Here is a 526,151-nt window from a genome sequence, read left to right as displayed (position 1 = left end):
CACATCTCAATGTGCACAAAAATAAAAATACCAAGGCAAAAGGGAGCTGACTTGAGCAGTGCAAACCCAGAAGTGCACATAGCTGTCATCAAGGCAGCTGGATTGACTTGCTGGTTTCCCCTCTATTATCTGAGCCCACAGTTCACTTGCTGGTGACATGTGTATCCCCTGCACTGACTGTGGGAAAAAGAGACCCTGAAAAAAATACTCAGCCTTTGTCCCCTTGGCCTCTTTCCTCCTTCCTTCATCTTTATTTTACTCAGCCTCAGTACCTAGTTTCCAATGCTCAGTAGGTCATTCCTGTCGTACATAAAGGTGTTATCCTAATTCAGCCCAAAGCAGGAAGTCCGGTTGTGGTGTATTTTACCTTCTGGAGACACTCAAGGCTTCCTCTTACTTCATTGCTATGTGGAAGTGTCTGACACAGGCACAATTAATTGAGCATCCACTCTAGAAGGCTGATCTTCTGCAGAGAAGAATGAGAATGAGAGTATCATTGGATGGGCCACTGTTCCTACCTATAGGACCCAGTGGAACTCAGATCTCTCTCTCTCTCTCTCTCTCTCTCTCTCTCAACATAACTAACAAAATATATAAATTGATTTCACTGAGGTCAAGGTATACAGTAAATTTTAAAAGTCATTCTTAGTCAATTCCAACTATAACTTGCTTAATGAATGTTAAATAAATATTTAAGGCATTTTGATTTGAAGAGTCATCTCAGTCTTTCTCCAGCTCTGAATGTGAGCCTGGAGAAAACAGGCCAAAAAGGATGACCTGTCTGGTTTTGGTTGAGCTCTTGGGCTGGAGGGGCAATAATGGCTCCCATGGCCAACATGTAGACCAGCTCAGCTCACTAGAACAGGAAACAAGATAGGAATCAGGGTCACCCCCGCCCTCAGGGAAATGCCTTTGCTTGCTGTGTCTCTAAGGATAGCTGATTGGGATCCTGTTCTCAAGAAGGTGTCTGTCTGGGAATTTAGGATTCTGAATTCAGCTTATTCCTAGAGTCCAGTGTATATTTTTTGAAACCACATTGATAGAAATTGTACTTGATTTATGATGAACTTGAAGAAATATTTATGATTTGAAGTATTAGAATCCCAAGTGTGTCTTCTGAATTAGGATGATAGGTTACAATCCCAGGTTCTGATACCTGAATGACATTAAAAATTGCATGTTAGTAAAAGCCCCCACAGGAAACAGATGGCATACCCAAAGTGGTAAATGACAAGTGTTTCATCCAAGCTATGTCCAGGGGCATGAGTAGGATGATGGGAGCTGGGAAGGAGTAGCCAGGTCCAGCAACAGTGAGAAATGGATAACACTCAAGGACTGAAGGATCACAGTGGAGAAGCTACTTCTAGAACCTGTCAAAAGCCACAGCCATGAGAAAGGGAGTGAGGGAAGTAAATAGCTCCATTTGCCTCCCCCTGTTTTTTTTTTTTTGTTTCATGCTAATAACTTCCATTGGCCAACCCTACAAGGCAGCAGATAGGAGAGCCTAGTCATTTGGGGAAGGATAAAAAGTGGGTATGGAGAGGCAGAGAGCTATAAGCACAAAGGGTAATATGTTTAAACAGGAAGGTCATCTCCGTAGCACCTCCCCGAGGATTTGTCTTAAATGAGTGAACACAAAAAAAATCAAACCACTCTGAAGAATTAGCATTTGCAATAGAGTTTCAGCTACATAAATCCAACTATTAGAAGCAGTGATTTTGTTTTACAGGAAAATAAACAAAGAGACACTTTGAATCTATGGCCTTTGTCCACCCATGAGTAACCTAGAGTTCACTAGGAAAAATTCCCACAATAAGGAAGAATACTGCACGAAAAGGGCTCCCCTAAGAATAGAAATCCTGCACAGGATTTTGAGGTGGGGGTAATAAACGAAAGAGAGAGAGAAGAAATAGATTTGTTTTTCTTTACCCAAAGATGAGGCCCTGGAGGGAAAATGAAAATATTTATGCAGCTCCACAGAAACAAGGTGTATCAGCAGCAGCATCCCAGGAGGAAACAAAGCCACACCCAAATTAGGGTCATTCAAATGGGAAGTTTCATAAAGGAGCTACTTACAAGGTGCGGGCACAGTATAGGGAAATCACAGAGCATCTGTGCATCCAAGGTGAGGAGAGGGAACTACTTCTGGAGCACTAGAGACAGAGAAAGCTGTGTGGAAAGACAGCTAGCCTGATGTGACCTCATGGTGAAGGAGCCAGGGAACTTTAGCCTCCCTTACTCCAATCTTCTCCTGCCTACTCTGAGCTCAAATTCAACCAAAACTCAGAAGAAAGGGAGTTGATGCGCACAGTCCATTCAGAGCATCATGGGGTATGGGAGAGGATGTGGAAAAGGATGGGTATAGATTTAGAAGGACAAACAAGATATCCAACACCAAGAGGAAAGTTTCAGGCTAGCACAATTGGATTATGAAGACCTTACTTTTAGTGTTTGGAATAGTACCAGAGGAGAGAATATGAATTTCTCTGGGGTCCCTGGAATTTTTATCCCTGGGAGAATTATTAACCAATGACAATTGAATAACAAATTCTTGTCACAGTCTGCCTTCGAGCATGCTACACATTGTTGCTCTTTAATGCAAATCTATGCCTGTTCTTTGGATCATCTACTCTTCCAAGTGTTGACTCAAAATTCATATTTTAAAGCATTGTCTATTTGATGTCTAGTGCAATAAGACTGTCATCAGCTCCAGTGGCTCTGTAGGATGCCAGCCATCTTCTTTAGGTACCAACAAGAAAGCACTCCCATTCCTCCACACATATCACTGACAGGTGAATTTTCTATAAATCATACCATGCCTCAAAATACCTGCCAAATTTAGTGCAAATCAATCCAGCCATTTTTTCTTATAAAGGTAATTAGTAACATAATTTTATTCCCCTAGGTTCCAAACACCAACAGTCATTTTCAGATGCTGTGGTCCTCGTAGTATCTGTGAGCAGGTGTGATACAGACCAGATGCAAGAGCAAGACCATCCCACTGCAAGCCATTCAGTCACCTGGATCCTGGTGAACCTGGCCCTTCGTACATAGAGTAGATCCATTTGATTTACCTTTTTTTTTTTTTTTTTGCAGTACTGGGATTTGAACTAAGGACCGCATGCTTGCTAATCAGGCTTTGTACCACTTGAGCCACTCTACCAGTCCTTTTTTGTATTGCTTATTTTTGATATAGGGGCTCACAAACTATTTGCCTGGGTTGGCTTCAAACAGTGATCGTCCTGATTTCTGCCTCCCAAGTAGCTAGGATTATAGGTCTGAGCCACCGGCACCCGGCTCACTTGGTTTACTTTTATCTGTCTTTAGGTTCCTGAAGGTAGAAGCTGTATTCAACTTGGGTGGCAACCAAGATATAGGCCATAACCAATAATTCAATTCAATTTAGTTCAGCTTGACAAACATTTCTTGAATGCCACTCTTGTACTAACTCTGCACCAGGACACTGTGCTATCAAGTAGACATAATATGTGAAGTAACAGAAAGTACAGACACTCTTAAGTAAAATAAAGGTCAAGTCCATCATGAGAAAGGACTTTTTAAAAATAGTCTGAGTTAAAGAATTAATAAGTTATCTGGATCTGAACTTAATATTGTATCAGGTATATCTGAAGAGCCTCAACAGTGGAAGCTTGGAACCTCACAGTCAGGTGTGACACTTTCCTTTACCTCTTTCTTGTACCTGAGCCAGGTAATTGTGCTCATTGTGTTTGCTCCCTTCATTCTGTTATCACTACTACTTCCAAAACCAGCTCTCTTTTTCCTACCATCTGACTATTGCAGTAGCCTTGTTAAACTCATTACTTTTTCATCTCTCCTATGACTAAATTAATCTTCCCAAAGCTCACAATCCTGGTTCTTCTTATCCATCTGCTGAAAAACTTTAGTGGGTCCCCCTTACCTATGAAGTGAATCTTAAATTCCTGCCTTTGCCCTCCACTTCTAGCCCTATGGTAATGTTCTATGCACTTCACATTCTGGTCATGTATGAATGGTGCACCATTTGCAGCCTCTTTGGTGCTCTCTCCCTCTGCCTGGGCGCCCCCCCCCACCATATTCTTCTGTTGCTCTGTTAGCATCCTGCCCCCATTAAGTTTTTTCTATTTCATCTCTTCTACCCGCCTGGCCACATGCATCATCTCCTCCTCTGAAATCATACAGCACTTCATTTGTACCTGTCTTTGATGCTTACCACAGTCTGCTTTTTAATTATAGGAATTTGGTACTTAAAGATGTCTAACTTTCAGGATTATTGTGGTACTATAATTAAATAAGATTATTTTAAATGTGCCTAGACAGTTCATGGCATGCAGTAGAATTTAGTAATTGTACATTGTTATATATAATTCTATAATAATAACCAGTTATTATTATAGTTGGTATTATTATAGACACAGTGTAGAAAAGTAGTTAAGAACACAGCTTTGTAATCTAATGGAAAAACAGCCAACACTTATATTAAGTGTTTACTACGTTCCTGACACTACGCTAAGAGCTTTAGTGTGGCTTATCTACTTTATCTCTATTATTATCTCCTTTAACTCTTCAAAATCCTATCCTTTTTTTTAACCTTATTTTTTAAGCATATGCCATGCTAAACATCAAGTTAGGCACTGAGAATTCAGCAAAAATCAATACATCAAAACTTGCCCCCAAAGAGCTAACAACTTTATTGAGAGATGTAGGGTCAACAAGTACTTTAGAATACTTAGAATATTATTTACTTATCATCTGTCTGTCTGTCTCCTCCCACTAGACTGTAAGCTCCAGAAGTATAGTTGTCATTGTGGACTGTATCTCCTGCAATTAGATACCAAGCATAGTCTAAAATGACTCTCAACAAACATTTGTTAACAGAGGAAATTAACAGGGTGATTTGATGGAAAATAATGATGGATGAGGAGGCAGGAAAGGAGTTGTTGCTTTAGCTAAGATGATCTCTCAGAGGTGATCATATTTAAGGTAAAACCTGGAGGGTAAGAAGGCAAAGGCTCAGAAAGACAGCTCCACATGGGGAAACAGAGAAAACACTGAGGCTTAGAGAGGTGAATGAGTGAATGAATGCCCAAGGCTATATGATATGCTATTCTATATCAAAGCCCAAATTCAAATCAAGACAGTCTGATTTCAGAGCTATTTTGCAGGGTAGGCAAGATTTGATAAGTACCTAGGATGATGTCTGGTTCATAGTAGTTTCTCAGTAGCCATCTTCTACATCCTCTAGGGCCTTGTAAGTTTTTAAAGTAATGTTGCTTTGAAAGCATGAAATATTTACTACCTAACAAATTTGGCGTGGGTCATATTTAGGTCCCAGAGAAGTCATTTCTTTCTGTTTAGTTTCAGAATGATGTATTTTTTTTCCTTTCTTCCTCCCCAACCCTTCATGAGTGAGCAAGATGGTTAGGGTATGATAGAAGAGAGACTGTCACAGGATACATGAGGTTGGAGGGAATACCAGATTGGAATTCAGGCTTGGAGGTGCATGATTCAGCCAACTGGTTGGGAGAACAAACCGTGCTTTGTCTGCATTGACTGCAGGGCCAAAGGTACGGAAAGCATTTCTCTCCAGGCTATGAGAGGCTATGAGTGCTTCAATATAGCCTAGTCTTGACAAATGTCTGTGCTTTTCAGGCAGAGCAGACTCTGTGGTGAAGAAGAAAGAAAAGCAGTCTCAAATACCATCAGACTAATAATTGGTCCTAGCCCTGATCCCCCCGCCATGCCAGCTACAAGCAGCCTGCTGTGACTTCATTCTCGTGGGGTGCTAAGAACTGTTCTGAGGAAACCAGGCACTCCTCAAAGGAACACAGAGTAAGTAAAACCCCAGCAGCAGGCAAAAGGGCAAACAGCAGGAATGACTCACTACCTTTTGCAGGACATTGAGAACTGTGGTTTAAATGGATCATTGCCTTTCTAACATTTTTCAAACAAGAATGCATTACAAACAAGCCCTCAAACAGGAGGACAATGTAAGTAGCTTCTTGTTCCTAACCCCAATGGTCCCAGAGAGGGACATAGCAAGGGAGGCCCCCCGAGTTCCTTTTGGAATTCTACTGGAATCCAATCGACTGCCACTCAAGTTTCATTCAGCCACGCTGAGCAATGTGACAACTTTGCAAAGCAGGTATTAATATCCCCATTTTACAGGCAGAAGAACGTAGGAGGGGTTCTGAATGGAATTAGTACTCTTATAAAAGGGGCACAGAGGCTCAAGCCTTCAATCCTAGTTACTTGGGAAGCAAAGATCTGGAGGATCACAATTTCAGGCCAGCCTGGGCAAAATGTTCGGCAGACCCCATCTCAACCAATGGCTGGACACAGTGGCATATGTCTGTCTTCCTAGCTATGAGTAGAATCACAAATAGAAAGATCATGGTCCAGGCTGGCCCTGGAATAAAGTAAGACCCCTTCTCAAAAATAACCAGAGCAAAAAAGTCTGAACTGGTATAGCACCTGCCTAGCAAGTGTGAGGCCCTGAGTTCAAACCCCAGTATCATCAAATAAATAAATGAATAAATAAATAAAGCCTAAGCAATCTTGTTTCCCTTTTCACCATCTAAGAACCTGCAAGAAGGCTCTCCCTGGACACTGAATTTGCTGGTGCCTTGATGTTGGACTTCTCAGTGACCAGAACTGTATGCAATACATTTCTGTGGTATTTTGTGACAGTAGCCTGACAAGGGGTTAAGTAATGTGCCCAGAATTACATAGCAAGTAGAGAAGCAAGGATCTGAACCTAGATATGTCTAATTTTAAAACCACTTTTTCCACTATACCATTTTGCCTTTAAAAAGATCTAAGCCCAGGGAGGGATTAAAACTGCCTTAGAAATCTGGAATCTGACTGCAGGACTACTGACAGATTGGCCATTTAGAAGATACAGTCCTGAACAAAGCCAGAACTGGAGTTGGCCTTCCTCCATTCTCCATGTTAGCTGTGTCGCTAATAAACAGTGCAGTGTGAAAGAGCGTGGGGAAGATGACAAGCTGGAGTCCTCAGAGACTGCTCTTAAGTAGGAACTTTGCTTAAAGGACGGGATGTTCAAAGAGTTAAGATTTCTGCAGGCTCTCTCTTCCTGACTCCCGGGAGAGAAGCTTTCATTGCAGGGAGTCACAATATTTGTGTGTCTTTCAGACAGCTTTCTCTTTTGAAAGCTGCACAGCGCAGGTAGCTATATAATGACATATTACAAAGGCTGCCTGCCAGGGGCAAGGCAGAGAGCTGGAGGAGGGGAGTTTCATCAAGGCCCTCCTGGGCTGAGGTAGGAAACTAGGTTTCTGTTCCCAGACCCATTCCAGGGTGTGTGTGTGAGTGTGTGTGTGTGAAGAGAGATAGAGGTATCAGGCAGATCACTCGTCCTCACAATGTCTTTCAAACAGGAAAAATAGCTGCTTATTTGATAGAAATGGGGTCAGGAGGAATGAGGATTTTGGAAAAGACCAAAAATTTAGATAAATAAGTCTAAAAATAAGTCCATCAATAAAGGTACTGATGATGTATGTTTATTAGTAAACACTAATATTTCTAAATATCGTGCAACTGCAATTTTTATTTCTTTTTTGAACAGGAATTACTTAAGAGTATATTTTAAGTCTTTCAATGGGTTATTTACTATTATTTGTTAACTATTTTTTGCTGCTGAATATGTAGGCCAGTTTTTTAAATATTCAATGTACGTACATTATATAACAGGGATCAGCAAACAAAAGCCAAATCCTGACCATTGACTTTTTTAGGGGAGGGATGCAGGGGGAAATAGGGAATTCCCTATTATCAGCAGTTCTTTCAAATAACCATTTCTTAAAATTTTGAACTATATTTAGAGCTATGAAAAAGTTTTAAAGGGAAATAAAGACTTCCCTTGTATCTTTCACTTTATATTCTTTATATTAACATCCTATATAGCCATGGTGTAATTATCAACAATAGTCAAATAGCTTTTTTCCTACAGTTAGTTAGTTTGTTTGTTTGTTTCTTGAGACCGTCTCACTGTGTAGCCCAGGCTGGCCTCAAACTCACAATCCTGCCTCAGCCTTCTGAGTGCTAAGATTAGTTTTATGCCACCATGCCTGGCTTTCCTCCAACTTTTTTTTTATTATGGTAAAATACACATAACAATAAAATCTATAATCATGGTCATTTTTAAGTGTGCAGTTTAGTAGTATTAAATACATTTACAGAGTTACAACTGTCACAACATCCATCTCCAGCTGTTTTCATCCTGTAAAACTGAAACTCTATACTCATTCAACAATAGTTCATAGGCTAGGGATGTAGCTCAGTGGCAGAGCACCTGTTTAGCATGTGTGAGGACTCTGGTTCAATTTCCCAGCACTCTATGTAAGAAAGAAAAAAATAGCTTTTCCATTAGCTTCTGCTTCCATCCTATAAACCACCATTCTGCTTTCTGTGTCCGTGATTTTTAACTGATCTAAGTGCCTCATATTAGTGAAATCATACACTATTTATCTTTTGCAAGTGGCTTTTCTCATTTAATATAATATCCTCAAGGTTCATCTATGTTGCAGCAGATGTCAGAGTTTCCTTCCTTTTTAAGGATGAGTAATATTTCATTGTGAGTATGTAACACATTTTTACTTCATTTATAACTTAAAATGTGGCCTATTCTGGAAAATGTCCCATGTGTAATTGAGAATAGTGTATATGCTGTTGTTGGTAGAATACTCTGGAAATGTATGTTAGATCAAGATAATTTACTGTGTTGTATAATGTCTCTATTGTCTTACTTATCTTCTTACAATAATGGTTATTGTAACCATTATTGAGAAAAATATACTGAAGTTTCCAACTATTATAGTAGAACTGTCTATTTCTTACTTCAGTTTTGTCAGTTTTGCTTCATCTATTTTGTTGATCCAGGGCTGGTGGAGTGGCTCAAGTGGGAAGAGCACCTGCCCAGCAAGCACAAGACCCTGAGTTTAAACCCCAGTGTAAAAAAAAAAAAAAGAAAGAAAGAAAAGAAACAAAACCAATTGTATTTTGGTGGTCTATTATTATGTATATAATTGTTTATCATAATTATAAATTTTGGCTGTGTTGAAGCTTTTGTTAATATATAATATCCTTTTTTCTTATAACCTTTTTTGATTTAAAGTCTATTTTATAGGATATTAGTATATCCACCTCTGCTCTTTTTTGGTTACTGATCACATGGAATATCTTTTTTTATTCTTTCACTTTCAATTTATTTTTGTGTCTGGACCTAAAATGAATCTCTTGTAGACAGTGTATAGATGGATCCTATTTTTAAATCCATTCTGCCAGTCTTTGTCTTTTGAATGGAAAGTTTAATTCATTTACATTTAAGTTAGGTATTGATAAGAAGAAACTTAATTCTGAGATTTAGTTTTTGTCCCACATTTCAATCCTCTTTTTTGTTTAATTGATTTCTTGAAGTGAAATGTTTAAATTACTTTCTTATTTGCTTTCTGCATATTCTATAGCTATTTACTTCCTGGTCACTACTTACCACCCTGTATTAGTCAGCTTTTTGTTACCATAGTGAAATGCCTGACTCAGGCTACACATAAGAAAAGAGGTTTATTTAGTTCACAGTTTGGATGTTCAAAGTCCAACTGCCAAAAACCAAGCAATGACTGCATCCCCTAATGGTGAAGATGACAGTGGCAGAGCACTGTGGGAGCAAGCAGGTGATTACATCTAAACCAGGAGCTGAGAGAGAGTGGGAGAGGCTAGTCTTGCTCCTTTTTAAGCAACACTCTCAGGGAAACTCAAAGAGTTGCAAGAGAACTACCTTCTGAGAGCACCACCTCACAATGACCAAGGACCTCGCTCTAGGCCCCACCTCTTAGAGATTCTACCAGCTCCTAATAGGATCAGGCAAGGAACCAAGTATCTAACACATAAATCTTTGTGAGGACACAAACTATAGCAAATCCTAAAATGACAATACTCTAATTTGAATTTATACAAGCTTGATATCAATAACAAGCAAAAACTCTACTCTTTTACATCCCTCCTGTTGGTTATTGCTATTTCAAAATTATATCTTTATACATTACGTGACTGTGTTAGTCAGCTTCAGACTACTATAACAAATGCCTGAGATAATCTGCTTATAAAGGGAAAAGATTTATTTTGGCTCACAATTTTAGAGGTTCCAGTCTATGATTGTTTGGCTTTGCAGCTTTAGGCCTGTGACAAAGAAAAACATCAATAGTAGAGTACAACTGCTCCTCTCATGCCTGGGACATGAAAAAAAAAAAAAAAGGAAAAACCTGAGTCTCACAATCCCCTTTGAATGTACATGAAGGGTATCAGTAGAAACACCTTCCAAGAGCATGCCTCTCAAAAACCCAAAGACTTCCCACCATGCCCCAGCTTCTTAAAGGTTCCATCACCTCCCAAGAGCACCAGGCAGGGGATCAAGTCCCTAACACATGGGCCTTAGGAAGATACTCAAGATCCAAACCATAGAAGTGCACAAACAATAAACTAAATATTCTTTTAAGTGAATCAGTCTCTTAAATTATGTAGAAAATGAAATGTAGAGTTGCAAAAGAAACTTACAATCATACCAGTTTTCAGACTAAAAATTGTGTGCTTTTAAAGAATGGATTAGCCCCTTAAATCATTTAGAAAACAAAAATTGGTGTTGCAAACCATTGTTACAATAATAGTAGCATTTGTAATTGCCTTTATTGAGATCTTTATTTTGTCATGCAACTTCAAGTTACCACCTAGGGTCCCTTTCAACCTATAGGACACCCTTGAGGATTTTGTTCACACATTATTTTCTTGAGTGTCTCCAAAACAGTTGTTTTAAAGTTTTTGTCTAATACATCTGCCATTGTATCTTTTTCAGAGAGAGTTTCTATTTATTTTTTCCTTCAAATGAGCCAAACTTTCCCTTTTGTTTGTATACCTGTGTTTTGTTGTTGTTGTTGTTGTCAAAAACCGTATTTGAATCTAATAATGTAGTAACTCTTGAAATCAGATTCTCCCCCTCCCCCAGGGTTTGCTATTTTGTGTTATTGTCTTGGGGGGTCGGGTCTTAAAAATCACTTAAAGTTGTCTCTGTTGTCTCTCTGACAAGGACCAGCCGATATGTAAACTTAAACTCTTCTAAGGTCAATTCTGAGCCTGTGTTTTTCCCTAGCTATGCACAGTCACTCTCTAATTTTTCCCATATTGTTGCTCTTGAATATCTTAGTCTTAAATGACTAACTCCAAAGAGGGAAAAAGAAAAAATGAAGATGTTGCAGGTGCTTGCTGTTTAAATCTCTTGAAAATCTCTTTAGACATAGGAGTAGGGATTTGCAACAAAGTGGGGAGGTACAACAACAGTAGCTAGGAGAACTCTCTTCACCTTTGTGATCAGAATCAGCAATCTGTGATTAATGCATAGATCCCTGATTTGAAGGATGGGATCCTTTTTACTTAGCCTGGCTCCAAGAAGCTGCAAACAATCTTCTCAGGGACACATTCGTAGCTGCCTACGACAGGACTGGGAAGTGGGGGGGATGAGAGCTGCTAGTATGCTAACAGCTCAAATTGACCAAAATTATCTGCAATTTACCATTCAAGCTTTCCCTTGGAAGTTGCAAGCCTTCAATAGACTCCAGACTTCCAAAATAGTTACAAAGGACAGATTCTGCCAGTGCAATTGTGATCTAGATGAGAAAATAGATTCCTACTCTGCCATCTTCCTAGAGTTCTTGCCCCACTGCCTGTTATATATAAGATTTTATTGAAATCTGTTCCCACACAGGTCATTTATTCATTGTATACTGCTGTTTTCACAGTACAATGGCAGAGTTGAATGACTTTGACATAGACTGTATACACTGCAAAGTCAAAAATGTTTACCATTTAATCATTTAGAGAAGTTTGCCAATCACTACAGAGGAATAGTGCATGTAAGATACAAAAACTAAAAAGATAGAGTAGAAGTAGACTCTATTTTCTAAATAAATATAAATTAAAACTATATAGTTTAAATAAATAAAACACAATGAAAGAATTTACCATCACCAGTGGTGACTGTGTCTTAGGAAATGTTCAAATCCAGTCAAATGACTATTACTCAAAACTAGAAAGTAACCAAAGAAAGCTCAAATTGAATCATGCATTCCCTGGAAGTACACAAAAATATGGAATGTCATGTTTTCCACCTTTCTGGAATATCAATTTTTCATGAATATCAGTGTAAATACAATAATATCAAGGAGTGAAATGTAAAAACTACATTTTTACCATAAATTACTAGATGATGTTAATCTTGATTGCAATGTGTTGATTAGCTACACTCAAGACTCCTAGGTAGATACCTTTATCTACTCTACCTTGGCAAGTTGCTATATGATTATGCTGTATCAGTAGAATGTTTTTGTAATTATGGTGTGTATTGTGTAGTGTGTAAATTTCCCAATTCATCTCTGTTCAGTACTTAAAAGGCTGGCCCAGGAAAGCATTAGCTAAATGCAGAAACTGGCAATCTAGATAACAACCTAAGAACATTTGTTCTAATACTAAGTAAAAACCATCTGTCAATTCAGAGTTCCTACTACTGAAAAGGAGGGTAGAGCACCTACTACAGTCAAGGAATGATAAGATCCCCATCTTGGGTGCAGAGACCTCTAGCACATCCATGTCAATTGAATGAACAAAACCTCAGAGTATCTTCCCAAGTTTCCTCTCAAAGGACCAAAGGAGTATTCCTTCTGTCAGCTTATCCCAGGAGACCAAAGCTCTCCAGCACCTTTTCTTCCAAGGATCACTGTCAAGTCTTCTTAGTTTCCTTTCTCTTAGTTATTCTCTGGTCTCTGGATTAACGGGTGGGTAGCAAGAAGAAGTAATAAAACTTCCTTAAAGAGCCACAGGCTCTCCTTTTCTCCCCTTTCCTGGTGTAAAACTATCAGCTAGAGAGGAAACTTCAGGTGCCTTGATCAATAATTCAACATTCTGCTCATAATCAATATGAATTTTTCAGTGGGAACATCTTAGCAGCCACACCAGTGTAAGCTGACCAGACCTACTGTGGTGTAGTCTGCATGGAAAGTATAAACAGAGAAGAATGCTATTAACACTTTATCAGGGTTTGCTCAATCCTACAGGAGGGAATGGACACGGAATCCCGGGAACAAACTCTCCCATGTGGGGTGGGGATTTTCATTCGTTTTTTTCCATAGCCCAGATGAATTCACCTCAGGATCCCTGAGTGGCTAATCTCTGATCCTAAACTTGCTGCAAAATTGTCCCATCCTGTTTCTACAATAATGGTGGAGATTGCTAGTTATCTACCCAGTATTCATTTTGTCTCCTTCTTTTTTAGAAACATAATTCTGATTTGGGGAGGAGCATGGTAATATGTCCAGCTGAAAAACTGAATTTCTCAACTTCTCTTACAGAGATTTTAATAACTCTATGACTAAATTCTGGTTTCTAATACAGGATTTGTGGGATAAACCTGAGAAAGGAATATTGAATCAGCTGAGAGTCCCCTTTTCCTTCCTCTTTCTTTGTGCCAGAACAATGGCTTTAATAAATGGAAATGCAATGTCTAACTTGTAACCTTGAAGTGGCCTTGAGAATGGAAAGCCATGAGGATGGCTTACTGAAGGAGTGGAAGAAAATTGATGATTCCACAGAACCAACATATCAGCCTTCAATTGTTCATATTCAAATTTCACTTACACGAGAGAAAAATTAATTTCTATCTTCTTTAAGTCACTAGACATCTGTTGATAGCAGTAGAATGTAATTTCTAATGCCCCATGCCCCATTTGCCCGGCAAGGTGCCCTAGAGTAGCCAGTTAGGTATATCTTCATTTAAAAGGAAAAAAAAAATTGTCATACTGATTTATACATCAATCTTCTGTGTGTTTAGTTAATAGGAAACAAACCACTGAAGACTTCTGTACTATAAACTACAAAATTGACTTGTGGATCCTGTGATACATGGAGTGTGAGATAGCAGGCTTCTACTTATGTAAAAAGAGCTGCCTCTGTTTGGATGGAAATCATAAACAGGCAAGGAGCTCTCTTAGTGTTGCTAGCCCTGAGCTCTTGGTTGCCAGAGACTGATGAGCCTGGCCTTCAAGCCAGACGGCTTATAGCTCTATGCCCTGATCACCAGAGGCTTGTAGCTTTCCAAAGCCAGAGACCAATAGCTTTAGGCACTCAGATCAGAGGCTCCTTGCTCTGGTAAGGCAGAGGCATGTGGTTCTAGGGCCTGAGAACTAGAGACTTATGGCTCCAAGCTTTCAAACACAGAGTCATAGCTCTAGGTGCTTAGATTTGATGCTTACTGTTCTGAGCTTTGAGTGCCAGTGGCCCAGCAGCTACTGTTACAGTTGAGCTTTGGTGTCAGGACCCTCAGCTCACCTTGGCAGCTCTGCGGAATGGCCTTGGGAATCATTCTCCAGCCACCTTCTAGCTGCTGCTGTTGCTGTATACCTAGGACAGGAAGCTCAATGGTCTTGTCTGCTCTTTGTGCACCAGCTCAGCTGAAAGGGGAACTGAGAGGACACGATAGCCAATCAGTGGGAAAATAGTGTGGTATTTATAGAAATACATGCTAATAAAGGGGAGGGATATTTATGTTTTTTTGGGAATAGGTGGAGCTCTTCCAGGAACTCAGGTGCTACTTCATTTCACTCCTTTTGGTCATGGCACCTAGTAGGTGTACCTTTAGCCTTGAAGGAGGAAGAAAGAGACTAGGCAAATCTAGGTCAAGCCAACCATGTATTATAGTTTAGGATAAGACATTTCCCAAATGATAAACATGTCTACAGTGTAGATCTGAGTAAATATCTGATCTAAAGGCTGAAGCAGTAAAGGAGACTGACACAGTGTCAAGGCAGAGATGCTCAATCTTTTCATCTTGTTCCGGTCATCCATCAGACATCTGCAGGTACAATTTAAAAGTTAGTGTTTTCAGTAAAAGTGACCTTTGAGTCCCTGAAAAGTAATTAAACAACTGTTACCATCCTAACCCCATGTCAGAGATGTTATCTACAGCAAAGCTAGTGGGAGACTAATAATATACTGCCCAGCTGTGTGAACTTCAAAATTAGTGATTTTTTAAAGTCAACTAAGAGCTAGTGAAGCTAGAAGGTTTGTTTATATTTTCCCCTTAGTAAGACAAGGGAATAACTATAGTTATTTTAGCTACTAAAGAGCACAGTGCTCTATCTGTGTTAATTCATTAGTACAAAAATCTATTCTATTAAGCTGGTTCTATTATTATCGCCATTTTACAGCAAAGGATACAAACTTAGGCAGGGTAAGTATTTCACCAAGATCACAGTGTGCAAAGTGGTAACTCTGGTATTCATGCGCAAGTCATATGATTGTAGAGCCAGACTCCAGCCAGTATACCATTGATTCCCTGTTTCATTTCTAAAAAACATAGAAATGAAAAAGAAGAAAGCAAACATCACCTCTGATTCCACCAACAGACATAACTATTTGTCTTTTATCCCACCTGCTATCCTAATTGCACACTACACCATCACATGGCAATAATGTTAGCTCTCCAAACACATCCCTGTGGGAAACTGTCTCTCCTCCTCCCTGCTCCTGACCTCTCTTGAGAGTAGCTATTGGTAAAGTCTGTCTTCCCTCCATCCTACCCTATCACTGTCTCCTATAGGGTCAACACCAGCAGTTTTTTTAGTAGTCCCCAGGCCTTTCTCCCTTCCCTCACCAAAACTCTTTCTGCAGAGGTCTGCCCTCTCTTCCACACAGCCTGGCTAGGCCAATCTCAGCCTAAATAAATGCTGATACTTTGACAGACTACTCCTGTCAGGTGATATTGTTGTCTTTAGTTCAAAGTCCAAAAGTAGAGAACAACTGATGTAGGCCAGGGTTTTGAGATTCCTGTGCTGCTTCTCAAGTGGGATGAAGTATTTTCCTCATGAAACCTCCAGCTGCCAGGCTTTGACCAGGAGGGGTTGGGTAGGTGAGTGGTAGAGGGGAAGATGTTTCATGTGGCAACACAGGAAGTCAGTGGCCTCAAGGTCCTGAGCATTCCAGAGCTCAATTCACCCCAGAAGTTGTTTTTTCCTGCCCCAAAGCCTGGGCTGACTACAAAGCTCCTTCCAGTCCCCAAAGCAAAAAGCAGCAGTCCATTTTACTAGGAATAATGCAGGAAGAAAGATAGTCTAGGACCATGATCCTCAACGTTTCAGACACAATCAGAAATATTTCATAATATCTATGTTGTTATCTAGAAATAAGATTCTTATACAGCCTACCTATACATATCATTTTAATTAATGTAATGTCCTATTATAATGGAAAAAAAAACTAAGGAAAGTCATAGACAATTAAATACATTTAAGTGAATGTTAGTACATGAGTACCCTAGAAAAACATAGTAAAGAGTCAGATGCTTGTGTCTTCACTTAAAATCATTGTGAATGCAACAGCTGCAAATATAGGCTGATAGCATTGTAGTTAAACTTGTGACTCAATGTTGTGAGAAGTATAGCTGTTGGAGACATGTGGTTCCAAAATCAGGAACAACTCTTGGTAAAATTTTAAACAAAACAAAATACCATCTTCCCCTTGATTCACACAGTAGTATGATGCTATAAAATTCAGTATATATTAAAACTACGCAGAAAATATTTTGTGTTTATAAGGCAAATAGTTACATTCTGTGCTCAGGTAATTTTCTGTCCTGTGTGTGATTTTCCAAAGACATATAGGACACAGAATAGTTGTCCTTGTGTGGGATTACCCCATGCATTTCAGGAAGTTTCCATTCCATTCCCTAAAATGCACAGTTGCACTGTGACAAACAAAACTGTTCTGAATATTTCCAAAGTACTCACCAATGGTGTGAGCTCCATTGAGAATCAATATCTGAGGTGAGCCCAGAAAACTATTAGCAGGAAGGTTATGTGCCTTAACTCTGTGTATGGCATGAACACTTTAACAGAATAAAGGAACTGGTAGCAAAACAGTGATAAACAATAAAGCAAGTATAACGGACATATTTTTTAGGGAATTAAAAAAATGCTTCCCCTCACAGTAAATAGTAAAATCAACACAGTAGGATTGAATCAGGGATTTGCTTAGATCATCTTAAAGAACCAGGATGCCCAAGTCCAGAGAAAACTTAATGAAATCTTAACCGATGTTGGTAATAAATCCAAAGAAGAACATTAAATAAACTTGATGAAAACCAATTTGTCAAAGATTACTTCACTAGAAGTCAAGTTAGTGATTCATCAAAAGTCAATGTCTCAAAACCTAATTTGCTCAATTAGATTAATTCACCCTGAACTGCCAAAACTGGTACCTAAATTGTCTAAAACAATTCACTGAAGCAATTTCATTATAAGCTGCTTTGCTATAGTTGTGTCACTGGCTGACCACATCCTAGTGAATGGGTACTTTGTGTCTATGTTATTAATTAATGAAAGGATCATATGTAGTTCAAATTTCATGCATTGTGCATATTTTCAATGTCACAGACTTATGCTTAGCTCACTGCTGTTCCTGTTACTCTTAATCATAACTTTGTAAATAAGTTCAATCAAATAAATATTTTGTGCATGTTTAAAATTTCAGACTCCTTTCATTTAGTATTATATATATATGTTTACCCTTTACAGTTTTATATCAATTTGCTTCTGCTGACTTTATCAGTCTTTTCAACAGAATTATTATCTACATGTCAATGTTTACATACTCACAACAATGTGGAAACTAGAAAAAATCCTTTCCATAAAATGGTATCTACATACAAATTTAAGTCTATGCTAAAATCCAAGATAAACAAAAGGCCTCAATACTAGGGAAGGTAATAATCTAAGTTGAAGGGCAAGTTCACATTCACATACAAATTATTCTACATTAGTCCAGCCACAAAGGAAATTAGTGTGGTGGCTTCTCAAAAAATTAAAAATAGAACTACCATATGATCCAGCTATATCACTCCTGGACAAAGTCAGTTTATTACAGAGATGGCTACATACCCATGTTTATCACAGTACTACTCACAACAGTCAAGTTATAAAATCAACCTAGTTGCTCATCAGTGGATGAATGGATAAGAACATGTGGTATACATATACCATGGAGTTTTATGCCCATTAAGAAGAATGAAATTATGTCATTTGCAAGAAAATGGATGGAACTGGAGAGCATCATCTTAAATAAAATAAGTCTCATAAAAACAAGCATCTCATGTTTTCTCTCATACATGTAATTTAGTGTGGGTGGTATGAAAGTAAAAGAGGACTATTTGGAATATGCAAAGGAGAGGAGGAAGAAGAAAATGTAATATAGGGAGTGAATATGTATGGAAATATCACAATGAAACACTTTGCTTTTTATGATTGCTGTATACTAATAAAAAAAGAAAAGAAAAGAAGAAGAAACAGAAGAAGGAGGATGAGGAGGAGGAAGAGACGAAGGAAGACCAGGTCCCTAAAAGGTGAAAACCATAAAGGGGACATTGAGATGAGGTGTCCTGACAAATTATTATTAAAAGAGCTGAGTTGAAGCAGTTTCCATGAGCAACAGGAAACAAAAACTGAAATTAAATCTTCAAAACAACTAAAACAATCTCATAAAGCAGTCTTATAAGTTCCACATGTAGCAAATAGAAGTAATGTCTTGAATTAATTATTTATAAAGTTGGTTATTTGGAAGATTGCTGAATCATCATGTTATTTTTCAGCGAACTGGTGAACAGTGTTAGCTTTTGAAGAGTTGGTTTGTTTCCCTCGAGAAGTCACGTGACAGACAGAGGGGGAGTTGGAAATAAAAGAACCACCGAAGGTAGTGTTGGGAGTGTCCATCTTAGTACAGCCCATTAGAGGTGATGTCTGCCCTCCATTCTGACCTGTATATAGGTCCCTACTGTGAAGGGACTCGCTCAGTCAGCTGTTGTTAATAAGTGAATCCCATAACCAATCTTGCTGTGATTCCATATTCACCTGGAATGCTTCTGATTATAAATGAGCTTCCCTGGCCATTTTCTTTCAGAGAATTTATAGGCCAAGGGCCTTGAGTACCTGCTCAGGTTGGTGGATATAAATTTCAATGTGCATTAAAAAATGAGCATCTTTGTTTTATGAGCTTTGTAAGTGTGTCAGTGCCCCTGAGGCTGATCACCCCTAGGACCCTGGTAAGATTCATTTTTCACAGCATCTGTGAGTAACGGCCAAACCTAGGTCTGTTCTGAATTCATCTGGTGGCTCTGAACTTCATGTTTCTATAATCTATAAAACAATTGAGGATGACTCAAAGGATAGACTTAAAATAATTGTGGACAGAAAATAAAATATCTTATTATATATTTTACATAAAACATTCAAGGGATGGCCAGGGAATCCAAAGTCACATCAGTTTAGAGCCCTAGGACAGGATACGTTAAACAGGTATATGACTTGACTTGACTGTCAACTGAATTGGATTGAGAAGTGCCTAGGAGACTTACACACTTTTCGGTGTGTCTGTGAGGGTGTTTCCAGAGACAATTAACTAAGGAGGAAGATCCATCCTGAATGTGGGCAGTACTATCGCATAGGCTGGGGTCCTGTATGGGATAAGAGGGGAAAAGGAAAATCGCTTAGCACAGGCATTCTCCCACTGCCCTCTCTCTGCTTCCTGGCCACTTCCTGTGAGTTGTTCTGCTCTGTCATGCCCTCTGCTTATAATGGACTGCAACCATGAGCCAAAATAAAACCTTCTTCCCTTAAGTTGTTTATGTCAGGTATTTTGTCACAGCAATGCAAAAGTGACTAACACAAGATTCACATTAGTTCTCTATTATTAGGTTCCTACATACGAATTTTGGAGGGACACATTCATTCAAACCACAGCAACTCCCTTCATTTCTATTTGCTCCTTCCTTGTGATGCCCATAGCCAGAGCTGACACTAAAGGTGCTACTGCCTATGCCTTCTGTCAGCGGCCTTCTGCAGCTGGACCTCTTCCCAGGCAAGCCAGAGCAGTGGGCTCTACTCCAGTCTCTCTAGCTGCCCTGAAGCTCCACATGCCAGTGATGGGCATCCTTTGCTGCCATCCTTAACTGGACATGCTCACAAAACCATGTGTGAGGAGCATCTTTCCTTTGTGACACATGAGACACCGGGCTCTGCAGTGCTGCCTTCTGTTGCAGAGTTCTCATAGTAAGACACTGGGACTCCACTATGGTCCTAGATGAGGGATTGACCATTGCTATGCAAAACTGGAATGTAAACAAGTTCTGCTTGTAGCAGAGAATCAGAAGGTGATGTAGGTCCATCCAACCAAAGAAGACAGAGGCCATAAGCACCATGGGAGTGACGGGCCCTTGGTTACCCCTGACCAGCCCTGCTCAACCTGGAAGGAGATGAAAGTAAGGATTACATCAAATCACACTGGAGAACATAGGTCAATTTCATAATCAGAGAAAAGTACGGCATTTTAAGCCATTATTATAATAAAGGAATATGTTCATCTATGTTGTATACAAACTGTCACCAGATCACAAGTCCCAACAGTGTAGGTATAGTCACTCTCACTGAATCATTTTGCTGTTTTCTTAAAGTCACAGGTAAACAGAACCCTTTAGATGACACAGGGATCAATACTAGGGATAAACAGACCTAAATAAGTTGCATCTAACATTCCATCAACCTAAGTGGGAAGGGCAGGAAAATAACTTTTTACACACCTCTCCCTTTTCCTGAACCTTTAGAATAGGGCTCAATTGGGATTTGTCCTGCCTGAGCCTAACAAGGTCTTCTTAACATTCCCCTATCTGGTCATATACCTATAGATGATTGCATTGTACACACATACACATATACACACTTTGCCCTCGGCCCAGGTGCTTTCCAAGACACCAGATCAACCCTGGTACTCATTTCCTAGTAAATAGTTGCTTATTCCAGGCTTTGCTTTGTAAACCTGAAGAATTTCCCTGGTTCTGGTCTGCTGCTTTGGGAGGCAGAGAACCTCTGAGCATCTTGGAATCTTACCTTTCTACATCATTTCCAGTCAGGATTCACAGAGGACTTCTGCATCCTATAGTATGTCTAAAGACCCATTCTAGCCAGGTGCCAGTGCCTCATTCCTGTAATCATAGCTCCTCAGGTGGCAGAGATCAGGAGGATCACAGTTTGAAGCCATCTGAGGCAAATAGATCTCAAGACCCTATCCGAAAAAAACTGTCACAAAAAAGGGCTGGTGGAGTGGCTCAAGGTGAAGGCCCTGAGTTCAAGCCCCAGTACTGCAATAATAATAATAATAATAATAAAGAAAAAAAAGCCTATTCTGTGTGCTCCTCTAATTTATTTCTACATTCTGCTGTCCTTTTCCTACAAACTCTTTCTTTTGTTCCATGTGGTTTTTTTCTGCCTCCCCTCTCAGTCTCACCCTTCCTTTCCTAACTAAGTTAGGAAAGAGACTGCTATTTATGGTTGACCTTATTTTTGCTCTGTAAGGTCTGCTAAGGGATTTTTCTCCCCAATCTTGCTACTGGATTTTAAAATTAATTTTAAAAGAGAATACAATTCTGAGGCTGTCCTTTCTTGAAGGTCATTTTTTTTTTGTTATTATTATTCCCTGAATTTGTATTGGGGTTGGTCTATAGAAAAAAATCTTCTGTGTCTCTTTGTTTTTTTATTATTATTCCTGGGGTTCTTTGGGGGATGGATAATTTGACTAATCCAAGGGAGCACCCTCCTTCACCTGATTGAGTTCAATTTACAACATAATCTGGGTTAGCAGGAACATCCTGAAATATTAGCAACCCTCTCACATAAAGCATCATTTTGCCTCAGGCCAAGCCTGTTCACCTTGACCAGTACTTTTTTTTAGTGTGTAGAATCTTGCATATACTATTGAACTTGGTCCTCAGTGATTAAAAAGAACAGAGGCTTATTTTACACACACACACACACACACACACACACTCTTTCTCTCTCTCTCTTTCTCTCTCTCTCACTCTCTCAGACTCTGAAAGGAGTGTGCCTTCCAGAAGTGTTCCTTTTATTCCTGCCCTAGCCTGAACCTTTTCCTGAGGAGGGAAGGATAAAAGGAGGCAGGTGTTTGAACGATTCTTCTCTGAGTGTGGGGCCCAGTGGTTTCCTCCTGTTCTCTGGTGGAAGACTGGGATCTGAGTGGGAGAGGAAAGTGGTCAGAGGAGAGAAGACAGCTATTCTGTCAAAGAGGTTAAGTGACCTACCTAGGATCACACTACCATTTATAAGTGGCAGAGTCAAAATTCAACCCTAGGTTCTTTCCTCTAAATAGCTATGCAAGTCTTATCGTCTTTGTTTTACTTTGTCTTCTTAAGCCCTAAATCATGTAGTGAGTGGGATTTTTTCAGCCACTAGGGTAGCATTAGTGCTGCCTATCAAATATTTTCAGATTACTGCCTTCTGGATACAGAGAAGGACATACTTCCTGGCCTGGGACTGGGTAGGACCCTATGATTGGTGAATAATGATGGAAGTAGTAGAAGTGATGTGTGTCACCTATAGACGGTGGTGTTTAATTACTGATAGGAGACCTAAAGAGCTCTCTTCCCTTCTGCGCACAACCAAGTCCCAGCTCCATTAGCACAGGTCCTGGACTGAAGATGATGTGAGCCATGATAGGAGCCTGAGATATGGAGATACTATAGCAGGTACTTAAACTGCTTTTGCATGAATCCTTACTTGAGCACACAAATTAATTAAAAGCAGGAGAAAAGCTTGGCATTCCTGCCACCATTTTGTATTTTTGCTTACGCTATTCTTTCTGCAGTCACTTATCACATCTTTATGACAAGGACCAAAACTACCCTAAGGAACAGCAAAGCCTTGTATGACAGACCACCCTTCCAAATGAGGACAATTAGCCTACATGATGAGGCTGCACCTTGGAGCAGGAGTAATCAACTCATGGGAACCAGATTTGTCCCTTTAAGTGATGACCATGATAACAACTTCTCCAGAATCCATGAAGAACAAGAACTGAGATAATCAGGCCACACTTTGACCAGGACAATTTAATTATGCACACCTTTCTTCCCGTATCCCAATTTTTCCTCAATTTAAATTAAAGCTAATGTCAGTACCCTGAAGATGGAGGAAAATGGGCTGAAGTGCTTATTTTGCCTCTTTCCTCCATGTGTCCCAGGCTGCATAATAATAAATCTTTCTCTATCCTTCACTATATCTTCTTTTTACTTGGCATATTGATGTAAATAGCCACACCCGATATGCGTGATCATAGGAGTTTGAGCCTGGGATCTAAAACTCTCGTTCAATACTGCAGCACCATCTAGCCTATCCTGACGTAGGGTCACACTTGGAGGATGCAAAACTGCATCTTTATTTCCTCTTAATAAATTTAATTCTCACTTCTGTCCACACTACAAAGTGTAATCTTGTCCATTCAACTCACTTTCAGTGTCATAGCAAATTTCTGAGGGGGGAATAGCTTGTCATTTCCAAGTTCTGCCTCTTGGGGGAGGAATAGCAGAGAAGTTTTGGATAAGGAAGGAGTAAGAAGAGTAAATTGAATGCTCCATAGAAAGAAGAGGCACAGGAGGTAACGTTGGCCCCATCTGCAAGCCATCATGACCATGTGACTCTTTCAGTTTTTGTGGTGGATATCCTCAACACTGCCAAAGCCTGCACACCACTCTGCCCATCCACATCCCCACTCCAAGGCCTCTGGGGTCTGCTACACTGTATTTCTCCTCCTCCACACCAGATCTCTGGATGTAGAAACTGTTAGGACTCTGAGATGTGGTCTTCAGTTCAGCTACAGTGACCATCCTGAGGGGTACCAGATTGCAGGGTGAGTGTGCTATTGTAAGAACCTCACCATTTCCCCAGACTACACCCAGGCAGCAAGGCACAAGTGCTTTAGCCCAGGCCCACTTCCTAAACTTTCCAGAGGTTTCTGCTAACAGCAATGGTGTAGTCTCTGATCAGATTTCCAAATTATTTGTGTCCCATGTGGAAGAATCCATGGCAGAATACATGGGTGTAAATGGGGTTTATGAAAAGTTAGGAAAGGGAAACACAAAAGGGAGCATGGTGAACTCAGGTGGCAGATGGAAGCAGAGAGAGCATGCTTCTGTTCTCCAGGTACTGTAAAAACATATGCTGACCTACAGGAAGAGAAGGACCTGGTGATTACCAACCAATAATCAATGAGCAGGAGGGCATGAGTGGTCCCCAGCCGGTGAGGGCTGTCCTAGCCCTCCCTGAGCCAAGGCATGGACAACCTACACAAATATCTGCAATTGAACAGAAGGCTCAGAGAAAGAGAGGAATGTTTAATCTGAAATACAATATTAAGTTATATATTTTCTATGAGTCCCAAACTTTCCCTAACTCTAGCCTGCCTCAGTTTCCATTATGCATTTCTTGCATGCAAACCACCCTCTAACATCACTGAGATTAAGCTCTGGGTTGAGGGGAACAGGATGGAGGAGGCACGACTCTGAACAGGGACTCTCAGCAACATTTTACAGTTTTCCTTTCCTTTCTCCATTCTTTCTTCCCAGCCCTTTGCGTTGGAAGTCTATCCCAAACATCAGCACTACTCAAAATACCGGTTTGCAGCAAAGTAAGCACTGATTGGGCCAGCAAGTAAATCAACACATCACTGCCTTCATCAAGAAAGTCTTACTACCAAACCGAAATAGTGCCAGCAGAACCAAACAGTGCTCAAGTGGTAGAGCTGATTTACATTCTGGAATAAGCTCCTTATCTCAGCAATAAACAGGTGTCAGGAGGCAGACTGTTTTGTCCTGCATTCCTACCCACTCTGCAGCTTGTGGATACATTTTATGCCCAGTTTCCTTCCGGCTTTGGGCTTGGGCTTTTGATGTTCAAAGCCAGCTTTTTGAATTTATAAAACCTTTTCACTCTCCAGTACTTTGTCTTTCAAGACTATTGTTTCAGCTATGAGTTAAAACAACCCTGTTCAACAATTCAGTTCACTCCTTTGTTCCAGCCTGAGCCTGTCCTTATCCTGAGAATAGTTTTGTTTAAAAAAAAAAAAATCATTGCTGAGAGACTGTTCAGGAAGATAATAATTCTGCCTTTGCTCTGTGTGGCTTTTTAATTGTATTTCCTGACTCCCTGGTGAGAATGGTTCCTTGTATTTAAGATAGGGATTTATTCTGTAAATGAGAATTAATTCTGTAAGCATTCGGGTTAAACCAGTCAGTTTGAATCTGTTCCCCTTGAACAATACACATAATCAAAAAAATCACCAAATTAATCCGGTATTTATTAAGAATATGTAGTGACAGGAATTAGTACAATGTTGGGTTTCAGTGTGCATATAATTTTAAAACTAACAACGATGAAAAGGCTATGCTTAGAAAAAACAATAGAAATGAATACAGCTATCATTTTAATTTATATAATAATCTTTAAGAGAACAATAATTTAAATTTTTAAGGTGACTACATATTCCTACTTACTAGTCTTGGTTACAGCTTGCTTTACATTGTTCTTTAGATATAAGTTTATCTCCCTGGCTTCCTTTCTAAGAATCTTTTCTAGAGTATTTTAATAACTTCAAAGGTAATCAATCTCCTTAGTTGTATACATTATCATCATTAACCTATTTAAACGTCTCTCTGTTCAGCCCTAATCTTTGTTCCTATCCAACCGTCAGGTAGCCATGTCTGCACATCTGGGGATGTGTGCACATCCGGGAAGTACTGCTGATTCATGGGCAAGCCTGCTTCCTGTTTGTGTGAATGGCTCGGTGCTATCCAATGCAGTTATTTTCAAGATTTAGCCCATCACTGAACACTTGTTTCCTATTGTTACGTGCCAGTGTTGAAGTGTTGCAGGCCGGGGTTGAGGGTCCTTGCCTTCACAGGCCAGAGAACTGGCTCGTGAGGCAGCTGAATTATGAGCCAAAGCTGCTATATAAAAAGTGAGATTTATTAGAGAGAAAGGAAAGGCTACAGCTAGAGAAGTGCAGCGGAGCCCAGAAGCTGGTAGCTTGCTGCTCAAGTGAAGGCTGGGGTTTTTATGGACGTTTTAACTCGGGTTGGTGTGGGGCGGGGGAAGGGAATTCATTGGCCGTGAATTTCAAGGGTTTTCTTAAGTGAACTGGTTTGGTTAGCACCTTTATTGGGGGAAGGGAACAATCTTGAAAGCATTTTGCTCATCAGCCTTGTGGCAGATCTATCAGACTCTGTATCTCTCCTTTAGGATGCAGGAATGCAGGCCTCCATCTCCTCAGGATGCAGGAATGATATTGCTCTCCATGGGAGATGGGATACTCACTCATCTGCCTTAGGTCTCCAGACCCAACAAATCCCCCCTCTGAGACAAGCACCCAACTACTGTTGGGGAGAGGGATGATGACTCATCTAGCTACTTCATGCTGACAATGGGGCAATGGGGGTATAGGGGAAAGGGTACTTTTCTCAGGGGTTGACCCATGTAGTCTCAAGGGGCTCCCTGATAGAATGGGATGGAGGGCTCATGCCTAGGCAGAGGTGAGTATTCCTTGACCAAAAGCTGGAGTCTGATCCTTTGGACCTGTCAAAATTTAATTCTGGAGAAAGCATTTATTATACAAGGTCCCAATAAGAATATTAAAAGAAGCATAAAAAGGTGTCTGGCAAGGGCTGCATATCTAGGGATCCAGATTCTCCAAAATCCTGTAATTCCCAAGAAAGCTCTAAGCTGCTTTATGGTATGGGGGAGTGGGAAATGGAGGATTGGGTCGATTCCCTCATGACTCAGGAAGTGACTCTGTCACTTTAAGACCACACCTAGGTAGGTGATCTGTTGGAGGCATAATTGACCTTTTTCCTTAGAGAATTTGTAACCCCTGGAGGCCAGAAAGTTTAAAAGGGACTCAGTCCTGCAGAGCCCCACACAGAAGTAAGTCACCAACATATTGAAGAAGGGTGGCCTCTGGGTAGTGCCAATCTAAGAAGTCTCTGGTTAAGGCATGTCCAAAAAAAGACGAGGGCTGTTTTTAAATCCTTGTGGTAAAACTTTCCAAGTTAGTTGTTGTGAAGTGTTTGTGGGATCTTTAAAGGCAAACAGGGGCTGACTGTCAGGATGCAGGTTAAATGTAATGCTTTTGGATAAAAGAGCGCTTTAGCTCATCATTTTACATAAACTGACACTTTTAGCTTTGTAAATGTTTTTACCATATTTAGATAAAGTGTAGACACAACAGTTATAAGGTGGTCATTTTAAGACACATGAGCAAATACGTAAATGAACTCTGATTTAGTAGTACTTAAAGCTTGACAAGATCAACAGAAAACACAAGTAATTTCTTTGTTAAAATCTTTCCCTATAACAGTTTTCTGCAGATGTTACTCAGAGCAAAACAATATTAATATAGCCTTGTTATTTTATGGACATAGAGAATTAGATTTTAGTTTGACATGACCCTAAAAAATCTTTTAGGCAACTCTTAGATTATAGTCAACTTTAACTTTATCACACACTGAAGCTTTTATTATACACTTTTAAAACTTACTCAGACCTTTATATCACATTCTGAACCCTCTGATGGTTTGTCCTTATCCCTTCTCTCCGTATTTGGAACAATCTTTAGGACAAACTCTTTTTTACAAAATCCTTTCTCATTAAAAAACATTTCTTATTTCCTTTAACCTTCCCCCCAAAAATACACTCAATGTCTATCTATATCCTTTCTACTCATTTACTTTGTAACTCGTATTTTAAAATAACTTTTATAAGAATTTTAAATTGAAATTTAAATAAAATTGTTTTTTAATTAGTTTTATTTTTATTATAGACCCATATAGAAAGGCAATTTTAAACTGTTTTTATACAGTAAGTAACCTATAAAGACACCATTTGTTAATAGATCTAATTATAGAAGAACTGAATGTAAATTACTTTTGACTAAATGAAACAGACTAAGGTTAGTGTCCATAAAATAATGCCTATAATTTAGTTAGACCTGATTGACATAACTTTTTAAAAAAACCTGATTTTTCTTAAAAGTAGCAGCAGAAGAGGTGGGAGAGAGAAGAAAACAGAAGTCTTGTATTTCTTTACATTAATTTTATAATAAGAATCATCCTAAAGATATTTAAATATATGGATATGTAAAAAGTTTTAAATTAGGCATTCCATAAATGTCAACTTAAGCACGCATAGATTTAAGAGCTCAAGAACATGTAAAAATTAACTAAGTGGCCACAAGTACATTGATTAGTTTTTGTTTTTTTTTTTAACTTTTAGGAGCAGATTGAGAAGTGTTCCAGTTTGTTCTTTTAGGACTCATTTTGGGTGGAGTGATAGCTGAGGCAAGAGTCAATTTTAGGAATAGTGTTTTGAGTCAGTCTTAGTTTTTAATAAGACTGTTATAGCTATTAGATTTTTGTCTCTAATAAGTTAATCATATCATAGACATACACAAAACTTACACAGTGAAACACAAAACGATTACATTAATTTTGAGTGCACTCTTGGACATTGAAAACTTTAGATTTAGGAATGCAAAAGAAAGTGTCCTTTAAATCTAGTACAGAGTAATATTGGGCTTTTGAGGGTATTTGAGCCAATAGAGAGTACAGGGATTGGGAACAATTGGGTGGAGGGGAATGACTGCTTCTTTAATGAGCTGGAGGTCTTGAACCAATCTCCATTTGTTTGGCCCCTTGTGGATAGAAGAGTAAGAGTATTGTAGGGGCTAGAGCAACTAATTAGCAGCCCTTCATTTTTGTTTTTTGTTTTTTTTAAGGAATTTATGATAGGCATAAGGCCTCATCATCTCTCAGGCTTGAGGGGATATTGTTTTGGGTATGGAAACTGTGAGGGATTTTTGAGTTTTATTTTAATAGGGAAGGCCAGCCTGTCTCGCCCTACACTCATCTAATCAGTCCACACTGTGGAATCTACTTGTTCTTGAAGGAGCGGGCAGCAGAGATAGCTGCCTAGGGGAGGAGAATTTGAGTTTTTAGTTGAGATAGTAAATCCCATCCCAGCAGAGTCACTGGAGTTTCAGAACTATGAGGAAAGAAGAACAGAAGAGCAGGTCTCCCCAAGAGCAGGCCAGAGGCCTGGTAAAATAGTACTCTAGGGGCTGGACAGATTTGCCCTGAATGATAAACTTGTTATTGGACTGGGGACTGGGAGAGAAAGGTAAGACAGAGAAACAGGCTCCACTGTCTAGTAGGAAAATGACCTTTTGCTTCTCTACTATTATGGCTTCTCCAGGCTCCTCAACATTGATGCCAAGAAGTAGAGCATGGACAGGAGGCCAGGGACCCATCAATCCATAGGAGGTGGCACCCTGCCTTCCATCTGGAGAGGGGGGCACTTAGACCTCCACCAGACCTTCAGATCTTTGCAGAGAGGGCAGGGTCCTGGTTGGGGGTGGGGCTGTCTCCCAGACTGTCCCCCTTTTGGGCATTCTTTGCGGACGTGCCCCTTCTGTTCACAATGGTAGCAAGTTTGGGATGCAGGCCCCAGTCGGTGGGGCCCTCTTTGAGAGCTGCAATGAGGTCTTGGTGTCTCTTATCTTTTTCTTTCCTTTTAGTAATGTCCTGGTTATAGTATATAGACATGGCTAGCTGTATTAGTTGGTCCAGTGATTTTTCTCCTTCAGCCACAGACTTTTGGAGTTTTCTATGGATATCTGGGGCTGACTATGTTAGAATTTATCTTTGAGGAGAACCTCTCCCATCTGTGATTCTGGGTCCACTGTAGTATGCTTTCTGATAGCGTCCTTAAGACACTGCAGAAAGGTAAGGGGGTTTTCTTCAGGACCTTGCTGTACTACAGTCACCTGGGAATAGTTTAGAGGTTTGACTTTGGCCCTTTTTAGCCCTTCCACTATAAGATGGATGAAGTTGTGCCAATGCCACTCATCTTCCCCACCATTTTGATTCCAGTGTGGAACTGCCAAGGGGACTGCCTGTGCCCCTGTGGGTATAGGCACATTTATTTCCTCATTTTTAGGTGTCACAGTTATTGGGGCTCATTGTAAATGGTAATCATCTCCAACCTGAGTGGCCTGGGCCAGAACCCATTGTTTTTCTAATGAAGAAAGAGTTTGGTCTAGTAGAAGCATAATATCCTTTTGTGTCAATTTAAAGGTTTGGATCACGGAGATAAATGCTTGGATGTATTGGTCTGGAGCATCAGTATAGCTGCCCAGATCTTTTTAAATTTCCCTTAGATCTGATAACTGGAAGGGCACATAGACTTGCCCTCTTCCTACCATTGCCTGTTGAAGGGGGAAGCACCCATTAGGAGATTCTGAATATTGGGGTGGCTTAGAAGGTAGGGCAGAGGGTAGAGCAGTAGGGGTGGGCCTTGCCATTGAAAAGGGGCTTTTCTGGTCCTCCTTTCCCATGTTTATCTTGTGGTTTACGAAGAATGGCCAGTGTTTGAGTATCTAAATAGCCAATTATGGAGCCAATCTGGGTGGTCTCAGAGGTGAAAGAAAATTTGTATAAGGGACCTCAATCCACTTTTTCCTCCCTTTTACAGAAAAGGTCTAATTGGAGTATGGTATTGTAATTTAAGGAAACCTGTGAAGGCCACTTCTCTTGGTCATCAAAGGGATACTGAGGCTAGGCCTCAGTACAAAGTTTCCAACATTTCCTTTCAATGTTTCAATAGACAGGCCAGTGGAGACCACTTGGGTACCGAGGCCAGAAGACTGGAAGGGGCAGGTCTCATCTAGAAAGACAAGAACAACAATAAACTGGGTCAGTTCCCTTCTTGTCAGCATCCTGACTGGAAATGACCTTACTAACAAGACCAAGTGTCCCTGTCTCGTGACTTTCTCCCCACCATCCGTGGCCAGGACCGGAGAAAGTGAACTGGTCAGGATTAGACTACCTGACCAATGCAATGAGAAGAACTCTAGGATCCTGCCTTTTTGCTAACAGCAGGCAGCCTCTTTAATAAAGGCTACCTTTTTAACAAAGGAATACATTGTCTGTAAAGTTAGAGAAGGGCATTTAGAAGGTGTCCCGGGGCAATAACAGAACCACAAGAGACAACTATTGCCAATATTTGGAGGGAAAACATTTTTTAATGCTGAGGCCAAAAGTATAGGAAATTTTACTTGGGAAGTTTAGAGACCACAGTAATGCCATTTTGCTGTTTTGGGGATTATAACCTTGAGATAACAATTAGCTTACAAGGGCTGGGTCAGTCGGGCCCAAAGCGTAAGGTGGGGCTGGGAACTGGGCTTGAGCAAAGCACTGCTGCCCACTCCCATGACTGGGATGAGCGACCCCATCCTGTGGCCCATCTCCCCAAATCCCTCCCCCTACCCACGTATGAGTGCCTGCACATGCTTTTCTTCTCATCCCTTTTAGGGGGAGTGGCAGTGAGTCGCGGTCACCACCATGTGTGGCTGGCAGCTTTGGATGTGTGTTGGGCCCTCTCTATGGATTCTCTTAGCTATGGCAGACGTTCCCGCTGTGCCCAGGGGCCGGCATCCCTGTGCACAAGCTCGCCTGTTTGTTTTCCCTCCTCCCCTTGTGGGGGCAGACTTAGAGCATAAGTGTGGCTGCTGCAGGTTTTTGCAAGTGCCTCTGGCTCCACTGGTGCCTAGTAGCTGATTTAAAGTTGCCTTGGACTGAGGGGCCTGACAAACTAGTTGTGGGAGTAACTTAAGAAAGTCATAAGGTACCATGCTACATGTTTTTCATGGGAGGCCAGGGTCCCAGTAAGCCCAGGGAGGGGAACACAGACAGAGATAAAGGACAAGGTGGGACCAGGGAGAGAGCAGAATGAGTGTAAGGGTTTTTTTTCCAAACTCGCTGAAGGAAGCCCACTGCTGTTTAGAACAAAAGGGGGAGGCCATTCATCCTGAACTGCTTGGGAAAGAGGAAGGAGAGGCTGAGGATTGGGTGAAAAGAGAGTTTCCAGGCTCAGTGCATGAGGGATTATTGGTCAGCACTGCTGTCCATGTCTATCCTGCCCAAGGGCAGAACTGGAGCACTGGAAGCAAGGAGTGACCTCCACTCTTGGGCTACAGAAACCATGAAGGAAGCATAAGAGATCTGATTGTTTGCCTTGGACGTGGCTGGAGGTGTCCAAGACTTAGCCGCCTTTGGAGCCTCAGGGTGGGTCAGGAAGTTGCATCTCCAGCCTTTGGGTGACACCGGGGAGTGCCCTGGCCAGAACACCTTTTTAGCTTGAAAAGAAACTTTCCTTTCCACTGGGACCTCCTCTTAAGCAGGTCAGATCTTGAAAGAGAGAGAGAGAGTTTAAGGAGAGGAAAAAAAAGTCTGGCTCTGCCCACATAGCATTGGCAGTCCAGTATAAGCCCCTGGCCAGCATCTGAGTTCTCTCAGATTGCCTGCTTTACAGCTGTAATGGGCTCAGAGCTTTTCCTCAGTTTCCCAAGGGAGAAACTCTCCTTAATGTGAGAGAGAGAGAGAGAGAGAGAGAAAGAAAAGTTTGGCACTGGAGTGCCAGACAATCATGGTCATGTTCCTAGGCAGTCTTTTGCAGTCTGGCACAACCTATACTGACCTTGGTTCAGAAGAAATGTCCCTTTGTGTGTCACCAAATGTTACGTGCTGGTGTCAAAGTGTTGCAGGCTGGGGTTGAGGGTCCTTGCCTTCACAGGCCAGAGAACTGGCTCATGAGGCAGCTGAATGATGAGCCAAAGCTGCTATATAAAGCAGGATTTATTAGCGAGAAAGGAAAGGCTACAGCTAGAGAAGTGCAGCGGAGCCCAGAAGCTGGTAGCTCACTGCTCAGGTGAAGGCTGGGGTTTTTATGGACGTTTTAACTCTGGGTTGCTGGGGGAGTTTCATTGGCCGTGAATTTCAAGGGCTTTCTTAAGTGAACTGGTTTGGTTAGCACCTTTATTGGGGGAAGGGAACAATCTTGAGAGCATTTTGCTCATCAGCCTTGTGGCAGATCTATCAGACTCTGTATCTCTCCTTTAGGATGCAGGAATGCAGGCCTCCATCTCCTCAGGATGCAGGAATGATATTGCTCTCCATGGGAGATGGGATATTCATGTACCTGCCTTAGGTCTCCAGACCCAACACTATCTTGGAGGATAACGAGGTATGCCAAGTCCCTTACACTGGATCTGAAGGGTGGGGTGACACAGATCCTTAGATCACACTCAGTTACCAGGACTGTAGAAATTTACAGCTTTATTGAGATACATTTCACATAAAATAAAATTCATCTATTTAAGGGGTACAATTCAGTAGATTTTAAACATATTCCCAAGGTTGTACAACTATCACCAGTAGCTAATTCCAAGATATTTTTAGCACTCCCAAAAGAAACCTCATACCCATCAGTGGTTATTCCCCCTAGAACCTGGCAACTACTTATGTAGTCTCTATCTTTATGAATTTGCATATTTTGGACACTTCACACAAGTGGAATCGTCTAACATGTTGTCATTTATGACTAATTTTTTTCACTTAGCATAACATTTTCAAGGTTCAGCCACAACGCAGCATACACCAGTATTTTATTCCTTTTACTGGCCAAATAATATTCTGTTACATAGACACAGTGTGTTTTATTTATCATTTGGGCTATAGAATTTAAAGCATCATCACTTTTAATTCCTAAACTAACATCAATTTAGAAACTGTATTATAATTCTGTTGCATAATTAGAATAAATCATGTCTTTAATTTTTAAACCAGTTAAGCATGTCAGGAAGATGAACAAGAGAAAGGAGAGAAAAGACTTCGGGAAAATTCAGGAAATTTCTGTATTTTTCTACTCTTTCAGAGGAATAGAATTCTACACAAACAAGAAGTGTTTTCCTCTTTTTCCTTGTGCCTACACATATCTGTACACTTTCCTGAGTTATGCTGGCTTGGTGCTGAGTTCCCACAAGTATTGTATGAAGGTTGAATGAGGAGCAATTGAAAGTAACTGCATTGGTCCTTCTCCCTCCCTCTCTCTGAGTCTGACCTGTGCCCCCTCCACCTCTGCCTGAATGTGGTGCAGAGCAGGCAGCAGTGAGAGAGCCACAAGAGAGGTCAGCAGTTAACACTTAATGAGAAGCAAATACGATTATTCTGGAGCTGCCATGGGGAGAACAGATCAGATCTGTCAACATGCCTTGAGAGCTTTGGGATGCAGCCCCTCTGCAAATATAGGATTGGTTTTTATTGTCAATGCTGTTAATCACCAGTGTTCTCAAAGTGTTCCTCCAATCAGTGACAGCACTTGGAAAATTGTTGTTCCTTTATTGGTTGCTGAAACCAAATAAAAATCAAATTAAAGTTTAATTCACCTCATCATTTTCTTCATGGCAGCTCTGCTTAGCAGCCTGCAGGCAGAGTCAACTTCCTCCTTCTCCACAGCGTACATCAAAGCCCAAAGCCCCTCCAGAGGTCAGCTACTCCTTTTACCTCTACCAGGGGTCTCTGTGGGTGGTGTTGCATCTCGGGAAAGCCCTGCTGCCCAGGCCAAGATTAAAAAGAATTGTGGAAGCTGCAGGAAGATACCAGAAAGGACTTTCCTCTTCTCCACTCTGGGGTCTCCATGGTGAGGGGGTTAGAGGGAGGGCTGACAGGTATTCCAACTATGTGACCTGGGTCACTTCTATTACCCAGGCTCCTAAGGGACCATAGACCATGAACACTGTAAGGCTTACAAACGAAACCAGTGTTTTGGACTCCAGGCCAAAACTCCTGGGTTTCATAGGTCAGGTCTCACTACTCGTCCCTACATGCCAAATAAAGAGACAATGAAAGGAAGAAAAAGGAGGTTTATTACACGGCACAGACAGCCAGGGGGAAGACAGCACTTCAGTTCATCTTCAACCATCTTTGGGGTACAGAAATGAACTCTAGCTTTAAATAGACAAAGAATTAGGGCGGGGAGGGCAAAAAGTATTCATAGTAAACCACCCCAGTCACAAGTGTGTTCCAGTGGTCAGATTGGTCCAGTGGGGCCTGGTAGTTCTTTGGGGTTCTAGAATAGTTGTTATCCCCATCATCTCTTGAGGAGAGCAATCTGGTTCCCATGAGTTGATTACTCCTGCTCCAGAGTGCTGCTGATTACCCCAACTCCAGGTGACTGCCCTCATTTTAAGGGTGGTATGTCCTCTGAGGCTCAGTGTTGCTTGGGGGTAGTTTCAGTAGTCCCTTGTATAACGATGTTATCGATCAGTCCTGTCCTTCCTGGATTCCAAGGTGATAGCAAAGTGAATGACTTAGAGCAAATACGGATTAGGAAAAAATGGAGGTAAAGATGCCATGCTTTTCTTCTGTTATTAGCTAATTTGCAGGCAAAAGTAAGGAGTCAGTGCTTTTCAGCAAATGCTGTTTAAGTACCTCATACACAAACACAGACCCAGGTTCCTGCTCCGTACACCCAGGACAATACATGGAATAATGAGGACTCAATTAATAGTTCATGGACTATTAATTAATTAAATTTTCCTACTTACTGAATACATGAATGAATGAATGAAGTCATTTTCCAGGGTTTCCTTTTTAAATAATCTCCATTCTTCTTTCATCTTCTTCTTTCCTTCCTTCCTTCTTTGACAGATTTTTTTTTTTTTGACAGTACTGGGGTTTGAACTCAGGGCTTTGCACTTGCTAGGCAGGTGCTCTATGTCCTTCTTGGACATACAAATAACTTAAGACTTCCAGGGCACCATTCCAACTCTAACAGGCCCTTTGAAGACACCCTAAATTTTAATCTGATCTTCACACAGAATGGGAGTTTTCCTATTATTTCTTTTTGTTTCATTTTGCTTTTTTTTTCTTTTGTACTGGGGATTGAAATCAAGCCTCATGGTTGGAAGGACTCTACCACTTAAGCCCCCACTCCCCAGACCTTTTGCTGTTAATTTGTTTTTGAGATAGGATCTTCTGCTAACTTTGCTTGGGCCGGCCTCACACCAAGATCCTCCTACTTCCCACTTCTGAGTAGCTGGGGCCACAGGTATGCACCACCATACCTGGATCTCTTCTTAAATTCTTTTAACATACAATTCAAGAGAAGAGAATGTGGAAATCATGCCATCATTACAAGACATTTTTCACTTTGTTTAATAAAATGCAATGTATTTTCTGAACCTGCATACAAGCTAAACAGCTTATATTGCCACTGTCATAGCAGCAGCTGAGCAGAGTTAAGCATCTGATTTTAATTCATGAACCAGGAAATCTTTCTGTCAGCTCCTGGTGAGTTTTGTTTGGCTGCTGACAGACAGAGAAATGTACTTTCTAGAGTCCCTTCCTCTCTCTCCTGTGTCCACTGCTCGGTTCTTCAGAGCTGGCAGGAGACACTGACAGGGTGTAGCAGCCATGTCTGAAAAGCTGAGACTTATTTGCAGGAGGCCTAGAGCACATCACACATCATGATCATGTGGAAGCTTAGTGTAGACTTGGTGCCACTCACTGAGACAGAGTTCTTTTTCCACCCCTCTCCCCCATCATTTTTAAAATGTAACATTTTTGGGGACAAAATCAGGCTTATTCCAAAATAGTGCTTAGAAAGGTTGACAGATTAAATTAAGAGAGGAAAAATGAAGAAAGGAGAAGGAAAAAGTTGGGAAGAGATGAGAGAAGGGAGGAGAAAAGAACATGAGAAAAATGGGGAAGCAAATGAGTTTTAAAAAATAAGGAATAATAATAGTACCAATTTTATATGGCTGTTGTGAGGATCAAGGACTCCTACCGCACGGCCTTTGCACTTGTTAACTACACTGCCATCTGTTCTCCCCAGTGATCACATTCTTTCAATTCCCTTTAAGTGTCACTTCACAGAAGGACTGTCGTTGGTTGCCCTATATAAAATCTACCCCTTTCATTATTCTGATTGTTTAACCTGTTCTATTTTTCTTATAGAAATTATTGCCACCTGTCATATTACATATTTATTGATCTGCTTGTCTTCCTCAAACCAAAATAAACCTCACCAGCACAGGGACTTTTTACTTTTATTCCCTGCTGTAGTCAAGTGCATCTAATACAATGCCCAGCACATATTATGTATTCAATGAATATTCATTGAATGAATGGATGGGAAGCCCCTGGACTCCTTCAGAAAAAAAATTAAATCAAACTTTCTCCTTCTCCATCCAATCTCACAATGTCCCTGGAAAGAAAAATTTTAATATCTTTACTCATAGAGAGAACTTGTTTTTATTTTCTATGTTTGAACTTTCCCACTCCTTTTCATAATTTTTCCCTAACAGCAAGCATCCCAACTTCTGTGTGTGTGTGTGGGGGGGGAAGACAGAGAGAGAGAGAAACATGTACAAGTTCTTGTGTCATCAAAGAAATCTTCCTTTTGTAACTGGAGTTCTAGGCCAGCGGCTCAATGCCAGGGGTTTCATATACCAGCCCCAGCTACTTACCCCAATATGCCAGATAAAGAGATGGGTAGTGGTGAAGGGCAAAGAAAGGAGACTTATTAACATGGCACAGGCATGCAGAAAAGAGGCAAAGTAAGCACCACCTCAGTCCATCTTTAGGGTATAGACATGAACTTTAGGTTTCAATAGAGAAAAAATAGGGTAAGAGAAGAGAGGTATACATAATTAAACAGTCCTGGTCAAAGTGTAGCCTGGTTGGTCATGATCTCAGTTCTGGTTCATTAAAAGTTTCAGAAGTTATCACTGTCATCAGTTGAGGGGAGCAATCTGGCTCTCATGAGATGATTGCTCTTGATCCAAGGTGCAGCCTTATGGTTATAGACAATTGTCCTCATCTGGGGGTGGTCTGTCTTTCTGGGCTCTGTAATCCTTTCCTTGGAGCTAGTTTTGGTCCCTTGTCATAAAGATGTTATCTCTCAGTCCAGTCCTTGGAACCTAAAGTGATTGCAGGAAAGAGACTCAGAAAAGAGGAGACAGATGGAGGCTGGGAGGTCAAACCTTTCTACTGCTTCTAGTTAACTTGTGGGCCAAAGTAAGGAGTTTGTGCTTTTTAGCAAAAGTAGTTTCTAAGAACCTGTTACACTTTCTTTTGTGGTGACGCCTTTGGGACAAACCACACTGACAGTTTCTTTCCCACCTCTCAGAAAAGGATGAAGATAAATCCACAGATGAAGGAAGACGGTGACCAAGGCAGAGTTCTCAACAGAGATCCTAGGGAATGTTATTTCCCTCTCTTCTTTTGAAAGCCACCATGAAAAGCTCTAGATAAAGCAGTTATGGCTGCTTTAAAGAATCTAAGATCTCAGACACTGTGAGCCCCCATACGATTTCACTTCTGGCAGCTAATGTGAGAAGCAGTGGTGGGATCCCATGTTGTTATGTTACCCTCCTCCTGCATCCTTGGGAGGAGGGCTAGAAAGGAGGAGGATTCTGAAATCATGATGCTTCCATTGGAGTTTGGGGGTTTGGGCCACAAAGCAATCCAGGCAGGAAAGGTAGAAGGAACTGATGAAATGAAACCACAGGAAAGAGAAGTAAAGGGAAACTCAAAACTGAGGAAGAGGGGAAGAGACAAAGATGATAAACTCACCTGCCACACCATTTACAGGGAGGAAAGAAATCTTCAGGGCAGTTTAGGACAGTGGCCCTGGAATCTATGCTTCCAGAAACATCCTTAATCACTTCATGGGATTTTTTTATTGTGTAATAAAGAATTTGCCTGGTCTTTTTGCCAGCTTCCTGGCACGTAGCTTGTAACACTCAGGATTTCCTGAGAGATGGAAATATCTTTGTTATTCATAAGGCCCTTGAATCTCTATGGTAGCTATTGTTATCATTACGCTAATGGAGCAACTCACTATTATATCACTAGTTTTAGATGGGAGCTACTTACCAGCAAGACCAACCATGTGTTGAGCCAGCTCAGCTTCCAGAGAGGATAGGGAGCTGCAGGTTGAGTTTAATCATGGAGCCAACAATTTAATTGTGGCTATAAAGTGACATCCTAACAGAAACAAAGGACACCATAGCTCAGTGGAGCTTTCTGGTTTGTGAACACATTATGTGCTAGGAGAATGTGTCCTGGCTCCATGAAGATGAGGCACTGAAATTCTACATTAGGGACTCTCTCAGAACTCACCCGTGTCTCTTTATTTGCTTGGTCCTTATCTGTATTCTTTCTAATAAAACTGTCATCATAAGTATAGCACTTTCCTGAGTTTTGTGAATCATTCTAGTGAATTATCAAATCTGAAGAAGTCATGAGAACTTCTGAATTAATAGCTGATTAGGCTGAAGTACAGGTGGCCTAGGGACCCTCTGAACTTGTGACTGGTGTCTGAAATAGGGGAAGTCTTGGAGGGAGGGGGGAACCATACCCTTTAACTTATGGACTCAGTGCTAACTCAGGTTCGTTAATGTCAGAATTTAATTGCACTACACCAGTAGGTGTACCCTATGTTTTCCACTTAGTGTAAACCTAAACTCTTTGTGAAGATTTCCTTGACTTCTCCAAAATTAACTGCTCCTCTTTGTCATTTCATAGCAATCTGTTATGACTCTACAATAGCACATCTTATGCTTTCGCACACATAATTTTTCTGTGATGAGATCTGTTTCCCCCTATTTTCTGGGCCCATTGAGGGCACAGTGTTATCCTTTTGCTCTCAGTATCTCCAGCACCTGACCATGTCTGTCACACAGGAGGCACTCAATGAGTTAAAAAAAAGATCTAATCTACTCACCAGATTTCCATTACTATAACAAATTACATGGGTTTATCAACTTAAAAAGAGGAAATATTTATTTTGGCTCACAATTTTAAAGGTTTCAACCCATGCTTACTTGGCCTTGTTGGTCTATGGTAAGGCATACATCACAGTAGGAGCTCATGAAGGAGAAAGTTCATGGTGAAATGAAAGAGAGGGAGAGAAGGGCCAGTGCCTCAGTATCATTTTTAAAGACACACCCCCATGTGACTGGAAGACTTCCAACTAGGCCCTGCCTCTTAAAGGTTCTACAACCTCCTAATAGTGTCAAGGCTGGGAACCAAGTCTTTAATACATGGGCCTTTGGAGGACATACACCCAAACCCTAACAGCTAATGATATGGGCAATACATGTTTAAGAATTGTCTGCCCAGAATGAATAACTAATGACAGAAGAGTGATTTTTCCTATAGCTTTTCTTTTTAACAAAAATTTGTCTAAAAGTTTTCAATCTTCCTATTTATTTTTAAATAGCAAAAGTAACAGATAACAACTGAGCATGGCAGTACACATCTATAATCCTAGGACTTGGAAGGCTCAAACAGGAGAATCACAAGTTCCAGGCCAGCCTGGGCTACATAGCAAGACCCTGTCTCAAACAAATGAACACCCAAAAGTAATACTTAACACCAGCAAAAACATATCATTGCTTAAAAAGAGTTTGTGGGTCATGAGGTGATCATGAGTTTACAGGCTAAATTGCAAAAGTACAAGGAGAGAGAAACTTCTCATAGGAAGGTGGTAGCTACTTCAAATATTGAACATACATTCAGATGCTGGAACCACAGAGAAGACAATGCCATTAATAGTCTACAGAAATTGCTTGTGCCCTATCCACAAAATGCCAGATTTGTAGGAAAAACTGACAAACATTTTTGTTCATTTTAATCACCAGTGCTTCAGTTCACTTTGATTGTCACAGTTTCATATCCAGTCCAAGCTTTCCTAAATCCCACTGCACATTCCAACCCCTCTTAGCTTAGGCCCTGGCCCCATTCGCAGCAGGGCCTCCCACCAGCCTCCTCTTATTCAATCTCCTGGAGCAGCAGTAGCAGCAACTAGCTTTCTGTTGTTAATTGTCTACAAGGTAGAAGGTATATGGGGGAGAAAAGTTATAAATCTCTAAACCTCTGAGCTTGGGGTTAGCTCAGGATGACTGCTTTCTGGGAAGGGACAAGTACAGGTTGGGAACTTAGGAGTGGGTTTTTTTTTGTTTTGTTTTTAACTTTGCCCCTGCTTCATGAGTGAGGGAAAAGGAGCTCAGGGGCTGGCCCCACAGGGAAGGCAGGATTTGGGAAAGACTAATGCAATTACACCCTTGGAATTTAACTTTGGAAATGAAAGAAATAGACTAGAGGTAGTAGGTTTCAACCTTTCTCCCATTCAGTCCTCTCATCAGGAGTAGGGGAGGGACCTGGGAGGAGGGGAGTGGAAAGAAGGAAGGAGAGATAGGAAGAGAGCATGTGTGGCTACCAAGGAGTGTGGCTAGTGTGGGTAATGCTGGCTCGAATGCAAGATGGGGTGTTAACTTCGACCCTCCCCCCAGATTAATAACTGCTACAAAAATACATGGTTGTGAGGTGGGGACCAGACAGCAGAGATAGGAAGGCAAATGTCTTACTGCAGAGGAAAGCAGAGAGATGGCAAGGTGGAAAGAAAACATCTCTCACCTGAGAGATCCTAGTCCTTAGCATGGGAAGGCCTTATACAACAACTGAGAGAAGCCACCAATAAAAACCCTGCCTAACCAGCCATCCGGTCACTGCTATGTAATGGTTCTAAGCTATGCTTTGTCTCCCTACCCATGGCTTCATGCGTTCTGCCTAGGTGGTTGGACATTCCCACCACTAGGAGGTCAAGAGTATGGGATTTAATACAGGTTCTTCCACTAACTAGTTCTGTGGCTCCCTTTAATATCCAGAAGCTTGCTGTGAAAATCCCTCCCAGGGAAAGCATACTTGGCCAGAACCATGGAGGAAAATGATCTGATCTATACAACCCCCTGGGATTTTGTCCAATATTAAAAGACTAAGAAATTGTCACAACCAAGAGGAGCCCAAGGAGACATGACAACTAAAAGTACTATCATGGGACAGAAAAAGGGAGGTAATTAGGTCATGAGGGCAGAATACCCATGAAAAGGGTTAAATTCCAAAGATGTAATTGCATGACCTCATGACCTAATTACCTCGCAAAGATCCTACCTCCTAACACCATTATAGTTAGGATTTCAACATATGAATTGGGGGAAGGACACAAACATATAGTCCTTGACATTCCACCTCTTCCACTCCCCAATTCACATCCTTCTCATATGTAAAATACATTTATTCCATTCCAACTACCCCAAAAGTCTTACCTGATTTCAGTATCAACTCTGAAGTCCAAAGTCTGATCTAAATATCATCTAAATCAGGAATGGATGAGACTCAGTGCAATTCATCCTGAGGCAAAATTCCTCTCTAGCTATAAACCTATGAAATTAAACAAGTTATGTGCTTCCAAAATACAATGAATGAATAGGCAGAGGATAGACATTCCCATTCCAAAATGGAAAAACTGGAGATAGAGAACGGCTGATTGGTTCCAAGCAAGTCTAAATCTTAGCAAAGCAAATCCCATGAAATCTTAAGTCTCAAGAATAATTCTCTTTGGCTCAATGCTTGCCCTCCAAGCCCACTGGGGTAGCAAAGCCACCCCATCTCTGAGAGTAGTTGCCCCCATGGTTTCTGATGGAGGTCCTCTGCTCTGTTGAAACCTACACAGTGGCCCTGATGACCTCTGAATCACCTTTGTGGGTCCTTCTTCCATTGTCTTTAAGGATAGTACACATTCACAGTCTTCCCTCATTGTATCTGGTATTTTTGTTTCCTTTAGTCCCTGCTGGCAGTTTTTCTGCTGATACAATCCCATCTTTATTCTTGACTTCTGTTGAGCATGGTTAATCAATCTCCTTATTAAATATTTAGTCTGTCACACTCTTAGTGGTCTCTTCCCTGCATATTTTCCCTCTTTTTTGTGATATTGGACAGGCTGAGAATCTTCCACATCTTTAAGCACTGATTCTTTTTGCTTAACAATTCCATCTTCAGGCCATTTCTGTCCTCCTGCAATTTACTGTAAGTAGTCAGGAGGAACCAAGCCTCTCCTTCAACACTTGAAGAAACCTACTCAGCTAAATATCCAACTTCATCTTTTGCAAGTAATGCCTTCCACAAAACACTAAAATATGAACAAAAGCCCAGCCAAGTTTTTTGCCACTTTATAACAAGGATGTCCTTTCTTCCATTGTCCAATAACTTGTTCTTCTTTTCTGTCTGAGATATCAGAATAGCCTTTATCATCCATGTTGCCACCAACATGCTGGTCAGGATTACCTAAGTATCCTCTAAGAAGATGGAGCTTTTCTCTCTTCCTCTCCTTCTGAGCTCTCACAATTTCCTTTAGCACTCCCTTTATAGCAGTAGCAGCTTTTTCGAGCATATATCTCAAAATTGTCCATGATCCATGTACAAGTTATTTCCCCATTTTAGTTGTTATACCAGCACCTCTCTTTTCAGTACCAATTTCTGTCTTATTCAACTCAGCTTGCTATAACAAATTGCCACAGGTGAGTCATAAATTAAGCAACAAAATTACTTCTCACAAAATTATTTCTGGAAGCTGGAAAAATCAAGATCCAGGTGCTGGTGCATCCAGTGTCTGGTAAAGACCCACTTCTTAGTTTGCAGGTGGTCATCTTTTCTTGTATCCTCAATTGCTGGAAAGCAGAGAGTAAGCATAAGCTCTCTCATGTGTCTTGTAAGAGGGCTTCTCTATTCTTGACTTCTGTTGAGCATGGTTAATCAATCTCCTTATTAAATATTTAGTCTTATGATCTAATCACAAATCAAAGGTACCACCACCAGATCACATTGGGAGTTAGGATTTAAACACATGACTTTGAGGGAACACAGTCAGGCAGTCCATAACAGGAAGGAGCTATCATAGTTTGTTTCCTAGAAAAGGACCAGACACCTATACTTTTGAGTCACTATGATGTGACAGGCAGGATGATATTCAATTTACAGTTAAGTAACCTGTAGCTCTGAGAGTTTAGGTAACTTTCCCTATCACACAGGTGGATGCTCATACAACAATCTGGATGAAAGATACCAAGTGCCTGGACCAAGTGGTGGCAAAGGGGAGAGAGGGGAAGTGACAGATAAGAGACACCCTCAAGGGAGAACTGTAGGGAACTGGTTACTGATTAGGGGGGTCTGAGAGGGAGGGAAGTACGTTCGATTCTTAGAATTGCGGAAAAGAACTGTTCACTCAAATGCACAAAGCAAGAGTTATTTATTATCACTCTATCCAGAAAAAATGAGCACAGAGGAACAGCCACGAACCAGGCATTCCACAAATGTTGTTTAGGAACTGGAAGTCACTCTCTTGAGAAGGCTGCCTTACCCCTTCACAGCAGCTGCTAGCTGTCTCCTATCTTCTATTGCTCTAACTCAGGACTTCCCTTCTCTACCTTGCTTCCCCTTAACTTTTGAAATATTGTGACGTACATGACTTTGCATCTACCTCCCATTTTTCCTCTAGGTGTCTTCATTTCCACTCCTTACTAACTAATCAACTTGCTCTCTGAATCTCTAGTTTGAATTTTGAGAGAAAAGATTTCCACAATTTAGCTTATATCCATTGTCTCTGTGAGGCAACATTCTCACCATTGGTTGCAGGTTCTCTGGTTCAACCAGCTGTGAATAAGGAAGTAAAATTGCAAGATATGAGCAGGGAACCCTGGTTAGAAGAAACGTTTGGGGGAAGGACCGTGGGCCTGATAGGGTTTTGAAGATTAGCCTACATGGAAATCGTCAGAGAAGACGATAAGCTTTCTAGCCTAGGTCACTCAAAAATAGATGTTAGGGCTGGGATGTAGCTCGGTGGTACAGCGCTTGCCTAGCATGCATGAGGCCCTGGGTTCGATCCCAGCACCAAAAAAGAAAAGACAAAAAAAAAATAGATGTCAGTTAAGGGAAATGGGCAACAAAGGATGAGAAGCAATTTGATTTGGTGAGTGGAGAAGTTTGAGGTACATGGAGAAGAGAGAGACAGATGGGAAAGGACATACTCAGAGGAAACTAGAATTTAGGCCTAGAATTCAAGAGGCCAGCACTTGGGAAGACAGAAGAGCACCAGAAGGGTCATGGGGACTATAAGAATGGGATGTTCTAGAATGGGTGGAGGAGTGAAGAGAAATAAAATAGGACCACCTCTGGGGATGGCATTAGTCCAGAAAACTCTTCTCCAAATATCCCAAGGATTCATCATATCAGCAAATTAATGGCTCTCTATTTCTCACTCTTGTCCTCTCAAACAACAGTCACTAACCCTCTTTCAAGTTATCAGAACACTGGGAGCTTGGATCTGACAATGCCCATTGCATCTCATGGATAAGCTTGAGACAAACACTGCAGCAATGATCATGGCCTTGTTTCCCTATTTGGTATCCCTGAATTAGAAACCAACACACAGATGGTGTTCTAGGTTACTATCTCAAGCGGTTATGCAAGCAAAGAATCCTAAACTGGGAAAACAGATACAACTTTTTGCAATGAGTTTGAACTCTTTTCTTCCCCTTCTTCCAGTTGGTCCCTTTCCTAATAGGATGATTAGCAGTAAAGTCAATAAAATCTGAACTTTTGCTAGTTCATGCATAAACTATTATCTAGCATATTGACTTATTAGCAGTCATTGAGCAAAGCCCATTCACAATTTGAGAGGCACCTTCATTTTCTCACCTTACCAGTCCAGGAATAATGATTGTTGGGAGCGAGTTGTGTTCCTAGTTTAAGAGTAAAACCAATGGACACACCACTTACACTCATCAGGTGCTATTGTGTTAGCATGAAATCACACAGCATCCATTCCATTTCCAAACACAAGGACTTGTGAAGGAAAGGATGGGTGAGCGCACTCAGCACCGGACTGTATGATCTCTAGCTCTCTCTTTGCTATACTTTCTATACACATATATATCAGATCTTTTTCCTACCTCCAGCAACCTCCACCCCCATTCATCTATGTCTTTAAGAAAATAGAGACTGCTTGAATCTAACTTGGAATTTGAAGAATCTATAATGGCATCAGCCAGAAGGCTGGGTTGTATTGTAGTAACAAACAACCTCAAAGTCTCAAAGGTTCACAACCCCAAAGATTTACTTCTTGTTCATGTACTATACCCATGTCAGATAAGATGTGGCTGCACTCCATGTTGTCTTTATTCTGAGAGCCAAACTTAGGCAGCAACTATTATTTAAAGCACAACTTGTGTCACAATAGAAGGAAAAGAGAACTTGGCAAACACAAGTTGGCTCTTCATGTCCCCATATTATGGGGAGAATTACCTATGCTATTGTATTAACTACCCATTGCTACATAACAAATCACTACAGTATCTTGAAACAACAATCATTTATTATTTCAGTTTCCAAGGGTCAGAAATTCAGGCTGTCTGGCTCCAGTTCCAGGTCTCTCATGAAATTATAGCTAAGGCTCCATCATCAGAAGGTTTGTCTGAGGCTGGTGTATCTACTTCCAAGGTGGCTCAGTAGTTGGTTGCTCACCATAGCTGCTACTTGCTATTGATTACTTGCTCTCCATGTGTGTCTCTTTATGGGGTTTCTTTTTTGTCCTCATAGTATAGTGGATGACCTTCCCAGATGAAATGATCCTAAAGAAAGGGCAGAAGCTTAAAACCTTGTCTTTGAAATCACAGCAGCACTTCTGCCATATTCTCTTCATCACAAGGGCCAGCACTGACTCAACGTATTAGAAGAATGCCAAAGGACATGAATATCAGAAGGTAAGGATTGCTAGGAACCATTTGGCTACCTCATTCACATTTCTTTGGCCAAAGTAAATCTTGTAGCCAAGCTTGCTATCAGTAGGGTGGCAATATATAACTTTTCTATGGATAAGGAGCCAAAATATTAAGCCAACTGTATTGTCCTCTACACTCAGTCTTTCTGTCTTTAACACATCACTAATCCAGCTACTTCTCAAAGTTCTTGCCTATACCAATAGTATAACTTAATCCTGCTTAATTTTCTTCAGTGGGCTTTGGAATCACTTCTAGGAGTGCCATGGAAATGTAAAACTACAGTGTCCTCAATGTAATAAAGGTTAAAGATCACTGGTATAGTGACCCTCAAGTCTTCTCTGGTAAGCCAAGTCTTTGAGAAAGTGTGGTAAGTCCAACTACATCTGTGTAGGACAGCTGGACACTTACAGCAGAACCTTAAAGAAAAGTCTGGGGAGCTAGAACTAGACCCAAGTCAGATTTAAGGCTGTATGCGGGCCAGGAGCTAGTCAGGAGCAATTGGTAGGAAATATCAGAGTCCAGGGCAGGAAAAAGCAGCAAAGAAGACAAAATGGTGGAAACAGTAGTATAGGTCTTGAAGGCCAAGATAAGTTCAATGTTCATGTGTCGGGTAAGGACTCTTGATCTTTGAGTTAAGGGGACAAAGAACCAGATTCACAAACCCACAGAAAACTTCAGTTCTGAGATAAATTCCCATCTCAGAACCATATTGCCCTGACTTTATCTTCTAGACATGTCCCAGTCACATTCAGTACACCCCAACCATATTTAACAAAACTAGGACTGTGGTTGCTACCATTGCTATCACATCCATTTCTGTCATTGTTATTATAATACAAAGCTCTTGTCTACCATGAATGTTCAATGAATGTTTATTGATTGTTAATTATTGCCATCAACTTTAATCATAAAATATATTAGCAAATGCATCTGTTCAGCATTGATGGGGATCTGTGACCTAAAGTTTGAATTTTTCTTTGTATCCAAAACAGATAACCTCACTAATGAAAGGAGACTCAAGAAAGCAAAGTAAAGAGGCTACAAAAATTTTTGACACTCCTGCTAAGATGGGGTGTATTTTCTTTCTCCTTGAATCAGGGAAAGCCTAACTTTTTTTTTTGCAAGTACTGGGATTTTAAGTCAGGGCCTTGTATTTACTAGGTGGGTACTCTACCACTTGAGCTATGCCCCCCAGCCCTGTTTTGCTCTAGTTACTTTTCAGATAGGGTCTTGAGTTTTGCCTGGACTAGCCTCAGACAGTGATCCTCCTACCTATGCCTCCTGTATAGCTAGAATTGTAGGCATGAACCACCATGGCCTGGCAAGACTGGCTTCTTTGATCTACAAGTGTGATGGAAGTTAGACTATGGCAGTATGAACCTGGCCATTAAGAGGACTGACAGCTTCTGCTTTGGTCTTTTGGATTCCGAAGCTGCTGTGTGAGAACTCTGACTATCTTACTGGAGATACCATGTGGAGAGGCTCTGAGAGGACATGGAAAGAGAGAGGGACCCAGCTGAGCCCACTCTCCCAGTTGTCTCCTCCAAGTTGCCAGGGTAGTGATGAAGCCATCTTGGATCCTCCAGCACTGCACAGCTGGCATCTGAATCCTACCAAGTGACCTCCTTCAACCACTGCAGAAGTTGACTCCATCCTCCTAGAATCCATAGACTACAAGACAACAATATGTAATAAAATGGTTGTGGCTTTTTAAAAAGGAGGTGAAATTCACATAATACAGAATTAACTATTTTAAAGTGTATAATTCACTGGCATGTAACACTTTCAAAATATTGTATAACAACCACCTCTATCTATTGCCAATTTTTTTCATTACCCTAAAAGAAACCCCATACCCATTAGAGTCACTCTCTTCTATTCCCCTCTCCTCCCAGCTACTGGCAAATACCAATCTGCTTTCTCTTTGTGCAAATTTACCTTTTCTGGACATTTCATGTAAATCAAATCATACAACATGTGATCTCTTGTGCACGGCTTCTTTCATTGAACATAAAATTTTTTGAGGTTCATCCATGCAAGAGCATGTATTAGTGCTTTCAAGTGCTGTGTTTTGAGTTACTAACTTTTAGGGTAACAGTAAATTCACTAGAACACTTGGTTTGAGACTTAAAGCTCTAGATCTGTTAACAAAAATGTCCTGACCTGAAACCACAGATTTGGGGATCCATGGGAACCCTCCTCTACAAAAGTGCTCTTAGCCTATATTTCCATGTGACTCTTCTTTCATAAGTTATATAAAGGAACCAGGAAGCACATGCAAATGGGAGGTGGGTCTTGTCTATCTATGCAGTAATTGCTTCCAAGAAATAACCAGATTTAAACCTGAATGGTCTCTGACTTGGCTAAGCAACAGCCCACAAACTCCAGGTGTGCACATTAGAAAACACAGTGCTTACTTATGTACTGAAAATCACATTAGTGTTTAAAGCTCTTGCCTTTTATGGAGCACTCTGAATGCTTCAAGTTGAGAGGCTTGTAATTACAAAGTGGCAGTATTGTTAAATAGCCTCAAGATCTTGGGGTCTACCCACTAATCTGGCCACTTCTGTCACATTACAAAAAAGCTGCATGGAAGGCTGTTTCAGCAATAATGATCCTTCACCACTGTGTAACAGAAGGAAATTAGAGGAGCCAGTTGGATGCTGAAAAGTGTAATTCCCACTTGGAATTTAACCAAGAGGCCCCTTCCTTCCTTCCTTCCTTCCTCCACCCCCCTTCCTTCCTTCCTCCCTCCCTTTCTCCACCTCCCCACCTTACTTCCTTCTTCCTTCCTTCCTTCCTTCCTCCTTCCTTTCATGCCAGAGATTAAACCTGAGGACTTGTGCATGTCTTAGTCAGTTAGGGCTGCTACAACAATTCCACAGCTGGTGGCCCAAGAAACAAACATTTATTTCTCATAGTTCTGAAAGTGGGGTTGTTGAGAACGGTACCAGCATAGTTGGAGTCTGGTGAGGGCTCTCTTCCTGGTTCCCTCATATACTGAGTACAGAAGTGAAGGAACTTCTCTCCGGTTTCTTCTCCTAAGGACACCAATCCTATCACAAGGGCTCCACTATCCCAAAGTCCCCACTTCCAAATACTATCAAATTAGGGACTAGGTTTCAACATATGAACTTGGGGGTGGGGAACGGCAGACACATTCAGTCTGTAGCAGCATCCCAAACACCAAGATCATGGGTCAGGTGCTATCTACCACACCAGTTATGTGGTTGGCTTCTGCATACCTGGCCAGCACTACTCATTATGTTACTGACTTGGCCCTTACCGGTATTCGAATTAGTGAGCCCCCTGAATTATCTGAGAACCCATTCTAAATTCCCCCAGAAAAAGACTTAGATTGACCCAGCTGTGCTGGTATATCTGTCCCTGTTCCAAGCAGCTTGGCCACAGTAACATTCATGTGCTCGGATCCCAGTGGAAACCACAGGAGCAGCAATTCTGAGAAGGTGGTAGGGATAAGTTTTCCAAGAAGACAATATGGGGAAGGAGGAAGTGACTGATGTCTCTTATATACCTGCTACCAGCATTACTTTCCAGAGTCTGTGCTCTTGTCCTTCTGTATTTTACCTGAGCATAGAGGAAGCCCCCTGTGACCAAGCCACGGGCATTTGCAGAATGGAAACAATTTATGGGTGTAGTCTGAGTTGACGGATAGCGTAGAGGTCTGGGTGGATCTTTTGTTGTGTTTTGTCTTAGTAGATGCTACTATACAGGATCCACAAGAGCAGGGATTTTTGTAAGCTTGGTTTTCTGATTTATCAAGCACCTAGAAGAGTGCCTGAACCACAAACATGCCCTATACACATTGGGTGGATGAGTGGATGAATGAGCAGAGTCTCTGTCACATGCTGGAGAACTGTGGTTCTCCACTGGGAATTACTGAAGGCTTTTAAAAAGTACAGACTCCTGGCTACATCTTAGACTTACTGAAATAGACCTACTGAAACAAACTTTCGAGAAGTAGGGCCAAGGTATCTATATTCTTAGAAAAGCATCCTAGGGGATTTTGCTTTTAAAAACTTCTAAGATCTTTTCCAAGGTCTCAGATTATTTTCTAAAATTCTCTGAAATAGCTAAGGAGGTAGGGAAAAGGAGATAGGTAAAGGAAAACAGGATAAACAGAAGAAAGGTTGAGAACAAAAGAAACAAAAATAAATTGTGAAGATTTTCAAGCAAACATTTCTAGCTTAACATTGTTTGCTTAGTACAGACAGAACTGGGATAAATTGTATTTAAAATATTTCTGGTAACAATTTCTACTATTTTAATTGTAAAATATCAACCAACCACTTCACAATTTATAAAAACTTCACTTTCAGGCTGGGCTCAGTGGCTCATGTCTGTAATCCCAGCTACTCAGAAGGCAAAGATCAGGAGGATCCAGGTGCAAAGCCAGCCCAGGAAAAAAGTTAGTAAGACACCCCCCATCTCAATCAATAAAAAGCTGACTGTGGAGGCACAAGTGTGTCATCCCAGCTACTTGGTCAGCATAAATTGGAGGATCAAGGTCCAGTTTGGCCCTGGCAAAAAAACCCTCCAGCCCCTAGTCAATAAACAACCTAAAGCAAAAAGGGCTGGGGACATAGCTCAAGTGGTAGAATGTCTGCTTAGCCTGCTTAGCAAGTCCAAGGCCCTGAGTTCAAACCCCAGTAAGACTAAAGCAAAAAATTCACTTTCAGATGAATATTCTAATAATTTCCTAAGAACTTCTAATTGTTCAACAACTTTATGTGTTGACTTTTCTCATGAGTGACATCCTGATCCCAAATCGCCAATCAAAAAAAAAAAGGTATGTGATTTGGTGACCCAAGTAAGTTCAGAGAACTAACTGATCTTACCCAAGAAGCTATTGCATATTTTATAATTTTTAAAAATATGCATTAAACCTGATACTTTCTAAAAGCGATTCATTTGAGAAGATATAACTAGCATAAGACTGAGAAGGAAAAGTGAATTAAAATAATAAAGTCATCACTGAAAGTCCAACACATGTACAATTAGATCACATAAGGATATTTGACAGGATACATATGAAAGGGATGATGAGAGAAAGATAAATCACTTTGTGTTCATAAACCCAGTGAATTGATATTGCTCAATAATCCAGTTAAAATTGGTGAGAAATGTCTCAGATATATTGTTAAGTGAAAAAGGAAAGTGCATAGTCAGATAGGTGAATAAATTCATAAATGCATGTAGCTAGCATTTGTGTAAAAAAGTATATGCATGTAAGTATGTATGTTTTTATGTATACATATGTATGCATTTGCTTCCTTGTGCATACAGAGTCTCTGGAAAGACACATAAGAAACAAGCAACAAGAACTGCTTTAGTAGGAGGGGAACTGGAAAGCTGGGACACTTACTTTCCAACAAATCCCTTTGTAGTTTTTGCATGTTATATTGTGTGGCTATTTCATCTATTCAACAAACTTAGAATTTCAAAAATTCCCCTTCAGAAATTCCAGTCAAATTTTATTTTTCTATCTATGTACAGTATTTTAAATGTATGCTGGATTTGAACATTAAAGAGGAAAATGGAATTATGATAGTGAAACCACAGACGAGTCAAGAACAACATGTGGGTGCTATTTATAATCCCAAAATTTTACCTTTTGGATAATGGGGGTTTTCTGTGACATCGTATTCAAGGGGAGAATACAAGGGACATTGACTTGGACTCAGAGTTGATGCCAGACACTGAGCACCCTCCATTCCAGAGAAAGATCTAGACATCTCCCTCAGGCTTAGTCAACGGCCCTTGGTATCCCCAAACTTAATGCCCGCAAACTTTTTCCCCAGGATTGACAAGAAAAAGAGAGTAAAGTCACTGGGAGTACAAACCAGAAATCAACTTGCCTATTGGTGGCTGTCACTTGACTTACTGACCACCATCCTGGAGCCAGCTCTACAGTTTAGGTGGTCTCTTGGCTTCCCCTGCCCCTCGATTCCTTTTTTACTGCCAGTCCACAGATGCTTCTTCGCAAAGTTTGTGACAACTTCTCTCCTAGAAGGCAGAGACTGTGCCCTGTTTATCACTTTATCTCCAACCCAGCATGGTGTCTGGCCTATAGTGGTACTAGACAGGTTTGTTGAATTCATGAATGAACAAGTGAATGAATAACATTAAGCTCCTTACTGTCTGGAGTTCCCAGCCAAGAAAGAAATGTTTTACTTAGAGCTGACAAGTCGCCCAACACTATCCAGTGTTTGCAGACAATGCCTCCCAGGCCTACATGGCCCTTTCATGCAAGTTAGAAAGTGCCAACCTCAGGCAGATACAGCCCTAAAGGCCATAGCTGGGTGGCAGAGGAGGCCTCTGTGAGAAGATCATGTTACCTTCCTCTGGGTAGACAATCCAGACTTCCCCTAGGCTGGGGATCTCTGTGTAAGCATATCCTCTTTCATGGCTACAGAATTCCTTCCCTTTCCCTTTCCATCTCTTTCTCCATTCTCCTCCACCCTGGTCATTTTCTTTCATGTACATATTGCAGCGTTTACCTATGAGCTTCATGTAAAAGAGCTCCATGCACTGGATACTGTTAGCATGTGTGAAGTTTGGGAAAAGTAGTCATCCAGAAGTAGTTACTATCATGAGTCTAGAGGGGGAAAACAAGTAAAAAAATAAAAGAAATACAGAGAGAATAACTGCCCTAAAGTACTCATTTGTCTGATTTGGAGTGTAGAAAAGGAATCAATGGGTTAGAAAACCCATTACAATGAGGCCCATTACTTAGAAATATTGTACATGTGGAAATAAATTAATGATTGGTTTTAATTTATTTTTACCACTTGCTTATTTGGAAGAGTCAGGTATCCTGGTAAAAATGTATTCCCATTAGTCCCATTTGGGCCACTGGAAATATACTGGATGGATTACATGTTGGCATTGGATATGTTACTCTTGTTACTCTATTCTATTACCACAATGATCTCAGGGAAAAATATGTCCCTCTTTTAGCTTGTGGGCTACTAAAGCTGTCAGGCCTTTCTTCTGTGTCATGTCTGCTTTCTTATAAGGGAGTGATTACTTTGTTCACTGGACTTTTTATTCCCCATTTTTAGAAGATAATATTGCCTTCTATTCAAACTCTATACAAATGTCCTCTGAAAAAGTAATGAGCATACTAAAAGTTCATCATCCAAATTGTTGATGAAGATCTTAGATGCCTAGAATTAAGTTCTGTGGAACAGTCCTCAACATTATCCTCTTTTATAGATGACTTCAAACCAGTTGGGTCACCTAAGCCAGTTTACCCAATAATTCCAAATCCATGAGTCATGGATCTTTAAAGGGGAGGGGTGTGGAGCTATTTCTAGGTTTCCATGTATCTATTATTCTTTGTAAATTTTTGTAAATAATTTTCATCCATATGTATATTTCTATATTGAAAATGTGTTTTAAGATTGTCAAGAGCAATAAATCACAAATCCATTTAAAATGTTACTAAATTCATATTAGATTTTTGGTCATTATATATTTCTCTCAATCTGTAGGTAGCTATTTTGTAGAAATTCTTGAACAATAGTTTATATGTCCCAAATTATTCATTATAGTTTTGCTTATAATGTCCAAGAATTTGGAAATAACTTGGCTATAGGTTAGTTAAGTAATTCACTGCACGTAATACAATGGCATGCCCTGCAACTAATAAAAATTATTATAATAATTTATAAGAAAATATCTAAAATGAGTGGTAAAATTGTGCTTTTTCTTTTTCCTTTACTTTTAGTAGATTTTTTTAAAGTGCAAGAATATAACATTTTAAGGAATATTTTTAAGTAACATTAAAATGTTGAGTAAAGTGTGTATGTACCATATCTTCTTATTTGAGTAGAAACATATCTCAATAAAAATTCCAATCTTTATTGTATATCTACTTCCCATCTTTAATTTGACCTATCATGCAGTCATGAAAATAACTGAAATTACTTTGGCATAATTTTATCTTCATTATGACCTTACTTCTTGGTGACTAATACAGATGACATATTTGCATATCCTGTTCTTCATATGTGGCATTCAAGCTTTTGTAGTTTGCCAAAAGGAGTGGATTTTGAATTCACCTGGTAGTAGAGTCAACCAGACAATTCATTCAGTTTCGACAGCAGCATTTTTAGCTTGGAATGGTTTTGGTTGTGCACTTCGATTTTTTTTAATTTATAAAAAAGAGCATTGGAATTTCTACTTAGATGAGGTTATTTGCATATGCCTTTTAATCTCTGTTTCTTACCTAAAACAAAACTAAAATCACAATTAAAAAAGATAAGGACATAAGATAGAAGAGAATACTATAGTTTACAGATATAAAAAAAAAACTTTTGGAAGACAGCAGTGAATAAACAAGTGATTTCTGAATTAACAGAAAAAAGTCCAGTAAATGAGCATGCTTATTCTAGGAGTAGAATTAAGGAATTCAAGACAACAGATAGTCCTAAAGGTTTAAATGTAAGATGGAACTCTGAACTAGATTATTGGTTAAAAGTCTCTATAAGGAGCAGTCAGAACTTTTAAGGTCTCTTCTTCAGTTTATGTAGTTATGAGGTTGTACTTCCCCCAACTAACCACAGAGAGGTGGTTTACTGCCTAAAGGTAGAATCAGAGAATCTCTGGATTTAGGAACACTCACTCTGCTAAAGGTGGGGTGAGTGGGGGGAATACCTAGTGAAAACAGGTATTAACTAAAGATCAGTCTATCAAATGTAAAAAACCCCATATTCTTTGCTTAAATTTTAGAATGCTGTCACTTAAACATGTGTCTTGGACCTATCTACCACTCCCAGAAAGTAACCCAAAAGATTTTGCCACTAAAGAAATTGACCATCTCAAGAAAAAAGACCTATAGATACTGGCATTTGTGGTCTCCTAATAAATAGTAATTCCCTATGGTTAGCTCATTAAAAATCCCTGCCCATGTACATAAAATTTCAATCAGATTTTTAATGACTCATTCTTAAATATGAATTGAATGATAGACATTTGAGAAAATTTCTCTAACTTTAAAAGGAAAAGTAAAATTTGCAAGAAAAAAAGAATTCAGAAGAAAGACAAGGGAAAATAAGTAAGTTTCAAGAAAGCTATGAGTAATATTTTAAAAGAAGACAAAAAAGATATTGTCCTTTCAAGTAAGAATACAATGTTTTGGGAGAAGAACATAAGACCGAGTACTTAATAAACAACAGATACACAATTTCAAAAATTGAACATTAAGTTAAAGAACTGGAAGAGCCTAATTTCTATTAGAGAAAATATCTCTAAAATAGAATAAAATAACAAACAGAAAATAAAAAATAAGAAAATTAGTTGATTCTGTAAGGTACAAAAAATTCAGAAAGAGAAAAAAGGAGAGGATATTACGAACAAAATTAAAAAAGAGAGAACTTCCAAAACTATAGGGAGAGATTTAAAAAGTTTCTAGGGAGGGGAAAAAAAGCCAGACTCAATGGACAGGAATCAGACTTCTCAAATGCAATTCCAGAAGCTCAAAGGTATCTGGTCAATGAATTCAAAATTATAAGGGAATCTATTTCCATCATGTTCCAGCTAAACATTTAATTAGAAGGTGGAACATGTGTACTGTTTCTTCAGAATTTCCCAGTTGGTAGCAACCAGTACAGGGCAGGCAGGAGGATGAGGGCTCTGGGGGAGAGACAGCTTCAAGAGAAAACAAGCAACAAACTAAAAACCCCATAAAACTGATAAATGTGCTGATGTTCACCATATAGAGAAGAGTATTATATTTAGCTTAGAAAGTCTGGGGATGAATTAGTGATAGTTACATGGAAAACTAAACAAATAAGACAATTATCGACTTTTTTAAAAGAAAAATAATCCAAAAATGATACCTGATGATAAAATATGATCAAAGTAAACTAAGTGGTCCACCTGTGATTTACATTTACCTAGCAGTAAAAACTACATTCTGATTTTACATTGTCTAGTATAATTCTGAAAGCTCAATGTGTCCATTGGGCTTAATGCAGTCAACTCTGTGCTGAATTTTAAAGGAAAAATAAAGCATTTGAAATAGATCATTAAAGATATTGTCTAAAAGGCAGGACAAAATTATGGTTCTAATAATTTTTTAATACTGTAAAAATGAAACCTTCATTACACACATAAGTCCATTTATTCTTTATCATATGTCTACTTTCCAGACATATTTTTAGGAACATATTATATGGAGGTAGAGGGAAAACACATATTACAGTATAAGTAATTTGTCTATAATCAGAATCACCCTAATTTTCCTTTTCAAGACTCTTCACTTTCTCCTTTTCACATTTCAAAGACACCTTCCATGGACACTATTCTGATGAGTTTTATGGCATACGAACCCTCATAATTATTAGCTATTTTGCGTTTATATAGCAAAAAATTCTCCTTTTGGTTAGAGAGCCTGTTTAATACAACCAGGCTGGAAGAAACTATGTTCATCAAACTTTTAGATTCTCCTTGGCATCTCAGCTTATGACCAGCTGTAGCTAGTGGACTACTGGGCTATTTTCAGCTCCAGGTCATGTTTGAATGACTATTCTCCTCATACCCATCAACACTGTGGGTAGACCATTCTTTCCTTGTTAAAAAAGTATAAAAGAAAATGCCAAGTTTGTCAGTGTCTTGCAGTCACACTCTGCATATACCAAATAACAATTTCCAACAAACCAAGCTCTGTTTATCTTGGCCCTGACAGCAAGGAGGTTTCATCTCAGTTCTGAGACCCCTTATGGCATCATTGTAGAGCACAGAAGTAGATCAAGCCTGGCTTGAGCTCCATCTCTAAAAATATCCCAGTTAAGAGGTATAGAGTGGGAGAGAGCAGGGAGGCCAATGTGCTGTGAGATGATTGAGACTGCCACAAGATGGCAGGGGGAGGAGAGGTAACATGAGGAACAACTTGATGGTTCCCTCTTGAGTTTCTTTGTAGCCAGAGTTGCATTAGGTAGCTTTTTAGGAAGCTTTCCAGAAAGGGAAAGATTCATTGCCTTCTTACAGGGTGGATGAGCACCTGCCGGAGCTGGGCCTGCCTACTCCTCCCAATCATGCCAGGGAGAACAGAGCTGAAGGGCTTTCATGATCAGTGGAGCTCTCCAAAAGGCTGCCTAAAAGGGTTTCTTTATCCAACTTACATAACTGAAAAGTCTCTGTCTCAAGTGCAGCAATTCAGTTCATCTACTTAAGGGAATCCTCCCTCCCTTTTGGAAGAGGAAAAAGGTCACTTATAACTTGACATTTGACACAGTGCCTACAAGAACCTTGTCTGCAATGGGCACATAGTGTACGTGTGGTTAAGTGAATAGATGATGCTATGTTTTGTCCCTTCTGAAACTAATGTTGAAATTTTACTGCCATTGTGGTGGTGTCAGGATCAGGAGCCTTTAAGAGGAAATTAGGCTCAATGCTTCCTCACAGGACTGGGTTCTAAATTAGTTACTGTAAGAGCAGGTTGTTGTGAAGTGTGGTCGCCCATCTTGTTCTCTATCTCCTGCACATGCCTGCTTGCCCTTCTGCTTTCCACCATGGTTGAAGCAGCACAAGATTATCACCAGCACCATGCTCTTAGACTTCCCAGACTCCAGGACTATGAGCCAAAATAAACTTTTCTTTGTAAGTTTCCCAGTTTCAGGAATGCTATAGCAGCAAAAACTAGACTAAGACAGAGGCATAGAGAGACGTCTTCTCCTTCAAATGCTTTAAAAGTAATTACTGTCTGGGATAAGAACAAGAAAATAGTTATCCTTTTTCTTCATTGCCAACCTAATAAAATCCAAAGAGTGGCTTTTACATAGCTTTAAATAGACAAAACTGTACCAATAACAAATTTTCTTCCTAACTAAGACTAGCTAGAGAATATCTTAAAATAAAAAAAGAGTTTCATAACTACCATAAATATCATTAGACCAACGGTCCTGTTTTAGGCATTTGGTTCTTTTATCTTTATGGGATGCTCTCATTTCCCTAGACAAGAAATCGGAACACACATAAGTTGTTTCTCTGCCTGAAATGCCAGGCTCAATACTCTGGTGCACGTAGTGGACACCTATTTACTCTTCAAAGTTCAGTCCAGGTGTCACTTCTGGGAAGGCTTTGTGCCACAGTCTTACCTCTAGATTAAATATGCTCCTTATACTCCCTTGTGGTTGGATCATATTTTTGTTGTTTTACATGAATCACCAAATAGTAATTTATTGTTTATTTTGTAAGCTTATTGAAGGCAGGGATTATGTCATAGTACCTTTAGGTACCTTTGAGCTAATTTAGGGATGGACATATCTCACAGCAATCAGTAAATGTTGCTTGAGTTGAAATGAATAATAGATTTTTTTTCTCTTTGGTGGGTTTGAACTCAGGGCTTTGTGCTTGCAAAACAGGCACTCTATCATTTGAGCCAGTCCATTTCGTTCTGGTTATTTTGGAGATGTGGTTTTCAAAACTATTTGCCCGTGCTGGACTTGAACCATGATCCTCCTGATCTGTTTCCCAAGTAGGTAGGATTATAGGTGTGAGCCACCAACAACCAACTTCCTTACTTGTGAATTTAACTATATGAAGTCTTAAATACATAAGATGTCTTCATACTCTATTATATATTTAACAAATTGCTTTTATTAAAAAGATAAAATTACATGAAATCAGGGTATCCTGGAACATCCTAGACATATGGCCAAATGGTTTCAAAGTTACATAATACCAGCAGCTTAGATTTATCTAATTTGACAAGTGAGGTGCTCACTGGCATTTGAAAGAAATATCAAACAAAACCACACAGGGGGTGGGTGGTGGCGGGGGAGGGAGGTGTTGATTAAACTAATTTCAGTTGCCGAAGGAAAGATTCACTCTCCAGTGGTTTGTTCTGAGTCTGATATTATTTTCCTAGCACAGATCTGGTCTTGTGTCTTCTAGTAATTGGTTTAATAGTTTTGGATGTTATTTGGCCCTTTTCACATAAGTACTAAATGACTCACCTTTAAAATACTGTATAAGAAAACATTTATTATAAGTACTAGCTAATTAAAAACCTAGATTCTCCTAGAGTTTAAAGTAGATTCTTAGAGAAACTAAGACAACCATTAGAACAGAGCTACTTCAAAAGGAATAAAAATTGTAGAAGTTAAATAAGGTGGTTGGTGAGAGGATGGGGATGGTGGTGGGAAATGAATTTTCCTTCTAAGCTGGAGAAGAAACCCCCATAGTGTTAGAGCATTTCATCAATACATTTGTTCATTCAGCAAACTTACATTGAGGTTCACCAAAAACACTGCCATGGTTATGGCAGACAGCAAGATCCCCAAAAAAAGTGTTTGAAAGGATGTCCTAGTAACTTGAAAAATGGAATGTACTGTAAGAACTCAGTTGAATGTCTAACTCCTTTTGGTTGCTGAGGCATAAAATAAATAAAAGAGTGGTCTTAGAAAGATGGGTAACACAAGGTTTAACTTGATCCCAGGTGAACTGGATTAACTTTGACATTTTTCCCTTATTGGATATACCACAACAAGTAGAACTTAATCTACAAAGCAGCCCAGGTAATTATCAAGATTTGTGTATGCAACTTTCAAATCTGAGCATGTGAGTGTGAGTTTGTTAATGAACTGTACTATGACAATATAGGCAATGAAGTGCCTAGAATCTGGCTCCTTTTGAGTTGTCTTTTGTTTTCAATAATCTCAGAAGCAGAAAACCGACAGTGTGTGTTCACCTGAGCCAATAAGCTAACAGTATAAAAACATTAATTTTGTGCCTTTTATGTCTGCAAAAAAGCATGCCAAAAGGTATAGTTATGGTTTCTATTTTACTGGGTTTGTAGACTCTCAAAGAGTGAAGTATGTGCATATGAAGAAAAATAACAGAATAGCATCCAAGATGCTAAGTGCATCTGACACTGTAAGTTTAGGGGATGGATACTCTGGCTGGGAAAACAGATGAAGGAGAACTTGTCAAAGGCTATAGGGGTAGAAGAAAGGAGAGCACGGTAAGGGTAACAGCAAGAAAAAGGGAGTGTAAGAGGTGTTGGAAAAAAATAAATACACTGGTTTTTCTATAGTATAGAACAGAGGTTACAACCTGGAGCCTGATGTCTGCTTTTGGGTGGTAGAACATGTATTATTTGGCCAGAATCTATTTTGAACACTGGAAAACTGACAGAAGTCACATCAAAATCTGGGTTTCTGGTATTCTCTTAAAAACTGGAAAGTCTGGTAGCAAGTATTTGCCTTCCTGGAACGCAATAATCCTTTGAAGCTGACTCACAAGTTATACCAGAAGGGGTGTTCCACTTCGACGCAGTTACTACCTGGCCCATCTGTTCTTTTACTTCCTCCACTTCATGTCTACAAGTATGTAATGCATCAGCTTTTGGTAGGTTCTGCTGCAGTAACAAACACTCCCCAAATTTCTGAGGCTTGTGAGTACAATACAAAGTTTATTTCTCATTCTTACTATGTGTCATCTGTCGCCAGTTGTGGTTATACACTTCATTCCGGGATTGAGGCTGAAGGAGCAGCCCCTACCTAGGATGTGCCATTCTCATGGCAGAGTGGGAAAAGAACAATGGCAGAACCATGAAAATGGTTTTTAAACCTCGATTCAGAATTGACTCAAATCAGTTCCTCTGAGAATACATTTGATCAAAGTCTGTCACACACCAACCCTGGAGTAAATGGCTTAGGAAAATATAATCCTATCACAGGGAGGTTTAGTGACTAACTGGGAACATATAATACAATCTTTAACTGTATTTGAATGTTTTCCTCTCCTGGTGAGAGAACATTTTAGATGCAGTAGGAGTGAAAACTGGAGGGCCTTGAAAGCCAGCTACAAGACTCCATGAGTGACAGCAAGTTCCACATGCACTAAAGCAAGTAAACAAAACCAAAGGAAGCCATGAATCTGGGAAATGATGCTTTCACATACACCCTTCCAAGAAGCATGCAATTGAACAAGGCACAAACTGACAGAGGAGGAGGAAAGGGTTACTCCTTTCCTTTATTTATAGCAAAGGACAGAAAAACTTTGTCACCTTGAAAACAATCAACAAAGACAGGGTATAAAGTTGTAAGAAATCCCTGTCTGCTCTCTCAGAGGTGACTGGGGTTAAGTAGTTGGGTGGGTTATCCTGCCATTCAACTATCCTGGGTCCTGGGTATTATAGTTAGGCAGGTTCACTCCAGCTGGAAGAAAGATCTATTTGGCCTTTGATGGCCACAGCTGACTCTATAATATGTACCTTCTTGTCTTTTGTATTCCAGGATAACACTGCCAATGGAGGAGAGTGGCCATAGTGTCTAAACCTCTGACCTACACTGGGGACTATACAGTCTCTCTGCTGTGTAGCTATTTTTTCACAAGCCTCTTTTTATAGTTTTTTTATACTTGAATTTCATTTTGTCTGGTATAAGATATAGCCACTCATGCTCTCTTTTGGTTACCTTATGTCTGGAATATCTTTTTCTATTCCTTCACACTGTGCATGTAGTTCTTAAAGGCAAAAGTCCTTTAAGGTGTCTCCTGTAGGCACCATGCTGTTGGATCTTGATTTTTTTAAAACCCATTCAGATACTCTGGGTCTTTTGATTGAATAATTTCATCCATTAACATTTAAAATAATTACTGGTAAGTAAAGACTCACTTACTATTGTCATTTGTTTTTGTGGTGCCCAGGATTGAACTCACACCTTGCACATGCTAGGCAAGTGCTCTACCACTGAGCCAACATCCCCAACCCTATCAGTATTTTCTTGATTTTTTTTTTTGTTACTTTTTGTAGGTTTTTGTTGTTGTTAATCTCTTCTCATCTCACTACATTTATTTCTGGGGTGCTGTATTTTTGTAGTGGGATGCTTTGTTTTTTTTTATCTTTTGTGTATCTACTACAGGGTTTTTTCTTTGTGGTTATGTAAAACATGTTATGGTTATAATATCCTAATTTAAACTGACAGTACCTTACTGTAAGTTGCAAAGACTCTATGCTTTTACTCCCTTCCAATTTTGTGCTATTGATGTCATACTTCGCCCTACAACTGATTTATGACACTTGACATATGAGAAATATATCACTGCAGAGCACTGGACAAAGTGTAGTTGTTTCAATAGCTAGTGTTGGATCTATTCATGTCCATCCATGTGGGGAAAAAATGAATGTTGACCACTACCTTACACATAAAAAGTCAATTCTAGGTGAACATTGATATCAATATAAAAGATAAAGCAATAAAGCTTTTGGAAAAATATCATTGGAGAACATTATTTGGGGGGAGGAGACATGATAGGTCCCCTCCCCCCAAATAATAACAAACAATGCTATGTTTGGGGTGACCAATCATTCTAGTTTGCTGGGATTGTACTTGTTTTAAAATTAACATTCCATGTTCAGAGAAACACCTTAACTCCATGCAAACTGGGTGTTTGGTCACCCTAACTATCTCATAAAGGCAAAGATTGAACAGTGGACTACATTAAAACTAAGAACTTTGTGCATCAAAAGCCATCACTGAGAGAGTGAAAAGGCAAACCACAGAATGGGAGAAGGTATTTACAAATCTTGCCAACACAGAGAGATAGTATATAATAAATTCCTATGAATCAGTAAGATTGTACTACAGTAAAATGAGCAAAAAGTCTTGAAAAGGCATTTCACAAAACAGCCAACGAACATTCTAAAAGTTACACAGTCTTATACATCATGAGGGAGATGCAAATTAAAAGCACTGTGCAACTGTCATGCGCTTTCTCAGAGATTCAAACACGGCTTTGTGAGATTACAAGGATCCAGACAAGGTCAAGAAAAGGATTCTCCTTTTACTCTTACCATATGTAAGGTGTTCCTAAAGAGTTAACCAGAGTTGTTTTATAGCAAAACTATTTTTTGAAACCACTATTGAGCCAGGCATGGTATCACATACCTTTAATCCTGTTATTCTCAGGAAGTGAGGCAGGAGGATCTCCAGTTGGAGGCCAGCCCAGGCAAAGCTATACAGAGTCTATCTCAGAAACAAAATACAAAAACCAAAAGTGCTGGGAGCATGGATTAAGTGACAGAGGGGTTATCATTCTAGATAACCCTAGGCTAATCCCTAGTATTGCAAAAATACATAAAAATTTAAACATTAGAATCACTTACATTTCTTAAAAATCATTGCTCCATATAAGGCTTTTTTAAATGAACCTATGAATTTCAAAATAAACATGGTGCTTAATGCTTTAGCTGAATCCCAATCCAGACTCTAGTTAACTAGAGTGTGTCTGTTAAACCTACCTGCTGGCAGCCCCTTGAAGCTGTTTTGTGCTCCTTGCTATGCTGCTGGGCAGATGCATTTGAGGAGGTGTGGGGTAGTACCTAGAACTAGAGGGTAAGAGTTAAGAATGGTGCCTGTTCCCTAGCCTGACCTGAAGGGAGGGAAGGGATGATTCAAACTGGAAGAAGCTATTTTTTAAAAGTACTTTGGAAGGACTTGAAGCACAGGCAGTGATATTTCTGGGCCAAGGGACAGATTTCAGCACAGTGCTAGAGTGAGATGTCTTCTCCCCATTTCAGCTACACAGCCAACACAGCAAGATCACAAGGGGTCTGGAGTTGTTTGGTATGTGAAGAGAAGATAGCCTTCTCTTGGCTGGCAAAAACAGCATGCGGCTCAGTACAGAATGGGACATGAAAGAACAATCTTCAAAGGGACACACTGATGTCGTTTAGTGATGGAGATAGGTGCTATAAGTAGGAAACTTTGGGTTATTGATAAAAGTTTGACCTCATTTGTATCCAGAGGTTGGTGGGGTCTCGAGACATTTGCAGTATTTGATATCAACATGGTTTATATTTTAAACAGAAGAAAGAGGATTTAATTATAATATATAATGCCTTTACTTGTTTCACATTAGGAAATACATTCCATGTAAGTCAATCTTCCAAACAATTGAAACAGCCTTTTAAGATCTATAACATTTTAATCTTTCTAATTGAAAGCCTGCCAAAATACACCATATACTTGAATATTTTCTTAAACAGAGGGAAAATGTATTTAATTGTTCATGGGTGTCTCCAAGTTATTTTGAGCAACGGTTACTTTTTATCCCATGACATGGTAAGACCCTCGGAATCTAATGCCATACCCGGGGCTGTCCTTTCCTAAGATCAATAGCCCTGGACTGCTATGCTTTCTGAATTCTGGTACTCATTTTTAGCAGTTTTTTTCTCATCCATTGTCATTAGAATGTCAGTAGACACTTCTTCTTTCAGAGAGAAAGTTTCTAGGAATCTACTTTGCCCACATTATACTTCTCAATTTAATATTTTATCTACTTTGTATTTAAAAATTACTTATTTTGCCCAGTGCCAGTGGCTCACGCTTGTAATCCTAGTCACTCAGGAGGCAGAGATCAGAATGATCTCTGTTCAAAGCCAGCCCAGGCAAATAGTTCTGTGAGACCCTATCTTGAAAAACCCCTCACAAAAATAGGGCTGGTGGAGTGGCTCAAGGTGAAGGCCCTGAGTTCAAGCCCCAGTGCCACACACACACACACAAAAATTATCTTATGAAGAGTCTGACAAAAAAAAAACAACAAAAACCCACACCAAAAGGGGTAGGGGTTTCCTCACTTTTGAAAGGGTTAGCCTTTTGTCTATTTGGAAGTATTTTAAATTAAATTTTGGCCTTGGCTGTGTTCCCCACAAATTGAAGTTCCTGGATGGGGGACTTCCAGAGTAAAATTGGGATGCTGGGGAGAGGGCAAGAAATGATCATAGCTCTCTATCTTGCTCCCATCAACATTATCCTATTCATTTTATGGAAATTGTAGTTAATATTCTGAATTAATTAGATTGTATAATCAGTTTCCAAAGCATAATGTGATGGTGCATAAAATTTAATAATGCATAAAAGTTGTTATGGAAATTTAAAGTTTTAGGGCCTAGATGGAATACAAACATGAATTTTGTATGAAAAAAATAGTTTTGTTAGAGTAATTTGCTTTATTACAAAGGAAAACATCCACAGCATCATTTAAATACTGTATCATTCATCACATGCAGTACTTCCCAGCAAACTAATTTAAGGTGGACTCCAGGCTCAATAAATAATCAAGAGTATGTGACTGTCTCCTGTACCACTCTGCCTGCTTTCCTTTGAAAGATCAGCATGCTTAGTAAACTCAGATATCTAAAATAAGCATTATCATATACAGAGAGGCCTGGAAATCATAAATGATGTGAGCAACTTCCCTTGATTATGACAGGAAGCCTGCATATGTAATTTTTGTAGCGAATAAACATCTTCAATTTCTAGTATTATATCATCCAATTCCAGGAAAACATTACCATAATATGAAATAGATGAGAAAGTAAATAGCAATCAGAACTATCTGGCAATAAAGAGATACTAGGTTTTCTCTCTCCTAAGTTGAAGCAGCCTGCCTTCATGAGAAAAGCTGATGTCAGTGATCCTACGTTCAAATTTCAGTGCCTAAGTGACTTTAGGCAAGTTACAAAATTTTTCTGAAGCTCAGTCCTTCTGACCACAATACGTTGGAAATAATCTTCCTTTCCATGGATGGTACATGATTTCAATGAGATAAAGTATGTGTAGCATTTTCCTCTATCCTACATTCCTCTATTTAGGAATAGTGGTCCTACAATTAACAGTCTGATGGTCCTTATTGCCAACCATGGTATACCTTTTTTGATTTCAGTGGTCCTGCTGTATTTCCCAGGCTGGCCTCAAACTTATGATCTTCCAGCCTCAGACTCCTGAGTAGTTGGGATTATAGGAGTACTCCAAGTGTCTGGCTGCCAGATTCCCCTCTTACATCTTGTCTTCATAATAAGGGACTCTGGCACTTTACCAGAAAGCTTTTGGTTGTCCAAGGCTTCTCCTTCCTTCCCCCTTGGTTCTGACCAACTCCCTAACCCCAACTGGTGTTAGGAGTTAGGACTGAGATGCCCCATTTCTGAGCTATCCAGATCTGCATGTACTTTGCTTTGTATACTTAATTCACACTGAGAATGTTCAATAGACTCAAATCATGTTGACAGAAGGATTTGTAGCTTTTCTTTCTGGAAATGCTATCTATGGCACTGAAGTGAAATAAAAGAACAAAACTTCAATAAATAACTCTGCTTTCTTCTTATTGTTGCTTGAACTCAAGACACTGACTTGGGTAGCTCTGGTGTCACTGGCTCTCGCACTGCCCACCCATGCAGGATTGGTTTCTGTGTGTGTTTCTGGTGATATCTTGGGGGTGACCTGCAAAAACTGGGAGCACTGAGAAAGCACTGTGATCCCCATTTTACAGGGGAGTATCCTAAAGCATAGGGCTTTCGTGTCTTTTGCATGAGACTAACCAGTCAGTAAGAGGCAGCTTGGGATTGACCTCAGGTTTAGCTGATGTTAGAACTCATAGCTAACCATTACCATGGCTCTATTCCCTCTTCAAGTCTGATCAATTACACATGGCATCCTCACTTTATACCCCTTCATCTACTAAGCTTCCCTCCTCAACAAATGCTATTGCTATTGGTTAGTGCTACCGGTCTCTCTCCCAAACCACTGCAATTCAATTTGCCAAAACGGGGCAGAGAGCTCTCTCCTTTGTATATTAAACTCTGTCAGAGGAGAATCAAAACTCCTGTGTTCTACAGAGTTTCAGGAAATGGTATTTTTTAGACAGATATACTGTGGCACAGGATACAGCTGGTATGCTCTGATGGCTTAGGTGTCTATTTAGTCAATCCTCATACCATACTGGGTTAAGTATTTTGAGTATTATCCCTGCTACTAGAGCTACCTTTCCGTAGGAGGCCATAGATGATGGCTTATGGGAACATGAGTTGGAAGTTTAACCTAAGGATGGACATGATGCTCAAATTTTAGTCACTTCTCCTTTGAAAGCGCAAGACGGACTTGGATTCTTGGTCAAGGTGGCAGTATCAACATCATTTATGATAGTTTTTCTCCCAGAATATTCCTTAGATCTTTAAGCAAACATACTTCTGCTTATCTATGTTATCTGCTAAATATGTTAACATAGCTGAACATTAATAATACATACATTTGGGGCTCAAACTGGACATACTAATTCAATTGATTATAATGACAGAGGAATGAGAATACGGTTATTTTGCAATTCTGGTTAAAAAATAACAGGTAGAAAATTCCTTTTGTATAAAAAACTTTCTATGCTGTGATCTTGCCAGTCTCTTCATGATGGGCAGCCTTTATTTTATATTTTTAGAGGCAGGTTGCTAGGTGCATATGAATTTATAATTGTTACAGCTTCTTGATGGCTTAGCCTTTTATTACCATTTTTATTTCTTTTTATCTTAAGTTCCACTTTTTTCTGACAATATTATTTTGAATTAGCTTTTTTATAAGGGAAATAATTGATATTTACTTCTAAGACTTTCATTTGTGCTTTTCACTTTTAAATCTTTGAACCATTAGGAACTGATCTTGGTCTAGGTTTGAAGTCCAGAACCAAGTTTACAAATTGGATAAATCAAACTGAGGATGGTGACTCATGCCTGTAATCCCAGCACTCAAGAGGCGAGGCAGGAGGATTGTGAGTTCAAGGCCAGCCTGGGCTACATAACAAGACTCTGTTTCAGAAAACAAACAAAAAATTGGATAAAATGTTGTAATACAAATAAAAAAATTTAAGTTAAGTATAACTTTCTAGTTATTTTAATATGTATTAGTATATACATATAGTTTTTGAAATATATATTTGTATCCATACCTACATGTATTTGTTTTGATCTCTCTTTCCTCTTGTCTTCTTTCATTTGCTGCTTACTAGTTTTGTGTTTATTTCCACCCTACCTTCCAGGCTTCTGGTTTGTAGTCAGATCTTATGATGGTGGTTAAGGGATCTGTAATATTAGAACAATCCAAGAATTGGTTTCATATACTTCTGGTTGCAAGGCTGTGTCTTTGTCTTTCTACTTAGCTAAATTCTCGACTTCCTATAAAGCTGTATCTTCAGGCAGTAGTTAGGCAGCAATTTTACTGCCTTTATTTACAAAGGTGTGTGGGTGTGTGAAATGGCACAGGTACAAGGTTGTTCATTGTGATAGTGTGACAAGGTGTTTGTAAATAGCCCATATCAAGGAAGAGACCAGCAAGATTTGTTCAACTATGGTTCATGTACGCAGGGAAGTACACATAGCTATAAAAAAAAAAGATGTAAAAAAAGATTAAAATGTTCATATCCTGATATGGAACAATCTCCTATACTTGCTGTTAAGTGGGAAAAGCAGTGTATATACATGGCATGATCTCTTTTTTGTGTAAGGAAGGGAAAAAATATATATGTGTGTGTATATACCGATACACAAATATATATATATATATATATATATATATACACATATATATACACACACTAATATATATACATTCTTATTTTGTAAGGAGAAATTTGTAAGGTTTGGAAGGATACATAACAAGCTAATAAAAATGGTTTCCTAAAGAGGAGGTACAGGGTAAAAATGAGACTACTCTATATCATAAAATTCCATGATTCTGCTTTTATGTATCTATTAAAACAAATGAAGTTATAGAGAAGTCACAAATTTCTAAAAAACATATGTATGTGTGTATATGTTGGGGTCAGGGGTTGATACTTCCTCTTCCTGATGCTAAAATTCTAAGCACCACCGCCTGCTTCTGGGTTGTAATCCAGTAGGCTCAAGGCAGCACCTACCCATGGCTAGTATTTGTTTTTCCTGGTTATGGAAATTATTACTGCTTTTCAGTCTTTCTTTTTTGATTTTCTGTTTTTATATTTTATCTATCACTGCTGTGTATTTGGTGCAGAAGAATGTTAATTTGGATGTGTGATCTGACTGTGTCAATGAAAATCCTTTTTGTCTTAACCCTTAATATTTGAAAGCCTTTAAAAATATATCTTTTCTTGCTTCAGAAAAGCCAGTACATCTGAGCATGGTGGTTTACTCCTGCAATCCCAGCGTTCAGGAGGCAGAGGTAGGAGGATCTTGCCTAAACGGCACTGTAAGAACTTGTCTCACAAAAAACAAAAAACCAGTATACTAAAAATTGCTAACCATTTCTTAGGTGACAAAACACATTTTAATATTATTTCTAAACATTAATTCTCCATATAAGATATGGTATTTTGTAGAATTTAAAATGTCATTGATTGTAAGATGCCTCATTATTTCATGCACTGTTAGAAAATTTTGCCAATTAAACTATGACACATGCTTCCCAATCAAATACTTTCTAAGATGCATCTTGACTTGATGTCTTTTCACATCGTAAAATGTGAAAAATGTATATTTTAAGGTAGGTAAACTACAGATATAAATGTTGGCTTAGAAGAGTAAAGGGTTGTAGTAAATGTGCACTGATCCCAGAACATTCCCGAAATTCAAAGGAAATGTTTTACCTGAGCAATGGCAAATATAGATATTCAATTGTTGCTTGTGAATAAAGACTTCATGTATGGCATTGTATAGTCACTATAATATAGGTGGAAGCATGCAAGAATATTTGTTTTAAAAATGCTAAGTATAGACTGTGTTCAGGCCCCATACTATAACACTGAGATAAAAAGATAACAAAAAAGATAATGAAGAAGATATAGTTCCACCTGTAGTCTAGTGAAAGAGACAGAGGAAACATCACCTGACAATCAAAAGAGAATTCTGTATTGAAAGTGTAGATTTTGGGGTCATCTTCAGAGCAGTAAGTTGAAATTGTGAGGCTAGATAATGACACCAAACAGGCTTGCAACACAAAGACAGAGTTGGGGCAGATCCTTGGAGAGTGCCTATACTAGACGGGAAGAAGAAGATACAGCGAGAAAAATCAAGGCATGGTTAAAGAGATAAGAGGAGAAATTGGAGAGCAATTTGTCATTGAGGCCAGAGGCAGAGATAGTTTTAAGAAGGCAGGGACAATCAACATTGTCAAATTGCCGAGAGATGGGCCAAGATGAGGAGTGAAGATGTCATCATATTTGGCAGTTAGGAGGTCATCAGTGACTTCCAATAAAGTAATTTCAGGAAAATGACTGAAGCAGATGTCAGACTGTAGTGGGTTGATGAGTAAATGCAGGGAGAGTTTATCTAGAAAAAGCTTATGAGGAATGATAGGAAGAGGCAGGAAAAAACAGGAAGGGCAGAAATGGAATCAGTAATTGCAGGGAAAAAACAAGCATTTCAATGTACAGAAACAAAGTGAAGGACTGAATGTGTAGAGACAGGAGAAAGGCAGGCTGGGGAGGCAGCTGGCAGCCAAGGCAGGGACCAGATCCAATGGGACAGAGAGGATATGGAATCAGGCAATGTGTGGTTCAATTCTTAGCTCTACTGTGTGAACTCACATGTGTTACTTATAAACTCTGCCCTTCAGATGTTTAAGAAAAATTCTCAGAAAGAAGACAGATATTCTCAAACAGTACTATAATAAATATGATACACTTTAAAAGAGGTTTGTCTTATGACTTTAATGTAGGCTGATGACACAAATCGAAAGCATAATTCTAGGAAAGAATCTTACAAGGGGACAAAATGATGAATTTCAAGTGCGTGGCTTTCTGACAGTTTGGCTTTTAAGAGTATCTAGAGGTGAAATAGCAAATGGATTTCACGTTGCATGCCAATGCTGATGAGATGCCAATAGGCTGCCTGAAACACTGGTTAGAGAACTCTGTTTGGACAAGAGTCTAGGCTCAGCCTAAGAAAGGGTTATGTATTAAAATTGGCCAGGGGCTTGAAAGATATAGTAGCTAGAGCAGTGTCTCATATTTGCTGACCCTAAACTAGATGGGAAAATAGTTATTTATCTAACAGAACAGTTTTCTATAAATGTTAGAACTTTTTGGTGAGTATCGAATTGTAAACATCTCAGTGTACATTCTCTGAGAAGTAGAAATACTCTACATTGTACATTAAAGAAGAACATAAATTGTGGTAGTCAGCTAGAGTCAGTAGGTTTGACATCCTTTTATGAATGTTAAGGCATGTGACCAGGATACATTCATTAATTTAATAGAAGGCCTCTCTACCTGCTCAAGAAGGAGATCCATGGAGGTGGCTTTCTCTTGGAAAATCTTCTGGGTACACTGCAGGACACGGACAAAAAGCAGATAAAGGTCCTAGTGCTTTATATTTAATGGTCATGATTATTTTATCTTGAAAACTTTTTAAGTTACTGTCTCTGTAATGATTTATCCATAGTTTATGCATCTTCAAGCAATAGAGTATCTTGATTGACTCTTCCAAGACATACATACACACACACACACACACACACACACACACACACACACATAAAATACACACCGACACACAAGTATGTAAGCAGGGATACCATGTTTTTCAAGGAAAATTTCATCTTGACCTCCAATATAGGTATAGCAGAGCCAGTCTAGCTAAAGAGGAGGCAGAGGGTTTGTTTTTTATCTCACTTTAAGGCAACCCTGAGGGCTTTATGGACCAAGGTTTGAAAGCCTCTGTTGTAAAATGTATCCCTAAGCCAATAGACAAATTTGCTATATTAGAATGTTAATCTTTATGAACAGGTGAAATGCTGAGGATGCTTATAAAATGATAATTTTCAATTTAGTTATGCAATGCAATTACAATTATGAAAATACATTTACCAGAGTCTGGATTCTTCAGTCTTTAACAAAGTGTGTGGCAGCACCAAGAGTTAAGTTCAGTAAAAGGAAGGCTGTGCCAGTCCCAGTCCCAAGCTTCCTTTTAGCCTATGGAGAAGATCTGATCTGCTTGCTCTTATGAAGGAATGATCTCTTCAGAACAATGGCCCTTCATTGCCCAAGAATGCTGGAGGAATTTTGGTCTTTACATCTGCATTCTAGGCAGCAGGAAAGAAAAACTTGCTTCTTAGGAGAGATCTCCCAGAAATCTCACCCAACATCTTATAATTCAATAGCTCAAATTTAGTCACATGACTACCTGTAAGGAGCCCTTTAGCAAGACAGATGGAATCATTCACATTTACACAGTAATGTCTAGGCAGAATCAACCATTGCCCAGTTCTACTTCCATGCTGTATGGTGTATACTTCATGTACAGATTTATGTTGTCCCTACCACAGTGGGGACACAGAACAACTCCATTACTCTTAAAACCTCCCTCCTGGTATTCTGTTTTCTATCACTATAGTTTTCTTATTTCATTAATGTTGTTTAGATGGAATCATATAGTATGTAGCCTTTTAAGACTGGCTTCTTTCACACAGCAAATGCCTTTGAGATTCACTGAAGTTGTTGTATTTGCCAACAACTCATTCCTGTTTATTGCTGAGTAGTATTCCAAAGTATGAATGTCTCATTTTTATTCAATCACCTATTGAAGGACATTTCAATAATTTCTGGTTTTAGGCAATTATAATAGAGTTGCTATTAGTGTACAAGTTTTTATATGAGCACAAGTTCTCAACCATATACACATTTTTAAACTGATGAGATTACCATCAAGGACATTATTTGTATGTTTTCTCCTCCACTAAACTATATGCACCTCGAAGAGTGTGCCTGATCCACAGCAAACATAGTATAATGGTGAAAAGTGCATCCCTTGGCTGTGTTTGAATTCTGGCAGAACCATTTGGTATGACACTGGACAAGTTACTTAACATCTCCATGCCTCAATTTTCCCATCCAGGAAAACTGGAGTAAACAGAGTTTCTACTGCTCAAGGTGCAGTAATGATTAAAAAAGAGTCCATACACGAGTTTGCCACTGTTTTCATTAACTGTTTATGAGCATCTTCGGAGCCCAGGAGTTATGCTAGGCACTGGGGACAGAGTTGGAAAAATAAGTATTTTCAATAAGAGGAAAATGAGACATTAATAGACTATTTTAAACTTTTTTTTATCTTTTCTTAAATAAAAACTTATTTCATGAAAATTTCCTTTTATGAAAATGAAATAGTGAATGAAGAGCACATACACTAGCTTCAATGACTTTCTGAACGTCATATTCACTGACTTTTTGAACTGAAGAGCAAAACTAAGATTGAACAGAAGACAAGAAACGTTAAGGGTGAGTTTGTTTTCTTAATGGAAATGACTTCAAATTCCTGCCCCTCAGGAGCAGGGGGTATGTATTGTAACTATATTTCAAATAAAGCTGATGATTTTAAGACTTCCCTATAGTTAATGTTGGTGAATATAACTATGTCACACTTTCAGATATTAATTGTAGTATGGGTAATTTTTGTACTTCCTTTACTGTGTTGGTTTGCAATGGCTTGAGATAATCAATTATAGGGTAGTTCCATTATTTAAACAGTCATGAGCACAACTTAAGGCTTAATTAATCAATAAATCAATCTCACCCTAAACCACTGGCTGTCACTGATAATAGCTTTAACTGTACTTGTGCTACATGCAAATTCAACATGCAGGATTGAACCTTCAGCCGTTAAAATAACTGCTTAAGCAGACAGCAGTTTCTCTTCTGTAAACCTGCAATTCCACTCAATTTAAATTTTAGTCCTATCTCTCTTGAGGACAGACTAGGACTGATTTTATTTTTATTTGCTTACCATGAAATACACGTTTCTTTTTACTCGGGGAGGGGGGGAACTAGAAAAAAAATCTTGGAGTCTTAAGAATTAGTAAAGACCGAATCTTTTTTGTCTAGGGAATTTTACCATTAAAGATAAACCCCGGCAACACTGTGACTAGTTATCCAGAAAGACACAGTGGGGAACTTCTCCCCAACTATCCCTTTTACCCCGAGCAACACAGCAAAGTGAAACTCCTGACGGAGCTACCGCCTATTTCGACACTTTTATTTAACGCTAGGTTTTAAAAGATGTTACGGAAGCGAAAGAGAGGGGAGAAGGTCCACACGCGCAGTCCGCAGCTCCCAGGAACCGGTGGGCGCGCGGGGAAGGAAGCGTGGGGTGGGCCAGGGCGACTCGCGACACGCGCGGCTCCCAGGGAAGCTGCGGGCGTTGTGGACAAGTCCAGCAGAAGCGAGTCGCGGCTAATTACCCACCACAGGACACTCCTCTCGCGCTGGCCCGGCCGGGTCTCCAGCATTTGCAGAGTCGGGGGGGCGGGGACTAGTTTGGATTCAAATTTAAAGCGGGACAACCCGCGCGTGGTCCAGCAGGTGCCTCGCGCATGGCTCCTCCCCGGGAGCGTTTCCGCCCTCACCTGCCCACAGGGCCGGAAATTACCTAGCAAGGGAGCGGCCTCTCCATTGTTGTCACTGTAAGCTGCGTGATAAGTCTCAAGAAAGTGCGGAGGGCAGGGAATGCGGGTGTGGAACGCTCATGGATCCTCCAAGCTCTTGACCGCTATGTCCCCTCACCTTCTTTTATAAAGACACTCGGGGACCCTGGAGCAAAGCCGGGAGGGAAGTAAGGCGAGAGAAGGGAGAAGTGTAACAAACACCATAAGCGCTAACGCACTACACTTCACAATGAGCCTACGCTAGAGACAGAACTGAAGGGAGCGCATGCGCCGATTGCATTTCAGGCGCGTGGAGGAAGTCGCGCATGCGCACAGCCGACGCGGAAAAACCACATCACGAAGCGGAAGCATGATTGGCAGGTCGAAGGCACTTTAGCAGCCCAAGGGGCGCCACAGTCAGGACGCACGTGCGCAGAGCGCGCGAGGGGGCGGAGCTTTTCCAAGGGGGCCGGCGATGAGTAGCGCCGGCCTCGCGCGCCCCCTGGCGCGCTCCCGGGGAGAGGAGGAAACCGGAGGGGGTGGAGAGGAGGGAGGAGGCAAGCAGGGCGGGAGGGGGGAGGGGAGCGGGAGCGAGGGAGGGTTTATCGACCGGGCGATTTTGGTTAAAATATTCAAAATGGCGGACGGAGGAGCAGCGAGTCAAGATGAGAGTTCAGCCGCGGCGGCAGCAGCAGCAGGTAATCATTACGGCATTTTACATATTCATATTCATACTCAACCCCGGCTCCTGCTACCCCCCCCCCGCGACTTAGCATAATTTATTAGTACTCAGGATTATTATAATTAACGGCGGGGAGATGGGGGGCCGGGGAGCACGGAGCCCCCGCCGGGCGCCGAGCGGAGGGGGAAAGAGGCTCGGAGTGGCCAGGCGGAGGGGGAAGACCAGGGGCAAAGGGGGCTGCAATCCACCGCCTCCTCCTGCCCCCGGCCCACCCCGCCGCCCGCTCGCCCGCCGGCCCGCCCGCCCGCCGGCACCGGCCCTCCTCCTCCGCCGGCCGCCGCCGCCTCCTCGCGCCGTGCCCGAACCCGAGTGGGTCCTCGGCCGGCGGCGGGGCCGGGGCACAGGGAGAGGACAATAAAGACATTTTACATATTCATAGCTGCTGGGCTGGCGGGGCGCGGCGGGGCGCGGGCGGGCGGCCGGGCTGCCGGGACCGGCGGGCGCGGGTGGGGGGGCGTGGAGGGGCCGGAGGCGGCGGCGAGCACAATGCCGGGCAGGCGGCGGGGCCGGAGCGGACCCCGGCGGCTGGACACCCGCGCGTCTCCCCCTCCGCGGGCGCGGGCCCGGACGGGGGGGCTCTGTCCACTGCGGGGTGCGCCCGTGGAGTGCGCCCTGTCTGTGCCCGCTGGGGTCTGCGCCGGGCCGAGCCCAGGGATCACGGCCCCGGCACCTCGGCCGCGCCCTGCTGCTGCCCCGGGTGGCGGCCTGACCCTAGCCAGGCCTGCGATCTAGGTGGGTAGGGGCAGCGGTCTCGGGCGCTGCGAGGTGGCCGCGGGGCTGCGGGACCCGGGAGCCCGCGCTGGGGTCCGCCTCGTCCCCAGGAAGGGCCCCTCGGGGAAGTTCCCCTGGTGGTGTGTGTGGGGGGGGGAGGATGGCCTCGGTTGCCCATGTGCCCCGGGACAGCGGTCAGCAGTTCCCGTGGGTCTGCAACTCGCCCCCCCACCCCACCCCGGCCGTGGTGTCACGACAGTTGGGTCGGACGTGCAGGCATGGTCTGATCCCCCCACCCCCGACCGTATGCTCCCCCACCTCGCATGAGACCCACCGGCTGGTGGCCTCTCACTCCCAAGCCACGAAGCTCCCTGAGGCCACCGAGATCCCGGCCGTAAAGGGCTGCTCTCTGCCCCACACGGGATGGCCTGAAAACTTGACCAAATTCTTGATTTCCCTCTGCTGCTGGGACTGCGTGGCTAAGGACAGGGTTCCCCTCCCAGGCTCTGGGGTGGTGCTTTCTCGCTGGGTCCTCTCTACTCGCTTAGGCGAACCTCTTCTCATTTGAATAATGTCTAATTCGGGGAGGTTTATATTATTGAAATGGCCGCCTGACTTTCCCCGCCTCTCATGTTTAGTAATTCAGACCTTTAATAACAGCCACTCACAGCCCAACGCCGTGTTTATATTTTACATTCGCCCCATGTGCTTTTGTGGTTCGATATGATTCTTTTTTTTTTTTTTTTCCTTCTTCTTCTTGGCAATCCACAGGGCTCTGAGATCAAACTGTGCTAGGCCTTAACTCCTCTAGTAGTTGCCTAGGCCTCATGTTCTTTGCTGCTTGATTTATTTACTAATAACCAAAATGACTCCCCCTCCAACTGCCATTGGAGTCCCCTCCTCCGCGGGCAAAACACACCCTCCTGGGGCCTTACCAGCATTAAAACAGCTCCTAGCTCAGCATCAGCTCCTTTTCTCTTTAAAAGGACTTAGAGTTTGCAGTAATGTGGGGCCTAGTTTGTCTTATTTTCAGACGCTGAAATTTATTTTGGTTTAATACAGATAAATGACTTTGTTGTAGGGGTAGCATCCCCTCCTCCCAGTTAAACCCTTGCAGGCTTTGTAAAGTTCTGTAATGATATTCGTAAAACCAGTAGTGTTTCTTTCTAGGAGTTGTGAAGTAGCAAAGTATTTTAGAAATTCCAATTAACAACACTTTCATAATTTCTCAGCAGTGATCCTTTCCCTCTGCATTCTAATTTTAAATGAGGCTGACATTAATTTTGTGCCATCGCTGAGACAGACTTGCTTATTTTAATAGTAGCATTACTGAAGATAGAAATGGGGTTATGTTTTCTTTGAGTGTTTGTGTCATGGTTAAATGAGTGAAAATAGAAGAATAAACACAGGCATTGTGCCTACCCTGATCTTGGAACTTACTTTCCTCCCAGCACACCCGCCCTCTGCTTTAAGTTGTCAGAATTGATTTTATGTTTTATCTAGACTTAGGACACTTGACTGGTGAAGGGCAGATTAATTTTTACTGTTTATAGGAAACAGTTTTGATTTTTGGTTTTAACTGTGGTAAAATTTTAAGATTTTTATTTTGTGTAGTTGTAATGTGTGTGTGTTTTAAATGGTGTTATTTTTCTAGGAGGGTATTGGAGGAGTTGAGTTTAACATGACATTGATATTTAAACCTTTGAAATATTAAGCCACTTTATGATGAATGACTAACTACATATGAAGACATACTTGTCTTAGGTTTAATTTGTAACAAAATCCTGGATTTAATGCACTGAAAGCAAGCTAATTTAAAATAACTAGTTTTCATCATTTTTTTTCCTCCCCCTTCTGTTATATCCAGAAGGTAGGCCCTGACTGCAGCCAGGAAAAAAAGAATCGGTAGTTCTCATGAGAATGTTCAGGTGAATGACTGCTTAAGAGACCTGAAGCATGAGGTTGGATAGACAAAAGCAGTAATATGATTTCATGCCTTAAATAGCATATGTTTTTGCACCTTATTCCCAAGATGTGGTCAAACTGATGATGTCATTGGACAGAGGACAAGGTGCAGTTAATTTGATTTATTGTCCTGGGGTGAAGTGTAGCAATGAAGCCTTCTCATAGGGAAGCCATTTATCTCAGGACAATTTCCTTTATAGCTGCAATTTAACCACTACTAAGGCTGTAGATATTTTATCAAAGATGTTAAAATGAACATTGCATTTTACAAACCAAATTTTGAATAACAAACCGAATCTCACTGTTACAGTTTTTGTAATACAGAGAAAGGATGGTATTAACTGTCCTTATATTTTGATTGGTTTTCTGTGCTATAGTAAAAATTCATTCCCTCAAATTCTCAAATGGAGACTAGATTTTAAATAAGGATAATCACAGAAGTGATCATACACGTGCTTATTTTAGGTAGGTTTGTTATAGTGTTTTTTGTTTTTGTTTTTTTGAGATATGGTCTTTCCATGCTACTCAGGCTGACCTCAAACTCATGATCTGCCTGCCTCAGCCTCCTGAGCTCTAGGATTATAGGCATGCCTTGGAACGTACGTCAATGAATAAAGTTGAGTTGAAGAAAATAGGGCAGTATATTATTTTAGGTTGAAATTGTAATGTTTAAAATGAGGTATAATATAGGAAAGCATGTCCTTTGAAAATAATTGTTTTTAAAAAAATAACTCAGTTCTTTTGGGATCTGTCTTAGTTTGGACAAGTTTATGCATTGTTTTGATTAGTGATTTTTTTAAAAATCTTCTATTGAAAGGTGGTGGTTCCACTTACAGTTTCTGACCTCTTAGTCAATTTCTTTTTAGGCATTTCTTACCATATTTTTAACTAGTTTATTTTATGGTAATGATTAAAATTGCTCTGGGAATGTGGTAGAATTGCTGTTCTTTGTTCCTAACCCTACTTTGTGAGTCAAGCTTGGTGTAGAGTATTTTAGGTTATTTTGAACCCTCATAAGTTTATAACTGCCCGTCTCCTTTTATATCTGTCAGGCAGTTTTCCATGAGTTTCTAGAAAAAAATCCACTGTCACTTTTTTCTTAACTTGTCCTCCGCTCCATTAATTATAATGGGACTTCTAAATTAAGGTCTCAAACATTCATGTGACAGTTGGCCAAATGTTTTTAATTTCTAAAGGACTGTTTTGGGGTTGGAGGTGAGATTCAAATGGTAGAGTGTCTGCCTAGGACTCTTTTGCTTCTAAACCATTGCTGTAAAAATAATTTTTGGCCTCTTCTCTCAAGTTAACTTCTAATTTTTTCATTTTGTCATGGTAAAAAATATAGGTAAGGCACAAACAAGCAGTGGCTGTTACTTAGATTTATGATGTAATGTGTTCTGCTGTATTTATTTAGGTAGAATAAGGCAGAAGAAATAAAATGTATTTCATTGCTGCCCATGTTGAAGTGATTTTTAATCTCATTCCATCTGGTCAGTGGTTTTTAGAGTAAGTTTGAGACTCAGAATATCAAATTGCTCTTATCAAGCCACCAAAGATGTTTAATAGAGCCTTGAAGATCTTAGGCAGGTGGATCTAAAATGACAGCTGCTGGAGAATTTGAATGTTATTTTTCATAAGTGTTTTCTGTTGAAAATGGAATATTTAAGTGTTTCTTGAATCTGTATTGTTGATCTTGAGGAGAGAGAGAGAGAGAGAGTGTGTGTGTGTGTGTTTAAAAGTTGTCAATCACATGAATATCTGCTATCTGCTCCTTAGTACTTGGAAGTACAAAGAAGACCATAATATTATATAGCAGTGATTGCCATATTGTTACTGGTTTAGGGTGTGTGTGTGTGTGTGTGTGTGTGTGTGTGTGTGTGTTTTAGTGTTGAAAATCCACAGCCCTAATCTTTGCATTTTAGTCTTGTCCTAAGCACTGCTAAAAATAATGATGTGCAACTGCCATTAATTTGTTTTTGTGTATCAGTATTGATTCAGTTACACAGTTTTGGTGATTAGTAAAAATGTACTTTTCTTAATGGAAGTGATTGAATTTAGAACTATTTAAAAATTATTGTTTAGAGAATAGAACAAGTCACAGACAAAACATACCCCTTTGGGGTCACCCATGTTCTGGATTTTGATATCTCCTTAAGTGCTAAATGCCTACACAAGCATAATCTATTACTTATTTCTGCAGGGAAATCTGTTAGGCACTAATGTTGAAAACTGTGGATTTGACTCAGTGACATTTCTGCCTTGAGGTTCTGTATCCTTGAATGAACCATCATCCCCCACCCTCTATTTTTGGGGAACAGGATCTTGCTATGTAGCCCACGATGGCCTTAAACTCTCTTCTGTCTCAGCCTACCTAGAGCTGGTATTAAGGCGAGTGCCACTTGCCTCCCTCTCCCCTCTTTTTGGAAAAGAAACTTTGGACCAGAGTTTTGCTTATTTTTTGTCTTTATGATGTTGCCTAAATAATATAACTACATCTTTGTTTCAAAATAGTAATAATTAAGGCTCACAGAGAATAGCAGTTTCCTTATGTATCTTTTGGAGAACATTTTTGCACATTATTGACATATTTTATGGATAAGGAAACTTGAGTAACTTTTTTAAATAGTTTTTATTTTGTACTGAAGTATTTCTAACTGTTGTAAACTGACAGTGAGCTCTTCTAAACTCTTTCACCAGTGATAGCAATAACAACAAAAATAGGATGAGTAGAGCCCTTGCCTGACTTACTGATCTTGTATTGTATATTTAGAATTCAGAATATGAGAATTATTGTGAGTTTCAGAATCTCTGACTTGAAGAAGCTCTTTAAATACAATGCACATAGTTTATAGGGCTCTGTGTGTTTTTACTCTGGGATGTTAATTTATTGATCATTGATAGGATATCTTTGTATACTCAGAGGCTTTAATACAGCTTCTTTTAAAAACTTTAAAAATTTGTCCATTTAGTCAGACACTCAAGCTTTCAGTGTTGCCTAAATTTTGCTGACAGGACTAGGAATGGAACAAGAAGAATCAGCAAACCTCTAAAATGATCAGCTTCTCTTCTCATTTTGTCTAGGAAATTGGCTATTTAGAGAGGATACAGTATATTAATTTTTAAAAAAGACACTGTGTAAATGAATGTAGCAATTTTACTTAGTTGGCAATATTGAAAGTCATAGCAAGTACAATTTGTCACATGATTTGTTTTATAATTCTCTGTAACCTTATTGGTTTTTATGTTAGAATTATAGAAAATTGTTATGAAATTAAATCAGTAAAATAATAAAAATTATGGTAGCTTTGTTTCTTGGTGAGATTTCTCTTTGCAACAGAAAATATATAAACAAGAATGCCTGGGAAATAAACATTATGTTGTGTTTAAGACTCATTTGTGTTCTAACGTGGTCACCTTAGGTAATGGAGTTGTGCTGAGTAACCTGGGTCTCTTGTTTTCGTGTACTTATTTTAATGGTCTGCCTAATGAAAAAAAAATTTTTTTTTTGCTGATTCATACTGCAGTAAGCAAGACATTAGAATCAATCTTTAAAAATAGTTATCTTAAAACATTTCTTAGTTTATAAAAAGTATCTTCTGTGTACTTGGTTCTATGTCAGTTGTCTTTGGGATAACAAGGAAAAATACAAGAGTGCTGAAGAAAAGTAGGTAAGTTTACTTAAACAAGGAAAAATTAAAAACAATGTCTATAATTACATATTAAAATACATAATAGATAATGAAGATCAGAGAAGAGATTAGGGTGTGTCCAAGTTTGAATTATCCGGAGCAGTTTAGAATATTATGGCTAGAAGGTAATTTAGATACAATCTATCCTAAATCCTTTACTTTACTATGAGAAAATAGTCTCACACTGGTTTAATGACTTGCCTACAGTCACTTAACTGTTGAGTAATGCAATAGGTAAGAACACAAGACTTTTCTTTCTCTATTTTTCCCCCCCAGTACTGGGAGAACTCAGGGCTTCACTTTTCTAGGCAGGTACTCTACCACTTGAGCCACCCCTCCACCTCAAGACTTCTGTGGTGCCAGAGACCTATCTCAGTACCTCCTGCATGCTAAACTTGACCTACCACTGAGCTATGCCCTAATGCTCTAGACTTCTTTTTTGTCCCCTCCTCCTGCACACCGGGTCTCTCTCTGCCACCTTTTTGCCAGTCAGAGAAGACTTTATGTAGAAGATATGCTTTTTACACTGAGCTTTAAAGGGCAAAATTGAAGATTTTGAACTAAGGACGATGTGATAAAAGTGTTGTTTTAGTATTTAAAGTGGTGTGCAGGATGGTTGAAATAGGGAGATTGAGGTATTTGGTTTATTAACTAATTGTTGTGAGACTAGAGATACAAGTATAATAAAACAACTACCTGCTCCCAAGAGGCTTTCAGTCTAGTAACAATGTAATGACATAAGTAATCTGTGATTAAGGATTTTGAGGCTAGTGTCCAGTTATATGAGACAGAAGGACCTTTAAGAGAAATTTTTGCCTGATCTTTACATTAGAAACTTCTGTTTGACCAGTTGGGTTTGTTGTTAGTCTTATGGACATAGAATTGTATACTTGACTTACGTTCCCTTTTCAAAGCAAATGCAGTGTTTATGCCATACTATTAACTTGAAAGGAAGCAAATACATAGGCGGTTATGATATGTATTGTTCTTAGCTTCATTCCCAGGTCTGTTTTATGTCCTTGAATTTGTTTTGTTTTATGTGGGCTACTTTACCTCCTTTCTGGAGTAAGGCAGGTATAAATAAAATTGCCATAATCATGACATAATAATGTCTGTATTTTTATAGTGCCTTAAAATTTGTAGCAGCACTCTTTCACTACCTCAGTTAGACCTTACAGGCAAGTATTATACCCATTTTATAGTTGAGTAAAATAAAGGTCAGATTAAAGCAAAAGGTCATGTGCTTTAATAAGCAGCACTAACCATGCTGAAGAATAGGAAGACTTCCAGGCTAACTATTAGTTAGGCTGTGTGTTGAGGAGTAGAGGAAAGCAGGTTGTGGCTTTATTGTGGAGAACTCTTATGCTGTATTGGGTAAGAGTTTGGATTTCATTTGCTAGTCAGTTTTTAGTTGTTCTGGACAGTGCCATTATCAAAGCCTTTATTTTAAAGTGTTTAGCAGGCAGAGTCAGAGGGAATTTCAAGGTTTTGAGCTTGGGTTATCTAGAGAAGAGCAATGCCATGAACAGGTTGTTTAGGGAGTTGTTGCCCTATTTGGGAAATAAGGTAGAAATTCATTTTTAATCATGTTTGAGACATGATTATGAATCTGATTAGTTTAAGCTCGTGAAAATTGAATATTTTTGGTGAATTAAATGTGTAATAAGTGAATAGTGGAGTGATGTATACTTGTGCAGATGCATGTGTGTGGACTGAGCACTGAGTGTGAATGCTAAATTCTAGACATCTCATTTTGACTTTGCACTGACTTCTATTGTTATTTCTGCCAACATTAAGATGGTGATAATGCCAGTGTTAGAGGGATTCTATGGGGAGTAACAAGTTGATAGCAGAAGCATCTTAAAGTAGTATAATAGTTTTTCTTACATGAGCACAAGAATGAAATCAGCAATTTTATTACTCGTGCTGCTGTAGGGAAGTTTTAGGGGCTGATGGCTTCTGTGGGGCCCCTTATAGGTTATACATTTCTGTGTGTAGCTAGTACTCTGAGAAGGGAGTGTGCCCTTTTAGGATTCTTCTGAGAACTTTATGCAATGGAAGTGTTGTTTTGAAGCAGATACAAACTCTTCCTTGATTTCAGAGCATTCTGTCATCTAGTTCTCAAGTCTTCCTGTGCATTCTTATCTTTTACTACTTCCTCAAAGAGCACGATCGCACCAAGGATCCCCCTCTCCTGCATGGGCCCACCACAGATAGAGCATTTCTTAGATCAAATTTTAGTTTCTAGAAAAGCTTCCTGAAAACTTGACAACCCGCTTTGTAAAGGTTGCTATATTTTGTTTTGAGGCTTGCCTAGGTTCTTCTCACAATGTCTTATCCCTACCCCAATACCAATTTGACACAGGACCTGAAAGTATACCCACTGTTTTGTTTGGTCAGGCCAAAGTGTTTGGGATGTTGGGAGAACACCTGTATAGCACTGTCCCTGCCTTGGAACACCATGGTATGTGGAGTATAATGAGAAGGGGTCTGGGAGTTGAGAGATTTGGGTTCTGTATCATGAATTAGCTGGAATTTTAGGATGTTACTTCATGGTTTTTTTAAAAATTGCATTTTTAAATTAAGAGGATTTTCACACTTTTTTTTCTTCAGTCTCACAGATGAGGGAATTCCTCTACCACTGAGCTACATCCCTAGCCCAGTTTTCACCCTTTTAAAAGCCTTTTACCTTTATTTAAAGCAAAAAGTGGAGCTGTTCTGTTGTGATTGAAATGGACAAAGAAACAGGGAAGGCATCCTCCCTCTACTTTACACAGTAGTCCTGAGGACCTTTCACTAGCTCTTTAGGACTCTTGCAGGTGATCTAAAAACTGTCTTGTCTATGTTTAACTTAAGGGACCTATCTTCATATTCTGTTTCCACATACAGCCATTTTTCAAGCCTGAACTCCTGTCCTGCTTTCTCTGGATTTAATACTTAATTTGTGTTTCTTTAGCTAATTTACCACTTCATTATAGACAGTCTTAGTTCTTTCACTAACTGATTATATAAGTAAATCTTTTCTCCTCATAAGAGCCTTGAGAGCATGAACATACAGCCTGGGACAGAATAGCAAATAATGCTTGATGGATTAAGTTAGTAGCTCTCATTGTTTGCTGGAGTAAGAATCACCCATGGAACTTTTTCACCATAGCTGAGTTTCTAATGGTAGAGGTCTTAACATCCATATTTTACAAAGCCTTGCAGATGATTCCATAGCATTAAGTGATTACTTGTTCCATTTCAAGATTCTTTATTGCTTAGAATACCCCTAAATAATAGTTCTTAATTATTGCCTAGGGAAAAACTGGCTGGCAATATAGCTCAGTGGTAGAATACTTGCCTTACATGCCCAAAGCCCTGGGTTTGATCCCTATCATCATAGAAAAACAAAACAACAACAATAATAAAAGACTAATGGAAAAACAGACTGAGAACTAGGAAATCTGGTTTTCCTTATTCTGTTTTAAGCACTGTCTAACTTTCAGATCCTAAACAAATCACGGAACTTTTCTGACCCATAAAAAATTGTAGGTTAGACTGGATAAGTAGTTTTCATACCTTTTTTTTTCTTTTTCTTTTTGGTGATACTGGGGGTTGAACTCAGGGCCTGGTGCTTGCTAGGCAGGTGCTCTACCGCTTGAGCCACTCCACCACCCAATGTGGCTACTTTGAGATAGAATCTTGCTTTATGCCCAGGCCCGCCTGAGCTGAGATCCTGTTTGTGCTTCCCTACCTAGCTGGGACAACTGTGCTAAGCCATTGGTTGAGAAGATTGCGTGGCAGGAGGGGTGGGTAGTTCCTCTCAAATGCTTTATGCTTTGCCTGGGCTGGCCTTGAAGCACAATCCTCATCTCCTCATCCCAAACAGCTAGGATTATAGACTTGTACGACGGCACCTAGCCACTCCTTTTCTTTTAGAAAAGAATTTTAGCTGGTCTTCGTGGTGTACTTCTGTAATTTCAGCTACTCAGGAGGTAGAGACAGGAGGCTTTCCCTTGAAGGCCAGCCTTGAAGTTAACACAGACCCTATCTGAAAAACAGACAACTCCCAAAAAGATTGGGGGTGTGGCTCAAGTGGTAGAACACTTGCCTAGCAAACACAAAGAAGTCCTGAGTTCAGTCCCCAGTACTGCCAAGAAAACAAAACAGAACAAAACAAACAAAAAAACCCCACCTCTCACTCTCTTACTCTCTAGCTATGGAATTCTTCAAAAACATCTTTTGGGTGAAGACTAGTAAACACAATAGATGGAGCATCTTGTTTTCCTCTGAGTACCATTTTAATATAGAGCATGAAAAGCTTGATGCTGTCTTAGCAACAGAGCTAAATCATGTACGATGAGTAGTACCAAAAGGTGGGATTTAGATTTTAAACTTGGATCATCCTACTAGAATGTGAACGAACAAAGACATAAGCTTATCAAGAATTGTAGTGCTCTGAGTATAAACTGGGTTATAATTAACTAACCCAGTGAAGGTCCTTTTGCCTTCACTTAACACAGTAACTGTCTGTAGTTTCTTTTACTCCTTGCTGTGCACCCAGCACTGGAGATAGAGTAGTGCATAATTTAGATATCATTTCTGCCCTCTGAAAGCTTCTAGTCTATTGAAATCATATATTAAATAACACTGTTCATACTTCAATGAGTAAAATATGGCTAGTTTAGAGTACTCTGGGAGCACAAGCCTGAATCTGGAGAAGAAGATTTGGGAAGGGCTTTCTGAGAAAGCAATATTTGCCCTGAGACATGAAGGGTGAGTAGGCGTTGACCAGTCTAAGATTTGGGAGTAGGAGGAGAGATTGAAATTGTTCTGAGCAAAGAGAACAATATATACACACACACTAGTGAAAATAGCACTTTCAAGGCACTGAAGTTCAGCAGAGTTGGGAGTCTTTTGTACTAGTGGATGTATTAATGCTTTCAGTATTAGTGACAAAGATCTTACAGGGGCGTATATTATCAGCTCCATCTTTCAAGTAAGGAAACTGAGGCTTGAAGAGACTAAGTGGCATACCTAGGTCTCTGACTTACTTTGGTTTACAGCAGTAGGCAGTTAGGAGCCTTATCCTCTTCACCACCATTGACTTCCACTTCAAGCCAGTTGGATAATGAATCATGTATCAAGTACTCATAATTTCTGCTATAAGATCTACATAATTAACAACTGTTTTTTGAGTTTATCTTCAGTGCTCTAAAGATAGTTCTCAGGTCCAGGTTGTGTGGTATAGAATCTGCCATGTATCTCTTTTTTTCCTTTTTTTGAGATAGAGTCTTGGCATGTAGCTCAGACTGGCTTGGAACTTGCTATTATACCAGGCTGTCCTTGAGCCCTCCAGTCCTCCTCTTTTAGCCTCCTTGGTGCTAGAATTATAGGTGTGTACCACCATGCTGGACTTTGGAGATGGACAGTTGCTAACTTAGCTTTAGACACTTCCAGATGCTGATTATAAAACATTTTGAAGCTGTTCATATGCAAATCTCTGGTCCTGGTAATCCATAAATCCTGCATGGAGCATGCCTGTAATCCTAGCACTGTGAGGCAAAACTGGGGGAATCAGGGGCTCCAGAAAAAAATTATATAATTAGCCTAAAACTAATTATAATTACAGATATTAACATCTGGATAATTTTTGTTTGGAGGCATCATTTGTATTTTGTGTGTGTGTGTGTGATCCTGTTGGTGAGATAATAATTTGGACTTAAATGGTATTACATATTATTATCTATTTATTGTGGTGGTACTGGGGTTTGAATTCAGGGATATGTGCTTGCCAGGCAAATTCTCTATACCTTGAGCCATGCCCTCAGCCCTCTTTGTTTTAGTTATTTATCAGAGAGGTTTTTGCCTTGGTCTGTGTTTCTCCTACCTATACTTCCCATAAGTGGGATTACAGATGCATACCACTATTCCCAACTTGTTTGTTGAGATGGTGTCTCACTAACTTTTTTTGCCTGGGCTGGTCACAAACCATGATCCCTCACAGTCTTTCCTTCCCAAGTAGTTGGGATTATAGGTATGCCACACAATACCTGGCCATATTATTTTAATACATTTTAAAAACATTTTAATGTTTCTTAAATGGGTTGTGACTTAAAATTGATATGCAGGCAAATCTTGCAAAAAAAAAAGTGGATTTGTTTATCGTTATCCTTTTCCACTACTAAGCTATTCTTAAACCAGGGGTGTAACTTTCAGTTGAGGAAACATTACAGTTAATCTTGGTTTCTGATAAGAAGGTAACCATTTAATGGTATGGGGGCCCAGTAATATACACCTGGCTTTAATCATGTCCTGCATCATCCTGCTTGGTTGTTAGGTTGTTTGTCTCTGAAATTGTCCATATAGTACATTGCTGAGGCCCCCTTCTCTTCCCCTGCATGCTTCCTTGCTCTCAGCTAGACTGTAATATACATATACTCACATGCCAATCACAGTTAGAAAGGAATGTGAGAAGCATCTTAAAACATCACTATAGCCTCAGAAGATGAGTTAACAATTTTGTTACTGTTGCTGAAGAAAACATGGTATAATTTCAAGGGATTTAACTATAGTGACAAAGCCATTGCCAGCTCTTGCTCCTGGAGTCACATCTCCATGGTTGCATACTGCTGTAAGGACCAGAATGGCACTGGTTCAGTTATTGAGCCCATTTTCTGGAAGTTGTTCCTACACATATGCAGGTATATATACCCATTGGTGAAAGATACATACACATTTACCTTACATAGTGTAAACCTATTATATAATTTGTCTTCTTTTTTTGATTTGCATGGCTCCCTATCCGGTAAGATTTACTCAGTAAAAAATAATTATTTTTATTTGCTAGGTGTAACCTCTTAGTAATTTTAAGGCTGCTGTCTGTTTGTCATAAAATATTTGTGTACTTTATTTAGTGGAGTGCCTTCTAATGCCACAAATGATGAATGATAAGTTGATTGCTGAATTATTGTCACGTTGGTCTGTGACTGATCCTAGAATGAATCTTAATCTTCAGAAAGGCCCAATGAAGTTAGTAAAAGAAATTTTCACCTTGTTTTGTTTTACAAAATTGGGCAGTGTTGGCCAGGTGCTAGTGGCTCACGCCTGTAATCCTAGCTACTCAATAGGCAGAGATCAGAAAGATCATGATTTGAAGCCACTTCAGGCAAATAGTTCGAGAGACCCTATCTTGAAAAAGCCCAGCACAGAGCAGTGGCTCAAGTGGAAGAGCACCTGTCTAGCAAGCGTGAGACCCTGAGTTCAAGCCCTAGTACTGCAAAAAGCAAAACAAAGAAAAACAAAACTAGACAATGTTGACATGTCTGCAGGTATCAGTTCTTCAAAAATCTACCTGCCTATTTTACCTAACACTTTTTCACAAATACACTTCCATGTTGTTAGCTCATCGTTTTTAATGGTTGCACCGTATTTGGTTGTATTTTAGTCTGCTGGTCTGTTCACTTGATCCCTTTTAATGTGTTAGTTTTTCCTACTGTTGTGTTTTAAAAATACACATATAGTGTTTTATTTTTTTAAAGACAAATTCGTTGGAATGGAATTTTAGGATTAAACAACCACAGAAGAGAAATTAAAAGATCTAGTTGAGTTTTCTTTAGAATTTTAGAATTGGGAAACATGTCCTTCTTTAAAATACAATGAATCTTCCAGTGAGCTTGGCTTCAGTAGGCAGAAAAGGGCTTAAAAAAGCAGAAACAGGAAACAAAAAGCAAATTGGTCAGTCCAAAGTTATTTTCCTTACAGGGTTAAAACAGGATTTCCTTTCCATATTGGTTTATGTAAACTAAACCCCTTCTGATTGGTTGCTGTGCAGCTCTTGTGTTACTTGAAAACAAACCTGTTTCAAAGTTCAATTTGAACAAGTTGCACTTAGAATGACTTTATTCTGATTGATTTGGTTTGGTCTGCAGGAGGCTAGTCCAAAAGCAATGGCTTCTTATAAACTTCATTTAGCAGAGTAATACACATTTTAAAATGTTATTCATGGCATGCCTTTGAAAGTGGTACCAACCTATAATAAATGTTTATATTATATGTTACTATAATCATACTGTAAGCTTGGCTAAGTTTACATAGTCATTTTGTACTGCTGCTTTTCTAATCTCTATAAATAAAAAGTTATTTGAGATATTCTCTGGTCTTTCTTTCCCTTTCTTGTCTCCTTAATTCCCCTTCCTCTAATTCACCAGTGATGAGAATTCACTGGTTTTTCATTTTTTTTAAATCTAGATACTATCATCTGGAAACTCTTCCTCCCCCTTGACTTCTCTTGTTACTTTTTTTTCTGATCCCTTAAATTTCTTCCCTTGAGATGCATTAATGTAAATATTACTTATCCATTTATTCATTTTGTCTTCCTCCTAGAAATTTAAGGTTTATAGTGTTTCATAAACTAGCAAGAAATGTAAAATGAAAGCTGAGCATGGTGGTTCACACTTGTAATTCCAGCATTCAGGAGGCCAAGGCAGGAGGAGAGTCACGAGTTTGGGACTGGCTGGGCTATGCATAGAGAGTTCCAGGCTAGCTTCGGCTATGTAGAAAGACTCACTCAAAAAAGCCAAACCAAACTAAAACAACCAACCACACCATATGCCTCTGTGTGTGTGTATCATATATATATAATAATAAAATAAACTGTGCAATGTAAAAATTTAAGATTTATTTCTAATGAAACACAAATATTTCTTTAAGCTTTGTAGTAGACAACATACACAAAAGAAAGCTGGTTAATTTATGTCCATAAAACTTGAAAACACAATTCCTGAAACTAAGGAAATTTTATAAACAGGACCCCATGTAATGTCATAAACAATAGCCTCAATAATAGTCTTACTACAAATATGTCAGCAAATTTCAGAATGCCCCTCTGTAGGCCAAATGCTTTATACAAGAGCATCATCAGTAAAGGCAGTTACATAGTAGGAATGTTGGATGAGGATTATTCAACAGTCTGACTTGGGCTGGAGGCATAGCTAAATTGGTAGAGTGCCTACTTTGCAAGTGTGAAGCCCTGTGTTCAAACTCCAGTCCTACCAAAAAAAAAAAAACAAAACAAAAACAAAATGCAGTCTGACTTAAAAGGAGAAAGGATTTTAGAGTAACTAGAATAGATATCACATATCCTTTAGGAATCTTCCATAATTATCTATTTTGTTCACAGTTAGTACAGGGATACTGGCACAGTATAGATTATTAAGAAGTACTTTCAGGGCCTGATGTAGTGGTACATGTCTATAATCACCAAGTACTAGGGAGGCATTTCAAGCAACGAACTGAGAGTGTTGGTGTGGGTCGTAATCTCAGCTATGTGCTAGGCACAGGTGGGAGGATCTTAAGGCTAGCTCCATAAAAATGCTAGATGATTTTAAAACATAAGTAAAGCATAAAAGGACTGGGGGCATGGCTCAAGTGGTACAGTATCTGCCAGGTAAACACTAAGCTCTGAGATCAAACCCTAGTACTGCCCTCCCCCACAAATGTGTTTGTACTGTCTCCCACCCCCCAAAAATGTGTTTTCAAAGTAGATGTTGTATTGCCGTGGGTTCAAAATTACTTTTATTGGTGCTTGTCACTGAAGGTATACAGGTAGGATGATCATGTGGCCACTCAGGGTAACATCTGAAAAGGTAATACCGCATCGGCAGGCTCATCAGCATAGTTGCAGGTAATTGAGTTCAAGGAACTGACTTTTGCTAACCAAATATCTGATAGCAAAACAGAAACAGTGCCTGCTTGTGTTAGCCTATTAAACTATTAGTGAGAAACTTAATTGCGAAGTAGAATATAATTATTATCTTGCTTTTAGAAGAAGCTAAATTATAATCAGAGAGTTGCTTACTGACTTAGTCATGGCCAAGGAACTTGATCGTGCTGATGGTCAGGATATGCCTTCAGAGCTAGGCACATCCCGAACAGTGCTCTTTAGGTTTCCTTTTCTTACGGGAATATAGGCACACTGTCCCTAAAACGTTCTGTTTGTCACAGACAGAAAAAGAACAGTAGCTTAAATAATTTATTTAAAAATATTTGTAGTTAAGGAGATAAGCTGTTTGGATTATTTGTGAATCTCCAGTCCCATGTTCCTGTTTGCCATGCTATCAAAACGTCACCACCTCCCAGTTGTAATAAATACGATGCTTACCTTGTGTAGTTTTTGCTGCTTTCTCAGGATATGAGAACATCTATAAGTGCTGTCCATAGGCAACAATTACAGTGTAATTTTAGTTCATACTATAATTGTACAAATACACGGTACACTTCTCTAGTGGTTTAATGGTTAGATTTTGGCATTGAAGTCAAATTTGATACTCCCTCTCCTACCCTCTTTTATTTTCATTTTAGCAGGTGCTGGGAATGTTAGAAGCAAAATATATAGCCCCTTGAACAATAGTATACTTTGAAAAGTGATCACTTTAATGCAAACATGAAAATTTCCTGTCTGCATTAAACCAGAGTTTAGGAGCTTGTAGTGATTGAAATCAACATTAAGTAGGAGGACCAGGTGGTATTGGGAAGTTGGCTCCCTTTTGGGGGAAGAACAGTTGTCACTCAGGGTCATACGCCATACACAAAAGTTAATTGTGGAGAGCTTAAATGTTCAAGGGAAAACTCAGAAACGTATGAGGACAAGGAACAGGAATAATTGCTGTTTAGTTTTACAGATGTGAAGGCTTTCTGACATGACACTAACTCAGATGCCATAAAAGGAAAAAGATTTAACTGTAAATTTGACCGTGTAAAATATTTAAGGTTTAGCTAAAAGGCTCTACAAACTAAGTTAATATATGATAGCAAAGTATTAACCTATGTGAAGAATTGAGGATTCACTTATCTTAAGATATAAACACTCTTAGACATCAGTAATAAACGGCAAATACTCCAACAGAAAAAATGGTCAAATTGTATGAATAGATATTTCATGCAGAATGAGAACTCAGCATGTGAACCTTGACTAACAGCTTCTGCTATGAAGACAAAACCTTCTTTGGTCACATTTAAAACCAAAGGATGAAGTTGAGAAATGTCTGTTTTGATAGGAGAGTAGAGGAATTAAAGTATTACGAGAAAGAGTAGAGTTGGAGGAATACTGTCTCTAATTTAGAGGTAATAGACTAGTTCTTTTTTTTTTTTTGGTGGTACTGGGATTTGAACTCGGCCCTGTGCTTGCTAGGTAGGGTCTCTACACTTGAAACAACGTCCCTAGCCCTTTATGCTTTAGTTTTTTTTATTTTTAGGTAGGGCCTTGGACATTTTTCCTGGACTTGAATCTTTCTACTTATACCTCCCCTATATATAGAATAACAGGTGTGAGTCATCAAACCCCACTTTTTTTGTTGAGATGGTGTTACATTAACTTTTTTTGGCCAGGGCAGGCCTTGAATCAGATCCTCCCAAGGATCTGCCTCACAAGTATCTGGGATTGTAGGTGCAAGCCACCTCACCAAGCTAGTGATGTTGAGTGTTTATATATACATACCTGTGGATAATTTTGTTATTTAACAAGAAATATTTAAAATCATGAAATAGTTAAGTAGGAAGGGATTCCTGCCCTTCCCATTGAGCGTGTAGGATAACAGATCAATGATTATGAGCTTTAACTTGCCTAAGCTTGTAGCGTGATTTTTAATTTCTTTAAAGGCCAGTGTTTCCTGCATCACTGACATTCTCCTGTTGTTCTCACTCACTTTTTTTTGTGTTCCTGCACAAACATCTTTAATAAATGCTTCTGGTGTCCTAATGAAGTTCCTCTTTTGGAGTGGTTTAAAGCCCTTCCCTAGAGTTTTTCACCATTATTTCTGCATGAGTCTCTGTTCTGATTCAGAACTTGACATTTGGAACGTTTGCTTTGGGGACTCCTTTTTCTATAAAGAAATTGTTCCACTAAGTTTTCACCCAGGGGATTGCAGTTAACCAGTTCTCCTCTCTCTCTCCCTGTAAAGCAGTAACTTAGCAGAACCATCTTTGTTATAATTCATTGGTTTAATTACATGCACAACTCCAGATCATCTGCAGGATCTTTCTTTTTTTTAGTGTCAAGTGAAATAACTCTGTATTTTGTTTATAACAGCAAGTAGGAGTGGAGGTGTGGCTCAAGTAGTAGAGTGCCTGATTTAAAAGCATGAAGCCCTGAGTTCAAACTCCAGTCCCACCAAATAGAAAAAACAAAAAAGGAAGGAATCAGAAATCTTGATTCTAGATACTAGCTGTAAACAGTAAAGCCAGCAAAAAAGTCACTTGAGCAGATGAAGTAATGCTATTACAGGATTTGAAAGCGAACTGTAGATACATACATTGACAGGAAAGTTTGTTGTTTGAGCTGAAAAATTAATCAGCATGATACTTCAGTTGGCAGTATTAGCTTAAGGTGGAATGCTTCTGGGTAATAGAAAATAAGTTACCTAGTTTGTTCTTACCCCCATGTATTTGCTGGGATAGAGCTAAGTGGTAGGGTGATTTTTCTATCATGTCCAGGGCCCTGGGTTCAATCATCAGCACTGGGGATAGGCCAGGGGAGAGGGAACAAAGTCATAATAATTGGCATCTGTTGAGCCTATGGTATGTATGCCAGCTACTGTTCTAAGTGTACTACATGAATTATTGCATATAATCCTTATGTCCACTCTGTGAGGTTGGCGTTGTTTTGTAGATGTAGAAACAGGCACAAGAAAGTTAGGTAATTTCAAAAAGTTAATGTTAGTAGAAAGTGGTGGAGTTAGTTTAAAAGTAATTTAAGGATCTTGCTTCTAGTTTTCTTGCTGACTTTAGTTGACTCCCAAATTAGACTGGCTAAGGAAGATACTTAGAGCAGAAGTTCTTTTTATTGCCAATTAACTTTCTTCAAGATTTTGGAGACTTAAGTTATCTGTTGGGTGATAAAAGATTTTTAGAGATAATCACACATTTAAGTGCTACCTCCTCCTCTGTAATTCCATAAAGTAATTGTGGATATGAATTGTGGATAAACTAAGAAGTATTTTTAGTAGGTTTTGTTTTTAGAGTTTACAAGACTGCAGTTGTTCAGTCTGTCTAGTGGCAGTCAAAATAAAACACCAGGAATGAAACTTCCAGCACTATGAGCAGTCTTAGAAGAGAGACCCAAGAGGAAGTAGATACCTTTGGAAACTATGTGTGTATTTGAGCCAATTTTCAGTTACCTCATAGGAGAGTTCCTTCTGTGAGGAACTCTAGATTTTCTAGATTGTCCCTTCACAGAGTAACAACAGCTTCAGGTAACAATAGTGAGGATTTTAATTTTTTAAATTTTATTATTCATATGTGCATACAAGGCTTGGGTCATTTCTCCCCCCTGCCCCCACCCCCTCCCTTACCACCCACTCCGCCCCCTCCCTCTCCCCCCCACCCCCTCAATACCCAGCAGAAACTATTTTGCCCTTATTTCTAATTTTGTTGTAGAGAAAGTATAAGCAATAATGGGAAGGAACAAGGGTTTTTGCTGGTTGAGATAAGGATAGCTATACAGGGAGTTGACTCACATTAATTTCCTGTGTGTGTGTGTTACCTTCTAGGTTAATTCTTTTTGATCTAACCTTTTCTCTAGTACCTGTTCCCCTTTTCCTATTGGCCTCAGTTGCTTTTAAGGTATCTGCTTTAGTTTCTCTGCGTTAAGGGCAACAAATGCTAGCTAATTTTTTAGGTGTCTTACCTATCCTCATCCCTCCCTTGTGTGCTCTCGCTTTTATCATGTGCTCAAAGTCCAATCCCACTGTTGTATTTGCCCTTGATCTAATGTCCACATATGAGGGAGAACATACGATTTTTGGTCTTTTGGGCCAGGCTAACCTCAATATAGTGAGGATTTTTAAAAGTGAGATAGAAGAAAACCTCATGAGCAGAAACTCATGAGCCTTAAAACTAATTCATTTGTACCATAAAAAGTTAACAAAGTACCAGTAGTTAACAAAGTCATATATTTATTTTGCCTGCATATGGAGAGAAATATACTTTCACAACTCTTGAGTTTGGAGAGGCATTTTAATACATTAGTGGGGAATTTTTCTTTTTTCTTTTTTCATGGTCTCGTTAAGGAAATAGCCATTTTCCACTAAAGGGTTATACTGGAAACCTCTCCTGTCTGACAGCCTGAGCTGATTGGTCAGGCTATAGGGCATGTTTGTTTCCTGCTTGACATAGTAGGTTTTGCACAATGGGTGAAAAACACTGTCATTTTTGTCATCACTGATGGATGATGTTATAACATCATGGTGGATAGTGTTATAAAATAAATCAACTCTCTGTAGTTTTTCTTTTCTTGATATCTTGATTATTTAAGTCAGATGTATTTCTTTTCTGAGATCTAGCAGTTTTCTCTGTGTTTTAAAGGTGTGTATGTCTAATTTATTTAAACGTGTCTATAAATGAAGATTGTTCTGTTTGCTATTCAGATTAGTTGTTTTGGAAGCAAAAGTTCAGGTTTTATGTGTTACGTCTTTGTAAAAGAGAAGCACAGACATTTACAGTTTCTTTGTAGGATATGCCTACAAAACAGCAGTCACCAATAAGAGACTTACTTGAAAAATTTGTGTGTCTTCCAAAAGGCTCTCCAAGTTCTTAATGCTACACAGTTTTCAGTGTTGAAGATGTGTGCACAGGAATCACTAATGTGGGTTTTTAGGGGGATGCAAGACCTCAAATCTGTCTGTAATGTTCATTTTTTTCTTACTGTAAAGGAGAACCAGCACATATTAAGCTCCATTGTTGATAATTTGAGAACACGAACCAAATAACTTTGTTCTAAATAACTATATAGGTAAGTTACAGCTTTTGTTATATTTGGTTTTTAACTTTGTCGCATACTCCAAACTAAACAATGTTATAACTGAGCCACAAGTGGTGAAATGAATCAAGGTAGTGTTCCTTAGTAGAAAAGCTTTAAAAAAACTTTTAAAATGTGACTGAATTTGATAATTTGTTGTTTATATCAGAGTCAAGTTAACATGGACAAGCAGTTTATGACTTTTGATCTGATATATGTTGATACTAGGGAAAAATACATGTGTCCTCTAGAAATGCATTTCTGATTATTTCTATGCCAAAGACCTTGCTGATTAGCATTTTGCCAGGAGCTTTAAACATTAAGTGATTTACATGAACATTCAATTCAGGTTCACACAACCCAATTCTGTCTTTAGGTTTAAAAAAAATAACCTTGTTTTATTGTAGCACAGCATTCATTACAATGCATATTTAAAAATGGAATGTCCCAAAGAGAACTTAAGGATGTGGTTGTCTAATGAAAAAATGCTTCTGAAACTTGGACAGTCTTGATTATCAAGGGGCATGTTCTCTTGGGAGGACAAAAGTTTCAAGTCAAAGAAAAGTCTACAGTTCTTACATTTAGTAGTATGAATTATTATGTTTTTGTTTCTCATTAGCTCAAGAGTTTATACTTGAGAGTCAGAAACAAAAGCTTTCAGCCACTTGTGAACTCTATAATGGTTTATTAGCATTCTTACAGAACAAGGTACCAGTTTTTTCTACTATACTGTTTTATCCTTTGCCTTTCCAGAGTAAAACTTGGAGCTATACTTAGTTAAGGATTTTTTTTCCTGGCGATAGTGGCTTTGATCTCAGAACCTCACACTTGCTAGACAGGTGCTCTACCACTTGAGCCACCTACCAGCAAGAATTTATTTTAAAGAAATAAAACTCACCTTAGGTTTTTTTTCTTTCTTTTTAACTCGGTGCCAGGTTTGCCTGTTTCAATGGATAAAAGAATGGAAAATGTTGGCTATGAGAAAGTTTTTGTCTTTGTTATAAATACTTCAATTTTTTTCCTTTGCTCCTTGCTTTTCTTATGCAACTAGAAAAAAAAATAACCTCAGGAACATTAAGACTCTAGCTGCATCTAGTAAATTTTGTCAGTTTTGGTTTTGACTAGAATGTAGAATGCAATTTTTCTGGCTTGGTTGGGTTCTTGGACAAAATATTTCAGAATCCTATGCAATGTAGTATGTTAAATTACTTAAATAATATTTCATTTTTTAAAAGCTTGCCCATACATTATTCAGTTTTTGAAGAGAAAAACTTTTAATAATGCTCCTTCAAACCAGGAAAATACCTGGTATTGAATTTAAAAATCTTTTTTATTAAATAATATTAATATGTCTCAAAGCTTATGGCAGAATACAAATAAAACCCTTGGCGGATTCAACTCTCTTTAACATAAGTTTAGTAACATCAGTTTGTTCCAGCTGTGCTTTAAATGCAGAGTGTTTGTTTCTCAGCTTGCAGAGGGCAGCACATCCTGCCTCTTGTTCACCTTAGTAGTTCAACAAAAGTAGTGTTTGCTTTTGAAGATGGGCAGATAAATATCAGTTTTTTTGTTTGTTTTGTGTTTGAGACAGTGCCTCTCTGTGTAGCCCACACTGGCCTAGAACTCACTGTGTAGCCCAGGAAGGCCTCAAACTTACAATGGATTACAGGTGTATGGCACCACACTTGTCTTTAAATTGAATTTTAATGTGAAAATAATTCTGTTTCTTTGTGTATTGCCCAAGTTTAATCCATATCATAGTTGTGTCTCACATATATGTAAATTCTTGCCGCATAAAAAAAGTATCCAGAAGGCAACATTAGTTTTATGCATTGGTAAAAAGGTACCCATTCATTCTGACTCTTTAATCATGGAAGGTCTTATCCCTGGTTTCAGCAATTGAACATACAGGATAATCTTCATTCTTGGTTATCAGAGAAAATGTTGAGTCAGGTAAGTTCTTTCATCTCTTCCCCTCTCCTAACTTTCTACTCAATGAATAACATTTTTTATATAACTGGAATGCCCAGAAAACGATAATGTTACAGTTCATTTTTTTTTTTTTTTTTTACAGTTCATTTTCTACCAGTGACTTTTTTTTGGTAACTGTAATTCATAACAACATGTAATACTGTTCATTTGCCTTTAAACAGATTGTGATTGTTCAGGTTTTTTTTAACCTAAAGAGGTGGGTTCAGGTAACATAAATAAAGTCAAAATAAAGAGACACAAACGGGGAACAGAAGGTTGTATTTGGAATACGCTTGGGATGTACCAGTACAATGACTTTCTTGCTCTGAGGAGCTCGAGTGAATATTTATTGATATACTAGGATGTGGGTGTACTGGTTATAACTACACAAATCTTTATTTTGAGGCCCTAATAATTTTGAGTTGCTTTAGGGAGAGAGAGATCCTTATAAGGCAGTAAAATTCTGTCTGAACATGACAGTCCCTTTTCACTGTCTGGATGTGCCTATGGAAAATGTCTCCCTAGGACCTTTAATTTTGTTCCTAAATTTATAACAGAGTCACTTCTTGGTGCGATCTATTGCTCAGGGTACTTTTGGTGATAAGATTGTTATTAAGTTGGGTAGGTGAGCTGTAGACCTTGTCCTGCAGGGGCTCACTTATTGTTTTGTACAAGAATAGGCAGTGCTGAGGAATCGTATCTCATTTTGGGCATCAAATGATTTCCCACTTTTAAAATCTGACATTGCCACTACTTTGATTTAAACAGAAAAACTAGCAAATGCTCACATGAACATGAGAAAAATAACTTAAAAATAATTTAAGTTGTTGCTGTATTTTTGCTCAACGAAAAGTGAAGAAGACTGTAGTAACATTATATATACCTAAGTTCAAATGAATAGGTATTTTGGCCTAATGTCCATTACTATAATTCTTTCCTCTAGAAAATATCTTTCTTTTGAGCGCTAACATCAGTTTTCAGTTGGAAATATACAGGGTTTGGAATAGCTTCAGATATAAAGAGACTTGCTGAAAAATGAAATAAAAGCTTGTATTAAAGCACTGTTTGAAACAAAAGAATATTAGGTGGAAAACACAGATTACAACTGATTGCTTTGTAGGAAATATTAGGGAATCTATTTAGAAAAGACTTTGATAACTAGTAGTAATATTATAGCTGAGATTTATTGAACACTGATGACATGTTAGGCACTGTGCTCAGCTGTATTATTTAATACTCAAGTGTCTTGGGATGTAGAAAATGTTTTTAAAATCCTGGTTTACAGAAGAATCCTGAGAATCCTAAGATTTAGGTGAAAGAACTTGTGCAAGTTTCCAAAGTTATTTGAGTGTGACAGTTGAGATTTGAACATAGGTAAGATGATTCTCGTGCCTCTACTTTAACCAGTGTGCTATAGTTCTAGCTGAACCAATAGGGTCTTACCTCTGATTGTATTGTGATCCTACATAAATAAATATTTGCCTTGTTTTCTGCTACTTCTCATAGCTTGGGAGTGTCTCCATTATTTCTGGATTTTAAGGAGGTGACTTGCTCCTTATTGCCCCCTTCTCAGTGTGCCACACTGTATGCCACACTTGGGGATTTTTTTGACAACTGGTCAAGAAGCTCAGTCCTCTATTTCCTACTAGCATTTATTGTAAATTGCAAATATATATACATACATACATATATATATATATATATACATATATATCTTGTGGTGCTGCAGTTTGAACTGAAGGCATACATCTTGAGCCACTCCACCAGCCCTTTTTTGGCGTGTGTGATGGTTTTTTTCAAGATAGGGTTTCACGAACTATTTGCCTGGGCTGGATTTGAACCATGATCCTCCTGATCGCTGCCTCCTGAGTAGCTAGGATTACAGGTATGAACCATTGGCACCTGGCTTGGATTAATTTTTTAACTTCTTGTTTTTTGGTGGCATATGAGTTTGAACCCACAGCCTTTTGCTTGTTAGGAGCAAGTGCCCAACCACTTGAACCACACCCAGCCCTTTAAGCTTTAATTAAAGGGCTGGTATATCTTTTCTGTAAAGGGCTAGTTAGTAAATACTTTAGGCTTTGTTGGTCAAGAAGCAAAATCAAGCATATTGTGTAGATAGTTATATAATGAGAGAGAACAAAATTTCATACATTTTAATGACCACAATTGAAAATATAGTAGTAATTGAGTAAGAAATTTTGTGATAACAAGTCTCCTAAGGACAAGAATAGAATTATTTTGAAGGGCTAACATTTCTCTTAATTGGGATCCAATGTTAGCATTTCCTATCATTAAATCTATTGCAAATGTTCTGTAAAAACTATTTTTAGCTTGTGGACCATATAGAAACAGGCATCATGCCAGGTTTTTATCCAAAGGTAGTTTACCAGCCCCATCTTCTTTTATTTTTGTTGTTGACATTGGGGTTTGAACTCAGGGCCTCATGCTTGCTAGGTAGGTGCTCTGCCACTTGAGCCCCTCTGCCAGCCCTTTTTTGTATTGGATATTTTTGAGATAAGGTCTTGTGAAATATTTGCCTGGGCTGTCTTTGAACTGCCATTCTTCTGATCTCTGCTCCCCGAGAAGCTAGGATTACAGACATGAGCCACCAGCACCCAGCACAGCCCCATCTCCTTAATTTCTGCTATGTTATGAATTGCTTCATTCATTCATCAATTATCTATTGCTTTGTAATAAATCCCAAAACTTATTGACTTAAAATAACACCACATTATTTCTCATGACACTATAGATCACCTAGGTGATTCTTCTTATTTTGGCCAGACTTGCCCATGTATCTATGACCAGCTGCTGGGTTGGCTGAAGATTGGGTAGGCCAAGGTGTTGTAAGTAGAGATAGCTTGTTTCTGCTTACATGGTTTCATCCTATAGGAAATCAGCCTGATCATGTTCACCTAACAGCTGAGAGGGTTGTAAGGAAGTGAGTAGAAGCATAGGAGGCCTGTTGAGACAGGCTAGAAACTGGCTTGCTAGTTTCACTGCCTTTTGCAAGCCTGTCCCAGGTTTGAGGTATGCAGCTCTTGATGGAGGAGCAGCAGAGGCATACTGCAAAATGTCATGGATACAGGGAATGCAATGATCACAGAATTTAACAAACAATCTACATGATTCATTTTCACCAACGTAAAGTATTTTATTGAATGAGCATAGCATAGTTGATTAATTCATTCTTCTGTTGATGGTCATTTATAACTTTTCATTTCTTGGCACCCATAAGCAGTGCTGCAGTGAATAATATTACATTTCCTTACGCCCATGTGCAAAAGTTTCATTAAAGAGATTATGTACACAAATTGGGCATATACATATAAAACTGTTGAAGTGGATTATTGCATTGTAGGGTATATGCACCTTCAACTTTACTAACTTCAAGTTTGTTGCCAAAGTGGTTATACCAATTTACAGTCTTACTACTAGTATAGTTCTTACTGTTCCACGTCTTTGGCAAGGTATTTTAATTTTTTCCAGTCCTTAGGAACATGAAGTAGCATCTCATAGAGGTTTTAGCATGCATTATCTTTATTACTTATTATATTAAACACCTCTTCATGTCTTTGTTTTTAACCCTTTGTGAGCCTGGGCACCCAGCTCACCCACTCCCTCACTTACTGTCTTGGAAGCCCCCCCCAACCCCCACACACACTCCATGTTGCCCTCTCCTTCATCTCTTTCATATGCTTTTGACCATTGTGTTTTTCTGTAAATTGCCAGTTAATATACTTTGCCCTTTTTCCAATGAATTGTTTTTTCCCTCTTTGATTTGTAGGAAGTTTTTGGAGTTTACTCCTTATTGGTTACATGTGTTTTAATATCTTTTCTCAGTTTGTAGTTGCCTTTGTGTTTTTCACCCTTAGTGAAAAAAAGTTTTAAATTCTAATACTGTTGGATTTTTATCATCCTTTTCTTTTAGGGTTTGTATGTCTCATTAAAGAAATCTTGTACTTCCCATGTTTAAATTCTGTTGTTTCCTGAGTATTAAAGTTTACTTTTCACATTTTTATCATTAATCTGCTTAGAATTCTTTAGAATTTTTGTGTAGGGTGTAAGGTGGGGATCTAATTTTACATATAAGGATTTCCAGTTCTCGCAACATGATTTGTTTAAAATTCTCCCCTTTGATTAGCTTTCCTGAAATGCCAACTCTGGCATATATGACTTTCCACTTACACATAGGTCGTACATTTCTTTTAATACTAACTTCATATATGGTAATACCTTTGAAGCTGGCACCTTTTATTGGCACTATACTATTGCCCTAGCAGTCCTGACTATATTTGTTACTTTAATTACTTTGGATAATAGCAATAGACAGTATTTTGGTTGCTTACTGCATAATAGATTAGTATACTTAGTGTTTTTGATTTTTCATGACTGCTCTGACTTAACTACTTTTATTCTCCTTGTAGATATGTGTAAACTAAAGTCCATAGGATGCTTACTTAGCAGGAACTGTGAACACAGGTCGCCTGGTTCTGTGGTCTCAACTGTAAAGCCATAATGTTTTACTGCTTCTCATTTAATTGAGTTTATAAAAGACTTTTCCGGTTTGAAACATTTGAACAGGAGTTAGAGCAGTTCTCAGTCCACCATGACCCATCTAAAATTTGTTCGATTGCTGATATTGCTAGACTGAGTCATACAGATGATAAATAGGACTCATTGCAGTTTGGTTTTAGAATTTAATTGGGCATTTTTAAATGGTTGTCTTTGAGGTCTGACCCTTGCCATTGCATATGATGAAAATACAGGAAATGATTTTTGTACTTAGGAAAACAATTGTCATGTTTTGGGTTTCTGGAGTTTTCATGTATCCACTGGTAGGGCATTCCGTGTACAAAGAATGGGGCCAGTGAGCACTGTTACCACATATTTGATGAGCAAGTTCTCCTGCATAAGAGACAACTTCCTAGGCCTTCAGAATCATAATGCAAAAAACTTGTTTACATATACCTGTCAGATCAGCCAAGAAACCCAGAAAAGGAAACTTGTGGAAGATAGTTTAGAGTCCTTCCAGTACACACACAGGAGAAATGTAGAGAATAATGCTGGCTATATCCATCAAAGCAAGTTTAGGTTGGAGCTATGGTATGCTGTATGTTTTTTGTTGTTGTTTTTTAAGTAAGATTCAGGAAGAATATGGCTATTGGCACAGTTTAGTAGAATACTTTGTTTTGAATAATCTTGCCTATTGGCCCCTAACCATGCCTCGTAAGCATTCTTCATTGAGATTAGTCAACTTTGATCTCTCCATGCTGGATTTTCCATGGCACTTCCTATCTATATCAACTTTTAACATTCATAATTTAGAGTTTGATTGTGTTTGATAGCACTTTTATTATTTTCCTGATTGCTTTGGAAATAGTTTAATTTTCTAAGAATTTTGAAACTTTTGAGGACAAGGATAGTTGGATTATTTTTAACTTTTATTTTGGTGGTGCTAGGGATCAAACACAGGGCCTCATGCTTGCTAGTTCAATGCTCTACCACTGAGCTTCATTCCCAGCTCTGGGTTCTGTACTTATTTTTGGCCAGCTCATTATCTGTTACCATAGTACTTAACCATAGTGTAGATACTTGAAGAGGTTCTTCTCCTTTTAATGAGGTTCATGAAGAAGATTTGAGTGATAAGGGCAACATTTATATTTGACTTACTATTGTCAACAAGAGTTATTCAGGTACATACTTTGTTCAGAGGACTGTGAACAACAAAAGATGAATCAGAAACAATTCCTGCCCTCAAAGGTAATAGTTTCTTAGAGCAGTTTAAAAATTACAAATATAGTTTTTTGCTTTTATGCACATATGATCCATCTTAGTTTTGCAAAGGAAGAGGGCTAGAAGTTTCTTATGATTCAGTTGGGGAGCTCAAACTCAGAAGGAAAAAGTTAAGATAAAATGTGGTGATTTACACAGCACTGGTAGTGGGAAAAGTAATTTTGTACTTGAGCTGAGCTGGGGAAAGATACCAAGAGTAGCAGTAATATGTGAGCTGAGCCCTGAATAAAGAAGGTAGGATTGTGACAGGTGGGTTATAAATGGAGGTGGGGTTTCATTTCAAAACGAAGGAACAGTGAAGCTGGCTGCGTTTGGAACAAAAGTAGTTCCATTTGGCTAGAATATTGGGGAGTACAAGTAAATAAGTTGAGACTAGTTTGTGTCAGGTCTTAAATGTCTGGCAGAGGTGTTTGGACTTAATTCATATGAATACTAACTGGTCTCTGCTTCCACCCTTGCAGCCCTACAGCCTATTTTTGACATCATTACTGTTTATTTATGGTTGTCTTCTCTAGAAATTCTAGAGGTTTCTCCTTTAATTCAGTGTAAAGTAGAGGTATGTGCCGACCTCAGGGCCTTTATACTGTGTCTGAATTGCTGCTTTTTTTTTTTTTTAAGCTACATTTCCATATGCTTCACTTCCTAACCTCCTTCAGGTCTTCATACAGCTCACAAGTCCATCTCTGGTCAATATATTTAAGACCAGACCCCCTCTGCCTGTCTTTCCCTTTCTTTTTCATGAAAGCACTTACTGCCTTCTCACCCAACATTTTATTCTTAAGTTTCACAAGATGAAGAATTCATCCATGATGCACACCTATAACTTGGGAGGCAGAGACAGAAGGATCACACATTGGAGACCAGGAGGCACTGTGTAGTGAGACCCTATCTCAGAAAACCCCAGGAGGGATTGGCAATATTGCCCAGTGGTAGAGCCTTGCCTTACGGGTGCAAGGTACTGCAAAAACAAACAATCCCCTAAAACAAACCAAAAAAAGAAAAGAATTTTGTAAGAGTTTTATGCACTGATGTATGCTTAGTACAAAGAGTGCTGCATTCAGTAAATATTAGTTGAGTGAATGAATGACTTGGTGGAGTCTACAGTAGAAGATGAGAAAACAGTGAAAAGGCTCTGAGCCTAGAGGAGAGGTGAATGGTGGTGGAGATGAAGGTTGTGAAAAATGTAGAGCAGCAACAGATTTAAGATATGTTTTGGAGCCGGGCATGGTGGTGCATGCCTGTAATCCAGCTATATGAGAGGTGAAGGTAGCTGGTCTGAGGCCAGCTAGGGCAAATTAGTATGAGACCATATATAAAAAATAAACTAAAAGCAAAAGGACTCAAGTAGAGCCATGCTGTTAAGTATTTATAGCTATTTGAGTATTTGTGTACTTTTTTTTTTTTTCCTTCTGGTTCTACTGGGGTTTGTACTTGGGGCTTCACATTTACTAGGCAGGCAGTCTACCACTTGAGGCACGCCTCCAACCCTTTTTTGCTCTGGTTATTTTTGAGATAGCATTTCACTTTTGTCTGGGCTAGCCTGACTGCAATCCTCTTATTTATGCTTCCCACAGTAACCTGGATGACAGGTGCACCCCACTGTACCCAGCTATTGGTTGAGATGGGGACTCACAAACTTTATGCCCAGGCTGGCCTCATACTTTCATCCTCCTGATCTCTGCCTACTGAGTAGCTAGCTTTACAGGCATGAGCCACCAATGCCTGTCGTATAAGTGTGTGTGTGTATTGCTGGCGATTGAACTCAGAGCCTCACACAGACTAGGTAAGAACTCTACCAATTTGTATAGTTTTAGAACAGAACTTGTGAGGCAGTGAATACAGTTGTGAAATATATGTGGATAGTTCACTTAAGTATTCTATGGTCATGGTTTTCAACTGGGCATGATTTTGTTCATCCCACCCCTCACCTCCCTGGGAACATTTGACATTGTCCAGAGATTGCCTGACATGTAGTGCTTAGAGGCCTGATACGCTGCTGCAATGCACAGGTCAGCCCACTCTCCTTTCCCCAAGGGACTCATTTGGCCTAAAATGTCATTATTGCCACGGTTCAAGAAACCCTGCCTTAAGAATTAAAACTCAGACTTTATCTTAAGTCAATGCTAGACTATAAAATAATAATTGAGCCGGTATGGTGGTTCAGTCATAGCTACTTGGGGTGGATGTTAGGAGGATTGTGGTACAAGACCCCGTCTCAACCAATGGTTGCATGTATTGGTGTGCATCTGTCCTTCTAGCTGTGCAGGGAAGCACAAAGCAGCCAGACCAGGCTAGGCATAAAGCAAGTCCTCCTCTCAAAAATGACCACACATAAAGGGCTGCAGCATGGCTCCAGCACAAGACTGAGTTCAGTCCCCAGTACCACAAGAAAAAGTAGTCTAGAAGTAATGCTTTCTTTCTGACAAAATCTTTTTTATCAGTAAATATTGGGAATAACTATGTCATATTCTCAAGCTCAGAAAAAGTATGTGTAGGTGTTCTAGAATGATTTAGCAATTGTCAGATATTTAAGATTGTTGCTAGAATTGGGTAAATACACTGGGAACTTACTATGGCTTAACTTGGAGAGTGATTTGGTAATACTAAATTTTAGAATGCTTGTATCCTTTCACTTTAGGAATTCTATCTCTAGTTACTTGTTTACAGAGCATATATACCAGTAAAGAAAGATACACAAACAGTACTATTTTTTTGAAGCTTTGTTTGTAAAGAAAAGATAGAAATAATCTAATACCCATCAAGGACATACTGATCACAAATCATTAGTACATCCTTAAAGAAAGAATACTATATACTCTACCAAATAATTGAGAGATTTGTGTACTGATATAAATGGAGGTATAAAATACATTAAATGGGGGAGGAAAATGAAGTTGTACAAAAATAAACCCACAAAAGTTATTTGCTGTCTTAATTTTTTCTTTTTTTTTTAAATTCTTGACCCCAAAGTGAAAATGTCACAGTTTAATGTGTCTTCAAATCGAAAGCTTTGAAATGTATTGTAGAATGCCTATCTGTATTCATCCTGTAGGTGGTGCTGGTGATTTTGTGCCATTCTTTAATGCTCTTTGTCACTTCAGTAAAATTCCAATAAGCTGGGAAATCATTTAATTACTGGTCCTGCTTGTAGAATGCTTATCTTTTAAGTTTTATGTAAGACAATCAGTGTTTTCTTATTATTATTTCAAGAAATACATATAGCAGGAAAAAAAATCTATGCCAAATTCTTACTACATAATTCATTTTTGTGCCTTATTTATCTGCTTTATTACTTGGTCCAATCTCTGGAAAAACTGAATTTATTTTAACACTGAATTATACTTTCTAACTCTTTAAAATTGCAAAATTTCATCAAAACTGGCAGAACTAATTTTTTCCAATGGGTTCTCTTTTAAGTCTTTCCTTTTCCCTTTTCTTTGTGTGCCTTACTCCCCCTCTCTTCTCCCTTTCTTTCTCTCAGTCTGTCAAGTTCAAGAGTAGCTCAGATGCCATGAATTAAGTGAAGCACAAAGGGGGGAAAAGGAGACCCTTTTGAAGAACAAAGGCCTCCCATTAGTCTGCCATGTTCTTTTTTGACCAAAAGTGCACCCTACATGGTTCCTATTGTTGTCCACATGCCCTACACATAAGGTAAATACAGTAGATCCTCATTACCTCACGCAACCCCCCCCTCCTCCTATGCCACACACAACCAGTGAAGCTTTAGGTCTTTGATGTCTTTAGACATTCTCATACAGTTGCTTTATCTCCTTTTTAAAAACTACAGGGGGAAAACTGGAAGTGGAAAGCAGTGGACACCAAGGAAAACCCCACAAGAAGGGAAAATTAGCTGTTAGGGATGCTGTAATGTAAGAATCCAGGGCAGGTGGAAGGAACCAAAGACTTTACTGCTGTTATTCTACTCTGTGCCTTTTAATGTTCTATGTTTGTAAAATAGTACTGATTTACATTCATGATAGATTTATTACTTTCTCCTCTTTTTGTCCATAAAACAAAACAGGCAAATGGGAATAAATTTACTTGCTTAGAGCAATTAGGTTAGTCAGAGACCACCTTAGTTTCCACAAAGATGTGGTACCTGAGGGCTGGAGGTTTGGACCGTGGTTTTATGTACTTATTTTTATTCTTTGTAATAAATTGTATAGTCAGTAAGTGGCTTGTGGTTTAGGGTTGGGGGGGTGGCAAAAAAGATGGAAAGAGAAAGAGAGAAGGAATTTCTTTTTAGCTTTATTTTTAAACCAAAACTTTTATTTTAATATAGAAAGGAGCAAGAGTTTTTCTTCTGACAAGTTATGCTTTCTTTTTATCTAATATTGAACTAATGGTGGGCAATTTTTGACTTAATGTTCAGTGAACATCTTGAACTCTTCCTGAGTTACGGATTTCCTCATTTAGGATTAAAGGGATAATTCAGTGGGATTAAAAAGAACATTAAAGAGTTAAATAATTCTTTCATAGTAGCAGTAATATTTTACTTAAAAATTTCATGGTTTTTAGAAAATACTTATACTTTTATTCCCCACATGGCATTCAGACTAAAAATATCTGTCATATTCAGTTTTTTTGTGTGTGTGTCCTTAAGATTTCTTTTAACATTAAAACTTGCTAATGCACTTGAAAAGGAAGAAAAAACGATATTTTAACTAATTGAGGAGATGCTTAGACCTTTCATACACCTGGATGTTGCTTTTCAGGAATCATTCCTTGGTTTCATGTTTTTGGGGGTACAATAGTCAGCAGTAATCCTTTGGTTTATATACTTGGCAGCAAATAAAAAGTAAAGAGCTCCTTGCCTTGGATTGTGTAGGAAATCACCATTTCTGTTGTCTGTACAGAATGTTCTAACGATGTAGCCCAGGAGTCTCAGAGGAGAGTGAGAGAGACTACAGTTCTATTTTTGCTTGTGCCTCTGGTCACACACTGGATTGTTTCCTGTTTTTGTTCCTTGGATTGGTATCTGACTTCAGGAGAAATCACTTCACAGTCACCACAGGTTACTGAACTCTGGCACTATTATGCTGAATTCACTGGAATAGTTTTATTATGAGGGCATTTAAACACCTATTTGTGGATGGGAAGAGACAGAGAGTGAAATCTCTCTCATTCTTTATTGAATACTCCATCTCCTTCCAAGAACATAATTCTGCTTTTACCACAGTGCTTTTTACTAACTACCTACTGTTTGTCTGTGTTAATCTGAAAGGTCTCCTGCACCAGAGACCACACATTTATACAGTTCTCACATAGTCACTTTTGTGAAATAAGCGATGAGACATTTTCCAAGTTTGTGTAACTTTCCAAGTTAGTATTGTTTTTAACGTATTTCAAATGTTATTCTATAAATTAAATGTAAACTTACTGTTTTAATTATTTAAATAATTTAACATTTTAGAACCATGTGGCTTTAAATTTAGATATGTTGTCTTTAGAACATTATCCTAATAATAATATCATAACCTAATAATAGTGATCCTAGTAGAAAAAGTTGATAATTTAAAAATAATAAAAGTAGAAATGAATGCCTAACTGGGAAGAGAAGCAATTTAGAGCAATAGACCAACCTTTAACATTTTTTTTTTAAAAATTTATTGTTGGGCTGGGTGGGGGTACATTGTGGCATTTACAGAAGTTTTTGCAATATATCATATGTATCATAGTTGATTTCACCCTTCCATCATTCGCCTTTATCCTCCCTTCCTCATTCCTGGAATAGTTTCAGTAGTTACCATTTTTCCATTTACATACATGTGTACATAGTATTTGCACTATATTCACCCTCCCAAGTGCTTTTCCCACATCCTTCCCCTCCCACCTGTACCCGCCCCCCGCCCCTGCAGGACCTATTCTGCTCCTGTTCTCCAATTTTATAAAAGAAAAAAAAATGATATTTTTGGGTTTTTTTTTTTAAGATAGCTACACAGGGAGTTTTCTTGTGATATTTCCATATATATATAAAATATGGCTTGAATTGGTTCATCTCCCCTATTTTTCTTCTTTCTACCTTAGTCCCCTTTTTATGGTGATTTCAACAGATTTAAAAATTCAGTATTCATTCTTGTATAGGAAGTACATCAACCATATTCACCTTCTTAACTTCCTTCTTTTACCTTCCCTCTCTTGTAAGTGGCCTTCCCTTAGTGTGACCTGTATTCATAATATTGCTGTTTTTGTATTAGGAATAGACCGACTCTTCCTGAGTTTCCTTAGAAGCCATTTGAAAAGTTAAATGTATTCGTAACTAAAACCTGCCCTCTCTAATTGCCAGGACCTCACAGGAGGCTCAGTGTTTAGAATTAAAGTTAAATGATGTCTGAAAGAGATAGGGCATGGTAATATTGGTCAAAGCCATACTTACTAAAAGATTGAACATGAAAAGATTTGGAGCTTTATAGTAGTTAAAGGAAGTAGGATTTATAAGAAGTTGATATGGGTGACTTTTTTATCTGACATAGATAGATTTGATTTCAAAACATTTGAGCTGTGTCCTGGGGAGAGGGATGTACAAGGAGAGAAAGAATCTGATAAAGTGGGGATTTCAGGAAGTTTCTGTGGAAGAAGACTTAGAAGTGGGAATGAAGAAAATACATTAGTGAAATATCAAGAAAGAGAATACTTTTATAGACATTTGTAAATTTTTATTTCCACAAACTGAGGAAACCACAAGGTAGGCAATAGTGGTCCTCAAGCCAATCTGACGTGCTTTCCCATGAGCAAGGATTTTATTTATTTATATATTTAGGCAGTACTGGGGTTTGAACTCGGGGCCTCACATTTGTTAGGCAGGCGCTCTACCACTTGAGACACTTCTCAGGCTCTTTTTTGTGTTGGGTATTTTAGAGATAGGGTTCGTGAGCTATTTGCCTGGGCTGGCCTTGAACCAAGATCCTCCTGATCGCTGTCTCCCAAGTAGCTAACCTTATAGGCATGAGCTACCAGCACTCGGCAAGTTCTACTTTTATATGGGGAAAAAGTGAGAAGCAACATAGTATTTCATGACATATTAAAATTATATGAGATTGAAATGTCAGTATTGATAAACTTATTGGTACATAAGTACACTCGTTTGTTTATGTAGCATCAATGTAACATCTGTGGTTGCTTTTGTACTGCAATAGCAGTGTTGAGTAGTTGTGACAGACCGCGCGCATGGTCCATAAAGACTAAAATGTTTATTTACTTTGTGGCCCTTTGCAGAAGTTTGCTAACCACATAAATAAAGGATTGTCCTTAGTACTTTGAATAAGTAGTATGGAGTTTTTCTAAAACTAGGAGTTTTTGCCAGTAATAAATTTGTTGTCTACAGTCTTATATTTCCTTATTAGGAATAAATGCTTTTACATAGTGAGTTATTTTATTATTTCTGCAAAATGCCAACGTAGTAAATATTGCTTTCTTTTTTTTTTTTTTGCTTGATAATATTATTATATTCCCTCTGGAAGGGGGGAGTATTTTTCCCCCCTTTAGAGTCAGGATCTTGTTATGTAGCCCAGGCTGGCCTTGAATTCACTGTCTTCCTGTCTTAGCCTCCTGAGTGCTGGGATTACAGTTGTCCACTACTAAGTCTGGCTTTGAGATACATTGTTAACGCTGGCTCTTTCAAGTATATCCATACTCATTAGGATTTTGAAAAAATTAAGCAATATTCAGAATTCCTGAATATTCCTGCTCTAAGAACTTTGTTGTTTTCTCTTCCAAAGCATGGGAGGTTTCAATATTTGAACATCAGAAGAGCTGTTTGCTGCTGTTTGGAAAGGTTTGAGGACTATGTTTATACAGGCACATTTTGCCCCATTTGAGCCAAGTAAATTGAGATGGGCAGTCAGTCTTTCTTCAAAGCATTAGGACTTCTGAAATTATAAATTGGACATTTTAAGATGTACTAAGTGATCACATGCTACACTTATACTTAAACATTGATTTTCCTTTTCTTGGTCTCAGGGCCAATAACTTCAGTCCTTCCCCTATTATGCTTAGCAGAAATATGACAATTGTTGGGATTAACTGGGAGTTCTCTGTATCAAAACTTAGGATAACCTTTGTTATGAGTTATTGATTTGCTTAGTTGGAGGAAGTAGTGTATGGATAAGCATTTGAACTTCCGTTCCATTTTTCTGTCTTCCTTTCCTCCGATTAGCCTCACATGCTTAAGACAGTAAAAACAAGAGATTTAAAAATGTTAGAATGAAGGAAATTAATGGGTTTGACAGAGGTAGAAAAATCATATTTAAGAATAAATTTTAATTTCCTCATCTTCTTTTCCTTCTAAATAATCTGAGCCTGAACCAGAAGCATGTTGTTTCTGATTAATTTCTGTGTGAAGAAGCAAAGATGTATTACTCCTAATTCATTCTGAATGACCAACCACCAGCTGCTAACTAAAAATGTGAATCCCTGCCCCTTAACTAGGCTTTCTTGTTCCTTTTCATCTACAAGTAGTAATAGGCTAATAATTTCCTTTACTTCATTGTTGTTCTTTTACTGCTATTGTAAGATTTATTCTGTGCAGAAATATTAAAGCCACTTTATATCAGTTTGTTACCCTCAATGATTAGAGCAGTAATCTCTAGTATAGATTTTGCTATTCAATGCTTTTGTCTGTAACCCCTGCTGCCACTCCCCGCCCCCCGCCCCCCCCCCCATTGTTTTATCTAAAGTTGGAGGAGTTTTGTTTTAGTGTATGTGGGTAGAGAATAAAACTATCAGGAATCTATATGACTATAAAACTAATAAGGGAAATCATCTTGATTATTTTAGGTAATTCCTTTCTTCTCCTGGCTCTTTGAATGTTACCTGGAACTTACCTTTTAGGATAAATTGCTGTAGGAAGTATGGGAATATTCAGGAGACAGATTTCATTCAGGAAGTTGCCCATTCATATTATTTTACTGTCCTTGTTTTTAGATAACTTTGCTTTGTATGTGGTCTGTTTTCTGCCCTACAAACCAGAAATTACCTGCTACTATGAATTTTAACACTGTTAATATCTTTCTTACTTCTCTGTGGACTCAACTGTCTTACCAAAAGGATTGAGAATTATAGTAGTTTGATTGTTGCTTGTTCATATATTCAGTTGTCTAGACAAACCATGAATTATGGTAAAATCATTCTTTCTTATGAATCCAGTTCTTGTAAAAATTCTTGTCACTTTTCATTAATGCTAGCATCCCTACCCCAAAATCCCTGCAATCCTCATGTTTTCCTTTACAGTCCTTTTTTCTTTTCCACTTCTGTCATTGTCTTTTTAAAGATACTTTTCTAGATCATGCAAATACTGAGGTTTGCAGCTGAAGAATTGCAGCTCATGAGCTCCAGGGCTAATCTTTCTTAGTCACATAAATGTAGTAATTATTAATGGTAGAAGAACTGTGATGAGGCCACCATACAGCAGACATTTATTTAGTGACTAAGATCACCGTAGATCACAGTAGCTAGCCTTGGAATCTCCCTTCTCGTTTTTTCTAAAGTTGGAAGATGAGGCTAGATACTGTTTTTATTTCTTTTCCTTTTCTCTTTCCCTTCTTTTTATTTCCCTTCCTTCCCTACTGTCTTTCCCCCACCCCCTTCACTTTCTTTTTTGTTATTTTTTAAGACGGGCTTCTTTTGTACCCCAGGCTGGCCCGGGACTCACTGTGTAGTGCAAACTGACCTCAAATTCGTGGTCTTAGCCGGGTGCCAGTAGCTCTCGCCTGTAATCCTAACTACTCAGGAGGCAGAGATCAGGAGGCTCATGATTCAAAGCCAGCCCGGGAAAATAGTTTGTGAGACCCTATCTTGAAAAAAACCCATCACAAATAAGGGCTTGTGGAGTGGCTCAAGGTGTAGGCCCAGAGTTCAAGCCCCAGCACTGCAAAAAAAAAAAAAAAATTGTGGTCGCCCTTCCTCAGCCTCCTCAGTGCTCAGATTACAGAAGTGCACACCATACCCAATTGCTAGATACTGTTTCTGATTTAACTGTTCATATTTTCCATTCCTACTTTGTAAGATAATAGTATTTGTTTGAATGTAACTGTTCAGATAGCAGATAGGGTTGGAGAATGTTTATATTTGAGCCACCTACCGGATGGAGTTCTGGAAGTTTAGAACAAGAAATAAAAACTTTTTTTTTTAATTGTTGGTTGGTTGAGATGGGGTCCAATTATGTAACCAAAACTGGCCTCGAACTCACTGTGTAGCCTAGGCTGGTCTCAAACTCGTAATCTTCCTGCCTCAGCCTCCCAAGTACTGGGATTACAGGTGTTTGTTACCATGGCCAGCAGCAATAAAGACATCTTAAAATACTATGGTTACTAGTAGTCTGCACTAATAATTGTGAATTTTAAATCCTATCATTCCCTCATTCCCCTTCCCCCTTCGCAAAAGAAGGATGAGGTAAGAATCATGATTGGTTAAATAACACATGAAAAACTGTTAAACCTTAATAAAGACTGATTTGACAGTTCTGAGAAACACTCATCTGAGCTATTTTTCATTCTGTTTTTGGGTATTTGAATACCTTTATGCCCTGGAAGTGTTCAGAAGAAACTACTTTAGATAAATCATATTTAATGACTTATTTATCATAAAATTTTATAACCAAGATTGTGATTTGGGGACATAACATCCAGAAGCTAGTAATCTAAGCACAAAACAGTACTATTCTTACATAAGAGTTCAGTTCTTCAGGAAGTCCTTTCTATTGAAACCATCGACATACGTTGTGAGAAAACTTATTCAAAGCTTCTACATAAGTAAAAGCAATTCAGTTTTACCACTGCCTACTAGAACCATCCCCAACCATCTGGTGCATAAAATGTTAAACAGGAAAAATAGAAGGTATTCAATAAAAAAATGAAATGTTTGAAACATTACTTAGTACCCCATTAACATGTTGTATTTTTACATTTTTATGTATCAGTTAAAAATACATCTAAGAGTTTAAAAAGTGAAATGTTTCCAGTTTCATGTTGTAATCAAGTAAAGGAGGGAAAGGTAAAGAACAGAGAACAAAAGGAGTAGGTAGAACAAAAAGATGCAACAGCTATATTGAGGGCATGAAAGACTGTAGAGCAAGGAAGGATGGAAGAAAATACGTGAGCAGAATGTGGTCTTGTTACATTCTGCTGCTGGTGTAAGCCATGGGATAACTCATCGTTTTTGGAAATGTTCTAATAATGACATCTAATAAAAAAATAATTAGTGACCTCCAGGTCATGAAATCCAGTGGGCACTTTTCCAGACCTTTTCTTCTTTGACTTTGCAACTTTTGACCACCACTGTCTCTTGAATACCCCCCACCCCCACAACACACACACACACACACACACACACACACACACACACACACACACACACACACACACACACACAACTAAAATCATGACCTCTTAGTTTTCTCTCATTTCTCTGGTAACTTCTTTTTCCTTAAATGTTGGAGTTCTGAAGGCTCAGTTCCGGGATTCCATTTCTTTTCATTCTACACAATCTAGCAAACTTACCCATCCCCATTGCCTTAGTCACTATTTGCTGGTACCACATGACTTTCTCTTGTATCCTACATTCTAGTGAGTGATAGCACTTTATTCATTCCCATTGTCCAAGCTGAAGACCTGGACTCGTTCCTGGCACTCCCTGTCCTTCACTCCCCTGATCCATATCCTCTGCTGGCCTATCTAAATAATCCTCATCTCTGCTTGGGGCATGATAGTAGCCCCATAACCTTCCTCGAATTTGTTGTCTACACTGAAACTGTGTTAGCATATTTTTTGAAAGGATTTATCTAATGTTAGTCTCCTGTTTCAAATTATTTCCCTTAGAATTATGTTTCTTGCCACTTCTTCAGCCTCCCCTCTTACCTTCCTGTGTGCACTTGAGCCACTCAGATTTTTGTTGTTGTTCAGATTCTCACAGGTACCATGCTCTGACCATTCACCCCCTTTATCCAGTCAATTCCCATTTGTTTTATTTTTTTGGTGGTGTTGGGGTTTGAACTCAAGACCTTACACTTGCCAGGCAGGCACTTTACCACTTGAGCTGTGCTATCGGCCTTTTTTTGCTTCAGTTATTTTTCTGATGGGGGTCTCAGTTTTTTCCTGGGCTGGCCTGAACCACAATCCTTCCATGTAGCTAGATTATAGGCATATGCCACTGTGCCTACCCCTCAATTCACATTTTATTTTTCACATCTCAACATATAAAAACTGCTTCTTGATATATGGTTTCATGGTAGTTCTGTTCTTTTCCTTTATAGCATTTATCCATAATTTGGTATCTATTTCTGTGATAAGGCTGAAAACTCAAGAGAGATGGGACCTTGTCTGTTTTACTCACTGCTTTAAACCCAGCACCAAACATGTGGTAGGTAGTTAATAAATAGTGATTGAGTGAATCTAGTTTGTCCTTTCTGTTCGGTCAAGGTATTTATCACTGCTCCATAAATTCTACTTTCAGGAAATTCTAGGGTATAGCATAATCTGTATCAGCCTCAATAATAAATATAATGTTATATTTTATCACACAGCCTAAGAACTAAAGAACAGGTAAAACTAACCAATTCCTGAGCTGGAATTGAATCTCTTCAGATTGTCTGGTAACTCTATTTTTATATGTCCTTATATATCTCTTAAAAGAATTCACTCTAACTTAGGGATTTAGTGTAATTCAGCAAACATTTGAGTGCAGGCAGTATACCAGACCCTCCCTTTCATTTGTCTTCCTGTCATAGTGAATTTAGAGGGTTTTATTTTGGGGAGGGGGAGGGACTGAGATTTCATGCTTTACCATACCTCCAGTTTATTTTGCTCTAGTTATTTTGGAGGTGGGGGGGGGGTCTCATGAACTATTTGCCCCAGCTGGCTTCAAACCACAGTCTTGATCTCTGCCTCCTGAGTGGCTAGGATTCAGCACCTGGCTGAATTTAGAGTAATTTTAAACCTAGATCTATTTTTTAGCTTTTCTGTTTCGCGCACACACATACACACGTCTTTGAGTGTGTTTCTTACTTTCAGTAAAACCCCTTTTGTTTTTGTTTTTGTTTTTCTAAGGTAGGATCTCCCTGTGTAGATCAGGCTGGCCTAAAATTCACATCCTTCTGCTTCAGTTTGCTGAGTACTGGGATTTCAGTTGTAAATAAAGTACTTTATAAATAAAATGATCACTTGAAAGATATTTTTTCACTTGACTGCATTTAGTTAGGTAAATTGAGAATATGTAATTATGCATCTTCCATATATTAAACTGGGATTAGAACAATATTGGTGTCTCCATGTTGTTCTTCTTCCTCCTGACTATGATGGCACATGATGCTTATAACAAGCTTAAGAGTGTACAATGAGCACATGTTATGTGTAGAATTCTTCTCAGGTATTTGGTGATGGTTTACAACTGATAAGATGTAGTAAACACACTTTAAAAAAGATACTTTAACATTATGAAGAAATTCAGTCCTTTGTTTTATAAGGGCAATGCAACTGACTCTGCCTTAAGATTACAGACCAGAGCTGTTATCAGATGTTCGTTTTATGTTGAACTTTTTCTTATAGATGTGTTCTCCTATGACAGAATATATACCAGGATTAAGGGAATAACCTGTGACTTACACTTGCAACCCAGATAAATATAAATACTTGATAATTTAGTTATAAGAACTTGAGGAATACTTTAAAAGATAAGGAGAGATATAGGTCTTAAAGCAGGGGAGAAATGGAATTCTTGGTAGAGGGAACTGCCGTCTGTGTTCCAAAAGAATAAATAAACATTGATGGAGCTGGGGGATAATGGATGAGACCACTTGGAAAAGTTAGCAAGCAGGTTTACTTGTTTAGAGTAAGGAAAAATGGTGCCTAGTGGAAACTGGAAACAGCATAAGAACTATGTTCTTTGCAAAATGATTTGTATTTGAAAGTGTATTATAAATTTGTGATATCAGAAATATGAAATTTTTCTCTGGGCTTAAGAAAATAAAAATGGACATGACAGCAAAGATGCTGGATATTTGAGCTCTTTTTTAAAAAAGAGATTTTATCATTATTATCTAGAGCTTTTGTTACGTGTGTGTTTTTTTTTTTAACTTTCAGCTTTTATAGCTGAAAAGCTAGAAATAATAGCTATGAAAAAATAACTGACCACTTCCCGTTAGTGAATATGTTGTCAGGCTCTCAACAAAACAATTTCTACAGCCAGTCATTTCATGCCAATGTCAGCCAAAATTGCTTAAAAGTATGAACCATACTGTGACAGTTACGTTTAATAAGATAGAAGATGTTGACATTAGGATTTTTACATGACCCTTATTTTGTGTACAGCTGAAGGTCAAGTTTGTTATAGACTAATTTTTCTTTTCTTTGAAATTATTTTAACTTAGTTTCTTTCATGAATCTGTGACCTCTCGTTCCTTTTCACTGAGATAGTTTATTTGCCTGGTCTTTAATAGTCTCATCCCATTTTATCATTCCTAACTTTTTTTTCAGCTTGTCTGTCTTTTCTTTTTTTGTGTGTGTGCTACTGGGGTTTGAACTCAGGGCTTACACCTTGAACCAGTCCATTAGCCCTTTTTTGTGATTTTTTTTTTTTTTTTTTGAGATAGGGTCTTATGAACTATTTGCCCAGCTGGATTTGAACCACAATCCTCCTGATCTCTGCCTCCTGAGTAGCTAGGATTACAGATATGAACCACCAGTGCCTGGCTCAGCTTGTCTTTCTTTCCAGCTCTTTCCCTGAGACTAATTGCACTAAATTCAGCTTAGATTTCAAGCAGTGCTCAAGCCAAAGGCATTTATTAAGTGTTCATATGTGCTTGTGTCTATGCTGTCTTGTACCAATAAAGGAAGAACACATGGGACTCACATCTATTAAGTAATTTAAAATGTCAGATAAAACTAACAGAAGTCATATTTTAATATAAAGTGTCCAATTCCCCATTCCCAAGCTTAATGCTTAAATGCTGTGAAATCCTATCCCCATAGGAGGAGGGTAGAGTGTTTATTCTTCATTTGGGTCTGTTTTAGATGAATAAATGTAAATTATATAGTTCTCCAGAGGTTCATTTACAGACTGGGCTTACTTAAAATGGACATAAAGTATTTGGGAGTGCTATCCTGGCAGCAAAATACCTAAGACTGTGATTATTTAAATAAGGTAAAAAGTGGCAAATGAACTGTAGTGTGCAAGCTTAAAATATTTTTAAAATATTAAAACAATCCAGTGCTTGTAGAATGATGGTTTTCAGACGGTTACTGAAGAAAAGAGTTTAAGTCATTGTCATTTATTCTTTGAAATTAGCAGATTGATGTACTATGGCTAAAAGAGTAGTTCTGGATTTTAGAACAAAGGCTATGGAGACAAAATATTTCTCTACCCTTATACCAAAATGATCTCTATGTACTCTGTGTGGAAATGGACGTGGTGCTTGAGTAAGTCTTTACTAAAAGGGAAGTCCAGTTATAGACATACAATAAATGCAGCAATATTATGGGACACAGGTCACACTAAGGGGAGGCCACACATAGAAGGGATAGGGCAAGGGAAGGAAACCAAAAACTAAAATGTGGTTGATGTGCTCACTGTATAGGAATGAATATAGAAATCTTAAATTTGGTGGGGCCACTGTGGGAAAGGGACTAGGGAAGAGTGAAGAGGACTTGTAGGGATGAACCATTTGGGGTTGTAATACATGTATGCATGGAAACAACACAAGGAATCTCCCCGTGTAGCTGTCTTTAATCTCATACTAACAAAACGCCGTGTTGCTCTAATTATGTTTTATGTTTTTTCTTCTACAAAATCAGAGAGGTCAGAACAGGTTCTGCTGGGGTGAGGGGCGTTTGGCACCAGTGGGAGGGGGGAGGTGGCAGGGAAAGGGGTAGGAGGATGAGTATGGTGCAAATAATGTGTACACATGTATATAAATGCAAAAGTGATACCTGTTGAAACTGTTCCAGGAGTTAGGGGAGGGAGGATGAAAAAGCAATAGATGGGATGAATTCTTACATTGTAAGAACCTTTGTAAATGCTACAGTATTACTCCCCCCACACCCAGAATAATAATAATAATAATGATGATGGAAGTCCAGAAAAGAGATGATTAAGGGCTAAGAAGACCAAATAATTGAATAATTTCAAACTGGACATTATAAGGATTTAGGATGTTTTAGGCATTCATTCAACCAGTATTTATTGAGGATCAGCTATGTCCTAGGCTTTCTGCTCAGCACACAAGATGATACCTCTGTCCAGAGAACACTGGTAAGTGCAAGCAAGAAAAAATGGGTTTTTTTTCCCTATGATTTTATAGGAAAAACAAAAGGGCAAGAAATACAAGGCAAATAAACAAAACCTTGAGATGGTTTATGATCTCAGGCCATTAGATCTTGAATAGGTGGGGAAGATGCAGTCATTTAGGAGGCATGGGTTAAAAACAGAAATCTAGAGCCTCCTGCCTTGTCTTGAGTTCTGGCACCCTGCTTCTCTATATTTCTGTTGCCGTATCTGTAAGTTGAGAATAATGTATTTAAGGTGCTTAGAATAGTTACTGGATGAGAGTAAGAACTCAATAAATGGTAAGTGTTAAGTAGTTGAAATTGGGTTTGTGTGCTGGGTCCCTCATCCTTTTCATACTTAATCCCCTTTAGTCTATATTCATATTGTTATTTAAGTAAACAAAATAATACTGTAAAATAACAGTAATGACAAAATTTCTAGTTAAAATTAATTTGAAGCTGAAACTTAAATACAATAAACTTCATAATGTGGTGCTTGCCTACCTTTCTAACCTTTCTCCCACTACTAACTCATCTTATCTTCTCACTGAAACCACATTGTACCATCTGCTGTTTCCTGCATTTGTCATCATAGACACCTCTTTACTTCTTCATACTCTGTTTTTCTTTGCTTTTTGTTTTTAATACCTTTCCATCTTCATGTTCTCAGTTTCATTTACAGAGCTGGGGAGGATGCTAATGTTATTATATATAGCATGGTTTTTAATCAATAAGTATTTGTTAGAATGAATGGATATCTGGTTAAATAAATGGAGTCAGAAGATCAGAATTGTGGATATTATTGGTTATTTTAGAGTAGGAAGATCAAAACTGTAGGTATTGGTGATTATTTGTAAGAAGAAATGGCAACATTATTGTAGAAGTGTGAAAAATCGGTAAACTCCAAAATAGTGGTTCTCTCATTTGGCAACGTAGAACTAGACTATCTTGCTCTTTGTGAGTAGGGATGTTTTAGGGTCCTCTGTCTTTCTTTTGTGTTTGAAAAGTTGAACCCAAGAACAGCATTCAAATTTACAATTATCAGCATATGATAGAAGACAAGAATTTGCTTGTTTCTATGATACATGAGGATAAAAAGTTCTAAGAAGTCTTCCATATTTTCCATGAGCAATTTTCATGCCTCATGTTGGAAACAAGAAAGAGTAAAAACACCCTAAATGGTTAATTCTATTACTTATCCATATATTCTGCTTGTGTAAATTGTGGAGACAGAAAGCCTGAGTTGTATATAAAGTTCAAACCAGATTCTTCAACATTTATTTCTTACTGGCCTTAGGGATTTTTACAAAGCACTTTACCCTCTTAACTGTCCTATTTTGTTATTTATGGTGTTACAATAATTTGTCTTGATTTTTATTTCCTTAATTTTAACTTTCTGCTTTCTGTAAAATGGTGTATGTCTTAAAATCGATATGTAAATTGTAATGAATATTGGTATGTTGGTATTTTTTATGATAACTAAAGATTGGTTAGCTGTTTCAAATCTGAAGAGGACATTGGAGTACTTATGGCAACTCTTATTTAAAGTCACCGAAGTTCTTAGTAGTAGGTTGAAAGGTAGAAGCCCAGTGCTCTGGCTGCCACTGTTTCTACTTTCAGAGAGATCTTGCTATCCTGGTTTTTATGTAGCAAGAGGTTTGTCATTTCAAGAGTGACATTCTTTTCCATTGCTCCTTTACAGAGTAATAATGAAGACTAGTTTATTTTTCAATTATTTGAAAATATCCTTCTAAAAACATATTCTTTGGTATAACTAAGTCTTAACACATTTTAATATAGGAAGTCTTCACCTCTCCATCTGCTGATTTAGAGGCAAAAGTGGGAAGCCCTGCTTCTATAGAACATGCATTGTAAAGATTATATGTAAATCATATATTTCTCTTAAAAAAAGAAATTTTTTAGTGACAAATGGGAAGTAATTTGATGTTTTAGTCTTGTAAAATCTTCCCCCATGTCACCAGGAATTCTTTTTATATATAGCGGTAGACTTTCCACTTTAATATTACTCTTACACTTTTTCTTTTATAATTAATGCCTTTTACAATAAATGTTGCATTGAACTTGCTGAGTAGCTCAGATGTTTGGCTTTGCTGAAAAAATTTTTTGTTGCAGATAACAAAAGAATAACTTTCTATCTTATACTCAATTCATGTATGTTCATATTTTTAGCATATTTAGGTTTGTTTCTTTGTAAGTGAAAATTAAACTGTATTCTAAATCATTTGGCAGTGTAATGTTAGTATAAGAGAAGTAGGCTTGAAATTAAAGATCAAATTGTGCCTTGATTCTGCTACCTGTATATCATTTGTATTAGAACTGTCTGCAAGAATGTCCTTTTCTTCATCTGTAAAATAGTGAATGAATGCTTTATGGGGGGAGGTGATTAGTATAGAAAAGATCACATTTAAGGCTACCTAGCATACTGCCTGGTTCATGGAATGTACAATAGACGTGCATCATATTAACAAAAAACAACAATATGTAGTTTATGTGTTTTTTAATAAAAGTTCTTATAGAATCACAAAACTTTAGACTAGGAGGGGATGTCAGAGTTCAAACCCCACTTCCCCTGTAAGAGTTGCTTTAATATCCTGGGCAGATAATCTTATCACAGTTGCTTTTGCGTTTCTACTTGGGCAAGGCACTGTGATAGGTTTTCAGGAAGCTGCAGAGTTGAGTAAGGTTGTTCAGGGTAGGCTTCATGGAAGAAGTCAGCAGTGGAGCTGGATCTTGAAGGATGGGATAGAATCTGAATGTTTGTAGAAGTGTCTGTCTATAGGAACAGAAAGAACAAAGAGAAAAGATAGGGCAATTGCAGAAAATCATGCATATGAATAATTCTATGGGGCTGGATTAGGGGTGATAAAGGAATAATGAAATGTAAGGTTGGGAAAGAAGATTCTGGTTATACAGTAGTAAAGGACCTGGATGTATTGTTGCAGTTTGATTTCCTTGCCCATCACAAAAATGCAGTGAAAAAAATTTAACTACAGGTGATACCATATTCATTAAGCTTTTTAACTTATGTGTTTATTTTAAGATAATTCTTCTTTAACATTCACTTATAATATAAATGTCTTTGTTTGCTTATTCTCTGTAGCCTTAGAGAGTCAATCCCTCTCTCACAGGGGCAGTTAGGGCAGAGACAAATAATGGCCTTTCTGAAGGAGTATACTTTCAATCCAGGCTTCTCAGACTCCTGTAGGATAGTTTTCCAAATATCAGCCTATAACCCAAAATGACAGAACCTAGGAGAAACAAGGCAACATCAGAAAATTGTAGTCAACAACCAACAATAGAAGTGGAGCTTCAAGTTATTTACCAAAAAAATTCAAATTATTGTAATTACAAGATTTATTATTTAAATTAACTTCTTACACATACTTTAATACTAAAAGAGAAATGGAAAAAAATGCATGCTGACCAAACATCAATAATGACTAGCCATATTTAGAAAAGAAACAGTTTCCAGACTGGGGGAAAAAAAGTTACTGAAATTTAGAAATTCATTGAACAAGTTTATTCTTAGAAACTCAGTGGACAGTAGATTTGATATTTTTAAAGAGTGAATTAATGATAGGCCTCAGGAAGTTACCCAGGTAATATTAGTAGTTACAGATGAAAAAAATGAAAGAGAAGTTAGGGATAAGAAGAATAGAATGAGAAAGTTTTAAATGAATCTAATTGGAATTCTAGACAGACTAGAATAGTTCTCAGCAATTATTATTTTGAATATCTAGAGTTAATGAAAGGCATAAATTTCTCAGCTTTAGGAAGCACAATGAATCCCCAAAGCATGATAGATAAAAATTCTACACCTAGACATATTATATTATAGTGAGACTGCAGAAAGTCAAATATAAGAAGAATTTCTTAATAGGGATTGGAGAAAACAGATAACTGCCCACATAAGGGCCACATTTAACAATAGTGATGATGAAAGTCTAAAGACCTAAAGACAATGAAATCATAAAATGCTGGGAGAAAATAATTGCCAAACTTAAAATTTTTACCCAGCTAGAATTATTTAGGAGTCAGGATGAAATGACATTTTGGACAGATAAACTGAGTTAGCTACCACCATGTCTTTGCGAAAGAAACTTTTAAAGGATGTACTTCAGACAGAAGGAAATTGAGCTCAGAGAAAAAGAGATGCAATAGGGAATGGTGAACAAAGAAATTGGTAAATAAGTAAGTCTGATGAAGCTGTGCACTCTTATTTTATGACTTTGATGCATAGTAGATGCCTAAATACCGGAGAGATGATTTCATTAATTTTTCTGAAATAGTGTGTTTTCATATTCAACAGTGGAATTATTTATAAATTTTCAAAAAGAAGCTGGAATATTAACAGGACACTTGGCATGATTGGTCTTATTTTGCGAAGTTACGGAGAACAGTCAGTGTCTCTAGGATATGATTTGAATGATTTGTGAAGGGAAGGGGTCAATGTAAAGAACACTCATCTGGACCAAGAATTAGAAAATGGGTTTGAATTTCAGCTGTGCCATTCACTCAGCGTCCTTAAATAAGCCACATAGCCTTGCACATCAGTTCCTTGTTCATATAATGAAGGGGTTGGATTTGATTGTTGCTAACATTTCTCTCTCTGCTCTAAAACTCTTATGGTTTTTATTCTTTGTTGTTTGCAAAAACCAGAAGAGATAAAGGTTGCATTTGAGGTTAGATTCAGTTCTGAGTCTAATGATACAGGACAGCAGTACTTAAACTAAACTACTTTTGTTAAGTAATAGGAAAAAAACCTGGAAAAGGTTTAATAATAGTTTGCATAAACTGTTGATATGTTATAATTATGTATGCCTGTTTTCTTCATCTACCTGATTTTCCTCTTAGTATTGAAGTTTTTTTGTTTTTTTGTGTTTTTGTACAGACAACAGTATGTTTACAAGGGATTCAGTCAGTATGGTATGATATCTGGATGCGATGGAGATTTGCGGGGGAGGTTTTAATTTTTCAGAGTGGAGTCAGGGGTTAGGTGCTTCTCTCTTCACATTAAGTGTAGAAGCCTCCTTGCCAGCATGTTAGCATATTGTTGAAATTTTCTGAGGTGAAAACAAAATCCATTTAATAAAACATTAAAATTTAGCACTGAGACTTTTAATAGCCTCAATTACCTCTCATTCTGAGGCAGGGGAAGATTGAATAACCTATGGGTGCTCTCTTTCCTTTCTTCCTGATGGACAAAATGAAGTTCAGCTACCCTGTAGGTGTACTGCTGACTTGGGACTTCTAGTCTGGAATGCCTGTTATACTGTCCTACTTGTTTTCCTTCATATTCATGTTAGAAAAGTGTGACTGCTTGTACACATGCTCACAAATACTTAGGTTACCTAAATTGTCTCCTCAGTGCTCCTCCACTGGGGAGGAAGAGCTATTGGGCCTTTTGGCAGGTAAAGCGGATAATGCTTTTTGACTTGCTTTTCTGTTACCATCTTTTTAGTCTATTTTGTAAGGTCTGTGATAAAAGAAGGAGGAGTAACAGACTATTCAAGACATGATCTTCATTTGATATAACTAAAATTTACTTATTGATGTCAGTTCTAGTAATAAATAACCATTCCTCACTGTTTGGAATTTTTATCTTAATTTTCCATTTTGAAAGTTAGTTGGCAGCTGTTAGGTACATCGGATTTATTCTGGAGCACTGAGAAAAGCTTTAGAAATTTCTGCTAGTGTTTTGTATAGCATGACTTCAGAGGCCATAATTATAATAAAATAATTCTTGGAATATCTTGCTGAGTCAGTTCCTTGGTGTTATCATAAGCAGTGTAATGTGTATGGGTTGTAGAGGCTTTTTTTCCTGTGCCAGGGAGACCAGGGATCCCTTAAGGGTCATTGTGAATTTTTTGTTGTAACTGCAGAATGAGTGAGTTTTGAATATGAAGTAAGAAGAGCCTATAAAAGAGAGCTGTTCTGGGGCTGCTGTTTTCTACAAAAGGTAATTCAGACAGCACCTATCATGACTGCTGTAATTTTATTTTGTCTAAACCCAAACATTGTAAGTAGGCCATTTTCTTTAGCTCATGTACAACTAAGTCATCAGGTGGACAAAGAATTTTTCCCACTGAAGGAAATAGATTATTAGTGGAGACTCACAGTAATGTTAGTATTTTGAAAGTTCACACAGCTAATCTTTTTGCATTCATGGGAAATGAGCCTTAAATTCACCCCAGATGGAGAGAGTCAATATTATTTCTGAGCACACTGGCTTTGAATTGGAAAAAAATTGTCTGTTCCTCCTTAATTGCAAAACCTTTTATATTGTAGCACGTTCTTACGTTTAAAACCATATCATCTTTTTTTTTTCCCCATCATACTGGGGTTTAAACTATGGGCTTTGCATTTGCTAGGCATGCTCTCTACTGCTTGAGCCCAATATCATTCTTCTGGGCCCAATATCATCATTCTTCCTTAAGTCTTACTTGTTTTGAACCTTTCCTATATTTTTCTATGAACCTAGTTTTAGAGCCCTACCTGGCTCATCTTAGATCTTTGTTTTCTGAAGCAGAAAACTTTTGAGAGGTTCTTTGTAACAAGGTAATGAAAACTGCACAGCTTTGCACTCCTTTAGTTACACTGATTTTGGTTTTTTTGTTGTATATTTTATCGTTTTGGTTAATAAAGTAAAAACATTTGCTTAGATTCTGGGAAGCCAACCAAATATATTAGGGGAAAAAAAAGAACTCAGCTAAAATTTTTTATTCAATAAAAAGAAATTTGTAAAAACTCCCTGTATTCATTAGGAAAAAAAAACCAAAAAAAGAATGTATATGGTAACTATCAGCCATTTGATATAAGTTCACAGGACCTTTTTTCTATGAACACACACACACACACACATATATAGCTAAAAGTAGAATCATACTTACCTCTCATACAGCATATTCCAATTATATGTGAACTCACATATAATTATATGTTCACATATAATATGGGGACCACTGAACTTTAGTGACTTTCACCATGCAACCTAATTTTTTAAAAATTACACACTAGAAATGTTGGTGATATAGAAATACATGAATTGATATGTAAGACGGGAAGGAACAGTTAAAATTAAAAAAACATAATAGTGATTATGCACTAATAAGACCAAATTTTGGAAATTCTGACTTATAAACAATAGGCACATGTAATAGAGCTTTGCAGAATTACCAGACATTATGTGGCAGTCACATTTTCTTTAGCAGAAAATTGAAATAACTTTTTAACAAACTAATTCCTTTCTGATTTTAAGTTTTGAACACCAAATTAATGAATATTAATTACATTTGTTATTGGTGGGTTGCTTTTATCTCAGGTGGCTGAAACTGAATGAAATTTACGTGACTTTTGCTACTGAGAAACCAGATGGTTCCGAGTCAATAGGACAGGACTCTGTTTTGACTCTGCTCTTCCATGTGTTGCTTTGCCCTCAGGTTCTCCCCGAGATAGTCACAGGATAACTGCCAATAACAGCCAGGGAAATATGCTTTCTTGTTCATATCCAAAGATACTCCCCTCTATTAAAAGCAAGGGGAATATCCCAAAAAGGTCCAGGAGCTTGTTCCTTTATTTCATTGGCCAGAATTAAAAATCTGGAGTACAGCTCATTCTTGTACCAGATACTCAGTAGCATGGGATAATCATTCAGGGTCTTCCCTTGAGCTGAGATCATTTTCCAAATGTTTTTGCTGTCAATTAGGGAGAGTTAGAATAGCAACCAACATGGTCTGCTAGAATGTAGTCCTTAGTAAAATGTCAAATCAGCACAGTTAGCATTTCTGGATCAATTCTGGCTCACTCGTGGCACAATGATAAGACTTTGGCATGGTATAATGAAAAGTGGACTGTAGGTGGATCCTAAGGAACACTGACACTTCACAAATGAGGTTAGAAAGAGGAGCTTGTGACTCCATTTCCTATTTATTCTGTAGTGCTGCTGGGTTTTTTTGCATTTCTTTTCCAAAAGAGTAGAATAAATGCTGGTAGTACATTAAGCTTAAGAAATTGAGTTGAATTTATTCTTTAAGTAAAAATATTCTTTGAATATTTAAATAAAAATATTCACCTGTGATGCAACTATTTCCTGATTTAAGAAAAGAAAATACAGCAAGCAAAAAGTAAACATATGTAATGGGCATCCTTCTGTTTCCTACCTTGAATGTAAAGTCCAAAATCAGGGGCTTAGTGCTAAAGCAGTCACATAGTGAGTGTGAGGCCCTAGGTTTGATCCCCAGCATTGCCAAAAGAAAAAAAAGATAGGACCTTTGAGTAAACTTCATCATATTTTTTATAAAACAGTTTATAAGATAATCCTGGGAACAAGTAAACAATTTTTTTGGGGTTTTTTTTGTTGTTGTTCTTTTTTATATTTTCATGTTAATTGTGACCTGTCTTCAGAATCACTTAAAATACTTTACTGTCATACTGGGGAATTGAACCCAGGACCTTGTGCATGCTGGGCAAGTGTTCTACCACTGAGCTACACCTCCTGCTCCAAATATAATTTTAAAGGTACATTTTGTGGGGGTTATAATACTGAAGGTATTTAATACTGAATTCATTTAGCAGTTTATTATTTAGTTATGAGCTTCAAAAAGCTATTCAGTTGGGTTGAATTCATCAATTTTAACAGCATATGGCATGTTTGATTTTACCCAGTGGCTTTTCTCCATTAAATCTCTCAGTATGTCTCTGGTCACTTTAATGATCATAGCTTCGCTGTTCTTTGAAGTGCTGCCTATTGGAAATATGGAAAGAAAAAAATATGGCCGGAATTGTAAGTGGTTATACTGAATGTAAGGGAAAAATGAAAAGTGTATGTTACACGAAGACGGTATCTAATGAGTTAGATGTTAAGAGATGTATGTTTGAAAAGAATTCTTAAATTTTATTACCCAGACTGTAAACTCATCCCTACATTCATCTACTACCTTGGAAAAATTATTGTCTTACAAAGGGAAAAGTGGTTGGTTATAGGTTGGCTGCCCTGTGTGTGAGGAGCGCCATGATTAGAAATGGGTTATGAATGGTAGTGGGTTGAGTGTCTAATGTGCAAGACTCTCTTCTCCTTGAGTGATTGTAAACAGATACTTTTGATTTTCCTTTGATGTTTGACTTGTGTAGGAAAGATAGATTTGCTGAGCCACTGCTAATCTCTGCTTGTCTTTTAAAAATACTGGCCAAGAGACTCAATTCAGGAGGCTAGTGAGCTCTTTACATTTTATTTCTGTTATTATTCCAAACTTAGTTCCAAGGCGTAGGATAAAGCACTACATTTTCTATTTCATGTATCAGTCTTTTCTGAAGTCTGACACTGTATATCAGTGATTCTTACACTTTAGTGTGCATCAGAATCTTCTAGAGGGTTTGTTAAAATACAGATTTTTTTTCCTTAGAGTTTTTGCTTCAACAGATCAAGGGTAGGGCTCAAGAATTTGTATATCTCATAAGTTCCCAGGTGATGCTGTTGCCGCTGCTGCCCCAGTGGATACTGCCTTTTGAGAATCACTGTCATAAAAACTTACTTTTAATAAAACCGAGGTACAGCCATCAGTTTTATTTAAGGAAAAGAATATACATATTTATTACTATTTAGATTAAGCTTTTTATTGTTTCTTCTTAGGATGTTGCTTATTACATTAAGTGACCCAAAGGGATTATTCATGTAAATTGTTTTTTAAAATGTTTTTAGTCAAAGAATTGTTACTAAATGGTTAGCATCTTGTAAATTTTTATAGACACATTTGTTCTTACTACTAGGCTGAAAGACAGTTTCAGATTAGCAGAAAATATTTTGCTTGGTATTTCAAGCAAGGATAGGAATTATTTTTTGTGTGTTGTATTTATTCCTTACTAGGACACCATAAGTGTTATTTCACTCAATAAGTATTGCAACTTTTAAAACCAGTCTGAGGTCAGTACAATCTCTTTGCTATTACCAGCTGTGCTTGTTGCTATGGAAACTCAATAGGATTACTGTTGTAAGGACCACACCTGGCTTATTTGCATCCAATTTAAGTTGGGGGAAATTTCAAAAAGAATAAAAGGTCCCTAGATGTGCCAAAGGACAGCCAAAAGAGCTTGAGAGTTTGTAACCATCATATTGTAAGGGTGGTTGGATTTTCTTTATTCATTATAGTTCTTGCTCTGGAGGGTTTTATTGGATGTATTGAAGTTTAAATTTGTTTGGTGTATTTATTTGTCCCAATTCCTTCCAAGTCTTTTCAAATGTTATTTTGTGTTATGTATATATTCTTACAGTGTAAAGATTTTTCATATTCATAAAGAAAAAGTATGTACAGATCAGAATTTTTCAAGAGAGAAAAAATTGTTTCTTTTCATTTGTAGTAATAAAACGTTTAGTAAGTTTGGCCACTATAAGAGACTTCCTACAGCAGAATTTTATGTTGCTCTCTACTTTTCAGTATTATAAGCCATTATAATTCTCTTCTCACAAAAACAACTCCTTTTTAGAGAGGCAGTTTGACACACTGATATTCCATTTTCACCAAGTAACCTAAATTCCAATTAAAGTTTAGATTTAAAAAAATTAGAAAGCTGCTTAATTATTTTTATGAGTTTCTAGCCACAGTTCAGGCATTTTTATTAAGCCTGAGTAGGACAATACTGAGGGAGAACACTTTGAAAAGCATTTCTGATCTATTCAACATTATACAAGAGTATGATAATTAAGTTTCAATCATTGTGATTCAAGTTTGAGGCTCTTACCACATTGAAAAAAGAAAATATTCAGATACTCTTAGTTGCCCAGTGTAGCACAGCCTGAATCCCTTTACCTTCAAATTTACTGGCTCTCTAACTAACCCTTAGGACTTCTCCAAGTCATTTAATCACTATAACTTAGCATCATTATTTACAAAATGGGACTATTAACGTAGCTCATGGGGATTTTGTAAGGAGCAAATGAAATGGTATATATAAAACTACTCTGAAATTTACATATGTATATGATAACAGGGTGTGAGGGTTGTGGTGTCTAATTTACTGTTTGCTCAAGTATGTCCTTGACACAAAGCAATTAATTAAAAGTAACTGTGAGAGAATGTGCCCAGAGATTTGCCTAAATAAACTTGACTAAACATTCTAGGGAAAAAGAAAAAGAAGACAGTTTGAACTGTTCATACATTTGATTTTGTTTACACCATTGATCTTATTCAGAGTTCCATGAAATAGGAACATAACTGTGAAGAAAAACAATTATATGGACTAGTTATGTGACCACTGAGTTTGGTTACGTAAAATTTAGATGTTTTTCATTAATTAGTTATGCTACACATTCAGTTGTACTAACTTTATACCAGTTATTCTACTTTGTTATAATAATTCAAAAATACCTTTATGGTGCAAGTGTATGGCAGGTAAAAGTCAGTGTAGGTACCGACTCCACTTTGTTGGTTGAGGCTGTTTGAACTCCCTACTGATAAGGATTCTGAGGCCTCACATAAAGAGTGTAGTGGTCAATAAGTGGTGATGAATTTCCACATGTCTTTACCAGGTATTGACCTTTCCCATTATCTAAATACAAGATGCAATCTTGTATTTTTTTCATAGTACTTTACAATAAGAGCAACTTGCATCGACCTGTCTGTATCTGTCATATATACATGTATATAAAACAGTTAAATTAGATACTTACAAATTTTGGGGGTGGTGAATGCTATATTTGGAAGTCCATTTTTGTTGTTTGTGGAATGTACCCTTTAAATCTTTAAGTAGGCTGTTACATAGCTTCATGAAAGAACAGCACCTTAGAATACATGTCCAAAGAACATTCTCATTTACTTCCATGTTCATTTAGTTAAGTACAGGTACTAGTATCTCTGTTTTATAAAGGAAAAGGGCACAAGAGAGGTGCCTGCCAAAGGAAGCTAAATGTGTCTTGATGGGTAGTCCAATATTCCCCACTTTGTAAAATTGTACCCCCTTAAAGTGTTAGCTTATCTTATACACCTTACTCAGTTTTGCTTTTTTCTCTTTTTGTATTCATAGACTGGAAAAGTAAGAAGAGCTTTCCTGCCTTTTTAATTACCAAACTACTCTCAGTTTTCAATGAATCAGTTCAAAGAAAGAATGCAGTCTTTCTATACCTGGTAAATATTTTCTGCTAAATAAAGCTGTTAATTTAGTAGCCTCTGATAAATCCAGGTGTTATGATGATTGCCTTTTATTTTGTGAGATGACTATTAAAATGACTTATCAAATATAATTTTTTTCATTTTTAACTCTGATATTTATTGATGTGATGGAGTGATGTTTGAGATGCCTGAGACCTACCCACCAATGGAAAATCATCTAGAGTTGATCTGAGTATTTAGTAGATCATCTTTATTTTGTGTTAAAACACTAACAATAATTCCTGTGTGATAGTTTAATAGAAGTAATTTGTAAATAATACTTTCATAAGATTAATCTAATAATTAAAATATTATAACCTACATTTTATCAGTGACCTGAAAATAGAGATCAAGTAACTCTTAAAGTTGAATTAGCTAGAATAGAACTGAGATCAGAATTTTTATTTTTTATATTTGTATTTTTTATGCTTTTTATTTTCAAGTTCCTTAAGTGTAAGTTAATATTTCTAAGACAATAAGCAATCTAGTGACATTTCATATGGATTTCCCTTTTGATACAACTTAACGTATTAACGTGAGAATAGAGAAGACGCAGTGATTTTATCTATTAGCAATGCTATTAACAACCATTCATTAACTGGTACATGCCTTTGAAACTTTCAAACTTTTTTTCTTTTTTTTTTACTTAAACCTAAGAACTCTTGAGCTTTACAGATGAGGAAACAAAAGCTGAGAGAGAGAGTGTATGTATGTGTGAGTGAGTGAGTCAGTTCATGTAGCACAGGATGCTAGAACTAGGATTTAAACTCAATTCTCTCTGATTACAAAGCCTGTTATTAAACTATGAAGCCATTTAGATTTTGGAATTAGAGTTTATCTAATAGTAAATCCAGCCCATCCCATGTTAACTGATAATAGAATCATTTTCTCTTTTAATTCACTCATCCAAAAAATATCCAAGAATTTTAGAAATAGATGAAATGGTGTTGAGAAACCATGTCTTGTACTGTAGTAATTTTAACTATAGTAATCATATTAGTGATTTCTATTATTATATGATTTAAAGGTATAGGTCTTACTTCTCTTTAAAAACATTTATAAAACCTTTGTGTATTATAAACATAATTAAACTTAAATTCATAAATTAATCTAAAGTCCAAAGGGATATTTAGTGTGATTAAACATTTGTCTCTTTTTATGTTTGATCATCAAGCAATGACTATGTTCCTGAAACTTTTTTTTTTTTATTGTTTTATTTAGACAGGCTCTTGCTGTGTAGTCCAGGCTGACCTTGAATCACAATTCTCACACCCCAGCCTCCCATGTGTTGGGTTTACAGGTGTGTACCACCACACTCAGCCCTATAGCATTTTACAAATAGATTTTTCAAAATTAGCCAAAATATCTTTAATGAAAAAAATTATTTAGAAATTAATATAACATTTCAAGTGTCTGGCTTGGGGATAAAGGCTTATTATATCATGTAATTATTTATATTTTATGTTATATATAATAATTTATATCAGAGGAAGTAGAGCAAAAAGAAAGTATCTTGTTCAGAATTGTTTCCTCCTTTTTGTTTGGATGATCTGCTTGTTAACCTTCAGTGTTCTTCATCTGCTTTTGGTAACATCACATGCTGTTGATTTTTCCAGTGATCTGAATCATCCCTTCCTGCAATTTCTGGATAGTGCTTCTCGGGCCAGAGGGGCATCTGTATTTCTGTTCATATTTTAAGTTTTCAGAAGAGAAAATTTATATGTTTATATGTTTATGCTGTTTCAATAACATTTCCTTAGTGTAAGTTTCATTAACAGTATTAGACTCTTCATAGTATATGCAAGAAACATGAATTTCTGGCTTATTGATTAAAGGCTAGTTAAAAGGCATATGAATACTCAAGAATATCATTTAAATTTTTTTCTTATACTAGGAGAAGAAATAATTCCTGATTATTTTCAACTTATATTCTCATCTTAATTTTAAAAACAACCTTGAGAGACAGCATACTTAACTACATTTTTCAAATGAGGAGATTAATATTCATTTCCTAGGGATCCCACCACAAAGTACCATAGACTGAATGGCTTGAACAACAAAAATTGATTGTCTCATAGTTCTGGAGGTGGACTCCAAGTTCAGATATAACAGGGCTGATTCTTTTTGAGGACCATGAGGGAGAATCTGTTCCATGCCCCTCTGCTTACCTTTCCTTTATATAGTCTCTGCTCAAATTTACCCTTTTTAAGGTAAGTCAAGTCATCTCTGGGGGTTGGTAACAGTTGTGCTGAAGGGAGGGGGTGTAAGGAAAGGGTGTAGGAGGGTGAATATGGTAGAAATATTACATGCTCATGTATAAAATGGAAAAGTGAGACATGTTGGAACTAATTCAGGAATGGAGGGAGAGGGATAAAGGAGAATGATTGAGGGGGTGAATTTAACTTAAATATATTGTAAACACATTTGTAAATGTCATAATGTACCCCCAGTACAGCAATAATAAGATAATAAATTTTTTTTAAACAAATTTTCCCTTTTTATAAGGACAATTCCTGTATCAGATTAGGGCCTACACTAATGACCTCATCTTACTGTGATCATTTGTAAAAGCCCTATTTTCTAAATGAGGTCACATTTACAGGTACTAGAGGTTTGGTCTTTAACATCTTTTGGGGGAGATGCAATCAGTTCATAACATTGAATCCTTTGCTTAGGGTTTCTTCCATAGGAAAGTTAAGCTTACCACATTGTATGGCCACTAAAATGGTATTTTTTAATGTAAGTGACAATATATTTGTAATGTCACACTTAAAATTTATTTCTAATATATCTGTGGCTGGGGAGATTTTATTTAAGATTCACTGAGTTTCCAAAATATTTTAATAGAATTTCGGGTTACAGTTTTCAAGCTGTATTTCTTTCTTCACATAGTAAGTGAGTAATGACACAAACTGTAGAATGTGTTCAAGACACAGTGCTTAGTTCTGAATTTAAATCTGAACACCATTAATAAAATGATTTAAAACATGAACTCGTCTTCCATAAGATCTTGTGGTGTCCATCAGAATACTGTTTAAATTGTTGTAAATGCACTCTGACAGTAGGTTGTCTGTGTACTTCATAATTCTCTAAGGGTGGGAGAACAAAAAGCTGCACTATGATAGCAAAAAAAAAAAAATAGTGCTGTGTAGCAGTTTGTTGATTTTCTAAATTTTTGTTTTCCTAAATTTTTCCATTTTATTTTAAAATAATTTGAGACTTAAAGAAAACTTGAAAAAATAGGACAAATAACTTGCCCTTGAGCCTCTGAGAATTAGTGGTCAACTTGATGCTCCTATCTTCCCCGTACTTTAGTATATAATTCCTACAAATAAGAACTCTCTTCTCTATGGCAACAGTACAAACATAAAACTCAGGAAACTAATATTGTAACATTAATGTTACCTAATCCATGCACCCTATTTGAATTTTGCCACTTGTCCCAAAAATTATCCTTTTAGCAAAATAATCTAACCGAAAATTGTATGTTATATTTAGTTGTCATATCTTTTTACTCTTTAGCAATCTGGAGTAGGTCCTTAGACTTTCCCTTGATTTTCAGAACCATAGTACTTTGGAATACATTTTATAAAGTGTCTTTGAATTTGTGTTTTTCTAGCAGTCTCTCATGATTACATACAGGTAGGTCATGCATGTTTGGCAGGAAGATGACAGAAGTGATACTGTGTTCTCATTGTATCCTTTTCAGGTAGCTCACAGTTTTGATTTCTTCCTTGACTGATAATGTTAGCTTTAATCACTTGATTAAGGCAATGTTTACCAATGTTCTCCACTGTAAAGTTAGTTTACTTTTCTGTATAATTACTAAGTATTTCATAGGAGAACTAAATTTTCATCATTACATTTTTACCCACTAGATGTAGCATCTGTTGTTGTTTCTTGACTGAACTAATTATTACTATGATGTTTCCAAATGCTGGTTTTCTAATTGCTATTTTTATATTATTTTGTATTCTATAAGAAAAAACTTTCTTTTCTATTAGGATGGTCTCCTGAATTTTTTTTTTTTTTTTTTTTTTTTTTGCTATCCTAGTGTAGCTTTTTGCCCAGGCTGGCTTCGAACTGTGATCCTCCTGATAGCTGCCTCCTAAGTAGCTAGGATTACATGGGTGAGCCACCAGCACTCACCTTACTTGTTTCTTGGCCGTCTTACTTGGTCAAGTATAAGGAGTTCAAATGCTTAGTTTTAGGCAAGAACAAGAGGCAGTAAGTTGATGTGTTGACCAAAGGCCTAATGTATCAACAGTCACAGAAAGTAAATGAGTTAAGTAAGCAAACCTAGTAAAAGCAGACATTTAGATTGGATTTTTTTTTTTTTTTTTTTTTTTTTTTTGAGACAGTGCTTTACTATGTAACCCAGACTGGCCCTGAACCTGTCAGTCTCCTGCCTCATGCCTCTCACCCTGAGTGCTGGGATTGGAGGTGTGCAAACAGTAAGCAAGCCCAGGCCATACTGGATTTTTTTTTAAAGATTAGAATCCCATCATTTATTTTTAAAACACTCATGCCTAAATCTAAATGACTCTGAAAAGATGATTAATGAATGTATGAAAAAATACCAGTAAAATAATATCAAAAAGAAGGCTGGTGTAACAGGAGATTCTGAAGCCAAAAAGAGGAAAGAAGTGATAAAATAGTGTAATTTTAAAGTCATAAAAAAACAGTCTACCAACAGAAATGTCCATGTCACAAAAATAAAACTTAAAAGTGTCTGTGGCAAATACTGAAATAATGATAAAGTGTTAATTTCCCTGTGTCTGTGTTGGGGGTAGGGCTGTATTTTTTTTGTGAAGCCGGGAATTGATCCCAGGGCTTCGCATGTGCTGAGCACACCCCCACTGCTGAGCTACACCCTTAGCCCTCAGTGAGGCACTCTAATGACCCATGCCCTGCAATAAGGTTATATACTGATGAGTCTTCCTAAGTTGAAAATATTGTAAGTACAAATACATTTAATACAGATTATTAAACTAATGCCACAGCTTAACCCTACCTTAAATGTGCCAGAATACTTACCTTAGACTACACTATGTCATAGTAAAGTTTCACATATCTCATAATTTATTAATTAAAGACTGTGCTGAAAGTGAAAAAAACCAATGATTGTATGAGTACCCTTTTGTACCGCTGTAAGGTCAAAAGGTTGTAAATTGAACCATTGTTTAAAATAAGGTCCATCTTAGGATAATACTGTGAGCTTTGTCCTGAAGAAACACATAACAACATTCTTTCAGTGTAAGCATGGAACATTTACAGACACTGACCTCAGATATGTCAAAAGAGAGGTCTCAGCAAGTTCTAAAAAGTGATAAACTACATTGCTTTATCACAATGTCATTAAAATAAAAGCAACAATAAAAGTATCTAAAGAGTGACAAAATGTATTCCTAAATACTTCATGGAAACATAACAGGCATGGTTTTAAATGTACAATTGAATGACAAAGGAAAACAGTATTTCAAAACCTGTGGGCTGCATATAGCTGAAGTGGTTCTTGGAGGGAAACTTTTTGACCTTACACACAATCATTACAAAACAGTACTACTAAAATTAAATGACTACAGTTCTTTTAATGATTATTGCTTATTCACATTGATGCAAGAAGAAATAGAAAATCTAAATAAGCTGGTCATTAGTTGCTCACACCTGTAATCCTATCTACTCAGGAGACAGAGATCAGGAGGATCACAGTTCAAAAACAGTTTGGGCAAAATAGTTCATGAGACCCTATCTCAAAAAAACCCATCACAGAAAAAAACAAAGAAAATGAAGGAAGAGGGAGAGATATGTGAATTAGAAGACTCAAGGGGTTGATATGTAGATCGATGGGACAAAATAGAGAACCCAGAAATTGACCCACAAAAGTATAGCCAACTAATTTGTACTAAGGTACATAGGCAATTCAGTGATGGAAAGAAGTATTGTTTTTGAAAAATGACTGAAGGAAAAAAAAAAGAACTTCAGCATAAACCTCACCAGGGGCAGAGGAAAGTCTTCAGGACATGACACAAAACATACAGTCCTGACAAGACAAAAAATGGTAAATTGACTTTGTCAAAATTGGAATGTTTTGCTGTGTACAAAACTCCATTAAGAGAATGAAAAGAGAAGCTCCACAGTGGAAGAAAACATTTGTCATGAAGGACTGTTCAACAATATGTAAAAAAACCCCAAAAACCTCAACCCTAATAAAAGCCAATCCATTGGCCAATCCATTAATCATGGATTAAGAAATGGAATTGGGAAAAGTCACATTGTAGGTTTATAGAACTCTTAATTAGCCAAGGATGTCAAGGCAAGTTAAAGATTTGTGTTAAAACCCTAGAGTCACCTATTCTTTCACTCTTACTGAATTATCACAGCTTGTAATCACATATTTGGGTTGTTGTTTATATTTCTATTATTTGATTATAAGCATTCTGAGATTCGACATTATATTCCTAATTCCTATCCCAGTACCTAGGAGCACTTAGTAAATACAGTATTTGCCAAATGCATTAATACACAAAACCAGTGACTGAGCAAAACTCTGAACATTTGCAGAGGTAAAGAAACAGGATGATGTAAGATAAACTGGAAAGAAGTTTAGTTACCAAACTTTAGTAGAGTTGTACAAGATTCAAGCTTTTATAATGAAATTCAGGATATGGATTTTGTAATGATATGTGTACTTTTTTTCTTTTTTTGATACCTTTGAAAGGATACTAGAGTGCTAGCTTGAGCAGTAGGTAAGTTAGGTAAATGACTATAAAAATATCAAATAGCACAAGTTAAAGAAGAAATCAGGAGCATGTGCCATTTAATACTAATTGCTTCCTAGGATGACCGTCCTCTCAACACACCTCCACTTAAATGACTGAGTAGATTAAACAGCAGCTGTTCCTGCATGAAACACCATCGAATGCCCTTCAGCATGCTTGGCTGTCCTATCTGCTCCTACTCGTGGACTTGTAAAGTCATTTACCTGTTGGTGTTCCCAAACCTGTTCATGCTATTTGCACTACTTATTTAATTATATTATTTACGCAAACCAAGGGAAAGAAAAATTTTCTGTGAAAACCTAAGTTGAATGCTTTGAAAAGATTTGATACGGGTAATTGCTGAAAACTCTTAAATTAGTCATGAACAAGAGAGCTATAAAATATTAGGAATAAATTCTTCTAGCAGGAAGTGTAGGAGTGAATAAAAGAGGAAGTATTCAGCATTCATATTGCTTCATACATCTTTTAAATTCTTCACTTTCTTTATTTTTTTGTTATTTAATTAGGGCAGTACTGGGGATTGAACTCAGGGCCATGCACTTTATAGGCAGGTGCTCTACCACTGAAGCCATGTCCCAATCCTTTTTTCTTTTAGTTAGTTTTTCAGAGAAGGTCTTGCACTTTTGACCAGGATGGCCTGGGACCTCAATCCTCCTCCAACACTTGAGTAGCTGAAATCAAGGTGGGTACCACAAAGCCCAGCTTGTTTTTTGAGATAGAGTCTCACTAACTTTTTTGCCTGGGTTGGTATTCCAGGTATGCATGGCCATGTCCAGCTGTTGCTTCACTTTTTTTTTTTTTTTCGGTGGTAGTAGGGTGTGAACTCAGAATTTCATGCTTGCTAGACAGGCACTCTACCACTTGAGCCACCCCTCCAACCCTTTTTGCTCTGGTTAGTTTGGAAATAGGATCTTGCTCTTTGCCCAAGCTCACCTGATGGGTGATCGTCCTATTTTAAGTTTCCTGTCATAACTGAGATGGCAGGCACATGCCACCATGCCCAGCTACCGGTTGTGATGAAGTCTCTGGAGCTGTTTTGCCCAGGTTGACCTAAAGTAGTGTTATTTCTTTGTGTAGGTTATGAAGTCAATTTAGTGAGATAAGATCAGCTATTCAAAAAAGGAAACTGGATTGGAGGTGTAGCTCAGTAGTAGAGCACTTTCCTAGTCTGTGAAAGGTCCTGAGGCTTTGGTCTGACATCAAAAGATTAGTGATGTGGCTAGACGTAGCTTGGGTTAAAATGTTTATGTATATAATTTCGTGATGTTTAAGTTAACCTTTCTGATCGTCTGACTATGCATCTCTGTCTCAGTTGTCACATATTTTATTCATACTCTTCTCATTTACTTGTCACTTCCACACTTTCTCTGCTTCATAGCTGTGTGACGCTAGAGCCATTCTCTACGTCTGTTCATTTATTCTTTCATGAAATGACATTATTCTTCAGTTCTCTTGCTGTTTGGTGGCGTTTAATAGCCACATTGACAAAGTACATTTCTTTCTTAGTATGTGTTTGTGTGGATTTTCTGTACAAATTCCATTTTTGTTAGCCCTGAGAGCCCATATGGCAACCTAAGAGCGTCATTCACATATACTGCAACAGAGTAAGCAAGAATGGTGAGAGAGCTAATACCCATCACTTGGCTTTGAGTTTAAAGTTTTCAAAGCTTGGAATGTTCTTTTATATTTGGGCATTAGTAAATTATTTTAAGGTGTATGTGAATGCCAAGGAGGTCTTTTTTTTTTTTAATTTTTGTTGTTTTGTTATTTGATGAGGTTTTTGTAAATAACTTAAAATTCTTAAGATGCTAACTTTTTCTACTGAGTGACATTTTTGAAACAATGTCATTAAGTATTTTTGGTAAACAAGTTACTGGTAGATTTTGAAAAGATAAAAATTAAATAGGATGCTGCTGACATATGATGGAGATTTCTCGAGGTTAAAACTTATGTGCACAATCCCATCTTAGGTGCACCCAGGGAATACTTGTTGAGTCAGACATTTTCCCCATTACAATACATATATAGTCAGTACAGAACAGTATATACAAATGGCTATTCTTGTAGAGCTTGGCCAGGTTGGATGTGGATGATTTAGTAAGGCAGGGTACAGGCCGACCTCAGTTGTCTCACACTACTGTGTAATTCACTGGTTACTGCTCTTGATTTCTTTTCTAAAGATACTTAGACTAGCCCAAAGCTTTGCTCATGAGTGTAAAACTATTTTTATATTAATAATGTTCACCATAAATTCTGGATCCTTGAAGAACATTTTTCCTTTCTTTTAGAAAAAAGCCAAACTTAAGGCTTAATTTTGAAATATATTAACTTGAACTTTGACCTTTTAGGTCATTCTTACAGTTCGAGATGATACTATTTCCTATTCTTTTTTACTTTTGATGAACCATGCCCCCCCCCCCCCCCGTCACATCCGCAGTCCAGATCATCTAAGCAACAGTTATTTTATTAAGAGTATTTATTGGCCTCTTTTCTAGAGAAAACAACCACCACATCAATTCCTAACCCAAGCATTAAAAGAAAGCAAATGGATTGGATTAATTCATGCTGAAATGTGAATGACTACAATCCCACAAACCAGTCAGAAAAAAAAAATTTTTTTAGAGGTGTTCTTTTTTAGGTTTAGTTTTAATCTAAGTGATTCTTAGCAGATATTTCAGACAGAAGACCAAAAAATGACTTTTTGAGACTTTATAAAAAAAGTTACTTGTCCTTTTGTTCTTTTGTATACAGATGGCCATGGTTGGGGTGACCATCCCTCTCCAAATTACCTGTAGAGGCTTAAATAAAATAACCTTTCAGAACTCCCAGGGTACTTACTTCAAGAGTGTCAGAAAGAGATTCTTCTTGCCCTTCCATTGCAGAAGAGTCACCTGCCTGAGTGAGCTTTGCAGTAGAGGGGAGCAGTTCCCATCCTGAATTGTAGCCTCCCTGCTGTGCACAGGCACTATGGGCTGCAGGGTGCAGCAAACACAGCCATTCTCTGGCTATAACTCCAGTCATCTGTACTCCATGTGTATGAAAGATCAAATTGACAAGTGAAAAATTTGAAAGGTGTTATTGTGTAAAGTATAAAAAGGCAGATGGTAAATTGTAGAGATATTCTATAAGTGTAAGCAATAAAAATTTTTGTGAATGCAGAAAATGAAGGAACAAAATATACATTGACATCTACCCTATTCTAGTCACTTTCACCATTGCTTCTCATGTTTTCCCACCATGCAGAACTTGTATAATCCAACACACTGTACATTAAATAATCATATGGAATTTGCATTCTTTTCTGTAATATATTCTTGCATATTTTAATACAAACTGGCATGAATTATTATTCTATAAAATTGGTGCTTTCAAAAGATGCACCATATTTATAAGGTGACCTAACATCTCCCTTGGCACAGCTGCCTCTCACTGCAGTCCTTTGCTCCAAACTGAGAAGCATGAACATACTTTATCTCAGAGCAATTCCATGGAAGAGTATTATTACCATCTTGCACATGAGAACATGAGGACCCCAGGAGGAATCAAGCTGAAACAGGTCTCACAGGCACTCACTGATAGTGTTAAAATTTTCCTCCTAACTCTCAGCATTAGTATTTTGTGACTCTGTAAAACAGAAAAATTAGCAGTATAAGTAGAATGCTGATGTAAAACTCAGCAAAGATTTTTGATTCTATAACTTACTGACTTACCAGGAAATCTTTTTAAGGGTTTCTTATAAAAATGTGTGGTGAATTTAATTTCCGCTTTAATGTTGGGGAAAGCTACATACATATTTTAAAAATCAGATATGTTGCATGCTTGAAACAGGTTTTAATAAAAGCAAATTATTAATAGGAAGACACCCTTGAGAACACTCCTTATATCTAGTGTACTCCTCTGTGTATCTGTATACACTTGACTTTTAAACAAATGATTTTGCCACCAGTTACTGGTTTCCTTGCTCATTACTGAAAACAAACTGCTACTTTAGTCACACCCACCACCACCCTACAATTCCCTGAATGTGTAATTCACCCATAATGCCTAGTAATAGCTAAGATCTCAGATCTTGGTGTCAGCAATATCTGCTTTTAAATCCTGACTCCAATTTATTAATGTGCCATTTGGTTAAAAAAATACTTTAGTTCTCTGTGACTTAGTTTCCTTATTCTTTAAAAGGGAGTAATAATGCCTATTTTGTGGGGCTTTTATAAATCTTCTGAATTGTCTGTAATGATTAGGTTATAATGTTATACTGTATGCCTGACAGGTTTGGAGTTGATGGCTTATCTTATAAATTCACTTTAAATGAAATAAACATATTTGGTAAGGAAGTGTCCATGGTGGGGGGAGGGAGCAGTTTAAGACTGAGGGATCCATTTACTTGAAAATACTAAGAAATTCCACAGTTAACATGACCATTTTTTGACAGTCTGTAAGCAACAAACTGTCTTCTTAATGAGTGTGATTTTGATTGGAGAATATTGCATAATCAGTAGAATTCAACTAATCTATTCTGTTAATTTTATACAAAAGGTTTGTAGATAATGAATATCCGTACTCTCAAAGATACTTTCATTTGAGCTTCTCTGCTTCTACATTTATACTGTTGCTGTATTTTAAGTAGAACTTTCTCCTGACCGTGTCTGTTAGTAACTGGAAAATTCCCTATCAGTAGACCAGCACCATCTTGACAGCCCTGTGTTCTGCTTCTACCTTGCTAATTGTTTCCTTGGGATTATTTGGATTGTGTAGAAAGCTTTTTGCAAATCCTCTTATTACTGAAGTCATTGTTGCCAGCAGGAATAAGATTAAAGGTGCTTAAGTCTGTAGAGTTGTTTCTAATTTGTACATGTCATTTCAGTGGCATTTTAACAGAACTCTGTCTCCAGTCCCTCCCTTCTCCCCTGGTACTATCTCAAGTTAGGTCCAAGAAGCCAGGCCATTGGAAGAAACCTCATTTTATCCTCCTAATTATTATGCTGGCACTCAGGAGATAATTTTTCCCTTCATGCGCTGCCAATTAATATGCAAATAAGCTGATAAATATTTATGCAACGATTTAAATTATGCAAGGAGTGCTTTCAGTGTATTCTGTAAATGAATTGTTCCTGGACTTCAAAGTGCTGGCTGCTGTGCTAACGAGGAGAGATTTGCATAAGGCCCTAATCACGCGCATACTGATTAAGCTTCATTATGGAAACTGCCAGCTGCAATCTTTGTTTCTATTTTATTACAAAAAGGGGAACTTTTCATGCTTCAGTTGCCTTGACAATGTCAGTCCTAGCTGGTAGGAGAGACTAAAACTCCTCTGAGCAACTGAAGTTTCCTTATTCAGTTGAAGATTGCTATGGTGTAACTGAAGTTGTATTTTGCTTCTCTTGTTAATCCACTTTCCACTCCCCACCCTATTCTCTTAAGAACAAAGTACAGATTTGTTAGAAATAGTAGTACCTTCTTACCCCACCCCAGACCGCTACCTGTTTCTTCCTTGCTTTGGACTGTCTGCACCTCTAGAAGATTTCAGAGCAATGCTGGACTGCAGTGACTATGTTCTAGGTGGGTACCAGCACAGTTCTTTTCTTAGAAGCTTTAATATGGAAATAGCGGGTGTGGGATTGTCTATGCATAAATGCTTAATCACATATGCAACCAGCAAGAGGAGGAGGGGAGTTGGATTGAGCAGGGAAGGAGGGAAGCATTTGCAAAGCACAAGCATACTTGAGTTTGCTGTAGGTCCCTCCCTAGGACTAGATCTTCTGGTTCAAAGGGTATTTTCAATAGTGTAGATTTAGAATTCGGCTTGAATGGAGGACATTTCTGCTTTTTGGAAATTTCTGTGTAGATCATTTAAAGTAGTTCTATAAGCATTTTAAATCAAAAGGTATAAACTGTACCCAAATAATATGTACATATTAATAAAATGTTTTGCATATCTAATGAGAATGTTTCATACAGAAATGTTCAGTGAAAAATAAAGTGGAACTATAATGCAGAATTGTTCCCATAAATATTAACACAGAGGGTAATTGCAGTGTTTCTACACTAGATCTGTTGATCTGTTTCCAGATTTTAGAAATTACTCTTTTTAGATTTTGTGTAAGATTAGCCTTCATTTTTATTTTTTAAAACCAACTGTTCTCTTCAGAAAACTAAAGTTTTAAGTATCAGAAAGCCTATTTTTAGTGCTTTCCCTATAGAACAGCAAGTCTTTTGAAGAGGGAGATGTCCTAATTAAATATATAAACCAACATTAGTGACTAAGTTAAAATAGATTGAGGCACTTTGTTATTTACATATATGATGGCTTGTGGTGGCCATCTTTTGTGTGGAGTTTTGTTTGCTTACATGCAGAATTATTGAAACTTTTTTAGTTTACTGTAGTCACTGGGAAAGTCAGATGATATGCATTCAAGGAGTTGAATATCTTAAGTTTAAAACTTTTGCAAATGACTTTTTTTCCCTGTGTGTCATTTTTCCCTACTTGAAAATTTAGGCTGTTTCTACCACCTTCACAGTTGCCAAGGGTAAAAGAAATTGGTGCTTCTAAATAAATTGATGCTTATAAAAATAAAATTTGAGTTCTTAGGCAGAAAGTATGGTCTAAACCCAAGGTAATAGTAATATTTGTCCATTACAGTAAAAATCCCTATCTAAAGAGTACATGTCCAAAACAACAAATTGATGTCAAGAATTCAATTCAAGAGCAACTTGTAGACTGCCTATCAGACTTATGATGTATAGACACCTCCGAAGTGTAGACCTGTGTTTTCCTTAGAGAGGAAAACTTTAAATGTCAAAGGAGAATTTACTTGTATTTTTCTCCTTTATATTTACTAAGTTGGGAGCTCAAGATATGAAAGGAGAATACCTTTTTAGCATTTGTTTTAGAGTTAGAAGTTAGATCTATTCCTTTTAGTTAACAGAAAATACCATTGAAACAGTCTTACCATCATTATAAAGTTAATCAGAATTTTATTGTTTTGTTCTTTTTTGTATGTTTGAAATAATTTTGTTAAATGCCTTTGAAGCTCTTGACAGTTCAGTGCAAGTTTCTTTGAAGATTCACATAAAATACCTGTGACAAAAATTTTAATTTAAAGATATGAAAATTAGGGATGAGCTATGCAAGGTCAGCTGATGATTTAAGAATTAGGCTTTTTTTTTTCCTGTGGTATTCATGTATGTGGGGAAATTGTTACCCTTTTTATGAATGTTAACTGATTCACTTTTTCTACTTTAAAATATTTTCTAAAGGCATCATTAACCATTGTATATGCTTATTAGTATAAATTTTTTTGTGATCTTTGTTAACTTTCATAAAATTTTGGTTAAGTCATTCAGAAAGCTGATTTTCACTGAGTTGTACACCTGTTCCTTTCAAATCTTAGTATGTTTTCGGATGGTATTTAAATGTTTCTGGACAGTGGGGGAAGGAAGTTGTCAAACTGCCCTCATTTATGACCACAGACATACAAATTTTAAGGCCTTCAACATCTGAAGAAGAAACCAAAGATACAGTAAACACTTCCTAAACCTATAAGACAAGCATCAGTTATTAAAAAAAAACCAAACTTGGTAGATTAGAAAAGTTATTATACAGCTTCTGAATTGGAAATGAGACATTTTTCCTCATCCCTTATGCATGTGGGTAAAGCAGCTATGAACAACATGGTTGAATCTTCTAGTGATTATTTTGGTTGCCTAGTTAAACTTATTTCCTGCATAACAAAATACGATCTTTGGTCAAAAGGAAAGATAGGATATAGTTTTAAATATTCTCTACTAATAACTAGTTGAATGGTGCTTAACTCAGTGGAGAGGCAGAAATTATTTTATAATAAGCTTGTTTAATTATAAATGTTTAATTATAAATGTTCAACATTTGAGTTTGCAAAAGATCTAGATCTAAATGTGTATTTTTAACATAAATAAATGTGTATTTAAACATAAATGTATGTATGTTCTGTTTTTTTACCATTTTGAAAAGGTGGAGGAAGAGCAGCATTTGTTCTTGTCTCATCTCACATGTTTTCTGGGATAGTTAATATAGCTTGATGAAACTTTTACTGTGGAAACAAACCTTGATTAAATAGATAGACTAAGAGAAGTAAACCCAAATTAACAGGTTCGTTTGGAATATCAAGGTAATAGGATTTTTAAGTACTTGTAATTGTGGTTCGATTGAGAGAATCTGTTATGCTTCCTGAAGGGTACAACTTTTTGTGCTTGTTTATGGTTGAGCTATATTTTTTATATACTCTCATGTGACTTATTTAGTTTGGTTAAGGAGGGGAATAAAATGGGAGAGATTTTCTTAGACATGTTTTCTTTTAATCTATTAAATTGAATTGCTGTCCCATCTGTTATTAAGATTACCAGTAGATTATTTTGGTTATAATTTATGAATATCTTTGATTATAGAAAACAATACTTCATTTGGGAATACATTTTGTACATTTTAAGGTGCTTCCTCTTCCCCAGTTTTATTTAACATGTTTTTAATGTTATAAAGTGCTATTCTTTTTAACATATCAGACTAATACAATTTTTTTCAGCCTCAAGTTCTATCTTAGAAAATAATTTATTTGTGGATACCTTCAGGGTCCAGGGGATCCTGAATTTTTTTTTTCTTTCTAACAAGCTTTTCTTACTATTTGTAATGTTTTAGCCCAAAAAGTATGCACTGTCTCCTGAACCGTATGACTATAATGTTAATTAACCCTTTCCCCTGCCACAACTTTGCCTCCTTAACCTCATCTTCATCCCCAGTTTTTTAAACACCATATCTACCTTTGGCTTATTACAGACTCAAGAATGAATAATCCGTCAGAAACCAGTAAACCATCTATGGAGAGTGGAGATAGCAACACAGGTAAGAGAAAGTTCTCCGATCCAGCTTTTTAATTAGATCTAATAGAGCTGAAAGAAGAAACTTTCCACTTAACTTGGATGTGTACTTGGCAAATACAGAGCAATTTGCATATTGAGTTGTCAAATATGATTTAGTACTTGTAGGAGCTAGGATTATGTTTGTTTAAACATTATCTAATTTTCTTCTGTAGATTGCTTCATCCTGCCTCCTCTATCAGAGAAACTACAGAATAGGAAATAGTCCCTTGGGATGGATGTTCTGGTTCTGAATTGTGAATTTACCACTTAATAACTGTGTGACTTTAGGCAGTTTTCCCAATCTTTTTGAGACTTAATTTATCCACTTGTAAAATGGGAATATCTTGCAGGTAACTATGAGTATTAAGATAGTATATGTGAAGTGTTAAGCACAGTGCCAGCTGTACAGTAACCATTCAGTTAATAGTTTCTTTGGTTATTGGTGTTAATCAAATAATAAATCTTACCTACCTCCATTTGGCATAAATTATGATACTGTCAGTAAGTAAGTTACAAACACACACTTCTAATACATCCTTTTATTTCCTTTTTTTAAAATTTACACTTAATTAAACTTTTTATCAGGAGAAGACTAATTATCATATAAATGAGAAAAATGAATCCTCATGAGAGGTAAATCCATAAAAAAGGATATAGTTTGTCTCCACAGCCCATACTGTCAAGTCAGTATATTGACTATTTGATTTTATATCTTAATCCTCTGCCAGAGACAGTTTCTGGTGAGGCATAAATTAAAATACTACACCATATTAAGAAGGAAATTGTAGAACTGGACATGTGGTGAATACCTGTAATCATTGGCACTCTGTAGTGAGGCAAGAGGATCAACAGTTCAAGGCCAGCCTGGGCTACAGAGCAAGACCCAGTCTTAAAAAATAAAACAAGAAATAATTGTGGGCAGGGATGCCACAATCATTGTTTCTAAAAGTAAACTAGGTTTTTCGCTTGCAGAGAGGGCTCCTCCTTTGACTCATTTTATAATATGCCTAACTATGGGAGATGGTAAGAATGAGAATCACTATTGAAACTTTGTTTTCTACCGACCCCGCTGGTCACGGGATATTTATTTTGTAGTAGATGGATGAGTTGAACAATTGCGAGTTTCCTGTCTACATCTCTTTCATTGTAAATTGTACAATGGAATTGCTGATTAACCTTTTAATCTCTAAAATGTATCTAACTCTTCACAGAAAACTGAGCTGTAAGAAGTCACATGTTCAGCCCTGTTGTACTTAACCTGTCTCCTGATATCTAATTGAGGCTAGCCAAATAGGCTACTGGTATCTCCCAAGAAGGGGAAGAGCAGCATTATATTTAGTCCTGGTATCCTTCCTGTTATTTTTTTGTCCCCTTTTTGGATCCCATCTTTCTTTATCTTATTGCACTAACACCTATGCTTTAACCACTGCCAAAGGTGTGGGACTTATTTGTAGTCATTTCCCTTAAGAGGCTGTGAGAGAGTAGAGAGGACACTCCTGTCTACAGAACTGCTTCAAAACAAAGGAGACATGCTTTTCTTCTAAGGGGAGACCTGCAGAATGATTGGAGAACACTGAAAGTAAACATGTCAAACCCTCCTGAGAGCTCCTGTATTTACTTTAACACCACAGTTTCAGTAACTACCATTTACTGAGTACCTACAACATATTTTTAAAAATCTTAATCGCTGTACACATTACCTGATTTCAGTTTAAATTCTCATGACCAGTTATATGTGAAGGAATGGGAAATTGAGACACTAAACCAGCTAGAAAATAAAGGCGGGGTTGGGATTAGTGCCCTACATATGATTTTTCTCATGAGCTGCAATAAATAGTACTGAAAATTTAAGCAACATTTGTTGAAACAGTTATGCAAATTTCTTGCCCTGTTATAATAGGGGACACCTAACAGGCCTGTTCCCATTGTAGAGCTGAGCTTTGTCTGTTTTAACTAGTTCCTTTTTTTGTTTTATTTTTTTGATGGGACTGGGGTTTGAACTCAGAGCTTTCTGCTTGCAAACAGGTGCTCTACTGCTTGAGTCATACCTCCATTCCATTTTGCTCTGGTTATTTTGGAGATGGGGGTCATGTAAACTATTTGCTCAGGTGGGCCTCAAACCATAATCCTTAGCCAGGTGCCAGTGGCTCATGCCTGTAATCCTAGTTACTCAGGAGGATCACTGTTTGAAGCCAGCCCAAGCAAATAGTTAGTGAGACCTTATCTTGAGGGGAAAAAATAAAATCACAAAAAAGGGTTGGTGGAGTGGCTTAAGGTATAGGCCCTGAGTTCAAACCCCAGAACCCCAGTGGGAAAAAAAAAAAAACAAGTTGCTAGGATTACAGAGATGCCTGTAAAACAGATTTGTAAGAGCTACTGCTAATGAAGTAACATAAATGGATCAAATGTGAGATGATCAGCCATCCTAACTAAGAAGCATAGCAGCTCACTTCCTGTTTGTCCACTACTCCACATGTTGCCTTAGTAAAAGTACAAGTGACTTCTACTGTATATGGACCTTTACATTCACTTGAGAATAACAGAAACTGTCAATTTCTCAAATATTAAGGGGCTGGCATTGTATTCTTAGCACCTCTCACTGATGTCAGTTTATTAGATGACCATGTTTGATGTATTAGAAATAAAATTGTATCTTATTTGGATAATTATATGCCTATGTGTTGATTTTTGTTTTAAAAATACAGTTTTGTTTATTAGTTGTGATTTTTTTGTAGTTTATGGAAAACAAGTAAATATTCAAAAGGAAAGAACCTTAGCATTATAATAAAACTGAAGTCTCACATTTTCTGGATTCAGAATACTTTTGTGTTGATTATCTTTTCCTGAAATGTTTGTAGTTACAAGAATTAAGGGAAATGATACTGTAAAATTATTTAAGATTGTTTTGATATGTTGATTGCCTTTTTCTTACCAGTAATTTAAGTTAAGCCAGATCTGAATTGCATTTTTGTCATATAACCCTCACGTTCACAGAAAGTCTGTCATTCAAATTGGCCTATTCTATATGTAAAATAGAATATACTGTGTCTACTTGGGTTTACTAGATACAGTGCAAAAAGATAAGAGTCTGTTAGTCTTCAGGGGGTTAACAATCCATTAAAAGAAAGGGTAGACACACAGTTGATTGATTTTGGTTGATTATGGTAAGTAATATAAGAGCTGATACAGAGAAGAACCTTAGTGTTAAGTTGGTGTTTCGTTGAAGAAATGTTTATATGCCAGATGAAAGGAACCATCAGGGTGAGGAAGAGTGAAGAAAGAAAAATAATTGATAGAGCCAGAGTAGGGTAGAAAAGCTAGATTACAAAAGTACACAAAATGAAGAGTTCACTTTGAAAATCAAAAATATATATACCCCTTTCTCCAAAGTTAGGAAGCAGAAAGGAAGATTTTATTTTGTCTACAGTGTGCAAGGTGCCTACTATATGCTCAGTTAAGATCACTAAAATTGAATCCAATATTGATTTTGTTCTCAAGAAATTTATATTGCAAGAAAAAAGCCACATATGAAAATGTAACATCAGAATTTGATTCATAAAAAGTATGTGTGAGCCCACAAGAATTCAGTATAGAAAGAAATTATTTCTAGCTAGATCCTGAACACCTTTGAAGAATGTAGAGCTTATGCTGTCCCTTGAAGATTCCGTAGCATCTAAATGTGATGGTGGTGGGTAGTATACATTCAACATGAAAAAACAGTAAGACCTAAAATGGGGAGGAAGAAATCTGTCGAAAATGTCTCTAGTTCCTTCAGAATGTTTCCATTGTATCATGTGACTTCTAGATCCTTTATCATTTAGTCACCCTCAAAATTAGACAGTATTCTGGTTCATACTTTAATGCACCCATTGATTGTGAATTATTTTTTACAATTAATGAAGGTAAAATAAAAAATTTTAATATAAACTTAATATGAATTTTTCTGATATTTGTTTTGAAATATTAAAACTTAATCTCTTAAGGCAGTAAACCTGCCAGGTTCACACTTGAAAGCCTAGGTACTCAGGAAGCAATGGTCAGGAGGATCACAATTTGAAACCAGCCTGGGCAAATAGTTCATGAGCCCCTATCTGGAAGAAACTAATCACAAAAAGGGCTGGTGGAGTGGTTCAAGGTGTAGGCCCTGAGTACAAGCCCCAGTACAGCAAAAAAAAAAGCAATAGATTTGTGTTGATTCATTGAGTTTGTAGTTAATTAACTGTATTTTTTAACCTGAATTATGACATATCCAAAACACCCCTATCCTGTCCCTTTTCACTTCATTTTTCATTCAAAAGATCACTTCCAAGAATATGGAGATATTTATGGCAAATGAAAAGGCCAAAGAAATTTATTAATATATTATTATAAAGTAGCATTCCAAAAATATCATCAAGAGAAGTTCCTAGTAACTAATGATATATTCATTTTGTGGTATTTACTAGTGCCATGACTGATATTAGAAATTGTATTTACACCCAAACAAAGGACGACTAGACATTATTTCTTCAACATGAAGAGAAGGGATCTTGCCTGAAAGACACACTTGCTATTCTCCATAGTACTTTAAAATTTTGATGCCATGAACCAGCACTTTAGAAACATGTCCAGATAAAATGCCAGCATTTTCAGGAGAAACCTCAGAAAATCACCAGGGAGTAGGCCTCAAAGTTATCATCAAACCAGAGAAGAGCAATTGAAGATTTCAGATTTCAAAAGATGATCTTCCCTTTGAACTTAGGTTTGTCTGTAGGGTTATTTCTGATACTGTTATTTCTTTTATTCTTGTTATTATCTTAATGTTTATTATATATTTTGCTGTGTATGCTACATTCTACACCGTCCAGGGTGCTCTTGTAAGCCTAAAGGTAGAAATCCCGATACTAATTTTTCTTGAGTTCTTTCATAGTGAAGTTTTAAATAGTGAGTAATTTCACAGGTCTCTAAAAATTGCTAAAACACTTCCAGAGAGCCTCTGGAGCAAAGTGAAGATAAAGTACTCTGTTCATGTTGGTCTAGAAACAAATATCAAACACCCATCTGAAAGGTAGACCTTCCTCTAGTGTTTGATTTGATAGATGTCAGTTATAGGATATGATTTTTTAAGACATTCTGACTACTGCATATTGAGAAATTTGCCCTTGTCCTGCCCACCCTGTTTTTTTTTAAACATAGGAGGAGGAAAAGGAGCTACAATTACTGAACCTGTAAGAGAAGTGACTTCTGAATTATAATTATGTTGTCGTGTTAAATGAGTGACAGAGCAGTTCATCCTTTTGACAAGAGATAACCCAGTCACAAATTTAGAATTTTAAAAGTAGTTTCCATTTTTATTTATCACTAGTAGAAATGTAGAATGCTAATGAGAAGATCTGTTTTAAGAACAAATTATCAGAGATTGTCTATAATTTTCTTCTTTCTCCCTTAGAGGGTAGCTTAGTTTGATGTCATGGTTACTCTTTTCATAATTTTTTTCCCAACAGGAATAAAAGAATTTTGACATAAAAGAATTTTCCAGCTGTGTTACACTTTACATCTTGCTTGAAGCAAAAGCTAGACTCGATTATTCTTTCAATTAGATCCATTATATAGCATCCTGGCCCAGAGCAGTGGCAGTAGAAACTGGGGAGAGAGGTCAAATTTAATGAGCCATTGGGGGGAGGAGGAGAGAAGATTGAGAGGGAGTTTTGTTTTGTTTTGTTTTAAGAACAAAGAAGGGAAGAAGGAAAGGGCATAATGTAAAATCAACACCTGTATTTGGTTTGGGGCTAGGATAGCACTTCAGTTCTTACATTTGAGGTACCTTGTACTACTTTCAGATGAAAGCATGGCCAGTTAAAGATAGTGATATGTTCCTAAGAAGAGAAATCTGGGTTACTTACAGAAGCATGGGTATCCTTAACAGGGAGATACTACTGGGAAGAGAGTGAAATAGACAAAAGAAGGACCAAGGACAGAGCTCTTACACACCATTGAATGGGCTGGCCCATGCCCTGTCCAGTAGGGTGGCAAGTAGCTGCAATTGACTATTTAAAAGTTTAAATTACATAATATTAAGAATTCAGTTCCTTGGTTACACTAGGCACGTGTTTAGTGCTCAGTAGCCATGTATGGTTAGTGGCTACCACATTGGTAGCTCTCAGAACATTTCCAGCATCACAGAAAGTTCTGTTGAACCATAGAGGTCAGAAGTGAATCAGCCAGCCCGTTCACGGAATTGTATTCATTGTGGTCAAGAGTTCAAGACAGAGCCAGATATGGTGGTACATCCCTGTCATCTCTGCACTCAGGAGGCTGAGGCAGGTAGATAGTAAGTTTGAGCCCAGCTAGGGTTACATAGCAAGACCCTGTCTCAGAAAAACAAAATAGAGTCTAAGACATAGTATGCTTAAAATGTGACGCTTGGATTTGACAGTTTGTGGTTAGTGGGGAGCTTTTAAAAAGTTTAGGTAAGTTGTTGAAAAAAAAAAAAAACATGGGTGGAGATGTGAATGAATGGTTGAGGAAGGATGATGATAAATATAGTCAACTCTTAATGGAAGTTCTATGAGGGGCTTACAGAGCTAGTGGTTAAGAGCTCAGACCCTGAAGCCAAACCACCCAGATTCATATTCTGGTTTTTTTTTTTTTTACTTACTAGTTATGTTACTTTGGCCAAGTTTCTTTCTGCACCATGGTTTTGTTAGCTATAAGCTAGAGTTAAGTAACAATAATAGTATTGGTTTGTATATGGAAAGCAAGAAGATGTGTGACGCAGTAAGTGCTCAGTATAGCCATTTGTAATGAGTATGGTAATGGCAGTGTGAAAGACAAATTAAAAATGGGAAAGTAGGTCAGAAAGATCCTCCCAGTTGAGCAATATGGGCATTTATGTGTTAAGGAAAATGACAGGGTGAAGAAAGAATAGACAATTCAAAATCAAAGTTCTGAAGAAGAGAGATGTTGGGTTTTTAAGAACTGTGGATAAAATGGCCTAAACTAGAAGAAGCTCCCACACCCCCACTTCAGGTGGAGAAATAGTGTGAAGGAGATAAAAACAGGTATAGATAATACATATTTAGTAGAAGCAAATGTAAGAAAGTGCTCTAAATAAGATTAGGAACAGAGGCAATTAGGGATGTCCTGGTGGTACTGAGAAAATGAAAACAGAAATAGAATACAATAAGGAAGTCTGGAGTAGGGCTGGGAGTAAACAGTTCATCCAGAAAAAGAAACAGGAATTATTTGTTGCGAAGGATCCTAATTCAAGCGAAGAGCTGTGGCATCAGATACAATCAGAAGAAAGAGTTGATTTTGTGTTCCTGAGGAAGGCAGGAATCTGCCACCATGTAACTGACTCACACCTTATTGGAAAGATGTGAGTAGGGAGGCTTTGACTAGGTTGGGAAACTGGAGATAGATGGAGGAGGGTAAATGGCAAATTTTTCTTTGTCAACAAAATGTGAGTATGATATTAGGTTATATGGACTTACTTTCTTGTTTCCTTAGCCCTTGGTGTATTACCATTTATGTTAAATATTTAGGTTATTTGAAAAAGATGGTCTCAGCAATTTATAGGTCACAATTAAAATTAATTCATTTTTCTGCAGTTGAAAATAAAGTTAATGAAAATCTGTTTAATGGCATCTTTCATCAGATAGATTTAACAAACACTATCTACCTACAGAAATCTTCACATGTGTCACTGATGTGCGTTTACCTACAAGGTGATACAGAAGAACATTCTCATGCTATTTCTTAGAAAGTAAAGGATAACACAGTATGATTGTTGTAGAAATCACACATATATAATAATCATCCATCCTGAAGGTGACCCGTATCATCAATTTTGATTATGCTTCTTGTTTTTGTAGTGTTATAGAACCTTTCTGTTGCCATAAGTGATTCTCTTTCTAGATTTCCATTATCCCAGATTTCTCTCAATTTGATGATGGCTCAGATGGAAGACGCTTTTTTCATACACACTAAAATATAAACAGTAGCTAAGTTTTCTTGAAAAATCTTTTGCCATGATCTTTTTCCATGTTTGCTTGACTTTTGAACTTCATTTGGAATTTGTATTTTCTTATCAAGATAATACAGTGACAAGCAGATACTGTCATTGTTTCCTGTAAGATGTTAGGAATTTAGGTAATTGGTAAACTTTGCATTGACTGCGGTAAATCTACATGGAAATCTGTGAATAATGTACTTTTCTTTATTATATAGGTTTAGTTGAAGTACTACCACATGATTTTCATACAGTGCAGTACTATCTAAAATAAGGTGCTGAGTGATGAAAAATAACTTTCATAAATTCTATGTTCCAAAATCTCTCAGGCCTTCATTCAAAAAATTGTTATTCTTATTTTCACATAGCATCCAACAGGAGTACGTTTTATGTTACTTGGCCTGTACGGGATTATATATAAGCAGTCAGATGGATGAGACTGGCTTCTGTAAGTAAATGAATAGGCAATAGTTAGCATAATGGTTTCAAGGTTCATCCACATTGTACCATTCCTTTTTATAGCTTAATAATAGTCTATTGTGTGAATATACCACAGTTTGTTTACTCATTCATCTATTGAAGGACATTTGGGTTATTTCTACTTTTTGCTGCAATGAACATTTATGTACATGGATTTCTTTGAGTATCTGTTTTTGATTCGTTTGGGTATGTATCTAGTGGTAGAGTTGCTGGGTCAAATGTTAAATCTGTATTTTAACTTTTTAAAGAACCACCGCACTGTTTTTCATATTAGCTGACCATTTTTCATTTCCAGGATCAAGGTATAGGATTCCAATTTCTCTGTGTCCTTGACAGCACTTCTTGTTTTCCTCTTAAAAAAAAAAAATTACACGCATTCTAACGGGTTAGATAATATAATTTAAAAGTAGCAAATCTTCATTCATTTTCTGGTAAATAGTATTAGAAACTGAAACATTTTTTCTAACAGTGTTTCTTTCCATGCATCTCCATTATGGTCAGAGTGTCTCATTATAATAAAAAGTGGTTAATAATAAAGTGTGCTCACATCTGAGCCATTAGATTATTCACTTCCCTCACCTTGGTGGTTCATGCTTCACTGCATGTATAAACTCAGTTTTCCCTCTTCTTAGCCACACTAAATCTCTCAAAGCACTTTGCACCTTTCTTAGAGCAAACCGATATTCTGCTTGAGGACAGTGTCAGTACCTTATACTTGTTTGTTTTGCCTGAGGGCAGTGACAGTACCATACTCTTTTTGTTGCTATCTTTTTTGTAGTACTTGTCTTTTAAATTTTTCTTGTCTATCACTCATACCTGAGTGTGTGGTCCTTGTGGTATAGAACATGACTTGTTTGTCTTTAGAACCCTAGGACCTAACACTGTATCTAAAATTGTTAGTTAGGATTCTTGGATTTTATTTTTTAGCCTGAGTATAGTGTCTTCTACTTTAGCTGTAGAAACGTTTGACATTTCCTTCTCCCATTCAGTCTTTCCAGTTAATTCCATCTCATACTCTTAAGATCAACTGAAATTAAAACCACAACTATTACCTGTACACCCTGAGCAGACTCTTCCCCTTTCTTCTTTATTTTCCCATATCATTTATTTCTATCTAATATTTCTGGTTTTTTGTCCCTTTCTCCGCACTAAAATATAAACTCTATGAAGACGTGATTTTTGTCTCTTCTTCACTGCTGTACTGCCTGCCATGTAATAGATACGTGATAAGTATTTGTTTAGTGAATGAATATGTCCGAAGACTACTTCAGAGGAAGGGCTGTTACTGTATTTAATTTTATAACCTCAGAACACCAATATCTGAAATAACAAGTTTTGGTAAATATTTGTCAACATTTTTTATTACAGCAGGTTTTCTTTTTTTTATATTATGTATTTTTGTTGTTGTTTTTCTCTTATTACATCAGGTTCTTTCCTATGTGATAGTCTTGTGTCTCATTTATTACTGCTTTTTATACCTAAATATTTATATAATAGTGTGAATGAATCACTGCAGAGGCTAAGAATTGATTAAGCCTAGAAAGGGCAATCACTACCTACCTAGAAAGATTTTCCAAGATGTCAAAATATTGTAATACTTAAAAATAAAAAATTTACAAATACCATAGGTAATAAGTACAAATACCATATTTTCATCCCATTTCCCCAAGAGGCAGAGTCACAACACTTAATAGTATTAAGTGCTAATACTATTAACAATGATCTGCTATAAAGCATTGTACCAGAATACCAGAAGTCAATTAACCTTATGTTATTTAGTGCTTTATGACTTAACAAAGAGCTTATTATCATTTTTATAAGAATTAGAATCAGTGTGTAGAATTTTGGTAGACTCTGTGAGAGTGAAATATTTGGTCCTGGAGAACTTCATATTAGAAATGTTAATCTCTGAGTGCTTGTCTCTGTTTTTCATAATCTCATCTTTCAACTTTGTTGGTCTATTAATATGTCTTGACCATATTTCTGTATTGGTGCAGTCTTTTTCCCCCAGCTTTATTGAGTTATGACTTCAGTGTAATGGTGCACAATCTTGAAATCTTCACATGGATAATCTCTTCATACAGATAAAGGCAGCAACTTGTGACAAAATGTACAACTATAAAAATAGTGAAATTCCTGCATATGGCTTATGGAAATGACTAATTACATTTCATACCAGGATAATTTGTAATTCTTTGGCACAATATGTACTTTTTTTTAATTTTCAGTACCGGGGATCAAAGCCATCATTAAGTTTTATGCCAGTTCCAACCCCAGTTGTTTCAGTCATTGCTTCTGCATTCTCTAAAACTGCCTTATGAATGTTTGTCACTGTTTTTAATTCTGATGTTATACATTTGTCTTGTAGTTCTACCTTTTGAAGACAAACTATTTTACTATATTTCTTTTGAATCCCTTCTTCTCTTTGGAGGTATTTAGAATTCTAAGTACGTAAATAAAAAAAGTGTCCTAATGAGTTTTGGTAACTGAAGTCTGGTACTTAGTTTCACTTGAATATATTTCCCTTATTAAGTCATTTTGCTTGCTTTCCAGGCACACAAACCAATGGTCTCGACTTTCAGAAGCAACCTGTGCCTGTTGGAGGAGCAATCTCAACAGCCCAGGCCCAGGCTTTCCTTGGACATCTCCATCAGGTAGAATGTTTTGCTCAACCAGAAGTGAAAATAAGACAGAGACATAAAATGCTAGGACCTGGGCAAGTTATTTTAGAATATAAAACTTTAAATATTAAATTTTAATATTAAAGCCTAGTGCCAGTCACATCCAGTTGTATCATTCTGAAGGGTTAGTGTGGAATCATTATAGTTCATTTGTAATAGAGAAACTTCTCTCTATAACTTTTAGATAAAAATAATCAATATTAATATCTGAAATTTAACAATGTATTTTAATATAATCTAGGAAAAACATCATTTTAATTTTCTTCTAAGAATATATTCAAAGATCCAACACATTTTTCTGTTTTTTTTTTTTAAAGAGAAATCACAATTTTGATAGACTTTAGTCAATTGTGTGGCACATGGTAAGCATCTTTAAATGGTTTAAATATGTTATGATCTGTGTTAGTCAGCTGCCCAACACTGTAACAAAATACCCACACAATGAACTAGAAAGGAGGAAAGATTTATTTTGTCTCACAGCTTCAGAGCTTTGAGCACTTGGTGGGGTAAAGCTGCTTACCTCATGGTGACAAAGAAACGGAGAAAGACAGGTGAAAGAACTGAGGTCCTAAGGTCACCTTCAAGTCCACACTGTCCATAACCTTGCTTCCTCAAACTAGGCCCCATGTCCTAAAGGTTCCATCACTTTCTGATAACTTTATCAGCTAGGGCCAAGCCTTTCAGTTATGAGACTTCAGGGGACATTTATGATCCAAACCATGACATGGTCCAAACTTTTTTTTTTTTTTTTTTTTAATCCCTGAAGTTGCATAGATGATACTGTAAATCTGCCTACTAGGTCCAAATTCCAAGATGATTGCAACTCTTCTTGCACTAACTCTAAGACCTCCAGGTCTAGCCACTGATTACCAAAGTCTGCTTAAACGAAAATAACGAAAATCGAAGAACTGTATTTGAAACCTTGACAATTTTGAAACCTCTATCAAGGCAGAAGTACCTGAATAATTGTTCATCACCTGGTTAGACATATAATTAACATACAAGTGGATTTCCAACTTACTTCCTGATCAGTTTAGCACATTAACCCTTCCCTTAGCATAGTTATAAATATGCATATGCAAAATAGGTTATTTCTTACCATTAATGATAAGCTCCATGAAGACGGGAACCTTTTCTTATTTGCCTGTGTCCCTAGCATTTACCAAAAAGCTCAAAATATATTAGGTTTTTGGTAATTATTTGTTAAATAAATAAAACATGGAAATACAGAAGAAGAATGATTAGCTCATCCTGTACAGTCTAAGATGTTTATAGTATACAGTGTGATTTTTTTTTTTTTTTAGCATTTAGGAGACTGAGACAGAATCTCAACTTTAAGACCAGCCTGGGCTGCATAGTAAGAACCTGTCTCAAAAAATAGAAAAACAATAAAAGAGAAACTGACTAAATGGAGTGGTAAAGGGATGCTCTTATTTTTTATTTTTAATTCTCTATTTTGAAAACTTTCAAATCTACAATTTCAACAATATTAAGTGTTCATATGAAATCATTAATTCTTATCATTTAACCATACTTTATCTCTCCTTGTGTGTTTGTACACATATAAAATATTAACATTTTTGTTAAATCATTTGACAGTAAGTTGAAGATGTTGTGCTCATATAAATACTTCACCCTGTTTTTCAAAAAAACCCAACATTTTCTTACAAAATTACAACACAAATATCAAATTCTAGAAACTTAGCATTAATGCAATATTATTTTATATGATCATTATTTAAATAGTTCCTGTCTACTATTCAATCTGTACCTTGTATTCAGTTGTCATGCCTATTTTGTCATCTTCAGTCCAGAACATTTGCTTAGTCTCTCTTTATCTTTCATAGCACTCACATTTTTGAGGTTAGAGGCCAACTGTTTTATAGAGTTCCTCATAATTTGGGTTTGTTTGATTGTCCCCTTATGATTAGATTCATAGTGAGTGCTTGGAAAGAAATGCAACAGAAGTGATGTTCAGCCCATCTTAGTGCATTATATCAGAAAGCATATGTGATATTGCCTTGTCCCATTATTATGACACGAGTTTTATCATTTGACTACAGTAGTGTTAATCATTACATCCTGTAAATGTAGCTGTTCCTCCTTGTAATTAAGAACCAACAAGGTGATTTCTTTGAGACTGTATAAATAGCCTGTGCTTCAACAAACTTTTACCCAGAAACGACTGATTTAAATAAAGTCACATAAAACTTTACTTCCTTTAAATGTTTGTACCTGAAACTCTTTCCTCTGGCTCCTTAGGTGACTTTTTCTAACCCCTTAGGTCTTAAACATACTATCTCTTCAGATAGGCCTCTCCTGATTACACTGGGTCCAAATATTATATAAATTTGGGGAGATTGAGTTTTTTTGTTGTTGTGTTTTCTTTGCAGATGATTCTTATCTACTAACAGGACTTCCTAAATAAAGGGCATAGCAGTCAGTTCATTTTGGCTCTTAATTCTGTGAACTCCACAACAACACTTACATTTGATGTCAGGACATCTTAATGTGATATGATATATTCAAAATGGAACTCATTATCTTCCTTGTTAATGATACTACATTTTCTAGGCTCCTAGATTTTCACCCTGGAATAATCTGCAACTCTTTTTCATCTATATCCAGTTGCTTGTATCCTTATGTAGTACCTTGCAATACCTTTCATGTTTCCTACTTTTTATTCCCACTGCCACCATGCTGGTTTGCACTTCCTTTTATTATAGCCTAGTTTATGGTCTCTTTCTCCCTTCATTACCCATTACTTTGTAGTGTTCCTCATTTGTGCTCGTCTGCTATCTCATCATGATTAGATTCAGGTAGTCCATTTTTGGTAGGAATACAACATAAGTAATGTATTTTTTACAGTGCATTGTAGTAGAGGTTCATGTCTTATTACTGTAATTCTAACTATACATAATCACTTGTCTACCATGTATCCCCCTCTGTAAAGTTACTATTTTACCCTTTGTAATTAATATCTGTGGAGAAATAGTTGAGAACATATAGATATACTATAATCCTCAAATTTTGCCCATTTGTTAGATAATCCATTGTTAATTCTTGTCTGAATCACTTATTGTTATGGTTGCCAAAAGATGGTTTTCTAACTCCATGTGTGTCCTTACTTTAACATAGCCATAATTTCACCTTTCTGAACGTACAAAGCATGAATATTGGATATTATGATAGACCTTCAGGTGTGTTTTATAGGACAGATTCTTTATTTTAGCTAGGTTTGTATATGTAAAATTTTTACTCTGGTTTATCGAAATTTTGGAATAAGAATAAGTACATGGGGGGAGAAGAGAAAAGAATAACTGTTTCTGTTTGTAATGATAAAATATGTAGCTCACTTGTTCTTATGTGTTCTTTACATGATATGGAAGATGAATTAAATTTTTTTAATCTACATATCTTAAGAATATAAACAGAATGTTAAATAAGGAGCCATCCACTACAAGTGTGACATGCCTGATTATACTCATTTAGAGTGGGAAAAAATATCTAGAAAACATTAATAGCATTTTTCAGTTGTGGTAAGGCAAACTATGAGCTTGTTCACAAAGTTTTAACCCCATAAATAAACTTCTCTGTGTGCTCACTTCTAACTCAGTGACGTGTGTGATGTTTGTGAATGATAATCTCTGGCAATGAGTGTCAACAGTTTATAGATTAGCATGTCCCCTGATTGCTTTACTTACATAGGTTCAGCTCGCTGGAACAAGTTTACAGGCTGCTGCTCAGTCTTTAAATGTACAGGTAAGCTGGGATATGGAATTATGGGTCAAATTTTCTATATATTTTTTTCCATAATGAACACATAATTTTATAAAAGGAACTACTTTGAAGTATGGCTATTATTTTTATTACTATTTATTTCAAGATTTTATTACCAAATCTCATAAAGATCCCAGTGATAATTATTGCCATTAGTGAAAATTAATTTTATATTCTGTTACTGGACATGAAGCAAAGGTGGACAAGAAAAGTCTATCTTCAAGGTTATGTATGTAAATTCCCTACACACAAGCCAAGTAATCTCTTCATCATTTTCCATGTGTTAGGGAAGCATAATGCAGAGGAAAGAACACTAGAAACAGAGGTGTCTCAGGTTTGAATTCTTATTCTGACACTAGCTGTGTGACCTTGGCAAGTCAGTTAACCTCCTGGTGCTCAGTTTTTTCTCTCTATTTAATGAGGAACATATATAAGATTGCCAGTTTCACTCTGCTCTAAAATGGTATGATTTTAAGAATTATACTTAAACCTGTTTATAAATATTGATGGGCAGATAGTCAGTTTTAAAACAAAACTTAAATCTGGCTTTTTACTTCTATGAACCATACGGCAAAACATGCAGAGTTCAAGTATTATGTGTTACTCCATAACATTTCAACCTGCTGCTTCCTTTCATTATAGTGTTTAGGCAGCCAGCAGTCAAGAAGGAAAAACAATATTCTGCAAGATTGATTTCAGTGTTGCTAAAAACGAAAGACCTTGGGTTGAGCATTCTTTGAAACCCAGTGGAATATGGACCTAGTAACACATGGAAACTGGAGAGAAAAGAAAAGGAGATAATGTGACCTTCCTTTCTGAGGGAGAGAAGGTGGAAAATTGCCTTGGTTGCCATGGTAAACTTACATCCCTTAGGAGATGTTGGCAAACAGGCTGTATCTCCAGTGCAGAATGTTTACAGTCCTGCACTGTAATTATCTTTCAATGACTGGCAGAATTAATCAGAGCTTTTATGTTAATTAGCCTTGTTGCAGTCCCCAAAACAGGTGGTGGGAAATATGCAAATCCATGCAGAATTTTAATGCTCTGCATAACCAGTTTTTAATTACCATAAAATTTTTCTCTCTACTCCTTTCGGGATATGTTTTCTCGACTGCGGCATTTTCCCTCAAGCTTGTGTGTTACTTCATGGAAGATGCAAGATTTATAGTTCTTTAAAATAATAGATGAAAAGTTCTGTGGGTCACATAGTCAACTCCTAAGATGGTATATGAAGAAATTTGAGTCTGACCACCATATGTCATAATGTTGGTGTGAAGGGTCTAATAGAGAAATGGATTAAAAATATATTCTTCCCTTTGCTCTTTATCTCCAGAGTGAAGGATTGGGGGTTGGGGAAAACTCTGTTAATTTGCAGAGGGACTAATTTTTTTCTTTTTAAAAATTATAATTAGTAACTTCCTGGAATTGGAATAAAAAGTCAAAAAACTTAGGATGTAAAACTAGGAAGTTACAGGCTTATCAGACAGGAGAAGAATGCCAGACACCTGTAATCCTAGCTACTCAGGAGGCAGAGATCAGAAGGATTATAAAAGCCAGTCCCAGGGAGATCATGAGACTCTTATCTTGAAAAAACCCATCACAAAAAGGGATGACAGAGTGTCTCAAGTGGTAGAGCACCTACCTATCAAGCATGAGGCCCTGAGTTCAAGCCCCAGTACTGCAAAAAAGAAGAAGAAAAAAAACCCAAACCACTACTAAATAGCCCATGTTTTAAATGAATTTTAAACTATAGAGCTGTAAGTACATTTCTTTTAATCTAGTATTTGAAATCTTTTATTTCCTACCTCACCTCACCCCAGTCTAAATCTAGTGAAGAATCGGGGGATTCACAGCAGCCAAGCCAGCCTTCCCAGCAGCCATCAGTACAGGCAGCCATTCCCCAGACCCAGCTTATGCTGGCTGGAGGACAGATAACTGGGGTAAGTTTTCACTGAGAAAATTGCAGTAAACTTCCTCTATGTCAGAACTACCATTGGCTGATACCTGATGATAGTTGTTCACTGTAGCTGGCAGTAACATGGCATTATTGTGTCTTTAGGGGACTTCCAACAGTGTAGATGCCTCAGGAAAAGGAGTTATTTTTGATGTAAGTTTTCAGGATTTCTTTTGTTATAATTGCAGATGCTCAGAATAAATTAAGGACTTTTTAAACCCACCTATCAGTTGTTGCTTCATTATGCAATAGAGTCATTGTCCATTAATGGTAGCTGTCAGTTTAGATTTATATCACTGCAGGATAGAACTTAAGGGTTTAGTACTTGAAGTGATTGTGTAATGCTCTAAAATAAAATATATAGTCTCATATCCTGACTTTGCAACCTGCCACCTGGACTAATCAGCTTCATCTCCCTGTACCTCAGTTTTTCTTCTGTTAGTAGGCATGTTAACAATACCTATCTCAAGTGCTATTACAAAGATCAGAGATAATAGATATAAAGCTCAAAAAACAGTGCTTGACATGTAGCATTCAATAAATGTCATTTATTTTTATTGGTCCATGTGACTATAATTAAACTTTAACTTTTCAGCTATCTTTATATTAAGACATCATTTAAAATACTTTTTTAGTGTTGAAAGTGTGTATTACATTATCTTTTTGTGGGGAGGAAGTTAGGGGAGTGATAATAGTTTTTATTCAATTCATATCACCATCAAACCCTCAAATTTTTTATTTTCTTCATTTCAGTTAAGTGCATTTTGGCACTGGAATGTTCTTTTAACAACTGTTGCAAAATTGTTTACAAAATCCTAGCAGTAGAGATTAATATACATATCTGTGTTATATAAAAATACAAATATATATGCACATGTCTTGAAGGGTATTTGAGTTTTTGAGCAGTTTGATTTTGATTCTTAACGTTATTTTGATTTTTAAGTTTCTAATGTCATGTCAGTTGCCACTAAATGACTATTTGTGACTATTTGTGCACTTCTGAGTATTACATGGTTCCTTTTTTTTTTTTTTTTTGGTGGTATTGGGGTTTGAACTCAGGGTCTTGCACTTGCTAGGTAGGCATTCTACCACTGAGCCATACCCCAGCCCCTACATGATTCCTTCTTGTTTGATTAGAAAACATGTCATCAAAAGGAAGGGCTTAGCACACTTACCTTAATTTAAGAGTATTTGAAATAAGTTGCATTATGAAAGCAAATTTAAATCTGCTCCAAGTACATTTCCTACTTTACTGTTTGCCTTTTGGCGACTAGTGTCTACAGTAGTAAGAGGCACTTGGGATTCTAGGTTCCAGTGGCCAGGTACTTCTATTAGACCTGGGCATTAGGATTCATTTGCATGTAAAGAGAGTGGCTGTCACCACCTGTTTCATAGAGGTAACATTGGAAAGAAGATGCAAAGTTGGAAAGACTTGATGCTTTCAGTGACAGAAATATTCAGAAAAAAATTAATAGGGACCTAAAGGGAGATTTAGAAAGGAAACAAATAGAGCTCATATTCTTTAGTCATATCTTAGAACATAACAGAAATGATGGAATATGGCAGGGATTCATGCTAATGGGAACAGGTGGGTCATATCAGTTCTTTTTCTGGTCACATCTGGCATGCTTGTTCCTCATTCATCTAACTAATAACTTGCTGTTCTGTTGGGTGTAAATTTCTTTTCATATCCTGTCAGCATTGATTCTTTCCTTCCTTACTAGTTAATTACTTTCTTGCCTGAACCCTGGGGCCCTGGACAAGGTTGAATATTGTTTATGTCTGGAGTGAGGAGTATCCTTTTAACTTATATATAAATTCAGTGTAGTTGGTTTGCATTGGCGACCCTGGTCCTTCAACCCTTCCATTGTTTGTTCTAATTTCCTTTAGCTCACTTTGACACCAGCCCAGCAACAGTTGTTACTACAGCAGGCCCAGGCCCAGGCCCAGCTGCTGGCTGCTGCAGTGCAGCAGCATTCAGCCAGCCAACAGCACAGTGCTGCTGGGGCCACCATCTCAGCCTCCGCCGCCACGCCCATGACGCAGATCCCCCTGTCTCAGCCCATACAGATTGCGCAGGTGAGTGGGGGAACTCACATCACTGGGGCAGTAAACAAGAAATAAAATGGTACATTTTATTTCATATTAAACTAGCTTTGTGATTGCTACTGTGGTCCTTAAAGGCCTAAGGAACTCTAGATCAATAAATTAAGTGGTACCTTTCTTACCACTGAATTAGAAATAATACACTTGTTTGCTTATTTGAGTTGGTATTATAAATACATAGCTGATTATTTGAATAACTGTTTTATATTAAGCGACAGTTCTTGAATAAGTAGCTGGCACATTTCTGAAGCAGGGGATTACTGTATTTATCTTAATTAGCTAATTACAGCAGGCATGGGTTCTTTCATATGCTCTGCAGTAAATGTTGCCACCCATGTGTGAGAAAGATAGCAAAGTCATCTCTGCTGTGGAGCAATTAGCACTGTGGAGAACTACATTAGAATGTTGTTTGGTTTCATTTTTCACATTTTAGGGAAAAGTTATCCAAAGATAACCCAAAAAGTCACTTAAGAGGCATCAGGGAGGAAATTCAGTGAAATCCTTTATCTCAAGAAAAGGAAAAGATATGAAAAGGTATAAGTAATTGTTGAATAAAATATATGAAGAGTTATTGTGAATGTAGTTTTCAACAGTTGTCTTTATAACTCCAGAGAAGATTCAGAAGTGCATTTAAATTATAGCAAGCATTTGACTAGATGTTTAAAAACAATGCCAGACCAATCATTATTACTACTATCTGTAGTCTTTATCAAAATAATGTTTTGATTTTGACCACTTTCTTCATCATAAAATAAATATTTTTGATGTCCATGCTGTGAGACCTAATGTTTACATTAGTGTAAATAAGATACTCTATATAAAAGCACTTTGAAAATTATAAAGCACTAGAGCAAACGTAAGGTGTAATATTATGCTATGGATCTGGATTTATGTGTGTAACTTTTTAAAAAAAAATTTACCACTGATTTCTCAGTTGGGTTAGATAAGCTGGTATCAAATTTCATGAATCTTAGACCTTTTATTACTGAAAATTCAAACATAGCACCCTTAATTTTTACTTAAGAGAAAAGTGAGTCAGGTATTTTAAATGCTTTTATTCTGAGTTAACTAGTGAAAATTAGGCTTAGTGTAAGTCATGGCTTTATATATGTCAGGCCCACAAAAATAGTAAGTTCTTACAAAGGCTACAGGTACTGAGATTTCCCCACTGTTGGAATATGAAAGAATGCTAAATATTGACTTTTCTTGATTTGAATGTGACAGAAGTTATCAGCTGGGAACCTTATGGTTAAGTGAGCTTTTATTTCAGAAGCTCTTAATTGCTATTTTAATTCCAATTTTTCAGGATCTTCAACAACTACAACAATTTCAACAGCATAATCTCAACCTGCAACAGTTTGTGTTGGTACATCCAACCACCAACTTGCAACCAGCACAGTTTATCATCTCACAGACGCCCCAGGGCCAGCAGGGTGAGCTCTTCCCTTTAGCTTATTAGTGGATACCATGGCTGTCCATTTGAGCAGTAATTTCATTAAATTTTGATTCTAAATTATCTGTATTCAAGTTAAGAAATATTTTTGTCATGTATACCACATAATTGAAGATTGCTATTCACTTGTAAACACTAAGAAGGAACCAAAAGTTTGACCAAAAATCCAAATTAAACCATTCAACCCACTGAACATAATTGGATATAAATTGCTTCTAGTGTCATGACAGTTTTTCATGGGAGTGAATTCAAAGACTATGGACTGAACATTGAAAGTATATGCTTCTAACAAACATTTTGTTTCCTTTAAAGTTTGAAGAAAAGGTTTTGTATTAGAAACCACAAATTTTGTGAGTTATGAAGACCATCTTTGAGGGCTTTGAGTAGTAGATATTGTATACTTTCTGTATCAAATGATAGTAAAGTTTAATCATGTTTGCAAGGCCTTGGATTGAATCAAGACTTCAATCCAAGGAACATTAGTGCATCTCTACTGATTTTTAAATTATTACTTTAATTATACATACTTATGGGTACAGTGTGATAACTTGATACTTGCATATAATAGGTAATGATTAAATCAAAGTAGTTAGTAGTTCTAGCTCCTTAAACATTTTTAATTCACACATAATAATATTTATGGGTGATAGTGTGCTGTTTCATTAACATGTATATAACTTGTGCTAATCATACCAACTTTTCATTATTTCTGGAGTTTTGTTTTTGCCTTTTTTCTTGTTGGTCATTCATTCCAAAATCTTCTGTTACGTAAATACCTATGTAAATACCTTATTTGAGGAAAAAAATACCTAAAGTTAGAATTTGTTCATAGCATATGCTTCTAGGAACCAAAGTTAATCGTTTGAAATACAATTTCTAGTTGGGTAGAAGTCATTTTTTAAAATACATGCAAAGAGTTCCTGTGAAATACCCTGTTTGATAATAAGGCCTAATTTCTTATTTTTGTGCTGTCTTCTGTTTCATTTTTTATTATTTTGTAATATTCTTGGGTTTTTATCCTTTTCAAAATAATTTTACTGAATAGGTTAGTTTTAATCATTGATATAAAATGTTATTTTCTTTTCTATACTACTCTGAAGGTTTTTTCAAACCTGTAAAATTTAATGTTGCATGGTTCATTTGCTCAATAATTTGTTGAATACCTGCTGAGTGTCATACAACGCTCTGTTAGTGCTATAATTTTGAGCCAGATAAAGTCCTTGTTGTCATTAGAAGTCAGATAGCAAACATGTAAACAAATGATTTAGATAGCAGTATGCATTAGGAAGGCAGGAGGTCAGACTAATCTGGTAAAGGTTGACTGTGGAAGAATGAGCATGTGATCTGAAAAGGCCTCTGGGGAATTGATATCTGAGTCGGGAACTGAAAAATGATGGGGAGGCTGCTATACCTAGCATGGGGCAAAGGGAAATACAAAACACTTGAAAGAGGCACAAGCCTGATTTAATCCAGGAAAAGAAAGGCTGGTGTAGCTGGAGTTGAGTGAGTCAGAGGAAGTAGTTGAAGATGAAGTGTAAGAGCTAGACAGGGCCAGATTACCCAGGGCTGCAATGTATTCTAATTATAATGGAAGGTCACCGGAGTTTTGCTTTATTTCATTTTGACAGGGTCTTGCTATGTAGCCCAGGCTACATACTCAAGATTGCCCTGGCTCCCTGGAGTGTTTTAATTGGGGCATGACATGATCAAAAAAGTCACCCTAACTACTCTTTAGCATTAAACCATAGAGAGACACTTGAGAAAGTAGAACAGGTCGTTTAAACTTCCACATTTTTTTTTTTTTCTAAATCTGCCTTGTACGAGAAGTTTGTAATCTCAAAGAAAGGGAGGGACGTTAAGAGAGTAAAATAGAGGGGATGAATTTGATGAAAGTACATTGTATACTTCTATGGAAAAATCACAATGAAATCACTTTGTACAATTTATGCTAGTAAAGAGAAGTTTATAGTAATAATATGTACTTAATTTTATTTCACTTACTCATAATTGATTCAAAATATATTCTACTTACCTCAGATCAACAAAGTCAGGGTTCTTTAGAAAATTCAAATCTACTTAGTATATCTTGAGATCTACATTATAAAAAAATGTTTTGATTACTTAAATTCAGGCAATATTTAGTTACTTACAAACAAATGGTAAAATCTGACAGGGTTAAATTTTTTGGTCACTGTCCTACATATTCCAATATTCAGTGTATGCCAATAGAGTAGACTAAGGAAATCATAGTTAGGAAACTAACTGTGACCCCCCAACAAATTTTATTGCATATTCAAAAAACTTACAGAATTCCTTTTGTTTATTGAGCTACATTGGGTAATTTCAAGCCACTGCTCCTATCTCATCATAATCTTTTTTTGTTTGTTCATTGGTTGGTTGATAGGTTGATTGGTTTGTTGGTTTTGGCAATACTAGGGAATGAACCCAGGGCCTTACTCTACTACTTAAGCCATGCCTCCAGCCCTACAAACAATTTTGTATTTAGAAGTTCAGCAATGTCATGATATTTGAAACTAGGTACTTAGAATAAGTCCTTAAATACAGATATTCTGGATTGGCCCTCTCTTTACAAGGTTGTTTGAGGTCTGGCTTTTTTTTTTTTTTTTAAACCTTGCAAAGATTGCATCTACTACAAACAACATCAAGGGTTCGTTTGCATTTCTACTTTGAATGTCAGTTGTCAACCTGAAGTATTGCTGACATTACTCACCAATCAGTTTGGCCAGGGGGCCGGAGGCTGGTTTTGTTTTTGGTTTTTGAGACAGGATCTCACTATGTTTCCTGGGCTGACCTTGAAATCCTGGGCTTCAGTGATCCCCCCTGCCTCAGCCTCCTGAGTAACTGAGATTGTAGGCACATGCTCCACCACACTCACCTTACTTATCACTTCTAAACTAAGCTATTCAGTGTCAATGCAGATAATGTTCACACACTGCAATTTTATTATCACCAAAAGGGAACTTGAAAATACTTCAACTGAGAGGAAAATCTCCTTTCAGGACCTGAGTAATTCTTTGGCCTGACATATACTGGCAGATTCTAATGGGTTGTAAGTTAAGAAGTTGAGCTCATTTTGGAATCTCCAGTTGCTTCCGTTTAGTTCTTCACTTTTATCTGCTTTTTACTAAACTGAAGAATTGGCATATTAGAGAACTTACTCTAATTATACTAAAGACATACCAGTTTTAATTTAATATTATGTTTCTTCTTGCCCAAGTTATAATTAACAGGATTGAGTTTTAAATAAGTAAGAGTTTGAAAACCAGTAAGACTATCAAGGAATTTTCGGTTCATTTTTTTAATGTAATTTTTTTTTTTTATGATGGTGCTGGGGATTTGAACTCAGGGCCTCAAGCTTGCTGCCACTTTAGCCACACTCCCAATCCTGGAAGTTTTCAGGTTTTTTTTTTTCTTTGGCAGTACTGGGCTTTGAGCTCAGGGCCTTGCACTTGCTAGGCAGGTACTATAGCACTTGAGCTATGCCTTCAGCTCTTTTTGTTTTAATTAATCTTTGAATAGGGTCTCACATTTATACTTGGCCCTGTAGATGAAGTGACAGGCATGTGCTACCACACTCAGCATTTATTGATTGAGATGGGATCTTGAGAACATTTTGCCCCTGTTGACTTTGAAACAGGATCCAAGTAGCAAGGATTAGACGTGTGAGTCACAGGTTCATATGCTTATTTTTTCTTTAATGATATGTGTTTGAAGTTATCTTTACTGTTTCTGGCATAACTGTTTTATAGGTCTCCTGCAAGCGCAAAATCTTTTAACGCAACTACCTCAGCAAAGCCAAGCCAACCTCCTACAGTCGCAGCCAAGCATCACCCTCACCTCCCAGGTCAGTTTTCTCTTTCTGTTGTTTTGAGAAACTTTTAGACTGTTTAATTTAAAAACAGTAACAATTTTTTAAAACCCTAATAAAAATAATCCAAATGGTCTTCAGAAACTGAGCAAAAATTCAAAGCTGGGCTTATCAGCCAATAAAGCAGTGCTACCAAATTGATGTAATCTTTGAAAATTTTAGGAGTCCCTATTTTTTTTGTTTTTTTAGTTCATAAAGAATAACTGTGGGGAAGAAAAAAAACTGTTAATAGTAAATGAGTAATGAGTTGTGCCTATCTGAGCCACATACCCACATACCCTTACCCTTGGCAGTAGATAGTACCAATTGAACTGAAAACTTAGTGCCTCTGTTAAAAACCTGTTGTTGTCTTCTCAGAAACTGCAAAGAATCTCGGATCTCTTCATTTTCTTTCCTCTCAGTGCTTAAATGTTGGTTTAGCTTGTTTCCTCCAGATCATACAGTGACTAACTATAACCATATAAACAGCACAGGTTTTAGGTCTCTAGAAGTTTAAGTTACAGATCTATCTTCTGCTTCTTACCTAGCAGTCACTTTGAGTATGCATGTCATTTTACTACTCTGGACTTCAGTCTCCTATCTTTTAATTTGCTAATTGAACTGATTGATCCTGAATCACTTTGTTTAAAGTATATTAGTTAAAACTTAATACTAACACTTTACTACATTTGATAGAATTCGATATCTATTTATAATAATGCTTTCATAGTAGGTGTCTTGGTCAGTTTTTTGTTGCCATGGAAAATACTTGAAAGAAACAATTTAAAGGGAAAAAGGTTTCTTTGGGCTCAGAGTTTTGGAGATTTCAGTCCATGGTCACTTGCCCTGTTTCCTCTGAGCCTGTGATGGTGAAGAAGAGCATCATGGCAGAAGACTCATTCATCTATGGTGGACAGGAGGCAGAAAGAGGGGCACAGAGCAAGATACAGCCCCCAGTGACTTCCTTCCTCCAGTTAGGCCCCACTTTGAAGTGTCTCCACCATCTTCCAGTAAAGCCATCAGATTATGAACCCATCAACACATTCATCTACTGATGAGGTCAGAGTCCTCATGATCCAGTCACTGCGCAAAAGCCCATCAGCTGCAACCAAGCCTGTTTAACACATGAGCCTTTGTGGCATACTTCATATCCAAACCATAAGACTGGGAATAAAAGGTAACTTACTTAACCTGGTAAGGGGTATCTACTAAAAGAAAAAAAATTAACATCATAATAATGAAAGACTGAATTACATTCCTACTATTACTGCTTTTACTCAATGTTGAAAAAAAATAAGAAAAAAATAGAAGACATACAGATTTATTTTTTCCTGTGTGTTTTATTTCTTTGGAAAGGAAAAAGTCTACCTATGTTAGTTGGTAAATAACATGATTGTCTACATAGAAAATCCAAAGGAATCTCAAAAAAAAAAAAAGTTACAAGAAAAAGTTTAGCAAGTATGTAGCATACAAACTTAATATACAAAACCTATTTTATTTCTGCACACTAGCAGTGATCATTTGGAAATTGGAATTAAGAAAAATTGGGATTCTTAGAGACAAACTTAACAAAGTGGTTTATAAGACCTGTACATTGAAAGCTGCAAAATATTGCTGGGTAGAATGAAAGAAGACCTATGAAATAGATGGACTCTCTTCATGAATCAGATACTTAATTGTTAAAATATCAGTTCTCCCAAGTTGATAATCAATACTCAGCAGCTTTGTTGTAGAAATTTTCATACTGTTTCTAATATTTACATGGAATTGTAGAAAACATAAGATAACCAGCTTTTTAAAAGTAAGAAAGTTGAAGGACTACATGATGTCAGTAATTATAAAGCAATGGTAATGAATACAGTGTGACATTGGCATATAGATAAATGAAATAGAAGTTCAGTAGACCCACACATAATTTTCCAAAGGTGCCAAAGAATTTCACTAGGTAAAGGAAATCTTTTCAACAAATGATTTCTGACATTCCCCCGTCCCCCCCGCCAAAAAAAAACCTTCCACCATAGACATGTAGAGAGGAAGAAAAAAAAACCTTAACTTTCATTTCACACTGTATGCAAAGATTAATTTGAAATGGGTATAGACCTAAAATTCTAGAAGGAAACGTAGGGGAAAATCTTTGTGTTGTTGGATAAGAAAGTGATTTCTTTAAAAGAAAAAATTGGTTAATTTCATAAAAATTAAAAGCTTATCTTTAGAGTATGGGAAGAAAAATAACATGTAAGGAAAAGATATTCTTAAAACATAATACCAAAATAACATACAGGAAAAGATATTCTTAAAACATAATACCATAATATTCTTAAAACATAATAACAAAAGACTTATATCTAGAATAAAGAACTCTTACAAGTTAATAATAAGACAACCTGATTTATGTTAGTGAGAGGCAAGAAAATTTGAAGCTGCTTTACCAAAGAAGTTATGTGAATGCCCAATAAGCATATGAAAAAATGCTCAAAACCATTAGTCACCTGGGAAGTGCAAATGAATTGTCCCCACACATTGACTAGAATGGGCACAATTATAAAGGCTATGATAAGAGCAAGTGTTGACAAGAATGTAAAGCAACTAGTTTTCTCATACATTGCTAATATTTTTTACAAAATTGTACACATACTTTGTTACTTTTTTTTCCCATTTATTTATTTATTTATTTTTTGTTTTGTGGTGGTAGTAGAGTTTGGAACTCTGCTTCGTGGTTGCTAGGCAGGCACTCTGATCAGTTGATCCACACCCCAGCTCCATATTTTGTAAAGTAGGTTGACATTTTCTTATAAAGTTGTATGTATGTATGTATGCCTTATGACCCAGCAATTCTACTCATGAATGAAAGCATATGTCTACACAAAGACCTGCGTATGAATTCTTACAATAGATTCATTCATAATCACCCCAAACTGGAAACCTAAGTATCCATCAGCTAGTGAATTGTTAACATAAACTTTGACATGTCCATATGACAGAAAACTAATAAGCAGTAAAAAGAAATGTACTTCTGATACATGCAACAACACGTTTGAATTTCAGAAGCCTTATGTTAACCAAAAGAAGCTAGACATAAAAAACTGTATACTGTGATTCAATTTAGATGGCATTTTAGAAAAGGCAAAACTAGAGGTACAGGGAGTGGGGATTAATAATAAAGATTAACTGCAAAGGGTACAGGGGTAATGAAAATGTTCTGTGTCTTAATCCTGTTGTTATTTATGTGACTGTATTCAGTTACCAAACATACTAAACTATGTATTTTTAATGATGCATTTTTTTAATATGCTCAATACGAAAGTTATGCTTGGGATTTTGACAAAATCCTATCACAGAGACTCCTTCCTGGCCTGCGTGCTCTGCACATAGTGGCAGGCTATTGCAACTTTATCCTGACTTGCTTACTAAATTCTACTCTGCCATTTCTAGATCTGGCCCACTACAGCCTGAGGTTTCTAGAATTGGGGTATCTCATCTGCAACCAGACACTTAAAGGTACCCAAGCTATTTGATAGTTGAGACTCAGCTCCACTTACCAGCCAGTTTCACTGTGGGAAATGTACAGCACATAAGATTCTAATATACTTGGTGCTTTATTTGGCTCCTCCAAAATGGTCAGGCTGAAAATTACTCAGTGTCAGCATGTCATGGAGATGAACTTTATTGTCTTCACTGAAGCAAGATAAGAGAAGAACTAACCCTAATTATTGTTTATGTAATGTCTGTTGTGTAGTTTTCTGAGCCAGTTAGTTCCTTTGGAAAGAGCCTTGGCTAATGAGGTCAAGGTCAGGGATGTATGAACTCTCTAAATTACAAGAAGAAAAGTTTACTGCCACAGACATTATCTATAATCCTGGTCTATAATCTCTCACCTGGAGGTCTATAATCTCTCACAGAGGGGTCAGTTGAGCAATTAGGATGCAGAACCAGGACAGCACCTCCCATTAGTGAATGAATACCTTGCAAAGGAACACTCTGTCAGTGAGTAGAGCAGAGTGGCCTTGTTTCTATGAAAAGGAAATTTAACATTTTCTTTATAAAGGGAAAGCTGCCAAGCACAAGGCCCTGAGTTCAAACCCCAGTATTACCACCACCAAAAAATAAGAAAAACCAGACCAGTGTAACTTAGTGTGCACTGGGCCTTGGGCTCAGTCCCCAGCATGGTGGGGGCTGGGGGGAAGGGACTATGTCCTCAGGTCCCCAAATAAATTTTAGGTAGATTTAAAAAATTAAATGCTCCAAAATGCAAAGAAGAAAGTGGCTTATTATCAGGAATTTTATCAGATTTAGAAATAACTGAAGGTTTCTCAGATCTGAACCAGTAAAACATATTAGGGGGTGGGAAGGAGCAGCAGCACTCCATCCAGATGACAATTTAAAGTGTATGTCTTGCTCTGTAACATTTGATGAGCTTGTTAAGGGTAAGAATGAGATCAAATATATTAATATATAAATCGGTTAAGGACATAAAACACCATTCCAAGGAAATACAGCTGATAATTTACATGTAGAAAACTTTTCTTCACTGTGAGTAGTAAGAGAAATGCAAATATTCACAGAAGGAATGTAACATTTACTCCCTGAAGAACAAAATATTTTTAAAACTGGTGATACAAACCATGTGGAAGAAACTGCCTTATATAGTAGAATGCATTATGATGTATACCAAAAGCCCTGAAATTATTTATCCAGGTGCCAAAAAACCCTTTGAGAATTTACCTTACAGAAATTTACATAGGTGGGTAAAAATAGTTATATGCACAGTTTTTCCTGTTGTGTTTTCTGTACTGATGAAAAACTGTCCAGCAATTAAGAAAGTAAATTATGATAATATTACCTCATTCAGTCATTGAAAAGGATAATTAGGAATTCTGAAACACCATAGAAAAAAGTTAAAACATAGTATTAAATGAGGAAAGCAGAGTATAAAATTATTTGTACCATAATTACAATTAAAAATTAAAACTATAGGTTTGTAGGAAAAAGCTTGAAAAACAAAAACCCCAAAATGATGCCTCTAAGTTTTTTAGACTACAGGTGATCCAGCTGTGGTTGTAAACCCCTGTAATCCCAGCATCCAGAGCCTGAGGCAGGAGGATCGAAAGTTCGAGGCCTGCCTGGGCTACATATTGAGACTGTCTCAAAAAACAAAGCTACAGGCTATTTACTTTTCCCCTAAAATAATTTAGTATCGCTTCTTGATCTTCCGGCTAAGATCAAGAATGATTCTAAGGTTGAGGATGTAATTCAGCAATAGGACATGTGCTTAGCATATGCAAGCCCTGGGTACAATCCCCAGCTCCACTAAATAGATAGATACATACATACATACCTACATACATACGGTTTTAATAATCTTATTATTTTTATAATGTCACGTGTTGGAATATATGATATTGCTAAACAAAACAGAAATGGTCTCTAATGTTTTGATAGCCTAAATTACATATTTACGAAGTAAGTTCTTAAAAATAAAGAGTAATTTATTAAAAGATGTAGGGACATGTATTTATTTTTAGGTATTCAGGTTTCCTCCACAGACTTCCTTGCTTAACCATATCTGTAGTTACAGTTTGCGTATCTCACAGTCTGTTTTTCTCATTGTGTTGGACCTTCTGTAGTGGTAACTGGTCTTCAGCAGTCTCCATGAACACAGCTGTTTCCGTAAGTTGTTTACTTGCAGCACATTCTAGTTGTGAACTTAAATATCTTTCTATCATTCTGATCTTTTCAACAGCCAGCAACCCCAACACGCACAATAGCAGCAACCCCAATTCAGACACTTCCACAGAGCCAGACAACACCAAAGCGAATCGATACACCCAGCTTGGAGGAGCCCAGTGACCTTGAGGAGCTTGAGCAGTTTGCCAAGACCTTCAAACAACGAAGAATCAAACTTGGATTCACTCAGGTAGCTAAACCCCCTGCTTTGTATCTCCCTCCTTGCTTTACATACCTATAGAGGTTTCGAAGATTTTGGTTTTAACAGCAACTTTTAGTTAGTCATTTAGCATTTATAAGTTTAGAGTATTATAATATACATTTAGTTGTAAATTATAATCTTAGCCTTATTTGTGATTTAATGTTAGGTTAAAACTTTTCAAGATTCATCTCACAACACAAATTTCTGAAATTATATTTGTAAATCGTAAGGGATTAAAAGGTTATGTTGGAGGATGATGTGACTGTGCTGAGGGTTTTGTTATTTGAAGAATATCTGATTGTCAACTTTATTGCTACATATGTAACAATTCGAGAATAAAGATTACAGGGTCTTTTGTAGTAGCTGAAAAGAGATTAAGTTTGAGAACCTTATTTAAAAATAGATTTTTGGGGAAAGAGGGATGGTAGACTGACTGCCATCAAGTAAGAATCTGTTGAAGATGAAAAGTCCAGATTAATCAAAATCGAAATTAATTTGTTAATGTCAGTTAGCAGAGGGCTCTTAAAGTGGAATGAATATGTTTAATGGTTTAAACAGTTAACTAAGCATTACCACTGACTTACTCCTTTATTAACCTGTCACAAATAATTCTTTTAAAGCAGGAATGGAATTAAACTGATGACATTTATGTAAAGTGGCATAAGATCATTAGGTGAAAGACAAAATCCTGAAGTGTGGATTGCATTGGAAATAATGTAATCATGAATAAATCTGATGTTTTCTTTCCAGAGAATATTGTTATTTTTGAAATTTAAGCCTCTACTTACACACTACCGAAATTAGTTTGTGTTGAAAATACATGATGTACCATGTGCTCTGATAGATCAACAATCAGGATGACCTCTCTGCCTGTATTCTACATGTTTTTAGGAACAGACTTGTATTTCTTACATTTCTTACGTTTGGGAATTTATTTTTGCTTAAAGAAACTAATTGTGTGTTAGGAGTATAAAAATGATTTTTAAAATAGATACAATTTTAGATAAAATGCAGTTACATTTTTGAGGAGTTTCAGTTACAAAGAAACAAATAACAATCCTGAAACATTTTAGTACTTTTGAAGCATCGGAATGATCTGACTTGTTTTTAAAATAAACTAAAGATAAGCTACATTACCAGGGGTAAATTAATAAGACTAAAATAAGTATAAGGTTAATACATTTAGCTGCGCGTGCTACACATTTTTGTGTGTAGCACAGTATATTCTTGGTTCCTGGGGAGCATTGTTGCCTAAGTGATATGCCAAGGATGATAAAGCTTTTAAAAATCTTGCAACTTTAACCCAAATAGTGGTATTTAATCCAGTGTATTTCTACTCTGTGTGTGTGTGTGTATGTGTGTGTGTGTGTGTGTGTGTGTCTTTCTTGCATGTGTCTCTTCCCTGTAGTCTCATGTTCTGCTTTATGGTTTTTATCCCATTTTTTAGCATGACTACTCCTTAATTTTCAAAATGGCTTTGACCAGCAGTGATAATTGGTTTACAAAACTTGACTGTATAGATTAAAGCAGATATTACTGGTGCAGAATAGGAAAATCAATTTATTAACCTTTGTTTTTAAATCATACATCTTAGTTATAGTTTTTCAAAAGCAACTGTGTATCTCGTTTATTCATATTGATATATATATATATGGAAAGTTAAACATCAAGTTATTGGATAAATCCTTATCCCTTGAGTACATACAAATGTTGTTTAACGTTTTAAGCAGTTTTTTTTTGTTTTGGGTTTCTTGCAGGGAGGGTGTGTGGTTTGTTTGTTTGTTTGGGTTTGGGTGTTTTGTTTTGTTTTGGCGGCAGGGAAGGGGGTTGGAGCAGTACTAAGGGGTTGAACTCAGAGCCTCATGCTTGCCAGGTGCTTTACCACTTTAGTCACTCCACAAGCCCTTTTTGTGTTGGTTGTTTTTGAGATATTGTCTTGTTTTATGCTCAGGCTGACCTGGACCACAATCCTCTTATTTGTGCTTACCTGTGTAGCTAGGATGACAGGTGTGTACCACTGTGCCCAACCATTGGTTGAGATGGGGGTCTCTTGAACTTTTTACCCACTTTGACCTCAAACTGTAATCCTCCTGATCTCTGTCTACCATGAAGCTAGGATTACAGTCTTGAGCCACTGTGCTGAGCCTAAGCAGTTGCTTTCTAATTACATAATCACTTATCCTTTAATAAACAGTGAATGTCGTTATATATTAGAAAGCATGTCATAGTATCTTAACATGTTTACCAAATGTGGTGCATTCATTGTTTTCTAGTCCTTATTTTTGCTTCATTCCTTTTGCTCTTTTAATAACCCAAGAGTTACAAGAGCACAAAGCCAAGCATGTACCAAATGATAGAAATTAATAAAGTGAAGTAAAACTGTATTACAAGTCTCAATTAAGTGAATTTGTCATTTTTGCCATGGTTCTAGTTAGTTCATGGTGTAGCTTTTCTAGCCACCAACTTAAGATAGTATTTTTTATATTTACTATGATGGGGTTTTTGAATAAGTATTTTTCTTGGTTGTCAAAATTTTTCCTTTTCATAAGATATTATAAATCTTTGTGAAGAATTATTCAATTTTGTGATTACAACATCAGAAAACATTTATTGCCATCTAACTGCTACTTAATGTCTCATACTAAAAAAAAATGCAGGTTTTAGTTGGTCTCAGTTTTCTAGAAAGCTATGATCTACACAAAGTGACTCAAGACATGAATATATATGATACAGAAAGTGTAAATTCAATACCTGACATACAGTAGGTGCTGGGTGAATATTCATCGATTGGAGTGACATATAGTAAACATACAGAGGTGCGCATGAACACATCTATCCGTATCTTTAGGAACATTAAATAACGACATAATAGACAGCATTTGTGCCCTATGCATCCTGTCTGGTCCTTCCTGTTTCACTGTAATTGGAAGGAGTAGTTTCAGTTCTAGTTACAGAGAAGACATTCAGAGCTGACAGTGATGGGAATGTTCCGTATCTGGGGTGTCCAGTACAGTAGTCACTACCCTCTAGTGACTATTGAGTATTTGAAAGGGTAGTGGTACTGAGGAACTGAATTTATTTAATTTCAAATAATTTTAAATTTAAATGGCCACATATGACTGGTGGCCATCACATAGGAGGCATAGGATATATGTCACTTTAAGTATTCTGTATATCTCAGTTCTACATTTGCCCTCTATTAAACTTTTTATCAGAAGTTGCTCACCTGTAGTAAGAAAATGGAGTTTTCAAAAAATGTTCTTTCTTTTCCTCAACTACTACCTAATGAGGATGCTAATAAACAGAGTATCCAAAAGATGGGTGGGGAGTGGGAGGTGAAAGAACTAGGATAATCCCAATTCAAAATAGTATTACCAGGTCAATTGGAAGTTGGCTGTCTCATAGTAGAATTAGTTGTGTGGTTCTTTGGACCAGAAATGCTGTTGCCTTTCTGCCCTGTCATTAAATTAATTGAAATAAGTGAGTGAATCACTTAAACTCCATGAGCTTCTATATGTCTACGAAATAACTATTAAGATACAGCTTTTTCAAGCTTGAACAAGAGAGATCCAGCTAGAATAAAAGCACTGTATACATTTCAAAGGCTATAGGCTCATGAAGAAAGACATCTTTTGTAATATATTCAGGGGATCATTGTTCTATTGCTGTAAGGTTACCAAGTTTCCAGTGCCCATGAAGGTTAGACTAAATGGGTCAAACCTCTCTACTGTGAATTTCTATCTCTATTATGGTTACAAAAATGGTCTTTTAGAATATCTGGGTTTTGTAACCAACTTTGAAATCCAAAGTAAGGGTGAAAATAGATTTTTTTTCACAGCTGCCAGAAATACTTTATAGGGAGGAAAAAAAAAACAATAAAAAGATTGAGGGATCACTTCTAAATTTTAAAGGGTTTATGGGAAGTTTGGTTAGTTCAGAAATTCTTAGGTTATTTAGACAGTTAGATTTAATCCCTATAGGTTATACAAGTAAATTGATTTTTAAAAATTATTTAAGTCACTTTGGTTGCATTAAGTAAGAGAACTGTTAGAATATCAGTACTAACTTTGGAGGCTTAAAGAGGTTTTGATATCTTAATTACCACATAAGGTAGCAAGAAGAGATTCAAATGGAAGGTATATGGAGCAGTGTTGACTGTTGCTATGATCAAGACCCTAAGAGTCTGTCCTACCTGGAATACCGTGCTCAGTTTAGGGATGGAGTTTAAGTGGGACCCAGTAAATGGAATTACGATTGCTTCTTTGTAGAGTAGAATGGAGGCTATGAACATTAGTGAGATGAATCTCTTCCTCTTTCTCTTTTCTTCTGCCCCGTCCTGCTCTGTATTGTACAGGGTGATGTTGGGCTCGCTATGGGTAAACTGTATGGAAATGACTTCAGCCAAACTACCATCTCTCGCTTTGAAGCCTTGAACCTCAGCTTTAAGAACATGTGCAAGTTAAAGCCACTTTTAGAAAAGTGGCTAAATGATGCAGGTAAGTAATTACATAAGAAATTTCTTCATTGTCCATTGGAATTTTACAGGGGGGGATTGTATGAACTGGGGTTTCTGTGTCTTGTATTATTGGTACTACAGAATTTGGAAGCTCATTAATCTTGGGAGACTTCATAAATTACGGCTATGTAAATTAGAGAGCTATTTTTATTTAAATATTCTAGCAATCACGGTGTAAATAATTGGCAGTAATTTTTAGTCTTGGAGTATTTTTTATATTTGAGCCAGGATTGGGGACATACTAAAGGGAGAGAGAGTAAGGCCTATGCATTTAAATAATCTTAAAAAACAGATGTGTTACTTCTTCCTTGATGGATTATCATAGAACTTTTTCCTGGGATTATTTCTGCTTTTTCTTACAAAAAGTTGGGATTGTATTTTTTTTTCTAAAACTTTATTTTTTCCTTGTAACCTAGGGATTGATTTGTGATTAGAGGTTGATATATTTAGACTAGTAAATTATTACATATTCCAGAATGCAGCAGTGAACAACTATGCATCACATCCTGAATTTAAAAAAAAAAAAAAGGAAGTGGTTAGGCATCTGCCTAGCAAGGACAGGGCCCTGAGTTCAAGCCCTAGTCCTGCAAATTGATTGTTGATTGATTGATGCAGGAGAAATTTGAAACTGGATTAGGCATTGGCTAATGTTTGTAACAAAGAAATTATAAGAGGACAAATATTATGTATCAATTTTTTAAAAATCTGAATACTTTATCAAGTATTTCCTGCAGTTAAAGTAATACAGTGTAAAAATTGTTTTAATTGCAAAAGAGCCTTCTTAGTATAAGTTCTTGACTGTTGGCTCAGTAGAATGGCTCTCTTATAGTGGGTGATAAACAGAAAGTCCAGATGTGTGCATCCGGTCAGGGTTACATAGACATCGTGAGGGAGATAATAAAAGTTTTTTTAAAGGTTAAGGAGAGGAGTTACAAACACGATGGGCCAGGTGGAAGGTGGAAGCAGAGATTGTGGGCTTCTATTCTTAAGTTATGTGTTTTATGTGAGATAACCTTTTAGAAAATTTGGATTTGGAGCCACAGAATCATAGACTATGTGAGCTAAAAGGAGCCATAAAGGTGCTCCTGAGTGTGTTTCTCATTGTAGCTATGAACAAAAATTTAAAAAATTAGGCCTTTGGAAAAGAAGGTCCTGAAACACCCTCCTTGGGCAGCTTGACTAAGTAGCTGAGGTTGAGGCCTAGCCATCTGTAGTCTGCTGAGTTCCATGCGAGAGAGCCGCTGGTCTGCTCTATCAGAAATTCAGATGTGTATATTACATACCCAGGATTACTGAGCCATTAAATGAAAAAACACTTTTAACTTTAAGGAATTTAGAAGTACTTTTTTCTTTTATTTTTTCCCCATATTATGCCAGTAAAATGAGAGGTCATTTGTAAGAGAAATATTAAACATTCAGTAATTTCTAAGAAGCTTTGTTCATTTTATCCTCAGAGCCCATAAACAAACATAAGTACAGAACTGAGAGAGATCTGAGTCTGAGTGTAGGAATAGTGAATTTCTGTATTCTCAGAAACAGAAATCAGAAAGTAGTGATAACAGTGTAGCCACCCATTCTGGGACAAAGAATGCCAATAAGAGCAGTGAAAAGATTCATGATGGCCGGGCACCAGTGGCTCACCCTAGTCAGAGGCAGAGATCAGGAAGATCAAGGTTCGAAGCCAGCACAGACACATAGTTCATCAGACCCTTTCTCAAAAATACCCAACACAAAAAGGGGCTGACAGAGTGGCTCAAGCAGTAGAGCGCCTGCCTAGCAAGCATGAGGTCCTGAGTTCAAACCTCAGTACTGTCAAAAAAAAAAAAAAAAAAAAAGATCCATCATAGTAAGCAGTGTTCTAATATAGGTCATATTAAAAATCTTTTCACACTTGGAAAACTTGTCCATTTTATTGTTAATGTTTATATACGTATTATGCACATGAATCATTTTGTTTAGCTAGTTTTATATCTGTTTTTCCATTTTTACAGAGAACCTCTCATCTGATTCCTCTGTCTCCAGCCCAAGTGCCCTGAATTCTCCAGGGGTGGGAGTTGAAGGCTTGAATCGTAGGAGGAAGAAACGCACCAGCATAGAGACCAACATCCGTGCGGCCTTAGAGAAGAGTTTCTTGGAGGTCAGTAAAGATGTTTACTTCTCGTGTGCATGGGATTGTCTGTAGTACTACTGTCAGGAACTATGGGTGATAAAAGAAGAGCTTGTCTGCCTTCATGAACATGTATAACATGGAGAAAATAAGACACAGTAAGTTACTGACAAAAGAGATAGAACAAGCTCTGTAGGGGCCAAGAGAGACCTGTGGTCATGTGCATGTGCATTTGGTAAGGGAGAGGTGACAGTGACCACAGGATTCATAGGAATTAATTATATAAACTGGAAAAGGTGGGGAAAATCACTGCCAGCAAAGGAGTCGCCTGAGCAGAGGTCTGTGCAAGGAAAACTATTAGTAGTTTGGCTGGCTGAATTACAGTTCCTATGAGTCTAGAGTGGCTGTTTGGAGCCAGACACTAGAGCCTTGAATATCAGGCTGTGGAGTTCAAGTTAATTCAACATGTATTTGGCATTTTTTTTAATATCAGGAAATATCATAATCAAGGCCTCCAACAAAATTTCAAATTCTCTAATTCAGAAAAGGCCAAGTGCACTGGAAGCAACATTAAATTAGGAGTCTATTTCAACTCTCTTGTTTACTGTGTGATTCTTGATTCTTAATCTCCAAGCTGAAGTCTTTGCATCTGCGAAATACCTTTCTTTCCTATCTCACAGGCATATTGTGAGGTCCAAGTTAGATAGTGTGCATGAAGCACTGAGAAAACTCATAAATCCTACTAATATGTAAGGAACTTTAAGATTAATAAACCTTTAAAATGAAAAAATGTAAACACTCAAAAATAACTTACTTTGTTAATGTGAATAAATGTAATGTAATGATTTATCAGAAGCTCTTTATTGGAAGTACCTTAATGTGTTTGTATGTATCCCAGCTTATTCTCTGACTTCTTCCTATAATTATACCAGTTGTTCAAAAAGTTACTCCAGGGCTTAGGATATAGCTCAGACATAGAGCACTTGCCAGTTATGCACAAGGCCCTGGGTTTTATCCCACACCAAAAAAATCCAAACAGTGTTTTTTTGTTTTTGTTTTTGTTTTTTTTTTTCCCCTCCCCTTCAGAATCAAAAGCCTACCTCGGAAGAGATCACTTTGATTGCTGAACAGCTCAATATGGAAAAGGAGGTGATTCGTGTTTGGTTTTGTAATCGCCGCCAGAAGGAAAAACGAATCAACCCACCAAGCAGTGGTGGAACCAGCAGCTCACCTATCAAAGCAATTTTCCCCAGTCCAACCTCACTGGTAAGAATGAGCATAGAAGGTACAAGATCAAGGGCTAATTTGTACAATTTTATAATTGCCCTATTAAACCAATTTATTTCATAATGGAATTTGTTTTATATATATATATAATATTGATGTTGAATAAATGTATATAAATTTCTATTTCACATATTCCCAAAATAATGAAATCTCATGTTGTTAATCCAAGAACTTATTGGTCTTCCCTTTTTTTTTTTTTTTTTTCTTGGCAGACTGGGATTTGAACTCAGGGCCTCACTTTCTAGGCAGGCATTATACTGCCAGCTCTATTCCTTAATTTTTTGTTGTTGTTAATTTTTTTTGAGGCAGGAACTCACTATGTAGCCTAAGCTGACTTGAAATTGAGATCCTCCTGCCTGCCTCAGTTTCCTAAGTACTGGGACTACAGGTATTCACCACCATGCCTGGCTATTCCTTATTTTTTTAAAGTGAACAATTTTAATTCTTTCCTATTTCATTGCACTTTCCTTATCCTTTTCTCTGGTGTGTTTATTAGGTTACTTTTGTAACTGGTAGTAAAATTGTTGTTATCTCAAAAATGTTTAGCTATTTTTTATTTATGTCCTGTAGCCCAGTTTGTTAAACTTACATGATTGACATGAAAAAAAACAAAAACCTTTAGCTCTGATTGTATTAAAACAGTCATCTCAGATCTTCACTCTCAGATAACAGGTGGTACTTTCATATAGAACTCAATTAAGTAGCTTCTGCTATCTGCATTAGAGTATTATTCCTAGACTGAGAGGATATGTCATGGTCATATGACTCAGTGCCTTTTTCGGATGATTGTTGTCAATGTAGTTTTTTAAATTTGAATAGTGTTCCATACTTCAAGGTCAGCATTCAGTATGCATTTGTTAAGTGAAGGCTGTGATTATTAAATGGTAGGGTGCTTAACTTGTGAAGTTTATAAAATAGTTATAAAAAGTCATTAGATAATAGCTTCATTTTTGTGTTAGGTGACTATTTTGTGTTTTAGATTTATGTGTACTAGAAAGAAGGCAGTGTTTTTTACAAAACTAGAAAATTTTTATTTCAAAAAGAAACTTAGGTTTTTAAAAATCTGCTTCATGTTCTTTCTATACCATTTCATTAAAAACAAAAACAAGGGGATCTTGCCTCCAGTAGAGTCCAAAGTTAAAAGCAGTGCATATACCCCAATTCCCGGATCCGGTCAAATAGTTTTCTTATTTAGGTAAAATTGATCATTACTATACTGTTTCTTACTGACTTAGCATATATCTGACTCACCATTTTTGAAACTTAAGGATAACTTAAATTTTGTTATAAATACTCTGTGCATATTTTCATTTCTGACTCTAGGTGGCAACCACACCAAGCCTTGTGACAAGCAGTACAGCAACTACCCTCACTGTCAACCCTGTCCTCCCCCTAACCAGTGCTGCGGTGACTAATCTCTCTCTTACAGGTAAGCAGCTGCCAGACCATACTGCTGTTAATCACACTGTGCTCTACCTAAAGATATGTATTGTTTCTTAAATAGTTATTTATAAAACTCTGAACTTCAAATAATCTTTCCCATGTTAGTCCTTCTACATTATTTCCAGAGTTATCTATCAAAAGCATGAACTTTTATTTCAACTAAACTCCTTTCCTTATAAACATTCAATAGCAGTGGGTTTTTGCATTCAGGAAATATCCAAATTCGTCAATTTATAGGTTATTTCCACTGTGGACCTTTGCCCACCCCACCCAATATAGGGAGGGCTCCATCCTTACCTTTGTAAACATTCCTCCCACCTGAAATACTATCCATTGTAGTCTGTGGTTCTTGGTCTGATACTCATAATGCTACTCCAGCTTATATATCAGTTCTTCTTAAAAATACCCTTTGACTTTCCAGGAAACTATTCATCGCCACCTACCTGTATTATATATAATTATATTTTTACGCATCTGTCTTTTCTCAGTACCAGTTGTCTTTGCACTTCTCAAAAAAATCTAAGCACTGTATTCTTTTTGATGCCTAGCTTATTGTTGACACACTCACTATAAAATGGATATTTTCTTCCTTTGACCTTCTTCAAATTGAAAATTTTCCAATAAGATGATTTCACATTGTCATCAATGATATAAAATATATAAAAGTGATATAGGATATAGTGATAAATAATATATAAGATATGCTATAATTATTCACCAAGTTGATTATATGCTAGTGAGCCATAATACCCCTTCAGCCCTGTGACCTGAATGACTATATAATATTACTTTCCAACTTATTCGAAAACTGTAAGGAAATCTGCAAATTATAACCCCCAACATCCTCTTCTTGGCTATTTTAGATGTTTAGGATCCTTACAGATTCCAGGTTAAAAATCTCTTTTCAATAGTATGTATATACTCTTTACATTGCAGCTTAATAAGCAAACTGTTAGTGATTGGTTAGCTTATGTTGGGCTCCAGTAACCTGAAGTTCCTGCCTCTGAGAAACTTAGTGTCAAAACTGAGTCCCAGTCATCTGGAAATATAAATTATGAATTATATTATGTGAGTTCTAAGGGTAACTTTTTTGCAGAAAAATTCCTCATAGTTCAGAAATTAAAATCAAGTATCTAGAACTAGATATGAGGCACACACCTGTAGCCCCAGCTACCCAGTAAGTTAAGGTGCATCTCTACCCTCACACTTCCCAAAACCAGAAGGATGTTTACTCATGCATGACAGTGCCCACATTAGAATCTGTAGCTTTCCATAGTCAGATTTTTATTTTCTTTGGAAAGTAGTAGGTGACATTAGTTCTGCTCATGAGACATCTGGTAGAGACAGGGAAAGACCCACAGTCAGATAGTGTGTGAATAGTCCTTTAATCACCCTGTTCTCTGATTCTCACCTGGTCTTGTCTCACCATCCAACAACTCTTGAGTTTGGATTTTTCCAAGTGAATAATTCCCACTTCAATCCAAGCTTTCTGTACTATCTGGACTCTGATTGACTTCTCCACTACCCGATTTTATCCTCTTTCTCATTTCTGCAAATCTGTCTAAATCTAATATCTATCCCTAGAGCTCTTACTCCCTTTTGTGTTTCTTTACTATCATTTGGAATAGAATTATAGAAACAAAGGGAATAACCTATATATTTTCAGTCTACCATCTAAAAATATAGAAACAAGAATGATCATGACAATACTCCTCCAGAAACGTGTTCTGATGTGTCTCAGAACTGCAAAAATACCACAGCTTTTAGTAATCTCAACCTAATGTGCTCTACTACCAGTTCTTTTTCCTAAATATGTTTCATAATGACAAAAGGGTTTGTTTCTCAGGAAGACATAGCAATTTTAATTAGCCACCTAACAATGAGGCTACAGGGGGCAAAGAATTAAAAGGAGAACTAGACAGTTCAACAATGGTTATAAACAGTTGGACGTGGTAGCACAGGCCAGCCTGGCTACAGAGCAAGACTCCAACCATAACTGAGACAAATTAGAAAGAACAGCAAAAAAGAAGTGTGGGCAGTCCGCAAATATTTGGAAGTTAAACTAACATATGGGCCAAAGAGGAAATCACAAGAGAAACTTAAGAAAACTTTGAAGTGAAAGAAGACAAAGACATAATTAAAGAAAAAGCATCTCAGAAGCTAGACATGGTGATATACACCTGTGGTCACAGCACTCAGAAGGCTGATGTAGGAGGATCTGGAGTTTAAAGCTAGCCTGGGCCTCAAAAAAACAAAAATAATGAAAAAAAGAACCATCTCAAATCATTAGCCAAAGCTGCTGCTTTAACATAATACAAGAGGAAGAGAAAAACCAAAAGCAAGCAGAAAGAACATAATAAAGATTCACACAAAAATAAATGAAGTAGAAAAAGTAGGCAGTAGAGAAAAATCAGTGAAACCAAAAGTTGGTTCTTTTTTAAAATGTTTTGTTTCATTTTTATTTTCAATGTGCACCATTCCTGGAGGGACTGCAATACCAAGTTGATACATGGAGTGGACAGAGCAAGCTCCTGTTCCATCTCTCTATTCCAAAAATCCATTCAATATATTGTCCTTGGATAGAGGATGTATCAGATATTAAACTGATAAGAACAGATACTACACTTGATCTTAGCCAAATGGCCAAGAAGCAATCAAAAGTAGGTTCTTTGAAAGGAGTAATAAAATTGACAAATGAGTCTGTAATCAAGAAAAAGGGAAAGATGCATAAATCAAGAATTGAACAAGGACATCACTACTGGCCATACAGAAGTTTAAAAATTAATAATGAAACTTTTAATTTGAGATATAACAGCCTTTTTTTTTTTTTTTTTTTTTTTTTTTTGAGACAAGGTCTCACTATATTGCCCAAGCTGGCCTTGAACTCAGAATCCTCCTACCTTGGACTCCTGAGTAGCAGGGATTACAGGTGCATACCCCTTCACCTAGCTTATAACTCACATTTTTTACTGTAGAGCTTTAAAGTGTGCATTTCAGTGTGTTTTAATCAATTCACAACATGTGAAATTATTACCACTATATAATTATAGAACATTTCCATCATTCCAAAGAACAAGCCCATACCCATTATCAGTCCTTCCCATCTACTTTTCCACCTACTCTTGTCAACACTATTCTGCTCTGTCTCTTTGGATTGCCTACCCTGGACATTTCAGATAAGTGAAGTCATATAATAGGAGGTTTATCAGTGTTGCAGAATATACCACAACTTCATATTATTCCATTGTAGAAATTTACCACAGTTTATCATTAATGGCCTGATAGACATTTGAGTTGATTTCGGGTTTTGGCTATTTTGAATGTTGCTGCTGTGAATACTCATGTTAAAGTTTGTGTGTGCATATTTTCAGTTCTTTGGAGTTTATACTTAGCAGTAGAACTACTGTGTAATGTGGTACACTGGAACGTTATAAGAGACTTGATGCTAAAAAAAATTAGGGCTGGGGTCTAGCTCAAGTGGTAGAGAATTTGCCTAGCAAGCCTGAGGCCTTAAATTTAATCTTCAGTCCTGCAAAAGAAAAAAAAAGCCTAGATGACATAGACATACATTTAGACAAAAATTATCAAAACTGATTAGAAATCAAGTAGAAAATCTGAATACACTTAGAGCAATTAAGTAACTGAATTATTAATCTTTCCACAAAGAAAAGCCTAGGCCCAGATCCAGATAGATGGCTTTCAGTGTTTTTGTTGTTGTTTATTGTTTTGGGGTTTAGGGTTTTTGTTGCTTTTGTTACAGGGTCTCACTATGTAGGCAAGGCTGGCTTCAAATTTGTGATCCTCCTACCTCAGCCTTCACTGATGAATCTTTTTTTTCCTTTTTTGTTTTTTCAGTACTGTGGTTTGAGCTCAGGGCCTCAGGCTTGCTAGGCAAGTGCTCTACCACTTGAGCCATTCTCCCAGCCCTTTTTGCTGTAGTTACTATTTTTCAGATAGGGTCTCACTTCTGCCCAGACCTCCTGCCTCATTCTTTCATCCTTATACCTATACCTCCTATATAGCTGAGATTATAGATGTTTCCACCTTGCCTGGCTTATTCTTTGAGATAGGGTCTTGAAAACATTTTGCCTAGGCTGGCCTCAAACACAGTACTCCTATCTCTACCTCCCAAGCAGCTGAGATTATAGGTGTGAGCCACTGCGCCTGATCTTTTGCCAGTGAATTCTGTCAGTGTTTAAAGAAAAAATAAAATTACTCTTCAACAGTCTTTTCCAGAAAACAGAGGATGGAGTACTTTTTTTTTTTAATGAAGCCAGCAGTACCAAAGCTGGATAAATATATCACCAAAAAAAACTTATAGACTCTTACCCCTGATGAAAATATATATAAAAACAGCAAAATCTTAACAAGTTATCAGGCTGCAGATATAGTTCAGTGGTAAAGCACTTGCCTAGCATTGCAAGGCCCTGGGTTCAGTCCCTAGCAATGCATACACACACACACACACACACACACACACACACACAATTGGAGCAAATCAAAAATGGGAACATATAAAAACATAAAAAGAACATAAAAAGGTTATTCATCATGACCAAGGGAAATTTATCCCAATAATATACAGTTGGTTTAATATCTAAACATCAAGTAATAATACACAACAGTGATAGAAGGCAATACAAAACCACATGATGACCTCAATAGATAGCAAAAAAAAAGGCATTTGACCAACCAGAAACCATTCATGACAAAGTCTTTGACCTGGAACAGAAGGGAACTGCCTCAACTAAAAAGAAGTATCTCCTAAAATCTACAGCTAGTAGCATACTTAAAATGGTCAAAGACTGCATGCCCCCACCACACACACACACACACAAGATTGAGAAAAAGGCAAGGATGTCTGCTCTAGCAGCCTTCTAATTAATATTGTACTTCTGATTAACAATGTAATGTTAACATTGTAATAGCCACTTTAGTAAAAAGGGAAAAAAAAAAACACTAAAGATACCCAGTTTGGAAGAGGAGAATTAAACTACCTTTATTTTAATTATCCTATATGTATATAAATCCCAAGGAATCCATAAAAATCTAGGGCTAATCAATAAATGTAGTATTGTTGCAGGATACAAAGATATGTGTATAAAAATCATATTTCCTAAAAAAGAACTTGAAATGTAAATACTGTGTGTGTGCTGTAAAAGTTATGTATTTCAAAATTGAAGTCTCATAAAAAGTTACATTTGTCTAAAAAAAATCAATTACATTTACATATGTTATCAATGGATGGTCTAAAATGAAATTAAGAAAATGATTTGTAATCAGTAGCTTCAAAAGAATAGAATATTTAAGGTTGAATTTAACAAAGAAAGTACAAGACATATAGTGAAAACTACAGTTTCCTAAAAGAAATTACAGTCTAAGTGAAGAGTCACTTCCTTTTCTTGTCTACCATATGGAAGCCTTGGCATTCTTAAGATGGCAGTTTTCTCCATCTTGATTTATTGATGTGGCACAGAGTCACAATTCCGACAGATTTGTTTTTGTCTTGAAGAATTAATAAACTCATTCCATATATGATAGGGACCCAGAATAGCCAAAATGATTTTGAAAAGAATGAAGTTAGAGGACAGACATGTCCAGATTTCAAAGCTTACTATAAAGATACAGTAGTTAAGACTATAAAATATTGGCAAAAAGATAGTTTAAATGGAACAAAATTGAGAGTCCAGAGCAAATTTATATGCTTTTGATTTTTGACAAACATACAAGACAATTCAGTTAGGAAAGGAGTCTACCAACAAGTACTTCTAGGACAATTGGATATTCACACATACAAAGATCGGAACAGAAGTTAACTAAAATGTATCAGAGGCCTAAATGCTAAATGTAAGAGCTAAAAGCTATAAAACTACTAGGAAAAAGTAAGAGAAAATCTTTATGACCTTGGATTACCCAAAGAGTTAGTTGCCTAACAAAAAATTAGTTGCCACAACAAAAGTATAGTCCATAAAAGGAGGGGAAGTAAAATATTTTACACTGCAGAAGAAATTTTTTAAGAAATACAAACACAGATGAGAGGTGTGTCTCAAATGGTAAAACACCTGCCTAGCGAGCATAAGGCCCTGAGCTGAAACCCCAGTATCACCAAACAAGCAAACAAAAAGTTAAGAAAAAAGAGAAAACAAACACAAGCCAAAGACTTGGAGAAAACATTGCCAATCATGTATCTGATAAAGAAATTGTATCTAAAACATATAAAGAACTCTCAGAACTCAATAATAAGAATACAGACAGCCCAGTTTTGTTTTGTTTTGTTTTTTAATGGGCCGAACATTTTTTTAAACACAGAACAAGAAATTTTATTATCTCCAGTTCTGATGCATAAGGAATGATAAGCTTAATTAAGAGAAGGAGAGAGGCGGGGAACTGGGTAGATATTGATGTGGATTTCTGGGAAGATTTGAGACTTTCAAAGGTTGATAGCATATTTGTTCATAAAGTCTTTTTTAGATACAGAGCTTTCCTTTTACTAGAGAATTTTCATTAGTAATTTTTTTAATATGAAGCTCTACTCAAGTCTTTCCACCCATCAAATTAAACAAAAAATAGAAAGCAAAACAGTTTCTCTATTATATGTTAGAAAGTTTTTTATACTTTTACATATATTTTAATGCCTAAATTCAAAACTTTGTAAAAAGACATCTTCATTTTTGACTTTTAAAAATAGACAGTGGATTTTCCTGATTATAGATCACAATCTATATATAAATTATGATCAAGGTACATGTACTGACAAAATTTCAGATGCTCTTGGAAACACAGGTGATACGTATTTATATACTTAATTTGCTCATCCTTTTGGGATATTGAAGAATATTCATTTCATCTTACACAGCAAATTTATCTTTTGATAACTGATTTAGATCATTGTATATAGGAGTAAGTACAAGGCCCTAGGTTCAATCTCCTACACCACCAAAAAAAAAAAGAAAAGTAAATGCATTGAAGTCATAATCATGTGTTTTATGCTTCCTGAAGGTTTCTTTCTACCTTGTCACAGTGAATTTTAAGTTTTCTCAACAGACTTTCAGTCCAAGTAACTCAAAGATATTTTGTGGATATATTTCTTTCTTCTCATTATATAATTGGTGTCATTGAACTCTTATATTAGAAATTTGTCTTGGTCATGATTTGCTCTTGGAAAAAACATCTTTACAATGGAACATATACAAAAGATACATTCCCCAACACAAGGAAAATAATCTTGGTCAATAACAAGAATCAAAGCCACAGGTATCCCAGGACATTTTTGTAAACAGATTTCAACAGTCCTAAGATCCCTTTTCTTTCATGATTCTTTTCTATTTTCATAACCATGTAGTCAGTCATTGTCCCTTTTTCTTCCCCTGAAGATCAAGTTTTTCACTGGCAGAGAACTATTTGCAGTGAATGCAAAAGATAGCTGAATGTTGAATCTCTCCTCAAGTAGTTTCCTCCTCATTTTTAGCATCTACGCTCTATCAGTGATCTCATCACAACCCAATTCTTCAGACAGATGATTGACAACCATAAATGAAAAAAGCTCTTCAATAAAAGCTAACTGATCATTCAGGCTCTTCTCATAATCCATCTGAAACCTACCATTCAGAGGTGCTTCTCTGGCTAAAATGGTCTCAGAAACATCTTGTTGGCTTCTTCAAGGGTTACTGATACTCTGTAGCTGGCACCACTCAGCTGCTCTTCTTCCAGATAGTTGTGGTCATCCTCCCTATCATCACATTACTTACTCTTAAAATCTTACACATCCCCCACCACCCCCCAGCCTGGCCCAGCTGCTCTCCAGAGTTGAGCCTGTTAGTTAGGCTGTTTCCCCTTTGGTGCTTCCACTAGCTGGGCCACCTCCTCCAGCTGTGGCAGGGCCTGTTGCTGGAAGAGCTCAGTGATGCTTCCCTGCTCCCAGTGTCTACTTCCATGTGTGAAGGTTACGCTCCTAGGTCACTGTTCTTTTCATACAGCTTGGATAGTTCTGCCATTTCCAACGTTGTTGAAAACATTCAATCTCTTGCAAAGCAGCTCCTGCCTGAGCAAAATATTTTAATACACATTTTACCAAGGAAGATTTATGAGTGATTAATAAGCACAGTACTCAACATTATTACTTATTAGAGAAATTCATATTAAAATCATAATGAGCTACTACTTAATACTCACTGTGGCTATGGTCAAAAACAAGACAAAAAACTAAAGACAAGTGTGGGTGAGGATGTGGAGAAATTACAATTCATATTGCATTGTTTGTGGGAATGTAAAGTGATACAACTACATTGGCAGTTTCTTTGTAACTTAAACATAAATTTACTACTTTACCAGAGGTAGGATGAAATGAAAACATTCACACAAAACAGCTTTACATGTTAATATAAGCAGTGAATAGCCAAAAACTGGAAATAGGCCACTGCCCCTCAACTGGTGAATGAATACACAAAATGTGATATCTACACAGTAGAATCTTATTGAGCCATAAAAAATAATGAAGTATTGATTGCTGCTTTTACATGAATAAGCTTTGTAAACAAAATATTAAGTAAAAGAAGCCAACTGCAAAAAACTACATATTGTGTGATTCCATTTATGTAAAATGTCCACGACAAGGTAGGTAGGAGTGAGAAGTAAGTACAAACAGGCAGAAAGGATCCTTTTTGGTAGTAGAAATATCATAATCTAGATTGTGGTGTAGGTAGTACAACTCTACAAATTGATTTTTTAAAATGATTGAATTTTACATTTAAATTGGATAAATTTATAGTATGTAAGCTGAACTTCAGTAAAGCTGTTTATTTTAAAAAAACAGGGTGGAAAGCAAGAGAAGACACTGACCGCTCTACACATGCTTGGTTCTGACTTTCTACTAACCCTGTGAAATGGATGGTGGCATCTTATTTTGTTAAGGGTATTGAGGCTCAGCAGGTCTAAGTTCTCTGATCAAAGTTGCCCAAGTCATTATGTTGCCAAGAATTCAGGATCATAAAAGAGATATGTTGATTAAAGCATGACTCCCTGGCTAGAAGAATTAAAGATCATGTAGAGTTGCTGTATCAGTGCTTATATGATATTTAAATTGGAGACCTCTAGTGTTCAGTCAGGGAAAACAACCGAATATTACATTAAATGCATTGTTGAGATTTAACTGGGCTTTTCTTTGTAAGCCTGTGGGATTTAAAGAAAGATATTAAGTGATTTGAAAAATGGCATTGGAGAGGAAAGAAAACCACTTTAAGCCTTTTGACCTCAAAATTTGAGGTTTTATGAAAATGGGCAATTTCAGTTTCAGAACTTGGAAAAGGGAATAGCACTACAGGTAAAATTAGGTTAGATAAGGTAAGCAATTGGTCAAGAAAAGTTTGAAAGTACATTCAAATTTCTTAGCAGTAGGAGAGGAATAAGAAAAGATGTTTATTTTCCTATAGAACAAGAAGAGGCTACAAGTGGAAAATATGTATGAATATGCCAAACACAGGAACCACCACAGCCTCAGGTGCTCAGGGACAGGGATTGGTCTGATAAGATTTAGAACTGAAGAAATAATGAGTGATAAAGGATTTTTACACTCATGAATGTAAAACTGGGACTGTCAAGTACTTTATATGTATGAATGAAAATAGAATAATAAAGCCCATTTAAAATTGTTTTGAGGGGGGGATAAAAAAGTAATAGAGGGGGTAAATTCCATCAAAGTACATTTTATACATGTATGAAAACACCATAATGAAGCCCTTTTGTACAATTAATATATGCTAAGAAAGAAAAGAATGGGATTCATAATATCCACAAAGATGTAATTGTATTTAGGAACAGCTACAATAAGAAGAAATCATCTTATTTATACTTTTGAGAAGGACAGAAGGATGACTAAATCTTCCCTTTTCAATTAACATTAGGGAAGCTATGTTTCCCTCATTTAGTCAGAGACTACATCCACATTTTGTACGTCAGGAAAGCAGAATCCCTGCTAATATTTCATGATAGCTGAGGCCCTCCCAGCTTGGGTGACATGAAAAAAAACTGCACAGTGACAATGAAAAGAGTTGAATTCTAGGTGTTCTTAGTACACGCCAGGAGGCAGCTTCAGAACAAATTTTGCAAAGACAAAACTGCCTGAATGTGGCTGGAGGAGTGGCCCAAGTGATAGAGTGCCTGCCTAGCAAGTGTAAAGCCAGTAGTACCACAAAAAAAAAAAAAAAAAAAAAAAATTAAAAAGCCTGATAAGACCATTACCAGAGAAGAATCTTCTACAGCTTAGTAATAGATTTTTATCACCAAGAAAAGGCTAAGATTTTTCCAATGTATCAGACACTTACAGGCTTGAGATAATTTATTTTGATTGGTCTGCTTATTTCACAATATATTGAAGTCTATTATATATTACAGAACTACTATATTGAAAATAGATAGTTGTGCTTTTTGTCTTTTTGGTTTCTCTCTTCAGAGAAAATAGCACTTAGGTTCTGCTTTGGACATACATAATGTTGATTATATCCTCGAACATAGTGAGTTTCACTAAACTAAATTCTGGCTAGCTTTAGACAGTGTGTTTTATGAACTATGTAGTATTTAATGGCGCCTATTCTATACTGTCTCACATAGATAGCATCAGAATCGTGGCTCACTGTGTCATTGGTATCTTCTGCTTTGTGGAAGGTTTTCATTCCTATGAGAGCCTTGTGAGCCATTTCTACTTTAGGCAGAGTGGCTACATTCTTTGGTATTGGGTTTTACTTATGTGTAGAACCCAACACACCAACTTCCAAACACACTTTAGATTTATGGTACCCGTATGGCATTCACTCATCACATGTGGCTTTTGAGCATTTAAAACACGGCTAGTTCAGATGTGCCAAAATTATAAGATGCATACCATTGTATCTATTGGATAAAATAGGATTTAATTTTGCCCATTTCTTTTTACTATTTTTAATGGGGCTACTAGAAATTTTTTTAATTACATATTTAATTTCTATTGGACAGTGCTGATCTGAAACTTAAAATAATCCTAGTGAATGTGTTTTAATATTTTTAATGTCAGTTAGTCATTTGCATCCAAATATTTGCTCTTCTTAAAACAAAAAGAAATCTAGACACCTTGATCTTTGTTTTTTTAAAGCCTCTCATGTGAGTTTCTCAGCTCTTCATTTTTCCTACTCACTTTTATGAAATTTGTTTCCATGAATAAGAAAATGTTTACTACAGTGAGCTTTTTGAGAGCTGATTTTCCTTAAAGAATAGTTATCTGAAGTAAAACAAAGAAGGCATGTAGACTTTACTATTAGTTCTTTTATACTGTTCCTGTGGGGGGGGTTGTTTTATTTTTCAGTGCTAAGAACTGATCCCAGAGCCTTACACATTCTTGGTTCTACTGAGCTACATTCCCAGCCATTTCCATTTCTGTGTATCTTCTTATTGATAACTTGTTTTGAGATAAGTGTATAACTTTCTGTTTTTCTTGTCCTCATTTTGATTTTTCTGTGAAGACTACTAAGGACATTTGTGAATGAAAACGGGCTTTCCAAAAGCTGCCCTTTTTCTCATGTTTCTTTCACAGAGCAATTGTATCCCATAAATTGAGCTTCATAGATTCTTTTTCTTTTTTATAGGAAATTGGCAATGAAAACTATTATGTGTTTCTTTCATAGTTACATTATTGCTCTTGTCTCTTAAAGTAAGATTCATGGCTTTGGTTTTAAGATGTTTATTTTTGTGGTTAATTTCCATAGAAACACTAAAGTAGGTTAATAAAAAGGACAAATTGAGGATGACTGTATGGTAGGTTAATTATTTCCTTGATTCTGAAGTGCTGCTAAAATGAAGTCACCAGTCTTCCAAAACCATTTACAGAAGGTTATTTTCTAATTCTCTTCTCTTTCAGGCACTACAGACACCACCCCCAACAACACAGCCACCGTGATTTCTACAGCACCCCCTGCTCCCTCAGCAGTCGCATCACCCTCCTTGAGTCCTTCCCCTTCTGCCTCAGCCTCCACATCCGAGGCATCCAGTGCCAGTGAGACCAGCACAACACAGACCACCTCCACTCCTTTGTCCTCCCCTCTTGGAACCAGCCAGGTGATGGTGACAGCATCAGGCTTGCAAACAGCAGCAGCGGCTGCTCTACAAGGAGCTACACAGCTGCCAGCAAATGCCAGTCTTGCCGCCATGGCTGCTGCTGCAGGACTCAACCCAGGCCTGATGGCACCCTCACAGTTTGCAGCTGGGTAAGAAGCTTTCTCGTTCCATTCATATCCACAAAGCAACTTGGAAGTCATCCCTGGAATTACTCATGGGAGAGACTTTTCATCACCATCTTAAAATGAGAAGATAATCTCTGTGAAATGGGCTGCTATGCAGTCATCCAAAAACCTTGATTTTAAAGTCAGACCTAAGTTTCTTAGCAGTCTGGGAAGGGCAGTAGTCACACCTTTATTTCCACATGAAGACAAAACACCAGGTCTCTGAGTTCCTCAGTGATGAAGCCAGAAAGAAAGTGCAGAGTTTCTGCTCTTATGCTTTCTCCATTAAACTTTTATCAGCTTTATTCTCAAATATGAATAAGGAGTAAGGAGGTTTCCAATTTTATTTTTTTATTGTCAAATATAATAATTATCCTTTTATTTTAGAAAAATAGAAATAATTCAAAGAAGAGTCAGAATAACTTAAAAGTTTTACATTTTGTGCAGATTATAACCTCATTTGTTACAAGCAAGCATCAAGGAAAGCAGTAACTCAGAAGCACAAACAGAGCCATATAAAAATGTGGGGAAAATAACAAAGATTCCCATATACTTCCCCTACCTGAAATTTTCCTTTTATTATGCCTTTGGCTATATTGCCAGACTGACAAATGTGTCTGCATAGTAATAAAGTGGCCCCTCTTTTGGACTTGCAGAGGTGCCTTACTCAGTCTCAATCCAGGGACTCTGGGTGGTGCTCTCAGCCCAGCTCTGATGAACAACAGTACACTGGCAACTATTCAAGGTCAGTAAGATCTTTTCCTTGCTCGGCTTGTGGGGGTGAGGGTGGGGATGGGGGTGGTTGTGGTAGAAGATGCCTGCTTTGCTATGGGTGAGCATGAAGAGGAGAGATGATAGTTGAATGCTGACTAACATGTCCTTGAGGAGCAAGAAAATGTTCTTGTAAAAAAGCTTTGTAAAAGTATAGGTGTTAGTTTGTAAAAATAGGAAATAATACATAATTTGGTATAGTCAAAGAAACTAGGACTTTTATGCTAATATTTATCATCCTGTGTGAGTAGACTTGGAGGCAGAATTTTTTTTTCTCTGTCTCTATCCAAGTATTCATCTAAAACCTGCCTCAAAACAAACTTGGCCAAGTAAGAGTCCCAGACCCTATCCTCACCCTAAGATAGCCAATAAATAGAGCATATCAGATGGATTTCCAGGGTTTTTAAAATTCTTGTTAGGGTCTGCTCTTATATCCCCATCAGGGCAGAGCCTATATTTCTATTGGATTATAGTACTTATTTTCCAGGCCAGTTTGGGTCTGTGTTAGTTATAACTTCTAGCATGTTATTCAAGGTAATATTCAATCCATATAGTGAAGGGTCTGCTTTGGTTAGCATCTAAGCTTTATGTCTGAATGATGCTTGCTGCTATGTCATTTAGGGAACTATCACTGTATTAATGAGAGAACTTTTTTCTTAAAATCAAAATACTTTGTGCTTAAACAGGAGCTCTCCAGGCCAAAAATAAGCTGTTAGGCTTCAATTATGATCACTGTCTGAACAGTGTACTATAGAGAATGTTACACTGCTGGCAAAACTAAATCATGGCCTACACTGCCTTATGTTGACTTTCTGATTGATTGAATTATATCTGAATTGATGATTAAATCTGTAAAGCTTTCATTATACAAGGATTTCTTTTTTGGAATATGATTTGTGTTAAATCACTTTTTCTCCTGCATTAGGGAATGTCTCTGGGCTTCGGGGATACTACAAAGGCAAATGCCTTCCCCAAGATTCGAGTGACCATAGGCCACTCTCTGGAAAGATCTAAGATTAGTATATGACTGGGAGCCTAGAATCTCAGAAAACTTCAAGCTGCACCAGATCTCTGTTATTTATATGATTGTGTCCAGAGTCATTCCTTTCTGCTATATATTATGTAAGAAGTCAACCAAATTTTTAATGCCATTAGAAAAACCCCCAAATCTGCATGTGGGGGTGAGTTATGTTAGTGGGGGGATTTGAAAGTATTGTCAAATAACAGGATAAGCTAGTAAGTGAAAGTCCTAATTAATTATTTTAAATAAAATTTTGATGATAACATCTATGGGGAATCATCACAGAAAAGTTCTCCCCTATTAACTACCAAGTCCTATGCTCAGATTACCTACCTAGGGCCTCCTACATCATTGTGATTCTTTTTTTTTTTTTTCATTTTTCTTTTATTATTCATATGTGCATACAAGGCTTGGGTCATTTCTCCCCCCTGCCCCCACCCCCTCCCTTACCACCCACTCCGCCCCCTCCCTCTCCGCCCCCCCCCTCAATACCCAGCAGAAACTATTTTGCCCTTATTTCTAATTTTGTTGTAGAGAGAGTATAAGCAATAATAGGAAGGAGCAAGGGTTTTTGCTAGTTGAGATAAGGATAGCTATACAGGGCATTGACTCACATTGATTTCCTGTGCGTGGGTGTTACCTTCTAGGTTAATTCTTTTTGATCTAACCTTTTCTCTAGTACCTGTTCCCCTTTTCCTATTGGCCTCAGTTGCTTTAAGGTATCTGCTTTAGTTTCTCTGCGTTAAGGGCAACAAATGCTAGCTAATTTTTTAGGTGTCTTACCTATCCTCACCCCTCCCTTGTGTGCTCTCGCTTTTATCATGTGTTCAAAGTCCAATCCCCTTGTTGTGTTTGCCCTTGATCTAATGTCCACATATGAGGGAGAACATACGATTTTTGGTCTTTTGAGCCAGGCTAACCTCACTCAGAATGATGTTCTCCAATTCCATCCATTTACCAGCGAATGATAACATTTCGTTCTTCATGGCTGCATAAAATTCCATTGTGTATAGATACCACATTTTCTTAATCCATTCGTCAGTGGTGGGACATCTTGGCTGTTTCCATAACTTGGCTATTGTGAATAGTGCTGCAATAAACATGGATGTGCAGGTGCCTCTGGAGTAACAGTCTTTTGGGTATATCCCCAAGAGTGGTATTGCTGGATCAAATGGTAGATCGATGTCCAGCTTTTTAAGTAGCCTCCAAATTTTTTTCCAGAGTGGTTGTACTAGTCTACATTCCCACCAACAGTGTAAGAGGGTTCCTTTTTCCCCGCATCCTCGCCAACACCTGTTGTTGGTGGTGTTGCTGATGATGGCTATTCTAACAGGGGTGAGGTGGAATCTTAGTGTGGTTTTAATTTGCATTTCCTTTATTGCTAGAGATGGTGAGCATTTTTTCATGTGTTTTTTGGCCATTTGAATTTCTTCTTTTGAGAAAGTTCTGTTTAGTTCATGTGCCCATTTCTTTATTGGTTCATTAGTTTTGGGAGAATTTAGTTTTTTAAGTTCCCTGTATATTCTGGTTATCAGTCCTTTGTCTGATGTATAGTTGGCAAATATTTTCTCCCACTCTGTGGGTGTTCTCTTCAGTTTAGAGACCATTTCTTTTGATGAACAGAAGCTTTTTAGTTTTATGAGGTCCCATTTATCTACATCATTGTGATTCTGATTTCCTTCTACAATAAACTCATCATCCCCCTTTGCACAGGTTACAGAAGTTGAAGTGAAAAATTAATCATACCTTCTATCTTATTTGGTGATTTCTAATTTTACTATCAAGAATTTGCTCAAATTTATATCAGTTAATTTGATAAAAGCTAAATGTATTTTTAAATTTTTAATCGTTTTAATTTGTATTTTGAATGGAGATAGTTTAAAATCACAATTCTTCATTGAAGACAATTATTTCTGGGTAAATGATATAAACTTGCAATTTAAAAATAGAAACATGACTCTGGTTCATTAAACAGTTCTTATATAACTCTCCCCTTTAACCTGTCCTCTTTATACTCATAAATTGACTTTTCATTTCTTCACATTCTTCAGAATTATAAATAAATTTCAGTTGGTATCAATATACAACATAATGAAAAAAAAATCAGTGAAGAGCTGTACTTTTTCCTACTGAGTTACAGTAAGACTCAGTAGAGCTTTGATGATTTGTTATTTGCGTCTCCATGATGATGTTAACAGTGTCTTTCACATGTTTTTTTTTTTCTCGGTTTTTGTCTGTAGCTCTTGCTTCTGGTGGCTCTCTTCCAATAACATCACTGGATGCAACTGGGAACCTGGTATTTGCCAATGCAGGAGGAGCCCCCAACATCGTGACTGCCCCTCTGTTCCTGAACCCTCAGAATCTTTCTCTGCTCACCAGCAACCCAGTTAGCTTGGTTTCTGCCGCTGCAGCCTCCACAGGGAACTCCACACCTGTAGCCAGCCTTCATGCCTCCTCCACCTCAGCTGAGTCCATCCAGAACTCTCTCTTCACAGTGGCCTCTGCCAGCGGGGCTGCTTCCACCACCACCACCGCCTCCAAGGCACAGTGAATTAGGCACAGAGCTGGGCTGCCACAAGTCTTTGCAACATGATCAGGCTGCCAGCCAGTTAATAAACTGACAAATGTGATTGGCTTCCTCTCACCATGTTGCAAGGGCAAGAGAGACAAGGGAGAGAAGAAAAAAATAAAATAAAATAAAACCAGAAAAAGGATGGAGACAGGAGAACATTTGCCTAATTTTGTAATAAAACACTGTCTTTTCAGGATTGCTTCATGGATTGGAGAACTTTCTAACCAAATATTAAAAAAAAACAAAAAAAAAACAAAAAAAAAAACAAAAAACAAAAATAAGTGAAAGGACTACTTATCATTTCCAGCAGTCATGATGACACGTTAAGGTGGGTTACCAATTCCAATATAGGAAGAGGATTTCTCATTTGTCTAAATTTCTTTTTTTCTTAAAAAAAATCATTTATATGGGTCTGTTGTACAGGCCATTAAGTCATAACAAGGTGTTTATAATCGTATCAATTGTGTTGGGGGTTCCTTTCTTAACTGGTACAATTTAGGCAGGCCTGTATTACTGTATCTCTATTATTATTGTTGTTGTTGTTTTTATATATCTATATATACATACATATATATATATATGTATATATATATATATATATATATATATATATATATATGTTGGGACATGTTTATCTCTTGCTCCTGGATCCTATTTCAGTGAGCTCCCACACTGTGGGGAGGGGGTTTGGGGTAAGGGGAGACTTGCGTTCTTAACTGCAGGAAATGTTCTTGCTGGTTTCCTTATCCTTGATGACTCTTACAGAGGTGCTAGAAAATTATTTTCTTTTGCCACTTATGCAAGAGGCTTGGTGCAGAAGCTGAAGGCAGTGTGTGCAAACACTCCTACTCCACACACGCCCCTCCCCCATCAGGTGGTGCCTTTGGAGCACTTTTGTGTAGGAAGGAATTCCTGCTGAACTGTAGCTCTCACTCACCCCCAGATCATTGAATGACCCTGAGGCCCAGATCCTGTGGTGCAACAGTGCTGCTTTCTGCTACTTTCAATGGGAACAGCTGTACATGTTGCAGGGCAGGATTTGGTTCCGAAGAGCAAAGACTACTGCAGACACCTAACTTGGTGGTTCTCCTAACTTCTTATCTCTGAAAAATGGTCCTACTGTTGGTGTATTTGTTTGTTTGTTCCCTTTTATGAAAGTTTTTCACCCAAACTTCCTTTGACTTACTTGGCAAAGAAGAAATTGACTTATTGAAACTGGGAAACTTTTCCCTTCCTTGTTTTCTAAAGGAATTCTACTAGACTATTTTCCGCCAATTATAAACCCAAAAGAGGTTACTAAGAAAGCCTGAGGTTGCCACCTTTTCCTGTGGAGAGCTGCAGACTCTCTGTCCACTGGATGATTTATAAACTTCTCTAATCCTGAGATTCTTCTCAGTTCTCTGACTAAAGGAGGCACTTACTGGCTGGGCGTGGGATCCATAGAACCTTTGAAGAAATGCTGAGCAGGAGCTTTGCACACACCGTACGTGTCTCCTGGCTTGTCTCTGATGCTCCTGCTAGGAAGGTTTAATGACAAACACTTCTCTTTATTTGACGTAAAAGTGATTTGCTCCTGTAATTGTTTTCAGGGTGTCTCTAGACTACATAAATGAGCCTATTGAAAAGGAAGAGCTTGTGAAAATGGATGAAGAGGAAAGAGGGTAATTTAGAGATTAAATTCCCCTTTTTGCCACTGTCCTGTTACACTATCTGTACCAAAACTTTCCCAAAAGACTGGATCACTGCAGTGCTCATCTTAGTTCCCTTTCTTATTGGAGTTAAAGGTTCCCATTTGATGTCTGGGGGTGCTTGCTTAAATCTCCTGTGGTCTGCACTTTGTCCCCTTTTTGAACTGGGGGTTGAGAGAGCTTACAGGTGATTTTCCTCCTGATTGTTTTGCTTATGTCCACAAGAGAGCTTGGATTCCATGTATTTGTCTCTCTGTTGCTCAGAAAGGCGGTAACACAGTCACAAATGTGTACCTTTGTTTGTGATCCAAGTGGGAGACAGTCTTAATACTAAAAGTAAGAAACATTTTAGTCCCCTTTTAAATTTCCCTTTAGTTCCTTGTCTTGTTTTATTTCTCAAAGTATTTAATTATCATCCCTAAATTTCCTTTTGCCTACTACTTTCCCTAAAATCCCTCTAAAATCAGTGAACTGCAAGCAGGGAATCTAACAAATGCCCATCCACCTTTTTTGTGTGGTGTGTTTTTCTATGTTTTTTTTTTTTTAAACTAAGCTTGAACCAAAGTCAATTTTTAGCAAGCTGCTGTACTAATGAACTAGTTTGTAACATGCAGTTCAGACACATTGAGGAGATAGATGCTACTGACAATTTCCTTTTCATTGTCTTTATTAATTTTATATAAAAGTTGCTGCTTGTTTTTAATCTTTTATGTTGATAAATTGTAATATCCTCTGGGCAGACAATACCTTGATTTTTAACTAGTTTGTTTAGATTGGTGTGTAAATAGAATGGCATGTCAGTTACTAATTTCTCTCCTCTCCATCAGCTTTTTTCTCTATTGTAGTTAAATTTAATCTTTTATACTGACTTTACATCTCTAACTTTAGTCTGAAAATGATTTTAGGGTTATCAACAATACTGTAGTTGCCCATAGTAATGAGTCCCTCCTTTGAGAGTGGAGGAAGTTAGGAGGAAGGATTCAGGGAGGGAAATGCTGATGCCCAACATACTGCATTAGAAGTTATAGTATGAATTTCCCAAAATTGCTACCAAAGGAAATGTCAAGTCCCAAGGAACTCCAACCCAGTGAGTTAAGAGGACATATAAGGAAGACTATTTTGTTTTCGATACGATTTTTTTAAAGATGATCCCTTCCCTAAATAAGATTCCCCAGCACACTTTATGATTAAAGAAGATAATAAGCTTTAAATGTCAGTGCAGTCGTCTTTTAGTTCCTCCTCTGTCTATATTCACCAGTCAGTTCGGGAAAAGGGATTCTGCCTTTTTTACGTGTATCACCTTAAACCAGCATAAAAAAATCTGTGTGGAAAAGAAAAACTAAATCTTTAGACAAAGATAATTTTAAATTTGTTCTCTTTTATCATTAGAAATAAGTTGTTGTGAAAGGTACTTTACACATGTACACATGAAACACTAATATAGCTTGCTGGAAAGTGTTTACTTTAAAATCACCTCCCATCCCTAGATATTCTGTAGATGATATTGTTTCACAAATACCTTGGTCCTCTTTTGTTTGTTTTATCTCATCTGTTTTTTTTATCATCTCAAGAAATACTTCTTGAATTGAATGAACTATCTCCTAAGCTAAGGTACTCAGACTTAACTTTTAGCCACATTTTATTGGGGGAGTCTGGAAACTAAAGGGGCTATTTGACCAAAAAAAAAGAGGTATTTGTTGCAGTATCTGATATTTAAGAGGAAACACCAGATAGGCCATTACAATTCATTGTTCAGATCTCTTCTTCCTCTTAACAGTTATGCAAGTTTCATTTCATCCCTCAATTTGGTAACACATATTAAGCCAAAGACTAATTTTAAATGCATTTATAGGAATTCTACATTTGCCCATGGTAATGGGCTCTCCCTAGGGAGTAGTGAATGTAATTATTTAAATCTGTTATCATAAGCGATGCAGTTTGGTCATGAACTTTATTTATATACCCTGTGTAAATCTGAAGGGACAGAACAGAAAGATCTAAAAAAGGGCTTCTCACAGGAGCATTATTGTTCTAAGCTCCGTTAATTTAAACGTTTCTGAAGTTCTGTAGGCACCTTTTCAGAATTATGCCTCTTAACTGATACAATACACACTTCCTTTTATTTATTGTCTGAAAGGTTAGTACCATCCCAGTTTATTCAACTTGTTACTCAAGAATGGAACCAAAGGAATCTAACTTTCATTTGGGGCATGACAATACCTATTTATACTTCATGGTAGCTTTATTAGAAATTAACAGTTTTTTAAAAGGGAAAAGAACAATTAAAAGATTTTTGGTGTGATCATCTTGCCAGTATGTTTTACATCATTCATTTGTTGTGAAAGCACAATTATACCTCTTTTTAATGTTATTTTGTCCATTATTCTTCATTTAATTGGAAAGAGGGAAAAATTCTATTATCCAGAAGCACAGATACTTGCTTGACACAGTATTTCAATTCAGCCTAATCTTTAACATTAAATTCTACTTAAGTTTCTGGAAATGTCAGATATATTGGCAAATATAGGGAATGTATGTCAGTTTTAAAAGTACAAAATCCTGATAGGTAATACTGCAATTAGTATATAATATATAATAAACACTTGGCTTATAGAGAACTCTGTGGTTCAGTCTAAAGTTCTTCCCAAGCCATGTCATCCCACAGATCTCCTACTGACAGCCTGCCATGGCCCTGAGGAGCCCCACAGACTAGTCTGCAACCTGATAACCCTTATTAAAGAAGGGCCTCGAATTCTAAACTTCAAGAATTTAAAGTGTACTTACTCTTCAAACTATTAGAGCTGAAAAAAAAGAAAAAGACTGCTAGTACTAATGGGAGAAAAAGGCCTAAAGACCTGAAACTTAAAATTACCCATTTGGGCAAGAATTGATTAATTAATTTACTTATAACCATTGAGTTCACTTATGTATCCATGTGTGAACAGCATTTATTGGGTCACGTTATTTGTGAAACTATAGCCCTGGCACTTTGAAATCATTTTCAGACACTTTATAAAATGGTAAATTTTCATAGTATTTGTCTTCAACATTGAGAAGGAAGAAAATCTTTCCTTGCCATTCCTCTAGAAGAACAACTAAGATATAAGCTTTTGGTAGGTTTGCATGGACAGCACTCCAACACAATTATGGACTTGGTCAGGAATAGGATAAATAAATTGCTTTCATCATTAAAGGCTATAAGGAATGCTATCCTGCCCCATCTTTTTCTTAATCCAAAGATACTGAGACACCTCTGAAATTTCACTTGAAAGGATTCTATCAGGAAAACAGGGAATGTTTCTCAAGAGTTGTCCAGTTTGCACCCAGTTTTCTATATGGTTTGTGAACTGTGGCTTTCTTCTAAGTGTTCTTATTCATAGAATAATTTCTTATTCTGGCTTTTCTGCCCTTAGCCTTTGCTAAAAGCAGTACATTTCAGCAAATCTTATGTTAATACAATAATCTTGATCTCCCTTCCTCTTTTTCTTCCTGTCTTTTTCTCTTTGAATGGTGGTACCTTAGTCTGTGAGGATAATGCTCCTGGGTAACAGCTAGCTTCTGGCACCTTCATAAAATACCTCAGCATAGTTTAACATTGTTGCAGAACTGGTTTTAAACTAAAAACCAAATCAATAAAAGAAAAGAAACTTTATAAATAGTGGAAATAATTATAGCTGTAGTATTTAGTTAAACTAATGTTTATTATGATTGATAAACATGATTGATGCTGTTTATAGGTTACAATTTATAGGGTTAGGGAGGGTTAGGGTGGGGAAAAAGAAGTTGATTATGTTAGAAGGAAAATGTTACTTGTGTGTTTGTTTTTCTTTATGTCTGTCTTGCCAAAGGAAACTTGATATTCCCTGTGATTGGTTTTGGGATTTTTTGACATCTCTTTGGTCTGATCTGCAGCATAATATGTGGTGGCATGCAGGTGACATGTGGGGTATCCAGTAGGTTCAGGGTTCCTAAGGGTGCATATACAACCCTTCTGTGGCTGCCATGCCCCCCAGACCTGCCAGCCTGTCCTAATGATTCATTACCTCTGTACATAGCAAGAGCTTAAGTAAAGGATGAATGTGTGCATATCTGGGTGTGTGGATGAGAAGTAGAAACAGAAATAGACATGCACCAATGAATTTGGAGAGGAGCAGAGAGGTGATTGATGTATACTGATACAGGAAAATTAAGTGAAACAAGTTCTTTTTGTCACCCTTTGTCATATTGCTGAATGTTGTGCTAGTAGCCCAACATCTTAAAACCTTACTTTCTTCTCTCATACCAAGACTAGTTCTGCCTAGATCAAAAACACAAGCAAACCATGAAGCTGAAAGCTCACCTGCTCACTTTACACTTGTAATAAGGTATGACCTGTAAGGACTGGTTGGTTGGTAGGAAAAGGAAAGTATTGTTCTTTGTTAGAATGTGAATGAGAAATGATGCCAGTTTAGGAAAAATAAAGAGCCTTTTCTGCCCATATTTGGGGACAAACTTTGTTGGCTCTCTGAGTTCAGATATAGACTATTATCTCCAGAGCAGCTTTTTTTTTTTTTAAGTAAATGATCCATCTCACAGAATTTAAGTGGAATTTGATTTGTATACCAAAGATTGATATGCCATTACTCATCCTTACATTTTCAAAACAGAGGGTCTAGGAGCAAAAAGTTGAAATTTGGAAAAGCTTTACTTTGATTCTTCCCTTTTCCCTCCCTCCTTCCCCACTTTTTGAAAGAAGTCATATTAGTGTGTCTGCCTTTGGAAAAGAGATTGATTTTGTTTCACTCCAGTGGCTCTGTATAGATGGATAGAGTTGCTCAGTGTAGCATTGATGTTCTTGGAATTGCTGAGAAACTTTAGGAGGACAAAAAATAGGGTAAAATTCTTTATTTCCGTGTATCTAATATTTATAAATAGAGCCAGTCCAGCCTGTTTGAGTCCATATTAGATGTGGTATCTTTGTTTCGTCTTTTGTAAAGAAATATTTTCAAGAGCAGGATTTCGTGAAAAAGTAAAAGATCTTCCCTTATTCTTCTGTAGAGCTGTTTTGTTCCACAACGTTTTTATGATACGGGCTTAGGAAATTGAGTTGGTCATTGTTTAGGTGTGCTATTAATAGGACACAAACAGGGAAAGAGGAAAAGACGTACTCTAATTGCCCATCAGAAAAGATCAGGTTGCAGAACTTCATGAAAGCTTCACTAATAATCTTACTGTTCTGACCTTTGTGACTGTTCACATCACTAGATAGGTTTATAAGGTGATAGGGATATTAAAGACGGGAAAACAAAGTGTGCATTATAAGCACTTGGAGCATGAAAATGAAGCTCCCTGTGGCCTGGAAGGACAGACATGGTTTATGATTCTTTCTGTGCCCCTGAGTCTGCCCACACTGCACAGGGCTCCACCATCCCATACCACCTCTGGTTCAAACCCAGGACGCTGTCAAACCTAGACCCTAAACTAATTTACTGTTTAAAAAAAAAAAGGTTGAGGTCTGCTGCAGTGTTTTCTTTGTTTACTCATTCATCATTATTTAACTTGGCTACCACCTCACAAAAGCACATTAGGGCTTCTTTCATAAATTGGCAGTGGCATTGGCTTCTCCAATAATATATCCCAAAGTCTGCAGGCAGATAACCAGACACAGTACTGTTTAAAAATGCAACATATAAATACTTAGTTCCTTAAAATTGCTATCTGTTTCAAATAAAAATGGACAGACCCAACTCCCATCTAGCCCTAATAGTGTCTCAAGGTCTGAAAAATACAGGAAAAAAAATGCACTTTCAGAATCTGAAATGACAGTGTCTCTTAGGTACACTATAGTTGTAGGCCAGTTGGGAGGGGAGGGGGGGGTGCCATGTCTTTGGTTCCATTCCTACATGAGTCTGCAGAAGGCGTGTTCTTTCTAAGAGTAGAGTGGATTAGTGCCAGCCTAATTGGGTTCAAAACTGCAAACAATTGGAGAAAAGAAAGAAAGAGATCACTAGGTGCCAGTGGCTCATGCCTGTAATCCTAACTGCTTGGGAGGCTGAGATCAGAAGGATCACAGCTTAAGGCCAGCCCAGGCCAATAGTTTGCAAGCCCCCATCTCAAAATAACCAGAGCAAAATGGACTGGATGTGTGGCTCAAACAGTAGAGTGCCTGCTTTGCAAGCACAAAGCCCTGAGTTAAACCCTAGTCCCACCAAAAAAAAAACAAGAAAGAAAGTAATCACAAGACTGCAACCATATTATAACATCGACTTTGTACAACATAATGGTGTGTCTCCTCTAAGATCAAATGGGAGAGAGAAAGACTTCTTCCAGCTTCTTACCTCTGCTTGTGTGGGCATGTGTGCATTAGTCAGTCCACAGGAAGTCTCACTCTGCTGGAAACGCCTCTTTCTAGAGTAGGCCGCAGTCATTCCCCTCGTCTATGGTGTAGCTAGGTGAGTAAGTGTGGGCTTTTCTGCCCACCACAAGTCCAGGAGCTGTTGTATACCTCATTCCTAACTCGTGATTGAGTAACTTGCTTTAACTTCCTCTTGACCCTACAGAGTTGCCAACTCCGCCCTCCCTCTTCTCTCCCTCCTCTTCAGTAATGTTGAACTCTGGCCTATAGCATCATGAGACCTGTAGCAGAGGGTGGGACCCCTAAAGCCTCTGAATGTTGCTGCTTTAAAGCTACTGCAAACTGAGGGCAAATTGCAATCTTCTGTTTCTTTTTGTTGTGAGGGGTCTTACAGGTCTCCTAACATCTGGTTTCTCTGCCACCTTGCCTTTAAGGGCTGCCAGTTGTCCTCGCCCCACCCACCCCATATTTCTTACTGTGGGCCACACATCACCTTCTGTCTTTGCCTTTTCCTGGGTAGGGTAGAAGCTACCCCCTTCCCTCTGAGGCCTCAAAGTTCTGTGTATTTTCAGGACTTGGGGTAGAAGGGAGGACACCAAAGTTTCCTTTAAGCTGATGTCTGCATACACATTTCACTTTTTTTCCTTTGACATGACCAAAAAGAAAAAAATCCAAATATTTAAGTTGCTTATTATTATTAATATTATTATTATTTGACAATCTTATATTCAGTAGGCTTTCTAGAAGCTGCATCCCCAGCCCTTCCACCTTTTCTTCGAATGTAGTTCTCAACCTTTAATTCCCACCCCCAAAGTTGAGAAAACGCTTAGCCAGGTCATAATTCTGCTGCTATAAGCCAGGGGAGGGTGGTTTCTTTGTTTTGTTTTGTTTTGTTTTTAAAATTTCCAGCCAAAACCAAAGATTTCTTAATGATTGTATAAACTCAAAACAAACAAAAAAACCAAAGAAAGGGGAAGTCTTCGGCATCAATCCAGTCTGTGGCGTCCTGGCACTTAGAGGCATGAAGCCAGGGCAAGGTGGAGGGATTCTGACCGGATGGAAAGGGCACTCAAGCTAATTTCCACATTTGGGGTTTTGTGCAGCTGCATGCTCAGGAGTTTGTCCCTTGCCAACTTGTGAGCATGCATGGAACAGATTGGCATTTCAGATTTTTCCAAAACAAAAGCCAAACCCCTTCACCATAACCCTCTGACAACAACCGGGTCCACATGGACTTAGCTGGGAGCTGCTGCTGGACCTGCCCATGGACTCCACAGAGTGGGGGAAGCTGAAGACTCTGGTGCACAATTGGCTGCTCTGCTGGGTGCTTTCACCTCTGGGGCTGGGCGGACATGCTGAGGGGCCCTTCTGAGCCTTTTCTGTCTTTTCCTTTACTGGAACTGCTTGGAAGTGGCTGTCCTGTTTGTGAGAAAACATGCAGAATGATTATCAAGCCTTTCATTTCTTTTTTATTGTAGTTATGTTTCCTTTTTGCAGCACCACTGTGCAACTATGCATTGTATTTCACAACCTTTGTGCTAAGTAGATGCCTGTGACTTTTTAACTTGGGGGGTGGGGGGTTGCAAACAAAGGAACTTTTTACATGGATCTTTTTAATCTCAGTTAATTGGGGGAGGGGGGTATTTGGTTCTAGGGTCATACAAGCTCTATCCCAAAGCAAAATCCAAATGTTAATAATATTAGCCTGATGCAGATACCAAAGATAATTTCTCTCCTGCAGAACCTTAGACTTGTGTATTAAGTACGATTACCCAGCACTTGCATTAGTCTAACCTCAGTAATTCCAAAGCTTAGATGTATATTTTGGTATATTTCTGGGATATTAAAAAAGTCATTTAACTTCTTGTTTGTTTCTGTGTAATGCTCTTAAAGTCATAGCATGAAAATAATTGAACTGTCCTATTCTTAGTAGTTTGAAATAATAGTATTTTTATATGTTTTCGGTGTGTCTATTGTATGTATTAACATAACAGTTTTCACTGCCTAGGTGTTCATAATAAAAAAGAAAATGAAAAAGTTGTGAGTGTACATAATATTCAGTAATAAGCCTCCATCGAGTATCAATTTAGATTGCATAGTCAATGGTTACTATGCCCAACTGGGATTTGGTTTTGTTTTAAAGAGACAGTGATCGTGTTTTTCTAAAGATGTTTTCTTTCCTGTAACTTTAAATGTTTTAACTTCCCCACCTCTTCTTCCTTTTTTTTTTTTTTCCAATTAATATTGATTCAGGGGTGTTTTTCCACTGTTGTCAAGGGAGGGACACAAGGGGAATTGGCTCCTTGGCCTCCCAAAAAAAATTTATGTACTTTAAAATGTGAGTTTGAGTTCGTGAAAACTTCAGATGTTGTGTAAATTATTCTTTCCAACATTGTCCAGCAGCTTTACTGAGGCAGTGACAATTCTTGAGTGGTTCATTGGGAGTCCTTTTACATTTCTCCTTAGATGACTTTGCAGTCTGGGTGGCTATTGTATAGCCTCACTGCCCCAGAGCACCTGTTTAGCCCGTTCCCCTCTGATGGGAATATTTTTAAGAATCAGTTGATAACTTGGAACGCTGGACCTTGTTATCTGTGCCCCTAAGGAAACACATTTCTGGGTTTTAAAACTCTGAAACACAAGCAATTCTACATGTTTGGCTATTAGCAGATGCCTCCTGAGGCCTAGGGAGGTGGTGGGGACCATGAGCGGTGCTGTCTCTTTAAAAGTGCCCTTTATATGATTCCCCCTCCTGGGGCTGCCTGAGGGGCTGTAAGCTTGGGAGAGATTGTGTCAGTGCCAGTGAATCAGAATGAAATGGTAGATTTTGTGTAGATGCATTTGTCTGCTGTAATTTTTTTATATATATTAAACTTACTGTAACTGTACAGTTCATTTCTGTTGTAAAACATCATTAAACCATTTTCCAAGTGTTTTCACATTGTTTGAGTTTCTATGAAGTTGTGAAGCATTCTCTCGGACTACTCACCTCACCTTACATAAACTTTCCAAAGTATTTTCCCAGCATATCCTCTCAGGAACCCAAGTCACTGTAGGGACCTTCAATTCACTCCATCCCTTCCAGCTTCCTCCTGTGCTCTCTGGGGAGCTGTGGCCACTGCACTTCCCCCTCCAGACCCTTAGTGTGGTTTAGTGGGACCCTGAGTTGAGTAGCAGTAGTCTCCTTCAGACCCAAGAGCTTTGTGTGATCAAACACACAGGCCCTTGATTGATCCCACAAGGGAACTCTTCAAAGCTCCCTTCTCACTGCATACGCGACTGCAGAACTGCCATTGAACTCAACTTTTCAGGATTTATTGTTTGACTGCTAGGCCTCTAGCATTTCTTGCCAGGCCCAGAACATTCATTCTCCAGGGGGTCCTCGGAAGGAGACTAGTCCTGAACTGGCATCTGGTTCTTCTGTGTGAGGGCACACAACTTAGCTTCCTCTGGCTTATTATACTATTTAACATCTGGTGTCTTCATACAATTCACTGATTTCACAAAAAGGAAAATTTGAATCTCAAAATGAATTTCCTAGAGAGAAAATTTCAGCTTGTGGGAAGTGTCCTGTAGTCTGATGTGTGATTATAAATTTGAAGATGGAGTGAGTTTCCATCTCAAGATGAGGTTACTGTCCTGTATAGGGACAAATCAGGAAGTCAGATAGGGGGTCCTCTTCTAAGAACTCACTCATTTCCATTCCTTATCTTCTCCTATTTATAACTTTCTTGTAAGTTTGTAAAGTTATTCTTGTAAAATAATTTCAAGTTTTTAACAAATCCACTGTTTGGCAGAAACAGTGGCAGTTTCCTAACCTAAGAAAGACTTCGGCAAGCAAAACCCATGTGTCACATCCTAAGAACGAGCATAAATACAGATGAAACGGTGATCCTGAAATAGCTCTATTCTAACTCCTCAGGGGTCACATGAGACCCCTACAAGAGGGTGTGAAAAGCATCTGCTCTTGGTGGGCCTTTTCTTGCTCCAAGGACCAGGGACATGGGTAGTGAGAGCTCCACCATGAGTTCACAGAGGTAGGTGCTGTCCCACAGCTGAAACCACCAAACCCCCAAATGCAGCAGCAGTTCTGTGAAAGAGGCTCACAGCACAGTAACTGGCTGTGACTTGTGTGAGGCTTTGAGTCCTCTCTGAACATGCCCCCTTAGCCAGCATCAATCATCTGCCCTCTGTTCCTGACTGCCAAGGCTGGCTTGTGTTTTGCTTCTACTCATTTGCAAACCAAAAGCATCAGGTGTTCTCCCAAGAAAAGCCTTGAATCTTGAAGGAAAAGATACAATATTGAGAGATTCCATCATTTATAGATACAAGTAATTGTGTGAAGTAATTTTCCTCAATGCAAATAAAATTCCGCATTTTCTTGATTGGGGACACACTCTTTAAATACGTGAAACAGAACCATTTATATTTAGTGTAGTGTTTTCCTCAAAATAAGTTGATGTATTATCTTACAATCTCGTGTCTTGGGGTGAAAGGATGCAGTCATGCTATGTAGAAGCCATTGCCAGACCCTAGGAAAGGCAAGAGTCTGGCCATCCCAAGTATAGCCACTTTTACTTTGGATCCAGGGCTTTGTTCTAGGAAATCCTGTTTCTTGCATCTGTGTCTGTAGGCCCATCTGCTTAGTTCTCCCAGCTTGCTCTCCCTGTATAGTTATGCTGCAGGTAGCCTAATAATCTCCCACCCCAGGTTAGCTCTAGCCACCATAGCTCACTGTCAGCTCTCTCGCCTGCTTCGCCTGGCCCCCACATGCTCTTGACAGAATTGGGTCAAACTATTTTCAAGCCAGCCATGCAGGTCACACAGCCTGTATATAACTCAGTTGATCTTGAAACTAGGTCTAGGACAAGCCTTAAAAGTCCAGTGAGTCCAAGTCCCCTGTGAGACCGGGTTATAAATCAAAGGCCTTCTCTTTGCAGCTGCCTCAGTCAGTTATCACATGTGCCTGGTGGTGTGTGCGTTGCTGTTCAATCCCTAATTTTGAGGAGCTTTTAACAGATTGTGTTGGACTTCTTTTTAGAAAAGGCCAAGGAATAGATTTCAGAGTCTTTACCCAGTATTAATTGGTAGGCTTGATGAGTTGTGGAGGGTTAGCCACTGCAGCTAGAGGAAATACTGCTAGTGGCAGGGCCACCTTTTATGGCAGAAGCTGATCTAAAAGAGCTCTGTTGTCCACCACTCACCCCACAACCCTGAGAATGAGACATTTGGTGCTATGGTATCAATTTTTACTTAGTCCTGGACACCCTCTGCTCCCAGCACTGCAGGACATCTTTCCCATTACCCTCCCTGGGTTTAGACATTCGACCCAGGCCCAGCCCACACTTGCTCGCACTGCCCTCTATCCCAAGGTACAACACTAGCCTAGCTACTACACTTGCTTTACACTGGCCCTGCCCTGATGGCAGCATTCTGGGCACTGGATGCTCCTGTGTCCACCTGCATGTTCCCAGCAGAATCAATGCTTTTTTCCCTTACAAAGGCAGCGTGTTGATATCCTGAAGTCTGCATTACCATCCAGGCTTGACTACTCAAATAATGCTGAGAGCAAAACACATTTTCGCAAGGACATTTATTATGCAAAATAGTAAAGCTTTAGGGAGCCAGTATAAATTAAAACCAAGAAGAGCAAAGAGGGTTTTCTGTCCGTGGCCATGTCCCCTTTCATTACACTGCAAGGTTGCAGTGCGTGGACTGAGGTTTCTCCCATCACGCCACTACCGTGGCAGCCTTAGGGTTCTGTGGGATGCTGGAAGGTCTTTCTGCTCCAAGTGTGGGAGGAACCAAGCACTGGGAAGAAGGCAGGACTTGCTCCCTTCTCTTGCTCCCTCCCTCCCATGTGTTTCGCTCATCATCTGTAACAACATACCGGTTCGCACACAAGTCATTTGCCCTTTAAGAATGAGAATCTGTGAAGGTAAGGACAGTCTTGTCCCTGGAACATCTGGCACACTGATTTGGTGATCTGGAAAGCAGGCCTGATAGACCAGTATCCCTTCATAACCATTACCCTGTGCCTGGACCTCCCCCACTCACTGCTTCCTTTCTTCAGCCTGGCTGGTGACACTTGCCCAGGTTCCCTCCCACCTGCCCTTCTGCCATCCTTTTCACACCCAGCCCAATTACAGTGGAAGATTGACAACAGAAGCCAAATTTACAGCAGAAGAGAAACCACTCACATACTAATAGAACAATACAGACAGGAGCTGTGCTAACATTTAGGGATTCCTTAGGGATTTTACAAAACAACTCAGAGGTGAAAGGGAGTATGCCTGTCCCAGGCCAGAGCATGGAACCACACAGAATGAGTGGCCTGGCTATAGTTAGTTACCAGCAAACCAGAGCCCGGAGAACAGGGACATCAGCCCTGGGGGGACCCTCTCCCATAAAGAGACCAGGGATAACATTCTGTGCATGGTGGTTTGAAATTGGAGACCAAATATGATAACTTGAAGTATCCCGTTCATAAAAGGAATGCCTTGGTGGCCGAAAATGAATGAATTGAGTTGTAAATGCTTTTCCTGTGTCCATCACAATCTGGGTGTCAGCAGGCCAGGCCTGTGAATGGGAAATCCCCTGGCTGTTAGCGAGGGGGTAGATTCTGCATGTGGAGGGCATCATACATGTCCTTGGTGGCTGTGCTGAGCCCCTGGTGAAAGCAAATCAGAGAAGAGAGGTCAGGAGCCTGCAGGTGCCGGCTGATTGTCTGCAACCCACCCCATGATCACCCCATGCCCAGACTCCAAAAACCCAAAACATTCCCCTCATCCTACAGGTAGGCACTGCTGAAAAGATGGGTTCTGTGTCCTGCTGCTAATGGCCTTGAAGCAACTCCTCTCCAGCTAAATTCTCACCCCTCTTTCCAAGTGCAGTGCCCTACAGCGCCTGGGCATAGCCAACTTCCTGTCAAACCAGAGGGAGGAGGGCCCCCACCTCACCACCTTGAATACCGAGCTGGAATCCGGGGAAGGCCAGGTCTCCTCCATTGAATCTGCTCTCCATGATATGTGGGCCCACAGGAAGCCTAGACTTGTCACAGGGAGAGTAGCACCTCCCTGGCCTCAGCCCTAATCCATGAACCTCCTTCCCAGGCCTGGCTATTGCAGTGTGATCCCTGTCTGGCAAGCAATGCTGGTCCCAGCCTCACTGGAAGTCCTCTCTTTTCCAGGGGCTGGGAAGAAGACAGGCTACCAGCAGCTGCCAGCAGGCAAATTTCTGGAACCCTGTTGATATCATTCTGTACTCAGGCAAGCCCACGAGAGACAGGAGAAGAGAGACAAACCAATACGGATCCTATTTTAAAGAAGTAGGTTGACTTTATACTTCGTTTGCATAATCATTTGCACTAGTTTGCATACCAGGTACCTGATTACAACAGCATTTTTCTTTTGAAGCTGCCTTTTTTGCTTCAATCTTCTACCCATCCTCCCAGATCTTATTAAATTGGAAGATTCAAACTAGAGCAAGGGCCCAGCATGGTGGACAAAGAGACAGGACATCACTTTTTGTATCATCCTTTGTCTGCTTCTGTCTGTACTCTGGGGAGGCCACAGCCCCTCTGGACAGTTGCTGCTGTCTGCTGTGGCCAAACAATGCATGGGGCTCCCTCAGCCCTGACCTAGAGATATGTTGGCAGTAGAGTTGCCACTGGTCTACATTAGTGCCCTGGACTGGCTGCTGTCAAGAGCTGGTGCTACTAGCAAGCACACCTTGAGACCCTCAGTCTCTCTCTCCCCTTGTCACACAAGTGCCACCCCAGGAAGAAGGGCCAGCAGCTCTTACCTGGTAAAGGCCATCCTGCCCCTTGCCTCTCCGCCGCTGTGAAGTGAGAAGGGAATTAGAAAGCAAAGAAGTCAGCAGTAGAATTCTTGCTCAAGTGCCCCTACTCAAGAGGTCCCTAGAAAGTCAGTGGTAACTGTCTCCCATCCAGCACTCTCTCCCTGGGAAAGAAGGGTCCTCAGACCCCTGCACAAATGTTCACCTCTGCAGAGTAAGGTGAGGCCTGGCTCTAATGGGGACCAGGTTCACTCTGTTCCACTGACATCCTCATGGAATCTGGGCCTCATTAGGACCTAGCCCTGTCGCTGGTTGCTTGGAATTGAAGGGCTTCTCTGTTGCTCTTGAATCTTGGCCCGTCACAGATGTTCACTAGTACAGCAACCGCATGAGGTTATAAGATCTGTTGCATATCAAATCCTGCTCCCCTATAGACTCGCTATATGACCTGGGTAAGTTATTTAACCTCCTTGTGCCTTGCAGGACAAACATTTCTCATTAGTTATTGTGAGAATTAAATGGGAACACCTGACCACACAGGCTGAGGATACAGAAACTGTGCAGTCACACAGGGTCCCTTCTCAGAAGGACTCAGTGTTTCACTGTCACCATTTTGAAATTCTTATGACATTATTTAGGAACAAGGGGCCCTGCATTTCCACTCTACCCTGGGATGCATGGTCCTCAGAGTTGATCACACACTGGCATACACTAAGCACTCACCATCTACTGTTAACAGTGACCAACTGGACTTACTTCCCCAAAACTTAGGTTGTCACAGAACCTAGATTCACTTCTCAGTCCTGACAGAACTCCAGCCTTCCTTAGCGTCTCAGGGACTGTCCAACTGGGTGAGAGCCAGAGGCCCCTTGTGGCAGTCAGCACATGGGCTTTTGAAAGTTGTAGAAGAAACAGATATTGGAAAAGAGGGTCCATAGCAGGTATGTATGACCCATTAGGAACTTCCTTGGGAATTGAGAGAGCAACACTCACCTCGCCTTTCATCCCAATCTCACTGTAGGCCTCAGCCATCTTGTCTTTCTGCAGTGCCTGGAGAAGGGGTGAGACACTGGTTTTACTAACCTTTAATGCAGAAAAAGTGGGCTCTCCAATAAGAGGAAGCTTCTGGATTCCCAAATGGGCAGGGGGCGACCACAATCAAGGTTCCAAGTCTTATGTACCCAAACATCTCCAACCAGTTTCACCACAACCCGCTCCTTATCCTCAGTCTTCAGAATCTTCTCTGAGCTGCCAGCCCATTGCATTGAGCGGAGAAGCTCAGGTTAGGCTCAGAAAGGTAGGATGTAGAGTTGCAGACTGGGGCAGGGGTATTGGACAATACCAGGGTTTGCCTGTAGTCCCCAGAGTCATTTATTCAAGCCTGTTATCTCTACAAAGCTAACACCGCAGGCTATAAATCAACCCTTTGCAGGAGGAAAAGGAGGCAGCTCCCTTTACAGTAGGTTACCACCTACTATGGGCCCTTGGGTGTCCTGAAACAGCAATCAGGTTCACACCCATGGTGGCGAGGTGGACTTTTGGATAAGAGGAAGCATTCAAGAGAATACTTCACCCCCAAGAGCAGCAGCCCCTCAGAGGGGCCCTCCTTCCCAGACTGGCCTAAAGTTAACACCCCTTCCCTAGGCTGGTGGACCTGGGAACTCCAGCAGCAGATTCAGGGCTGATGGAACGCAGAAGGGCAGGGAAGGAGAGGTGATGTGACACTGTTCAGGTAAGGATTCTTTCTAAAGCAGCTATGTTGCCAGCTGCAAGTGGATGAGACATGACTTGATCCAGGGAAGGAACAACCTGGACAGAAAGACTGGAGCCAGGAGGAAAGCCTTCCTCCATCCCCTCTATCCAAGTCTCTACAGTAAAATGTGAATTCTCCTCTACTCACATTGTACAGGCCTTCCTGGGGATTCCTCCTCCTCTGCTGTTGGAGACAAAGGGGAGAAGTTAGAGGAGGCAAGTTCAGGCTATGAGAATGCAGCAAGTCTGGTCCTGCCCTCCTTACTCCCCCATTCCACTCCACCCATGGCTCTGCCATCAGCCCCTCTACTCCTGCACTCCCCCAGCCTTACCTAGGCCACTTTCAGGCTCTGACAACACTATGCAACTCACACTAGATTATGCACACCTGCACATACACTTTTCCCTTCCTGCCTGGCCTACCTAGCTCCTGCCTTGCCCAGGACAGGCCTCAGGGATGCCTGTTGATGGCCTGTCCTGATGATGGCCCTTGCAGACATACCCCCATATGTATCACAAGCTTACAAGTGGGCGTCAGCTGCAGATGAAAGGTGCTGTGTAACCTTATTTGGAGCAAGGGCAGCCACTGTTTGACAGGTCCTACTGAGTGAGAGGTGCTATGAAGAGACTGGTCCTCTCCTTCCTTGACCTTCCCCCACTCCCTCCTGGTTCAGATAAGAGGAGGACAGAGAAGGGCTGAAGTTGGAGGATGGAATGGAAGTTGTCAAGGAAATCAGTGGTGTCTGCTACTGTCCATGCACTCTCAGAACACATACCCAGCACAGGACTGAGGGCCTAGCTGAGGGCTGAATGGAAAAGTGTGACCAGGAACACCAGACGTCACCAGGCAGCTACAGGCAGTACTGCCTTTAAACCGAGCAGTCCTGGCTTTTGTCCTGAGTCCTGCTCTTCAGAGGCCTCTACTCTGGCTTCATCCAGGCTGCTCCCCTCCCAAGGGATAGAGACTACAAAGCCAAGAGGACAGAGCCATCCAGGAGTCCAACCCCATGTCTGGAGGAGTAGCCAAGCCCCTGAATTGTGGTCTTAACCCCTTCCTGTGAGGACCTCATCATCAGGTCTATCCTCCTGGAGGCAGATGGGACAACCGTGTGTGTATTTCAGGAGGTTAAGGAGTAATAAGGGGAGGTGGACAGAGCTTAGATTTGAGAACCAGGGTAGCATATTCATGCACTCGAGGCCCCTTATACTGCAGAATGGAGCCAAGAAGAAAGGGAGAAGGGGTAACAGTGAATGGGTCTCCATATCCTTCGGCCAGGCCTATCCCTGTGGAGGTGGTGTTGTACTGTGTACTGTGCTATTGCTAGAGCTCTTCTCCCCCAAGCACAGCCTGTCCCCAACAGCAGAGGCAAAAACAGGAGCTCCCTACCTGTTTTCCTCCCATCTCAGGGTCCCGGGCCCCCCTCTTGTCCAAAATGTCGTACTCCTCTCTTCGTCCTAGATTGAGCTCCTAAAACAAATGAGAAGGTGTCTCACTCGTGAAAAAGAAACTTCCAAATGATGTGGCCAGCTGGACTGGTGAGTATGGTTTCCCTTTTGGTGGCTCACAAAAAAGTGAGCAGGGATGGGTGTAGGGGAGGTAGAGGGAACTGGTTCTTTGGATACCATCATTCAGAGAACACACATTACCAGAATGGTGGACAGGATCCCCATTGTCACTTTTGTACTATGTGTTGATCTAATGGGGTAAAGGATACATTCCCACCAGCAAGAAGAGGAGGCTGGAGAGGGTTATTAACAGAACCAAAGTCTCCCTGTGCAGGCAGTGTGGTCATTTTTCCCTCTGTTGTGAAGATTCTGAAACAATTCTTTCTCCACCTGCCTCTAGCCTTTGCCAATTGCTGATGGAAGATGGGGCTCCCTGGAGGCGGGCCTATGCCATGCATCAAATCATGCATCAAATCAAAATAGATTCAACAACTTGTCACAGAGCTGAGGACCAGATCTCTAGCTAAGACTCTCACCAGGGAATTCTCCTAGGTCCCAGGACAGAACTGTCCTTTCCGTGTGAGTCTGCAGTGCAGGGACTTACATTGTAGAGCTGGTTCTGGCCTTGCTGGTAGGCGGGGACGTCTGGGCTTCGGCTGAACTGTAACAGAGCAGACAGGATCCAGTCACAGCCCCGCGCGCTGGCCGAGGGCGCAAGGCGCCGCTCCTTGGCAGAAGAGGTGCAGTGCCGGTGCCGTGCTGCTGTGGCTGCCCGGCGTGGTAGCCCTCCTTTCTGAGCCCAACTAACCTTTGTCCTCCTACCTGTGACCCAGGCGTCCACAAGGTTGGCTCCTGGATGGGCTGAAGTTTCTTCCCACTCCGCGCCCATCCTCCGGTAAGTGCCTTGCTCTTGCGCAAGGGTGCAGGGCTAAGGGTCCGCGCCCCAAATTTGGGAGGCGGGAGGGTTCCCCAGGGTCCTTTCCCCCAGTGACCCTCAGGACACTCAATGTCTGCACAAGTGTCTTGGGTGTTTTAAGTGCACAACTCTGCTCTCTGCCACAGTTCAGAGGCACCTAGCTAGGAAGCCTCACAAGGCTTAGTGTCTCCAGCATCTGCTCCAGGCTTACACAACCTTAAACCTTTGCCAGTCCATTGCAAGATCTTACAGAGTCACAGGTTTTTCAAATAAAATTGTATGCCAGAGTCCAAAACCCAGAAGAGAAATGGGTTAGGATGTGCTGAAGTGATGACAATCTTCCATCCTCCACCCACCCCAAGCCCAGCCCCTCCAAGAAATCCAGGGTCTACAGGCACTGGGTGAAAACCAGTGCTCTAGTCAAGCCTCCCATTTGTAGATGGGGAAACTGAGGCTTGGAGAAAAAGGCTGACATGGTCTTGATTAGCAGCTGGACAGCAGGACCTAGGAAAAGGCTTCAGACCATCACCTCCCTGCCTTTAATTGCCTGAGCATAATAAGCCTTTTGCTTGTCAGCACAGCCCCACCATGAGACACACAATGGTCACATGTTGGTGAAGCTCTTCAGGAAGCACCATGCTCTCCCTCCCATTCTGTCTGGCTCAGCTGAATATCCCCCACCTTCTCAGTCCACCCAACATGTACACCTTGCTGGCTCCTGCTTAGTCTGAGAATTTCTAAGACCAAGACCCTTCTCTGCATCTACGAGTGGAGGAACCCACGCCCTCCTCCCAGCGCCCAGAAGAGCTCACTTTTGCTCTCAGGAACAAGGCGGTGATAATGACTCCATAGATGAACAGGATCCCGTCCAGCAGGTAGCAGAGCTTGGGATCCAGCAAGCCAAAGCTCTGTGCCTCTGTGCCAAGAGATAAAACTGGTCAGCCAGGCCCATAGTGGGAAGCACATGTCCCCACCACCCCAGGGTGACCCTATGAACAGTGTCCAAAGAAATTATGATGAGGACATTAGATCCAATCCCCATACCTCAACCTGACTACAACTTACCTCAACTTTTCCTACCCCTGCCATCTCCTGAAGAAACCTAGACTGCTCTGATGACAGATGTGGCACCAGGTGGGGGCCACAGAGCCTGGGAAAGAGGTAAGGCTACACTAGGATGAAGGTGTGTCCACATGAAGGTGTGCACAGGACTTCTGACTCAGGGGTCTGGGGACCTGGCTATGAGTGAGCCCCTGCATGAACCACGAAGTCTGGAAGCTTTGGGAACATGCCCTGGATGGTTAGAGTGTGTGGCCCTTGAGGTCGACCCATAGGGAAAGAACAGGACTGGGGTGGGGCGGGTTGGGGAGTGTGGGCTCTGACACTGGATGGTTGAATGAAAAAAATCTCGGTATCTAGTTACTGATTAGGACAATGAGAACTGGTGTTAGCTCTCCTCTCCCAACTCCCTGCTTCCTCACTGCCAGGCACTTGCCCACCCAGGGTAGTGGCTCTGGTGTGTGGCTTCCCTGGGCCTCACAAGCAACAGTCAGGTTCCTTTAGGGCTCTGCCTCCCCACCTGGGCCTGATATCTCCCTGCTCACCAGTCCTAGCTCCACAACCTCAGCCCTCTGTCTCCCCAACCCCTTACACACTCAGCATTCCCAGGACACATCTTGTGCCTTCAGATTCTTGGCCTCTGTGGTTTTGCACACACTGTTTCTCTTCCTACAACCCTGCCGTCTGATAAAACGATCATCCTACAATTTTTAGCTCAGAGCTCCTTCTGCTTAGCTTCTCCCATTGCAGTATGGAAGGGTCCCCCAACCCCTCCTGCTTGTCATACTATAGTTAATGAACACGTAGTTGGTACTGGTACTTGGTACTTGGACTGAGGTCCAAGAGATACTCTGGTTAAGTGAATTTTTATTTGGAAGATCACAGCCATGGGAGTGAGGAGATGCAGTTTTTGGTCTTGACTGTACTCCTGCCAGGTAGTGCTCAGCAGCCCAACCTGTCCTGTAAAACAGAGCACCGTGTCTATCTCAGGCCACCCCAGCCTGATAACCACAAAGCAGAGGTCAGGCTGCCCTTCCAGTATGTGTCTTCAGAGCCCGTGGCGCCCTCTGGTGGCTGCATCAGGCCTATTTTGGGGCAAAGGGAAGGGGTAAGGGGCGTGTGAGTGAAGTCATAGCATCACTAGCTGTGTGACTTGGCGCAAATCACCCTTTCAGCAGCTTCTTCTGTTGAACAGGCTGAAAACTGTAGCATCTCTTCAGTGTTTGCTCTGTGCAGTGTTTACTGCTTTCAGTGTAAACACTGTCAGGACCTCCTAAGAGCACCACCCAGACACAGGCACAGAGAAATGCAGGTGTAGAGCACACACCTGTGAGAGGCAGCACCATTCCTGAGTCCCCACAGCAGTGCCCTTACTGTCTGCCCTAGCCCAGCCCTGCCTACTCTCTCTCACGAGCAACCTTTTGCTTCCCCCACAAGCCATGAAGCAGGTAACTCAAGCTGCCCCTGTTGTCCCCAACCCCAATCCAGGATCCTCCTGGCCCTAGGCAGCTGATCCCTTTGTCAGCTTCCCTGCTCAGAAATCACTGACCCAGTCACCAGAAGGAAAGACCAAACCCTGAACTCTGTCTTCCAAAAGACTACACCTCTTTGCCACCTTGTCCTCCTTCCTGTCTTTTACACTCCATGCTTCCTTGACCATACCGGCGCTTTTCTACCCCCAGACCTTTTCTTGAGCTGGTGCACATGCAGTCTGTGGCTGCATCGTCTTCATTTTTCCTTCTCCTCCACCTCCAACACCAGAGTGCCAAGTGAGCACAGGGTGGACCATCATTAGATACCATGGAATTTGGGGAGGAGGGCTAAGTTTCTGTGAAGAGGAAGGCACAGGGCCTGGCCCTGGACTTGCCTGCCCCCTACCCCTGTGCAGTGCTAGAAATCTCCACTGACCCGAGATGGCCTCCTAAGACCTCTAAGAGGCAAGCTAGCCCTCAGCAAAGGCCACCAAAGCTGGAGTGGTTTTTTCTTTTAGAGCTGGAAAGATGTCAACACGATTTACAGGCTGGTTGAGATTCATAGAAAGGGCTGGGAAAGAGAAAATCACTCAGCTGCCTGTCGCGTAAAATGAGAACAGAAAAATTACTGGACAGTAAATTTCGAACCAATAAGAAGGAATGTTTCTTCGTGTTATGCAGAGTCAGCACAGTGGGGCACAGGGGAATTGGACGCCTCCCAGGAGATAAGTAAGAAGGACAAGTTTTCTTCCTTCCTTCCTTCCTTCCTAGAGCAACATGTTTTATGACCAATGAAAACTGTGCTGTGTGTGGTTTGGTCGAGGAGAGGACATTTGGCTGGAGGGATGGGCGTGAGGAATGGAGCAATAGCCCAGAGAGTTCCATGCAAGAATTCAGACCTAATTCAATTACATAATTGTTAAAATGTTTAATGGGCATCGGCTCTTTTGAAGTGGACAAGACCCTAGATTGGGTCAGGTGGCTTCTAGTGCTTTCCCTGCCACTTACTAGCTGTGTGTGGTCTTAGAAAGTGGCCTCTCAACTCTGCCTCAGTCTCTTCATCTATAAAATGGAGGGCCTTCTTATCTACCTTAAGGGCTGTGGCAAGAGCCAAATGGACTAAGGCATTGGCAGGTGATTTGTAAATGGGCTTCTGTTCCCTCTGTAAGGACAATGATGTCTGCTGTTTGGGCAGAGTCTCCACAACCCATATCCTCATGGGGCTTACAGCTTAACTCATGAGGTCACACACAGGGTTCAGGGCTTCCCTGGAGCAGAAGTTTTTCAGAAAGGTAACTCATCACAGTGAGTGACAGTGTCACCACTCTCTTCCCTGTCCCAGCTTCTTCCCTGTTTCTCTCCTCACCCCCCAGGCTGAAAGCTGTTTGCCTCCTTCCCTGATCCACTTGTATACCTGTTCACACTTCTACCGCCCATCCCACATGGAGCCATTGGCCAATTCCTAGCAGGTATTTAAGGCCTTACAGGGTGGCAGCTTTCCTGTACAATGGAGAAGCCATTTTATCTCATGTTCTTATCCTCCACCCCAGATTCCCCGCCCCCAAGAGAACCCCAGAATTTGAAAGGGGTCCCAGAAACTGATCAAGAGTCCTAGAGCCCTGAGCTTGCAAGCCTGGCTGTACATTTGAATCTGCCCACTGCTGTCTCTGCAGATATTCTAATTTATTTGGCCAGGGCTGGGGCCTGGGAGGGGTTGCAGTGCTGGGCTGGGTTGTGATTCAGAGCTGCAGCATCCACAGACAATAAATGGGCAGTAAATGGAGGCCAGAGTACAGGAGAGGAAAGCTCAGCCTTCCACAGAGATACAGCCATACCCCACACAAACGGAAAATTCACAGTCAGATAGGAGGAGCAAAGTTAAAGCCTTGGTCCTTCTTCTACGCTATCATTTCTGTGTTTTTTTGTTGTTTTCTTTTTTTGTTTTGTCTTCTTCTGATGGGGTGTCACAGTTTTGCCCAGAGCCAATCTGGAACCTCAATCCTCCCAATGTCTGCCTCCTGAATAGCTGGGATGACAGGTGTATGCCACCACTCCCAGTTTCATGGTTGACATGGGGCCGTGCTAACTTTTTGCCTGGGCTGGCTTCAAGGTAGCCATGATCCTCCAGATCTCTGCCTCCTGAATAGGTGGGATTACAAACATGAGTCACTATGCCTGGCCTTTTGTGTACTTTTGAACTGTGCATGACTGAACTTCTCTAAGCCTTGATTTCTTCACTATAAAATGGAGATAATTATCTCACCTGTCCCATTAGAGGGTGACAAGCATAAAACACAATAATTCTTATGGCGCAAAGGACCTGACTTGTGCTCCACAATGTTCCTGTTTTTATTTTCAGCATGAATAAACTGGAGCCCTCCACCTTGTAGCAGGACACCTGGAGCAGATCATGTGAGACGCTCAGAGGAGGCTCCCAGGCAGCCAAAATGAACAGAGTATCAGTCCATACAGTTCGCTGCAACTAAAATGTTCTGAGTTTAGTAGGGGAGAGTGAGCCTCACCTTCTCTATACAGCCTTCTGTCTTCTTCATAAGAGCCCCAAGTTCAAGTTCAGTTTCTTCCCAACCATGAGTGGGAAGATTCTGAGGCCCCTGAGGACAGCCTAGGGAGACCTCTGTCCTTACAGAATCTGGTTTCTCTGAATGGGATTTATTTGAATTGTGTTGGCCATGTGTCTCCCAGCCAGGCTGTGAGAACAGGAATTAGATCTTAATGAAGCCAGCCCTGCCTGAGCCCGAAAATAGTGCAAACACACACTCGGCCATCTTTCCTTCAACCTCCCCATCCAGCAAACCTGTTGAGGAGCTGGGCATCTACTAAACTCCCTCACACCCAACCAGTATGGACACCTCATGTGTGAACCCCACTTTATGCTGTTAAGATGATTTCCTGTGTCTGATCTAGTTTGGTTCTTAGAGGGGTACTGAAGGGGACTGTAGGGGGCTATTATGGGGCCTAATTCACAATAAACTGAGGCCAAAAAATGAATCAGCTTCATTCTTCCTTGCTGGCTATTGGCAAAGCTGTATGGAGTCACTGGGTCTCCTGAGTCCAGGTGCTTTCTCAGGCTTCGGCCTCAGGTACACCTCACCTGTAGGCACAGGTTTCAGTGTTGAATGCACAGCCCTTGCTGGCTGCCCATTTTTGACACTTAGTCACATAGTATGTGACTGTCTATTGTCGTGTGTTCCTCCTAGCTGGTGCATTTTGGTTTCCCTTGCTCATCTCCTTTCCTCACCTGGCACACCATTGTGCACTTGAGAAGAGGAAAGAGTATAAGCCTCCAAAGCAGAGTGACTATAAGGTTCAAGTTCAGAATCTGCCTCTTATTGGTTTGGTATTTGAGGACAGCTTTCTTAGCTCTTTGAGCTTCAGTTCCCCTGCAAAGCAATTTAATAAGGCTGACATTGCAGGACAGTGGCAAGAGCAAATAAGGCCAAGTGTGTTGGGGAGGTGCCCTGCACATCAGCATGTGCTGAGCCCACAGGTCTCAAATGACCTTCTTGCTGTGGTAGAGACTCTGTAGGTACAAGCAGCAGCAGGCCCCCTCCCCCCTACTCCTTCAAGTCAGGGTTGAGGATGGAAGCTAGGTTCCCCAGCTCATGGTGGGGAATACCCATCTCTCAGGGTTGTGAGGATCAAGGCAGATCATGTAGAGGTGAGAAGTGCCCGGCACACAGGAGGGGCTTGTAGTGTGTGGACTACTGGCTTCACAAGACAATAGTGATGTAACTTCCATTTGTCCTGGGCACACAGTTTATAGGACTCTTTGTTCTTGCATAGCCTGGGTAAATGTTCAGAATTATCACCAGTGGCAGAATTGTCACTAATTTCAATTTGCAGATAACAGAGGTAAGGCTCCAAAATGTCACAGTGCTAGAAAGTTCCTGAGTGCACCTGAAGCAAAATTCCTTCTCTCTCCACCTTGTCCAAGTACCTTTGGGATTCCTCTCATCCAGAGAGCTTCCCACCTTTTGCCAGGATTTTTCTGACCAACACCCTGTTTGAATACCTCCAGTGACAAGAAGCTTGCTACACACCAATCACTGGTGGAGAGCTCTAATTTTTCATCTTTTTAAAAGTAAGCTTTGTCTTAGTTCTACTTTCAGAAGTGCAAATTACACCCAACCTCCCGTTTTTATAGGGCAGCCCTTCAAATCCCACCCATGTCCAGCTCATCTCTACTTTCATAGGAAGCAGGTATCAGCAAATCCTTTGAGGGAAGCCAACAAGAGTCTAAGTCCTGGCTCTGCAATAGTGTGACATTGGGGCAACCACCTTCCTAGTCCACCAACCTTCTTCCCTTGTACCCTCAAATTTGAGCTCAGGATCTGCTGCTGCCCAGCCCTACCCCCAATCTCAGATTCAAGTGATGATGACATTGCAGGCTAAGAATTTAGAAAACAGGAAGTCACATGTTCTCAGGAAGGCAGTGGCAGCAGCTCTGGGGGTGTCTGTGTTGGGTAGGAAGCTGGGTATCATGCCAATCCATGACCATAGCATCAGGCACCCAGCCTCTCCCTCCAGGCTTGCTGCTTTTCATTGAGCAGCTAACTTTCACTGCAGCAGGAAAGATGGAGGCTAGACACACAGTATAATGATGATAACCACTAGTTGAAGTGTCTGGAACAATATGTTAGTTTTGTTCAAGCTTCACAGTGTCTCTTACTTCACAACTGGGGAAACTGGGACTCAGATTGGTTTTTATTCTATAAGCCAGTTGTGTCTGCATCCAAAGTCCAGGGTTTTGGAGTTTTTTGTTTGTTTTTGTGGCACTAGGGATTGAACTCAGGGCCTTGTGCTTGCTAGGCAAGGGCTCTACCACTTGAGCCATACCTCCAGCCCTTTGGCTTTTAGTTAGTTTTTCAGATAAGGTCAAGTGTTTTTGCCCAGGCCAGCCTCAGACCTTCCTACCTCTGCCTTCCAAGTAGCTGGTGGAACTTTAGGCATGCACCACCACCGTGCCCGGTCATCATCCACGTTCCTAACCACCACTTAGTACTACCCTTGGAGTACTTGCTGGTCCTTAGACCTAAGACTAGGAGTCCCCATTAGGCTGTGGGGTCCTTCCTTCTCCAAGGGTCACATTGTTACTGCAGGAAATCCTGATTGTACAACTGGCCTTATTTCTTTGAGGCTGAGAGCCCTATGGAGTTAATAGGTGCACGTGGCTTGCTACCAAATGTAAGGTCAGGACACACACTGGCCAATGTCCATAAAGGCTGCTGCTCCCCAAGAGATACCCTAATCACCTTGACCTGAGAGCACTTGACATTACTTGTTGATACCATATAATACGTAGTTATGGTAGTTTGCTACAGCATCCTCACCCCCTTCCTCAGTGTCGGATTTCAAATATTCATATTTTATTGTAGAATTGATAATCTGGTCACAACTACTTGCAAATTATACATTCCCATAGACAAAGATTCCAAGGGAAGAAGGAGACTTTTCTTGGGGGCCAAGGTTTCCCTTCTTGTATTTTTATTTCCATTGAAGTTGTTATGGTTTGTATAATACTTTTAATTTTTTTCCGTGACCAATTTCCTTGTTATTTTTAAGTAAATCAACTCATTATAAAAGTTTAGAAAAGTAGGGGGAAAACCCAAATCACCCATAATTTCACATTCAAACATAGCCACTATTAATATGATAGCAAGTGGTCTTTCAAAATGTTTGCTATTTATAAATTGTAATCATTCTGCATCGAAACTTTTGTCCTAAAGAAAACTTGCTTTTCCTCAGTCCATATTATATTATAATTCAACATTTCATGTTATTTTATATAATCATATTTCATGTTTCATGTTACTTCATAGTTTTACTGAATATCCTTTATAACGGTTGCCTAACGATCTTCCCCCTATCCCATGTGTGGAACATATGTGTGTGTGTGTGTGTGTGTGTGTGTACATATATACATATGCGTGTATATAGATATGGAGAAAGCAATACACACATATGATGTGTATGTATACATATATATACACAGAGAGAGGAACAGAGAGGAGACAATCTTTAAGCCTCCAGGTGCCAGCTTGGCATGGAGACAATCTTTAAGCCTCCTGGTGCCAGCTTGGGCATGTGGCTACTGACTCCAGGGACTGATAGTATTAACCATCACGGTCACATCGAACATCTGCTCCACACTTGCAGTGGAGGAAATCCTTTTGTGTTTTTTATTTCTTTTGATCATAACAACACCAAAGCGAAGTAAGCTGGGCAGACCTTATTTGCTCCACTTTGCCAATAAAGAAACTGAAGGGCCGGCAGGTAAAATGGCTCTCTTGTGGCCCCACAGTGCATATGTGACAGAGCCCAAGTGAAAGGCCAGGTCTTGCCAGGGCTTCAGCCTTTCTCCCACAGCATGTAACCCTCACGTTATGCTCTGGAACATGAGCACCATTTACAAAAAAAAGCCAACCCACTCCAAGCTCCCTATGTCAAAATTCCAGGAAGGATTTTGCCATTTCTGTGAGAATTTAAATTATTCCACAGATAAACTCTTACAGCATACAGAAGCATATGTACAAAGCTATTTATTCTACCATTATCTGCAGATGCACAGAAAGAAAACAACATAAATGTCCACTAACTGGGAATCTGATAAATTTTGGTCTATTTATATGGCAGTTAAAAAAGAAAAGACCACACAGACAGCGGCTAGCAATGTATGGGCTACCATGGAAAGATCTTTGAGATAATTAGGTTAAAAATTAAAAAACAACCTCCATAATGGTATGTGTAATATTTCTGTGTAAAAAAGAACTGTGATGTAGGCTACACACATATACTTTAAAAATGGATCTGGATGGAGTTTTTGTTTGAGCTGATGAAAAAAATGGACAGTAGAAGTGGGTAACGGCGATGGCCGCCCAACATTGCGGATGAACTTCATGTCACCAAATTACACTTAAAAATGGTGAACGCAATAAATTATATGAATCTTTACCACAATAAAAATGTTTAAAATGTATTTATATCTGAATGGCTACATGCCATCTACCTCTGTAGATGAGCCACAAGAAAGAGAGCGTTTGGGAGAATTTTACTTATTTTCTGTTTTGCACTTTTTTGTGCTGTGTGAAATTGTATGATAATATATTACATTTATAATACTGAACCACCAAACCAAAAGCAAATGATGTGAACTCTGAAATGAAGGGAAGAGTATGCAAACACAGTTCTGGGCAATACAGAAAGAGGGACAGGACCGCTCAGGCCAGCAAAGCTCCTTGAATCTGGCAGTGGCTGGGCATGTTTCCGGTGATGACTTGCCCTACTTTTGGTTTGGGGAATGTGATTACATTTACATGTGTATGCAGAAACAGTGCTGGCCATGACATCATGCTGCTTATCATTCCCAGTGCTGTAGGAATGAGATGCTTTCTCTGTTGAAGCCCCTCCCATCCCAGACTTGAGCACCCACAAAGTCAGCAGGTGAAGTGAGATGCAAGCAGTTCAAACCCACCCAGCCCAAGTTGCCCCAGCTAGACCCTCAGCCAGCTGGGAGGTGGTGACCCTAGTGACCTGGCAGGTTTCTGGACTTCAGGGACTAAGGCTGCCTGGGCAACCCAAGGATGTCCATGGGGCCAAGGAAGCCAGGAGGGCTCACCTGCAACCCTGGACCATCACCCTCCTCAGGGGAACCATCTTACTAGCCAGATTGTCTCCCAGCACACCCATCAGAAACTTGGGTGTCAGTCTCCCATCCTAAGCCTCCCACTGGGCACTCTGCAGGCCAGCCTCCGCTCTTGGTGGCCCCGGTGCATGGGCAGCTCACATTCCAGGCCACAGTGTGAAGGAGGCCACACGCTGCTGGAGGAGCAAGCATTCTACTGCCACCAGATTCTAGAAGGCTGGAGGTGGACATGCCATGTTGATTTTAAAACAGACACTTGTCATCCCAGCTGCTTGGAAGGCAGAGATCAGGCAGAATCGAGATTCAAAGCCAAAGGACAAAAAGTTAGCAAGAACCCACCTCAACCAATAAGCTAGGCATGATAGCGCCGGCTGTCATCCCAGCTTTGTGGGAGGCTATAGGTAGCAGGACCCAGGTCTGAGGCCCACCTAGGCAAAAATGTAAGACCCTTTCTGAAAAATAGCTAATTATTATTATTTTGGCAATACTGGGGATTGAATTCAGGGCCTCACCCTTCCTAGGCAGGCACCCTGCCACCTCAGCCACTCCACCAGCTCAAGATAGGGTCTCTCGAACTATTTGACGGGCTGGCTTTGAACTGCGACCCTCCTGATTTCTGCCTCCTCACCAGCTAGGATTACAGGCGTGAGCCACCGGCACCCAAGGGACACCTGGCCTGACCGGCTTACCCCTGAGCCTGGTTGTGAAAAGTGGGGTAGGTGGGCCACTCGGGGCGGTGGGCTCTTCTCTCCAAGAGGCCCGGGTCCCCAACCAAATCCGAAGGACATTCCTCTCGCAGAGGGACAGCAGGCCCGCGAGCCCAGGCTGTGCCCCGCGCGCGCTCCTGTCCCGCGGGGCTCCTGCGGTTTCGGAGCAGCAGCCCCTCCCTCGGCCCGCAGCTGTCTCCTCCTCGAGGTTTCCTGTCGAGCGAGCGAGCGCTGCCACTCTGCGCGGGTTATCGCCTGTGATCTCGGGGCTGAGCTGCTCGCATACACCAGGCGCCCGCCCCCACTTGTGGTCCCTTTCCCCAGAACCGCACCGCCCCCAGACCCCTGCACCGAGCAGCCTGTCTGCCTGGCTGGCGTTCTCAGGGGTGGCTGGGGGCTGTTTCCTGAAATCAGGGAGCACTGCTCAGGTGTCCCCCCTGAGGGGCAGGGAAAGGGCCAGTCCCTGTGGTCTGTCTGGGGTAGGGACAATGATCGGGAGAAGGCCAACCCGTGCACGTGCGTATCCACCAAGGTGCAGCGGTGAGGAGGGGCTGTCTCCTCTTTCAAGGCCCCAGAGACGTAAACCTCCCCGGCCCAGCCGCCGCCTCCCCCTCGCTCAGAGCCTGGAGGAAGCACAGAGGGTCTCTCTGTTTTCATAGGGGGATTCCAAATGTCGTCAAACCTGCCACTCTCAGAATCACAGCTGCTTTCATTCGTAGCCCTGTGAGCTCTAGGTTTCAGGGTTTTCCCAGAATGCATAACCAGCAAGGGGGGAACCCTGAACTTTATCCACGGCACCCCTTCACGGGCCGTTGGGGTGGAGTTCCAGGAATTTGAGCGTGCACTGCCCGCGCCAGAGCTGTGAGGTCTCCCATCCATTGGAGGGAATGAAGGGGCCGTGGGTAGGGAGAGGGGGCTGAGGAGATAGGGGCTGTCAGCATTTTCTAACTTTCCCTAATTTGAGCTACCCAGGTCTGGTGACAAGGTACTCATAAAAAAAAAAAAAAAAAAAAAAAAACACACAGATACAGAGGATTTTACAAATTTTAGAAAGAGAAAAAAGTGGTAGAGCTGGTTGGGGAGGGGGTGACAAGGGGCATTCTTACTCTTTTTGGCTTATAGCAGAGCCTAAGTCACTTTCCACCTGTGTCAGAATCACCCAGAGCAGCTGAATCAGAGCCTGGGAATTTTTCCTTCAAACCCACTCCTCCATGTTCTCAAGTGCCACGACTCCTTGAGAACACCTGACTTTGAGTTGGATGGTCTGGAAGATTCTGTAACTATATCCAGCCCCACCTGAGCATTTTGCAGACACGCCACTCCGTAAAGAAATGCAGCCCCAAAGCTCTCTCTTGTAGACACCAAGCACCCCAACAGGGGCTAGACCCACAAATCTGTCTCTCCTCAGAAAAACACCCAAGTGAACCATAACTGTGACATTGTAGAGCTGTCTGGTGTTCACTTCCCACATTGTGTCCTGTCAATGTGGACATTATGCCGTCCTTAACTGAATTGCCTGAAGATCTGCTTGGTTTAAAATACACTAACAATGACAACCCTTCCAGCCCTGCTTTCTTCACATGCATTATTCTCTGAAGACCAGCATGGAAGGTGCTTGCGCCTGGCCTGGAAGACCTCACATCCACCTGTGTCACAGGGGTTCTGAAAGCAGGTGTGAGATGCCAGCCTGCGTGTGTGCAGGAGCTGGTGATGGGTCACACTGTATCAGTGTGTGCTTGCTCAGCAGTGCCTTTGTTCCTGGGAGGGAGCCATGAAGCTGCTCTGGGAAATGTAGGGACTCAGTGGATTGCTCAGGGCCCTGTAGAAATGAGGTAGGGGACTGGGCAGTCTGTCCCTTGCAAAGACGAGTCCAATTCACCAAACAGACCAGAATGGCAGCAAGAGAGAAAGAATGAAGAAATGTTGCAGCCAAAACGAAGCTGGAATCTTGCCCCTGCCTAGACTTTGCTGATTTATCTGAATGCACAAGGAGCACATGGCTGTGAAGACAGGAGAAGCCCTGAACCCAGGAGTGAGGTCGCATTTGTACAATTTGTTATTTTTGTCCTTGAATGTTTCAAAATGTTACCCAGAGCTCTCTACTGAGGTACTGTCCTTTGCAGGACTTTCTTAGCTTTCCCTCCCTAAAAAGGCTTCCTCCCCCAGCAACTGCAGCCCACCCCAACTTCAATTACATTCATTGTTTTTAAGAGCACTGGGCACTCCTTACTCTCACTATGTCAATTCTTTCTAGACTGCAGGTTGCTTCAGGGCAAAAGCCAGGGTTTCTAGGTCTTTTGTTACTACCTTGTAGGAAGTCAAGTTTTAGACATCCCTTGGTCTCTGTAATTACATAGTTTCTTGGGTGATTGAGAGATTGATTGATTGATTAAAGGTCATGAATGCTATAAAATAAATGAATCTTGCCCCATACGTTTCAAAGTCCCTCTAAATAGAACACAAAAGAGTGTTTTATTTCATGGGAGCCTCTGCAAAGCTATCACTCCAAGTATGTGATCCTAAAAAAGTTATTTCACCCTCGATTTCTTCGCCTCCAAAATAAAGGTGTTAATAAAGTAATTTCTCTGCTTCCTTCCAGCTGGGCTCTGCTCAGGGATCCAGTGTCTAAGCTAGTCAGCAGGAGAAAGACTGCTTATGATTTTGTAATGAGCAGCCATCAATTCCCAACCTGTGCCCTTCATCTTCCCTATGGTCCCCCCTGGCTGGCCTGGTGTGGGCTTGAGAAGATGGGATTGAGATGTTGCAGGATGTAGTCTTCCTCCCTGGAAGGCTGGCAGTGCGCAGGCTGTGAGCAGGCCCCCTTCCCTGCATTTGACTCAGGCCTACACCCTGCTGGGGCAGGAGTGCTCCTTGCACAGCATTCTTCTGATGTCTCATCAAAGAACAGGCCTTGGGTTCACGTGAAAGGGGCTGTTGGCCTTCTGGGAGGGCCAGCCAATTGCTCCCAATAACTCATTCTCCCATTAAAATGTTTAGCTTGACAAACTTTTACTCATCTTTTAAGGTTCATCTCAAATGTGAATTCCTCTGGGCAAACTTCTGTGCTGCTTTCAGGCAGAACTAATTTCCTTTCAGTGAGCACCTACTTCTAGTCAGGAATCATGGGGCAAATGTAGTATTAAACAGGATGTTAGCTTAGACCGTCATGGTGGTATCAGAATGTAGACCCAGCTGATCAGGAGCCTAAAGCAGGAGGGTTAGTTGAGCTCAGAAGCTTGAGACCAGCCTGGGCAGCATAGTGAGACCCTGGCTCAAAACAAACAACCCCCAAGCAAAATGTTAGTTGCATATTCAAACAATATATTCGATATGTTTTCTATCAGTCTTCAGATATCTTTTCAGGTGAAGTACCTCTAGATGTGAAGAAACAGATTTAATTGTTAGTCTTTTTAAAAGAGATAAGAAATGTACCACCTCCTCTACGTCTAAATGGTCTTTGGATACCTTTATTTCTTGTGCTTTTTTATATTAACAATTGGGCCCACTGCTTTAAACACACAGGTACTTTCTGAACAGATGGCCAGAGATTGAAGAAAAGCATATTGAGCATATATCCGCAAATGTAGCTAATGTTGCTTTAAGGTGGAGGGTTGGCGATCAAATCCAGGACCTTGCATATGTCAAACCTGAGATCTAACACTAAACTACACCTCCAGCTAATATTCTATTTTCAAAGGAAGTCTGGTAATATTTCTGACTTTTCGACACTCTGTTGCTCTTGGCACATTTTTCACTAATTATTTGATGACGATTCTGTCCCTGTTGAAAACAGAACTCCGACGTGGTCTGGAACATATTTTATTCTATTTTGACTTTGCAATCCCTTGCTAGCCAGTATACCACAGGTGATCAAGTGTGTAACAAATTCATAAGCCATAAAGGTCAGTAAATTTCACCTATATTTTTGCCTCTGTGGCTGAGCCCCAGAGCAGACCACCACCTCCCATCTTTGTGTTTTTAATGCATCCGCAGTTCCCCAAAACATTTGACAAGAGTGAGATTATGACTAAGAGCTTCATGTCTCAGACGTGGGGGCGAAATAATAGGTGAGCCTCAGAAAAATCTGTGTATGCAGCAAGATGTAGGAGAGAGAGCCCTACATCTCACCTGACCTTACCCTGACAAGTTCAGTGGCTTTGGGGACTGAATTCTGAGCTCTGGAGTCTGGGCTGGGAGGCTCCAGGCCTACAGGGCCCAAGAATTTCTGAACCTTCCATTCAAGGAGGTCTTTTGTGAGACAGGGAGGCTGCAGTGCAGACAAAGCCCAAAGAAAGTTTTTCCTGAAGGTGTGCTCCTCAGTGTGGCTACCCTTGGGTACCCAGCCCACGCCTAGTGGGTACTCACTTGTGATGAACTTCACATGGATCAAAGACCCCACAAAACCTGCAGCTGCAGTGCTGGGGATGTGCAGGGGGCGTGGGTGATCCTAAGCTGAGAGTCAGCCGCTGGGCTGCCACCTCCGTCACAGCTCTGTCCCAGGGGAGGGAGTACACCCAGATGCCTCCAGCTCAGGCTGGGGCACTTGCTGGGGAGCCTGGGGCATATCACCACCCCCTTGCTCTCTCTGTGGCCACATCATTTGTTCCCTAGGATGTCTCACCTGGACGCCAGGGACGGATGAGAGCCACTGGCGGCAGCTGCAGCACCCTACAGCTATTCCTATTGAGTCTAAGTCTAGATTTATTTGTGTAGTCAGTCAGAAACACAAACATCCCTACCTAAAAAGAAGACTGGGAGAAAAAAATAGAGCAAACTATTAACACTGGTTTAGCCTCTGGTTTGTGAAACTATGGGTAATTTAAAATTTCTTTATGTCTTCCTTTATTTTCCAAGTTCTACAATATATAAGAATATATAATTGTGAAATAAGAAAATGAAGTACAATTTTATGCCTTGCCGTATGTGTGTCTCCCTCCTCCCAACCTCCAACCCAGATTCTCAGTTGCATTTTAGGTTATGAGTATCTAAATTGCTCTGCATTCATATTCTTTCTTTCTTTGTTCTTTTCTTTCTTTCTTTCTTTCTTTCTTCTCTCTCTCTCTCTCTCTCTCTCTCTCTCTCTCTCTCTCTCTCTGTCTCTCTCTCTCTTTCATACACACACACACACACACACACAGCCAGGAGGAAGAGGTAATGGAATTAAAGGTTAATTCTGACCAATTCACAGAGTAATCAAAGTTCATAGGAGGAAACCTGAACAATTAATTTGATGGTGACACTTGGTGGTCTCCACCCACTTGATCATTGCCCAGCCTGCGTGGAGCCCCCAGGTCTTCTCCCCTCCTGGCTCCCCTCAAGCCCAAGAGGCTGATGCAAGTGCCTGTCTTCTCATCCTACTCAGTTATTGGCATTTTCCTGTCACTTCCCAGGTCAAGGACTAAGCTGGGGTTTGAGGTTGCTCTGGGATCACCAGCCAGCATTGCTAAAGCCCATCTACAAACACAGCATGGTCACAGAAGAATCTGTTTGTGCAGGGAGTGAGGCAGGCCAGGCAGTGTGGTAGAAGGAACAAAGCCTCAGCAGTAGGCTCGCTGGCCAAGCCATGTGCCTTCAGAGATTGTGCTCAATACAGGAGTCTCTGTATTGTGCCTGCATGCAGGGAGCCTGGGTGTGTGAACCAATGTGTGTACACCTGTGAGAGCCCACAGAGGGAGAGGATCTACACAGGGCATGCCTTATCTCTCAGAAGTAAGCGTCTAAACCAGAAAGGATGTGCTCCTTTGGGTGGGGCAACCCACTGCTTGGCGAAGTGTACAGAGCCCCTGGGAAGGCAGTCTCTGCTCCAGTCCCCTTCACAATGGTGAGGTGGCTGGGCCCTGCACCCACCTAGGATCTATCTATAATATCATTCCATCTTCAGTCAATATACTTCTTTCCTCTAACTTGCACTTTTCTTCCCAATTTTCTCCTACCAGCCTTATTTTGTCCTCCATCACCTGCTCCTGGTCCTCCAATTCTCCCATTTCAGCAAATGGTCATTTGCCAGATGTAACCAGTCTTCTTGGGTGACATGCTGCCTGATAGCCCTGGCCCGAAGGATTTGGGGCTGTTCTGTTTGCTTGATCTAGCTCTCTGGAGGGCAGGCAGACACAGATCATCCTGGCAACCCTTCCTGGCATTGTGTGCAGCTTGCCTGTGTAGCCACAGACATGAGCAACTCTCAGTTGTTTAGCATAGAAGACCACACTACCTGCTCTACGGCCAGAACCATCGGGGAATTGCAGTCAAGTCTGCAGTGTGATCTATGACCTGGGGTTAGCAAGCCTTTCTTACGCCCCAGACAGGCCAGGTACAGATGGCAAACTCAGAAACCTACAATTACATTGCTGTCTTTTATAGTAAGCACACCAGGATGTACCCAATTAGCTGTGCTCATTCCTGCCTCCCATCTGACTTCAAATACCCAAAGCCCTTCATACAGGGAAGCAGAGACCTGAAAAAGTCATCATTTCTTTCTTTTTCTTGTTTAAAAGGAAAAGGAGAGAGGGAGGGTAACACACATGTACTTATTCACACACAAAAAGTAAATTAGGCTCCTCAAAGAAAAGGAACTTAAAAATAGGGTTATTGTTGCCCATTGAAAAGACAATTGCTACCAGTCACAGTTGGCAAATTCTGCAGAAATACAACACACAACCACATACACAACACGTCCCACTACAGGGTTTCTTTTTGAGACAGTTATTAAAGTCGTGTGACTTATTAGCCAGTGATATTTAGAATCTAAGTTTGCAATTGGCACCTCCTTTGCTCTTGATTCCCATTTTAGTGGGAACCTGAACTGAACTGTGCTGATTTATTAGCTGGACACTGAATTCAGAGTCATTATTTTGTGGAACAAAATGAAATTTTTAACAAGTTAAAAGAATACACCTCACTGAAATGACTGGTTAGACTGAATCCAAATCTGCATAGGCTTATTCCCTATTAAATCATTATGAATGCCAGTCTATTGCCTGAATTAAAACCAGGGATTCATTTGGCTAGTAAATCTTCCTTTTTCTGCAACTACTGTGTTCTACAAATTTTATAGGAGGGCTCACTTTGGCAGCACAGCTACTAAAATTGGAACGATACCGAGAGGATTAGCATGGCCCCTCTGCAAAGATGACATACAAATTTGTGAAGCATTCCATACTTTAAAAAAAAATTATAGGGGGATGGTCAGAAAAATAGAAGAAGAAAAAGGCGATTTTGTTATTGTTTTTAACATTTTGTTTGCTGACACAAGAAGCACACAGTCCAGGAGATGGACTTCTTGATACCCGAGAAAATAAAACATCCTCCCGAAATCCTGACGCCAACTAATAAGTCACACCGCTTTAATAGCTGCCTCAAAAGAAGCCCTGTAGTGGGATGTGTTGTGTGTTTGGTTGTGCATTTTATTTCTGCAGAATTTGCCCACTATGGCTGGTAGCAATTGTCTTTTCAATGGGCAACAATAACCCTATTTTTAAGTTCCTTTCCTTTGAGGAGCCTAATTTATCAATGGAAATAAGAAGTTTATAGTTTCCCTCACACAGATACCACTGTCCTTGAACTACAGTCACCTGGGGATTGCAGTGGAGGCCAGCGCAAAGTATAGTGTCTGCATTCCCAACTTGGGCTGCCTTGAAGGGAGGTTATTTATTTCCCCAGCCTGTGTTTCTGGCAGGCTTTTTACAAACACTTAGCTCCAAACACAAGAGGCTGCCTCCCTGCTGCTTGGTGCATTCTGAAAGCTCGGGTTCTCTTGGGGAGGATGAATTCAGTTCCACTTTTGAACATCTCTAGGGGCTGCCTGACACATCTCCTCAGACACATCTCCTGACAAAGCCATGTGTGGAAGCTACTCCCAGGTTCTGATTCCACTGCCTCCTGCTTTGGACAAGGGTGCAGGCTCCTAAATACGTGAAACTCCCCAAAGCTAATTTTTTTCTTTCTTTGCTCCTATCCCTTTTCTGAAAGCAGAAAAATGAGTGAGCAGAGTGAAAGAAGGTGGGAAAAAAAGGGAGAATTTTGCCTGCAGTTCTTATTCTAAAACCTGTGACCCAAGAGTGATAGCAATAACTGGAAACCTGTTTTAAAGGCAAAATATCTAATTAATACACAAAAGTCAAGAGAAAGAGCAGCAGTACAGTTACTGAAAAGATTCCAAGGTTGCAATATTTCTACAATGTGTACTGTGTAAAATAGCAAACTGGGCCATCCCTCTTCTCTGTTTTTTCTTTCTTTTTCTCTTGCTTTTCATTTTTCTCTTCTTTCTCACATCCTCGGTTTCCCTGTCCATAGATCTCTATCCTTTCTTCCTTCCTTCCTTCCTTCCCTCCTTCCTCTCCCCACCCCTGCCTTCCTTTCAAAGACCTGTCCAGACTCAGAAGTAAGCTCACACACCCCGCCATGCCAGCATCTTCGAGATTCCCTCCACTTCACCCGTAGTATTTCTCCAGCTCCTTGTAGCTCTGTGACCAGAAAGTGAAAGAATTGGTTTCTCTGAAACATATCTTGGGGACGAGGGGAGATTTAATTTATTTCACAGCAGCAGGAATTATTTATCTAGCCCAGGCTGCCAGAAAATTCTGAGCATCTAGTCATTTGGAGGTCATTGATGACTGGCCGTGTCCTCTCCATATTTCTCTTGCTACAGTTAAAGCAGTTCTTTGAGCAGCCAGCTGGGTGATATTAACTCACTATCTTTCTCCTCTGTTAATTTGAGTGCTCAAATGATCCATGGCCAGACACATGCACACACTCCTGACAGCACTTGCCAGGGAATATTGCTTTTTTGGACTTTGACACCAGCTCCAACTTTGAGAGGAATTTAAGTGATATTTACTGCACAGAAGGTCCTCACTGGAGCTCTGCTCTTCTGGTCCAGTCTGCTGACAACACAAAAGATTTATTCTGGTATCAACTAGCTGTGGAGATGAGACTCAGACTTAATTAACTTCATTCGGGGGGCTGGGCTTGTAGCTTTGGAGTTTGTGGCTCAACACAGATCTCATTATTGGTATCAATCATGGCACTTAGGAGACCTAAAATCAAACAAATTAACTAGCAAAGCGGACTCTCCACTTGCACAATTTTCTGACTATTTGCCAGAGTTAACTCCAACTACCTTCAGGAAAAAAAAAAAAAGGTTTTTTTTAGACTAACCCAAGGTGCTAGTTGGGTTTGTGTATAAAATTTAAGCCCATCTTTATATTGTACTACATTCGATTTTTTTTTAACCCTGGAATTTGGAATGAATTTTGTTGGGGAAATTTCCATTTTGAGATCACCTGTAGAATATTTTCCTGCACTGTTTTTTCATCTCCAATTTTTCTTAGTGTCAAGTCTCTCAAATTAGGAAATAAAAGTTAGTTTCATTTATGAAGCAAAATGTGTATGGGATACGCATGTTTGTGTGAACATCTACATACAGACAGACAGATATGCGTACACATGTAAATGTACCTACACATACACACACATGCATAAATACATGCACGTTTGTGTGTGCATATGTATAGCATGTAAGCCATGTAGCAATTTCAGTTTTCCAGTGGGGATACCATTAAGTTTAGTGAGTAAGGATCGGCAGCACGAGCCCCGTTGGCTGGAGCACCTTAACTAGCTAGCTAATGTGCGAAGGCATCCTTAGCTTGGCTCTGGTTCCAGAAGTGTTTTATGATTCTCACCTTCCAGATCAGAGCCCTCAGGCAATTTAAGATTTATTACAAATGCTCATTGCAGCATACTCTCATTTTTTAAAGTTTGTTGTGGCTTCAAGCTTGTCAACAAAGATTTGTCATTTGCTCCTGGCTAATTTTGAGGTTACACCATCTGCTTTTTAGTAGCCATCCATGACAACACAAAGTCTAAAAACCTAGTATAAGACCTGGCTGGGGAATTATGCCTTGCTAGTTCCTCTTTCCTTTACAACCTGAAAACTCCTGTCTCCCATTTGGAATGTTCAAAGAATATGAATTCCATGGAGAAAATTTCTGTTCCACAGATAATTCTGTTGTAATGGGTTATTACCACCTCCCAGTCTGTACTTCGCAGGCTGGGGACCCTGAAGCAGGTTGGCTTTAATGGTTGTTAGCTAGAAGTGCAGAGCTCAGATCTAGGTGTTAGGACTGATTGTTACGGGCAGCCCAGTTTTAAGTCATAGTTTTAGACAATCCTAAGGTTCTGCTTTATTCTCAGATTTATTTGTCTGCCTGTACATCCCCCATCATCCTCTCCCCAGCCCCCTCACCCACCCAGATGAACCCCAGCAGAGTAGCTCATATTCCAGTGACCTAGGGCCACTGTCTGGCCGGTTTAATATCAGTATGGTATAGCTGGTAGGCTATTTCCCATCGTGGACACTTCCTCATTCCAGACATTTGGTAGCAAATCGAAGTACAGAAACTGTATCACATGCCACAGTTCTTCAATCCCTTACCCAATTCGTAATTGACTTTTAAATCATTTAGGTGCAAAAGCAAATAATAATAGCTGCACGGTTCAGTAGGTAATAAATTCTAGCTCATGAAAACTGAGGGAGAAGGCTTAGACCATAAAAATTAAATATTTATGTAGATACTTACACCCACTCTGACATATAAATGCACACACACACACACACACACACACACACTTTAGGCATCTCTATTCATTTTTAATTCCTTATGTGATATCCAATAAGAAGAGATTTCCAGTGGAGAAGAAAAAAATGAAAGGAAGATTTATTGCCTCCAAATTAATACAAGAAAACATCCCTGTAATAGCCCCCAGTAGCAGGGGGGAAAGATAAAAAACTATTGAACTGACAAAATTATCCTTTCTCCATTGCTAGAAAGGTGAGTTAATATCCATAAAGAATTTAGCACTCCCTCAGTTGAAAGATGCTCTATAAATACAAAGAATCATTATAATTTATTATTGAACAGAGTCAATTTTTTCATCTAAGCCATTTTTCAAACCTTTCAGGGCTCTGGCTGTTCTGAAGGAAGCTCTGACAGAGAGCCAAAACACCTCTCCCAGACACGGAGCGCCATCAATCAGCTTAATGGGAAGGATCCTCAAAGCCAGGGCTCCTGGGGAGGCCACAGGAGCTGTTTCAGAGCCTCCCTCCTTCGGTTCAACTCGGTGACTACACGGAGCCCAGATCAGCCTCAGAGGGCTGGTCTCAGGGACTCACCTCATCTCTGGTGAAGGGCTACGCTTCCTACCCTTTAGATCTTGCTCCAGTAAGGGGAAACCCAGGCTAAGAAACACTCACTTTTCTCTCCCCATGTCCACTAGCAGCCAAACCTTCTTCAAAATTGTAACCAGCAATTCTCCGGAGCTTAAAACTCTGTTGGGGACAGTCCTCCTAAGTCCTCCAGCAGGGAAAGCAAACAGAAACAAACTGCAAACAGAAGAAGGCGTTTCCACCACAGAAAAGTTATGATCTGGTTTTGAAATAAATCTTTTTTAAAAACTTTGGCAAGCTAGATTTTTGGTTCAAATGTGCCAGAAGCAAACTGAGGGCCCACAGAACTAGCGAGAGGGACTGAAAGGTGGGACTCATTGACTCATTTGATCTTCATTTGTAAGCTCCTGTTAAACATTTAGTCAAGGAAATCAAAAAAGAATGAAGAATAAAATCAGTTCTCTGCCTGCCATTGCGTACCACACTATTTTCCAGGACGTTCAAGTTGTGATTGTGGATGTAGGTGTACTTGAAGTGCTCATTAAAATGGTCACAAATATTGAAACTGCACTTCTTAATCTGACTTTTTTTTTGTTATCCAGAAATGATTTTATTTTCAATAGCAATGCATATTTACCTCTCCCCTTTGCTTTTGAGAACTGAGACTGCAAGGAGAGTAGAGATAGAGAAAAGTGTTCAGGCAAATCACCCAAGAATAATGATCCTAGGAGTTCATTTTGTTCCTCCACTGATCATTGTAGAAAGTTTCCTAGTGCCTGTGCTGAGCACCATGGTTATTACTAGGCCTTATTCTCCTCAGTGGACATCTCAGCCTCTCCCAGATGTCTTGGAGAGACTTCAGAGTTTGGTCTTAGACCTCTCTTTTTAAACTCCCGAAACTCATTATCAGGACTTTAAAATACTTTTCATACACTGGGGACTCCACATTTGCATCTTCAGCCCCAGCTTGTCCCCTGAGGTCCAGACTGGACTATCATTCAGATGGGGTGGACTTAATGGAGCACTCAGCTCTGCCTTGTCCTCAGCAGAGATCCTTATTTCTCCGCTTTCAAACCTGCTTTTCCGGGGTTTTAGGGTTACATAAGGAGGAATTGGTTTTCAATTCAGGACTGGGGGAAATTTTTTTCTATATGATGTTTCTGATTACAGCCATAAAAAATTAATTATAGAAAAATCAGAAGTACAGGAAAGTATGAAGAAGAAAATAAAAATTGCTCAGTTTTGCTATATTTTCTTCCAATGTTTATTTTAATGCATTTTTCAAAAATCAGCATAATATCTTTATGGTTTTTGTTTGTTTTTCTTAACACTATCTAATTTTTGACTATTTTGGGTATTGCTTACATATAATAATTTAGTTAGCCACCCCTTAGTGTTAGAAATGTAGATTGTTACTGGTTTTTTAGTACTATAGCATTGCAATAAACAGCCTTGGACATAGATATTTTTCTCTCTCTGAATATTTCTTCCTTTTTTTTCTTTTTTATAGTGCTGAGGATGGAACTCGGGGCATCATGCATGCTAGGTAAGCACTCTACCACTGAGCTATGCTCCAGCCCTTCTCTGATTATTTCATAAAAATAAATTAAGACACATGGAAATAAGTAGCCAAAGGGGGGTGGGGGGAGAAGTGATTTTTAGACTCTTTAAGTTTAGGGCCGAATGATAGCGCCAACTTATATTCAGCAGTTTTTGAGAGAATCTGATTTATTATATTCTTTCCAACAATGCATTATCACTAAACAAATAAACAATAAATAAAATAATATACCTACCCAGTAAGCAAAAAAGCAGAATCTAATTTTAAAGTTTGCATTTGATTATTAATAATGTTGAATGTTTTTTCATTCATTTTCTTCACTGTGTGCATTTCTCATTTTATGAGTTGGATGGTGATAAATTTTGCTCATTTTTCCTTCAATATGCCTTCTTAGGAAGTGATTTCTGAGAGTATGTTACATACCGGTGATGATGTTCACCTTTTTCCCATCATATACAGTGTGAATATTTTCTCTCTTCACCATTTACCTCTCTGTTGGTATCCTTGACACATAGAAATTGAAGCTTAAGTAGCCTATTTTTTGCTTTTACTAGGATGCTTAGAAAATCTTTCCTCATTTTGAGATCAAATATATATTCACTTATATTTTCTTGGGGGTTCTATTTTCACGGGTGTCCTGAAAAAATGCTCAAAAGCAAAATTAGGAAGTATTTTATACAGCATCCTAGGTTGGCAGAATTGTATCTGTTGCTACATGTGTTTGTACATTCTCACACATACACATAGTGTGTTGCACACACAGGAAAGTAAGTCAGGCAAAATGGACCTTATCTACTTAAATGCCATAAAGTTAAGAGGACACAGTGGTGGGATTTTTAAAGGGGGCAGTGACAACAAAGCCAAGACTGCTGTTTTGTAGACAGTTAGGGAGAGTGTCATTACACTTCCATTACAATTTTGCTGCCTTTAAAATCAGCGACCCCTGCAATTAGTGTATTTATCAGTTTTCTTCAAAGAAGTAAAACCAGCTAGGTGCCAGTGGCTCACACCTGTAATCCTAGCTACTCAGGAGGCAGAGATCAGGAGGATTGTGAATCAAAGCCAATCCCAGGCAAATAGTTTGAGAAACCCTATCTCAAAAAAATCAATACAAAACAGAGCTGGCGGAGTGGCTCAAGTGGTAGTCTGGCTGCCTAGCAAGTGTGAGACCCTGAGTTCAAGCCCCATTACCACCAAAAAAAAGGAAGTAAAATCACATAGAAAGAGGCTTCTGGCAGAGATGGTTTAAACGTGCTGCTTAATAACTAGGATAGTTTTGAAGAGTGCATTGCTAGTCAATTTCATCCTTGTGCAAACGTCAGAGAGTGTGCTTACACTCTAAGTCAGTCACAACATCGCTAGGCAATACAATCTTATGGACCACCATAAAATGTGGTCTGCTGCTGTCAGATCAGAGACTGGTTTTTGTTTGTTTGGTTGGTTTTTGTTCTTGATGTTTGTTTTGGTGTAGGGACTTAACCCAAGGTCTCACTAAATGCTGAGCATACCCTCTCCCACTGACTACACCACGAGATCCTGGGTATTTTGAAGAAGACGGCTGCCATTAGGTCTGACCATGCCTCTCTCACATACCACGTCTATTTTCCTTGTGATCTCATGTTCTAGTGATCTGCAGGTCATTGAGAGGGCTCTTTGTGTCACCTGGAAGGTGGCACAGAGGACTAGTGAACACTTGCTGGTGCATGATGACCCTTGGTTCTGGGTCTCAGTTCCTGGCAGTCCTTGCTGCTCTTGCCCAGGTGCCATTACCCTGCAGCCCACCCAGGTACTACACAGCTCAGCCTGGGAGGTGCCCAGCGCCTGCTCTCTGGCATCTGCTGATTTTCTCTAAATTTTACACACACAGGCATTGGCCCTAAGAGTAGACATGCCTGGACATGGTTTGAGAACAAGTGTGGTTTGTCCTGCCTACTTACAGACTTCCTGTGCTCCCGGGATGATAGAAAAGATGAGAGGAGCCATTAGTCTTATACTAGGAGTCACAGAACATCTCAGCTCACCAACTTCTCCTCCTCCCACCCCGCAACAGCCTTGAGAATACCAAGTTCACACAGCTGATGTGTTCACACAGAATTATGAGTTCTGGCCCCACTCTTCTCCACCACTGACATGTGCATGACCTCACTTGAGCCAACGGTCACTTGTTCTGTAAGAGGATGGTGTGTGTCTAGACAGCACATGAGAACCCTTTCTAAACATTCCTAAACAGGAATCTTCCAGATGTTGCAGGGGAACTCTCTACTGTACACAGTAGTCTGGGTAGTCTGGGAGGTTGTCACCAGCCTCCTTGTCAAACTGACTTACAGATGATCTAGCTGTACCCCAAGAATATCCCTTTGGTCTTCTGGTTCTTTTTGAATCTTACATTAGACTCTGGAGGGCTCTGCTTGCTCTGTGTGCCCCGCCCCCCCAACTGGGAGATGAGATAAAGCTATGGGAACCTGAGCTACCCCACTGTCTCCTTTCTAAATGTTTCTCTCTGATTTAGTTTACAAGATAAATCTGCCTAATTATAGATAGATGGAGATATGAACACTCTCACTGCCCTCCTTTCTTTCTCCCATCACTGGGTTTGGGGAGTGGGGGTAGACCTGGGGAGGGGGAGCTAGTCTCAGACAAGCTACTGCCTGAGCCTTTAAAGTCAGATTTCAATCTCCTTTCCCCTCCACCCACCCACCAGCATAGTCAACGCATCCTGAGACACCTGCTTGGGTGGGGGTTGGGGTGCAGCGGTAGTGGGGTAGAGGGTGACAAAGGCATACTTGTGCAGTATATAGGGAGGAAAATTCTGCTCCTGGTCACAGAGTCTAACTGGAGCTTTAACAAGATCATTTTCAGATCACGATAACCAGATGGGAATGATGACAGCCATGCTGCAAAAAGACTTAGTGAAAGGTAGCAGCCCCACCTGAAAGAATCGGCCAAGCCCAAGTTTGGGTAGGAAAGGTCAACACAAATGGGATACCTATCCACACTTAAAGCACAGACACTCTCAAGGACTACTGTACTTGCACTAAGATGAATCTGAGAGGCAATGTGAGGAGGTTCCCAGTGGCTGATGATGGGACAACTTATACACCAATAAGATAAAAAAAAATTTAAAAAACAGCAATCTATTAAACGTTCAAGTCCACACATTTATCATGACCTCAAAATCTCACCTTTAGAGAATGCTAGGGAACAAATCTTTTCTTAAAGTTTTGTTTGAATTTTTACTGAAGCCAGAAAGGAAGGGAAAGGAAAATAAGAATCCTTACAGGTGCTTAGAAACTGTTTTTGCTAAGAAGCACTAATTCCTCACTTTTGCCATAAGGCAACTAAGAGCAGGGGAAAAGCCTGACGTCACTGCCTTCATTCTGCATCTGTCTCCTTTACTTTGGGCCATACCGCTGCTTACCTCCTGTTAATCACTCAAGAAGAGAGTAAATACTGGTGATTTCTAACCTATTTTATTGTCCTTCAAGGTTGAAGCCACAAAGATAAGAGTAACTGAGTTGTCTTCCTATCGGCTTGTACAATGTCCTGTCCCAGACCACTGAAAAGGCATCTGAAACTTTCAGTCACTGCCTAAACCTGCAGTTACCTTGGATTCCAAGAAGAGCAGAGTCTTGCAGACAGATGACCCCACAATAAGATCACCTCCAAGCGGCAACAATTATCTCATGGGAACCAGATTGTCACCTCAAATGATAAGGACTTCTTGGGGGCCATTTGTACGACCAGAACTAAGATAATGACTAGCCAGACCACAGGTTGATCGAGACTGCTTAATTGTGCATATCTCTCCCTCCCTGCCCCATTTCTTCCTCTATTTTAACCTAAAGCTTGTGCCAACGATGAAATGCTTAATTTTGGTCTTCCTAAAATGGCCATTTTGATTAAAATTTCTGCCTTTTCACCACTACATTTATTTATTTATTTATTATCATACTGGGGTCTGAGCTCAGGGCCTTGCATTTGCTAGGCCACTTAAGCCATGCCTCCTGTCTTTTTTGTTTCAGGTTATTTTTTCAGATAGGATCTCACAATTTTTGCCCGGACCACCTTTGGACCACGTTTGCTCTGGGCTGGCCTTGAACCTCTGTCTTCCTGATCTGAGTGACTGGGATTACAGGCACTTGCCATCACACCCAGTGTCATCATTACTTTTATTTGCCTTCTTTGAGGTGAATGGCCAGACCTGGTACATTGGAACCAATGTTGGGTGGTAAAGCCAGGAGACACCAAAAGGGAGGAAAGAAGAGAGGACAAAGTCCATGACCTTGGGGTTTCACCTGGAGCCTGCTCTAACCCCAGCCTCAAGAGGGCAGTGCCAGAATAAAGGCAATCAAAGCTACCTTCCCTTTCCTCCAATGGACTGGGAGTGGGAGAGTGCCCTTCTGATGTGCTGATCGTGTAGCCCCAGAACCTGCCCAGAAGATCCCTTCCTCACTGACATTTCTAATCTCTTGTAGACTGGCGCTTGTGACTTCTGATGACTTTCTGGAACATCTTGATAGGAAACTTAGACGCTACCTGCTCCTGATGCAACTGCTGGGCCTTCTGCTCAATGGCTGGGCAGACCAGACCCTGCCATTTTAGTCCCCACCAGGATGTTATGAATGTTCTCAGCAGCCATGCTAAGGCCCCTGGCAACTCTTCACTTTTCTTCTCATAGGTTGTACTCTGCAGGACAAGCAAAGAATCATGAGGCTGGCAGAGCCGAATCATGAAGCTGTGGGAACTTACAGGTGTGGAGAAAGCACTCTGTTCTTTGCCACTACATGGAAAAGCCAGCACCTCTCCAACTACACTAACAGGCACTGAGGGTCTAGTACACACAGTAGAGGCCAGTACCAGCTTCCTTGGGCCATGTGTTTGTATCTTGCCACCTAGTTAAAGAGACCAGGAGAACCAGACCTGCCTGCATACTCAGCTTGGAGAAGGAGCTTGGAGCCACAGAGACAGAATGTTAAGACTAAAAAGACTCAGGGACTTCAAAGATGCTTTCATATTTAAAAGGATGTCTCATGGAAAAGAGACTAGATGCGTGTGTGTGCACATGTGTGTGCGTGTTGAGGTGTGGGACTTCAAGGGATGAGCCAAGATCAACGGAACAGCTCGGATGTGTAGCAGGAAGCGTCAGTAAGAGTGGGATGGGGAGGAAGTAGGAAGGACAGGAATACAGGCTCTGAACTCAGAAAATCTGGCTTCACATCCTGCCTGTTCTGCTTTTCCTACCCTCCCTATGAAAGGAGGGTAAAAAATAGCACTTTTCTCAAGGGTTATAATGAGGATTGAATGAGTTAATATGTGCAAAATACTTTGAATGACCTGAATGATGCTACCTCCTCAATAGATACTCATTAGGCTATTTGCTGCTGTAAGAGAATGGAAACTTCCAGGCTTTGGGAAACATAACCAGCAAGATCCAAACTGTATATGGTGTGGTTCCAATTTTCTCTTTATTTTTATTTATTTTTAAAATTTTTTGAGATATGATCTCATTACATTGCCTAGGCTGGTTTTGAACTCCTGGGTTCAAGTACCCCTCCTGCCTTAGCTCTTCAAGTAACTTAGACTACGGGCACATGCCACCATGACAGACTTCTCCAATTTTGTTTTTAAAATGCACGTTGTTTTTGAGAAAACACTAGAAGAAAGTATCCTTATATATCAGCAATGGTGGTTTCTGAACAATAGGATTCTGAGAAACTTACATTTTTACATTTTGTAATAGTGCATATTTTCTAGATAAGCAGATATTTCTTCATAAATTGCAAAGCTTTTTTTTGTTGTTGTTGTTCATCCTGGGGTTTAAATTCAGGGCTCTGTGCTTGCTGAGCAGGTGTTCTATCATTTGAGCCATGCCACCAGCCTGAACAATGTTTTTAACACGATCTCTATTTCAAAAAGGCAAAGCATACCTAAAAATGTAGGGGATCCTAATAACTAAAAGGGTTTAAATTACCCTGTCGGTAAAAATATTCACCATCTGGCTATTGGATGGTTGGATTATTTATACGGGTTAATCTCAACCACGTAAAGAAACTTATGCATAAAAATAAAGCCTGGAAGGAAGTAGGTGACTCTGGTAACAGTGGTTACTCTGGGGAGGTGAATGATGAATTGGTTTTGTTTGCGTTCTCTACTTTCAGAATGACCTAAATTAAATGTCCATTATTTTGAAAGTGGGGGAGGGGTTGTGTAGGATTAACTAGAAATTAAAACTAAACTCAAAAGAAATTGCTGGAATAGGAGGTCAATTTAGATTAGCTTGAAGGCCTCCCAAGACCTGCTGATCTAGTTTCTATACTCACCATTCTGTGACCACATAATGGAGGCAATTACATGATATACGCTTCCGCCTCGATGTACCGCACAGTACAACCTGACAGTGGTCAAAAGTCCCTTGGTTCACAAACCACCAGGAGTTCAGGCTTGGTTTTGCAGCACACTGAAAACTTACCCACTCTCTACTATGTGGCTTCAGCACCTCATACTCTGGTCACCCCATTTTCCACTTATGCCCCTTGTCCACATCTCTTCCATCCAGTCACTCCCACCACTTTGGGGACTCACTAACACCTGCCCTCTCCATGCCTGCACAGCCAAGGACCCCTCACCTGAAATACCCCTCCCTCCAATCAGTCCACAATCTACCCATCAGTCAAGGTCAACTCTTCCACTCCAGGTACACTAAGCTCCTCTTGTAAACAGCAGTTCTTCACCTGCACCAAACAATTTAGCACGACTGCGTTCTTTACTGTTTCATGTGGAATTTTGCCTTTCTTATTTGGGGGTGAGCTTCTTGACTGTGGAGTGACATTTTCTACTTCTTTCTTGTCTCTCATGCTCCAAACCAAACCATTTACCTCAGTGCTGTGGCCATGTTCGGAATCCTGAAACAACTCAAGCTGGATCAATGTCACTCAATGGCCACTGCATTTGGTCTGATGTCCTGGCCCCAGGGTCAGCTGAGGCCAAGAATGGAGGAGCACACATTCAGTGGATTTGAAGGACAGTTAAACAGGGATTTGTCAGAGAGGCCCTACAATTAAGCCACAACCCTGCCCTGCAGTGAAGGAAACAAGGCTTCCTTCCTCGCCTTTCTTAAAACAAGGCTTCCTTCCTCACCTTTCTTGGAGAATAGAGTTAAGTGGAGAGAGTTGGGACCAGCCACACTGGTCTTTAACGTACAAAGGAAAACTGTAGCATTGGTACACATAACTGACACTATATTAATTTTGGAGACCACTTCCCTGTGCCCTGACATTTGGAACTCTTGTCATGCTCAAGGAGCTGACACAAGAGCGCTTCCTGCTCCAAAAGCTTTGTTTGAGACTTTTTGAACTTGAGGTTGCTAGGTTGGGAGTAGGTAAGCAGTGACTACAGTGGAGTTTAAAGATGAGTTTAAAGATAATAAAGGCATATTTTTGGAGGATGGCTTAAACAGGACGTTTTTAAGCCTTATAAGTGTTTGGCTGGCCCTGCATTAAATAAATACGAAGATGCTCAGTCCACCTAAAATACAGTTCTTTTGCTATAATAAAATTTGGAAGCATTTTTACAATTTTGCTTTAGGAATTATTTGGCTATGAGTCATTCATTTAATCTATGATGGGCTATAATTTCTTGGCTTTTATTGTATATTCTTGGACACTTTTGTGATGTGAAAAATTCTAATATACAGCGTGTTTTCACATGTAGGATTTACGTGAATTTTTAAGAATGACAAAGAGCATAATTATAGTATTGTCTTAGTCTTAATTGCTAGCATAGCATTTCTCAACCATTATCTACTGGGAGCTGTTGGAAGAAAATTGTTATTTCTATAGTTAAAATGCAAAACTTGGAAATAACTTACTTCTATTAAAAACTTTAAAGTGAATCAAACCTAGGCCTTGATCGAAACCATTTTCACTAATTTGTTTTCCAAAAGATTTTTAACTCTGGGGAGAAAATTGGAAATAAGGTGAGGATAAAATTTTAGCAAGCACATGGGAAACACACATTTTGGTGACACCTGTAATGTGGGTAGAGGTTGAAAGAAAAATTCAGAATGACTACTCTGATGATTTTATGCGAAAGGTCTCGTTTCTATTTGAGCCATAAATTTCTTGAGGGTAGATTCATTGAATTCTAAGACAAGCCAGTAGTGAGCTCTAAAGGTAAGAAATAGCTGTTGCATTGATAACCTGATATGCCAGATAGGACAAATAGAACCATGGTCCCAACATCCCCCAGGAAAAGCACTGGGAGAGGGGCCACAGAACTGTACTCATCACTCCATTTGGTCTTGCGAGACTGGCCAGGCATTCCTGTTGGCCTCCTTCCACAGGGTGCACAGAGGCACTGAGCAGGCAGGATGGGACCCAAGGCTGGGTGCTGAGAAGGACCCCAGGTGTCCATCCAACCTGCTCTGAGCCTTTCACAGTGGATCTTTCACTTGGTCTGATCCCTATCTAAGAACTTGCCCTCTCCCTTTTTTGCTCCTCAACCAAGACTTCCTTTTACCTGTTCTTTTTACCCCTTGGACAGCTCTTAGGAGAAGACTCGACCCTCTGAACTGACTGGGTAGAAAACAGGGGCTTTCCCTGGATTCCATGAAAAGTTCCCTGTCCCCAAAGGGCTCTTGGTCTCTTCTCTTGAGAGAGGGACCTTAGCTGCTTCACCCTGGGAAGCGAAGTGAGTGGAAGGTGATTTATTCTGCACATGTGCCGCAGCTCAGTAGGAGTCAAGTTTTCCTCAAGAGCAGGTGCAAAGCTAAAATGGGAGGTGAAGAGAAGGGGGCATGGGCGAGCCCTGTTTGGCTCCTGGCTTGGACCCTCTCTGGGATGGCTGATCTAATTCACTTATGTCCCCTTTCCCTTTCCTCTCGCCCCCCGGGCTGTGCTATAGATAGGAGCTAACCATCTTCCTAATGCCCTAAGCTTTATAGTGCCCAGTGAAGAAAACCAGGGCCTCTCTCAGGGATTTTGTGCCTAGACTTTAAAAGTAGCCACCCTTCTCACTTCTACCCTGCTTTCTCACCAGCTTCAAACATCTAATGTTCTTAAAAAATGTGTTAGTTTTGCCCAGAAGGGAACTGATATTTATTACTGTCTTCTATGTGTGCCACTGGTTATAAATGTCACATTTACTTCTCAGAGCTTGCTTAGGGAGATCTCTCTATAAGATGTTCTCTCCATCTTATAGATGAGGACACTAAGTCTCAAACTAAGCTACTTTTTCAAGGTCACACAGCTAGAGGAACTGTTCTGTTAGGTAGCAAGACTCACATCACTTGCACTGCAGCAGTTTATCTAGGAGATGGCACAACATGTCTGCCCCTTGATGACAGAGACAATGAAGCTATTTGACACCTGCATAACATTTTGCAGCTATGCCCTTCAGCTCTGAATTCAAGTCATGCACTTAGTCCAAGAAGAAGGACTGCTCCTCCTTGCCTTCTGCAACACAGAATCCACTTGACTGCTTCCTGAGGGACATAAGAAGTGGTTTGTCTGCTGGGCAGGGCACATAGTAGGAGATTTCCTGACTACAGGCAGCCCAGATTGTCCTCTGAAAGTGGTCCCCTGCTCTCTCTGCCCCTGTTGGTGCCCTGTGAGGAACCTAAATGGGGAGCCTGGATGGTGGGCGGGGATGAGCCTCAGTGATGCCGGGAAGCCAGTGGATGTGCTGGCTACCACAGAATCTTCCAGGTATCCTTCCTTGTGGTGTAGCATAGGCAAGGTCAAGTACTCCATTGTTTTTTTTTTTTTTTTTTTTGCTTCTTAGGGGATAACTTGGTCTTTTGGAGACTAATTCACCTCTAACTATAAGACGACTGTCCTCTTCTCTGTTTCCGTTGCTCCTCTTCCCCTCAGGAGGCTCCTTCAAGCTCTATCTCAGTCACAGGGACAGCCAGGTTTCTCCTGGTTCTCAGAGGTCCCTCTTCTGTGCTCTGTGCTCTCGGGGAGCTCAGACGCCAGAGTTAAGGTTCTGTCTCAGCCCTACCCTGGAAACTTTATGAAAAAAGGCAGCAAGAGCCTGAGTACTGAAGGGGAGATGGCCCTGCTTGAGCTCCTGGGCCATTGTAGATGGCCCCAGGGTAGTAATTGATGGTCCAGAGGTGGTGCTGGGGGCACCTGCCCCTTCCCACCTGTGAGCCCCCCCAACCTTACAGTGCTGGTGGAAGCTGTACACCTAGTAGAAGGATTTAGGGTTTAAGAAGGGTTTTAGACGTTCACTGACTCTCAAAACCCTTTCAAGCAAGGCCAAGTGGGATGACTGCTTGCTCCCTTTGGGCCAAGGACACTGAGAGGCTAAGGGACTTCAGTGGTCCACAGTGGTTTGGGTGCCTCTTCTCTGCAGCTCTGCTGCCAGGTTTTGTCCCAATGTGGAAACCTGAGACTGGTGGAAGACCATGGTATTTGGTATTTGGGGAACCCAGGAATAACAGATCAAATTCTGCCTTCTCTTAAATTTTGTAGTCCCCTAGCATACCCTGTAAGGGACACACAGGACAGTCACAGCCAGGCTCCTTTAACTTGGTTGCTCATCTCATGTTTTGTATCTTCAGTACTGGCTTCTGTGCTAGGCCCTGCTCACTATGGTCCCTGCTTGCTATGGCTTACCAGGTGCTTAGAGCAGGCAGAGTGAAGTGATATGAAGGGATCAGAGCTCAAGAACCCCTCTTTCCAGTCCTGTCTCCAGTCCCAAATCCCACCAGACCCTCTTGGCTGATGTGGTTCGTCTGAACTCCTTCCCACCAAGGACAATATGAATGTCGCGCGTTACTTCCTTCCGGCTGAGCGCCAAGGGAGGATTATGAGGGACCAGTGAAGAAAAGGAGGACTGGAACTGACAAGCCCAGGTCATTAGCCAAAAAGAAAGTGAGCGAATGGCTGGAGAGGGTTAAGATGCACTGTGAGCCACTTTCCAGAAGGCTTCTTCCACGTCACTCTGCTGTCCCTCTGACACAGGCAAGGAAACACTGCCATGCTCTGAGGGACCCATGGCCTCAGCTATGCAGCTTCCAAGACACAGCAAGAGAAGAGACAGTATCAGGTAAAAGAAGTGGGCAGTATGGCGAAGGCAATGGAAAGAAAACATGTTTTCTCCACAGCAAAACCAAGAAACTGGTTGGCTTCTTGCACCAAACCCCTCAATTTTCAAATGAGAAATCAAATTCACAAGGAACACGGGACCTGCCTGGATCACCACAACTCATGAGAGGCAACTGAGGCACCCTGGTTTTAGAGGCAGAAGTGCTGTGGGATATGGGCAAGTCATTTAACCTCTCTGAGTAGCCCAGCAACCCGACAGGGCAGCTCCAGGGAGTTGCTATGGGGATCAGCTGAGATTGCTTATGGGAAAATACTTTAAAAGTGAAAAATAAAAAAATAAAATGAAGAGGACTAGAGCCCAGACTTCCTCAGACCCAGCCCCCCACCACCACCACCACCCAGCACCCCACCAGAGTCCAGCGGCCGCCTGCGATTCGGCAGGCATGCCACCAATGGCACACAGATCTGTTTCCCACGCTAGGAGGCCAGTCTCTGCTACCACATCCTTTCTCTTTGGCTTGTGGGCCTTGTTGCCTGCTGAGAGGGTCAGCATAGAAACACCCCACCCACCCCCAGGAAAGCACTTCTGACCACTAAGCTAATGCAGAGGGCAGTGTGGAGCTGCCAGGTGCCTTCATGGAAACGAAAAGGCCAGGCAGCTAGCTCAGAGGCCCTTCCTCCCTGGAGGAAGCTGGGTGCTCTGGGCCACACTGTAAGTACAGGCAGACCCCAGACCCCCAGCAGCCTTGCCTGTGAACCTAGCTCGGGGCTCAAACTGATTGGCCATACTTGGAGGTACTGATGCAATTGGTCCCTAATGCCCTTCTGTGAAGTGAGCCTAACCTGCCATTCCCCCTCCTTCCCTAGCGAGGCTTTGTGGAGTCTTTTCAAAACCAGGCAACATGGCCGCATGGAACGAACACCTGACAAAGTACAAGAGAAAATTAGAAGAAAAAATATTCAGATATTTGTTGAAGCACATGAGGAAGACTTCACCCAGGACCATCGTGATAGGTAAAGGAACCACTTCAAGTGGGTCTTGCAGTGCAGGAGAGAAATGGGGCTCGACCTGAATATAGCAGGATAAGTGGGAATTTGTAGAGTAGGAGTCCGAGGGTGGAAAACTAACTTCCACATCAGGGGAAGGGGCCCAACCAAGTTAATAGCATTCTAACCAAAGACAGGCCAGATAATCAGACATCCCTGGGGGATGGTAGAGGATGAGGAACTGGGTCAGATACTGAGGGTGATCAGCTATAGAAGGTGGTTGTTCTGGCTAAACTTACTTAGCAGGCTTCTTTGCTAAAACTGGATTTTACAAAGTACACACATGGACCTAGGAGAAGGTTCAGAAGATTGACAAAAGTTTGGTCAAGCAGGGAGTCTTTGTCAGTTGACATAATGGTAACATTGAGATGTATTTGAAAAACTAAAGACCTCTGTGAGCTCACAACAAATATTTCTCTTTCCACACATGCAGGTTTGTTTTTAATGCCATAAATATGAGTTTATCCTTACAGTTCAGCAGTTATGAATAAAAAACTTGGGATGTGATGGTTGGTGAGCACAGGGGCAAGGTATGTCCTGGAGTTTTTCATGAAGGCTGCTATCTTTGGGACCAGCCTCTCCTGCAAGGCCAAAGGCAGCTGCTTCCCAGTCATTTCATTAGTCCACACATCCATCGTGGAGAGGCAACTTGAAAGACAGAGCTGAGATGCACATAATGGATTTGTGAGGTTTTAATACCCGACGGCCTAGAAAAGACTAATAAAAATCTGGGGCAGGATTTTCCCAAGAGGGATGTGTCACTGTGGAATAAAAATGAAAGCGAGAAAGGAGAGTTCCTGGAAGGCTTTCTCCCCCCATTCTCTTTTTATAGGTAGTTTGTGATATTGTATGGCAGGTTAAAATATACATGGCATTAAACTAGTGCTCCAATAGCAAAAATAATAATAGCGCTTTCACATTACCTCCTTTGAAAATATTTATTCAAATAGGAGGAAATGTTACAGGGAGCTTTTGTGTCTGGAAGCAGGGTTAATTAAAGATTTCCTGCCTGCTTTGTGAGTGGGTAACATTCATTGAGATGTCTGCTCTGCTCAGTTTTCTTTATTCATCTGGCTTGGTAGTGAAATTCCATGGAGTTTGTAGGTGAACAAAATTCTGTTGTTCACCTACAGGCTGGGCTTGTCCAGAAAAACAGGGTGTCGTAGACACAGGGACACAAAGCCAGAGTGACATAGCATGGGGACTGGGTCTCCTTTTCTGAGAGCTGTAAAATGTGATGTGACTGGCCTATGGTAAAGAGGCTGGGGGTTCCTGGCCAACTGGTTTTCAAAGGGCAAGAGCCCTGCTGTGAAGCTAGCTACGGGCTTCATAAGACAAAGGCCCTGGCAGCCCCCTCCCAGGCTCAGCCTCTCCCCACCTCTCCCTTTCTCACAGGCGGTTTCCCTGACATGAAAGGACTGTGACGCATATGCTCCTTCAAAAGCAGTTTTAAAAATGCATGAGACCCAAGATTGAATGCCACCCAGTTCGGCCTTTGACCTAGAGTTGCAAAGGTGCTGGGACTGGGGATGAAGCTGGCCTTCTGGACCCAGAGGCAGACCCAGTTTAGTTGCCAAATGCATACCGCACCCCACCTGATTTTTGACCTTCTGGCCCAAGTAAGGAACTGTGGCGTGCTTATCCTCCCTGCACAAAGATGAACTGTGAAAGCAATCGGTGTCCCCAAGCAGATCTATCCATAAGGAGTCCAGGTGCAGCACAAATCACATTTCCAAAACAATTACTCTGGATGCTGTTCTCTGAGCTTTTCCATCTTTCCACTCCATTTTATACTTAATTTTTCTTCTCTCATTCTTTTATTTTCTTCTCCCTTTCCTCCTTTGGTCATTATCTTTGAAAGAACTTATATAAACAGTTACTATATTTTTATGTGTGTTAAAATCATTAATTTGCTGAATTAATATGCCACATATTATACTCTATAATTTTTGAAATTCTCATTTTAGCATCTCTTCCTTCTTAAAAAATTCAGGTCACCTCACCCTCGCCCCCCAGAATGGCTACTATAAAAAACAGAAACAGGGCCAGCAGAGTGGTCCAAGTGCCTAGCAAGTGTGAGGCTCTGAGTTCAAACCCCAGTATCACCAAAAAAATTAAAAAACAGAAACAAGTGTTGAGGAGAATGTGGAGAATTACAATGCTGCACACTGTTGGTAGAAAGTAAAAAGGCATAGCTGGTATAGAAAACGGCTTGGCAGTTCTTCCAAAAATTAAAAATAGAACTAGCGTATGAACCAGCAATTCTACTTCAAGGTATATACCCAAGAGAATTGAAAACTAATTCTTCAAGAGATACTTATACACCCGGTTCATAATGGCATTACTCACAATGGGTAAATGGCCAAGCAAAATGTGGTCCAACCATTCAATGCAATATTATTCAGTGGTTAAAAAAAAAAGAAGGCAATTCTGACACATACCACAAGGATGAGCCTTGAGGATGTTATACTAAATAAAAACAGCTAATCACAAAAGACAAATACTGTATAATTTCACTTATATGAGGTACTTAGAGTAGTGAAAAATCATAGAGACAGAAAGTAGAATGGTGGTTGGGGGGGCTAACAGGAGGGGGAAATGGGGAGCTACGGTTTATAGGTATGGAGTTTCAGTTTTACAAGATGAAAAGATTCAAGAAATGGATGGTGGTGATGGTTGCTTGACAATATGAATGTACTGAATACCACTGAGCTATACCCTTAAAAAGGTAGCCATTTTTAAGATGGTAAATTTTATGTTATATTTATATTTTACCAGAATTTTTTAAATCTAGGGAGAATTTTAGAAGCATATACCAAATCGAGATTGCCTAATGCTCTAAGACTGTCTTGTCAGTACTCTAATAATATATTCACAAGTTACATTTGAAGGGGGTTGGGGAGGTAGCCCATAGAACACTTGCCTAGCATGAGTAAGACCCTGGGTTTGATCCCCAGCACTAAAAATCAAAAACAAAACACCAAAACCAAAAACAACAGCAACAAAAATATTTGGAGGGCCCAGAAGAAAGGAAGAGTTGGTGAGCAAGGTAAGGAGTCGGTGTTGGGCTTAACCCTTGTGGCACTGAGCAAAACAGGAGTCCTTGCCGCTCTACCATTCTCCCATTGGTTGTCACTGCCTTATGTGGGTCCAACACTTTCCACTGCTTCAGAGATAAAGGGAGGCCCCAGCTTGTAAATTTCAGAAGCTTATACAGTATGTGCACAAAGGAAAAAAAGAAGAAAGAAAACAACAGGCTGGGGAGCTTCTGTCAGCCTCTTACCCTGCAGGGAGGGGAATTTTCCTTTCATTGTCTTCAGCTTCAAATCATAAACAAACTTCCCCAGCCCAGGTGGGGACAGTTCCCTCAAACCTTCCTGAACTGACAGTTGGCCCCTTGTAGGAGGTGGGAAACCACTCAGCTCCATCTCAAAGGGATCCTTGGTAGGTGTGGGGGAGGGAGGCAGAGCTGTCCTTGATCTGGGAAGGTGTTAGCCTGGAGGAGCAGGCTCCACATAAGGAAAGCACAATTCCAGAGGTGCTGGCGGCAGGAGAAAGGAGGGTGGGGACGGGGGTCGAGAATTGTTTGGAGCCCATACTGTCATTCTTCCTTGGGGCAGGTGGAAATGACTCCAGTGGCCACCCTCACACCTTTCTTTCCTTTCCCCAACTCTCATTTTGCCCTATTATCCTAATTCTCCTTTCACTCTTTGTCTTCCATCACTCCTCTTTCTGTGTCACTGAACTGCCATATCAGAAACAACTGGTCTTTCAGTGGAGCAGATCCTTGTGTGGGGCTGACATGTGCAGGTCATTTGAATCCTCACCACAGCCACATGAGGCAAGTGATTGTGCCCATTTTACAGATGAAGATGCTGAGGCTCAGGACAGGGTAAGTCACTTGTCCAGGATCACATGGATCACATAGCTGGAAATGGCAGAATGGGGATTTGAACCTTGAGGTCTGGCTTAAGAGTCCAGATGTATCACTGACTTCCTGCATTTTTTTTCTTCAAATTTTCTTCCTTCTCCTCCTCTCATTCTCCTTCCGCAGGTTCCTTCTCCCCTCTCTTTTCTAGGGCAGTTAAATCTGATGCTTCTGGTGTCAGTCAGGAATGGAGGCAAAGTTGACTGACAGGCAGAGGAAGAATGGGGCTAGGCTCTAGCTCAGATAACTACATTAATATAGACCTCCATGTTTATTTCTTGCCTTACTTTTCCAGAAAGACTGAGCGCCAGTGCTAGAAGGGACCTTACTGACCATTTCCATAACATATGGAAGGAAACAGGACCAAAGGCATCAAGTGTCCTGCCCATGGTCCTAGAACCAGAATAGGCCTTCTGAGACTCTTTTCAGAACCTTTTGCTGGGCTAACTTATCTAGAATCATTAGCCTCAGGAAGCACTGACCACACAGATAGCATCTGCAAAAAGCCCACCAGAGACCTCTCACCCCATGTGCTCTCACTTTTTGTAGAATCTGTGGTGTCTGCAGGTGTGGCCATGGGGACCCGGGTCTTCTTCCTGCAGCAGAGGCGTGGGGTGTAACAGGTGGTCTGAGCTGAGCCCCCAGAGTCATCAGGCAGTAGAATGAGCAGGGGATATGATTGGGGCAGGAGTGAATTGTGGAGCATGGGGTAGTCAGGGACAGAAATGATCAGTAAATAAAACCTGACTTCTGGGAGTCACTTGCTATCTATGTTTATAGCCACTATCAAGTTGGAATCCCCAGTGGGTTCAGCAAGACTCAGCCAACAGAGTCAGGAATGTGTTCCATCTTTTCTGAATGTGTCAAGTGTTCACTTAAATGGGGCATGACCAAGTGGTTGGAGTACAGTGTTGGGTTTATAGAGGATTTTGAAGCAATAAATACAATGGTTCCACTATCCTGGTGTGAGCAGGACCCCAGGAGAAGTCACTGGGTCACAGTTTCCCATCTGTGATACGGGGACAATTTCCTCACCCTAGTAACCTCCCAGGGCTGCAGATGAGGAAATGGGTGGGGGTACTAGTTAGTGAATAGCAAACTTCAAAGGTAACATTCTTTTGTTATGTTTCCCTAATTTTATTTTGCAATGTGGCTTAACACCTCCCATGTCACTGGATTGTTTATAAAGATTAAAATAGGTCACAAATTGTGTGTTCTGTGGAGGGCAGATGTTTTGCTTTGTATTTTGTGTCTCCTATAAGACCTGGATACAGAGGAGTATTGATTAAAGAATGTGAGGAGCCGGGCACCTATAATCCTGGCTACTCAGGGGGCAGAGATCAGGAGGATCACAGTTTGAAGCCAGCCAAGACAAATAGTTCTGTGAGACCCTATCTCAATAAAACTCTTCACAAAAAATAGGGCTGGTGGAGTGGCTCAAGGTGAAGGCCCCAATTTCAAGCCCAGTACCGCAAAAAAGAAGAAGAAGAAGAAAGTGAAGGGCCCATCAAAAAATAAACTTGGTGGTCAAGCAATGATTCCAACAGATCATGGGCTTATGGATTTTAGAGCTAGAAGGAGGATTTAAGACCTATTTCAGGACCTAAAGAGCTCTGGGGTCCAGAGAGCCCAAATGACTTGCCCCAGCTGGGCTGGACCAGGTTGTCTCTTCACCTGGATCTTGTACCCCTGAGTGGTAGGGGAGCTCCCAAGGAGAGGAAGGGAAGGCAGGTGGCCCAAGGGGTCACCTGAAAGATTTCAGTGGACTTTTTATGCTGTTGTAGAGGAACTTTGTCCAGTCTAAGAAAAGTTTCCAACAACAGCACAGCATTTGGTATTGCAGGCTTGCAATGAGACAGTCTTAGGTGTAAATGCTGTTTGATTCTTACTAGTCTTGGACATGTTACATAACCTTTCTGAGCCTCAGTTTCTTCATCTGTAAAATAAAGAATATTATGGGATTTGCCTTATGGGTTATTGGGAGGAATAAAAGCAGTAACAGATGGGTATACAGTCCAGAAGCTAGCACTGGTGAGTGCTCATTCCATGACAGGGGCAGGAGTAGATGCCAGGCTAAACTACCAGAGGGAGTGAGCTTGCTCTCCCATTTTATCCTTTCCACCATGCCATGGTTGGCACATAGGAGCTCAGTGAAGATGTGTTAAACAAACACCACTAAGTAATACAGCTGACCTTCTGTGGGAAATTGTTTCCAGGACCATCTGTGGAAACCTAAATCTGAGGATGCTTAGGTCACTTACATAAAATGGCATGGTATTTGCATGTAACTTACAAACATCTCCCTATGTGCTTTATATCAACTCTAGATTACTTATAAAACCCAATACAATATGGATGTTATATAAATGATTGTTACAGTATGTTCTTCAGGGAATAATGACCCTGAAAAAGCCTATACACGTTTAGGACAGACAAAACCATCATGGGTCTTACTACATAGTGTACAAATGAGATATAAGGCAAAAAATGCTCAATCGACATGTGCCAGAGAGAGACTGGGGACTTGTGAAGTGGCAGGAGGCTACAGCACGGTGTGTGCACATATCACTCCATGACAGTGGATTTAGGGGAGTGCTCAGTGCATAGCAAGTTCAAATTTTGCTTTCTGGGAATTTCTGGAATTAGAAAAAATTTTTTTCTGAAGTTTGTTGACTCTCCTGGTGCAGAACCCATGGATGCAGAGGACTGAAATGCTGATTGTACTTACTTCTGCCCTTTCTCCCCCTCAGTAAATTCCTAGCCTAAGTACCAGAATGATCCTACTAAAACATTAAATTATGTCTCTTGTCTGCTCCAAGTCCTGACCTCCATCTCACTTAGAGTAAAATGTCCTTCGAGCCTGCCAAGAATTGTAACTCCCCACCCCCCCACCCCCAAACTCAGTACCTCTGACTCACCTCCTCCAAGCCTTTCCCGTATTCAGTTCATCTCTTGGCAGTTCCAGGACCAGCCTGTCATTGCATTGCTGCCCCTCAGACTTCTTCCACATTCCCACAGGCTTGCTTATGAGTTTTCTTGCAGGCTTGACTCTGATGCCACCTTGTCAGCCAGGACATCCCTGCTCACCTCCTATCACCACTCTGACACTTCCCCTGAACCTCCCGTGTTATTTTTCTTCATAGCATTTATCGCTACTCTATCTATATTTACTTATCTATTGCTTATCTCTATCTTTAAAATATTAGCTCTGTGGTCATGGTTGTTCGCAAAGCACCTACAACCGCTCTTGGCATCATAAATACTTGACAAATAGTTGTCAAATAAATAAATGCATGAATAGCATTACTACTGGTGTTTGTTGTTTTGAATGACAAAAATTGTAGAACAAAGCAGAAGGTAGTTATGAGTTGCTCATCTCAGACGTGTTCTCAAAAGTCTGGATTTGCATCATTTAAAGATGCTGTTGACAAGGGTAAAACAGGGTACGTGGTTGGGAGAGTGAAGCAGCAGGGTTGGGGGAGGGTTGAATGGAGAGGATGATGGAGGGTAAATATGACTGAAGTACTTTATACACATGTAGGAAAATAGAATAATGAAAACTATTAAATTGTTTTAAAAGGGAGGGAGAGGGGAGGAACAAGTAAAACTAATAGAGGGGATGAATTTGACCAAAGTACAGTGTATGCATGTATGGAAGTGTCACAATGAAACCCCTTTGTACAATTAATACACACTAATAAAAAAGGAGGAAAACAAAACCAAAAATAAAAAGATGCTGTTGAGTGATGGCTCTGTTGGAAGAGAGGCTGGACTAGCAGAATTGAGGTACTTCCAACCTTTTGACAGTTGCACCTCAGTGGGGTCTGTTGAGTTGTACCAGAATCACTAGAGCCCAGCAACCTGCTGCTCCCCAGCTCAATTTGCCATCAAGTCCTGAAGCCATGAGGTTTGCAACACTCTGGCCCTGGAAGCCTACTCCGTCCTATGAAGGGTCTGGCTCTTGCTACAGAGAGAGAGTAGGAAGAAGAACCTGGAGGAAGCAGCTGGATCTGAGATGGGCTGGGCTGTGAGAGATATCAGCAGGGCCAACAGACAAGCAGGACCTTCGGGGGGAGACAGAGAGGTGGGCAAGGGTTGGAAGAAGAAAGGACAATCAGGGATGTTACCATGCAAGACAAGAAGTCTAAAAGGGGATTGAGTCGGTTGGACTTTCAAGGCTTGGAGACTGTTCCTAAATAGACATTAGCTCTTTCAGTTGGACAGCAGACCAGGAGTGTGTGACACGCAATCTCCATCAGGTACAGATAGGCCTGAAGTTCGGGAAGCTCCACAGGAGGTGGATGATACAGTTTGGACCTACGAAGCCACCAAAGGCAGTTCATGAAGGGCACCCAGCAACTCTACTGCCAGGAATTTATTTTAAGGAAATGACCACAAATGTAGGCACGGACATAGGCACAGAAATGTCCAGGGTGCTCATGGTAACACTATTCACCACGTGTCAAAGCATCTAAATGTCCAACAAGAGGCAAAGGTAAAATAAATGATGGCCCTCTACAGGCACTAAAATTGATAGCTAGAAATATTTAACTGGTAAAGACTTTTTTAAATGATTTTGGTTTTTCCTTTGCTCTTTTCTATATTTTCTAAGTTTTCCTGATGAAGTATGTTTGACCTCATAAAATATGATAAATATTATCTTCTATGTTGTGTGTGTCTTAGGTTCCAAAAGCCAAAAATGAAGCCCATTCAATTTTACGTAGGATTGCAGTGGAATTGCTGATGTCCAGGTCACCTTTTGCTTAGTTCTCTTTTTTTTTAGTTTTTCAGACCAGGAGAGGGTTTCTAAGTGGGAATTTATTACTTTTAGGGCAGCAGTAAAAAAAAAAAAAAGATATAAAGATTATAAATGTTATTGGCATTTGATTTGGAAACAGTACAAGTTAAAATAAGATACGGGACTGAGAGAGATAACCTGGCACCCCAAAATAGCACTGGGCTGAGAGCCTATCTAGAAGCTCTCAACAGTAACAAATTCAGAACTCCCGATTTAATTGTCACCCAACCCCAAGCATGACCTGAATTCCACCTTCAACATCTTTCTGGCTCAGCCACCGGCCTTGACATTCTGCTACCTCCTTGCCCAGGGCCAGTGAAATCAAGGGACTAAGGCAAAGGAATCTTCATGGTTCTTGACCAAGCACAGATTCCATGATACAGAAGCAGGAGGAGAGAGATGCTCCCCCCCACCCCCAAAAAAAGACCTCCTTCACAGCTTCACCCTGGGCTGTGCGGGCCAAATGTTTTATGGAGGGTCTGCCCTTTCTCCCTAGTTCTTATGCAATGGGCAATGGGTGCTAGTAGCTCAGTCCTGCATGCCGTGGTCTGCAACAACTTTCTGCTTCCCCTCCTGTCCTGTGGCTTCTCCTCCAGCCCTCACCAAAGACAGCAGCTGCAGACTTCGGTTGTTTTTCGCACTATGGGTCAGATCAGTTGCTAGAAAAAAGTTAGCATCTTTCTACGTGAATCCACATCCTCCCAGACTTCTGCTGTGGAATGCTTAGCTCCCTCAAGTCAGAGGAGCAAGGATATGGAGGTAAGGTCAAGTGAGCTGGTGAGGCCAGCTGGAGATAAGCAGCTTCAGCGGACCAGCCACCAACACATGCGGCCACTGTCAGTCTCCACATAGATAACCCAGACACTCCATTTGGCCTTTCTACTTCTCTATTCAGTCACTCATTCTTTTTAATTTATAGTGATAGAAGACATTTATTACAGAGCTACTGGGTACTCTACCAGAGCCCTTTACATACATTATCTGTAATTCTTTCAACAACCCTTCAAGATAGGTAGAGTTATCTTCACTTTATAACGAAGACAGTTTCAGAGAGGTCAAGGAACTTGCCTGAGGTCACATAGTTAGGTAGTGATAAAGCCAGAATTTTAATTTAGGTCTGATTGCTTCATAAATTTATTTACTTTCCACTTCCTGCTGAAACTGATCTTTCTCAACCTCACCCTCTAGAGAGAAATGCAGACAGAAGACAGAAGGAGGCACATGCCACCTGGAGAGACCCTAAATCAAGTGGTAGCCTTTTGTGGTTTATGACTGTCCTTAAGAGAACCATCCCAAAGGCCATGCCGCTATGGCACCCCTAAGGCTAATTCAAGCTAATTTTAGCTAACCCAAGGAAAGTGCTTAGCAGTGGATCAACGGCCAGCTTCCTGCTCAATGTGACGACCAAAATGCAGTGGAATAATCATCACTAAGTGATTGATCAACCAAAAACAATGACTCAAATTTACTGGTTCTCTTCCCGTGGTGAATTTTTCCCCCTAGGGAGGTTCAGCAATGTCTAAAGACATTGAGGCTTGTCACAATTTTGGGGTGCTGCTGGCATCTAATGGGTAGAGGTAGAGGTCAGCGATGTAGCTAAACATCCTGCAATGCACAGGACAAGGCCCACAACAGATTATCTGGGACAACAGGTCAATAACATCAAGGTTGAGAAACCAGCTCCAAGCACTCCATGGAGAGGGACTTGCCCAACTAGAGACAAACAAAACATCTGGGAGAAATTATTGCTAGAGTTAACCGCCGAAGATTTAGCCATAATTGACAGCCCACATCTTGTTGGGCTACACAGTGGGCATTTGTATTTTTTCCAGCTTGCCTTATTCAAGAGGGGCCCATGGAATTTACTTGGTCTTTCTTTGGGTTAAAACTAGGAACAGAAAGTGTAACTTCTAAGAGGAAAACAAACAGAAAATTAAAGTATGTGTAATAACGGAGGCTGGGGTGCAAATTTTAGTGCAGAGCATTCTTTCCTACTAAGGTTACTCACCCTGTTGCACCCCAAACTTCTAGACTTAGATAACAATAACCAGCCTACATGTAACTGAAGGGAGAGCTTGGATTTGGATCCAGAATGGAATTTGAATTTCAGTTCTACTGGTCACCAGTCTTGAGCAAATCACCTTCTTTAAGCTTTAGTTTCTCCATCAGTAAAAGCAGATGTACCTCTGCATCCCACAGGGCTGTAGATTTTTCATGAAGCAATTTACGCAATGGTGTTAATGTGCTTTGTGCTTACCCAATGACAATCACACACATAGGATTTCTCCTCCATGGGGCACAGGGGTTCTCTTTATTAGATTTTCCCCATTACTGTGCCTATGTAAAGCTCCTCCTGGGTGGTATTCTAGTTTTTATATCTCACTGCAGAAATATTCTCTATATCATGAAACAGAACCATTGAACCCAGTTTATTTTACTCATGACCCAAAGGAGATTATTGCTTCCAAGAGGACAATACACCCCATTAAAATAAGAATGCTTAGGATGATGAGGCAGATAACAATTGACATAGCTTTCCACTTTCCAAGGGATGGAATCCTGGTATCACCCACTCTTTTAGTGTCCTACAATAATTCTTGCCACTTTTATCCAGACTCATTTTGCTCTTTAATTCTAATCTATTTTTATCTTTCCTTAAAAGGGTACTGGATTTTTACTTTCAAAATCAACACAATTTCAAAGATTATATAAAAGCTTAAAATAGAATATGCCATCCTTTGATTACAACCAGAGCTTCTAGTGTGAATTGGAAAAGTGGCCTGTACTCCGTGTATGTGTTATTTACTAGCTTTTATCTGATGATCTCTAAGCACTTACAGCACTTTTAGAACACATGATTTCTCATAATTGTCCCCAACCCTGTTATGTGGACAAGAATTATTTTGAAGATGAATTAGCTATATATTGTGATGTGCTATAAATTCCTGAGAACAGAAACTCTTATGACTAAACTCTCTGTGAGCAAGTCAGAGAATAATAACAAAGGCTTTTCTTATGCAGGCCAGCTGAATCACATTTGGCTTTCCATTTCACTTCAGTGAGAGGGCTATCTACCTTGATATATGTCAAATATATGTCATTTTGCTTTAAGCTTGCCCAACCACCCATTCCAGCTGGGTGACTGCCTGAGGAAGGCCTCATAGGTGTCTCTTTGGTGCTATGGGATGGCAACAGGCAGATGTGGGAAGATACCCGTAAGGTCACCTCACACACACAGAGATGGAAAGCCAGGAGTAAGAAGAGGTAGAGGGAGACAAGGACCCCAGTATCTCCTTTCTGTTCCCATTGTCCTCAACCAGGAGTGGATAAAACACAACTTACAGGACACACAGTGTAGGCACTGCCTGTTTTTATAAGAAGTTTTGTTGGAACATCTCCATGCCGTTTGTTTACATACATGTGTGACTGCTTTTGTGCTACTGCGAAGAGTTGTGTAGCTGTGACAGAGAGCAAAGGGCCTATAAACCCCACAAGATTTACCACTGGGTCCTTTGCAGAAAGAGTGGAATGACTATGGCTTAACCACTTGGTTATCATTCAAGGGGATCACAGAGAAATAAATGTCAGGCAATGATGAAGCTCAGAATTTTTCAGTTGGAAAAGCCAAGTATAACCACCTGAAAAGTTAATGAATGTGCAAGAACTGGATGATGACATGAGTCAGCACTCAACGACAGCACAATATGACAATCTTACCAGCTGCATGTATCAAATGCTCGTGCACCAGACACCAAACCTGATACTTTTCATGAATTATAAAGTTTGTTCCTCATAAAACGCTTTGAGGTAGATACTACTGTCCACATTATACAGATGAGGAGCCCCGGATCTAGAGAGCTTTTATTTGTCCTGAGGACATATAGCTAAGAAGTAGTTCTGTAGTAGTGTGACCCTGGAACCCAGGCTCTTAGCCCTCAGCTGAGCCATACTGATGGCTAACACAGTAGCCCTCCCCTGCAGCAGGAGAGGCCATTTTGTAGTGGTGGAACAGGAGGACTGCTGCCAGCCAACAAAGTCTCCTCTCACAACCCCCATGACCAAAGCTCGCCTGAGATGCCGCTTGCAAATGAAAAAAGGAGTCATGGAAACGTATGTGCTTGCTTCTCTCTCTCTCTCTCTCCCTCTCTCTCTCTCTCTCTCTCTCTCTCTCTCTCATGCACACACACACACACACACCACAGTCTGTTATGGCACAGAAAATCAAGGTCATCCCTACTCCTGGCTTGTACACCTTTTGTAAATTAGCAGGTCTCACTAGAATTCAAAATTGGTCTTAACTGAACTACACTCACAGTCTTTTCTTGCAAGTGAGGGCTGAACGGTAATTCAGTTTCTCAAGTGTTTACTGACTTCAGAAGGCTTCAGGGACAAATGGCCAATTCTTAGTGTCCCTTCCCAAGGAAAATATGTTTGAAACACTTGTTGACACAGAAATGAACTGAAGCCACCCCACCCATCCCACAAGTGGGATGCAAGCAGCTGTGACCTGGAAACACCTCATTGGTTCTTTCCCCACCCCCAGCCCAGGAGCAGAAGGCAGGGCGGTCCCAGCTGTACCATTGGCTTCTCCTGTCAGAGCCCTCTGCCAGTTCATTGTTACATGAGGCTGAGAAGGCAAAGTTCGAACCGGGAAAGGTGGGTCTGAAATGGGTAGATCTGAAATGGGTAGAACAGTTGTCTAAAATCCAGAGCAAGCCCTGCTGATTGGATTACTGCGCAGACTCATTTCTAGACTGCAGAATGTGCTGGTGATGATCTCTAAAGGGCAACCCCGGTGCTTCCGAGGTGGGAGGAACGGAGGAACCCTCCCTCTGACACGCAATTATTCCATCTTCCGGAGCTGGGGAGAAGACAGCTGGCTCAGCAACCCCATACTCTGCATCTATGCCAGTCATTTGGGCAGGGGCTCAAGAGGTCATCAGGTTGCAAGTGTCCTTGACTGACGTCCAAGGGCAGAGAGTCTGGTGCATATAAACTTGCCTCTTCCTTTCCCCACTTAGCCTCATCTTGGGAAACAGCATTCAATGTTCAAAATAAAGAAACTGGGCCATCCTAGAAACAACTTTGCCGAACAGTCTTCAGAGAAGTTGAGAAGCATATTCGCGTATTTAAGCAAGAAATTAAAACGTTGACTCAAATCAGGATTTCTGCAAGGGACTTGTTACTTGGTGTCAGGTTTCACAATCTCTCTGTACTCCAAGGTAGCATCTTTAAAAGTGTCTTAGTTCGAGTTCTTCTAGAAGAAGAACTCTTTGCCTTGAGGCAAAGATAGTGTATTTGGGAGATAATCCCAGGAAGACTGGTAAGTGTTATGGATTGAACTGTGTCCTCCTAAAGATGTTGAGGTAGCCGTGAATGTGACTTTATGTAGAAATACATGTTTGCAGATGACCAAGTTAAGATGAAGTTGTTAGGATGGGCTCTAACTTAATATGACTCGGGTCCTTACAAAACAGACACATTCAGACACAGAGACACAACACCCACACAGAGAACACCACATGAAAATGATGGCAGAAATTAAGGTGGTGCGTGTATAAGCCAAGGCACACCGAAGATCACCAGTAAACCACCAGAAGCTAGAGGACAGGCATGGAACAGATTATCCTCACAGCTTTCAGAAGGAACCAACCCTGCCCAGGCCTTGATTTTGGATTCTAGCCTCCACAACTATTGGACAATAAAGTTTTGTTTCTTAAGCCACTAGTTTGTGGTACTACTTTGTTAGAGCAGCTCCGGGAAACTAACACAGTTGACTGATACTGTGGTATGAATATAGTTTGTTCCTTCTGAAAACTCATGGTGAAATTTAATCCCCAGTGTGAGGTATTAAGAAGGTGGAAATGAAATCCATCAAGAGTGTTTAGAGCTGGGTCATTTGAGAAGTGATCCAGATTAGATGAATTCATCAGGGTGGAGTCTTCATCATTGAAAATTGTGGCTTTATAGGAAGAGGGAGAGTGGCCAGTACACACACGACATTCGTGATCCCTTTCTTTTGTCATATGATGCTTTGTGCTGGGACTCTGCCAGCACACTTCATATTTATAATTTATCTAGTCTATGGCACAGTATTGTTAACAACAGAAAGTGAAGTAAGATAGTTGGAAAATGTGGCAGGAAAGAGAAGGAAATCAATAAAAGGAATGTTATCAAGCTATCTACCACTGCGAACACCTGGAAATTCATCATGCCAGCACTTTCTAGAGAACAGCACAGAGAGATACTTCTGAGCTACTGTGCAAGTGAGGACAGTACTTTGTGAGTTCATTGGCCAAAGGCTGCTCCTATAGGCCTTCCAAAAGAATGGAGCCCAGAAGGCCCTTCCTGCGGTACTTGTGTTCTTGCTGTTGTGCCCTGGTTTCCCCTTCCTAGGTCCTCCTCTCCTCCTGCAAATCCCACCCATTTCAATACTACCTCCTTTAACTCCTCCAGCCCATACTTCTGAAAACTCCCTCTCAGAGACCTTACATTTTGAGCACCTCAACTGACTCCTTGACTTGAGTCTCAAACTCTATTCTGCAACCCATTTAGTGAGTGTTCCCTGGAAAAGGAGGTTGGGGGGCTGGCGATCAATTTGCACAACAATTTATAACTGTATCACTCTCCACCTGGGAATATGCAATGTACATTTGTATTTGGAAAAATTCTACAGTTAACAACAGCAAACAAAATTTTTCTTCAAGAGCTTAAAGTAGTGTTTGCAAGAACATTCCCTCATTGTGTAGTACAGCATTAACATCCTGCAGAACACAGTTTGGGAAACAACATCTTTGGTATAAACCTCAGGTTTGGTATAAACTTCAGGAATGGAACAGCACCGTGGGACAAGAGGGTGATCTATCTGGTCCGAGGACAACATGGTATGCTGGAAGCAGGACTTTCTCACCACCCCTCCTCCCCCAGGCAGATCAGGACCAAGTTTGGAGGAGGAGTGGGTTCCATGCTGGGTGCCATGAGTGAGAAGTGACACTAGAGATCTTCATTCTAGATCAGGCTGAGGGTGAGGAGGAAGGTTCAGGAGGGGGGATGGGCTCCTAAGAGCTGCAGCTGGTGTTTTGGGGTTTCCTGAGGTGGGGCATCCTGTTCAGTCCACGAATGCCCTTTTCTAACTCCTTTTTCCACATGGCAAACAAATAACTCCTCCTTCCAAGTCCATAGCCAATATCAGGCAGAACAATGAAGGACCCCTATTTCTGGGCTCTTAGAGTGCTGTGCACTGAGAGGCAATGCCATTCAAGAGGCAATGCAGTTAGGCTGCACTGCACAAGGAAGCATTATCTGTGGTTGACAAAGGGCCAGGGCCAGAAGTGGGAATCCCAGGTAGAATAGACTTCCTAGAAAGCCCTTAACGAGAAACCTTGCCAAGACCTAGCCATCAATCCTGCTTATCTTTAGGAACCTTATCCACTGGTGAACAACCTACAGGAAAATCTGGACAGGTCTTTACAAAAGTGTAATACATCTGTTGATTCAAAGAGAGTCCAATTAATGAAAATTCATGATCATGAAAATAAATTAGAAAATGAGTTCTCATAATACTGAAGAGTTCACTTCAGTTTTTCCTTAAATAATGCTCTTTTAAGCATATTTAAATATTGTTATTACATTCTCTTGCATAAAACTTTCCAAGGACCTCCTCTAGTGAGTAAAGGTCCCCTGTGACTTGACGGATATATATATTTTTAAATGTAAAACTTACATAAGACGTATTATTATTATATATTAATAACATAAGGCATTTGGTTCCCTTTTTCACTCATTAAACTTCTATTAAATGTCTATAGAAAAAAAGCATAGGGTTGTGTGTGTGTGTGTGTGTATGTGTGTGCGTGTGTGTTCCTAGCTTACTTTCTGCCTATCTGTATGCCTTGTTCCTGAGCATATTCAGGGTGGAATGCTGACTTTGTTTTCTCAGAAAGACTGCAAGAGAGCAGCTCATGTGTAGCAAGGCGTGAGGGCTGTCCCTAACCCCCCAGCAACCTGTTGCCCCATGGGTGGTCAGAAGGGCCCACGGCACTACAGGACAAAAAAAAAAATCTGAAGACAGAGCTAATAGCTCACACCTATAATCCTAGCTATTTGGGAAGCTGAGATGGGGAGGATCAAAGTTCCAGGCTTCCCTGGGCAAAAAAAGTTCATGAAACCCCAACTCAATGAGGGGGAAAAAGCTGCACCTGTCCTCCCAGCAACAGCAGAAAGCATAAAATAGAAGTATCATAGTTCAGGCTGACCTAGGCAAAAAAGTGACTCTATCTTCAAAATAAGCAGATCAAATACAGCTGGAGGCATGACAGGGGCAGTACAGTGCTTGACTAGCAAATGTGAAGTCCTGAGTTCAAACCCCAATACCACCACCAAAAGAAAGAAAGAAAGAAACCTGGGGCAATGGAAATGTGGTCTGTAGATGATGGAGTGGAGGGAGAATGAGGGAGGGTCCTCGGCAGTGTTGACAGCTGTCTGGGGGTTTCCTCACTGAAAGGATGACCCTGTGTCTTTTCTGCACTCCCTGAAGCAATTGAAGGACATCCACCTGCCGGTGAACATGGCAGGTCTGCCATTGCTTGGGCCCTCATAGGTAGGAGAGTTGAGCGAACATGCCCCGCTACCTGCAGTTCTTTTGTGGTTTCCATTCCAACACAAGACCCCTCAGACATATCTCAAGTGGCCACTCAGGAAGCACCATTTACTGTACTTATCAGTCTGCTATGGACTTAAACCAAACCAGTAATTAGATCAACTTTAAATATGAGACTTTGTACTTAGAGCCATAGCCAGAAACAAAACAGGGCATTTTCCAAACCACTGAAATAAAGAAATTGCCATAAAGATTAAAAAAATTGCTTGTTAAATATTTCCTTCACTCCCCCACCCTCCTTGGCCTCTTTGGATTGAAAATGTTTGTGGCAATGACTCTATTCACTATTCATTTCTAGGTTCTAAGTATCTCCCTCTTCAACATGAGGCTACAAAGCTTTGAAAATTAGAAGCAGCCCCCACCTCCACCCCAAAGAGCTATTCCCTGACGAGATGCTCCGTTGAAATGGCTGGAGTTTGCTTTATAGCGGCCTCTCATGGAATTATGGATGGGAACATTTAACAATACAGCATTTGCAATGGGCAGGTGAAAGCCGGCCAGGATTTTAAAGGAGATTTCACAGGCCAGGTCAGCAGGGAAATGGATGGTTGAGCAGTGGTGGATACAATTATTTGACTTTCTGGGATGTTCTTTTGAAGCCTCTCTGCTTAATAGAAAGAAAAAGAATAATTCTCTTTGCCAACCTTTTGTAGCTCAATCTTTATTGTTCCCATCGAAGCCCAAAGAAAACGGACAAGATTCATTTTGTCCAGAAAGCATTTGTGTACTTTATATAGGTCTGGGCTTTGAAGCATTGATAGTAAAGTGGGAGAAAAGACAAAGATTTCTCTCTGCTCCCAGAAATCAAAGGAGGAATTTCTGAGGCCCTCTAGTCTAACTCAAAAACAGTCCTGGGTGGTATCCGATCCATATATGCTTTCTTTGCTACTAAACTCAGCATAGAAATTACCCTGGATCTGCAAAAATGGTGAAAATTAGACCAAACCACCATAAAGAAGTGAGTATGAAGGCAAATTCAGACTTTTTTTTTTTTTTTTGCAAAAACTGAGAACATGATTTCTGGGACCAGGAAAGCTTTCTTTAACTTGTAGGATCCCAACCCATCAATGTCCATATGCAAGACACGGGGCTGCCCAACAGAGTGGTTGAGCCAGTCATCTGCAGGATTGTTTGACTTGGTGCTTGGTGGTTATTTAATTATTGATAAATGCAGCAGCCAGCCAGATGGTTTAAATAATCAGATATTTAAATTTTCTGTTTATATCAACTGTCTAGTTGGCTAAAGTTGGTCATCAGGAGCCACCTGTAGGATTGGGTGCAATAAATAAAAGCATCAAATGTGTTTTGACTAGTCAAACACATAGGATAGCTACTGTGGGAAGAACTGGGGAGGATCTGAGGAGCTGGTAGCATTTTTCTGCTGATGGGTAAGGGCTCCTGAAACTATTTGTGTACTGGGCTTCCAGTATGAGAAGGGCTCACAGCAGGGAAATATTTGTGTTCGGTTTTTAACCCTGAGTTCTGAGAACAACAATTTTCCACCTTATTTTTTCACTTTACTGCAGATAACAATGTCAGTGGTGACTCTGGGAGATCCCCACCTATGTGGGCTCAGAGTTAATGGGTGGACAGGTTTCTCACTGGTGGGGGTGGGGTCGAGTAAGCATTTTAAGTCTTGGAAACTGGGGGAAAGGAAGGTACAAAGAAGGAAAGATGCCAAGGTCTAGTTTGGACAGAAGTTTTTATGTCTCCTTTCTCCACAGGATCCCTGGAGTGTGCTCAATGATTTCATAGCCCCACTGCTCACCTATCATGATTGCCAGCTGTGAGCTTGAGTAACATTTGGATTTCCTTCTACAGAGCTGTCCAGCTGCCACCAAACTCCTCTGAAATACATACACCATGCAACTAATGCCACTCATTGGTGAACACAGGGACACAAAGCTTCAGATACCATCAAAAATCCATCAACATACAGGTGAGCATGTATGCATGCACCACACACACCGACACATGCATACCTGCCTCTTCCCATACGAGAACACACACACAGATTACAGCAGCAGCATGTCATTTGCACACATGCACCCTGGGGCATAGACACCTGCACCCACCAGAGCAAGAGGAGAAGCATGCTGGCAGGCATATTCGCCAGCACCTGCACAGGCCAGTAATCCATGGTGCTTGGGCTTAGTGGCCTTCTCCCTGCAGCAGGCTGTCCCTCCAGTTGGCCTCCTGCAGCAACAACCTCCACTCCTCACCTGCAGCCCATCTTGTCACTTTTTCCTTACAACACTTCTTCTCTCCATCACTCCCAGCCCAGGTAGCCAACAAGCAAGTCTAACTGAATGCTGTTAGACATATCATATTTTAGAGCCAGTACAATTTTGCAGGGAAGCACTGAAATACAGACACATATATGGCTGACTTTCTAGTCTCTACAGCAAGAGAGGAGTAGGGATTTATTTAATCCTAAATGGTAATACTGTTATGGGTATATATCCCAAACCAAGCTGGCCTCCTTATCCCCATGGGTTGACCAAGGCAAAAGCAATCATAGATAGCCATCACCCATCACCCCTACAAATGTCCTGCTGAAGTGCCTGGACACTTGTCTTCACCGCATTCCTCCTCCTGTTAGCTTTGGGAGTAGCCACACTAAGAAGGGCAGCCATTCACAAGCAATGCTTTGTGCATTTTGCTCTAAGCACCAGCCTTCTTAGGATGCTTTGCTTTGTTCCCCCAACAGTGCAAGGGTTTGTACTCGCTGAGCCCAGCCTAGACAGATGCAAGTTGAGCCAAGCCTAAAACTTGACATAAATAATTTCAAATTGACTATAGGCATTTGTTATTCAAAGACAATTCTCCCACTCTTCGAGGATTTAGTGCAAATCTAATCTCATCTTTGAGTCTATGTGTAACAGTGTGCTATTCCTTTAGAGAATCTCAGACTCATAAAATCTTCCATGCCAGATGAAGATATATTCTTGCCAAACAGATTAATTACAGGTAATTGTTTGGGCTCAACCCCTCTCAAATATGATTTAATTTACATTTTTATTTATTCCTATGATAAGTCAGGGCTGGAGGAGTGGAAGGGTGTATACTGGCATACTTAGGAATGGATTGAACTGTAAATTGACTTCCATCCCTCTCAAGAAAGCTCCAAAATACGTATATTTATCAAAAGTAAAATAGAGAGCATGGGTTTACCAGAATTGGGGAAAATGTGAGTTCAAAATCATAAAAATATGTCAGAGAAAAATATACGTCTTTATTAATAACTCAATATTCATACTTAGCAGAAAAATATATGCTAGCAAGCAAAGATATTCAGTATCAAAATTATTATTTCTTGAAATCCTAACGACTCAGGAGGCAGAGATCAAGAGGCTCGAGGTTCAAAGCCAGTCTGGGAAAATAGCTCGTGAGACCATATTTTGAAAAAACCCATCATAAAAAAAGTGCTGGTGGTGTGGCTCCCGATGTAAGCCCTGGGTTCACCTGGGTTTAAACCCCAGGACTGCAAAAAATTATTTCTACTTAAACTCAAGAAGCAAATAGGGTTAAGTGCTTCCTAAAGGGAATACCTTAAAAGTGTGCTGCAGAATTCGGTCACCAGGTACATGCTAATGCCAATCAACAAGCAAGAATCTGGTAGAACAGTTGCATTCGAGAGCGTGTGTGTGCCAGGATCACACCTGTAATCCTAGCTACTTGGGAAGCTGAGATCGGAAGAATTGAGATTGAAGGCCAGCACAGGCAAATAATTGTCAAGACTCCATCTCCAAAATAACCAGAGCAAAATACACTGGAGGTGTGGCTCAAGAGGTAGAGTGCCTGCTTTGCAAGTATAAAGCCTTGAGTTCAAACCCCAGTCCCACCAAAAAAGAAAGAAAGAAAAAGAGCATGAATGTACCCTGACCTGGGGACCACAGAAAGCATACTTGAGGCCTTGTCATATTCGTGAGTAAAGTCACCAAAACTCTGAGAGTCATTTTCTTCATTTATAAAAACAGAATTCTACTTTTTCTATTTGCCTTAAGACAGCTGTGAGGATCAGTCACGTAAGGATCTCAGAAAGCGCTCTGTGAATACTCAGAGAACAGCGGTGTGGACAGGATCCTGCCTGCCCTTGTTCTAGAGCTTTCCATTTATTTCTCCTCTTGACTCTGAAAATTAGTTTCTGAGTAAAACAAATCCTAACAGGCAAGCAAAGTGTACAGTAGAAACTCCTAATGTTTCCACCACTGCAATTTGGCCACTTCAAGCAGCCATTTTGCTTTCTCACCAACAAAAGCCCCACGGGCCTCCAAAAAGTCTGCAATCCATGCCTAAGTGTAAGGGACGGGCCAGAAAATGTTGAACTGCATCATTGGATTTTTCACAACAGAGGTACTGACCAGAAAATTTAAAATAGTACAATAAGTAGAAATCCAATTTAAAATAAGCATTTGGAGTGGCAAAGAGGAAAAATACCTACATTCCAAATCCTGAAAGTCAAGACCAGTGAGGGGAGGGGAGGGGGATAGAGGGCTAGGTGATTAAATGTTCTTAAAACCTTTATACGTTCAAGGCCACAGGTAATTCATTTATTGATTTCTCATCTCACAGATGAGAAAACTAAAGCCCAGAAGAAATTTCTGCCCAGACTCACACTGCAATTTAGTGACAGAGAAAGAAGAAGACAGCATGCAATTCCAGTATTTCTGTTACACTGCATTGGGAAAATGAAATTCTATTTTGAAGATTGGGAAACTAAGCAGGTATGATAGACTTTCCAAGCATCCTATGTGCATAGACAGGCACTTCCACTCCACGATGCCCTCCGTGAGGTAAGCACCACTGCCGCCATCTTACAGAGGAAGAACAAGTCTCTGAGGTGGGCAGCTCTCCAACAGACAACAGCCCACCATGGGGAAGCCCAGATCTTTCTGCCTGCATGCCTCCTCTTTCCTCACTACATGGCCTGCTCCAAAGAAGACACACACACAAACACACCCTTTTGCAGATGGTCACCGAGAGTTAGGAAATCACTTTCTTTTCTCAACAGGAGTCTAGAATCTTCTGTGAAACACGCTAATATTTTAACCTATTCTTTTAATAGTTACTCCTGGATTTTGCCCAAGAAGTAATGAAAGCTCCATACGTAAAGATTTTCCTGCACAATTAGCTCTAACAGCATTAAAAGTAAACCAAATGTTCAACAATAAGGAATAGTAAAGAAATATGAGGCATACACTCTTGAAGTTTGCATAACAATTAAAATGATCAGGAAGGCTAAGCATGAAAAATTATGATTAAAATAGAACATTAAGGAAAAAAGCACAGGAAACATTTTAGGGTTAAAACTATATAAAGTGAAAAATGGTGGAGTGGAAAATAAATGAGTGAAAATGAGACATTATTAGGCTGACTTGTTACGGATTTGAAAAAAATAACTTCAATGGTTTTATAGTACTTTTATTAAAATACCTCAAATTAAAAGAGGAAAAAAGTGATAGCTACCTAGAACTTTTATTTACTAACCTAGATCAAACTGAACTATAATGGCCTGATATCCTACTGGCCACACATATTTTATTTCTACATTTTGATGCTAATGGCGATGTGCTTTTGTTCTAATCCATGTTTTTCTTTGTCCCTTGGCACCTTTTATTAGTCTATTTGTTCTTTGGTGAACAATCTCCAGTGACGATACCTTATTTGTTTTCTCTTTTTCCCTAGTGTTAAAGCCAAATCAGAAAAAATAAGTGTAGTTTTTGTTTATTTTTGAGATTTGTTAGTTTAAGCATATGAAATTATAATTTTTATAGGTCCAAAGTAAACAAATAGGGTGATTTCATAGGGGTAAGCAAGAAAATTTTAATAATGGCAGGATTTTTGAAATCCCTGTTTGTTATTCAATTTTGTTTTTCAAGTACATTTTTAATACTAAGTTACTCAGAGGAAAGGTCCAAATAATGCCAACCCAATAGATCTCCAAATAAACCATTAAAGTTAGCTATATGGGAACATCTAGATCTCTTTATCACCCACCTCTTAATTCATTCAACAAACAGTTGTTGATATTTATTGCATGTTGACTCTGTTCCAGTTATTTGGCTAAGCATTGGTGATACATCTGAAAGCAGGATAAGGGCATCTTTTTCCTGTGCTAACTTAGTTGTTCTGGGGCTGGAAGACACAGCTATGTGCAAACAGTAACTGTAATGATCACTTTGTTCACCTAACCGACCAAATGACTGGTTTAATTTTTTTTAACCAGATTCAATGTTTGATCAAGCTGATTAAATAAACCTACCATAATTTTAGTGTTAATAAGAACTAGCACCGGCCCACGCTGAGCTGAGAAATTTATTTGGAACTATTTCCAGACACAAGGCTCAGGAGGGAAGGAGTTCCTGACGCATGCATCTATTCAAGTATAATCCAAGATGGCTCCCTCTGATGCCTGGACCCTTCTCAGTAAAACACAGACACCAAACTTGGGTGACTTTTGAAAGTAAAAATGAATATCCAATAAAAATTCAATCTGATTATTATTATTATTATTATTTGCAGTACTAGGGTTTGAACTCAGGGCCTACATCTTGAGCCACTCCACCAGCCCTTTTTTATGATGTTTTTTTCGAGATAGGGTCTCAAGAACTATTTCCCCAGTCTGGCTTTGAACCACAAGCCTCCTGATTTCTGCCTCCTCAGTAGCTAAGATTACAGGCATGAGCCACCAGCACCCAGCTTTAAACCTGATTAAAAAAAAAAAAAAAAGCAAATAGAATCTTAAATGAATACAGATTACCTAAGCCCTAGCAGCCCAGGACTGTATCTTGGAGGTGTTTATTGGCAGCTAAGCAAGTGGTCTCTAGACTGTCAAGTCTGAGAAGCACCAAGGCAAGAAAATTAAGTAGTACATTTGGAAATGCAGAGCCAGGCTACTGGGGATTGAAACAAGACGATGATAAAAAAGCCATTGATGAAAAACTTGTACTTGCATCATTTAAGATCTTTTCCCTTGAGTGCATTCCCAGAAGTTTCAGCAAAGATTTGGTGTTCAGGGTATTTGTCTTTAAATCCTCAGTCACTGTGCACCCACGCCAACCATTGGGCTTTAGAATCCAGGTGTCCACCCTGACCAATAGCCACTAGGTGTATCTTGTTTCTAATTTTCTCCCCCTTCACTATTCACATATTTTTATTTTTCAGACATGTTTTCACTGTGGGGGAATACTTGCCACATAGGGTTTTGTAAAAATTAAAATGGTGGATGTAATGCTGCTTGTCCTACAACCATCTGAAGCTTTGTGCCTCATTCTCCACTGGGTCCAGCACTGGGGTCATGGTTGTGTTTCTGTGCTGTTGTGGGTGTGCCCAGAATTCAGAAAGGATGAGATGGATGCCAGCAGAGGGAAAAGACAGCCACTGCTGGTTTACAACACAATCAAGAGCAAATTAAATATCCCAGACATGGGTTTTCATCACCTGTTCTAGGTTTGCAAGAATTCAGTCCAAGATATAAGAATAGCAATTATTTATTACCGTTCCATTTTTTGGATGTGATACACACACACACACGCACACGCACATGCACAGATTACTTTACATTTCCTTCTCATCTTCACATCTCTGCAAGAAGAGCGAGAAGAAAAGAGACAAGGACACTGACCAGAGGACCAGAGAGGTTCAGTAACGTGCCTGAAGTTGCACATATAAAAAAGGATGGGATTGGCTTGACTCTCCACCATGTCCAGCTGCCTTCCTAAAAGCAGAACTGCTTACCACCCTGAGCCTCATGTCAGAGTTGTGTCTCCTCAACATAGAAAGGACAAACGCTGCAGTGACCACTGGGTACCCTCTTGACCATGGTGGGGCAGGGGGTTAGAGGCACTGAGGAGCTGAGGAACCACAGGCAAAAGTGTGTTGTGCCAAAAGGTATGCCACCTTAGTTTCTTCCCTCAGGCCCTGTAGGCTGTCTTAGTAAACTTGTGAACAGACTAGGCTGTCACTGGTCTGGGCTTTTCCAAAGAAATGAAAATGGGAAAGACCTAGTAAAAAGTCAGTGTTTTAAAAGAGTTTGAAGGATGGGTCCCCTAAATGAACAGGAAAACCAGGAAAACCTCGAGTGTTGTTCTAGAGTCTACCAGAGGCCTTTTCTGGGGTAAAGGGAAAGGGGTCCTTTCAGGCAGCCCTGGTGCATTATGGTCCTTGAGTGTTAGAGGCCCATTGAGGCCTCCCCTGGACTTATTTCACTTTGTTTTAGCATCAGGACACTCAAAAACTTTGGCCTATTAGCTTTATCTAAAAATAGCCAAAATTTCCATCGCCACATAGACCAAGCCTGTGGCACTGAAAGTGAAAAGTCCAGTCCATTTGAAGTTTTGCTTGCATGCTTGCTCTTTGTGGAAATGGGCATGTCCCTCCTATTCTCTGGGTGGGGTTTTGTTTTCTGCTCTTGGTGGCCATTACCACCCCAAGAGCCTTATATGTCTCTCTCTAGCTCCACTTTGCCTCTACTTCAGCCTCAAAGCAAGGTGCAATCGGTAGGGAGGTGAAGGCCCACAAGGTTGAGTGGTCTTCCTCAGAGTCTCCCAAGCTGGAGGACCCAAGTCTGCGACTACTGCTTTTAGTTGACCCCCTGAAGTCACTGAAGTCCCAGACTGTGTGGGATCTTTGTCCTCTGCACTTGAGTATGGGCTGCTCTGCATGCATTCTGATCCCCTTGCTCCATGGAACCGTGTGACTCATACTCATCAAGGCCTTTCTGAGAAAAGAGCTATGATCTTACTTAAAAAAAACAATGCACGATTACTCAGCCCCTGGAACTCCACAGTCCTAGTGTAGGGCTGTGCCTTTCCCTGGTAGGAACAGACATGACAGAGTTTAGTTTGTCACTATACAAACTTCTACGCTGAGCTAAACTGTAGAGGAGGGACATTGCTCATGACTGCCTTCCCTGTTTCTTTAGATACAGTTTGTCCTGTTTCTTGCAAAAACATCATGACACCAACCCCGTGAGCAGTCCATTTTGTCTTCTTTTCATTTGCTTTCCTCCCTGGTATCTGAGCTAGAAATTATGGTGGAGCTACAACCTATAGAAAAACCAAGCCTCCATGAACTGGAATGAGGTGAGGAGCAAATTCTCTTCTGGGTTGGTCCTTGCTCACGGTGGTGACTTAACAAGGCACCTTCTCTCACTGGTCCCCTATGTCCTGTCAGTGTCTCTGGTTAGAGAGCTGCCTCTGGTGAGGGGAGTGGGTAAGTCACTGAGCCAGGGATGGGTGTGTCATAGAATAGCCCTTGGCCGAGGTACAGAAGCAGTCATGACAGGGCTGATCCAGGCATGGATGCTTTGGGCCAGGAGGTGGCAAGTGACTGCTCTCGGGAAGGCTGCAAACTTTGTTCTTCCTGTACATTGCCACTTCCCTCCTTCGTCAGCCATACTTAGTTCTGCGCCTGGCAGAGAGTCCCAGGCCAGGGAGGGCCGCAAGCCTTGACCTTGCCAGAATGACCAGTGGCAAAGAAGGAAGGAAAGGGGCGGAGTATTGGTGCCAGCAAGAAGGTGAAGGAAGAAGACACAGCAATTAGAGAATGTCACAGTATGAAACATGGCCTAGCTGACGTTTTCTAAACCTGTCCAACTTCTGTTAAATGCACAGTCACTGTATCTCTATGTTGGCCTGCCTCAGTTGTTCTTTTGCTTCCTTCTTCCTTGTGCTTCCCTTAAAAAGACTTTGCTCTCTTCTTTTATCACTAGAAAATCTTTACTTTGGGTGGCTGTACTTTCAAACAGCTGGCTCTGTTCCAGTGCCCAGCTTGGATGTCATGGAGCAGACACCTGAACTGGAACAGACTCCTCTTTGCCCAGCGGCCCACTGAATTGTGAGGGGGACAGGATTTGAAGGTGACACCAGCTCCTCAACACCCCTCTGCTACCCACAAAACACACCAGAGTCTGCCATGGAGACATGGGCCTTACCTGTACTCGGGAGCTGCGCCTGCAGGAGGGCTGTGAGAACAAGCACCTTCCACTTCATCTTGTCCTTCTCCCAGGGTGGTGCCAAGAGGCAGAGGCCAAGGCAGCTGTGACTGGGACGACAGAGAAAAAAGGAGTCGCTAAAGGAGTCCCTGCTGGCTTTGTTCTGTTGCTGCCTCCCCAGGAAGTGGAGGACCATGGGCCTTTGAGAGAGCACCTGTTGACAGCACCGAGAAACTCGCACTCCCCCTTTCGGCTCACAGCCAGGAAGCTCTGGAGGTTTGAGGGTTTGGGGTGTGAGTGTATCTATCTGAATTTTGTTTTTTCTCTTATTTGATTTCTCTTTTCTTTCTAATTCTTATCTAAATTTTATTCGATTCCTATTTGAATTGGTGCACTCCAGGCAAATGTAAGTTCCCAATGTATTCCCACTCCCTATTTTTCTAGCCCCTTGGATATTTTACGGAAGTGGGTAAAATGACAGAGCTCTGGATTCAGAGTCAGGCTAAATACAGAGACTATTTGAACTGTAGTGACATATTCACCTACGGCCTACTTCCTGCGTGGCCTTCAGTAAGTCATTCAACATCTCTGGACTTTGCTTCCTTATCTAAAAGGCAGAGCTACAGTAAATCTGAGGTGGTAGAGATGAACTTTGCCTTAATTTAGACCACAAAGTAGTGTGAAAGCTATAGTTCACATATTATTTCGAAAACTTTTGTTAGTTGTCAACATTTAAAAAGTAGAATAATTTACAGGAATAAAAAGAATGAAAGCCAGGCGTGGCAATGCACATCTGTAATCCCAGCACTCAGGAGATGGAGGCAGGAGGACCAGAAGCTTGAGGTCAGCATTGTCTATGTTCCAAAGTCCAGCTTGAGTACACAGAGAGACCCTGGCTCAAAATGAAAGAAAACAAAACAAAAAATTAAAACCTATAAATAAACTTAATTGAAAATTATATCTATATAAAACAAACCTTAAGACACTACTAAGAAAAAATGTAGAAATGATTTGGGTAAATGGAAATATCTTTGATAAGAAAACTCCCTCTTGGGCTGGAGGCATGGCTCAAGTGGTAGAGTGTCTGAGTTCAAACACCAGTACCACTAAAAAAGAAAAAAGAAAAGAAAAAGAAACTCCTTCTTAAAGCTCACTCTTCTCCCTAAATTAGTCTATCTCATTGAAAGAAAATGCCAACAAAGTTTTAAAGTAAAATAACCCAATTCCAAAGTTTATATGAAATTTTTTTTGTGGCCAGACCACAAAAAAAGCACAATCAAAACCACTCATAGATAAATTGGACATCATCAAATTTAAAACCAAAATAGATAAATTGGACATCATCAAATTTAAAAATCTTGTGCATCAAAAGAAACTATCAAGAAAGTGAAAATACAACTTATAGAATGGAAGAATATATTTGCAAATTACATACTGGTAACAGTCTAGAACTCAAAATGTATAAATAACCCCAACTTAACAAAATTCCTTTTTAATTAACCAGATTTAAATAGACATTTTGAAGATACACAAGTGGCCAATAAGCACACAAAAAGATGTTTGACATCGTTAGTCATTAGAGAAATGCAAATCAAAGTCACAGCGACCCACTAGGATCGCTAAAAAACAAAAAGGCAGACAATACCAGTGCTGGTGAGGATGTGGAGAAATGGTATTCCTCATTCACCGCTGGTGGGGATGTGAAATGCTGAAGCAATGTGGCATTTCCTCAAAAAGTTAAACACAGGTTGGGTACGGGTGGTGGCTCATGCTTGTAATCCTAGCTACTGGGCAGGCTGAGATCAGAACAATCGTGGTCCAGACCAACCTGGGCAAAAAGAGGGACCCTATCTCCAAAATAACCAGAGCAAAAAAGGGCTGGAGGTGTGGCTGGAGTGACAGAGCACCAGTCTAGCAAGCGCAAACCCCTGAGTTCAAAACCAGTAATGAAGAAAGAAAGGGAGGGAGGAGGGAGGAGGGAGGAGTTACTATATGACCTAGCAATTCTATTGTTTTAGTTTCTGCCAGAAACTTTATATTTTGTCCTTTACTAAAGATCCCATTTTATTTTTTTATTGTTGTACTAGGAGTACACTGTGACATTTGCCAAAGTTCTTACAATATATCGTAGTTGAATTCACCCCCTCCATCATTCTCCTTTATGCTCCCTCCACCCATTCCTGGAATAGTTTCAACAGGTCTCATTTTTCCATTTATATACATGAGTACATTATATTTCCACAATATTCACCTTCCTGCACCCTTTCCTTATCCTCCCTCCTCCCACTGGTACCAGCCTCTCAGACAGGACCTGTTTGACCTAGCAATTCCATTCCTAAGAATATACCCAAAAGAATTGAAAATATACAATGCAAAACTTGCACATAAATGTTCATAACAGCATTATTCATACTGACCCCAGACCAGAAACAATTCTTAAGACCACAGTTGAGAAATGGGTAAGCAGTTGTGGTATATTCAAACAAGGGAAGATGACAGCCATGAAGAGGAATAAAATAATGTTACAATGTTACTGTTTCAAGCATGGATGAACCTTGAAAATTATGCTAAGTAAAAGAAGCCAGACTCAAAAGGCCACAGAGTGTATGACTCCATTTACATGAAATATCCAGACAGGCAAATCCATTGAGACAGAAAGTAGATTAGTACTTCCCAGAGGATGGTAAGAAGAGACAACTGGACTGCTAGTAAGTATGAGATTTCTTCCACAGATGATGAAAATGTTCTAGAATTAGATGATGGTGTAACATAGTAAAAGTACTAAAACCACTAAGTGTTCTATTAATTAATTAATTAACTTACTTATTTTGAGACAGGGTCTAATTATGTAGCCTCAGCTGGCCTCAAACTCAAGACCCTTCTGCCTCATTCTCCCAAGTGCTGGGATTACAGACATGTATCACCACATCCCACTGAAGTGTGCACTTTAAAATGAATTTTATGTTACATAAATTATATCTCAATACAAAAAATAATGCTAAGATAAATAAAAGAAAATCCAGCAAAAGTCTGTAAAAAAAAAAAGTAAAGAGAGTGAAATAACCCTGCCAGATATCAAAAATTACAAAGCAACAAAATTACTACATAGTACTTATTGTATAGACTGCACACATATGGTCAATTTGTTTTAGATAAAGAAGACAGAAAAATTCAGTGAGGAAATGACAGGCTTTTCAATAAACAGTGATAGATCAGCTGGATTCTGTATAAAAAACTGATCTTATTTTACACCATATTCAAAATTTAACTAAAATGATTCATAAGCTAAGTGTAAATGTACAACATTTCAGAAGCAAAACATAGAAGAAAAATCTCTGTGATAGAATGCAAAAGCATACACCATAAAAGAAAAAAACTGATAATCTGCATTTCATCAAAACTTAAAACTTTTATTCACTGTATCCCAAAGTGGGACTGGCAGAGGAGACTAAGGGAAGAAGAAAAGAAGAAAAGAAAAATAGCAAATAATAATGAAATACATCACATCTGTGTAGCAAGAACACACAGGAAACATGCTGAACTACACAGGATGGGGAAAGGGTGAGGACGTGCAGTGGAGGAGGGTTACATTGACTTACGCACAATGCATGTACAGGTTACCAAGGCAAAAATCCCACTGAACAACGACAGACACCTAAACAACAATGGACAAGAATGAAAAACAGGTCACACTAAGGGCAGGGCACTAACAGAAGGAGGAGGGTAAAAGAAAATGAACATGATGGATGTACTTTCTATATAAGAAAAAATATAGAATATTTAAACCTACCTATTTAAATCACCATAACAGAGTGACTAAGAAAGGAGAAAAATGGAGGGGATGAACCAATTTTGGATATAATACATATATACTTGGAAATGTTATAATGAAACTCCCCATGTAGCTATCGTAAACAAAGAGAAATGTCTTTTTTAAAAAAGAAAGACAGGAAAGTAAAATGGACCCTTGTCTGAGGGTTGGTACCAATGGGAGGAGGGAGGATTTAGGGAAGAGGTGAAGGAAGGTGAATATGGTAGAAATATTATGTACACATGTATGTAAATGAAAAAATGAGACCTGTAGAAACTATTCCAGGAATGGGGAGAGGGAGGCTAAAGGAGAATGGTGGAGGGGGTGAATTCAACTATGATATATTGTAAGCACTTTTGTAAATGTTACAAGGTACCCCCAATACAACAATAATATGATAATAAAATTTTTTTAAAACTTTTGTTCATTGAAAGATACCAGTAAAAGCAAAACATAGACAAGGGGAAATCATTTGCAAATAATTTCAGAGAACTTATATCTAGAATATTGCTGGTGGAGTGGCTCAAGTGGTAGAACACCTGCCTAGCAAGCATACTCAAACCCCAGTATTGCAAAAAATTTTTTAAAAGAGTAGAATATATAAAGAACTCGGCTCAATAGTAAGATAATTAACTCAAAGAGAAAATGGCACAAGATTTAAATAGTTCCCAAAAGAAGATGAATGAATGGCCAATAACCACATGAAAAGATGCCAAAAATCATTAATAGTTAGGAAAAAACAAATCAAAAACAGACTGGGATACCATTTATGAACCTACTAATATGGATAAAATTATATGATTGGTCATAGCAAGGGCTGCCCAGGCTATGGAAAACTAGAACTCCCACACACTGATGGCGAGAAAGTAAAATGGCACAACCATTTTGGAAAACAATTTGGGAGCTTCTTAAAAAGTTCATCATACACCCACAATATGATCTAGCCATTACGCTCTTAGGTATCTACCCAAGAGAAAAGAAAATACATGCCCCTACGAAAATTTGTACATGAATATTCATAACAGCTTTATTTGTTATAGTAAAAAACTGAAAACTACCCAATGTTCAACAAATGAATAGATCAACAAATTATGATACACCCCCTCAAACAAATAATACTCAACAACAAAAGGAAATAAACTACTAGTAAGCACAAAATAAGTGAATCTCAAAATCATTATGCCCGGTGAAAGAAGCCAGGCCAAAAGAACACATACTGAATGATTCCATTTATATGAAATTCTATAAAATCTAATCAGCTGTTAACAAATTTTAAAGTCAAATTTTAAACTAAGAAAATGTATTGCAGCACTGTAAGAAAGGGCTCAGTTACTACTACATAAAGAGGATCTAAACATTATTCAATTACAGCAAATGCTTCCTCTTGTTTTGTTTTTTTTTTTAAGCCTCGAGGAGTTATACAGCACTTGCGTATTGGAGCTTACCATATTTCTTGCTGCTTGGGGAATCCAGCCTCCATATGGAGAAGACTGCATTAGCCTGCAAGTGGCCCAGATGACAGCCAGCACTACTACCTGGCCATCTTAGACTACCCAGCCCAAGCCCAGCGGAACCACCAGAAGATAGCGTCACTTAAGTGACCAAGGGTGAGACCAGTTAGACTGGGCTTAGCCTGAGTCCAGGCTCAGTTGTAGCCCACTGAATCATGAATAACTAAGAGTTGTTCAAAACCACTAAGTTTGGGACAGTTATGACTCATTGATAACTAAAACACTCGCTATCTCCTTATCAATCTTAGGACATACTCTAACTGGCTCATCTTGGGCCACAAGCACCCCTCTTGGGCCAACCATTGCTTCCAGGGGGACAAGGTGAGACTGGAACTGGGACACAGCAGAATCATAGACTCATTGTTGATAGGAGAAAGGAAGGGACAGGGCTCTAGGCAGATATAAAACAGCAAGTATTGCTATGGGAAGACCACCTCACCTGATGAGCTGCTCAGAACACTGCTCATCTAGATAAAGGCAAAGCTTGCCATCAATTTCTGATGAACGAATGAGCGCGAAGGGGATTCCTTTCTCCCACACCTAGAGGTAAGGCAAGGGGCAAGAGGAGCAGCATTACTCTTCCAGTCTCCAGTTCAGCTTTCCCCTGTGCTGGCTTTCTCCCAGGTTCTGCCTTTCCCCCAAATTCTCCTTCTGCGTCAGTCCCTTTCCAGGAGCAGGGACAGAGCCAGCAGCCTCACAGTTCCCTGGCTCCTGTTCATCAGAGACAGAAGTATAAAGGGAGAACTGGCCTCTATCTTTGGGGTTTCCAGAGGCTACCCCTTCCAATGCCCCTGGCCAGGGAAGCATTTGCCCAGCTCTCGAGGACCAAGCATGTTGACCTAGGCCTCTGTCTACCATCCTTAGCTGGGAAGGACTGGCAAGCTGGTGAAGATCCAGTACAAACTGTTCCCCTCACCACACACTTCCCTGAGGGTTCTCCTCAGGCAGGGAGCTGCAGAATCCCAGCCACACCCCTCAGTGAGGCTCAAGTACTGAGTATCAACACACATCACCCCCTTTGTAACTCCCAGCCTTAGCTCACAAGGATCTTTCTGCCTGAAGTCCTTTCTTTCCTTTTCTCTAAACTAGGAACTCATTTTGTGACCTGACACCACACACCCCTTCACCATGAAGCCTGCGCCCACCCTGCCTTTAGTATTTCCTCTAAAACAACTGGCACTCTCCTGCGTTGGTGATTTGTCTACGTGTTGATCCTCCAAGCTCTTTAAGGTGTCATTTAATGAGAGAGAGAAAGTGGGTGGGAGGAAGAGCGATGGATGCAGAGAACGACCACATCTGTGACCCTCAGGAGTTCAGCCCCTGTGATTAGAAACTGCCTTAGGCTACTGGAATGTCGAGAACTGAATACAGTACCTGGCATGGAGAAGGTGTTCATTCAAAATTTATTGAATGAGTGAGAGGCATGATCCCAACTACCGTTATGGAGAGGAGTGAGGAACAGGTAGGTTGAGGTTTAGTGTCTGTCCCGGACGGTAACTACTCTCTAAAATGCTGAATTTGGGCCAAGCAAGGCTCCCTACCACCTCCCCCACACAGATCTACTTCTTATGGCGCTTTCTTGTCTGGCCAAAGCTGGAAGAGGAGCCAGAGCCTAAGTGGGCTCACACTGGCTGGGACTACAGGTTGAGGAAACTGAACTATCAACAATGGCCAGATTTTATCTGAACTGAATTTGGCTGACTTTCCATGTGGCCCATGGGATGACAGCCTATGCAATGCTGCTAGGAAGATTTTCTGCTCCCTAAAACACAGCCTCACTCATCCTCTCGACTCACTCAGTAATTCCTTAAAATACACACTTACAGAGCCATTCTTTCATTTAAAACTGGTAGCATGCTGAAGCTGGCTTCTATCAGCCCATGAGAGCTAAATGTAAATTTTTAGGAATTTTTCAAGCTTTTTGTTAAAATACTGGTAGCTTGAAAGTAATCATGGTGGGAGCATACTATACATAAGGGCTCACTCCACCTCCCCACAGCTGGCTGTTAAACACTCGTCAGCACAGCTCTCACTGAACTCTTCTATTCTATTGAGCAAAGCAAATGCCCTTGAGAAGTATATAAAGCTTTGTCAGTTATGTAAACCTTGGTAAAATGGTTCCATATGAAGTCAAAGACCATCCAATTAGATGGGGATTAGAAATGATCTAATCTAACCCTTCATTTTGCAAATGAGAGACTCAAGAATCAGAAAGGCAAAATGACTGGAAAAAGATCACAGAATTAGCTAGTGACAGAGTCCAGACTCCATCTGACTCCCAGTAAATGGGATGCTGTGATAGACATAATGTATTTTTTATGCCCAACCTTCCTTCCTTACTCTGCCTCCATTCATATTATTCCTGACCCTGAGCACGTGGTACAGAGTAGGCTAACCCACACTCCCACTATCCAGGTGTGCTCACATGACCCAGACCTGGCCAATTGGAGTTCTCCATCCTTCTGGCCATTGTAACCATGGTAGAGAAGAGCACATCAGTGCAGGGATATTTGTGTAGACTCATCATTATTACATCAATATCCTTACAACAATGCCAATTTTGCTTTGAGGAACCAACTAATTTTTCTCCATTTGTTGTAGTTTTGATGAGGTTGTCAGGTAAAGTCAATCAGCTGCTTTTTCCCTAAAATTTTAATCTTAAGAGTGAAATAAGGCTTGGGAATGCCTCCCTCTTCATTTCTCCTGCTTAGTTTTGAGCTGCTCTTATTCTATGAATACTGTTCTAGGAAACTTACTTTTTGCTCATTATCCAGAGTCAATTTCTGTTGCTTGCAACAAAAAGATTCTAACAAATACACTGAGATTTTTTGAAATCATATTAGCTTTCTATTATCACATAAGAAATTATCACAAACTTAGTGCCTCAGAACAACAGAAATTTATAATCTCACAGTAACGTAGGTCAGAAATTCAGGTACTGCAAGGTTGGCCTCTTTGCTGGTGCTTGCTAGACTGAAGTCTAGGTGTTAGATGGGGTTGTGGTTCTGATCTGAAGCTCAGGATTCTCTTCCAAGTTCACTGGTGGTTGTGAAATTTCATTTTCTTACAATTATAGGACTGGGATCCCTGTTTTTCCACTAACTGTTGGCCATGGACTGCTCTCAGATCCAAGAGGACACCTGCTACTCCTTGCCACATGGCCCCCTAGGCTGTTCACCACATGAATGTTTGCTTTCTTCCAGGCCAAACATAATACATCTCTCTGCCTTACTCTTCCACAACCAGCTGGAGAAAAGCCTGCTTGTCTGATTAAGTCAGGCCCTCACAGAGTAATCTCCCTCTTTGCCATGTAACTCCATGGAAGCACAGGAGTACTAACTCTTCCGGTCACAGGTTTTCCTACAGTCAAGAAGATTATACAGGGGTGGAAATCTGAAGCCACCCTCTGTCTCCCACAGAAATGTTACTGGAAAAGATGCTCCCTTCCTTCTCCCTTATGAAGATCAGGAATGCCTCATAGCCCTTTTCTTACCAAGTAGAGGAAGTCTGCCCAGGAATGAACCCAGCACAGAGAAGGGCAAAGCAAGTGATACATAAATTCAGGTAAAACACTTATTCCATCCATTGAGAACCTGGATCATGCCATGCCTAAAGTCTTCCCTATGAACTTTTCCATTTCATGAGACAATAATTTTTTCTTAAGCTATTTGACTTTGAATCTGTAACTTGCACTTGAAACAGTCTTGACTGTTACAGATATTCAAATGAAAATGCATGGCCATTGAAAACATGTTTGCAAACTTCCTAATTGTCCTGGCTCCACTTTGCTAGGAAGTTTGCCTAATGGTCCACCCCCAGCTCTTTTTTTGTTGGCAGTACTGGGGTTTGAACTCAGTTCTTTGCACTTGCAAGGCAGGCACTCTACTACTTGAGCCATGCCTCCTGTTCCCTATTCTTAAGAAAATTAAGCCACACAACTTTTTTTCAGTGAGTTCTTAAGGAGGAACAGCATGTCTAATGTCAAACACACCACAAAAATAAATGACTACACAAAGATATCAAAGACAAAATGATGGCAAAAATAAGTTTGAGCTGTGTGTAAGATTAAATGGGTACTACCAAAGATTGTAATGAATAATGGATGGCTTACTAAATATCATTGTTGATAGCCCAATACTTTCCAGTGGAAAAGGAGCCTTCCCACTTTAAGGGGTACCTCCCTTTGCATGGTATTTTCACACATTTTGTCCTTTTAATCTTCTTGATTACTCAGTAAGACAGCCACTACTGGTTTTCAGTTTCCACTTTACAGTTAAGGGAACTAAAAATTTACCCAAGATCACAAAACTGGAAAATGGCTGAATTAAGAGTAGAACTCAAGTATTTTGGGTACTGGCCCATGGTAATATAAGAACATGAACTGTAGAACAGGCAGACCCAGGTTCAAGTTCAACTCCAGTACTAGTTGGCTTTATGTTTCTGAACAAGTTAATAAGTACCTGAACCCTATGTCTCATATTGGCTAACCATGTCCACTTCACCGCATTGCTGGAGCAATGAATAAAATGGTGCATGTCACATGCCTGTAGATAGGGGTTGAGAAATGCTGGCTCCCGTCCACATCTTTCAGGGGAGACGATAATCACCATTGTTGTCTGGGGAGGAGATGTCAGAAGGTTACGAAATGTTTGGTGTCAGAAACTCAAGCAAAAATCTAGGACTGATGGGAGTCTGGAATGAGAAGAGTGATCCCCATCTCTATGTGGGAGATGGAGTCCTAGGCCCCCAGGGTAGAAGCGTGTGTTTCCTCTTTTTAATTCTTCTTGAGCACTAAGTCAAAGGTGTGTCTGCCTTGTGTTTGTTATGAACAGAGTTCCAGCTTCTGTGATGAGGTTAGCCTCAGAAGCCTTATAAAGTGAGCTCCAGGGACACCTAAGCAAACACGAAGTCACCCTGCGAAATGACAGCTTCAAGCCTGAGACCCCAGAGCATCTGAGGGACCAGCTTACAACATGCTGAGACTGGATGTTCTTAAATTTGTCACCTCTGCCATAGTTTTTTTTAATCCCAGCTCTGATTCTTCCAAAGGGTCTTCCCCTCAGCATGGTGCTGACAGAGAGCTGCTGTTATGGAAATGTGCCAGCCTGGGGTCTGGTCCCAGTTTTATCCCTCACTTGCTGTGTGACCTTAACAAAATCACTTTCTGTCTTTGGGCCTTGAGGCTCTTGGTTTTAAGATAAAGGGGCTGAATTAGATGGCCCGCACAAGGGATCCTCTAGCGGGAAGTTGTATTTAAGTGTAATTATTCCTTCCTCTCCAGTGTCCCTTTCCCTTTCAGTCCCCTCAGCTGTTATCTTCCCTGGCTGAGGCACCGCACCGTGCTGTGTGGCTCCCCTGGGTCTGTCCGGGGCATGCTGATGCCAGAGCAGGTGTTCTGGCTTCCAAACGAGCGTCTGGTTTTGGGCCGGGTTCTGCAGTTCTGATTGTGCTGGAGATGCCCTGGCTTCATGCAGATCACGCTTTTGTTATTTCCAAAGGGGTAGTACTAAAAAGGGTCATCGGAGCTAGTCCTGGGTAGAGGCAGCTGGGAAGTCCTCCTGGGTCCAACCTGGTCCCTGCGGAGCTGTCCAAAACAAGCCAGTGCAGTCACCTCTTGCCCTCGGCTTGTTCCTAAGCCTAAAATGACCACCCCTGAGGACTGCTGATCTGGGACCCTTGACAGTCCCTTAGAATGGTCGCCAATTTAAAGAAAAGGAAGGATAGAAATCAGGACAAAGAGATGGCCCAGTTCCATCGGAGCAATTGGTCTGGCACGGGAAGGAGGATGAAGCCGGCATCTCCAGTCCCGGGCAGAGGCAGCCTAGCGGGCAGCTCAATGCGGCTCCACGGGGACCTCTAGCGGCTATTTTGTCGAACTGCGATTCCCGAGGCTTTGGATCCCGGCCTAGTGGGTCTGACCTCTGCCTTCAGGTCTGACCCCAGAATTCCAGACAGTGTCTTATTTTGGCTCTGCTTCCTCAAGGCACACAGTAAAGGAGGGTTCTGAAATGCACACTTGAAGGGTAAGACCTTCCCACGGCATTATTTCCTAGAAAATGGCTGATTCTTTGCATAGTTTAGATCTTAACCAACCCATCTGTGTAATAGCCTCAGGTCATTCCACAACTTGATGACACTAAATAATAGCCACGTCTTTCCTAGGTATCGTCCTCCATTTGCAGAGAGGAACTTTCCTGAGGCACTTTTGCCCAAGGCCTGTCGGCTTAGTGGTTGAGCTGGGATTTGAACACATGATCTGACTTCAGAGCTCATGCTTCCGGCCCCAAAAGTTGTCAGACTGCTTCCCATGAAAACCTGGAGTTTTCTAATACACGGTCCTTTCCATGTCTATATCAGACATTTTTAAAACAAGTGACAAGGCATTTCTTCAAAGGACTCACATGTCAGCAGCAACTGAGGGGTCACTGGATTCTTGGATCAAAGCTAGATTTAAGGAACAGATCAGACATGGAGCTGTGTGAACTTCTCCAAGTCAAACACATGGGAATCAAACCTCCATGAAATAAGAGAAACAGTGTGCCCCACCTATCATTTGGACTTGTTACAAAGGTTAGACAAATGTCATGTGTGAACATATTTTGTAACATTAAGTGCCTTGGCAATCATAATTCTTATTTTTGAGAAAACTCAATGCATAAGTTACCAGCTGACATTTGAAACACAAGAAAGAAAAGCAATTAATATTTATTGAGTGTTTGATAGATCAAGTTGTGGCCTATGTGTTCTTTATGTATTGATTTCTTTTCTTTTGAGACAGAGTATCACTGTGGAGCTCAGACTGGTCTTGAACTAGCAATCTTCTTGCCTCAGCCTCCCAAGTACCAGATAACTTGAATTCTTTCTATAAAGAAAGATACTATAGAGGAAGATACTATCATTCTCCATTTTACTGATGAAAATCCTCTGGCTTATAAGGGAGATAGGAGGATAAGTAAGACACCTAAAAAATTAGCTAGCATTTGTTGCCCTCAACACAGAGAAACTAAAGCAGATACCTTAAAAGCAACTGAGGCCAATAGGAAAAGGGGACCAGGAACTAGAGAAAAGGTGAGATCAAAAAGAATTAACCTAGAAGGTAACACACACACACAGGAAGTTAATGTGAGTCAGCTCCCTGTATAGCTATCCTTATCTCAACCAGCAAAAACCCTTGTTCCTTCCTATTATTGCTTATACTCTCTCTTCAACAAAATTAGAGATAAGGGCAAAATAGTTTCTGCCGGGTATCGAGGGGGTGGGGGGGGAGAGGGAGGGGGCAGAGTGGGGAGAAATGACCCAAGCATTGTATGCACATATGAATAATAAAAAAATTAAAATTAAAAAAAAAAAAAGAAAATCCTCTGGCTTATCCAGAGGAGGGAACTTGTCCCAGGTGAAAGAGATGGTTAGGGATGAAGCTAAGATTTGAACCTAGGCAACCCCTTTGCAGAGCCAGTGTGCTTGATTTTGAGATAAACTCTGTTGTTCTTCAAAGCTGCATTCTAACTTCTCACAAGAGGATACTATTAGGATCCCCAGGGCTTGAGGATTTCTCTTTTACTGGACCAAACAATAATGATCATTGCTGTGGAAGGCACTGTGCTAAGTGATTTGTGAACATTTTTGCTAATTTGCACTCCATCCTGTGAAGTATCACCCTTATTTTACAGATGAGCGCTAAAGCTGTAAGAACTAGATGGACTTGTCTAGGGCCATATGCAATCAATGTATAACTAGTTGAGGACCCAGGGCTCTTGCAGCCTAGCCTGTGTTCCTAATCTGTGCTTAGATACTTCCTATTTGACTTTTCCATCACCATCACCTTCACCACCACCAGCCAACACACACTCTCTTTATTTTGGTCCCCAAGTGTCTTCTATTGGTGGTCTGTGTCCCTTGGGTTCATATTTGTCTTGTTTTGCTCAAGCTGCTATAACAAAATACCATAGACTGGCTGGTTTAACATAGATATTTATTTCTCACCATTAAAGAAGCTGGAAATCCCAAGACCACAGTGCTGGGACAGTTGAGTTCTGATGAGGCCTCTCTTCAGTGGTTTCAGTGTGAGGCCAGGCAGAGTCTTTCTTCTCCACTGTCCAGGGTTCCTCCTCTTTTTTGCCTTCTCTAGGATTCCATACACAGGAAACAAAAGCACCTAGAGAAGGAAATGGCCCCAAGTTCAGGTACTCCAAGCCCTGCCTGGCAGTGTGATTTTAGACATGCTTCTCACAACGGGACAGAGAGTGAACTCAGGCTGGACTCCAATCACTATTTGCCTCTCAGCTGGGTTCCTTTGTTCAGGACAGTCTGCAAACATGCCCTGAAAACCATGGTCTATGACTAGGAAGCACTCCTTGTACAGGAGGACCTGGAAATTATAATCCTGATCATTTATTTCCTACCAACCAGAACTCCCCTAAATTATTTTTTCCCAAATTCTTATGTTGAAGCCCTAACCCTCAATATGATCATATCAGAAGACAGGGCTACTAGAAGTAACTAAGTTTAGATGAGGTCATAAGGATGGGGTCCTGATAGATAGGGCTGTGGCCTCACAAAAAGAGAAAGAGAGAGAGGGAGAAGAAGTGAGAGAGAGAGAGAGAGAGAGAGAGAGAAAGAGAGAATCTCCACTATGTGAAGACATAGGGAGAAAGTGACCAGTGAGGCCTTATCAGAACTCAACTGTCCCAGCACCCTGGTCTTGGGATTCCAGCTTCTATAATGGTGAGAAATAAATATCTATGTTTAAACCAGCCAGTCTATGGTATTTTGTTATGGTAGCTTGAGCAAAACAAGACAAAGATGAATCCAAGAGAAACAGATCACCAATAGAAGACACTTGGTGACCAAAATAAAGTATTGTTGACGGACTCTGGGCATGTGTACAGTGTGTTAAATTCCCTTTCTCAGAAGAGACTGCTTTGGTCAAGCTGTTCTGCCATTAGTCATCAAACATTTTTTTGAGCAGCATTTATGCACCAAGTTTTGGGAATAGAGAGATATAAATGCACTCCACCAAATCTGAAAATCAAAGATACATTAACTAATTTCAGAATCTTTTGTTTCTTTATGGACCATCTACAGTAGACTCATACAGTATGTCTATAAGACAGACACCTCCATCCAAGTCTCAAACATGGGATTTTGTTCCTTACTGAAGCCCTACTTCTGGAGTGTCAAGCAAAGTCTCAATGAAATTTGCCAAGTTTGGATTTAAGTGTGCATTCACTGAATTTAAGTACTTTAAGTTGCACAGCACTTTGGAGGTTCAACCTCCCTTTTCACTGTGTTCATTAAACTTTTAAGTAGAAAGTCTGTAAACAAAACATTTTTAAGCTGGACATTGGTGGTTTACACCTATAATCCTAGCTACTCAGGAGGTAGAGATTGGGAGGAGAGCAGTTGCAGGCCAGCCTAAGCAAAAAGTTCATGAGACCCTGTCTCAACACAAAAAGCTGGGCATGGTGGCACATGACTGACTTTGCAGCTACTGTGGGAAGCATAAATTGGAGGATCATTGTTCTGGCCAGCTTGGGCAAAAATCTTGAAAATAACCAGAGTTAAAGAGCTGAAAGTGTGGCTCAAGTGGTAAAGCGCCTGCCTAGGAAGCATGTGGCCAAGTTCATGCTACAAAAACAAATTGTTAAACTGTCATCAAGGGGCTATTATATGCAATGGAGTATTGACACTTGGTGTTCTGGGACTATAGTGATAAATCAATCAGACACAGGCCCTGCTTTCAAGACCACATACTCGTGAAAACTGAAGCCAGTGAGGAGGTGGGGCCATGCCTGGCAGAGAAGTCCACAGGGAAAAGTTTGGGGCATGATCAGCCCAGATTGGTCATAGCATCAGATACCCTCTGGGGAATGAATGGTAGATAATGTTGAGAAAATCAGCTGAGACTCTAGCTAAGGAGTGTGAGCATATCAGACAACCTCCAAGGTTGAGAATTAGAGACTATTAGCTGGGTTGTGACCCTCTGTCAATCCCAGTCCCTACAGCCCAAGCTAAGGACTACAGAGTGTCTCTAGAATAGACTGTCCAGCAGGTTGACCAAGCAGGCTAAGGAGGCAGAGTCAAATCAACGTTTGTCCCTACTTTTGAGAGCAGTATGTTTAGATTTGAGTTCATAACTAGATTAAAAGAGAGGAGTATAGTTCAGGTTTGCCATTTAGAAAAGGAGGAATAACCAAGTGCTGGTGGCTCATGCCTGTAATCCTGACTATTTGGGAGGCAGAGATCATGAGGATGGCTATTCAAAGCCAGCCTAGGCAAATAATTCATGAGATCCTATCTCAAAAGTACCCAACACTAAAAAAGGGCTGGTGGAGTGGCTCAAGGTGTAGGCCCTGAGTTCAAGCCCCACTACTGTTAAAAAAAAAAAAAAGAAAGAAAAGGAGGAACAGTATACACAAAGTGCATTCTAAGTGCATTGAAGAGTTCAGGGTAAAAATTTAAGTAGCAAAAATGGAAGAAAACCTGAATTGATATTTATGAAATTCCTCCAAGGAAAAGAACTAAGTTTAAAGACAAAGAAAATAAGGAAAATATTATTTTAAAATTTTCTTTAGAAATTTAAAAACCTATAGATTTAAAAACTAATTTAAGGGGGAAATAGTTTAACCAACTAATGAATTTAATAACTAAATGTTTTCATGGAATTGCTATATAGTTTGCCAAGATCCCCAAGGGCTGGGATATAGCTCAGTGCAGGCTTAGCACAAGTGAGGCTCTGGGCTCAATCCCTAGCACCACCAAAAAATAAACTAAAAAAATAAAAAATGATTCCCATAGGATAAATGGGCAAAGAACATAAACTAACAGTTCACAAAGAAGAAAAACTTTTTTTGAGACAGGATTTCACACTGTAGCTCAGGTTGGCCTGAAACTCACTATGAAGCCAAGGATATCCTCAAAGTCATGATTTTCCTGTCTCAGCCTCCCAATTTGCATGTTGGGATTTCAGGCATGTGCCATGATGCCAAGCAAAAACTTTTCTAAATGTTCAATATTACCAGTAACCTAAAAATTGTCAATTAAAATAACAATAATGTTTTACCTATTAAATTCAGCACACAGAGTAAACACTGTAATACACTGCTTGCAGGACTGTTAGTTTTGGGTGGTTTTTTTTTTTTTTTGGTACTAGGATTTGAACTCAGGGCCTCATGCTTGCTAAGCAGGCACTATACCATATGAGCCACTCCACCAACCCTAAATTCTTAAAAGCAATTTACAATATGTAGCAACAGCTTTTGACTTGGGACTTCTACTTCAGGGAATCTAACATATAAAAAATATTCGAGAGTGTCTTTTTCTCATAACAAGAAAAAGTTGGAAGTAACTCAAATATTAAAAAATAAATAGGAGAGTGGTAACAGCCCTTAGTTTTGTTTTGGCTTGCTTGGTAGCCCTTCAGTTAACATAACTTCTTTTTTATTTTCAGGAGTCCCCCTCAAATTCTCCCAGTCTCTATGATTCTGATGGCACTGAGTTGAATTCCAGGAAAGGACGAATGAGCCAGACCAGGCCAACAAGCCACCATATTCCCAGACACAGCGATTATTCAGGAACAGCTAGGGCCCAGCTAGAAAACATGCATCCTCTTTGCATATGATTTCTGGTTGCAATTAAAACCAACACAAGGGAAAACAGAGCCAAGAAATGAAGAAGAGTTCTGAAGGAATATTTTAAGATCAGTGATTTAAACTACTTTGACTTGGGTTTCTGTCACTAGCAATAGAGTCTCAGCACAGACTATTATTTTATAGCCTGGGTATATTGATCTGATAAAAGATTCTGCAGCCACTCTAAGTTATCCTTGAAAATGCTTTCTAGGAACATAACAAGCTTATGATAAAGTGGAAGAAGCATGATAACTGATCAATATGTAGCATGATCTTGACCTTGTTTAAACATTTCATTGAAGCAAAGATTAGAAGAAAATATAAATAGTAGCCATTCTAGCTAGGAAGATTGTGAATTTTAAACTCTTATTTTCCACATTTTCTACACACACACCCACACATATACACACACATATATACACATACAATATAAAGGAGAAAACTAAGAAAAATATTAATGTTTTATTGATTGAATCATACACCCTTTTAATTCCAATAAGAAGTTAAGTTATAATTGTCTTCTTAGATGAATTTTTGAACATATAGTTTTGGAGTTTTTGTTGATGCTGTTTATGTACTGGGGTTTGAACTCAGGGCCTTGAGCTACGCAGGCACTCCACCATTTAAGCTATGCCTCCACCCTAAACATCTGGTTTGGAAGAGTTTGGAATTCCCCCTCAAAATACTGACCAACCAGCTTTACACAAAGTAGACTTATTTTCTCAGCACTAAAACTAAACATGCCCCATCAGATAGGGAAGTAGGGTCTCCTCTTCAATTACTTTGTGAATATTACTAAGATAGGAACATGACAGGAACAACCTCCAGTCAGAATAGTCATGCATTTATTTCATTGAATCTTGCCTTATTTCATAATGGATTTTTCTCTAACCTACTGCATACCTCCAAGGACTTTGAACCTGGACCAGAAGACAGAATAAACTCAGATTGTATAAGGGCAAAAGGCCTTATCAGCAAAACAGATCAATGGCCATGACAAAATATACCAAATGCAGCCACAGTGGCTTCAGCACCTTTGGCTACTATCTTTCTACTTTTATCTACTTTGATCAGGGCCTATCTTGCTCCCTGGGCCAACGCTTTCATTTGTATTTCATTCTTGTTAAAGCCAGGCCTCAATCTTTCCTCTGCAGCAAGCGTGGTGAGGGCCAAAGCCTGAAGGGAAAGTCATGGTGTGGAGGGAATGATAAACCCATGGGAACCATCAGCAGCAGCATGCCCCTGCTGAACTGCCTTTATTCCAGCAACACCATTATTGAGGCCATCCAGGGAGCCATTCTTGGGACTTGATTAACTAACTCAGCTGTGTAAGAAACCAGCATTGAATTAGGCATGGTGACACATGCCTGTAAACTCAGCACTTGGGAGGCTGAGACAGGAGGATAGAAAGTTAGAAGCCAGCCTGGGCTCCATAGTGAGACCTTGTCTTTAAAAAAAAAAAAAAAGCCCTCCTCCACCCCCTCCCAAAAAATACTGTCACCTACACAAAAAGTAGTCTGCAGTGCCCTCTCCTGGCCAACAAGAATTCAACAGTGACACTGAACATTCAATTATAAAGGATTCTGCAGCACCTGCTGTGAAGAGCTAGCTGACTTCACTCTAGGTAATTGGATCTGACCTGAATATAGATACATTTTTATACGGTGCCAGATGCTGAAGACAGAACTCATAATGAGCAAGCAAAGGGAGAAAACACAGATGCCTCCAACCCAGTTTTACCATAAAGTGTGCTGGTTCCCAAGGACCTGTGACAAAGGCTAGAGTCTGAACATCTCCCAAATTCTAGGACACCATGAACTTTCTGCCAAAGTGGAGGAGCTGGTGGCTGATTTAAGAGTGTGCTCAAACAAAAACACAAAAGGATTTCAACAGTGGACAGTGAGGCATCATAATAAATATTATCTATATTGAAGAAAGGAAGTCCAGAGCTGGGGATGTGGCTCAGGTGATACAGCACTTGCTTAACAAGTCCAGGCCCTAACTTCAAGCACCCCCACAAAAAAAAAAAAGAAAGAAAAAAAATAAGTCTAACACATCAGGTTAAAATAATGCTTTTAATTATTGATGCTTTGAATAGTAAGTCTATTTCACTAAGTTAATATAAATCATTTGTCTTAAGCAGAAGCTGCTTGCTAGATTTCTGTTAAATTCAATTTCTAGTTTTCAAACATGATTACTCATATTTAACTCCTTTTCTCTTTGCCAAGTAAAGATTCAGCAACTTGATTCTTGACACCTCTTTAAAAGGAATCGTATGTCATCTTCTGAAATCATGTACATAGGTAATAAAACTAAATAGAGTCTTCTCTTCTAAAGAAATGTGATTTTGAAAAAAATGCCAAGCTATCTTCCCTTGGATGACCTGATTTAGGCAGCATTAGGAGCCATTTATAGGTTTAGAGCAGCTGAGGAATACTTAGGTCGTGGTTGACAGTAGAGGTATTTAAAGGCATTTAAAAGGCTCTGGAAAGTGGTTGAGGTGGGAGATGTTGGCCCTACCTGAAGCTGGTTCATGCCTGGGTTAACTTTTCTTATAAAAGACTATCAGAAATATACAAAATCCCCTTTCTTCTCTTTCTTTTGGAACCCCATTTTGGGGCAAATTTTAAAAAGCATATTGTATGTTTTCAAGGGAGGAGACTTATTATACTGTGTCCACTTAGGTGAAGATATCAAATTCCAGAAGTTTTATGGTCTTTTTTTGTTCTGGGTAAGTATAAGGTTAGAATGTAAAAAGTTTAGAAAGTTCTTCATAAGAAACAGGTTTGCCCTATGTTGGATCAATAATATTCAGAACTGTCATACCCAAGTTGGCATGAGTAGCAAGCTCCATTGGAGTACCACTGCTGTTTCTACAGGATGTACTATACAGGGCAACCCCTCTCCACCAGGATTTGACAGCTAGATCAAGGGGGGTTCCTTCTCAGGATGGTGTCAGCCAGGAATTAAACTCATACTGTGTACCTCCAAGTGCCAATGGGCAATCTATATCTGGTATATGTTCTTCTTCAAGGAGCATCATTGGAAAAATACTTGGAATTGACCAGACAAAACTCTGATTATAATGAAAGATGTTTCTTTATGAAAATGGCTTCAAGATATATATATATTCCAGTAACTACATCTTCCAAGAAATCTAGTATAGGATCAAAATAGGATCAAGCAAACAAACCAATCAGCACATCACAGAAAACTGGCTAATAGTATGAGAAACTTCCAGAGAAATGTCAACCCTTCAAGTGTGCATGAGCCATCCTAAGAAACTTCACTTTGTGTGGGTCAAATCACCATATTCTGCTTCACCTAGAAAGGGGAAAAGAGAAGAATTATCTCATTAACTGGGTTGACAATCTTAAAGGTTGATTCATTCTAGAGAAGGCCTAAAAAATTGTGACCCAAAAAGTTTAAGATTTCGAGTTAATTTCAGCTACTTTAGAGTACTGAAGAATTGTCCAAGTTTGTTCAAATGCAGATTCCTGAGTTATGGTTTCAGTGGGTGTAGGGTGAGGCCTAGGAATCCTTATGTTAGCACCGCTCCTCTTCAAGTATGATTCTGACATTTTAGTGAACACTGCTGGATGCAGCAATAAATAGGCCAGTCACTGTGGCTGCTTCTCATTTAAGAAGAATTTATGACCATTTGAGAACCGAAGAAATTGTGAACATTAGGGCACAAGATCAGTGATTAACCAATACCTAATGATAGGGGGCCCAGCTGGGAGGTGACCTTGTACCATCTTCCTGTTGTAGCTGTAGCCACTGCCAATCAGGAAATCCGTGTCCAGGTAAAGTAGACTGGGCAAGTTTGCAAGCCATGACCTGTCTTTGTCTTTGCTAGGAACTATCTGGATATAGCAGAGGTGACAAAATGAGGCCTACCACAGCATTTTGCTGCTCAGACTTCACAGTGACAGGAGGCAGTACCTATCTTTATGAGAACTGCTTACTCAAGGATGTTGACAAATATGCAGTGAAAATATTTAGGCCTTGCACTCAATATGCAAATTTGTTCATAGGGCTTGATCCACTAGTCCAATGAGGTAAATCACATTCAGGTCTCACATTAGTTCTAACAAGTGGTATTGTGTCAATGCTTTCTCAAGAATCCATGTGAGTGAAACAGCTTTCAGAGCAGAGGACTGTCAACTGGGAGAAACCCCAGAATGCCTGCGAGGCCCTAAAGTGGTTCCTGAGAATGTATAGGCCCCAGCCCTCACAGCTACTTCTGTACACTCCCTAGACAGTTCTGGCTGCAAACAGAGAGGGAGTGTGGGGGAGGTCCTACTGAGACTCTGCAATGGAGACCATTAGTGATCAGGAGGCACCTGGTGACAGGACAGCTTCCAGGTATCATCCATTTCTAGAATTCCAGGATACTTCCTCAGAAGGAGACACCCTATTCTAGACTTTGGTCTTCCTCTCAGAATAAGAAAATGTCCTGCCTTACTCTGAGCTGTAAAAAAGTGTTCACTAATCTGCATAACAGAGCAGAAACTTCTATTTTACTCATTCAGTGTGAAGAGCTATGGAAAAACATAATCTTGCTTTGTTATTAAAGCAAGCCCTGCCCTTGGGCATGTTATTTACACAAAGATAACTGCACTTCAGAGATTGTTATGTCCTGTGAAAGTAAACTTTAACCTCCAAGAGCAGCCCAGCATTCTTACAGTTGTTTTCCTTGGTAATACACTGCCTGGTAATAATATTTCAGAGGCTACCTCTGTATTCCTACAAAGAAGATGCTTTGCCAGTTCAGAGGAGGGTCAGTGACCTGTGCCTATTCTGCACTCATGGCAGCAAAATCAATGCCTGGGCCACTGGATTCTTCACTCAGAGAGTTGGGAGCCTTTGTTTCAGACAAAGACTGATAATTAGCCCGTGCCTCATCAACACCTGCTCTGTGCAATGCAGTGTTCTCAGTCATTTGGGATAAAATAAAAAACCCAAGCTTTTCTGTCCAAAAATTTATAATCATACTGAGGTGTAAAAAGTTTAACATGGATTGTTCTACAACAGAATAAGACAGTAAATAAATAAAAGAATTAAAGCCCCCAAATGAGCTATGACATACAAGTCTAGCTTACAAGTCTCCCCACATGGCTGTCAGTCATCACAAATAGAAGTGCACTATAAATTGTACTGGAAAGGGGCCACCGGCTACCAGGGAGGCAACCAAAGGGTCCTTTGGTAGGTAGTACAGCACATGGTTAGGAGAAGAGAGCTCTGGCTAGAACACTGGAGTTAGGATCTCAACACTGCCATCTCCTGGCTGTAGAGTGCTAAGCAGGTTCCTCACTTTGTAGGAGGGCACTCTGTTTTATAAGTGAGGAAACAGATTTTGTCTCACAGGGTGTGACAAAAGCTCAACAAGTTAATACCTGTGGAGCAACCAGCACAGCACCTGGCCAGTCATACATGCTCAACAGACACCACCTGCTATTGTTATTATTTTTGTTGTTATCACCTTCCCTTACGCTGGTGGATACCAGTTAGGCAAGAATTCCCAGTGTCTGGAAGAGCATTAGTCCCTCACATTCCTTCCTCTAAACCCTGACCTCACTCCAAAGGATGTCATCACCCCTGTGCCTTCCCACCTTTAGAAGCTGCTTCTCCTCCATTCTCTCCTGCAGCCCCTCTGGTGTCAACCTCCTTCCCTATCCACATCCATATCCTGGTGGGATAAACCACACCTCCCCACAGGCACACACAGTACTAGGGGCTGAGGGGGACAGGGTCACTTTCTTAGACTCTGATGTGGAACATTCACCGTCCAGAGCACTAAGTCTGACTCTCATGAGAAAATGCCACCACAAGTCATAACTGGGCTCCCTTTGGGGCCCCATATGTATAGCCTTAAAATGGGGTCTCAACCTGGTGACCAGGACTGTAGACAAGAGTTCAGGGGTTCTGTGAACTTGGATGGATTTTTTTTCATTTCCATTAAGCTCTAACTGAAATTTATCATTTCCTTCATGCAACAAACCACAGAGGTGATAGCATATCTGTGACTATCTCCAATGGCAATACAGAAATCACAGATACCGTCAAGTCATGTTACAATTGTGGCAAATGTCCTAAAACATTGTCTTCAGTCCTCACTGCTTTGGAAGTAAAGTTACAGACTCATCACTGGGTCTTATATTATTTCATGTTAATTTAAAAGCTTACCTATTACCACATTTTAAATATTATTATAACTATATTTCAACATAGTTTATTTCTTTTGTAATCCTATGTGTTTTATGCATCTAAAAATATTATTCTGAGAAGAGGTCCCAGACTTTGCCATCCTGCCAGAGGGGTCCAGAGCATATGAAATTGTTATCCCCTGCCCCTTGCCCTAGAAGGCTGAGAACCAATGATAAGGGCTGTAATATGAGAAAGGTGAAAGATTTGCAAATACTTACTGAAATGTGACGTTATAATATTCTTCAGGTGTCACTATTTTTGGTCCACCAAAGTAGTCCAGGACCCAGATATTGGTTATATTTAATTTAGCAAAGAACCAATTATGGCTGGCAGGCCAGGTTTTCATTGCAGGGTGTCTGGTAAATAATGAATGCTTTGCAATGTTCACTTCTGTTTCATTCACCTAAAGGACAAATGTTAATAAACATTTTCATAGCAGTAACGTTTTGTTTTCTCATTTGGTAAGAATGTGTGATTCTGGCATTCTACAAATCCTAAGAGTTTATATAGTTGGAAATCCTTCCCGGGCGCCAGTGGCTCACACCTGTAATCCTAGCTACTCAGAAGGCAGAGATCAGGAGGATCATGGTTCAAAGCCAGCCAAGGCAAGTAGTTCCTGAGACCGCATCTTGAAAAAAACCCATCACAAAAAAAGGATGGTAGAGTAGCTCAAGGTGTAGGCCTTGAGTTCAAGTTCCGGTACCACAAAAAGAAAATCATGAGTATCAATTTTCACTGCTAAACAGTAATTTTGAGCTACCAGAGTAATGGGTACAAGATACTATGATAAAATGCTACAGGTGTCTAAGACATCCCATAGCACTCATTGCACAAAACGCACCTGTTATCATGTAGATGAGTGTTCATGAAAGGCAAAAATCTTTGGAAGAGCAGCATTGCAGCTCTCCTCCTTTCTTCTGAGAGTCAAGGACACTCAACTACAGAGACACACGCACAAAAATAAATCAAACCTGTCTAAGGTAGTCATGATTGACAAGGTCAAAAAGCAAATCCACCGGCTCAGTAATCCGGTCAGTGCTCATAACGCCTTGCTCACTGCCTTTGCTACGATTTTATTTAAACTCTTCTCCCCAGCAGTCATCCTACAGTGTCCAAATTCACATTGAGTTTTTTGTAACAGACACTCCTTTTTCTTGGCCTACTTAATATACCCTCTGCTTTAAGCCACTGTGAAAACATGGAGACAGGAACCCAGACATACTAAATGAGGTTCCATGTAAAACATGACGGGATGTGGTAAGCTTTGGTGGAGCAGATATTCCTTAACAAGAATAATTTTATGCAGGCCCTTTATAGTTATATCCACTTGGCTTCAGAAAATAGTTCATTTGAACACCTCCATGACAGAAACTGATTAAAATCTTTAGTTTTCATGGAATTAATTTACATATTAGAATAATTCTAACTGTGCACCTCATCACAAATCAATTATATTTTCTTCTCAAAAGATCTCCATTCTCAGTTAATATCATGATGCTATGCTAAACCCATCTCTCTTGCTGTGGATAACTATTTACCTTAGTCACAGTTCCTGACAGCATTATGTGGACACAAAGGGGATTCTGGGGATCAAATCCATTTTTCCTGCAGTAGATAGTCTCCGCCAAAGACAGTGTCAGCGTAGCATGGGGATTCTCCTGCAGAGAGAAAATGAAGACCCTCTCATGTGAAATATGGTTTCTGGAGAGGTAGTAAATTTCACAAGTTGCATATATGAACATCACGAGAGCTGGACCATTCTTCCATGAAACAATGATTTGTAAAACACCATCTTCCTTTCAGGGGAAAAATACTACTTGGATAGAGACTGATCCCTCTCAAAGCAGAAAGGGCTCATATTCAAAATCAACTGACTCCATAAGAACTAGTTTAACGTTTTTTTTTCCTTAAACTTAGAATCTGTTCCATAGGTATCAAAGGAATTACAATTACAGTACCCAAACTCGAGGCTGGTGATAGACCTCACTGAAATATCAATGAGTTTAAACTCTAATATGAAGCCAGTGCCAAAAAATATGACAGTTGCTCAACCAGCTAATTACATAATTTGAGCAAGAAAGTAGCTGAGTCATGCTGCACAGTTATCACATGGTAGCAGAAACTATCATGTGATCTCAAAACTGGAGAAGTTGCTCCTTCCTGTTCCATAACAACAGCATTCTTATCTCAAATTCAAACATGAAGCAAACAAAGTTCTCAATGCTTTCCTATTCAGAAATCAACTTCATAAAAGCACTGTTAACATTACTGCAAAATTCACACATTGTATTTCAGACTGTGTAGCTCTTTATACCCTAAATATCTTTGTGGAAAACTGTGCCATTTCACAATGATCCATCAAAAACAGCAAATTATAAAGAGATCTCATTGGAATCAGCCAAAATAATAAATAATATCTGCCATCTTCAAACTATTAGGTAAGGCACTATAGAATACCAAAAAAAGAAAAAGAGAAGAGGGCTGGAGGCATGGCTCAAGTGGTAGAGGAAGGTCCTGAGTTCAAACCCCAGTACTGCCAAAAAGAAAGGAAGAGGAGAAAGGGAAGAAAGAGAAGAGAAAGAAAAAGGGAAGGAAGTAAAATCTTTCCCCTCTGTGAGTTTATGATCTGACTGAAAAGTGAGACATTGGGGACTGGCAGAGTGGCTCAAGTGGTAGAGGCCCTGCCTAACAAGCATGAGGCCCTGAGTTCAAACCCCAGTGCCACCACAGACAAAAAAAAGTTAGACATGACCAAAACTTAGACAATGTGAAACAAAGATACAGAAGAGGTCAGAAGGCAGACATAACTAATTGCCAAATGAATGGTAAAATAGTCAAAGTTCAGTGAAAGGAGACATCAGCATAAGTTAGAATGATGTAGAAACAATAATATATTCAAAATCAGGACAGAAGTGGAAAGTTGGAGGGATGGAGGATGGAGGGATGACTGTAATAAGCACAGAACTAGGAGAGCCTAAGACAGGATAGAGAGTAGGGGAAAGCCAACTTGTGGGTAGGAGGCTTTTGGAGTGAAGAGATTTGGAGAGGGCATGAGAGTGACTCAAAACCAAGCTAAGGGCTCTAGATTATATTTTGTAGGCCAGCCTCAGGTGGTGCTTTCCAAGAACCATCCCTAAAATGTTTAACAAACAGCCAATTCAGTTTCTGGGCAGAGGGCAATGTTGTGAGTAGTCTGTTAACATATGTCTAACAGTGGAGTGGACAAAGCAGGTGATTTAAGAGTTGTTCAAGTACTTTTCTGCATGAGGTGATGAGGACATAGCTTAAGGATGGGCTGATAGAAACAAAGAGAAGGGGCATGGATGGAAGCAAAAGAAAACTTGGCAGGACTTTGGAACTGGAGAATTCCAACCAATTAACTAAAACAAATAATTTCACTAATAGAAATGCAGAAGATCAAGGAGAGCTGGTTTCAGGAGGAAGAGAAAGAGCTGAGCTTAACAAACAGAAATAGAGAACTCTGAAGAGGTCAGAAATGGACACAAATTTGGAAAGCAATCTTTGTAAGTAGAAGTAAAGCCACGAATATGTATATAATCTTCCGAGGATCAGGAGAACAAAGGGATAAGAAATGAACTTCAGGAGATACTTATTTTTAGTGGATCAGAGGGACAAAAAACCAGGGGTGACCAAAGAAGAGAGGGTCATTTCACAAGAGAAGGGTGCCAAGAAGGAAGGGAGGCCAATAGTTTGAGGTCTTGGTACAAAGAATCAAACTACAAGATTTCATTTCTGACTCACTGATCCCATAGCCCAACTTGGTATCATTACCAGCTAACATCAGCAACATCTTCCTACATTTACTATTTTTAAAATGCCACAAAGAAAAAAATCATACAAGAGGAACATTCTGGCGGCAAGTAATCTGAACTTCACAACCTGTCTCTGAGTTACAGGCATTTTACACATGAGAAGTGTGTAAACCTGGGCCTTTTCATGAGAATGCATGAAGCATATCCTGGCAGTAAGGAGGAGGAAAAATACATAGCAAAACCCAACTTTGGTTAATTAGTAGAAATCAGAGTCAGAAAGATGCTGAAGAAATCACATCTTTTCACTGCAATCAGAGAAACCTGATGTCCAGGGTACGTTCCTCATCACTGTCTCTTTCTAGAGACATCAGGCCTACTGGTTAGTCACAGGTGAGTTCCTGCACCTCTGAGTCTTAGTGTCCTCATTTCTACAATGGGAATGATATCACCACTGCCCCTCCCTATTAGAATCATCAGTGAGTTTTTTTGCTTTTTAGGTGGGGAGAGGATTTAGAGTAAAATGCATTTTTAATAAAAATGCCATGGCATTGAATTTTTAAGTCTTCCCAGGTGACTAGTTTGCAACCAAACCAAGCAACACTGATGGCATAGAATGAAACTGCATTGAGCAAATACTTGCATGTGTGGAGAGGGCTGAGAATAAGAAAATGATGGCTGGGTGCTGGTGGCTCAGGCCTGTAATCCTAGCTACTCAGGAGGCAGAGATGAGGAGGATGACGTTTTGAAGCCAGCCTGGGGAAATAGTTCACGAGATCCTATCTTGGAAAAACCCTTTACAAAAAAGGGCTCAAGTGGTAGAGCACCTGCCTAATAAGCATGAGGCCCTGAATTCAAATCCCAGTACTACCAAAAAAAAAAGAAGAAAAAGAAAATGGTAAACAGGAGTGTAGGAGCTACAGCTGAAGGAGCTGCTTCTGCTTTAGCTCAGAAAATGTTGGCTCCCAGTGCCACTAGAAATTAGAAATTTAAGCTTTTATGTGAAATCTCAATTTTAAAATGTTGGTAATTAATTCAGATTTATTGAAAACAAAACAGAGCTCTGTGTGGGAGAAGAAAGCTAACTCAACACATGGAACACCATCTGTGGTCTGTGGTTTGAAGGCAGATGAACCTGAAACAAAACTAGGGCTTGGTTGCTGGCTTTGGGCAAGGTACTTACTATTTAAGTCTTAACTTCTTCATCTGCAGAGTGAGGATAGTAGCTTCTATTTCAAAGCGTTATCACAAGGAACAGTGGATGGAAATGACTAAAACTTGCAGGTCAGCCTGGTATATGGCAGGTGCTTAATTAAACATTGGTTTCTTTCATCTTTTTTATCAATAATGTGCTTTTCCAAGAGTGAAAATGTGAGATCTTTGTCACAAAGAGCCTTCGCCAAGTCAGGTTCCATTCCTGGGCTGTGAGTGGCTCTTACCTCCCAGGCTGTGTGTCTGTCAGCACCGATGGCAGAGGTTCATCAGAGTTGTGAGCTTGACCCTAACCCAGAAGGTGGGCAAAGGGCGAGGAGGGGCTAGACCTTCAGTCACCCCAGCTCACTAGTGAAGAGGCCAGTGTGCACAGGAGGCCTAAAGACCTCAATAATCATTCACAAGATTGTGTATTAGTGTGTAGTGTCCTATTGCTGCAGGGAAAAATCTTTTTTGAACTCAGAGCCTCTACACTGTTAGTTAAGCCCTGAACACTTGATCCCCTTGCCTCAGGCTCTGAGTGCTGGGATTACAAGCATGACCCACAGACTACTAAGTTTTTTGTTCTTTGTTTCCTTGTGGTGCGGGTATGAACCACACACTTTGCATGCTAGGAAAGTGCTCTACCACTGAGCTACATTCCCAGCTCTGGGAAAACAATTCAGGAGAGGTAAGAAAGAGAAACCCTGAAGTCACCTTTGCAAAATGTTTACCCAGCCATCTCAAAGCCTTGTAAAATCTTCAAATAATAAAAGGCCAGTTACTGGAGACATGGTGCCCCGAGAGGGCTCATGACATCATGACAACTCAGGGGAGAAGTCCTCTAGGTACTGGCTGGGTAGGTGCTGCAATCCGGGTCCAGCCAGCGCAAGGAAGAGGAGGCAGTCTTTTCAGCCGGGTTGAGTTCTTAGAGCCACACTCTCCCGGGCTGGCGGAACTTTGGCGGCAGTGGAAAGGCTCTGTCTCCCGCCCGCGGCGGCCAGCCCGGGACGTCCCCAGCTCACCTGCAGATTGCTCACGGAGATCTGTAGCGGGCTCAGGTAAAAGTAGGGCACTCCGCTGCCCACGCCAGGGGGCCCGTCGCTGAGCGAGAGGACGTCTGCGAAGGGCCAGCCGCGTACCGCCTCCATCGTGGAGATGGTGGCCAGCGCGCCCCAGGAGCAGATGTGCGTCACGAAGCGGGCCACGCGCGCCGCGTCCTCACGGGGCGGCAGCAGCGACATCACTGTGGCCTCGTCCCAGTCCCCATGGTCCCGGCCTCCACGACCCCGTGCCGGCGACACCAGCAGCGTTAACAGCGCAGGCGCTAGCAGGGCAGCGAGCAGGGCTCGCGAGGACCCTTGGGCACGCCCGGCCATGGCGGTGTCTTGAGTGACAGTCTGGGGCTGAGCGACCTAGGCGGGCCAGTTAGCCTTGCGCGACCGGGTCCCGCCCCCGCTGGCAGGCCCCGCCCTCCTCTAGAGGACCAATCAGAGCTAAGCATGCCGGAGGGGGCGGAGTTTTTACGCCCTCCCACCAGCCTGTTGGAAAAGTGATCTGTTTATTCGCTTTCTAACTGCTCAGCTTTAAATTTTCTTTAAGGATTGCGAATTTGTCCTAAACGCGATGTTTGTTTTTGGTTTGTTACAGAGGGATAAAGCAAAGTCTAGAAGAAATTAAGCAACTTGCTAAGTCACACCACTAGGAAAAGCCTGACTTTTTGCGCAACACACACACCCTTTAAATACCTTAAGATAAAGACACCTGTCATCTGAGAGGAAATACTGCGTTTCTCACGTGCGTCCTCATCTCTGTTTACTCCCCGTCAGCACCAAAGAGCAGAAGATTCCCGGCAGCAAAGGGCAAAAACCCCAAAGTTTAACTACTGGCCCACGAGTATCTCAAAGACACTTAAGAGATGCACGAATTTGACCTCCCCACTTTGGGTCCTGTTAAGTCATTCGGCTTGGGGTCAATGTTCCCGGGGATCCTCTGTGCCCCAGGGAAGAGGCATTTCCTTCTTCTAGGATGATCTCTTCTAATCTGCCAGGGGTGTGCCCTCATTCTGCTACTCCAGGAATTGGTAACCAAGCTCAAATCCCCTGGCCCCCATTCTTTATCATTTTAAACTTTGGCCACATCTTCTCAGAGTCTTGATCTTTTTGGCCTGGCCTCAAATCCCCCGCTGCAATTATCGTTATAAATGATGTGTAGTGGGGCCAGAACGAGTTTTGGCAGGGCTCCAGTGGCTCACGCCTGCAATCCTAGCTACTCAGGCGGCAGAGATCAGGAAGCTAGCGGTTCAAAGCCAACCGAGGCAAATAGTTCATAAGAGCCTATCTCGAGAAAACGCATCACAATAAATAGGGATGATAGGGTGGCTCAAGATGAAGGCCCCGAGTTCAAACCCCAGTACCAAAAAAAAAAAAAAAAAATCTGGAGTTTTGGACCTAAAGCCCAAACTCCTGAGATTCCACATGTCAAGGTCAGGGCACTATGGGCCAAATAAAAGACACGGTGAAGGGCAGAGAAAGGAGATTAATTACACGTCCAGGGACATGCCAGGGGAAGAGGCAAAGTAAACATTCAGCCCATCCTCAGCCATCTTTGGGGTACAGATATGAGCTTTAGCTTTAAATAAAGAATTAGGGCAGGGGACAAAATCTCAGTGACTTTGTAACTGCATAGTTACAAATCTCAGTCACAAGTGTGTCCCATTGGTCAGATAGGTCAGGTGGGGCCTAGTTGACCATTAATCTCAGACCTTGTTCTTCCAGGATTCTGAGAAGTTGTTATCACCATCATCACATGAGGGGAGTGATCTGGTTCCCAAGACAGGATTGCTCCTGCTTCAGGGTGCAGACTCATCATTGTAGGTAATTGCCTTTATTTGCAGGGGTGGTCTGTCCTGGAAGGCTCTGCTGTTCCTTAGGGGTAATTTCAGTCCTTTGTCATAAAGATATTATTGATCATTTCTGTCCTTCCTTGATTCCAAGGTGACTGTACAAGAAAATGGCTCAGTGTAATGGACAGCAGGTACAAAATGGGAACAGAGATGCCAAGCTTTCTCTTGTTTTTGGTTAATTTGTGGGCCCAAGTAAGGAGTTAGTGCTTTTCAGCAAAAACAGTTCATGCACCTCTTACAAATCCCCCCTTATTTTTGAACACTTCTCAGTCTTCAGGGAATTAGGGTGTTGACCAGTCTGGTTTTGCAGGTTTCTTGGTCAGTGATAAATTAACACAGGAGAATGGGACAAAGAGCTGAAGTATACAGGTCAGAAGCACTTATTTAAGCCTAAAACTGTTTTAAAGCAGAATACAGACGGAGTAAAAGTCAGAAGACATCCAATAAATAAATTGTGTAGGGGGTCCTCTTTTAAAATAACACTATGAGCATAGATTACTAAAAAGATATGTTTGGAGTCAGCAGAAATACTCTCTATTTAAATAGAAGACCTTCAATAAAATTACAGTTAGAAATGCTCTGAAAGTAACAGGGCACAAAGCAAATGTATCTGCTATAACAAGTTTCCCGTTATTTATGAACTGAATTATGTCTACATATTGTGAATGTGCAAAGTTTAAATAGAAAAGCTCTGCTGTCAGATATGTGACTGATCATGTGGGAGCCAGGAATGGAATCTACACCCAAATGTTTAACAAGAGCTTCATGACCACAGAAAATGTCTTCATTTGGCCAAGATGGTCTATGGTGTTGAACATTCTTAGAAACGGGTAACAAATACTGTTGCAACAAGAGAGTAACCACTACCACCAAGCTGTGCATTTTCACAAGAAGGGATTGGCTGGATATAGGAGTAAAGACTCCATAAATTAATAAATGGCAGGACTAGAGCTCTTTTCTACTTTGACACTGCTATAGACATGAGATGGCGTCATGATAAAATGCAGTGTGAATTTCTTGAATTACCTAATAATTTGAATTTTTGTGTAAGTCTTTCCACTTGCTCTTTGTGTTCTCCTAAATCAGCCAGTCATCTTATTATTTAAGAATTTAAACAAGTAGATATTCAATAATAATATAAATATTCATACATTAAAAAATTAAATAAATAAGTAAATAGGAGGCCTTGGCCAAAAAACATGAGTTTGCTTTCTGTCATAGGTGTGCTTATGAACTTTTCCTTCCAAACCTCTCGGTTTTGGTTACTTTTTTGAAGGGCTGACACAAGTGACTCCATTTGGAATTTGACAACTTTCCCACTTTTCTGAGTAGTTTTTTCTAGACTGTCAATTGCTTAATTGCTGCTAAAAATTTTAACCATGGTTATTCTAAGTCTTGTCTCTTGCACTTTGCATTCTAGATGTTCTAAATGTTCTAAAGAAGGACTCAAAGTGTAGTTTAGCAATTGACAGACCAGTCTAGTTATATCCATTGCGTACAGCATGTTAGGATAATAATTATGATTGACAGCATTACATCAGCAACATTAAGCTTTCCTTATTACAATTAAGAATATCTGGATACAAGCCTGCAAAAGGCTAATGATTACTAACAATTTTAATTTGGAGGGACACCTGCTTGATACAGTTTTTTCCTAAGCTTTGCATTTTAGAATGCATATATATTTGGGGAACATAAGCACACTTTATATATAAATGAACAAGCAACAATTAGCATCACAGCTATACAGATGTCATATATATATATGTATATATATATACATATATATATATATACATATATATATATATATATGTATATATATATACATATATATATGTATACATATATATATATTAATTTAGCTCTTTCCCTTAAAGCAAAATTTAGAATCTTGGACTAGGTAAGCTAATAGGTGTACAACACTGACAAAAGTAAAAACTTATCTCTTATGAGTTAGGGGGACAGTATCAATGATTCCAAAAGCCTTATTTCCAAATGTACAAGTGTGTTTCCTATATACAATGACAATAATTGTGTAGGAGTTTGTTTGTTGTAAATCTGGCAACACCTGGCCTTCTGAGGCTGATCTGTTTAACAGAAGCAGTTCACTCACCTGCTGTGGGCCAATTATGTAAGCAGGTGTGGGCAACAGATGTGACAGCCAAAAGTCCCACCTCTCCTTCCTGTCTTAAACCTAGCCTCCTTATATTCAGCCAACTGCACTAATTGACTGAACTTACAAATGAGTAACAAGACCAGGACAGGAGTCTTCAGTTCCCTTGGCGGCCAAACCATGTCACACACACTCGTTTCCACATTGTGCTAAGAGGAGTGTGAACAATCCTGTCACAGTTGGTTTGCTTTTTAACAACTGAATTTGGAAGGATTTCAAGGTAGATGGAAAAGTAAGTGGGAGAAATTTAAAAGGAAGAAAATCAGGTTCATCCTTTTCAAAATAAATACTCAATACAAATAGTTTGAGGGCTTACCTATTACAAATATTTCATCTTTAATCTATTAAGGAAATGGCAAACATAATTTCGAATTCAGACTTCTAACCTCAGGTCTGCACTACCAAATCAAGTGTCCATGGGTCTTTCAGTTCACTTTTGGGTCTCAATGTTTTTATCTAAAATGAGGATCTGCATTAGATGATATCTGTTACCTCTTCTAGCTCTGTATTCCATTTTTCTATTAAGATGCAAAATATAGGACTTGTTTAAAGTTTTAGAATGTGAATTTTTTGCAAGAGGATGAAAACAAATATTTTATTGCTACACCACTTATTTCTGGCACACAAAATAACAATATGGCAGGGCATGGCTCAAGTGGTAGAGTGCCTGCCAAGCAAGCTCGAGTCCCTGAATTCAAACCCCAGTCCCGCCAATAATAATAATAATACATCAAAATAATGATAGGCGTATTATAGCTCCATTACAAAACAGGGCCTACAGCTTGCTCTCACACAACAGAGCATGAGAACAAGATCTACAAACCCCCAGTTCTAAGCACCTCTCCTCAGTTATTGTCTTTGTTCCCTGTGCCTAAAAATGGCCCTCCCTCTGCAATGGCATGCTGTCTCTCTCTCCCATCTCAGTGACTCAGATGTCACTCTTCAGAGGTGGCTCTTAAACCACTCTTTTTCAGAGGCCTTCCCCAGTTACTCTCCATCAGACAGCCACGTTTATTTCTTTCATAGCCATTATTATAACCTATAATAATTGTATTTATTTAGTTGCTCATTGTCTTCTCTGCTAGAATGAAAGCTCCAGAAGAGCAGGAATGTTGTCCATCTTGTTCAACTCCATATCCCCTACGCAGAGAGTAGGCACTCAATAAATATTTGCTGAATTACTGCCTGACTTAATGCATGATAGCTGATGGAATTCTTTGCATGTAGAGCTGTGTAAAATCAACAATCGGAAGTGAGGATGACAGAATCAAGATTGTCAAGCTGGCTGCTTTAGCTGTTAATTAGTAAACCTTCCCCACTGGGTTATTGGGAAAAACTCTTAGCCAACAGTGGCAGAAGTAACCATTCGAGATCCTGTTGTTTCTTGTCTTGACTATATGTTTCTATTTGAGCAGCCTCTGCTGAACTCTATCCCCACAGGCCCACCAGGAAATAGTCATCTTCTCCTTATGCCTGGCTTCTAACTTGTTGAAGAACCCACCCTTCAAGCTCGCTCATTCTCATGATGTTTGTCTGGGACACTGCCAGCTGTAGCTCCTTTTAGGTCAGGAGCAGTGACTGTGTCGCCTGATGTCCCAACACTAAGCATAGAGCCAAGCATCTAGTGGATACTGATTGCATGTTGCTGACAAAATGAATTACATCAAAACAATTACACCAAGTGCCAGGGGCTCTCAGGCTGACTGCAGTTGCTCAAGCTTTAGTCTGTCCTTTGAGATGCACATGCTTCAGTAGCTAGGGAAGTGGTGAAGAGAGCTAGTTTTGGATTCAGCCACTTAAGCAGGGCTGAAGATAGGATGATACTGAATTTCCTGATCAGTAAGAAGGAGGGAAAGAACAGATCCTGTCTCATTATATTTTTATGGAAATTGAAGTGTGATAATGCATTTAAAATACTCAGCATAGGTAGGGAACTAGAAAGTGCCTGGTAATTGTTAGCTGTGTGTTAGTAATTGCTAACAAAAGTTAGCAATTTTTTTCTATTCTTCTGTTCCCACTTTCTACTCTATAAACCCATAGATTGCTTCGTTCAATCTTTATTTTCCACTGCAACCTCTGGGGGAGTGGGTGCTCCTGATGAAGAAACTCTATAAAATGTCTGGGAATTCTCCAGGTGGCTACTGAGGGAGAAGCTTCACAGCTCACCCTACTTTGAGAAAGAAAATGTGTACATACATATTATTTTTCATTAAGCAGATGCCCTTCCCCACAGTTCTTCTCTTACTATATTATGTTTCCAGAATTTAAAAGTTAGTGATAAAGAGATTCTCTTTGTTGATGACTTTGAGTCATATATTTTACTCTTTCATGCGTATTTACTTTGGCTGACACCTACTTTCCAGACATTTGGGAATAATACTCAATTCCTTTCAATTTTGATGACATGCTCTCCAAATGCTTAGATAGTGCTTGATAAATAAAAGGAAGTATTAATATCTTTTGGATTATGTTTGTTTAATCAAAAATACAACAGCTAGGCTTTAGAAAACTAATCTTTCCAGTATTTTAATGTATCAATAAAATTAAACAGGAAAAGAAAGTTATCTATGAGTCAGAAGAAAATGATTAAATTAAAATTTGTACTAAAACAAGACTAGCCTTCAATATCATCACCATAGTAGTTTAAAAAGTGCAAACTAAAGAGTGCCTATATCAAAATATCAGTCCACTTTGCCTGCATGGTGCCAAAATTCCATTATTTATGCATTTATGTGTTAAAGGTATGCATTTAACAAGTATATACTGAATGCTGACCAAGTCTGGGGCACTCTGATAGGCACCGAGAAACCAAATATTAGTAGCTATTGTCTCTATCCTTGAGGAAAATTTCTGCGTAATTAATTCACAAACAGACAATGTGTAATTCAATGTCATTAGTGCAATGTGCAGAACTACACCAGGGCAAAGGAAGCATGGAGGAAGGAGCCTTGAGGAAGGCTTCTTCATGTCAGGGTTAATTCTTGAGTTGAAACCTGAAGAATGAATAGAAGGTTGGCAAACAAGAATAAGCTAGGAGAGAGAGGAGGGGAAGAGTTCTACATGAAGGAAATAGGAAGCACAGAGGCAAGGACACATGATGCATTGGGGAATGCAATTTTAAGTAGAGAAGGGTGTGGAGAAGCAATGGGGGAGATAGTCATAATCAGCTGGGTAGGGAACATGCACCATGCTACGAAGGGATTTGACTTTGGATAGCCATAGAAAATCCTTCTATAAGAAAAAGCAGGAGGTGGAGATGTAGCTCAGTGGTAGAGCACTTGCAAAGTCCTGGTTTTGATCCCAGCATTGAGAGAGAGAGAGAGAGAGAAGGAGAAAGGGAAGGAAAGAGAAGGAGAAGGAGGGAAGGGAGGAGGGAGGAAGAAAAAGAACAATCGTGCTGTAGAATAGATTCAGAAAAGGAAGTGCAAATATTTTAAAGAGTAAGGAAAAAAACACCTGGCAAATCACAATATGATGAGCAAAGCCAAGTGAATTAATTGACAGATTACTAAAACTAAGTAAGAGAATTCTGTAAGATAGCTGCACTCAAGATAAACATAAAAAAACAGTAACTTTGCAACATATTAGCAATAAGCTGTTAGAAAACATAATGAAAAAGACAATTCCCAAGAGGAACAAATGAAGAATATGATAAAGTGTGCCTTATTTTTTAATAAAAAGATGCAATTTTATAAAGATATCTGTTCTCTCTGATTTAGTCTGGTAATTCAGAGAGATGTCAAGCAAAACCCATTTTTTAATGGAAGTTGATTTTTTAATGGAAGTCTCATTCTAAAATTCAACAGGAGTTGTAATTGCATAGGGGTAGCCTAGAAATTTTTTTTTTGTAAAAGAAAATCAGTAAGAGGGATCTTGTCTTATAAATATCAAAGTATTATAATTTTACCAAGAAATTTATAAATAATAATATAATGTAAAGATTTAAAATATAATTTTAACAAACATATCAAAGGATAGCATATATAGGACTTAAATCATTTTACTAACTCACAGTGTTACAAGAAACAAGTATTGGTGTACACTGACAAAAGCCCAGAGATTAGAAATACCATAAATGACAATAAATAAGATGTACTATTGTAGGAGCAAATTGTTACAGGTTAGATTCTTAAGGAGCAGATGTTAACATAGAGTTGGCCTGCAGAATATTTATTAAGGATCAATGCAGGAGAAAAAAGGAGTAGAAGCCAGACTGGGCAGAGGGATATGTCAACCTGCCCTGCAGACCCCTCTCCATCAAGAGTTCTGGATATATATGGCCCCTCAGAGGAAGTCTTAACATCATGATCATTCATGAGGTACAAATTAAAATCACAATGGGCTAAGGCAACATACCCATTGCAATATTAAAATTAAAAAGGCTGCATTGGTGAGAATGCAGAAAAATGAGAAAATTCATATACTGTTGGGGAAAATGTGAACTGGTTTAGCCAGCATTTATTGAATATATGGCTTGAAAGTTGCACTTCTCAGTATATACTCAGCTGAAATAACTATATATGTTGAGCAAGAGATATATACAAGAATGTTCATTCCAGCATTATTTGTTGATAGTCCCCAAATGTCTATCAACAATACAATGGAAAATAAATCATGATATATTCATGTGGTGGAATATTGCAGCAATGAGTGGTGCTACATGAATCACACAAATTTAATGTTGTGCAAAACAAGCCAGAGCACAAAAACATTCATGATTCTGCTTTTATAAAATTCAAAAGTAAGCCGAGTGTGGTGGTTCACGCCTGCAATCTCAGAACTTGGCAGACTGAGGCAAGAGGATATTGAATTTGAAGCCAGCCTGCATTATAGAGCAAGACCCTGTCTCAATTAATCAAAAAGGAGAAAATGTAGACAAATCATTCTAAAAGGATAACATGAAAATGGCAGTCCCTTTCTGGGAGGTAATGGTGGAAGGGAGCTTCGGGTTGTTCACAGTGTTCATTTCTTGAGCTGGGCAGTGCCTACCCAAGTGTATCCACCTGGTAAAAACAAAAAACCCATTGAACCTACACTTTATTTGTATTCTTTCTTGTGTATATGTGTTTTGCCTATCAAATTATCCCCAAATTTAATGACTTAAAACAACAAACATGTTATTTTACCACTTTGTCAGTGGTCAGGAATCCAAGTGTGGATTAGCTAAATGCCTCTGTCCCAAGGTGTCTCAGTCACAGTGAAGCCATCAGCTGGGACTGCAATCATCTCAAGGCTGTACTAGAATCTCTTTATAACTTTTTATTGTCTCAGAATGACATCCCATCACTAATGGGGAGGGAATTAACATAGGCCATGATACCAGGAGGTGAGACAGTTCGACATGTGAGACTGGTGTTAAACACTACTCTGGAGTTCAGAGATGAGAGGTAATTATAAGCAGAAGAGCCTCTACAGCTTGTATTTATCTTCCTGTCCACTCCCTAACCTCCCCTGGTCTTGTGTGTTAGTCTAGAAGTGGGACATTACAGAAAGGGAAAAATGACACTAAAAAGCGCACAAGCACATAAACCAAAGCGTACCTATTGGCAAGAATGTTTGGCAACAGTGAAGCCTGAGTTCACTTGAGAGCCCATGTGCAACGCTTCTGGTGATGGGAGAAACTTGGAGAACTGGAAGTCCCACTGTTGTGAGTGGAGAGGAGAGGCATAAACATAGAGTGTTACTGCTATTCTGACCCTTTCCCCTCCCAAACAGAGGCTATCTATGCAGCTGTCAGTGGAAAAACTATTTGCTAGATACATGGTGACTGTGTTGGAAGTACATGAGAATTTGGTCAGAGGTATGACACTGGAAGCCACTGACCTTAATCCAGAATGTTCCTTACATTTCACTTGTGCTTATCTACAACCATCAAGAGGCTGAGGATCCTGGCAAAATCATCTATCAGTGACAGATACAAGGAGTTATCAGGAGAACTGGAATGATGTGTTGTCAACAGTTTTTACAAAAAGCAAGAACTAAAACAAAAGCTAAATTGTGACAGAGTTGAATTGTCTAGACATTGTGTGACTCATTATAGAATACTTAGCTGGCAGAGTAGCTCAAGTGGTAGAGCGCCTGCCTAGCAAGAGCAACGCTTTGAGTTCAAACTTCAGTTGCCAAAAGAGCTTTGGCAATAGGGTGCTTATACCATTTACATTTTGCTTTACATGCTTTGTTACCTAAACCCGCCTTTGCTAAATAGTTATAGATCTATGCAAGGGTTTTTGCACACCAGAAAAAGCCACTCTTGCTACATTATATGTGCATTGTTTCTCATAATCACAGCTTTTCATACTCTGCTTCCTGGCCACTGTGAGGTGAGCAGCTCTGCTCCACCCTAGGCTCTCTGCCGTGATGCTGTACCTCACCTCTGGTCCAGAAATAATGGAGCCAAGCAACAACAGACTGAAACCTCTGAAACCGTGAGCCAAAATAAATCTTCCTCCTTTAAGTTGTTTATATCAGGTATTTTGTCACAGTGATGGATAGTCTGACTAACACAAATGTTAAGCAGGAGAAATCCCTAAAGGGCACGTTCCCAAATACCTTGGGGAATAAGGGAGGGATTGTTCTGAAAGGGCCCTAATAAGGTGGTCAGTCCTATTTCAGCAAGCTTCAGGAAGAATAGGTAAAGGAAGGATCTTGGAAAAGGAAGAAATTCTTATACATCAGCACCCATGGCTTTGAGACAGAGAGCCCCTGTAAACCTCCATTATGACCTCCCTGTGACCTTTAAAGGGTAGAAAGAAAGAAAGGCAGGACAGGATGGTGTGAGGGTCAGGACTGACCAATCAGAATGTTGCCGGCACAGTCAACCAAAATGCTGCTTTGTGCACACCTAATAAGCATAAAGATTGAGCAACGCCATTGAAAAGGTGGTTAAAATCCTCAGATCATGTCACTTCTCAGACACCCTCTCTTGGGACTCCCCTCCCCACCCTCAACTCTAGAGCTCATTTCTCCCATTTTACACTTTTCTATCTCAATAAAATCTCCTCGCTCTCATTGTCCGTGGAGTTCATTCTTTGGCTTCACAGTGTTGCAGGAGGGCTTGGACAGACACAGAGAGGGCACCAAAGATTTCAGGAAGCAAGTTTATTAAGAAGGCTGGCAGAGACTCAGGGGACTCGAGTCCAAAGGCTGAGCCCCGGGAACAAAGGGGGCTTTCCTTGTGTACCATTTATAGCAGTTTGCAGAAATTGGTGGGGGGGGCGGGGTACAGCTTGTCCCATATATGATCATGTGTCAAAGAGCATCATCTTGATCTAGGGGTTTGTATTTCCATAGTGCTATCACATGAGCAGCTGTCTTTCTTTCTACAGTGGCTTCCATAATGATCCTGAAAGACCGTAGTACCAGGGGCATCAGGCAGGGTAGTATCAAGCATGCTCCTAAGACAAGGAACGCTGTCCCTATTAAGGTCCTAAATCTAGCTAGGGTTGAGAACCAGCCCCCTAATAGGTCATTGGGACTCCACCCCTTCCAGGTCTGCACAGGGACACGGGCAAGCTTTTTCATCTTATTGGTAATCTTTTTAATTACCTTTCCCTCATCATCAATCTGTGAACAGCAGTAGGTCAGATTAAACTTTCCACATACTCCGCCCTCTGAGGCTAGCAAATAGTCCAAAGTCAAATGGCTTAGGTAGGTGGCATTGCATATTTTAGTTTGTTGTTTGGCTAATCTGTTGAGGGCTTTAGCTGTGTCATTAGTTATAATTTCAACCACTGCCTGAAGCCAAATGATGCTGTTGAGAATATAGATTGGGGTGCAATAACCCCAGAAGCCATCTTCTCCCCATGTAGCAGGACCATAATATTGAATGACCCTTTGGAGGCCTTTCATCATCCTTCCATTCCCCTAATTGTAGGGCATCTCACTTTTTCCTGTTTATCCTTTCCTCATATATGGAGACTCTGAATTTTTCACTTTGTCTGAGGGGGAGCAAGAAGAAAGAAGGCCAGATGGTGCCTAGCACACAAGATCTGAACCAGTCGCTGGGAAGGATTGTGTAAGCTTGTTCCCCACAGATCCAATATAGCCCCTTAGGTGCCCACCACTCTATGCCTGTGGTTAGATCATTCCAGGCTATTGCGGGTGAGGTTGGGGCTCCATGTGATTGGGAGGCCCCCACCACTGAGTCTTCTGAGTAGAGTCATTGTAAAACTTTTGTCCCAAGCAGATCAAGTCCCCTACTGAGGTTGAGAATTGGCCTTTTGACAGGAGATACAGTCATTCCCAATAAAAGAGGTTTTTAGGAGCCAAATGCTCTCCCCAAGGATAGGGAGAGTGGTTTCATCTAAGGGCCCCTGTGGGTTTAGTTGTTTCACCTCCCATGGCCAGTGGTCTCCCATATTCATTCCCCCACAAACATAACACAAAGTTATATTCAGAGTTTGTGCTATGGACTCAGCTAGTGAGAGGAACAAGTTCTTGGTTTTTACTGAGATGGGAAGCTCACTTTGTATCTCCTCATAAAAAGAGTGAAAGACCTGGTATGAGGAGCTCTTGTGAGTGATGAGTTGAAAATGCAGCAAAGTACTGAGGTCTATTCCCTTTCCATTGATTAAAATGCCAAACTTTTTCCCAACTTCCCAGCCTGTTTCATTGAGGGTGAAAATAGTGAAATTTACAGGTTTATAGGCACCAAGAGTGTAGTCAGGGGTTGCTTCCCTTTTTTGTAAAAGAATGGCAGTCTCATGTGAGGTATGGACCTCCCCTTCAAGCCAAATTGCCCACCTTTCACAACCCCAATAAGGGCAGTAGAGTTGTTCATAGTATATACAACTAGATGTCCAACTGTCATCTTCTAGGCATACATACTTGTTATTTAACCTATAGGTCCTTTCCCAGGCTAGCCCACCCAACAATTGCCCCATGGCCTGGTGTTTTCAGCTATTGTGGCATACACATCAAAATATAGGACACAGGTTTGTAGGGTCATTAACCTGGGTGCAGTTAATGAGCTTCTCAGTGCTGGTGAAGCTTCAGACCTCTAGCCCTTGCTCCTGAGGGCGATAGATGGGATTAAAACAGATGTACTGACCATCACGAAAGCACACTGAGTAGGTGGTTTGGTTGTGGGTGCATGACCCAGCAATGATGCCTGCACAGGAATAATAAGTATGGAAAACCAGAGTTTTGGTAACAGCACTCCCTGCTCGGGTAGTGCACATACATGAGTCACAGTCCAAAACCTGGGGGTCCCCAGGTAGAGAGATGACGAAAATTAGCAAGAAGAACACACAGGGGAGACTCATCCTCAAAGGTGAGATGGGCGACTCCTCAAGCTTCCACTGTGCATAGACTAGTCAGCTTCCAGAGTGACTAGAGGAGTGACTAGAGCAGGGCTGACATCTCATTGTCTGTGGTCTCCTGTTGTCCCCTGGGAAGCAGTGTCCTGTCAAGGAAAGGTGCAAGCGTTCCAAAGGGTGATCTTGCATGGTGAGGTTGGGTCAGGAATGCACTCCCACTCAAGGGAAGCTGGCTTCACTCGGCTGTGGTGGATCCAGGGAACAATCTCTGCTACTTTAACTGCAGTAAGGGGGCTTTAGTAGTTGAATATTACATTCCTTTACCCAAACGGCATCCCCTGGTTTATAAGGGTGCATGGGAGTTGTCAGGCTAATGGGGAGTCTCTCTCTTACCCAGTCATTGATTTTTGAGAGCATCAACTCAAGGGCCTATATATGCTGTCTCAGGGTGAGGTCACCTATTTCCTTAAGATTCCCTTGCAGGTTCTTGAATAACGGGTGTGGACATCCAAAAAAGAATTTGAAAAGGGGAGAGACATATCCGCTTGGTGGGGCTTGACCTAATCCTGAGCAAGACTATGGGTGGTAATTGATCCCATTGTAGGTGGGTGTCCTGGCGTAGTTTTCCCAATTGTAATTTTAGAGTCCTGTTTATATGTTCTACTTTCCCTGAGCTCTGTGGGTGGTGGGCCATGTATAGCTTCCAAGTTATTCCTAATCCCTTACCCATCAACTGTACCACCTCAGCCACAAAGGCCTGCCCATTGCCTGACCCAATAGACACAGGTGTTCCGAATTGAGGGATGATTTCCTTTAACAGGCACCTGGCCACTTCTCCTGCTTTCTCAGTCTGAGTGGGGAAGGCTTCCACCCATCCTGAGAAGGTGCAGACAAACACCAGCAAATATTTACAACCTCTGGCCCGTGGCATCTCAGTAAAGTCCACAATCAGGTTTTCAAAAGGAGTTCCTCCAACACTTTGCATCTGGGATAGTGCTCTTGGCCCTTGTCGGGGATTGTTTTTGGCACACAAACTGCACCTCTCACATACTGTCTTACTTATGATAGAGAGCTTGAGGACATGAAAATGCTGGACCAAGGTGGTCTCGAGAGCTGTCCTCCCTGAGTGAGTTCCTTCATGGAACTTCTTGACAAATGTGGGAGCCAGGTATGGCATACTCAGGTATGGCAATGCAGCCATCAGTAAACTTTCCTCCTTCAGTCTCAAACCAAGCCTGTTCTTGTGAAATATACCATGAGTCCCATTCAGATAAGGGGCACACGAACAAGGCAGCTGCCAGTGAGGCCAAGGTTGGTCCTCTTGTGAGGGCTGCCCACTTGGCTTCCCTATCAGCCTTTTTATTTCCCCAAACAGATGATGTCTCCCCCTTCTGGTGCCCTCAACAGTGCATGACCACTACTTGCTTAGGAGACCATACAGCTTCTAGTAATTCCAGATTTTCTTGTCCATATTTAACACTTTTCCTCCTGAATTAATGAGCCTCCTTTTTTTATATAGGGCTCCATGGACATGAATAGTAGTGAAGGCATATTTAGAGTCCATATAGATATTTACTCACACTCCTGCAGTGAGCTGGAACACCCACATGGGAGCAATAAGCTCAGCCTTTTGTGCAGATGTCCCAACTGGCAGAGGTCATGCTTCAATGTCATAATGCATATCTGGCAAAATGTGTGCCTTCCTGGACAAAGCTGCTGCCATCCGTGAAATACTCAACATCCAAATGACTAATAGGCTGGTCAGTCAAGTCTGCCGGCTGGAGAATACCTCATCTATAATCTCTAAACAGTCATGCTCTGGTGGGCCTGAATGAACTGGTAATAGGTTGGCTGGCTTTAGAGTCTTAACAATCTCTAGCCAGATACATAGGTTTTCATATAACATGATTTGATATTTGACAATTAGGGAGTTTGTTAACCAATAATTTCCTTTATAGTCCACAAGAGTCAAAACAGAGTGGGGAACTCTGTGAGTTCTTGTCCCAAACTAAATTTGCCTGCTTTAGCCACCAAGACAGCAGTGGCTGCCAGAGTGCACAGGCAGGGCAGCCAGCATCAGGAAACTGCATCAAGTTGCTTTGATAAATAGGCCACCAGGTGGTGCCAGGAACCTTAGCAGCTAGGTCAAGATTCCTACAGCTGTTCCCAATCTTTCATGTACATATAGGAAGAAGAGCTTCATCACATCTGGCAGGCCCAGAGTTGGGGCATTTTTGAGTGCCCTCTTAATTTCTTTAAAGGCCTTTTTTTGCTTTCTCCCCATTTCATGGATTCCTGCTCTCCCCTCTTTGTGGCTTCATAAAGGGGTTTTGCCAAGAGAGAGTAATTAGAGATTCAGATCCAGCAGGAACCTGAAGCTCCTAGAAACTCTCCAACCTGTCAATGGGTCTTAGGGTCAGAATGGAGCAGACAGACTGTTTCCTCTCAGGACCCAGTCTACATTGTTCTTGTGACAGGTGAAACCTAAGGTATCCTGACAAATCTGAACCTTCTTTCGGGAAACCTTATATCCTGCCTTCTACAAATGGGAGAGAAGGAGGCAAATTCCTTCTATATAATCCTCCTGAGTTGTCTCAGCCAACAGAAGATCATCTATGTACTGGAGGAGTGTGCAGCCATGCTGGTTGGCTGAGAAAGCCTTTAGGTCAGATGCCAGGGCAGTCCCAAAGATAGTGGGAGAGTTTTTGAAGTCTTGTGGCAACTGAGTCTGAGTCAATTGTCCCTTTTCTCCAGTACTAGAATTTTCCCATTGGAAGGCAAAGATGGGTTAGCTCTGTGGGGCCAAGAGGATGCAGAAAAATACATCCTTAAGATCCAGGCAAGTAAAGAATTTTGCCTCAGCTTGGGTAAGGCCCAAAAGTGTATACAGGTTTGAGACTACAGGGTGTAAAGTAACAGTTGCTGAATTGACTGCACAGAGGTCCTGAACTGGCCTAAAGTCTTCAGTACCTGGTTTTTGGACAGGCAATAGGGGGGTGTTCCAGGGAGACAAGGCCAAAGGATCCCATACTTCAGGAGTCTGACAAGATGATTTTGGATCCCAGCCTGGGTCTTGCAAGAAATGTAGTATTGCCTCTGGCTAACAGGGATGGCTCCCAGCTTTAATTCTATCCCCACCAGGGGTATGTTCCAAGCCAGTCTGGGAGCGGGGAAGTTGTCCTAGCCCATACTCCTGGAATCTTAAAGGGAAGTTCAGGCACATCTCAGGAATTTCTTTAGAGGCATAGAGTTGTCATTCCTCCTCCTGTGCAACCATGAGGGTTAGAATCTTGGCTTCAGGTCCTCTCAACTTTAAAACTGCCATGCCATCAGAGTCAAAGGTTAGATTGCACAACAAATCTCTGCCCATAAAGGCCACAGGGCAATAAAGAAGGTAAAGGAACTCATGTCCTACTTCATGCTTTCCAAGATTGCATTTTCTGAATAAGAGGAAGGGGTGGCAAGTTTGATTTCCCGTGGCCCCAACAATGTTTGCATGTCTCTGTGAGAGAGGGCCCATGGGTTAGATTACAGCCAAATGTGTCACACAGGTGTCTACCATTAGGTCAACAGAAAGGCCCCCATCTTCATTCAGACCATAGGCTTCTGGGGTCCCAATAGAATGGAGCCCGGTCTGTCCTAGTCCTTCTCACAATCCTCAAAAGTGGCCAGTCTGACAACATCTTCCTCCCAGGGGCTGCTTCTCCCCTGAGCAGGCCAATACTTTCCTTCAACAACTTGGCCTCAGCCTCTGGTCAGGGGGGCTTTCTGGGGGGTCCCTAGACCATTGGGGACATTCATTTTTCCAGTGTCATTCTTGACAACAGTAGGCACACTGGTCCTGCCTTAGTTCCTCTCTAGGGTGAGGCTGTTCCAGGTGCACTGACTGCCATCCATGGGGACTGCCTCTTCTTCTGCCATGGCCTGCATGCTGGCCCCTGCCCTACTGTTTGGGTAGAGCTCCAGCAAGGAGATCTACCTTCCTTTTCTCATCTTTCTATCAGCATCCTGTCTGGTTTCTTGATCTCAATTGACAAAGATTTTTGTGGCCACCTCCAGAAGCTGGCTGGCATTCATACTAGCAAACCCATCAAGCTTTTGCAACTTTCTCCTTATGTCCCCTGGGCCTGGCTGACAAAGTCTGCATTAATCATCCTCTGGTTTTCAGCCCCCTCTGTATCAAAAGGGGTGTACAGATGGAAGGCTCATAAAACTGACTTGGGCTCTCATCTGGCCCTTGATGGACTTCTGCTGTCTTACTCATATATATCGCCTTTTTTCCTCCTTCTTTCATACCTTCTAATAATGCCTCTTGATACCACTGAAGCCACTGGTAATTTCTGGTAATTAGGGTCCCACTGGGGGTCCTCCTCAGGAAACTGGCCCTTAGCATAGGCTTGGACATTTAGAGTGTCCACAGGGGCATGGTCTTCCAGCCACCTTAGAGCTGCCAAGATTATACAGCATTGCTCCTCAATATTAAATAGAGTCAGAAGAAGCTGTCAGCAGTTTGTCCAGGTGCAGTCTGTCCAGGTGAGTTTGGATGATGGACTGCATTAGATCAGTCAAGGCTTGAGGCTTTTCCACAAAAGGGGGCAGGTAAAGGTGCTTCCAATTAAGGAGATCTATGGTGGTGAAGGGCTGGTAGACAAATGTTTGCCTTCCTCCTTGTATCTGACCATGCTGGTCATAATATATTTGACCCTGGACTTCTCTCACAGGCATCTGCAGGGTGGTGGGTTCCCAAGGAGAGGCTAAGCCCATAGTGGGACTGTTCAAGTGTTCCTGGTTGAACCTAGGGGCTAGTCTGGCAGGGAGCTGTGGAGTGAGGACTGGTGGGTTCAAATTGAGCATGAGGTTCATGGGGCCTGAAGAAGATGGGATTGTTGTGGTCTCAAGGACTCCTAGGCTCAGCCTTATAAGCATATTTGCAGCTGGGGATTCCCCATCGGATGCTGCTTCCCCTTCCAAGCATAGAGATGAAGAGGCAGATGGTGGTGGCAAATGTGGGTACAGTAGCACATAAGAGGGTGGGGTCCCCTTAGGTGCTAATATGGGTTTCTCTGTCTTTTTACATTTTTCCCTGCACTTGGAAACTTCTACCCTGGCTACCATGACCCTACATGCTTCCTCTAGATGGAGCTTTAGCCACGTGGGTCAACTGAGGACTGCAGCAATCAATATAAGGATATTGATCTGGGTGTCCAGGTTCCCCTAAAACCACTTCAAAAATTCTATTGACTATGATCTTATCTAATGACCTCTCCAAGGGCTGTCCTACACCAAAATCAGACTAGTCTATTTCACAAGGTTATAAGCTTGCCAGGAGTCAGCTTGACCCCCATAATCTTCATTAAATCCCCTTTTAAGTTCTTAAACATGCACTCTAGTGTGGTTCTTATTCTGACCTCCTCCCATTCCTCCCATTTGCTAGATGTCAAGCCAAAGACAGAGATGGAAAGGATGAGGTCTGTGAAGAGGAGGTAAGGGGTCCTCCTCTCCAGCACACAGGGGAAAACAAATAACACCACTCACTTCATCCATCTCCAGCCACTCCTCTCATGGGGATTTAGGTGTCTCTTGGCCATAGTGAGTTCATATAAACCCCAGACTGGAGGGCTCACCCTAGACCATATGAGTTTGCCATGGACCCATAGATCAGGACTCTACACTCACTCAGGCTCACACTTTCACACACTCTCACACAGCACAGTACTTCCACCCCACTCCCTGAACCTGAAAGACATGGTTTCACCCCCAAAAGGGGGTTACTCAGGTGTCTTTGGGAGTTGATCAGACTCCCCTTCTGCCTCCTGAAGCAGGCCTGAATTTGAACCCAGGTTCTTACCAGACTGATGAGCAGGGCTCCCAAGTTGGTTCCCAAACCTTTCTGGGTTCCTTTGTGCAACTGGAACTCACCTCCTTGGTTTGCCAGGAGAGAGGCTATCTCCCCTAGGATCAATATGGTCTGGTGGTGCCTGGCAGAGGTGGCCCTCCCAGCGGGCCAGGGACACTGAGCCGGCAACAAGGAGGTGAAAACACCACCCTCCAAATCCCAGACAAGCACCCCAGAAATGTTGCAGGAGGGCTCAGACAGAGACAGAGAGGGCACCAAAGCTTTCAGGAAGCAAGTTTATTATGCAGGCCAGCAGTGACTCAATGGACTCAAGTCCAAAGGCTGAGCCCCAAGAACAAAGGGTGCCTTCATTATATACCATTTAGAGCAGGTTACAGAAATGGAGGGGGTACAGCTTGTCCCATACATGGTCACACACTATCTCATTGGCTGCTTTAACCTCTGGGATGAGGTGAGCCTTCTTTGGTCTCCAGGTAACATTCCCAAAATCTGGCTTTTCTCCTGAGCTGCCGGTTCACAAAAGAGGCACCTGGTCCTCACCAAGTGCACACGAGTGGCACCAACAGCCAAAAACTGGATTTTATTAAGAGATGTGAGCAGTGCAATTGTGTAGGACAAGGACCTGTGAGGCCCTCAGTGGTATCTTCTCAGACCTTCAGTGTCTCTGAGAGATTGTGGGGGATGCGCCAGACTCTGCTGTGGGGATATTATATAATACATTAAAACAGATACTTGTGGCACCTTACTACCTTTCTCAGATCTGAAAAACCCCAAATTCTAAAATACAGCTGACCTCAGGAGTCTTGGGTAAGGGATTATGAGCTTGTTTTGTCAACCCCTTCTTGTAATTGAGGAAGACGAGGCCCGTGGGGGATAAAAACTATCAGTAGACTGACAGTCCATTTTCTGAAAGTCACTCCCAGGTGCCAGAGTGGCTGGGAGGTACAGTGACCCCTCAGACAGGTGTTCCTCAGTCAGGTGCCATGCCTCAGGACCACACATCCTGGACATCTAGCCTGAGGTGGATCTCAAGTGGGGAAAAGCCCACCCTGACATTGCTGTGTTTCTTGCTTCTACAAGAGCTGAGGAAGTCTGTAACTGTTCATCTCTACTTTGTTTCCTCCCTGACAGACTTTCTTGGCATTGTCAAAATTTAAGTTTTCCTTTCCCTTATGAATGTTATAGAATAATATTTTTTAAGAGGCCTGATGATCTTTTGTTGAAAGTGAAAAGTGCTTAGAGAGGCTACAGTGCTCTGGCCAGTCCTCCCAGGTCTGTCAAGGAGGCAGCGCAGCCATTTCTTACTGCAGGGCTTTGCTGTCCATGTCTCCATGGGGTGAATTTCCCACAAAAAAACCCAAAAACAATACCTTTAACCCTCAATAAGCCCTCTCAACATTTCACGGAAAAAAATGGTAAACATTTTTAAAAGCTGATATGTTGGGAGATTCCAAGATGGCAACTAGAGGGAGGAAGCAGAAAGTGTGCCTCCTAAAGTAAAATCTTGGAGAGATGCTGGAGACACACCTTACAGGAAAAACCACTGAGAAGAGGCAAAACTTTGACTCCTCCGCACCCCCAGCCCACGCATAGCATCTCTACTTCACATTAAATGGAGAAACTAGGAGGGCTCCCACACCGCCAGACACCACCTCCCAGATGGCTTGGGAAGACCCAGACCACAAGGTGAGCTAAGTGGCACATGGTACTCCCACAGACAACCCTGGGCCAGATCAGCATAGCCCCCTGGACGGACCAACCCCCACCCAGGGAAAAAAGAAAAAAAACTGAATAATAAGCAACAACAAAAAAGACACATAGCAAAGAGGGCAGGGTGCCCTGAGCACTGAAGCAGGGGGGAAGGGGCAATCCTTTACAAAACTGTAAATAAACAAGCCTGCTGGAGAAGGCAGGAGCGGCGGCACATGCCCAGCAACCTTGGAGCAGGAAAGCTTGTAAAAGTGGCAGTGGGAGGAAAACTCCACAGGAGAGGGGGGAAGGCCCACTTCCCACATGCGCTGTAAATAAACACGGCGGCCTGAGAAAGCGGGTGCAGTGTCACCTCCCCCAGTGTGCTTGGAAAGGGGAAAGCTTGTAGCAGAGGCTCCTGCACAGGAGAACTCTGAGCAAACAAAGCCTGCAGGGCCAGGTGAGTGTTAAGCTCACCCCAGAGATCTGCATAAATAACGCCTCCAGCAACAGCAGGCTGACAGCAGTGGGCAGGTGAGCCACAGCTGCAAATACCATTCACAGAACTGTCTCCAGACTCTTTTTTTTCTAACTTCCTTTGATGAGACAACAACTGAACTACACCTGCATGCTGAAAAATTTACTGAAACTATTGCATTTGAACTTGGGACACTTTGTAGTGTTTTTTTTTGTTTGTTTGTTTCATTTTGTTTTGACTTTTTTGGTTTTTTCCCCTTTGATGAGACAACAACAGAACTAGTTCTGAGACACGATATCCAGGATTGGAGGCTGAGGGACTAACAACAAATTAATAAGACCGAAACTTTATTGCATTTGAACTTGGAGAATTTTTTTTCAATCCTCTCTCTGTCTCCCTAATGCCTGTTTAGCTTACTGTTGATTAGTGCACTATCTCTCCCTGTTTATATCTTTGAAACTTTTTGTTTGTTTGTTTTGGTTTTTTACTTGTTTATTTGTTTTTTCCTTTTTCTTTACCTTCTTTGCTTTCCCTCTCCTCTCACCCTTTCATTCTAAATATCACCATTGTAATTATTACAAGCTAGAAAATACTTAATTGCACACAGTACAGGGACAATAACAACACCAAGGGCAATGATGGGAAGACAGAAAAAACAGGGAAACCAGTTTCCCCACAGCAAAAAATTAGTACAGGAACCAGAGGGAAATGAAGAAAACAGATACTCAGATCCAGACTCCAATAAAATGAAGATAAACTATGCCAAAGAACCCAATGAAGCCCACAAGAATAATCCAAAAGAAGAAATACTACAGGTACTCAATGAGAATTTTACAGAGATGATACTGGATATGGTCAACCAAAATGTACAGGAGACACACAAGAAATTCCAAGACAACAAAAATAGAGAATTTGAGAAAGCACAAAAAGAAATAAAAGAAACAATAGAAGCACTGTATAAACGCCAAAGTGAGACAAACAACATGATTAATAAAGAGATAAATGAATTGAGGACAAAAATAGACAACACTAAAGAGGAAACCACCCAGGATATGGAAAACCTCAGAAAAAAGAACGAAACAGAATTGCAAAACAAAATGGAAGGCCAATCCAGCAGAATAGAACAAACAGAAGACAGAATCTCAGATCTCAAAGATGAAATGGTAATTAAAGGAAAAACCGAAGACTTATCAGTTAAACAACTCAAGACCTGTGAAAAGAAAATGCAAAAACTCACGGACTCCATCAAAAGACCAAAGCTGAGAATCATGAGCATTGAAGAAGGAGAAGAGGTGCAAGCAAAGGCAATGCATAATATAGTCAACAAAATAATAACAGAAAACTTCCCAAATCTAGAGAAATCTATTCCCATACAGATGCAAGAGGCCTCCAGAACACCAAACAGACTACCCCACAGCATATTATCATTAAAACAACAAATACAGAGACCCTAGAAAGAATATTGAAGGCTGTACGAGTGAAAAAACAAATGACATACAAAGGTAAACCCATCAAAATAGCAGCAAACTTCTCAACAGAAACATTAAAAGCAAGAAGAGCTTGGGGTGAGGTCTTCCGGGCACTGAATGAAAATAACTTCAACCCTAGGATACTCTACCCAGCAAAACTATCATTCAAAATAGTTGGAGCAATAAAAGTCTTCCATGAGAAGCAGAAACTAAAAAATATGTGACCACAAAGCCACCATTACAAAAGATTCTTCAAGGGATTCTGCACACAGAAAGTGAAACCCAACATAACCATGAAGGGGCAGGCAGCACCAAACTACAGGAAAAGAAAAAGCAAGAAAGTAGAGAGTAACATCAATTTAGGTACACACAATCAAACCTTCAAACAACTAAGACAACTAAATGACAGGAATCATCACATACCTATCAGTACTAACACTTACTGTTAATGGACTTAATTCCCCCATCAAAAGGCACCGTTTGATGAACTGGATTAAAAAGGAAGATCCAACAATTCGTTGCTTACAGGAGACTCATCTCACCGACAGAAATAAGCATATGCTTAGGATGAAAGGCTGGAAGAAGATTTACCAAGCCAATGGCCCCCGAAAACAGGCAGGAGTAGCAATAGTTATCTCTGACAAAGTAGACTTCAAACCTACCTTGATCAAATGAGATAAAGAAGGACATTCCATACTAATAAAAGGGGAAATAGACCAAAAGGAAATAATAATCATCAATCCGTATGCACCCAATGTCAACGCACCCAATTTCATCAAACATACCCTGAAAGACCTAAAAGCATATACAAATGCCAACACAGTGGTTGTGGGAGACTTTAACACCCCATTATCATCAATAGATAGGTCATCCAAAAACTCAATAAAGAAATCCAAGATCTAAAATATACAATACATCAAATGGACCTAGTAGATGTCTACAGAACATTTCATCCAACTTCTACACAATATACATTCTTCTCAGCAGCCCATGGAACCTTCTCCAAAATAGATCATATCCTAGGGCACAAAACAAGCCTCAGCAAATATAAGAAAATAGAAATAATACCGTGCATACTATCTGACCACAATGCAGTAAAAGTAGAACTCAACAACAAAAGTAAAGACAAAAAACATGCAAACAGCTGGAAACTGAATAACTCATTACTTAATGAAGAATGGATCATCGATGCAATAAAAGAGGAAATTAAAAAGTTCCTGGAAGTCAATGAAAATGAAAACACAACCTACCGGAACCTATGGGACACAACTAAGGCACTCCTGAGAGGAAAGTTTATAGCCATGAGTGCATATATTAAAAAGACTGAAAGATCCCAAATCAATGATCTAATGATACATCTCAAACTCCTAGAAAAACAAGAACAAGCAAATCCCAAAACAAATAGAAGGAGAGAAATAATAAAAATAAGGGCTGAAATCAACGAAATAGAAACCAAAAAAAACCATACAAAGAATTAATGAAACAAAAAGTTGGTTCTTTGAAAAAATAAACAAGATCGATAGACCCCTGGCAAACCTGACTAAAATGAGGAGAGAAAAAACCCAAATTAGTAGAATTAGGAATGCAAAAGGGGAGATAACAACAAACACCATGGAAGTCCAGGAAATCATCAGAGACTACTTTGAGAACCTATATTCAAATAAATTTGAAAATCTAAAAGAAATGGACAGATTTCTAGATACATATGATCATCCAAAACTGAACCAAGAGGAAATTAGTCACCTGAATAGACCTATAACACAAAATGAAATTGAAGCAGCAATCAAGACTCTCCCCAAAAAGAAAAGTCCAGGACATGATGGATTCTCTGCTGAATTCTATCAGACCTTTAAAGAAGAACTGATACCAACCCTCCTTAAACTGTTCCACGAAATAGAAAGGGAAGGAAATCTGCCAAACACATTTTATGAAGCCAGAATTACACTTATCCCAAAACCAGGCAAAGACATCTCCGAAAAGGAGAACTATAGGCCAATCTCCTTAATGAACATTGATGCAAAAGTCCCCAATAAAATAATGGTAAACCAAATTCAACAACACATCAAAAAGATTATTCCCCACAACCAAGGAGGCTTCATCCCAGGAATGCAGGGGTGGTTCAACATACGAAAATCAATAAACTTAATAAACCACATTAACAGAAGCAAAGACAAAAACCACTTGATCATCTCAATAGATGCAGAAAAAGCCTTTGATAAGATCCAACATCATTTCATGATAAAAGCTCTAAGAAAACTAGGAATAGAAGGAAAGTTCCTCAACATTATAAAAGCTATATATGACAAACCTACAGCCAGCATTATACTTAACAGAGAAAAACTGAAACCATTCCCTCTAAAATCAGGAACCAGACAAGGATGCCCACTATCTCCACTCCTATTCAACATAGTACTGGAATTCCTAGCCAGAGCAATTAGGCAAGAAGAAGGAATAAAAGGAATACAAATAGATAAAGAAACTGTCAAAATATCCCTATTTGCAGATGACATGATCCTATACCTTAAAGACCCAAAAAACTCTACTCAGAAGCTTTTAGACATCATCAATAGCTATAGCAAGGTAGCAGGATATAAAATCAACATAGAAAAATCATTAGCATTTCTATACATTAACAATGAGCAAACTGAAAAAGAATGTATGAAAACAATTCCATTTACAATAGCCTCAAAAAAAAAATCAAATACCTAGGTGTAAACCTAACAAAAAGTGTGAAAGACCTCTACAAGGAAAACTATACACTTCTGAAGAAAGAGATTGGGGAAGACTATAGAAAGTGGAGAGATCTCCCATGCTCATGGATTGGTAGAATCAACATAGTAAAAATGTCTATACTCCCAAAAGTAATCTACATGTTTAATTCAATTCCCATCAAAATTCCAATGACATTCATTAAAGAGATTGAAAAATCTACTGTTAAATTTATATGGAAACACAAGAGGCCACGAATAGCCAAGGCAATACTCAGTCAAAAGAACAATGCAGGAGGTATCACAATACCTGACTTCAAACTATATTACAAAGCAATAACAATAAAAACAGCATGGTACTGGCACAAAAACAGACATGAAGACCAGTGGAACAGAATAGAGGACCCAGATATGAAGACACACAACTATAAGCAACTTATCTTTGACAAAGGAGCTAAAAATATACGATGGAGAAATAGCAGCCTCTTCAACAAAAACTGCTGGGAAAACTGGTTAGCAGTCTGCAAAAAACTGAAACTAGATCCATGTATATCACCCTATACCAAGATTAACTCAAAATGGATCAAGGATCTTAATATCAGACCCCAAACTCTTAAGTTGGTACAAGAAAGAGTAGGAAATACTCTGGAGTTAGTAGGTATAGGTAAGAACTTTTTCAATGAAACCCCAGCAGCACAGCAACTAAGAGATAGCATAGATAAATGGGACCTCATAAAACTAAAAAGCTTCTGTTCATCAAAAGAAATGGTCTCTAAACTGAAGAGAACACCCACAGAGTGGGAGAAAATATTTGCCAGCTACACTTCAGACAAAGGACTGATAACCAGAATATACAGGGAACTTAAAAAACTAAATTCTCCCAAAACTAATGAACCAATAAAGAAATGGGTAAGTGAACTAAACAGAACTTTCTCAAAAGAAGAAATTCAAATGGCCAGAAAACACATGAAAAAATGCTCACCATCTCTAGCAATAAAGGAAATGCAAATTAAAACCATGCTAAGATTCCGCCTCACCCCTGTTGGAATAGCCATCATGAGCAACACCACCAACAACAGGTGTTGGCGAGGATGCGGGGAAAAAGGAACCCTCTTACACTGTTGGTGGGAATGTAGACTAGTACAACCACTCTGGAAAAAAATTTGGAGGCTACTTAAAAAGCTGGACATTGATCTACCATTTGATCCAGCAATACCACTCTTGGGGATATACCCAAAAGACTGTTACTCCAGAGGCACCTGCACATCCATGTTTATTGCGGCACTATTCACAATAGCCAAGTTATGGAAACAGCCAAGATGCCCCAGCACTGACGAATGGATTAAGAAAATGTGGTATCTATACACAATGGAATTTTATGCAGCCATGAAGAAGAACGAAATGTTATCATTCACTGGTAAATGGATGGAATTGGAGAACATCATTCTGAGTGAGGTTAGCCTGGCCCAAAAGACCAAAAATCATATGTTCTCCCTCATATGTGGACATTAGATCAAGGGCAAACACAACAAGGGGATTGGACTATGAGCACATGATAAAAGCGAGAGCACACAAGGAAGGGGTGAGGATAGGTAAGACACCTAAAAAACTAGCTAGCATTTGTTGCCCTTAACACAGAGAAACTAAAGCAGATACCTTAAAGCAACTGAGGCCAATAGGAAAAGGGGAACAGGTACTAGAGAAAAGGTTAGATCAAAAAGAATTAACCTAGAAGGTAACACCCACACACAGGAAATCAATGTGAGTCAATGCCCTGTATAGCTATCCTTATCTCAACCAGCAAATACCCTTGTTCCTTCCTATTATTGCTTATACTCTCTCTACAACAAAATTAGAGATAAGGGCAAAATAGTTTCTGCTGGGTATTGAGGCGGGGGAGAGGGAGGGGGCGGAGTGCGTGGTAAGGGAGGGAGTGGGGGCAGGGGGGAGAAATGAACCAAGCCTTGTATGCACATATGTATAATAAAAGAAAATTGAAAAAAATAAAAAGAACAATTCTGGAGATATCACGATACCTGACTTCAAACTATATTACAAAGCAATAACAATAAAAACAGCATGGTACTGGCACAAAAACAGACATGAAGACCAGTGGAACAGAATAGAGGACCCAGATATGAAGACACACAACTATAACCAACTTGTCTTTGACAAAGGCACTAAAAATATACGATGGAGAAAAAGCAACCTCTTCAACAAAAACTGCTGGGAAAACTGGTTAGCAGTCTGCAAAAAACTGAAATTAGATCCATGTATATCACCCTATACCAATATTAACTCAACCTGGATCAAAGATCTTAATATCAGACCTCAAACTCTAAAGTTAATACAGGAAAGAGTAGGAAATACTCTGGAATTAATAGGTATAGGTAAGAACTTTCTCAGTGGAACCCCAGCAGCACAGCAACTAAGAGATAGCATTGATAAATGGGACTTCATAAAACTAAAAAGCTTCTGCTCAACAAAAGAAATGGTCTCTAAACTGAAGAGAACACCCACAGAGTGGGAGAAAATATTTGCCAGCTACACATCGTACAAAGGACTGATAACCAGAATATATAGGGAACTTAAAAAACTAAATTCTCCCAAAATTAATGAACCAATAAAGAAATGGGCAAGTGAACTAAACAGAATTTTCTCAAAAGAAGAAATTCAAATGGCCAAAAAACACATGAAAAAATGCTCACCATCTCTAGCAATAAAGGAAATGCAAATTAAAACCACACTAAGATTCCACCTCACCCCTGTTAGAATAGCCATCATTAGCAACACCACGAACAACAGGTGTTGGCGAGGATGCGGGGAAAAAGGAACCCTCTTACACTGTTGGTGGGAATGTAAACTAGTACAACCACTCTGGAAAAAAATTTGAAGGCTACTTAAAAAGCTAAGCATTGATCTACCATTTGATCCAGCAATACCACTCTTGGGGATATACCCAAAATGCTATGACACAGGTTACTTCAGAGGCACCTGCACACCCATGTTTATTGTGGCACTATTCACAATAGCCAAGTTATGGAAACAGCCAAGATGCCCCACTACTGACAAATGGATCAAGAAAATGTGGTATTTATACACAATGGAATTTTATGCAGCCATGAAGAAGAACGAAATGTTATCATTCACTGGTAAATGGATGGAATTGGAGAACATCATTCTGAGTGAGGTTAGCCTGGCCCAAAAGACCAAAAATCATATGTTCTCCCTCATATACAGACATTAGATCAAGGGCAAACACAACAAGGGGATTGGACTTTGATCACATGATAAAGTGAGAACACACAAGGGAAGTATGAGGATAGGTAAGACACCTAAAAAAGCTAGATAACATTTGTTGTCCTCAATGCAGAGAAACTAAAGCAGATACTTTAAAGCAACTGAGGCCAATAGGAGAAGGGGACCAGGAACTAGAGAAAAGGTTAGTTCGAGAAGAATTAACTTAGAAGGTAACACACATACACAGGAAATCAATGCGAGTCAACTCCCTTATCTCAACTGGCAAAAACCCTTGTTCCTTCCCATTATTGCTTATACTCTCTATTCAACAAAATTAGAGATAAGGGCAAAATAGTTTCTGCCTGGTAGGGAGGGGTAAGGGGGGATAAAAAGGAGGGTAAGGGAGGGGGCAGGGGGAAGGTGGGAGAAATGACCCAAATATTGTATGCCCATATGAATAAAATAAAAATTTTAAAAAAAGCTGATGTTACAAAAATTGTAAGTAGGGCCCCCCTCCCCTCAGGAAAAAAATAAACACAAAAGAGAAGCATCTCAGAAGAGCTCCATAAATCTTTATTTCACTGCAGCCTCCTCACAGAACCCAGTTTTGTTCTACAAACAACCCAAACCACCCATGTTCTTCACACAAAAGATTATTATGACCTGAAGTTCCACTCGGATTTCAAAAAATGTAATTTTCTGTTTGACAGGATGCATGTAGAGGTATATGAAGCCCCTTTCATGTTGTTGGCTTAGATGCCCTGGAGGGGCTATGGGTTATTAAATAACTGCCAGGAGCAGAGGGATATTCCTTAACAAAGCAGGTAGGGTGAGCTGGCTCTGCCTCACAGCCCAGGAAGACTAAGCCCGGCTTGCTACCATATAATAGCAAGGCCTCTGCAGGGAACTTGTGTTTCAGTTTTTGATGCCCTAAATCTTGCTTAGAAAGAAGCTGATGTCTCTCCAAGAAATCAACTTCAATTATGGTTTTTAAAATCCCCATGAAAGGTCTGGTGGAGTGGCTCAAGTGGAAGAGTACCTACCTAGCAAGTGGTGAGGCCATGAGTTCTTAAACCTTACTATCCAACTTAAAATGCTCATTAAAACTAACTTCATGCCCCAAGCTACCAATACTGGAGAACTGTACTGATTTGTTGTTGTTGTTGTCTTATAACCAGCAGCAGCCAGGAAAGCCCCATTTCCTTCAGCTTAGTGGGGTCACTTTTCCCTTTACTATTTAAGTAACGAGATATCTCACACTGAACCGGGAAACTCAGCATTTCCCTGAAGAACATTGAGGATGCCCAGAAGTTTATGTTTCTCACAATAGTTCTCTTGCTTGATCATTTTTCTTCTTTTTGTCCTAAATTAACCCACTGAACCCTTTGCCCCCAACAAGCCGAACACTACTTATGACAATGACAGTAGGTTTTGTTGAAGATTTAGGGGCGGGGTTGCATTGCAGTGTATCACAGCAGATTACTTAAAATCTAATATATGCATCTCTAGTGTAGAAAGTTTCTCAGGCTGACTCAAGAGATAGGAAATTCATTTCTCATTAATGTGTACAGAAATTTAGCTCAGTGTCTTTTCTTAACCCAGCCATCCAGACCCTGGAGCTATTTTTCTAACAACAAAATGGCTTTCTGAGCATTTTGGATTTCTTTCTGATTAAAGAAATCCTGGGACACATTTCCAAACTCTCTCTTGCACATTTATTGAACTGCCAGAGAAACTTTAAGTAGTGACTTGATATGTAAGTAGAATAAATTCCCAGTACATTGGTTGAATCCACCTTGCTCCTCAATGAGTACAAAGGGGCGTGGGAACACGTGAGTGCGGCAAATGGGTCGCAGGCTATCGAGTATCCTGTCGCAGGCATTATGCTGTCCTTCCACTAGTTGGCGCTGTCTGCCTTTGGGACACAAGAAGAACCGCCGGTTCCTAGCCAGCTTGGGGTTAGGAACTATGACTAGCTCTGGCCAGTGAGCTGTAAGTGTAAATGAAGTGTATCCATTCCATGCCGATGTCAGGCCCTACAAGGGCTCTTTCCCTTCACCTAGGTTGATCCAGCTTGAGGCTTCTCTGTCCTCCGGAATCCTGGATCAAAGTAGAATAGAGCCTGCCCCTCCCAAAGCTGATGTGTGTGAACGCAGGGAACGTGTATTATCCTTGGATAATAAACAGTAAACCTTTGTTGTTGGAGGGCTACTTGTTAGTATGGCATAACCCAGCCCACCTTGACTGATAGACTCTCTAATTATGATCCTTGTAATAATCCTACGAAGTAGCTCCTACTATCTCCATTTTCCTGATTTTCTTTCTCAGAACAGGTAAGTGGTAGAGACTTTTCTAATCTCCCCAACACCTGTGGGTCTTACCTAATGCCTGTGCTAGTTACACTGAGTTCGTAGTTACATTTCCTAACTTTAATTTCTGAAGTGTCCTTACAAACTGATTTATAACGTCTATGAATTTCTGATTCTGCTATAAAGTGGTGATGGTAAAATAGCACCATAGAATTTTTACTGTGTATTATTGCATTTGGTCCTCATAAGATGTGTGAGACTCCTGGATTCAATCCCCAGCATCACAAGAGAAAAAATATATATAAAGGTATACTGTTAGTTTGTCATTTTGAAAACCTGAGTCATCTTTGACACCTTCTTCATCTAACACTTCACCATGTTAATTCTTCTTTTTGTTCCTTTTCTCTATCCCTTTCTTGACACCAAAGTTAAAACCACCATTTTCTGCCACCTGGATGAGGATTGCAGTAGCCTCCCAAATGTTTCCTTCCACCTACTCCCACATCCCCCCATTGCCAACAATCCATTTCCAAAGGAGCCAGAGTAATCTTTATAAATACAGAACGTTGAAGCACTCTCCTGCTTTTAACCCCCTTTTGATTTCCCCTTGCTTGTGGGATAAAGATTTTTCTTAATTGAGGTGAAATTCATGTAATTTTATATAGATTGTGCATGATCCTTTTGACTACATCTTTACTTAGCATAATGTTTCATATTACAGCATGTATCAGTAATTCATTGTTTCTCTCTCTCTGTCTCTCTCTCTCTCCTCACTCCTTCCCTTCTCTTTCTTTCTTCCTTTCATGCCGGGGAATCAAACCCAGGACCTTGGGCATGCTAGGCAAGAGCTCTATCACAGAGCTACACCCCAGTCCTTGGCCTTTAGATCCAGGGTCGTGCTATGTAGCCCAGGCTGGCCTAGAATTGAAATCCTTTACCTCACCTTCTGAGTAGTGGGATTACAGGCTTGTTCTACCATGCCTGGCCAGTACTTCATTCCTTTATACAACTGAATAATATTTCATTCTCTACATATATACATACCACAATTTTCTTACTTACTCATTCACTGATGGACATTTGGATTATTTCTACCTTCTGGCTATTATGAACAGCGCTGCCATGAAAATTCATGGACAAATATTTGAACACTTGTTTTGAATTCTTTGGGATATGTGCCTAGGAGTGGATTGCTAAATCACAGGGAAGCTCTGTGTTTAACTTTTTGAGGTGTGGCCAAACTGTTTTGCATGATGGCTTCACCACATTATTTCCCCAATGCACAAGAGTTTTGATATCTCCACATTCCCGCCAGTACTTGTTATTTTCCATGTTTTGGATTATTACCATCCTAGCAGGTGTGAACTGTTGTCTTACTGAAGTTTTGCATTTCCTTAATGGTTAATGATGTTGAGTGCCTTTTCGACCATTTCTTTGTCTTCTTTAAAGAAAAATCTATTCAAGTCCTTTGCCCATTTTGAACATTGGGTTATTTGTCATTTTGAGATTGCACTCTAGGTGGTCTTTATATGTGGTATTCTGAATATTGAACCCTTCTCAGATATATGATTTTCAAATATTTCCTTCCATTCTATAGGTGTCTTTTTACTTTCTTAATAATACCCCTTGATACATAAAAGCTTTAAATTGTGGGTTGGCAGAATGATAGAGCACCTGCCTAGCCAGCCTCAGGCCCTGAGTTCAAACCCCAGTATCACAAAAGAGAAGTTTTTAATTTTGAGACAGTCCAGTGAATTTTTTCCTCTGTTGTTCATGCTGCCACTTCCTGGCTAATCTGTTTGCACCTCAATTTCTTCACCTATAAAATGACAATAGAGTTGTGTGAGGATTGAACACACAGATGAAATTCTCAGAAAAAGTGCTTAATGCAAAATGAACACTTGATAAACTTTAGCTATTATTAGACTACGTTTATGGGCTAGACTAGCATGGCCTGAATAAATGTCTGTGATATCCGTGTGCGTTAAAGGAAGAGTACAGACAGAATTCCAATGAATTCATTCCTTTGCTATTTAGGTCACATACCTCAAGACTTGATCAAACATTGAAATCAAACATTGTTTCCACAAGTTCAGGTGTGGTGCTAGCTACTCGTACTAACTTAGATAGTGGTGAATCTGAAAATGTAACTTTGATCAGGTATCGTGTGATCATCCAACAGTTCTGCTGGATCACTTGTAGTTAATAATATATCTGAGCTCTTCTTTTGTAATGACTTTTTTTTAAATAACAAACTACCATCCACGTGTGTCTGAAAACTTTAGTTTCCTTTTTTAGAGAGGGTGCAAGGTGACATCCTTATGTCATCCCAAGCACAATTGTGTTCTATTCTTTTTTGCAGGAGTTAGGGGAAAGAGTGGCAATGCAATCGTCACTGAGTAGAATGTGACCTAATATGGAAATAGGATCATTGCAATTGCAAGTAGTTAAGATAAGGTCATGCCCATACAGGGTAGGTACCTGAACTAGTGTGACTAGTGTCTTTATGTTATGGCCATATGACTATACAGATTATACTACCACGTGACAATGAAGGCGGAGACAGGAGCTCTGCAGTTCCAAAGAGGCCAGTGTATCAAGAATACCAGTGAACCCCCAGCAGGTGGCAGAGAGGCTGCACACCTTACAGAAATCAGAGGGAACATGTCCCTGCCAATAACTTCACTTCAGACTTCAAGCTCCAGAATAGGGAGCCATTTCTGTCCCTTAGGCCTCCCATTTGGTGGTACTCGGTTACAGCAGTCAGGAAAATCATACACTAAGTACGGGGAGAAAACGTCTCGTAGGTGGTTTTTCTTCCTCTGAGACCACTGGGTTTCTGCTTGATCTGTGAACCCTGACAAATACTTTTAACTGTTCAATATCTGGACACTTCCAGAGTAAACATACACCTTTCAGGTGTTCTAAAAACTTCAGATTTACTCTTTGGCTTTCCCTAGTGATATCATACCCTTTTTGCAGCTAAGAATAGTCTCGACTTAGGCTCCATCTAAATTTAGGGGTGGAGGAGTAGAGACGTGGAGATTCCTCTGTCTCTTGGTGTTCGTCTTTGTTCATCCAGGTGGTTTTCCCGGTGAAATGGCCTAGATCCTCATCCCTGAGAGGTCTGATCCCTTGGTTTTCACGCTCCACTGGGCAAGAGAGGTGCCAAGCCATGCCCAGGTGGATCACCTCTGCCCCTGTTGTGTAGTAACAGCCTGTATCTTCCTAATGGTCAGGGTCTTTTCCTGTTGGCCTCTCAGCATGAGAAACTCAAGGTGACAAGTGGAAACATACCATCTCTGGAAGCCAAGACCTCTAAACTCGCTGACCCCACCCAGAACTAAGAAACAAAAACATCAATTTTCCAAGAGGAGTGCTAGTAAGCAGAGCCTCCCTTAGTTTTATCCCATGGTTTACCCAACCATTCCACCTACCAGGACACTGTGCCATGTAACAGTTGGTGATTGAGAGTGTCTATTCTGTCTAGGAGGAAGCCATGCCACCCTCACACAGCACCAACTCCAGCCTAGCACTTCAGCCTGCCTTCAAGAGGACATCCCATCACACTGTCCAGATGACGTTTTCTGGGTGATGTGATCTGTGGGGGACTAGTAGGTCCATGGTCATGGCCCACTTCTGCACCTCCTGTGCTGTAATGTAGATCCCTTGATCCAACGTTGTATAATGGGAAATCCCATTCCTGTGGACTTCTACTTCCTATTCGAAGGAACATTGTTTTTCCCGACTTCTGACAAGTTCAACTAAAAACCATGTTATATAACAGACACCTACACATATACATTTAAAACAAACAAACAAAATTCTGAAAGGTGGCTGTCTAGCTAGGGACCTTGGGACCTAGGGTATAACACAGAGGTAAGTTCCTGGGTTTTCTTTTTATCTTATAAAACTCAGATTTGGAGCTGAAGAAGCAGGCAACTCAGAAATGCCAATTAGCACAGACAAAAAAAAAAGATTATATCTTTTGGGTGCTAACTTCATAAAATTCTGAAGACCAATCTCTGTGTCTGCTAAAGGAATCCAATGGTGATGTTTAATTTGGCAATAAACTAATTACATATTTGTTATTATCTTGGGATGCATGAAATGGAATGATGATTAAATAGTGATCACTTTCATGTAGATATTGCTTTATGTAATAGTAAATAAGCCCAGCATGGTGGCATGCACATGTAATCCCAGCACTTGGGAGGCTGAGGCAGGAGGATCATGAGTTAGAGGCCAGTCTATGATACACAGCAAGATCAAGAAAGAAAGAGAGAGAGAGAAGGAGAGAATGAGAGACAGACAGAGAAAGAAAGAGAGAAATGGAGGGAGGGAAGAAGGATGAGGGAGGAGAGAGGAAAGAGGGAAAGAAAGAAAGGCTGGATGATAGGTATGAGGAGTTTAGAATTTTTTGTATTATTTTACATGAAATTTCATGTCTTCATTTTTACATAATAAAAACTTAAAAAATTACTTGTCCCTTGATTTTACTATAAATGGATGATTCTGTAATCTAGAAATTTATTTCACTTAGTTTTTTAACAGTCATTTACGTAGCATCTTCTTTTAGCTAACCACTGTACCAAACTCTAGGTACCAAAGACTCAATGGTGAATAAGACATATCAGTTAATCCATTTGTCTGCAAGTAATTTAACATTTGTGGCCCTAATTAATCTTAGTTTAGTTTTCTTACACTATTAGAAGTCTGGGAAATAGAGTCCAGAATTTGTGCAGTGGCTTAATGACATCAAAGATCCAAGTCCTTTTTATCTTACCATTCTTCTTTCTTTAGAACGTGGGCTTTTATTTTTACCCTTGCTACTTCAAGGTCACAAAATGTTGCTACTCCTCCATACATCACACTGGCATTCTAAACTGGAAGGAGAGGGAAGAATAAAAGACAAAGAGATTGCATCCAACACAACTATCCCTGCTTTAAACTTAGAAAACCAAAGCTTCTCCAGGACCACCACATGCGTCCCTCCTAAAGACTTTTGCTGAAACTTCTGTGGCTAGTACTGACTCAGATGGTCATGTGTAGATACCCGGAAGACCAGGCAATTAATATTCATATTCCCAGTGTCTATAAAATGAGAAATACAGGAGAGAAGAGACTTGCAAAAGGTGATCAACTAGTGTGAAATGCCTGAGTCATTTTTATTCCCAGGAGATCAAAAGAGTTTTAAGTCAAAGCAACAGCAGTAGCCAGAGTATGTGAGATGGTTCTTCAAGCCCCACAGGGAAGATAAAGAGGGCTGGCTGTCACCTGCATATAGAGTGAGCGGTGTTATAGCAAAGGAATTCTGAATTAGTGAATGGAGCCTTTTATGTTGTCTCGATTATGCTTATACATTGTATTTATTTATTACATCCTTATTATGCTAAGTAAACAGCCTTGTGAAGACATTCAGGATAAAAGCAGGCAGTGCTGCTGTGGGTAGCTTCTGAGGAAGCCAGATCTTGTTCCCTGCAGGGTGGTCCTTCCCCTACGCCCAGAAGTTTTTGGGGAGGCACAGTAGCAATAAGCCCAGTCAGAAAGACCTGGTGTGGCTCCTTACAGGTATGATGAATGCCATGCAGAAACCAGGCTGTCTCCAAGGGAGGCCAAGGCAGCTGGCACCATTCTAAGAGGAGGGAGTGACAGTGTCAGCAGTGGAGCACATGGCCCCTGGGAGTATGTGTCTGTGTGTCTATGTGTGTGAGTATGTGTGTATGTGTATCTGTGTGTGAGTGAGAGAGGATGTGTGTGTGTGTGTGTATGAGTGTGTGTCTGCATGTGAATGTGTGTGTGTGAGAGAGAGTGTTACAGATGGAGCAGGGGGTATAAGTACATTTCATGGCCCATTTTCTCACCTCCTTCCACTGGAGCCCCTTCTGGGGTCCCCCAGGCACCATTATTCCTGCGAGGGGCATCACCATTTCATCTGACCCCATTCAGATGTGTCTGCAGGGGACCACTGCAGCAGATCCCATGATTCTTGGCTGGGGACTTCTGCCACCATTTGTGCCACTGGAACCCCTAAATGCTGTGGCAGAAAAGGAGGACAGCTTCTCCTCCTCCACTTATTTCATATTCTTTTAGATAGTTACTTTTGTGGACATTTTGTGGGTTGCGTCAATGAACTCACTCCTAAACTGACTACAGCTCCCAAAGGAGTGCACTGTCTATGTACCGAGAATCCGAAGGGAAGCTCCGTCTTTAGACATATGGGCTCAGGGTTCAATCAATGTCCTTAAAGTTTTATTTCTTTCCACCACTTTGCTCTGCTCTTCCCTGTGTTGATGTCCTTTGTGGGCTCCAGGTGGGGACAAGCCACCTGACCTCACTGTTTCCAGGGTAGCAGAAGGAGCATTGCTATTCACCGTTCTCAGCATGCTCTAGAGGAGTCTACAATTTCTTCTCATTAGACCATCTCAGATCAGGTGCTCACTCCCAAGCCAGGGCATGACACTGGCTGATTGCCTAAGGCCTGAGTCACCTATTTCACTCTGATGGTGTGACCAAGAGAGAGAGGTGAACTTCGAGGAATGTTTGATCAACAAGGGAAAGGATATGAAGAGTTGAAAGGTGAATATTCAGGGCAGCTATGAAGAAGGACTGCTTGTGCCTTACAACATAGGGTCTTTAGTTTTTTGGGTCTGGTGCTGGGGATGCACCTCGGGGCCTTATGCATGCTAGGTAAGTGTACTACCGCTGAGCTACACCTAGCTACACCACAGTTTCAACATATGTTCCCTGTAGGACCAAGATATAAAACTCCTGGGACCTGATCCTGGGACAGACTAACAGGAAAACATTCTTAGTTAGAATCACACATCCCTCACCAACAACTAAGTCTGTTAGAGGTGTACAGTTGTACAACTAAGCCTGCTATACAGTGTCAAGTGCACAATCTCTTCACCAACTGTCTACATAGAGTCATGCAAGCCACCTTAGAGTGAGTTTGCTCCCAAAGTGTACATTCCCAAGGATTGGTTGACCTTGTCATGCAGAAGACGGTCCTCTGATCTCTGCTGATGGCAAGGCCCTCTCTGGGCTCAGGAGACCAGAGCCCTAAAGTAACAGTCTGAGAAAGGTTTATTATCACCAGATTCATCTTAAATCTATGCCAAATACAAGGCTGATTCATAGTTAGGGGGAGAATTCCCAAGTTTCATAAATGATGGGTCAGTCTGTGCCAAACCCCTTATAAAATCCAGGTCGGTTTTCATCCTGGACAAATCTGGGTTTCTCAGATGAACGGTTCTTACCAGAAGCATGTGGGTTTTGAACCCAGACATAGCCCATGACTTCTGTGTTGAACATCTTCAATATAAGATATTCAGGATCAGTATAAGAATGTGTCGTTTATTTAAAATTACTTTTCCTTAGCCTTTAACCCTATGGCTAGGACTGTTTATAGGTCAAAGCTATGCCTACTAAATACTGAATCTTGGTCATTTGAAGTGCCTAGATTACTTTAAAGTTTAGGATAAGACTACTATGAAAAGAAACCAGGTCACACCATGAATTATACAATAAGAGCAGTGTTTCATGTCCAAAAGATAGACAAAAATGACAGTCTGACTAAACTAAGTGTCAATATTGTATCACACATTACTGTGGGAATGTAAGCTGGTTTCACCTCTATGAAAAACAATTAGTCATCTTCTAGAGTTAAACAGACACAAACACCTAGCTGTCCACATCATAGAAATAGTAACCTGGAGAGACTTGCCTGTGTACACTAGGAATCACTTTCAGAGCAGCCCTTGAGGGTAGATCAGGGAAGAGAGGACTGCAACATTTAGAAACTTGCACTGTTTACTTTTTACTCTTCTGTGGGTTCGTCAGAAGTGTATGTTACGTGTGTAAAATTTCCCAAACAGTAGGAATGGAGAAAAGCAGAGGGGTTTTGACTCATCACCTTTTCAGTGCATGTCCTATGAATTGCTTTTGCTTTCAGATAAGGAGAATGCATGAGCATTTGCTATTGAGATCAGAAAGACTTCTTTTCCAAGGGAAGTGACATGATTTGATGCTGGCTGCTAGGCATCACTTTAGTCACTTAATCTATATCCACAAGTGGCGAAAGCAGAGACTGGTACATGTTCCCCAGAACCCATCTGCCCCCTGTTTACTGAGTACAAACCTGGAAAACATCCCTAAAAATATGTCTTTGCCCTTCGTCTTTCCTACTCTCTGCAGTGCAGAAGGATGACAGGGTTTGCAGCAACTCTTGGGCATGAATTAATTAGAAGCCCCTGGCTGAAGATCGCAGCAATGGAAGAACGCTGGTCCCTGCCGTGGTAGAAGGCAATGCCCATTCAAGGCTGCCAATCTCTGAGCCTCATTGCTGTGTGACAGTGAGCTTCCATATTATTTAAACTATTTTATGTGACTGTTCAGGCGCATGCAACCAAACCCAATTAACTGCTCTAATGGCTGCAGTTTTCTCTAAAATCAAATCAATTTAAACAGACATCCTTCACCATACGTTGAGTTGTAGCAGTAATTCTACACAGCAGTTCAAACCTTCAGTTACTCAGGCCTCACAATTCTAATTTGTCCTAGAGGGTGTAGCAAGAAACTACTTTAAAATGAGCATAAATCGAGGTGTTTTACTGCGAGATTTATGTCCAAGAGAGCAATTGTGAGCATCTGCTTTGAATTTTTTTCCCAGCTAGAATTATCATAGCCCTGCTGTAAGGTGGGTGTCCCCCATCTCAATTATTTCTTTTTTCCTTTCCTCTCCACTCCTCTCCTCCACTCTCCTCTCCTCTCCTCCCCTCCCCTCCCTTCCCCCTTCCTTCCTTCCTTGCTCCTTCCCTTCCTCCCTCCCTCCCTCCCTCCTTCCCTCTTTCTTTCTTTCTCTCTCTCTTTCTTTCTTTCTTTCCTTTATTCTTTCCCTCCTCCTGCCTCTCTCCTTCCCCCTCCTTCAATGCCAAGGTATCTTTGCTTCAGCAGCTAGCATGGCTACATTAACACAATTGACAAAGCATTTGTTGCTACAACATTAAACCAGGGATATAGGTATTTAGGACAACATTCATTTTTTGGATGGGGATGATGAGCATTGCTCCTTTTCAAAAATATATTAATCAGGATTCCCCAGACAGACAGACAGACAGACCCATTAGGGCACATATAAATATATAAGACAGGATTTATTATTGAAATTGGCTCACATGATTAGATAAACCAAGAGTTTCTACAAGATGTAGTCTCCAAACTAGAGGGCCAGGAAAACGAGTGCTATAATTTGGTCAAGGACAAAAACCTGCGAATGAATGTACAGGGAGGAAAGGGGAAATATGTCATATATGCTGGTGTATATATTGTATGTTCTACAATCCATGGACCCAAGATCTAAAAATCACAGAAGGCAGATGTGGTAGTTCCAGAAGAAGAAAGTGAATTTGCCTTTTTCTACCCTTTTGTTCCTCAATTAGGATTGGCATCCCAATTATTTATTGAGTACCTGTTTAAAATGCAGGTTCATTAACCCCGTCTAGAACAATAGAATCGAAATCTCTGGGAGTGAGTCCCAGGACTAAAGTTTGAACAGGTTTTCCTATCACACTAACATTTGAGAATTCTTTTTAATGCCTTCCTCTTTCCTTTATAAACCAGAAAAGACCCAAACTTTTCAAAAACAGTGTGGTGGTACATTCCTGATTAGCATCCCAGCTAATCAGGAAGCTGAGACAGGAAGATCTCAAGTTTGAGAACTGGACTACATAGTGAGAGTGCATCTGAAACATAAAGCAAAACAAAAGAGGTATGGGTTTCTGTTTCTTTAATCCATCCTCTGCTACCTGAGATGAAGTGGACATGTAGGTCATGCATCTGGGTAAAATCCTTAATTCTCCTGAAAGACTTTATTCTTCAGTCTTTTAATTATTAAAAACATAACAAATTTCCTGTTTAACTTCTTGTGAGAGATTACAAATTGACATTCTGCTATGTTCAGCTTTTATCAAAAGGCCAGTCAGGAGACAGTCTATGATGGATTTCTTAAGAACATGCAGTTTACTAATTTTAACTTTTTTTTTTTTTTTTTTAGCGAGACTAAATTTTACCCTTGAAATGTATCAGAGTATTGGAGAACTGCCTCATTGGGTTGCATTGTGTAGGCCCCTTGTTTGGATGTGTTTTACTGAATTGCACTCTGGAATTCTGCTATCAGCTTCACTTTGAACACCGCCATGAAAAGGAACTGTAAGACATGTTTCTGTCACAACTGTTGGGCTGCTTTTGGGAAGTTCCCTCCATACTACTATACATTCTTCAGGGGGACCCATAGGAGAATTTGTCAGTTCTCTCATTGGCTCATGTGTTGAACACTTGGTCCCCAGTTGGTGGTGCTATTTGAGGAGATTATGAAAACTTTAGAAGGTAGACCTAGGTTGGAGGACGTAAGCCACTGGGGCTGTATCCTTGGGGGCTATTTATAGGCCCCTTCCTCTATTTCCCTTCTCTACTTCTTTTCTGCTATCATGTGAAGAAGCTCTCTTGCCACAAGCTTCCTCAACAAGGGGCAAAGCAACCATGACTGAACTCTCTGAGACCATGAGTCAAAATAAATAATTCTTCCCCTTACGTTGTTCTGTCAGGTATTCTAGTCACAGCTACACAACAGTAACTAAGACAGAGTAGGTCCCAGACCAAAGATGAGTGATGGAGAGCAAGTTTCTTAATCTTTTCTTGGCCTAAAAATTGAAGTTTTACCTTATAGAGCTGTGGAGAGTACTAAATGGAGGGATATAACATGGCACCTGACGCCTTGTAGGGACTCAGTAACTAGAATCTTAGCAGTGCTGACATACAGTGCATGCAATCATTTTTAAGCAAATGAATGAGGTGTGCAGATTTTGCTGGACTGAAGAAAACTAATATATATAATATAATATATATATATATTTTTTCTTGGTGGGACTGGGATTTGAGCTCAGGGATTTGTGCTCACAAAGCAGGTACTCTATTGCTTGAGCCACACGTCTAGTCCATTTTGCTCTGGAGATGGGTGTGTTTTGAACTATTTGCCTAGGCTGGTCTCAAACCCAGATCCTCCTGATCTCAGCCTCCCAAGCTGTTAGGATTACAGGCATGAGCCACTGACACCAGAGAAACTATTATTTTTGAGCTTTAAATGTTTCAAAGTCCAGAATGATCACTGAGCAAAATAACCAGACAGTGTGTAGTAAGCACTCTACAAAGAAAAGGGTGGAGAAAAAAAGTAATGTGCTGATTGGGGAATGAGGCTAAGACCCCAGGCCTCCTGAGTCCTGGCATAAAGCATAACCCAGAGGGACCTACTTGATGGGCTGGGAGGTGAGGAGTTAATTGACATATCCTAGAAAATGAATGAACCTTTAGCTTGGTTTGGCTGTGCTTGTGAGGGGTACTGTTACCCAGCAGTGACCCCGTGCTAGTGTGGAAAGAGCTAGAACCACAAAGGGCCTCCAAGGCTGCCTGGGGTCAATCTGAAGACATCTTTGGGAGAGCTCTCACTTCCCTAAATGCAATTCTACATGTGTTGCAAAGGACTTTGGGTCATTCCCTCCTTTGTGCTGTTTCTGCCTTTACTGCTTCTTCTTTCCTTTTTCAAGGACCCACATTCTCAGGATACAGCCCTGGTTGGCCTTTTGGTGTTTTTTGTTTTTTTGAGACAGGGTCTCCCGACATTACCCAGGCTATCCTTGAACTCACAACCCTGCTGCTTTAGCCTCCTGAGTGCTGGGATTACAGTTATAAACCACCATGCCTGGCCTGAGCAGAATAACAAAACAATTCACAGCCTTGATGGCCCTCTCTTTCCTTGGGCAGGACAGGCAATTCTGGGCAGGCCAGCCTCTGTGCCTTTGCTCTACCGTCAGGAAACAATAAAAGGCTATTTCCATAAGCCTGCTATAACTATTTTTCAAATTCAAAAGAAAAACTCATGATTCACTCAGTATATATGACTTTCTAAGGGCTTTGAGAGAAAAGATGTGAAATTGGACCGTGCTAGGAAACCCAGGATGGATGATTGCCGCGGACATGCCTCATGGGAAATTCTCTCCTCTGGGAGATGCCATCTGCTTGTGCCAAGATTCATGGCTGTGGGTGTGGTTCAGGCCCTTAATTAACTTCTGCTCTGTTTTTTCCAGGAAGCCAGACACAAATGATGATGTCCAGGAATGCTCTTCCCTGATTCTTTTCCCTCGTTTTATCTGTATGACCACTCCCCTCCACACCTTCAAGGCTTTCAACTCTTGGAATACAGCTATCATTCTTTTTCAAATATCAACCCGACAACCAAAGTATGCCCAATAAATACCTGATTAGCATGTCTGTGCACTGCCAGAGGAAATACAGGGAAAACCACACCATTCACTCTCCTTTAGTTCTTACATGGACATGGACTTAAAGCTAGTGATTGGAGGAGACAATGAATAAACTCAAGTTTTCTACCCTTTCATGCTTAAGTATAATAAAAATAACTATGGACTCATAGAAGAGAACCAGACTTGGCATCAGAGGTCCTGTTTTTTAATCTTACACTGTATGGTACCGAGCAAGGTACTGATGAAAACTCCAGCTCCTCATTTACCAACAAGGAAGTCCTGATACCTGCTGGCAGTGAGGTTGGATAAGGAATAAACACTGGCATATTGTTTATGTGCCTGTGTGTGATTTAATAGGTGCCAAAAAAGATTTCTTTCCTTCCTTCCTTCCTTAAGGAGCTTAGAGGCTAATAGGTAAGAACAGGTTCTACTAAAACCAACACCCACTGTGGATGACCCCACAAGCTACAGGAGGGGTGCAAAAGCATACCAAGGCTGCCTTTGTGGTTTGCTGCATAGGAGGTGGAGAAAAATAGCTTTGATTGGCATCACTGGGGGCTTTCTGCTAGTTTCCTTCTTGCCCGCCCTGTGCACAGGCTTTCCACCAAAACCACTCTGCAAAGAGTAAGTTTCAGGCCCTCATCAGCCACATCTGATTGGAACTCAGGAGTCAGCAGAGCAGGTTGCCAATGATTCTCACTTGAGGATAAGAATGGGTGTTCAGGAGCCAGAAGGATGCTGGTCATAGCCAGGCTGGGAAACCAGCAGAAGTGAGTAGGGTGCGATTAAGCATTAGCACACATTAGTATTGGCGCACTCTATTCCATAGAGTGGAAATACAATACAGAAGAATTTCAGATATGTGGCTCTTACCCTAAACCAAGCTGGGGAGCCAGCACCACATGCTCAGAAGTTAAAAAACAAACCCAAACCTTCTGGGTGTCTCAATGTAGCAGCCTTTCACTCTTCATCTGACCTGACAGCCCACATGAGGTGTTCAAAGACATTGGTTTATTTGGGCTTCCGAACATCTCATGGGATATGTAGATGAGTATTGCCTCATTGCGCACAGGAAAGAACCGAGATTCAGAGAAGTTATACAACTTGCCAAGATCACACTATGTTCCAGAGTTGCAGCTCTAAGCCAGGTAATCCGACTCTAAGTCCAAACTTCTTGAAGAAAACATAAATGATCTACCCAGTCATAGTCATGCAAGAATTTCTAAACTATTGTGGTAGTGGCTATTACCAGTTCTCCCCCAATCTCTCTCTCTCTCTCTCTCTGTATATATATGTAATATATACCTCTCTCTCTCTCTGTATATATATTACATATATATATATAACATATATATACATTATATATTTACATCTATATATATTACATTATATATATTACATCTATATACAGAAAGTGAGAGAGAGAGAGAGAGAGAGAGAGGTAGAGAGAAGATTTTGCTGCATGTGAAGCAGTATGCAGTAAAGACTACATTTCTTAACTTCCCTTTAGCTACAGTTGTTTGTGTAATGATGTTTGGGTCAACATGAGGTATATAGAATTAGAAGTGGTATATGCAATCTTCCAGGCCCTTAAAAAGATGTCATGGCAGAGATGCAGAATGTGATGGTTGGAGATGAGGAAGCCATTTTTGGTCCATTCTGGCTCTAAACCAGTCACCTGGAATTTTATGTGTAAGAGAAATAAGTTTAAGCCATTACATGTTGCATTCTTGTTGTAGCAGCCTAACACTTATTCTAACTGATGTGAGTATATGTATCCCATAAAAGTCATAAGGAAAGAAAATTGTGAGACAATAAAGAAGGATAAGAATTAAAGCCTGATGCAGAGTCACCTGAATTATAGTCACCTTGTTGGTGACAATAGGTACCTTAGGCACACGGAAGATGCTCCCCAAATTCTTACTGTATTCACACAGCTCAAGCAGTCACTCTTTCCCTCAAAGTGATTGCAAGTGGCACGATCAAAGAGATCCAACTGAAGATGAGAAGGCCTGAGGTCTAATTCGAGTTCTGCCTTTTTTTTTTGCCTTGTGTAAGTTGTTTAATCTCTCTGAGTTTAGGTTTCTTCAGATGTAAAATGAAGATGATGATATCTCACTCCAGGATTATTGTGAGGGTACATAGTAGATACCCAATACTTTCTGCTGCTTTGTCCCTCTGCCTTTCCCCATGCAGAATAGCCTTGTGACACATGTGTATTACTGGGCAGACCTTTACCAACTCTTGTCTTACCAGCCCACCAAGATAAAGCACATAGAGAAGCATGTGTGGGGATCCATCAGCCCATACCAGGCCTAGACCTGTTGAGCAGAGAGGGCCCAACTCAATGCTATCATAGTCCAGGAATGTTTACAAGTGGATCGGCGACACCTAGAGGAAAGAGAGCCATGTGGCATTTGGGAAGCACCACAGTAAGGGCCATTGTGTGAGTGGAGTGTTAAGATCATGATCAGAGCCTCTGAGCTCTTAGCATGACCTTTGGGGTCAGAGGTGCCTGGGAAAGAATGGCTGGTTGGTTCAAGTTCAGAGTGTCACAGTTCTGGTGGCTCCAGTCTACACTGAGAAACCTGGGAAAATCTCTCTGCTAGATAACCTAGGGCTGAGCTCAACCTAAACCCAAGTATCAAGAGAAGCTCTCTTAACAAATCAGCAACAATTAAACATTGTGTAAGCAGGTAGATCACAGCTCAAGTTCAAATCCCACAACTATCATTCCTGAATATTACCTTACACTCACTAGAGAGAGGCACTATTCATCAGAGGACTTAAATGCCTCAACATAACCTCCAGTGACATTCTTGGTTCTCACCAGTCCCCATGTAGATCCTTTTGGCCAGTACAGGTCCAACCATGTATATGGCCCTACTCTTCTGGGCCCTACTGATTTCCTAGAGACAGAGCACCAGTTCCCGTTTGCCTATCCCTCTCATCCTAGTCTAGTCTGGTCCAGAAGATGGTTTGTAAGCATACCCAAGTATTCTTTCCATTCAGACAGTGGCTGAGGCTCCAAGGCTGGTAGAGCATGAGTCAGCCCAGCCCAACCCTGGCACAGCTCTCCCTACTTTATTGGAATTTCCTAAAGCAAAGTATGGGTAGTATGGGGATTGAAAACTCTTCTTCTAGCCATATGTTTATTATAATAAGTGTAGAAAAATAACTAGCCCAGTGAACTGAAGATTTCCTGGATATTGTTACTAAGGACAACACTAAAATTTAAAAGTAAGTATACTCAATATAGATCTAAAAACACATTGAGTAAATGATGGTACAGGTAGCCCATGACATCAACACAAAGGTGATGCTGGGAAAATACCCTTCACTATGCTGATGTTTCAGGTGAAAATGAGAAACACAGTTGCTCAATGAATCCAAATATTCCTTTGGGGCCACAAGTGCAATCCCTCTGCAGTAGGATCACATATTTGGGAAGTCAATTTACCATAGCAATGGTTTCTGAAGCCCAGATTTGCATGTAGGAGGATGATTCTGAAATAGAGTTCCCAGATAAAATACAGGACACTTTGTTCATTTTGAACTTCAGAATAATTATTGCACGGGACAGATTTCTACTGAAAATTATTCATTCATCATTTGAAATTCAAAGTTAGCTGCAAGTCCTGTATTTTGGTGTGATAAACCTGGCATCCCTGTTCTGAAAGTTTAGGTTATTCCCAGCTCCTCCTGCCTACCCCACATCCTCATCCTGGCAAATCAACTGTGATGCCATTCAGCTTGCCTCCCTCCCAGTTCAGGCTTTTGCTGGTACTCAGCCGAGGGGGCCTTGCTTGCCTTGCTTGTTTTCCTGTCTGCAAATGTGTTACCCCTGACTCCTCCTGCTGCCAGCCATCCTCCTAAAATGCAAGTCTGACCCTTGCAAGAGTCCTGCCATGGTGACCTGTTCCTTGCTGGATAAAGACCAGGCTCCTTCACATGCCCAATCAGTCCCTGCTCTTTGCCACCATCCTAGCCAAACTGGACTTGGTGTCCCGTCACACAGTGTGTTCTTTTGTGTAATCGCCTCTGCTTTGCTCTGATGACCTCACAGCCAGAAAAAATCCACCTTTGGTCTTTTGTTATTAATCCCAGTGTCACTGGTTCAGTGAATCCTCTCCGGCACCCCAGCTCTCCCTGCTGCTGTGTCTCTGCTCCCAGCCAAGGGCATCTGAGGGCAATAGCCATTTCCACCACTCACTGCCTCAGGCCAGCAGTGAACACCAGAAGGGAGGAGCCTGAGTGGTGTCCTGACCACAGCAGTAGGGCCTGGGATCATCTGAGGCACCAGGAGGTAAGAGTTTCAGAGAAGGGACAAATAGAAGGAGGAAAAGAAGAAACCTGGGAATGTTGGTCCTTCCTCCTCCTCTTTTTTTATTTATTTTATTTTTTTATTGTTGTGCTTGCTAGGGGTACTTCGTAGCATTTACCTCCTCTTCTATCTTAGTCACCATTTATTAGGCAGGTGTCTTACCTAATGCTTACAATAGCTGGCAGGCTCATCAGCCCCAATTTTCAAATGGGAACTGATGACAAGAGAAGTTGCATGACGCCCCTCAAACATGTAACTAGTTGAAAAAATGGCCAGACTTAGATCTCCAGTCTCCTAGTAAGAAGACTAGTGTTGTTTAATGAACTCTGCCTGCTGCCCACATCATCCTCTCCCCTAATCATTGCTACTCCAGGAGGACGTTCTAGAAATCAGCTTCTTCTTTACAGGTTACGTGTTTGCGCTTCTGTACACAACAGCTTCATTTGGTTTAGTGTGTTAAATTGGTGATGATTAAAATTTTGCCATGAATGTTTTCAGAAAAAAATAAAATAATGGAGTCTTTCATTACTACTGGGGCAAACAGCTGGCTACACGGGGCTGATTCAATTTGCAGAAGGATAAACTCAGGATGGAAGCCTGGAATAGAACTAGAATACCTTCTCTGAAACCTGGACTTCAAAACATTCCAGGTACCATTTTCCTAGCAAAAGGTTTTGCTTGCTGAATCAGAAACTTGGAAAGGTTTTCTTAGACCCTAAAAATATTATCTTAGGGCTGGAGGATAGCTCAATGGTAAAACACTTGCATAGCATGTGTAAGGCCTTGGGTTTGACCCCTAGAATTGCAAAATAAGTAAGTACACAACTAATTTCACTATCACATAGATCTCCTTTGGAAACACAAAACACATTCAGGGTATTTTTTTAAATTAAGTTATAACATATATAGAATAAATACACAAAGTATACTGATCTTAAATGTCCAGCTCAATGAGTTCTTAAATTTGTATATATCATCATATATGAATAAAAGAAAAATAATGTTTATACTAATGTATTGTATAAGAATCTCACAATAAAATGCTTTCATTTTTCCCCCAAAAAATAATAAAATAAAATAAAATAAATTTGTACAAATCAGCCCCCAGACCAAGATCTAAAACACTTCCATTATCTCCAAAGTGTTCCACATGTCCTCCCAAGTACTACACCCTGGAGTAACTGTTACTCATCAGCCCAGTTGGTGGTGCCTGCGGTTGAACATCGTAGCAAGTGCTCCTCCATATCAGCTGGCTTCTGCCCGTCATTATGTCTTTCAAATTTATGTGTGTCAATAGTTTGCTTTTTTTAAATTGCTAAATAACATTTTATTGTATGAACATTACACAATTCATTGGTCTGTTCTTTGACATTTGTGTTTTTTCTTGTTTTGCACCACTATGGATAAAACTGGTCTTGCTACTAGAATAAGCATGTGAACATCCTTTGATGCACATACCACTCATTTCTCTTGGGAGTGTGCCTCTGCGTGAGATTGAGGGTCAGGGAGCAGACTCCCACATTTTTAAGGAAATTAATTCTCTGCCAACAATCATATGAAGCAGATTGCCCTTAAGTAAACCTCTAAAATATAGACATATATTGACCTCAAAGTTTTCAGTGGCCCTTCTCTTTCCTAACCAAGAACCTGACTTGGGTGCCCAAACACCATGAGACTATTCACTGGGATTTTTTTCATTATGGAAATTTATAAGTATACACAAGCCCAGGGAGAGTACTGCTGGGATTCCCACATGCCTGCACCTAGTTTCAAGAACTATCCACCAAGACATTACCAGTCCTACTTAATCTATCGCCCTAACCAACTATTTTTCTGGACTACTTAAAAGCAATCCCACACCTCACATAATTTTAGCCATGAGTATTCAAGATGTGTCTGGGGAAAATAACCACATTGTCAGTAGCACACCAGGGAAAGTATCATGGATTTCTTAACATTGTCTGTGTTCACATTTTCCCAGTTATCTCAAGAATATTGGTGTGTTTGAATCAGGATCCAATGAAGATCCACACATTGCATTTATGTTCTTGAATCTTTTCTTAAGTCTCTAAATTTATAGTGGTTTCTTCTCCCTCTTTCTTTATGTCATTTATTTGTTGAAGAAACCAGTTCATTTGATCTATAAAAATTTCTCACTTTCCAGATCTTGCTGATTAAATCCTCAAGGGTCATGTGTGAGGCATATGCCATGTTTCCTGTAGACTGGGAGTCAGAGCTAGCTGCTTGATTACACTCTGGTTTAGTTTTTAATTTTTTACTTTCTCAAATGTCATCCCAGGCAGCACTATGTCATTATGGTGTATAATGTCTTCTTGTCTCACTTTGAAATATTCTAACATTGGTCAGTGCTACCCACCTTTAAACTGGCCTTCTCCTTCTTGCTTCTCCAGGGCTGTGCTTGCTTTCTGCTCCATTTCTGTCCCTCTTTCAATGTTCACATACCCCCCCCCACACACACACAAACAACCCACCAGACCACATTGTAATAGCTGTCCTATGCCTTATCTTCTCAAATGTGGCTTCAGTTTGTGGCTTCAGCAGTTAAACTATGGCCCAACCAAAGAGAGTGAGATGATGTGCAAAGCCACAGGGTCTTCTGCTTCTCCCATTACCACTTCTCAACCTAATTTTGTGGTTCCTCATTTCAGAATCTCTATGTTGGAAACTACCTTGAAAGACAAGCAGTTAGACTGTGTCAGACATGGTTGCTTCTATGATATCTCATAAATGATTGAGATTGGCTTCATCCCAAGCCAGTGATGTCTGTCCTAGAGAACACACTCTTCATAAGGAGATCACAGCAAGATGGTTTGTTGTTATCAATGCCATATCTCTTTTCTTAGAAATTTTTACCCAGTGAGTCCTATGCCTGGCCTTTGAAGTTATCTCAGAGGAGTGGCTCTGATGGTGGCATTTTGTGGTCAGCATATTCAAGAAAAAACATGGCATAGAATTTACCCTCTTGATATAACCATATGTATTGAAAGCTGTTGAATAATGGGAGGGTGGGAGGAAAGGGGAAAGGAAAAGTAATAGAAAGGGTTGAATGGAGCAAAATAAAGTATACTCACAGTGGGGATGCATCAAGAAACCCCTTTGAACACTGACTTAAGAATTATTATTGAAAGACAAGGAGTGTAAAATAGGTGTGGGGGGTGGTACTTGTGGGATGGGGGGAGAGTGAACAAAGGAAATTAAGGTGAGGGAATATAGTTGATAGACTCCATATACATATATGAAATAGAACTGAAACCTCTTGCAATTGCTTTAAGTGGGGCAGGGGGAGGGTTGAGGGGAAGATAGGGGTGATATAACCATTGTACAATGTAAGATGTAAGCCTATTGAGAATTGTCATAATGATTTCCCCTGTACCACAAATACACCCTAATAAAAATGAAGGAAAGAAATTTGCTCTCTTAATCAGTTCTAATTGTACAGTTCATTAGCATTGGCTGTATTCATATTGCTGTATAACTGATCTCTTGTCAGGATGGTAGTGTGTGCCTACACTTCCAACTACTCAGAAGACTGAGGTGGGAGGATCACTTGAGCCCACCAGTTGAGACCAGCCTGGGCAAATAGTGAGACCCCTGTCTCAAAATCAATACAACAAACAAGTAAAAAAAACAAGAACAGATCTCTAAATCTTACAAAACTGAACCTATACCTATCAAATAACTTCCCTTTGTCCCCTTCCCCCACCCTGGCAACTACCATTCTACTTTGTGTTTTCACAATTTTGACCACCGTAAATATATAAGTGAAATCATAAAGTCCTTTGTGACTGGCTTATTTCACTCAGTGCAATGTCCTCAAATTTCATCCATGTTGTAGCATGTAACAAGATTTCTTTCTATTTTAAGACTGCATAATATTCTGTTGCATGTATGTAACACCTTTCCTTTGTCCATTCATCTGTCAGTGGATATTTGAGCTGCCTCCACCTCCTGGCAATTGTGAACAATGTTGCCATGAACAGTAGGTTTGCAAATATCTCTCTCAAATCCTACTTTCAATTCTTTTGAATATATATCCAAAAGCTATAAGAAGTGGGATTGCTGAATCACATAGTAAATATATATATATTTATATGTTATATATGCATGATATGTATAATATATATATTGCAGTGCTGCGGATTGAATCCAGGGCACATACTAAGTAAGCACTTCAGTACCAAGCTCCATCCCCAGTTCTGTTTTTAGATTTTTTAAGAACATCTATACTGTTTTCCATAGGGACTGCATCATTTTTCATTTGTACTAGCAGTGCACAAGGGTTTCGACATCTCCACATCCTTGCCAACACTTCTTATTTTCTGGTTTTTTTGAATTTTAGGTTTTTGAGAGTAGTTAAGTAAATGTGAGGTAATATCTCTTTGTGGTTTCCATTTGCAGTTCCCTAATGATTAGTGACACTAAGCACCCTTTCATAGACCTGTTGGCCATTTATATGTGGTTTTTGGAGATATGTATATTCAGCTCCTTTGCCAATTTTTTTAAAGATAAGTTACTCTTTTTATTATTGAATTGTAGAAGTTCTTCATATATTCTTCACACACACACACACACACACACACATTTAATAGATATATGATTTTCAGTTGTATTTCCCACTGCATAGATCACCTTCTCACTGTGTTTCCTTTAATATGCAGGAGTTTTTGAGTTTGATGTAGTCCCTTTGTCTATGTTTGCTTTTGCATCACATGTAAGGAATCATTGCCAAATCCAATGCCATGAGATTTCCTCCTATGTTTTCTTCTAGAAGCTTTATAATTTTGATTCTCAGGTTTAGGTCTTTAATCCATATTGAGTTAATTTTTGTATATGATTAAGGTAAGAGTCCAACTTCATCCTTGGGTATGTGGCTGTCCAGTTTTCCTGACACCGTTTGTTGAAGAACTGTGCTTTCTCCAGGTAGGATTTTGACACCCTGTAGAAGATCATTTTACCATTCTCGTGAGGGTTTACTTCTGACCTCTGTTCTGTTCATTTAGTCTATGTGCTTGTCTTTATGCTAGCAGTCATATAGCTTTGATTACTGTAGCTTTGTGATATGCTTTGAATTCAGGAAGTGTGAGGTCTCCAACTCTGTACTTTTTCAAGACTGTTTTGGTAATTTCAGGTCCCTTTAGATTCCATATGAATTTTGGAATTTTTTCTATTTCTGCAAAAACTGCCATTGAATTTGATAGGGATTACATTCAGTCTGCAAATAGTTTGGGTAGTATGGAAAATTTTAACAATATTGCATCTTTCATGAACACGAAATGTCTTTCCATTTATTTTTGTCTTCCTTAAATTCTTTCAGCAACATTTTATAGTTTTCTGTGTGCAGGTCTTTCACTTCTTCGGTTAAATTTACTCCTAATATTCTAGTCTTTTTAATGATATTATAAACAGGATTGTTTCCTTAACTTTATCTTGAATTGTTCATTGTTTAGTGTATAGAAACACACTGATTTTTATGTTAACTTTGTATCCCGCAACTTTGCTAGATTCACTTATTTGTTCTAGCAGTGTTGTTTTGTGGAATGTTTTTGGCAGTACTGGAGATTGAACCCAGGGCTTTCAGCATGCTAAGCAAGTGTTCTACCACTTGAGCCACCTTGCTCCCCCACCTCCGGCCACTTTGAATCTTTAGTTTCCTACATATGAGATCATGTCATCTACAGACAAAGCAACATTTCCTTCTTCTCCACTTTGTGTACCTTTTGTTTCTTTTTCTTGCCAATTGTTCTGGCTGGAACTCCTGGTACTACACTGAACACAATGACAAGAGTGGACTAACTTGCCTTGTTGCTGATTTGAAAGGGAAAGTTTTCAGTTTTTCATTGTCAAGTTATGATGTTAACTGTGAACTTCATGTAGCTTTACTTTTTAAAATATAAGGTTTGGAACTTATTTTGAAGTATTAAATTTGGCAGACACTACTTAGAAATGACAGCTCACCTGGGGATGTAGCCTAGTCAAAGAGCACTTGCATAGCCCTGGGTTCTATCCCCAGAACCAAAAAGAGAGAGAGAGTTGGGGGAATAAAGAAAGAAAGAAAAAGGAGAAAGAAGGAAGGAAGAAAGGAAGGAAGGGAGGGCAGCCCAGGATGACTAACAAAAGATCCATATATGAATTTTCTAGATTTGATTTTATGTTTGCTAGGCAGGAGCTCTACCGCTTGAGCCACTCTACCAGCTCTAGATTTGGTTTTATGAAGACATATGGGACACACTTGTCTTATGAACTATGTTCTCTCAGACTGAAGTCTCAAAGGAAATGATTATTAATGCTTTACACAGGAAGCATATTCAACTTGTGTAACCAAAAATAAGCCATTTGCCTAGATGAACTTTTTTTTTTTTTTTTTTTGGTGGTGCTGGAGATGGAGCCCAGGGCCTTGTACATGCAAGTACTCTAACACTGAGCCATGTTCCCAGCCCCTGGATGGACCTATAAGCCAACCCTGATGTTCTAACATGTGACCTAATGGGCCAGATAATATAATGAATAGAGGACATTTTTCTTGGGTCTGTTGAAGAATTGGAGAGAGACTAACCACTTTCATTCAGGAAATTTGGTGACTTTAGACTCAGGATGTCAATGCGTAAAAGTCTTCTCTCTCTAGACTTCAGTGTAGAAGGAAAAGCAACCAGGGAAAAATGGAGTTGTCCTTTGATAAGTCTCAGAACCATGTTCTGTGTACAAATACAGATATTCAGTAAGTAAGGAGACAGAACTGTGATTGCAGCTACAAGACATTAAGAAACATCACCTTGAGCAGGACCAAGTTGCATTTGGAAGCTGTGGCTTGTTTTACTTCATTTATTAAGTGATAAACTGATGTGGGATTAAAGAAAGGAGAGAAGCTGCAGTCACTCTTTTACCAACTGCTTCCTAAGAGTGAATAAGTGAGTAAGACATCTGTTAAGTAGGCACTACAGGCTATGGAAGAGAAAAGTCATACTCACACACCGCTGTGATAACAGGTAGAGATAAGCACCATGAGGGAGTGAGGAGAGAGCAATGAGTGATGCACACAGTTAATGATTGAGGAGTTCCTCTTCAACGTTTATGGTCTCTTCTTAATAATGATCCCTGAGCAAAGATCTCCATCCTTAGCTCATCAACAGCTAATATTTCACCCCCTAATGTGTTTTCTCAACCTTCCACTTCCTTTTTAGCAACTCTGGTTCTTGTTCTAGTCTGCTGGCTTTATGTTAACCATGACTTTATGTTAACCATGTGAGAGAAAAAGCACCAGAGAGATGGACCTATGGCACCAGGACGGAGAGAAAATTCATGAAGCCTTAAACACAGCTGCAGAATTAAAACAAAAATGTCAAGGGAGCAGAGTGTTCCAGCTGACTTAACTTCCTGTTGATAGTCACTGGGGAGGAGGGGTGAAGTCTGGAGTTAAGAGTTGGAGTAGAGGGAGGTAGGGGGCTGGTTGGGGTGGGATTCACCTTTTCAAGCATGATCACCCAGAAGTTAGGTTCCCATCTGCAAGGCTGTTGACACTCATTTCCTGAGATTGGTCATGGTCAGAGGAGGCTTTTGGCAAAGTGATGTGCCCAACCTACAGAAAAACAGGATGTTAGCTTTCAGATCTGATTGAGCCATGAGAGGCAAATTCCTCTCTCACCCCACCCCCACCCCACTCTCCAACCACTGCCACCCACACCATTCCCCTTTCCACTGCCTTCATCTCCCCGTGTGCCTTCTATCATGAGCTGTCTGTGTTCTTTGCTTCCTTGCCAGCCCTGCTGTGTGAGGCCAAATTTAACGCTTAACCCATTTTATTAACGTTTCAGATTTATTGTCATTTTGATTAGGAGGTCTTACCACTTTCCTGGGTGGTTGACAAGAGTTCTCATCAAATAAGGAAATGAGAATGATTAAGTAACTAACTTTGCCCTCTCAAAGCACCTATGTGGTAATGTCCTTGATTCTCCAGTCCTCATCTGGGTCCCTTTGCCTCAGAGTCTCTACAGGAAAGCATTTGATATGTCCCTTTCTTTCCTTTGCTCACTCTTACCCCTTCCTTTATTCTTCATTGCCATCTAAAAGCCCCTCACTGTGCAATGAAGGAAACAGAAACAAAAAATACAAACCAGAAGCAATTCTGTTCAAGTTCAATTAGCTTCAAAATGCAAATGTCACCTATCTTTACAGGGGCAAACACCCAGAGTAAGATATCGCCAGAGCAACACGCTGAGTGCAGCCAGCTTTCTACAGGAAGCAAGGATGGATTCCAGACTTATGCCCACTCAAAGGGCTGATGTGCACCCTGTTGGGCAGGCACTGCAAGCCTGAGAAGGCCTGAAACTGGCCTCTGACAAGTCCTCATGCCCCTCTCTATTCACTCTTAGGGCTCCTCAGGCTGTTTGCTTATAGTGTCCTTCCAGCTGGAGCCCCACTGTCCTCCTCCCCACCAAGCACACATAGATCCACTTCCTCTTCCTCTTGCTCCTTGGGCCCCCCTGGATGGGTCCATTCTATCAAGCTAGCCTTCCTTGGGACCCAGCAGTATCCAGTTGTACGCTACTTCAGGACATTTAGTACTATATTTAATTTACATTCTGCTCCAAACATTCAAGGACCTATTGTTGCCTTCTCAGATAAATAATAATCTTATAAAACAGTACACTAGCACTTGCCTCCTAGGGTCTGCAGCAGTATAGGACACATCAAGATGAGAAAAGCCTTATGTCTCAAATGCTATTACAGATCAGGAAGCAGAAAAGGTAGATGAAGATACCTGAGTTTTGGTGATGTAATAATGACATACCTCAAAAGAGTAAAATTGTGGAAGAGATTTTAGCACCTGGAGTGGTGAGATTGTACAATGTGACCAGAACAAGCAAAGTAGTTGATGTGTGGTAAACTATAGGGAAGATGGTCAGATTCATGACTATGCTAGGGAAAAAAAATGGACATTTATTTATGCATTATTTAATTCTGCGTAACTTAAAACTGGCTTCCAAAGTGAAGAGACACTATTCAAAATAGTAAAATTTATTCAGAAGTAAACAGGCAATTGTAAAATCTTCACAATGTCAGGAGGGGGCCAGGCCCGAGATGGAAGTGGGAGGAGGGTTGGTAGCTAGCAAGACTGTCTTCCTAGAGGAAGCCTAAATTGAGGACTGATAGATGAGTTAGGAAAGCACCATTCAGAGACCTGAAAGCAATCATAATGGCTGGAGTGAGGAGTGCTGGGAGTTCTCTTGAGTAGAGGTCAGAGGGATAGGTACAGCCATATCAAGAAATGGTGAGAAGTTAGGCTTTATCCTGAGGACTCTTGGGTGCCAGCCACTACTTGTGGATTAAAAGATAGGTGGGAAGCAGGAGACCAGTTAGGGGATCTGGAGCTGAGCCAGGACACTACCTGCTTCATCCAGATGTGGGTGGTGGTGGCTGTGATGGAGGGAGGGGTATAATCTCACGATACTGCAGAGCTAGAATTGGTGAAGACAACACAGAAACCAAGAATGATTTCCAGGTCTCTGTCATGAGCAAATGGATGGAGAGCACAAGAGGAAAAGACAAACTAACAGGCAAGGACACAGGTTTTCATTAGATTTTTACAAATGAGTACTTTGTCAGGGTTGGACACAAGAATTGGTTGTGCAGAAAACTTTCCATATACGTCTCTGCCTGTTATCCATGTAAAAAGGCAAAGGGGATGAGCCTTAGGTGGGATTTGGGTCTATTCTTTCTTACAATTTTCTGCTTTATTAGTGTAGAGTAATTGGAGATAGTCATATTAAGGCCAAGCAGATAACCTCTAGCTTTGGACAAGTTCTGCCCAGTGCAAGATACCTAACAGGATGAGTAAATGCCTTTAGTGGCAAAGCTGCCACATCTGAGAACATTACTAACAACATCCTAAGAGGAACTATGAAGTGCAATGATTTCAAGAAAACCTACCTTCATTTCTGTATCACCCCACTTACTTCATAGAGGAAATTGGTTCTTTTGCTTTGTTAAGGAAAGAAAATATAAGGGTTATCAATACCACCTGTTGTTCTAAATTTGGACAGGAAACAAGACACTTCAAATTCTGACAGTGATTTCTCTTATTTTTACAGCTTAAATGTTTTTCCTCCCTCATGGACATGACTTAGGTCTCCCACTCCCTCTCTCTGCCTCCCATTCTCCCAGCCCTCTGTTTATCTTTGTGTGTATCTCCTATTTCCCACTCTCTCCTTCCCTGCCAATCTCTTTCTCCCCATATCTGCTCCTTATTTTTTTTAAGAGATAACTGCCTTTCTCTTTCTCTGTACTAGTAAATGTGTCTGATTTTGTCTTTTTGTAAGTTTGTATCTGAATCAGCCGGATGCTTTCAGCTGTAACAAAAGATCATAACCCAAATAGCTTAAGCTATAAAGAGTTTTATTACTGTACTTCACTCTCCGGGGAAAAGTCCCTCCAGGAATGGTCAATTCAGTGCTTCATAAAAATCTTTGGGCTCTTTAGACAATGAACATTTACCATGTGCTTATTTGTGCTTAACCTTGATTTAGGCACACAAGATACACATTGACCAAAAGGTAAGAAAAGAAAAGAAACAAAAATATCTGTGTTCATGGAGTTTATTATATCTGGTTCTTCACAGCTTTGCCTCATGGTTGCAAAAGGGCTGCTTTAGTTCATTATATGGCAGGACAACACTACACTCACAAGACATTTCTTCCTCTGTGTTTCTTTATTATAAAGAATAAAGGATTTTCCTTTTGTCTCAGCCAAAATTTCTTGACTTATCCCTGTCTAAAACAGTTCTGGCAAGGGGAACGGTATTTCAATTGGCTTAGACTATTCAGGATTTACTTCTTTACTGAAACCAAAAAACAAATCAACAAAAACCAACACTATCACCAAGGACCCACTCCTTAGTGGGGTGAGATGGGGCTCAGGCATGGATATTTCCTCATCCATTGGGTCACCTCAATTTGTAGCCAAAGCTGAATGACTACCTGGTGATCAGGTAGTCTACATAGCATACTTTTCAGAATTCAGAAGGTTTGAGTTTCCTTGGTAGGTCTGCCTGATTTCACTCCCAAGGCTGGTGTCATACCTAGGAAGGAAAGGATGCCTCTGTTGGGACCTCGACTGTCCCTTGGGTTTTTTACCAGCTGTTCTTTAGCCTGGCTTAGTCCAGTGTGCTGGTGGGGCTTCCCTCAAGGCAGCCCACACAGCCCTCCCTCAGAGCCCACAAGCTACCTGCAGCCTCCGTCCACAAGGCCAGCCTTTCCTCCATCCACTTCGGCTCTTTTGTCTTCTTCCTTTCTAAAAATTAAATCTCAGCCTGATGCTGGTGACTCATGCCTATAATCCTAGCTATTTGGGAGGCTGAGATCAGAAGAGTGGCAGTTTAGGGCAGCCCTGGGGAAAAAAGTTCCTGAGACCTCCATCTCCAAAATAACCAGAACAAAATGGACTGGAGGTGTGGCTCAAAAGATAGAGTGCCTGCTCTGTAAACATGAAACCCTGAGTTCAAACCCCAGTCCCACCAAAAAAGAAAAAGAAAAAGAAAAAAATAAAATCTCTCCCCCGAAATTCTAACAATACATGCGTTTTCTGCAACCAGCAACAACACAAAGATATTTTTTCAAAGAAGGATTTGAATAATCTTGATATTCACATCTTATCCTCTGTCATTCCAGAAGACTGGGCTCCTTTTCTGTGCTCACCATCTTTGTCCAGGTCAGTGTCACCAGGCCCCAGCCCACCCTGTGGACCTCAGAGCGGGTAAAGGGGTAAGGAGGAACTGGTGTCAAAGGGACAAGAGTCAGTCCAGATCAAAGAGGCGGGGGGGGGGGGTCCAATTCCACCTCCCACTCCACCATTTTACTTAATCTTTTAGTTTGAAGCAATTTTAAGCTTGGACTAAAAATTGTAAGATTAACGGGGCAGGGATGGCTCACTAGCTACTCAGGAAGCTGAGATCAAGAGGATCGTGGTCCAAAGCCAGCATGGGCAAACAATTCTCCATACCCTATCTCAAAAAAAAAACCCACCACAAAAAGGACTGGCGAAGTGGCTCAAGGTGTAGACCCTGAGTTCAAACCCCAATACCACACACACACACACACACATGTAAACTAGTACAAAGAACTGCCATACAGCCTTCTTCCAGGATTCTTTCACCTTTGTCAATTAACCTTTTATAATTCCTGTAACATGCTTTGTAGCCAAAGGAGACAACCCAGAACCACCTGCTTAACTAGCTGTCATGTGTCTTTAGCCTCCCTGAAGCAGAGCCATTCCCTGACTCTCCTTGACTTTGCTGGCGTTGACTATGGACAATCGCAGAGCAGTTATTTTGAAGAATGCCTTCCTATTTGATTTGTCCAATGTTTCCTCCTGATTAGATTCAGGTATGCCCCTTTTGGCCAGAGCACCACAGAAATGATGGTGCGTTCCTTTCATTGTGTCCCCTGGACAGTATGTGGTGTCAATTTGCCCCATTACTGAAGATGTTTACTTTGGTCACTTGATTGATATGGCACCTGTTAGGTTTCTCCTCGTTTCTGCCATCATCATTATTCAGTAATTAGCAGAGAGTGTAAAGTTGTGTAAAATCCTATTCTTCAGCCTCACTTTTACCCAATAGATTCAGCATTCAATGTTGTTTCTTTGCTACAATTACTATAACTATGATGGTTGGCATAGGGCCATTTTCTACCAACTTTTTTATACTTGTTACTTGTCACTGTGCTGTAAAAGCTTTCTCTTCTCCCACTTATTTGCTTATCTGTTTATATCATTGTGGAATCATGAGCTTCTATTTTCTTCAGAGTTATAATCCATTGCTATAATTTATTTCAATGCATATATTATCCTATTATTGCTAAAAGGAATCCTGCAAATTGACTTCTGTGTCATTTTACCATCATTCAGTGAGCTAGCCTTATTTTCTGGTACAAGGTGTTCAAGGCTTTTTTCTTATTAGAGCATATTAATCTTACAAAGGGGATTCGCTGTTATATGTCTGCTTACCCATGTAATATGCTTTGATCAAATTCACCTCCTCTATTGCTTTTTCTTATTCCCCCCTTATTTTTATAATTTTAACAGGTTTCATTATTTTATTTTCATAATACATATAATGTACTTCAATCAAATTCACCCTGTCACTTTTTCCTTTCATTCTCCCCAATCCTACTCTTTCCCCCCCACAACAGTCACCCTTTTCTATTCATGTCACTTTTAGGTATATACTCCACATATGAAAAAAATATGCCATATTTGTCTTTCTTGAATCTAGCTTATTTTGCTTAACATGATAATCTCCAATTCTATTTTTCTGTAAACACCCTAATTTCATTCTTTATTGCTGAGTAATACTTCACTGTGTATACATACCATATTTTCCTTTTCCATTTATCTGTTAATGGGCACCTAGACTGATTGTGAACAGGTCTACTGCAAATATGAGTGTGCAGCTATCTCTATAGCAAACTGACTTTCATTACTTTGGATATATGCCCGAGAGTAGTATAGCAGGTAGTTCTATTTGTAATTTTTTGAGAAACCTCCATACTGATTCCCAAGCTTTCCTTATTCTGTACCAACCCCAGCCATTTTCTCCATGGAGTCCTGGTTGTGTTCGTGGAGAATGGTATTCAGAAACCAAGATCTGAGCTCTCTGTGCTCCTCGTGTTGCTGAAATGTCATTGCTCCCAAACCCTCTCAGTGCATCAAATATGTACATATATACATGTACACACATTTATAAATTTATTTCTATCTCTACATCTATACACTGAAAAGCACAAATTCACACTAGTACCTCCTATTCCAATTCAATACTACACACCATTCATCCCAGCCCTCCCCTTTTGCATATTTGTACATCCCTTTCCCATCAAGGAGAAATCTGGCTCCCACAATCCTCAGCAAATCTACTTCTTGCTCAGCTTCCCTATGGAGCCAATATCCTGATCTCCACAGGGCCACTGCTCCTAGTCACAAGCCCTCCTTGTGAAGCCCCAACTCCTATAGACTGCCTTCCCCACTGCTGCAGCCTCCTCCCCATGCAACCCCAATGTTGTTGTGCTGCCTTCCTCCCCAATTTACCTTTCACATGTTAAGACAGTTACCATCTCCCTCTGGGAATCCTTCCATTGCCACTCACTGAATTCATAAAAACAGTGAAGACTTGTGTGTTCATTTCAGTGTACTCAATTTTGTTCCTCAATGACAGTCACTTGTGGCAGAATAAGGTGTATGTGTGTGTGTTTCATTTCATTTCGTTTTGACACACCCCCAGGATTTAGGGCTGTAGTACATTTAGTCAGCTTTCTGTCTTTGTGAGTTCTGAATCCATGGATTCAACCAACTGTAGGTTGAAAATATTCAGAAAGTAATTGCATCTGTATGACTTTTTCCTTATCATTATTCTTTAAACAATAACTATATAGTATTTACATTATGTTAGGAATTATAAATAGTCTAAAGATGATTTAAAATATGCAGGAAGGTGTGGATAGGTTATTCGCAAGTATGATGCCATCTCATATAAGAGACTTGAGCACCTGCAGATTTGGGTACCTGTGGCTGGGGAGGTGGACAATATTCCTGGAACCAATTCCTCGCAGGCCCTGAGGGAAGATGGTATTATTTTAGTATTTATAATCATGAAGGAATACTTGCTCCTTGCCCTTAATTTTAAAAATAGATGACCAGCAGCACAGTGGGGGCACTTCTGAAGAGCTGATTGATTGGAGCCCCTCATGTTTCTTCTTGAAATCGAATCATTTACTACTTAACTTATCACAGCCTTCAATGATCTTTTCTCCCACTTGGTTCTCTTTCCCGTTGGAGACGTATCTTTGAAAGGGTCTGCCATTGATTTGAAGGCAAAGAGCCTACCAGTTTGCTTCACTTGTTCATTTATTCATTCTTCCATATATTCATTAGTCAAATATTTGTTGAAGGCCTACTATGTGCCTAGGGTAGCCAGGGTATATGGGTTCCTTCACCCAAGTCTCTACTTGACCTGAGGGGCATGTCTGGTGCTTCTTGTGCTTAGTTCTGCACAGGCCTCTACCGATGGCATGGCTGGCTCAGACTATCAGGCCACATGAAGGAGAAAACCCAAGGGAAATGAGAAGGAAGTGGGTCCTTGGCAACCAGCCACACCCCAGAGAGCAGGGGTGGAACCAACTCCTCAGAGAGCCACTTTCCCTTCTCCTCCCACAGAGCAATGAGTAACCCAGCAAAAACAGGGTGTTTACCAGCTGGGTTACCTCCTTTGTGGCTTCTGGGGACCTTCTGCAGAGGCAGGAGGGACGATATGGGGTATATACACTGCACACCTTCTTGTGGTTGCTGAAATCCAGCTTGGGGCTGTGCCCACCACCACCATCTTCCACTTCTTCCTTAAGAGAAGGTACCTGCTGAGCCAAGTAGCTCTGGAGCCACAGCCTAAGCGTGATGAAGCCATGGTGTTTGCTTAGTCGGTCATCTGTTCTCAGCCTAGGATCTGCATAGGGACAGAGAGCAGCTGCACTGTCACTTTGGTGGCTATGATGTTATCTGGGCCTAACGGTTTCCTCTGGGCAGGCACTTCCGCCCTCCTGTATGTGAAGCCAGAGACCTGTGCTGGGGTGGCCCCATGCTGAGCAGAAAGGAGCATCAGGTGGGGGAGGAAAGGAAAGGTGAGCTAGGCAAGGTGGCACACTCCTGTAAGCCCAGGGTGCTGAGGCAGGAGGATCTGGAGTTTGAAGCCAACCTGGGCTACGAAGTGAGGAGGGAGAGAGAGAGAGGGAGAGAGAGATTGACTCATGAGACAGGGTTGAAAGACATTTCATGGCAGACAATGCTCCCATCACCAACTCAGTCCTATGCCTTTAAAAAGAAAGGAAGAACTAAGGGTGTAGCTCAAATGGTAGGGTGCTCATCCAGCAATCTCAAGGCCCTGAGTTCAATCCCCAGTACCACCAAAAAAAGGAGGAAAAAAGAAAGAAAAGATCACAAGTATATATTGCAGGAAGTTCCTTTCTTTGCTGTCAATTCTGCCCTAGCATCCTAACATTTGCATCTGTGAGGCTGGAATGAAACGGGCTCACCATTAATTACCAGGGGTGGGGGCCCCAGAATGCCTGTATCTAATGAAAAAAATATAGAACCCTTAGTCATGTGAACCTTGTACAAGAGGCTAAGCATTACTAAAATAGCTACTCCTTCAGAATGCCTACTACACTGTAAAGGCAAGGAAAATGATCAGAATGGTAAGTGATTTATCTAAGGAACACAGCTAGAAAGCAGCAGAGCTGGAATTCAGTCCTCCACTGGTCTACTTCTGAAATAAAGAGTCTTGTCCCTATGTGCTGACGAGTTAAATGAACTAGAGACCATGCTGGCACTAAGGGCTGCTAGTGTTTTAGCAAGTTAGGCCTTAGGCTGGGCAGGCTGACTTAAGCCTGTAATCCTATCTACTTGGGAGGCAGGGATTGGGAAGATCAGAGTTTGAGGCCATCCCAGGCAAAAGTTCATGAGACCCCCATCTCAACCAATGGCTGGATGCAGTGGCGCAGGTCATCCCAGCTACTTGGTGAGGCACAAACAGGAGGATTGTAGCCCAGGACAGCCTGGGCATAAAGCGAGACCCTATCTCCAAAATAACCAAAGCAAAAAAGGCTGGGGGTGGGGATGGCTCAAGTGGTAGACCACCTGCTTAGCGAGTGCAAGACCCTGAGTTCAATCTTCAGTACACACCCCCCTCCCCCCAAAAAAGAAAAAGACAATCAGGTCTTAGAACTTCTGATAGGAAGGTAGCCATGTTCCTAAGCCTGGAACTCATAGCTCCAATGGAAGTCCCTGCATGGTGCTTCCCTGAGAAGCAGGGTCAGGGCAGGTCTTTGCAGCATGGGCAAGTTCTTGATTTGTTCCTTTACCAGTTTTTTCATGCCTCTCTTCACAGCACTCACTAGTGCCTGTCCTGCTGTCCACCTCTGTGATGGCTTTCCCTCTCTCTGGCTCAGCTAGGGACAGGGTTGGGAGTGGGGGCTCAGGAATGAGGGTACCTAAGATGCTGCAGAACTACACAGAAGCAGCCTTCCTAATCAATCCCCTTCCACTTGCAGGTCTCTGGAGGCATTTCCCCTCTATCTCTCTTCCCTGGGAAAAGGGATGCAGAAGGGGCACCTAGAGCTGGGGGCTAGTATGTAAACTGGTAGCAGACAATGACCTTGGCTCAGATTCCAGTCCCCACATCCCTCCCAGGCAGCCTCTTTGTAGCCCAAAGGCCTAGGAGAAGGTTACAGAGCCGAGTCCTATGGGAATCTGATATTTAGGATCTTGCCCTTTTACTATATTTAATAGGAATGGAGAAAAGGGCCTTTCAGCGTGTGGGAGCTGAAATTCCCACAACACCCAGTGCACGAATCAAAGCAGATTTGAGGAAAAGATTTACTGGGAAAACTTTGCTTGGATCCCTCGTTTTTCTCCTGATACACAGATAGAGGACAGATGGGTAGATTGATGGTGGTTTCCTGAAAATGGAATCCTGGAAGGTGGAGAGAGAAGATGTCACCTTGCAGAGACCAGGTCTGACAGCTCTTTCTTCTATGACAGTGAGAGTCCGCTATTTCTCCACGAAGAACCCCAGGAAAGCCAGGTACGACATTGGTGAGGTGGGGTGGAGGGGGAAGAGAGGGAGGAAGAGAGGAAGAGTGGGAAGAGGAGGAGGAAAAGGAAAAGGAGGAGGAGAAGGACGGGAGGTGGGGGGAGGAGGAGACATCAATGAAGTAAACGAAAAACAGAGTAAATAAAACAATGAAAGGACAATTGCAATTTGGGAGGCTGAAAGGAAAATAAAGAAGACATGTGAAAGGAGGGAGCTGTTGAGAAGAACTGAAACCGTGGCAGAGCCCAGGGTCCTGAGAAACTTCTCAAGAAAGGGGGCGCGGCGGCGGCTGCCCATCCCATGTTTGGGGAGATTAACGGAGTCGTGGCTCCCGCTCTGAGTCCTGCCCTGGGAGGGACAGTATCTGTTTAGATTTGTGTCTAAATTTAAACCCCGACCCGGCCTCCCTCCCTCTCCCCCCTCCCCTCCGCCCTCGGCGCCCCGTCCCTCCTCCTCCTTCCTCGTCCTGTGCGCAGGGCCCGCGGCCCGCCGGGGCAGTCCCGCACCGAGCGCAGCCAGGCGCGCGCACCGCCGCCCGCTCTCCCTGCGCCCGCCGCAGCCCGGACTGGGAGCCGAGGGGACAGCGGGGATCTGGAGCTCCTGCCCGAGCCAGAGGGCGTGTCCGCCTCTGGAGGACAACCTAGAGGACATGGAGGTAAAGGATCCCGGCCGGGATGGCGCGGCCAGGGCAGCCAGCAGGGTCCTGGGCGATCCCTTTCCCAGGCAGCGACCCCTGCTTGCAACAGGGAACATGCGGCTCTGCGCGGCTGCCAAGAAGGGCAAATGCCTGTCTGCTGCAGCTCAGACGCCTCCTTGGCCAACTCCGGAGGATCGTCGGGTGGTGGCACCTAGGAGACCCCTCTGGGTAGGCAAGCGGTTGGCAGGGAAAGACCTGAAGGGAGAGGAGGAAGCCTTTTCTAGGGATTTGGGTATTTTCAGTTGTGCTTATACATGCTTTAAAAAAAAAAAAAGTGCAACTAAGGTTCATAAATGGGTAAATGTGTGAGGAAAAAAAAAAAAAAGTCAAGAAAGCAGGGGCCCCTGACTCTGAAGAGACGGGTGCTGAAAGGGAAACAACTGGTAGTGCTAGGTTTGAGACTTCGTGGCCGGTCTGGGCTTCCCTTTTTGCTTGCAGAGTGGCCTTTTAGGAAGTCCAGTTGTCCTCTTGCTATTGGGCCTGTCACATCTTCTTTCATAACTTTCTGAAAAGCTCCCCTCACTGGGCAGTCGAATGACTTTATTTTTGATGAAACTTGACGCTCCTTCTGAGAGAGAGTGTGTGCATTGGGGTGTGCTGGCCATGTCTGAGGGGTGTGCAGTAGTGAGGCCCACAAACCTCTCTGTCTTCTAGGAGGAGGCTGGGGGACTTCCGTGTACTGTTCCAACCTTAGTAGTTCCAAGGCAATCACCTTCCATCGGTGGAGTGGCTGCGGGACTCTCCCATATCCCTCCCTGCCCCACATCTGGAGACTTGCATAGATTTCTCACTGGAAACTGAGACCTGATATTTCATCTTAAATCAACTTCAGCAGGACCCAGGGCTTTGGAAAAGAGAAAGGGAGGAGGTGTAAATGTCAGTTTTTAAGGTGATTCCCACTCCTGTTCAAAAGGAAACAGTACACACACACACACACACACACACACACACACACACACACACACATGCCTCCCCACCCCGCCCCCCTCCAAGCTGTGGTTTGCAGCAATCAGAATTCACAGTAACTACCAGCTCTTCCCTGTGTTCTGGTGTCTCTGATGAGCTAGACTCGTGGCTGGTCTTCACCATAGGATTCACATAGGATTGTCCTGCACAGTCAGCTCATCCAGCTGTCCCTAAGGAACAGGGATCACCTACCAGGAGATTTCAGGGAGAAGGTGGGACCGTTGGGTCTGCTGGGGTCTGAAATGGACCTCCTGTAGACACATTTGCAAGGCAGGAAAACTGGGCAGATTGGGGCTGCCTGGGAGATCCACAAAGCAAATCTCAGCGGGTGGCTTCCCAAGTCTACTCAAAGATCCTGAAGCTCAAAGCAAGAGCACTCTGGCAGCTGGCTCCTGCTGCCGGGCAGATGAGGGAGATGGCCCAGGGGACACCACACTTGTCGGGCTAGGAGAAGCTGCTGTAGATGGAGGTTCCATCCTCAAGGAGAGTACAGGGCGCTTAGGGCCCAGGCTGGGGGCTCAGCATGTTTATGCATGTTTATAGCTTGTCTAATCTCTTGCAGATATGGACTGGACATATGAGAAAAGTGAAATTTAGGCTTTATTAAAGCAGGTGGTGTGGGAGAACCCAGTGCAAGTTTCAATTTTGTTCTAAGGAAACACAGAGGGGCTCCTTCCACAGAGACAACTTTTTCTTCCCTCTGATGAGGAAGGAACAGTGTGTGGCCGAGGCCCTGAAACGATCAGCCCAGCAACTTCCTGTGTGGCTTGGGATGTCGGAGCATGTAAAGAGAAGGTCCTCCATCTACCAGCGGATATGTGTAGTAACTGAGGAGGGATTCTTTTAAGCTATACAAATCTCTGTGCTGAGGGCTGGGAGGCACCCAGTGTGGGGTAACTCAGCTAGCCAGGACATCTGTCAGCTCAGCTGTGTCTTCCCTATGACATGGACTTGCTGGCTGGGACTGACTGTTTCTGTGTCAAAACCACCTGTGGGGGGTGGGGAGGGAAGCAAAAAACCCCACTGCAACTGCTAGTGCTGGTGAAGGAAGTGAAGAGGAAACTGAGGGGCCGGGGAAGTGACGATTCTCAGCCAGGAAGTGAACTTGTTATGATACATAGGGGTGGGTGTGGGGATTCTTGAAAATATCAGTGTGAAACCCTCTTTTGAAAGGTGAAACCCACTTATGAGACATGAAGAAAAATTTGAAAAGATACGAATTACATTTTTTTCCAGTATTAAGAATTCAAACCAGACCAGCAAGACTTACTCCACATTCTTACTCTAAAGCCCACTTACCTGCTGGACATATTTGGGAAATCTTTTTTTTTTTTTTTAAGTCATTGTTAGCATTGTCAGCAACATCAATTATACCTCAGTCTGCAGTAAGGTAAAGATGCTGTCTGATCCCTGCATTTTAAATGCCCCCAATCCAATAGAAGAAATGAAACTATATCCTGTCATGTATGTAATTTTCGAACACATGTGCTAAATGAATGACTGCTACCTACCATGAGGTCTACAGAAGTTCAGAGTAGGTGAGACTTAGAAATTTTGAAAGGAAGGTGCTAATAAGGAAAATGGGTGCAAGGAGAATGTGCCAGCTTTGTTCAGTGATGTAAGACAATAGGCTAGAGAGAAAAACAGGGAAGCAGAAAGAAGAAAAATGAAGGTATAAGATAAAGCCACAGGACCACTGAATGCTGTAGATGCTAGCCAGACGGGTACATGGGAGCTGAAATCCAAGCCCCCTGGAGGAAGAAGGAGTTACTTTTTCTTCACATAAAGTCTCCTTGCCTAGCTTGGCCCCAGTGGGTGCCTTTTTAAAATTCATACAGACACCATCTGCAGTCCACAAGACGAAGGCCAGCTTGTGTGTGTCCCTGGATTCTGCTCCATGGACAGTAGGAAACTCTGAGAGGTCTTGTGTAAGATAGTGTCCATGCTGTAGCAGGGGTGACATGACAGAAGTGCAGTTCATGGAGTGAGCAAGGCAGTCCAGTTAGAGAGCCCTTTTAGGAGTCAGATATAGGGGTGAAGTCAGATGTTGTCTGACTTCAAGAGACAATAGGAATGGAAAACATGGAAAAGAGTAAAGACTGTGTGCTGACAGGGAAAGCAGAAACAATTTCTGGGTTTGAGGTCACCAGGGTACCCCAGAGAGAAGTTCTTGGGCTGAAGATGCAGCTCAGTGGCTAAGCCCTTGCCTAGCATGTGTGAGGTCCTGGGTTTGATCCCCAACAGTGAGAGAGAGAGAGAGAGAGAAAGAGAAAGAGAGAGAGAGAGAGTAGGGACTGGGAGGGAGAGACAGAAAGAGCTCTGTAAGAGGGAGGAGCTATCTAACTGGTTTCCAGGTCTCCAGAGGTTAGGACAATACCTAGCATAGAATCCCAATTTCCCAATAAAAATTTCGCTTGATAAATTAGCAGAAACAGGGAACTCCTCCCATCTCAGTCTGCAGCTATGGAAGCCTTCCCAGATGCCCTCAGACTCTACACTGCTCTCTGTTCAACTACTATTGGAGAACCAGATAGAATCATGACTACCAACCTACCCTGGTGTGGGGAGGGGCCATAGCTTATATAGCTAGGCCCCAATGAAGGGCTTAGGTTGAATTTGCAAATACATTTTGAGATGGGAGAAAGATCAGATAATTTTATTCAGATTTTGTTTTTTTGTAGCACAGGGTTTGAACTCAGAACCTCATACTTGTTAGGTAGGCATTCTTACAACTCAAACCACTGTACTAGCCCTTTTTGTGATGAGTTTTTTCAAGATAGGGTCTAACTGTTTACCTGGCTGGCTTCAAACCTTGATCCTCCTGGATTTCTGCCTCCTAAGTACCTGGGATTACAGGCGTGAGCCACTGGTGTCCAGCGTTCAAATTATTTTTAAAAGCAAGATTTAGATAGGTTGGTTTTGGTTATTCTGGGCAGAAAGTTCCAGCACTCCATGAGAAATGTAAACCTCTTGCAATCTAAAAGTGATTCTTCTCTAGAAAAGATACCAGGTGACGGAAATGGATATAAACCCAGAAGACAGAGGTGTATAGGAAAGAAAGAGCTGGAGATTTAGGACATTGAATTTAAAATTCTTAAATACAAATTGGTAGGAACTACCAAGTAACCTGAGGGTGCTTGAAAAAAAAAATTTTAATTTTCACTAATTAAATCCTTCATTTCTTCAATTGAATAGTAGGTAGCATGAAAATTAAATTTATTTTTCCACAACAATGTGTCTACATTTGGTTGAACAAATGAAGGATTTAGTCAGTGAAAATTAAATCACTGCCACTAAACAAATCATGAATTTCTAGATAGAGACCATAAATGAGCCCTTTTCCCTGAGGTAATTCCAAATCCTTCCCAGATACTGTCATTCATCCACTTATTCAATATTTGTTGAGCACTTAGAACGTGCCAGATCTTATGTTTAAATTTTACTTTCAAAATGGGACTCTTGTGTCTTTTCATCCTCACAGATTGCAGTAGTAGTAATGACAAGAAGGTATGTATGTATGGGTACATACTAGTAAATAGAGTGTTTATTTTGTAACCTGTGCTTTCATTCATGTCTTTTTACCTTATTAAACATTATCTGCCTTTTTTTTTTAATTGCTAGAAAAGAGGTGACTCCAACTCTTATTAAAAACATCATTTTGAGATGTCTCTGTGAGGCATTTCTAGAACCACCAAACAGCCCTGGCTGGTTTTGACCTACCCTTTCTCTGAGCCCTAGGTCTGCTATTTGGAGCTGGTGGGTCATAGTTAGGGACTGCATCATCTCTGGAAGGTGGAGCTTGGGGTCAGTGGACTTATAGACATGCCTACATTCCTCTCTGGCTCCCATGTGCTCTGCGGGACCCTTGTAGTAACACTGGCTCCACTTAGCAGATATCTTCCATTTGTTGGGCTCCAGGATAGGAGGAGTTTTGGGTAGTCGCACTGAAAGGGCCCCGGGCCCTGTCACAGGAGGGGTGAGCATGCATTCCTGGAGTGGAGTCAGGTTTCACAGCTTGATCCTCACAGCAAGGAGAGCCGGGGCCTGGCGCTTGCTCGAGGTTCCGTGGGAAATCTGAACACTGGCAGTTCAGCAGCCTGGTAATCTTATCAGAGCCACAGGAGAAAGCATTTTGGTTCCAGAGAAATCTGAAGGCAGCTCTGCCTTCCTCCAGTGATAATGTCTGAGGTTTGCAGAGCCAGCCCGACCAGCCCTGCCTTACTCGCTGGAATGAAAGTATCACAGTGTCCTGGGTGGAACAAGACAATCTCTAACTGTCCCTTGCCATATTTTAAAGGAGCAAACCCAGACACTGAGAGGTAGGCTGAGAATGTAGATACTGTTGAACCTCTGGAAATACAATAGCTTGCAATTTTTCTCTCATCTTGGGGTGTCTGCCTGCACCCTGAGAAGTCAGCCAGAGGGGTGGTTTTCATGAAGTTTCACCACAGCAGCTCACATTCCACCTTCAGGGTGTCATGTGAACACTTTTATCTCTGTGCAAAAGACAGTACAGTGATAGTGCTGACACAGTGCAAAGATAGCCACCACCTTTGGCCACATTGGCCCCAGGACTCTCCACAAACTCATCTCCCAGAATGGATCTACCTGAGTCAAATTGGAGAGAACATGACCCTTGTCCCTTAGTCTTTGGGGTAGGGGGCTCCCTATCTTTTTTCCTCTGAAGCTTTCAGAACACCTGTCTCCTGGGAATTGTGGAAATTGACTGCTGAGCCCATGAGGCCAACCCCGGAAAGTCATGCTTATGGATGGATCAAATCCTGTTCCAGGGAAGTGACTTCCATCCATTGCCATTCCAAGGCTCAATGGCAATCTAGGAGAGGTGACATGGACACGCAGGTCCCTTACCTCTGTTAGAGACCTCTTCGGGACTTTGCTAAAACTCATCCTCGGTGGACAGTCCGAGAAGTCCTCAGCTGGAAGCTGTCAGATGGGGGCCCTGAGAAGTTCTAGACATTGGAACTGACATTGTCCAAGCTGACAAGAAATGAGTGTCTGCATCACAGATATCCTCCCCCCTTTGTGTTAAATCTGCTTGCACAGATTCAAAACACTAGCTTTGAATCTTGCTAGATGTAACACACTAGCTTTTTAATTAGGCTCAACCAACATATACTAAGCCCTTCACTGCCTTCTAGGCTCTGGGGATCTAGATGTGACTGTATTTCTCATCTTGCTGGCCCTCAGAGAACTCGCAGTACAAGAAGGGAGGCAAGAACCTAAACAAATGATTACAGAGGATGAGCTTGCCCTGTGGTGGAGTCACTCCCAACCTGGCACTCAGGGAGGGCTCCCTATGAACGATGATCTCTTGAGAGGAACATTGAAGTTGAGGGATGAATATAGAAAACTGGGAAGAGAGGTCTGGTGGACTGGCTCAAGTGGTGTGCCTACTAAGTGCGAGGCCCTGAGTTCAAGTCCCAGTACTGCAAAAAAAAAAAAAAAGAAAGAAAAGAAAACTGGGAATAGCATATTCCAATTAAAGGGAAGGAGGAGAACAAAGCTACTGTTGTAAGAACCAGCATGGTATGCATGGGAACTGCAAGCGGTTTATTACTAGAAGGTCAGGTGAGATAAAGACATCAGAGGACTAGGTGGGAGATACAGAGAAATGTAAATCACAATTCTTGCCAAAAAAGGAGCTCTCTTCTATTTGGGGAAACAAAATATACACACACGACATTACAAAAAAAAATACAAGATACTATCTTGAAAAGCTAAGAAGTCTGTAGAGTTCAAAGTCAGCTTCTTCTCTAGTGGGAAGTAGAGAAAAAATTTGCTTCCTCCACTGGGGATGCCTCTGCAAGTGTTGCTGTTCCCCCTCCCAGCAGCCCCAGGAGCTCCACAGATGGGGAACTTCAGTGTCAGGGTGAGCACAGCCCTGCCTACATCCGATACTCAAAGGCTCTTGCTGAGGCCATGGATATGTAAAACAGGCTCTTGGTCTCAAAGTGAAGCCCACCAAAGCCCCCCTCAAGACCTGATGGAATAGACCACATACACAAAGTCTCCGGTTCCCACCCCACTCCATCTGCAGCCCCACTCATTCCTCCCACTGTGGGCGCACACACCATGTATTCTAAAAAGTCAACATTTCTCCTCCTTTTGCAGAGGCAGCCCAGGGATGAGCCAGGTGGACCAAGGAGCAATGGTTGACCACATGCATCAGCCCTAGCCAGCTAAATAGAAACAGAAACAAGAAGCAGAGCCTGTGGCTACCATTGCACTACCCAGGCACCCACCTCAGAGGACACAGAGAATTTCCATCCAATAATATGCCACAGAAGACTAAGATCTCCTCTGGGCCTTCTTGCTAGACCCCCACCCCAATAGCTCATTCGAAACACATGAGCTAGATGGACAGGGGCCTCTCCCACCCCAATCTCAGCCCTCTGAAATACATTCCCAGGCCTCAGGTCCCTGGCTTGTCATGCGTTCCAAATATGTTTTGATGGATAATGGGAAATTCATTGCCAAGCACTGATGGCAGTGTGGGAGAGACCTAAAAAGCTTGTCATTATGGTAATTACTACCACTTGTTGAATGCCTACTATCTACAGATGTTTTGCATAAATGTATCTTTTTTAATCCTTGTAAAATCCATGCACGTCTGTTTTCTGGATAAGGATGTTGAGGTTTTGAAATGTTTAAATAGTTTGCCCAGCTCTGGAAGGTGATTATTAGAAGAGCCACATTTTAATCCACTCTATTGGGTAGGGTCCTAGAGCTCCTATTCTTTCTTTTGCTCTAGGAAATCCTGGCTTCCTCAACCATGCCTGGATGGACCCTCAGCCTGATCAGTCTTCCTCCAGCTCATACCAGGTCATGGTGGAGGCCAGGCAGCTCAAGGCCTGGGGTTTTTGTTTTTGGTGATACTGGGGTTTGAACTCAGAGCTTGGCAGTTACTTTGCAAGCACTCTAGCAATTAAGCCATACCCCCAGCCCTTTTTGCTTTAGTTTGTTTTTAGATGGGGTCTCCTGCTTTTGCCCAGGCCAGCCTCAGTCCCCTCCTTAGTAGCTGAGTTTACTGGTGTGCACTACCCCTATGCCCAGCCCCAAGGCTTAGAGCTTTTAAGGCCTGGTTCCATTGACTCTGAACCCTCACCTACATATCTAAAAGACTTCTGAAGGGCTCCAGTGTCTCTGGGAGAATCTCCTCCCAGCACCTAAGACAAAAAAGGAAGTGGAGCTTTTTAAAAATTGATTTTTAGGTTGTAAGAATTTTGAAAGCAAGAAGGAACTTTAGCAATTTCTCTCGTGCCCCTTTTCTTAAAGGTGAAGATACTAAATGTGACTCATTTTGAAGGTCACACTTGAAGTCAGTGTCTGAGTCAGAACTACAGTGAGGGCTTCTAGCCCCCAGCACACTCCAGGACACAGTTGTTCCACATGCTTACATTGACTTAGGATAACTTCATTGCCTCTGCAACTCTGTGTGCCATCTTCTCTCAGCTCGCCATACTCCTGGTGTTCAGTGTTCTCCATCTTTCCCATCAAATATCATTTTGGAGGGGGGGGGCGGGTGGAAGATTGGAGAAAAGCTTTTATTATCATTATTTTTCAAGTGTCAGGAGACCTAGAGGCAAGACTAGGAGGGTCCAGCCCTGCCAGGTACAGCACCATACCTCCTTCCCTGGCTTGCTTCCTCGAAGGGGCCCCTTGGCCCCTCTTGCCCAGTTATGATTGGATCCCATGGCCTGGATTTGAGTACTCAGAAGGAAGTGAACAAATCTTTTTTTCCTAGGGGAAATGCATGGGAAAGTCAGGGCCATGCGTGGTGCTCCAGGCTGCTGTGGAATAGCACAGTGTTGCCCAGAAGGAGAATTCAGAGTGAAGTTGGCAGGTATGTGAGCTTGCTAGAGCTACCCTAACAGATGACCACAAACTGGGTGGCTTTGAACAACAGACACTTATTCTCTCATACTCCCGGAGCCCAGATGTGTGAGACTGAGATGTCAGCAGGGCCACACAACCTACAGAGGCTCCAGGGAAGACTCTTTCCACTTCTCTTTGAGCAACTGATGGTTGCTGGTTCTTTGGCCTATGGCTGCATCCCTCTAATCTGTCTCATCTTCTCTCTGTGTCTCCTACAGTTGCATGTGTTGTTGGATTAGGACCCTCACTGATGATTCAGGATGATCAAAATCCTTAACTACATCTGCAGAGACTCTCTAGATACGGTACCATTCCCAGGTTCCAAGAATTAGGAAGTCGTTATATGCCACACACTTGCTAGGCAGGTGCTCAACCACTTCAGCCACTCCACCAGCCCATTGTATCTTTTGGAGGGGCCACTGTTTACCTCTTTACAGTTGGGAATTTGCTATCCATAAGATGTAGTGGACTTGGAGATTAGTAGGGTGAATCTTTGGTTATTATTAGTCTGCACTGTAAACACCTCTATTATCTGGGGTGAATTTCCAAGGAACATTCATCTATCTGCTGTGAGACTAACTTTTTAGCTCTTAGGTAGCCTACTTATACTACTTTGCTCTCCATGCCCATATTGGTGCTGGTCTCAGCTACAGTTCTCTGTTCAGATAGCTGCAGGTGGGAGAGGAGGGTGCTATGGAGCTTTTCCATGGAGTTATGATCATCTCCCCCCTTCCAGTGAGATAACTATGGACTTAACAGACTGGGAAGAACTGCTCAAGATTATCTAGCGTCAGCATCACCTTATGAAGGACCATGCCTTGAAAAATTATAAAATGACATTTCCCATGATATCATTCCATATTTTGTTCTCAAATACTTATTCATTCACTCATCCTTTGATTCATTTATTTAAAAACGTATGCTGAATATTTACCAAATGAGAATTAATAAGACATAATATTCATCCTCAGGACCTATACAGTCTGGAGGTAGAAGGGGAACAGAGATGAAAGAAATTACAAAATATTGTGATTGCTTCTGCAAAGAGAGTGAGTAAATAGTTCTATTGCATAAATTGCAGTACAGGCTAGTGTTGCTGTAACAAATAATACCACAGTTTCAGTGACTAAAAATAACAAAGGATTACTTATTTCTCACTCATACTACATGTCCATGGTTGGCTGGAGGCTCTGCTCCACGTCAATGTTTGTCCTCCATTTGAGACCCAACTCACTTAGTAGCTTCCATATGGAACATTGCTCCGTATCATGGCAGAAGGAAGGAAAGTTCTAGAGGACTTGCAGTGACCTCTAAATATTTTCTTCTGGATTGGTCAGAAGGAGCCACACAACTCCATACAGCCACAGGGGCCAGAAAGTACAATGCTCTCATGACCTCAAATGGCAAGAGCTAGAAATATTTCACAAACATCTTTTGTGGTCTGATGGAGTCTTAGAACACTTCACAGAGCAGATGCTTGTCTGAGCTGGGTGTGGAAGTCTTTCAGGCTGACAGAGTTGAGAAGGCTAAGGAAAGAAGCAGTTATCTGAACCACTTGACTAAGTCCTCGTGGTCAGAGATGTTCTTCCTGTTTGCAGTTAAAGCTGCTTCGAAAGCCCAGAGGATGTTTGCAGTGATGCCACTGTCCTTCATGCTCTGGGGTGATTTAGAGAGGCAGGTAGGTTTGGGGGAAGCTAGGGGTGCATATGTACCTATTTCTGCAGGAAAACAACTCAGAGAAATACAAACAAAAATAGGTGTGGCTATTTAGACATTTCTTAAACACCTTAGTCTGGAAACAACCAATTTGGTGGACCATGCCATCAAGAGACACTGTTCATGGTAGAGTGCCTGCTTAGCAAGCAGGAGGCCCTGAGTTCAAGCCCCAATCTCCCCCTGCCCCCGAAAAAAAAAAAGATACCGTCTTTAGCCTTGAAGTCTTCTGTAATTTGGAAAACATTTTGCCTATTGTTCAGCCAGCAGTGTTGAATTCTCCCCAAGCCTTTTTGATTTTAAAACACTTCCCTATAGTGAGCAGGGAATCTTTTTCCTACGTAATACTGAAGATTGCTATTTTATTCCCATAAACCTTATTCATAATCCCTGCCTTTTGTGCTTACGGAAGCGGTTAGTGAAAGTCAGCCTGTGAGTAGCATTGGAATTTGGCGGTAGAATTTGAAGGACACAGTAGCAACAGACTGACCACTGTCCTCTGTTCCCTGTGTCCAGTTCTTAACATGTGATAGGCCACGGGGGATGCAAGAGGGAGACCTTGAAACCTGATTACTAGCCTCAGGGTCCTGGTCATGTAACCAGGAATTCTAAGGCAGAGTCCCAACTCCAATGGTTCCACAAGTCAGGCCCAGCCACTTGCCCCAATACACCAAAGAAAGAGATGAGTAGCCATGAAAGGCAGAGAAAGGGTTTATTGTGTGGCATAGGCATGCTTCAGGAAGAGGCGAAGGAAGCACTTTAGCCCATCTTCCAGGGTATGGAGGTTTAGGTTTAAATAGAGGTGGGAGTGGAGCTGGGGATGAAAGATAGTCATAATTATTAGACAATCCCAGTCACAGGTGGTCACAGGTATGGTCCGGTTGATTATCATCTCAGAATTGGGCAGGCAAGGCCAGGTCACAAGAAAGTCACTGTTAGCCTGTGGGGTAGCTTGGACTCTTGTCACAAGATGCTACCGATAATTCCTGTCCTTTCTGGATTCCAAGGTGGCTGCAAGACGACCTCTCAGAGCAAAGACAAATGTGAAATGGAGGTAAGGAGGCCAAAGTTTTGATGTCGTTTCCAAGTAATGTATGGGCCCAAGTAAGACATCAGTGCTATTTAGCAAAAGCAGCTTCTAAGTCAGTTCCTCCATCTATAAACCTGACACCTGCTTTACTTTCCTTATGGGCTACTTTGAAAAAGAAATAAAATCTTGTAAATGATAGATAATATCCCACAAATTCATGGTAGTGGTATTATTCATACTTAGTAAACCAATATTGTGAAAATCCCTAACAACCCTGAGTGAGTCTTCCAGTGGAAACTGGCAGAAGGGAGCTTAAAGAGTATGACATAGGTGAATATGAGCAGAGCTATGGGACAATGAGGTTTCAAAATAGGACCAGAAGGCTTTTTACAGTATAAAAGAGGTTCTGGTCTGTGAAGCAGAACAAGTGGAAGAACACCTTCCAGTCCTACCACACTTTCTTTTCAAAGCACTTTCCCCTATCTTTTCTAAACTGTAAGCTCTGAAAACCCCATTGCAAGCCCTAGTGTCCCAAGATGAGCATAATATATACTCAACACACAAAGGAATGCAGGCTTCACATGACCACATGGAGAGACAGCACTGCCCAGGAGCCAGAGAACCATCTGGCTATCAGGTTTGAGTCTGACTTTGCCACTTATGAGCTTGTGACCTCCCTGTGCCTTGGTTTTCCTATCGGTAAAGTAGAAATCATCATTGCACCTACCTGAGAGGCTGTTAGGAGGATTGAATGAGCCAGTGTTTGTAAATAGTGCTTAGAACAGAGCCTGGCATATATTAGGTGTGAATGAGTGAGTCAGTATGTAGATTTTATAATCATTTAGGAAAGAGCAGACTCCCATGTTGTTGGTGCAGCTCTGATAGGGAGGACAAGAGGACATCTGAAGTTCTCCAGCCCACGAGGCTATGACAGAGGAGTGTTTAGTGCAGACCATACACAACCCATGCTGGCAAAGTTCTCTAGACTTCTGTAGGAGGCTGTGCCCTGGGACCATGCTGGACCAGCACTTCTGTATCCCACTGATAAAGAAGTCCAGATTGAGACAGGAAAGCCCTGGGCATCAAATAGCAAGGTCAAGCTGCAGACTCACAGGCAGTCAAGGCCTGCAAGAAGGATGCTTATTAGTTTAACAAATGCATCTCACTGAGAGGGAAGGAAGGAGAGGAGACAGCAGGTGTGTTTTGTGCTTCTCCCTGGAAGAGTGAAATGAGAAGGCAGGAGATAGGAGAGTCTTCCCCATTATCTTAGTGAAACACATCCTCCGACCCCAGCAGGGATGTTTAAAACCAAATGAGAACAACACCCTATGATTTAATGTTTTTCCCTCTTAACTAAGCTCTAGCACACTTTCTTAGTTTGAAGTGTAACAGCAAAACTAGCGTGCATTTGTTTTTCCTTCTTCATACTCTCTGGAATTAGAAGATTTGTTCTTCCCATAGATCTTAGCAACCTCAGAATACAATTTCTTTTTCCTTCTTTAATGGAGAATTTGTACCTTTTCACTTTAAAGTAGCACTTTATAGCTTCTCTTTGGCATATCTGAATTGCCAAGATGGCTGCTCTCACCCTTTGAGGCCATTACTAAGTAAAGTAAGGATTATTTGGATGCAACTCACAATACCTGGACAGGGAACCCGACAGCCAAGACAGCTGCTAGTTGAGTAACAGCAGGTCACGTATACAGCATGAATATACTGGACAAAGGGATGATTCACATGCTGGGGAGCGTGAGATTTTGTTGTATTACTTAGTATGGAGCCCAATTTAAAACTTATAAGTTGTTTATTTCTGGAATTTTCCATTTAATATTCTTGGACCTCAGTTGACCACAGGAAGTGAAGCCATGGATTAGGATTTGAGGGGAGGAGATGGATACTGTACGTCTTCTCTTCCCTTCCCCTTTCTCCCCCTTGGCTTTCAGTGCCATGGTATGTCCTTGCCTTTCCCACTTCCACAGGGAGATCCTTCTGGGGAGCTGAATAGAATGGGAAAAACAGTGCTGTATTGTTGGTTTTTTTTTTTTTCAAAACAACCTAAATTTAGGGTTTAAAGACAACTGCAGGTATTGGGGTACAATAAGAGGCTGACCATTCAAATCAGAGCCCATCTCCTCATCTCAGTTGACTCCATCCAGAACTTCCAGCTGGATGTCGAGAGTCGAGTGCTTTCATATACCAACAAAGGTAGTGTGATCTCTAAAATAGTCACATTACTTGTATTTGCATTCATTTTTTTTTTTTGGCAAGATGAATTTAGAGTAGGTTGAGCTACTTTGCCCAAAGTAGTCTCATTAAGGACTCTAGATGTTTTCTGAGCAAAGTCTCCAGTGGAAGGCCACAGGCTCTGTTTCTTGGCCCTGACTTGTTAGACATTTTTGTTAATGACTTGAATGAAAAATAGAGAGAACCCAGATCACTCTCAGCTGAGATAGTTAATATAATACATAACATATTCAAGTTCAAAATGATTTATGTAGGATGGAACACCAGGCCAAAACCAACATAATGAAATTAAGCAGGGATGAATGTGAAGTTCTCTGCATAGTGGTAGTGTAGGACAGACCTGGCTTGGAAATACACATGCATTTGTTCAATCATTCCACAAATATTTTGAGGGCCTACTGCATGAAAAATCCTGCCTGGATTCTTAGAGAGAGTAAAATATAAAGATGCAATCTCAGTAAGCTGAAGGGTTAGTGGTGGTGGAAAGTGATGTGTTCCCAAATAAAGCAAGGCACAGAGTGTGCTGTCTTGAAGGCAACAAGACCATGGGTTTGGGTAATTTCACAGAGAAAGAACATCCTCAACTCATGCAGCTGGAGAAAGCTTCGTGAGAGGAAGACATCAGAGTGGGCACCAAAAATTTTAAAAAAATTTTTTTTGTAAACAAGTGGCAATGGTGAAGGGGGGAAGAAGATGGTGGTGCCCAGAATAGAGGGTCTGTAAAGTGAGAGGCATGTGTGTGTACACTGGGATGGAGCCAAGAGGACTGGATGGAACAGAGTGTGCAAACACTAGAAAGACAGCCGCTGGCTGTGCATGTGCTTCCTGCAGTCTGCCATGAGGGTCCTGGAGGAAAGGGACTCACGGAGTCAAAGAGGGCTAGCAGGCCTTTCACCTGGCCCCAGTGAATTGTGGGTGGAAAGATGGAGAGGCTGAAATATCAGCTGTGGAGTTAAGGCTTCAGTGAGAGATGGCCTTCAGGTTAGAAAGCCACAGAAGCTGCAAACTAACCTGGGGAAAGAATCCAGAGTCTGCTGTTTGGAACGTTTCTTGCAGGAGGGAGTGAGAGAGAAAGGGGTCAGAATGGTACATTTTCTGGGTGTAGAGACAGTTTGGGTTGGGGAAGGGTAGGAAGAAGTTGAGTTTTGATTGAGGTATTGGCAGGGTACCCAACCAGAAATTCAGAACTGGAGCTTGGAGGGGCACTGGCCAGGACATGGTTCTGTGGTCATCTGCACAAATGTCTCTTGAGCCTACGTGACGTGGTGACTGTGGAGAGAGGCACAGGCCAGGGATGACTCTGTGCAAGACCCTCACATTTGAGAAACACCAAGAAGACTAAACAGTGAAAGAATGATGCTACATGCTTTAACTTACATGAAAGAGGCTTAGGAGCTTTAGCTGTCTATAAACTGACATTTTTTTTTTAACAGTGCTAGGGATTGAGCTATAAACCCCAGCCCAGCAATGTTCTTGTTAATTATTGTTGTTATTTTGTGTTTGTTTTGGAGACTGAGTCTCACTAGGTAGCCCAGGCTGGCTTTGAACTTGGGATCCTTCTACCTGTACCTTTAGCTCTGGAATTGCAGGTGTATGCCACCATACCCAGCTTCTTCTTGTTATTTTTTAAAACAATAATAAAACTATAATCAAGAAAAAAAATCACACTAGAAAACCCTAGCACTTTGTGTTCAGGGTATGTTTTATAGTGTCTAGTCACTTTCCAGTCACTAATTTATTATTTAAGCTAATCTTAAACATCTTAAGGTAAATCTAAAAATTCATCATCCTAATACAATAGAATGCATTAGGATCCTTCCTTCCTTCTTTCCTTCCTTCCTTCCTCCTTCCTTCCTCCTTCCTTCCTCTTTCCTTCCTCTTTCCCTCCCTTCCTCCCTCCCTTCTTCCCTTGCTGTTTGGTGCTGGGGATTGAACCCAGGGCCTTATGCATGCTAAGCACACATTTTACCACTAAGCCACACCCCCTTTTTTCTTACTCCTTTCTGATCCTCAATTTTATCCTTTTTATCACTAAAAATGGAAAAAACACAATTTCATTAAATGTAACTACTTTCAATTTTATGTCTTTATTATTTTTAACCACACACATAATTCTTAGATAATTGTAATCACTACATACACAACTCTCCACTCCATCTTTTCATTCAATGTTATTGCCAAGATAATATCTTTATTCTTATACTCATACCTTCATTTGAAATGTCTCCATGATATTCTATTATACAAATTCACCATAATTTATTTTATCATTACTCTATTTTGGGTCATGGCATTTGCTTTCACTTTCTCCTTAGTATAAATAACACAGCTATAAACAGCACACATATCCTTTTCTTCTTGTGAGTTATTTCTTTGGAAGCAATTCCCAGAAGAGGGATTATTAGGTCAAAGGATACGAAGGCTTTTATGGAGCTTACTGTTGCCACATTGCCTCCGCCTTCCTTCCTTCCTGGCTGTACCTGGTGTGCACAAAGTGCAGGCTCAGCGGTCTGACCGGGAAGGGGATGTGAGGTGAGAGGGACCCATGAGCCTTGTCCAGCAAAGTCCTCTTCTCCCAGTGCATTGCTGCCTGGGAGTCCTGTGGTCTCCCCTCCCCAGCAGGGAGGACCAGGCAGGGCAGGAAGAGGGTGTGGATACCCTGCGAAATGAAGCAATCATCTGGTACTTCCTGAGGGAGCTTCTGCATTTAAGGGAAATTACATACCACAGAGCGAGGACAGAAACAGTGAGCTTGCAGATGCAGGAAACTGGCCCAGTCAGGGATGCAGCAGAACCTGAGTGTCTTGGCTGGCCTTTAGGGAGTGTCCTCTAGGAAATTCCTCCCCTCTTGGACAAGTGTGGTCTGGGCACTTGATTGATAAATATTGATTGAGCACCCACTATGTCTAGTTCTCTGCTGGGAATTCTAGACTCTATAAGGAGTAAAACTTAACTTCTGCCTTTAGGTGATTGCAATCTAGTGAGGGAGTCAGAAAGCTAACAGGTGATTGGAGCCATTTGGCATTCTAATTCAAATATTCTAATAGTTATGACGTGCATCCCAGAGAGCCCAGAATGGGGAAGGGCTTGGGAGAGGGGGGCCCAAAGGAGGTGATACCTGAGCTCAGTTTAGAGAGACAAGGAAACAGGCAGTTGAAGAGTAAAGAGTAGGTTGTTCTAGCTGGAGGATAGACAGTGTGTGAAATAAGACTGGATTTAGTTGGGGAGCTCGTACCACACTTTCAGCGTGTTTGTGGGCCTTGGTCTGGGAAGAGCAGAGTTTCTACATAGAAAGCACTGTGGGGCACAGCCTAGATGCAGGGGACAGCTGAAAAGGCAAGCTTTGAAGCTGCATCTGTAGAGCCAGCACACTGTTTATTGGGTGTGACTGATGAGATTATGAAGAAGGAAAGCTCTCTGAAGCCACCTCTTGGTGTCACCACTCATTTTCTTTTCAGAATAATGGGACCAAGAGTCATATGATCAGACTTACATTTTAGAAGGTTCACTCTGGCTGTGGCTCTGAGAATGGGTGGGAGATAGCCCTTTGTGAAGACCTTTATACAACTGTTCAGTCATTCATACTAATGGCCCACAGAGCTGGACTTGACCAGGACTCAGGCAGCAGAAATAGAGAGAGGTGTTTGAGAGGACCCTGCCTCACAGGAACAAGAACTTTCTACCTAAGGCCTAGCTCAAGATTAAGAGAAGGGACAGTGGTTCATCAGGACTTGTGGTCTAATGGGGATGCCCAGCTACAGCCATAATATTTAAGGGGCACACAGAAAGGCACCAGGTTTCTTGTGTCCATAATAAAAACAGCTCACCTGTGCCTCCTAGCTTGTGTGTGTGTTGGTGTGAGAGTACTGGAGAAGAGCCAAAGGAGCCTTAGAGTCTCGCTGGAGAAAGTTGACCATGGTGGTGAACAGGAGTTCAGGATGCTAGATCAAATGCCATCACTAAACTACTGTGGGCTCTTGAATCAACAGCACAATATTTGGGGTCTCACCAGGATGATAATCCCATCCCCACCTGGCTGACTAGAAGGGCTAAGTTGGATACTATACTCACGTCAAGGTCTTAGAAAAATTATAAAGGAGCTTCTCAGATACAAGGGGTTATCACCTCTGTGTTTTTGGAAAACATAGCGGGAATACCTAGAAATAACTTGCTTCCTCAAAGAGAAGCAGGTGCTCTGGAGAGCGTGTGTGTGTGTGTGTGTGTGTGTGTGTTGGGTGAAACTGTAGGGCGTTCACCTCTGGTTGGGCATCTGCTTCCTCCTCTTCTCATGCTTCCCTTTAAAGCTTTGAGCAACTGTAACAGATGAGAGGCCAAGGTGGGTTGGACACAGACCACTCACTCAGACTCACGGACTGTGTTTGATGCCAGTGGCCAGTGGTGGACAGAACTTCCTGACTCTCTGGTGTTTGTGTCAAGCTCTGGCCTGCGGCATGAGGAGAGATCAGCTGTCCATTCCTGAAGGACCACTGCCCATCCCTCCAGCCACAAGCTTTGTTGCAGCCACAGCCAAGGCCACCATCCAGGAGCTACAGGGACTTCCTTCCGTCCTGGAAGGCATTGAGTTTTAGAAACAAAAGCTCCAATTAAGGACAAAGCAAGAGGAAAGAGGGTGAGAATTCTAGCTTAGCCATTGGCTGTGAGTGTGAGAAGTTGGCAAGTTTTGGCAGGATGAGGGGTGAAGGATGCAAGGTCCTTTTACCTGACATATGCTGTAAGCAAGAGGGTCCAGAGCGTGATGGGTGAGGGGCAATCCCAGAGCAGCTTTCACAAGGCCAGGTTCAGTGACTGTGTTAGTATGCTAGGCTGCCATAACAAAGGGCCCCAGATTAAATGGCTTAAACAACAGAACCTTATTTCATCATGGTTCTGGAAGCTGGAAGTCAAAGATCAAGGGATATGCAGGGTTGTTCCTTCTGAGGCTTCACTCCTTGGCTTCTCCCTGTGTCCTCACATTGTGTCTGTATCCTATTTTCTTCTCATAAGGACAACAGTCAAATGGAATAAATGGAATTAGCGCCCACTCTAAGGACCTCATTTTAGCTTAATTACCTCTGTAAAGACCCTGTGTCTGAGCACAGTCGCATTCTGAGTACTGGGAATCAGGGCTTCACCATAGGTGCTTTGAGGGACACAATTCAGTCCCAAGGTTGACTTCCAGTTATAAGTGAGAATGGAAAGGTCACCATGGAGGTCACGACTTCCAACCACTGCCATTGGGGCAGAAACAAAATGCCAAGGACTTTGAACATGCCATTTGTGCGGGGAATCCTTTGGCCTGAGTGGCCTGGAGCCCATCTGTTGCTTTATGCCCTGGCCACATCCTAGAAAGACAATAAGGGGTGCAGTTTTATCACACATCTCTCCTTACTCTCCCCTCTTCTCCTTGCTCCAGGCACAGTTTCTGTCACCTCCTTCTGGGTAGATAATCTCATGTCACCTCCAGATAACACAGGGTGCAATGCTATGCATTTTCCAGCTTTCAGAGCTTTCTCAATGGCCTCTGGGCTGTCCCTGCTGCCTATAATGCCTCCTGCCGCTGCCTCACTGTCCTGTGAGGAGTTTTGTTTCTCTTGGGATTTTACTCCCTGGTGATTATTCTACCTGGGGAGCCTTGTCCACCTAGCCAAGACAGAGGAGAAACATGGGGGAGAGCTTGCAGGGTACGTGTTAGCATGATCTGACCCCCTGCCCTGTGTGCCCTCTGTGGTTCCATCCTGAGGGTACAGAGCACAGGCAGAAAGATGAGGCTTTCTTCTAGTTGGTGCCCAGCAGGGCTGTGTTCCTCCCACATCTCTGCCCCTCTTTGAGGGGTGGGACCCAGATGTTTCCTGTCACCCAGACTGTCCCCAGTGCCTCTTCTCCCAGGAGAGTGTGGTCCTGGTTACTAGGCCCCAGTGAAGGAGCCACCCCAGCCCTGGCTCCTGTCTGTCCTCACTCTTCACTCTTCACGGAGTCACCATTCCCCTCTTATCATCTGGACAGGCAAGAATTTAAGTTTAGAAGGACCTGGGCCCCGTTAAAGTTGAAATCTCATGGTGGTCAGATACTTGAGAGTATTTTCAGCCCCAGACCTAGGTGAAGATACAAGCAGTTGTCAGACTGGAACTGAGCCAGCTCCTCCCTGGAAGCAGGCCAATAGTTTCTGTGAGGACACACATTTTCCAATGATTTTTTTTGTTAATTAAGAGAAGTGTGAACAACTTCAAAGCAGTAAACATTACCTTTTTTTGCCCTCCTTCCAAATTCACTTCCAGTCTTTACTGATGCATAGTTATATGTTCTTTGTTCTTAATTACTGTGTACAAAGCTCTGTGGATTTTTCAGCCATTTTTATTGCCGTCCCATTTATATCTCACGGTGTTGGAAATGCATATTTGTCATTTCTAATAGGAGCATAATGTTTTATTACTTTTGTGCTCTATGGTTTTCTCTAAAACTTAGTATTCAAATGACTTCTAATTTTTCACCTTTATGGAAAGCACTGCTGTACACAATTTTGTATACACTGCATTCCTCTACATTTCCTTAGTGTATATTCTAAAAATAGCACAAAGCATTTTAGAGCTCTTGTGATATGCTCCCAGATTATTGCCTCAAGAGGGAAGAACTAATCAATGTGTAAAGCTAACGGGAGTTTTTCAGGGAGCAGTTTTCTCTGTAATGCTAGAACCTTTGGCTTCTTCTCATGATGATGTATTGTTGCCAGTCTAACAGTTCTTCAGTGATAAGTCAGAGTGACTTCGCATTTTATTAATGAATATCAATGGCGTGTGTCTTCCCAAATGATAACTTTGAGTTGGTATTTTCTCCCTTTGCTTTGGAAGAATATCTTTTTTGTTGTTATTTCTGGTGTTTGTTTTATACAGAATTCACATGTGTAGACATGTAAGGGATTCCCTTAGGGAGCATCTACCCTGGCAGCCTTTGCCTCCACTAAGTCTTCTTTAGATCAAAGCCATGGTGCTCAACCCTGGATGCATGTTAGCACCATGTGAGAAGAGTTTCTAAAATCCCTAAGTGTGGGTCCATCAGCTGAGAAGACGGCTGGTCTTAGTTGACACATGGAGACCTGAGGCGTAGTGGCTCAGAGACCTAACCCAGATGAAAGGTCCTAAACTGGGGGTGTGGCTCAAGTGCACAGTCAAGTTCAAACCCCGGTACTGCCTTTGTCGCTCTACACTGGCTGATGTATTTAAACCAACAAGTATTTATTGCACACCTATATGTGTCAACCACTCTGCTAGGAGTATGGGGAAGCCAAGGTAAAGGCTGTGGCACTTGCCTGCACCAGGAGGTCACAGATGGTGAGATGGACCGAGGTTCAGAGTAGCAAAACAAGTGCTATGAGAGAGGTTTCATGGGGTGGTGGTGATGACAACCTAAGGGGAGTGGTCCATGATGGCTTCCTGAAGATATAGCAAGGAGCTGGGTCTTGGAGGATGAACAACTCTCCAGGTGGAGGCAATAAGGACCAAGACTTTTGAGGAAGAGGAACAACAAGGACACAGAGGGATGAAAACACATAGTATATTGAGAGGGATGCAAAAGGCCCATGGTGGGAAAGCAGGGTCCTGGAATGGATTGCCAGGGTTGGAATCCCAGCTACACAACACCTTTGGAACCTTAGGCAAGTCATTTAGCTTCCCTAAATTCCAATCCCATCTTACACATGATAATCTAAATGAATTGCTAGCTTGGAAGGTGGTGGTAAGGATCAAATGAGCTAATATAGAGGTGTGGCTCAAGAGGTAGAGCACCTGCCTAGCAGGTATGAAGGTGTGAAGCCCTGAGTTCAAACCCCAGTACCACCACCACCAAAAACAAACAAAATAACAGCTAATCTTCATTAAGCACTAAGCATGTACTTGGTACATAACAAATGTTCAGTCAATATTGGTTATTAGTATTGAGAAAGTCTGACTTTCTCAGGAGAGAAGAACAGGTGTCTTGTGTTCTGTGCAGGTTGAGTACCCCTCATCCACATGCTTTTGACCAGATGTGTTTTCAATCTTAGATTTTTTTCAGAAATGGAATATTTGTATATACATATCTTGAGGAGATAGCTTGGGGAGGGACTCAAGTAAAAACATAAATTCATTTGTGTTTTATATATACCTTATATCAAAAGGTTAAAGATAATTTTATACAATATTTTCAATTTGACTATGGCCCATCATCTGAGGTCAGGTGTGGAATTTTTGACTTGTGGTGTCATGTTGGTGGTCAAAGACTTTTGGATTTTGGAGCACTTCTGATTTTGAGTTTACAGATTAAGGATGCTCAAGCCATCCAAAGATTATAGAGTAGGTACTGCATAAAATGTAAAGCAAGTGAAGACATCACCAGACTTATAATTTGAGAAAGATTATTTGGGCAGCAGAGGTGAGAATGACAAAGAAGGAGAAGAACAGAGGCAAGGTGACTTCCCACAAAGGATGGAGGAATGATGGCAGCTGAATGTCAGTGGCACAGAGATGTGATGACAGGACAAGATTTGGTGACTTATTGCATGTGAGACATCAGGGAGAGAGCAGGATCTGAAGTTTCCTGATCACCATCCCTAAATCTGCTCCTGAGCTCAGCCAGGTCCTGTGGAGCCAGCATCACATCCTTTCCATATGGGCCTGACATCGCTTCTCTTCATGGCTCCAAGGACAGATTTCCTGAGATTGGGAAGACTGTGGAGGAGGAACACAAGGGCCCCTTGTTTCCAAAGTTGGCTGGAGGCAACACCTCTCCCCAAGGAAATGAGCTCAGCTTCCCCTACTGTCCATCCTGCAGAAGAAATCCCAAGCCTGGAGACTTTGAACTGGCATCGATCCCCTCACTGACAGCCACCCTCAGGCATCTGGACATCCTGGGCTGCTGAAGCATGCAGTTCAGACCCACCTCTGCCCAGGGAGGGGTGGCCCACAGGAGGGGTGTGCTTTGCAGAGAGGAAATGGCTCAAACCTGATAGCACTTTGTTTGTTTTCCCTGTGAAGAAAAGAGAGCATTTTCCTCTCCTCTTTTATTTATTTTATAGGGATCAGGCAGATATTTTTAATTCCTCTAGTTTCCTGCGGTCTACAGGTGTTTCCTATGGCATTGCTGTCAGAAAAGACAGGGGGCCATAACATAATCTGCTTTGTTCCCAAGATTTCCAAAATCCCTGGCCTAGCCTGTGTGTACCATCTCAGATCCCTTCTAGGAAAGGGGGATAAATACACACCTGCCCTGGGCCTCCACCAGTCACCCTATGGAGCAAGGCAGGGCTCTCTTAATACCAGCTGACAGGAGGAGAGAGGAGAAATCAGCAGAGGAGGAAGTCCATGGTCTTGCCAATGCTCTGTGGTTTTTGAGTCCCTAGTGACTATGGCATCAATGACAGAGCGGCCAGGCAGCCCCAGTAGAGCAATTCTTTGCTTCTTATACGTAAGCCAACTCTCCCGTCTCTATCTGTTGACAAGGTGAGGAAGGTTTTGATATTGAAAAGGCAGACTACTTAGTCATTTCTTTTTTAAATATCATGCGTAAGCTCAAACTTTGGGGGAAAACATCATGTTTTCCAGGTGCCAGAGAAGTCCATTATGGGAAATTCTTTTATAAAGCAAAGAAACTATTAGTAAAACAACATAATCTCTCTCTCAATTTATTGTTTATAGTATACTTGGATTTATGGAGCCTTACATCTGTGTTTTAGACTGAACAGAACAAATATTTATAGGATATTTTTTATTACACGGCTTATCTTCTAATGCCCTCGAAATCATTCTGCATTTCTGATTCATTTTAGTGATTAGAAAACTAAGGATTCTTAATGTAGCTGCTAAGAGGCAGGAAGACTTGAACCAGACCTTTTCATCTTATCTGGAGTTCTATATTATAATCCTCCTTGACTTTAATGAGGAGGAAATAATACTTTTGATATTACTTAATACTAAGAACAATGATATAGTGATGATATATCACAATTTAAATAAATTAATATATTAAACCAAAGACACCACCTGGAATTGTCCAGGAAAATAGGTGGGATAGAATAAAAGTATTCTTTCCATAAGCCAGAAGTAGTGAACAGGTGTCCAGCAGGAACAAATGCAATAGGGAGTCAGGAGCAGTGGACTCCTATAATCCTAGCTTCTCAGGAAGCAGAGATCAGGAAGATCACAGTTTGGGACCAGCCTGGGCAAAAAGTTAAGGAGACCCCACTTCAATCAATAAACCAGGTGTGATGGTATGTGCTATAATCCCAGCTATGCAAGAGGACATAGGTAAGAAGATGATCATGGTGTGAAACCAGCCCTAGGCTGGTGAGACCTTACCTGAAAAATAACTAAAGGCAAAAAAGGGCTGCGGGCATGACTCAAGTAGTAAAGCCCCTGCCTAGCAAGTGTAAGACCCTGAGCTCAAACCCCAGTCCTCCCAAAAATACTGAAAAAGAAAAAGAAAAGCAACAGGTAATATTAACCCATTCCCCTACTGAAGTTCTCTGCTTTTTTAAAAAATTGAACTGATTTAGTTTTAAAAATTAAAAGATTGGACTGGAGCATGGCTCAAGTGGTAGAGCACCTACCTAGCAAATGGGAAGCCTGAGTTCAAATCCTAGTACCAATTTTTTAAAAACCAATAGATTGTCCTTATAATTCTGCATTTTAACCTTCTCTTGAATAAAATCAGATCGCTTGGTGATGCTGGGTAGTGAACAATCTTTTAAAAAATGACCTAATGTGATACCCTCAGACTGTGGGCCAGAGCTGAGTAACAGCAGCCTCACCCATTTCAGTGGACATGAGCCACCTGCCCACTCTTATGTCACTTGCCTGGCCTCTAAAGACCCTTAAGTGCCCCCCACCAATGATGAGGGAGAGCAGACATGGATGGAAACAGGCTGCAGAGGTAACCCCAGGACCAGAATGGATCTCACACACTGGGAAGGCCCCATCTCCCACCTACTCCGGAGAGGATCATGGCTCTCTCATTGTCAAGCTGCATGGTCAGAGAGCATCTCCTGTCTAGGATCTAGACCACTGACATGTTCAGCAGAAATAGATTTCACAGGATGACACACCATCCTTGTGTTGATTCAGGCCGAACAAGTTTTGACTGAACAAGTTTTGAACCCATTTGGGACAGCCGCTTTATCTCTCTGCTTTCCTTTATCTCTCTGCGTCATACGAGTCTATCTACTTCATGTCTGTGATGTGTCTTGTCTATATACTGGTTCCTGTCTTCCTTCTCCTTCCCAAAACTGATGAATAACTGCTGGTGGAGTGGCTCAACTGGTAGCAAGTGTGAGGCCTTGAGTTCAAGTCCCAGTACCAAAAATTAATTAATTAATTAATTAATTAATTTTGGTGAGGGTGTGGCTGAAGTGGTTGAGTCCCGCCTAGCAAGTACAAGGCCCTGAGTTCAAACTCCAGTACCACCACTACCAAAAAAAAAGAGGCCCTAAAACTGATGAATACATGAGCCCCGGGGGAACATAGTCTGTTTATCACCAAGGACATGAGTTTACTCTGAGTCATCTAAGGTCCACAGAAAATCAAGGATGTGGGGACTAGAGGAAATCTTCTGTGCTCCTGTTTCCTCTCTCTTGTCTTGTAATTTGGTTTTTCTAAGTCTATGGTGAAGTAGAAGGGACCATTTGGGCTTCAGATTGATCGTTTCCTACATCAGGGAACATCAGAAAACACAAGGGATAGCATTTTCAAATGTCTGGGGCTACTGCACATTGGGGCAAATTAGCCTAGATTTTAGTAAACCATACTTCCTAAAATCAGTTTTGGGGTGCCTATGTTTAAATTTAGTAACAAAATATCTTCATGGAATTATTAGTAACTTCATCTCCTTTTCTCTGGGCATATATGCCCTTTCTCTAGACACCTGCGACTTGGTGACAATTCACTTGGGTGTTTTCCACGTATTTGTTGCTCTGCTCAAGCCAGACTTTTCCCTAAGGATTTGGAGAGCAGCGCATAAAACTCTCATTAGAGCAATTTAAAATGTTTTCTTTATTTGATGTTTTCATATTTATACTATAATTTTGGCATCTTTCTTTCCCTTAATAACATATAGTGGATTGACTTATAAATCAGCTCTGATTCAGCAATGTAGGTATGTGCACACACACACACACACACACACACACACACACACTCATACACACACTTTTATATAACTGAGGTTGTACCCAGCACACTGGGCTTTTACAACAGTATTTTTCTTTTCATTGCTTTTCTTTTGATTTTTTTCTTTTCAGGTGCCCTCCCATGGGCCCAACCTCATACATACTCTCCTGCAGTATACCTTATATTCATATAACTACATAATTGCATATGAATTGTATACCTATTGTACATATAGATCTATATAGATCTACACATACTACAGGGTAGATTTTTAGTTGTTGTTTTATACAATTGGGATCAGATACTTGCTTCTCTGCATCATACTATGCTTACTTTCCAGTCTTCTGTGGAAATTTGGAGAGCTCTCATTCATTCCTTTTAATGGTTTCATAATAGTCCATTATGTGGACAGACCATAAACCATTTCCCTTTTTATGGGTATTTACTTTGTCTCCAGTGTTTTTCTGCTATAAACAGTACTGCGGTCTGCCTCTATGTCCTTATATACCAGGCCTTTTACGTCTGTGGAGTAGGCAGAGCATGAGGCTAAGCCAAGGATTAGCTAATCTAATTTATTAGATGCTGCCAGATTACTTTCCCCGAAAAGCTGTAACAACTAACATTTCCTCCAGCAATATGTGAAAGCTCCTTTTCCTCAGTTCCCCAGTGGCTCCTCCTTTCTCCCTCCTCCTCTTTCCTTCTCCTCTTTCCTCTCTCCCTGCTTGAATGTTGAGCATTAAAAATATCACTGTTGGTTTAACTTGCATTTCCTTGACAACTAGTAAGTCTGAGCATCTTTTTGTGTTTTTAGCTTCTTGCGTTTGCTTCTGTGTGAGTGGCCTATTTAATTCCTTTATTATATGTGACTGCTTTCTACAAGGATGCTACATCCTCTTCATCTGTGTTACACTTCCCTGGCTTACTGTTTTCTTTTTACTTCATTTATAGAATTTTTGCCATAAAAAAGTTTTAAATTTCTTAATAGAGCGGCTTTTGCTTTTTAGGTTAGGTTTTGTTTTTCTTTAGATAGCTTCTGGGACTTCGGTCTTAGTTAAAACACTCTTTTATCCTACACGCTGCTGTTACATCATATGTTACAGCTGAGTAATCTCAGTTTGCTTTCAAAATGTCATGAACCCCAGAGCCAGGCGTGGGAATTCAGCAAAGCATGCTGGGAACTGTGATCATAGGCTCCCCTTAGGCCATGTGCCCATTCCCTGACCAGATCTTATAGCTGATACAAGTCTGGAATTTTTTCTATCTCCAGCTCTTAGCCTCTGTCTTCCCTCCCCTCCCCCATTTGCTCCTTAAATGGAAGTCGTCACTCCCTCTTCCCAGCTCGCTTCTATACTTTGCCCTTTTCTCTGTTGGAATAGATGTGGAATGTCCCTGAACTCTCCATGGCCCTGCTCCAGGGCCTCCCAGAGTGACAAGTCCTTTCCTTTCCCCATTCCATCAGGGTTACCCACCTTCCCTGACATCCAGCCCTCTCTCCAGAAGGACGTCTGCACCACTGGGGGGACCACCCCACTGCCTCTTTTTTTGCAGGACAAAATATCTTTGCTCTATTTATCCCTCCCAAATAGATTCCAAATACGTTGGCTTTGTGTTGAGTAGCTTGGATTTATTGAGCACTTATGCTAAACACTTTACATATGCCTTCTTATTTGATTCCTGTATGAGCTACTGTCCCTACTTTACTGATGAGGCCCCTGAAGTTTGCAGAGGTGAAGTTACCTGCCCATGGTCACAGAAGGAGTAGAGTGGGCATATAATCAGACTTTCTCCAGGAGAACTGCATTTCTGCTTTCTGCAGGGATGCAGAAGTCCCTTTTGCAGTCCCAGATGCTCTCTTGTGAAGTAGACTAGAAGCCACTAAGAGTGGAGTCACCTTTCCTGGAAAAGCCACAGCTGTGGCCATCCTGGGCACCATGGAAGCAATGAGGAAATGTGAGCTGGGGGCTGGGGGTAGTGCTGGGGTGATGGGTTAAAGCACTGCCTGGGCTGGCCACAGCTCCACTGTTGATTAAATAATAATGATAATACTAAAAAGAAATCATCTTGGAGCTGAGGATGTGGCTCAAGTGGAAGAGCACCTGCCTGTCAAGCTTGAGGCCCTGAGTTCAAACCCCAGTACCACCAAAAATAATAATAATAAATAAATAAAAAATAAATCATCTTGTGGGTTATCTGCCCAAATACCTATAGAAGGAGCATATTGACTTGGTATCCTCTGAAAGATTCCCCTGCATTCAGTGCAGAGGGAGGCGGTACAGATGCTGACAGTAGTGTAGCAACAGGAGAGTGGTTTATTTGTATCTTAAATCTTGTGAGCATTGCTTCTTGGGCTGGAGCCAGTTTATTTCTGGGTTCACTATAAGGAGGACCCTTCTTGGGTTTCCTGTGAGGTGTATAATGTACAGATTGATCTACAAGGCAACCTTGTATGTTAACCTCTGCTCAAAGGCTTGGAGCCCCATAGGGGTCAGTGAGAAGTGCCCTCAGTAGGACTCCAAAAACTTCCCCAGGGGACCCATGCTATTCTCAGAGCTCCTGCTTCCTGCATGGACCCTTCCTGCTTCAGAAACAAGCTCTCAAACTGGTGCAGGGCTGAGCCTGTGCCCTTGGTGTATGTAGCACTTTGCAAGAAAGTACCTTGAAAGAAAGCAACATCTTCATTCCTCCTTTGTCTGGTTTCTCTGATAAAGTGAAGATTATTCTTTCTGCAGTTGGGCAGCAACAGGGGTGGGGGGTGGGGAGCTGGAGAATCCTAACTAGCCCCTCTCTCCCAACACATACAATTATTCTTCCTTGGCTTTGATCCTTCTAAGTGTTGTTCTTTGTTACTAGTTTTCATCCGTGTTCTTTAATTGCACACAAAGCCGCCTAGGCTATTTGCACCATTCCATCCTGCTTTCCTGAAACTCTCTTTTCCCAAAGAATTGACTGACCCCAGCTGGCTAATTTGGAATGCAGGGGTCATACAGAATTGTGCATATTATTCTGGGTTTGAGAAGAGGAGAGTGCCACTCTCAAAAGTTTCTTTGGAGGGAGAGGAGAAGAGAAGGATTCTTCACTTTGAGGTTGGGGTTGGAGAGCTGCATTTCTTTGGCCTCCCTGAGTTTCTTGACTTGTTGTTTCGATTCTGTCTGAACTTAATCAGGTTACCTACTTACTTTCATCCATATAAGATAGTTTTCTGTCAAATGATATTTAAAAAACGAGGAGTGAGGAAGCAGAAGGACCTTGGAAAGTGTCCTTTCAGAGCCCATTGCACAGATGAAGAATGTAAGGGCCCCATGGAGCAGGACGATCACATGTTGTCCCCGCTGCTGAGTGAGTGTCCTCTCACGCCTCCAAGTTGCACAGCTCTGGAAAGAACTCATCCAGATCTTCCCTTCTGACTCAGCAAGACAGGCTTGTCTGCCCAGAGACTTAACCTCTGATCCACCCTCTCTGCACCCTTTGGAATCAGGCATATTTGCTGGACATTCACCCGTGTAGCCTGAGGCCACTGCTCCCACTTGGGAAATTATCCTGGTATGCACCACCTTCAAACTCCACCACACCCCTGAAGCCCACTGCTGGGGGCGGTGAGGGGGTTTCTTTTGTGACCCCTTCACAGTGCAAGACCCTTCCCCACCTCCAGAAGCCAGAAGCAGGCTTCCTGAAGGCTAGTCCTGGTTCCTTATCCCCGCCCCAGCCTCAAGACATGCCAGTGACCCCAACACATGAATGGCCCTGCTATGAGTGAGCAGACAGTGGCTGGAGGCCAGAATCACACTCCAATTAGCCAGGCTGCTCTTTCCTGTGATTCAGAGGACTCCAGTTTGTAAATTCCTTTGACACTAAGATGCAATGCCAACCCATCTGGTCTGCTGATTTGCTCAGCAAGATGGGAATGACAATGATTTAGCAGTAGCAGGCCCCTGTCACCCCCTTAACAGTTCTTCAAGGCCAAAATGGCAACAGTCTGGTATCCCCACAAAGAGCACAAGGAAGCACACATTCTGACTGACACCTACTGGGTGCCAATGGGTATCTTAGGTGACAATGACAACAATAGCTAAAATGGAGAGGGGCTATTTGTGTAAGGCACCATGCTGGGGCATTATATGGGTTACCCCTTTTGGGTTTAATAACAATCCTATAAGACAAGTGTTAATTTAAACCTTGGAAACTGAGGCTCAGCAAGGTCAAGTGTCTTCCCTAAGATCACACATCTAGTAAGGAGCAGGGTTTGAGTGTGGACTTGAATTTTGCAATCAGACACAATCTTTTAGCATCCCATGACCCTGTACAGGGTGTTATTATCCACGTTTTGCAGATGAGGCTCTGAGTTGTAAAGTCAATTGCCCAAGGTCCCCAAACCCATAGGTTGTAGAGTAAGACGCACACCTGGGTTTGTCAGGCTTCAGATGCTTCACTCCTTCCCACAGCTGTCTTGCTATGGGAGTCCTGGTGGCAGCCCTGGCTAGATGGCAGTGACTGAATGTGACCTGCTTCTGACATCTGCCAAAGGATGCCAGCCTTCCGTAGCCACAGTACCTTGCTGTCCAGGCCCTGTACCCATGGGGCTGGCATCCTGGGACTAAGTAGGTCCCCTAGCCACAGGACAGAAGAGAAGAGATGGAGTACACCTCAATCTTTGTATTTAAACTACAATTAACACTTCAAAAATATCTCAATTCAGGAGATAAAATTTATATACAATAAAATTCACTGATTTTAGTGCACAATTTGGGGAGCACTTGACCCCACTATAAGGCCATGCAAGATACACATATCACAATCAAGATGAAGAACATACTCGGACGCCAGTGCTTATAATCCTAGCTACTCAGGAGGCAGAGATCAGGAGGAGGATCAGGTTTTGAGGCCAACCCCTGGGCAAATAATTCAAGAGACCCGATCTCGAAAAAACATATCATAAAAAAGGGCTGGCAGAGTGACTCAAGTGGTAAGAGCACAGGCATAAGGCCCTGAGTTCAAATCCCAGTGCCACTCAAAAAGAAGAAAAAGAAGAAAAAGATACAGAACATCCCATCACCAGAAAACTTCCTTGTGCCCTTTGCAGTCAAACACCCACCTACCTCCATCCCAGGCAATCAGTGATCTGCTTTCTGTGTTACAGTTCTGACTTTTAAAGAATGCTATATATTTATATACTTGTAGTCTTTTAATCTGTGTTGTTTCACTTGGCATAGTACTTTTGAGATCCATCCCTGTGTGTGTGTGTGTGTGTGTGTGTGTGTGTGTGTGTGTGTGTGGTGTTGGTAGTCCACTCTTCTGTTGCTAAATAGTCTTCATGACATGCATGCAACACAATTTATTTACCCACTCACCAGGTGATAGATGTTTGGGTTGTGTCTAGTTTGGGTTATGAATAATAAAGCATTGCAGAAGGTTTGCACACAAGTCTTTATGGGACATATGTTTTCATTCTTTTGGTTAAATCCTTACAAGTGACGTTGTTGGGACATTTGATAGCTTTATGTTTAACTTCATGACAATCTTCCATAATAGTTTTCAGGGTGGTTACAGTTACTTAACACTTGCACCCACAATGTCTGCAAGGTCCAGTTGCTCTGATCCTTACCACGTTTGGTACTGGGAGTTTATTTTATTTTAGCCATTCTTGTGGGTATATAGTATTATCTCTTACAGTCTTAATTTTCATTTACCTAATGACTGTTTATTAGTCATTCATGTACTTTTTTTCTATTTCTTTCTTCCTTTCTTCCCTTCCTTCCTTTCTTTCTTCCTTCCTTTCTTTTATCTCTAAATGTAAATCCCCCAGTGGGGGCAGCAATGAGTTATGCAGGCTTTTGTAGACTGAGCATCAATACCAGGTCTGCCCCATCAAGGAGCTGTGCAATCCTGGAACAGTTACTTAAGCTCTCTGAGTCTTAACTTTCTCATCAGTAAAATAGACGTAATTATGAACCCATATCACAGACATGAGTATTAAAATGAAGTCACCTTAATACTGTAACTGGCACAATGGACACTCAGTAAATTAGCTGTTTTATAATTGAGAAAGTACCTGGTAAAAAGGCTGCCATTACTAACTCAAAACCAATGTCTAAACAGAGACATTTGAGCAGTGGTGATAGGTGTGGGTTACATTAGTGAATGTGCTGATGGTACTGGGTACAGAGGAGAACTTGAATAGCCCACTGGTCACTTCATGCAGGTCTGGACTCATGTGGGACCATGAGTGCTAGAATGCTCTGATCAGCCTCTGGAGGAGACACTGTAAATACTGAGCAGGCCAAAGCCCAAAGGCAGCATCCAGAGGAAAGGAAGGTGGAAGAGAGCTGTGAGTTGATGACTGTCTGCAGACTGTGTGCAGATACCCCACCCTTCCCTTCTTGCCCGAAGGCGCAGCTCCTTTGCTCTATAAAACCCAATAGAACCAGGACTGGTGGAGTGGCTCAAGTAGTATAGTGTCTGCCTATACAATAGGCCCTGTGTTCAAGCCCCATTGCTACCTAAAGGAAAACAAAACAAAAGCAACCAATAGAACTTTCAAGTGAGGCAACTCAACTCAGCTGGATGCTTTTCATTTCTTTCTTTCTTTGGTTTTTTGGAGGGGGGTGGCAAGAAGAGATGGGAAAGGTAATTAAGACACAGTCATCTTCAATACCTCCTTGGTCCTATCCCAGCTGAGAGGCCTTAAAGCCAACTTTTCCTGTGCTTGGATGCACCAATGTTCCTGAAGTCATGGGCTCCTGCCTTGCAGGACCTCTGCAGCAGAGGTCTTGGGGGGACCAGAGGTATAGACCCTCCCCTGGTGAGGACGACCTCTGAGATCAGACCAGGGATGTGGACTTCAGATCCTAGGGCAGACACTGTTCTAGCTTGTAAGGGGCCCGTGCCTTCTTTTCATCAGTTTACTCCTTGATGAAATGGATCTGGCAGCTCACAGACATATTCAACCACTTTAGATGAAGAAATAAACAAATTTAAGTACTTTTTTTAGAAGTGTCCTGTTCTAGGATTGGTTGGTTATTAAAACTGGAGAATACCAATACCCAAGGATAGGAATATGAAATGATAATGGATTTCTTAGCTCCAAATAGAGACAGAGGCTCGGACAGAGTGAAGCACTGCATTAGGCAGGGGAAATTCTTACTCTTTGTTCTCAGGTTACTATTCCAGTGACCTTGGGTGAGTCACTGAACTTTAATGAAAATGTGCAAGTTGGGCATGCTCAGAGCCATCCCTGGCTCACACTTTGTTTCCATTTTCATTTCAAGGTCTTGGTCTATATTTATCAAGCCTTCATAACGTCAGTGCAGTGGTGTTAGTTTACTGAGGTATTGTCTAATTTTTCATTCATTCATTTTTTTGGCATAGATTGCGTACCTGCTATGGGCCAGGCCATGGACTAGGGGAGAGATGTGAGTAACACATGGTCTCTGTGCTCAGAGCTTCCAATAGGAGAAAACCTTGCAAAACTGTGAGGACTTTGAAAAAAACTCTCTGAGTTCCAGCCACACATCCTTCTTCCACTTCCTCAAACACTTCCTCTCTTCTCAATAAGACTTTTGTAAACTCTACTTGGAATGCCCATCCCCCTACATATCACCCCCCCACACACACACATATACACCCCACTCAATTAGCTTAGATCACTTCTACTATCTCAGTTTAGATGTCACAACTTTGGGTCAGGTTCCCTTCTCACATATTCTCCTAGTCGTTTCCCTCTGTGGCATTTGTTGTCCTGATAAATAATAAACTGAAGTTAAATAGTGATGGTTGTTGAATATATGCCTTCCCCAGTAGGCTGTAACTTCCCTTATGAAAGGACCTGTTTCATTGTTACACCCTCAGCACCTGGTGCAGGGCATTGGGTACAGAAAGATTGAGTGAATAAACAAATTCAAGAAGTGGTAAAATAAAAAAAGACAGCAGCTAATTCTGCCTGAATGGGGGCATGTTGGTGGTGGGTAAGAAGTGTTTCCCACGGGGTTTGCCAGAAGTGCCCCACAGGGCTGTGTGCTTGGAGGAGCTCAGGTGTCAATTTGTTAGGTATGTTTTCTGCAGAGCCAAGCTCCCAGGAATTCTTCCTACAGTGTTGTACAGTGTTTTGCGAATGTGGTTAAACAGATTCATGAATTCAATCATTTATAAAAACCTGAATTTTCATTCTTCTGATGTTGTTCTGAATCCAGTTATTTTTCCTCTTCTGCCTCCAAATTAGACACTTCCACATGCATTAATTTCAAGTACAGTCAGGATCAAGCTGTGACAGCAAACATTGAAATCACATTGGTGTATATAAAGCTTCTCATTTGGAATTTTCAAGAGATTATGGGTGAATAATAATGGGCAATTTGACCAGGTGGTCATATTCTATAAAGCCATCTGTGCAGGTGTGTACTGATGAAAGAAGAAAATGTGCTTTGGTTCTGCCTAGCTTCCTACTCATAGCCTTGGTAAAAGGAGTCAAGTCCTGTTGCCCTCTGCAGGACAAACCCTTGGTTGGGCCCTGGGCATGCCTGAACCTGCCTGACCTGTCACTTCCAGGCCAGCTTTTGCCCAATCTGATCCTTACGGTGAACATGAAACTATTTATTTATGGGATAGATTAGAGAGTTCTGAACAAATACCCCAGAGTGACTCTGGAGAACATCCTGCCTCCACTCAGTGTGGACAACTTTGGAGAAGCCCCTTCCTCTCTGTGCCTCAGTTCAGCAGGGCCAATGCGGTGTCTTCCTCCTTGGGTTATGTTACATAAGTTCAATAAGACCATGTACAAAATGGCTCGGAATTTGGTAGGTGCTCAGGGAATTGCAGCAACTGGCATCCTTATCAGTGATTTGTTCTGCCTGTGACTTGGTCTATAAGTCAGATGTACAAGTACATCTTACTCGAGAGTCCTTTCCTTCCTCCCTCCAGTCCTTCCTTATGAGGCCCTCAAGGGCAGGGACCTGAGGGCAAAGCACCATGCCCTGCTCATGGTACCCCAACCACAGAGCATCCTGAGGGGCCCCCACAAGGAGTCCATCTCCAGGGCTGTGCTGTCTCCAGCCTGCTAAGAGTGGGGAGAGAGACACTGTAACAGAGAGGCAGCAGCTGACTGGGAAGCAGGCCCGGTCCTTGGGAAATTTATTCTAATCTTAGAAGGCAGGCCTCCACCTTGTGCCGAGGCCTGAAGGACGAATGTCTCAGAGCCCAGGACACATGCACTCCTACTTGGGAAGCAGGCATAGCCCTTAAGAAAGGGCATTTGAGTGGGGCCTCCAGGTGGCTGCATCATAGCCCAGGATTCCCTGCAGCCCTGGTGAGGTATCTTGCAGGATGAGGGGCTCTCAGTGAGATCAAGTTGAGAGTCACACAAGACAGGGAGTTTCTGAATGTACTTTGGAGAGAGATGAATTGTTGTTGGTGCACGTGAGTGAGTCCATCTAAGTCACTCAGGCCACCTATGAAGAGGTACTTCTTGCCCACTCTTTCTCTTTGCCCTAAAAGCAACAGCACCAACAAAGCAGCTGTCCAGAGGCTGCCAGACCAGCAAGGCTGAATTTGATCTGCTCCTCTGCCTCTGCATACCCTGTGGTGAGAGGAAGGAGGAGAAGAAAAAAACAGTCATGCATAACCCCTGAGAGACTGCTGGTCTCTGCCTCCTCACCCCTGCACTCTTTCCACTTCCTGTGCAGTCTTTGTTATTCCTGCCTGTTTGAAGGCTCTGCCATCACCCTGTAATACAAGCCAAGACTCAACTATGTTATCTGACTCCCCGAATCCCAAGCAGAGGCTTCCTGGTCTTTCTGGGCCTCTGCTCAATGCACTTGCACTCGCTTGCTTCTTTCCCCAAGCCCTACCCTTCCCCTGGGCTCCTCCTCTTTGCAAAGCACACCCTTGTCCACAGAGAAGCATCCTAACTCTGCCCTGTGCCTACCTAATCCTGATCAATCCTTTCCCTTCCTCCTAACTTGCTGTTTTGTTTTCATGAGAGGGTTCCTCTATGTACTATGTAACCCTGGCTTGCCTGGAACTCATGATCCTAATGCCTCAGCCTCTTGGGTGTTGGGATTACATGAGTGCACCACTACACCTGGCCCCTAACTTGTTTTTGAGTCCAATGTTAGGTTTCCATCACTGTACCAAATACCTGAGATAATCAACTTATAAAGAGAAGGGCTTGTTTTGGCTCTCAAATTTGGGGAGCTTTGGTCCATGATCTAATGGCCTACGGAGGAAGTATGTGACACAACAGCTCACCTTATGGCTACAAGCAAAAATAAAAAGCAACAGGGTTCCACAATCCTCTTCGAGGGAACACCCCCCCCAATGGCCTTTGTACCTGCCATTAGATCCTTCCTCTTAAAGTTTCTGCCACCTCCCAATAGGGCCACATTGGGCAACAAGACTTTAACATATAGGCTTTTGGGGGATATTCCAGATGCAAACTATCTTCACCTCCCCCGAGTCTGGGCTACAATCCTCTCTAGATTCTCAGACTACTGAGGTCAACAAAATACTGGCTCCAGCCCTCTGTCTAAAACCATCCTTAGGGAATCTGGTCATTCTCAGATGGACCCATATATTCAAGGTCACCTTTGGTCCATTTTCTGCCTCTGCTCACTCCTTATTCTCCATTCTCCTAGAAGCCCATTAGACTCAGGCACCTCAAAGTAGGAGCCTTGTTTGCCCTTCTCTCATTAATCCCTACCTCCCCCCCAATGCCTGGAAGATGTCAGGAACTCATTAAGATCCATTGAGTGATTGAATCAATGAACTCTGAATCTTGAAGCAATTCCTTTCCCCCTCTAAATGTGGACCACAGACACTCTTGATTCTCACTCTAGCTCTTCAAAAAACACCTGCACTAAGAGGCTGCTGTGCACAGTGGAACTTTGCTGAAGGTTTTTTGATCGCGGAAAGAGATCATGCTGACACTTCGCAGGTAGGAATTATCAATCAAGGATTAGAGATTCCCATCTTCGCGATCCTTGCCAGAGTTTCTTTCTTGCTGCTCTACCTCAGAAGTAGCCAGCTCAGTCCATTCTCAGCTCTCCCTGCCCACTCCTACCTCTTCTATACCTACTCTCCTCAAATGCAGTTCCTGACTCCCTTAGCAGATCCAGATCCTGGAGAAGCTCACACTCATGAAAAGGTCTGCCCTCTGTAGGAAGCAATGTGTTCATCATCCATGACAGTATAATGGCATCCAGTGCTAACTAGTCTCCCTGCCTCATGAAGCCCCACTCCCTGCCCACCAGACTATCCATTTCTTATACTGCAGCAGAGGGATTTTGCAAAAGAAATCTGATGGTTTTCCTCTTTTGCTTGAAACCATCCATTGACTTTGGGGTCCCCTAGAACAGACCCAACTTAGAGGACACTTCACACTCTGGCCCATTTTCCTCTCCAGCTTCATTTTGCCGCTCCAGCCTGCATGCCATGCACCAGGCTTAAGAGCTTCTTGTCACTCCCTGACACTCCCCCTGGCCTCGAAGTCTTCAACACATAGCTCTCTCAGCTGGAATGCTCATCTTTGCTCAACTTCTGGGAAGCCAGGCTGGTACTTCCTCCTGGAAACCGTCCAGGATGCCTTTGGCCAGATTGAGAGCTCCTGTTGTACATTTCACCTTATCCTTCCATGTCCCAGCACCTCAGCTCCACGTCTCCTCCTCCTCCTCATGACCTCCCTTGCAGAAGTGACACCCAGCACCACCTCTCCCTGTCTCTGTGTATCAGGCTGACCTATCTCGCTGCATTTGTGGCACTTAGCACCACTCACTCTGGATTCACTTACTGTATGCATTCACATCACAGCTGGAACATGAGCTCCAGTGAAATATGGGAACTTTCTCTTCTTCACTGCGATTTTCCCAGAGTCAATACACAGACAGGTGCTTGTAAATACTTGATGGACTGATGGCCATAACAAGCAATCACCAGCTTAGTGGCTTGTACAATATAAAATTATTTGATTGTTCAGGAGATCAGAAATTCAAAATGGGTCTTGAACTAAAATCAAGTTGTTGGCTTTGGCTGTGTTGCTTCTGGAGGCTTTAAGGGAGAAACCACTTTCTAGTTTTTTCCAGCTTCTACTAGTACCTCCATTTGTTAGCTTGTGACCCTTTCCTCCATGTTCAAAGCCAAAAACAGTGGGTTGAGTCTTTCTCACCTCCCATCACTCTGACTCTTACTCTTTTGCCATCCTCTTCCATGCTAAGGACCCGGTGATTACATGGGGCCTGCCCAAATAATCAGGGAAAAATCTGCCTGTTTTTTTTTAATTATACATTTATTCACATGTGCATACATTGTTTGGGTCATTTCTCCCCCCTGACCCCTCCTTCACCCTCTCCTCCCTTCCCTCCTCAGTTCCAGGCAGGTCCTGTTCGGCCTTTATCGGCCTAGTTTTGTTGAAGAAAAGAGACAAGCCTAATAAGGAAGACAAAGTGTTTTTGCTAGTTGAGTTGAGGATAGCTATACAGAAATATTCCTAGCATTGCTTTCATGTACACGTGTTATGACCCATGTTGATTCATCTCTAACTGATCTTTACCCTGGTTACTGATCCCCTTCTCATGATAACCTCTGTTGCTTTAAGGTTTCTGTATTAGCTCCTCTGGAGTGGGGACATCAAACGTTTTCATATTTTGGGTTTTCTACCTATTTCTATATCTCCCATATGCGCTCTCCCCTTGTCATGTGGTCCCCCACATGACAAGTCCAACCACATTGCTGCATTTGCCCTAGATCTAAAGTCTTCTGAGCTTGGCTGACCTTGCTCAGAATGATGTTCTCTAGTTCCATCCATTTACCTGCAAATGATAAGATTTCATTCTTCTTTATGGCTGAGTAAAATCCCACTGTGTATAAGTACCACATTTTCTTGATCCATTCATCAATAGTGGAGCATCGTGGCTGTTTCCATAACTTGGCTATTGTGAATAGCTCTGCAATAAACATGGGTATGCAGGTGTCTCTGGAGCAACCTGTGTTGCATTCCTTTGGGTATATCCCCAGGAGTGGGATTGCTGGATCATATGGCAGGTTTATGTTTAGATTTTTAAGAAGTCTCCAAATTTTTTTCCAGAGTGGTTACACTAGCTTGCATTCCCACCAGCAGTGGATTAGGGTTCCTTTTTTCCCACATCCTCGCCAACACTTGTTATTGGTGGTGTTTTTGATGATGGCTATTCTAACAGGAGTGAGGTGGAATCTTAATGTGGTTTTGATTTGCATTTCCTTTATGGCCAGAGATGGTGAGCATTTTTTCATGTGTTTTTTGACCATTTGAATTTCTTCTTTTGAGAAAGTTCTATTAAGTTCAGTTGCCCATTTTTTAATTGGTTCATTGATTTTAGGAGAGTTTATTTTCTTAAGTTCCTTGTATATTCTGGTTATTAGTCCCTTGTCTGATGTATAGCTGAAAATCTGCCTGTTTTAAGGTCATCTGATTGGTTACCTTAATTCCACATGCCACTTTAATCGCCATGAACCTTAACACACTCACAGGTTCCAGGGATTAGAAAGTGGACATCTAGGGAGCCACTATTCTGTCTAGCATACCGACAGAACTACTTATCATTGTCTAAATACTTGCTTTCTTGCCCTGTTTGCCAGAAGCCTGTCGACTCTGAAAGCACAGGCTTTCACCCTGTACAGTCATGTGTCTCTCATCCAGGGTGCTTTCATTCAGTGCGTCCTCAGAGACTCATAGCCATCCTGATAGCAACACAAGGCAGGAGTTATTCCTACCAACCGGCTGAGGGTTCAGGGGCTCATGTGACTTGACCAGAGTCACAGAAGAAAGAGTTAGATCCCATACCATGCTCAGGACCTACCTGTGTCCTTATCAGCAAGCCTCTGAAAGCTCCTTGCATTCGCTGGTAGAAGAGCATAAAAATGATAGCAATGATCAAAATCAGAGGAAGAGATGGGAGAGAGTTGGAGGAAAGCACAGTGACAATATATATCTCTTTATAATAATGCTGCCTTCAAAGAATAGCAGCAGAGCACCTCCGGTTGCCCAAGGTCCCTGGGATGGATTAAAATAGTCATTGTTATCCTTATAAACAGCAAGTCCTATAATGCCCTGATCACCCGAATCTAAGGAGTTAAGTCTGCACTTTGTAGACCAACCTCTGTATAACAGCTTTCACTGAGCACCTCCTGTCTGCAAAGGGGGCACTTGAGGAATAAGCCTGGCACCTGGAAGCTCACTGTGAGCTTTGGCTGTGCTGGTTCTTACCATCTCAGGTGTTCCTCATCACTTTCTCTGTGAGGCAGACCAGGTTCACCCAAGCAGATTAGTGTTCCTTCCTCCGAGCTCATTCTGAATCTTGTTACACACCTACTAAGCTCAGCAATGGTTCTTTTCATTATTATTCCTTCTGATAGTCTTACAAGTCTGTCTTCCAGCTAAAGATACTTCTTGAAGCACCAGGACAATGAACCTTCATCTTTATATCCCCATACCTAGCCAGTGTTAGGCAGATAGTAGGCACTCAGTAACTATTCACTAAAGTGAACAACCATAGATGGTCTCCTAAATATCAGACCCTTCACTGGTTCTTGACACCAAATTCATTCTGTCCTCCACATGACACCTAAAAGGTATCTGATTTCATAATTATCCCCCCAGCAGCTAGAAACCCAGCAGCTCCTTTTGGGTTTTCTTGTTCTCCAGAGGGATAAAAAGGCAAGAGACATCCTCCATGTGTTCAGGGAAGCTGCTAGTCCAATAGCCAACATTCAATAGTAGCCAACAATTAGTGTCCCAAGAAATTTATATGCATAAACTTATTCAGTCCTTCCAATAACTCTATAACAATGGTACCATCATAATCATTGCCATTTTACAGATAGGGAACCAGAGGCACAAAGCTGGCTAACTTGTCCAAGCCTGTAAAATAACTCAACACAGAGCCAGCATTGGACCTAGACAGCCTGAGTTCTGTGCTATGCCCCACATAGAGCACAATAAGACTGTCAGTGCATCCTGCCTGGGACAGAGGGAGCTCATTCTGAATCTTGTGGTAGTTTGAGGATACTTCCTGCTGTTCATGAGACAAGGGCAAGATAGCCTCCAAAAATCAGGACTCATGTTTTCATATTGTGTTGGAGCAAAGGCTGATGGATGTTAATAACCTCATTTACAAACAAGAAAACTGAGGCTCAGAGAGGTTGAGCTAGTCAGCTCTCCATCACTGTAACCAATACCAGAGATAAATCAACTTGAAAGAAGGAAAGGTTCATTTTGGCTCATGGTTTCAGAGGTTGTCTATTCATGGTCACTGGGCCCTGCTGCTTAGGGCTTGTGGTAGCACATTACCTCATGGTGGGAGTGTGTGGCAGAGGAGGCCTGTTCACCTCATAGCAGCCAGGATGCAAAGAGAGAGAGAAGACGTCCGGAACCCACTATCTCCTTCAAGGACACACTTCCCAATCACTGAACTGGCTTACACTAGACCCCAGCTCCTAAAGGCTCCTCCACCTCCCAATAGAACCACAGGGTGGGGACCAAGCCTTCAACACATGGGCCTTTGGGTGACATTCAAGATCCAAATGATAGCAGGATTCATACCTAACATACCTAAGAGACAAGACTGAAACCCGGGTCTGACTCTGAATTTGTTATTCTCACTTATAATGTCTCAGTGCACCTTTAACCCTAAGTAATTTCTTTCCTTGGTCTTGTTCAACAGTTCACAGGTTTTACAGAGAAATTTTTCACAGTTCCACCCCCCTGAATTATTTTGGTATCACTGTCTATCACTATAATGGCAATCAGGGTAAACATCTTCCTTTCCTCCATCTCTTATCCACCGTTATCTGGGAATTTACTGGGATGCCAACCCTGCCTGCAAGGCCACCACACCTGCAGATCCACACCAAGGACTTCCCAGACTCCTGAGTCTGTGGACCGCACTGAAGCAATCAGGATGAGGTTTCTCAGTCTGAACACTGCTAACCCTGACTGGGTTGCAGCACCAAGTCCTGGGAGGAAATAGGATCCCTGGGAGTCCCAAAAAGGGACACCCCCCCCCCCGCCCTGCAAACCCCAAGTCAGTGCCTGAGGGTCCTTGGTAAATGGAGCACCCGTGTGGGTTTTTCCCTGGGAAAGAGATGCAGACACAATTTTCAGATCCTTAAAGCCCACAAGTACGTAGGAGATATTTGGGACTTTTTATCTTGTGTGAAATATTGGCTTATACGTACCCGTTTCTATTTTTCCACCTCATCCACTTGTTGTTGATGTCTTCACTTCCACCTACCATTCACCTACCATTCCCCGCCCCCTCAGAAAGACTGTACAGCTTGAACCCCATCACTGTTCCACAGGCCGTCAAATGATATCTAGAGCTCAAGAAAGGATAATCACTGACTTTCCAGTGGGGGCAGGGGACACAAGATTCATGTGCATCATTTGGGACTTCTCACCTTCCATCACTTTAGCCAGGAAAGTCTTCTGGCCCTGGCACAACCCATCTCCAGTCCATATACACAAATGTCTGCCAGGCTTTCCTGGGAGTAACAGTGCCAGTCTCTTCTCTTTGTGAGTAAAGTCAGCTTGGAACTAAGGAGACAGTGCAGCCTTTGAGCTTTTCTCCTTTGGATCTGTATTTCCTCTGATTTGATACAGTCCTGTGACTTCATCTCTAACTAGGGACTCTCAGTTTTGTTTCCAATCTGAACTCTCCTTTAATCTCCATACTTAGCTGTATATTCAACTCCTTCTATTGCATTTCCTCTCGGGTATCTAAGAGACATTTCAAACTTTCATGACCAAGAAAGAACCATTCATGTCCTTCCTATCCCCACCCCTCCACCCCAGACAAGCCTTCCTCAACCCGGAAGAAAATTCCCTAGTTTATCCTATTATCCAAAGCATCCAGGTTTCATCCTTGAGTCTCCTCTCTCCCGCACTTCCCATACCTGCTGTGTCAATAATTCCTAGCACTCTCACCATCCCCCTGTGACAAGTCTGGTCCTCTCCACTGTCACCTCTCAGCTGGACAACTTCCAGCATCTATCTTCTGTTTCTCTGCTTCCACTCCCTTCATCTTCCACAGATGGCCTCTTGATCTTTTCCTCAACTGGGATTTACCTCGGATAGTCCCTTCTCAGAGATGTCCACCCATGTCCCCACAGGAAAGATGCCTTACTTTTTTTCTTTTTCATAGCATTTAACAAATTATCTTATTATTTATCTGTGTACATGTTGGCCTCTCTCACTGGAATAGCAACTCCAGAAGAGCAAAATTTTGTCTTGCTTACTTTTACACCCCAGAGCCTAGAACAATAAGTGTTTAGTGACCAGAGGTGATTTAAATGTGTCCTCCAATAAAGGAGTCGGGTTAGCATGACATGTTGGTGTAAAAAGAGCTAGCTCTTCAGAACCCAGAGAATTCTTGCGCTGGTGCTTACTAAATTGAGTAGCAAGTTACTTAGCATCTCTGGCCTGTTTCTTCTTCTAGAAGAGATAAGAATTATACAGAATATGCCATTGCTGTCAGGACAACAACTAAGGGGGTGCTGTAGGTAGGCAGATAGGATGAAAGAACTGGTCTGGTTCAGTTCATTGGCCTCTCCATCATCCTAGGATAGCAGTGGCCAACACTGAGATGAACTGAATAGTTAGCGATAAAGGTGAGTGTGTGAAGTAATACTGTAACTCCCAGCAAGCTTTGTGTTGATTTGTGTGTGTGTGTGTGTGTGTGTGTGTGTGTGTGGTACTAGGGCTTGAATTCGGCCTATACCTTGAGTGACTCCACCAGCCCTTTATTTATTTATTTTTATGATTTTTTTTAATTTCTTTTATTCATGTGTGCATACAATGTTTGGGTCATTTCTCCCCTCCCTCTCCCCCCCACCCCCTCACTACCAGGCAGAAACTATTTTGCCCTTATCTCTAATTTTGTTGAATAGAGAGTATAAGCAATAATAGGAAGGAACAAGGGTTTTTGCTAGTTGAGATAAGGATAGCTATACAGGGAGTTGACTCACATTGATTTCCTGTGTATGTGTGTTACCTTCTAAATTAATTCTTCTTGAACTAACCTTTTCTCTAGTTCCTGGTCCCCTTCTCCCATTGGCCTCAGTTGCTTTAAAGTATCTGCTTTAGTTTCTCTGCGTTGAGGGCAACAAATGCTACCTAGTTTTTTAGGTGTCTTACCTAGCCTCATACCTCCCTTGTATGCTCTCGCTTTATCATGTGATCAAAGTCCAATCCCCTTGTTGTGTTTGCCCTTGATCTAATGTCCGCATATGAGGGAGAACATATGATTTTTGGTCTTTTGGGCCAGGCTAACCTCACTCAGAATGATGCTGTCCAGTTCCATCCATTTATCTGTGAATGATAACGTTTTGTTCTTCTTCATGGCTGCATAAATTCCATTGTGTATAAGTACCACATTTTCTTAATCCATTCGTCAGTGGTGGGGCATCTTGGCTGTTTCCATAACTTGGCTATTGTGAATAGTGCTGCAATAAACATGGGTGTGCAGGTGCCTCTGGAGTAACCTGTGTCACAGTCTTTTGGGTATATCCCCAAGAGTGGTATTGCTGGATGATATGGTAGATCTATGTTTAGATTTTTAAGAAGCCTCCAAATTTTTTCCCAGAGTGGCTGTACTAGTTTGCATTCCCACCAATAGTGTAAAAGGGTTCCTTTTTCCCCACATATGATGGGATTTTTTGAGATAGGGTCTTGAGAACTATTTGCTCTAGCTGACTTTGAGTCATGATCCTCCCGATCATCCTCCTGAGTAACTAGGATTACAGGCATGAGCCACTGGTGCCCGGTTTTATGTTGATCTTTCTAAAGGGATGGTGGACACTTTGGAAGTACCAATCTGTCATCTTAGGAGGCACTTACACCTTGGGCCAAGGAGGAGGTGGAGAAGCAGGCAGAGGTAGGTAAAACCTTGCTCTGGCTCATACACAAAGTTTCCACTGTATGGATGGACATCAGCCTCCAAACTGAGTTTACTCAACATGGCAATGGTTTGGGGCACGTTTCATGCTGTCCAGACACAGGGCTTCTCAGACATCAAAAAAAAAAGTCCCATAAAAATGGAAAGAAAATACCAGAGGTGATTTTCTTGAACTTCACTTGAGTCAAACAGTACCCACAGGCATGGTACTCAAGCTTGTTGGCATGCCAGGCTGGCATGGTGGCAAATACAGCTTAGTAACGCAAGATCTGAGCCCAGGAGGATGGAGTGGAGGAAGGCAACCTGTGAAGACGGTGTGGACTAAAGCAAGACAGAGGAACATGAGTCTGGGAAGCAGAGTTAAGCCATGAGGCTGTTCCAGGAGGAAAGGACAAGCTGAGGTCAATGCAGTGGTTGAGATCCAGAGCATGGTTGCTGGTGTTGAGAGAAGGGTACAACTGGGTGTGGTTCACGGGGTGAGTGGAGAGTGTCAGCACCTTGAGAGCAAGTGCCCGGGTCCTGACACTGCAGACTAGGCTGGGTGGGAGGAAGGGAAGAAATGGCCTTCGAGGAGCACTTTCTACCTTTCAGACCCTGTGCTAAGTATTTTATGAACAAAGAAAGGACATTTAATGCTGGTAAAGCTAAGATAGTCTGAGGAAACCCTGGGATCGGGTGGAGACACTGAAGCCCTTCTCAGAACTAAGAATACAGTCCAGGTGAGAATGTGGCCTTACCAAGATAGCCTCAGGGTTGAGAGAGAGGCACTGACCTGGGCTGAGCTGGCATGGCATTGGGCCCACTGGAGGAGGCTTGTTCTGGCCAGAATTGCAAGGCAGAAATCCTGGCAAAGCCTCACATGGGCTGGGCCACCAGTCCCTGTCCATCCCAAGGCCATGCTCTTTCCATCACACCTATGTATCCAATGGCTAATAATAATTTCAAGATTTAGCTGGTGGAATGACTCATGTGGCAAAGCACCCACCGAGTGAGCACGTGGCAGGAAGCAAGACAGTGGCACCAAAAAAGAAGAAGAAGAATGAATGAATAATTTCAAGATTTACGTAGTAGAGAAAAGGTTAGATCAAAAAAGAATTAACCTAGAAGGTAACACCCATGCACAGGAAATCAATGTGAGTCAATGCCCTGTATAGCTATCCTTATCTCAACCAGCAAAAACCCTTGTTCCTTCCTATTATTGCTTATACTCTCTCTACAACAAAATTAGAGATAAGGGCAAAATAGTTTCTGCTGGGTATTGAGGGGGTGTGGGGGAGAGGGAGGGGGCGGAGTGGGTGGTAAGGGAGGGGGTGGGGGCAGGGGGGAGAAATGAACCAAGCCTTGTATGCACATATGAATAATAAAAGAAAAATGAAAAAAAAACATATTTGTGGGGGTTGAGGGAGAGAGATGATGGGGACAATGTAACTAATATACAATATAAGTCTAATCGGAATTGTCACTATGAATCCCCCCTCTATAATGAATATATCCTAATAAAAAAATGTATTAAAAAAAAAAAACATAGAACACCAGTAACAACCACAAACTTTTGCAAGTTATGCTATACTACATAACTGGTGTCCGTTTCTAGGTTATCAGGTATTGGGGCAGGAGGTGTTACAGCTTTCACTCCTATTTGGCTTCTTCTGTGTGACTCTGTCTAAGTTACTTGCCCTCTCTGGACTTCAATATACCCAGTAGGCAGTAGCTAATAAGTGATCAGTGTTCTACAACATAGGATGGGAAGTGTCTGGAGAGGGGTGGATTTGCCAGGCTTGAACAGGCTCTGGAATCCTCAGACGGTGTAAAGAAAACTCTTTCCCCTAGGCTCCAGGAAAACAAACTTAGATGTATTATCTTTCCTTCAATCCAGCTTGCAAGTCCTAGATGCTTCCAGAAGCATTATAGTTCTCCCACTAACAAGCCTAGTTTTGAGACAGGGAAGCTCGGGAGTGTTTGACCCCTATACTGCTCTATTTTTAACTGGAATGTCTTGCTGCACCACCGGCAATGGGTGCCTGGGAAGCCAAGGTAGAATGCACTGTCAGCAAGGCCCCAGCAAAAAATAGCAATGGCCAGAGACTAATCGGTTGTGTGGCAGGAAGCGAGACAGATGGACAAACCGATCGGCCCTGTGCCTTTGCCAAGAACTGCTCAGTTCACCACACACGTCCCTAGAGCCTCTCTGAGATTCCAGGAGGACAAGGGGCTAGTCTCTGACTACTGCTAACATGGCCAGTATGAAGGTCAAACAGGTGTGAGTCCTGGGAGCCCCACCCAGCCCTGTCCAGTTCTGGGTGCCCTGCTAATGGGATGGGGTGTTGGGCTCCTGGTTTTGCCCAGGTCTACAGATTAATCCAGCACCTTGAGGAGAGGTGATGCTTTTATGTCTTTCTGTAGAATCGGCCTTGGTGTTTGGACTAGAGATGAACTTGCACTGTGGTAGGCAAGTCTTTTTGCTATCTCTTTCCTCAGAACAGCATTCAGTCATAAGTTGCAAGGCCCCAGTCATTCTTTCCTACCTCTACACAAATTTGTTTGCCAAGCTGACCCCATTTACATAACTTCACTGCCAGGAGTTGGCGGGGGCCAAAATCAGAAAGCATGGAGATCCTTGTAGCACAAAAAGAAGAACCATGTCTTGTGAGGCCCATGGAGAGGCAGAGATGGACTTTCTCAAACTGCTGCCCAGTTTCAGGCTAGACAAGAGAAGGGGAAATGGTAGAAGGAGCCCACAGTCTGTGTAAGAAATGCCACCATCAAGGTGACAAAAAAGCTTGGTACTGAACATGTAAAATTCATTATTAAAACCAGGAAGAGCCGGGTGTGGTAGTACAAACCTGTAATCCCACCACTCTGGGAGTCGCAGGTAGGAGGATCATGAATTTGAGGCCAGTCTGGGCTACATAGTAAGACCCAATCTCAAAAACTAACTAATGAACTATCTAAATAAAACCAGGTGGGCATGTAGACCATGTGTAGCAAGACAGGTGAAGTGTCATTTCCAGTGTTGCTGTCTCACTCTCTGTGTCTTGGTGACAAACAGCACATGGGAGCAAACAGTATCCTGGGTGGATCTTGGCCTGAAGCATGACAATAAACCGATGACCCAAATGGGAGGCTCGACCCCATTGCCAGTCATAATGACAACAACCTTTCTAAAATGCTTGTAATGTGCCAGGCCTGTCACAGCTGTACAGACATATCATCAATCATTGACCCACAGAGCAGCCTCATAAAAGACGCACTATTGTCACTGTCAAGGCACGGGAAAGTTAAGCCATGGAAGAGGTGGAGCAAGTCGGTGGTTGAATCCCCGAAGCCTGCTCCTCATCCCATGTGCTTCCTGCCTCTGTCATTTACTTACTAATTCAATAAAGTTTACTGATCATTTCTTTGCCCTAGGCATTCGATGAAGTAGGGAAGTCAAGGAACATATGTGTTAAAATTTAAGAAAAGACATTTGCTCACCTCTTCCAAAGTTATTTTGCCAGCCCCATTTCTCATAGTTACTGAACAAAGGAAGGAAACTCCCAGGCTGTCAATAATAGTCCTTTTCCAGTGGGGTCTTTGCAGAATGAGAGCTCGTGGCCTGTGCTGCCTCCAATTCATGGGCTTCCCTCTAGTACAGGACCAAGTTTTACTTGTTCCCAGAGGCACATCCAGGGTCAAGTGCATTATAGATATGCACTAGATGTGGTTGATTGAATGCTTATTTTATTTTATTTGTGTATGTATGTATTTATTTATTTATTTTGATGGGACTAGGGTTTGAATTCAGGGCTTCACTTGCAAAGCAGGTGCTCTACCACTTGAGCCACACTCCCAGTCCATTTTGCTCAGGTTATTTTTTAGAGGGGAGGTCTCAGGAACTATTTGCCCAGGCTGGCCTTGCACCATGATTCTACTGATCTCAGCCTTCCAAGTAGCTAGGATTACAGGTGTAAGCCACCACGCCTGGCTAAAAATTCTTGAATACTGGAGCCAATTACAAAATACTATTAAAAATCCTCATTGTCACAGTATTGTTGCTTGTGACCACAAAACAAATGCCCTTCACAACACCCTGTACTAACACCTGGAAGAACTGAGTATGAATTTGCTGGTTAAGTTTGCCTCTCCTTGGTTTGGCAGGAAAGATCCGCAGAGACCAACAGCAATGTGGACAGCTCAGCACCCCCGTCAGTGGCCCAGCTGGCTGGGCGGTTTCGAGAGCAGGCAGCTGCGGCCAAGGAGGTGAGTCAGGAGGCTTGGAGCATCCTCTTTGGGAGGGGGCTAAGGGAAGGGAAAGCCTGGTAGGCTCAGAGGAGAGGGAGAGAGAAGCCTTGGCAATTACCAAATTAGGAAGAGAAGCCAGAGAGGGTCCCTCTGAATGTGAGGAATGTGCCACCACCACGCTCCTGGGCAGCTTTCTCCACCTGGGTGAGCCTTATACCATGGTGAGGAGGATGAGAAGTAGAGCAGAGAATTGCAAGGCCTGCCTCCCAGAGAAGAAGGAGGGTGGATTCATTTTCATCTTCATCTTCCACCAACACAGACTTAGATCGTGCACAGCTGTTCCAGACACGAACTGATTCAGAGAAAAAACATCCTGACATGTGGCTCCTGCCACCTAGCCTAGGAGTCAGGAGCAAGGCAAGGCAACTCCTGAATTGACAGTTGAGAAAGAAACCAGGACTTGAAAGGAAACACAGCCAGGTGCCAGTGGTTCATGCCTGTACTTATAATCTTAGCTACTCATAAGGCAGAAATCAGGAGGATCCACAGTTCAAAGCCAGACCAGGCAAATAGTTGGTGAGACCCTATCTTGAAAATATCCAACACAAGAGAGGGATGGCGGAGTAGCTCAAGTTGTAGAGCACATGCCTAGCAAGTGTGAGGCCCTGAGTTCAAACCCCAGTACCATCAAAAAATAAAAAAAGAAAGGAAACACGTTACAATAGAAGACCACTTGTCAGGAAGGAAGGGACCAGGGAGGGATCCAGGGATTCTAGAAGAATCCTGCTGGAGAGGAAAGTATAAAAAGGAGTGCCTAACTTTGGAGAGATTTGGAGTAATTACCGCAGTCATGCAGTGTGTGGTGCTCACCAAAAGTAAGATGAAAGAAGAGTGCCCAAGCAACGAGGGGGTCCACCATGATCCCATGGGGCAAATGAGAACACAGCTGCCTTGGATTTGTAGGTGTACTATTCTGCACTTTTGTTTTCTCAACTGACAAATAGGTTCCATAATTCCTAGATATTATAGGAATGTCCTGAAGGATAAAGAACATGGTATTGATCTAAGGTGCCAGCACTGTCAGAAAGCTGAAAAGGCTGAATGGAAGTCACCTTGAGATGCTGGTTCAGGTCAATGAATCTCAGGTAAAAGAGGATGTTCTGCAGGAAAGGAAAAGGAGAGGAGATGCTGAAAGTCAGTGGGTAGGCGGTTACACAGCACTGACTTATATAGTAGGTGGGAAATCTTGAACACACCCAACCCTCCATTCTTTTCTCCTTCAGACATCCCTAACCATTCTTAACACCCATCTCTACTTGCTCCTTTTCCTCCCTGTTGCCTGATTCACTGTCTCTCTTTTTCTCTCTGTGTGTCGTCTGTCACCCTCCCTCTAGACACCAGCCAGTAAACCAACAAGAAGGAAACCACCCTGCTCCCTCCCTTTGTTCCCCCCCAAGGTAGAGCTGGGCCAGAATGGTGAGGAGGTAAGTGACACTGGGATGCAGAAGACTGGGGTTTCTTCCTCCCTCTTGTAGGAAGAGGCACAAATCATTCTTATAGACCTGGAAATCCGTGCAAGGGATTTCTCCATTTCAGATTCAAGGATTAATCTCTCTTCTTAAAATGCTTCCTGGATCTTTGACTTTGGAATCTAAGCTTTCGCACCCCCACCTCCATCTCTCCTGTAGAGTTTCCTTTATGATCTGACAAGGACAGGGGCACCATTTTTCAAGCTAGAAAAATCTAGCAAAGAAAATGGTAGTATATTATTACCACACTAGATTTAGGTGCCAGGAAAATTACATTTTACTTCCAGTTCCGAGGGAGATGGTCTTAGAATGAGGGGTAGAGAGAGCACCTGGAAAGGGGGGGCTATAGTGTTATAAGTAGAAAAATTGTACTGTGAGAGACTCTCATGGCTCCTTCATCTCCTCAAAATGGCTGGCTATTGTTATGCATCATTGGAAGAAAACCAGAGCACACAGGAGGCCTGGTTGCCCTCAGATATAAATAGCCAATGCTACCAACAGAATAAAGGATCTGGTATCATAGATCATAGCCAGTAATAGATTCTCAGCCTGCATATTCACCCAACCTTATTTATCTAAGTGTAGCTGTTAGCGTGGCTTCTCTGAGCCCTATCCTAGAAGCCTGTGAACCTTCACTGTGTCCGTGGACCCACATCCATGCAAATTGAATTTACAGGTTCTACAATTCAGCCTTGGAGGCCAACCCTCCCAAAAAAGCAAGCAAGCCAAAGATAGGTCTATTCCAAATCCCACCTCAAACACCTCTTTTTTTCTTCCCTTCTTTTCTGGGGACCAGCATCCTGATGATACTGAACACCTATGTGAACTTAGGCAGGCCTCTTAGTGCCTCTTAATATGTTCTCTCATCTATAAAGTAAAACTGTAAATGGTTTTCAAGCTTTTTTTGTCAACCCAAGGCTTATTAGCAGAAGTCCATCAAAAAGCAGAGACTCATAGCTATACCTGGGCAGGTGTGGGGGGAGAGACCCATCTGCTCTGAGAATACTTCCTCTCCCTCCACTGAACAAGGGTCTTATTCTGGGATGTGAAGTCCAAGGAGTATTGTTTTAAGAAACACTGGGGTTTTTCTTGGGTCTCTTCAAGCACCAGCATTACAATTGTGTGGCTTCATGGGGTTACTAGCCAATGTTGTGACCAAATACACAACAATGACTTCTCTTTACAGAGGGTCAACTTCTCCTTGTTACCTTTACCTTCTGGGCTTGGCATCTCTGCTGCTGTGCAATAGGCTATGGCTGTAGCCAACCGAGTCTGTCCCCTGATAACCTGGACTAGCCCCAGAAGAGTCACTGCACCATAACGACTTGATCTCCTTATTTGTAAAATGAGGACAAAAACTCTAACCAGAGCATGGAGGCTGGGTGGGGATGCTTCGCTCCCTGGAATTAAAGCAAACAGAGTGGGTTAGGCTAGTGATGATTGGATTAAACAGCTTCATTTTAGTGGCTATGAAAATAAACTTACAAATTTCATTCATGGGGCATGCCACCCAGAAGTTAAAGGCATATAATGATCAAGGGCTGGATGAAGAAGAGGGTGATGACTTGTAGTCTGCCGCTCCTGCCTGGAGTGACAAGCTACTTGCACATAGAAAGGACTCTACCTCTAAGGTTCAATGACTTTTTGGGGTGGGGGTTGGAATATTGAATTGACTGACAAAGAACAAGAGTAGCCAGCTTTGCCTGGTTGGACTGGATGAAGGCTGCTGCCCACACTTCTTCCATGCTCCTATAGTGCAGACTGCAGGAGTCCTAAATCTAGAAACTTCCAGGGCCTGAAGAAAGAGAGGCCCAGTCAGGCTACCCCTCCAGTTCCTAATGCACAGTGCTGGGAAGACTCATTTCTTCCTCCATCATCCCTGCCCCTTCCTTATTCCTGCTTTGGTCAGCCCTCTGGGCAACACCTGATGACTTCAAGGCTCCTTCTGTAAGCAAAGTGACCGGGAGTTATACTTTTCTAGAAGAACCAGCCAAAAGGATGTTTAATACAGCTGCAGATCCTGCCTCATCTGCTCGGAAAAGGGTAAACAATAATCGCATCTTAAAAATAAGGTCCAAATTTCTAGGCATATTGGAAACTATTACTACGTATTACAAGTATATGGATGGAAGGCTGTTTTTTTCTCCATTGGGACTGTGTCAGCCCCCAGCTACGAGCCTCTAGCCCCTTGCTAAATGGTAATGGAAATGCTGACACCTGATGGCAGTCTCAGGAACTGCATAAGTGACTATATAGAATTTGGCTTTGCTGTTGAAATTAGTAAGGGTTCTGTGGCACCTCCTGGGTCTTCAGCCCTGTTGTGTGGTTAAGAGGCAATGTTTATTGAATTTCCACTGTCTTCAAGACAGAGGTTAGCCAGGGAGGACCTTATACTGCTACGTAAAGTAATCTTTGTCAGAAAAATCGTTGCTGCAGTTTCTGAAACATAATCTTCAAAAACAAGGGCCCATGTGAAACTCCGCTGTAAGACATAGAAACTAAGGACCTCCCAATTGAGTCTGGAAGTTTTTTGTACTCACCAGAGACACAAGGCTCCTTGACAGACTGCTCCAGGGATATGTATATGGTAGAGACTCATGGAGGCAGAGACACCTTAGAGTCTGTCCTTAGCATCATTTATTTCACACACTATATCTTGATAGAGGAACTGAGACCGGGGACATCGCTCTGACTACTGTCAAAACTTGCATCAGATGGGGGCAGGTCTGTCCTATTACACTTGGCTTTCCCTCAGTGTTGGGCTTTAAAAGGGTCACAAGGAGATCAGTTGAGTCAGTCTCTCTCCTTCTATTAGTGAAATATAATCATCTCATTCAACAAATATCTCAGAATATTCCTAAGAGATTAGCAGTATTTTTCCTTTTATGATTCAGGTAAACGAGTACATTGAAGATGAGGAACAGGGAGTATACATTGGTCCTAAACTATAGGAAAAACCCCTTCTGTGCCTTGGTCTTTGTCCAGTACATGAAAGTCATCATCTTCTCTTGCTTCATCACCATTGAATCACAGTTTCACTGTCATCATTCCACGTAGTTTGAGGGATTTTACGTAAAACAAGGAGTCAATATAGAATCCATAAGTGGTAAGATTCCTGACATACATTCATCACAAAACTATCTACAACTAACAGACAGAGAACACATATGGTTAGATAGCACATACATTGACTGCTTCTAGAGGACTGAGGCTAAATCATACATATCTTATATAACCAGCACAATATGGTAATGCTCCATACATGTGTCTGCTGAATTAAAATGAATAGTCAATGTTTTGGAAAGCAATAATTTATAAACAATGCCATTGGTGGGATTTTCTGAAATATCATTTATTCAGTGAAGGAATTTCAATAATACCTCTGTGATTTATTGTTTGTGACAGAGCAAATCATTTTTGCCTTTTTGTCTTTGAAATTCCCTGCAATTGTTGATTCACCTTGTTAATTGTCATGAGGTGAAGATCTTGCTCCTGAAGACACATTTTTTTCCTCCCAATGACAGTGAAGTCATTCTTCTTATGGATGTCTGCCCTGACTTCTCAGCTTATAGATTCAAGAGGTATTATTAGTGGTAAGACAAGGGAAGGAGACAAGGGGAGCCCACCTCATGGGGGCCTGATGAGGTAAGTGGCTACAGAAACTAAATGATGAAAGGAGAAATTAGTTTCCCCTTTTCTTCCATCTGTGGCTTCTGGACTGTAGCCAGAACCTACCTCCCTTCACCTCACTCATTGGGTTGTTTTGGTCCATTTGTTCTATAGAAATCATCACCCAATGCCAGCCACCCTCCTAAAATCAAGGTGAAGAGCTCACCTCTGATTGAGAAGCTTCAGGTAAGTACAAATGCATTCTTCCCTGTTTTTCACTAATCACCCTGTGAACTCTGCCCATGGCTGGACTGGCTCCCTGGGAGTACCCGTGAAGCAGGTAACTACCCCTGAGTTCATAATCTTGTTAGGGAAATAAGATATTCATACCTGATATAATAAAAGATGCATAGGAGAGCACATGCCAGAAATCTCAGTTATGTGCAACAGGTCAACTCCTGCTGATCCTGTCCAGGGCTTCTCAACCTTGGCATTATTGGGGCTGAAAAATTTTGTAGCAGGGGGAGGGGAGCTATCTTACTCATTATAAGATGTTTAGCATCATTCCTGTCCTCCCCCACTAAATACCAGTAGCTCTACACAACAATTTGTAACAATGAAAACTGTCTCCAAACATTGCTAAATGTCCCCTGGGGACAAAATCATCTCTCACACCTGCTCCAGGGGAGAAACACTGATTTAGAAAGTCAGAGCAAGAAGAAAGTGAAGCGGACATGAAACTGGAGTTTTGGACCCAAGGCCCAAATTCCTGAGATTCCATATGCCACTTGCCCCTAAATGCCAAATAAAGAGGCATGGTAAAGACAGAGAAAGGAGGTTTATTGCGTGGCTTGGGACATGCCATGGTAAGAGGCAGAGTAAGCACTCAGCTCATCTTCAGCCATCTTTGGGGTACAGACATGATCTATAGGTTTAAGTAGACTAAAGAACTAGGGCAGGGGACAAAAATATGCATAGTTAAGAAGTCCCAGTCACAGGTGTGGTCTGGTTGGTCTTGGTTAGGCAGGTGGTCTGGTGGTCTGGTCCAGATCTGGGAAATTATCATAAAGATGTTATCAGTCCTGTCCTTTCTGGAAGATGATTGCAAAAAGTCTGTAAAGAGAATGGCTTAGCGCAAAGACAGATACAAAATGGAGGCAGGGATGCCTATTTTTAGATAATTTGTGGGCCCAAGTAAGAAGTCAGTGCTTTTCAGCAAGAGCAGTTTAAGCACTCTTAAAGGATTGGGAAATCAATGAGTGCTTTATGAAAGACTTATGTTCTGTAAGGGATGGGGTCTAGAAAGGAGTGAAGAAGGTAATCCTGGTGTGAGAACAGGGAGAGCTAAAGCACAGGAGAGGTGACCATGATGCATCCAGGTGGGGCTGGAAGTAGCTCCTGCTTTCTCTCCAGCCTCTGACCAGCCACCCCAGGAGAAGGAGCAAGCTCTGGCCACTGTAAGCTACCATCCAGGCCCAAGGAAACCCGCTCATCCACTTTGCTCTCAAGCCACCAGGGGGGGTGTCAAGACAAACAGCCACAGCCTCTGCAGTTGTCAGCTGTGGAAAAGCCCAGGGATTTATTTCCCAGCCTGGTTTGGGGTTAAGCAAAGCATCTCTGGTCTGTGGCCTACAGAGAATGAGGTCTCTGAAGTGTATCCCCTGAAATTAGTTCATGTTGAGAATGCCTGATTCTCCTCCCCCCAGCTGCAAGTAGGTGGTGGTGACTTTTGTCACTCTAGGAGGCTCAGGACTCCCATATATACACCAGGTATCTCTCAGAAGGGACCCCAGAATTCCAACAGCCAGCTGAAAGGTGCAGACCAGGGCCCCTACTTCGGCCTCCCTGCAAGCCACCACAACCCTCATCCAGGTGCCAGAGATTGTTCCCAAATGCTGCAGTTCTGATCTCATTCCCTTTTCCAGGCATTGATGAGCCTTTTGGGAGAACACAATGAATTGAGAATGAGGTTTGGCTGTGTAATTGTTGAATCTGATTAAGAATGCCAACAAGGGCTGGTAGCATGACTCAAGTGGTAGAGAGCTTGGCCCTGAGTTAAAATCCCAGTATAAGGTGGGAAGGGAAGGAGGGAAGAAGGGAGGGAAGGAGAGAGGGAGGGAGGAAGAAAGGGGAAAAAGAATACACCAGCAATGGGGTCTGGTACAGGAAATGAGAGGCAGGAGGATCTCAAGTTTGAGGCCAGCCTGCTACATAGTGAAACTCTGTCTCAAAAGAAAAAACATTAACAATAGTTATGACAGTTTAGCTAGGTCCCACTGGAACCTTACTTTGTTGAGTATATATGGGAAAGAACTAAGAAATGCATCATTGGCTTGAATGAACTATGTTTTTCCCTCATTAAAATAGTCTCTAATTCAAAGTTTAATTTATCTGATGATAAACAAGATCTGTTTTATTTGCAAGCATTATACAGGGGGAATTTAGAGGAAGTAGCCTTCCTTTAATGCCCAGTTATAGTTCCTCTGAGCTGGCCCAGAGCATCAACCTCCATGACATCTGCAATCCATACCTTTCCCTGGTACTCATCAGGTGCTGCTTTTTGCCATGGCTTTGGGTCACCGTGTTGCTTCTTAATTTTAGCATTCATACATCTAATTCTTTCCATGACTCAGCCTTGTCTGTATTATACATTCTTTCCTAAGTTCACTATATATATATATATATATATATATATATATATATATTTATTTATTTATTTATTTATTTATATCCGCTGCCGGGCACTGGTGGTTCACACCTGTAATCCTAGCTACTCAGGAGGCAGTCCAAGCAAATGGTTCACGAGACCCTATCTCAAAATACCCAACACGAAAAAAAAAAACCTTCCTAAACATTTGTAATGCTTTACAGTCTGCAAGTCTTAACTGTACACATAGGTTTCCAAGGCAGGGGAATACTGGGGCTGCAGGGAGTTAGAAGAGAGAGGGTGTGAGTGTGGGGTATTAGCCAAGTAGCAGCAGAACCAGTAGCAAAAGACTTTGAAGGTCAGGCTAAGAACTTTGGACAAATAAAGAATCTGAGACTCAGGAAGGATAGTGTACTTACTAAAGGTCATACCACAGCTATTAAGTAAAAGATACAATATTTAGAGTCAGTTGAATGGGCATGGAGAACCTATAGACTTCCTGTTGCACCATTTGCCTCTCAAGCTCCATCCCTTTCTGTGAGGTCTTACTGTTGTCTGCCTGGCACAGTTGGGACTGGAGGACACACCCATGCAGTGATTTGGAAACGCAAAGGGCAAGAAAAGTGTCCCTATATGGCGCTAGAGAAGATCCAGGATGCTCACGCACAGACAACTTCCTGCTTCACCATCTTCTCCATGGCAATAGGGTGGACTGGAATCTCCCACCTACTCCCCACCGAACCTCCCTCAAACTTTAATTACCTTTGGGTAACTGTCCCCTTTGGTTGACCTCAGGGATTATTTTGATCGGGGCTTACTTGCACTATGGTGTCCCAAGTGGTGGACACACTGATTTGTTCTGCTGCCTCCCTCCTGAAGAGTGTGGTGTCCACCACTCTGGCTGTCTCTCAAGAGAGGGCTCTACCTGGAGGCTTGAGGGTCAAGTAGATCTGGCATCAGTCTCAGGGCAGAGTCCTAACCTCACAAGGAGACCATAACTGAGCATGCATGGGTGGTTGTAGAAGAGACAACAACATGTGTCTGAAAAACAGTAGGAATTCACTACAGTAACTGTATTGACTGATGAGAAGATGACATGGGTGCTGCAGGTGCCACTGGCAGTTGCTATTTTGGTCATTTCGCCTACCAGTTAGTGCTTTTCCTGGGCATCTTTGTTGGATCTATATCAGCACTGTCTGAGCATCCTGGAAGTCAGATGCTATGGCAAGCCAGGTAGCAGAAGACAAGTTGAGTAGGCCACGCTTCCAGTACGGAAGCCTCATGTTAACTAATCTCAACCAGGTCTGAGACCAGATAACCAATAAGACAGAGAAGAAGTGCTCATCTTCTCTCCATCCTTATTTGAAATTCCTCACCTTTTCTTCACAGGCCAATTTAACCTTCGATCCAACAGCTCTGCTGCCTGGGGCCTCGCCCAAGAGTCCTGGACTCAAGGCTATGGTGTCACCGTTTCACAGTCCCCCTTCCACACCCAGCAGCCCTGGTGTGTGGTTTCGGCCTGGTGAGGCAGAGGAGGTGCCCGTCAGCTTCGACCAGCCTCCTGAAGGTAGTCATCTGCCCTGTTACAACAAGGTAAATTCTGATCCCAAAGTGTGGTATGCCCAAGAAGTTGTGGGGAACAGAACAATTTTGACTCTTCTCTCCCCTGTTGTTGCTGTCCTGGAGAAAAGAGGAAATATTCAGTGCTATGGTCAGAGCTGATTTTACAAAAGTAAAAATTCTCCACTCCTTTTCAAGTGATTCCTGAATTAAGTCCACCCTCCACCTAGCCTACCTTTCTCATCTCCTCCCTCTATAATCGCGCCACGTGCCCAACCTGCAGGCTGGCAGAGGATGGAGTATCTACCCTTTGTAGTAGGGGGAGGGAGGGATTGAGAACTGACTGCAGCTGCACAGATAGGTAATGTCAGAAGCTGAAAACAAAAGCTACTGACCTAGTCTGTGATTCACATAGAAGAGCAAGCAGGGTCACTTGGATTCTAGAACATCCCACTCTGGCCTCATGTCAATAGTCCAGTGTCCCAGTGTGGGGGCAAATCATCCTTACTGCAGCTTGCAGTTAAAGAACATCCAAGGGCTGGTGGAGTGGCTGAAGTGGTAGAGGGCCTGCCTAGCAAGCATCAGGCCCTGAGTTCAAACCTCAGTGCTGCCTACTCCCCTCAAAAGAACATCCAAAATGGTCTTTCTGCAAAAACATATCATTTCTACAGATGCTGCCTTGATCTTTTGTGTGCACTTTCACCAGATCCCTAGCCCTACTAGGAGGAAGAAGGAGTCAGAGATACAGCCCAACACTGTCTAAGCAGGTAGCCAGCAAAAGTGGAACAGAGCCAGGCAGGCAGGGATCAAGGGTCTGTTGCCAGGGAATGCGAAATATGTATGACTTTGGAAATAAGAATGCGGAAGTTAGATCTTCTAGGCTGTCCCGGGAAATCCATCTAGCAACAGCAGTCAAATGTGTAGAAACAGATAGGACTCACATTGGTGGGAAAGGAGGTGATGGAGCAGCGGGCTTGAGCCTGATAGCTGAGGACAGAGGGGTGGTGGAGACTATTGAAGGCAGACAGCCAATAGGAGAGCCTCATCCTCTCACATGGTACTCGGTAGCAAGTAGGGTGAGGGAGGGAGGGAGGGTTTGCTACCTCTTCGTCACACCTGGGGCTTCAGCCTTCCAAGAGCAGCGTGGGAGCAGGCAAAACGATTTCCCAACCTTGGTGGCCATGAGGACTGGGGCCTTGGTTCTGCAAAGCTGAGTCCATGGTAATCTCAGGAAAGGTTCTGGGAAGTCCTTATAAACCAAGCATTCATCCCAAAGCTCTGAGATGGAGCTACAATTGTTAAATACCAAAATATAGCAGTAGGAGAGATTCACAAAAATTTAGTTTACTTATGAAGTTTTAAAGGGCCCGTTGATTATGTCAAGTGTGCATCCGATATGAATATTTCCGTTGCATTTGTGACAAAGTGTGCTCTTCTCAGATAAGCCAGATTCTGAGATTCACCTGCTGCCTGGAAGTTCTGCTGGGGGCGCCTGAGGCACAGTTTCTGACAGTGGTGGCTCTGACTCCTAGAAAGCCAAGGACACTCTGCTCAGCTGTCCCAGTTCTCAGCCAGCACAGGGGAGAGCAGGGCAGGCCCAGCTGGGGTGAGAGAGGAAGCTGGTTACCATCTGTCCAGCTCAGCACTCATGAGGTCCCTGTACTAGGGCCAGGCTACTTCCAGGACTCTAGCCCTCTTCTCAGTGGGTTCACCTTTGTCTAAGTATCATTTTCAAAATATTAAAACATGCCTCATATACCAAATAGCAACAAAATTTTTCAGCTTTCCAATTTAAGAGGGAATCTGGGAGATGGAGAAAAGCTCACTTGAAGAGCATTTGAAGTACTGGTTATTTACAGGCAACGTTTTAGAAATATTCCAATAAAACTGCTAAGTTAGACACCAAATGCCCATCAGGGCAATAAAACTGTAAGTTACTTTTAAAAAAAAAATTGCATCTTGATGAGACAATGTCTGCAGGCTACCACGTAATTTTATAATCCTACAGCCTCTAACCTATAATAAACAGCAGACAGCACTGTATCCTGGGAAACTAGATGATCCTGGAGTAACCTAGTTTAGGAGTGCTTTAGACTGACATTGAAAGAACATGCAGACCCCCTCTTGACCTTTCTTTTTTTTTTAACAGATCTTGGTATAATTGTCCTTCTTCCAGGTGCGGACAAGGGGCTCAATAAAAAGGCGCCCTCCCTCCAGGCGATTCCGAAGGTCTCAGTCGGACTGTGGGGACCTTGGAGATTTCAGGGCTGCAGAGCCATCTCAGGAGAATGGTGCCAGGGAAGAGAATGGGGATGAAATGTTCCCAACCAAGAGCAATTCCCCAGGATCCTCCCCAGCCAGTATGGAGGTGATGGGAGAGGGAGCAAGGGGAACCCTGGGGCCAGCAGAAAAGCCCAGCAGAACAGAGAAGCAGGAGGAGAAGGCCAGGACCCCAGAGGAGGCCAAGCATAGTGACAAGGCTGGGCAGAATCCAGAAGACGCTGGCCAGCGCCCAGCACAGGAGGTGCCCCAGGAACCACCCCAAACCTCCAGCCAAAAGGCAGAGAATGGGTGTGGGAGCCCTGTGGAGGAGAAGGCAGCTGGAGAGGAAACAGAGACTGGAAAGTCTACAGAGGTGATGGCTGAGGCGATGGGAAATGAAGAGGATAGACCAGGACAGAAGAGCCAAGATGAAAAGAAGCTGGAGTTGGGAACACTTGGGGAGGAGACCCCCCATAGTCATCCCACAGAAATGGAGGACAACAATGTCCCAGAGCAGGAGAAAGGCACAGAAAAGCAAGAGGAGGGGGCAGGTCTGGAACCAGGATGCAGCCCTGGGGCCTGCCACACCCTGCTAGAGACCAGCAGTGAGATCCAGAGTGGTCATGCAGTCCCTACGGTAGGTTCCCACTGGGAGAGCTGTGCCAGGGCCAGAGTGTGTTGTTGTCACATGCCCTGTTCCTTTCAGTTCCATGATAAACCAGCTCAGTGTGCAGAAACAAAGGTGCCAGGCTTCCGCCTCGTGCCCACTGCCTTGAGACAGGCTGTCGCTGATGGCAAGGGTACAGAAGGACAAGAAAGGGAAGTGTGTTGCATGCTTTGTCCTGCTTTTGCTTCTCACTGACTCAGAGTTCTGGCGAGCTTCTGGATATGCATGGGATGAGTGAGCCCTGGCACAACTCGGTCACTGAGGTCTGCCAGCAAAAGGGCCCCCTCATGCAGGACCCTGAACTTGCTGCTGTCAGGGATCCAGAAATGAAAATTAGGTGCTTCTTTCTTAAAACTTTTACAGTCCAAGCCAAGCACCGATGGCTCACACCTGCAATCCTAGCTACTCAGGAGGCAGAGATCAGGAGGATCTTGGTTCGAAGCCAGCCCAGACAAATAGTTCTAGAGACCCTATCTCAAAAAAAACCATCACAGAAAGGGCTGGCAGAGTGGCTCAAGGTGAAGGCCCTGGGTTCAAGCCCCAGTGCCAGGAAAAAAAGAAAGAACAAAGAAAGCAGGGGAAAGTTTCACAAGCAGGTGGAAGACATGTGAAGAAGTACTCCTAAAGGATTAACTTTAGTTATGTTGCTCCTTTCATGTATTTTTACATTTCATGCTGAAAGAATGAGCCTTTGGGGTAATTTCAATCACGGGGCAGGCTGGATGCATCAAGTCACAGGACCTAGGATTCTGTTTATAAAGAAAGGTAGTGCTGGACAAAGGGCACTGAATAACACACAACACTATTTAGCAAGTGTTTCTCAAACACTCATTAAATACCCTGTACTGTGTAACACACTCAAGTTTGTCCAAGGCAAACACCCACACAAAGACAATCCAGATTTTGGGACATCACATACAAGACTTTGATGAGAGACTTTGAGACTTTTACTTAACACTAAGTGCCCACTTTCTAGTTGGCAGGTTCGATTGCTTTTCCAAGTCATTCTGCTTGGGTTTCCAGTGTTTTATTTGGAATTCTTTCCTCCCTCAGCAGAGGAAACACAACCTTCTCTTGAGAATGCACCTACCTTTGTAACTCTCTGTTCTCTCCTTCTTCCATCCCTCCCAGGTAACTGGGTAGGTAGCTGAGACTCTGTGGCCCTTATTCCTTCTCAGTTATCTTGGGGGTTCACTGCCCCCCCACTCTCCCTCAGCCATGTAACTGTCCTTCCCTGAGATCCTTCTCCTCTCCCTCCCCAGTACTGCCTTGGCAGTACTCTAGCCTTTCTTATCTCTACCATCATAACTCACCCCACCCCAGATGATAGCACCAAATTCATCTTCTTAAAAACGCCATCTGGGTAGGCTGCTCTCCTGCCCTCCCCAGCCCTTTCGATTAGGAATCCTGTTCACACTTCTTGACCTGCTGTGCTTTGCCAGGGTCCCTGACCTTTGCTGGTTCCCTGCCACTGCCCTATGGAGGGGTTCAGGACTGCAGCCAGCCTATGCCACCCACCATTCTACACAAGCTATGCATCCTCTCACCCACTCTACTGCCCCTTCCCCCAGAATGTCCTGCACTGCCACCTGCAGTTGCTGCAGGCCCACTGAGCCCAGCCCTCTGCTGCCTGGAAACTTCTCATGCTCACCACATCTCTATCTTCTCCACAAGTCTCCCTGGCCATCCCAGGACAGATACCCCCAACTCCTTGTGCATCTGCTTTCACTCAGAATAATTTACATGGAGGGCCCACATCACATACCATGGGCACATTTCATAAATGTCTCCGTTTCTAAGCTAACTATTGATGGAGACAAGGCCTGAGTCCAGCACTGCTCCCAGGACAGGAGGAACTGACAGTAATACCTTTTGAAAGAACATTGGAGAGAGGGCTATTTCTGATCCTTTACTCAAGTATTAGTCATTTATTTATTTATTTTATGTATTTATTTATTATGGTGCAGGGATCAAACATCACACATGCCAGGCAAGAGCTCTACCACTAACCTACAACATACACACACACACAGCCCACAGTTTTTTATTTTCAATCCCTTCTGTTCTTTTTCATTTTAATGTTGCCTAATAATCTTGAGCAGTGTTTGAGGAAGATGAAATTGAGTGGGAATGCAGCGGATAAAAGGCTAGGGCAGTGAGGACAAAGAAAGGCAGGCATTCAGGGATGGGCAGCATTGCCTATAGTAGTTCAGGGCTCAACCCATAGTCCCTGACCCCACCACTTAACTATCTGTGTGACTTAGGGGAATTAATAGAAGCACCTAATTCATATTGCTTTGGTGAGGATTAAATGAGCTGATGCATGTAAAAAAGATTATATCAGGCATTATTATTACTATCACTACTATTAATATTGTTTTTGCCTGATCTAGCATCCCCAAGGAGATCTGCTGAGCATCAGGATTTCCCCCTCTTCTTCCCCACTCATTCTTTCCTCCCTGGTTCACAGGATGACACTCCGGTTGAAGATACTAAAATGTGAAGGCAAGCTCACTGCGCCCTGGTGATGACACTGCTGGAGACGTCTCTTTGGAAGTAGCAGTAACAGTAGCAGAAGCAGAATATGCTCCATGTCTGAAGTCGGCCTGGGGCACAGGGTGGATTATTCCCTAGCCACCACACAGAATGTTCCTCACAGATGGAAAGTGCAGCCAAGGACAGTAGACTTTTATCAGCTTGAGTTGGTGTTATTTGAGGGGCTTGATTAAAAAACAAAACAAAACTTATTTAAAGCAATTTCCTGCGGTGCCAACTGCCCAGGGATACTGGTCAGCCTGTGGAGCCCCAGAGCTCTCCACCCCCCACCTTTCCCTGCCTCCGACGTCCAGCTGAGTGCTGCTTGAGCTTATCAGATGTTGCCTATGTAGAGTTACAGCCTTTTCACTGTTCTAAAATTTTTATGATCCTCAAATGTAAGTAAAAACTAATTTTAGGTGGATGGAATCCAAAGAAAATAGTCTTGCTGAAAATATAAATCCTTTAAGTTATAGACCTTAAATTGTATCGAGACCTTAGAGAAGATGTCAGCTTGCTCCAAATGGGAACTGGTTAACCAATTTCGAAAACACTGGACTTGACGAGATAACTATTGTAATCTTATTGGAAAAAAAAAGTATGCCTCTGTTCCACCAACACGAGCTTTGCCTGTCCCATGGTTTTCTGGTTGCTGACTAACATGGGAGGTGACTGGCTCAGCTCACCCCCTTCTGCCAGCCCTGAGAAGCCGAACTATGGAGGAGCTCCCATGGGGAAAATAGGGTGTCAAGATGCTTTCCTCTGCATTTCCAAATCCTGAAGCAGAACGGTGATGTCTAAGCAATGGCAGTGCCCTGATTTATGGTGCAAGGATGAATCTCACTCTTCCAGAAGGTTACCCTTGAGCAGGATTAGATATTTGCTGGGAGATGCCTTGCATACCCAGAGTGTGAGCTGCCTTATGAAAGCTTCCTAGCTTCTCTGGGAAGCATTTCCTGAATCCAGGCCCAGGCTCTTCTCCAGGACTCAGAAGGAGTGATTGGGATCTTCTGTCTGTTCTCACCAGGTAGCTCTTGCTTTAATAGTCTATTTGGAGAGTGTAGGAGTGTTTGCAGGCCACAGAGCCTGACTACCCAGTCCTCAACTGATACCCTATCTCCTCTTCATGCACTCCTCCTGAAGGATGTTAGTCTGAATAAATGTTTAATCTGTAGGGTTGGTCCTCATTCTGATTTATTTCAGTGCCTCAAGGTGCTGATTTGGCAGTTGGAACAATTGTCTTTCTGGAGGTCAGTTAGATCTCACCCAATCCTGGCTTCACCAAACAGTCTCCCAGACAAACAGGCCTTTCATCACTGGTGGTACCTCAGTTTTCTCATCCAATTTACAGTTTTCCTAATTCCAGGACAGTGTTAATATCTGGGATTTTTTTCAAAAGTATTTTTAAATAGTTTGTAACTTGTTACAAACTTGTAACCTGGTCAAGACGATACTGTCATAGTTATTATAAACTTTGGATTTTTGACAGAATTTGGAAGATATGTGTGTCAGTTATTTTAAGATCTACATACTGTCTGCTTATCATCTATCAAAAGAGATGTCTAGCCGCTATACAGTACACGGTTTTATTTATATATGTCTGGGGGTTGTTTACATATTCACACACAGGTACTTTATACATATGTCATGATTGTGATGTGGGATGAAGAGAGTCACATTCTTTTCTAGAGAATGGCATTGAACAAAGGGTGCAATACAGATATGACAGGGAAGCTGTATATTCTTCTAGAGACTTTAAACATTACAGTAGCAGATGAGAAAGAAGCACTAAAAATGCCTGCAGGACATGCTTGATGGCATCAAAGTACCTTCTTATCCCCCCACACCCAGATCCTCTTATCCCCCCACACCCAGATCCGGTGTAAGTCACATCCTTTGTCTGTTTGTGGAAAGGCAGAGGCCGCATTCCCAAGGAGCTGTTCATTCCTGAGGGTTCTCTTGGCAGGGAATTCCTGAAGGTGGGGGCTGCTCCTATTGGTGCTGCAGCCAGTGACTCATGTTCCCCTTTCCCAAAGCATGAACCAGGGAGTTGCACTAGCATGGTCAGTATGGGATATCTACATTTGGGATTAAAGAAGCCTATCCGTGTCTTTCACAGCACAACGTCACCAGGCCAGGAAGATCTTGGTTCTTTCAGGCTTCTTTAAAGGCCTGTAAGAAAACAATTCTTCCTCAGGCTGAAGAGTCAGAATCGTTCTTCTGCTATCTCTGTAGTATAATTTGAGCTTCAAACTATCTCCTCCCTTTTTCCAGAGAGGGAGCAAGGAGAAAAAAACCCAGATGCTTTGAAGGGATATGCCAAATTTAAGAGAGGATTATGATGCTGTTTCAGCTACTTATGGAAGTAGGTCACCAAGTGACCGTGAGAAGCCCCAGGAGCCTCTGACTCCGGCCTGCCACAGATGTTACCCCTGAAAAAGCCCAGATTGCTGCGCAGGTTTTGGCCTGAGATTGGTCAATTAGGTGTTCATTGAATGTATGTCAAAGAAAGGAATAAATGAGTAGAAAGTATCAAGTTCATCATCTTTTGACTAGGCTTTTTGATTAGATAAAAGTTTAATGCCACTGAATGTGAGAACACAGTTGCTGATGACAGGGTACCAACTCAAACTGGCTGATGAAAAGCAGAACTATGGGTGTGGGGGGGGTCACACACATCTGTAATCCCAACCACTTGGAAGGTGAAAGTAGGAAGATCATGGTCCAAGTCCACCTGGAACAAAAGCACAAGACCCTATCTGAAAAACAAACCAAAAGCAAAAGGATTTGGGAGCATGACTCCAGTGGTAAAGCACTTGGAGGCCCTCAGTTCAATTCCCAGTACTGTCAAAAACAAACAAACCAGAATTCTATCTACCTGTGCATATCTCCTCATTTCCCCCATACTGAATCATGTAACTGAAAAGTCAATGGATAGATCTACACATAGTCACTCAAGGCAAGTCAGGAATCTCTCTTAACACTAGTCTCTGCTTTCCTTTGTTCTTCATATTCCTCTTCCCCAAATGCAAACCCAAGGAAAGAGCCAATTTGTTCCCAATAACTGTAGGAAAGAGTTTTTCAGAGGCTTTCCACAAGCCCTGTGTGGATCATGTGCCCATACCTAAACCAATCATGGACAAGGAGATGAAGAGGTCTTGAGCCCTCTCCTGGGGTAAGGGGCTTGGTGAGTCAATCCTATTCAATCAACATGAATTGAGAATGGGAACAAGGTGGTACCTCAGAGTGAAAGCAGTATGCTGTTAACCAAAAGAACAGAAGTCAGGGAGGCCAAAAACAATAGCTGTTATCAACAAGGTAATACCTGTAACACCACATTACTCTTCCATTGTTTGCTTCCAAATTAAATTTTGCTAAGTATAGTCAGTTCGGTGGTCCATGGACCAGGTAAAAATGGAATGAACAAAAATATCTCTGTAGGAGCTGTGATCAGGTGGCTTATAAAAATGACAAAAGAACTGAGCAAAACTCAAAGACAACTCAAGAAAAATGGGATAAACCATCCAAAAATCAGTCTTAAAATGTTGTATAATGTATTGCTGTGTCCAGAGCTGATCTGCAGCTCCATGAAGATATAGTTCATGCCTGTATTATTATTCATTGTGTACAGTGCCTCTTAGATAGTAGGTGTTCAATAAATATTCAATCATGAGTGGGTAGATGAATAATGAGTGATTGATTTTATAGTGGGAAGAGGCTATTTTCAACATCATTCCCACTCAGCACCTCTTTTACCTTAAATGTCTCCCATACCCAGATACCTGAAATGTCATAATTGGCAACTGGTTCCTTCCCAGCCAAAATGCAAAACTCCTGAGAGAGATCACATTTTAAACCCATGTCATTCACACCTTGATATGAGCTGGGTTTTGAGACCCTTCTCAGAGAGGATTAAATTAGAAGAGAAAAGCACACCAAGTCTTGGGGCAGGAGACCACTTCTCTGACTTCCCAATCTTGGTCAGGGTTACCCAGGTTCACATGGAGCCCTATGATCCAACAGAGTGACTGTGGATGCTGAGAAGATGAATCATTATTCCAGTTTTGCCCTTAAATCCCAGGAGAGCTATGGGAATTCTAGGGAGGCCCCACTGTGGTCAAATGGGGCAGGAAATTGTGGTTCTTTGAGACTCCTCAGAGGAGGGAGAAGTGATCAATGTATTATATGCCTCACAGTGAAAGGGAGTCAGAAGTAAAACCCACCCACTGCTAAAATAAGAATAAAAAGACTTCTTCTTCCTCCTCCTCCCAATCCTGGACAGTGGGTGGCTTTTTCTTTTTCTTTTTCTTTTTTTTTTTTTAGTGGTACTAGCATTTGGACTCAGGGCCTCATGCTTGTTCTTCTACCAGGTGAGGCACTCCACCAGCCCTGTTTTGTGTTGGGTATTTCCCAGATGGAGTCTGTGAACTATTTGCCAGGCGTGACTTCAAACCATGATCCTCCAGAACTCCTGAATAGCTAGGATTACAGACATGAGCCACCAGAGCCCACCTAGTTGGGGGCTTCTTCATGGGTCCTGGTCCAGACATGGAGATGCTATGAGAAAAACAGGTTGCAAACAGAAGAGGTGGAGATAGACTGAGGTTCCACCTTGGGTATTCTGAAAATGACTGGCCCTTCATGATGTAGTTCTACATAGAAATGTGAGAAGATTCTAGAAATTGGGCAAACCTGTAAAATTGATTATCACACTTACCAATTGTTTCTACTGTTTGAGTATTTAAGAAAGCCAGGGGTGTTGGAAGTAACTAGGCACTTCCCATCAATGCTGAACCTAGCCTCTCAGGAGTTACAAAAACAGAGTTATTGACAACCCCTGGAAGCAGATGGGATAGGACAGGTCCTCAAATTTTGTGTCCCTACTCATGCTAACAGGAACAAGGAAATATGCAGTTTTAAGAGCACTGCTTTTTTTTGTAGTTTATAATTTACCTCAAAGGATATTACTTATCCTTCTTTTTCTCATTATAAAATCTATGCATCTTTATTTTAGAAAACCAGCAGAAGGGGATACAACTTTTAAAACAGTAAACAAAAAGTCATTCATAACTCAATTCCCCAGAGATAAATGTTGCTAACATTTTATGGATTTCCTTATGATTTTGTATGCATTGTTTATATTTTAAATTCTTGGTTGTTTCAAAATAGGGATTTTACTATGTCTAGATTTTTTTGGTAACATGCTGTTATCAGCATGTCTTCATAAAAAACATCACTAGTTTGATCACAAATATGATATACTTTTGTCCTATTAACAAAATAACATCTGGAGCAGGACCAGGTCTGCTTAAAACATAGGGGTAATATGATTTGATGGTGGGAAGGACTTCTTTTGCAACCTACATTATATTCATGCCACCTTATGACCTCATGTACTCAAAAATCTAAATCAAGCAAAAACTTTTGTGAAGGGGCTAAGGCAGCTCCAAAAATTCGTCAGTGGTGACTCATTGAAGGGGTCACAATATTCAGAGGAAGGAGTGAGATAAAGGAGTCAGAAAAAAGGTCATTGAGAGAAACCAGGTAGAACTGGAAATTGGAAAAAGACTCAATTTTTCAATCAGATCTGAGTTCTGTTTAAACTGGGGCATGGTGTGTAGAGGGTAAAGCAAACATACCAAAATGATTGCCAGCAGCCCAGGCTCAGCACAGTTATGAGGCCAGTTGTATGTGCCAAGTTAGCAAGAAGGTTCCTTTGAATGGTCGAGCCGCATAGTTGACTATATTCCCGAGTCCAAGGGCTGACCAGTCCAAGTCAGGACCAAGTCTGCACCACTTAAACCTAAATAGGATTAGAATTCAGTGGTGAGCAAATATTATTAAATAGTCACTAGATCATAAAATGGTCACTAATTTGCCACTACAAATAATTAAAAAGCCCATTCACAGATTCAGTAACATCACCCAGAGTTATTTTTTATTGTGTCCTAATGGACCTACTCTTTTCCTAATTTCATCTCATGCATCTGACCCCAAGTCAAGATGGTCATCTTTAGAGCTTGGGGTTGTAGCTCAGTGGTAGAGCACTTGCCTAGCATGTGTAAAGGCCTGGGTTCAATGCTTAGCACTGGGGGGGGGGTGAAAGAATTGTTATCTTTAATAATACTTTTAACATTATCACCATTCTCAAAAGCTTTGATGTTACTGGAAGTCTTAAAGAGAATTAGAAGTTTGAGTCATGGGTTTCAAAGTTCTCCCAGAGGACTGCAGGTGTGACTCAAGCAGCAGAGCGTCTGCTTTGCAAGCATGAAGCCCTGAGTTCAAACCCCAGTCTCACCAAAAAAAAAAAAAAATTAAAGTTCTCCCAAAGTCATGGGTCCTCTTACACGTTTCCACTTTAATTGCTAAGAATCCTTGGCCTGGAGTTGCATCAAGAACTTGCTATAAGCATTTGTTGCCCTCAACGCAGAGAAACTAAAGCAGATACTTTAAAGCAACTGAGGCAATAGGAGAAGGGGACCAGGAACTAGAGAAAAGGTTAGATCAAAAAGAATTAACCTAGAAGGTAACACACATGCACAGGAAATTAATGTGAGTAAACTCCCTGTATAGCTATCCTTATCTCAACTAGCAAAAACCCTTGTTCCTTCCTGTTATTGCTTATACTCTCTCTTCAACAAAATTAGAGATAAGGGCAAAAAAGTTTCTGCTGGGTAGCGAGGGGTAAGGGGGGGTAAGGAGGGGGAAGGGAGGGGGCGGGGGGAAGGGGGGAGAAATGACCCAAACATTGTATGCACATATGAATAAAAAAAAAATTGAGCCAAAATAAACCTTTTCTCTTTATTAAAAAAAAAAAAAAAAAGGAACTTGCTATAAGAATTGCCATATGATCCAGTGATACCACTCCTGGGCATCTACCCAAAATAATGTAAGACAGGATACAGTAGAGACACCTGTACACTGATATTCATCGCAGCACTGTTCACAACAGCCAAGCTCTGGAAACAACCCAGATGCCCTACAAGTGATGAATGGATTAAGAAAATGTGGTACATATACACAATGGAGTACTACTCAACCACAAGGATATGCACCACAAGGAATAATGACATGGGGTTTGAACGTAATGGATGGAGGACATCATGTTAAGTGAAGTTAAGTCAGACTCAGAAACACAAAAGATGCATGTTTTCTCTCATAGTGGAAGATAGATCCAAAGAAAAACATATATACAAAAACAAACATGATCATATACAAACTCAGATGTAGAACACATTTGTAACAGTGGAACTACTCTATGGAACTTGGGGAAAGAGGGAAAGGAAAAGAAAATGATCGCGCATCAGTAATATCGCATACCATAAGATGTGAAGGTAGAGGATATGAGGATGTGTATTGAAAACTGTTGAAAAATAGAGGGAGAGAGGTAAAGGGATAAGGAAGAGTATTCAAAGGGATTGAACAGACCAAAATAAAGCACACCCACAGAGGGCATACATTGAGACACCCCTTTGAACATCAACTTAAATATTAATAATGAAAATCAGGACTGAGAAATAGACACTTTGGGTGGGGGGTGGGTCTACTGGGAGGGGGAGGGGGAAGGATGGAGATTAAGGTGATGGTGTATGGTAAATGGACTTCAAATACCTATATGAAACAGAACTAGAAAACTTCTTGCAATTGCTTTAAGTGGGGTGGGGAGGGGGTTAAGGGGGAGAGATGATAAGGGCAATGTAAATAATGTACAATATAAGACTAATTGGAATTGTCACTATAAATCCCTCCCCCTATAATGATTATATCCTAATAAAAATTTATAATAAAAAAGTTGCCATAAAAATGGTCAAAGCATAAAAGTGTTCATTTCCTTTGACCATGACAATTCTGTGAGTATGTACTAAGGGAATAATCCAAAATGTGGGAAAAGCATTTACACAAATGGGTTAATCACACAATATTTATCTCCATGAAACATTAGGCACCACTTATTTACCTTATGGTAGAAGAATAAAGAAAATTATGCTCCATTGCCTTGCTGGAAATAAAGGAGAGCAGGCTTGGGAAATTAAAACAACAAATAATGAAAACCTGGAGGATGTGCAAAGGTAGGAAAGGTCTCCAACTTTGCCATCTTTCACGACAACGTAGTGAGTGAAAGGAATCTGAGCCACTAGAAGTGAAGTTCAGCTCAGGTAAGGTAGGCGGCTGGCATACTGCTCAGGTAGAGCAGAGGATGCCGCAACAAAGGCACAGTCTCAGAGGGGAAGGCAAAGCTTAGATGGCTGAGGACTTGCTCAGATGGGACCTGCTCCCTCCCACCTCCCTTGCATCCTGAATCCATCACCAAACTAATAAAGGATGGATTTAAACCATATCCAACTCTCAAACCTCAGCTCATGGGGAGGAGGAGGAAACCTGCTATTGTCAGCCCAGAAGGAGGGGGTGTCAATAGTTTTTATACTCTCAAAGCCAACAAAGGACTTAGCTACCCACCTTAGCCAAGGCCCCTGCACCAGAGAACATAGGGCTCCCTACAACAGGTCTCTCTCTCTCTTGGCTTTTGCTCCCTCCGCCTCTCCGCCAGGTGCCTTCACTTGCATTTGTCCTTTCACAATCCCCAAGGGCATGCGCCCTAGTTTTTACCTATATTGAGTGGCATTCCAAGAATGAAGGGAGAGAGAGAGGGAGGAGGAAGGGAAGAGCAGAGAAGCTGGTGCAAGCCAGGTACCAGGTCAAAAGGTGAGAGTGCAAACACACCATCTGGACCCTGAAGTCTCACTAGGCTACAGGACAATGGATTCCCTATGTCCTGAATTAATGGTAGCCTGAGGATGGAAAAAGAGCTTTAGAAATAAGTGGCTTCTGCAACCCGAGCGCAAACTCAGGCTGAGAGCAGCCCAGCCCAGCCCAAGAGCCTAGGGCAGGAAAGCACACCCGCAGTAGACCCTATTTTCAGACTCCAGCGTGGTTGGGTGGAAAGGTCTTAGGGTAGTCTCAGATTTGTGTGCTGAGAGAAGATCCGGCCCAGGCTACTGCCTTCTCCCCTCCTTCGCGCTATCAACTCTCTCACCCCCGCACCCAGGTCCCTGTCAGTCCCTCTTCCTGCTCTTTCTCTCCATTCTCCCACCTTCCATGTTCTCAGACGTTCCTACACTAGCGCCCCCACTTCCTATCCTTAAGTGAACTACTCCACATCTCTGGGCCTCAATTCGCTCTTCTGCAAAATGGGCTAACAGCAGTATTTAAGGGATTGCGATGGGTTCAAAGTGCGTGCTCTAACCCAAGTTCGGGGAAGGTTAATTGTACCCATCCCTTGGAGACTTCATCTTCCGATCACCTTTCTCAGGTCCCCGCACGGTGCGTTCCCTTCCCTGATCTCCCTCCCTTGCCTCGGTTCACCAGCACAAGTACCGCGGGCCGCGCGGACCCAGCCGCCCGCGCGCGCACAGAGCTCTGCACACCATCCAGGCCGGCGCTGGCGGAGGGTCCCGCAGGTTGCGGGACCTAGCTGCCGCCCTCCTCGGCCTGGCAAGATGGCCGCGAAGGATCCCAGGCTCCGTGCCCCGGGGCGGTGCGAGCATGGGACCAGGGCGCGCGGGAGTCCCAGTGACCCCCGGACTCCGGCAGGGAGAAAACCACGCACAGCAAAGTCACCTGCAGGATCGATCAGGAAGTGCGGCCAGAGGCGGGGCAACACTGAAGGGAGGAACCGGGAGCGCAGTTGCCGAGAGCGGCTCGTTGGTCTAGGGGTATGATTCTCGCTTCGGGTGCGAGAGGTCCCGGGTTCAAATCCCGGACGAGCCCTGGTTTTTAAAAAATTTTTTCCTTACATTTGAAATCAAAACCAATTTTGTTACATTTTTTTCATACGGTCCCATTCCGAGACCTAAGTGAAACTGATCTGATTTCACGAGCTCGAATGTCCATCTCTTTCGTTTTTCGAAGTTAAGAACAGATGAGCTCAATCCACGCAATCTGTGGTTACCGCACGTCCGAGGGCCGGGCATTTAATAAAGCGCACGCGCTGGGAAAACAGATACCTGATGCGGAACCCTGGTTCCCCTCTTCCACCTCTCACGGGCCGGGCTCGGGAAAGAGCGCTCCGGAGAGCGGGGCGCTGCCAGTGGCGGACCCCCAGCCCGGCTGTGCCGCACGAGCCCCGGCGCTGCAGGAAACCAAGAACCCAGCTCCCTGTGTCCCCGCACTCGCCCTCCACCCGGGAATTGGGGGGTGTTTGAGGACTATTATGGTACTACCTTGCTAGAAAACCTTTACACTTACACGTTATTCTTTTTAATGGTATTTGAATGTAGACTGTGCTCTAAGTTCAAAAGAAGTCGACTATGTGTTTCATTGAAGCTTATATTTTATACATTTATTTATCTATATCCCCCCTCCCCAAAAATTAGCCCCTAAGGAAAAGAAGGGCTCGTCCGGGATTTGAACCCGGGACCTCTCGCACCCTAAGCGAGAATCATACCCCTAGACCAACGAGCCGCCGCATTTTGGTGTTTTCCGCCATTCTAAAGGTAGGTGGAGTGCTTTACTCCCGCGCCCCCGTGTGGTTATTCCTATGTTTCTTGAATGTTTATTTTTGGTTTTGAACTTTACCAAAATTTACTTTTCAACTTTCTTTTTCCGTTGGCTCTTTGGAAATAAGTGACACGGAAGAAAGCAACGATGTCATTACACGTGTAATATTGACCTCTTACATTGAAATTCTATTTGTATTCATGGCTAATAAATTGCAACGAGTGTGTGGCACTGTCCCAGTGCAGTGGCAAATTCCATACTCTCTCCCTTATTGAATGTTGCATTCGTTCTCTTTCTCTCTATCCAATTATGGTAAAATTGTCAGTTTCTTGCCAATACTTTTTAATCCTACTGTTCAAAGCACCACCTTTCTAGCTTTCTGAGTGCCTACCTCAGTGTTTCTCCTCAAAGTGTTCCCTTCAGTTGGAAAACCTATTTGGTTTTGGATAAATCCCAGCCTCTAACCTTCCCAGAAAAAAAAATCCTTTAAAATATCAAAACAACTTGTATATGGCATATAATTGAGTTGCAGTCTCAGGCCTCTAATTTATTGAAAGCCAAGACACCCAATACTAACACTGAATTCTACTATCTAATTGACAACCAATTGTGTAATAGTTGCCTGATCTTTAACATCTTTAATTAGGTAACAAAGTCATGGCTTTTTACCTATATTTTAAATCCTTTAATGACTCCCATTGACGCAATAGCAAAGCTGGTACTCAATGAACAATTTTAAACCACCCTAATTTACCCCAAATTCCTTATGAATACAAATTACTTTGACAAACAGTAATTGTGACTTATCATCCTAGCAAGTAAACAACCACATAGGAAACAAGTAGACAAGGTGACTATCCTACATATACCCATTCATTTATTTTGTAAGTCAGTCACTCTTTATTTATTTTTGCAGCACTGGAGCTTGAACTCAGGGTCTTCACCTTGAGCCACTCCACCAGCCCTTTTTCTGATGGGTATTTTCAAGATAGTGGCTCACCAACTACTTGCTCAGTCTGGGTTTGAACCAGTGCCTCCTGAGTAGCTAGGATTACAGGTGTGAGCCATCGGCGCCCAGCAGTTTATTAATTTATTCATTGTTTGTTCATCCAACAAACATTTGGCATGCACAGTGCTGGACACTGAGTTGTCAACTTTCTGTTTAACACCAGAAAATTAGTTTTGAAGTTCTAATATTCAGTCTCTGCCCTTCCTTGTTTTATTTGAAATTGCCCTAACATGAGTCTTCAGTTCTTAGAGCTCAGGCAAGAAGAATAAGAATAGCCTTTAAAATGTTAACCAGTTCCAGATGCCAGGACAATTTATTCACCAAAACTTAACTGGAAAAAAAAATGTGCCCTGGACACCTAAGAAATTTATGTTTCTCCCCCAAATGCGGTTACATTTGTTAGGTAAAATAATTTAACCACTTCAGATTTCTGAAAGCCTCAAGCTCCACAAAGCTAAGCGCTCTCTGTACCTTCCTTTCACACTGAACTTAGCTATTTATAGTTGTTATAATAACCATAGAATTTATAGTTAGTATCATTTTAGGTTTTCTTCTGCTTCTTTCTAGTGACTGAAAGGCGTTTATCTTTTGATCAGCAGGATGGATACTTACTTAAGCATCTCATCTGTCCCTCACAACGAGTAATAAAAATCAGAATATCAATTGCCTAATTTGCAGTGGTAAATGTCCCTATCTTGGTAGGAGAAATGCCAGAGACTCCTATCCAGGGCACCTTCTTCTCTAGAATTAGGTCCTTGTGAAGCAGATGTAGTACCTGGATGGTTGCAGGGCATAGGAAGTCAAAATCTTTAGGAGTATTTTATCTTCCCTACAATGAATGAAGAAGCCTGGTGACATAGTCTCCTATAATTAACTCCACTCTAAGGACCTCATCATTCTTGTTTCCCTACTGTGATTTCTCTGTGCCCAGGAGAAACTGAGACCTCATTTTTCAGACTTTTGAAATTTTCTAGCAAAGATACTTCTCCTAGATTAAGGCATTGTTTCTAGGATTGTTAATGAAACTAATTTAGCTTCAAAAAAATCTTTCTCCGGGTGGTATTCATCTTTGGCTCTGTCTGACCATCATCCATAAAGAGCAAAATTCTCAGTACTCCTGGAACATCTTCCTATCACCATACACAGGTCACAGCATTCCAATTTTCTTGTGACAACAGATCTTAAAGACAAAGAGAGGCTAGAAATTAGAACTTGTTTTCTCTTGATTACACTTCCCGCCGAATTTATACTCTTCCCTTTCATCCTTTTATTGAGACACCTCTCAAATCTTGTTTTTCAGTCTCCCCTTCCCCACTGCCAATACCTGGTTTCACACTATCTTCACTCTTGCCCTGTCTCTTGCAGTGGTTACCTTTTAAAAACACAGATCTGAACTTGTCACTCTCCACTGTCTACAGAATGCAGACAACTCAAGGTTCTTCAAATATGACTACAGCCTACTTTTCCAGCGTTCTCTCTTTGCCTTTTCTCTTATTCACCTGAAATTGCACTGTTTCTCACACCTGGTATCATGCTTCTTTCCCGTTCTCTGAGTTTCTATTTCCTGTTTCTCTGGTGAATCTTTTTATGTCTCTTTATTTACTTATTTTTAAAAAATTGTTTATACATTTATTCATATGTGTATACATTGTTTGGGCCACCTCTCCCCCTACCTCCCTCTGGTGAACCTTTATCAACATTAAAAGTCCACCTCAAATATGGCACCCTGGGTGAATCTTTCTCAGACTCCTGTTGGGGAGTGGTTTCCAGAAGGAGATAGGTGTATGCAGAGGAACGTCACTGTTAGGGAAGAACATTTAACCCCTACAGATGTCTTTGAGAACTACTGTCCCTGGCTTTAGTCAATCATTTAAAAAAAATTAACAGAGTATCAGTTTGTCTACACTGGTAGACTTGGGATTCTTGAGAGTAAAGCCTAGGTGTTCTACATCTGCAGTTCAGTTATGCATTTACTATACATCGTTTCCCACCAGTGGTATTCCAAACACACTTCAGAAGGATCTGCTGAGAGAAATAGGACAAAATGGTTCTGGTGTTTAGTTTTCTGTCACTAATGGGAAGGTAAGTATGAGTTTGCTGCACTTCAAGGCTTAGAGGCTAAACCAGTGAAGATGTTGGAAGGACACTGGTTAAGATGGACTTTAGACAAAATGAAGTGAGAGGCTGCATTTTGGATTCTTTCACCACACTCTTCCTCCACTCTTATCCTATCTAAAACTTGTTTCGCTCCCTCACTCCATCAGTCTTCTGCTTGGATCTTTCCTGCTCTTCTTCTTGTCTTTCCTGTGCTCCCCACCCTCCATTTTTCCCTTTTCTAGGCTATTCTTAGAATCCTTCCCAACACTCTTCAGTATTTTGGGGGCAGGTGGCAGACACTAACCAAGTAGAGTAGGCTCAGCAAAGACACTTCAGAGTTAGGATGAGGAACTTTCCCTTATCCCAGTTGTTAATGATACCTAGACAGGGACACTGACATGCAAAAGAAAAACGAGAAGCACATTCATTTGTGAATTCATTGTAGTAGGAAAGCCTTCCAACTCCCACTCCTGACCTGCCCCTCTTAACCTTCTCAGAAGCGGTTAAGGCAAGATGGAGACTTTTTAAACGGGCAATTTCTTAAGCTGCAACACGTGAATGATCCAATCCAGGCAAAAGACTGACCTTGGGGACAGGGCAAAGGGGCAGTATATTTTACCTGGATGACTGAATCAGAACTCTCTCTCCACCACACTTTTTTTAAAATTTAAGTTAAATTAACTGCTTCGGCTTCTTTTTTCTTTAAGGAAGGCAGGGAGAAACCAAGCAGAGCTGAAACAGAGAAGCGAGGTCAGGACCCGGCCAAAACCCGGGCGAGGAGAGACAATGACGAGACCCTAAGGGAGGCAGAGGAGACACTGGAAGCGGCAGGGCCAGAGGGGACAGACATGCGGACAGCCACGCAGGCAGGGGGAGGACATTACGGATGCAGCCTGGAAAAGCGCTGGAGCCAGGCCTGCAGAGCCAGGCTACAGAGGGTGGGACCCAGAAGGCGGAGCCCCGCCCGACGGGAGGGGTTGATGGACAGTTGGGTTGTCCAATCGTTTAATTCACAGGGAGCCAGGCGGGCCAATGAGCGGGCAGTCAGGGCTGGGGCTGGGCGGGCCGCTGGCTTGTAGCCACTGGGGCCGCGAGCTGGGGGCGGCGGCGTGGAGGTGCCACCGCGCGGGCGGCTGTGAGCTGAGCCCTCTGCCCCGAGGTCAGCCAACCGTGGTGGGGACCGGGGACCCGCGGCTCAGCGGCGGTGCAACAGGAGGACGATGGCAGCGCCCGCTGGGGTGGTGATTGCAGCCTCAGACCGCAAGCGCTGGCTATGGTCGGTGCTGGCTGCGGCGCTCGGGCTCTGTGAGTGATGCCGGGGTCGAGGAGGGGGTTCCCGGGGCCCAGCACACGGCCGTTACGGTGGTCGCCGGTCCTGCGCGCGCTCTGGGCGCCGAGGTGGGGAGGGGGCGCGGCCTGCGCGGCCTGGGGCGGAGTGACCCAGCCCCGGGAGCGGGGCCCCGTGATGGGCCGGCAGGCGCAGAGCGTCTTTTTTCTCTTCCCTGGATCCCTGAGTGCCGAGGAGGAGGAGGAGGAGGAGGAGGAGGAGGAGGAGGGGGAGGAGGAGGAGGAGGAGGAGGGGGAGGGGGAGGAGGGGGGAGGGCTCCCCACCTAGCTCCTTCCTGGGGCTGTCCGGGCTGCAGCCCGCGCACAGAGTTCCCTGCTTTCCCCTCCCGGTGACTCTGATCGCCCAGGCCTTCCTGGGATTCCGACTCAGAAGCCGGGGTTCTGGCATTCTCCACCTTTGGGAGGTGGCGGAAAGTTACAGGATTTTCGTTTGCGGGGCCTTTGTTGGTTTAGTTCCTTGTTTTAAGTCCGTGGTTTGTCTTACCTTGTAAGGTCTATTTTAAATGCGCCCAAATCCATTTTTTAAGTCTGCGTGATAGAAGAATCCTGGAATTCTATTTGTCTCTTCTCTGAGGTCTGCAAAGCATCAAGAAGAAATTTACATTAGTTGGATTAGAATGCAAAGAGTTAGGAATACCAGTAAGATGACCTGGTTTAAAAGAATTTAGTGAAAACTATGTAATTCCAAACAGTCACCATAACAAGACTTAGAGCATTTAAAAAGTATATTTTACTTCAATTTAAGACATTTCCCCCCCCGCCAAATATCCTGACTCAAGTTTAGGGTAAACCTCAGTCTGGATTTACGTGAATTGGCTGAGTTGCCTTATGGACCTCTGAAGTGGTGTCTGCCACAGGACTGTGTGTGTGTGTGTGTGTGTGTGTGTGTGTGTGTGTTCCAGGTACTTGTTGCTGTTTCAGGAGTTGGTTAAGTAATGGTTATAAAGGGGCCAGCTGCTAAGAAACCACGAGGTTTTCTTCATTTCTTTTGTTTTGCAAAATGTTAGTTGGATCACAGGAACTGAATATCATAGAGTTTACTCAGTAATTTCTTTCATGGAAAAGTCCTTACTGTACTTTGGAAACAGGGAAAATAGGTGAAGTTCTCTTGGATTACCAACTGTTTCATTTAACCAGTGACTCCCGGAGCTATAAAGTGTAATTGTGAAGAGCCCCCCACCCTGCAGATGTTGACAGATGAAGATATGCTTTGTACATATGAGACACCATCTATTCTGTATTAATGTCTCCTCTAAGGAAAAAAAAAGGTTAAAAGTGTATTGGGGTTTTTGGTGGTGGTGGTATTTATGTTTAAGCAAACAAGTACAAAATAGCCTAAACCTAAGGTTTATCCAAAATCTTGTGCTTTAGGTAGAATTATTATGTGTGAGAAGTCTGACATTGCTGTGGAGTACAGAGCAATCAGGGTTATCTTAATTAAACTCAGGGTATTGAAAGAAGTAGGGAACATTGATTGCATTTTATGGAATGAAGTATTTCCTGATTCTTGAATAAAAAGTAAAGCCAATTAAGATCTCCTCTAAAGCTGGGGTATAGTTCTGTGGCAAAGTGTGTTTGCCTAGCATTTATGAAAGCCTGGGTTCCATTCCCAGCACCAGCAAAAACAAAAAAAAATCTGGTCTTTAAAAGTAGCAAAATTGAAAAACTGAGTATTGCAAAGATCCCCAGAATAATAGCCACATACACATTGCACATACCTGTTCAGTTATGTAAAATGAATGCTGATGTGAGAAATCAGCAGCTGTTATTGGTTAATTTTAGAAAATTACTAAATATTTCTTCTTGCCAAATTGCTTTTTCAAGGTTGTGGGTACTGCACCTAAGAGTTCATCTTTTACAGAAAAGCTTTTCTCTGTTTTTGTTTTTGAGATGAGTTCTCACTGTGTTGCCCAGCCTGGTCTTGACTTAATCAATCCTCCTGCCTTAGCCTCCCAGGTAGCTGGGACTACAGAAGCTCACCAACTGTGCCCACCCAGAAAAGCTTCTTAAGTGAGATCCAAACAATTACTTGGCAAACATGTATTAAGCACTTAACTATTGAGAGAAGGACAATCCTCAGGTAACTTACAGTTCAGTGAGAGAAACACTGTGATAGAGGTACTGTCTTAGATGTAGACCTACATTCCCAGCCCAAGAGGTCTTTTGATACAAGTATGCAGTGGGATTTAAAAGAGGGGCATCAGAGTTAAGAATGAACCTTTTGGTAGTTCAGTGTGTAAGAGGGGTGGTGGAAGTTGTGGCAAATGGGACAGCCAGAGGTCTTGTCTGCCACTTTTAAATCCAGTGGAGTTTGGTTAAAAATGGTGTGAGGCTGAGACCAGAGAAACCAGAGGGTTATTGTAATAATCCAGAGGAGGAGTATGAAGATCTGAATGGAAGGAATGGGATAGAAAGAGAGGATGTGTTCATGAGGAAGTGGGAAAGTAAATTAGATAATGCTTGAAAACTAGGCTTGAAAGAGGAGATAGATAAGATGGTTTGGGTCTTGGGAAGTTGGAAATAATTTTGTAAGGCGGGGCTTTTCAAGATGAAGAATATGGGGGGAATAAAACTGTTGTGGGAAGAAGAGGATAGAGGTACATCTGGGTATGTGAGTATGAGATGCTGATGAGATACCCAACAGTTGGGTAGATGGTTCTGGAAATGAGGAGAAAGTTCTGGTTGGAAATACAAGTTTAGGACGGCTCATGTGACTACTAGTTAAAATTTGGATTTCTTGGATGAGGTCATCATGGGAGAATGTATTGAAGGTAAGAAGTCAAGGATAATGCTCTGGCATAAGTGGAACCTTTGAAAGAGGCTCTGAGTTAAGAGAAAAACCAAGAGAGAGTGAAGTTTTAAGGAAAAGAAAGTGTCAGATAAAGAGCGATTAAATGTGATGAGAATTCCCTGGATTTGGCAGTCAAAATGTCTTTGGTAACTCTAGGAATGAGCACACAATGCTCATGAAGAATAAATCACAACAATTTGCACCACCTGTTTCATTAAATGATCCACTATCCATTTAATTTTTCAACCCAGAAACCTAGGATCTACCTTTGATTCTTTTCTGTCCTTTATCCCCTCCTCCCCTCCACAAACATATATCCAGTCATTTCTTCCATCTTTAGAATGCATCTGGAATTAATTTTTCCCATTTCTACTCCTGGCATTTAGTTAAAAATCACTATCATTTCTTGCATATTTTACTATGGTTTCCTAGCTGGTCTTCCCATTTGGTTCTTTTCAATCCATTTTTACAGAACCACAAGAATCATTTTTGTTAAAATGCAAATCAACTCTTATTGTTTTCTTGCCTAAAATCCTTAATGGCTTCCTATGGCACTTTTTTTGGTGGCACTGGGGTTTGAACTCTGGGTCTTTCTCGGCAGGTGCCACTTAAACCACACCTCCAGCAGTCATGTTTCTACTTTTTGACACTCTTTCTCACCTAAGGGTCTTTGTATGTACTGTTCCTGGTGCCTGGTGTGCTCTTTCCCTAGTTGTTTAGGGTTGACTCTTTTTTTATTGCTGAGGTCAGCATAAATGTCATTCCTGGACCACCCTATCCTGGGGAAGTTACTATTTGTTGGCTCTGTGTTAGACGTATTCTTAGTCTTAGCACAGTGAATATGATAGATGCTAATAAATATTGGTTAAATGGCACCGAGGCCTAGGCCTGTCTTGACAGCAATTTGCTAGTAGTTTGCAGTAGATAATTAGGGTTTAGTGTGGCACAAAGTGAGCACTCAGTAATTGTTGAAAGACCATTTTATTTTCATGCATATCTGATTATTTTCACTCAATTACCATTTCATATCTTGTCAGAGATGTAAGAAATGAATTAGTGTTCATAAAGTAGTAACTTTAGACTAGACATCATGATTTTGGAATTGCTAGATATTATATAAAGTATTTTATCATGTTTGTTGTTGCACTTAAGTGTTTTATGAAAAGTATGTTTGTAGTTTTTGATGCTTGTTGATTAAGTTTAAACTTGAGACACTACCTGTGCAGTTGAACAGTCCCAAAACCTATTGTCAATTTCCTCAACCTTTTATTTATTTACTGGTTGGGATGGTAAAATAAAAATTTGAAGGGGTTGGGGGAATAGCTCAGTGGTAGAATGCTTGGGGCTGGCCCAGTGGTAGAGCATTTACCTATATCAGCACCACAAACAAAATGTAAGTCACTTTTTTTTGGGTGGGACTGGGGTCTGAACGCAGGGCTTCATGCTGGAAACAGCAGGCATTCCATGGTTTGAACTGCACCTCCAGTCCATTTTGCTCTGGTTATTTTAGAGATGGAGATCTCTCAAACTATTTGCCTAGTCTGGCCTCAAATCGTGATTCTCTGATCTCAGCCTCCCAAGGAACTAGGATTATAGGCATGAGCCAGTGGTGCCTGGTTTAAAGCTTAAGTCTTTAAAGAAAAAAAATTTAAATATTTGTGTATATTATATATATATATATTTTTTTTTTCTACCACTTGTTTTTACCCCAACTTCAGGATATTCACTAGGCTTAGATGCTGCCAAAAAAAAGAAGAAACAAAGAGAGATATTAAGTAAAAGAGAGCTATATGTGACTGCACACAAAATACAAATTTGTTTTCACGGCCTTTTTATTTACTTATTCAACTAAATAAACACCACTGGGCAGCAGGCACGGTTTTATGTGCAGGATATAGCAGGGAGCCTAGATTCTAGTGGAAGGTGTCCAACAGGATGCAGGTACTCAAGTAAATAATGAATACCAAAGTACAAATTAAATTCCTGACTGTCCTCACCTTTAAGAAAATGATTCACCTACTATGAAAATTTGCAATAATTTTTTTAAGATGAGAATACCTACTTGCCTTACTAAATATTTTTTAAACATACAAAGGATATATTGTAGGATTTTGTTAAAGATTGATCTTTCCTACTGAGTTTTTAAAATGTGATTTACTTGGAAAAAGCACACATTTTCAGAAATATTACTGCCCCCCCCTCCTTTTAGTAAGTGCTTGTCTGCCTACTAAATATTTCTCACATTTCTTTCCATCCTCTCTGAGGCCACAGCCACATCTCCTGGATGATTAGAACCTTCTAAGTAGAACCAAGAGTGCTGGTGTAAGTTGTTATCTTTTACCTGATAATTTGAATTCTCCATGTAGGATGTGTATCTTTTGTGTACCTCAACCCTGGAAAGATTTTCATTTTCCTCTGTAAGACCACTGATGTCATTTTTAAAAGGGAGAGTAAAATGATTTGCTTTGGCATATAATTCATTATAGACCAGTGAGTCCCACCTCAAAGGAAGATTAATTATTAGAAGGAGAAGCATCTCCTTGAGAGCCTGAGTGACCAGTGGCTCGGGGTCTAGGACCCTAAGGCTGGTGAGATGTGAAGCCTTCATATATCTTGAATGCTATCCCTTTTTTTCCTTTTTCAGTCTTACTTTGCCAAGTGCTTGACATTAACAATGCCCTTGAGTCCAGACAAAAGTCCTTGGGATTTTAACTTCAATGAGGAGGCAGAGGTCAGTTAGTTTTGAGACCATTCGTAGTGTCTAAATTAAGAAATCGTCATTTTCTCCTGGGACTTTTATGTTTTTGCCCTTAAACCCTTTCATTTATTTGTCTTTTTGAATACATGAGGCTGCTATAACTTTTTATTCACTTATCATCTCCCGTGGTCCTATTGGAGTTTTCCACGATGATTTCATGATAGATTCTCCAGTAATTTTTAAATTTATATTTGTATTTATGTATTTATTTTTCTTCCAAACTCAGTTACTTTTGAAATTGTGATACTTTGTGACAACTCTGATCTACTATCAAGGCATGTGGCTTGAATTGTTTTCTAGTATTGGTGATACACTGTACCCAGTCCTTAGGTTTAACTGATTGGGGTCGGATGGCAATATGTCTTTGCCACGCCTATGTATTATGGCAGATAAAACTATCCCACTGATTGAAACCCCTAACTTAAGCTTTGTTAGGATGTGCTGCAACCAACTGAGCAAACTTTGATGAGCTTGCAGTGAACATTTTCTACCCTGGGACCTGTTAGTCTTCCTAGAGATCTGGGGGGGCTTATGTGCAAATTAAAAAGAAAAAGCATATCAAAAAGATGCTTTTATCAAAATTAATGTTTATTGTTTCTTCAAACATGAAGGACATAATGTGGTATTCTATAAATTTTAACTTAATCTTGTGCTACTTCCAGATACATTTGCTGACACTTAAAAAGATAAAAGAGTTCTAAAGTGCTGTTTGTCAAAGTTGGTTTCAGTGAGAACTTAAAATGACTCTCTGATCAGGCATAAGTTTATGGTTCTCTCTAGTCAGGTCCAGGTTGTAATTACTGTATAGCTTCTTCCAAAGTATGTTACTGAGGATTTAGGGAACATGGGTAAAGGACTCAGGTTCCTAAGAGAAAAATGGGTTAAAAATGCAAATATTTAAACTCTTCTAGGAGGCTAAGAAGAGCACAGAAAGTGGGGGAAGTGGGCAGTTAGGAAGAAATTTTGATCTCTCTCTGTCTCTATCTCTGTCTGTCTCTATCTCTGTCTCTGTCTCTCTCTCTCATCTCTTTGCCTTTAGAAGTTTGGAAATTTCAAAATCTAAAAAGCTCTGAAAAACCAGACATTTTTTCCTAAGTTTGATACAAAATTCAACCTGAATGATGGGACTGACTACAAGTCTGATCCCACTTAGTGCTAATTATATGTTTCACCACAGGTTTTTTTGTTTGTTTTTTTGTGGTACTCTGGGTTGAACCGCGCCTTGCACTTGCTAGGCAATCACTCTACCTTTTAAGCCATGCCTTCATCACATACCACAGAACTATTAATGGGTTTGATTGTGGGATGCGGACCCATACCCTGCTGCAACTCTTACATAGTAAATACATATATTACTTTTCTAAAATCTGCAACATTCTACATTATGAAACATAGCTGTTCTCAAGGGTTTTTGATTTGTTGACCTGTATAGTATTTATCCCTCAAATTTTCTTCTACTCCTGTAAATACTAAAAAACACAAAATACATTTTAGTGCTTTACATATTTTTGTATATAAAGCTGATGGACTTTCCACCGTAGGGCCTTCATTTTACGTTCCCTTTTTAATTTATGCTACTTTGGACCTAGTCTCTCCTTTACTAAATGGGTTTTGGAACAGTAAACCGCTCAAGTCTGGGAATTGATTGAGGAGCCCTAACTTTATGCTTTTATTTTTGTGGTACTAGAGTTCAAATCCAAGGCCTCAAGCATGCTAGACAAGCTCTGTACCACTGAGCCCCACCCCTAGCCCCTTGACTTTCTGTTTTTATGCTTCAAGTTAGACTTTTGTTCATTTGTCCTAAAACCTTTCTTCTTACATAGAACAAGTGAGAATTTAATAGGTTTCCTGTCTTTTTCACTTATAGGAATATCATGATCAACCAGCCCACACCCTAGATCTGTGAGGGACTGTTCTGATTGGTGCTTTGATTCTGATGTCTGCTGAGTGTCCATGCCTACCTGGCCTGTGGCCATTGCATGCCTCACCTTGGCCCTTGCTACTTCAGTATCCATTTATTTCCATTGCTTTTGGGTTTCTCAATTCAGTGACAGTAGCCCCCACAGTAAGTTGTGGCTTTCAGAGAAGGATGATCATAGAGCTCTTCAAGGACCCTCTCACAAATTTATTTCTCACAGACATGTGATATGTCCTTTGGATACTTCCAGGGTGGGTAAGTAGGTCTTAAATGATAATTGTACTCCAACATTTCAGTCTTTCTAAGTCTTTGAATCTTCTCTTTATGAGTTCTGGCATTTCAAGTTCATTTACTACTTCTGGTCCATGTTTTAGCCAATAAACCAAACAATTATATTGTTTTCTTCCTGAACCCTTTCTAATTCCCCAGGTTGTAACATTAAATGTAGAATCTCTGCTTAGTGGGCTTATGTCAGTAAATTCATGCTGACCCAGGTTTATGGTCTTTCCATGATCCTACACCCTTAATATCCATTCTCACACATGTTCCCCATATTTCTGTCTGTATAAACCAGATCACCAAGTAGTTCTTTTTATCTCTGTGTACCTACTCATGGGTCACACTTTTTTTTTTTTTTTGACGGTATTAGATTTTGAATTCAGGGCTTCATACTTGTTAGGGTGGTGCTCTACTGCTTGAGCCATGCCTCTAGCACTCATGGGTCATACTTTGTATTTTACCTTTAGGGTTCTCCTGGGTCTTGAGTCTGGTCATAGAGCTAGAAGCAAAGAAGGGTAGGTTCTGAGGAGAATCAGCAGTACCATGCAAGGTAGTGCCTCAGGGAGGCCATTAAAGTTGCTTCAGGGAATGATTCATTTCAGATAAGGATAATTTCTACTGGCAAAGAGGGATCATCCAAATTTAGGGGCTCAGTGTCCCCAATTTCATGAGGGTATTCTTACATGTCCTCATTCCAATTTTCAAGGTCCCCTTCCTTCCCAGTCAAGATTCTGACTTTAATACTTTATATTCTGTGGGTTTGGGAATTCAGTTTGCGTTGTAATTCAGCCACCCAGGATGAGATTCTGGGTCGGATTTTCAGTAATCTCATCTCTGCAGTTATAGGAGATAAGGGTCTCTTTCAGGGCAGACAGATTTCGGGTCAGGATTTGTATTTCTGAGCTGTTTCTTTGTCTTTTTCCACTGTGTCCAGTGATACTAGAAGCAGTCAGCCAATTTTGTTATACTCATTATCTGTCAAAAATGTTCAAAGATACTATATTGTACATGATCACCTACATCCTTACCTATGACAAGTGTTTGATTGGAAACAGCCAGTGTTGATATTTTGTGTATCTCTATTGCCACATTGTGAGCTTTCCCATCTCAGGTGAAATGTCACCTGAGCACATCCAAACACCCTGCCTGTAAACTTTCTCTATAACTTCTCTAAAATTTTCTTCTTATGTGATTGTCTCTCCAAGTGCAGGAAATGCGTCTTATTCATCATCGAGTCTCTGGAACTAAAGATAATGCTTAAAACATAGGGTTTCATAGATTTTAGAAAAACTGTTGAGCAGAGAGTGAATGAAAATAGGAAAGCAAAAAGAAAATAGGAAACCAGTACCTCCCAGACCTGGGAATCTCAAGATCCAGGGAGTGGTCAGTTCTGGCTTTGTGGTTTAGACACTGCATTTGACAGTGATATTGCTTGCTCAGGGAAGAAACAAACAAACCAGGCTTCCAAAGGCATGACCTCCAGTAAGATCATCGTATGGGTTCATCAACTTGCAGTGAACTTGACAAACTCTCCAGGGTGGGGAGCGGGGAGTCAGAATGCTTAATTATTATATTGGGCTTTTAGTGTGTTTTCTCTCTGTGCGAAGATACTCTCACAAGATTGCCCAGGGAATATAGGATCAGTTTAGTGAATGTTTATTGAATGACCTCAGTGGCTTCAATCATTAAGCTATGAGCCTGAAGCACGCTCTCTCCACAGTAGGAATATAACTGACAGATGCACTGCACTTGTTTAAAAACAACAACAACAAAAAAAAACATCTTCTTGAGACAGTGCTGACAATTACACTTTAGATGTGAGGATACGCCTTGAAACTTGATTGGCATTTCTAGGACAGAGAGCCTGCTATATAGATAAATTAATTCTTCAGGTGACCAATATTGCCTATTTCTGCCCTCCCCACTTTTTTTGGTGGCATGGGAGTTTGACTTTAGGGCCTTGTGATTGCTAGGTATGTGCTCTACCACTTGAGCCATGCCCCCAACTGGTATATTGACATTAAATGCAAAGAACATTGGACTTAGACTTCACAGTGTACAGAGATGTATGTGAGCACAGTCAACATTCATGTCTACTAGCAGGGCAGGGACACAAAATAAAATGCCTGCATATTAACCCATTAGCTATTCATTCCATTGCTCTCATGTGTATTCTTTCTACTAATTATAGTTGGAAATACATTCTTTTTTCTTAGGTGTATTCTTTCATGGCTTTCCTACTAAAATGTATACTCCACTGAAGCCCATAGGAAAGTGTCTGGGACATGGGAAGAATTCGGTAGGTTTTTTTTTTAATATATTTATCAGTGGTAGCGGAGTGTTGGCACATATCATTGAAGTTTGTTATATGAAAGGTTTTACATGGAGGAGCGTCTGAATTTTTAAAGTGATAATTAAGCCTTTTAAAATTGTAAGGTAGATAGCCCACCTTCTACAAATGTAGAAATTGACCTTGGAATTTCCCTGTAGGCACTCCCTTCCCATAAACATTAAACATTGCCATGACACCTCAAGAAGCCCCAGGGAGCCTGGTAAGCAGCCATATGTCTGGGGACATTAGCCAGAGAACTTGTTTAATACTTCATTCTCAGAGCCTGGGGATTTACCCCTTCCTTTTTCATCACCCTGTTGACCAATCACCTGGACTCCCTGAGTACTTGCCAATTCTTGAGGACTTGTTTCTTAGTACTCTGGCCCTTTTCTCCTACCCCTGATCTTCTGAACAGTGTCATTACCAAGAAATACACCAATTTCAATATGTCAGTTCACTTTTTTTTTTCTGGTGGTACTAGGATTTGAACTCAAGTCCTCATGCTTGCTTAGGTAGGCACTCTACCACTTGAGCCACTCTACCAGCCCTCTTTTGTGTTGGGTATTTTCGAGATAGGGTCTCCCGAATTATTTGCCCTGACTGGCCTTGAACTGCAATCCTCCTGTTCAGCTATGATTACAGGTGTGAGTCACTGGCTCCTGGCTTTAGTCCACTCTTTGATGCCATCTCCTCTCATGGTCTCCCTGCAAGTTTCTGGAGCTCATCAAGACTGTGATCCCTCCCCTCTCTCTTGTATGCACATTAGTCACTTCCTGGCTGCTTCTCTCTCTCCAGCTCATCCACAGTCCTTTGTTCTGATCCTTCCCTTTGCAAACACTTCCCTGTTTAGCACTCTGTCCCTTCAGTATATTCACCTGGCAGATCCTCAAGCCTGGGAAAACCGTACCATTTCTTTGATCTGCTCAGGGATTTGCTGCTTTTTTAGTGCCTCTCTTTAGATCATTCTTGTTACATTACAGACCTGCTCTAGAATCTCTCATTAATAAACCCTCCTTGGGTCCCACTCTGTTTCACCTAGTCTTCTCCAGCTGCCTCCATCATGTCATTGAAATTTCTCACACCAGCATCACCAGTGAAGTCCAAGTTGCCCAATCCTGCTCGCCGTTTTCTGTAGTCACCTCGTGTGACCTCTCACCCCTCCTCTCTTAGCTTTATGACACCCATTCTTTGGTTTTCTTCAGCCAGCACTGCAGGTTCTCCCCTCCTTCCCACCCTGACCTCTGCCTGCTTAGTGTTCTCCAACTTTGTCCTGGCTGTCATCCTTCTATGCATCATCTTCCAAGGTGATGGCAGCTGTTCCTGCTGTTTTAAATAGACCTGTATGCTCCCTTCCCTTCCTTCTCCTTTCCTCTCTTCCTCTCTCCTTCTTTCCCCTTCCTCTTCTCCCTTCCCCAGAAAGGAGATTTATTTAAATGCAGCGGAGTGGGGTTGGGGGGAGAGGGAAAGTTAGCATTTCAGCCTGTCTTTGGGATACTTTAGGTAACAATTGGAGCAAGGTATACATAATTAAGCAGTCTTGGTCTAAGGTGCAGTCAGGTTGATCATTATTATCTCAGGGTTGGTCAGGCAGGGCCTTGTCGTAAGACAGTCATTTCTGCCTGGGGAGAGGGGTAGATTCAACTCTTCTCACATTTGCTTATCCATCAGTTCTGTCATTTTGGAGTCCAAGGTAACTGGAGTCCATTCCTAAATTTAACTCTGTTCTATAGATGATACTGCTCAGATTGGTTTTTGTTTGTTTGTTTTGTTTTTTAGTGCTGGGGTTTGAACTCAGGGCCTACACCTTGCTGCTCAGGTTGTTTTGTTAGAAACTGTAGTTCAGTGGTCAGACTTTTGGGCCCATAGAGTACAACTATTCATTTATCTCCCTCATCAAAATATGGTAAAATCAGCCAATGATGGCCCAAAATGGAAAGAAAGAGAAGATCCTCAAAATATATGTGATTTTTGGCAGCTACATAGGATTCTCCTTTTCTTGCCTCTATGTGAGGTCACCTAGCTGTCAGTGGCTTCTCCTGTCTGGGATTGCCAGAATTTGTTACCAGAGTTTTAGGGTAGAAGCCCCAGCTCCAGGAGTCACAACGGAATGGACTCAGCCACCTGTCCCAATAGACTCATTAAAGAGATGAGTGGTGGTAAAGGACAGAGAAAGGCAATTTACTCAAATGTGGCCACAGGAAGAGGGAAGGTAAGAATGTGAGCCCATCTTCCCCAGGTTGCTTTCTGTTCTTCTCTCCGGGAAAATCTGTAGCTCTGTAGGCATCTTTATTTATCCCATTGCCAGACACTCAGGAGTTATTCTTTTTTAAACTGATGTATATTAATTTGTACATAGTAAGGGCTTCATGGCATTTCTATGCAGGTATTTATGTACTTTGAGCCCCTCTATCACTCTTTCTTATCTCTTCTCTTTGCTCCCCCTTCTCCCTTCCCTTTCCACCTCTCTAGTAGTCCTCCTTTTACTTTTTCTTTTGTTTTGTTTCCATTTCCCCCTAGCTTCCATAAATGAAAAACTTGCAATACTTGTCTTTGTGGAACCCCTTATTTCATGTAACAGATTATCTCTAGTTCGATTTTCCAGCAAACGATGTAATTACATTCTTCTTAATGGCTGAATAAACTTCACTACATATATACACCACATTTTCTTTATCCATTCATCAGTTGATGGGTACCTAGGCTGATTTTGTAATTTGACTGTTGTGAACAGTGCTACTATAAACATGGATATGCAGGTATCTTATAGTGAGCTGACTTTGATTCCTTTGGGTATATTCCCAGAAGTCATATGGTAGTTTTATTTTTAATGGTTTTAGGAAATTCTGTACTGATTTTCATAGTAAGTATTTCCTTTTCCTGTCTGCTTAGAGTCCTGTCTGTTAGACTCTCTTGCCCTCTCCTGCCCTCCAGTCCAGATCACCACTATAGTATACAACATTGGCACTGCTGCAGTAGCTTGTTTCTTTTTAAATTTTTATGTATGTATGTACGTATTGAAACAAGGTCTCTGTCTTGCCTGGGCTGGCAATTCCTGAGCTCAAGCAATCCACCTTGCCTCAGCTTCTAGAGTAGCTGGGACTACAGGCACATGCCATCTTTCTTGGTGCAGTAGCTTCTTAACTGGTTTCCTTGCTTCTGCTCATATTCCCTTTCATTCTTTCTCCTACATAGCATCAAGAACTATTTTAGACCATATCATGTCACTTTTCTGATTAAAACTCTGTATTCAGCCCTGTGCCTGTGGCTTATGCCTGTACTTATAGCTACCTGGGAGGCTGAGACCAGGATGCAAATATTTTGAGACCCTATCTCCAAAATAACCAGAGCAAAATAGGCTGGAGGTACGGCTTAAGCTTTGCAAGTGTGAAGCCCTGAGTTCAAGCCCTAGTCCCACCAAACAAACAAAACAAAACACCTTGCAGCCCTAAAAATAAATAAATGAATAAAACCCTCAGTCTTATCAAATTATTGCTTTTCATAGTATCAGATCTGAGATTATATATATATGTATATATTATTTAATTATGTTATAGGCAGGTATTTTAATAGTATCTCTCAAATAAAAAAGATACTTTCAGACTTTTAAAATAATGATATGTGGAATACCTGAAGGAATTTTGTACAGGTCATAGTCAATCTACAATGCAGAATAGGAACTGAAGTTTTTTTTATTTATTTACAGTACTGGGGTTTGAACCAGTACTCAGAGCCTATACCTTGAGCCACTCCACCAGCCCTTTTTTGTGATTTTTTTTTTTTTTAAGATAGGGTCTCAAAAACTATTTGCCCTGCCCTGACTGGCTTCGAACAGCGATCTTCCTGACTGCCTCCTGAGTAGCTAGGATTGCAGGCGTGAGCCACCAGCATCCAGCAGAATTGAAGTTTTATTTTAGAATTAGACAGAACTCTGAACATTTCACTTTGTGTGAGTAGTTATAGTGATGATGGTGATATGATTACTGTTTTTGTAAATGTAACAGGAATATATTTTGCAACTCATTCAGTAGGTTACTGATATGTTTTGTCACTCAAATCAGCTTTTGTGAGAGCATTTTGCAGAATTTGTTTTTGCAAAGGCATTTTATTACAGTCAACAAAATACTAGTCCCTTTCTTTTATTTTCTTTTGGTTGTTTGAGATAAGGGCTCACTGGTTTGCAACTGGTAATCCTCCTGCCTCAGCCTCCCTGGGAATTATAGGCATGCCCTACCATGCCCAACCCTAACCTTTGATAATTAACACAACACACTGGAGGAGAACATTACTAGTAACATTTTGCAAAACAACTTTTTATTAGGAACTTTGTCAAAGGAAGGATATTTGTCCATGACTGTTTAAGAAGTATGCAGTCCGTTCATTTTTTAGTTGCTTTGGCTTTAGCTACTTATACAGTTGCTTTCTTGGAAATCGTGCTGTTGTGTCATGTCAGCATTTTTTTTTTTTAAATAATGTCAGGACAGTCTGCTTAATAAAAGTAACTATTGCAGCCAGATCCTGGTGGCTCACACCTGTAATCCTAGCTACTTGGGAGGCAGAGATCAGGAGGATCGCTGTTCAAGGCCAGCCCAGGCAAAAAGCAAGACCCTATCTCAAAAATACCCAGCCTAAAAAAAGGGCTGGTGGAATGGCTGAGCTGGTAGAATGCCTGCATAGTAAGTGCGAGGCCCTGAGTTTAAATCCCAGTATTGCACCTCTCCTCCCCAAAAAAAGTCACTATTGTAGCCTCATACCAGTGGCTCATGCCTGTATCCCTAACTGCTTGGGAGGCAGAGATTGAGAGGATCATGGTTCAAGGCCAGCTGGAGTAAAAATTTCACAAGATCCCCATCTCAACCAATATTGGGCACAGTGGCATGTGCCTATTGTCCCAAGCTACACGGGAGGCTGGTTCTAGGCCAGCCTGGGCAAAAAGAGACCTCATCTTAACAGAAAAGTGCACACCTGTCATCACAGTTACAGTGGAATTAAGAAGAAAGAAATAGAGGAGCATGATCCAGGCTGGCCTGGTCAGAAAGGAGACCCTCTCTCCAAAATAGCCATAACAAAAAGGGCTGAAGGGATGGCTTAAGCAATAGAGCACCTGTCTAGCAAGCTTGAGGCCCTGAGTTCAAACCTCAGTACCTCAAAAAAAAAAAAAAAAGCCGCTGTTAACCACTGTAGGGTGCCCCTTGCATTATTCAGCATGTCCTGTATAAAGTCCACAGGAGAACTATCTCCTAGAGGCACAGGCTTTGTTGTGTACCTTTGTTCGTACAGCATACTTAGCCAGTAAGTATGGACCATAGTTCCTGCATGTCTATGTTCTAGTCCTCTACTCCTAACATTGATCTTTCATTTTAGTTTATATTTTTCTGATTTATAGTTTATATATTTATTTTTAGTAAGCCACATCAATGACTTCAATAGTCAGAGTATAAATAAAAGTAAAGATACCTCTTATTTCTGGTAGGCACAACATACTGTTTTATTTTTCTGTTGCTGTGGTCCTGGCTAACTCAACCTGTTTCTATGTACTGTATATAAACAGTTGTTGAATATTCTTCCAGACACTGCTCTAGAACACCTTCCATCTCAAGGAAAGTAGGCTTCACTGAGGCAAACTGGGTAGCCTTTCTGTTCTCTGCTTCTGCCATCGCATATTCCACAGTTGCAAAACCAGCCAGTCCACTAGCATGACCGAATGCCTCTAAGCAGCATGATGCTGTAATAGTCCTGTAAGTGTGTAGAGTCCATTTGAAAAGATAACCAATGTACACGAAGGACATGTGACCAAAACGTTTGGACTCATTACTAATGCAGGAACTGTTCAGAGGAAGGAGAGGCTAATTCTACCTTGATGTATTTTGCTCTTTGTCTAGAAGTTGGGTTCCACCAACACAGGTGAACATTCTTGGAGCTGCTTACTTGTTTATGTATATGGAACTTAGGCAGGTCCTGTTTGTTGTAAGCCTTGTGCAAATATTAACTCATTTCAGTCTTCTAATAACCTTAGGAGGTAGGTACTCCAGGTCAAGGATCCCTTATCTGAAGAAGTGTTTCAGATTTCAGAGTTTTGGGGACTTTGGAATATTCACATATGCATAATGAGATAAGTTGGGAATAGCATCCAAGTCTAGACACAAAACTTGTTTGTTTCATATACACCTCATACATAGAGCTTGAAGGTAGTTTTATACAGTATTTGCAGTGTGCCTGTGTTTTGACTGTGACATGAGGTCAGGTGTGAAATTTTCCACTTGTGGTATAATGTTGGTACTCAAAAAGTTTTGGGTTTTTGGATTAGAGATGCTCAATTTGTATTGGAGTAAATTCACAGTAGGAAAATGTGAGGCAAATTTTGAGGCGGTTCTTTGTTGTCTCAGGTAGTCCTGTGTCTTCCAGTGTTGCAAACCACAAAGCCACACCGGTAATTTTTTGGGAAAAATTGCTAGATAGCTTGTTAAAAATTTTTCCTTCTGAGGGGACAGCTTTCCATGTGTGAAACAAGTAATATTCATTGCAAAGCACATCTAAATAAAGTATAAACACCTCCAAATAGGTAGCTTGCTCACTTCCTCTAAGTTCACATATAGACCTTAATAACAGTTGTTATCGCCGGGCACAGCAGTGTACTTCTGTAGCTCCAGATGCTCAAGGAGGTTGAAGCAGAAAGATTCCTTGAATCCAGTAGTTTGAGGCCAGCCTGGGCAGCATCATGTGACCCCCATCTCTTAAAACAAAAAGTTGTTATGAACCATTTCCAACAACGAGTGAATATTTTTATTCAGTACTTTCACTAAGTTTATTTCCATCAAATTGGGAATAAAATCAAAACAGAATAAAATTTGCTGCCATCAGTTCCAGAGTAAATGTTGTGCTTTCTGCACAGAGGTGGAACGCATGCCTTGCTCCCTTCCCCCACTGCAGAATTTGGTTTAGATGTAAGAACTGATGACCCCATGCGGCAGGAGGCCATGAAAAGGTTCATTACTCACATGACGAGGCTTTCTGGGGGAGATCAGAGCATACTCCCCAAGCAGGGCATGAACGAGCAAGGGAGGGAGACTGGCTCTACTCTTCCATGAGAAGATGCTCCCACTTGCCCCGTCAGGCCAGGGCTTGGTTTGAACTTGCTACTTGCTCCATGTTTAACTATTTGAGGAACTGCCCAATTTCCAAAAGACTGTCAAATTACCTTGCCAATGTCAATGTCAAGAATTCCAGTGTCTGCAGGCCTCTCCAGCACTTGTTATTGTCTGGGTTTCATTTTGGCTTTGGTCTGGGTCAGGGTCTCGCCATGTTTTCCAGGCTGGTGTCTCTTTTCTCTCTTCTGCCTTAGCCTCCAAGTTCTGGGATTACAGGCATGGGCCAGCATGCCTGGCTTGTGTGTCTGGTTTTGATTACAGCCATCCCTGTGGTTATGAAACGATATCCCATTGTGGCTTTCATATGCTTCCCTCTAGTGATTAATGAAGTTTGAGCATTCTTTTTGGGTGCTAATTGATCCTATATGTTCAGGTTCTTTCCAAGTCCATTTAAAAATGAGATTATAAGAGCTTTTTATATATTTGGATACAAGTCCCTTATCAGATACATTATTTGCAGATATTTTCTCTTACTCACGGGTTGTCTTCTCAACTTTTTGGTAGTTTGAAACACAAAAGTTTTAAATTTTGAGTAAGTTGAGTTTACCTGTTTTTGTTGTTGTTGTTGTTATTTAATGCTAAGAAACCATTGCCTAACACAAGTTTACAAAGATTTAGTCCTATGTTTTCTTCTAAGAATTTTTTAATTTAGTTCTTGTAAGTCTGATCCTTTTGAGCAAAATTTTATATATATTGTGTCTACATTTTTCTTTTTTCATTTAACAATATCTCTTGGAGATCATTGCAGACCCAGCACTAAAGAACTTCCTTATTCTTTCTTATGCTATGGTATTTCTTTAGGTGGGTACACTGTACCTTAGTTAAACAGTCACCATTGATGGAAATTTACATGAACACATGGGTTTGAAAGTTATTTCAAAATGTCACTGTGGTTTGAGAAGTTATTTCATACTAACCTCCCTGGAATGCAGTTTCAACATTTGACAGGCTTGGTTGTTCTAGGCAGTTCTTGCTATCCAGAGGCCTTTGGTAAATTCCTGCCTAGGGAGAGTGATCCTAAGGAATTCAGGAGACTTCATTCTGTGAAATATTTCTAGTGAGTCAGGAAGGAAAAGATTCAGTTATCTGAAAATATCTGAACAGTGCAGTGTTCTCAGAGAAGCAAGGGCTCTGAAATGCTGTGTGCCTGAACTCTGCTCCGGTCTAGATGACTTAACAGTGTGTGGTCTTTACTGTTTGTTGACTTTCTGCGTGTGCAGTTATCTAAATTTTTGGCAATTTAGAAAGCTGTGAAACATCCAGGGATTATGAAATAAATGGGTTTCTTCGTTAAATAAAAAGGAAGCCCAGGGGAAAATCTTAAATTACACCAACACCTTAGAGTCTGTGTGGCACTTGGCATAAACAAAAGCACCAACAGGAAGCTTATTGGTATGATAGAATCTATACCTTCAAGTTCTTGAGCTCTATGTGTAGCACAGTTCTTTGCAGAGAGACTGTTTATTCTTAGTTCATACACTGTCCAAATGAGCCTGATATCACAAAAAAGAACTTTGCAGTTTTCTGTTTCTTTTCTTTATGGTCTGGATTCCTTTTCATCTGTAACATGAACATGAGCCAGACAGTTCCCGAGCCTATTATAGATGAGAGTACTTATTTAGGAGGTGATTGTGAGCTGCTGGAGGTAAGCTGCAATCAACAGTGGCAGCTGACCTGATCTGAATGGAGCAGGTAGTCAGAAATGTAAAAGTATGTACAGCAGGCTGGGACAACCTGCAATCCCAGCACTAAGGAGGCTGAGTCAGGAAGATCGTGAATTTGGGGCCAAGAGTCAAAGATAGAATGAAACAGAAATCCTTTGGGAAAATTTCCAAGTGTCTCTTCTTTCCCTCCTTTTTCTGTGTATCTTCCTATCTCAACCAAAAAATCCAATCGTACTGTATTGCCCTGCTTAATTCTCAGTGGTGCCCACAGGATCAAGTGCCAACTTATTTGAGCTTACCATTTAAACTTAAAAGTTTTCTAATCTGTGTAGTTATTTTTTAAACATCATTTCATGTTTTTCTCTCTGCAAAAGGCCCTTCCAATCTATGTTGATTCTTTTCAACATTCCAGGCAAAATTCCAGTGCATTTTCCATAAAACATTCCTAGATGTCTTTGTTTTTCACACTTAGCCTTTCTATCTAGACTCTTTGCTACTTAAGAGAGACAGTTTACGAGGAACTTTTATGGGGAAGATGACAGTGGCATAAACAATAGATAAGATACAGACCAGGTAGTCCACAGTCCCTGTTTCAGAGATAATTGTCCTGTGCACTGCCTCGTGCCGGAACCATACACGTTGCATGTACTCCATGCTTTTTGTATACACTCTCGTGTATGTCCATGTATAGTGTGTATTAATGTCTCCACAGAACCCAACACTTGTTAGCTATCCAATCAATGAACTATTCCATTGACATTATTAACTTTTTTATTCTAATAAAACCTGCGTTATGTGTCACAACAGGAAAGGGGACAGATGTTTCCATGCCTCCCTCACATTTTAGATCCTGTCCAAGTGTGAGTGTTTACATTTGAACTCTTTCTGGAAGTAACAAATTAGTGATGATTAATCTGGACTCCAATGCTAGATTTTTCTAGGAGCCAAAGAGCATGTGACAGAGACACAATTTAAGGGTAAGTTGATTTCATTAATTTAATAAAAAATGGGTGCTTTACGTTTCATTAATCCTAACTTCACATTACAGGAATCCTGTTATCTGTTTACTTTTTAAAATGTTCTTTGAGAGCTTTCTGCCCATTTGGAAGTATGCTAGGGGCTGGGTATGCAAAGGCTAAACAAGGAGCTGTTCCATGCCTCAAGAAGTCTTGAGTCCAAGCCAGGAGTGGTGAGACACTTCTGTAATCCCAGCACTTTGGAGGATCACAAGTTTAAGACCAGCCTGGGCTACATACAAAAAGGCAATAAGAGAACTCAAGTTAACTGCTGTACCAGTAACCAAAAAGATACTGCTTCATACTGGAAGGGGTAGCTTCAGTAGCCTGTAGCCATAGAGTGGCCTGTGAGAAATACTGAGTAGCAAAGCAGAGGTGGTCAGATCAGAGAGGGCTTTACCAGGCTTGTATCAGGTAGAGTCTTGAGATGCTGCAGGTTTCAGAGGCAGACCTGGTTGTGGGTTGAGTGAAAAATGAGCATCATGAGCCCAGAGGAATGCTGCCTGTAGCGCCTGCGGAAGGATTTGAGAGCAAACCAATGCCATCTCACCAGCTGCATCCTCCTTAAACTGGAGAGGCAGGGAAAGGGGGGTGCTATGGCAGAAAGCCTACTGTGCCGAAAATGATGGACTTTCTAAAGCAAAAAAAGCACTTTTAAACTGAGCTATAAATTAGAAACTGGCATAGACAAATTTGCATTCCATTCTAAATTAAGAACCTGCCCAAAGGATAAAGCAGTGAGCCACAACTCCAAGAGTGCCCACATCTCTGAAAAAAAGTGAAGTATCTCTTCCCCATTTAACTCATTTCCCCTGTGTGATTTATGTCTTAGCCTGTTTGTCCAGCTGTGAGCTGCTGTGGTAGCACTCTGGTTTTCCATACCTGTAGAAAACTTAAATTTCTCAAAACCAACTGGAATTGTGGTTGTCGTACTCTCTTCAGTAAAATCCTGAGAGTCTGGCCAGAGGGCTTTAGGGCTTCTAAATGCTTGGTGCACATTTCATGTGTTCCCAAAGTATTTTTCTAACCATTAAAATCACAATGAAGAACAGCTTGCACGCTTGGGGGATTATATACCTAATTTGGGGGCTTTGGAGGCCATTGCTGTATTAACTCAGGATACTAGTGCAGTTTTCAAAATACCATAGATATTTTAGGGCTGGGGGCTGTGGTTCAAGTGGTAGAATGCTGTTCTAACAAGTGTGAGGCCCTGAGTTCAAATCTCAGTACCATCAAAAAAAATTCTTAAATTCTACTACCACCAAAATAATAATAGCAATAAAGTAGAGTAGATGTTTGTTACCTCTGTATACATTTAAACTTGTAAGCATATTGATTAAGAAGGAAGTAGAACATTGCCCTTTTCTTTTGAAAAGTCCATGCATGTGGATTAATACTTATTTTACAAGTGAACGTACCTGTATGTGCACTCAATCCAATGCCAGACCAGGCCTGGCTCATCTGCCTCAGTCATGGTCTTGTTGCATAATAGTATTATAAGTCCCAGCATCTCATTGGTGTGCTAGAGAGTGGTTACATGATGCCCAGGCCACACCTCATACCAATTAAATGAGAATCTCTGGGAGGGCTGGGATCCAGGCAATAGACTTTATTTTTCGGAATAGTTTTGGGTTCACAGCAAAATTGAGAGGAATCACAGAGATTTCCTGTCTACCTCCTGCTCACATATGTGCATACTTTCCCCCGTTATCAGCATCCTCCACCATAGTGGTACGTCTGATACAGCTGACACGTTTGATACATGGCACATCATTGTCACCCAAAAACCATAGTTTTCATTAGACTTCTTTCCTGGTGTGGCACATTTTATGGGTTTGAACAAATACATAATGATATATCCACCATTATAGAGTATCATGTAGGGTAGTTCCAGTATTTTTCAATGGGCATCAGTATTTTTAAAACTTTAAAATTTTTTGCCATATTTTGGAGGTGAGGAATACTGTTACTGCCACCATCTATAAGCACATCCTCTCCAATCTTTTGTTCTGTCATTGTGGTAATTTTTGTATTGTCCTTTTCTGGTTTGGGTTGGCTCCAGTATCTTTTAACATACTGTAAATTTAAGATTTGAGAGTTTGGAGAGATTGATTTAAGATACAGTGTTCTTTTGCTTGAAGAGGAATCTCTCTCTCTCTTTTTTTGGTAGAACCAGAGCTTGAACTTAGGGCCCACACCCTACAATTTGAGCTACTCCACCAGCCCTTTTTTGTGATGGGTTTTTTCAAGATAGGGTTTCCACAAACTTCCTGCCCAGGCTGCCTTCAAACTGCGATTCTCCTGATCTTTGCCTCCAGAGTAGCTAGGATTATAGTTATGAGCCACCAGTGCCTGGCTTGGAGAGGAATCTTAATATTCCATTTCAGAACCAGGGAAGTGTAAAATGTGTGAGCATGTTACCTGTCAGATAGGCCCCCAGAGCTTTCAACATGTTCTTTATGCTAAGTATTTTGATCTGTTGTAATCTATGAAACGTAACATTATCTGATTTCTTTCCAAAAGTTTCTTATTTTCATCTCTTATTGAGTACTGAGAAAATGGATCCTTGATGCCGATACTGAGTTCAGGCTAAAAACATCTGTGGCATTGTGTTTCCTGCTTGATTGTATTGAGTTTGTCGTCTTTAATGGAAGCCTCCCCTGTATTACATCTCCATATCAGCACCCTGCGCATCCAGGCAGCAAGGATGGTGCACTGTGCTGCGCTGCAGATGTTTATTTGTCTCCACTAGGCTTTCAGTACACTAGGGCAGAGGCTGTGTCCCAGCATATGTTTGAAAGGATGAATGGCTGATTGGAAAAAAGGAAGTCAGTCACAGGAGAGAGAGATGAACAGTACATATATAGAGGAAGGCAAAGAAGAAATACCAGGGCTTCACAGAGTCAAGTGATTAGTTCAATGACTGGCTTGATTCAGATGCTTAGAACATTTCTCATTTCAGAAACAGAAAGATCTTTGTTAGTGCAAAAAAGGTTAAGGATAGAGATGTGGCCAGCTGGACATCGATCATGAATGGAAGAAATTGACTCTGAGAAGGATTTGGTGATCCTGTGTGTTAGTATAAGTTCATGGAATTTTTAAAAATTGAGATTTCAAAAGACAAATCTCCTTTTTCTATACCTCCTCCAAAGTAGTTTGAGCATACAAATTTGATCTTGAGTAATCTCTGCAAGACATCTTTATGAAGGTGCTGAAACCATTTGTTGTGAAACAAGTATGTTTTTTATGTCTGAGCTTATCTGAGTTAGTTTGGTATGTTTTACTTTCTTTTTTTATTCATTCATTCATTCATTTTTTTTCCCAACATTCAAAGAAATACTTGTTGAACATACTGGAAAGGGCCAGGCTTTTGTCAGGTAATAGGGATATAATGGTGAATGTGTTAAACACAGTCCCCTGCCCTCTTATTACAGACAGTGCCCTTCCAGCAGAGTGTGAAGAGAGCATTGACAAGGCAAGGACAGGATGTCAGGGAGCACAAGCTGGAGAGTTTGGACAGATGCTGGGAGGAAGTCACTTTGAGATTGAGGCCTGAAGCATGATCTCAGACAAAGAGTACAGAGGAGAATATTCCCAGCAAGTGAAAAGTTTAATTTATTAATATTTAGGGCTCATTGAATAGAGTATATTTTTGTAGCATCCCTTTACTGTGTTCTATTCAAACGAGGGAGGTCCAAAATAGCAGCCCTGACTTGTGAAAGAAAGGAGCCACTTCAGTTACAGCATAGCCCTACTCTTAGGAGGAATTTGAGCCTTTGACCATCTGCAGCAGCCAGGCAGCTTTGCACCTGCGGGGTCTCCACCAACATGCATCATCCAGTTGGCTCCATTTCATGCAACCTGAACCTGGGGTGGGAGGCACAATGGACGCTACTGAGTGCTTTGACCACTGTTAAGTGCTCTAGAATTTTAAAAGGAGATACTTTGTCACCTTACTGTTGTCTTCCTTTCTTATTTTTTTTTTAATTCTGAGAAATAAAATACATGAAAGAGTAAGAGAAAGAGGACAGTTTACAAAGTAAATATTAAAGTGAACCCTACTCTGCCTTGGAATAAAACATTACTATTAGCCTGTGCCTTTCACATCCAGCCTCCTCCACCCTATTTCAGTAGTTACCATTACTCTGAATTTTGTGTGTAGTGTTCTCTTTTAATTTGTTTTAAAAAGTCACATCTGTGCTTGTGTTGAGAAATACTATGTCAGACTATCACTGTGTGTACCAACAGAACAAGAGAGGCCAGAAAGTTGTTTATAAATAAATGGCTTGATTGTACTCTTAAGCAGGAGAATATACTGACAACTTCAAAGTACTTCAAAACAATCAAAACAAAGGCCTTCTTTCAATTTCAAGGAAAAACCTTAACAGGATCTGCTAAGAAGATAAGGTTTGTACAAATCAGTACTACAAATGGATCTAGCAGGCCTTGGAATTGCTTCAGCCAGTAATAGGTTCAAGATCCCTCCTGCCTGGCTGTGAAAGTGTTTTTTTATTTGTTCAGGATGATGCTACTTCAGTGTATTTCCAGGATTTTAGGGTAAGTGTGAGTTGCAGTGAGTTTACATTTATTTGGAGTATAATCATCTTGGCATGTAGTTGGGAAGCGCTATTGACTTTGTATTGAATAATTCAGACTATTGAAATTAGTCATGTCAGGAAGGAGCCTCTTAGATAACCATTCTTAAATTTGCTTGTTTCTTTGTTGTAATGGATCTTGTTTTATATTCTGTATTTTCTTCTTTTTGAAAATACTCTGGTTGTCCATTCAAAATGTAAGAATATCAAGTTCTAGGCATCATTTGTTGTAGAGATGACCCCTGATCAGATGATTCCAGAATTTGATTCATTGTCAGTGATTTTGCCGCTTTTATTTGACTCAGTCTCCTATTTTGAGCATCAATATCATTTCATTGCTAAAAGATACTTGGGCAGTGCAGTTTATTTTAGAAAGCCTATTCTCCAGAGCACAATAACAGAAGAGTTGTTTTGGTTTTGTTTGTTTGTTTTCTTGGCCTTTAAACTCTAGCATCACTCGGCAAGGTTTTCTACTCCTTATGGAACCATCCCAGGGAGGAAGGTCACTCCTTCCTCCCCCTGGGAAGGTCACTCCTTCCTCCCATTACTATTACATTACTGTTGTTGAAATTTGTATGTAAGTTTATGTGTAACTCAGAGTCCAAATTGATAGGATATGGAAACATTTGTATATCACTCATCTTTTTTACTTCATTCTTTACTTCCGAGGCAATTGGTTTTCCCAGAAGTCAACAGGAAATATTTTTCTCCCATTTATGAGTTTTTAGCCCAAACCTTTAATACATTTTACAGCTATTTTTGCCACTGTACCATTATTGTAAATCCTAGGCCTGAAAAGAATCTGTTTAATATCTTACTCAGATTGACATTCTAGACTATAGTGACATGGAATGTAAATTAGAACAATACTTCCTGTATATCTCAGCGTTGTTTACATTTGCATTTTTAGCCATTATAACTGGCTCCTGAAAACTCCCCTTTATGACCGAAGAGATGCTGTCTGAATCCACAATAATTTTATTATGTATTTCCATAATATCTTGGTCACTTAAAAAGGTGGGGGTGGGGCAGGACAAAGCAAGCCATTCCCAATTGTTTAAGAAACCAGTGAAGTCATCCCTTGCTTGAGCTGCATACAGTGTAGTCTGAGGGAAACCTGTGTTTTAGTTTCTATCTTTGCTCATACAGAATGACATTTCTAACAAGATGCCATCCATGTTTATCACAGTTAGTCAGAAATGGTTTCAGTATGCTTGGTGGAAACATTTTGTTTTCTGCAGACTGTTACGTGCGCTGAAACGATGTGTATTTTTAAGCAGAGGTTTTCACTGAAACTTCCTCCTGAGGGAGATCAGCTGTGCAGAGCATTTGGCACATTAACTGTTCTTCCTCTCATGACATCACGATTTCCTGGGATAACCTTGGTCTTGTTGTGCATAGCATTCTCTATCCTTAGGTGCACTCGGTACTTCATCATTGGCAGAAGAACGAAAAAGTGACCATGGTGGCTGCTGCAGCATGTTTGAGGGGGAAAGAGTAGGACATGAGGTCTGAGAGGTGGCCAGGAACTACCTCATGGAACATGAGCACTAGCCTGATCTTGGTGATGTGGGGAGTCCCTTGGAGGTTTGGAGCAGAGAAGTGATGTAATCTAACTTGCACTTTTAACAGGTCCTTTCTGACTCTCTGTGGAGTACTTGCATTTACATGGGTGAGGCTGGAAACAAAGATACCAGTTAAGAAGCCATCAAAGTAATCCAAATGAAAGATGTGGTAGCTTAGACCAACATGGTAGCACTAAATGAGTCAGGGAGAGATCATTTTCTAGATATGTTTTTAAGTACTGACAATATGTTTTGCTGACAGCTTTGGAGGTAAATTGTGAGAAAGAAGAGTAAGGAAGGATTCCAGGGTTTCTATCTCAGCCACTGAAGGCTAGAGTTGCCACTTACTGAAAGAAAAAAGACAATTGAAAAGCAAGTTTGGGGACTGGAATCAGGAGTTTGATTTGGACATATTAAACTTGAGATGATGCCAGTTATATCCAAGTGAAGTTGTTAAGTAGGGGTGTGTGTGTGTGTACACAGGGGTCATCATCATTTAGGAGGAATTTAAAGTCCTGAAACTAGATGAGATCACAAGAATGAACAATAAATACATAAGTAGTTAGAGGAATGACCCTGGGGCTCTTTAACATATAGGGGTCAGGAAAACCTGGGAAGGAGATAAGAAGAGAATCAAGAGGGAGTGGCATTCCAGAGCCAGACTATAAAGAAAAGAATGTTTCTAGAAGCAAAGGAAGATCAACTTTGTCAAGAATTACAAGTAGGTCTAAAAGATAAGATTTGGAAATCAGACTTTTGTTTAACCACATGGAGGCCATTACATTCCTTAACAAGAACAGTTTCAGCAAAATAGCTCTAATTGGGTTTATTCAAGAGAAAATAGGAGAAATTTCACACTAAGTAATATAAACAATTCTTTCAAGATTTGTAAAATACAGGACCAAAGCCATAATAGCTGGAGGGAGATGCAGGGTCAAGATTTTCCCCCTTAAAGTCAGGATATAAGTAAAAATTTATGTATTTAAATTGCTAATGGTGTTAATCCAGTTGCAAGTGAAAAAATGCAAGTGCAAGAGGAAGAGTTGCTGGATCAGCGTCCTTAGGTATGCAGGGAAAATGCAGAGTGGAAAGGAGCACAGGTCTTCCCACATAGCAGTAGAGGGAAAGCAGAACCTGTGGGTACATCATGGAAGTAGGGGTGTGGTGTGGGGAGGTATGCTGTAGGGAAAGGAGAAAGAACTTCTCTCTGCTTGTGGTTTCTCAATGAAATAGGAAGCACAGAAATTTGCTGACAGTGAGAAGCTGGAAGAGGTGTCAGAGGGGAAGCCATAAAATGTTGCTGTTGGAAAATGGAGAGCAGATGGATTAGGGGCACCGGGCAGTGGCCTTAAGAGTCCTTAGGAGGGCCTGGATAGCTCAGCGACTGAAGGATCAGTGAGTGACGTCAGGACATTGAAGGATACTGGAAAGTTAGAAGGTAGAGTGCTCAGCTGGACATAGAGGTTAAGGTGACTTCCTCCAGAGGGTGCATTTGCGGTGTCTGGAGACAGTTCTAGTCCCCACAACTGGAAGCAGAAGTGGTGCTACTATCATAGTAGAGGCCAGTGATGCTTCTGAATATCATACAGTGCACAGGACAGTTCTCCAGACATAGAATTGTCAGTCCCAATTGTAGTGCTGAGCTGGAAAAGTCCTGACTTACTGTATGGCCATAGGAACGAGTGGCTGGGGAACGTACGGTCTAGAAGGTAAACAGAAAAACCAGTGTTTTACAAGGTTTATCATGTGACTAATGGAATCTCCAAGAATTATGACCAGAGTAGCACTGGAGAGAAAGATGGACAGCCAGAGAGGAAGTCAACTTGCTATGTATGAGTCACTTTCTTTTTCTGGAACTAGCTGATTGTCTAGAGTTAGAATCCATAATCCTGGCTCTAAAGAGCTACGTATTCAAGTTAACCAAAGAGTGACAGAATGTTTAAAAATGAAGTTGCTTATTTATTAAGTCCATTGTAAATAGAATGCTTAAAAGCCATTTAGGGATTTAGTCTTTTTTGCTTAAAATTCTTGACTTTAAACTCAGACACTTGGCCTAATTCTGTCTTTAAATAACATCTCAAGGTAACAGCTCTTTGCAACCAGGCCTTGAGGCAGGGATCTGGTTTAAGAAAATCCTTCAGAAACTTTTTTTATGGACTTTAGAGCCTGGCTTTCCCTGCAGTGGAGGAAACTAGTCAAAATCACACTGAATGAGTAAGGGTTGCGAACCAGTGCTGCTTCCTGGAATAAGCTGGTTAACTGGTCTGTCTTGTGCTTTGTCCTTCATTCTGAACTTAAGTGCCCGAGGCTACCCACAATAGCACGAAACAGCTTTTGTTTGCTTGTACTCTGAAAGAAGGGCTTGTTTTGAGGTTTGGACCACAAATAATAATCCATTGTTCTCTATAATAATAATCCACCCTCTTTTAGAAGAAAAAATCTGCTTGCTGCAGTGTGGCTATCAGTTTATTTAAAAGAATAGGCAAAAGTGACCATTGTGTCCTGAGAATAAACATTTGGAAGATGGTTGGGAGGAATGGGGGAGTGCTCTTGCTCTCCTTGACCTAGAATCATAGTTAACCCCCAAGAAGAAAAATTTCTGAAAATAACCTACCATCCCTGGTGACAATACCCTTACTTATTCTGCCCATCTGTTACATTCTAAGAATAATTGGACACTACAGATATTTATTCCAAACTATTTCTTTAAAATATCTTGTTTTGGAGCCAGCTGCCAGTGGCTCATGCCTCTAATCCTAGCTACTTGGGAGGTTGTAGTTCAAGGCCATCCCAGGCAAATAGTTCATAAGACCCCCCCCATCTCCAAAACAACCACAGCAAAATGGACTGGAATTGTGACTCAAGGGGTAGAGCACCTGCTTTGCAAGCAGGAAGCCCTGAGTTCAAATCCCAGTTCTACCCCCCAAAAAAGTCTTTATTTTGAAGATGGCTGTTTTTAAAAGTTATCAGTTTTAGGCCAAATAAGTTTATTTCTAACCTTCATCTGGTGTGCAAAAGTGTCTTTTTTTTTTTTTTTTTAGCGAAGGCTGTCTTATTTTAACAACAATAATAATTTCTGAAGTTGCTTCTGAATGCAGATTTGAAAAATCTATTTTTATATTATAAATGATAGACATCTTTTAGTTACCATTTCCTAGGCTTAGCCTGACTTAAAAAACAGAATGGGTGAAATGCAAACCTGACAGTGTAGTCAGCTGTTTCTTGAGTACACACTTGGCTTTGCACAGGCAAATCTAAAATTTCCCTCACAAAACCAAATATACTGTGCATTTTTTTCTGCCATAAGTCCTTTATAGGAGAAGGTCAGTTAAATAATAAACGTGCTCTTAAAATGAAGTGTACCTTAGAATAGTTTAATTGCTTTAAATATAAAAGGTGAGTAAAGCTTAGTGGGGTAACTGTTACAGTGTAAGAGGTAAATATGAGAACTTTTTAAAGTAATAAAAACATGCCCTTCACACTGTTGGAATTAAAGACCCTCCAGTGCCGAAAACAGACACACAAGAGACAGAAAATCTTGACAAGGCAATTTTCTCTTGATCAAGAGGGTGCAAGCATGTGTTCACTCCCGCTAAGTGTCACGCAAACACAAAATGGCTGACAGTGGCTCCTCCTTATATCCCTGACGCAGTTGTACCTGCCCCTCACCTGGGATTTGTCCAGGTCAGAGGTTCACAGTCTCCCTCAGTTGGCTAAAAGGCTTGGGGGATGGGTTAGGGCATGCAGTTTGTCGGGCAATGGAGTTGTACAGGAAGCAAGGACCCTTTAAACATGCAAGTCACCTAAGATGGTGACCTGAGTAATTTTTAAGTAATCTAAGAGGGTAACAAATACTTTGATAGAAAAGATCATTTTTCTCACAACATCATTAAAAATAGACCAGGAAGCAGCCAAGAAATCCTTCAGTAGGTAAATGAATGAACTGTGGGCTACCCATACAATTGAACATTGCTCATCAATAAAAAGAGGTGAGATACCGCGCACAAAAAGACATACAGGACATACAGGAAGCTTAAATGAAGTTTGCTCATTTTCTGGTTCCAATCAGAAAAGGCTACATACTGTATGGTTCCAACTGTATAATACTCTGGAAAATATAAAAATACAGAGACAACCAGGCACTGGTGGCTCACGCTTGTAATCCTAGCTACCTGGGAGGCTGAGATTGCTCAATTTCAGTTCGAGGCCAGCCCAGGCAAATAGTTTGTGAGTCTCCATCTCCAAAATAACCACAGTAAGATGGACTTCTTGTGGTCCATGCAGTCCATGCAGTAGAGCACCTGCTTGAAAGTGCAAAGCTGAGTTCAAACCCCAGTCCCGTGTGTGTGTGTGTGTGTGTGTGTGTGTGTGTGTGTGTGTAGATAGTAGCCAGGCATGGTGGCTCACACCTGTATTCCTAGCTATTCAGAAGGTGGAGATAGGAAGATTACTGTTTGGGGCTAGCTTAGGCAAAAATTAATGAGACCGTAACTCAGAATATAAGCCAGGCCAGGCACCCGCTCATGTCTATAATCCTAGCAACTCAAGAGGCACAGAGATCAGGAGGACTGTGGTTTGAAGCCAGCCCAGGCAAATAGTTCTCAAGACCCTATCTCAAAAACACCCATCAACCAAAAAGGGCTGGTGGAGTGGCTCAAGGCCCTGAGTTCAAGCCCCAGTACCGCAAAGAAGAAAAATAAGCCAGGCATGGTATAATCCCCAGCTATTCAGGAGGTGGGAGGATTGCTGGCCTAGGCAAAAAGCTGAAAGACCCTACTTGAAAATAGACTAAAAGCAAAAAGACGGGGTGGGGGGTGGGGGGCAGAAAGATGTGAGGTTCCAATTTCAATCCCCACCAAGGGCAAAAAAAAAAAAAAAAAAAAGGGTTAAGGGTTACCAGAAGCCTGGAGGTAGGAGTGAATCGGTGACACACAGGGATGTTTAAAGCTGGAATATTCTGTGTGTTCTTGTAATGGTGGATGTATGTCATTACACCCATTTGTCAAATATTCATAGATGTATAACACAGAGTGAATTTATTCACAGTAGTGTAACAGTGTTTGCTCATCAACTAAGGCAAATATACCTCACTAATGTCAGATGTTAATAATAGGGGTACATGGAGGGGGGTGGTTAGGGAATTTATGGGAACTCTCCACTTTCCACTCTGTTTTTGTAAGCCTAAAACTGCTTTTAGAAATGTTCATTAATTTAAAAAAATAGATACATATATATTTTAGGTATAGCCAAACTCATAAAATAAAACCCTAGACTATCAGCAGTTACTGTTTGTAGGAAGCCCGTAGCTATAGAATATCCTGCCAGAAATGTGTAATATAATAGCAGCAGGTTACTGTGTGTATTGTATCTTTTCTTTATGCTCTTCTCTGATAAATACATTCAGTGGTATTTGTGCTAAATGCTACTTTTAAACTGTCCCTGTTCTCTCTGCAGTTACAGCTGGAGTGTCAGCCTTGGAGGTTTATACACCAAAAGAAATCTTTGTGGCAAATGGGACACAAGGGAAGCTGACATGCAAGTTCAAGTCTACTAACACAACTGGAGGGTTAACCACAGTCTCCTGGAGCTTCCAGCCAAAGGGGGCTGATACTACTGTGTCGGTAAGGAGCACTTGACTGCTCTTGGCTAGTTCTGCCTCCCAAGCTGCTGCGTGCGTGCGTGCGTGCGTGCGTGCGTGCGTGTGTGTGTGTGTGTGTGTGTTATTCCTCACAGGCTTCTTTCTTGCTGTCATTTGATTAGTGACCCATTCTGTTCCTCTCTTCCCAAAATGTGTATCTGCTACAAATGTTAAGGTTCTTCTCTTGGCTCAAACTCTCCAGGAAAAAATAAGTTAAGTATCTCTTGTCTTTGGATTCATTTTCTTTGCCATGTGTTTCTGATTTTTTGGGTATATACATATGCTTCACTCTGATTTAATTATGATGTTCTTGATTTAGTTTGTACTGTGATTCAGCAGTATTTCTTGGGAGCTTGCTTACCATGAAGTGAGTAAATAGGCCCTTAAAAAAACCCTAAAACATGCCAGATTCTGGTGGCTCACACCTGTAAACCTAGCTACTTAGAGGGCTGAGACTGGGAGGATTGAGGTTTAAGGCCAGCCTGGGCAAATAGTTTGTGAGACCCCATCTTCCAAATAACCAGAGCAAAATGGGCTGGTGTGTGGCTCAAGTGGTAGAGTTCCTGTTTTGCAAGTGCATAGCCCTGAGTTCAAACCCCAATCCTACCAAAAACCCCTAAAACACAAACTTTGCTTTCACCAGGGAGAGAAGAGGAGTGAGACTGGTGCACAGATAACTTTGAGTAAGATGAAGGGCATAACAGAAGTACAGTGCCATAGGACTGAAAGAAAAGTCAGTTATATAACTGTTAGTAGCTGGCTGAGTGTTGGTTATTTAAGCAGAGTTTTAGGCCAAATGCTCTGCTCCAGAAGTCCCAAAAGGACTAGGCTCAGCCACCCATCCCAAATAAAGGAATGAGTAGTGGTGAGGGGCAAAGAAAGGAGATTCAGGGTGCCTCAGCTGTAGGAAGAGGGAAAGTAAGCATTTTGACCCATCTTCTGGGGTACTGACACGAGGTTCAAGTTTAAATAGAGGAAGACTTGGGAAAGGAGGCAAGAGGTATACATAATTAAGCAGCTTTAGTCAAAGGGTGGGGTCTTGTCACCATAAGATAGTCCTTGCTGCCTGGGGTGGGGGGTAGATTAGAAACAAGATATTTCTCTATCAGTCCTGTCATGCTGGAATCCAAGGTGAGTGCAGGAGAGAGTGGTTCAGAGCAAAGGAGACAGATTCAAAATGGAGGCAGAGATGCTTCATTTTTATCATTAACTTGTGGGCCCTAGTAAGGAGTGCTTTTAGTACTGCTATAGTTATATAATGGGTGCTTACTAACGTACATTATTAAATGTGATTCTTGTCTCTAACATGGACTAATAAAACCTCCATGTAGGGATATTGAGAGAGGGAAAGTGAGGTCATACAAGTAGGTGCTCAGGATGGTGTCTAGCTCTTTCGGTACTTAACTCACACAGTTCATTAAGTTATGGTTGTCTTGACAGTAAATTGTGTGTACGTTGCTACTTCAGTAATGTTGTACCTTTTAGGTTGCAGTTCTTGGCAGGAACAGAGTCTGTCATCCATCTTTAAATAAGAATACCCAACTCTTCTTTGAATGGTAATGAGTGCTATGGTTTGAATGTGTTCCCCAAAGTTCATGTGTTGGTAACTTAATCTCCAAATTCAAATGTTAATGGTATTTAGAGGCCTTTGGAGGACAACTAAGACAAGGCTAGGTGAAGTCACAAAAGTGGAGTCCAGCGATAGCATCAGTGACTTTATAGGAAAAGGGAAAGAGGTCCAAGCTGGCACAGTTGCTCTGTCTTATATGTGATGCTCTACACCATGTTAGAAGGCCCACATCAGATGCCAAGCTGATGCTGGCACTGTGCTCTTGGACTTCCCAGCCCTCAGAACCATGAGATAAATCAACTTAAATTCTTTATGAATTACTTACTCTCTGGTCTTTTGTTGTACTAACAGCAAACCAACTAACCCTCTATAGACCTGTATACTCAGGAGCTTTAGATGAGGAGGATTCAGGAGAATTTAGGTTCAAGGTCAGCCCACACAGTTAGTGAGACCCCCATCTCGACCATTGAAAGCTGGATGTGGTGGTTCATGCCTGTCATCCCAGCCACAGGAGAAGCATAAATTGGAGGATTGTGGTCCAGGCCAGCCTGAGCATAAGTGCAAGACCCTATTTGGAAGAAAAAATACATAGAACAAAAAAGGGCTGGAGGTGTGGCTCAAGTGGTAGAGTACCTGCCTAGCACGAATAAGGACCTGAGTTTTTGGAGGAACCACAGTGCCTCCAAAAAAACCTAAGACAAATTACATTTGTTAATGTAGATGCTTAGAAGCCCCCATGTGCCTGTCCCCTTTAATCTCAGTTTTGTTAGGAAGGAGCATTTTCCAACTGGGTGTGGAAAGGGGTCTTGAGGTGATGTGGAGGGACACTGACTCAGGAGCAGAGTGTTACCCTCAGCCACAGAACACAGGTCAGGATGGCTTTCACTTTAGTCAACTCCAAATACTGTCTTATTGCCCTCAGGTATTATTTTCTCCCTTGAATAGAAAGGTCTGGTTAGCTTTAGGGATTGTCTAAGGCAGTGCCTCTCAATTTTTTTTTAAATTTTACTTAAAAAAGGAACTTTTTTGACATTTTTTCCTAATCTCTCCCCCTCCTGTGAAAGTTTAATACTACTGCTAGTGTATACCTGTGCTTTTTATGTGAAAAGTAAGATTTCTTTTTTCCAGCCTTCCCATACAATAGCTTCTGTGTTAAGAATTTATCCTCTCTGCCATTGTTGAAGGAACAAAGCAATTGCCTGCTGGCTGTTGATAGACTAGGAGCTCTTTCCAGTCTCCCCCAGGAAAACTTTCAGTATGTACAAGATGACTGCAGTAACTAGAATAAAGTATCTTTCTGTTTGGCCTAAATGGTTTCATTTTTATATGTGACATTATCAAAGCTGTATACTTTCTGTTGAAATAATTCTCCTAGGGAAAAGCAGTGTTGTAGCAGGTTGGAAGATATAACTGATTTCCAAATTCGTGAGTGGATCTGTGTCCCCAAGGATTTATTAATAAAATGTCATATCTAGAAAGACAGAAGGGCACGGTAACATCAAGGATTTCAAATTTATTTTACATCCTCACTGGGTCCAGTTTGTTGTGATTTTGGTAAGACCAAATACAGAATGCATCATCTAGAAGTCTCTACAAGAAGCCTTCCCCTAGAGTAGCTGTAAGAGTGACAGCAGGAATCCATACCAACATCTGAGGGAAGCAGATACAAAGGCATTCTGCTTCATATAAATAGATTGTCAGTGTGGAACATGCATCAACATTTCCATAGAGCAAAATTAAATGTGTAAGTTTACTCAAGAGAGTCCAAAGAACTAAACTTGTGAGGATTTCCCTCAGAAGTCTTCTGCAAGAGTAAATGTTTAGTCTATTGAAAATAAGACACTGAATAAGACACCCAGAGGTAATAACTTGAAGTGCAGTTTCATTTATGCTCAAAATATTCTTGTTTTGTGGGTTGAAGAAGGTTTACATAACTCAAGGCTTAATCTTAAGAACATGCCACATTTCTGATCAGTTATTTTAGTTAGTTTGTACTTGCACGGTAGTCTTGAGTACAGTTAACACCAGGATGGAGAGTTACTAGTATAGGATCCTTTACCTCCGCAATGTCAGGACACCTTTAATCAGGTGAGCAGGTTGCCTTTTGTTTTTAGAGATTTCACAGGAAAAGTATTTTTCAAACCCAGCATATCATAGATGGCTTTTCTGGTCCTTGGAATCATATCCATGTGTCTAACACTGAACACACTCTCTCCTCTTCATTTCCCTTCTTTTAGTTCCTTCTTTTAGAAACAAGTTTGGTGAGTTTTTTTTGGTGGTAGTTCTGCCCTTTCCTCTCTGCTACCACTTCCCTTCTGCCCCCTTCAGCAAACGTGAGAGTCTTTGATGCTGCCATCTACATTTTGCCAGCCTTCCTGCTTCTCAGCTCTCTTTTAAGCAACATTAATTTTGAACCTGGAGTGGTGTCATAATACCTGGTTTGTCCTGCTTCTTTTCTTCTGATCAAATTGTCACATGCTACCATATACACATAGTCTTTTTTTTTTCTTTTATACATTTATGCATACAATGTTTGGGTCATTTCTCCCCCTTACCCCCGCCCCCTTACACATGGTCTTAAAGTAATTCTTTTGCCTTGGCACACTGGGCTTGTTTCTTGATATTGTCCTTGCCAGAAACCTCCTAATTTCCCATTACTAACAACGCTTGTTTAGAATTCAGACTTGTTACAATATGGTCTCAGCCTTGCTTCTCTTTTCCTATGAGATCACTTCCAGTCTAGTAAGTCCTTAGGCAGGTGACTAAGGTTTTTCAAGCCTCACTTTCCTCTTTTTTGGAAATACAAGGCAAATGGATCTCACCTTGCAGGATGGTTGTGAGCACTAGAATGTTGTTGACAAATGGTGTCCCGTGGATCACTCACATTTCTGCACATTTTGTGGACAAAAGCAGTGGCTACCTTTGTTGTAGACTTTTTCTTCTTCTTTTTTTTTTTTTTTGGGCAGTTCTGGGGTTTAAACTCAGGGCCTCATGCTTGTTAGGCAGGTCCTTTACCACTCTACTAGACCACATTGCACTTTCTTTATAAAGTTACTAGATGTGGAAAACAGAGATGGTGTTTTTCTCTGGAGCAGAGGATAGATTGCTTACTGTCCAATATAGTAAAAGTAATGTATCTCTTTAGGATGAAAATTAGGCATGCCTTCTGCCCATTACAGGGTTCTAGGCTAGGTGCAGTGGTACATGCTTATAATTCCAGCACTCAGGAGGCTGAGGTGGATCACTTGAGCCTAGGAGGAGTTTAAGGCCAGTCTGAGCAACATAGCAAGACTCTGTCTCAAAAACAAACAAACAAACAAAAAGGTTTGGGTTCTTTAATCCTGGAGTTCCTTAGTGGTTATTCAGTGTTGCTGCATGTATAACATCCCCTGCATGCCATCCTATGGGACTTAGAGGGGCAAAGGATAAAAACATTCTTCTTGCTGCATCATAAGTAGTAAGGTCCTTTGGGCTGGCAGAGTGACTCAAGTAGTAGAGTACCTGCCTAGCAAGTATAAAGCCCTGAGTTCAGCCCTCCAGTACCACAGTGTCAGATACTTCACAGTTCCTAACAAGCACTTAGTTCATATTAAAAATAAGATATATATTTCCCAAACATTATATGCACATATGAATAAAAGAAATTTAAAAAGTAAGATATATATTTGAGAAGTTGTGACAATTACTTTATTATTGCTTGTCTGTGCTCATTTAGGCCGTGTGGAGAGTGGATTGGAGAAAGTTGACCTAGAGTCAGATACCAGTTAAGAGGTCAGAGTCCATGATGATGAGAGTATGAAATTAGGTGTTGTCAGTGGGAATTGAGTAAAACAGAGAACTGGGAGTAATTTATGAGGTAGATAAATAGTGTTGGGTGTGAATTGCATGAGAAGGAAGATAGAGGAACCAAACATTATTCTAGTATGCCCTGTTATTGGTTAAGGTGGGATCTCGTGAACTTTTTTGTCCAGGCTGGTCTGGAACCTCGAACCTCCCCGATCTCTGCCTCCCAAGTAGCTAGGATTACAGATTTGAGCCACCAACATCCTACAGAGTATTGGCCTTAGGAGGGGCATGGTAGTGGTAGAGTGTTTGCCTAACAAATGAGAAGCCTTAAATTCAATCCCCAGTACACCAAAAAAAAAAAGAGGAAGGGAAAAGAAGGAAAGAGAAGAGATAAGTCAAAAGAGAGGAGAAGAGAAGAGAAAGCATTGGCTTTTAGTAGTAAAATGGGCCTGATTTTGACTCTGGGTCTACACCACTTCTTGTCATTGTGACCTTGGGAAAGTGGCTTCTTTGAGTCCCATTTCCTTTCTTATAAAATATGGATAGTAGTAATTATCTCAATGGAATGTTGAGAGCATTAGAGATGATACACATGTCTTTCTTCAACTGAAACTTGGCAGGATTGAACCCCATCATCTCCAGAACTATCTGGCTTATTTTCCATAACTTGAGACTTGTAGTATAATTTTCATTTCTTTCTATATGAAACCTTTTTAAAAAAGAAGCTTTAACAGTATGCCTCTACAGACTTTAGGAATCCTGACTTTGAGAAAAGCTCATGTGTTCTTATTTTCTTATTGCAGTTTTTCCACTACTCACAAGGGCAAGTGTACCTTGGGAATTATCCACCATTTAAGGACAGAATCAGCTGGGCTGGAGACCTCGACAAGAAGGATGCATCAATCAATATAGAAAATATGCAGTTTATACACAATGGCACCTATATCTGTGATGTCAAAAACCCTCCTGACATCGTTGTCCAGCCTGGACACATTAGACTGTATGTCGTGGAAAAAGGTACTCCTTTGGTATTTTGTCCCTTTTATCTGGTTTAGTGGGAGAACAAGAGTTACATTTCAAGGTGTGTTTGAAGGGAGGATTTTTCCATACACTTGTGCTCTCTCTCTCTGTGGACCTGTGGCTCTACCAGACATATCTGGAGGTTGGGGAACTGGTACTCAGTCCACAGAATGGCTGATTTCTCCATTTAAATACCTTCTGTCTAGAGCCTGTTGATCTGATTTCAGGAGTATTGGTTTTTTTTTTAGTGTTAGTTGTAAGTAAGACTAAATTCATAGTGGTTAGATGAAGTCAACCATGGGAAAGGAGATTGATACTGTTTTGATATTCTCCAAGAGAAAATTATGACATCTCCAAAAGTAGTACAGTTATTTCTTCCCTTCTTTAAGAATAAGCAGGACATGCAGGTTCCTGTGTCTACTTTTGAGACAGTCTGCTCTGTTGGAGACTAGATTGATAAAAATTCTGATCTCCAGTTGTGCTTTTACTTTAGCACATGGAGAGGGATTGTGAGTATAGAAATGTTTCGTAATATAGTTCATTCTTTTTCAGCTAATATGTCATCAGTTAGCTACTACTGCCTGTGATTTGGATAATAAAAGAGGATGAATAAAATAATAACTGCTAAAGATTCTCTTATTAAATTAATAAAATTCCATTCTTCTCTCTGTAGCAGTGTCTTAACTCTGTCTTGTTCTTTCCCTCTAGAGAGTTTGCCCATGTTTCCAGTTTGGGTGGTGGTGGGTATAGTTACTGCTGTGGTCCTAGGTCTCACTCTGCTTATCAGCATGATTCTGGCCGTCCTCTATAGAAGGAAAAACTCAAAACTGGACTACACTGGGTAAGAAAGACCATCTTTTAGGGGAGGGGTAGAAAGAAGAAATTGGGGCTTATAAACACTTGTAGATTTTTTTTATGGAAAAAGCATTGTGAGGAATTACCTACTGTTTGCTCTCCTGTTGGAACCAGCCAGTCTTCTCATGAGGTGTTCTGACATAGGCAAGCAGAAATCAGTGGTCTGCTATTTAACACAGATATGATACTAATCCTTGTTCTACAGTTCTACAGTTTCCTTCTGAGGCTTGGTGAAATGAACTGCTCAGCAGTCTAGGCTCTGGGTTTCAGCACGATCCACTTGGCAATTAGTGTTCTTAAGCCACAGGCATCACTTACCCAACTTAAGAGTTTAATTTTAATTTCTTGGTACTAGTTAATAAGGGTCTTCTTTTTAGTTGGGCAAATATAAAACCTTAATCAAGAAGTTGTGCTCAATGGGATTGGACTTTGAGCACATGATAAAAGCTTTAGCACACAAGGGAGGGGTGAGGATAGGTAAGACACCTAAAAAATTAGCTAGCATTTGTTGCCCTTAACGCAGAGAAACTAAAGCAGATACCTTAAAAGCAACTGAGGCCAATAGGAAAAGGGAACCAGGAACTAGAGAAAAGGTTAGATCAAAAAGAATTAACCTAGAAGGAAATCAACGTGAGTCAATGCCCTGTATAGCTATCCTTATCTCAACCAGCAAAAACCCTTGTTCCTTCCTATTATTGCTTATACTCTCTACAACAAAATTAGAAATAAGGGCAAAATAGTTTCTGCTGGGTATTGAGGGGGTTGGGGGGAGAGGGAGGGGGTGGCAGCAGGGGGGAGAAATGACCCAAGCCTTGTATGCACATATGAATAATAAAAGAAAAAAAAAAAGAAGCTGTGCTAATGAACTATCCTCCTCACACAGTGTGGTGATACAGGGCTTTTCCTTTTTGTAATTCTGCCACACCACCCCAAACTTAAGCAGCTTTTACCACTTCTGTCATTCTTGGTTGGATTCACCCAAACTGGGATAATAAGAGTTGACAACAAACTATACCAGGAATAAAGAAAAGTTGACTTTTTGTTGTGGCTCCCCAAAGGGGATCTTTGAGCATAGGGTACATATCTAATTGAAGGACCTTCTCTTTTCCCCACTCCAGCTGGAAAGCTAAGCCATATAAGCTATATAGAACTCATATGGTAAGACTTGAGTGAAAGTTGGATTCAAGTTGATGTAGCACAAGCAGTGTCACAGGTGCACGGTCTGACTTTAACCACCCTGGAGGGACTGTACTTTAAAAGGATTGCATGCCCTGAGCTTTCTAGCTGGTGGGTGGTGGGAACCTCTATTTGCGGGCTCTAGTGATGTGGAGTTTTTAGGAGTGTTGTGTTTCAACAAGTCTTGAGTGTTCAGATTCAGATATTACTTGCTTGGAATGCTTTTATTCCGCTGACTGTGTTGCTCCCTTGCATGGTGAGTGTTTTATGATTAAATACAGCTGGATTGTTGGTTTTCAACATGAGACTAATACCGGGTGGTGACATGCCAGTCTGTAGTTCTTCCTTGGGGTTAATAAAGGGTCAGGGAAATGTTCCTTAGAATCCTGCATGGCCTCATGAAAGCTGCTATTCTTCTTACTTTGGTTTTTTTCCTCCTCCCCTGCTTTTCTACCTTGGTGTGCTAGGATCAGGTCCTGCTTATCTTCCACTTCTTAAGAAAAGCTGACATAGAAGACACATTGGGACTATAACAGGGCTGGGTCTCCTCTTCCACTCCCAGTAGACACATGGTAACTAATCACATTGCCCGTTGCTGTTAATATTCATGTGTATGTACTCAGCCCATTCCCTTTGTTGACAACTAACCAGCTAGTGCTGAGCTAACCCAACAGCTATTATAGCTTGTCCACAAATATGTCACTTGATTATATTAGAAACATAATTGAGCATAACATCCAGATGAAATTGGGTTCATCTGAATATATATGCTCTTCATGTAAAACACCTATAGGGATATGTGTGTGTGAGAGAGAGAGTTTTCTTTTTCATATGTGAATTTTATTGTCGGTGATTAAAGCCCTCTTTGTGTTAGAATAATCAAGCAGTCTTGGTTCAGGGCATGTAGACTCCCATTCCAGAGAAGGCAGTTCAGCATGTATGGTATGCTAAGTTTTAAAAATAGTAAGTTGTAAATGATTTAAAGCTATACTGATGACATGGCTCATTAAGAAATCCCTAATAAATTCCTTCTTAGTGTTCACTTTCCTGATTTATTTATGAGATAGCACTTGTTAAAGACCCTTTATGCATCTGAAAAAGTCTAGCCTATGTGATGTGGCATTCCATAGTTTCTCATCACTCATGATTTCTGGGGGGCTATTTGTGTTTTTGTTTGCTTGTAGTATTGGTACAGAAACAAAATATGGGGAAGTAGAGAATGGAGGGAATGAGAGGAGCCATGACTGCGAGTCTGGATGTATAACTGTAATTTTTTAATACATTCAGAAGAGGCTTACCTTTGATGGTAATGAAAGTGAATTGCCATCAAGAAGGTATAGCTTACTCTTTTGAGCGTTTATCTTGAAGCAGGGTTGACGGCAGGTATAAAAGACAAAGCAGCAAGAGTATAAATGTGTATTATGACCAGAATCACAACATTACTATTGGAAACTGAGGTGACGATGTTTTACCACAGTGATGTCTGTGCCTCCCCCCAGCAATAGTTTCAAGGACTTAGAAGAATGAATGAGTTTCAGGAATAGAAAATAGCTTTAAGATACATTATTTTTTGATGTCCATCATTTTGTTGTCTTCTGTTTTAAACATCTGTACATCTGCTGCTTCATCTTGCCATCACTTGCATTTCTGTACTTTTGTTTTGATTTATTTAATTTTTTTTTTTTACATTGTTCATCAGCTGCAGCACATCAGAGACTTTGTCTCCGGTAAAGCAGGCTCCTCGGAAGTCCCCCTCTGACACAGAGGGTCTAGTAAAGAGTCTGCCCTCAGGATCTCACCAGGTAATATGGTGCTGTCACTTGCTGGGTATGGGGAAGAATACTAAACTGTGTAAGAGAAATACAGACACACAGAAAGGGAGGGAGAAAGAGGGAAATTAAAGGCCTGGTCTAGGAAGACCACAAGAAAATGTACAGAGGAGAATCTGAGTAAGTTTTCTACAAAACCACCACTGACATATTGTTTACTAACAGTGTAGCTCTGTTGGCCCAAGTAGAAGTAGAATGGCCTTGTCAGCTGTAAAGATTCTTCAGCTGCCCAAGGGAATAAGTCTAGCAAACTGTATTCTGTACTAACATATTCTGTAAGAAATTATCAACATAATGAAACCTCTTTGCATAAATTCATTTAGGCTAAGAAAAACATTGTAATAAAAAAGTTAAGAAATTGCCAGGAGACCAGGCATGGTGGTGTACATGCCTGTCATTCCAGTTACTCAGGAGACAGAGTCAGGAGGATCTCAGTTGAGGGCTGCCCAGGTGAAGGGTGGTGGTAAGACCCTGTCTCAAAAACAAAGGGGCTGTTGGCATAGCTCAAGTGATAGAATAATTGTCTAGCAAGGTTGTCCTGGGTTAATCCCCAGCACCACAAAGGGAAAAAAAATGTCAAGTAAAAGTTGATATTCTTAGTGTTTGTAATAAAACAGAAAATTTTTTCATAGATTATAAAAAATGGAAAGGAAGTGTTTATCTGAATAATTAATAGGCTTGATGAACAAGGAATGGTTTGGTTTTCTACTTACTGTAGAAAGTATAGGAGAGAAATAACTTTTATTCAGAATTTAGTACAGAATCTAGCATTGTGCTTAATACTGTGTTTTGACTATGCTACTTTATAATTATGGCTTGGCAAAAGCTTCATAGCTTAGTACCAGTGTGGTTCTTCTGGGAGAGAAAGAAGTCTAAGGAATTTGGCCAGTCCTACTTTGCTCTTAGAAGGTGTTAGCTAGAGGGAATAGATTTAAGAGGAAATAAAGAAAATCAAAGTGCTTGTAAAGTTTCATGAGTAAGATCTGTAGTATTACTCCATAGTTGATCCATGTGGCTAGGAAACTGTTATTCCAGTGAGGAAACTGAGGCATTGTTGTACTGAGTTACTAAAAATACACAGGTAGGGCAGAAACCCAAGTTTTCAGCTTGTTGTTCATCAGGCTCAAAACTTGTTCCTGTTCTCTCTGCCCACCCCTCTCATCTGTCTCTTCTGTCTCCTATTTTGGATTGCAAACAGGCATAGGGTCATAATAAAGTCATGGCAGCTACAAATGGTATAACATCTAAAGAAGCCTTGCTTTCCTCCTGAAAACAGACTGTGTCCTTCAAAAGTGAAATAGTGGTTTTTAAGACATTAGAAACCAGGTTGTTTGGTACTGTGGTCCCTGAAAACAAGGAAACAAGTAATGAGAGTCTGTGATTGCTCCAGCACATTGCCTCGAAAGTGTCCAGAATGCGGTTTAGAGAAGGAAAGTGGATGCGGCTGTTTCACTAAATTTAGGCAGCAAAAATCAGGACTTGTGAGGCAGAGTATTAGAAAAGAGAACACTACTAAGATAGAACAAGTGAACATGACTGCACAAGTACACTCCAAAAATCTGAATTGAGATACCCTGAGTCTTTGAATATAGATTCATGCATACACCAGAGATCAGGGAAAAGAACCATCTGAAAAGAATTGGTCATGCAATGCCTGGAGCCCATGAGGGGCTGGGATAGTTTGAGGAAAGACTCATAACACATAAGTTATTGGTTCGAATGCTCAGAATATCCAAGCCTTAGTAGTGGGGCTAAATTAACTATGGAGCCACCACTACAAAGCCTAAAAGGAAGCCTTTAAAGAATCAAATTAACCCCAAAGTAATTTAGCTGCATCCCACAACAAAATCCAACACTTTTTATAAGCATACAACAAAATCCAGCACCCAACAATGTAAAACTCAATGCAATGTCTGGTACCAATCAAAAATTACCAGGCATGCAAAGGAAAAGGAAGATGAGACACCTAATCTGGAGAAATCAACCCAGAAATGACAGATGATGGAATTCATAAGCAAGGACCTTAATGCAAATATTATAAATCTTACAAATAAACTTAAGGACGTAAAAGAAACCTTGGACATAAGAGGAAAGAAATAGCTACATTCAGCAAATCCAAATGGAGCTTACAGAAATGAAGAAAACATTGGTTGGCATTAACAACAGATAAGCCGGGTTCTGGTGGCTCTCACCTGAATCCTAGCTACTCAGGAAGGAGAGATCAGGAAGATCTCAGTTCGAAGCCAGTCTGGGCAAATAGTTCATGAGACCCTATCTCAAAAAAACCCATCACAAAAAAAGGGCTGGTGAAGTGGCTCAAGGTGTAGGCCCTGAGTTCAAGCCCCAGTACCAAAAAAAACCCCAAAAAAACAGATGAAATACACAGAAGAAAAGATCAGTTAACTTGAAGACATAGCAGCTATCTAAAATGAAGTAAGGAGAGAAAGAGAAAAACTATAATTTTTCCATTTAATATTTTTCAGTGTGTTTGACTGTAGATAACTGAAATCATAGGAAGTGAAACTGAGAATGAGAAGAGACTACTGTAGTGAAATAGTAGATTTGAACTCAACCATCTTGATGATTTCATTGAATATAAATGGTCAGGACACTCCAATTAAAAGATAGAGGGATTGGAAAGTGTGGCTTGGTGGCAAAAGCATGTGCTTAGCATAAGCAAAGTCCTAGGTTCAATCCCTAGCACCAGTAAATAGAGAAAGAGAGAGAGAGAGATGGATAGATGGATAAATGGACGGATGGATATCAGATTGGATAGAAGTAACCTTTGTCCCGCTCAGTTATTTTCCAAGTTGTATCTATACCTTTTTCTTTAAAGTTATAATTATCATCAAAATTTTTCTGCCTTGCCTGTTTCTGGAATTTGTAAATCCTTTACTAGTTGGCACAAGACTTTGAGGTGGACCATATGATTTCTAGCAGATTTACTGTGTAATTTTTGTTTTATTTGGCTTTGCTTTTGTGGTCATACTAACTTACATCAGATGATACCCTCCAAGGATTAGAAAATTTGCTTTGGATACTTTACAAACTGCCTAAGCTCCTTAAAGTATTAGCAAGTGATCCTAGTAGGATGTATAACTCACCAACACAGTGCTACCCTTCAGTGGATATACTTGAGATACTTCCCTTTCAGAGAGCCAAAGAGTTTTATTGATGTTGTGCTCACCAGAATCTTTATGATACACACTATCTTCAGTTTATTCAGAGAAGGAAAAAGATTTTCAGTTCAGGAAAAACTTGCTTGACCTCATATGTTCATCTTTCTCTATCCATGTTGCTCTCTTTTTGTCACTTCCACGGGCATTTAAGTGCTTGCAGTACACATGAAACATGGAACCCCTGCCCTGAAGAATTCAGAAACTTAACTCTGGGGCATAGCTCATAGTGTTAACTTGGGGAGGAGTTTTTAAAGCTGAACACCTGTTCCTCGTCTTTGAAGTGATGGGTGGGGCATGTTTGTCTCTAAACGCCTTCTCATGCCCCCATTTGTAACTGTAAGGGCTTATAGTATAACGTATGTTATAAGGACAGGTTTAGGCAGGTGCTGTCGGCAAAGATCTGTGTCATTCAGGCCTGTGAAATGGAGGCATGGAAGGAATTCTCAGAAATTCTTCCTTGAATGTTTCCTTCCAAGAGTTCTAATCATGACATGCTTCCTCATCAGCAAAACTTTCCATTTTTCTGTCTGTAGGCATCATCTGAGAATTAATAGCATTCATAATTACTATTTGGGTGAGTAAATGAGTCCATGTTACCCTAAGAAGAACGGGCATACTATTTCCCCAAGAAGGAAATTTAGGGAAAAAAGCAACTTGATGCCCAGACATCTGTCTTTGATCGCTGTTTTTATTATGATTAGAAAAGACTTATTAATAGTAAATCTGACTAACAGTAACTTCAATGATAAGAAGCTTAGTGACTCATGGGAGGCCCCGAGGCAGGGTACTTCTATGTTAGTTCAGCATTAAAGACACAAGGTCTTTCCATTTTACTCTTATTTAGCTTCTCCTCGGCATAGTGTCCTCATTCTCAGGCCTCAAATGGCTGCCTTGCCTTAGGCATCATGGAAAACAGGCAACAAGAGTTGCTGAGTCTTCTCTTAGTAGTTTTTATTACGGGGAAAACTGTTACTGGAAGCCCCAGCAAATTTTTCTTAGTCCCCATTGGCCAAGAGTAGGTCACATGTTGGGATTTCTTTCAGTTACCTGCAAGGGGTTGGGAATTTTAATTGGCTGAGATAGCATCCTGATTTGGGCCTAGGGGCAGGAGAGGGTGGAGTCTTAGCAAAGGGAGGTTGAACACCAAAACCAAATGAGGGATCTCTCCATCGTGGAGGGGGAAGTTGGGTTGGGAAGGATGTCAAGTAGGCTATGCCTAGAGTTTGGAGTGTTACAGTGTAGGGGGAAAGATAAGCAAAATATCTTTCTTTATAAAGCTTCATTTTAACTGATTGACTTAAAATAATTTTTTTGTGAATACCTGATGAGTAATTGGTTTTCTAGGCCCTTTACTGGAAATGGTTAACGCTTTGTATGCAAAAGGCAAGTATTTTTGGTCAACAGTGATCGAATGGAATATTTATGTATTTGTCAGCTGTGGTACATAGCTATAGAAATGGTACAAGAAGTACATTCTGTGCATTTTCTATTTAGTCTTCAGGACAGTTCTGTGAGATGCAGTCTTGTATTGTCCTCATTTTATGTGTGAAGAACCCAGGCTTAGTTAGGTTGAGTTACTTGTGCAAGGTCAGTAGTTAGTGGCCGAGCTGGTGTTAGACCCAGCCCTGTCCAGTTCTAAGACATGTGCTTATTCTGTCCTTGTCCAATTTTTCAACTCTGTTTTGGTAATCAGCATTAGCTTTGTTTATCTCAGAGAGAGTCATATTAACATAGATGTGTTTCACATTTATATTTGACTTTTAAAAAGTGTTTCGTCCACAGTCAATGAACATAAGGTAAAAGCAGGTATTCGCTGTCAGTGAGAGAGTGCTAGGGTGTTGGAAGTGATTCTTTTAATGCCTGAAGGACCAGAATCAAATTACCAAAGGCTACAGAGGCCGTGGAACATGCACGACAGGACATACTGTAAGCACTGACTGAGTAACTAACGGATTTAGAGACAGTGTCTTTGCTATTCTAGGACATTCTCTTCCTAGACCTTCTTCTCACATCTTCCCCAGTATATTTATATACAAGTAAAATTCAAAGATAATTTTATCTCTGGTTGTAACCAAACCAAAAAAAAAAAAAAAGACCTATGTCAGGCAGTTTGTTTCTTGAAACAGTTTCAATAGTTATGATCTATTTTCGTAATGAACAGTTGGTGGAAAAAATATTTAAATATTTCACTTGATTATGATAACTCCTTGTTGAAAAGGGAAAACAAAAAAAGAGAGTAGGGAAGATGAATTCTAAGATGTATAATAAAAATGACTAGGTTTGTGGGTTTTGTTATTTTCTTTTTATATTCTTGCATACACAAAAGCAAGTATTATAGCAATGACAGGCTCATTTCAAAGTTGATCTTGTTTCATTGGATCTTCCTGAACTCCTGAACAGTTTCATTTGCCCTCAAAAATTGAGGTCCTAAGGCATTGTTCCACAAGTACACCACGGTGCCTTCAGAGGTCTGTTCTAGCTAGGGTTAGATCCATCAGTCAATCCCTAATCGCAATTTATATCCCACAATTCCTCTGGATCCAAGCAAGGTGGATCCAGGTGGCACATGTCTGTAACTCTAGCTACTTGGAAGGTGGAACTAGGAGGATCACTGTCCTCAGGCCAACCCAGGCAAAGTTATTGTGAGACTTTGTTAAACTAAAAGCAAAAAGGACTGGGTGGTAGAGCGTTTGCCAATAAGCATGAGGCTCTTGAGTTCAGTCCCCAGTACCTAAAAAAAAAAACTTCTCTGGATCCGTTATTTAATCCATTCCTTCATCTGGCCCCAACAGTCTGCCAAGTCCTTGGCAATTAAATAACAAAGTCCCTGATGTAAGACCTTACTACATGATGGGGGAAAGGAGTGAGAATGACATCAAGAGACAGTGTGGTAAGCAACTTAAAGAAAACCAAATCCAACAACAGGAAGGCATTCCTTCTTTGTTTTCCTAGTCACTTTCAACAGACTTGCATTCTCTTGCCATGAAAGACAGTATTATCTCACATGAAAGAACTTACTGGTATTCTAACATTTGCTGACCAACGCAGATGCAATTCTATATTATTTTTCTTCTCTGCTTTCTCTGTTCTCTTTGTTTTCCATGCACATAGTATATTAGTTACTTATTGCTATGTAACACCACCCCAAAATGTAGTGGCTTAAAACAGCCACCATTTATTTGTCTCCAAGATCTTTTGCATGGTTGGGCAGCTCTTCTGGTCTGGTCAGTTCAGCCGATGAAGGCTGTCTCACTTGTGCATCTCCAGTTGGCTGGAGCATTGACTCCTGGTTGGATAGCCTAGAATGGTCTCACTTACAATCTGACAACTGGCAGGCTGTTGGCAGCTGGATTATGTGTCTCTCATCAGGCTACTTGTTCACAAAGTGATGGCAGCTGAAGGAGGGTCCCACGATCAGCAAGAGAGTATAAGATGCAAGGCCTGTTGGAGGTCTAGGTGTGACAATTGCACAATGTCACTTCTGCCTCATTCTGTTGGTCAGTGAGGGTCACAGAATGGCCCAGATTCAAGGAGGGGAGAAATAAGTTCCTTCTCTTGATGAACAGATATTGCAAAGAGGGTGCAGATGGGGTAAAAGAACAAGTTTAATTTTTTTTTTTTTGGGGGGGCACTGGGGTTTGAACTCAGGGCTTTACTCTTTACCACTTGAGCCACTCCACCAACAAGAAACAAGTTTATAGCCATATTTATAATTCATCACACGTGGTAAACTCCTTCCCCCATGAACACACCCTAAAACTCCTAATGAGTCTTTAGGAATTATGGTACAGGGCTTTATTGTCTAAGAAGTTACACAAGCCAAGCACCAGTGGCTCACACCTGTAATCCTAGCTACTCAAAAGGCAGAGATCACGAGGATTGTAGTTTGAAGCCAGTGTGGGCAAATAGTTCACAAAACCCTAACTCAAAAAAACCCTTCACAAAAAAGGGCTGGTGGAGGGGCTCACAGTGTAGGCCCGGGGTTCAGATCTCTGTACCGCAAAAAAAGAAAAAAAACGAAGTTAACCAAGTTGCATAATTCACGTTCAGAAAGCCTGTCCTATTAACGCTTTGTTTCTTTTTGGATTACCATTCCCTTTTTTTCCTTGCCTTTTTCTCAGGTGAAGCTTGAGGGTCTCTGCATTATTTGAGGTTAACGATGTGATCTGTTACTATTTCCTGTGGTGGGCATTAAGGGAGTATCCTCTCCACACTGAAGACAAACACACAGAGTTTGGCTTCTTAGTTTACTTGCTGGGTTACATTAGTGTAATTGTGTGACAAGATGCTCATAATGAATACTAACTATTGGGCACTGCAGGTTATTTATAAGTATCATCTCATTTAAGTCTTGGAACACTAAAGATATTCATGCCACTTTAGAGATGTGGAAATGATGCTTAGGGTTAAATATGCTCCAGGCCATGTGGCCCGTGCTGTTGTCTACGAGGTTCAGTGAAGAATGTCTCACCAAGTCCAGCTGTGGCTCTGCTCAAGTTCAGTGGGGTCTAGTTGGTTTATTTTGTAACTCCACTTCAGGTGCACCATCACACAACCCTTTCAGCTGGGTTCGTCTCTTCTGTGGAGGTCAGAGTGCTGAACTCCATGGGATCTCAGCCTACACATAAAAGGATGAAGGTTGTTGCTATAAGGTTACTGGAACTCCCAGATGGATGTGGCTCATTTTAGTGTATGCTTTTGGCTCTTGATTGCACCTTTTTAAAGTTGAAAACTTATCTACACCATAGAGTTCCTTCAGGTTGGGAGAAAAGCTGACTTTGAGTTACATTAAAATTTTCTTTTAAACCAGGGCTCTTTTGTTGTTACTGTTTATAATTTTAGAGTCACTGTGTTGGGAAGGACTGAAAAGGTCATGAAGTATAACCAACTGATGTTTGAATCCTCGGCTCTACCCAGACCCCTTCCCCTAAGAGTTGGGGACTAACTCTGCTCCCCAGCAGCCCAGGTTTCCCTGCTGTCCTGTATTGTATACTGCAGTGACCTGGAGCTCTAGCTTCTTCCTCGCTGCTGAGGCTGAGAGAATCCTTCTACTTCAGTCCACCTGGGGGTTTTCTTTATATCTAGATGTCTAGATTGTTACCTTTTTTTTTGGTACTGGGGCTTGAACTCAGGGCCTCGCTTTGTTTTTCTTTTTTTAATTTTATTTTTAAAACAGAAAGGACAGTTACCAGATACTAGATATCAAAGAAGCAGACCTGGGGTGTAGCTCAGTGCTAGAGTGCATGGAGGCCCTCGCATCAAAAAGGAAAAAAACCATCAAGCAATTTTTGATTAGTCATAAAATAATAGGATCAGGCTAAAAGAAGTGTGCTGCTACAAGTAGTAGATTTATTGGATATTTGAATGTTTTAAAATGTCTGTTTGTATAAAGTGACTAGTTCAAATTGATATTACATATTGTATGTTACCTAGCATGTTGGATTTTACATGATTTATTCTGAAGCTCATGATTTTGGGGGGTCCCAGGTTGATAGAGGGCCTGCCTTAGTTGTTAGGACTCCGATCCGAGTTGCAAAGACTGAAGAGTTCTATGGCAAAGAGGAAATACAGGATATTTCTAAGAATAAATACTGTATTTCCAGGTGCCGGTTGCTCATGCTTGTAATCCTAGCTGCTCAGGAGGCAGAGATCAGAAGGATCACAGTTCAAAGCCAGCCCAGAGAAATAGTTCACAAGACTCTATCAAAAATACCCATCACAAAAACAGGGCTGGTGGAGTGGCTCAAGGTGTAGGCCCTGAGTTCAAACCCCAGCACTGCAAAAAAAGAAAAAAGAAATATTATATTGTTATAGAACTTTCTAAACATACAAAAGTTGTTTGGGGGTGTTTAGAAAAGTAAACAAAAGCAGCAAACCCCCACAATTATCAAGTCAATCCTGACATCATCTAGCTATTTAGGAGGCTGAAATCAGGATGAGGAGAGGTTTGAGGATAGCCCAGGGAAATAGTTCACAAGCCCCTATTTCCAAAATAACCAGAGCAAAATGAGCTCCACACGTCCAAGTGTGGTTCAAGGGGGTATATCACCTGCTTTGCAAGTGTAAAACCTTGCATTCATAAGTCCTTTTGAAGACATTCAGAAAACGGAAGTCCTTGCTTTTGAACTACGGTGTAATTACTTTAATGATTACTTCTATATCATTAGTTTTTCTAAACCTCTAATTCTTATTCTCTTCTCCAGGGCCCAGTCATATATGCGCAGTTAGACCACTCTGGCGGACATCACAGTGACAAGATTAACAAGTCAGAGTCTGTGGTATATGCAGACATCCGGAAAACTTAAGAGAAGACCCAGAACATATCCTAAGCAAGAAACAAATCAAATTGGACTCTTGTGCAGAAAATGTAGCTCATAACCACGTGTGGCCTTGAGAACCCAGGCAAGGACTTGTGTACTCATAGAGGGAGAAAAAAATGTGTATAAAGGATATGTATAAATATTCTATTTAATCTTCTTGATGTGAGGTGCCTGTGTTGCATGATGAAAAGATGGTATGATTCTGCATATGTGTAAATTGTCTTGCTGTTTGGGGTCATTTACAGTTGGGGAATTTCAGAAACATTCCTATCACCATCATATAGATACGATTTATCTTAGCAGACCTTTTAGTACTTCAAGTAGACATGGCCTTTTAATGTAAGGGCTCAACCAGGCTTAGCATTTATTGTAGTTGGAGAATGAGATCCTATGACAGAAGTATATCCAGGGTGGCCTTTAACCTGATATCAGAAATGTTTCTTATTGGTTGTAGATTTTAGACGACATCCACTAACTATGCCACCAGAAAACAGTTTAGTTTATGTTGATGTTTTTCTAAAACATGGGGCAGTTTTTAACTTTATGCATTTTGTAGACTGTTTTTAATATCACACCCTTTAAATGTATCATAAGATTTTGGATTCATAATATCCAGGTTAGCAAACAATAAAGGTTGGAGGTCACTTCCTTCTAGGTGCTTTAGGTCAATACCATACAGATAGTTACAGTAGAAAATCTAGGCTTTGCTTGAGTTGTATCGTGCCATTTGGAGGCAGAAAGTGTGTGTCAGTTACATTCTTTGCTGAAGTACTTCCTGCTTGAAGTCAGAATTCTCACACAGAAGAAGTTGAACGTTTCCTTCTTTCTAAGTGGGCAGAAATGGGATTGCTAGGTTGCAGCTCAGTATCTCAGAGCGCTGTCCAGATAATTGCCTTCATAAAGCGCCATGAAGTTTCCAGCAGAAGGCAGCTTCAGGCAGTCAGGTATGACTTACACTAGCTTCACCATACCTCAAGACCTATGGAGCTAAAGGAGGTCAAGCTCGTTCTGCTGCTTTAGGAATCTCTTCTCTGTCCCTTGCATACGATCTTTGGTTTTCTGAGGAACTGTTCTTTGTTACTCCCATAATGCACCAACATGCACTCCAGGTGTCTGTAAGGAGGAAAAGGCAGGTTTTGTCTTCATACATGCATCATCTCAAGCCGGTCAGTGTCTGCTCTGTGTGCTTTGTACCTGTTCCACAGCCTCCCCGTTACTCCTTTATGGTCATGGGTCTCATTCAGGAGAGTGATGCAGAGTAATATGGAGTGTCTGTCCCAAACCATTTCCTTCTGTTCTAAAGCCTTTCTGTATCCATTTTGAAGACAATAGAAGAAGCCTTTAGAAGACTTCTGTTGTCACCATTCTTCCAACTAATGCCAAGATAACGATATCCTTGGTGAGCCTTTTCCACTGTGCAAATGACCCAGTGAACCTTGGTGGTGTTTAAGGTAAAAGGAATACGAATCATAAGAACTCAAGTGTGTACTTTGTCATGTGTATTTCTTCCTGACATTTTTACAGAAAAAGTGGGCATTTTCTTTTTTCTTCTTTCTCAATAATATTCCTGTGAATAAACTATACGTTCCCAATACTTTCAGACAGCAAGAGCCCTACTTTCTCCTTTCAGTGCCAAGACCATATCTTTGTGAAACTGGTGCTGTGGTAGAGCTCTCTGAAATGACACCTATAGTCTTTCTCCCCCCTCCACCCCACACAGCGTCCTTCCTGCACCCAACCTCGAGACCACCCGCTCAACCAGACACCTCACCCTCTGTTACAACTCCGGCATAATAGCAGAAAAATCTCCTCACCAACCTTCTCCCCCAGGCAAGGGCAGTCAGTCAGCTGCCAGCTGACAGGGTTTGGGGGACAGGCTTCCTGATGGACATTGCTCACACTCAGGGAAAGCATCTCAGAGTGGGGTCTCTGAACCCAGGGCCATCTAACTTCCACATACCACTTCCTTCAGAGTTTTTGACCCTTTCTTTCCCCTGTACCTCAAGTTTTCCTGGGCTGGCTACAGATAACAACAGTGGTGTAGCATCCAAATAGCAGACCTGCCCTTCCTGTGTCTTATTACTGGCAGAATGAAACCTCTTAAAATTATATGTGAATTTTGTAAGGGGACACCTAAAAGGGAGTATTTAGAGATTAAAATTCTTAACTATCTGTAGATTTTCAGTGGAAATGTATCCAGCTAGGGAAAAACCATCAAGTTCATTGTTATCTTTTGATCTTTTCTTTTTCAGTTATACTTCTGTGAATATTTTAATACATCTTTTTCAATTTCTGAATGGTGTTGTGTGCTCATTTTAACTCAAGTAGAAAAAACGTTTTATATAAATAAAACCTTTTCATTCATATCACTCCAGCCACACTGGCCTCTTTATTCTTCAGACACACCACCCATGTGTCTGCTTCAGGGCCTTTGTACTACCATTCCATTGGCCAGAAACATGCCTTCTGCGGATATTTGTGTAGTTCATTTTCACACTTCAGGTCTCTGCTCAGATGTCACCTCAGAAAGACCTTCTGTGTCTGTGCTTCTGTGTCTGTGCTCACCCCTGTGCTGGCTCTCCCTGACCCCTCAGTTCTGCTCTATTCTTCTCTGTCCAGCCATGTATTCACTTTTTTGTTCTTGCCGCTGGAACATGAACACCAAGAGGCTACAACTTTACTGTTTTGTTCACTGCTATACCTGTAGCAGGTGGAAGAGAACCTGGCACTTGGTGGCTGCTTATATGTGTTGGCTGGATGCATGGCTGGAAGATGGATGGCTTTATCCATTCAGCAACCTGTTGAGAACTGTCCTGTGCCAGGCATCATGCTGAGCATAAGGAAGCAAAATGAACAAGGCTCCTAAAGGAGCTTGCTGCAGAGTGGGAGCAGCAGCAGAAGACAGAACTCTCATAGCTACTAAGTAGTTGGTGTATGCCACTTTGTATTTCTTACTCTTATTGCAGCACAGTGAGCTAATAATACTAGTTGTTCTAGTCTTACACCCATTTGCAGAAAGACAGTGTCAAGCTTAGATTATATGATCTGCCCAGCCGCACTGTCACTTAACCAATAAGGTGTGAATAGGTGGGGCTGTTTGGTCTGAAGGAAGGACTCTTAATTTCCTCTATTCAAATCAATGTGCTAAGTACCTGGATGGCAGTTTTCTCTGTTCCTCAGGAATTGGGTGCTGGTAACATGAAGGGAGTGGTAGTATGGGTGATGGAGATGCAGAGGCCCAGGGGACTTGGCCTCAGTTTGAAAGAGAATAGTGTGACTTAATTTGCCAAGTTTTGTCACAAATAATGGGTCACTAATCAAGAATTGGAAGTTTTCCAGTGACACGTTTAATTTTTGTAGATTACCAAGGATTCATGATGAACCCTGGCACTAATAACTTTATGCTGTCTTAAGTGGGAGAAGAGTGCAGTTGGCAGGAACATCTCTGGGAGTGATTCTCGCACATGAGCAGCTTCTATCAAGTACAACGCAGCAAAAAGCAAAGATACCTCCCCCAACTCACAAAGACAACAGTATGAAATCTTCTGGGTTTTCTTCAGCTCTACACTTCCTCCCCAGTTAGCACTCAGTTTTGGAGGCTTTCTACTCCTGCAGGGACTCTGGTTTCCAAGCTATACAGGGAACATGCCAACTCAGTCCATACTCCTGGCCTCTGAGGGAGGCTTCAGCTCTGAGCGAGTTGAACTGGGCAGTCATTAAAAGGAAACTTCAAAGTCTACCTTGCAGGAGGGACTCTGGAATCCCAGGCAGTCTTAGACTGCACCTGCAAGCCTTGGCTTGTTATAGTGGACCAGGTTTGCCCAGAAGACAGACCCATAGCTGGGCCAGCACAGGTGCTGAGAAGAACCTCACAGGTCCTTCTCACTGGAACCTTGTGAGTGAAAAGATACTGACACAGACTATGGAAGGAAGAAATTGGTCATCTCACCTTGATCAGGAAAACTGGGGTTTATAAGCATTAGAGCACAAACAGGAACAGAGGCCACCTGCCTATCTGAGGGCCTTGCATTTAGGAATCACTTGTGGGACTCTGAATGAAGATAGTCTCCTGACCAATGGGGAAGTCTTGTGGCCTGTGACGGATGGAAGCTAAGGATTGGTCAACGTTCTGGGTGAGTTGGGTGTATTCTTGGCTAGATGGATCTGGTCTGATAGCTTTAGTGATGAGTTAGCTGCTGCTCTTCCTCAACTTGAACTGCCTGTTCCTGAACCAAACTGGAACTTGCTTGATCCTGTGCTGTCACTGCTGGGATCATTCATGTTGATTAAAGGGTCTAGCTGGGGATTACGCAGGGCCATTCTGTTCTTCCGGGTATCTGAAATCTGGAATGAAAGGCTAGTCTAGAATCCTCTTGAAGCACTCATTTTCAGTTCTGCTTGGTGGGTCTCTCCCTGGAAATGCACTTAATTTAGTGTCACCCCTACATTCTTCACATTTTCTTACAAAATGGCATCATGTCACACCTTACAAAAACACATTTTGAAAATCAAATCCTTGGTTTCATCTATTTCTCAGTGTGTAGTCAAATTTCCTGTCTTGAAAATGGCATTTTACAAGTGATTTCTTTAAGTCTTGATCCAAACATAGTCCTAGTAAAGATTTTCTTGGGCTAAAGGTGTGGCTCAGACAGTAGAACACCTGCCTAGCAAGTTTGAGGCCCTGAGTTTAAACCCCAGTACCACAAAAAAAAAAAAAGAAAAAAAATAGAATGGTAGTACTCTACAGTTTGCTTTTTTCTCCCTAGTGCCTGAGAAGTTTCCATGTCAATATGTAAAGAACTAGGCCATTAGTTACCAACACCTACAGGGTTCTCTCTTATGGACGCACCAAAATAGTCTAAACTGTTTCCAAAATTCCAGGCATTTAGGTTTCCAGTTTTTTTGTTATTATCTATTACTAGCTCTGTAATTGTCATTTGTCCTCAGTATTTCTTTTCAAAAGCCAAGTGTAAATAATTTGCTGCCATGGAAAAGCAGCACAGGGTCAGGCCAATCCTCCTGGCCCTTGAACTGGTATCTAACATCTGAGAGAAATAATGGGGCCCCGCTCCCTCCTCACATCCTTCCTGTGATAGCACCTTGTCTGTGCTATCAAGTCTAACTCAGTTGTGGGTTGTAAGAAAAACAAGTGGTGTGGGGGGGAGAATGACCCAAACATTGTATGCGCATACGAATAAAAGAAAAAAAATCAAAAAAAAAAAAAAAGAAAGAAAAACAAGTGGGGCCGGGGAGGGCTCCAGAATCTCCAGGAGACCCGGCTGTGTTTATAGGGAAGGAAACAAACCTTCAAGCTCAAAGGAATCCCTGGAGAGCTGCTGCTTCCAGCTTCCATTTCCTCCTGCAAACAGGATATGAAACTATTTATTGTCCTTTCTTGGCTCTGGCTGTTGGATTGCATTGTCCATCCATTTCTTTGCTGTGGGCTTTGTAGACCTGGCCTTTAGTGTTCCTGAATATAAGGAAGGGCTGGTTTGGGGTTTTGTTTTTTCAGTCTCCCCACATCTGGGCAAAAGGAAGTCTGGCAGGTTTAATATTCTCAGATTTGCTTTTGAGCCCGGCCCTCAGTGCTGTGTGGCTGACACATTTGTGGTGACTTTACTTTTGGGGCCATGAAGTGATTTCAGGTAGTATGCACCTGAATCATTATCTGCTGTAGGAATGGAAACAGGGCAAAGGTAAAGATCAGGCTGGCTGTTGGTCTGAGGTTTCTCCTACTCTGATAAGGATTCCAAGGAGACAATTTTGAATCTAGACCATATTCTTGGTTCTCTCTTTCTCTGCCTTTGAATAAAATTTTTTAAATTATAAAGTTTCTTTTAATGAAATAAAAGGAACATGAAGTTTGCACTCATTTCGTAGGGAGTCTCTTGGAACATACAGCAGATCCACGGGACTGTAGAACATCTTGTAAAACCCGGTCCTCCATCTTGCTGACCAAGCAGAACCCCAGAGGTTTGTTTACAATGTGTCTGGATATTTCTATCCGAGAAAAGGCCCAGACTTTGACTTGTAAACCATTCCTGAAGGAAGTTGATCTGGTGGAGGGAAAACGTTCTGAAAACTTGCTTAAGGATGTTGGTCCCAAGAATGTATACAGCGTCCATGGAATACACCGTTACTGGCAGCCAGCAAGTGCCACACTGCTCCAAGTGCTTTTGTCAAGGAAGCTGAACAGAACTCACGTGATTCAAGGAATGTGATGTCCTTTAATATGCCTCAGTGGCACTATAACAGGTACTTATAAACTGCTTTTTGCTAAAAGCACTTGTTATCGGCAAGCAATGTTCTCAGAAGAGCTTGGTCCTTGCGTTCCTAACGGAAGAATCCAAGTGGAATGCATGGATGGGGTGAGGTAGAATAGCTTTATTGAGGGAAGGGAAAAAAGAAAAGGCTGGGGTCTCTTCGTAGGCCATTTTTTTATACCACCTTGAACTTAGAGGTGGGGAGACATTACAATATCACCTGGCTCCCCCAGACGACTCCTAACCTCGCCTGCCTCACTGGCAATATAACATGTACTTAGAAACTGCTTTTGCTAAAAGCACTGACTCTTCACTTGGACCTGCAAATGTCCAAATGGAATGAAAAGCAGGATATAAACTCTGCCTCCATTTTGCTTCTGTCTCTTGCTCTGAGCCTTTCTCTCCTACAGTAACCTTGGATTCTGGGAAGACAGGACTGATGAATAAACATCTTGTGAATACAGTCCAATCTACCCCAGGCAACAATGACGTTCTTATCTTGACAAGGCCCTTTTGCTTGACCAATTCTGAGATAATGATCAACCAGCCCACACCAAGACTGCTTAATTATGCATACTTCTTACTGTCACACCCCACCCCCCATTTTCTATTTAAACCCCATGTTCATGTCAGCACCCTGAAGAAGGGCTGAAATGCTTGGTCTCACTCCCCAGAATAGTATAGCTATGTTGAATAAGTCCCTTCCTGCCATTTCACCATTGCTTCTGTTTGCTCCTTTGGAGCAAGTGACTGAACTTGACATGTTTAGACCCCAAGTTGAAACTCTGGTCACACTGCAGAGAGGCTGCCACAAATCCCTTAGACTCAGGGCCTGATACATCTGAACACACCAGACTGTTGGTTGAGCAAATAATTTCATGTTGACTAATTGAGCTTATGCAAGAGAAAAAAAGCCCAAGGGAGAAAAACGAAATAAACTTAGGAGAGCTAGCTGGAAATAATTGGGCTTCTTCCATCTTCTCTAAAAAATGCCCTAAGAAAAAGTTGAAGGTTTTGATTCCTAGTAAATTTTGTCTATTTACATTAATTTGAGGCTTTTGTGTATGTGTGTGATACTGGGGCTTGAACTCAAGGCCTACACCTTAACCCACTCCACCAGCCCTTTTTTGTGATTTTTTTTCTTTTTTTTGAGATAGGGTCTCCCAAACTATTTGCGCAGGGCTGGCTTCAAACCACAGTCCTCCTGATCCCTGCTTCCTGAGTAGTTAGGATTACAGGCCTGAGTGTGTGGCTAATTTCAGGCTTTTAGATTATGATTCTTACATGGCTCCCCTTCATGCATCCTCCTCACTACCTGTTGGCATGCGTTAAAGTCATCACAAAATCCCTCCCTGTATGGGCAAAAAGAAAATATGGATGAGGATAGAGAAATAGAAGCAACCCAGCTAATGGGAACCTGTGCATGTTAGAAATAAAAGAGGCACTGAATGGACAGGCGGGGAGACAGCTCATACACAAGCACAGGGTTTATTGTGGAGAAGTGGTGCTGCAGAGGGGGTCCCCAGGAATAGAGCTGGAGCCACAGCCACTTACAGACTGGGGGTAGATAAAGGAGGGGGTGCAGAAGTCTCAGAAAGGTCACTGGGCTAGATAATCCTCAATGTCCCTCTGACCCTCCTGAGATAATGGTTTAATTAAGGGCCAGTCATTCCTTCTAGGCCAGATGGGAGTTTCTAGTAAATGGCTAAAGGTGGAAGTCTATTTTCTTTAGGGCCTGGTGGAGAGTTTCCAGTAAGTCACCTTCAAGGGGGAGCGGGTCCAGTTCTAACATGGCTTCCTTTTGTTCACCCTAACATATACTAATACCAAATCTGTTACTGAGCTCTAATTTCACATTTTGGAATCACATGAGTTGGATAACTATATATTGATAAGTTTGGCCTATCCCTATCTAGCCTGACACATTTTCTCTTACATATTAATAATTTCCTTCTGATCCAAGCTGGTATTACTCTCTACTATAGACATGTCTTTGTTGAGGGCTCGAGGTGTGGCTCAAGCTGTAAAGCACCTTCCTAGCAAGCATGAAGCCCTAAATTCAAATACCAGTACTGTCAAAAAAAAAGTTCTATTAGAAATGTCTTTGTTGAAACTTCTTGTTTTGGCATTGTAATGTTATTGCAGATGTGTGCAGACCTACACTGTGCTGTGTGGTAGCCTTTGGTCACAGGTGGCCATTTCATTTTTAAATAAAATTAAATAGCCAGGTACTGGTGGCTCACACCTGTAATCCTAGATACTCAGGAAGCAGAGATCAGGAAGATGGAGGTTCGAAGTCAGCCCTGGCAAAATAGATTGCAAGACCCTATCTCGAAAATACCTGACACAAAAAAGTTCTGGTGGAGTGGCTCAAGGTGTAGGCCCTGAGTTCAAACCCCAGCACCAAAATAAATAAATAAAATTTAAGTCATTGGTCACACGGCATTTCAAGAGCTTGGTAACTTCAAGTGTATGGAGGCTACCATACAGTCAGATATAGAACACCTCTTTCATCACAGAAAGTTCTGTTGGACAAAGTTGGTATAGACTATGCAGGAGTTAACAACTTTTTAGATGTTGTGCCAGGCCATTAGCCACATTCACGGTGATCGGTAACAGTTAGACATAAGAGGTGGCCATAAGAGGAGACAGGGAAACTATATTATTTTAATAAATATTTAAAGATCCAGACTTTGACATTGGAACAAGGAGAGTCAAAACAGCTAGCCCCCTCCCATCTTTTCAATGCTAAAGTTACAGGAACAGGGAGACAAAGAGGAACTACTTGCTTCTGCTTTCCTCTTTGATATGTTAACAAGCTACCAGGACCCTTAGATGGGAGGGGACAATGAAAGGGAAGTTCTAAAGCACACCTATTGTCTCTGTGACTTGGGTGGATTGTGGGTGTGATTGGATGTGATTTGGGAGAGCAATGCCTCCCTGTCAGTTATCTCAGCCACCCAGATCCATTATCTTTGACCGCGTGTATTCCCCCAGTTCTCCAGTGTAAGACCAGGGATGGGGACCACCATCTTGAGTCTTTGCTCCCACTTCCTGCATGGTGATCAGGAAATGCTTCTCTGTCTTTCTCCCCATTCTTCCTCTCATAATAAACTTTATGGTTACTTTTACTAAATCTTTGCGTCTTGCTTGAATTCTCCTGCCAGACTTAAGAACTGAGGTAATTTTCAGGACTATTTTTCCAGTGATAACATTACTCCCACCTACCCTTTTTATTACTGCCTCTTGTAATGCAGGTGTGATAGTTGGGGATGATGGTATCTCACCAGGGTGGTCTCAGCTCCTTTCCTCACTGTGTTTATTGCCTAGGTGTTGCATGCATTGTAAGGTGTTATGATACAGCTGTGAACAAGAGAGGAACTTGTAAAAGCTCTTCTGGTACTTGACCGCTGCAGATTGAAAGTTGAGGGACAACAATGAACACTGTCCTTGAGCTCATGATAAAGAAACCCAGGGGAAAGATCTGAGGGCAAGTTCCCTCCCCCGGCTGGGCCCCGCTTTCACAGATGTGTTAGTGTGGTATGCTGTGACCTTGAGGTAGTGTGACTTTGTGCTAGTATGATATGTTGTAACCTCCCAGTGAGAGGATAACTGCCACATCTGCTTTTGTCCTTCCGACTTGCTTGCTTCTGCATTCTGAGGCATAAAAACCCCACAGCCCTGAGCTACGGGGCCAGTGCCATTTTTTGGAGAGATACAGGTGCTGGCTCGTTAGCATAATAAATCTTCCTTTCCTCCAACCACCTGGGTTTGAGTCTTGCTCTCACTGGTCTGACATTCTTCCTGCAACATTTCTGGAGGCCCCAGTGAGATCAGACCATTGAGCCCCATTGGGTAACGGGTCCCCACTCCCTGGCTCTGACCCTGAAGCCAGGAAGTGTACACCCCCTATGTGATTCTGGGGTCTCCTTCCAGACGACTGAAGGAGGCTGCGGAGCCGCAGACCAGGCCCTTGGACTGGTGGAGTGAAATGGAGATCTGTGCCGGACATCAGGACTGGGTAGGAAGCCCCGGGGTGGTCACTGTTAGGAGCTGGGGTGGACTGATACTCTGCAGAGGACCTGCCAAACCCTGAAGAGTATCCAGGGTGATGCATCCCCTTCTTCTGTGACTGATGTGATTCTGGTCAACTGGGACTAGAGCAGGCCAGGATTTTAGGGGAAAATAAATAGGAACTGATTGTGTTAAACTCTGAGTGAATGGTGTGTGAGTGAGCGGCTTGACTCACTTGCATTTCAAGCTCAAATTTGTGGCTCTACAGCTGGGCATCTCTAAGGTCCCCTAAAGACTACGGAGTCTGAGTGGGCTCGATCTGCAACTTCACGGTGATTGGCATATGGTGTATGGTGGGATTGGACTAGCATCCAATTGTAAGTCACCCTGTCAGGCTGAACCCACAGGGTGTCAAGCCACACCCAACCCCATCACCTGGGGTTGCGACCAGACGAGCACCTGTGTGGCCTCTCACTGAGAGGCACCCCCTTCCCTTTGTCTGTCCTGTGGCACCGATAATCACCAGGCACATATAAAATGGGTTCCTCTGGGTCAAAGCACCTGACGGTGCTCCAGACCATGCTTGCTAACTTTAGGGATGGCTTCTCGGGTGACTGTGGAGTCCAGATGAAGCTGGCAAAACTCTGAACCTTTTGTGAGGTAGAATGGCCCACCTTCAACATAGGATGGCCCACAGCAGGCACACCGGACCTAGCCACTATCGCCTGTGTAAGAGACATAGTTGTTGGGGATCCAGATCATCCAGACCAGTTTCCTTACATTGACTCCTGGTACATCCAGGCTGCCCGCCATTCTGGTTAATGCAAAAGTAAAAGAAAAGAAATTTGTGGTCCACCACCTCTCAGAACCTGAGTCACCAGACCCACCACCCTATGTTCCTCTGGTGCACCCCACCGCCCCGGCCTCCCTGAGACCTGAGTCCGACTCAAAGGACTCCAACAGAAAGGTGGAGGCATCGGAGCCAAGCCCCCACCCATGTCATCCAACAGCTCCCTCGTTATACCCCCCTTTGCCTTTGATGGACCCAGAGAAAGATATGAGCCATTGGGGAAGGTCGCCAAACTCTGGGAGTTTAGCAAGCAAGAAGGCAGGAACCCTGGCTTTGACGCTATGCCCCCTGTGCCAGGCTCTGGGGCCACCATTACCCCAGGCAGGCAGGTCATATGTGGCCACACCCATGCAGTATGTGTCGCAGCCCTTCACTACCACCAACCTCCTGAACTGCGGCAGCACAGCCCAGCACACTCAGAGGAACCCCAGGCTGCAACAGAGCTCTTGACTGACATCATGCACAGCCACCAACCCCACTGGGATGATTGCCGTCAGCTCATGTCTACCCTCTTCACTTCTGATGAGTGCTGGCGAGTGTACCAAGCAGCCAGAGCATGGCTAGTTACCCAAGCTCCACCACAGGCTGCAAATCCAGAGCAATGGGCAGATGAGAGCATCCCAGACACCAGACCGGCTGGGATCCAAATACTCCTGCCAGGCTCCAATCCATCCAGCGTATGAGACAAGCCATCCTGGAGGGAGCCCGCCAGGGGGCACAAGGAGAAATTGACCTCACCAGGGTCAGTGAAGTCGCACAGAAGCCTGATGAGCTGCCTAGCCAGTTCTATGATTGGTTATGCGATGCTTATCACCGGTATACTCCATTTGACTCTGAAGCCCCCAAGAACCGGTTTATGATCAACACCACCTTCGTCCAACAATCTATCTCTGATGTTCGCCAGAAGCTATAAAAGATGGAGGGCTTCATAGGTGCCAATATTGACCAACTCATTAGTATAGCGGCCAAGGTAGTAGCGAACTGAGAAGAGATGGCCAAAAGAGAGAAAGAAAAACATCTGGAAAAAAAGGCAAAGATCCCGGCTATGGCCCTCAAGGAGGGAGGTGGGAAGACCAGAGGCCAGAAGGGAGTCCCCAACAGGAGAGAACAGAGAAACCCTGTGGGAAAAATCCAGTGCACCTACTTAAGGAGGAGGGACATGGTTGGCAGTCACCAGGTCAGGCACCAGTTTCTGTATGTGCCAGAAGCTCCAGGCCCCCTTCTGGGAAGACACTTACTTTCTAAATTAGGCACCACAGTATCTATGGATCTGGGACTGCCTGGCGTGAGCACCTTGCCAGTGTTAACCTTGGAGGTCAGTCTTGAAGAAGAGTAGTGCATACACACCCCCAGGAACAATAAACCTGTCAGTCCTCAACCATTCCTAGATCACCTCATGAAGCAGTTCCCGGGCGTTTGGGACCAGAACAGGTGAATCAGGCTGGCAACAGGACATCCCCCAATACTGGTCCCCATCAAACCAGGAGCTAACCTGGTGCATCAAAGACAATATCCAATACCTCTGAAGGCCCGGAACGGAATTGCGCCACACATTCAACACCTATGGGACCAGGGGATCCTCAGGGAAGTACAATCGGCTTGGAACACCACTTTACTCCCTGTCAAAAAGCCAGAGTCCAGTGATTATTGACCAGTCCAAGACCTGCGCTGGGTGAATGAGGCAACAGAGACTATTCATCCTGTCATCTCCAACCCATGCACTCTGCTGAGTTTGATTCCTCCCACTGCTAGGGCATTCACATGACTGGACCTTAAGGACGCCTTCTTCTGCCTACAACTGGAGGAAGCTAGCCAGCCCCTGTTCACATTCAAATGGGAGGACCCTGACACTGGAGCAAAAGGACAATTAACCTGGAGTAGGCTTCCACAGGGCTTCAAAAACTTCCCCACTATCTTTGGGGAGGCTTTGGCAAGAGACCTTAAACTCCT

The 526,151-nt window shown here is 40.9% G+C and overlaps 5 protein-coding genes, 2 long non-coding RNA genes and 4 other non-coding genes across 23 annotated transcripts; 6 read left to right on the top strand and 5 right to left on the bottom strand.

Moving 5' to 3' along the window:
- The first annotated feature begins 75,242 nt into the window (after positions 1 to 75,242).
- Pou2f1 (POU class 2 homeobox 1) lies at positions 75,243 to 215,547 on the top strand. Of its 8 annotated transcripts, XR_012438848.1 has the most exons (20): positions 75,280 to 75,343; positions 132,588 to 132,688; positions 133,934 to 134,012; positions 148,304 to 148,369; positions 159,410 to 159,510; positions 163,246 to 163,299; positions 165,138 to 165,257; positions 165,377 to 165,424; positions 167,162 to 167,350; positions 168,684 to 168,810; positions 172,601 to 172,695; positions 178,439 to 178,612; positions 182,979 to 183,120; positions 185,132 to 185,277; positions 186,334 to 186,513; positions 187,858 to 187,963; positions 199,862 to 200,207; positions 200,879 to 200,967; positions 204,255 to 204,914; positions 206,176 to 215,547. XR_012438848.1 is itself a non-coding variant. In XM_074047576.1 (19 exons), exons 1-19 carry the CDS (start codon positions 75,283 to 75,285, stop codon positions 204,563 to 204,565), a joined length of 2,535 nt encoding a protein of 844 aa, XP_073903677.1. In that variant the 5' UTR covers positions 75,280 to 75,282; the 3' UTR covers positions 204,566 to 215,547. The 8 variants fall into 8 exon arrangements, 7 of the variants coding, with proteins under 7 accessions (XP_073903680.1, XP_073903677.1, XP_073903678.1 ...); XM_074047576.1 differs by having other exon boundaries at positions 204,255 to 215,547; XM_074047577.1 differs by lacking the exon at positions 165,377 to 165,424 and having other exon boundaries at positions 204,255 to 215,547.
- Positions 190,442 to 190,632, bottom strand: LOC141414195 (U2 spliceosomal RNA). The gene has a single exon (XR_012439274.1). It is a non-coding gene; the product is annotated as a U2 spliceosomal RNA (small nuclear RNA).
- A 2,637-nt stretch (positions 215,548 to 218,184) lies between the features above and the next one.
- On the bottom strand, positions 218,185 to 287,781 carry Cd247 (CD247 molecule). Its single transcript, XM_074047583.1, has 8 exons — positions 287,566 to 287,781; positions 225,332 to 225,435; positions 224,208 to 224,264; positions 223,545 to 223,625; positions 222,306 to 222,341; positions 221,399 to 221,455; positions 220,412 to 220,447; positions 218,185 to 219,278 (listed from the first exon to the last, which is right to left on the bottom strand). Exons 1-8 carry the CDS (start codon positions 287,759 to 287,761, stop codon positions 219,213 to 219,215), a joined length of 633 nt encoding a protein of 210 aa, XP_073903684.1. The 5' UTR covers positions 287,762 to 287,781; the 3' UTR covers positions 218,185 to 219,212.
- On the top strand, positions 242,477 to 242,583 carry LOC141414305 (U6 spliceosomal RNA). The gene has a single exon (XR_012439366.1). It is a non-coding gene; the product is annotated as a U6 spliceosomal RNA (small nuclear RNA).
- An 18,792-nt stretch (positions 287,782 to 306,573) lies between the features above and the next one.
- Positions 306,574 to 317,112, bottom strand: Creg1 (cellular repressor of E1A stimulated genes 1). Of its 2 annotated transcripts, XM_020164963.2 has the most exons (4): positions 316,714 to 317,108; positions 312,266 to 312,385; positions 310,946 to 311,130; positions 306,574 to 307,841 (listed from the first exon to the last, which is right to left on the bottom strand). In XM_020164963.2, the coding sequence occupies exons 1-4, from the start codon at positions 317,065 to 317,067 to the stop codon at positions 307,838 to 307,840; spliced, it is 663 nt and encodes a 220-aa protein (XP_020020552.1). In that variant the 5' UTR covers positions 317,068 to 317,108; the 3' UTR covers positions 306,574 to 307,837. The 2 variants fall into 2 exon arrangements, with proteins under 2 accessions (XP_020020552.1, XP_073903673.1); XM_074047572.1 differs by lacking the exon at positions 306,574 to 307,841 and having other exon boundaries at positions 310,942 to 311,130; positions 316,714 to 317,112.
- Positions 317,113 to 318,471: 1,359 nt separating this feature from the next.
- LOC141413873 (uncharacterized) lies at positions 318,472 to 361,406 on the top strand. 3 transcript variants are annotated; one of them, XR_012438845.1, is made up of 4 exons: positions 318,494 to 318,962; positions 327,058 to 327,194; positions 357,834 to 357,988; positions 359,920 to 361,406. It is a non-coding gene; the product is annotated as an uncharacterized lncRNA (long non-coding RNA). The 3 variants fall into 3 exon arrangements; XR_012438846.1 differs by lacking the exon at positions 327,058 to 327,194 and having other exon boundaries at positions 318,472 to 318,564; XR_012438847.1 differs by lacking the exon at positions 327,058 to 327,194.
- A 21,127-nt stretch (positions 361,407 to 382,533) lies between these two features.
- Rcsd1 (RCSD domain containing 1) lies at positions 382,534 to 448,179 on the top strand. Of its 2 annotated transcripts, XM_020178880.2 has the most exons (7): positions 382,534 to 382,725; positions 431,796 to 431,897; positions 433,274 to 433,363; positions 437,192 to 437,263; positions 441,054 to 441,257; positions 443,401 to 444,123; positions 446,624 to 448,179. In XM_020178880.2, the coding sequence occupies exons 1-7, from the start codon at positions 382,720 to 382,722 to the stop codon at positions 446,654 to 446,656; spliced, it is 1,230 nt and encodes a 409-aa protein (XP_020034469.1). In that variant the 5' UTR covers positions 382,534 to 382,719; the 3' UTR covers positions 446,657 to 448,179. The 2 variants fall into 2 exon arrangements, with proteins under 2 accessions (XP_020034469.1, XP_073903672.1); XM_074047571.1 differs by lacking the exon at positions 433,274 to 433,363.
- An 8,205-nt stretch (positions 448,180 to 456,384) lies between these two features.
- Positions 456,385 to 456,456, top strand: Trnap-cgg (transfer RNA proline (anticodon CGG)). Its single transcript has one exon. It is a non-coding gene; the product is annotated as a tRNA-Pro (tRNA).
- Positions 456,457 to 457,077: 621 nt separating this feature from the next.
- Trnap-agg (transfer RNA proline (anticodon AGG)) lies at positions 457,078 to 457,149 on the bottom strand. The gene has a single exon. It is a non-coding gene; the product is annotated as a tRNA-Pro (tRNA).
- A 961-nt stretch (positions 457,150 to 458,110) lies between these two features.
- LOC141413872 (uncharacterized) lies at positions 458,111 to 462,551 on the bottom strand. The gene is made up of 5 exons (XR_012438844.1): positions 462,446 to 462,551; positions 462,123 to 462,214; positions 460,911 to 461,023; positions 460,596 to 460,684; positions 458,111 to 459,374 (listed from the first exon to the last, which is right to left on the bottom strand). It is a non-coding gene; the product is annotated as an uncharacterized lncRNA (long non-coding RNA).
- Mpzl1 (myelin protein zero like 1) lies at positions 461,361 to 515,371 on the top strand. 2 transcript variants are annotated; one of them, XM_074047568.1, is made up of 6 exons: positions 461,361 to 461,596; positions 493,156 to 493,322; positions 499,499 to 499,712; positions 500,424 to 500,556; positions 503,446 to 503,548; positions 512,958 to 515,371. In XM_074047568.1, the coding sequence occupies exons 1-6, from the start codon at positions 461,512 to 461,514 to the stop codon at positions 513,057 to 513,059; spliced, it is 804 nt and encodes a 267-aa protein (XP_073903669.1). In that variant the 5' UTR covers positions 461,361 to 461,511; the 3' UTR covers positions 513,060 to 515,371. The 2 variants fall into 2 exon arrangements, with proteins under 2 accessions (XP_073903669.1, XP_073903670.1); XM_074047569.1 differs by lacking the exon at positions 503,446 to 503,548.
- Positions 515,372 to 526,151: the final 10,780 nt, after the last annotated feature.

This window comes from Castor canadensis, chromosome 11 (assembly GCF_047511655.1).
Source record: "Castor canadensis chromosome 11, mCasCan1.hap1v2, whole genome shotgun sequence".
Classification (NCBI taxonomy): Eukaryota; Metazoa; Chordata; class Mammalia; order Rodentia; family Castoridae; genus Castor; species Castor canadensis.
The sequence above is the reverse complement of the archived record's forward strand: the minus strand, read 5'-3'. Positions and strand labels throughout refer to the sequence as shown.

What these genes read in the sequence shown, in the direction of transcription:
- Cd247 (XM_074047583.1), bottom strand. Translation starts at nt 287,761, where the DNA reads ATGGTCCTCCACTTCCTGGGGAGGCAGCAACAGAACAAAGCCAGCAGG. An exon ending in CCCAGGAAGGCCTGTACAAT is followed by an intron (nt 221,456 to 222,305) that starts GTGAGTAGAGGA and finishes CCCCTTCTCCAG; the next exon opens with GCACTGCAGAAAGACAAGAT. An exon ending in GGCAGGATGGCCTTTACCAG is followed by an intron (nt 219,279 to 220,411) that starts GTAAGAGCTGCT and finishes TGCTTTCACCAG; the next exon opens with GGGCTCAGCACAGCCACCAA.
- Creg1 (XM_074047572.1), bottom strand. Translation starts at nt 317,067, where the DNA reads ATGGCCGGGCGTGCCCAAGGGTCCTCGCGAGCCCTGCTCGCTGCCCTG. An exon ending in TCTCCGTGAGCAATCTGCAG is followed by an intron (nt 312,386 to 316,713) that starts GTGAGCTGGGGA and finishes TTCTCTCTGCAG; the next exon opens with GAGAATCCCCATGCTACGCT. An exon ending in TGTCAGGAACTGTGACTAAG is followed by an intron (nt 311,131 to 312,265) that starts GTAAATAGTTAT and finishes TTTGTCCTTTAG; the next exon opens with GTGAATGAAACAGAAGTGAA.
- Mpzl1 (XM_074047568.1), top strand. Translation starts at nt 461,512, where the DNA reads ATGGCAGCGCCCGCTGGGGTGGTGATTGCAGCCTCAGACCGCAAGCGC. An exon ending in GGGCTGATACTACTGTGTCG is followed by an intron (nt 493,323 to 499,498) that starts GTAAGGAGCACT and finishes TTCTTATTGCAG; the next exon opens with TTTTTCCACTACTCACAAGG. An exon ending in TGCCCTCAGGATCTCACCAG is followed by an intron (nt 503,549 to 512,957) that starts GTAATATGGTGC and finishes TCTCTTCTCCAG; the next exon opens with GGCCCAGTCATATATGCGCA.
- Pou2f1 (XM_074047576.1), top strand. Translation starts at nt 75,283, where the DNA reads ATGGCGGACGGAGGAGCAGCGAGTCAAGATGAGAGTTCAGCCGCGGCG. An exon ending in TAGAGAAGAGTTTCTTGGAG is followed by an intron (nt 185,278 to 186,333) that starts GTCAGTAAAGAT and finishes CCTCCCCTTCAG; the next exon opens with AATCAAAAGCCTACCTCGGA. An exon ending in TACACTGGCAACTATTCAAG is followed by an intron (nt 200,968 to 204,254) that starts GTCAGTAAGATC and finishes TTTTGTCTGTAG; the next exon opens with CTCTTGCTTCTGGTGGCTCT.
- Rcsd1 (XM_020178880.2), top strand. An exon ending in ATCTGCCCTGTTACAACAAG is followed by an intron (nt 441,258 to 443,400) that starts GTAAATTCTGAT and finishes TCCTTCTTCCAG; the next exon opens with GTGCGGACAAGGGGCTCAAT. An exon ending in GTGGTCATGCAGTCCCTACG is followed by an intron (nt 444,124 to 446,623) that starts GTAGGTTCCCAC and finishes CCTGGTTCACAG; the next exon opens with GATGACACTCCGGTTGAAGA.